At 44.9% G+C, this 563,723-nt stretch overlaps 12 protein-coding genes, 1 long non-coding RNA gene and 3 other non-coding genes across 42 annotated transcripts; 12 read left to right on the top strand and 4 right to left on the bottom strand.

Annotated features, from left to right (window-relative positions):
- Window positions 1-29,621: 29,621 nt before the first annotated feature.
- Window positions 29,622-41,279, top strand: AHSG (alpha 2-HS glycoprotein). Its single transcript, XM_053390676.1, has 7 exons — window positions 29,622-29,915; window positions 32,816-32,926; window positions 35,315-35,399; window positions 37,008-37,174; window positions 38,265-38,375; window positions 40,599-40,715; window positions 41,018-41,279. Exons 1-7 carry the CDS (start codon window positions 29,697-29,699, stop codon window positions 41,270-41,272), a joined length of 1,065 nt encoding a protein of 354 aa, XP_053246651.1. The 5' UTR covers window positions 29,622-29,696; the 3' UTR covers window positions 41,273-41,279.
- Window positions 41,280-46,676: 5,397 nt separating this feature from the next.
- On the top strand, window positions 46,677-57,400 carry FETUB (fetuin B). The gene is made up of 7 exons (XM_053390663.1): window positions 46,677-46,993; window positions 48,252-48,362; window positions 50,366-50,453; window positions 51,064-51,230; window positions 52,393-52,506; window positions 54,732-54,821; window positions 56,249-57,400. The coding sequence occupies exons 1-7, from the start codon at window positions 46,757-46,759 to the stop codon at window positions 56,825-56,827; spliced, it is 1,386 nt and encodes a 461-aa protein (XP_053246638.1). The 5' UTR covers window positions 46,677-46,756; the 3' UTR covers window positions 56,828-57,400.
- Window positions 57,401-64,608: 7,208 nt separating this feature from the next.
- HRG (histidine rich glycoprotein) lies at window positions 64,609-77,357 on the top strand. The gene is made up of 7 exons (XM_053390662.1): window positions 64,609-64,989; window positions 67,876-67,986; window positions 68,728-68,815; window positions 70,140-70,306; window positions 72,240-72,353; window positions 75,129-75,224; window positions 76,493-77,357. The coding sequence occupies exons 1-7, from the start codon at window positions 64,786-64,788 to the stop codon at window positions 77,267-77,269; spliced, it is 1,557 nt and encodes a 518-aa protein (XP_053246637.1). The 5' UTR covers window positions 64,609-64,785; the 3' UTR covers window positions 77,270-77,357.
- Window positions 77,358-79,286: 1,929 nt separating this feature from the next.
- Window positions 79,287-104,652, top strand: KNG1 (kininogen 1). The gene is made up of 11 exons (XM_053390661.1): window positions 79,287-79,669; window positions 83,974-84,084; window positions 89,124-89,208; window positions 92,550-92,722; window positions 94,712-94,819; window positions 98,115-98,196; window positions 99,141-99,307; window positions 100,999-101,106; window positions 101,563-101,652; window positions 103,058-103,102; window positions 103,583-104,652. Exons 1-11 carry the CDS (start codon window positions 79,481-79,483, stop codon window positions 104,117-104,119), a joined length of 1,695 nt encoding a protein of 564 aa, XP_053246636.1. The 5' UTR covers window positions 79,287-79,480; the 3' UTR covers window positions 104,120-104,652.
- Window positions 104,653-131,291: 26,639 nt separating this feature from the next.
- EIF4A2 (eukaryotic translation initiation factor 4A2) lies at window positions 131,292-139,730 on the top strand. Of its 3 annotated transcripts, none has more exons than XR_008330741.1 (12): window positions 131,293-131,406; window positions 133,357-133,399; window positions 133,480-133,612; window positions 133,859-133,998; window positions 135,449-135,617; window positions 135,844-135,953; window positions 136,210-136,353; window positions 136,668-136,805; window positions 137,201-137,290; window positions 137,524-137,603; window positions 138,192-138,292; window positions 138,926-139,035. XR_008330741.1 is itself a non-coding variant. In XM_053390665.1 (11 exons), exons 1-11 carry the CDS (start codon window positions 131,378-131,380, stop codon window positions 139,068-139,070), a joined length of 1,221 nt encoding a protein of 406 aa, XP_053246640.1. In that variant the 5' UTR covers window positions 131,292-131,377; the 3' UTR covers window positions 139,071-139,730. The 3 variants fall into 3 exon arrangements, 1 of the variants encoding a protein (XP_053246640.1); XR_008330740.1 differs by having other exon boundaries at window positions 138,192-138,296; window positions 138,926-139,034; XM_053390665.1 differs by lacking the exon at window positions 138,192-138,292 and having other exon boundaries at window positions 131,292-131,406; window positions 138,926-139,730.
- Window positions 133,715-133,785, top strand: LOC128415000 (small nucleolar RNA SNORD2). Its single transcript, XR_008330803.1, has one exon. It is a non-coding gene; the product is annotated as a small nucleolar RNA SNORD2 (small nucleolar RNA).
- On the top strand, window positions 136,006-136,135 carry LOC128414978 (small nucleolar RNA SNORA63). Its single transcript, XR_008330782.1, has one exon. It is a non-coding gene; the product is annotated as a small nucleolar RNA SNORA63 (small nucleolar RNA).
- On the top strand, window positions 136,383-136,561 carry LOC128414998 (small nucleolar RNA SNORA81). Its single transcript, XR_008330801.1, has one exon. It is a non-coding gene; the product is annotated as a small nucleolar RNA SNORA81 (small nucleolar RNA).
- Window positions 139,731-142,114: 2,384 nt separating the features above from the next.
- Window positions 142,115-158,167, bottom strand: RFC4 (replication factor C subunit 4). Of its 4 annotated transcripts, none has more exons than XM_053390670.1 (11): window positions 158,045-158,167; window positions 155,933-156,086; window positions 153,926-154,004; window positions 149,281-149,360; window positions 148,084-148,203; window positions 147,206-147,349; window positions 146,817-146,937; window positions 145,676-145,801; window positions 144,552-144,632; window positions 143,082-143,198; window positions 142,115-142,306 (listed from the first exon to the last, which is right to left on the bottom strand). In XM_053390670.1, the coding sequence occupies exons 2-11, from the start codon at window positions 156,064-156,066 to the stop codon at window positions 142,211-142,213; spliced, it is 1,098 nt and encodes a 365-aa protein (XP_053246645.1). In that variant the 5' UTR covers window positions 156,067-156,086; window positions 158,045-158,167; the 3' UTR covers window positions 142,115-142,210. The 4 variants fall into 4 exon arrangements, with proteins under 4 accessions (XP_053246645.1, XP_053246646.1, XP_053246648.1 ...); XM_053390673.1 differs by lacking the exon at window positions 143,082-143,198 and adding an exon at window positions 143,321-143,409 and having other exon boundaries at window positions 142,233-142,306; XM_053390672.1 differs by lacking the exon at window positions 142,115-142,306 and adding an exon at window positions 143,321-143,409 and having other exon boundaries at window positions 143,100-143,198.
- Window positions 158,168-169,820: 11,653 nt separating this feature from the next.
- On the top strand, window positions 169,821-398,119 carry MCF2L2 (MCF.2 cell line derived transforming sequence-like 2). Of its 12 annotated transcripts, none has more exons than XM_053390639.1 (34): window positions 169,823-170,522; window positions 209,194-209,277; window positions 219,221-219,335; window positions 224,596-224,686; window positions 229,503-229,616; window positions 231,005-231,121; window positions 240,610-240,759; window positions 242,912-243,036; window positions 244,112-244,226; window positions 245,712-245,831; window positions 246,855-247,046; window positions 248,901-249,092; window positions 249,892-250,069; window positions 255,500-255,603; window positions 257,421-257,509; window positions 314,902-314,968; window positions 315,277-315,392; window positions 316,137-316,206; window positions 331,738-331,830; window positions 350,588-350,680; window positions 353,992-354,117; window positions 355,997-356,218; window positions 359,807-359,899; window positions 360,862-360,940; window positions 363,823-363,895; window positions 372,369-372,478; window positions 376,770-376,865; window positions 383,988-384,077; window positions 385,235-385,306; window positions 387,505-387,591; window positions 390,271-390,389; window positions 392,094-392,206; window positions 394,974-395,077; window positions 396,215-398,119. In XM_053390639.1, exons 1-34 carry the CDS (start codon window positions 170,444-170,446, stop codon window positions 396,313-396,315), a joined length of 3,789 nt encoding a protein of 1,262 aa, XP_053246614.1. In that variant the 5' UTR covers window positions 169,823-170,443; the 3' UTR covers window positions 396,316-398,119. The 12 variants fall into 12 exon arrangements, 11 of the variants coding, with proteins under 11 accessions (XP_053246614.1, XP_053246613.1, XP_053246620.1 ...); XM_053390638.1 differs by having other exon boundaries at window positions 169,824-170,522; window positions 229,503-229,622; XM_053390640.1 differs by lacking the exon at window positions 169,823-170,522 and adding an exon at window positions 183,679-183,897 and having other exon boundaries at window positions 229,503-229,622.
- On the bottom strand, window positions 259,060-280,955 carry B3GNT5 (UDP-GlcNAc:betaGal beta-1,3-N-acetylglucosaminyltransferase 5). 2 transcript variants are annotated; one of them, XM_053390666.1, is made up of 2 exons: window positions 280,794-280,955; window positions 259,060-262,709 (listed from the first exon to the last, which is right to left on the bottom strand). In XM_053390666.1, the coding sequence occupies exon 2, from the start codon at window positions 262,389-262,391 to the stop codon at window positions 261,258-261,260; it is 1,134 nt and encodes a 377-aa protein (XP_053246641.1). In that variant the 5' UTR covers window positions 262,392-262,709; window positions 280,794-280,955; the 3' UTR covers window positions 259,060-261,257. The 2 variants fall into 2 exon arrangements, with proteins under 2 accessions (XP_053246641.1, XP_053246644.1); XM_053390669.1 differs by lacking the exon at window positions 280,794-280,955 and adding an exon at window positions 265,324-265,786.
- Window positions 389,722-424,257, bottom strand: LOC128414822 (uncharacterized). Its single transcript, XR_008330742.1, has 2 exons — window positions 423,557-424,257; window positions 389,722-390,381 (listed from the first exon to the last, which is right to left on the bottom strand). It is a non-coding gene; the product is annotated as an uncharacterized LOC128414822 (long non-coding RNA).
- Window positions 406,050-420,814, top strand: LAMP3 (lysosomal associated membrane protein 3). The gene is made up of 7 exons (XM_053390664.1): window positions 406,050-406,473; window positions 408,576-409,345; window positions 411,118-411,240; window positions 415,099-415,156; window positions 417,771-417,938; window positions 420,193-420,553; window positions 420,608-420,814. Exons 1-6 carry the CDS (start codon window positions 406,422-406,424, stop codon window positions 420,330-420,332), a joined length of 1,311 nt encoding a protein of 436 aa, XP_053246639.1. The 5' UTR covers window positions 406,050-406,421; the 3' UTR covers window positions 420,333-420,553; window positions 420,608-420,814.
- A 929-nt stretch (window positions 424,258-425,186) lies between the features above and the next one.
- Window positions 425,187-449,126, top strand: MCCC1 (methylcrotonyl-CoA carboxylase subunit 1). Its single transcript, XM_053390659.1, has 19 exons — window positions 425,187-425,432; window positions 428,477-428,523; window positions 429,017-429,156; window positions 430,059-430,154; window positions 431,741-431,862; window positions 432,605-432,752; window positions 434,508-434,629; window positions 436,044-436,155; window positions 437,211-437,292; window positions 438,740-438,867; window positions 439,733-439,916; window positions 440,135-440,244; window positions 440,819-441,035; window positions 441,284-441,370; window positions 443,161-443,210; window positions 443,419-443,556; window positions 444,403-444,510; window positions 446,073-446,144; window positions 448,890-449,126. Exons 1-19 carry the CDS (start codon window positions 425,368-425,370, stop codon window positions 449,007-449,009), a joined length of 2,148 nt encoding a protein of 715 aa, XP_053246634.1. The 5' UTR covers window positions 425,187-425,367; the 3' UTR covers window positions 449,010-449,126.
- Window positions 449,127-456,137: 7,011 nt separating this feature from the next.
- On the top strand, window positions 456,138-472,170 carry DCUN1D1 (defective in cullin neddylation 1 domain containing 1). The gene is made up of 7 exons (XM_053390674.1): window positions 456,138-456,336; window positions 462,824-463,040; window positions 463,906-464,074; window positions 465,092-465,222; window positions 466,318-466,400; window positions 467,072-467,168; window positions 468,678-472,170. Exons 1-7 carry the CDS (start codon window positions 456,334-456,336, stop codon window positions 468,755-468,757), a joined length of 780 nt encoding a protein of 259 aa, XP_053246649.1. The 5' UTR covers window positions 456,138-456,333; the 3' UTR covers window positions 468,758-472,170.
- A 2,422-nt stretch (window positions 472,171-474,592) lies between these two features.
- ATP11B (ATPase phospholipid transporting 11B (putative)) lies at window positions 474,593-563,454 on the bottom strand. Of its 10 annotated transcripts, XR_008330738.1 has the most exons (32): window positions 563,326-563,454; window positions 540,430-540,546; window positions 538,369-538,458; window positions 533,163-533,243; window positions 530,715-530,822; window positions 530,377-530,505; window positions 529,336-529,439; window positions 528,381-528,428; window positions 525,586-525,650; window positions 523,820-523,901; window positions 522,166-522,316; window positions 520,909-521,106; window positions 519,577-519,735; window positions 516,549-516,724; window positions 515,519-515,587; window positions 513,849-513,922; window positions 513,599-513,702; window positions 512,640-512,821; window positions 511,139-511,342; window positions 510,726-510,879; window positions 510,109-510,211; window positions 508,686-508,831; window positions 507,227-507,286; window positions 506,069-506,196; window positions 504,387-504,525; window positions 501,243-501,308; window positions 500,642-500,745; window positions 499,706-499,871; window positions 494,760-494,845; window positions 484,353-484,486; window positions 476,704-478,516; window positions 474,593-476,331 (listed from the first exon to the last, which is right to left on the bottom strand). XR_008330738.1 is itself a non-coding variant. In XM_053390653.1 (31 exons), the coding sequence occupies exons 1-30, from the start codon at window positions 563,350-563,352 to the stop codon at window positions 487,212-487,214; spliced, it is 3,405 nt and encodes a 1,134-aa protein (XP_053246628.1). In that variant the 5' UTR covers window positions 563,353-563,454; the 3' UTR covers window positions 484,356-484,486; window positions 487,173-487,211. The 10 variants fall into 10 exon arrangements, 8 of the variants coding, with proteins under 8 accessions (XP_053246627.1, XP_053246625.1, XP_053246628.1 ...); XR_008330739.1 differs by lacking the exon at window positions 494,760-494,845; XM_053390653.1 differs by lacking the exons at window positions 474,593-476,331; window positions 476,704-478,516 and adding an exon at window positions 487,173-487,296 and having other exon boundaries at window positions 484,356-484,486.
- Window positions 563,455-563,723: the final 269 nt, after the last annotated feature.

Here is a 563,723-nt window from a genome sequence, read left to right as displayed (position 1 = left end):
TGTGGGATGGAGCCCAGAAGTAGGGAGAGGGTTGAGACTTGCAACCATGGCAAGCAGATCCAGCGCCAGTTTGGAAGCCTGCCCCCTTTGCACCCCAAACAAAGCAGCTGGTGCTACAGACTTGAAGCTACAAGGGTACACCCAGGACATGGCAATCATTATTATTATTATTATTATTATTATTATTATTATTATTATTTTAATGCATTTATATCCCACCTTTCTGCCTTCTTGAAGGACCATCTTTTACCACAAGTCTGTCAGTTTGCATTTCTTAGTGCAGAAAGTATTGATCTGATATGTAGAGATCTTTCCTATTTTACTTAATTCAAGAGGGTTCTGGAAGCTTCTCTGTGTGAAAGAAATAAGCAGCAGGGTTCATGATGTTTGGGTTATTTCTTCTGGGAAGCTGAGTACAGCTGGTTTAAACAGGTTCTGTTACCTCTTCTGCCAAGGTCACGCTGACTATAATAATAGTGTAGTGTTTTGTACCTAGTATGCTTAGTGTTAAGGTTTAGACTTATTATAAGTTATTGTAAGTTTAAGTGAAGTCTGCTGCAACTGGATTTCTTATAGAAAGTGCCAATCCTGAACGTATTGGATTTGTGTCCATTATGCTCATTTGCCTTCAGTACCAGAAAAGCTCTGCTGGGTGGAATATTCATTTCATCTGGTCTATTTTGGGGGGAATCTTGCAACATGTTAAAGTTTTTAATCTGCTAACTATATGTTGAAATCTGCTCTGGATCAATATTGAGTAGAATTTCAATGACAGAGTCTGCCTGCCCTCAACTTGCAACATTGCCCAGGACGTCGACAGGGCCTTCTTCATAGTGGCACCAACCTTGTGGAAATATTACCTCCCTCCTTTTTAACCTTTAGGCCAGGGTTGGGGAACCTGTGCTCCCTCCCCAGATGTTGCTGGACTACCAACTCCCATCATCCCTGACCATTGGCCATGCTACTAGCTGGCGCTGAAGGCACTTGAGAGTCTGGCAGGCCACAGGTTCCCTACTCCTGCATTCTGGTTTTATTTAATCTTGTACTTGAGTTGCTTTTCATTTTCTCCTCAATGCAGTAGGTGGCTTTAGCGTTGCTCTGTTTTTGCACTCTTGGTTTCTCTGTATTTGTTTTGCTTCATTGTACATTTTGTATCTGTTGGGGACTCTTGGAATGGAGAGGTATGATATACATTTCCTAATAAATAAATCGATTTGTGCACTACTATTTTATATCAACCTCGTACCAAAACTCCCCCCCCCAAAAAAAATAATTCTGGGAATTGTAGTTTGGTGATGTGGGTACTGAAAATTCTTTGTCTGAAATCCTTTCCCCTCTGCCCAGAACTAGTTTTCCAAGATTCCTCTGGGGAGAAAAACTGATTATTAATGGGGGGGTGTCACATAACTCCCCACCCCGCTGGGGTCAAGATTAGCTTAATTCACTATTTGTATACATCATTCCACACAACCAGAGACATTCCAAAGTGATTTGCAGTTATAACAAAATACATAGGAAATTCTCATCTGTGGCTGTTATCAGTGCAATTGGAGGTGACTTCATTATTATGGTCAAGGCTGAATAGGCCACTAACAGGCAATCAGAGTCCTTCTGCTCATCACATCACAGTGCCTCATGGCAATTTCTTATCTTTCAGATCGTATTGTGATGGACACCCCCAATCTCCAAGCGGCGAGAGATTTCGGGGTGCTGGCACTAACCTCAAGAGTGGTTTCCTTGGAATCAAGGTCACTGGAGATGGTGGTGTCTTGATGATATATGGTTTAATGTGCTCATAGATATAGGCTGAACATAAGTGCTCACTGTATTAGGACTTCAGCAGATACTGCTCTCCTGTTAGGTTTCTAGGGAGGCTCTTGGTTTCAGCACAGATTCAGGCTTCTGTTTTCCCCCCTCCTGCAGACTATATGGACTATTGATTCCTTACACTCACCAGTGACATCACCTCCACCCAGGCAAGATGGGGAAGGCTTCTTTGAGCATCTCCATCTTGTAGTTTCTGTGGCAAACCAGTCAGCTCTATCTACTCTTTGCAAGAGATACTTAACATATAATGCTAGCTTAACAAAGAGAACATCTTAAAAAGCAGAGACATCACCTTGCCAACAAAGGCCCGTATAGTTAAAGCTATGGTTTTCCCAGTAGTGATGTATGGAAGTGAGAGCTGGACCATAAATAAGGCTGATCGCCGAAGAATTGATGCTTTTAAATTATGGTGCTGGAGGAGACTCTTGAGAGTCCCATGGACTGCAAGAAGATCAAACCTCTCCATTCTCAAGGAAATCAGCCCTGAGTGCTCACTGGAAGGACAGATCGTGAAGCTGAGGCTCCAATACTTTGGCCACCACATGAGAAGCGAAGACTCCCTGGAAAAGACCCTGACGTTAGGAAAGATTGAGGGCACAAGGAGAAGGGGACGACAGAGGACGAGATGGTTGGACAGTGTTCGCAAAGTTACTAGCATGAGTTTGGCTGAACTGCGGGAGGCAGTGGAAGACAGGAGTGCCTGGCATGCTCTGGTCCATGGGGTCACGAAGAGTCGGACACGACTAAACGACAACAACAAAGAGACTGGTCTGACCACTTTAGCAGCCTCTCTTTCTATGGTGCTCAAACTTATTTTCCTCTGGGCCACACTTTCATGCCCTCCAACATTTCCTCGACGAAAATAAGGACATCCCATTCCATAATGATAATTTTACTATTTATACCCCACACATCTGACTGGGTTGCCCCAGCACTCTGGGCAGCTTCCAACACATACAAAAACATAATAAAGACTTAAACACTACAAAAATAAATAAATCCCTATACAGGATTACCTCCAGTTGGCTCAGGGGTTTGGATAACTCCATTCCCTCCAACATTTCTCCTAAGGAAAAGTGGGACATTCTGGGATCAAATCAGAAACCGGGATGGCTTCTGTAAATCAGGGACATCCCTGGAAAATAGATACACTTGGAGGGTCTGCACTTTCAGAATAAAAATCTGTTTGCACCACATACGTTTGGGGTGCTGTGTGAGATTGCGCCCCCGAAAAAGCATTTTTTGGAGCGAGATCTTGGTGCGAAACTGCAAAATCACAGTGCCCAAAATGTCTGCCATGCTCTCGCAGGGGGAACTGGGATTTTTTTTCAGGGCACTTGCAGGTATGCCCGAAAGATGTCTTCCAGTCCAATCCTCATGATAGTTCTCCATACATTGCACACACATCACATCACCAGTGGGGAAAGCGAGACAATTTAGGTTTTTTATGATGATTGAAAGCCCCTGTCCTTGGCATTATATATCTGGTCAACTCTTTAATAACAGCACCATGAGCTGAAATAACAAGCACATAAAGGGAGATGGGCGCAGAAAAATGAATTCAAACAAAGATGGCTACAAAGTACACATTGTTAGGGGGCTCTTTACAGCCCCCTGAATGCATTATTTCAACATGTGGAAGATGAACACGTGCAGTGCAATTCTATACATGTACACTCAGAATTGCTTTGGCTCAGTTGTAGAGCATTTCTTTTTCATGCAAAAGGTCCCAGGTTCATTCCCCAGCAACTCCCAAGTAGAGCTGGGAATCTATAGGATTTTAGGCTCAGCCGAAGAAGTGAGCAAACACCAACAAAGACATTGGAAGCACATTCTGTGCTGATTTGCAGGTTAAGAAACTGAGAGCAAAACTGATGTTTGAGCAGCATGTTAAGAAAACCATGCATGATGCCTTGAAACATGCTTATTGTTAGGGCCTTTTATTATCTCCTCAAACAGGCGGATAGATCAGTTGGAGAAGATGCCCAATCTCTACAGGTCCTGCACTGTGCTGCTAAGCAATTAACATTCATAAAATGCTATCGCTGGAATCAGTTTCCCAGAGAAGTTGAGGAAGAAAGACACGACTCCAGTGCCATCTTCTGGGCTCTTGCGGCTGTTGCTCTGTTCTTGTACTTTATTTGGATCATAAAAGAAAAGGTACAAACACTTAGGGCAGTTCCATCTTTCAGGCACATAGACACACACAAAACAGATGTATCAAACAACAGCAAAAAGGAAAAAGAGAAGAAAGAAAGAAAAAATACCCAGCAGCGCAACCCCCCAAATGATAATAAAATGACTTTCAGATGAAATGTTATCCTAGCATCAATAGCAATATCAACATCACGAAACAGGAGATTTACTCCTCTGCCGTTAGATTAACGCCATTCATCTTTTGCCACTCTTGACTTTCTTGGGGAATTCTCACATATGCATTTGACCTTTTAAAGCATTATTATTATTCTACAAAGGAAACCCCAGCGGTATCCAGTTTGATTCTTGCCTCAGAGCACAACTGAGAAATTTCAAGGGCTGTCTATTATCGAGTGTTTGCAGGGAAAGATCAGATAAGAGTTGTTCCCTGTGATCTCAAGCTGCCTCTGTGATTCCTCAGGGCCCCGGTAAACATGCAGGAAGGATGCCGAACGCTGTCCTTTATTTTCTAATGAACACAGATATTTCATGCAGGTGTTTGGGGTGAGGAAAGGCTCTCTGACTCCAGCACTGCAGCTAGGTCGTTTTAGACCCTGGCCTCAGTTGCAAAGCGCACAATTAACATTTCTCTTCTACTTCAACATTCCTTGGTATGAAAGAAAGAAAGAAAGAAAGAAAGAAAGAAAGAAAGAAAGAAAATGCAAAATATAAAATAAATAAATACTCTGAGCATGTGCAGTTTTGCATTTGAAACTCCCTCAAATCATAGCACTGTCATGGCTGCTTCTGCTGCCCTGATGTTGAACATATTTACTTGGGGATAAGCACTGTTTTGTTGTAGAAAAAGATGGCACAGCATTTAAAACCAAAAGTAATAAAATGAGCATGGGGAAACAAACCCATGCCCAGCCCTGAAGAAGAAAGGAAGGATGCTGCAGTGACCAGCATCAGTTTCCTGCTGCCCCCATCAGTCCTTGCTCTCTGGGTAGTCATTTGGGATGGGACACTGCCTCTTTCTCCTGCTAGCTGGGACATCTGCACTGGGCATACCCAAGAACCAAGAAAGACTGGTGAAAAAAGGCATCACCGTGTACCTGGTCCCCCGTAGCAGGATCACCGGAATGCCAACAGACCCCATCTAGGATTCCTGCTGGTGCACCCGAATCACAGGACCGCTGCCCTGCCCCACACCATCTCAGTGATCCTGCTTCTGGGAGGCCAGGTCTGCTCCAGCCAAGCTCTCTGTCTCTAATTCTCTTTGGGAAATCAACATTCCTGATCCTAACCTCGTCTGTGCGGTTTTCAAGCTTTTTCTCCAAATATCATAAACTGCCTGGCATCTCCACCCTTCTCCTTTGAGCACAGAATTTGGGAGTTATTTTATGTGCGCAGGATGCATCGGCGGCCCAGTATATATCTGCAAACTGATCTCAAAGACAAGGTGAACTACGGCAGTGGCAGAAGGAGCAGCCTGGGGAATAAACCTCATCTAAATGGAAATGCGGAGCTGTTAAAAGGATATCTCGTGATGACGTTGGGGTTGGGCTAAGTGGGTTTGGGGGGTCCCCTCCAACCAGAGTATAGATAATAGAATCATAGAGTTGGAAGGGACCGCAAGGATCATCTATCCCAACCCCCTGAAATGCAGGAATCTTTCCCCCAACGTGGGGCTTGAACCCATGAACCTGAGGTTAAGAGTCTCATGCTCTACCGACTGAGCTATCCACTACCCTGTGATTCTGGCTGCAAAAAGAGACTGCTAAAGAGGTCAAACATGTCTGGCTCTGTTATGGCCACGTACAGGCAATCTGTTGCCAAAGGAGCTAGTTCATAGAGATTCCTTCCAGAACAGGTCATGTGTTTCCCCACTGCTTGCTCCTCGCAGGAGGTGATGTCATAGAGGTCCATGGGGTCACATCTACACTATGGACAACATTCCGCTAAATAGCTGTGCAAGTAAAACATTTGCACAATGGGACTCGGTCGGTCAACCAGCTACAAATCCACACTTCATCCAGCCCACATGTTACCAGCTTCTCCACAAGAAAATCATGGGGGATTTTGTCAAAAGCCTTACTGAAATCAAGATATACCATGTCCACAGCATTCCCCTGATCCACCCAGCTTATTACTCTGTTTTTAACTCTGTTACTCTTTTTGAGAAGACCATGCTGGATCCTAGTAATCACAGCATCCTTTTCTAAATGCTCACAGACCGATTCAGAGGTTTGGACTTGAGTCTCATTGCCAAGGGCACATTGTTGTCAGCACAGGCAAAAACAGATACACACATCCTGGGGTGGGGGGCACATGATTGCAAACACAGTCTTCTCTCTTGGGACAGGAACCACACAAATGATGTACCCTACCCCATTCCTTTAAAAGTCGAACAGGAGACACGGGTCATGTGTTGGGACACGGTCTTCACTTACTCCTGGTCATGTATCTTAGTCTCTGTTCCTGCACCTTTTGAACTGTGTAACCTGAACCTTGAGCTGAGGCCAAGATCACGTACTAAATTTTTAAATAAAACTTTGAGATTTTCTGAAATGAGGGTGAATCTTTTGTCCAGGGGTGGGAGCCAGCACAGAGAGGGGTTGGGAGTGTACACACATATCCCAAAATCCTATTCACGACGCTCCCATCTGCACATGTGCTGTCATCTATACTTGCAAAACGAATGCTTCAAATGTACACACCTCAACTTGATGGCAAAGTGAATGTGGCTTTCGTTTTTCAAATCGGATGGAAGCTGGTTTAAGGGGAAAGACATCAGGCAGTGGCGTTTCTCAAGAATAGATTGATTTGGATAGTGGGCGACATCTTAAGTATATGGCTTCATGCACCAGAGGTGGGCGTATCCTGGAGCCAGAGTAAGCAGTAATGTTACCCAGCTTAAGAGAATTCTGAAGGAGAGCAGGAGGAAACCAGGGCTGGCTCAAGGCCTTTTGCCACCTGAGGCAAAGATGGCGCTTTACTCTCCCCATGGCAGGCATGGAAGCTGACTGGACTGGCCATTGACTCTTACATCAGGGCAGTCAATGGAATAGTCTCCTCCTTCACTGCACCTGAGGGGAGCGGGCCAGTTCTAGAGGGGCAGACCAGGCTTTGTGACACATACACTCTGTCCTTCAACTGAATGCTTTGGCCAGGGAGTTATGGAAAAACAGCTGCCTCTGCTGCCCACACCGTAGCATTTGCCACCTGAGATGGCTGCCTCACTCTGCCTGATGAAAGGGCCGGCCTTGAGAAAATCATATCCCCAATAAACTAGCATCTGCTTTGCATGTAGAAAGGGCTGAAGAAGACTCTTGTTTGAAACCCCAGAGAGCTGCCACCAGTCAGCTAGATCAGGGGTCAGCAAACTTTTGCAGCAGGGAGCCAGTCCACTGTCCCTCAGACCTTGTGGGGGGGCCGGACTATATTGGGGGGGGGGCGAATGAACAAATTCCTATGCCCCACAAATAACCCAGAGATGCATTTTAAATAAAAGCACACATTCTGCTCATGTAAAAACACCAGGCAAGCTCCACAAATAACCCAGAGATGCATTTTAAATAAAAGGGCACATTCTACTCATGTAAAAACACACTGATTCCCGGACCGTCCACGGGCCGGATTGAGAAGGCGATTGGGCCGGATCCGGCCCCCGGGACTTAGTTTGCCTACCCATGAGCTAGATGGACTAATGGCTTGATAAGACAGCTTCCTATGCCCTTATTGTTCGAAGAGCTTGGAAGGTAGAATGCAATGGGGGGGGGTAAACAACCTTAAATTGGAAAGAGTGTTCTCATTTCGCTCCTTCTGTCCCCAAGCTTCTCCCCCAGATAAAATCTTCTCTCTTTCTCTCTCTGCCATGGATTAGGTAGATACAGCAGCCATCGCTTCACCATCCAGCAGTTCTGAGAATTGTTTCTTCCTTGCTGAAGTGTATTAATAGCCGGCTCTTGAGCCTGGGATTAAAAGTGTGCTCCTAAAAGTGGATTCTCTGGTGGTTAATAAAACTCACTTCTCTTCTCTCTCGCCGCCTCCCTCTTTCCTTCTCTCTCTCTTTGCCGACAGAGTGCTTCTGAGGAAGATGACTCATTCTCAAAGCGGGGACCCAAATGAACAGAGACGCTGTGATGTATGGTCGCGCCACTGAGAGAGAAATATGAACTCACCCTAAAGGACTGCATCTGCCATCTTTAGTGTAGCAAAACATTTTACGGGGATGGTTTGAAATGCACTGTGTGGATCGTGCATCTCCAAGGGACAGCTGACATTTTTGCGGATGCTGTAATGTTATGTTATGGCATAGCATAGCATTATTTTCTTTTTTCTTGCATGTGGGGGCTTGTTAAAGGATGGTGCATTTCGTAACAATCTGCAGAGGAAAGCCATGGTCTGGCTTGCACGTAGTGCTAAGCTGTGGATTGTTTTACAAACAAGTTAATCAGGAGCCATCCCACAGATGACAAAAGAAACCATGGTTTGTTTCTTCAAAGTTTGTTTCAATTTTCAGCAGCTCTCGCCTTGTACCTTTGTAGATTGGCCAACCTCTGGAATAGGATGGCCATGGTTAAGGAAGGGTTCACACGCAACGCCAAGCCATAAACAAACCAAGATGTGTTAGCCAACAACAAATCATAGCTACAGATCATGGTTTGTTAGTATTAGAGAGGCCAGAGTTTAGCTGCCGGTCGGGGTTTAATAAACCAGGGCTAAGTGTTATGTGTAAACCAGGCCAATAGTTTGGATTCACACCTGTAAACATGGGAACTGCAAGAGGGCTTCTAATCTTTCTTTGTACCTTGCCCTTGAAAAGGATGAATTAGGCTGTTGAGCTGGATCACTGGTGATGGGTTGGTGGATGGTGTAAACCAGGGTTTCCCAAACTTGGGTCTCCAGCTGTTTTTGGAACTACAGTTCCCATCATCCCTAACCACTGGTCCTGCTAGCTAGGGAGGATGGGAGTTGTAGTCCAAAAACAGCTGGAGACCCAAGTTTGGGAAACCCTACCCTAAACCAAGAAGACTGCTTTAATGCCCCAAAGAGAGGTATAGCTGGAGTAGGCTGGAAATAATTAGAGGGTGCTGTAAAGGTGATAAAATTGCTGCACAGAAAGCACTTCTGTGTAGGAAGAAAATGATGATTATGATTATAATAGCTAGCATGTATATAGCCTTCATTTATTCACTCATTCATTGCTCTTCATCATACGATCTCAGAGTGGTTCACAGAACCATTGGAGGGTATTTAAAGTCATTTGCATATATTATCTTGGTGTAATATTACAGGTAAAGGTAAAGGTTAGTTCCAGTCAAAGGCGACTATCGGGTGTGGCGCTCAACTTGCTTTCAGGCCGAGGGAGCCGGCGTTTGTCCACAGACAACTTTCCAGGTCATGTGACCAGCATGACTAAACCGCTTCTGGCGCAACAGAACACCGCGATGGAAGCCAGAGCACACGGAAACTCTGTTTACCTTCTTGTCACAGTGGTATCTATTTATCTACTTGCACTGGTGTGCTTTCAAACTGCTAAGTTGGCAGAAGCTGAGACAGAGCAATGGGAGCTCACCCCATCATAGGGATTCGAACTGCCAACCTTCCAATATACATTATATAAAGCAAGTCTGTGTGAATAGAAGCAGGTTCCTTGAATGAGCCCCTGCCCACGGATGCCCATCAGCAGGTAAGAAATCTAATACACCATGATTATTATTTTTTTAAAAAAAGTAAATCTGCAGCCAGCATTCAATTTACTGTCCAGTATTAAGCTCCAAGCATCCCCCCTGCATGACATAATACATATTAGGAAGACATGCAGGTCTGGGATAGCTCAGTTGGTAGAGCATGAGACTCTTAATCTCAGGGTCGCGGGTTCGAGCACCACACTGGGCAAAATACTCCTGCATTGCAGGGGGCTGGACTAGATGACTTTAGTAGTCCCTTCCAACTCTGCCCTTCTATGATGCTGCAAACTCGATGACTATTAATAACAAAGAAAAGCCCGAGTAAACCGCTCAAGCGTACAATTCATAGAAGGAGAGATTATTTGTGCGAGGGAAATGTGTGGAGATGGTTATGTGGGCCAGGGAGGCAATGCAAAAGGGACGAAACAAGATGAGAATGGAACACAGGAAGAATATTGGTGGCTAAGCAGCTACCTATCTGCAGGGGAAGGTTGCTATTTCCCCTGCCCTGCTTCTGTTTCCTGCATTCTCAAGCCCAAGGCAGGAGCTAAATTAATGTTAAGTAGTGGCAGTAAATGTCCCTCGATCCATCTCTGTGGCAAGAAGCCAAACGACCTTCCCTTTCATAGTCGAGCTGCCCTCATGTTTTTCAAAAAACGGAAGATTATTCCATTTCCTCCTAATAGCATCCCTGAATTGGAGACTCGTAGCACTTGGATATTACATTACCTTCTGCCCCAACACTTTTATTTTGTAGCCGATTATCATGGTAATAAGGCGATTCCGTCTCTAATTGTGCCCTCTGTGTTTTGCCGGCAGCGGGTGGCGGGGGGGGGGCGGGAGAGAGAGAGAGAGACACTAGCCGTTCATTAGATGCCTCCACCACTGTGTGAACCGACCAGGGAGCTTAGCAGGACTCAGTGCAGAATTCAGAAGCCACAGAGACACACATCCGTCTTCAGAATGAGCAGTTTAAAAGTGCAGGATGGGGGGGGGCACCAGCCAGCAGAGCTGGTCCTACCATTAGGCGCAATAAGGTGATGCAACGGGGTAGCGGAGGGATCCAACATGTAGTGAGTTGAGTGGGGGACACCCCTCTAAACCCTAGAAATTAATAAATGGTAGGATTTTGATTATTTGGAGTATTGAAGGGAAGATTAGAGGCCAGTGGAAAAATACAGGCTAAGCTTTCTTTTCAAGCCAGAACCTCACCTGGGATAGAGGCATTAACATGTCAAAAGGTGTTGATGGCCCATTTGAGAGGAATTATTGGGCCTGGGCAGACAGAAGGTTGCCAGGGTAACGGTGTGAGGCAGGGATGCCAACTTGAATAAAATATTTGGTGGGGCAGGTAAGCTCAACCCCACATAATCGATTACACGATGTGGCACACACACACCATTTGAATGGCAATGGCCATTAACTTGCGGGGGGTGGCCCCCTCAAATGTTTCATTGTGGGGGGGGGGGGATGAAGGGCCCTAGGGCCCTAGAAGTTGGCTTTGATAGTGTGAGGTGAAATGAAAAGAGAAACACACCACATGTAAGCAAGTAAACTTGAAGATGAACCGGAAACCGCTCAAAGTTCAACCGCAAAATGAATTTATTTCACATTATGGCACTTACGGGACCTACTTTCAATTGTAGTTCAGAGATTCTTGAACTAATTCCGTGAACTTTGTTAAACCAAACTAGTTTGTTCCAAATACCAGTCGTGGAGAGTAGTCAGCCTTATCTTCTGTGAATGCCTCTACAGTCATACCTCGGGTTACAGACGCTTCAGGTTGCGTGTTTTTTTGGGTTACGGACCCGCCAAAACCCGGAAGTACAAGAAACTTCCGGGTTTCGGCGATCGTGCATGCGCAGAGGCGCTAAATCGTGCTTTGTGCATGCACAGAAGCATCGAATCGCAACCCACGCGTGCGCAGACGCAGCACTGCAGGTTGCGAACGCTGTGGGTTGCGAACGTACCTCCCGCATGGATCACGTTCACAACCCGAGCGTCCACTGTAATCCAATTTTAAGACATCTGGTTTGTTGGCCATCATGGCCTCCTTTGGGAGCAAGTTCCATCATTTCACTATGCGCCGTGTGAAGACGTTGTTTGCTTTTGCCTGTCCTGAATTTTCCAGCTAGCTAGGAACGAACCACCTGAGACATAGCTGAAGGAGCAGTCGTGTTGTGAGAAGAGAAACATACCAAATAAGCCCAAAACATTAACGAATGTTCACCCACAGGAGGGGCAGAAGATGCTGGAAGCGCCGCAAATAAAATGGAGAGATGAAGTGGCCATTCTGAAGGGAAACGCTAGTCTCGATTGCTACACAGGCGCTTTGCCACGTTTCTGTTTCGTCTGCCTCCCTTCACCTCTTTAACCTCTCGTTCTGCATCATCCATCTGTGCCAGACGAAAAGTAGAAGTTGAAAAGCGTTAATGCAGACGCTGGGTTCTTTTCTCGGCAACAGCCGCACGGCATCTCCCGGATGAAGAGTTGCAGATCTTGGATTGTAAAATGATGGATGCCTATGAGCCTGAGAGTCTAATGAAAGTCTCGGGTCTCGTTTGTTTAAAAAATATCCAGTTGGGGAAAGCGACTCTTCGAAGGAGGGGAAAGCAGAGGAGCTCCTTTGCAAGATGGAAGGGATTGCCAAAGCAGATCAGGCTGCCTTTCCATCTCCTTCAAGGCCTTCTCCTGGGATATTTTCATCTTCCTCGCAGCCCCTTGATGATGCCACCCACCAGGAGGCCAACGTGATTTCTGTATGTACAGGAATGCAGAAATGAACCTACTTAATCTGCACTTTTCAAAACAACAGGGAAACCAAAACACTGCTTGTTCTGCTCCTGTCCAAGAACAATGACAGGTGCATTTTCTCGTAAGTAAAGAAACCAAGCTTTCGTCTAGCAGACTGACAGTGCAAATTCAGGAACAGGAGGCAAACAGAAATTAGTTCAGGTGCCCTTGGGCACTAGCGATGAGGCTACGATAAAAACCAGCTTAGGAAAGGAGCTCCAGGGTTCTCCAAATGCAGTTCAGGGTCAAGGCCAGGGGTCAGGATTCCATGATCAGGATCTGTGATCTGGGACTGCACAGGAGCATGAAGTTGCTCCAACAACTGGCCGCACCTACCCACCACGCTTTTAAACAGAGGCAGGGAAAGTCTAGCTCAGGGGTCAGCAACCTTTTTCAGCCATGGGCCGGTCCACCATCGCTTAGACCATGTGGTGGGCCGGTGTATTTTTTGGGGGGGGGAGGTGAACGAATTCCTATGCCCCACAAATAACCCAGAGATGCATTTTAAATAAAAGCACACATTCTACTCATGTAAAAACACGCTGATTCCCAGACCATCCATGGAGCTACACTGACTTCTCAGGTTTCCTCTCATGCTGGGAGAGCTCGGCAGATTGGCTTTCTGGTGATGAGTCATCAGGTACCCAAACACAACAAAGTGGAAAAACACCAGCCTTCCGCATTCACCTAGAGTGGAACCTCTCGCTTAGTGCAAACTTCTCTGCTTTGCACATGCAAACTTTTACATACATTTTACTTTACTTCAATGCATACAAACATTACATCTTATGCATTTTAAAATTACATCTTTAACACAACTCGCATTAACTACAGTAAGCATGTTCAGTAGCCAGGGATGATGGGAGTTGTAGTCCAACAGCACCTATAAGTCCAACAAACTTCCCACTCCTGATTTAACATAAAACTAGTGTAGCTGTTTTCCCCTGTTGAATATTTAGAGCTAAGCTAAGCTCTAAATATTCGTTGTTTTTCACCCATCAGAACTCAAGTGCCTTGGATGCAGAAGTTTGGCCATGCCCAAACTTGCGTATTTCTTTCCTCACACGACATACCTTTAGGAATTAAAAAAATGTAGGACAGTTGATTAAAAAGTAAACATGTGTTGCCTTTGGGAAAATATTCTGGCCTTGAATTATGCATTGAAAAATAAAGGAGACAATAAATAACCCTCTTTTTTCCTCCTTTGTGTTGACTCACCCACATTAGGCTGATGAATAGGTCTCGGTAAGAGAGCAAATGGAAGATGAAGAGTCTCTTTATACTTTTAAAATATGAATCCAACTACTAAATCTGCACCAGCAACAACACGTCCAGGGCAGGCGCGCTGTTTTCCTGAGGGAAAACTTTTTTATACAGAAAAAGATATTGATAAGAAATGCAACATTAACAGTTGGCATTCTTCTTTCATCGTTTTTGCGATAACTCCTGAGTTATCACGGCCGCCTTATCCTTTGGATTAATATGACATGTTGTATCTATTTTATTTTTAAAATTCAGTCTGCGTCTCTTAGTCAGTCTCGCCAGCCAAGTTCTAGTGTGTTGTTTTTTAGCAACTCAAACTGCTCTAAGAGTCATAAAGCTTATTTATTGGCTCCCAGGGAGGCTGTTTATCTTGACTGTTTGTTTCTTCCTATCTCAGCTGTTCTCCTCTCCCTCTGAGGTGCTGGAGAGGCCTGCTGGCATTTGGGTCGGCCGAGGCTCCAGCTATCCCTCCTCAATTGCCTTGTCCAGATGCCAGACCGTCTGTCGTGGGGCAGGCCTAAGACTGTTTGCTGCCTGAGGCGAAAGACAAGATGGCGCCCTTCCCCATTCCACACACAGAAGCCAACTGGGCTGGCAGCTGAATCTTCCTTCAGTGCTATCAACATTGATAGTGGGGAAGCTTCTCCTGAGGTGGCTTCGCGGAGACTGCGCCGCTTCAGAAGCTGCCGATGGGAGATCCAAGCTTTGCACGACTGCCACGTTTAAAAACAAAACTCTCTGTCTGTACAAACTTGGCACAGTAGGAAGTAGACTGGGGTTGAACCTTTCACCCTGGTATTAGAGGCTTTTGTACATGGGAGAATATTCAAAACCGGTATCTCCACTTCCCTGACGCACAGTCCTGTTGCCTGAAATGATGCAGTCCACTCTGCCATATTGATTCTTCTGCATGTGTTGTTGTTGTTTAGTTGTCTTAGTCGTGTTCGACGCTCCATGACCCCATGAACCAGAGCGTGCCTTGGAAACTCTCACTTTCTTCTCAAAGCTTCTCCTTTTTTATGTCTATGGAGTTTTCTTGGCAAAATACTGGAGTGGTTTGCCAGTTCCTTCTCCAGGTGGATCACATTTAGTCTAAACTCTCGGCTATGACCTGTCCGTCTTGGGTGGCCCTGCACGGCATAGCTCATCGCTTCTTGGGGTTATTCAAGCCCCTTCGCCATGACAAGGCAGTGATCCATGAAGGGGGTTGCATGTGTAGACTTGATCTATCCTTCCACCAGCCCAAGCACTCTCTGCACACTCCGGATCATGGCAGCCCTTTCTTGATCAGTGTCCAGAAGCTTCCCATGAGGTCCTCCTCACCGCAAACAACACTGCAATTCAGATTCTCCTCAAGCAACCCCATGCCATGCTAAATGGACCATGCAACTCACCCCTGGTATACTGTGCCATGAACCTAAACTGAAAGGGCCTTGTCGTTTGATAGATAACAAGCTTAAGAGAATCTATCCTAAGAAGGACCAACTGCATTAGCAGATGTAATGGACTCCAGGCCAGTAAACCCTTTGGCAAAGATGACAGTCTGGGGGAAGGAGGAATTACTCTGAGTTCTCTAGAGAACAGCCGTGCTGATATAATTCGCACAAAAGAAACCACAAGTATTTCTTTTCGGGTCCCCTGATCACAGTTTGATGATTCCATCAATCAGCCGGCAATAAGGCTCCCTCCAGCTTAATGGTGCTTGCTTTGCCATATTTATTACGTCAACCAAGCTCACAATAAATGCAAAGGACCACAGCCGACGTTATGAAAAAGCAGAACAATACTATGTGGAAAGGGCTGGTGATGGCTGGTTTTTAAATATATATATAATCTTAATCACTATTATTTTTAAAAAGCATGTCATATCCCTCAATTGTCCTGGCAAAACTGGTACATCCCATTCTCCCACCCCCACCCCGATGAGAGCACAGCGGCCATTTTGGATGCTGCGATCTTGTTCCGAAAAAGTGGGGGTTTTTTCAGGGCTGTGATCATGCACAGCTCCCCAAAATACATGATAAAATGGGGGAGGGGAAGAACCATATATACTTCCTTGATCTCCTTGGAGGGAAAGTGATATAGAAAATGCAACAATAAATAAATAAACACCAGCCTAGCTTTCAGCTTCCAACTCCAAGCTGAAGAGGCCAGTAGAATTCATCCATTCAGCAGTACCAGAGGACAATCCTGGTTCAAAAACCTGAGCCCAGCATTTCATGGGTTCTTGACCCCGAGACCACCCCAGCAGCTCATAACAGCCATTTCCTTTTAATTTGTTTTGGACAGCTTTTCATCTTGCACTAATCTCTTAACTGAATGCTCCATCTCAAAATGCAGGCCTAGGCAGCAGGTCAGTTGGGTTCTAGTAGTACATCTTTGAATGATTTTGAGTAGACCAGCGAGGATCCTGACTCGCAAACGTTTAGCGACGGCAACAACAAGAAGATGCTAAAACTTCTAAACTAAGCCGCTGGGATGACTGAAGCTCAGGAGGTAGGGAAAACCAGGAGCAGATTTTTGTGTGACTAGACTCTGTTGATGAAAACAAATTCTTGACCTGGGCTGAACATATGCTCAAAGGCGTCATGTTTCTTTCATGAGTCTGTTGCCCATCTTCCCACCACAACTATTTTGCACCTGGCTTCAGTTGGTGGATCTCAAGATCTGAGCAAAAATATGAAGTAAATTGTGCAAGCCTTAGGTCTACTCACCCCCCATCGCAATGGGCCTGGTTACACTGGTTATGTAGTAACTGCAATAATTTACTCAACGCGGACTGAGCAACATTTGCTACCTCAATAGGCAGCAGTATATAGGGTGGCAGAGAAGGGAAGTAATTAGACTCTAGTTCAGAGATAGACAGACTTCAGGATAATGAGATCTACTTTGCCTTGTACCTGAACCCTGAGTTACACAAATCAGGGCCAAGTACAAAATGCTGGTGGCTGAGGGAATGGACCCAATGCCCCCACGAGCCATATAGACACAGGGATGACCTGCATATCCAAGTTCAAATACACGCCAGAGCTACTTGAAACCAGAGAGCTTAAAGCTCTAAACCTGGTCGGCAGAGCTGCACAAAAACTGGATCAAAGGGAGCCGATCAATACTAATAATTTACAGTCGAGTCTGAGAGATTAAGAATTAGCACAAGGACAGCCACGGGAGAGAGTTATTTATTTCTTTTTACATGCAACTTGCTATTGTTCAATATTTTGGAGTCAGAAACCCCTACCTATACATCTCCTGGTAGATCCCAGTCTATCTTCTGCTCCAGTAAATATGAGCACATATTTAAAACTTTTTTAAAAAGAGCCATCTCTGAAAGGCATAGGGAGAAAAGAGAAGGAAACTTTTACTGGATAGGGGTAAATTCAATTTTTGTTTGTGTTTTAAAGGGAATTTCCTAAGTTGCATTTCTTCAGACAATGCACAAACCGAAATACTGGTAACCAAAAGACTTAGGTGGAAAACCAAGATAGGGTCTTCTCAGTAGTGGCTCCCGAGGTATGGAATGCTCAGAGAGATGTTCCTAGGTCTATCACTATCAACCATTAGGTGCCAGGTGAAGACGTTCGTGGTCACCCAGGCATTTCACCCTTAATTGGTGTTCTTCTTTTAGCTGTGTGGGGTAGGATGTGCCCTTTTTATGGTATTGCAAGATGAGCACTTTTAGTTAATAATGTTTTCTTAATCTTCTGACATATTTTGAGTTTGGTACTGTATGCTTTTTAAGGAAATTGTCAAAACAAAAAAAAATTTTTCCTTCCAGTAGCACCTTAAAGACCAATTGTGATTCATTACGAGACAAAAAAAATGTGGTGTCAAATAAATATAATAAAAAAATGAATAAATAACCATAAAAAATAGCATTTCTCCAAATTCTCCAACCAGATAGTCTGTTTAAAAATGCACGTGTTAGGGGAAAGTGAAAACAACATATATAAATGCATACTATTTAGGGGGGGGCTGCTGGTAGAAAATGGGAATATTAGTCAAAACTGCAAGCAAAAATGTGCCTGCGAGAAACTTGCACTAAAATGCTTACAAATTTTTATTATGATCAGAAAGAAGAAGAAAGAGTGCACATTGCTGTATTAATCTGGAGAACAGAATTTAAGACTGGATAAATTAGTATCTGAATTTGACAATATTTGTCTATCCCTACAGCCAGCACTTAGTTCTAGATCTGAGCATAGCTGGTCTGGAGGGAGCTTAACAAAGGAGCTTAGTAGCGAACTCTTATTCCAGCAAGAACCCCAGTGAAACACAGCAATTTATATATTTCCCCTTCCTGGTCATCTGCAGTATTGTGGCTCACATCTGCATGAGCTCTCCTCCCAGATATTCCCTTGCTCCCAAGGAGCATCCTGACCATAAAAGCCTCCGAAGCAGCCAAATGAGCACACCTACAATCTGCCGCTGTCTTTACTCTCAAGGTGCAGATGGAAAAGCATGGGAATCAAGACTGACACAAGGTTCAAGATGTCTGAAGGCACTAGTCAAGGTTTCCATAATGAGCTATTCTGGGTTGCCTTAGGACTAAGGTGAGTTCTTCCAGGTGTCCTGGTGCGCTGAGCTTCTCCTCAAGGTCCCATGCCTCTTCCTCTCAGAAGATCACACCAGGATCCTGGTGGTGGTCAGGCAAAATCCTGGGGTTTGCCAAGGAGCCATTTCAGAAAATGGAGAGAGAAAGACCATTGGGGTGTATGGTTCAGGCACTTGCCCATAGTTTTGTGTGGACCCTGAGATCATGTTCTGAGGCCCACCTTCATGTGCCTTCTCCTTGAGAGGTTCGGAGGGTGGCAACACGAGAACGGGACCTTCTCTGCAGTGGCTCCCCGTCTGTGGAATGCTCTCCCCAGGGAAGTTTGTTGTGGGGGAGGAAGGGAAAGGAGATTGTTAGCCGCTTTGAGACTCCTTTGGGTAGTGATAAAGCGGGATATCAAATCCAAACTCTTCTTCTACTTCTTCATCCTGATCTAAACAGCCCCTCCAAGATGGCTCCCCTGGGCTCATAACACACCTTCCTGTGCACAGTGCATGAAAGGGAGCACAGACATCTTGCAGTTTCTTTGAGAATGGCCCCAGGACAGGGGGGGAAAGGGCACATGGGTTTAGGTCACCAGACCACTCTGTTTGATTTGTTTCTGCTGACAGTTGGCTGCGTGCCTTCGAGAGCAGGCAAGCACGTTGCAACGCAAACCATTATTTGCAACTCGAGCTTGTATTTGCAGCGAGGAAGAGTAACCTCAGAAGGAAGCAAAGAAGCTGGGGGGGGCAATAGTGAGGAGTGTCAGGGAGCAAAGAGGAATTAAAAATGTATTCTGAAAAAGAAAAAGAAAACCATGGTTTCGTTCCAGAAATAGTCTTTTATATCTCAGCAAGGGGGATTTCAAGTTGAGATCTCCTTTGCCGCACAAGCCTGAGAGAATTTTTTATAACTCTGTGCAGGCAGATCTAAAATTCATTTTCTTTTTTTAAAAAATGCTGTTATCACTTACCCTCCTCAATCCTACTATAGCTGGTGAAAGAAGGAAGAAAAAATACAGCGATTCGCAGGGGACCGACCAGTCACAGGGTTGCGTAACTGGGCTTCCCAGCATCATATATTTTAATATTTTGCTGGAAGCTGCCCAGAGTGGCTGGGGAAACCCAGCCAGATGGGTGGGTATAAATTATTATTATTATTATTATTATTATTATTATTATTATTATTATTATTACTGGTCGACTGTTGCAGACACACTGTTGGGATCTGAAATCTGAGGGGGAAATGCATCTAGACTTCGCCCCCAAAGACCTCGCCAGAAACAAATTAAGCAGAACTGCGCTGCTACCATCTGCTGGTGAGAAATTGGCATTACAACTCAAATTAGCTGCATGTGTTCATCCTGGAGGTTTAAACTGCTCTTGGCAAAGGTCTGCAGGGCAACAGTTAGTACATTTGGGAAAGTATGGAGGGAGATTGTAAGTGCAGCAAAGTGATCGTCCTGCGACAGCTTATTGCAAATGGGTACCCTGATGAGGCAAGAGTTCTCGATCCAAGTGAGGACTCAAACCAATGTGCTTTAAGTTACAAGAAAGGAGATGGAAGCTTTAGCTGAGATTCCTGCATTGCAGGGGGTTGGACTAGATGACCCTCGGGGTACCTTCCAACTCTACAATTCTATGATTCTAAGTGCATTCACCTGAACGTGTTCAGAACCTCCATTCAGGCTTTCCCTGTCCGTGCACGCTTTCCAACATTCCTCAGATGAAAATGGGGATATTTCTCACTCCCAGCTGATCCTCCTCAACCCCCAATTTTTGTCGCCCCACTGCAGAGCATTTTCTATCAGAAGAAGGGCAAACGCCGCCGCCACTTATACGAACAAGACACAACACACATGCCCTCCACTGTCTGGAGAAAACCCCTTAATCCCGATTTTATTTTATTTTATTCTTTGGTAGATCTACAAAAAGAAAAACACCAATCGATCAGTTTTAGTAAGGGGCAAGATTAGACACAGAGCATTAAAAAATAAGATAAATAATAATAATAATAATAATAATAATAATAATAATAATAATACTTTATTTAGAATTCAACAGTAACAAAGGAAGGAAAAAACCCACAATAATTGCAACATCAATTCATTACAATTATCCATTTTTAACGATATCTAAATAGTAATAGAAAAATTACACAACATCACTTTTAACTTATTGAAGTTTTCATATTACACTTTTATCTCTTTATCTCTTTCTTAACAAATCAAAAAGAGAAAGACCAAGAAAGGAGGCACAAAAAAGGAAAAAAAGAAGAGGAAAAAGAAAGGGGGGGGAGAAAAAAGAAAAAAAGGGGGGAAAGGAAAAAAAGTGAAACAAAACAAAACAAAACTAACACATTTGACTTCCGGTTAGACTCGTTGTGTTATTATTTCTACTATTTTTTCACACACAGTTCCAAATTATTGTATTGCTTCCTTTATTTTCGTCAGATATAAAAAAAACATTATATTTGTTGTTTTACAAGGACCATTCTATTTCTGCCAGGATATATTGAAGAAGAAGAAGAAGATAATCAAGACTCCTTCTGCTCTGCTCCCCTTTCATAATTCTGGGACTATCTCTGGAAAATCAGGACACTTGAAGGATATGTCAGTGTGAGTAGGTCTGAAGTGGAGTCAGGATAGCACACCTTAAGTGAGCTTAGAAAGAGAGGCTTTTTCAGTTGTTCTGTAGCCTCCGGAATTACAGATGTCTTTTATGGAGATTATTGCTTCATAAAGATGGCATCTATTGTTTAGCCCACCGAGATGTTTTCTACTACAACTCCCATCAGCTCCAACAGCTGGAGCTGATGGGAGTTGTAGTCCAAAACATATGGAAGGCCCCAGGGTTGGTGAAGAGGATATTCTGGGTAAAATTCTCTGGTGAAACGCACAAACGGTTCCGATCCAGGAAGACGTTCACATCTTTAAAGAGTACAAATGCCAGCTCCTTCCTCAGTTTAAATCAGTACAGGAGAAGGACAATTCAACAGAAGACATAAAATCATTAACTGATGCCCCTGTTCCTGTGAACAACACTTGAAGAGACTCATCCTTTAGTTTCTTCCTAGGAAACTGCTGGAGAAGCAGAGGTATCTGCCCATTTCAGTTTCTCCCCTTTCTCATTTTCCCAACTTTAAGTTCAGTTACCGACATTTCCCCATCATTATGCAATTAAAACAAAAACAAAAAACTTCCCATGAAAATCCCCCGTGCAAATTTCACCTAACAATCACATTCCTGTACACATTTTTGCAAAGCAATTTCCACCCCATGCAATGCATTTTCTATGTCATTTTGACCCATGTGTGCATTTTAAAGCACTTTTTACCCTAGCAGATGGGGTTTCGTATGCATTACTTAGTTGGAGAACCGCATTGCAAAATTCAGTGCACATTTCGAAGGGTGCTGGGTTTCAGTTCATGCATTGTTCATGCATTGTTTCAAAAAATGTGAAATAGTTAGGTTCATTTTTAAATGCAAACGGAAATTGAATGTCTACCCCCATCCCTATTGGCAAGCCCTGATATACTCCCATCAACAGAAATCAAAACACAGTGGAAAAATCCATTCCACTTAAAATTTTGTGCAGGAGTCCACCACCAACACTCTGAGTTAAACTATCACCCGAGGCAATGAGATAAGATAAGAAAGCGGGGGTGGGGGAGAGGCTATTTTGTTTATTCACTGAAGTTCAGAGAGAAATGTCTGAACTAACAGCAAGATAAGAAGCCCGGCAATCTGAATTATTAACATAGCAGACTTGCTTTTGAGATTGTCCAATGGTTGCAAATGCAGAATAACTCAAAGAAGCTTTCGTGGAAGCCTCTGAACATTTAAGGGAGGTGATATGTACCAGGAGCAGACTTCTAAAGGATGTGTGCAGAGCAGACCCAACAGTCAGTGGTGCATGCAATTCGTCCCTGGAAGAAAATAAATCTGAATCCAATTCTGCACCCGTGCCAAGTGTTGCTGCCCATTTTGCAGCCACAGGCCTCCACAGTGCCAAAGCAGAAGTCCTTGTGGTTTGGCTGCTGCTTTTTAGCATGCTTTGGTGAGGACATCGGATCTCCCCACCTGACCCCTGCAAAAAACAACAGCAGAGGCAATGAGCAGCAAAAATTTGCTCATCATTCCAACCTTCCTTCAGATCCATTTGATGGTAGCCAGGAGCATTTAATCAGGGCATTGGTCCATTTATCTCAGTATTGTTGTCAGGGAGCCAGCCAGCAATAAATCACGCAGAGTAAGGGAACTTAACTCTTTATTAGAAGAAACAAGGCCCGCTCAGGGGTGCCCGGCCTAATGAACACAGCAACTCTTCTTGGTAGGTCTTGCCCCTATGAGGCAGCTGTGGAGGTTGAAGTTCCCTGTCTTCCCACATCTGCCTAAATCTCCTCCTCTCCCAAGTCCTTCCCAAGCAATCTGAGACTACACCAGTGCACCTGTCTCCGCTCCTAGCTCTTCATACCTTTCCTGGTTCTTGGAGACCAGGGGGAAGGGGAGTTTTTTTGCAGTAGCAGCAGGAGACACCCATGCCTCTTCCCCAGCCAAACTCATCTCTGCCTCTTGGCCTCCCTCCTCTTCTGCTTCTGCTTCTGTACCTCTCTGCCACAGACTCCTCCTGCTCACTAAGCCCTGTTCCTTCTTCCTCTTCCCATTCTTCTCCCCCCGACCACTCATTGTTGTCCCACTACCGCTCCCTGGGCTCTGAGCCTTCTTCCCTTGAGGGTTCCCCAGCTGGTTCCTCCTGTCATTCCTTTGCATCCAACCAGTCCATGACAATTGTTTACACCAACTGGCAGAGGCTGTCTCCAGAGTTTTACCCAGGGGGCATCCTCAGCCCGACCTGGAGATGCCAGGGATGGAATCAGGGATGGAACCATGCACAGCAGGTGCTCCACCACTGAACTGCAGCCCTTGCTCTAAATGAAGTCCCACGGTCATTCTCCAGGACATGCCCTTCCTTCTGTACATGCTGATCAGTGGGTAGAAAAATTCACCATGGGACTTCTGCACAACCCTGCTTTCCCCCACCACACTGCCCCACGCTGAGTACGTGGATCCTTTGCCAGGAATGCCACAGTGTGCCAGACCACTGGATCAGCCAGAGACCTCCCTCCATACTTCACCTTCACCTGGTCAGGGGACCATCCCTGCAGAGGCACATATGAAAGGCACCACTCCTGCTGCAAGCAATTGGTTTGCCAGCCAGGGCCTTAGGAACCTATGAAGTTGCCTTGCACCCAGTGGCGGACCTACATTTCTGGAGCCCCAAAGCTTGAACTGTTATAGGGGAGCCCTTTGCAACCAGCATCGAGTTCTGGGTAACCACGGTCCTGTTCTTCAATAGGGTTTACTTACAACCACCTTTGCAACACCTGAGCTACTGACTCTCAGACTTTGGGATTGTTGAAATATAGACAACATAAAATCAATTTGAGTTCTGTGACTCAAATTGGGTCTACTGAAGTTGGACTGAAGTTGCTTCTAGGGCCCTTCTGGGATTGGGGTCCCTGGAGCTTAAGCTTCATTTGCAGAGGGCCTTCTCGGTAGTGGCACCTGCCCTGTGGAACACCCTCCCACCAGATGTCAAAGAGAAAAACAACTACCAGACTTTTAGAAGACAGCTGAAGGCAGCCCTGTTTAGAGAAGCTTTTTAATGTTTAATAGATTGTTGTATTTTAATATTCTGTTGAAAGACACCCAGAGTGGCTGGGGGAAATCCCAGCCAGATGGGCAGGGTATTAATAATAATAATAATAATAATAATAATAATAATAATAATAATAATAAGTTGTTGTTGTTGTTGTTGTTGTTGTTGTTGTTGTTGTTGTAAATCTACCCCTGGCTGCGCAGAGTCAAGCCATTGCTCCATCTAGCTCAGTATTCCTTGACTAGCAGATGCTCTCCAAGGTTTCTGATAGGGGGCCATTTTTAGCCATATCTGGAGATGCTCCACCACCAAACTAACAGCCCTAATAACCTTAATGTACAATCAGCATCCTGGATCATTAGTGAGTGAAAGAGCAGCCAACTGGGGCAGAGATGGAGAGGGAAAGGGTTTGGTGCAAGGAACCACCGCTCTGACTGCTGCCTGCACACAGAGGGGGCATGAATGCAGCCATGATGTTCCCTGCAAACACAAATTACCTGTAGAAACAGCATGAAGAGGCCGGGGGGGGAGAGAGAAGGGGGGAGGGCGTGCAAAACTGTAGAATCTGCAAAATGAAGGGAAAACATATATTTCAATATTCTATTGCAACCACCCGACCATGAACCCCGCACATCAAGCACTGTTGGGTTTGGCTAATTTTCAAAGCGATAAGCATGCTCTGTTGATTTAAACCTTGCCCATTAACCCTTATTTGAAACCAAGCATTTGACCTTGAGGGTGATTGATCCCCTTGTCCATTAGGGGAATAGTTTCCCCTCCTTGTGTTATGTAACCTATTGGTGCATGCCCCCACAATCTCTGAGCGATGTAATAATAATTATAACAACAACAACAACACGGTTTTAGAAGTGAGTCCGTAAGTGACTGTGGAGGCCAATTCTGGATCCACACATCCTTCCACAGCAGGAACACAGGTTTCCTGGCAGGAGTTGATCACGGTGAGGGTTTGCCAAGCGTGCCTTCCTCTTAGCGCGTTTCTCCCTTTCGTCCTGAGTTCGAGCGTCTTCAAAGCCCATGACATCTTTGGTAAAGGCTGTTCTCCAACTGGAGCGCTCGCAGGCCGGTGTTTCCCAGTCGTTGGTGTTTATACTACATTTTTTTAGATTTGCCTTGAGACGGTCTTTCAACCTCTTTTTTGACCACCAGCATTACGCTTCCCATTTTTAAGTTTGGAATATAGTAGTTGCTTTGAAGACGATCATCAGGCATCTGAACAACATGACCAGTCCAACGAAGTTGATGTTGAGGAATCGTTGCTTCGACACTGGTGATCTTTGCTTCTTCTAGTACACTGGCATTAGTTTGCCTGTCTTCCCAAGTGATGTGTAAAAAAATAATTCGGTCCAAGATGGTGCTGGTTTGAGGAAGAACATCAGGAACCTAAAAGGAAAGCATGAGGAGTCTTTCAAAACCCCTTAATGTGAGTCTCCTCCTCCGTCTTTAAGCAATTAGGACAGTCTCTGTCTCTCTACCATGTTTATGCATCAAAGCTTCTTTTGAAGCAGCCTCTTTTTTTCTTTTCTTTTTTGCATTTTCTTCTTTTTAAAAAAAAGATATTTATTGAAATTTTCAAAAAAATAAAAACCAAACATAAAGGGAAAAAAAGACAATTAAACACACATACAACTTACATTTCTTACTGTCAATGACCAATTTCCGTGACTTCCCCACACCTCCCCTTCTTGTATTCCAGTTCCAATTTTTAGCTCAGCAAGTTCTTGTCCCCAAACTTTACCTTGTTTTCTCTAATTCATTTTAGTTAACCAATTTTAACTTATAAACCTCAATCTTTATGCTTCAATACTTATTCTTCAAAATCTTTTTCTAGGTTCACCCCCTCAATTTAATTAACCAATTTTAACTTATAAACCTCAATCTTTATACGTCAATACTTATTCTTAAAAGTCTTTTTCTAAGGTCGGCCCCAATTCCCTTCCCCGAAATCCCCATTTTTATGTTAGTGGCAAAACCAAATTAATTAAAACAGTTATACACCCTTTGGATTCCCAAAGCCCCACCACCCCCTTTCCCGGTTTCGAACCCCAACAAAAAGTCCATCAGTCCATCTGCAGTCAGCCTGACGACCTCACGTCCGAGGCTCTCAATTCTCTCTCAATTCCTCTCTGCCGGTTTTTTTGATAGTCCTTTATATTAAACTCCGAATCTCGAAGGAGCTCTGTCCCAATAAGGTCCATGTTTCTTCCAGCCAGGCCTCCATATTTAAAAATGGAGCCAAAATCTTGTTTCTTGCTTCTCTTAAGTCCAAATGTCCCAAAAGCTCCAGTTTCCACTTTAGCCAAGTTTGTATTCCATAGGTCTTCAGATCTCCACATAGGGAGATCTCTCCATTCTCCCTTCTTCAATTCAAACCAAATTTTCATCATCCTGGTCTTATTTTCCTTTATATCCATCTTAACCGGCCTCTGGCTCTCCTCAATCATCTGTGACATTATAGCTCCTCCTTCTTTTTCCTTCGAATCATCATGTTCCTCTTTCATCACATTCTCGGATTTCTCAAATTTCTTTTCATATTCAGCTGCAAAAAATTTTAAGTCCACTGCAAAACTTTCCTGTTCAACTGCAAAAACTTGAGTCAAGTCCCTCCCAGGCTCAGCAACTTTATTTACTGTTCCATTCAGTATTATCACATTTGTTGCCAAAACATCACTCTGTTCCTGCAACTTTCCCAAGAGAAAAAAAGTCTTCTCCAGTTCAGCCAGTATTTTTCCACTTATAGCCATTTTTGTAATGTCCCAAACCCCCTCTAGAGGGATTCTAGTTTCTTAATATCTTCCAGTTCCAACCCAAAAGTCAAATTAGCCTTTTCTTCTTTATTTTTAACAATTTGTTACCAAATTGTAACGAATATAACCAGCAAAGATAGCAGAAACAAAGTTCTCCTTTTTTCCCAACTTTGACAGCTAGTTTGACAGCTGTCAAAGTATTTATGTCTCTTCCGCAGGCTCTCTCACCGATCACTCCCGGGTCTTGGGGGAGGGGTGAATTCTGTTCTCAATGTTAGCTCTTATCCTCCAGCACAATCACTTAAATTGCCCCAACGTAGAGTTAATTGCTTTTCTCCACAAAGAAGAAAGGTATTCTCACAACCTTAGTAATAAAATCCTTGCTTTACAATGTTAACAAGGCGGGTAGGTGGACTTCCTCTTTACACCTTACCCGGTCGTGCCTAATTCCCAAAGAAAATTTCCCTTTTAAGTCCAATTTCCGTGTTACTCACGGGTTGTTGCTTTTAATCCAAATGTTCAGAGAAAGAAGTCAGCGCTCTCCGTCCATGGCATGTGGCTTCACTCAGCAGGGGAAGCAGTCGACTCACAGCACCGCACCGCTCTCCGTCCCCCGTTCCAGAGCCTTTAAAAAGGCTCCTTTGCGGGTCGGGGGGGCGCAAATGGTGCCCGCCGAGTCACCAGGTCCACAGGCTTCAGCGCCTGTGGTTTCTGAGGGTCCCCGCGTCGCCGCCGCGGCAGAACCCGACCCCTGCTGAGTCGATTCCCTCCGGAGCTCGGAGGGAATCCGCCATTAGGCGATGGCGCTAACCCGGAAGTCCTTGAAGCAGCCTCTTAAAGCAGGGAAAAGTTGTTTCAATTGGTGCTTTCTTCTGCTTAACATAAGAGCACAACATGAGCCTGCTGGATCAGGCCAATGGCCCATTGAGGCCAGCATCCTGCTCTCTTATATTTTCTGAGAATCCTCTGGAAAAATAATCTCTCAAAGGACCTGTCGATGGCATTTTACAATTGTACTGTTGAGAGTGTATTAACTTTTGGTCTGTGTGTGTGGTTTGGGTCAGGGGGAAAACAACGCTGTCCAGGGTTGTAAAGACTGTGGAGAGAATAATTGGGTGCAATCTTCCCACCTTGGATCAAATCTATGCTTCCAGGTGCCATAAGAAAGCTGCAGAGATAGTGCAGGATCGTGCGCACCCCAGAAATGATCTCTTTCAGCTTCTGCCTTCTGGAAGAAGGTACAGGGTTATAAAGACTAGGACTAGCCGCCTGAGAAACAGCTTCTATCCAAATGCGATTTTGGTTTTAAACGCAGTTTAAGGTAGTCTCTACGGGAGTATATTGTATTCAATTATGGGATATCAGAGTTTTTATGGGCTAACCAGGCTGGCATAGCTGGGATAGTAGGCTTGTGGGTTTTTGAATGTCTGATGTAGATTTTTTCAATTTCGTTGTTCTGTATGGAACAATGACAATAAAGATTATCGTATCGTATCGTATCGTATCGTATCACAGTGGCCAACCGGATGCCAGTGGGAAACCAGCAAGCAGGATTGTAGCACCAGGGCAACTCTTGCTTCCTGTAGTTTCTGGCAGCAGGTTTTCAGGAGCTTTGCTGCCTTCCTTTCAGGAGCATTGCCTTCCTGGCTAGTAGCCATTGATAGCCCTCCCCTCTATGAATTCACCTAATCCTCTTTTAAAGCCAAATGGGCTGGTGGCCTTCCCTGTTTCTCTTTTAACAGGCTTTTGGGGAACTGACTGCTTTTTCTGAAAGGGATGGTGCTGCAGTCTTCGTATTTGTATTGTTTTAATAAAGAAAAATCTATCAATGCTTATTGTTTTTATTATTGGTTCCCCCCCAATGTTTTTAACTATTATTATCTTTATCTGTAAGCTGCCTTGAGTCCCTGTCAGGGAAAATGTGAGGTATGAATAATGATATTATAATTGTTGGCTCAAATATTTTCAAATGGGTGTAAAATGAGATTTCCCTAGATGCCCAGGGTTTGGGCAAGTACTGTTTGGTGAGAGAATTCCAGCAGAAATCTAAAACCACTAAAAAGCAGCAAAGCAAAACATGGAAATATAGGCTGTTAGACCTTTAAAATACGCCCTTGTGAGTTCCAAATTTTCCCTCTTCCCCTAGCATCGAAAAGGACAACACATTTGGTAAGTTAAAAATGGTTTGCTTACAAACTCTCCAAAGGTCAGATTCATGTGCTTTTCCTTACAGCATTCAGGAAAAAATGCAGAGGCAGTAAAACTTGGCTTAGCTACAGTGGTAAAAGTTCCTAAATTATAGGAACTCAAGAACGGCTTCGGAGAGCCGTGTGGCTGAGCTGCAGCAACCAGCTTAGGCTCTTCACCTGCTGAGTTTCTCAGGTAGACTGAGGGGGGACAACGGCTTGAATACCAAGTCCCTCCCAAGGTGAACTAAGCCTAGCAGGACAGATTACTCAATGGTTTTAAGAGAGACATTTTGTGACAACAACAATAATAAATAGTTACACCTTGGCTGCGTGAACCCATTTCCTGCTGGCAACAGACCAGTGCAGCCAAGGCAGGATCAAACCCTTCTGCCCATCAGATGATGTCACCAGTGATGTCACCTGATGGGCAGGCGGGTGTGGTTTGGGGAAATGGCCTGGCAGGACACATTGGACACTGCCCCCCCGGCCAGTGAGCTACAGCCTAATTCCCCATAATGCCCTTTCAGTGTCTGGCAAATGGGACCAAAATGACACTTTGAGATTTTTTGCCCATGCCATCTTCTTTCTAGCAAACTTTGCAATTTCCCCCTTATCTAATAAACCTTTAACTCAATGTCCTGCACATATTTACTTTTCCCTTTCTGTTGTTTGCAGTCGCTTTTTTGGACCCAGAACAAATATTGCGGGCCTCCTTGTGGGCCGAGGATGGGAGGCGGGTGCTTCATCTTTGTATAAATGGGAGCTCTGCTGTGGCTCCTTCCACCCTTCCTTCCAGCACAACCCTCCTCCTTAGATCTTCTGCAGGCGAAGCCATGAGATCTCTGGTAGCTCCAGCGCTCCTGGGTCTGATCCTGGGGTGCATAGCAAGCGCAGCTGTACTCCCTGTTCTCCCTCAGGCAGAGTTTCCTGCTTGCGATGACGTTGAGACGGAGCACATGGCAGACTTCGCGGTAAAGTACATCAACGCAAAAAATAACCACGGGTACAAGTACGCCCTAAACAGGATCGAGAAGGTCAAGGTTCTCCCTCGGGTAAGTGCTTCCCGGCGGGTGGGGAGGAAGGTCATTCTCCAGATCATACGAGGGGTGAGTGAAGGCTATGCAAGCTCTCCAACTGTGCGGCACCAGTCCAATACCCTGCTTCAGAACAAAACCTTCATTATGAGGTTTCATCATCATAATAATATTATTTTTTTGCACCCCACTCACCTGACTGGGTTGCCCCAGCTTCCAATATATATAAAAACATAATAAAACATTAAACATTAAAAACTTCCCTATACAATGGTACCTCGGGCTACAGACGCTTCAGGTTACAGATTCCGCTAACCCAGAAATAGTACCTCAGTTTAAGACCTCAGGATAAGAACAGAAATCACGCGGCGGCAGCAGGAGGCCCCATTAGCTAAAGTGGTGCTTTAGGTTAAGAACAGTTTCAGGTTAAGAACGGACCTCCAGAACGAATTAAGTTCTTAACCCGAGGTACCACTGTACAGGGCTGCCTTCAGATGTCTACTAAAGGTTGTATTTTATCCCCTTTGCTCGGGGGTTGCATAACTCCATTCCCTCCAACTTTTCTCCGATGAAAAAGGGGATGTCCTAAGGAAAAGCGGGACATTTAGGGATCAAATCAGAAACCAGGATGGCTTCTGTAAATCCAGGACCATCCCTGGAAAATAGGGACACTGGGAGGGTCTGTGGGCAGCTTCCAAGATATATAAAAACATAATAGAACATTACACATTAAAAAGCTTCCCTATACCGGGCTGCCTTCAGATGTCTTTTAATATATAGTTTACTCATCTCCTTGACATCTGATGGGAGGGTGTTCCGCAGGGCGGGGGCCACCACCGAAAAGTCCCTCTGCCTGGTTCCCTGTAACCTCACTTCTTGCAGTGAGGGAACCTCCAGAAGGCCCTCGGCACTGGTCCTGTGTCCAGGCTGAATGATGGGGGTGGGGATGCTCCTTCAGGTATACTGGGCCGAGGCCGTTTAGGGTTTCAAAGGTCAGCACCAACACTTTGAATCGTTTATTCGATGTTGGTTTATTTCACTACCAACCTTCCACTGAGAAGCTATTGGGGTTCAGTGTGTACCCACACGGACAATGGAAGCTTTGGTGTGGATTGCACATAGGCACGTCTTACTCAGTTGTTTAAAGGCATCCAAATGTCTTATTGTCCAGTGAGTGTCCCTATTGCATTTGGAAGATGCACATCTACCCAATTCTGAAGTTGTGCATGTCCTGAATGGCTCACCGAAAGTGTTGTGGGAATGAAGGGGTGGCAGTTATGCAGAGAAGACCCACTGAAATTAATAGCCCTAATTTACTCATGCACACTCGTTTCAAGAGGTGATGGAACACACCATGAACGCCTTGTTTTCTTATAATGGCAATGGTGTCCACCTGAGAGGTGCTGGAACTGAGTTCCATCTGGAAAAAAAGCCCTCGGTATAATTAGTTGTACTTAGCTGAGCACCACTCAAAGTCTGCACCACTCTCCAGGAACATCCACTTGTTTGTTTGTTTGTTTGTTTGTTGCATTTATATACTGAGGGCTCCAATCCCCAATCAGCCATGAAGCTCACTGGGTGACATTGAGCCAGTCAGTGCCTCTCAGTCAAACCTACCTTGCACAGTTAACCACATATGCCACCTTGAGCACTTTGGAATAAAAGGTGGCATAAGACGCAATAAATAAATAAATTAAACATAAGCTTCAAGAACAGGAAAGAAGCAAGCCAGGCTTACAATAAAGCTTCATAATGCCAGGAGTTCAGAGCAAGTCTCTACAGAAGCTCTCAGGCCAGGAAACATTGATAGATTTCCCTTTCCCCTTCATCCTGTCCTCTTCTCTTTAAGGGAGCTGGAAGGAAGTACCAAAGGCAATGACACTGAAGCATTTTGAAGAAATTTCTGTTTTGGCACATCTGTTAAGAGGGGAACTGACACTGTGAAGCACTCAATGGATTAATAATAATAGTAATAGTAATAATAATAATAATAGTTGTTGTTGTTGTTCTTGTTGTTGTTGTTTAGTCGTTTAGTCGTGTCTGACTCTTCGTGACCCCATGGACTAGAGCACAACAGGCACTCCTGTCTAATACTGCTGCTTGCCTTCTATCACTGTGCCATTGAGAGCGTGCTCACTTATGGCTTATGTGTGTGGTACGGAAGCTGTACTACCCAGGACAGGATGGGGTTGTGCAGAGTTGTTAAGGCAGCAGAGAGCATTGTTGGCTGCCCACTCTCCACCTTAGAGCAGATTTATGCCACAAGGTGCCATAGGAAGGCACTGGACATAGTAAAAGATCCATCGCATCCTGGTCACTGTCTCTTCGAGCTCCTGCCGTCGGGGCGGAGATACAGGACGATGAAGACAAGAACGAGCCGTCTTAAGAACAGCTTCTTCTCCAGAGCGATCTCAGCCCTGAATGGGAAGCCTGGACTTTGAAAGTCATCTAATCTTCCTTGCTGTACTATACTGTATTGTTTTAATTAGTGTTTTTATGGAGCAGTCAAGTAATTTCGTTGTCCCTGAGAGGGGGCAATGACAATAAAGATATTATTATTATTATTATTATTATTATTATTATTATTATTATTATTATTTATTATTTATACCCTGCCCATCTGGCTGAGTTTCCCCAGCCACTCTGGGCGGCTCCCAATCAAGTGTTCAATACAGCATTAAATATTAAAAACTGCCCTGAACAGGGCTGCCTTCAGATGTCTTTTAAAGATAGGATAGCTGCTTATTTCCTTCACATCTGAAGGGAGGGTGTTCCACAGGGTGGGCGCCACTACCGAGAAGGCCCTCTGTCTGGTTCCCAGTGGGCCTTTTAGCTATATGCTGGTTAAATAAATGTAAGCAAGTTTTTTTTTTAGTTTTTTTTAATCTACTCATCTTCTCTCATTTCCTCCTCCACAGAGGCCATTTGGGAAGATAGCCTTCCTTGAGTTGGACTTATTGGAGACTGAGTGCCATGTGTCGAACCCACTGCCTGCTGAAAATTGTACCATAAGGCCACAGACACAGCATGTGAGTTCCTGGACCTTTTGCTAACCTTGTGGAGAATTTAAGCATGGATTCTTGGGTGCATGCATCATATCTTTATTCAAATTAATAGCAATAATAATAAAGGCATGTCAATACAGGCTGGCTGCTTGGAACTCAACTGCCCTGCTGACCAGGACGGTGCTGATTTTACTTTTCAAAGTTGCACCCAACAAAAGTTTAATTTACACAGCAAGCGTTCTTACTCAGGATCCCTTAACATTTTAAGGCATAACTTGCCTGAGCAATATAACCTCAAGCAAGTCTCTTGATTGAGAGCGTGGGAAGTGCCTTTATGGATCAAATCAAGTTCCACTTACTCAACTACACATTGCAAGGATTTCAGCAGGTACTAGGTTGTCCACAAGAACAACCCAGTTACAGTTTAATGGACGACCAGCCGCTAAAGATTAGTCTGATACATTCCAGTGGAATTCAGGTACCCTAACCTTTACCAAACCTCAGCGGGTGATGATGTCCAACATTCAAGGTCTGTGACTCAGTGATGGAGCCAGTGGTGGAGGGACCCTCTCTGGCACCTGGGGCAGGATGGCGATGGGCGGGGCGAACCGCCTGGTGGCGCACACACAGCGTCCATACGGCCTGCACATGTGTGTCATCCCGTACGGAGTGCGCAAGCGCAGCAGCTCGTGCAGCGTCCATACGAGCTGCCACTCGCACACACCATCCGTACAAACTGCCGCGCAAGTGGCATTCTGTACGGACTGTGCATGTGCAGCATCCCGTACGGAGTGCGCACGCACGGCAGCCCGTACAGACGCCCATATGGACAGCGTGCAAGAGCGGCAGCACCCATACTGACTGTGTGTGCCCTCGGCCGCTCTACAGCTGGAGGGAGGCAGGGGCCATCTTATCACACACAACCCCCCAGAGTGGCACCCAGGGCGGATCGCCCCCCTCTGCCCCCCACTTCGTACGCCCCTGGATGGAGCAGCTGTTTTGCATGCTGAGGGTTCTAGGTTCATAGAGTCATAGAATTGTATAGTTGGAAGGGTCATTTAATCCAACCCCCTGCAGTGCAGGAATGTTTTGCCCAATGTGGGGCTTGAACCTATGACCCAGAGATTAAGAGTCTCATGCTCTACCAGGTGAGCTATCCCAGACCTCCTAATTTTCCATCATCTCCTTGCCTGAAACCCTGGAGAGCCACTGCCTGCCCTTGTACAGAGTAGTGAGATAGATAGACTGACTCTGCATAACCTATTGTGCCAAAATTTGAATTGACAGTGAAAGTTGATTGTGTTCGGGATCACAAACACATCCTATAATAATAATAATAATAATAATAATAATAATAATAATAATAATAATAAATACAACCTCCCAAAACCTAAATATTTGCCACACATAAAAGCTTTAGTGCTTGAATCTGTGGTCTCAAATTTAAAATCTGGACTCCTTTGAATTATATGGTATGTCGTCCAAGTTCTATTTCAACTGGTCAAAGTATGAGACAGAAACTAAGTAATTCAAATCTATCTCATTATTTCTAGAACGGCATCTTTTCCCACTTTGACTATTCGTGGAAGTTGTTCTGTGGCTCCTTTGTTTATAATTGTCAACTGCATTGGCAATTCTGGTAGCTTATTACAATTTTCTTTAGCGTGAGCCTACCAGCCTGAAGGACTTGTCATGCAAGTTCAACAGATGGATTTTAAAAAAAAATAAAATAAAAAATGTGTTGACTAATATCATCAATGTGGCTAGAGAAGCAAACAGAAAAATGATCATGGTGCAGTCTTGTGATGAAGTCTACCCAAGTCCACCATGCTATTTTTAAAGACACCTGTTCGTAAGGCATGGCTAGAGGGTTCAGGTCAAGGTCCACTTAGTCCAACGGCCTTCACAAGGATCCAAAAAATCTGTTGGCAATTGTCATCCAATATAAATGGTTAATTGTGTACCGTATTTCTATGCACAATAAACTGGCTATATTAGTCACCGGAGCACCAGGATAGCCTGAAGGTATGGGGAGCAGTATTCCAGTTTGCAAAAACTTCCCAGTTTGCTTACCTTGAGGCATTTCTTACCCACCACAGGTGACCAGGGCAGTGACTGCTTGCTAGGCTGGGTTTTGGTCCCTTTTGGGTTCAGCGCCTGGGAGACGCATAGCATGGTGTACCAGCCTTGGCCCACGAGGCATTCCCCAGATATTTTGGACCAGAGCTTCCGACAGTCCTTGTCAACACAGCAAACGGACGTTGAGGTCCAAAACATTGCCAAACAGGTCAGCGTAGGCCGATGTACAAGGTGTACAGTGTACATACAAGGTGTACAATGATGTACAATGCTGTGGAACTGGGTTTTGCTCCCATCATAACCAACCATAATCCTCTTCCTTTGAACCGCTAGGCTGTTGAAGGGGACTGCGACGTCAAACTCCTCATTGTGGATGGAGCCTACAAAGTGCTGTCTAGCAAATGTCACTCTACTCCAGGTAATCTCTTTGGCTGCTTTGCAGTCCTCGGTCACCAGGGCTGAGAAATAGGGGGTCAATGCCCCACGCTCCAACTCACCCCATTTACCATGACTCTCCCCTGGGCACACCTCTCCCCAGCCCAGTTTGGCACATCCCTTGAGTCGTTCTGCCTGGCCTAGGGATATGCGCTGCCTCTCAGATGCCTTCCATGTGGCCTCATTGAAGGGTTCCCAGAAGGCACCGCTAGCTTGAAGAAGGTTCTCCACTTCAATCTAAGTTAGAGAGAAAGAGAGAGTGAGAGGGAGAGAGAGAGAGAGAGAGCAGCTGCAGGTGGGGCAATGAGAACTAGTAGCACAATGTGGGGGGCGGTGTTAACCCTTTCTCAGCCCTAGTGAGCACCATTCTTTCACAGGTGCTGTTTGTCCCTGAGACATCTGGGGCTTTTCCCCCCTACAGACTGTGTAGCACAAGATTAAACCCTTGCTCTGTGAGATGTGGACTTGATCCTGACTGGATGTCACCACACCTGGCGCTCTTAAAAACAACAACGTACATCCGTCAGGTGTGTCCTGTGGCCTTCGGTACACCTGTGTGCTGTATCTTTGTCTGGAAGGCACGTCCTGGCAAAATCATGCGCATGAACGAGGGATGGATAACTTGTGGCTCTCCAGATACTGTCGGACTCCAGATCCCATCACCCCCTGCCAGCCTGGACAATAGCCAAATATCAACATCTGGAGAGAAGCCACAGGCTCCCTGTCCTTGATATAAACATGAAGGGACCACACAGCTCTTATAATGGGTCGGTAGGTCGGTCCAACAAGATGGTTGGACAGTGTTCTCGAAGCTACCAGCATGAGTCTGACCAAACTGTGGGAGGCAGTGGAAGACAGGAGTGCCTGGCGTGCTCTGGTCCATGGGGTCACGAAGAGTCGGACACGACTAAACGACTAAACAACAACAACAGGTCTTTTTCTGTTTCCTCTCAGTGTCTCGTTCTCCCAGTCTTGAGTTCACTTCTCCACATTTCCAAATGAGTTTGCCAATTGGTTTTTCTTTTCTTTTATTAACCCTCAGGAAAATTGTCCAGCATTTTCTTCTGACACACACATTTTCTATGCAATTTTGGATAAAATACAAACAACAACAACAACAACATATTATTTGTACCCTGCCCATCTAACTGGGTTGCTCCTGCCACGTTGGGTGGCTTCCAACATAATATAAAAACACAGTGAAAACTTCCTGGTACAGATGTCTATGAAAAATTGTGTAGTCGTTTTCTCTTTGACTTCTGATAAGAAGGTGCTCCACTACTGAGAAGGCCCTCTGCCTGGTTCCCTGTAACTTCACTTCTCGCAGTGAGGGAACTGCCAGAAGGCCTTTGGAGGTGGACCTCGGTATTTGCAGGGCCATCGTGAGTTCTTGGAGGAAGAACAAAATAAAAATATAATAAATTCCTTAAATGTTCATTTCTTAAGTTTCTGCCAACACAAAATGGCTGCAACAGCCTATGTCAGCAACTGATCAGCTATCCTAAACCTTTTGGAGCAGCCAGCAACAAAACATTACTCACTTAAATAAATAAATAAAAACATCCTGTACTTTTCTCTTTTTCTTCCTTAGATTCAGTTGAAGATATTATCAATGTTTGCCCTGATTGTAACCCTTTGTCACAACTGGATGACCCTAAGTTGAAGGAGGCAGCTAATTCTGGGCTCGCCAAGTTCAACGCTGAAAATGTCAATGGAACCCACTACCAGCTCCTTGAGCTTTCAAGAGGGTTTACCTCAGTAAGTATTCAGACAGGGCCACTGGCAGTGCTGCCTTATTACAGAGAGAGTAGAGAGCAGGGATGTTTGAAGACATTGTTCAGTTCACATGTTTAAGCGAGGCAAGCTGATCTGCACTTCTAGTACTGATGCACAGATCTAAACGCAGTTATCCCTTCTACTTTTGCTCTTTCAGATTTTTGCAACACAATTCTCGGCTCCCAAATGGTCCATTCTGGTGTGCAGGTTTCATTCTGGCGGTCCACGCCGTCTGTAGTTGGAGGAGGGAGACAAAATATCTGTTGCATTCAATATTCAAATCCATTTTTAATTTCATTTTTATTACTCCTTCTTCTGAATTGCATTGCGTTTAGCCTAGTGCATGTCAATCACCACAATGGGCAGACAAATTATGAAGACCATCAGCAAGTTTCAGGCAAGGGCAGAGGGAATTTGGGCACAACAGATCAAAAACAAAACCAAGCAACACCAATTAATTAAAAAGTAGTAACGGCAAGCTTATCCTCTAAAACAAATAGTCCAAACAAGAGTGTTGGACTAAGAGCATTTTTGCTGGCCGCAAATAGTGAGCAGTGAAGGGTTAAGGCGTATCTTTCTTGGAAAGATGGTCCAAATGTGGGGGGGGGGCATGGCAGAGAAGGCCCTGCTTCCAGTGCCCACTCACTTTACCTCCAACCGTGAAGGGACCTGGAGAAGGGAACATCTGGAGAGAAGTGGTTCCTGAGACACCCTGGTCCCAAGGTGCTCAAGGATTAAAAGTCCAGTCCAGCGCTTTGAACTGAGTCCGGAACAAAGCGGCAGGCTGTGAAACGGGTCAAGGATGTGTGTGTGAAATGATTTGCTACCAGCTCCACTAAAAACGCTGGTTCCCCATAGCTGCCCTGAGCCTAACCTCCATTGGAAAGAAGGACTGGTCTGAGTTGCTAGAAGGCAGCTTCATAGGCTGGGTTGGTGGGAGGGAGTGGAAACTGAACAAAAGTGCCCCAGCATTGCAAATGTCCATTTATATCATTAATATTCTGTATGACTCTTTCTGCTCAGTTGCGGCATTTGAGAGAGACAGCTAAAATGTTCCTTATTACGTTCCCAGCATATGCCTCTAGGTACACATGTGGAGTTTGCAATTGCCGCCACTAACTGCACAAGGCAACAAGCCCAAGACCCTGCAGAACACTGCCACGTGGCGACAGATGAGCATGCGGTAAGTGGATGGGATCCCAATTAATTTAGTGCAGATTCCAGGACTGGTAACGCCTGTGGTCAAATGAGGCCTGCCAGCCCTTCTGCATTGCGGGGCCCCTGTGCCTTTAAGAAAGCATTTGAACAATGAAGTCCACACATTTCCGACCTCCATGGCTACAAGTCCCTCTCTCTATAGCAAAATACATATATAAACTCGAAGATTTCTAGACTTCAGGTCTAGAAATGCCTGTTTCTCACAAGTGAAAGTGATTTAAATCTGGTCCATGTTCACAAGCGAGTTGCTAGCTCTGCCAGACTTCAAATCGCCAGACACTGGAAGTTTGCATTGGGTTCCTCAGGATTTGGGTTCCTCAGGATTTCATACCCTCCAACATTTCTCCGATGAAAATAGGGACGTCCCATTCCACAGTGATAATTTTATTATTTATACCCCACCTATCTGACTGTGTTGCCCCAGCCACTCTGGGTGACTTCTAACATGTATAAACACATATTAAAACATTAAACATTAAGACACTTCCCCATACTGGGCTGCTTTGTGTACATTTCATTGGTTAGAACAGCATGCTGTTACTGGTTTCAGCTGTCTCCTAAAGGTTGTATAGTTACTTAGGGTTGCCATATTTCAAAAAGTAAAAACCAGGACACCCCAAAGTTGTTGAGCTTTTTGAAGGAAACCACCAGAAATCTTGAGCCAAAAAAACCACAGTTTTTGGGTTGACTTCTCTAAGATCCAGGACAAAGAGCCGCCTTTCGGAAATTCCCCCCAGACATCAATTCTGCCTTTGAAATCCCATTAATGTCCAGGAAAATCTGGACGTATAGCAGCCCTGTAGTTACTCATCTCCTTGGCTCAGGGGTTGCATAACTCCATACCTTCCAACATTTCTACGATGAAAATAGGGACGTCCTAAGGAAATGCAGGACATTCCAGGATCAAATCAGAAACTGGGGTGGCATCTATAAATCTGGTGACCTTTTTAACTGCACATTCAACCTGATACACTTGCGCAGAGCTTGCAAGGAGGATAAACTTCATTGAGCATTCATTCTGTGTGGTTTTTTAAGGTGAGGTCATGTCCATTCATCCTGATATTTATTTGCTTACAGGATATTTATATGGCTTGCCATGAATCATTTGTTCACCCCAAGGATTTCAATGCATTTCCCCATCTCTTTCCTAACTGCAAAACAATATGTTTTATTTCTTGGCAACAAAGAACTTACTTTTAAATTGCACAAATCTAAATAACAGTGGAATTGCCTTGAACCCCTCCTGCAGAATACTGGCACTTTTGAGTCATCCCTGATCACCTGATGTCAGTCTTGTGTGGTCTTTCAGAATGTTGGACCACAATCCCCACAGTTCACTTACATATTCCATCTGTAAATAATTTTTATTAATTTTCAATTATTAAAATCCAATAACAGCCACATTTTTTTCAATATCAAATTACAATTCCCATCCAAATATAGATCAATTATATGGCCAATTATACATTTTGAGTGACTTCCCATGTGCTGGGTTTCGGGGTGCAAAGTTATTATTTCTTCCTGCTTCCGAAATCTTAGTTAATCCAATTACATTCAGTCCTGATCTTAGTCCCTTATCAACAGCTACTGATTTCTTGACCTCCATTCATGCTGAGATATTAAAAAAAAAAAAATCACGAAAACAGTTTTGTATCCTGTAAATTCCCTGCGTGAGATGTTTATTTTCCCATTTGTTTCTTCATTGTTCTAATTAAATCACTTACATATTCTAATTTACAAAGTCGAGAGGGCATTCTTCACACCTGTTCATAATTATTAATTTGCAGTGCCTACTTGCTCCCCATCAGTGATACAGAATGCAAGACAAACTACGCTTGCATACCCCACTGAACTTTATTATGTCCCTGAGTATGGAGTAAAGGTCAACAGGTCTGGGACTTATCTACAGGTGGGTGGGTGACCTCATTGGGAATAACATGAAAACCGTCTTAACTTCAACGATGGAAAAATGCAGTATATAAACCTACATAAATAAAGCGGTTTTACTCACATCTTCAGATGCCACTCTAGTCGATCGTTTCCCACACTTTTTGGATGGTTTATGTGAGGAAGGTGGGAATGAGTGGAATTTTCTACACCATGCTGCCTGGCTGAGATGAAGTATTTTCTTTTCGGATGTCCCTGTGGGGATGTCTTAACTGCTCTCTCTTTCTTCTTCCTTATCAAGCGTAATGGGTTTTGCAAGGCATCCGTTATCCAGTTGCCTCCTGTTCCCGTTCTTGGTGGTGAGCCCATTCCACCTGCAGAGGAGATCACCCTAGATTGTGCTTTATATGATCACCAGGTAGGTGCAATTTTTAAACATGGTTTTCAGCAATTCACACACAGAATTCACAACCGGTTGCTTGCTCTGAGGTTCACTGGGGAGGGTCTGATGGTGTACACGAAAGCTAGCTTGGAAACCAAAGCCCTTTGGGACTTGAAGCACAACCACTTCTCCTCTTGCACCAAATCCTGTAGCACCCAGACTTTGAATGTTTCTAATTATTTGGCCTTCCCCAATTGGCTCCCGTTACCTTTCCACCCACCCACTTTTCCAGAGAAGCACCCTGGCCCAGCAACTCCCATAATGGCTTTCTTTTCTAGGCCGGCGCTTCCCATTTCATCGAGCATTCCTTGCATCATCTTGGGAAGAACATCCCTTCCCCTGGAACTGGCCGCAGGGTCCTTGACCTCATCCATTCGCACAACGACACGCACGCGTCCCATGAATCTCACTCTGCCGAAGCTCCAGCCGTCGTGGCAGCAAAGCCTGTCGTCAAGAGAGCAGTGGAAGCTGTGCCACTCCCAGCAATTCTGCCACCCTTATGCCCAGGGAGGATTCGCCACTTTAAGATATAGGAGAGCCTGCTTGCGAGAGCTGATAGAAACGACGGGACCTGCCCGGTCAATGAAACGCCTTTGTATATTCTCCCAAGCCTGAACTCACATTCTTGCAGCAAAATAGTGATAATTTCTCTCACACACACATCCCCCCCAAAAGCCAAGCCTGTCCTAAGAAAGTATTGTGTCAGCCTGCTTTCTACCAGTGCAGATTTTGGTGCTTCTGACAGATCCTGCGTTTTCTAGCTTCCCTGCTATCTTTAGTTTCTGCCTCCTTTAGACAGATGCAAGGTAGAAAACGAGGACTCCATGCTTGGTGGAAAACTCAGGGGCAGGAGGGGCAGTATTAGGGCGGGGCTTCTGTCCTGTGTGTCATTCCTTGTCCCTCCTCCCCTTGGTGGGTGGCAGAAGCAGGATCAGTTGTGCAAATTACATAACAATTTGCTAATCTGCATACTCTACTATTCAGCTGACAGATTCATGGCACTCTTGGGTGGAGAAGCAGGTGTGGTTTGGGGTTTCTTCTTTCGAAAGGGAAGAATATACACAGCACCGGACAGAAGGGACCACAGTGATATATCAGGTGTATTCTCTAGGAATTACTGTTCTTTCCTTCTCCGGTGTCCAAAATTGCAGTGCTACATTATGGAGACCGTGCTGGAAAAAGCATATTCTAACAATATGCAAACCAAAACAAAGGTGCTTCCAAAATAAAACACGAAACTCAAAACGCTCCTCGCCTTTTTTCCCGCCTCTAAACTCCCATCAGCCCTCAGGCAGTGTGGCATTTCCCAAGGATGATGGGAGATTCAGTTAGGCAACATCTGATGGGCCAGATGTTTCCCTCTCCCAATATAAAGGCTTGAACATACTGTGGCATGTACCCCAATATCCAAGCGAAAGGAAACTCCTGGGTTCAGTTTCCTTGGAATGAAGGTCAACAGAGACTGTAGTGTCTTTAGGGTATGTGGTTTTATTTACACATACAGTGGTACCTCTAGTTGCGAACACGATCCGTTCTGAAAAGTCTGCAACTAGAGCGGCGCTTCTGCGCAAGCACGGAGCGCAATAGAGCACTTCCGTGCATGTGTGAAGTGTGCAGAATGCTTCTGCACATGCGCAAAGCGTGCAGGATGTTTCTGCGCACGCGCAGTGAAACCCGGAAGTGTATACCCTGGCTTGCCGTGTTCGCAAGCCAAAAAGACGCAACATGAACCTAGCGCAACAAGAGGTATGACTGTAAATACAATCTGAGCGTAGGATGGAGAGGCTCACAGCATTAACACTCCAACAGGTCTTGCTTCCCTGTTGGATTTCTAGGAAGGACCCAAGACACAGCTCTGAGTCCAACAGTGAGCAAGACAAGCCTCTGTCTCCCAGCTTCCAGCATCCGCCCCAAACTCTCTTCACACACAGCCCCACTTCGCCCATTCTTACCACAGCTAATAATAATAATATAATAATAATAATTTATTATTTATACCCCGCCCATCTGGCTGGGCCTCCCCAGCCACTCTGGGCGGCTTCCATAAAAACCAAAAATACAGTAAAATATCACACGTTAAAAACTTCCCTGAACAGGGCTGCCTTAAGATGTCTTCTGAATGTCAGGTAGTTGTTTATCTCTTTGACATCTGCTGGAAGGGCGTTCCACAGGGCGGGCGCCACTACCGAAAAGGCCCTCTGCTAGACTGGTGACTGGAAATAGCCACCAGAACCATATAACACTTGTCCTAAAGGATCTTCACCGTTTCCAAGCACAATAATTCAAAGTGTTGGTGCTGACCTTTAAAGCCCTTAACGGTCTCGGCCCACTATACCTGAACGAGCATCTCCACCACCATCACTCAGCCTGGACACTGAGGTCCACTTCCGGGGGTCTTCTGGCGGTTCCCTCACTGTGAAAAGTGAAGTTACAGGAAACCAGGGAGAGGGCCTTCTCGGTAGTGGCACCCACCCTGTGGAATGCTTTCCCATCAGATCTCAAGGAGATAAAGAACTACAAAACTTTTAGAAGACACCTGAAGGCAGCCCTGAATTGGAAAGATTTTAATGTTTGATGGTTTATTATGTTTTCATATGTGCTGGAAGCCACCAACCAGATGGGCGGGGTGTAAATAATAAAATGATGATGATGATGATATGGCATCCAGCCAGGTGAGGTGGGTAAAGGCCTACCTATATGTCTCTATGGCAACAGGGCAGCCTCTTTGGACATGTAAATGGTGGTACTTAATAAGCGAGCTGAGGCCATTACCTTAACAAAGGAACTGGTTCAGATGGTTCATTTCCTCTTACACATTCTAACCTCAGCTATTCAGGATCACAGGTTTCGAAGGGACCCACGAGTATCATCCACACTGACCTCCAAACCTTTAACATTATTATGCAGATTGGGGGGAGGTCATTAGTCCATCATTTAAGACAGTCTTCTCCAATGAGCAATGCCTCCCCAAGATTTCACCTAACTCTGTTGCCAGAAGATGCTATGAACTGAATTTGTTTAGTTAAAAAAGAAACACTTTGCATCCTGCCCATCATTATTTTTGAAAGAAATTACATTTTGTATAAATGATATTGATAAAAAGTTGCACACTTAGGAAGAACCAGCTGCACAAATATAGTATGAGGGACACCTGGCTTTCCAGCAGTACATGTGAAAAGAATCTCAGGGTCTTGGTGGACCAGAAGCTTAACATGGGTAAACATTGTGATACAGCAGCAAAAAAAGGCTAATGCTATACTAGGCCGCAGCAACAGAAGTATAGTGTCCAGATCAAGGGAAGTCGTAGTACCACTCTATTTTGCCTAAACAGACACAACGGAAGGGAAGTGGACCAGAAAGGCAGAGGAAGAAGATCTGTGCTTCAGGGCCAGAACAAGGAAATGAACTTACATGGTACTGATATGACCAGGTTGATCTTCTTTTGCTGATGTTCTTGCTTGAATCGCAGTTGGTAGTCCTTGTTCCTTTGGTCAATAGATGGGGCAAGAGTGACCTTTCCCCCTTATTTCTGCAGCACAACAGCACTTGGAACAGATCGTACTTTTGGGGGGAAGGAGGGAAGAGAACTCCCTGCAGCAGCTGATGTCCACCCAATTTCCAAGGCATGTTCAGCAGCAGTAGGAAAAAAATCCCACTCCCTCAAGGGGAGGGAATAAGAGCCCCAGTTCTCTGGCTACAGCTCTAGACTGCCATGTTCCAAAGGCTGCAAGTTCATTTGTATAATTGGACAGATAACTGCTCAAGTAACATCAGGGGCAGGTAAACAACTTTTATGTACCTGAGAGTATGTAAAACAAACACACGTAGGATTTGGGTAAATAAACCTTTTTAGAATTGCAATGTAAAAATAAAAATAAAAATAAAGTTTGGATTTGATATCCCGCTTTATCACTACCCGTAGGAGTCTCAAAGCGGCTAACATTCTCCATTCCCTTCCTCCCCCGCAACAAACACTCTGTGAGGTGAGTGGGGCTGAGAGACTTCAGAGAAGTGTGACTGGCCCAAGGTCATCCAGCAGCTGCAGGTGGAGGAGCGGAGATGCAAACCCGGTTCACCAGATTACGAGACTACCGCTCTTAACCACTACACCACACCGGCTCTCCAGTGTGGTCTTTCTCTCTTTTTTTGGTCTTTCTCTCTTTTTTGGCCACATTTCCAACATTAAAATTGGGAAATGATTTGCTGGTTATTAACATGGCCACATGTTTTCAGCAGAATTCAGCTGGTTTAAAGCGAAGGTAACAGCCTTTGATGTAGCTGGGAGTAAGCAAAACAAAAATGCCTAAGATTTGAGTAGAGCATGAGCCTCTTAACCTCAGGGTCATGGGTTTGTGAGCCCCATGTTGGGCAAAAGATGCTTGCATTGCAGTGGATTGGACTGTTACCCTACAAAGGGGGGTCTGGAAGTACGCTGGTCCTCTTTAGCCAAATAAAGGCAGCAGCCTCGTGGAAAGAGTTCGTATTTATTGCGGGCCGCAGCGAGAATAAGCGGTCCAGAGGAATTCTCCAAATTCTGGAACCCAAATACAAAATTCAAAACACTTTTATAACAATTGCATGCGGGATCACCTCATGCATGATCCTTTTCAGCAATATGATTGGAGAACAGAGCGCATGGACAGCTTGTGGACACCTAAAACAAATTTCACTGGTCAGAACAGCCTGCTCCTAATTGCTATGGCAACGGGTATCTTTAAGCAACGGTCACACAAAATGTGCCTTTTTCTGCTATCTGCTACATGAAGACTTGCATTGGTCAGGAGAATTTGTGGTTCTCCTGGCATCGATGCCAGCCCCCAGTCTTCTGCAGAAGCCCAGCGAGCTCTTGGCATGTTTTACTGACCTGATAAGGTGAAGTGAGAGGCCCATGGTGTGTGCAGTCTCAGCAAAAGACAGAGAGCATTGGTGTGCTTGGTTCTGACATACTTCCTGGGCCACGACATCTACCTGGGTCCCAGATCATGACACCCACATATCAGAGATGACTCCTATGGTCCCTTCTAACTACACAGTTCTGTGGTTCTAGATAGTCTGGCAGTGATAAGTTAACATGACTTTTAGGGGTGGCAAACGGTGTTTTCCTCCCATTCTCGCCACAATCTCCCACTGAGATTCTTCTTCTTCTTCTTCTTCTTCTTCTTCTTCTTCTTCTTCTTCTTCTTCATACCCTGCCCATCTGACTGGATTTCTCAGCCACTGTGGGCGGCTCCCAAAAGAACATTAAAAACATGATAAAACAATCAAACATTAAAAATTAAAAAGGGCTGCCTTCAGATGTCTTCTAAAAGTCAGATAGTTGTTTATTTCCTTGACATCTGATAGGAGGGAGGGCGCCACTACCGAGAAGGCCCTCTGCCTGGTTCCCTGTTAGCTCACTTCTCACAGTGAGCGAACCTTCAGAAAGCTCTCAGAGCTGGACCTCAGTGTCCGGGCTGAACGATGGGGGTGGAGACGCTCCTTCAGGAATACCGGGCCAAGGCTGTTTAGGGCTTTAAAGGTCAGCACCAACACTTGTAAAGTGTGTGTTGCTTGGGTAATAAGTTCGCTTCCAGGCCGCGCTCCTATACACACTTGCCTCTGGTGTGTAACAGAACATCCTTATCAGAAACAGTGTGACTTGCTTCTCGGGAAACCTGCGAAGGATTGCACCATAGATCTTCTTGTATCCGGCCCCTGCCCAGAATTTATATAACAAGTGGTTAGTTTGGCACCATTATTGCTAGATGTTTTCTACGGACTTCAATCTGAAGCCAAGGACACGGGTCCAGAGCTGGTTAGAAAATCACATTTTCAGCCTGTGAACACAACCTTCTAATCATTGACTCACTGTTTGCAGTTTGCATGTCCAGGTTCAAAGGTGTTGGCCACGGTGAGGAAGAAGAGCAAATATTAGTGACTTACCTCAAAAGTATATAAAGAAACCTGAGTGTACTGCAAAGCCTGCTCTTCCAGAGGGGCTGCAGAATCTCCCTCCCTGGTACCCAGGCCTTTCCAAAATGGCCCTTTTAATTTCCTTCCTGGTCGGGATACAGGTATTGTGTTCCTTAGCCGGTCTTCCACCTCGTCCAGGACAGCTACCAAGACCACCACTGACAGGACTGCTTTCCCCAGGGTGCAATAATCCTGTAGTCAAAGCAGCTGCAGCTCAGTCCCTAGACTGGATCAATTCCCATGAAGAAAAGGGGTACGTGCTTGGTCTCCAGCGAATCTTTGATGCCCGGCAACTTCCGCAGGTAAGCAGCTACCCTGGTTCTGACTTTACTCTCTACATTGCAGTCGGGGACAACCACCTTCCAAAACATCAGATAAAAGAGGGGGAGATAAGGGGCAGCCATTGTCCTATCTATTGAGTGGTCACTCCAAACCAGGAGTAGCTAACATGTTGCCCTCCTGGTGTTGGAATTGTAGAATTGCAGAGCTGGAAGTGATCCCAATGGTCATCTAGTCCAACCCCCTAGAATACAGGAATCTCAGCTAGACAGATGGCCAACCAACCTCTGCTTCAAAACTTCTGCTCGAGCCCATCCCAGATCTGCCTGCATCTCCCAGCTCTGGCCTCCCCGTGGCTTCAGTTGTACAGAATGAAAGCTGCAGCCTGTATAATATTTACTGAATTCTAGCTGAGAATTGCTCCATTTTAAAAGAGGAGAAACTGAGGCAGAGGAATAAGCAAGTGTTGGGGCGGATGCAATAGTCCTGGGTGCTATTATCATATCTTCTTCTTTGGCGATCGCTTGTAGCCAAGTAAGATTGTCTTCCATAAACACAGTTTTAACAGTGGGTCTGTAAGTGACTGTGGAGGCCAGTTCTGGATCCACACATCCTTCCACAGTGGGGACATAGGTTTCCGGATGGGAGTTGATCATGGTGAAGGTTTGCCAAGTGTGCCTTTCTCTTAGCACCTTTCTCCCTTTCGTCCTGAGTTTGAGCGTCTTCAAAGCCTTTACACCTTTGGTAAAGGCTGTTCTCCAATTGCAGCACTCACAGGCCAGTGTTTCCCAGTTGTTGGTATTTATACTACATTTTTAAAAGTTTGCCTTGAGAGAGTCTTTAAACCTTCTTTGCTGACCACCAGCACTGGGATTAGCATATGCTCTCAGAAAGGAGGACCTGGCTGCATGCATTTTTAGAACACCAAAACATAACTCTAAGAGCCATAATTTATGGGGGGGTACTTTCTAGCTTAGTTGTAAGACCCTTTTCTTTATAGGTTTCGAATAAGTGGTTGCAAAAGAAGCAGCTGCTCAAATAAATGGTTGCAAAGGGAAGCATTTTGGATCCTTGTGATCCTTGAAATCCCAGGAGAACGAAAGTCTAAGGCTGTAGTCAAAACTTACATGGAATAACTTTGTTGACATCAATGTTAAATTTACTTAGTTCTACAGAATTTCTTTTGTGTGAAAGGCAGCCAGCCAGGCTTGCCTTTTCAAATTCTGCTCTGTCTTGTGCTGCAAAGGGTTTCGTCTTCTTATCGTCTTCCGTCTTCTATAGGAGCCTGGAGTCTCTAAGTATTTTCTCACCTTGGATGTGCTGGAAACAGTGTGCCACGTTCTCAGCCGAAAACAGGCAAAGGATTGCAGTTTCAGAAGCGCCCATGAGACAGTAAGTATTTGATCGGCCAAGTTCAGAAAAGGACTGAACACGCTAAGTTTTGTTTTTAAGCTAGGAATGCCTCCAGACGGCCACTATTTGGTGGGAGGAATTCAAGTGCATACTAGGAAACTTAAAAAGGTAAAGGTAAAGGGACCCCTGACCATTAGGTCCAGTTGCAGGTTACTCTGGAATTGTGTGCTCCTCTCGCTTTACTGGCCGAAGGAGCTGGCATACAGCTTCTGAGTCATGTGGCCAGCATAACTAAGCCGCTTCTGGTGAACCAGAACAGCACACGGAAACGCCGTTTACCTTCCCGCCAGAGTGGTACCTATTTATCTACTTGCACTTTGACGTGCTTTTGAACTGCTAGGTTGGCAGGAGCAGGGACCGAGCAACGGGAGCTCACTCTGTTGTGGGGATTCGAACCGCCGACCTTCTGATCGGCAAGCCCTAGGCTCTGTGGTTTAACCCACAGCACCACCCACTGTGCAATTAAAGTGGATGAAATTTCACTGTCACCCTAGAGCAGCAGTTTTCATCCAGTGTGCCGTGGCACCCTGGGGTGCCTGGATTGATGGTCATGGGTGCCACAGGCAACACTGGCCTCTGTCCTTCTTTCCTTCCCTCCCTCCTCTGATGACTTCATGTGTCTCTGCCTCCCAAAGGCTTGCACAGCTGTTTGTTGCAGCAGCCCTGGCTACAAGCTCCACAGGAGAATGGTGCCTCTGGGGCTGGCCAGGAGGTTCTGGTTGCCAGGAGTCAATGCGGCCTCAGAGTAAGGTTCTGGCCTCACAATCACCTTTGGCCAGTCTCTGTCAGGTTGCTAAGGCTGGGGGCCTCCTCTTTCCAGGCCTCTGTGGGGTGGCGTGAGGAGGCACCTCTCTTTGGGGCAGTGGCGGCTGCTGCTCAGAGGACTCCAAAGGAGAAAGGAGAAGAGAGGAGGCTGCAGGAACCCTCCACAAGGGAGCGTGTTCAAAAAAGGGGTGAGAGGCTGCTAGCTCTGCAGGCAAGGAGTGAAATAACTGGGGTCCTGAGCTGCACAGGGTGCCACAGAAAGAATGTAGTTGGTCAACGGAGCCATGGGCTCAAAAAAGGTTGAAAACCTATGTCCTAGCAACAAGTCTGGTTTCAAAAGAAAATGACTTTGTACAATCATCTGGAAGAGCTTTGCGAAGTCAGGATCTGGTGCGACCTGAAAAGATCTATAGTGTATTTCAGATTTGAATTGCTTCACAAGAAAGGTTAAGGGGTTCACATCACCCACCTTCTGCACATGTCTGCACGGTTCCCTTTCTCTCCCCCAAAACCTTCACCAAATACAAAGAAGATTCTAGTGAGGGAAGCAGATGCCAGTGGCAGTATAGAGTGTGGTGAGATGATTTGGGACTGTGGGAAAGGGGCAGGATCCTGCTGTTTTTAGAGTAGCCCCATTGGGGAGGGAGGTGTAATAGATCATTCTGCCCAGAGAGTACTGCCAGGCCAGGGCTTAATTTGAAAACAGGCCACTGAAATATCATATATTGGTCATTGGCCACAGAAGTGTTGTTGTTTTAATTTACTGGTGACTTCTGGGAAAGGGCGAATCCAGACTAAATTGGGGAGGGAATACAGACTGTCATTTTGAGGCCAGTGAAACTGAGTGGAAACTGCAAAACACAAACAAAAAAACAAAAACTTGCATGCATGGAGAGCTAGAGAGAAGTAATAACAAATAATATCAGTCCAAATAAACAAAAAAAAATTAAAAATGTCCAGTAGCACCTTTGAGACCAACAAAGTTTGTTCTAGGTATAAGCTTTCATGTGCATGCACACTTCTTCAGATACTCAGATTAAAAATAAGAATATTATAATATTATATTATAAAAATAATATCAGATTTTGCAAGGGGGGAGTGATTCTGCATTGCAAGTTGGGGGCTAAGCTGACTCCTTGGTCTGCAAAAGGTGAAGGTTTCTGGTTTGGCAAAACAAATCAGTTCTACAAACATCACTTACCTTTCTGTTGCTCCAGGTCTATGGGCAGTGCAAAGTAACAGTTTACGCTGATAACCACGGGAACGTTTCTCAGCTGTGTTACTACGACTGCGTTTTACGCCCACGTATGTATTTCTATACATTTGCTTGAATTAACGTTTGTAAGGAAAATCATAAGGTAAAGGTAAAGGGACCCCTGACCATTAGGTCCAGCCGTGACCGACTCTGGGGTTGCGGCGCTCATCTCGCTTTATTGGCCGAGGGAGCCGGCACACAGCTTCTGGGTCATGTGGCCAGCATGACTAAGCTGCTTCTGGCGAACCAGAGCAGCGCATGGAAACGCCGTTTACCTTCCCGCCAGAGTGGTACCTACTTATCTACTTGCACTTTGACGTGCTTTCGAACTGCTAGGTTGGCAGGAGCAGGGACTGAGCAACGGGAGCTCACCCCGTCGCGGGGATTCAAACCGCCGACCTTCTGATTGGCAAATCCTAGGTTCTGTGGTTTAACCCACAGCGCCACCCGCGTCCCCATTGTAAAACATAGGAAGTAACAAACCAGAAAGGATGCTCAATAAAACTGAAGGTCCACGAGCAAACCAAAGACGTGTCTTTATTTAACAAGATTAGGAAGCAAAGGCCTTTTACCACTTCCGCTTGCCCACTAATTTACTGGCCTGCGTAAAAGAACATTTAACTGTGCAAGTCCAACTATGCTTGTTTGTTTTCTAAATAGTTTCATCAAGGGCTATCGCAAAGGTTTGTCCTGACTGCCCAGTTCCCGGGGACCCAACTGAAACCAGGTTCCAGGAGGCGGCAGCAGAGAGCCTTGCCAAATTCAACTTAGAAAACAACCATGCTCATTATTTTGCCCTCCTCAACGTCACCAAGGCACGGTCACAGGTAAGTTTGCAACTGGACATCCTTGAAAGCAGGAGCCTTCTGGATCTCGCTGGACCACAACTCCCATAATCCCTGATCCTTGGCCATGCTGACTCTGGCTGATGGGAGTTGGAGTCTAACAAATACCTGGAAGACTGCAGCGTTGCCATTTAGAGGGGAAGTTTTCTCCATCACGCACGCCCCCATTCGTCACAGGATAGTTGATTTCGTTGCCTAGAGGCCTTCTTGCTATCTATAAGCCATGAATAACTGGAAATTCCATGTTTGGGGGCACAATACTTTCTAATACCAGCATGATGGCATGGCTAGGACTTAGGAGACCAGGGTTCAAAGCCCCACTCATCCACGAAGCTCACAGGGTCACCTTCTCTCAGTCTAACCTACCTCACAGGGTTGTCGTAAGGTTAAAATGAAGAGGAGGAGAAGCTTCAGCTCCTTGGAGAAAAAAATTGGATATAAAAGTAGCACTCTCCTGGTGTGCCCTGCGGAGGACCTTAAGGTCCATAAATAACAACACTTTGGAGGTCCCAAACCTCAAGGAGGTTAGATTGGTTTCAACTAGGGCCAGGGCCTTTTCAGCCCTGGCCCCGACTTGGTGGAATGCTCTGTCACAAGAGACTGGGGCCCTGCGGGATTTGACATCTTTCCGCAGGGCCTGCAAGACGAAGCTGTTCTGCCTGGCCTTTGGCTTAGACTCACTCTGACCCCTTATATGGGATTTGGTATATAAATTTCCCCTTGGCTTTTTTGCTGGCCCATGTAGGACCAGCATGGATAGCTGGCTCGGGTGAATATCTGATGTTTCCTCCCTTTATGGCCTTGATTTATGGGCTACTACTAAAATGAGGTTGCATTTTAAGCTGTATTTTAATTAACTGTTTGTTTGTTTGTTTGTTTGTTGTTCTTGTTTCTATTACATTTTATTGTAATTTTATTGTAATTCATATTTGGTGTTAGCTGCCCTGAGCCCGGCCCTGGCTGGGGAGGGCGGGGTATAAATAAATAAAAATTATTCTTATTATTATTATTAATTGCACCAGTTGCTGGGGAGCGAGGCGGAGGGCCAACAGGAATGTAAGAGGGCTGTTGTCTTCTATCTTGCTTGCACTTCATCCAGACGACACAGACTGCTCTAACCCGTTGCCTCTGCCCTTTTGCACAGTGGGTTATTGGGCCTTCGAACGCAGTAGAATATACAATCCAGGAGACATCTTGCACCAAAGGCAAGGGTGTCCCCGACATCTCCAATTGCGAACTCCTCCCACGTGAAACGGCCGTGAGTATTCCTTCACTTGGTGCCGAATTTTTTTGTTTGTTTTTTTTGGTACCCCGCCCATCTGGCTGGGCTTCCCCAGCCACTCTGGGCGGCTTCCAAAAAAAATATTAAAATATGGAACCCAATGGCGTCCGGCACACTTCTTCGCTGCGTGGCTCTGGTCTTCCCCCAGGGACCTCCGACTCAGCAGCACGTAAACACAGCGGAACAGAAGCAGGAACGTCGTTCGTGTGAGGGCAATAACTCAGGCTGGACGCAGCAGTCTCCTTATCTTTAAAGTCTTTATTCCTTAGCAAAACACAATAGCTATAAATTTCCCGGCGACAGAGCGCACATCTTGCTGCTCTCTCCACGGAGCAAACACACACACACACAGACTGAACACAGGAAACCACTCCCCTCAGTGTTCTAAACCCCACCTCAAAATGTGAGACGTCACTCAGAACTCTTAACCCTGTGAGTTCTGAGCCTCTCTCCACATAAAATACTCTAATACATCAAACATTAAAAGCTTCCCTGAACAGGGCTGCCTTCAGATGTCTTCTAAAAGTCTCGTAGTTGTTGTTCTCTTTGACATCTGGTGGGAGGGCGTTCCACAGGGAGGGCGCCACTACCGAGAAGGCCCTCTGCCTGGTTCCCTGTAACTTGGCTTCTCGCAGTGAGGGAACCGCCAGAAGGCCCTCGGAGCTGGACCTCAGTGTCCGGGTAGAACGATGGGGGTGGAGACGCTCCTTCAGGTATACAGGACCGAGGCCGTTTAGGGCTTTAAAGGTCAGCATCAATACTTTGAATTGTGCTCGGAAACGTACTGGGAGCCAATGTAGGTCTTTTAAGACCGGTGTCATGTGGTCTTGGCGGCCGCTCCCAGTCACCAGTCTAGCTGCCGCATTCTGGATTAGTTGTAGTTTCCGGGTCACCTTCAAAGGTAGCCCCACGTAGAGCGCATTGCAGTAGTCCAAGCGGGAGATAACCAGAGCATGTACCACTCTGGTGAGTCAGTCCGCAGGCAGATAGGGTCTCAGCCTGCATACCAGGTGGACCTGGTAAACAGCTGCCCTGGACACAGATTTGACCTGTGCCTCCATGGACAGCTGCGAGTCCAAAATGACTCCCAGGCTGCGCACCTGGTCCTTCAGGGGCACAGTTACCCCATTCAGGACCAGGGAATCCTCCACACCTGCCCGCCTCCTGTCCCCCAAGAACAGTACTTCTGTCTTGTCAGGATTCAACCTCAATCTGTTAGCCTCCATCCAACCTCCAACCGCCTCCAGGCACTCACACAGGACCATCACCGCCTTCACTGGTTCTGATTTGAAAGAGAGGTAGAGCTGGGTATCATCCGCATACTGATGAACACCCAGCCTAAACCCCCTGATGATCTCTCCCAGCAGCTGCATATAGATGTTGAAAGGGACATCCGTTAGCTAGGGATGATGGGAGTTGCAGTCCAAATACAGCTGGAGACTCAAGTTTGGCAAACCCAGAAGCAGAACATTTTTGCACACACACACACACACACACACACACACACACACACCCCGAGCATTTTTGCACACGAGCATTCGAACCGCTGACCTTCTGATTGGCAAGCCCTAGGCTCAGTGGTTTAGACCACAGCGCCACCCACGTCCCTTTTGGGTGTTTGCCTAAGCCTCCAGGCTTTCTACTGTGGATATAGGGCGGTATGCACATCATCATCATCATCATTATTATTATTATTATTATTATTATTATTATTATTATTACACAGTTGGACTTGTGCACGTGGTTGCCACTATTCCTCCCTGTCTCTCAATCTCTGGTGAATGCGCAACTGAGACACGCGTCGCCAACCTTTTTTGGGCATATGGACCCATTTGCAACCTGGAGAACCTGTTGCGGGCGCCATGCACATGCCACAGCTCCCCACACCCCAGCTGCAACCTCCTCCCTCACCCCCCAAGTTGCATCCCACACCCAAGTTAGGCTTTCATTGGCTAAAGAAGGCTTCTGCCAAGCCTAATTTCAGTAGAGGTGTGGGAATGGGAACCTGCGGGTGCCAGAGAAAAATATTGTCTTTGGAAGTACATTGTTGACCTGTGGCCATCCCAGCTCCATCACATTCGCTCCAAGGACGGAAAGGTTCCCCACGACCGCTTTAGTTATTAGAACCTAAAATCTAGGCAGGCTTGTTGTTTTTTTATCGCTCGTGCTTTCCTGATGGAGGGATCTGGTTTATTTCGTAGGAGACAGGCCTGTGCAGAGGTTCCGTGGTAAACAGCCGGGTAGATAATCAGAAGTATGTCAGCGCACAGTGTGAACTCTACCCCCCAAAGGTATGTGGCTCAGTCGGGCATATAATAATAATTATTATTTATTATTTATACCCCGCCCATCTGGCTGGGTTTCCCCAGCCGCTCTGGGCGGCTCCCAACAGAATATTAAAAACAGGATAAAACATCAAACATTGAAAAATTCCTTGAACAGGGCTGCCTTCAGATGTCTCCTAAAAGTCAGATAGTTGTTTATTTCCTTGACATCTGATAGGAGGGCGTTCCACAGGGCAGGTGCCACTACCGAGAAGGCCCTCTGACTGGTTCCCTGTAACTTGCTTCTCACAGAGAGGGAACTGCCAGAAGGCCCTCGGCGCTCTACCTCAGTGTCCGGGTTAAACGATGGGGGTGGAGACACTCCTTCAGGTGTACTGGGCCGAGGCCATTTAGGGCTTTAAAGTTCAGCAACAACACTATGAATTGTGCTCGGAAATGTACTGGGAGCCAATGTAGGTCCTTCAGAACTGGTGTTATGTGGTCTTGCCAGCCACTCCCAGTCACCAATCTAGCTGCCGCATTATTTTCTGGAAGCAATAACCCACAGTAAATGAGCATATGCAAGGCATTTATATCATGGGTTCGTAGAGCTGGAGGGGGTCTAAAGCGTCATCAACTCCCTGCAATGCAGGAATCACAGCGAAGGAATCCCTGACACACGGCCACCCAATGTCTGTTTACAATCCTTCAGCGAAGGAGAGTCCATCACCTTCTGAGGTAGCCCATTCCACTGTCAAACATCTCTTCCTGTCAGAAAGAGCCTCCTAATTTTTAGTCGCCTGCTAAATGAAACTGGGCAGAATCAGCCAAGAACAGAAACCCCAATAAGAATATCCTTTGAAAACACCAGATTGAATGTGTTAAAGCTCAGAGCTTAAAACCTCCAGGAGAACAAAATGGTATTTTTCACCTGGTGCTGAAAAGATATCAGCTCTGGTGCCAGGGAAGGCTCTCAGGTGAGGATGTTCCACGAATTTCCCACTGCCCAATCCCTGGGTGCCATCCACTCTGGGAAGCTGGAGGAAAGCCTTGGTTGCCAACCAGTAGAACCAAGACAGCTTTCCGCGTCATGTGGCCAGCATGACCAAACCGCTTCTGGTGCAACGGAACACCGTGACGGAAACCAGAGCAGTGCACAGAAACGCTGTTTACCTTCCTGCTGCAGCAGTACCTATTTATCTATTTGCACTGGTGTGCTTTCAAACTGCTAGGTTGGCAGGAGCTGGGACAGAGCAACAGGAGCTCACCCCGTTGTGCGGATTCGAACCGCCGACCTTCTGATCAGCAAGCCCAAGAGGCTCAGTGGTTTAGACCACAGCGCCACCCGCTTTGGGTGGAAGATAAGTCCCAATAAATGCATACGTATATAAAGATGGGGGGGAAATTGCAAAGTGATTCAGAATGAACAATTCTAATATTTTTTTCCCTATTAGCCACTTGACACGGATGATCAGAATCCACAACCTGGACCTAAACCTGGGCAGGAAGGACACCGCGAAGATCACAAAAGCAGCGAAGAACTCCATCACCAGAAAGGGCACGGACACGGCCATGGCCACGATCATGGTCACAGTCAGGGTCACGGTCACAGTCATGGTCATGGCCGCAGCCACGGCCACGGCAATCGCCGCCACCACCACAAACATCACGGGAACCACTCGCATGAGCACCAGAGTCCACCAGGCCAGCCAGAAACACTGGGCCGTGTGGTTGTTCTCCCTCCTTCAAACGAACATGTATCTCTACATTCCCTGCCAGAAATTCAACCTGAACAATTAGATGGGGAACCCGTTCCCCCCGGGGCAGAGAGCCCAACAGGAACCCCTCAAGTCAACCGCCCTGATATATATGGTGCTCCGGGCAAACCACTGGCTAAGCCAAACATCTTTGCATTCCCTGTTGGGTTTTCAAACTCAGCTACGTGTCCAGGAGACAGCACAATAACTATCCCTGGTGTTGAGCTGCCCCAAAGGCCTGTGATAAAATTGCCCCCAGAGCCCAAGAAGGCCTAAAGTTTGGATACTGTAGAATCCCCAAAAGCTATTCAACATGTGGTACCGCATCCTCACAGCATGAGAGGAGCGGTTTTGGAGGAGGAAGGGAAGGGAGGAGGAGAAAAAGATGGTCATTATAATCTCTCACCACAAAAGGTAATAATAAAAAAATTCCAACTAGTTGTGCAGTGAATTGACACAAAGGGCACCAGAGGAATCTTTGTGGTACTAATGTTAATGCTTTGCCAAATGAGCTCCCTCTTATAGTATTCCCATGCTGTTTGGACCAAAGTCCACAGAGGGAAGGAATGACTGACAGTGAATAGGGAGCCCATCTTGGGCCTTATAGCATCCCAAAAGCAACACTTGAAAAGCCCCAAACGTTCACAGCTCAGCTGTGCATTCTTTAGTCCCTGCGGTGGGTGGAATATTTTCATGAATCTAAACAACATGGTTGCCAGAGATTTCTGTTTTTCCTTTCTTTTCTCCGCCCATCCCTGACCTCCTTGTCCTTGTGAATGTGAGAAGAACGACATTTTCTCTGCTGCAAGGAAGCTTAACAATACTCAATAAACGAGCGGTGTGACGTTACTGCCTCTAGAGTGGCTGTTTTGGAAACCAGACCTTTCTCATTTTCGCTTTGAAAAACAAAGCAGGCCTCTAGACCTCAAGGCCTCCAGTTGGTAACCGTGAAGTGTGTGTTTGGGGCAGTTCAGCCTGAGGAAACCAGGAGGTACTGGAGGTGTCTTTCATGTAGAGTGAGAGAGATGAGACATATATTCTGAAATATACTCGGAGTCCTGTAGTGATTTCATACTCTTTATTGCAGCTTGTAAAACAGTGATTGAATTGCCCCCCCCAACCCTCAGGTTTTTATATACATTATTTACACAATGAGGTCCATCTGATTGGCTGATTCTGCTTTCCTCCTGGAGCCTGATTGGTCTTTTCCCGCAGGCCAATCAGTTGTTGCATTCTAGGATCCTACCAGCCTAATAGGCTGATTAACTTCCACCTGGAGCCTGATTGGTCTTTTCCTGCAAGCCAATCAGTTGTTGCATTCTAGGATCCTAAAGGTAAAGATAAAGGGACCCACTGACCATTAGGTCCAGTTGTGACCGACTCTGGGGTTGCGGCGCTCATCTCGCTTTATTGGCCGAGGGAGCCGGCGTACAGCTTCCGGGTCATGTGGCCAGCATGACTAAGCCGCTTCTGGCGAACCAGAGCAGCACACGGAAACGCCGTTTACCTTTCCGCCAGAGCGGTACCTATTTATCTACTTGCACTTTGACATGCTTTCGAACTGCTAGGTTGGCAGGAGCAGGGACCGAGCAACGGGAGCTCACCCCGTCACGAGCATTCGAACCGCCGACCTTCTGATCGGCAAGCCCTAGGCTCTGTGGTTTAACCCACAGTGCCACCCGCGTCCCCTTCTAGGATCCTATTTGCCTATTGTTCTAGGATCCAAGCTTAGTACATAACATATTCTCACTGGAGAAATTTCACCTTCAGCCTGGGGGAGGTGGCTGAGGATGAAAGGGGGAAATCCCTCCCCAAGATTTTCAAGGTGGAGGAGTGAACAGGGGAGCTCATCCTGTTTCACCGCTTGAGGCAAAATGGGAGGTGCTGCCCTGCCATGCCACTGCCACCTGAGGCAGCAGCCTGAGTCCACCTAATGTCCGGACCGGCTCTGGGAGTAAAACTCATATAGCAGGCATGGGAGAGAAAAACTCATTGGGTCAGCATCTGTGCTTCCATTCATGCTTGTCCCAATTGTCATGTCGGCCTTTTTTCATTTTCATCTTTGCCCAGAATGGTACCGTGTTATAATATAGCATAGCTTTAGCTTTCAGGGGTGAGGCCAAGAGTGCCTTCCATCACAGAGCAGAAACCTCTCTCTTTCTAAACCCAGAACCTCTTGTGACAGTGACACTTCTATATTTTATTTTATTTTTTAAAAAGGAGTGTCCTGTAGCTAATGGGAGCAGCTCTGATGGTTGCCACACACACACACACACACACACACACACTGAGTTTTGCCCTGTGCCCAAAAATCATCTCCCATTTTATTGCCTAGCAAAAAGGGGTGGGTGTGTGGAGCAATACTTTTTTTAATAATCATTTTTATTAATTTTCCAAATTATTTCAAACCAAATTACTTTAATTTAACCCAATTTCTTAAAATCAGGTTTCCCACTCCTGTTGCATCGTATGTCCAGGGGCGGGGGGCATAGCAAAACCTTATTAAATTCCTTGTAAAGCATAAATCAACCCCCTCCTTTTTTCAAATTGTCTAGCAGAGTAGCAACTACACACGTCTCTTCATTATGTAGAGGAGGAGAGGCGAAAAAAGACCATTAGAAAACCATCAGAGAGCACAAAAAAGCACCTTGTCCTCCCCCTTTCTTTTCACAGCTGCTGCGGTAGGGATTCTCAAATTTCAGGAAACCATTCAAATACCTTCAGTCCCTGTTCTTTTGGCAGCTGATTGATTGCAACCTATTTGCATATGAGCACCTCTTGATTAACGCCTATTGTCCAGATTGAGGAGGAACCTTCCACAAATCATGATGGTGATGGTGTCTCCTCCATAGTGGGGGCACACTCCCAAATTGCTGCCATTCTGCCTTCCAAATTGGCAGACACAGGATTGTGCAACACTGTGGGATACAGTGAACTTCCCAGACCCCCCTGGAAAGCATCTGGAGGATTAATAATAATAATAATAAAATTTTATTTATATCCCGCCCTTCCTGGTTCAGGAAATCAGGCTCAGGGCAGCTAACAACAAATTTAAAACGCTTAATTGATGCTACAAAAAACAGCATAAAATAAGGTATAAAACGTGAATAACAATAAAATCAAAAATCAATTTAGGGGGGAAATCCATCCAATAAACATTAGGTGATCACCAGGGCTAGCTGGCTAAATTAGTCCTATTTGGGCCAGCGAGGAGACCAAGGGAGAATTAGCTGTGGGATCCCAGAGTGGGTAATCTTCATAAAAGGGGAGGGGGAGGGAAGGAAGGGGAATAAAAGATCAGGCTAAGTTCAAATTGAAAGCCATGTGGAATAGCTCTGTCTTACAGGCCCTGTGAAAGGAGGTTAAATCCTGCAGGGCCCTGGTCTCATGGGACAGAGCATTCCACCAGGTCGGAGCCATCACTGAGAAGGCCCTGGCCCTGGTGTTTGTGCCTCATTCCCCCCCCCCTTTCCCCTGCCTGAACTTTTTCAGGAGGGGCTATGGAAAGCCTCCACCATGGAATTGTGGGCAAGGCCAGACACCGTGTGTGGAGCAATACTTTGCCCATTTTACGCAAGCACTATACCTGATTTCTGTCCCACAATACCATCCAATCAAATAAGTATTTGCAAAGTTTAGAAGCATGATCAACCCCTGTTTGACCAGAGACTATAGCACATTTGGGAGGGATGAATACCTTTATACGGAGCAGCAGAAGAGCCATGGGATTCTGTTAAAAACAGACACGCTGCGAGACAGAGAAATGGAACAGGAGTGCATTTCAGATTCTGCCCAGTGCATCCTCTTTGTCAGCAACAAGATACAAAAACAGTCTTTAGGCACACCAAGGAATCTATTACAGGTCAGTGCAAAGCAGCAAAAGGCTGATTACCAGTGGACTTGTATGCTTAAGGCACTTCTTTTTTTAAAAAAACGACAATTTGGGAAAACATTAAAACAAACTGCAGAAGAGCTTGTCAGTCATCCGACCACTAATGCACTCATCGGCCATTTCATGAATATACTCATATTTATGCCCAATATAATTTACCCTAATATATGTATTTTGACATTTCACTATACACACACCTAGGGACGCGGGTGGCGCTGTGGTGTGAAGCACTGAGCCTAGGGCTTGCCGATCAGAAGGTCAGCCGTTCGAATCCCCACGACAGGGTGAGCTCCCGTTTCTCAGTCCCAGCTCCTGCCAACCTAGCAGTTCAAAAGCACGTCAAAGTGCAAGTTGATAAAGAGGTACCACTCCGACGGGAAGGTAAATGGCGTTTCCGTGCGCTGCTCTGGTTCGCCAGAAGCAGCTTAGTCATGCTGGCCACATGACCCAGAAGCTGTATGCCGGCTCCCTCGGCCAACAAGATGAGCACCGCAACGCCAGAGTCGTCCACGACTGGACCTAATGGTCAGGGGAACCTTTACCTTTACCTTTATACATACACCTGCTATTTCAGCCATGCACCTTCATTCCTCCAGCGGGTCCATAACACCCACACAACTACCCTTTGTGATACTTGGACAACACCTGCTATTCCAACCAGCTTGAATCCAACGTTCCACTTTTGCTGTTCCGCTCTGGCTCCATTTCTGCATAAATCATTCATTTTCTGTTTACATTTCTCAACCAGGGATCAAGACAGCTGCCTTAGTTACACTGATGCTATATCTTTTTTCTTCTTTAATAAATGAAACAAGTCGGTGTCCTGCTGAGCATCAACCCATGTGCCTCTGTGGGGGCTTTCCTGGTGCAAAGTCTTCACAGAGCACAGAAGGGGTAAGGTGAGCTCCTAGCACTTCTGACAGCTTTGTTCTGTTCTGATGCCCAAAGCCAGGGATCCATGGTTTCTGCAGGCTGCAATGGTACAGAAAAGGAGGCAAGGGTGGCCCTTGACTTGAGCACAGTCCCAGTAGGCCCTTCCTTCTCCCATCCACAGGGAATAAGAACAGGCTGACCCTTGCCAGCCTCCCATGTAATCTCCCGCACGCTGATAAAACTCCTGAAGATCATGCAGGGCCTCTGCTACTGCCCTCCTTCTTGTGCATTGACTCAGAAGGCCCCTGAATGCTATTTTTAGTGCAGTGATAGGATCAGGTAGAATAAGCTCCCTTAAAGCACACTCTGCGTCCCCAGGCGTGTCGCTAAAGGGTCCCTAGAGGCTGGTCCTTTTGCGGGTAAGTTTGGGCTTCTTATTTTCAGGGGTCGTCTTTGTGGGAAATGAATGCGCTTCTCCCCAGTGCATAGATGGGGGAGGAATCATGCTCACGATGCACTTTTGGCAAGGATGTCAAAGAGTCTAGGCATTTATTCAAAGTATGCCCATAGCCCTGATCTCAGAGTAAGGGAACTCTGAGCACTCCACTGGACTGTGATGAGTGAGGGTTGAGGTTATTGTCCCCTCCCCTGTTTTGCTTCCCCCCAAGGACACGCTCTATGGGGAGTTGGCTTTGGGCACCAGTCCCACGGGCAGATGTGGCATTACAAAGATGTCTGCAAACATGGCACAAAGGCTGGCAACATCAATCCTGCCGTGACGGCCGCAGTGCCTGGAGACAGACAGTCAGGTCATGTATCCACAGCAGTGACCACAGGAAGAATGGTCACTGGGAGGAGCGCAGAGAGAAGAAACGCCATGTTGCATCTGCAGCAGCACACCTTCATCTGCCCCAGCTGCAACAAAACATGTCTCTCTGATATCGGTCTCCACAGCTACAGCAGATGCTGCAACCTTCCAACAGTTTGACAATGAAGCACTTCTCCATTGTCTCCTGAAACAGACAGATGCCAAGCAGGTTTTGCTTTCTCCAGGGTAACACCCTTCATGGTTTTGTTTGACTAGCATCTGATCAACGGATCAAGCCACTCTGCAATTTAAAGATGGCAGGCAGGGTTGGTACCACATGAACCCTGGTCCCCGAATGAAGCAACAGCAGGCACTTGCAAACAACTCTCTTCCTTGAATGAGCAATGGAGGCCACCCTGTAAAATAATGGGCATCCCTTTTGTAGGCTGTGTGTGTGCGCGCGCGCACGTGCGTGCACGCACGCACGCAAGCTGAGAGTGACAATGTCCAAATACAAAAGATCAAAGATTGTGACTTTGATTTGGCAACACAACCTGCTTCTGCTTTTCTCTCATGTGAATCTAATAGGCAAGTAAGTTTTTTAAAAATGACACGGGTGCCAAATTCAATATACAAAGGTTCAAAGAAAACAAGATAAGCGAGAGCCAGGCTGTGTGAGCACTGAACCTTTCACAAAGCTGGGGAGGAATTCGGTCGCTGGACATGTGAGCCTGTTGCAGCACCGCATTGCCCAATAGGCAACTGCCCCAAAAGGCCTCTGTTATGCGCACCCCAATTTCCAAGCAGTGGGAGACTCAGAAATGCCAGTCCACAGCTCAGGCATGGCTTCCTTAGAATGAAGGTCACTGAAGATGGTGGCGTCTTTGTGATATATTATTATTATTATATTTATTAAATCTGTATACTGCCTTTTATCTGAAGATCTCGGGATGGTTCACAACATAAGAATACAAGACAAAAACACAAAATGCATAATAAAAACAAAACAATAACCCTCCTCCCACAAATATATGAATATATGAGATTCATGAGATGGAAAGGATTATAGCAGTAACATTCCAATAGATCTTGTTCCCCTCTTAGGTTTCTAGGGGGCTTTCAAAAAGTCATAGTTTTGGATTCAGCACAAAGAGCAAATCAAACTCATCCCAGCTCCATGCAAGACTGCCTATTTCCGTTGTTTATTTGATTTGATTTATTACTTAGCAAAATGTATATCCCATTTGATGGGATTGGAACCTTTAATGAGTTTACAAGAAATATTACAATTATCAGTAAAAATATGTTTTTTAATAAAAAAAATAATGAAGTTTAGGAAAAAAGTAATCTTCGTTACTATTAAAAAAATTTTTAGAAAACAAATAATCATAACAAAGATTCAAATATGTCAACATCTATGTGTCTGGATAAGGTTGCCTTAACAAAAATGTTTCAGTGCCTGCCTGATGTTCCCTTATACTCAGTGATAACATAATCTCCAACCACGAAAGAGGGGAAAGCAGTGCTCCCTTTTGCTCCGCTTCTAGATCTGAAGCATCCCCAGGTAGCCATTTCTATGGCAATTCCAGTCACCTGTGCTCCTTAGTCTTACAAAGAGATCCTTAACCGACTTGATTGGAGCCATTCATTTCAGAAAGCGGCAGATACAACCACTTTAGCAGCCTCCCTTTCTGCAAAATCTTACAGACATAAAGCCCCAAAGTTGCTCTCTAGGCCAGGCATAGGCAAACTCAGCCCTCCAGATGTTTTGAGACTACAATTCCCATCATCCCTGACCACTGGTCCTGTTAGCTAGGGATGATGGGAGTTGTAGTCCCAAACCATCTGGAGGGCCGAGTTTGCCTATACCCCGCCTTCCCTCAGTTCTTCCATTTCTGCACACCTCTTGGGTATCCCTTGAATGTAGAGCAGTTTATAAATCCTGAAGTTATGATAGCCATCTTCAAACATCTCAAGGGCTGTCACATGGAGGATGGAGCATGCTTGTTTTCTCCTGCCCTGGAGAGTAGGACCCAACCAATGGCTTCCAGTTACAAGAAAGGAGATTCCAACTAAACGTCAGGAAGAACTTTCTGGCAGTAAGAGGTGATTGACAGTGGAACAAGAGTCCCTCAGGAGGTTGTGGACTCTCCTTCCTTGGAGGTTTTCAAGCAGAGGTTGGACCGCCATCTTGCGTGGATGGTTTAGTTGAGATTCCCGCATTGCAGGGGTTTCCACTAGATGACGCTTAGGGGTCTTTTCTAAGATTCTATGATTAAATACAATAGATAAATTGCACTCTCTTCATGAGACCATCACATCTGTGCAAAAACAGCTTCCTCCTCCCTATTTGCGGACTTTTTATTTCAGCCAAAGCTCACATACCTTTGTTCCTTCACACATGGCTACTTTGGCCAACTTGAATCTCGTTCTGTTTGGCTTCCTGTCACCCCATTAATGATTCATTTTCTATTTGCCTCCCTTGACTGTGGACCAAGGCAACTGCTTTAGCTTTGCAGATGTTGTGTCGGTATAAAACTGTGCGCCTTTTAGCATCCCCCTGTGTGTGCGCGCATCTCTGGAAGGACACTTCACATGTAAACTCCGAAGGGAGAGCAGAGAAGGGGTGAGCTGAGGAAGCCAGTTTCTACCACAGCCAAAATGAAGCTTCTGGCAGCTGCTGTGCTGATGGCGGTGCTGCTGGGCTCTAATGGCGAAAACCAAGCCGCCGTGGTTTCTGCAGACTGCAATGATGCAGGAATAGAAAGGGATGCTGGAGTGGCCCTCGACTTGATCAATAAGCACCGCAAGGATGGCTATATTTTCACCCTCTTGCGTGTTGCCGATGCTCACATACAACATGCGGTAAGTACTACAGCTCTGACTGACTCCTTTGCTGACTTTTCTCTTAGGAACACAGTGGTACCTCTGGATGCGAACGGGATCCATTCCAGAGCCCTGTTCACATCCAGAAGTGAACGCAACCCGTGTCCGCACGTCTGCGCGGGTCACGATTTCCCGCTTCCGCACATGCGCGTGACGTCATTTTGACTGCGCATGCGCGAGTGGCGAAACGCAGAAGTAACGCGCTCCATTACTTCTGGGTCGCCACAGCGCACAACCCAAAAGTACTTATCCTGAAGCTACTTCAACCCAAGGTATGACTGTACAGGGAGTTGCCTTATACCGAGTCCTCTGGCCCATTGTCTACACCAGGGTACCCCAAATTTGGGTCTTCAGCTGTTTTTTGGACTACAACTCCCATGAGAGGCACAAATACAAGATGGGTGACACCTGGCTTGAGAGCAGTACATGTGAAAAGGATCTAGGAGTCTTGGTTGACCACAAACTTGACATGAGCCAACAGTGTGACGCGGCAGCTAAAAAAGCCAATGCAATTCTGGGCTGCATCAATAGGAGTACAGCATCTAGATCAAGGGAAGTAATAGTGCCACTGTATTCTGCTCTGGTCAGACCTCACCTGGAGTACTGTGTCCAGTTCTGGGCACCACAGTTCAAGAAGGACACTGACAAACTGGAATGTGTCCAGAGGAGGGCAACCAAAATGGTCAAAGGCCTGGAAACGATGCCTTATGAGGAACGGCTAAGGGAGCTGGGCAAGTTTAGCCTGGAGAAGAGGAGGTTAAGGGGTGATATGATAGCCATGTTCAAATATATAAAAGGATGTCACATAGAGGAGGGAGAAAGGTTGTTTTCTGCTGCTCCAGAGAAGCAGACACGGAGCAATGGATCCAAACTACAAGAAAGAAGATTCCACCTAAACATTAGGAAGAACTTCCTGACAGTAAGAGCTGTTTGACAGTGGAATTTGCTGCCAAGGAGTGTGGTGGAGTCTCCTTCTTTGGAGGTCTTTAAGCAGAGGCTTGACAACCATATGTCAGGAGTGCTCTGATGGTGTTTCCTGCTTGGCAGGGGGTTGGACTCGATGGCCCTTGTGGTCTCTTCCAACTCTATGATTCTATGATTCTATGATCCTTCCTAGCCAGCAGGCTCCATGGAGGACAACCAAAGCTGTTTGAAATTGTCTCAAAGTGAGACGTTTCATGGAAGAACACATTGGTGTGAAATACCTCTATACGTGTGATGCGAACTGGAGAAATGTCAAACCAATGATAGCAGACATTCTGACCAAGTCACTACCAAGAAACCATTTTGGGAATGAGTCAAAATGGGGCTCTGGGTGGTTCCTTAATTGTGCGTGCAATTGTTATATTTGCCAGAGAGGGGGCTGTTGGGATAACCCACCTCATATAACCAACATGCTTAAATCTAATTGATGCATGGAGAGGTTAATGTCATAGAATAAGCTGTCCTGCCAGGTTTAGCTCTGTTTGGGATGAACTAGGTAATCAAGCCTTTGTCCCCCTCCAGTCTACCTGAGAAGCTCAGCTTGTAAAGAGGACATAGCTGGTTGCTACCAGCTCAAACCACATGACTCTCACGAGAAGTTTTGTAAGGAGAACTATATGAAATATTGCAGAAAAGATTTATGAGAATGGATTTTAAGTTATGGATTATTAAAAGTAATAGTTAGGATAACAAATGTAAGATTAAAAGATGAGGTTTGGAAATCATTAGATGTGGTTGATGGAAGCCTCAGGCTAAAATAGCCAAAATGTTGTATAAGATGAGATGAGATGAGATGTTCTGTTTGGAAAATATATGTAAAAACTAATAAAAATATATATTAAAAACAAACAAACAAACATGACTCTCACAAGCCATTATAGAGTTACTATACAAATAATTTGGGAAGTTTAACCACTTTGTAACAGCTAAGTTTTACTGCCTGTGCAATCTACAGTGAATGCTTGGGTTGCGAACATGATCCGTGTGGGATGCACGTTTGCAACCCGCAGCATTCGCAACCCGCAGTGGTGCATCTGCGCACTTGCGGGTTGCGATTTGATGCTTCTGTGCATGCGCAAAGCGCGATTTAGCGCTTCTGCACGTGCACGGCCGCCGAAACCCGGAAGTAACCCATTCCTGTACTTCTGGGTTTTGGCGGTCCGTAACCCAAAAAAACGCAACCTGAAGCGTCTGTAACCTGAGGTATGACTGTATTCGGAAGCACATGAATCTGATCATTGGATTGTTTGTAAGTTAACTCTAAAAAAAAAACTTTTTAAAAAAACTTACCCAACATGCAGTCTTTTTATATGCTAGGGGAAGAGGAAAACTTTGGAAGGAACTCACAAGGGCATATTTTAAAAATCTAACAACCTATACTTCCACGCTTTAATTTGCTGCATATTTTGTTGTTTTAAATCTCTGCTGCGGTTCTCTCACCAAAGATTACTTGCCCCAAAGTTGGATCTTGGCATCCAGGGAAGTCTCCTTTGATACCTATTTCTTTTCCTTGCCACCAACTCAAGGCATGCTGTAAAGGTGCCTGCCTGCTGAGAAATACATAATTCCCTAATTTATTACTGCATATATATCCCGCCTTCATTTAATTCCCACAGCAACTGGCAAGGCAGGTTAGGCTGAGAGAGAGGACGACTGGCCAAGGTGAGCTTCACGGCTGCAGCATTTGAACTCTGGCCTCCCAGGTCCAAGTCCAATACTAACAACTAGGCCACACCAATCGCAGGGGGAATTACTAAAAAAAACCTGTTGGATTGCACAGAATTGGGGGTGGGGTGGGGGGTAAATGGGGGGTAGCCGGATACTGCCAAAATATCTTCTGCAGAAATGCATTTGATTTTGTTGCATTTCCTCCCCTTTCAGGGAAATGATTCCATCTTGTACTTAACTCTGGATGTGCTGGAAACAGAATGCTCTGTATTATCTCGGAAAAACTGGTCATCTTGTGGAAACAGGCCGTTCTACGGCTATACAGTAAGTAACAGCATCTTTATTCCTTCCGGCAGACTCACGGATACTGCTGATACTCTGTGGCAGGCATAGGCAAACTCGGCCTACAATTCCCATGATCCCTAGCTAACAGGACCAGTGGTCAGGGATGATGGGAGTTGTAGTCCCAAAACATCTGGAGGGCCGAGTTTGCCTATGCCTGCTCTATGGATATCAATGTTTTTGTGACTAAGGATGTGTACTACAGCTCTGGCACACTCCCACCACTGGCGTTTGAAGCTGAGCATGCATGTCATTAGCCACAATCTCTATGTATTCTGTGGGCCCTTGAGAAATGCTACTGCTTGGTTAATTTTCCCTCAAACCGGCTTCCATCCAGCTTGAAAACGTATGCCATAGTTAAGCTGAGATGTGCACATTTGAGACAGCCGCCGCACATGCGCAAATGACTGTGCATGCACAGAGGGGACAGCTTCAGGCAACAGGAGTTTGCAGGGGTTGCAGGTGCAGGGACACAAATCAGGTAATGTGCATCAGGTGAAGACATTCCAAGCCCCTTGTTGATGTGTACAAAAAGGTAAAAATGTGACTTGAATTGCAGCAGCGGAAACAGCCTTCCAGTGTTTTAAGTCACTAATGTGTACACAGCTTAAGAAAACTACAGTAACTGTCAGAGCAGGGAGGCAAACATCCCTTGTGGCTTTTGGAAAAGACGGGTGCTTGTATCAGAGCTTCTGACAGATGTCTGTCTTTTGCCTTCTCCAGGACTTTGGGCGATGTAAAGCTGTTGTGCAAATAAACCGGCTCCTTGAGGAAGAGAAACTGCATAGATACAACTGCACTATGAGCCCAGGTATTCATAGCTTCCAAATGAAGTGTCTGTGAACTCAGGCAGGATACAGACAAAAAGATGGGTCATTGCAATCTGGTAGCTCACTCACAGCATTACAGGGGAAGCTGCCTTATAACGAGTCAGATCATTGGGTCCATCTTGCTCAGAATACCAGGGCTGGGGAACCTTTCTAAGGCCATTTCCCGTGGAAAGCCTCCTAAGGGGTGCTGGGGGCAGGAATGGAACGGTAGATGTGAGTCTTAGCCTTTGTGCACAAGGCTACATTCCAGACACACAAAAGCAGGTGGTTTAGTCTAAAAGGACTTGAAGTGGCCCTCTAGAGATGCTAGCTACCTTTGAAGGTGACCTGGAAACTACAGCTAATCCAGAATGCGGCAGCTAGACTGGTGTCTGGGAGTGGCCGCCAAGACCACATAACACTGGTCCTGAAAGACCAACATTGGCTTCCAGTATGTTTCCGAGCACAATTCAAACTGTTGGTGCTGACCCTTAAAGCCCTAAATGGCCTTGTCCCAGTATACTTGAAGGAGCATCTCCACCCCCATTGTTCAGCCCGGACACTGAGGTCCAGCTCCGAGGGCCTTCTGGTGGCTCCCTCACTGCGAGGTTACAGGGAACCAGGCAGAGGACCTTCTTGGTAGTGGCGCCCGCCTTGTGGAACGCCCTCCCATCAGATGTCAAGGAAATCTGACTTTTAGAAGGTAGCCCTGTTTAGGGAAGTTTTTAATGTTTGATGTTTTATCCTGTTTTTAATATTCTGTTGGGAGCCGCCCAGAGTGGCTGGGGAAACCCAGTCAGATGGGTGGGGTATAAATGATAAATTATTATTATTATTATTATTAGCAGGGATTGAACCTGGGCCTTTTCCATGCAATCCAGATGGTCTGCCACTGAACCACAGCCCTTAATTGTCATCATATGAATTATCTTTTCTCCCAAGCTGATCCCAGTAGAAACCTTCCCCTCCCCCCCCCCCCCACTTTTCAGCAGGTGCTGGCAGCAGACTTTGGTGATTGGGTAGGGATATGTGATGTCAGAAACCTACTTTTCAGGACCATTTTTCAGTTTTAATTTTAAAAATGCACCGTCTTAACTTTCAAAGGTATAAACGCAGTATCTTTAAAAACACAGCCAGGTAATTCACCTGAAGAGAGAGAATTCACTTGGGATTTGATACGGAGGAAGATACAGGGCGAGAGAAGTCAGGGATTAAAGGACGACACTGGGACATTGGACGTGCTATAAATCAATGACTTCACCCTGCATGTTAATTATAATCCCAGGCAACAATAATACAATGCTGATAACTGCTCACTTTTCTCAGTTCCACCTGAATTATACAAGTGCAAGGATTGTCCAGTGAGGGTAACAGTCATAGAAGCCACTGAAGAGCACATGAAGTACGCCAACGGGGTCTTGGAGCAATACAATCAGGACAGCAACCAGACGAACTATTACAAGGTGGAGGAAATAAAAAAAGTTTTCAGTGCGGTATGTATCAGTCTGCCCTGGAACTTAAATTGCTGGATGCAAGTGAAGCTTTCCCCATCTCCCATTCATAGATGGCAACTGTCCCTTATTTGGCGGGAAACTCCCTTATCCCAGCGCCATTTCCCGCTGCTGTCCTGGATTGATGATGTCCCGTAAATTTCCCGGGTTTCAAAGGAAGCATCTCTTCTCCCTCCCTCCCTGCCGGCCAGGGAGGAGGGAGGCTCCAACTGTATTGTTTGGCTGCATTGCTCACCCAATAAGGAGTCTAAGAACGACTGGGGGGTGGAGCTTGCATGCCTTGTGCTGATCAAATCGGCCACGTTGCCTGGGGACTCGCCTTTGCTCAGCGCTTCCCTGTGGTTTTCCTTGCTGCATCCCCTTTGCCGGGTTGCTGCGCTGTGGGAACCACCGCTTGAGGCTTTGTTTGGCTGCTGGTTGACTAAAATCCCTTATTTTGGCTGCTGATCCCTTATTTTCGAGGCGGCTGGCCCCTTATTTTCAAATCTGTAAGTTGACAGCTATGCCCATTTCTTTGCTAGGAAAGAGGCCATGTGCTCTTTTGTGTGCTATTAGGATGGTGTCAAAGGCCCACAATGCTTGGCAAGTACATTCCCAGAGTTCACTGGGGCAAACCATGTCTATTCAGTTAATTTGACAGTGCAGAACTGGCACCGTTACAAAGGTGCCACGTAATGCTTCTTCCGCATGGAAAAGAAATGGATTTCTTTAGCATGGTGGCACCTGCAGTCTGGAGCTCAGTGCCTATTGACATCTGGCAGGCTCTGGGAGTAAACCCAAGGAAAAATCCATACCTTGCAGGACATCTTCGGGAGGAGGAAAGGCCACAAGGAGTAAAGCCTGCACAAATCTGGAGTGGAGTCCCTAAGACGGTTGGATGGCGCCCTTTACGCCCCCTTCTGGCAACTCCTGTGGCCAAGCTGGTGCTTTCCTTTGGACCACATCAGTGAGTCCAAGAGAGGGGTCTTCTTGTCTGGGCAGCCCAAGACCTCCAGACACACTGCCCAGGCTTGTGGCCTGGAGAGATTGTTGCAGTGCTTCTAATGCAACAAAAACAACACAGGAGGCAGCCATTCCAAGTTATGGGTCTCTGAAGCCACAGCAGGCGCTGTGATTCTGCAGCAGTATGACTTCACCCCCGGAGGCACACTCCATTGTCAGATGCCAACAACAAAGGCACCATAAATGCACTCTGTTCAGCGCCTGCTTCAATCACTTTTGTTTAGGGAAGCCTATCCCGACACAAAGAAGTTAGAAGTGTTTTGTTTTATGTTTTAATCATATTTTGACTATTTTTAAATACCTGCTTCCAACTGTTTTTAATCTATGATTTTAATGTTTTAATTTATATATTTGTAAACCTTTTAGAGGGGCAGTGATTTGGGGTTGTTATTGTTTTTTTACAATCATGTGATATATAATTTTTGGTAATTAATGAAATTCAGCTGGTTTAAATTTGCCGTGTAGCTACCAGGGGCCCAACGCAAAGAGGAAAGGCGTGCCTTGGCATTTCAAATGGCTGTGCCACCTCCATCGTTCTGCCTGGACACTGAGGTCCAGCACCGAGGGCCTTCTGGCAGTTCCCTCGCTGCAAGAAGCCAAGTTACAGGGAACCAGTCAGAGGGCCTTCTCGGTGGTGGCACCCGCCCTGTAGAACGCCCTCCCACCAGATGTCAAAGAGAAAAATAACTACCAAACTTTTAAAAGACATCTGGAGGCAGCCCTGTTTAGGGAAGCTTTTAATGTTTAATAGGTTACTGTATTTTAGTGTTCTGTTGGAAGCTGCCCAGAGTGGCTGGGGAAACCTAGCCAGATGGGCAGGGTATAAATAATATATTATTATTATTATTATTATTATTATTATTATTATTATTATTATTATTATCTGGGCTCTTGCCTGGCCTTTCCCCTGCAGGTGGCCGATCGTACGGCGTACGTTGTTGAGTTTACCATCAAAGAAACCTCGTGCCCGAGAGCCAGTCTTGCAAGGAATATCTCGGCGTGTGAATTTCTCTCTGACAGAACTGCGGTAAGCAAAGAGTCTAGCATAAGCTCTGCAACGTGGCGCTTTCTGGGTGTTTTGAACTACAACTCCCACCAGCCCCAGTTCAACAGGCTGTGGGTTAGCTAACCCTAGAAGCTAAATCTTGAGGGGAAATGTGAGAGGTTTCTAGACACATACTCACAGTTCTTCGCCGCCTATCTAGGCAAGCAGGAGCCATTATCAGAGTTCAAGGATGCAATCCAGCATTGAGGAGGGTGCAGAGGCAGGGGGTGTGGCCTGGGGAGAGGGTGTGGCCTAGTGAGAGCCCCAAGGGCCTGGTGGAGAGGTCTTGAGGTCCACATTTTGCCCACAGGCCTGAAGTTCCCCCAGGCTGATTTAAATGTCATCACAATTACAGCGTAACTCTTGCTCACAAATTTATTGACAGCTGCACGAATTACGATGGCAAGGAAGTGGAAGGGGCAAGCAGCATATAAAATGGAAGAATGGTATAAAGAGGTGTGGGATATAGCTATTAATGATTAATTCACATGTGCCATTAAGGTAAGACGGGTAATATGCAGGAGAAATGATTCTGAGGAGATATGAAGGGTGTCTGTAGAATTTGTACTGTTAAAACGGAAAGGGGTCAAACCATCGCAAGAGGTGTTGAAATTTTGGGAGGTTGGATAGTTACAATGGAATGGTCTCAGCAGTGGGCTGCACATTTTTATTCTTATTTGTTTATGATTATTACTTTGTCAAAAAAATGTATAAAATGTAAATAAAAATATAAAATATAAATAAAAGAATGAATAAAAACAAAAAACAAAACAATTACAGCGTAAATCATGCAGAATAACAAACAAATAATCAGTAAAACAATTACAAATCTTCAGTAGAACAACCTTCTATGAAACACTATTAACAAAACAACTGAAAAATAAGCTAAACCACACAACGACAAGAAACCACAAAGCTTTACAACACTCATAATCCACAAAACCAGGGCTTTTTTTTCCAGTCAGAACTCACCAGAACTCAGTTCCGGCACCTCTCAGGTGGGCGCCATTGCCATTCTAAGAGAACAAGGGAGGGTGTTCGTGGTGAGTTTTGGCACGTCTTTTTCTAGAAAAAGAGCACTGCACAAAACAATATTACCAAAATAACAAACCAACAACCAAAAACAAACTAAGCACTGTTGAGTTCACACACACCCATAACTCACAGACTTCCACTCTGTTCATCAAAGGACACAAACTCTCAATGTCTGTGGCAACAACTCCATTCTGAAGGCTCTTAGAGCTGGAGGGATGGGCAAGGCAGGTGGGAAAAGCCATTGCCTGATGGCCAGCGCAACATCTCACTGTATTTAAATGGTTTCCTCTCAAACTACATCTCTATATGCATTTTCTTTCAAAATATATGCATTTTGACACTTTTTTTTAACCTCCCTCCCTTGCCAAGGGCTGTTGGGGCCCTGGCTTTCTTAGGGATAACAGGATTGCACCTTTAGAAGCAAAGCTTAGGTTTGGTATCAGTGGCTACCAGCCATGTGCTACCATAACTGTTGGAGGCAGTATGGGTCCTTATACCGGCGGCTTGGATCCCCAAGGGGGAGAGTTGCTGTAGTGCTCAGGTCCTGCCTGTGAGCATCTCAGGGGCATCCGGTCAGCCAGTATGAGAACAGGATGCTTGTCTACCTGGGCCTTTGGCCTGACCCAGCAGTCTCTTCTTACGCCCCTGGAAAAGAATCTGCAGCACCATCCTTTCCCCTATGTCACAGCCGGCCGTGTCAGCAGTGCCGTGGGACAGCCCCAGCCAACCAGCTGGCAGGGTGGGTGTGCCACGGGTAATGTAATCCTGGAGCAGCCAGCCGGCACCCTCTTTCTCGCCCCCTTCCCTGGATCTTGGGCTCAAGTGGCAGTGGGCATTGGGTAAGCCTTTGGTTGGAGGGGAGGTTGTTGGCTTCACCTGCCCCTCCTCAGTAAGGGTATCCTGTTAAAGGGATCTGGAGTGTGACATGCTGTCCAAAGCTCCTACAGGGACCCCTTGCGGTGGTGCCTCTTGTTAGAATTCCTGCTCCATGATTGCAGTCATGGGATTTTTGTCTATCACATGACTCTGTAGGTTTTGACTCCACAGAGTGGGAAGTGACGGAGACAGGATGTTTGTGTTACTGTGTTCCGTGAAGTGGGATTATTATCCTTTGTTCTTTTTCCCTTTGCTGTCTGATGCTAGAGAGAGAGGGAGCCATGATGCAGTGCTCCGTGCGTGTTTATATGTAAATAAAGTAGATTAGCCAAAATGCTGAGTTATTGAGGTCTGTTACACAAGCTGCAAAGACTCTGCGGATCCCTAAGTGTGCCGGTGTCTGTTGGCATCGGTTGCTGTGATGTTCGGGCTGAAGAAAGCTTTTGAAGCTCCCGAACGATCGACCAGGAGAGAGTGAACATGCCAGTGGGGCATGTTTCTCTGCCAGGGTCCTACTCGAGTGTAGGACAAGCTCCTGACACCTCTATCTAATGTAAGTCATAGGACACCCCCTATCAGTGGTTTACCTTTCCATGGACTCTCTACAGATGGGCAGGAGTCAAGATGTAGCCTGACTTCACTCCAATGCCTAAGCCAAACTGCTCACATCTGTAACCAATGAAGTTGTGGCCTATTTGAACCCATAAACCAAACTACTCCGTGTCAGTGTGTTTTATTGTTCTTCTGGGAACTTTGTGGCTCGGGTGCCTTGACACATAAAAGAATCTGCAGCACCATCCAGTGCAGGGGCACAGATTCACATTGACATTTCCTCCTTCTCCACAGCGCAAAGGATTCTGCAGAGGAAAAGCCGTTAAGGAGTCGGATGCAAAAGATCCCAGTGTGATTGAAATAGAGTCCTGTGAAATCTACGATATTCAAGTAAGTCTATTCCCCTGCCCCCTGCTCCGTGGCTAAAGGGAGTGGCCTTCCCACCTACCTTTAAGTCAGGCTTCCTCAACCTCAGCCCTCCAGATGTTTTTGGCCTACAACTCCCAGGTTCCCCAGCTCACAGGACCAGTGGTCAGGGATGCTGGGAATTGTAGTCTCAAAATATCTGGAGGGCCGAGGTTAAGGAAGCCTGCTTTAAGGCAAGGACAGAAACAGGCAGCATCGACAGAAACCAGCGCGCCGCCTTGCCTCCATAGTTGAGGGGGCCGGTGCCCGCAATATGCGCAAGTGACGTCAGCATGCCATAGGATGTGCTGTCATGTGCCATGTGACATGCTCGCACTGTGGACGCACAATGAACTGCGTGCTGATGGCAGTTGCTTGACAGTGTGCAATTAAGGTAAGCATGTTACACAGCATGCACACACAGCCGCTGCAGGTTTTTGGGGGGAGCAGGACATTGAAGGGGGGAACATTCAAGGACACCATCTGTGCAGCATAAACCAATCCACCAGGTGGCGGCAGAAAATTTAGGTGCACTGCAATTACAGTGGAACCTAATCCATTCCAGAAGTCCGTTGGACTTCCGAAATGTTCGAAAACCGAAAATCAAAGGGCTGTCAGCAAAGTGAATGGTGAAATTGGAAGAACGCTCCACGGAAGCTGTTCGACTTCCGAAGCATGTTCAAAAACGGAAGAATTCACTTCCGGGTTTTCGGTGTTTGGCTTCTGAATCATTCAGCAGCCAAGATGTTCGAAAACCAAGGTTCCACTGTACTTTCGTTAGGCCCCTGACTCGGCCCAGCTGGTGCTTGTTGCAGGGGAACCTGTGCAGACTGGGACTCTTCAGGATCAGACCCTAGACCTGGTTCAGATGATGCCTGAGGCAAAGGATCCGGTGCAGACTGAGACTCCTCTGGATCCAAGTCTGAGCCCGAGTCCCAGGCCATCACAGGTTTATAAAGAGCACAGCTATAGCTTACAGGCATGGAGAGGCGAATGGTAGGCTGCTGTTTCATGGTGAGCGTGATAGCAGCCCAAAGTCCAAGGACTGACAATCTACATCCAAGGCAAAAAAAAAAGGAGTTGGGTGCATTCGCTGGTGCAATGAAAATTGTGAAAGGTTCGCAAGCTAACTCCTTTTCTTTCTTTCTTTCTTTCTTTCTTTCTTTCTTTCTTTCTTTCTTTCTTTCTTTCTTTTCTCCTTTTGCTTCCCGTTCTCATGTGTGCTGCATGCACACCTGGTGGCTGCGCTCCAGGATACAGGAAAAGGTTGCCATGTGTGCGGGCACACATGCAGGCACCCGCCACATGGGCACCCTCACAACCATGACCACCACCGCCATGGTCCTTGTCACCATCATCACCATCACAGCTTCGGACCTCACCATGGGCATCGCAAACATCATGGGCATCACAGGCATGGGCACCATGGGCATGCGGGACCCAGAGGTGACCACAATTGCTCTGAAGAATATCCTGACTTCCCTCCTCCTCCAGGACCTTGCTACCCTCCTCCACCCCCTGGCGGACCACACCATTTCCCGCCTTTGAACGGTCCCCCACCTCCTCCAGGGCCACCACATGGGCCTCTTTGCCATCCTCCTCCCCCTCCCGATGTCCCTGACGATCGTCCCACGTCTCCCCCAAATCAGCGGGTTCGTAGGCATAGCGGCCACCACAAGCGCTGTCACGGCCCCAGGTGTCGTAAGGGGTCAGCTGGGAGAAGAGGAGGAGGGTCTTCTGAAGAGCACAGTTCCTTTGGGGACCACCGCCCCTCCCACGGCAGCAAAGCCGGGTCGGTCTACTACATCCCAGTTGCGAGTCCAGACAATGTCCTCCAAGTTCCTGGGGCAGACTTCTTTGGCAGCCCAGACAGTCAGCAGGGAGGCCACAGGGGGCCGCCTTTGTGCGGCAAAGGCTTTCGAGAGAAAACAACACTGCAACCATTCCCAGAAGCTGATTCAGAATCAAAATCATGCCCAGGGAAGCTCAAGTATGATCGGCCAGGCCTTTTGTCTTTGTATCCACAATGAAACACATTCCCATTAAGCCGAAGTGTTTCCGTAACTACATAGCTCCACGGCCTTCAATAGTGAAAAATAAAACATCTCTATACTCAAAGCAGTTTCTTTTATTCTGAGAGGGAATGAGCATTTATGGAAAGAGGTATGTCTCAAGCAGAAAACCTATGTTTGGTTTGTTGGTTTTATTAAATTTATATATCAGCCTTCATCATAAGATCTCGGGGCAGTTCACAGAATAAAATACAGGATGAAAACGTGAGAATAAATAAAATGAAACAGCACAACAATAACACGCACACCCTTCCCACAGACACATTTAAACGCCTGTAGAATATTAATCAGCCAAAGGTCTGGCTGAAGAGGAACGTTTTCGCCTGGCACCTAAAAATGTATAATGAAGGCTCCAGGCAAACCTCCCTAAGGAGAGCATTCCACAGATGGGGAACCACTACAGAGAAGGCCAGTTCTCGTGTTGCCACCCTCTGAACCTCACGTGAAGGAGGCACGTGAAGAAGGGCGTCAGATGATGAGTGCAGAATCCAGGACGGCTCGCTCCATCTTCCATATGACAACCCTTTAGATATTTGAAGGTGGCTATCATATCTCCTCTCAGTCTCCTCTTATCCAGGCCAAGTATACCCAGCAACTTCAACTGTTCCTCATAAGCCTTGGTTTCCAGACCTTTTATCATCTTGGTTGCCCTCCTTTGCGCCCATTCCAGCTTATCAATATCCTTCTTAAATTGTGGTGCCCACAACTGGACACAGTATTCTAGGTGGGGTCTGACCAAGGCAGAAAAGAGCATTACTGTGACTTCCCTTGATTGGGACACTATACTTCTGTTGATGCAGCCTAGAATAGCCTAAGGTTTTCTCTCTCTTTTTGCCGCTGCATCACACTGTTGACTCATATTAAGTTTGTGTTCTACTAAGATCCCCAGATCCTTTTCACATGTACTGCTGGCAAGCCAGGTGTCTCCCTTCTTGTATTTGTGCTGGTGGTTTTATCTTGCCTAAGTGCAGAACCTTACATTTGTCCCTACTGAAATTCATTCTGTTAGTTTGGGCCCAGTTCTCCAATCTGTTAAGCTTATCTTGAATTCCAATTCTGTCTTCTGCAACAAGTTGCTACTATTGCTTCTTCGTATATACAGCCCTTCACATTTGGGGATCAGTTTACTTGTGAGATTGCCTTACCCATATAGGCCCGTGCAACTGCTTTGATCTGAAGAACTGGCACTGTTACAGGTGCAAATATTCATTCTGCAGTTTTAAGTAATCTGTACTTTACTGCAGCAGCATCTACACTTTGGAACTCCCTGCCGATTGAAAACAGGCAGGTGCCTTCCCCTTTACTCTTTTTGGCACCTGCTTGAAACATTGTTGGCCTACGTGGAGAGGTGTTTTAATCTCTTTTGCTGTTAATTTCAATTATCTTTAAATGCTTTTAGTTTTGTTTGTTTTTTTAATTATTTTAAACAAACTGGTTTTATTGATCATTGTAATATTATAGACCACTCAGAAGTTTTGTTGCAATCAAGTGGCCTTCAAATTTTAGTGAAATAAACAAGCAAATGCCAAGGTAAACAGGTACCAGGTGCGTATCTAAGGGAAAGCATCCACAATGACTGCCTATGCAGCCAGGGACCTGCATCTCTCCCCTAAGTCGTTTTCTTGGTTCTCACCTCCTTGGCAAACTTGCATTCTCTGAAGGATGGTGTTACAGAGGGGGGAAAGGTCCCCTTTGGGGGCTGGAACAGGGCCTCTTGGTTTGTTTTCCTGAGGTTCCACCTCAGCTTTCTCTGTATGCGTCTAAGTTTTGAAATCGGCATATTCACCATAAGGCTGCAGAATGTTCTAGGGCGTACAAAACATGACCTAGAACTGGTAATCTTTGTTCTGACCCTGACATCCTGAGGTTCGCCCTGTAACCAGAGCAGCAGGTGAACAAACGTGGTGTCATCACAGTGCAGGGCTGCCCCTTTAAAAAGAAAACAGCAGATGTTTGGATAAACCCAAAAGGTTGTTTGCACTGTACACAGGAAGCGACAAGAGTCCATCAAGCCCTCCTGCCCTCTTTCTGCTTTTGCTTGATTACCTTAAATCAAAAGAAGGCTGTTCCAGTCTTCCACGGCAAGGCATTTCCCCGTCAGGCCTTTGGAGAGTCTTTTCTCTCCCTTTTCCTCTCCCCAGGTTTCAGGACCTTCTTCTTCGCCTGGACATGAGACTTTTCATTCTGTTAGCCTTTGCCTTCTGGTGCTGCCATGCCAGCCCTCTCCAAGGCCAGAAGGTAGACTGCGATGATCCTGGGGTCTTTAACGCGGTGGATCTAGCCCTGAAGGAATTGAATCGAGGCATAACTAATGGCAACAAATATGCACTCAGTGTAATCCTTGATGCCAGCAAAACAGTAAGTAGACTCTGGAACAGCAGAAAAATCATCTCTGATTATTAATCTTCCCATGCAAGGACTATTAATTTGTTCTACAAAAAGACATTTCCTACAAATCAATGCGATCGGATGCAGGAGGGGACATTGCTCATGAGTCAGGAGTGCTAATTTTCTCTCTCCTATCGTCGTTGCTCTCATATAGTTCTCTCTCTCTCTCTCCTTAATATTGAAGCACTCTAACTAGTATAAAATTAAATGAGCACCAATTATGACTCCGTTTAGTGAATATTTCAATTGTATTAATAATTATCACTGCATAGAGCTAATGCCGGATTTCAGAAAGTGTACACCCGCAGAGTTTTATGTGGGTAACTTGCAACTTATGCGAGGGTCCAGTTCCGTGGGTCCATGCAAGTACGCAAAAATGCGTAAAACCAGAAATCCCGGGAACACCGCTCCCCGGCAAAGTGGAGGGCTGCTTACCCAGTTTTGTCTTTTTCTAAACCTTTAGTCCTTTTTTTTTAAGCACCTCTCATAATTTGATTAATACCTCCACTTGGTAGCTGACGATTGTGGGGTGGGATGGCAGTGCTCAAAGGACCACCCATAAGTTGCATGGTTGCTGTTTACCGGGAGGTAGTACTTAGTTTTAGCAACCGGAGGTACCACTGTATTATTATTATTAATTGAAGTTATATTGGCAAACTGGCCAAAATGTATAAAAAAACCTCAAATGTTTGTTGGAAATTTAAAAAGGGGGATGGTACCTTCATGCACATGTGGTGGAGCTGTGTGAGGATACGAGAATTTTTTGGATATAATATACAATGAACTCAAAAAATCTTTAGATTCCCTTTTTTAAAAAAACCAAAGCCTTTTTATTAGGTGTCATGTCCACTGAAATCCAAAAAAAAATTAGAACTATCTTTATGTATGCAACTATGGCGGCTAGCATTTTAGTAGCAAAAAAACTGGAGATGTAGCTCAATTCCTACAAAGCTTGAATGGCAGGTGAAGATGATAGAATACAGTGGTACTTCAGGTTACATACGCTTCAGGTTACAGACTCCGCTAACCCAGAAATAGTGCTTCAGGTTAAGAACTTTGCTTCAGGATGAGAACAGAAATTATGCTCCAGCGGCGCAGCAGCAGCAGGAGGCCCCATTAGCTAAAGTGGTGCTTCAGGTTAAGAACAGTTTCAGGTTAAGAACGGACCTCCGGAACGAATTAAGTACTTAACCTGAGGTACGACTGTATCTATCATCTATCTATCCATCCATCCTTAATTTATTCTAGAATATAGGCATTCCTGCTCTGCTGGCATTTCTTAAATGGATCGTTCAAACCCATCTATTATTGATGGACTAATTAAGCATAAAAGCTTGCTTGTACAAGAGACCGGTGTCACTCTGGTTTCAAGCACAGTGGGTAGGGCTCGCCATCGTAGGAGAAAACAGCACGTAGCTTTATCAAAGGAGCCAAATATTGATGTTGAGGTGGGGCAAGTGCAAGTCTGAATGCAGCTGTAGATCACACAGTGCGTCGACCGCAGCAGAATTTGGAACAAGTCTTCTGCTTGGAAAGTTCACAACACACCGGCTGAAGAGCTGGCTTTGTTTACGGAGGTTAAATATTCCCATCAGTTACCTTTCACTTATGAAATGTTTGCTCTGCTTTGCAGCTTGCGGACAACGGTTCAACGAATGCTTAGCTGAAAGAGCTGTTTCACGGCATGTAGCAGAGAAACACAGCAGTGTGCTGAGTCCAGTTTCATTCTGTTGCTTCTGTGTTAACTCGGCACAAATTACTGCAGTTGAGTTAATGAGTCTGGGTGTTGTGTCTGATTCTGCCGTTTCACACGCGCAACACACTTCTGCTTGTGCAACTCCTCTCCCACACAGCTCCCCCTATGCACAATCAATATCTGTTCCAGAGGATTGAGGGACCTTCTGGAGAGGGCACAGAGAGAGGAGAGGAAGGGAAAGTCCTGTTGTGAAAGCAAAAATATTTATTTATTTGAAGCATTTATTTGAAGTGCTTAATATTTTTTTAAAATCTGTAAGCGGTATACAAAAATGACACATAATAAAAACAACATTAGATAGATGATAGATAGATAGATAGATAGATGATAGATATAGCTATAGATTAGATAGATAGATAGATAGATAGATAGATAGATAGATAGATAGATAGATGATAGATAGATGATAGATAGATAGATGATAGATAGATGATAGATAGATGATAGATAGATAGATAGATAGATAGATAGATAGATAGATGATAGATAGATAGATAGATGATAGATATAGCTATAGATGATAGATAGATAGATAGATAGATAGATAGATAGATAGATAGATAGATAGATGATAGATAGATAGATAGATAGATAGATGATAGATAGATGATAGATAGATAGATAGATAGATAGATAGATAGATAGATAGATAGATGATAGATAGATAGATGATAGATAGATAGATGAGAGAGAGAGAGAGAGAGAGAGAGAGAGAGAGAGAAACACAGGAATTCAGAAATTATGGGCTCTGATCTTAAGTGCCAGGGAATTACCAGGCAAAACAATAAAACCTTTAAGAGATATCTGAATACATCTGATATATGCTACGATTTGACATGTGCTGTCACCTTCTTTCTTATGTGTAGAGGAATTTTTATTTTTCTTTAAAGAGAAGTATATATTATTTATTTCATCTGCAAATTGCTTCCCATAAGGCATTCCAAAGTGATTTAGCATCAGGCTATGAGATGCCCCCACATGCAATGGGGCTACATAAGCATAGATTTATCACTTCATTTACCATTTTCAAAAAACTAGGGCTTACAGCAGGGGGCACCAACCTTTTTGGACCAGTGAGTACATTTTGAATTTGAATTTTGATGAAGTGCTGCATTCTACAATTCTATGAACAGAATGGGAGCTGCTATCGGTGCTCCCACCAACCCCCTGCTAAACCGCACACAACTTCAAGCTTACTAAGAGAAATCGTCTATATGTCCTGCTGGTTTTGACTGTGGCGCACAACTCAGGCACATTGTTTTCATTGGGTTTTCTTTGAGTAAAACCGAGCTGGACATGAGCATAAAACACAGATGAAATCGGCAGCACCTTCGAAACAAGCATAGGCGACTGAATCGTATGTTCAGATTAGGCTTGCGGAAAATAATGATAAAAGGGTTTTGGATACTTCTTCCACCTCCAAGTCCTCTTGTACACCCAAAATTTGCTCTGGAGGATCCCCCCAACCCTCCAGAGCAAATGGCGGGTGGGTGTTTGCAAAGAAACTATAGAGGGGAGGAGAAAAAGAAGGCGGTTTGTGGGACCCTTCACCATCAGGGTCCCAATGCAGGTTACAACAATTTAAACTTGGTTCTTGAACTTAATCCATTCTAGGATTCCGTTCAACTCCTGAAACTGCTCAACAACCAAGGCGCAGCTTCTGATTGGCTGCAGGAGCTTCCTGAACTCAAGTGGAAGCTAATAATAATAATAATTTATTATTTATACCCCACCCATCTGGCTGGGTTTCCCCAGCCACTCTGGGCGGCTTCCAACAAAACACTAAAATACAATAACCTAAGCTGCGTTAGATGTTCAGCTTCTGAAAAACCAGAAGACTTAATTCTGGGTTTGCGGTGTTCGGGAGCCAGGGTGTTCGAGTACCAAGGTACCACTGTACCAAAAACAGTTCAAAACTAAATACAGTGCTGAATTTGGGGTATTTACTTAATTTTCATGAATATTGATCCAAGGGAGTGGCATGTGTTTGATATATGGTAATTCTATTTTGATATTTAATTTGATTGGGAAAGTCTTTATCAACCTCCTCCAAACTGAAGCCATGTGGTTTTTTTAGACTCTAGGGCCATCTTCCCCAGTTAGCATGGCCAATGGTCAGGGAGGAGATCAGTGGTCGAAAACATCTGAAGGGCCCCATGTAGAAAGCTGATTTAAATATTCATTTTACTATGCAACTCCCTCTTTGGATATTTAGGTGTAGTAATTTCATTTTGTCTATCACTGGTTGAACAAAAGCACTGAAGTATTCTTAATAGAAGCATTTAAAATGCAAAAAAAGAAAGAAAGCTGAGCATACACTGTCTACCAAACAAAATTTCTTGCACACTTTTGGAAAAATGGGTTTCCAGCAGAAAAAAACCTGGTCATTTATGATCCTGGGGAATAGGCCTCATTTAAAATGCCGCACATATGAATAAGTCATTAAGAAATCCTTCTGAAAACGATCTTCCTGGCTCCCTGTGGAAATGATGAGCACTTACATAAATGTTTTCTTCAGCCAGGCCCTGGCCAAAATTACATTGTGACATATCAGCTAAAGAAAACCTCTTGCGTTGCTGGAGATGCGACTCCCTGGCAAAACTGCGAGTTCATGCTATTATCAGAAGGAGTAAGTATCTATATTTTCTCTCTAAAATGTATGTATAATTTAGCACAAACGTGGTGGGAAGGTGCTACAGGAGAGGGCAACAGACACAGGAGCATACCCCTAAACAGACCCAATTTCTGATTGGATCAAACCAAAAGACGCCCATTTTTATTTTTATTTTGGTCTCATGCTGTGGTGCAAGTCAGCTGATTTGCTCCAAAGTGCCGGGCCAAAGGGCTATCAAGAGCCTTTGTGGTGTAGTGGTTAAGAGCGGTAGACTCGTAATCTGGTGAACCGGGTTCACTTCCCCGCTCCTCCACATGCAGCTGCTGGGTGACCTTGGGCCAGTCACGCTTCTCTAGAGTTTCTCAGCCTCACTCACCTCACAGAGTGTTTGTTGTGGGGGAGGAAGGGAAAGGAGAATGTTAGCCGCTTTGAGATTCCTTCGGGTAGTGATAAAGCGGGATATCAAATCCAAACTCTTCTTCTTCTCTTCTTCTATCGTTTTTTGGGTGTCTCATGTTCTCGAGGAAATCCTCTGGTTTCCATGAAAACTGAAAAACAAGCGTCCCAATTTTGATCAGCGGGATGTTGGAGGTATGCAGGAGTGCCCATGTAGAAATGCTTTACACAGAACATGGGAGAACTGTGCTCTGGGTACAGGTCGCACCAACATCTTTAGCAGGGATTCCAATGATGAAATTGTGTTGGTTGCCCAAGCATGCAAGCTACAGTGTGTATGACCCTTTGCTTGTATATACAACTCACAAGCGTGTATTGCTCTCAGTGCTTTCCAAATCTCACTTGCTGTTTCAAGGTCTCGTACATGAGATAACTGAGACTTCTCTAAACTCAAAATTAAATTGGCATAGGCTTTGTCCTCCAGCCTTTGTTCTGCTTCATCTACTTCTTCATCCTCATCTTTTACAGGAGGGTTAACAATAACAGTCCAACATTGTTCTTTCTTTAAAAACGCCTGCATTTGTAAACTCCATGACATATAATTGGACTCTCCCAGTTTCTCTGCTGGAAAATAGGAAGCTCCCCCTTGAGCTCCAGCTCCAAGTTCAGCCATGGCGCCACCCAGCTTCCAGCTTTCCACTCAGTCCTTACTCACACGTGGCTTGAAGCAATGTTCGGCTCCTGGTCTCAAACAGACACTCCCTGCCAACGCTTTCACACAGCCAGCTGCTTGAGAAACGCTGAGTTGCTTCCAGTCTCTGGGTTCTTTTCACACTCTGTCTCTGCCCACTCAGGACTGGGCCCATAACCTATTGGAGGGGGGTTTTCAACTGGTGGCAGAGGACAGACTGTGACTCCAGGAGACAGGTGTAAAACCAAACTTAAACGAAGACTTTATCACAAAACAACAAACAGAAATGCTGGTGGGTGTTATTCCTGCAGGCAGGGGACAAACTGCAGCTTTTTCCCTTTTGTAGCCACGGCCAGCTGCAACCAATTAACCCAGAGTTTACAGAGACTTCTTAAAGGTACACATGTTTCTGTGCAGAATGTCTCCCAACATGAAGGATACATACCTAATGTCAATAGACATAACAGCAGTATCCAAGATGGAAACGGAAGAGAAGCGCTTGCTGGATCCGACCAGAGGCCCATCTAGTCTAGCTTTTTCTCCTTGCATTGGCCAATCAGATGCCTAAGGGAAGCTCAGTGTGGAATAAGGGCTTGTGTACATCAGAAAGCTGATCCACGTGAGCAAAAAAAAAAAAATCCTACCAACTGCTAGATTGTGGTGCTACTATTGATATATTTACTGCTGAAAAACCCAGAGATTCATTTCCATGCTAATTCCATCCTTACAGGGATCAATATATTCGCCATTAGCACTACATCAGACTACATCCACACAGGGTTTTTTTCAAATAACTAAGCAAGATTATCCCTGCTTCAAAGTACTTGGTCATTCATTCGTGAATTACGGTTAAGCAGTTCTCCAGCAAACATTAATCTTTTAAAATAAATAAATAAATAAATAAAGCCACCCACAATGGATTAAAAAACCCCACATTTGCAGCATCGCTCCATTATATGATCAATTTTCCTTTATCACGTGCTTTCAACTGACTTTCAATGTGAGATTAATCCTTTTCGGAAACAAATCACATGATATCACCTCAGGATATCGTTTTCGGTAAAGAAGGCCTGCTTGGATTAGTTCTGGATGAGAACATTAACAAATGATAGTTTCCAAAGAAGGAGTTGGCTAAATCAGCTTCAAATATCAACGCTAAATTATTCACCTAGTTTTCCATTTACACACAGTCTGCCTGAAGGCAACTGAGGCGATGTTTGAACACAGCCTGAAACAATAATAAAATAGAGGGCCATAGAATAATTTCGAAACATTAGTTAAAAGTCAACGGCAACTAGAGATGGGGAAAGATTTTTATTCAGTCCACTTTTTAAAACAAAAATGACCTAAATTGTATAATAATAATAATTTATTATTTATACCCTACCCATCTGGGTGGGTTTCCCCAGCCACTCTGGGTGGCTCCCAACAGAATATTAAAACACAATGAAACATCAAACATTAAAAACTTCCCTAAACAGGGCTGCCTTCAGATGTCTTGTAAAAGTCAGATAGCTGTTTTATTTCCTTGACATCCAATGGAAAGGCGTTCTACAGGGCGGGCGCCACTACCAAGAAGGCCCTCTGCTTGGTTCCCTATACCTTTGTTTCTCTCAGGGAGGGAACCACCAGAAGGCCCTCGGCACTGGACCTCAGTGTCCAGGCTGAACGATGGGGGTGGAGACGCTCCTTCAGGTATACTGGGACAAGGCCATTTAGGGCAGGCTTCCTCAACCTCGGCCCTCCAGATATTTGTGGCCTACAACTCCCATGATCCCCAGCTAGCAGGACCAGTGGTCAGGGATGATGGGAATTGTCGTCTCAAAACATCTGGAGGGCCGAGGTTGAGGAAGCCTGGTTTAGGGCTTTAAAGGTCAGCATCAACACTGGATTGTGCTCAGAAACGTACTGGGAGCCAATGGAGGTCTTTCAGGACCAGTGTTATATGGTCTCAGCGGCCACTCCCAGTCACCAGTCTAGCTGCCATAAGAATAGAAGAAGACTCTGCTGGATAAGCAAATGGCCTATCTAGTCCAACATTCTGTTTTTACAATGGCCAACCAGTTGCCTATTGAAAACATGCAAGGAGGAGCCAAGCAGAAGAACACTCTCCCTTCTTGCAGCTTCCAGCAACTGCTGTTGAGATGCATTACTGCCTCCAACTGTAGAGGCAGAGAATAGCCATCACATCTAGTAGCCCAAACTAATGCACAGATTGGAGCGTAAGTATTTGAGCTGTGCCCCTGATTCAGCTGAAGCCCTAATCCCATGCCAGATCAGGTTGATCTGGGCTCCAGCTGAATCCAGTTGAGATGGCTTTCAGTCAGTCACCTGGGGTTGTCAAAAGGCAGGGCAGTTGGGTGGGAGGGGAGAAGGAGAGATAAACAGCCTCTGCAGTGTTTGCCGCAGGGAGCTGGCAAAGCAACACCCAGCAGGATTGAACCCTCTACTCACCAGCTGGCATTTGGAAGGTATGATCCTGCTCTCTGCAGTGGAGGAAGGAAGGAGGAAGGAGATCTACAGTGTCTCCATCTTTGCCTCCCAGCTCCCAATCATAGGTTTGCCATACATCAGGAAAATTCCTGACATGTCCTGGTTTTTGGATGTAAAAATGGCCTCAAGGGGGAATTTTGCTGAATCGGCAAAATGTCAGGGAAAACCCAGGTGTATGGCAACGTGGTGGGAAAAGCAAAAACAGCTCCAAAAACTTAAAATTACCCAAAGAAGTTCAATATTTTTTGAAATATGGCAACCCTACCCAACCACATGTTTAAAAGGTAAAGGTAAAGGGACCCCTGGCAGTTAAGTCCTGTCACGGACGACTGTGGGGTTGCGGCGCTCATCTCGCTTTACTGGCCAAGGGAGCTGGCGTTTGTCCGCAGACAGCTTCCTGGTCATGTGGCCAGCATGACTAAGCCGTTTCTGGCGAACCAGAGCAGCGCATGGAAACTTCGTTTACCTTCCCGCTGGAATGGTGCTTTCAAACTGCTAGGTTGGCAGGAGCAGGGACCAAGCAACGGGAGCTCACTCCGTCACAGGGATTCAAACCACCGACCTTCTGATCGGCAAGTCCTAGGCTCTATGGTTTAGACCACAGCTTAAAACTGTAATTAAAGTTGTGAGTGGGGGAAGTGAAGCCACATCTTCTTCCCCTGCCCCACTCCTGACCACAAGTTTAATCAGAGTTTTAAACCCTAATTAGCTCTAAGGTTGGCCTGCAAATTGATTTGAGAGCTTGATCTGAGTCAGTTTGGCCCTGGGTCAGTGCCGAGCCAAAGTGCCAGACTGAGGGGACCTTGCAAAGCCTGCATTGTTCTTCTTCAGGTATTCCTTTATGTATCAAGTTTCTTTCTTTTTTAACATTTTTTTTAAATTAAATTTTGAACAAAAATAACAAATATAAAAAACAAACAATAACGAATACAACAAATAAAGAAAGAAAAATATACACGAAAACAATATCAATTCCATAAAATGGGATTCTCCGAATCCCGTGACACACACCCCCACACCCCCCCGGTTCCTTAAATTTTTCTTTTCAGCTGCATATCATTTCTACTCCAAATTATTTTCATCTCAAATTTCCTATACTATCTCTATAATTACAAGTGTTCTTAAAATGCTGCCAATACATTAACCTGTTTACAATACTTTTGCAAATATATAATAAACATTTCCCATTCTTTTTTAAATTTCTTGTCGTCTTGATTTCTGAGCTTTCCAGTTAATTTCGCCATTTTAGCATAGTCCATGGTTTGCCAATCTTCTTTGGTCGGGACTGCTTCCCTTTGTGTCAAGTTTCTATCCTGCCCTTCTTCCCAAAGTATCTCAGGCCTGCATTTCTCAGAATTCTGCATTTCTTCAAATTTTGCAGTACAGTTCTAGCAGTAACTAACAGCATAACTATCAGAGAAGAGGAATTTTATGTCTGGTAAACACTAATCATTGTCCTTCTCACTCCTTGTAGGACTCCGGCGAGTGTAAAGCTGAAGTTCACATCGATGACTCCGCCGAACATTCCAACGTTTTGCAGAAATGCACTAACATTACTGGTAGGCGGTACTTTTAAGTTAGCACGCAGTAGGCTGACCGAATAGGAAAATAGTGACTAGGAATGGGCAGAAGAATGGTCCATGTTGATAAATGCAAAGAAATACTCCCCAGGAAAGGATGAAAGCCCCAAGCTTGGTTTTATTTTGTTGTTGTTGAGTCGTTTAGTCGTGTCCGACTCTTCATGACCCCATGGACCAGAGCACGCCAGGCACTCCTGTCTTCCACTGCCTCCCGCAGTTTGGTCAGACTCATGTTTGTAGCTTTGAAGACACTATCCAACCATCTCGTCCTCTGTCATCCCCTTCTCCTTGTGCCCTCCATCTTTCCCAACATCAGGGTCTTTTCCAGGGAGTCTTCTCTTCTCATGAGGTGGCCAGAGTATTGGAGCCTCAGCTTCAGGATCTGTCCTTCCAGTGAGCACTCAGGGCTGATTTCCTTCAGAATGGATCGGTTTGATCTTCTTGCAGTCCATGGGACTCTCAAGAGTCTCCTCCAGCACCATAATTCAAAAGCATCAATTCTTTGGCGATCAGCCTTCTTTATGGTCCAGCTCTCACTTCCATACATCACTACTGGGAAAACCATAGCTTTAACTATAGGGACCTTTGTCGGCAAGGTGATGTCTCTGCTTTTTAAGATGCTATTTACTTAAATTAAAAGGAGCCCATTTTGTGATGGGTTACTTTAGTACGTGTGCAGCAAGATAGGAATTGAGAAATGGGCCACAAGGAGATATTCAACCAATAGGTCCGTGTATTTGAAGGGGTTTGTGTGTCTATGAGTATATTTGAGACATATATGCTACCAGTACTTACCATGAAGCAGAAGGAAGCCTGGCTAAGACCCCCATTAATATTTCCCAGCATGTACATATTTCATTTACATTTATGGTTTATTGAGGTAATTAAGAAACAAGGCTAGGAACTGAATGCCAGGCTGGCAGGACTGAACAACTGAGGCAGAAGCCTACCAAATTCTCAGATGGACACATGTGAGGGGGCAGTGCCCAGACCTGAAGGATCGATGCCCATCGGATGTGTATGAGGCCTGAGTATTTGCAATACGGTTTGTTAAAGCCATTTAGCACCGAACTTGGAGCTGCAACTTGGTGCTTCGTGTGGCAGTGCTGTGGCAAGTTACCGTATGTTGTAGCGCCTATGCAAATGCATCCCCAATTGCTGAGAACCTGAACTGTTTGCAGGCACCTTAGCTAAGCTTCTTTCTGCGAAAGGCTGGCTGGCTTTATTTTTACCTTACCAGCAAGTCTTCTAACTTCGTTCTCAAACACATTTATAAGGCAATGGTGACACCTAGTTGTCACTGTTAAATGGTAGCTGTATGTGTTCTGCAGGGACACTTTCTGGCCCCTTTGTGAAAGCTGAAATCTACATGACCTGTGCACCGCCGGAAAATACAGCTCTGATTCCAAAGTCTGGGAAAGTTCCCCGTTGTATCTGAAGAAACATGGAAACTAGAAGTACCCTCCAAATCTATTGAATAGGATTTGCTACGTTCAGGGTGCCTTGTCAATCACAGGAGCCAATTCCTAGGGACCATGGGGGCTTCAGCCCCCACAATAAAATATTTGAGGGGGCCGCCTCCCCAAGTTTCAGGACATTTCCATTCAAAGGGGGGTGCATTGTGTCATGGGCCCCCACTATATTTTATTCAAGTTGGCACCCCTGTTGTCAATAGCTGGATGAATTTGCATGGCCATGGGGACCAAGAGAAGGGGAGATTGCCAGTTTGATTAAAGCTGCAGCACAGCATTAATCAAATAAAAATTGCCATGTTCAAGCCCAGCGATGGACTATTTGTGTACAATGCTCAGACCTACTCTGCCTTCGACTCCATTCCTCTGGTCCTTCACCTCCTATGTTTTTTATTATCTGTAAGTTGCCTTGAGTCCCTGTCAGCTAAAAAGGTGGGGCATAAATAAATTTATTACTAGTAGTAGTACCACTTATAAACGCCATCTCCAACTCCTCGAAAGAGTCCATCAATGGTGTCTCCGAAAAACTTTACACATCACCTTGGAAGACAGGCGAACTAATATCTGTACTGAAAGAAGCAAAGATCACCAGTGTTGAAGCAATGATTCTTCAACATCAACTTCGTTAGACTGGTCATGTTGTGTGGATGCCTGATGATCATCTTCCAAAGCAACTACTCTATTCCAAACTTAAAAATGAAAAGTGTAATGCTGGTGGTCAACAAAAGAGGTTTAAAGACTCTCTTAAGGCAAATCTAAAAAAATGTAGTATAAACACTGACAACTGGGAAACACTGGCCTGCGAGCGCTCCAATTGGAGAACAGCCTTTACCAAAGGTGTCATAGGCTTTGAAGACACTCGAACTCAGGACAAAAGGGAGAAACGTGCTAAGAGGAAGGCACGCTTGGCAAATCCACACCGTGATCAACTCCTGCTGGGGAATCAATGTCCCCACTGTGGAAGGACGTGTGGATCCAGAATTGGCCTCCACAGTCACTTACGGACTCATTGTTAAAACCGTGTTTATGGAAGACAATCTTACTCGGCTACAAGTGATCGCCAGAGAAGAAGAGTAGTATTTCTTTTCCCTTGCCTCCTATAGGAGCCCAAGGCGGCAGAATAACAAAACAGCAAACAAAATGAAACAAAAGCAGTGTTTCCACATGCTCATTTTGTTCTGCAAGACTACTATAGCTGTACTGTACAAAGGGGTCCTTCTGACTGGTGTTCTATGGCAGCTGTATTATGCAACATGTTCCTGACTCAATAATAATACATTAATGGTCGGTTGATTCTGCATCGTTCTTCTGCTATGCTTCCTGAAAGCTACCACACTCCTGCTGTCGAGAGGCACTATAAGCGCAACAAACGCAGGGCAAAGCCAGAAAATTTGCAATATGATTTCAGCAGGACGTTGTAGGATGTGCACTGATTGCAAGTTAAACATTGACTGGATGTTAAGCAGTTTGCCCACCTTTAAGGCTTTGCAGGTGAAAAGTGGGGTGACGTATGACCACTGAGATGAGCGCAAATCATCATGAATGTGCAATAAAAGGGAGATTTTGAGGGGCCCTACATTTTGGAGAAGTGGTCTCTTGCTTCTATTTAAATTTCAATTAAAAGCAGCCACAGGGAACCCTAAATTAGACTGGGACTACAGCACTGAGGGTTGAACATTTTTCTTAATGATGTTCATCTACTGTGAATGTCTTACCTCAACCACTATTCCCCCCCAGGAAATTTCTTTCTTTCTGCATTGTACCAGTTTGTGCACTGGGCAGTGGAGCTGGAGCTTTGCAGCATACCAAAGCTGGCATAGTGCTGTTCTTGTTTTGTTTGTTCTTCAGTCCCAGACAAGGTGACCAGGGTGCATGCCGGATGCCTAGGCTGCTGGCAATCCATATCCACCAAGATTTTGGAGTTGCTGCCCATTTTGAGACACGCCATACAGCTACATAACAACCAGAGCGGAATGCCAAACCTTTTTGAAGCTGGAGAGATAGTGAAAGCCCAGCGTCAGGTTTGTATATGTCTGGGGTGGGGGGAACCTAATGTCATGTGCTCCTTGGCATCATCTGGGTCTCCATACGCTGGTGTCATGACCTCAGGGTCTGCCTCACCCTCTTCAGGGGATAATAATAATAATAATAATAATAATAATAATAATAATAATAAATTTTAAAATTTTTAATTTATATCCTGCCCATCTGGCTGGGTTTTGCCAGCCACTGTGGGCAGCTTACAACATATACACTCGTACCTTGGTTTTTGAACAGCTTAGTTCTCTAATGTTTTGGCTCCCGAATGCCGCAAAACCGGAAGTGACTGTTCTGGTTTTTGAACGTTCATTTGGAAGCCTGACAGGGCTTCTGCAGCTTCTGATTGGTTGCAGGAGCTTCTTGCAGCTAATCAGAAGCCACGCTTTGGTTTCCGAATGTCTTGGAAGTCGAACAGACTTCCAGAATGGATTCTGTTTGACTTCCAAGGTACGACACTCTCTCTCTCTCTCTCTCTCTCTCTCTCTCTCTCTCTCTCTCTGTGTGTGTGACATAACATGAAACATTAAAAACAAAATACCCTATACAAGCAACAGACCAATAAATCAATAGAAACCAATTACAATAATAACAACAATAGTGATAATAATAGTAGACTGTTTACAGTTATACCCAAATTAAAGTAACCGCCAACCTCAACTACCGTATTGTTCACTCCATAGAACGCACTTTTTCCTTCTTAAAAACTAAGGGGGAAAGTCTGTGTGTCCTATGGAGCGAATGCAGGGGGGAGGCAGGCAGGAAAAGCCCCCAAGAGCCGCACACAAGCTTTGCGCGGCTCTTGCGGGCTTTTCCCCAGGAGGGAGAAGGGACCGCCGCTCCCCAACCTGTTCTGGGGGCTGGGGTCGGGGGAAGCTCGGGCTTACCCCGCCCCCAGCCCTGCAAGCTCCAGGAGTGGAGGCAAGGCTGCAGGCGACCTTGCCGCCACTCCCGGACCTGTTCTGGTGGCTGGGGACAGGGGAAGCTTGGGGTTTCCCCACCCCCAAGCCCCACAAGCTCCGGGAGCGGAGGCAAGGCTGCCTGAAACCCCCTGAGTGCAGCGGCAGTTCAAGCTGTGCTTGGGGGCTTCAGGCAGCTATCCACAAGCCTTCGGAGCGCGGTGGGAGTTCCCCCCGCACTCTGAAGGCTTGCGGATAGCAGCCTAAAGCCTGAAGCCCGGGGAGCGCAGCGCCAACTCCCACTGTGCTTCCCGGGCTTCGGAGCGTGCCCCCCAGCCCCGCAAACTCCGGGAGCGGCGGCAAGGCTGCGCGCAACCTTGCCCCTGCTCCCGGACCTGTTCTGGGGGCTGGGGTCGGGGGAAGCTCGGGCTTCCCCCGCCCCAGCCTCGTGGCTAAAAATGAAGCCATGACAGCTAGTGGAATCCATTCCGATCGCTGTCTTGGCTTCTGCCAAAGCCGCGTGCAGCTTCTCCCGGCTGGAGAGGTTGCACGCGGCTAAAGAGGAAGCCAAGACGGCCAGCGGGATGGATCCTGCTAGCTGTCTTGGCTTTTTTGCTCTTCGGGGCTGGGGGGGGGGAATAATTTTTTTTCTTTAATTCACCCCCTAAAAACTAGGTGCGCCCTATGGTCCGGTGCGCCCTATGGAGCGAAAAATACGGTAAACATTTAACCAACACCAACCTGACAAAAATGAAACAGAGGAGCCAAAATTAGAACATTTTAAAACATTTTAGCTAGTTGCCCCAACCCAAGATTTAATCCAGCAAGACTGTGGACTTGGAGGAAAAACAATGGGAGGAGTGGGAATTGCCCACAGAGCCACCCCCAATGGTCCTCACTGCGTCAGAAGGTCCAGCATGGGAAGAGATGTTCACTTCCTCAGCCTGAAGAGGTTTCATTGCCCCTGTGACTTTGAGAACTCCAGCCCAGAAGCTCAGCAGAACCTCCATCTCCCTTGAGCTGTAGGGGAACTTTTGTGAGTCATTTGCAACCTCTCCTAAACGTTTCTTCCAGGTGGTGGCTGGATGGAAGTATAATTTTGAGTATTTGGCCAGAGAGACAAATTGTTCCAAGGCTGAATTTACAGATTTGACTGCAGAATGCAAAGCTCTTCCTCAAGGCGTAAGTGAACCTCTCTGTTTATTCTGGAATAAAGAAGGTGTCAGAGAGAATTTTGTGCAAAAAACACCTCAAAATGTTAGAATCACCAAACGTACATGAACCAATGGGTGAATGAACCATACAAATTGGACATATTAGCATTTTTGAAAATTGCATACAACGTGCATATTTGATTTACACAGAATTTGGAAAATAAGTTGAAGCAGGACAAAGACAGATGGAATTGTATGTAACCAGCAGAAAAAAATATAGAGTGCATAGAAATGTGATAGCATTTGATGTACCTGAGGTTGCCCTCCATCCCTAACCTCACTCTCCACCTTTGTAATGTATGATGGAGATTGTGAACAGAATTGCCAGGGAGCCAGAGCAGACAAACCAGTTCAGGGAAGGGTTTCCTTTTCTTTTCTTGAACCATACCTAGGGACGAAGGAAAAACTCAATTCAGCAGGTATTTATTTTATTAATTAATTTATTGTTTTATTAATTAATTTTTTTATACTGCTCTTTATCTGTAGATCTCTGTGAAGTTCACAACATTTAATGGCAAACTTACCAAATTAGCACTTTACGAAACAATATGCGCAGCAAAACACAGTCGTATACTGAAGTTAACACTTCTCTGAATTTTGCAAAGCAATTCTCCAGTCAAGAGATGTATACAAAAATGCAGTGCTTTTTTCTTAAAAAAGAATGTTTAGGGGTACTCTCATTTTGACTCAAGAAAATCACTATTTGATTGTTCAAATCAAGAAAAATCAATACAGGATATGGAGAGAAGTACAAAGATTCACAAAAATGTTTAGGGGTATGCGTACCCCTGCGTCCCCCCCCCAGAAAAAAGCACTGCAGAAATGCATATACTTGGATAAAAGAGTGCATATAAATGTATGTATGTATTTATGAATATGGCATACAAAAGGACATTACACATGGGGAAATCGCTTTGCAGAAATGTGTGTATTAGGAGACATCCTTTGCAAAAATGTGCACACTGGAAGAAATTAGCAGTAAGATGCTGTTGAATTTTCATAAGAATGTAAACTTTAAAAAAAAAAAAGATTTCAATACTGTTTGCACCTGAAAAAGTTTCAGGGTGGACATGCTGTTTTGTTTCTAATCTATACATGTCCCATAGCTTCCTGCTGAAGTCCTGTATCTTTTCAGACCACAAGTGTTCTGGTTTCCCCCTCCCCTGCTTTTGTTGTGCTATACTGAAAATATTGCCCCTCCAAACTGCAATATTGCAGTAACGTTAGGCTAGCATCGCTGAACAAGTAATAAAGCAGAATGATGTGTGGACGCTTCGGTATAAGTCCACCTTTAACGCATTATTATTGTGTCAATGACATGTTGCAGAACGCACCTGCAAAAACAACACCAGTCTGTTGGGTTCCCGGGGCTGCAACAACATCCTAGCAAAAGTGGGAACTAAAGTCCTGTCTAGCTCCTAGACGGTAGCTTCCTCCGGGGATATTTGGCTGGGCAGCCAAAAGCACTTCAGGAAACAGCAGTCTAATTCATTCTGTTTCTCCTCTTGGCCAAGAGAGCTGCGCTGGAAGAGTTGCCAAAAGAAATAAAAAGATTAAGACAGCAACCAGTTTAACTCCAGGCAAATATTTCCATAAAAAGGAAGTTGTTAAACGATCCTCTAAAGCATATATATCTGCAATGCAGTTCAGAGGAAGGATGTTTCGAGTGGAGAGATATATATATTCCAGCCAGGAACTTACTAGCTACTGCATTGTTAGAGAAGTCTCTGAGTTAGAAAGAACAGCTGATTTGCTTGTTCTTGCTCTGCGATTCTGCCTCCTAATTCCCCCATCAGTGGTCCAGGCCAGATTACAGGGGATCGGGGGAATGTGGATCAGGAACATTGTTTGGAGACCCTGCAAAGCAGGCGTGGGAACTGCAGCTCACCAGACTACAACTCCCATCATCCCTGTCCATCAGCCAGGATGGCTGCAGCTCATGGAAGCTGGAGTCTGACAACTGCTGAAGGTTCTCAGGTTCCCCACTGCTGGGGTAGATGAGAAAGGGAGAAATTGTAACCCTAACCCCTATCATAATGAAAGCATGGTACTGTTCTCGCCCCCTCACCCCAACAGCTATGGCTATTGCCTACCCAACTTTCTTAAGGAACCGCCCAGCTGAACTTAAGCCTCTACGGAAGCAATGGACATCAAAAAATCTCTGAAACAGAAACAAGGTCATGAGAGGGTAGGAGAGGGTATATTAATTGCAATTCATCCCTCCAAGCGCCCATGTGTGTGAGTTAAACATACACTGAGCAGATCCTAAAGTCCCACCCTTGGCAGAAAAATGGAATTAAGTGCCTCTGCTCAGCTTCTAAACTATGGGTTACTATTTGACTACAAGAACTCAAGGGACGTGGGTGGCGCTGTGGGTTAAACCACAGAGCCTAGGACTTGCCGATCAGAAGGTCAGCGGTTTGAATCCCCGTGACGGGGTGAGCTCCCGTTGCTCGATCCATGCTCCTGCCAACCTAGCAGTTCGAAAGCATGTCAGAGTGCAAGTAGATAAATAGGTACTGCTCCGGTGGGAAGGTAAATGGCATTTCCGTGCGCTGCTCTGGTTCGCCAGAAGCGGCTTAGTCATGCTGGCCACATGACCCGAAAGCTGTACACCGGCTCCCTCGGCCAATAAAGCGAGATGAGCGCCGCAACCCCAGAGTCGGCCACGACCGGACTTAACAGTCAGGGGTCCCTTTACCTTTACAAGAACTGAGCTTAATACTAATGAAATTTCATTTTTACCGTTTCTCCTCATGTACATAGTTTTGTATACAATATTACCTTATTTTTGCAAACCAATTTCCCCCTAATTTAATGCAATTTTGTGTGTTATTCTTTGTAATATATCTATTTTAAGCACACTTAGCCCTAGTATATGCAGCTTTGTGCATGTTGCTTGTCGGGAGAACTGCATTGCAAAATTCAAAGAAGTGTGAATTTTGAAGGCGGTGTTTTGGTTCATGTGCTGTTTCAGACACTGCAAATTTGGGAGGGTGAACCAAATCGAATTTCTCTTCCATCCCTGCTGCCCTATGAATATTAAAAAAGGAATGGGAATGGGGAGGGAGGTGTGGTATGTCCTTAACATCTGGAGATTCCTTTTCTCCTTTTCCAATTAAACCAAGAGGACCACATCAGGACATCAAAAAGAAGAGCAAAGCTCGAGATGTAGCGGCCAACACACAGCATTTGCTTTTATTTTCGGGGTTCAATGACCACTTCACCTTGTCTTCTTTTTGCTTTCTGTCCGTCCCCCCCAGCACATAGCTAGTTGTGTAGTTGATGCCGTTGTGGACTTGAAAGGGAAGCTTGTGCATGCTGAACAGAAGTGCATCCTTCGAGGTTTGTAACTGCAGTATTATAAAAAAAATTGGGGGGTGAAGTTAGTATTCATCATCTCTACGTGGGGGCAAAAAAGGTAGGGCACTGTTTGGCTCTGTTTGGGCCACAGTGCTGTGTCACACGGGACCTGGCATTAATTCCTATGGGCCAAAGAGACAAGTGAGAAACAGACCGGAGGACAGAACGCAGGCTCAGCTTACTTAGGACAATGCGGAGATGGGAGACCAAAGCGTAGCCTCTTCGCCGTAGCTATGGCAGCAGCGCCCATGCCCACTGTCAGGGGACTGCCATCGGGACTGGCGAGGGAGGCAGGGGGATACAGGGAGCCTCCGACGCTTCTGAGGAGCAGCCACTCGTCAAGCGGTGGGGGAAGCCAGTAGAACGGAGGGGGAAGGGGATAGCCAGGCGAGGGGAGGGCTCGAAGATGCTACTGAGAGCCCCAGCACCTCACCTAGCCCGGCTGGCCAGCAGACAGACATGCCGTTTCCGTCACCCAGCTTACGCAGAGGGGTGAAACGTAAGGAGGGGAGGTGGCGATTTGGGGTGTCTAAGTTCTTATGTTGGGGGAGAAACCGGAAGGGGCCACTCCCGGAATCTGCAAGCGACTAGGACAGACAAGAACTTTGTGTTTCTGCACTGTATATAGTTTGCACCAAATAAAACCTGTAAAAGACAGGTCTGAGTCCTGCCTGGTTACTCGTGAGCAACCACCACCAGTGCCTGACACCCACATAGGCCTTCTATAGCTTCCTCTGGGCTTCCTCACCTCTCCCCGCAGAAATTAGGCTTGAAAGAAGCATTCTGTTGTAACCAATAGAATGTGGTCGTGGCATGTGCTCAGTCGCAATGCATGCATGGTGCCTGCAGCGAGGTCTCCGTTTTGAAAATTATTTGATTTTGATGAAATCTAACGTGTTTTACTTAGTTTGTTCGTTTACTTACAGAAAAGGAAAAGTTTTCTGGCGCTGTTTGTCCTGGTTGCCCTCAACGTATTCCAACAGACAGCCCAGAACTGAAGGAGCCACTGGCGGTTGCCCTGGAGAAATACAACTCGCAATGTGGTGGCGATTTCTATTACAAAATTGAAAACATTACAGAAGCTTCAAGCCAGGTCTGAACTCTGTTGCTACCGTTATATTTCAATGTAATATTTTAAGAAAATTGACTCAAACTGGGATGAACTGTTCAGTCTGTCTCGAGAGACAATGGAATGTGCTTCAGGGGGTGAAGTCAAATCGTTGGGGAATCACAGCGCCTGCTGTGGCTGCAGAGACTGATGACTCGTAACCGCTGCCCCCTGTGTTGTTTTTTATGCATTATCAGCACCAGATTGGCCTCCCTGGGGCACAAGCCTGGGCAGTGTTTATGGAAGCCCTGAGCTGCCCAGACTAAAAGACCCACCTCTCAATTTCCAAGACCCCCTTCTCAGCCTCGCTGGTGTGGTCCAAAGGAAAGCAGAGCAATCCGTTTGGCACCAGCTTGGCTGCAGGAGTTGCAAGAAGGAGGCATACAAGACGCCATCCAAACACCTTAGGGACTCCACTCAATTTGTTTAGAGTTTACTTCTTAGCCTTTTCTTCTCCCAAATATATCCCGCAAGGCAGAGGAGCTTTAGAGTCAGAGTTTTCCTACTAGAAGGGTTACCTTCTCATGTTGATGAGCCCCACCTGTCCCTTATGGGAACATAGAAAGCTGCCTTTTACTGAATCAGGCCAACGATTCATCAGCTCAGTGGTGTCCACACTGGCTGGCAGTGGCTCCCCAGGGTTTAAGGCAAGAGATAATCTGAGCCCTACCTGGAGACGTCGGGGATGAAACCTGGGACCTTCTGCATGCAAAACAGGCAACCCATCACACTGAGCTTCAGCCCTTCCCCAAAATTTAGACTTTCCCATACTGGGAGTCAAACCTGGGCCACTTGGGTGAAAACTGTGGGAATGTTCAGGGATGTAATTTAGCAGAGCAACTTTCCCCTTTTTTAAACTTGCACAGCGGATGTGTTTGCTCAGGCTCACTAAAGCCTCTAAAATACGTTTTCCTTTTTGGTAATTCCCCATTTAGTCCCTCGTAAAAAGATAGACACAACACAGTCTTCTTTAAAAGTATAAAAAGAGTTTACTCACACATTCTGTTCACAATTGGATCACAGAAGGCAGACTTAAGTTAGAAAAGTAATATACACCTGGAAACTATCCCATAAGGAGACGGCTCCTTTGTCCATTCTTGGCTGCACGCCAAGAGAGCATCTTAGGCAAAGCAGATGTTGCTTCTTCGACAGATGTGGTCAGAGAGAGAGAGAGAGATGGCTGACCAGTCCTGCTCTTTTGTTACCTGGGCAGGTGAGCTCATGCCCACCTCTAGTCACATACAGAAGAAGTCTGTCCCAGCCAAGGAGAAACAGGAAGTTCCGACTGGCTGGTCCAGACACCCCTTTTTATGTCCACTCTAGGGATGTTGTACTTGACTGCTCTAGTGTTTCACATCCCACAAAAATCAGGATTCCTAACTGCTAGACCACATGAGAATATATACATTAAGCCAGATGGGATAGTAATTTTCATGCAAGACATGCCCCTACTGCTTAACCCTTTCTGTGCAAAAGTCCTGACTTGGGTTTTGAGGCTGCGCTTGAACTGCGTGAAGGCTTCACTCCCAACATGAGGTGTGTCCCATCTCAACGCCATCCTGACAACCTCCACGCTGTTTTTAAATATAACAATACTAAGTATTCACAGTGTGCTCTACAACATCCATTCCCCTTTACTCATGTTTTTCCTGATCATCTTTCTCCTTAAATTTCAGGTTGTCGCTGGAATCATGTACCGAGTTCACTTTCAAATTAAGGAGACAAATTGCTCTAAGAACATTGTCCCGAAATTGAATGATGATTGTCAGACTACAGAAGACAGTGTAAGTTACTGGGAGAGGTTCTAAGATGAATATTTTATTTCAATCCGCTAAATAAATCTTAAATTTGTATGCGGGTGGGAATATTGCAGATCCATGTGGTTATTTGTATTCTTACTTTTTGAGAAGTCCATTCCTGATTCACTTTGATTTAAACTTCTTTAGTTCCCTGGTTAGACCTGAATGCTAGGTAATATGTAATTCAGTTAAGATTTGTTGCCTTAATTTGTGTTTGGTTTTGGCCTTAACTTTAATAAATTTTATTCCTCTTCACATGAAAACCCAGCACAACTGTTTCTAAACGGAAAGGTTATTTTTTTTAATAAAAAAAAATACAGATAAGAAAATGCCACAAGCTTTCACAATAGCATTCCCAGCTATAATAATTTGCCAGGGTTTGTATTTCATGATAACCTTTGACTAGAGATGTGCCACTGCTCTGTCTTGTTTTGGCTACAGAAACTGTTATACTGCTATGCATCTATTTACGAGAGACCCTGGACGTCAGAAATCCAGCCCAAATTGAAATGTGGTGAGGAACCTCAGGAGGTATGAAAATCCAAATTGTTACAAAACCACCCCCACTCTGCCAAGCGGTAGCAAAAGTCCAGAGGGTTCCAGACACTCATCCAGGGTCTGTGTTCCTTTGAAGAATTGAGACACAGCAGGGACTGTCGTAGCTTTAAGAAATGTGGTTTATTTACTTATTTACAGCTTCTGTTTGCACGGAGGGAGTCCAGATCTTGCAGCATGGTCATTTCAAGAGGGGCTTGTTCCCCATAGCAGTGCAGCCTTGGAGTCCAAGGCATCTGTCCCAGCCAGCCTTCAGCCAGCCAGCCCAAGATGGATCCCAGTCTTTCTTCTCCTTCTTCTTCCCAGCACACTTTGCTAAAGACTCTCTTTTCCTGTCACCTCACATCTAGTTATCCTGGCAGCCTTCTGTCTGCCCCGGCCCAAGATTCCTCTTAGACGGGCCATCAACCCATTTTGTCATATGAATACCTCTATCCCAGGTGATAGAGTTTTAAGATGAGGCACTGCTGTTTTTAATATTGAATTTTAAATTGCTGTAACCTCTCCTTAGAAGAAGAACAGGTAAGAAATTGAAATAATAACGAGCCAGATAAACTTGGAACAGTCTTGTCCAGTGATATCTAGAAGGCATCTGGCTGGAGTACAACTCTCGTCATTGCAGACCGCTGATGTTGCTGATGCGAGTTGGGAGTCCAACAATATCCAAAGGACATCAAAGTGCAGAAAACTGGCTTAAAGGTTTGGTGTGGTTTGGTACAGACTGGAGAGAGACAAGGACCCACTTCCCATGCTAGTTCTTCTAGTCTTTAGAGCTCCAGTGAGAGCCAGTGTGGTGTAGTGGTTAAGAGTGGTGGACTCGTAATCTGGTGAACCGGGTTCGCGTCTCCGCTCCTCCACCTGCAGCTGCTGGGTGACCTTGGGCCAGTCACACTTCTCTGAAGTCTCTCAGCCCCACTCACCTCACAGAGTGTTTGTTGTGGGGGAGGAAGAGAAAGGAGAATGTTAGCCTCTTTGAGATTCCTTCAGGTAGTGATAAAGCGGGATATCAAATCCAAACTCTTCTTCTTCTTCTTTTTCTTCTTCTTCTTCTTCCAGTCAATATGTTGATTGCATTTGGCCTATAAGACTTAATGCTCTTAGCCCAATGTACAGTGGTACCTCGGGTTACAGGCACTTCAGGTTACAGACGCTTCAGGTTACAAGACTCCGCTAACCCAGAAATAGTACCTCGGGTTAAGAACTTTGCTTCAGGATGAGAATAGAAATCGCGTGGCGGCGACAGCAAGGGGCCCCATTAGCTAAAGTGGTGCTTCAGGTTAAGAACAGTTTCAGGTTAAGAATGAACCTCCGGAACGAATTAAGTACGTAACCAGAGGTACCGCTGTATCTGAGAGACTTGCTTTTCTGTGTGCCATTGTAGGAAACAGAAGAAAGCCAGCCCTTGAAGAAACCAGTCATGATGCAGGTACAGGCAACACAATAATGGGGGGACGATGACGTGTTATGCTTTAGCAGTTTTGGAGCCACCCCTAGAGTCTAATCACTCTGGGCACATCTGTTGCTGCAACCTCATAATTTTAATAGTCATTGTGACTTCTCCCATAGAATACTTGGATTTGCAGTTTAGTGAGGATTCTGTTAGAAATCCTGAACTTCCCCTCATAGAACTGAAGTTCAGTAGATCCCTGTCTGGGCTGAGGGAATGGCTTTTAAACCAGTTTTAAGCCTGAAGTGGAGCTATGCCCTCAAAGATCAGAACAACTTCCAGAAAGTTCATTATTGGGGGGGGGGGTCCTGGATTCAGCATGGTCCGAGTTTCCAATTTACATTTCACTATATTTTAATAGTTAAGTCTAATTCTTGTCTGTTATTGCGCAATCTTGACTTCCGGGATATGTTGGTCTGTTTTAAGCACCTAATTAAATACATTGTGATGGCTTTTCAGCTTATGAGGAGACCTCCAGGTTACACCCCATTCCGAAGTGCTGGTCTAGCCCTCATCACAGGAACAAGCGGAGGTGAACCAAGTGGGGCTTGTAACCTAGGCTTTGGCAGCAATCATGGCCACAGCCACAAACATGGCCACAGCCACAAATATGTCTTTAAAAAGCCCAAAAGCAAGCCGAAAAACAAGTCTTCTGAAGAATCTGATGAAGACAAAACTACACTTACACCAGCTGCTGAAATCTCAGAACGGCTACCTACTTTAGACGTGCTTCAACAAGAGGAAGTTGAGACACCACAAGACAGCAATGGACCTCCACCTTCTCTGTTTGAACCTTTACCGGATCTGCCAGAACCACCAGCTCCTAAGTGTCCAGGGAAACCGTGGAAACCCATTATAGCCCTTCAGGAACCTAGTCGTGACTTCACACTCGAAGATCTTTTACCTCCCTCTGTGGACACCGCTGAACCGATCGAAACAACATCAGCTCCCAACCCGTCAATCTCCCTCGATTTTGATCTCACAGATGCTCTGTAACCAGTTTATTATTTCTTCAGGAATTCATGAAATCCCACAGCAGTTGAAGTGGGAAAGTGACTGGGATTTTAAGGCTGCGTGCAAACATAACACTGAAACAGGAGTTGCGGCAAATTGTTTTCCCACACGGCAAACCTGGCCTCCCCCTTTTGCAATGCAATTGGCAGGTGTGCAACCCCGAAATTTAAACGTTGAGTCAGCAACCTTGCCTCTCACATGCTTTTTTTGTTTTGTTTTTCAGATTATTTATTTCAGCATTTGTCCTCTTCCTCCTTTTCTGACATTGGGACGAAAAAGCAAAATTTAAGAGTTACCAAAGTGTTCCAAGGACGTGGGGGTGGTAGGTTCAGTATATCACAGGCAACCTGCCAATCTGCAATGTATAGATGGCTCCTATAACAAACTCTCAGAACTAGTTGCCTCTGTACCAATCCCTGGAAAGAATCATTGGTTTGAACAGAATGTCTTAATTGCACTTTTCGAGCAACCTCGCTACACCAATAGTGTTATGTTTGTCTGCAGCCTTGTTAGCTTGGAATGAATTCCAAGTATGATCTAGCGTATTGCACCTGATTATTTCCCGCCCCGACTCAGTTGAAATCAGTAGAATGTTCCAGCATTGAAACAGTAAGGATGAAAGCAATGTAGCCTACTTACTCTAATGCAAAGTACATTTGGTGATTGAGCTGTGCTCTCTTCCCTGGCTATTGCAAATAATAAAGCAAGCATTGAAAAAGCACTCAAGTACTAAATATACTTTGTTGGCAACGAACCAGGAAGGTCTTTGAAGGCTTGGCCAGAGAAACTCAGTTTTCGCAAATGCCTCTGGGCCTCAAACTCAGAGCTAAAGCAAAATTTAAAAAGTGATAAACCTCGCTATATTTAGGCACCCCCTACTTCATGAACCACAGCAGCTGAAATCTTGAATTTTTCAAAAATAGGTTGGTTATGAAATCCAAAATGATGACTCTCATTCCAAGCAATGTATGCAGCATCATCTACTGATAATTATTATTATTATTACTATTTATTAAATTTGTATACCGCCCTATACTCGCAGATCTCAGGGTGGTTCACAAGATAAAATCACAATATAAAAACACAGAATGCATAATGAAAACAAAAACAACTCAATAGTCATGTGGCACCGTGAAGCCCATAATGCATCATAGGATACTGTCACCTGTTGTATCTGTCAGGAGTTCAGCCTACCCTCAAGTAGGACCCCGGCAGAGACACATGCCTGACTGGCATATTCCCTCCCTCCTGGTCGGTCGTTCGGGAGCTTCAAAAGCTTTTGTCTGCACGAACATCACAGTGACCGATGCCAACAGACACCGGCACACTTAGGAATCCGCAGAGTTTGCACATCATGCATAACAGACGTCAGCATTTTGGCTAATCTACTTTATTTACATATAAACACCCACAGAGCACTGCAACATGGCTCCCTCTCTCTCTAGCATCAGACAGCAAAGAGAAAGAGAACAAAGGACAATAGTCCCACTTCACGGAACACAGTAACACAAACATCCTGTCTCTGTCACTTCCCACTTTGTGGAGTCAAAACATATACCGTCATGTGAAAGACAACAATCCCATGACTGCAATCATGGAGCAGGAATTCTAACAGTATCTGTTTGAAACTTTGCTTTCTTTCCCTTTCCATGTGATGCTTTATACATCACGGCTAAGGAACTTTTTTTTTTTTAGCTTGAGGGCCACATTCCCTAGTGGATAACCTTTTGGGGGCCGCAGGCCAGGTGTGGGTGGGGGTGGAGGCAAGAGGGTGGGGCAACAGGTGTGACTCATACCTTTTGCAATATCAGAGGTTTATACACATACATCTCCCCTTTCAGGAAAGCAAGGTTCATCATCATGCCGCAGCCAGGCAAAAAAACTCAAGGAAAGCAGGACATAGGGTTGGACTAGGGAGAGGTAGGGGTCATGGATTGTCCCAGGGCCTGATAGAGAGGCATGGAGGACTTTATTTGTCCTTTAGGGCTGGAGTTCCCCATTGCTACAGAGCAGGAATTTGAAGCTTGACTTTGGCTGGATCTAGACACATCAAAGAAGCTTTTCAGTTAAACGCCCTGCAAACTTTGTATGAGAAATCGTGTTGGCAAAAACAGAACTCCACATCGCCATCTGGTGTCCCTGCATTAGAATGCATAAACAACACATATAAAGCGCCTTTTCTTTGCCAATGTAGCCGAGTCCCTGGTCAAAGGCAACAAACTAATACTTGTATTTTGTAGGTGAGGAACACTGCAGCCAAGATATAAGACACTGGCACAAAGCCAGCCACGGCTAGGCATGGACAAAAACTGTTGTTTCCAGTTTCTCTTTCGCAGTCTTAAATTCAGTTCTCCGCATTTCCGCAGCAATTTGCGATTTATTCGTTTTTAAATCCCAATGAAAGCTCATCAGCATCTCAGGACAAATTTCTCGAACACATTTCGAACTCACACATTTTACGCACGTGGTTTGGCTGGAGGACCACATCACAAAATTCGGAGAAGTGGAAATTTGGGAGGGCTAAGTATCAGTTCATTTGTTCATTCAAGATGTGTGGAGTAGGAAACAGCTTCTCCTCCCTAAAATTTAATTTCACCTCCATTCCTAGCCATCGCAGACTTTCCCCCCCTTTTGCTTTTGGGAGCCAGAAACCCTTTGCCAATCAACTGCAAATCACCCAGTCATGTACATTTATTTATTTTCATTATGTATATCACTGCAATTTTTTTTTTAAGCCTGGCCTTCTGCCCCTCAATTTTCCAAAAGGGAGGCCATCACATACACCCACCAACTCCTGAATCTACAAGTCCAAGAAAGGCCCTTGTCTGGCAGGATGTTTGAGAAATACCATGGGTAGGCAAACTAAGACCTGGGGGCAGGATCCGGCCCTATCGCCTTTTAAATTTGGCCCGGTCCGGGAATCAGTGTGTTTTTACATGAGTAGAATGAGTATTTTTTATTTAAAATGCATCTCTGGATTATTTGTGGGGCATAGGAATTCATTCATTCCCCCTCCCCCAAAAAATATAGTCCGGCCCCCCACAAGGTCTGAGGGACAGTGGGCCGGCCCCCTGCTGAAAAAGTTTGCTGACCCCTGATTTATACCAGTGATAACCATCTTCACCTGCCCACAAGTGGGGGTCTGTGTCAGCTATCTCCTCGAAAGGTGTCAAACACCTATGCTGTGTTACATGAGAGAGAGAAGAATAATCTTTATTTGAATCGGCCACTAGCCACAGCAATAAAATAAAATAAAATAAAATGCACTGTGTTACATTTGAGGTGGCCAGAAACCTGTTTGTCAGTAACTAGGTCGGCACAGGTAGATTTGAGCTTATAGAGCTCCTTTTATTTTCAGTAATTCTACTTTGTGCTCTCAATTTCACAGGAGGCACAAATAGTGTTAAATTTTCTTGTGTGTGCAATCCAGCCAATGTTCCCCAGTGTTTGTTGTAGGAACATCTCATTTCCCCCAACATTCAAACTGCTGGAATAAATTGCTGGGGGGAAATGTGCTGGATAGGCTTGGATACGATGGAAACATTGTACGTTTTGAATGCTGGGTGGATATTTATTTATTTACTACATTTAGACACCACTTTTTTTCCTTCCAAGGAGCTCAAGGCTCTCCTCTTCCCCATTTCATCCTCACCAGAACCCTGTGAGGTGAAGGTTAAGCTAATTGATGGTGACAGGCCCAAGGTCATGGCTGAGTGGGGATTCGAACTCTGGTCTCACAGGTCATAGTCCAATACTCTAACCATTATGCCACACTGGATAGTGGTGAGTGTTTTTGCAGTTGTTTTGGATTACAGTCATACCTCGGGTTGAAGTAGCTTCGGGATAAGTATTTTGGGGTTGTGTGCTGCAGCGACCCAGAAGTAACGGAGTGCATTACTTCCGGGTTTCGCCACTCGCGCATGCGCAGACGGTCAAAATGACATCACGCGCATGCATGGAAGCGGCGAATCGCAACCCACGCACATGCAGATGCGCCGGCGCAGGTTGCGTTCGCTACTGGAAGCGAACGGGACTCCAGAACAGATCCCGTTCGCATCCAGAGGTACCACTGCATATTGTATGGAGGGATTTTTTTAATCTAGATTTGATAGATGGCACTTGTGTCCTCACTGTGATCTGAAATACAAATCTCTCTCTCTCTCGCATAATAATAATTTATTATTTAGACCCCGCCCATCTGGCTGGATTTCCCCAGCCACTCTGGGCGGCTTCCAACTGAATATTAAAAACAATACAGCATCAGACATTAAAAACTTCCCTAAACAGGGCTGCCTTCAGTTGTCCTTTAAAATAGTTACCGTATTTTTCGCTCTATAAGACGCACCAGACCACAAGACGCACATAGTTTTTGGAGGAGGAAAACAAGAAAAAAAATATTCTGAATCTCAGAAGCCAGAACAGCAAGAGGGATCGCTGCACGGTGAAAGAAGCAATCCCTGTTGCTGTTCTGGCTTCTGGGATAACTGTGCAGCCTGCATTCACTCCATAAGACACACACACAGTTCCCCTTACTTTGTAGGAGGGAAAAAGTGAGTCTTATAGAGCAAAAAATACAGTATTTCTTGCCTTGACATCCAATGGGAGGGTGTTCCACAGGGCAGGCGCCACTACCAAGAAGGCCCTCTGCCTGGTTCCCTGTAGCTTCACTTCTCACAGGGAGGGAACCACCAGAAGGCCCTCAGCGCTGGACCTCAGTGTCCGGGCAGAATGATGGGGTGGAGATGCTCCTTCAGGTATACTGGACCAAGGCCGTTTAGGGCTTTAAAGGTCAGCACCAACACTTTGAATTGTGCTCAGAAACACATACCATTTTCTGATTTAGCCTTCTTCCTCTTAGCCCCACCTTCAGAGGCTATGCATTTTTCCAGCATAGTCATATTCTTCATTTATTTTATGCAGCAGCCTTCTCTGTTCTTTGGATGGGCCACTGGCTGAGAGATACATGCATCATCCCTGCCCTGCCAAAAATGAAAACAGGCAGGCAGCCATCTCAAATTGTTGTTACCCTCTAACCACAAGACTTTTTCATCTTTTGGCTGCTTCTAGCAAGTTGCTGTTCCTTCCCTTTGGCCATTAGAGGGCAGCTTGTTCTGAATTTGTTCCAGGAATCTCCTTGTCTGTTGACCCTGCCAGTTTGCAGAAAGGCGTTTGTGCAGATAATGACGTACCACGCCTCAGCTTACTCAAAAGGTGATGCTGGCTTGGCCTATCAGACAAGGTTGCTCCCATTATCAGTGACAAGATACAAGGCATTTTCACGTCTAAAACGGACGGCTAGTATCTCGCTTGCAGCACGCAGGGCTTATCCAGACACAGTGGCATAGGAAGGGGGGTGCAGGGGGTGTGGGTCGCCCTGGGTGTCACCACTGGGGGGGTGACAAAAAATAACTCCCGCACCCACCGCACACCCCTTCCTACACCACTGCAGGAGCACTCTCCCCTTAAGTGATTTCCAGAAACCAGAAGCCATTGCTGTCTCCAACTTTGCAGGCAAAGCACAGCCGTTATGGCTAGTAGCCTTCGACAGCCCTCTCCTCCAGGAATCTGCCGAAACTGCCTCCTCCTCTCTGTCTCCCTCGCCTGCTCACTTTGGCATAGTAAGTCTCCGTGGAGGAAAGCCGCTTCCCTCTGCAGGAATCGGGAGAGTCCCAGAGAGCAAGGCTTCCCCTGGAGGCCAGGAGGAGCGGCGGGGATCTTCCTGCCAGCTGTCAGTTGCCTGGAAGGTTTCCGTGGCTTGACTGGATTGAAATGGGCTGAGGCTGCTTGGGACAGTTTTCCGTGAGGGCTGCCTTTCTGGTAGTGTCGGGGGCGGGTGGGAGTGAGTTAATACTTTTTGTTTGGTCTGGGTTGCTCTGGGTTTTATGACTGCATGGTGGGAGCTGCCTTTGGAGGCTCATTCCCCCAAAAGCGGCTTTTGAATAATTATTATTATTATTATTATTATTATTATTATTATTATTATTATTTACTATTTATACCCCACCCATCTGGCTGGGCTTACCCAGCCACTCTGGGTGATTTCCAACAAAATATTAAAAAAAAGTAATGCATCAAACATTAAAAGCTTCCCTAAACAGGGCTGCCTTCAGATGTCTTCTAAAAGTCTGGTAGTTGTTGTTCTCTTTGACATCTGGTGGGAAGGCGTTCCACAGGGCAGGTGCCACTACCGAGAAGGCCCTCTGCCTGGTTCCCTGTAACTTGGTGTGACGTTAACATATGAGAGTGCTGGAGGTGAAATAGTTAAACAAGTTACCCAATCAGAACCCAAGGGGGTGGAGTCAGAGGGACTATAAAACCAGCTCTGGGAGAGGTGAAGGGAGAGTTCGTTGGGTGGTTGGTTGGAGTGGGAGTGAATTGGGATAGAGTCTGTGGGTAGGTTGAGTTAGTGTAGCGAAATAAGCTGAGTCAGGAACAGTTAGGGGCTAGGAAGACAAGTAAATATCTGAGAGGTGGTTTAGTGAGTGACAGCAGGTAGCGGAAGTTATAGGTCTGGATAGGATAATTGAATGTAATTGACCGATACTGTTTATGAAACCACACGCTTGTTAAACTGCAATAATTAAACAGAAGTTTATGTTCCAATTTAACCCTGACTGGACTCAGTATTGTACCAGGTAGGGCCTGGGTGGTGGCAGCGAGAAATAAAGTGGTGGCACAGGGATCAATAGACGGTGAAATGTCCGGGGACCCTGTGTGATCGCCACACTTGGCTTCTTGCAGTGAATCTCTGCAATAAGCCAGAAACCCAAAATCCGGCACCATTTCTTCCACTCTCCATAAGTGAGCTGCAGTCCTCTCACCACCAGCGTATGCCCAGCCACAGTTCGGCTGCTGGCTCCTATGGCAGGGTCAAGAGCAATGAGGTGAGGGCTTGGGGAATTGAGGGGGAAGAGTTTGGAGACCCACACTTAGGTGAGCATAAAGGCAGAGGCATAGCAAGGTGAGGCAGGGGGCACTGGGTGTCACACCGTGGGGCCTGCAGCGTGCCTGAGCCACGGGTCTCTCCTGAGGGGAAGGCGGGGGGCAGACTGCCTGCAAGCTCTGCACTGCTTTTTTGAGCAGCGTGGGGCTTGTGTCTGCCCACCGCCTCAGCCGTCCTACAGCTGAGGGGGAGGCTGCGGAGAGGCTCCAGGAAGCACACCCTGCCTTGGCTCACCCTGCCCCCATAGCGGCTCGCTCAGCCCCTGGCTGCAGGGCGCATCGCCTCCTGCGCACCTGAGCAACTAGCTATGTCGCTGTCCAGACGTCCCCATGTGCTGCTGCTTTCTCCTAGTGCTCAATTGGAGCAAACAGCAAGTAGAAAACTGCTTGAACTGTGCTTTCTAAGCAAAGGAAAAACAGAATTGTAGACGAGCCCTCGGTGGAGAATTCAGCTCCTTTGGGGCAGGAGGACGATTCAGAAATGCAATAAACAAACAAAACAAAACAAAACATACCTCCATACATTTAAAGCACATTCCTGCAATAATATGACTGGAAGCAGGCCTGATTTCAATAGAATCTCAAATATGGTTGCATAGGTTCCGCTTTTGGTTGAAAGTGATGCATGTGCCTGTGAGACTGGCTCCCCTCGCATTGACCGATTCTTTTTTCTCCAAGTGGGGTGGGGGAAACCATCTAAATACCAAATTATTAAAGTTGGGTTTCTCCAGCAGCGATATCCCACCCCAAGGATACGATAAAGCAAAAATGAACATTTCAGAGAGATCAAATTACAAAACCACTTAGCCCAAGCTGATTCATATCCCGTGCCCAGGACAAACAGATTGGCACCAGCAATTCCCAAATATTGGACAAATTTGACTATCCACAAATTTAGAAAGGCATTTTTACGCAAGCCGAATTTAATGTCATGCCATCTGCTCTACTGGAAGGGAGATACAGAAAAATCCCTCACAGTGAGCGGAGCTGTCCATGTCAGAGCAGTCAGATAGAAACAGTGGGCCGTGTTCTTTTTCATTGTAGATTTCATTCCGATTCCAGAGCCTCTCTCATAACTCCGCTGGTACGAAAACTGCCAGTGAGGATGGAGGAATACTATTTAAACTACCTCTTGTCTGACTGGAATTCATGTTACTAGAAATGTAGCAAGGTTTTGTGCAATAGCCATAAGTCAAAGAAAGCAAAAGATTAAACAGCTACATAAATTGTCACGAACTGCTACAGTTCTTAGCTAAATCTCTTGATCTTTTAAACCTGTATGGTGTTTTATTCTTCTACTTATGTATTTCCAAGCTAAAGGTAAAGGACCCCGACTGTTAAGTCCAGTTGTGAATGACTCTGGGGTTGTGGCACTCATCTTGCTTTACTGGCCAAGGGAGCCGACGTTTGTCCACAGACAGTTTTTCCAGGTCATGTGGCCAGCATGACTAAGCCACTTCTGGAGAACTAGAGCACTGCATGGAAACGCTGTTTACCTTCCTGCCAGAGCGGTACCTATTTATCTACTTGCACTTTGACGTGCTTTCGAACTGCTAGGTTGGCAGGAGCTGGGACCGAGCAACGGGAGCTCACCCCGTTGCAGGGGTTCGAACCGCCAACCTATGCTCAGTTGTTTTGACTACAGCGCCACCCGTGTCCCATGTATGTATTTTAAATACGCTTAATTAGTATACTGGTTGTTAAACCCCAGATTGATCGTATTTATTGCTTATGTAGAGAATTATGTAGAAATTTAAATATGCTGGCTGTTTGCTGTAAAAAACATTGATTGATTGATAAAGCACACAGTGACACAGGGAGAGAGAGGAATCCTTCGAACTGTAGTTTACCCCTTACAAATGTACAATGCCCAGCACCTTTAGCAAACTACAGCTCCCAGGGGAAAAAATTTGGGAGGGTGCTTTAAACTTATGATGTGTAAGCAGCCAGAGATGGCGAATTGGAAAAAGCAAAATGGTACACCGCCACCTCTGTGACTCTGTAGCTTCCCAGCAAGTGCTGGCCCTGCCAGTTATTGACAAAGCATCAAATTCCTGACCTGCAAGCCGTTTTATGAAATGGAAATCCGACAAAAGGTCCCACAGCAGCAAAATTGCCTTCTGTAAACAAGGGGAGATGGAGATGCCATCTGAAGCCTAAGCTCAGCTTCAGAACTTCAGAGCAAGTTAACAGCCTTTGGATCTTTAAAAGAGCTTGGAGGAAATAGGAGGAGGGACTGTTGCTCCGGTGGGGGGAGAAATATCCATTGGCAAAAAAAGAGAGAGGAAATATGCAGCATCAAAAAAGAGGGCACAGATCTGCATAACATTTGCATGCGCCAATTTATATGTCTGGATGCACATTTAGAGTTGCTGAAATTTAAACAGAAATACATCTCTCCATAATGGGGGAAGCCTGTAACCAGGCGACCTGAGTGCATCTGCTCAGTGTGCTACCCAGGTGCTTCCATTTGATTGACAACTTCAAGCCCCTCCCCCATGCCACCCTGCTCTCCCTTCTTCTGGTTCTCTAAACTGTACTTGAACCAGAAAGCCCGTCAAATAGGAGGCTGTCCTCTGGAATGTAGGGTGGGTGGCTATCTGACTTTATTTTGACATTGCTGGGTTGGCTCAGTCGGTAGAGCATAAGACACTCAATCTCAGGGTTGTGAGTTCAAGACCCACATCACGCAAAATATTCCTTCATGGCACAGGGGTTGGACTAGATGACTCTTGTGGTCCTTTCCATCTCTACAAGGCTCTCTGGACAGATTGCAATAAATAAGTAAAATAAGTTCCTTAAAAACCCACTGAAATACAAAGGAAAACATAAAACAATGAAAAAAATGGGGATCACATAAATATGATAAAATAGAACTCACTTGCCTCCCCCTCAATAAAAAAACAGATTTAAGAATTAAAAGCCTAAGGTGGGGACCCGCTAGAAATCCCAGGTGGAGGAAGCCTGGGAACATGGGGTTCGGCAGGGCACCAGGAGCGCCTCCCCTACTCGCGGGGAACCCCATTTTGGGGCTCCGGAGCGAAGTGGGGTGAGCGGCGCAGTGCTGCGAACTGATTGCTACTTTCATGGAGGGAAGCCGCATAGCCATTGCCGGAGAGCGCTGACTTTTTCCTGTGGACAATTGGACTCTAAACAAGTACCCGTGAGTAGAAACGGAAAATTGGATCAAGAAACACCCTAATTTGGCACTGAAGCGGGAAGGTTTAAAACAGGAAGTCCGCCTTCCGCTTTTTGTAAATAGACTGAAGCAAAAACCTTGTAAGCTAATAGCCTGGAAAGTCGTTTGTAAAGGTCGAAATTTCCTTCATTTATAACCACTAAAACCCCCTTGGAAGCAGGAGAAATGGGGGGGGGGATTTTGACTGTTCAAGCCTGCAGGAGAGGGAGTAAAAGAAAAATAAGTTTCCACCGTCTCAAACCAGGGAACGGGGTGTCAGAGACAGAAATTGTCGGAGACGTTCATTGACTGTGAATGGAACATTTTGACAGATAGCTAAAAAAGAGAAACAAACTGATTCCAATGTTGCCTTTTGCATCCTAAAGAAACAAAATATTTGAAAAATGAAAGTAACTTTCCTTTGTTGGATATGCTTTAAAAAGATGGACACAAATAGAAATTGTCTCCTCTAGAGGGAGCTTGTTAAATTGTTGCTGCAGTCTACTAGGGGACTTTACAGCTGCGAGATTAAGATCGTGGGACCAGTCTTCTGACCTTGAATAAAAATGTGTTGGGAGGAAGTCTTGGTGCTTGCTTTTTGTAAGACAAATGCTTTGCTGGAGCAGTTGCATGAGAAGATGGATCTGATGAATGAGAAGTTGGATTTGATGACTGTTGTAGTCAGTAAATGCGGACAAACAGGGAATACTGACACAGAAATCATACAGGGACCAACTCAGGAAACTGGTTCGACTGGACAAGTGCAAGGGCAGATGATAATGGAGGAGGTGGTGGTTGCACCTCAAGTAATACAAATGGAGAGATCTGAGGCCCTGCAGGAGCATAAGCCGCTGTTTTTGAAGATTGAATTTGGAGTGGGCCAGGGGGAGCCTGGAGCTGAGGAGGCTCTTAACTTTGGAGGGACTTTGAAATATGCTGTTAATTGTTTTTTGGATTACATTGATGACTGCGGGGAGTGGGACTGTGGGGAATGGGCTGGTCTGATGAGGGGAGATGGAGATAACTATCGGCTGGAATCCCCCAGAGACCTACTCCTCAATGAGAAAGGAAAGAAATTAAGAAAGAGACCAACAAAAGACAAGGAAAAGTGCAAGTATAAACAAGAAGAAGAAGATCTGCAGAAGGGGCATGGAAGAGATTTAAGAGCCTCGGACATAAGATTACCAGGTTGATGGACTAGATGGAATGGACAGTAAGGACTGACATAACCTGAGACCAGGAAGAAGGGACGTTGGATGAAAATTGGAAGAAAGTCTATAAAGAGAAAAATTTATTTTGGGAATTAGTGTAAAATTAATGAATATTAGGGGAAATGTTGGAATGAAACTATCTGGCTTTAGTAGAAATGATATAAGGAGTTATGTATAAATAAGTATTAAGCTTTAAGTTTTAAGGTATTTTACGGTAAGATAAGGTTAAACAAATTAAGGCAAATTGAATAACAGAATATGGTGAAAGATGGAAAGGATTTGCTGAGTTAATTAATAGGTTAGACTGTTAAGATAAATTATTCAATAAAAATTGAGAAAGATGGAAAGAATTTGCTGAAATAACTAATTAAGCTAGAACACAAAAAGGGAGGTGTGAGGAGGTCAAGGAAATAAGCAAATGAAAGATAAAGATATGTAATATGGGATTTGTATTTTTCTTTTTTTTCTTTTTTGTTGTGTTGTTGTATTGGTTTTTATGTATTTTTTCTTCTTTTTTCTTCTTCTCTTTTTTGTACTCTTGAAACTCTTAATAAATATCATTTAAAAAAAAGAATTAAAAGCCTAAACTACCTCAATTAAAAGGCCTGGAAAACAACAAAGTCTCTAAGCAGTTTAAAAGTCTCTAAGCAGTTTACATAAAATGGTACAAAATATTCATTTAAAAATCAGCAACAAAAGCAGACTTTGGGCTTGCTTCTCAACTGACTTATGCTTTGCTCCTGACTACTGCCTTGTGCCTCAGCTCCTGATTTGAACAGCCAAGTCCTCAAAGTGGGCATACAAGATTACTTAACACCAAATTAGTTACCCTTTTAATTTGCAGAGCCCATCAGCCTCACAGTCAGGGTGATGAAAGGCTGCATTTTCCCACCCTTTCAACTGAAGTACAAATGGGCTTGTTCATTGCCCCAAATTAATTAATCCTAGAAGAAGGTAAGATACACAGAGAGAGAAAGTGAGAGGGGTTGCTATTCTATGAGTTGCAAGGCCATCGTTTCAACTGCTATTAAGCAGGCTATTCTGATTGCTTAAGTGTCAGCTCCTGCTACAAAATGCATTTTGGTGCTTCTGAACAGCCTTATAAAAGCCCCCTGCAAAATACCAATTTAAAAACATTCCAAACAGATTCTTTCCTGCAAGAGGACACAGGTTAAAGACATGAACAGAACAACTCCCCCAAACATTCCCTGCCTCCCCCCAAATTGACTCCCTGGCCGACCCCAAGAAAACTTCGCTGTCAAAGACAATTCCAGCCTAGAAAAAGCAAAACCGCTTGGGCAATGCAGAAAATCGAGACAGTGAGCTGACAAGGCCATTCAAGGATGAGGAATAGAGGGCATCTTTTTGGCTCACACAGCCCAATGAGGACAATTTTTCACACACACACACACACTCCCCTTTTCAAGTTGCTATTCAAGAACTATTCAAGGGGCACAGACTAGGCTGCATTAAATGCTTTGCTGAATGTCGGAGACAGCGCTCAGCCTTTCAAGGATTATAGGGTCTTCCTTCGTAAAGGAATGGGAACATCTGCCACAGTAAACAGGCTGGGGTAGGGACTTGGTTTGAAAGAATAATTGCAAACTAGAAAACGGCAAAAGAAAAGAAATCTGGTTCAGCAAAGCTTCAGCTGCTGAGCATCTGATGTAATAATTAAAAGTGTGCCTCTGAGTACATTCAGGGTAGTTCCTCTCACTCTGTTGCAAAGGCCTCCAACACATCTGAGATTAAGGGAAAGGGCTGGCTTCCAAGAAAGCTTGAGAGCTAGTAACTTGGTTTTGATTAGTTAATGGCAATAAACAGACAAGAGCTTGCCAGGAGAGATTAGCATAGCTAACTTCACCTATCCTAACAGAATAGAGGAACGTAAGAAGCTGTCTTGCACCAAGTACAGTCGTACCTTGGTTTTCGAACAGCTTAGTTCCCGAACATTTTGGCTCCCAGACATTGCAAACTCAGAAGTGACTATTCCGGTTTGCAAACAGTTTTTCGAAGCCAAACATCCGACGGGGCTTCCATGGTTTGGTTGCAGGAGCTTCCATTTGTTCTCTGTCAAAATATCACCACCAAACTCAGCAAGAGGGTTCCTGAGGTCGGGGCGGCAATCTTTGTTGATTTTTGGATGCCGGGAGCCATTTTGAATCATGGTGGCAGCCCAAATACGACTTTGGCATGGCCTTGTCCATTTTTTGGCATAGGTTCAGCCACCTCTCCAGATATCAACTTGGTGCAAGGTTTCCAATGGGGGGGGCAGTGGTCTGCATCGATGTTTGGATGCCAGGTGCCATTTTGAATCATGATGGCAGACTGAAATGCCACATTGACATGACGTTGCCTGGATTTTTTTGGGCGTACGGAAGGCAGTTTGCTATGCTCCTGAGTTCTGCCCCCTTCCCATAAATGTGCTCCACTTCCAGTGGCGAGAGGTTGCAGTGGACTGTGTGGCCACCCACTCCCCACCGGAGGTGGGGGACTTTGTCCCCCATTGCCCGGGGGATCCCGGCCACGTCAGAGCCCAGCCAGCCAATCCACTGGTCGGGGGGGTGTGGCCGGGTCCGTTTAAACAGAGGAGCGAGCCCGGAGGGCTTCCTCTTTGGCTCGCTTCTTTAATCACCCGCCCTCCCTCCCTATTTTGAAAGGTTTAGGCACTGGCCTTGCTATGGACCTCGGTTGGTCGCCGTTGAGGGGTCTGGTAGGAATTTTTCCACTTGGCAAATTGGCACCGGCAACTTGGTTTTCGCCTACCTCGTAGCAATCGTCACAACTTTGTTAGGGTTGCGGTTAGGCATTGTTTGACCTTGTGTGGGGGAAGGGAAGTGTGGCCAGCACCTGCCCCTCCAAGCTTAAGGGTATTCATTTATTTATTTTTAATAAACTATTTATTAAAGTTTTACAAAATGAAAAAAGAAAAAAGAAAAATACAAATAAAAAACAGTTCCATCTTTCCATTACATTCTTTCATTTACTTAATTCCCGGACCTCCTCTAACCTCCCTTTTTGTATTCCAGTTTAATTTGTCAGTTCAGCAAATCCTTCCCCTCTTTGCTTATCCTAATCTTGAATCTTAAAATAATGTAACATTAGATTTTTGCTTATTAATAGTCCATTTTTTCATACTCCTTATAGCATTATAGCTAAAAACCACATAACTTTTAATCCAACATCATTCTAACATTCATTAATTTTACAATATTTCTGTAAATAGTCTTTAAATTTCTTCCAATCTTCTTCCACCGACTCTTCTCCCTGGTCTCGGATTCTGCCGGTCATTTCTGCCAATTCCATGTAGTCCATCACCTTCATCTGCCATTCTTCCAGGGTGGGTAGGTCTTGTGTCTTCCAATACTTTGCGATAAGTATTCTTGCTGCTGTTGTAGCATACATAAAAAAAATTCTGTCCTTCTTTGGCACCTATTGGCCGACTATGCCCAGAAGAAAGGCCTCTGGTTTCTTCAAGAAGGTATATTTAAATACCTTTTTCAATTCATTATATATCATCTCCCAGAAAACCTTAATCCTCGGGCACGTCCACCAAAGGTGAAAGAATGTACCTTCTGTTTCTTTACATTTCCAACATTTGTTATCGGGCAAATGATAAATTTTTGCCAGCTTGACTGGGGTCATGTACCACCTGTATATCATTTTCATAATATTCTCTCTTAAGGCATTGCATGCCGTAAACTTCTTACCTGTGGTCCATAACTGTTCCCAGTCAGCGAACATAATATTATGTCCAACATCTTGTGCCCACTTAATCATAGCAGATTTCACCGTTTCATCCTGAGTATTCCATTTCAACAGCAAGTTATACATCCTTGACAAAATCTTAGTTTTGGGCTCTAACAGTTCTGTTTCCAATTTTGATTTTTCCACCTGGAATCCAATTTTTTTGTCCTGATTATATGCCTCCATTATTTGGTAATAATGAAGCCAATCTCGCACTTTATTCTTTAGTTTTTCATAACTCTGCAATTTCAATTTGTCTCCTTGTTCCAAAATTTCCCAATATTTCGGCCATTTGGTCTCCATATTGAGTTTTTTCAAGGCCTTTGCTTCCATTGGTGATAACCACCTTGGGGTTTTATTTTCAAATAAATCTTTATATCTTATCCAGACATTAAATAGTGCTTTCCTGACAATATGATTTTTAAATGCTTTATGTGCTTTGACCTTATCATACCACAGATATGCATGCCAACCAAATACATTGTTAAAACCTTCCAAATCCAAAATGTCTGTATTCTCAAGGAGTAGCCATTCTTTCAACCAGCAGAAAGCTGCTGATTCATAATACAGTTTAAGGTCTGGCAGGGCAAATCCACCTCTTTCCTTTACATCTGTTAAAATCTTAAAATTTATTCTGGGCTTCTTGCCCTGCCAGACAAATCTAGAAATATCTCTCTGCCACTTCTTGAAACAGTCCATCTTGTCTACAATTTGCAATACTTGAAACAAAAATAACATTCTTGGCAATACATTCATCTTTATCGCAGCAATACGGCCTAGCAGTGAAAGCTTCAAGTTTGACCAAATTTCTAAGTCTTTTTTCACTTCTGCCCAACATTTTTCATAATTATCTTTAAATAAATTCACGTTTTTGGCTGTCATGTTAATCCCCAAGTATTTCACTTTTTTAACCACTGTTAAACCTGTCTCATTCTGAAACCTCTCTCTTTCATTCTCTGTTAAATTTTTCCCCAAAACCTTTGTTTTTAGTTTGTTCAATTTGAATCCAGCAACCTGACCAAAATCTTGAATCAGTTCCAAAACTCTTTTGGTACTAGATTCTGGCTCCTGTGATGTCAATACTAAATCATCTGCAAATGCTCTCAATTTATACTGTTTAGCTCCGACTTGTATACCTTTAACCAACTGGTCTCTTCTAATCATATTCAGCAAAACCTCCAGGACTGATATAAAAAGCAATGGGGAAATTGGGCAACCTTGTCGTGTCCCTTTCTCTATCTTAAATTCCTCCGTCACCTCATTATTAACAATTAACTTGGCCTTTTGTTCAGAGTAAATTGCACTTATACCGTTTCCAAATCCTTCTCCCACCCCCATCCCCTGTAGATTTTTCTTCATAAAACTCCAAGAAATATTGTCAAAGGCTTTCTCCGCGTTTACAAATATTAAAACTGCTTTGGTGTTAGTATTCACTTCTAACTTTTCCAGAATATTAATTATATTCCTCAAATTATCAGACAAATGTCTACTCGGAAGAAAGCCTGCTTGGTCTTTATGAATCTCTTCCATCAACACTTTTTTAAATCTCTTAGCCAAAATATCTGCAAAAATTTTGTAATCCACATTAAGTAGTGATATGGGGTGGCAGTTCTTAAGCTGAGTTTTTTCAGTTTCTGTTTTCGGTATAAGTGTAATATATGTTTCTTTCCACGACTCTGGTACCTTTTCCCCTTCCAGTATTTCATTACAGACTTCTTTTAAAGGTTGTACTAACCATTGTTTTAAAGTTCTGTAATATCTTGAAGTCAGTCCATCTGGTCCTGGAGATTTGCCCAATTGCATGTTCTGAATGGCATCTTCTATTTCCTGTTCAGATATTTTACAGTTCAACATTAATTTACTTTCTTGAGGAATTTATTGTAATCCATTTATCTTCAAAAATCTATCTATATGAACTTCTTTCTGTGGCCCTTATGTGTATAATTGTTTGAAGTACCTCTGGAAACATTTTTTAATCTCGGCTGGGTTCTGTATGTTCCTTCCTTCCACTTCTAGGTTTGTAATAGTATTTAATTTTTGTCTTTTTTTCATTTGCCACGCTAGCAACTTCCCACATTTATTAGCTGATTCAAATGTCTTTTGTCTCATTTGTTTAATTTTCCATTCTATTTCCTGATTCATCATTTTCATATATTGTACTTGGTATAGCTTTATTTCTTTCAGAATCTCTTGCGACTTTGGTTTTGCTCTCAATTTCTTCTCACTATCTTTTATTTTTTCCAATATTTTATCTTTCTTTTCATTTTGGCTTCTTTTCTTTATTGCATTCTGTTGTACCAAGAACCCTCTCATAACAGCTTTACTTGCATCCCAGATAACTCTTTTTTCAACATCAGTGTTCATATTTATCTCGAAATAGTCTCTCATAGTTTTTTGGGCCTTCTTAATCACATTTTCATCTCTAAATAAGGTGTCATTCATCCTCCATCTAAAAGAACCAGTGGAAATCAATTTCATCTCCATCTTCACAGGATTATGGTCAGAGCAAGTTCTTGGACAGATTTCCGCCTTCTTTATCTTTGGAGCCATTCCACTAGTTACCCATATTTGATCGATTCTGGTCCATGTCATTTTGGCTTCAGAAAAGAAAGTTCCCTCTCTAGCCAGGGGATTCTTTATTCTCCAAATATCAACTAAATCCAAATTGTCTGTCATCTCAAAAAAGGTTTTCGGTAGTCTACCATCCTTGGTGATCACTTGTCTTTGTGCCTTGTCCATGTTTGTTGATACTACTCCGTTCATGTCTCCCATCAAGATCAAATTATAGTCCATATAGTCCATTAAAGTCTCATGCAACTTTTTGAAGAATTCAGATTTCCCCTCGTTTGGTGCATAAATTCCTACTATCAGAAATTTTTCTCCTTGAATTTGAATTTCAATTGCCACATATCTTCCTTGGTCATCTTTAAAAATAAATTTCGGTGATAATCTCTCCTTTGCATAGATCACTACTCCTCTTTTTTTAACTTTGTCAGATGAAATAAACTCTTGTCCCAATCTTTTATTAATCAGTACTTTTCTATGTAACCTAATCACATGTGTTTCCTGTAGGCAAATCAAGTCCAATTGTTCTCTTTTCAATAAATGAAAAACATTTTTCCTTTTCTGGGGGGAATTTAGACCATTACAATTCCAGCTTAATAGTTGCAGAGCCATAGTGTAGTTACTTTGTTTTTCCTCCAACAGCACCAAGTATCTGTTCTTGATCTGTCGGTGGCGTCACTTTCTCTGAACCAGGTAATCCAAAAGATAAGTTTGCTATGTCTAGTATTCCACTTTCCCGTGCTCTTGGCTCTTTCCCTATTTCCGCTTCTTTCTGCAAATCTTCTCCACAGTCTCTCAAAAATCTATCTTTGTCGTCCAGTGATCTTATTTTTATCTTCCTTCCTTTGTATTTAAAGGACAAGCCTTGAGGGAACTCCCACCTAAAAAGGATTCTGTTACTTCTCAACAAAGCGACCAGCTCTCCGTAGTTAGACCTGAGGTCCAAAAGATGTTTCGGAATATCCTTGAAAATCTCAACACTTGACTGATAAATTTCCAAGGTCTTTTGGTAGTGCAAATTCAAGATTTTATCTCTCTCCTCTTTAGTTCAAAAAGTAATAAGACAGTCTCTCACTTTATTCTTCTTTCCTCCTTTTCCAAGCCTGAATGCACTTACTATCTTGAATTCTTCCTTTCCCGAATCTAGTTGCCAAAAGTCTATAAATTCCTTAGTAAGAAAATCAGCCAAATTGTCCTTCTCAAGTTCAGGTACAGCTCTGATCCTCAGATTAGTTTGTTTCTCCTTCAATTCCACCATGGAAAGCATCAAACCGTAGTCGTTCAGTCGTCTGTGTATCGGTGGTATCTTCTCTTCAATGGCAGTTGCTATCTCCTTTGCTTCCTCAGCAGTCTTTCGAATCTGAGTAGATTCTTGAAGCAATTTCTCAATAGCCTGTGTATTGGTGTTCACCTGCTGTCCCAAATTATTTATGCTCGTAGTATTCTGGTCAATTTTTGCCGATGCTTCAGCTACTTGTTTATTTGTTTCAGCTACTTGCCTGGTTGAATTTTCCAATGATTCATTAATTTTCCCTAATGCCAAAGCTAAAACCTCCTCAGACGACATCCCTTTTGACTTCGCTTGTGCTGGTACAGCCCCTGGTGGTCCAGATACCCCAGAGGCCCCAGATGCTGATGCTCTTCTTTGTGACCCAATGTCCGTGCGAATTCTGCCAGACCTCAATATTTTCTCTTGAGACGAATCTAACTTTTCTTTCCCGTCTGCCATACCACTCCAGATAAGTCCAAGGTCGCTCCCACAGCTGGGCTTTGTTATGGAGTGGAAAATTCCCTGGCTCAATTATTTTTGTAACAATGTCCAACTTCCTCTAGGGGGACACAGTTGCAGTCAGACTTGTAACTTTAAAAATTAACTTCTTTAAGTCCCCCAGTTTATCAAAAAAGACGACTGTATCAATTCCAACTATTTTAAAGTTACTCTAAAACCAGGAGAAGTCAGCCAGAAACACTGTATCTTTTTTGCAGAGTTAGCTGTCAAAAGCAATTTATTACGTGCCTTTCACAATGCGGCATTCATTTTCAAGGCAGTCCGTTCCCAGGATCTAAGCAGTGGATTTTATCTTCCTTTCCCCACTTTCTTTACAGGGAAGTAAAGTTCAAATCTTTTCCCCTCCTTTCCTGCAATCTGGAGGGGAAATCTTCTGTCTGACGTTCGGATTTTGACCCTTTTAAAAGTTACTTTCAAAGTTCTAGCTCACAGTCTCTTTGCTTTATTATATATACAAGAAACGGGAAGCAGACTTCCTGTTTATACTTCCCCGTTTTGGTGCCGAATTTACTAATTTCCTTTCCTTTATAATCCAATTTAATCCTACTCACGGGTAGTTGTTTCTTGCAGCCAAATTGTCCAGGAAAAAGCCAGCGCTCTCCGATAACGGCTGTGCGGCTTCGCTCCGTGGAAGAAGCAGTCACTCACAGCACCGCGCCGCTCTCCCCGCTTTACTCCAGAGCCCAAAAAAAGGGTTCCTTTGCAGTTTGGGGGGGCGCTGAAGGTGCCCGCTGAGTCCCACGCTCACAGGCTTCACCCGCCTGTGATTTTTGAATGGGTCCCCGCTTCGCCGCAGCGGTCAGACCCGATCCCACGGAGCTGGTCCCTCGGAGATCAGAGGGAATCCGCCATTATCGCTGGCGCTAACCCGGAAGTCGCTTAAGGGTATTCATTTAAAGGAAACCGGGTGTGTTGATCTTGTCCGAAGCCTGGGTCGGGGGCTAGGGCCATGAAATGACCCTGACGGGAACACTAGGGGGAGCTGGTCTGCATTGACAGAGCACCCCCTACTGGTGGTTTGCCCTTACCGGACTTCCTGTGCATCGGGCAGGAGTCAGATATAGTCGGGTCCAATCAATGCCTAAGCCAATACCGCTCACTTTCTGTAATTCAAAAAAGTTGTGGCCTTTTTGCCCAATAACATAAACCTAATATCCGTGTCCTTGTGTGAGTTATTTCCCAACGAGGGGGTGACTGTGGGGTCTTGACACGCAATCTTCCTCTACAGTGTACAGCCATGGGGAGAGGATCAGGCAACACTCTCTGCTAACTTGAGGAAGCCACAACGCTCAAGGCCAGGAAAACACCCTGTGTGAATGGGGCATGTCCCTCATCTAGGACTTGCCCCAGAAGTGTTTAGAATTCACAGGGATCCCATGGCAGAATTCACAGGGATCCCATGGCAGGCCTAGTGATGTGGAAAGAGATGCCTGGAATTTTAAAGTTTGAAGAAAAAGAACTGCTTTCTTATTTCTCTCGGCAGCACATCACTGCCAGGAAGCAGTAGATGCAGAGCTAAGCTAGTGTCAAAAACATTGCAAAAGTGACAAAAAGAGAGAATTGCAGTGTGCAGGGCGGGCAGGCGGGGGGGGGGGTCAGGGATAAGCGGCTCTGGAGATTTCAGCAACAGCCAAAAAAAAAGCACTGTAAGCTTCTGTCTGTGTTTGTGGAGATGACTCGCATTTTCCTGTACAGGATTTTCATCAAAATACGACAGGCACAAATACACAGAATGCCACCTGAAGAGATATAGGATTGCATCTGACATTTCCCCCCCTCCCCACAGCGTTCTGGCCTCATTCTGCTTGCAAGATTTCACTGCTTTCTCCAACTGCAGTGGAAAGTATTTGGGGAGGCAGCACATCAAAATGTTTCGTGGTGCGAACGATGGCTGTAAATATGCCTCAGTAGATGGGACTTTGATTCTGACCCGGCAGGGCTCTTCTTGTGGTTGCATGTTCTCCCTTGACCCATATCAGGTGGCGTAAAGGGTGACTCCGAGTATTGGCAGACATGAACAAATTCCCCCCAAGTCCTGCGCAAGTCCGAGCTTTTGCCCAATGAAGTCAACCCAGGTATATTTAGCAGTCCTTTCTCGTTCTCCTAGCTGCCGGCCAGACATGCTGTACTTGAATAGCTTTCAAGTTTCAGTTGCCCTCTGACCAGCGGAGCTTCTGCAACAGCGGTGCCAGCAAGACAGATCCCACAGCAGCAAAGAGCTTCTGGAAATTTTCACAAAAGTGGCTCGTTCCTTAATTGCGGTGTTTCGTCTGCAAAGCGGAGTGCTGCCCAACTTGCTTGCTTGCTCAAAATTCTTTGCAGCCCTGTGCAGCTGAACTAAAAAAGAATCTCTTGGTCATGAGTTCCTTTTCTCTAACATGCCGTTTCCCTTTTTTAGACAGCAGCGAGGTCGTAGATTTTGTTTCTCTCTCAACTCCTCGCTGCTGCTGCTGCCTCGAAGTTTTCATTGTGCCCTCATCTTATGTGGCTTCCCCAGGGGAAGAAATCCAGGCTGAGATAATTTTTTCCCCTTTCCGAAGCAGCACTATGGCAACAGCACTTCTGAGGCAGCATTTCCCTCCTCTGTTCATGTTTATGCGCTGCCATTAGCATGCAAAGGAATTGCTTGCTTGCACGCTGTAATATTAAAAAGACACGGTTCCAGTGCGCCTTTCTACGGCAAATAGTTTCCACAAAACTGCAAAATTTGCTTATTCTTTTGTTCTTCTCTCAGGATGCTTGCCGTATTCTTCCCTAGGAAAACTAACATTTGTTTTAGATGATGTAAAATAAACGCAGTTGTTAAAGCTGTAACACTTGTTGGCATCCATCTATCTCGAGTCAAATGGAGGGTGAAGTCTGGGGGTGAAGTCATCTCGGGGCAAAAGCCTGAGAAGCATGTATGGAGATTCTGGGCTACCCAGACTACAAGACCCCCTCTGGGCCTCACTGATGTGGTCTGAACGAAAGCAGAGCAATACATTTGGCACCAGCTTGGCTGCAAGAGTTGCCAGAAGGAGGTGTACAAGGCGCCATCCAACTGTCTTAGGGACTCCACTCCAGATTTGTATAGTAGAGAGTTTCCCTTCTCCTAGGTGGGCTGCGTTCCCAGGCTGAAGCTTCTGAGAACTGGATAGAGATGGGTCTGTATCAGGCACCTGCATCAGTTTTGGGGTTTTGGGTCCAGATCACAATGCTTTTCCTAAACAAGGGAGATAAAATATGGTCAACATTTGAGCATGTGTAGTAGGCCAGACCCTTGTGTATTAAGCTGTGTGCTAGACCATGCTAATCCTCTGGAATCAGCATGTGTTAAGTGATAATTAAGCCAGGCTGGCCTCCTATGTGAGGTGATAGCCTGGGGACTGGCCATTAGGACGACACAAAAACCAGAGGGAACCCTGTGTGAGACAGCAAAATAAGTGGGGTCTTTCACTCCACAGATAAAGCGGTATGAGCTAGAAGCTTGGGGCAGGAGTTATGCGATGGGGAAGCAGAAAGGCAGGAGGCATGGCATGATAGCTGATGTTTGCTTGGATCCTGAGCTGCACCTGTGGAGGAAGCAACACCTTGGGGTGTAATGCTGGGAACCCCTCCATTGTAGGGTAGGGTTGCATTTGGAACTCTTGTTGGAGGAAAGACATGGCAGTGAAGTGTGGATTTTGGAATGAGGAACTAGAAACTGGTAACCTGTATAATTTCTGAGCATGTAGGTTTTAGGTATTATTCAGAGAGCGCAATAACAGCCTTAGGCATGCAATGGAGCCTCTTCCTTTCCTCCCAACTGAATAGCCATTCTCTCAAGCCACATTGCAAGCTGTTATTAAAACTCTGAGAATTTTTCTAAGCAGCTAAGAACACAGGATAAATAATCTTCCTTGTGAGTGTGAAGAAACCATTCCCGTTACATTCTGGCTTTAACCAAGTGTTGTATGTGAAATGAAATACAGTGCACTGTAAATGAAATGTTAATGCAACACAATTTCAGAAGTTTATCAGCAGCTATCACCTGCTTCAGCTCCCTTAGTCTATCTCTGTGCAGCCTGAAGGGCAAACTCTGCACTCAAACATGTGCACATTTCCTCCCATTGACCACTGTGCATCACTTTCCCATTCAAGATGTAAGTTGGTAGAGTATGGGACTCTCAATCTCAGGGCTGTGGGTTCAAGCCCCAAATTGAGCAAAAGATTCCTGCATTGCAAGGGGTTGGAATAGATGACCCTTGTGGTCCCTTCCAATTCTACAGTTTCTATGATTCTATGATCTCTGTATGCTGGGCGTTGAAAAACTGTACCAAAATGTTGGAGAAAGCTCTTCTCCTCTAGAACGGAAGGCCATCTTCCCAACAGATTTTATGAGGGCAGAGCAATATATTTTTTTTTCATGTTTCTCTTTGTGAGATCCTATCTGAAATTTCTCCTGCTAGCTTGCCACAGAATTACTTGGGTGAGTGACATGCTTCTTTGAGATGGTTCCACACCTCAACTCAAGCACTAGGCTAGTTTTTTTAAAAAAAATAATAATAATCCTGCAGTCCAAACAGTAATAACAAACAGCCCTTGTCCAGTATAGTATTGGCATTAAGGTCCATAATCTCACCAAAGAGGTCGTCATCCTTTATGTACTTGACAATTTGTATACCTCTGACAAAAATAAATTAACATATTGAGCCCTGGATTTTGGTGGTACAGAGAGCCAGTGTGGTGTAGTGGTTAAGAGCGGTAGTCTCATAATCTGGGGAACCGGGTTCGTGTCTCCGCTCCTCCACATGCAGCTGCTGGGTGACCTTGGGCCAGTCACACTTCTCTGAAGTCTCTCAGCCCCACTCACCTCACAGAGTGTTTGTTGTGGGGGAGGAAGGGAAAGGAGAATGTTAGCCGCTTTGAGACTCCTTAAAGGGAGTGAAAGGCGGGATATCAAATCCAAACTCTTCTTCTTCTTCTTCAATGACCAATTGGCCCCTTGGCCCACATAAATCCCTGGACTTAACTCAGTGTTTTTCTTTCAAACCTATTTCCCCTTGTACTATTTTGCTTGGACAGCTTCAGCTATTTGGAGTTGTTTGCTCAGCTGACAGCCTGAGGAGATGCTTCTACTCTTTCTGATCATAGCACCACAGTGGGCAGACTGAAGCTGTTCTTTTACAGATAGCTACTGAAATTGCAGCATTAGCATGTGGCTATTGCAGCAACTGACCCGAAGCTAACATACTGCTTCAGGTTTACTCCAGGTTCATTTATTTTTGAGGCAGCAAGCTTTCCAGAACAACTATGTTGTTTCAAAAATGGGTAAAATCAGGCCTAAATGGTATGCTGTGTCTTTGTAGACGGTAATGGTGGCGAGCTTGCCAGATAAATCCAGCTGTAAAGACTAGGAAGGGCCCAAAGTGTGGTGGAATGCATGCAGAATGAGCCAGGTTTGGTGCCTAGTACCTCTAGCTGAGCATCACAGGGTGTGGAAACAGGGCTGGGAATAAGCTCTGCCTGAGGCTCTGGAGAATTGCTGGCAGTCAAAGTAGACAATCTGATCAATGATCTGGTATGGCCTAGTATAAAGTAGCTTCTGGCAAGCAACACAGACACCCATCAGCTTTAAAGCTGCAATCTTATGCTAATGAACAATCTAATTTTACATACTAAGTTGCCATTGTCTGCAATGGTGTTCCTTAAACTGCTTTACACAGCCGCACCATTTAGGCCAGTATTGTCTTGCTTTACGTTCGCAGGCAGTGGCTACAAATCTTTCCCAGCTCTATAATTTTGAATTATGAGAGCATGTGCTCGATGCTGCTTTAAACAAGTTTTCAAAGTGCTCCACTGAACCCTGCAAGATAGGCAACCTGAATAATGCCCTACTGCAGGCAGGAGAGTTGAGGCAGGCAGAGCAAGAACAGCGTTGCCAAAGGAGCTTGCGCTCCAAGCGAGATATGAATCAGGACCTTCCAGGTTCCAACTGTCATTTACTTATTTAATAATAATAATAATAATTTATTATTTATACCCTGCCCATCTGGCTGAGTTTCCCCAGTCACTCAAGAGTGGCTTCCAATCAAGTGTTAAAAACAATACAGCATTAAATATTAAAAACTTCCCTAAACAGGGCTGCCTTCAGAGGTCTTTTAAAGATAGCTACTTATTTCCTTCACATCTGATGGCAGGGCGTTCCACAGGACGGGTGCCACTACCGAGAAGGCCCTCCGTCTGGTTCTCTGTAACCTCACTTCTCACAGTGAGGGAACCGCCAGAAGGCCCTCAGCGCTGGATCTCAGTGTCCGGGCTGAATGATGGGGGTGGAGACACTCCCTCAGGGATACAGGACCGAGGCCGTTTAGGGCTTTAAAGGTCAGCACCAACACTGTGAATTGTGCTCGGAAATGTACTGGGAGACAATGCAGATCTCTCGGGACCGGTGTTATGTGCTCCTGGCGGCCACTCCCAGTCACCAGTCTAGCTCCCGCATTCTGGATTAATTGCAGTTTCCGGGTCACCTTCAGAGGTAGCCCCACGCAGAGCGCATTGCAGTAGTCCAAGCGGAAGATAACTAGAGCATGCACCGCTCTGGCAAGACAGTCTGCAGGCAGGGAGGGTCTCAGCAGTAGGAGCCAGCAGTGTAGCCTAGGTGCTGGACTACGACCTGGGAGACCAGGGTCTGGAACTCACTGGGTGACCTTGGACCAGACACCATCTCTTAGCCTAATCTACCTCGCAGGGGTGTTGTGGAACAAAAAAGGAAATCCGGTTATAGAGAGATATAAGTAAGTAAGAGATGGAGTGGCCGGGAGAGGGGCAGAATTGGAGTGAAGAAGGGGGAAGAGAGGAGAAATAAGGTACATGAAGCAGCCACTTTTGCTGAAGCAAGCCAGATCTTGAGTCCGGTCTCTGCCTGAATGGGAGACCTCCTTGTGGCACACCTTCAACTCCATGGAGGAAGATATATATATCTGAAGCAAGCCTGATCTTGATCTATATATATATATATAGATAGATAGATCAAGATCAGGCTTGTTTCAGGTGCCTTATTTCTCCTCTCTTCCCCCTTCTCGACTCCAATTCTGCCCCTCCCCGGGTCACTCCATTTCTTACTTCCCCTCATGGATGCCCTCAGCCCGTCCGTCTTGCACCCATTTTACAGTTTCTCCTCACACCGATTTCACCGGCGCCCTTTTCCTCTTATTCCTCATTTATCGCCCAACGCCCCCTGGTTTTCCCTCCCCCACCCCCTTCTTTACCCTACAACTAACCATCCCTCCCCCATTCTCTCCCCCGTCCTGAAGCAACAGCAGCAGCAGCCGCCACTAATTCTCCCCTCTCGCACTCCCTTCATTGCTCCTCCCCACTACGATTTCAACCCAGCCGCCTTCCCCGCCGGGGCAGGGGCGAACTCGGAAACCCCGTTTACAAGACTCGGGGTGGCGGGAGGAGGGGGAGGGGAAAAAAGCGGGACGCAGTCGGCGTCCTCAACTGCTGCAATATCGCTCCGCGACTCACAGCGTAAAGTAGTCCCACACAAGGTCTCGCCGTTTTCCGGCTTGAAAAAGCCAGAATCCTCGTTAGTCTTCATTAATGGGGGTTGGGAAAAACATACAAAGCAACTGGTCCTCCTCGGGACCAGCAGGTGGGACGAAATGGCTGGTGCTGTGGTGGGCTTGCTCCCCCCCTCCCACGCCGCACCGCAAGTTGCTGTCTATATCCCTCCGCAGCAAGAGGAAGGGGGAGTAAAAGTAGTCCCGGCCAACGGGAAGGCTATATAAAGCCGGCGCCGCGGAGGCGCTGCCTTTTCAGTTGAGGAGAGCGGTGGTTATCGGAACATGTCAGGCGGCTCCGCGGATTACGGCAGGTAAAGTGTGGCGCGCGGGGAAAGGGAGGCGCGGCCCTGCGTGCCAAGGGCGGCGTCGGGCTATTTAAGGCTCGAAGCGGAGGCGTCGAGAGTGACGGGAGAAGCGCTTTCGAGGGCCGTGACGTTGGACAAGCGGGGCGGCGAGAGGGACGCGCCATGGTCGCTCCCAAGGCCGCTGCGGCTGCCGTCCTCTTCGCCCTCCCCTCGCTCCGTAGATCGAGGCCCCGCTCTTAAAACGTCTCAATAGACATCTGCCTCCCTCTCACGGGGCGACGGGGCGGCCTTTCCCCGCTCTGTAAATGCCTCGAATGGTACAGCCCGAAACGGTTGGCTCCCCCCCTCGCTTTCAGGATTGATGCCCTTTTCCCCGAGTCTCAGCTGCGCCGCATCGGGGGACGGGCCTCCCCCCCCACGTTTTCAGAGAGGCCGCATGGTTTCGTCCAAGGCTGCCTCCCCGAGCGCACCTGCTTCGGAAGAATCCATTTTCACTCGATCGAAAAGGGGGGGGGGTGATTGGTGGAACAGGGTCGGGAGGGGTGCGGCTCGCAAGCTGTTCTCGTCCGTCGGCGGCCTCGCCAGTCCCCGGCGTGTCCTCGACTTGCGCAGTTCGAGGCTCAGGGGCGGGGTTCTCGCGAGATTTCGGTGAGAGGGCTGAGCACGGGAATGGGAATGCACGGGTTGAGAGCGGGTCTCGCTGCTGATAACGCGGCATGTGCCCTGCCTTCATTTTTCTTAGCGCCCCCCCCTTGCACACCGCCTTGCAGGCATTGTAAGGTGCGAAAGCTGCTTGTCAAACCCAGCTTTCCTTAGATTGCAACATGTGCTGACTGAAGATAAATGGAGTAGCTTCTCTTCCACGTGTAGGCCAGGGTCTCCCTTTAACGCGAAAACGTCTCCCCCCTCCCAAAAAAGATCCCTCCTTAATGCAATGCATATTGTTGATGTGAAATTTCCATAGAAAATGACTTTAACGTACTATGGCCGGGGCTGTAGATTCGGATTAGGTTGGGGGGGTTGATCTGGATCTGCTCAACCTAAAATGGCGGGGACAAACTGTTTGCAACAGTGAAGCAACCTCTGAGCATTTTTTGAGGTAGCAGGTAACATGTGAGAAGTAGACTGCGATCTGCTTCTAGCTTTCTTCGGAAAACAAAAACGCCTGCCAAATTTTCCTTAGTTTATAAATGACTTTGTATTCCTGGTGGTGGCCTGTATGCAGCACGTGCTGTGTGTGGCCATGTGATTGCCATGCCAGCATTATACTACACAAAGATTTCAGTTCTGAGTGCCACTGGTGTTTGATTGTGGTCTAAATAGAAATTGAGAGTTTATGCTTTATCACGAAGACTTCAATGTATTAAGTCTTTAGTGTATAATGGTGGAGCTCACCACCTTGTGGAAAAGTAGGTTGAGTGAAGACTTGCCAAGTTAGTCTTGGGTCTAAAAATTTCCATTTCACAATACACCAAGTACATTTCTGACAAAGCAATAAATGTGGGGTGCTCATCCTGAATTCTGAGAGTGCATTTAATCTGGGTCTTAACATTTTATGCTTACAAAATATACATACTGAAGGGTTTGGAAAATGAACAAAACCAAATCCCTGATTCTTTTGAAATGGCATTTCTTGATTTAAGGATGATTTTAAAAAATACTTAGAGTACAGTGAGCAGTTCCATAATGGTAATATTCAAATAAGTTGCTTAGAGTAAACCAATTTAAATTATTGGCCCTAATTTAGTCACCAATTTCAGTTTATCTGCTCTAAATAAAAGTTGGTTGCTTTCCAACTTATGTTGAAAGTTGGGAGATGGCAGCTGTAACATTGTTGGGAGATGTGCTCTGGAGTAATTCATCACAGCGTTTGTATCAGTTTTTAATTTTGTTGCATCCATAGAAGTTTGAAACTTGCTGGTTTGGCTGACAGCTTTGGCTTTTTTATTTAAACAGAGACCATGGCCCAGAGGGAATGGACCCCGATGGCGTCATTGAGGTTAGTATTTCATTGATAGTTCCTTTAAAATGTTGATAGGGGTGAAGAGTGAAGTAAAACATTTTTATTGTCTTTTGCAGAGCAACTGGAATGAAATTGTTGACAATTTTGATGATATGAACTTAAAAGAATCCCTCCTCAGGGGCATTTATGCATATGGTTTTGAGAAACCTTCAGCTATTCAGCAGCGTGCTATTATTCCATGCATCAAAGGTAAGCTAGTAGTAATGTGCTTATTATTGGTAGGTACTAAGTACTGTTCTTTGGCTTGAGTTCCCAGCCTTGGGGTGGAAGTAAAACACATCTTTCCTTGTAAAGTGAGATGATGGTATACCATCTTTCGGGACTGACCTGAAATGGAGATAATTTGTAACTGCTGATCACTTGAAAAGGAAATAACAGTTAAACTGAATCCTTGATGTGTTGTGTGGGAGCAGTAAATATCTATCCTTTTTTTAGGGTATGATGTGATTGCTCAAGCTCAGTCAGGTACTGGCAAGACAGCCACATTTGCTATTTCCATCCTGCAACAGTTGGAGATTGATCTCAAGGAGACCCAAGCACTAGTATTGGCCCCAACCAGAGAACTGGCTCAACAGGTATTGATAGTGTAGTTAAAAGCTGCTTACATGTTGCATAGGTTTCAGGTTTCACAACTGTAGGACAGTTAACATTCCTTGCAGGGTGACTTCTTATCTCTGGGTTATAAAAATGGAAATAGGCCTCTGTCCCACTAACTTTTCTCCTTTAAATACATGGAGAGAGGTCAGCTGGGACAATGGGCCTCTGAAGCTGTGATGAAGTTGGGTAACAGCTGTGTAGGAGTGATGAAGGGGCATATCCACAAGTCTCCATTATATTAAAACATTTTAATCTGAATTTTAAGCCTTCGTAAAAAAAATAAGGGCACTCTTAAAAAATGCATGCAGTTGTGCAACATGGAAACTGCAGTGCGCATGTGATCAGTTGATTTTTCTCTGTATGTATGTAATTTGTACTGTGTGTGCTTCAGTCTCTTAAATCTTCTGTTTTGAACAGCTTTTTGTGGCACTACACATTTCCATTAAATTCTAGTTCTTCTGAATAGAACATTCAATATTGCGATAAATGTTTAAGACCAACATAGAACTTCTGGAGAATTTTATAGTTTGACTGAGTGCATAACAACATTGAAAAATATTTGAAACAATCGTCCAAGTGACTTAAGGGGAGTGGGTGGGACCTATGCACTTGCTGTTAATCCAGTTCAACAAGAAGATCCTAGTGAACTTTTGAGTTGAATTTTACATCATTTCTTGTGGAAGACAGCAGGATGTTAGAAATGAAATTAAGCATTGACAGCAATCCATAACTTGCTTCAGGGGAGGAAAGGTGTCTAGGATGGGTTGACACAGCATCAGTTACTTTTCAGTTTAGATGATTTTGCCTAAGTTAAACTGCTTTAAATATAGCATTAAATAGAGCATTTAATATATAAATAAGGCTATCTATAACTGGTAATTTGCAGTTCTTAAGTGGATATACCAAGCTGTTTGATAAATGATAGGTGGACATGTAAAGAACCTGCCAAGTTTTCACCTCTAATCTCTGAGGGTCATTTATTTAAATGTTACCATAAAGTTGTACTGTAAGTTGTACACTGAAACAACGTGGCCAAGGTAGATCCTAGTTTTAAAAGGCACTACAATGCTTCTGCATGTGTGGTGACTGGTAGCTATTTTCTGTTCCGATGTGCAACCAAAACTAATCTGCAGTTCTACATTGGGAGTACTTCATATCCCTTTGCAAAACCAAGGCTCCCCTCAATGTAGAAGAACAAATACTTCTCTGTGGTAAACTACCTGACTGAGGACGGCTTCTGATGTACTCCCATTTCTTTTGGAGATAACGTTTGTGGATAGGAAAGGCATTGCAAGCTGCATGTAAAATAATCAAGTATAAGTTGCATGTGTCAGTCACTGCACACAGTATAGATTCATTGGGAAGCTGTGGCTGGTGAATAAGTGGAGCAATGCTTAATAACATTCTAATTGAGATATATTATTTCAGATCCAAAAAGTTATTCTGGCTCTTGGCGATTATATGGGTGCAACTTGTCATGCTTGCATTGGTGGCACAAATGTTCGCAATGAGATGCAGAAGCTGCAAGCAGAAGCTCCCCATATTGTGGTGGGAACTCCAGGACGTGTGTTCGACATGTTAAACAGGCGTTATCTGTGTAAGTAGTGAAGTACTAATTAAACTCTTAGTGGGAATGTGTTTGAACAAGCAGTGACTAAAATATCTTAATAGGTGTACTATTCAACTGAATAGGCAGAAGTTCCAGACGTAGGAATGTGCAAGATTGGTGGTTTAGCATTGATTTTTCATGCTGAAGAAGAAATCAAAAGTGTGGTTTAAAAGAACCCTTATAATGCTTCCAAAATGTTTCCTTTTCGTTCTAGCGCCTAAATGGATCAAAATGTTTGTATTGGATGAAGCAGATGAAATGTTGAGCCGGGGATTTAAGGATCAAATCTATGAAATTTTTCAGAAATTGAGCACAAACATTCAGGTAAAAGCAATCTCGCAGTAACAATGGCCATTAACTTGGCTGTATTGTACTAGTGCAGGTAAAGTTACAATGTAGCTGCGTAGTGCTGTATTGTCGTTCCCCCTGCACAAAGCAAAATTGTCTCTTTTCTATCCTTGTCTGTTTTGATTCCACGGCAGACAGGGACGCTTGGTTTCATACATTAGCTCCTCATTGACCAGCTTCTTGAGCAATTTTAGACCAAACCACTTAAAAGAAACACTCCTTTTCTGTTCAGGTTGTGCTGCTGTCTGCCACTATGCCAATGGATGTGCTGGAAGTGACCAAAAAGTTTATGAGAGATCCCATTCGTATTCTTGTGAAGAAAGAGGAATTGACCCTTGAGGGTATTAAACAATTCTACATTAATGTGGAGAGAGAGGTAAGGGGGAAGTTTAATAATCTTGAAGGCACTTCTTGTACAAGCACTGTGCTAAAACCACAGAAGTTGGGGTTACGCCTTGGCTTCTGTGGTAATGCTAGCACGGTACACACAAGAAGAAGAACAAATGCACTGGATCAGTAAAAGACTTGGGTGGACCTCTTTCTTAATGTCCAGTGTCCTAGTCTGGAGTTTTGGTGCAACACTACTTAATGTCTAGAAATACGAGTCACCTTTAAGATTCTACTTTGGAGTTTTATGTGTATCTCATGCAACTCTCTTGTGTGTACATGACAATTTCCTTAACTTTACAGGAATGGAAGCTTGATACTCTCTGTGATTTGTATGAAACCCTGACCATTACGCAGGCTGTTATCTTCCTTAACACAAGGAGGAAAGTAGATTGGCTTACAGAGAAAATGCATGCACGAGACTTCACTGTTTCTGCTCTGGTAAGTGTTGATACTGAAGATGCATTGCATGCTATGGTAACTGAGAAGCAAATACTAATGTTTGGTGTCATGGGAAGTGGCCTTCCTAGTCCAAATGGCATGGTATTGCATACTTGAGTGGTGAAATTTGAGCACTGGAAGAGACTTCTAGACCCCTTGGAAGCAAGGTTCCTCTTTTGCTTAACTCCATTCTTAGAGGTTTAAACCTGCTACATTCTTCATCCCCTCTGTATTTTCCAGTATACTTGACTATTGCAGATAAGAAATGTGCCTCAGTTACCAGAGGAATAGTTTAGCAAAGTTTTGAATATTTTATATTTAAAAGGCCATAGGTTAAAATGGAGAAGCCTTTGGATACTTAAGAAGTTTGTTAACAAGCTTTATTATCCATACAGCATGGTGACATGGACCAGAAGGAGCGAGATGTTATCATGAGAGAATTTAGGTCAGGTTCAAGCCGTGTCTTGATCACTACTGATTTATTGGTAAGTATCCATGGTCCCTGCCTTTTGTGCGTACTTACCCAAAGCTGTTCTGTTTGGTGCAGGTTCTTGTAACCTGAGCTACTCAAGCTGTTGGAAGAGTAAAGACCATGCTCCACTATGGACTTGCATTATTGTAGTTCATCACTATAACATGGTCAACAAAGCTATAAGCATACTGTGACCCTGGGGGAAGTTTTTTAGTGTTTATAGTAATTTATTACTTGGGTTTGTAGGCTCGTGGCATTGATGTGCAGCAAGTATCGTTGGTTATAAATTATGATCTGCCGACCAATCGTGAGAACTACATTCACAGGTCAGTTGAATTTCCACTCAGTTTCCATTCCGAAGCTTCTTCAGAATCTGCACACCCTGAATACTTGTCTTGCTTTCGTGCATCATATACTACAGTGTGTGTACGTGCACATAGTGTTGTGAGGATGGGAGGGGCAGAGCTTCTTTGTTAGCCAATGAAACAAAACAGTGGGAAAACTTGTTTGTATTGGAACCTCAGCAATTAATTATTGGTTTTTGGGATAGAGCTGCTGAATTAATGTTCTGTGGCATTTGTTGTTGAGTCTGCAAAAGTTCTTTAAAGAACTACTACTGTTGCATTGTGATTAGGAAAGCGGAGGTTTATGTTGTTTCCAAAGTTGCTATATTAGTTTTTCTTCCTAGAAGTAAATACTTTGCCTCTTTCAGCTTGTTCTGTTGCTTTATTGGAAGTTTCTTTGTGCCAATACCTTCACTGCTGCTCTTTGGTTCTTCTTACAGTGGGATTCTTTCTCTGGTGTATCTTCTAATAGCTTTCAGTTTATCTCCCTAAGCTTAGCTATCTATCATAGTGGCTTTGTCCCCTAAACAAAGTAAATTGTACCTTGTTACTTGATGTAAAAAAATACAGGAGTCGCTAGCCCAGTTGATGACGGGATGGTGCTCAGAAGCGACGTTGGCGTAATTTAGGACGTGGATTCGTAAGCGGCACACTGTTTCAATAAAGAGCGAGTTGGTATTTATATACTTTTCTTTTGTAATGATTGTTGTGAGCTATGTTTTGTCTTAAAAGCTCTTAATACCTTGGTCAGGTGAAAGGAGAAGTTGTGGGTTTTGTTTTTGTTAACCTGTATATCTCCAGTGTGCCCTGTAAATGATACTGCAAAAACTGGTGGTAAGTTTTCCCACTGAATAAATTTGTGTCTTTGAGGAAGTAAATGTAATGTTTGGCTTCAAGGGATTTGGATTTGGAAAATTTTGGTTAAGAAAAAAAGGTTTGTAATTTGTAGGCTGACATCAAGCTCTGTCCATGTTTAAAAGCCGATAGTGAGCTTATAATTTGCCTGAGTTATGCAGAAGGGGGGTGGGGGAGGTTAAGTTTTGCTGGGTATAACGTGGCTTGTCTGTGCTGCCAAAACCTTTCTTTAGCTGGTATCTGCCAGTACTCAAGAGAGTAAAATAAATCTTGCATATGCTTTCGGCACAAAAGAATAACGGTGCTATAGTACAGCGCAACAATTGTGTGAGACCATTAATCTGCCAGTGAGTACCACAGTGAGTAAAACAATTTTTGTCCCTGGAAACAGGCTATTTAAAATGAGTTTAAAAGTAGCTTCTTCATACTCTTTTCCCTGTTCTGTGCAGGATTGGCCGCGGTGGTCGTTTTGGCAGGAAAGGTGTGGCTATAAACTTTGTCACTGAGGAGGACAAGCGGATCCTTCGGGATATTGAGACTTTCTACAATACTACAGTGGAGGAAATGCCAATGAATGTGGCTGACCTCATTTAATCCCTGGGATTGAGATGTTTTTGGAATGCAGTGCTCGCTGTTGCTGACTAGGTGATCCACAACGGGCATTGTGCTTCTTTCTTGGGAGATACATTGAATCTTGTCTCAATGCTCATTACGGATCAGAAATACAGATTTTTGATAAGCGAAACGACATTTTGTCGTGAGCTTTTGTGGGGAGAGCCTTTGGCTTTCTCCTCTTTAGGGTTTTAGACTGTTGGGGTTGGGTGGAAAGTCATGGGGTCTGTAAATTTTTTCTTTATTAGAAATTTATTTCCTAGTTCTGTAGAAGTGGTTGTGCTAGATGTTCTTTTTCATTTAATTATTTACTTATGGACTAAAAGGTATAAGTGCTGCATAAAATCAGCCAATTATGTTAAACTGGCATACCTACCTTTATTGTATATTATAGTTCTATAATAGACTAAATTGGCCTTTCAAAATGACTAATCTTTTATAAGAGCATTAAAAATGCATTTTTGTTTGCTATGTATTTATTGAATAAAGTATTTAATTAGTGTTAAGTGTGATCTGGACCCTGTTGCTAAACCCCAGCAAGCAATCATTACTATTGTCTTAGTTAGGGTTAAACCCATTAAAATTGCCATTTGCACATGTCTTAATGAAGTTTGAATGTTCAATAAAATGCTTATATATTCACTTGACTGAGCTGCAGCTTTCTTTGGATTAAGTGCCTATAGTCTTGCATTAGGTGCACCAATATTTCATTCTACCCCTGGGAAACAACAGTGGCGTAGCGTGGGTTGTCAGCACCCGGGGCAAGGCAAGTAATTTGCGCCCCCTAACCCGTGGATTTGCGCCCCCTAACCCACAGATGTTGTGCCCGGTGCGGCCGGGCCCCCTGCACCCCCCACGCTACGCCACTGGGAAACAACCATATTTACTCGAGTCTAATGTGCCAGAGTGTCTAATGCACACCTTGTTTTCTGCAACGTGATTTGGCCATTTCCAGCTATATGACTTGGGTTTAGACTGACAGAAAAACTTTACTCTTGATATTACAAATCACTTAAAAATAATTATTCCAGCTTGCAGAAGAAGAAGAAAAATCTGGCAACCCGAAGGGAGTAAAAGCAAAACTGGCCTCCTTGCCAGCAGTATAATTTCACAGTATCATCTGGTACCTAGACTAGGAATAAGCCTTTCTAAATACCGAAGCAGGTAGATTTCCTGAGGAAGCTGACATGTTGGCCCGTAAATCACACACCTTACAAATTTTAAGGGTTTTACTTAAACCAATGCACCCAACTGTGAGCTCTTGACAACACAATCCTTACCTTCCCATGCGATAGACAGTCTCAACTTTGAGTTCTGTATGTGTGGCTTAGATGAGGGATTACTACTTTCCTCAGGAGAATAGCAGTACTATAGCTATTGCTACTGTGCCTGGCAAGATTCATTTCTAACATAGGTAATTTATAAACTGATTTAAATAGAGGTGTTGATGCTATTTAATTTGTAGCTCTATCCTGCACTTTTGCCTCACAGGGACAAAAACCAATAGGTTAAATGGATACCTTAAATAGTAAAAACATGCAGATCATTGCAGTGGGATCGCATGTTTAGAAAGAAGCCTGTTCCCAAGTTGTCTGTAAAAGCACTGAAAAGTGATCAGTGGGAAAAAATATATTCTGTCCTTCAGTTTGTTTCCTGGGTTTATAATCCAGACTTTTAGCATACTTGCTGCACGTTTTATCAGCTACTTGTCTTATGGGGCTGGCTTTTCACTTGTGTCATGGCCATTAGTTTATATAAAGCCTTCAACTTGTTGCTTTCTGCCACAATTTGTGAAGCGAAATAAATCGCAAGTAAACAAACAGCTTCCCCACTCTGGTTGCTGCCAGTGATGGTTAGATTATCTCAAAAGGGGGACATAGATGCAGCTGACAACCAAGGGCCCAGACCAAAGGGCTTTACTCTCGGGCAATTTGGAAGGTCATCTGAATGTACTTTATCCGATTACCTGATGCACTGGGGGGTTGCAGCCTTTTATTCCTTCAGCTCAACTACTGTATAGGCAAAAGCAGTGGCTGGTCTGGATCCAGGCTTTGCAATGGGGACTATGTCTTGGGACTTTGAAGGTGACATGATACAAGTTTATAAATTATGTGTTGGAAGACAAGGAGATCAATGAATTTTTTTTCACACTAGAAAACGTGTGGACATCCAAGGAAGATGGTTATGGAACTTGCCTCTGCAGGAGGCAGTGATGGCCACCAAAGGATTAAATTCATGGGGGATGAGGCTATCCATCACTATTAGCTATAACAGCTAAAGCTACAATATTAGCTATAATACTTCTGAACACACCAGATCCTGGAAACTGGAGGGGGAGATGGCTATTGTGCCCAGATCCTGCTTAGGGTTTTCCACAGGTATTGGCTGCTGGTCACTGCAAGAACAATGCTGGAAGAGATTGGTCTCCAATAGGCTGTACCTCTGTCCTGTGTGTCATTCCCATGCCCCAGCAATGTTAGGTCTTCAACACCAAATTAGCCACATTTCAGTGTGGGTCAACAGGAAAAGTAAAATCAATGCAAAAATGTGCATGGTGAAAGGTATTTAGGAGTCAGATTCAAAGTTATTGGTCAAGGACAAAGTACTTTGCTTTCTTACGAAATGTAGCTTACACTAAAATTTTCCTGGAGGTAGCCCTGTTTAAGACACAAGCAAAGTCTGTAAAGCTTATGCCATAATTTGTGTAAAGTTCAAATTCCACAGGATAATTTATTTCAATAAGACTGCTAGGTGTAGAGAAACTTATCCTGAGTTCTTGTGCATTCTACAGCAACCTAAACCAAAATCCCAATGAATGACAATAGAAGGAATGTTAAAATTAAAGTGAATTGCACTATGAAAGGTGAAAATGACAAATGTTTAGCTATGGCAGCACTGTATTAGTTTTAAAGTATAACGTTTAGGAAAAAAGTACAAAAATAAAAAGTTGCATTCCTTTTTTTAAGGCAGCAGAAATGCTGTAAAAGTAAAGCTCATTTTCATTGTACTGTTATACCACTAGAATGTCAGGCACAAAGGCTGTATTTTATTATCAAAAAGTACCACAAATAGCTGCATCAAATAGGATGAAGTAATCAAAAGGAAAATATTTTGCCGTGCTGTTAGTTGTTTTGAATTAGCTGCTGCATCACCACCGCACAGAGGCTAATCAACTGCAAGAACTCATCAGACCCATCTGCCAAGCACTTGTCTGTCTCCTGCCAAAAAAAGGAAAAGTTACAAGTTTTCAAGATCTCCCAAGATAACTATATAATGCATTCGGAGAAGAGCAGACTTTTACATCTCCCTGCCTCTCGGGAACATGGTTTTTCAAGCTGTTATAGGGAGCTTCAAAATCAAAAGTTTGACCACCCCCAAGTACACTTTACTCAAGCCAACATTTTCTAAAGCTGGTTGTATGTATGACCATTTGTTAGAGGAATCCCTACCTAAATTTAAATTTGCATTTCTCAGCTAGTCTTGCAAGCAGGCACTGCAGTTGCTTGTAACTAACAAGACTGGTCTACAGGTATTGTCTCCTTCCCTACCAGGACGGAAAAAGGCACACCCAAAAAGTTACTGCCTTTTGTTTCTTTCTAGCAGGAGTGAAAGTCACACCTGTGAAATCTGTGTAAGCTCATTGTGTCTTTCTCCCTGTTCTGAACAGGGAATAAAACATCCCTGTTAATCACCGCATAAATGTAGTGCAATGCTAAAAATCTTCCCTCTGCTTTTCCATTGTGTGTAGTGACTAGACAGCTCAAGCAAGTTGGCTGGGGTTACAATGGCCAATGTCCATTTCTCTTGAAGCCCTTCTTACCACTGCCTGTTACCATGAAAGGAGAATTGCCTCCTACAGGGAGAGTACCATTAGGATACCATTCTTTGGGAAGAATTCACTAATGCACAAATAATGGATTTCTCATGGCCCCCAAACCACAAGCAAACATGCATTCTAGATGTAAAAAGAACTGAAACAGAATGAAGACTCACAGCAAGCTTCTCTGCAATAACAGATTTCTGCTTGTCGCTGAGATCCTTCCTCTCGATAATGGTATCATGAAGCTGGTTTATAAACTGAGTAGCTACGTAACCTTCATTGATCAGATTCTGGACATAGGGAAAAACAAATATTGGAAGCAGCTAGCATTACCCGATTTAAACTAATAAGCTACAGGCTTAGACAACCAAAACATTACATCACTGCAGACGGAAAGTACTCCTTGACTTACTGTAAATCACAAAAAGCTAGGAGAGACAAAGCTTAGTTTATTGTTGTCTCCCTACAATACCACGTAAGGTATACTGCAATATGAGATTTCTGAAAATAGAGAGTAACGGTATTACCAAAAGAAGCGTGCTACGTGATACAAATTCAGAACAGGTAGTTTAAATTGGATTTGTCTAATACCCAGAGGATTATTTGATGGTTCAGACAACAGGAAGCTACCTTGTTTTATTGTACACAAGTACCACACCATTGTTTAATGAGTCATTTTAGACACAAATCAGATTAATTAGCTTAAGTGAAGTCTCTGTGTCAGCCTCATTGAGTATTCTGGAATACGTGTGTGTGTCACATGCCTAAGCACAGACCAGCTGCCGGGAAAGACTAAAGAGGTACGATAAACTAAAAATTCATCTTCACAATTCATCTATTCCATCACCCAATTGTAAGTAAGTATATACAACACTCTAAAGCAAGAAGTGAAGTTTGGGGAAGTAGTTAGCTAAAGTTTCTTAGCATCACCAGGGGCCAAGTTGTGATGAAATGTTAGCCACTCCTGCTTTTAAAGTGCTAACTTGCACTGTTAATCGCGAGCCAATGTCTCATCCACCTAGTCTCACACTACAGAAAGGCCATTTCATGTGCAGCTACCACTTATGCTTAGTAGGGCAGCTAGTGGAGCTGCCAAGAGGCTTGAAATGTCAGATCTGGCAGCAAAGGATCTGGGATTATCAGAAGTGCCGCCCCACAAGAAGTGTGTTGGAGTTTAATGCAAGCCTACAGTTTTGGGATACACCTTGCAATAAGGACTGTAGAGCTGTTTGCAGGTGTGTAAGGCACATTTTGTAGCTGGAGGGCCCAGCTCCCTCTGGGAAACCTTTGGGGAAAGGGGGCACATATCAGTGGACAGAGCCAGGGACAAAAGTGGGCAGTGTTTTTCTGGGTAAAATAAATTTTATCCACGCATAATGCATTTACTTCTGGGGATTTTTGTAACCAGGGAGTGCTACTCCTCCCTTTGAGAGTGCTTTCCCACCTAAGGTCACAGGGAATAAATGTCAGAGAGTTCATGTTACATTTACACCATGACTGGCTTAAAGACGAGCAGTTTTTTGTTTCAACATGCTTTCATAACCACTACTACCTCCTCTACAACTTGCCAATACAGAAAGAAAAGTAGCATTTTAAAAAATCTGATCTGATCCCTGGTACATTTAAGATCTAAAGCAAGCTACCTTTGTTGCAGCTTCCAGTTTTTCAAATGAGCCACTCTGACATGCGGTTAGTAGACCATCTAAAATTCCTTGAGGGACAATCTAAAACAAAAGTTGCATAAAGAAAAACATCTCATTGAAGCACCGAGAATAAAAAATAAAAACAATGACTGCAAGTCCTGATGTGTAAGCAAAAGTTCAGAAGCCATCACTAGAACATACCATTTTCCATAGGTCTTCTTCACTTCAACCAATGTTCTAGGGTTTACACACACCTTTTAGGTAGGAAAATCCTCATATGGCAACTGCTGCACCACTGGTTTTTCCTCCAGTTTCATTCATCGCGCAATGCCAAAAAGGGGATGGCAGAACCTCTTTGCCCCAGTTAGTGAGAGCCAGCAGTTAGATTAGCAGTAAAGCAGCAGCAGTAGATTAGTGAAAGTCGTGTGTAGTTGCAGTATCTGTTGGGGATACCGTAACTTCACTCCATGGCCTCATTTCCCTCCTGACAAATAGTTCAGAGTGGATTAGGTATCCTTCCTATGTTTTAACCACCCCTTCGTCATGGAACTAAGATGATAGAAACATCAGTTCTGCCACATTTGCAATGCAATTTATGAAAGATTATGAATCCACAGTGTTGATTTCTGCCATATTCTATGCCTCTCTGTCTTCTGCTGGATCAGCAAACATAAGTCTGTTTCAAACTTCCAGAACCACAGGTGTTCAGAGACAACATGCTCTGCCCCAAGATTCTGCTTTGGGAATGGATTTGGTCTCACATTTCCAAACTTATAAATGATCCTGTGACATAAGTTAGATGCAATAGCATCCACCTAGTAAATAAACATGTAATAAATCAGTCAGACCTTGCAGAAACAGAAAATTAAGCAAAATGAAAGAGGACTGTATTCAAAAGCTTTTCTTCATGTTTGAATAATTCACAAGTGTCTATGGAATATATTTCTGTATGCCCTGTTTTGCACCCCTGTGAACTTTAGTATTCAGGGCAAGTCATGAAAGAAAAAGCAAGCGTGGTACAACTGAACAGATAGCTGTGAAGAAAAAATACCATTTTATGTAAGCAGTCTTCCAATATTTGCAAGCATAGACTGGGCCAACTGAAATACGCAAACTAGACCTACCCCTGCAATTTCAGTGACAACTTTCTCAGTGACCTCTTTCCCGCCTGTTAATCGTGTAGCGCTTTGAAGAAGTGTGATTGCTTTTCTCAAGTCCCCTTCTGATGCATGGACAAGGTAAGAGACTGCCTGTGGAAGAAATAAATACTGCTTTATAAGAAAATCAAAGAAGAGATGAGGCAGTTGAGATCCTTTTCTGAAGTACTCTTCTTTTCCTACAGCAGATTCCATATCTTACCCAATTCAGAAGGAAGGCTAACACGTTCAGGGGGCGAACACAGCACTTTCCCCATTAGTCACATGTAGTTACACATTTTCCTTCTCAACTACAAATCAACAAATGCTCTCATGGTAATCACGTTATAAGTGGTGTGATCTGTCCCCATGGCTTTTGTCCAACACTGTCAGATCTCTGTATCACAACATGGATAACGTTCTAGGAACACAAGAGTAAGCTTTATGTTTAATCTCACAAGTTTGAGCTAGAACAGAATGCTTCCTTTAGCAAAGTTAATCAAATATACAAATAATTTACAAATAAGGTTTCTTCCTCCCTCTTCTGTAACTATGTGTGAGCTCTCTCACTGCTGCCAGAGAGGCCTACTGTGTTTATTTAAACAGAGATGCAGTACAGTGTGACTGCAGATGCCAGGACTGGTATGAATGGGTAGGCACTATTTGCTCCAGACAAAGCCCCGTGACACTGGCAGCATGAGGCTGCAGCACTCCTGAATAAAAGCAGGGTAGCATGTGTCGTGATATTGAAGAGGCAGGCCTAAACCCAGCCTCTCCAGCACTGCACTGCAGTCTGCACCCTAGCTTAATAAACTTAATAAAGAGGTAAGGCTATACCACTGTACTGCAAAACCACTTGTGTACTCTAGAATGCCACTAGTCTGTACTTTGAACTTGTGGCACACTTGCCAAAAATACTAGCCACCACTGACCTGGCACAGAAATTCCCTAACTATGCTTAATTATTTTGACTAAGTTGCTGGACCAACGCCCCTTCTGTAAAATATGGGTAATGATTATACTATGCATGTAGCTCAGCAGTGACCCAGAATAAAATACACTAAGCATTGCGTCCGTCTCTTTTCACAGAATTAAAAACAATGAATCTCTGAATGAACAGAAAAGCTACCTCACTGCTGACTGTCACATTCTCCTTTTCAGCAATGTCTAGAAGTCTCTGTTGCTGGATTTTGTCTGAAAGGGGCTTGAAACGAAATTTGGAGCATCGGGATGTTATGGGTTCAATTATCCTGTGAAAAAGAGAAAGTGAAACGCAATTACAAGAGGAATCCATCCTCTCTAGTTTCCGCAGAACACAACAATATATTTTCCACTACTTCCTGCCCCTTAGCAATAAAATAAAATTTAGCAAAGCATCAATTGTGCTACGTTCCTCATTTTCCAAGGGGAATTAAGCAACTCTTTACAATGCAAGTTTAGGATTTTTACAATGGGAACTAGGAAATAATAAATGTTTTCCATCAAATAATAAGAAAGCATGGTGAAACCCATACATACCTGCTGATGTAATTACAAATAAGGCAGAAGCGTGTTGTTTTGGATTCTCTCTCCATGGTGCGCCGTAAAGCTGCCTGGGCTGCTGAGGTCATAGAATCCGCTTCGTCCAAGATTATAATCTTAAATGGGGGACACGGCTTGCCACTAAACACACACCCATTGCAAAAACATGCATTAACAACTTAAGCTACAAGTGCAGGTTATATTTGTAAATCCAACATACGATGATATCAGTATTGCTTGGCCACTTTTATCCATTTTTGAGAGTTGAAAGATGTTTTAATATTTCGGAACTTTTATTTCAAGGATGACATGCGTCTCCGAATACTGTGGCATATCCTGTTCAAGTTCTGACAGTGTATTCAGGGCTGGACAAGACAATTTGCTCCCTGTTGTGAAGGACAAGCTAACGTCCCTCACACTATTCCAGCGTACTGCAATCTTGAGTTCCCTGGTGCTGTGGCCCACAGACTCCCATCTTCCCCAGCCAGCTTGGCCATAACTCAGCCAACTCTTCAAGTAACTGACAGACTGGATGTTGGAAATAAAATGTCACACACAACGACTGACAAGCTGCTGTCTGTATGCCAGCAACTGAATCATTCAGGGTGCAATAGAAGACAAGTGCATTCAGCATTTGGGAAGCTTGCACACAGTTTCACGGCTTCCATAAATGTCCTATCTGGTACAGTGGTGCAAGACATGTGAAGGATAAATTCCCTCAGAATGCAGTTATGCTCCCGTGACTCACTCGAGAGCCCAAAATCCACCGTGCGATGCTGACTCGTGGCTTAATTTAGCATTACAGAGCGAACCCTTATAAAACTAAAGCAGAGAGAAATACAATCCTACGAGGCAGCTTTGATCATTGCGCTTACTCTGAACGACTTCCCGACACCGTTAGCTGAGCAAAGCTCTTCACTTTCTCTCGAATGACTTGTATTCCACGTTCATCAGATGCATTCAGCTCGAGGACTCTCTGCCGGAACAGTTCGGGTCTGTTTATCAGAACAGAAATTCAGCCAAATTTTAACCTATTTGTTATACCGAGCTATTAATCTGGTTTTGCATTTTGAATTCTGGACGTTGGTTTTCTTTGGTTAAAACAAGGTTTTCTCGCTCCCCTTCCTCCCTTTTGTTTGGGGAACTGGACTACAGATTCATTATTCAGTTAACTTATGAATCACTAACATCCCGAAGTGATTTGACAACAAAAACATGAAACTATAAAAACAATTGTGCCCAAAACAGATACAGACTAGGATAAAGCATCTCAACTTGAAAGGCTCTAAGCTCTGGATTTCCCGCATGAAGTTGGTCGAGATCAACATTTTCCAACCAAGTGTCCTCCATATGTTCCCTACTGCAACTCCCATCAGCTGTACTTGATAGGTCTGGTGGGAATTGCAGTCCAAAGGGCATCAGCTTGGTGAAGGCTGTACTAGAAGGCATACAAGGCCTTCTCTAGCCCTATGATTAGGGATCAGAACGTCCTAAATTTGTTAAAACTTCTATACTGATTGTAAAAGGAACTCACTTGGATAATTAACAAAACACTCAAATCACTGAGTGACATTCCCCCCCATTTTTGTGCATCTCTTCTCTATTTATATATGCAAGTTATGAAAATGCAACTGAAGGAAAATCTCATTTTTAAAAACCCACCTAGTCTCAAGGAGGAGACTGCATGAATGGGGGTGACCAGTTCAAGTACCTGTCTTGCTCCATAATACATAGTGTTAGACTTTGTGGCCACAAATTCTGCAGCCATGCATTACTGTTTTGCTTCCAAACACTCAAAATCATCATGAGCTCAGTTTGGAAAATTACCTTTTGGTTACCTTTCTTAAAGTCTCAGCTTCAGTAACTATGCCTTAAAACTGTTCTGCCGATGTTAACTACAGGTTTATCTCTTCTGGAGGAAGAGAAATGCCTGCAAACTCAAGATTCACTCTGCCTAATTTCTGCCTCTTCATGTTGCACTAAACCAAGTGCCTACTGTTAAGTCACCAAAAGTACTAGAGGATTGTCGGACTCGAAACAGACACTTGAATGCCACTAGATCCCACACTTACCCAAAGAGTTCTCTGGCTGCTGCCAAAATAGTGGATGTTTTTCCAGTTCCAGGTGGGCCATAGAACAAGAGATTGGGAAGCTGCAACAGCAGGAGGTTAAACAACGCTGTCATACAATATTTTGTAAGTGGATATTTTAGAGGAACAAGAAACCTCAGGCGATGTTATCATTGAGTATTTGTTTTACAACACTTACATAGGTGTCTATGCCGCAACTCAAGCATGGGACACGATTTTGCAAATAAGAGTTGTGTATAATTGCAGGCATAGATTTTAATCTGATCAATATTTACCGGCCTGTTTCAAGTGCTATCTTTATGTTTTAGTTTTTTATTTTCAAAGTGTTGTAATTGGTAACCCCAAGACAGAAGGAAAGAAGTGAAACAGATGCTTTAGATAATATTTTAAATACTATACAGAGATGCATACTTGAGTTGGACACAGGACAGGTCAGTGAATGATTTGGTCAAACAGAAATCTAGTGTTCTAATTAATTTAATACTTTAAAGTAATAACAAAAGGCAATTTAATCATCAACAGGTCTGGTAATTATGCTAACTATGAAATGAACTAATTGTGAATAAATGATATTAAGTTGCTTTTTTAAGAAAATAATGAATTATAACAATTCTTGTAACAATGCAAAGGAACATTTTCTATTAAAATCAACAAGAGTTACTCGCTTTGGATTTTGTCACAGAACACACACAGAAGTGTCTTTTGTGTTTTACTTCAACCAATTTCCTTCAGCTTTTTTTTTTTTTTAAATAGTGACTGTTTATGCCCAATCCCTCAAAGGACCTTTACGGGGGGGGGGGGGCGGCGGAATAGCCAGATCACATTGAGGAAGTCCTTCAGCAAGCAAGACTTTTGTTGCAGAGCAAGTCTAGGGGACCAGGAGCCCTCACACACCTGCTGACAAAATGACACTATAATAAAATTGAAATACGTAAATGGCCACCTATCCAGCAGCATTTTTGGCTTCATGGAACATTGGGCTGCAGGCAAATAAGTAGGCTGTCAATTAGAATCACAGAACTGTATAGTTGGAAGGGACCTTGAGGGTCATCTAGTCCAACCCCTGCAATACAGGAATCTTTTGCCCAACATGGGGCTCAATTGGCAATAGTTGATCAGTACATACTAACTAATGAACATGTATGTTTTAAACATTCGGGCAAAAACAGAAAGAGAAAGAAATCAGTGGGATTTCTGGTCCTTTCTCTTGCAACCACAGAAATATCAGACTGTCTTTTGAAAGTCATCATCTCCACTCCCCTTTTTAAAAGAAGCTCATGCTTGCATTTTTAAAATCTGTGTGTCTTTGTCTCTGATTACTGCAAAAGATAAAAAGTAACGCCAATCTTTTTAAAGAGCCATTTGGCACTTAGTGCTCCATGGGTGTGCTGAGAGCTCACTGCTTGGTTCTGTGGATTCCAACCTCCATTCTTCAGAGCATGTTTAGGATTACAGAGGACCCCATCTGAATTTTCATTTTCATAATGGTATGGCAGGAATAATGCACTATTCTGCAGGTTTGTGGGGTTCATACACAAGCAGAGCTGCACACCAAACAGCCACTATCCTGCTACTTTACTCAACATTTGGTACTTTTGCAGAAAACCTACACTTACCAATCAATGAATGAATACCACAAACTTGAACAGCACATTTAGCCGGCACCTACAGTAAGGTCCGATGAAGGATCTCCTAATCCTTTATCTAACTTAATAGCTGTATTTTTAGCAGAGCTGTAACATGACCAAGCTACGCTATTTCTGACTATTGCCAATGATGAAGTTATGGCGCCTATAGGTGGCCTGTTATCAGGCTAAAGATATGTGGAAATTTACAACACACGGTGCAAAACACTTTCAAAAGCATGGACATTTCTACGTAGAAAACATGTTAGAATCGTAGGGTTTGAAGGGACCTTGAGGATCATCTAGTCCAACCCCCTGCCATGCAGGAAAATGCAGCTGTCCCATATGGGGATCGAACCTGCAACCTTGATGTTATCAGCACCACGCTCTAACCAACTGAGCTATTCTAACAAGCTGTAGACTAATTTCAAGACGCTGGTCAATTGATAACTTATTATTTAACAATGGTCAAATATCCCATGTAGTACTCTGAATCATCTTAAAATGTAACTATTCAATACAATGGCCAGGACGCAAATAGCTACTTCAGGTGCTAAAGAGACTGGACATGTTCAGGGGCAGATTAAGGTGCCCTGGAGCAGTGTTGACAAGAGGTATCCTGCTTTTTAACATGTGAAATGTTTGTTGTAGTTGAGTTCTTAGAAATGAGCCATGTACAACCCAACATTACTGCCCTTCCCATCCCCCACAAGTATTAATAACTAGCCTTAGCACTTGCTATCTCCCCCAAAGAATGCGTGAGATGGAGTGGCAGTTTAGCTGCAAGTTTTAAGATGTTCCAGTGGAAGCATATCTTCTTCAAACTCCAGCTAAACCTTCTTACCAAAAGACTAGGTTGCAAAGTATTTTATTTACTTAAAAGCATTTTTATCATGCTTTATCGCAGCAACTTACAGATGTAAGACCTCAGGCATCTTTTTTTTTTAATGACACGAAAAGGAATGGGGGGGAGGAAAACAAAAAAAAACCAGGTACTATTTTTTAGTTACAGAGTTCTTGTAATGAACAGCTGGAATGAAAAGATCACAAGAGTAGGAGGAGCCAAGTATTACTGGCCTTTCGTACAAAGCAGATACTGGGAAGAACGATACAAAGGATGAATATGATTAAACATGATGCACATTTCCCTAGGAAGGCAAGATCGAGCTCTATGTGAAACATCAGATACAGAAAAAGGGTGGCATTCAGCTAATTTTTTGCTCTAAGGCAAAGGTAGTGCCTCCCTCCACACATGCCCTATGCTGTCCCTAAATCTGCTCTAGAGGATTGAGGGAAACCCCTGAACAGATCATAGGGGCATGCAGAAGAAGAGGGGGAAGAACATTTCATTGTGCAAGAGGGAATCCTTGTACTGATGGAATGCTCATCTTAGCTCTATGTTGAATAAAACCAATACAGTGAAGAAGTTTGGGTCTATGTACAAGAGGAACAGACTTCCATTCATGCAACAGGACTTCCCCCTCTTCTCCTCTCCTTAAAGCCCCCTAATATCTACTCCAGAATATCCCCCAATCCTCTACAGCAAATTTGAGAACTGTTCAAGGAACTTCAGGGCAGGGGAAGGAGAGGAAAGGGGAAGTCCCATTGCAAGAGTAAGTCCACTTGTACAATGTTCTATTTCACATAGGCCGGATTTATAATGGTGCCATTACATTAACTGTACCAGATTATTTTTTGTAGTCCTTGAAAGCTTATGCCATAGCCCTTAATATACCACAGTACTTATTTTGTAGTACCTTCATGTGTTCCTTTCAGGGTAAGGGGGAGCCCTATTCGGAAAGGCCCTAATCTCCTCAATCAGGCCTTGCACCCAGATATCCAGTTTTCTACAATTTAAACTGGTAGGTCTGGAGCCTCAGCATTATCTGTCAATCATTTGTCAGAAGTCACTCATCACCACAGAGGTAGAAAAAGGCAGGAGTAAGGCACTGTGACCTAAGGGTTGGCTTGCTCTGCTTGTTTGATGTTTTGCTGAGACAAAAGTGCAATGGGCAACTGGCTGCAAGCAGGTCAATGGAGTGTGAAATGTCTGCATGCAGTGGAGTGCTGGATTTGGCCTGGGAGGAAACCTGAGATGGGGCAAGCGAATTACACTGACCTTTTCTGTGACCCAAAGTACGGGTGTATTTTTGGGCCAGAGAGCCAAACCAGCCACTAACATAAACGACAAGAGAAAGGCCGGGGCGGGGGAGGGGCGGAGTTGTCTCAGCTTCTACTGCCGCATTTTAAAGCATTGTTTAACAACCCTAAAAATACACATGAGGTTGTACCTAGCTAAGTTCTATGCGTAGAGGAAATGCATTAAAATTAATGACTGTAAGTTAGTCATGCCTGTTAACTTCAGTGGGTTTGTTCTGAGTAGGACTAGCACTGGATATGCAACCCTGGTTGTTTCAGAGTTTCGTGTTCATTTGCTTCTTTTAGGAAATGCAGAGGGAAGCCTTTGAAGTTTATTTCAGCAGTGGCACTGGGAAAGGGCTGATTAAACTGGGCAGGAGGTGTAGCTCAGCGGCAGAGCAGCACACTGTTCAGTCTCTGGCATCTCCAGAAAGGGCTGAGAAAGATGTCTGTCTGAAGTCCCAGAGAGCTGCAGCAAATCAGTATAGACAGTACCGTGCCAGATGGACCAACGGGACAATGCAGCTTCCTATACCATTCCAGAACTTTCCCTTCTGGTTGTTTTTTTGCCATCAAAATCTATTCCCCACAAAAGGAGTCCCAAGAGCATGATACTCCTGGAGACTCACTCAATAAGTTGTCCCATATTACACGTTAACTCTCAACTGTTAAGGATTTATTGTAATTTTTGTTGTTGTTCTGGGAGCTGTTCTGGGAGCATACAGCTGCAGAACGGCCAATAAATTTTATTCTGACTATATAGACACAAAGTATGATTCATAAGACTACACACAATAATTATCTTCTACTGGAAAAATTAACTTGCATATGCCATGAAGCGCTGGGAGAACTGCAATACTCACGTCAGCTCCTTGTAAGGTTTTCTTCAGTACTGCAACAACTTCCTCTTGAAATGCAACTTCATCCATGCATTTTGGGCGGCTACATAAAAAAAAGAATTAAAAGAAACTTAGCATGTATTATTAATATTTTCTGAACAGAAGTATTGATACATGTAGCTTCTCTGTTCCTTTAGATCAATGAGCAAAGCAATTCTCTTTTATGGAAGTTAGTGGTCCAAGGATGCAGAGCACAGCTGTCACAGTTGTGTCACCCATCCTATGGAAATCATTCCAAAGACCTGCTTTTGGCTTCCTTGCTATTTTCACTGCCTGCTGAAAATGATTTTAGGAAAGCTTTTAAATGAATACACTGCAGAGTCTAATAAATTTCTGCAGCTGCCAGCTTTTCTTTTTCATTTTACAGAGATAAACAAGCAAATAACCCGTCAAATCTGGAGCTTAACAAATATTTCAGTCAAAGCAGCAAGTCTTAATAGCTAATAAAGGTAAAGGTACCCCTGCCCGTACGGGCCAGTCGTGTCCGACTCTAGGGTTGTGCGCCCATCTCACTCAAGAGGCCGGGGGCCAGCGCTGTCCGCAGACACTTCCGGGTCACGTGGCCAGCGTGGCATCGCTGCTCTGGCGAGCCAGAGCCGCACACGGAAACGCCGTTTACCTTCCCGCTAGAAAGCGATCCCTATTTGTCTACTTGCACCCGGGGGTGCTTTCGAACTGCTAGGTTGGCAGGCGCTGGGAACGAACAATGGGAGCGCACCCCGCCGCAGGGATTCGAACCGCCGACCTTTCGATCGGCAAGCCCTAGGCGCTGAGGCTTTTACCCACAGCGCCACCCGCGTCCCTTAGCTAATACTCTGATGCAAAAAAATAGACATCTGGCGATGTAGTAGCCAGACACAGATGAGCAACCTGGCCTGCGTGTGCAAGCAGTGCAACATCAAAGAAGATGTCAACAGAAGTTCAGCTTTTACTTTTCCACAGAAAGAACCTCTGCAATCTTCCACAGGCCACTCCTCTGATACTGCACTGCTTATATAGGAGAATTAACTTTGGACTGGCATACATATAACACTGTCCTGTGAAACAGAGCACCAACACAAGGAGAGGCATAATATAAGTGGAGACATCTAGTGGTTACAGTCACAGTCATTATTTAAAACAGTGGTTTTCAACCAGTGTGCCCTAGCACCCTGGGGGTGCCTTGACTGATGGTCAAGGGTGCTGAGGGCAACACTGGCCTCTGTCCCTCTTTCCTTCCCTTTCTCCTCAGATGCCTTCTCGGGTCTCTGCCTCCCAAAGGCTTGTGTGGCTGCTTGTTACAGCATCCCTGACTACAAGCTCCCCAGGCGAATGGTGCCTCTGGGGTCACCAGGGGTGCTGGTTGTCAGGAGCTGAGGTGGCCTTGGAGTAAGAAAGCAAGGGAGGGAACCCATCCAGCCAGTCCACCAGCCCCAGGCACCTCTCTTTGGGGTGGGGGAAGCAGCTCAGAGACCATGGGCGGCGGCTGCCCAGAGGACTCCCAATGAGAGGGGAGAGGAGGCTGAGGGAACACTCCGCAGAGGAGGGGTGAGGGGCTGCCAGCTCTGCAGGCAAGGGGTGACATAACTGGATTCCTGAGCCCCACAGGGGTGCCGCAGAAAGAATGTAGTTGGTCAAGGGAGTCATGGACTCCAAAAAAGTTGAAAACCTATGATTTAAAACACCTCCAGTGTAGATGATCACATTTCCCTAGCAATGGGGCTGGGAAACTTTTTATGCCAAAGGCCACATTTCCACATGGACAACCTTCTGGGGGCTGCATGCCAGTGGTGGGTGGGTCAAGAGGAAATAGTGGGCAGATCAACAGATGCAATTCTTTATCTTTGCACAGCAGGGTACATGCCAGCCATACAAGAATCAATTTCTACACACCCCTCCACTCAGGCAAGCAAGAGGCATTCTTCATCCCTCACATTCATCTTGGGCAATTACACCGCTCATTTAGATTCCAAAGCAGAGTCCAATACTTACTATTTTTCCACCCAAGGAATAGCTCTGACCCTTTTGCCCTCCCCACTGCCTCCTGCAGTGGCAGCTGTTCCCCGATCTTTGGTAGAGGGGGGTTTAGTGCTGATTGAAGATGGTCCTTTCAGAAATGCCTGCATTGCTGCTGTTTCTCACCAGTCTGCAAAGGAGGAATGTGAAGGAAATGATGCACACGTGTCATTTGAAAAATTAGTTTTGTAATTTGATAGCTCCACTCATTTCTCAGTTGCCTCAATCCTGTCACCACTGATAAGAATAAACAGTGAAGCAATTATTTTTGTTGAACCATTTCATTTATAAACAGAAAAGCCTTCAAGGCTATATTTTTTTCTTCTGATATAAGAACAAAAAGGGTGAAGTCTGCAAGGATACATTGTCATATGATCAAGAACCAACAAAGCCTTTTTACTCAGAAATGTCATTTTCACACTTTAAAATCATGAAATTAATACAACAGGAACAAGTAGTTTAATTTTGCTGATTTCATGGACCAGCTGGCTTCCACCTCAATAGAGGAGAATGTATCAGATCCAGCTTTTTGTAAAGTGTGTGTTCCAGGAGCAGGCAACAAGGTGCCTTTCACAATTCAGAGAACTGTGGTGTACAATTCCCATCAACCCCAAACAGTATAGGCAATGATATGGGACTATGTGAGTTGTAGTCCACAGCACCTGCGTAGCATCACATTGGCTACCTTGTGGTGTATGTTTTATTTGGACCAGTCATGAGCTGCACCCAATCATGGCTTCTCTATGCACATCCATGAAACATACACTACAATCTGCAAGCAAGTTGTACAGAAACCTTGATGACAATTACACAACTCCTTCGATGTCCATGCATTCTTCTTTACAGTGAACAGTCCTCTATCTGAAGGGCTGTCAGAGAACACTTTTCTGTTTGAAGGAGTCCCTGGCTTACATCTCCTGTTCAAAGATAAGCAGACTGTATCAAGCTCCCCAAGTTCTGAGATCTGGAGGGGCGAAGGGATAGCTCAGTCAGTAGAGCATGAAACTCTTAATCTGAGGCTTGTGGGTTCAAATCCCATGTTGGGTAAAAGATTCCTGCATTGCAGGGGGTTGGACTAGATGATCCTTGTGGTCCCTTCCGACTCTACAATTCTGTGATTCGATTACCCTGCCAGCACTTCTGCCACTATCTAAAATCCTGTGAGACAGTCAAGCAAGAGACTGCCTTTTCTGCGGTAGCCACACACACACCTCGATCACTCTCCCTCCAGGAGCATTTGGCCCCATCCCTACATACATTTTAGGCGCACCTTTTTTGCACAAGCCCCTTTGGGGTGGGACACTCTACACGACTTAACTGTAACTAAGCTGCATATAGCCCACCCTGAGACCGCATGGGGGAAGGGCAGACTATAAATACAAATCAAGCAAGCAAGCAGCCCTAAGGAAGGGGAGCAGTTGGGGCCTGGAAGCTGCCTGTCAAAAGCAGGTGGGCAGCGACAGCAACCCCACCCCCACTCCTGCGGGAGGGTATTTCTATTTCAGTTTGTCCAATATTTCCAAATTTAAACATCAACATACATACATACAATATACAGTGTGCGTATATGTGTGTGTGTGTGTGTGTATACACACACACACACACACACACATATATATATATAGTTTTATGCATATATATCTATTACCTACATATCTATATCTATATCTTTTCGGTGATTTTTGTCTCTCTGGTTGGTTGGATGTAAGTCGCTTGGGGCTGCCCTGGGCAGGATAAAGCAACAACAAGTGTAAGCAACCACTCTCCGCCCACCCCCTCAATGCTCCAGCTACATAATAATAATAATTTATTATTTATACCCCGCCCATCTGGCTAGGCCTGGGCGGCTTCCAACAGAACACTAAAATGCAATAACCTATTAAACATTAAAAGCTTCCCTAAACAGGGCTATGTTATCTAAGTAAACACAGGGACTCTTCACGGCCCACAAAACACAGCAGTGCCCCGGATCCCTGAAGCGGGTGGGACGGAGGAGGTGTAATAAAATCTCTTCTTCCCCTCCCCCCCCCCGCTCGCTCCTTCAAGGGGTTCGCCACCGCGAGAGCGCGCCCCCCTCATTAAAGGCACCTGCGAAGCGGCCGCGCGCACAGATCTCCTCAGGCCTCTTTAGCGCGCAGCTGAAGCGGCCTCCCTTTCCCTTCCCTTCCCCCAGAACTCCCGCCAAAACCGATCATTTGGGTCAAGGAGCGGGACCACTTCCGTGTATATACGTATGTATGAGGGCGCGCTAGCAATACGAGCGGACCATAGAGATCCGACCCAAGATTCCGTTCCCCGAGGGAGGGAAATAAGGAGGGAGGGAAGGTGGGCGGGGGGAAAGGACACTGGAGCATCACGTGCCGCGCCATATATGGAGATGTCGGCCGGCCGGCCTTCCCTCGCCTAAGGCGGAGAGGCGAACGTCGTTTGCGAGAGGGAAGCGACGCTCGTGCGCTGAACTGTAAGCTCCTCCCCGTTCTCTGGATAGAGGAGGAGGGAATTGCCCGCGTGAGAAGAGATTTGAGCATGCGCGCACAAAGTATTGCCGACCATTCTTCCCTGCAGGCGCAGGTCGTGGGGCGCATGCGTGCGCGAGAGTGTGCCTCGAGTGTTGAACTTGTGTTTTAGCTGCAGGCAGCGTTTTGTTAGTCATACGGGGCCGTCCGTCGCTTATTGGAACCGATGTAGAAATCCAGGCATTTTGAAACGTTCAGGGTTCGCACCCACCACCCCAGCCCTTTTATGTTCATTCACAGCAGGGCCGACCCTAGACATTTAGACACCTGAGGAGAAACACAAAATGGTGCCTCACCTTCCCTGTCAGGGAAGAAGGCGTGAGGGAAGAGCTGCATGAGGAACAAGAGCGAGGAATAAAGATCTATATTGGGAACAACAGACAAATAAATACCTACATCATGATCTGCTGCCCCTCTGGATCCTGCCGCCTGAGGCAATCGCCTCATAGGTGGGCCGGCCCTGATTCAGACTGATACTGTGAACTGTGAAAATACCTTTTGGGTGTTTTTTTCCTGCCTTGTTCTCTTTTTTAATGCAATTTTTATTAAATTTTCAGTTTTAAAATTTAAAATACTCGTTTTAGATCCTTAAAATAAGAATCACTTCCCTTCTCTTTCCGTGGTTCATTTTAAGTATCATAAATCCCTGCATATTTTACAAAAACGATGCCATTCAGTATTCCATTATTGCGTCCATCAAAACTTGTTTACGCTGCTGGATTTATCTTAACGCTGCTAGCGTTTTCAGCTGTACACAGTCACACCAAGGAGGAGGAAAGCAACCAACCACCTCACATGGTTGGCATCCACCAGTCTCGAGAGACAAAGGAGTGCGCCTCCGGGGGTGGAGGGAGCCAGTGTTAGCAGCATGGAAGTGACCTCCCTGGGGCGCAAGCCTGGGCAATGTGTCTGGAGGTCCTGGGCTGCCAAGACGACAAGACCCCCCTCTCGGCCTCACTTATTTGGCCCAAAGGAAAGCAGAGCAAGACATTTAGCACCAGCTTTGCTGCAGGAGTTGCCAGAAAGGCATACAAGGAGCCATCCAACCTCCTTAGGGTCTACTGCTCAGCCTTTTCCCATCCTGAAGATGTCCCACAAGGCAGCAGGTACGGATTTTTCCTTGAGTATAGTTGCAAGGCAGTTGAGGTTTAGGATCAGAGTTTTCCTCCTACAGCATGTGCAGAAACCGCCTTCTTGACTATCAGACCTGCTTTTGGTCCTGTCCGCTCAATCTGCCAGATCCTGTCTTTGCATGCAGGGAAGTCCCTAACTCACCAAGGGTTTGAGGCCCACTGGCTACCCTCACCTGGTAGGCCTAGCTGGCCAGTCGAAGCTGTTTCCACAATGCCATGAGCTGACAGCTTATTGGAGCCACAGGTGAGAGCTGAGTGCAGGATGGGGGACCAAAGGTGGACAAACTAGCCCAGAAGGCATGTCCCCCACCAGGGGTACTACCCCTCCCTTGACACCCCAAACATCTCAACATAATTATCCATAATTACCCAGAAAGGGCACATTTCTCCATTGCCTTCCGAGACAGATGGTTTCTGTTATGTACTGAGTTGTATAGGATCCAAAAGGCAGCAGTCTGATTCGTCCTAGAACAATAGGATTCAGAATGCAGCAGTCTGATTGGTCCTAGAACAATAGGATCCAGAATACAGTAGTCTTAATTGGTCCACAGGAGCCACCCAATCCAGCTCCAGGTGGAAGGGAATCCGCAACCTGATTGGCCTACAAGAGAATCCCGGAATTAGCCAATCACGTGGGGCCCATTGTGTAAATAATGTATATAAGGCAGACATTCTGGGGGAACTTCCATTCCTCCTCACCACCATGAGCTGAATAAAGAGCATGAAATCCACTCTTGACTCTGAGTATATTTCAATTTCCAACACAGGCAGTGGGGAAGAAAGTTTGAGGTTAAGGCAACAGATAGGTTGCAAGAGATTGTAACAACCTTGCTGAGTGTGTGTGTGTTTTAATGCATCTTTGTGGATTGATTGATTGATTGATTGGTTATTTCTTTGGGTAGCCTCGGGCAAGATAAAGCTATTAACAAATGTAATTGTTATTAATGATAATCCTTATGTTGTGGATAAGGTAAGTGGAGGAGCCTCAAGAGAGGCTTGTGATAAACCTCCTTGCACTTTTATTCAGCATTATTTTCAAAGATGGTTACACACTTTCATTTGTTGTTGGTTTTTTAACTGAATAAACTGCTTTGAGGTGGTGGTGGTTGTTTTTACAATCAAGTGGTGTGTAAAATGTTTATTAAATAATCAGACGCCTACATAAATCACTTAACATTGCACATGGAGGTGAGTGACACTGAAAGGAAGTAACACAGAAAGCAGTGTTGCACCATCTACGTCCACACAGATACATTGTGCTCTTGAGATGGAGATCTCATACATATTGGTTGGCAGGCATAATATGTATTGTTTTCTGCACACAATTTTTCCAATATACCAGATTTGTACAAAAGTCAGTAGAGTGGTTGGACCTGCTGAAGTGTTGGGGGCCCTGACTCCTGTTCAAGGATGCTGAGGCAAGTCCTGTGGCTACCTTTTCCTTCCTTTCAGACAGGCACCAGGTGGTATGGCCAGCTCGCCACTGATAAGAGTCTGTGCAACAGGGACTAGAAAGGGCCCATTACTTTACTGTACAACAACTATCTATAGATGAAGTCCAACTCTCTCAGCAGATTTGTAGCTATCCTGTTGTCGTGGCCCTGATTGTCATTGTAGAGTCAACAGTGCTTACTTGTACAAGAAGTGCTCCGCTACACGCATTATTGAGCAAAAGCAAAGGCACAAACTGACAATTAAACTAGACGGCAAAAGGAGTAATCACTTGGGAGAGGAGCTATACAAGGGCGTACAGCTAACCTGGAGAGGGTCTCTATAGCAACAACAGTTTATTGAAAAGGAAGCTGCAAGGAAGGCAACATACTGAAAATTACATCATTCTACTGGGAAAGGAAAGCTATAATTTTGTTTTGGGCAATTTGAAATAAATAGCTTCCTGTTATTGGGCACAGTGGCGGCATCCTCTATTGAATCAGACCAAATCACAACTCAAGGGCAGCAAAGAGTCAGCAGTATTTGTGCAGTGTGGCACCTGTCTTTTTTTAAAACACACACACAAGAGTTGTTTTCTGTACAGTACAAGGAAGGGGATGTTACTTGCACAGAATGGATTAATTATAGCATTTATTTAAAGAAGAAGAAGAAGGAATGGGTTGTGGAAATTCTGGGTGTATAGAATTGTCTTCACAGAGTTGAAGGGAAGCACATTTGCTCTGGCACAATATTCATCTGGCTTTCCGTGAATTATTTCTACACAACAATTTATCACACCTACCCTGTGTTTAAAATGAATTTGCAGGGCAATCCTGCAGTCTCTGTGCACTTGCAGCTTAGGCCTATACAACAGAAAGATGATTCTACGTTCTCCCAGCAGTTGTCAGATTTGTTTTTGGTGTTTCTTTTTTTAAAAAAACAAACCACTAGAAGGGCTAACTATTTGGCTTCTGTGCCTTAAGTGACAAAATGTATCACCCCAGAATACATGTTAATTATTGCATGTGCAATTAATCATATTAATTTACAGCAAGAAGAAGAAGAGTTTGGATTTGATATCCCGCTTTATCACTACCCTAAGGAGTCTCAAAGCGGCTCACATTCTCCTTTCCCTTCCTCCCCCACAACAAACACTTTCTGAGGTGAGTGGGGCTGAGAGACTTCAAAGAAGTGTGACTGGCCCAAGGTCACCCAGCAGCTGCATGTGGACGAGCGGAGACGCGAACCCGGTTCCCCAGATTGCAAGACTACCGCTCTTAACCACTACACCACACTGGCTACAAAGACCTGAACAACTTTTGTCCAGGGTTCCTTAGGAACCACTTAAACCCTTACATCCCAGTTTGATCGCTGAGAGCATCTGCAGGAGTATCCCTGGCCTCAGGTCTGCAGGCTCAGAGAGCTGCAGAGCTGACAGATGCAGCCTCCATGTAGTGCGCCACTCACAGCCTCCTGCCCCTGTCTTCTGCAACCATCTCCTCCTTTACTGCACGCCTGCCATGCGTCCATCCCCAGAAACGTAGCAGAGGATGGCATTTTGTGTTTGGTCCCAGCAGCAAGACATCCAGGGCCAGCCTTGCTCCCTTGAAATGGAAATGCTCATTTGGTGTAATTCACTTATTTGAGTCTTTCTGTGCTTGTTTTATGATGGAGGAGACTTCAAAGTATGCTGGTAGGTGGAATTCTGATTACCGTAAATACTCTATCCAGCTAATGGTTCATCTCCCATCCCTTAACCACAAATTCATGCCATAAACTTTCAAGCAAATGCAAAAGCAAAGGTGTAGTTCAGGCCCCTTGTCTGTATTTCTGTACTGTCAGGAAATACCATAGCTCTGAGGTATCTCCAGCGTCAAAGTCAGGAACAATACAGAAGGTGGTAGTGGTTATTTTATTTAAAGGAATGCATCTCAGTAGAGTAGGGAAGAAGGAGAAATTCTATTCAGTTTGCACTTAAAGGAGAATCTACCCAATTTACATAGGAATTGAAACACAGCCATCCTTTTCAATTTGCACTACTCTGGAATTTTGCAATGCAGTTCACCAAGGTAGGAAACACCCAGCATTAAGTGTGCATGCATGCATAGTATTAGGGGGAAATGCTTTGCAAAAGATAATGTGTATATTAGGCCAAATTGCATGTTGTTGTTTAGTCGTGCCCCCATGGACCAGAGCACGCCAGGCACTCCTGTCTTCCACTGCCTCCCGCAGTTTGGTCAAATTCATGTTCGTAGCTTCAAGAACACTGTCCAACCATCTCGTCCTCTGTCGTCCCCTTCTCCTTGGGAGTCTTCTCTTCTCATGAGGTGGCCAAAGTATTGGAGCCTCAGCTTCACAATCTGTCCTTCTAGTGAGCACTCAGGGCTGATTTCCTTAAGAATGCATACAAATATATATATTTAGTGGCTGGGGAAACCCAGCCAGATGGGCAGGGTATTAAATATCACTACTACTACTACTAGGGACGTGGGTGACGCTGTGGGTAAAAGCCTCAGCACCTAGGGCTTGCCGATCGAAAGGTCGGCGGTTCGAATCCCCGCGGCGGGGTGCGCTCCCGCTGCTCGGTCCCAGCGCCTGCCAACCTAGCAGTTTGAAAGCACCCCCGGGTGCAAGTAGATAAATAGGGGCCACTTACCAGCGGGAAGGTAAACGGCGTTTCCGTGTGCGGCTCTGGCTCGCCAGAGCCGCGATGTCACACTGGCCACGTGACCCGGAAGTGTCTGCGGACAGCGCTGGCCCCCGGCCTCTTGAGTGAGATGGGCGCACAACCCCTGCCGTACGGGCAGGGGTACCTTTACCTTTACTACTACTACTACTACTACTACGACTACGACTACTACGACTACTACTACTGAAATTGGCACTAAAAGGCTGGTGAATTTTCATTAGATTTTTTTAAATATGTAAACTGCTGTTGAAATGTTAAGAACTGAACTTAAGATTGGCAAAATTGGATACGGAGAGAAACTAAATTGAACAAATTCATACATCCCCAACTGAGAGTGCTTACTTGTTTTTTATACAAGTTTTATATCACTTGGCTTTCTGCAGCCCCATGCATGCAGCAAAACCTAGATTTGTTGAACCTCTACACTAAACTGACAGTACAGTACATACTCTGATTTTTCTCATTTCTTCCAAAACTATTGCTTTGAAAAATACCAGGCAACAGGCAGTTGTAACCCAGATACAACTGGATCTTGTGCAGCTAACTTATATGCCAAAACATTTTTCTCCCTTTTCTGTAATCAATCCCATGTACCTTGACAGGTACAAGGTCAAAACAACTGTATCGAAGGCCAAAACAAATAAATATAGAATGTTTAGAACAAGACCAAACAGCCATATTACCCAGTTCATAGAAAACTAAACTTCTAATCTCAGACACTTTCTCTTTGATACCTCTTTTAAACCATCCACTGTGCTATAATAAATATAAATTTGAACAATTTAAAGACTGGGAGAAACAAGGACTTTATTCCTTTAAATACTTTTTCTCTGGATGTAATCCCATATCAAATGCTGAAATGAAGGGAAAGCTAGGTTCCACTAGACATGCATGGTTACAAATACATTTTATTTCTATAAAAAGAGGTGACTAGACACTAGAGCATTTACATGTATTGAGAATTTAATTTCTCAAAGATCATTTACAGATAAAGAATTGTTATCAGAACTTTATAGCATATTGTTATCAGAAATGAGAGGGTCCCTATCTTGAACAAACCTTGGAATGTGACTTAAACATAACTATTGATCCAGCAAAATGGGGTGGAGTGTGGGAGTGGGTGGCCTGTCATTCAATATTGGCCAGGTTGAGGGATAGTTTGTTCAAGCTGATCCATGGTTTGTATCTGACTCCCTACACTCTTAGCAAAATTACAGAAACCACCAGCTGTCTATCCTGTAGATGGTACGGGGAGACAGGTATCTTCTATTCTATGTGGTGGACCTGCCCAGTGGTCCAGGATTTCTGGGCAATGATATTTCACAAAGCTGGTATAATAACAAGCCAAATAATAACACCTAGATGGGATGCGGGTGGCGCTGTGGGTTAAACCACAGAGCCTAGGACTTGTCAATCAGAAGGTCGGTGGTTCGAATCCCCGCGAAGGAGTGAGCTCCCGTTGCTCTGTCCCTGCTCCTGCCAACCTAGCAGTTCAAAAGCACGTCAAAGTGGAAGTAGATAAATAGGTACCACTCCGGCGGGAAGGTAAATGGCGTTTCTATGCTCTGCTCTGGCCACATGACCCGGAAGCTGTATGCCGGCTCCCTTGGCCAATAAAGCGAGATGAGCGCTGCAACTCCAGAGTCGGCCACGACTGGACCTAATGGTCAGGGGTCCCTTTACCTTCACCTAATAACACCTAAGCCTTTGATAGCTCTCCTGTGTGTACATGAAGGGCACCTATTGACTATTTTGTGGTAGCAAGAATCATAATTGTGAAGCCTTGAGGAATGGCAAGCTTGAAAATGATTAATAACTGGTACAGCCAGGCCCTAATGGAAAAACTGACAAAACAGACTAGAAGGAGAACAAATAGAAGTAGTATAGACACATTCAGTGAACACTGGCGTAGGTTTTATTTCATATTTGTCCCAGCTATAACATGCCTAGAGTCAACCCTCAACATGCAGATTTCGGAAGGATCCCTTGAGGTGACTTGTATACGGTTGTATGACTATGTAATGGTATTACATCAATGGTTCCTCGTCATCCTGGGAAAAGTGACAAGTGGGGTGCCGCAGGGTTCTGTCCTGGGCCTGTTGTTGTACAATGTCTTGGATGAAGGAATACTTGAGAGAATACTCATCAAATTTGCAGAGAACACCAAACTGGGAGGGGTAGCTAATGCTGCGGAAGACAGAAGCTGAATTCAAAACGACCTTAATAGATTGGAGAACTGGGTGCAAGCTAACAAAATGAATTTCAATAGGGACAATGAAATATACTCAGAGTCCTGTAGTGATTTCATGCTCTTTATTGCAGCTTGTAAAACAGTGGTTGAATTGGCCCCAAACCTCAGGCTTTTATACACATTATTTACACAATGAGTCCCATCTGATTGGCTGATTCTGCTTCCCTCCTGGAGTCTGATTGGTCTTTCCTGCAGGCCAATCAGTTGTTGCATTCTACGATCCTACTAGCCTAATAGGCTGATTGACTTCCTCCTGGAGCCTGATTGGTCTTTTCCTGCAAGCCAATCAGTTGTTGCATTCTAAGATCGTACTTGCCTATTGTTCTAGGATCCAAGCTTAGTACATAACAGACAAATATAAGGTTCTGTACTTAGGAAGAACCAGATGCACAAATATAGGATGGGGGACACCTGGCTTATTAGCAGTACATGTGAAAAGGATCTAGGGATATGGGTGGACCACAAATTTAACATCAGTCAACAGTGTGGTACAGCAGCAAAAAAGCTAGTGCTATTCTAGGCTGCATCAGCAGAAGTAAAATGTCCAGCTCAAGGGAAGTAATAGTATCACTCTATTCTGTCTTAGTCAGACTTGGAATACTTTGGGCAGTTCTGGGCACCACAATTTAAGAAGGATGTTGACAAACTGGAACTTTTGCAGAGGAGGGTGACCAAGATGATCAGGGGTCTGGAAACCAAGCCTTACGAGGAGCTCTTGAAGGAGCTGGGTATGTTTAGCTTGGAAAAGAGGAGACTGAGAGGAGATATGAAAGCCATCTTCAAATATCTTACAGGCTGTCTCATGGAGGAGGGAGCATGCTTGTTTTCTCCTGCTCTGGAGGGTAGGACTCGAACCAATGGCTTCAAGTTGCAAGAAAAGAGATTCCAACTAAACATTTGGAAACACTTTCTGACAGTAAGATCTATTCAGCAGTGCAAGAGACTCCCACAAGAGGCGTTGGACTCTCCTTCCTTGGAGGTTTTCAAACAGAGGTTGGATGGCCATCTATCATGGATGCTTTAGCTGAGCTTCCTGCATTGCAGGAGGTTGGACTAGATGACCCTTGGGATCCCTTCAACTCTAAGATTCTATGATTTTAAAAATATGATTGTAATGCGATTGTCATTGTCCATTTCATCAACTGCTCTATCCATTTTTTATACATCTAGTCCAGCAGACCAGCTGGACTCCAAATTGGGATCAGAGCTCTCTGTCCATTATGGCTGTTACAAAGGACATCTGGAAATACCCAGGGGATCCATCAGCATCTATCCAAAGGCAGCTGCTCCTCTCATGTATTCAAGCTCAGGCCTGCTTCTGGACAGCCCTGATCTGCAATTCCTACTCTTATTTAATATATTCCACCCAATAGGTTTTGCTCCTATACCTTTACCAATTTAAACAGTCAGTTCGCGCTCTCTCTTCCTCCATTTCTGAAATTGCTCCCAGCCTGACCCAGCCCCCTGAGAGCATCCCTCAGTGTGCACAGGGAATCACATTAATGTTTTATTTTTAAATGATGAAAAAATGATTAATTTGGTGTCCCATGGGATTTCCTGCATATGGATGCTTTGTTTACATAAGGCTTCTCTTTGCTTGCCCTAACAGAGAGCAGAATTAGACATAAATTCGTCTCTGTGCTGGTGTAATCTGTGATAAACTGTATTACCGTGTTCCGGCTTATACACAGTCACCTGCACAGTGTACAAAATTATGCTTACTCCCCTTGTTTGCACTGCCAATGACTTTTATGGCTTGTCATTTGACATATTAGGATTTCTTCATGCATTACAGTTCGCAGGTTTTTAGGGCTGGTTCTGCTACCTTCGTTTGCGTACGTACAAAAATATACTGTAAAATGCTGTATAAAGCAAAAAGTAAAATCATAGTTGGGCTACAGTAGATATAATAAGAATAAGAATAAGAATAAGAAGAAGAAGAAGAAGAAGAAGAAGAAGAAAAGGAAAAAGAAGAAGAAGAAGAAGAAGAAGAAGAAGAAGAAGAAGAAGAAGAAGAAGAAGTATTTATACCCCGCCCATCTGGCTGGGCTTCCCCAGCCACTCTGGGCGGCTTCCAACAAAATATTAAAATATCGTTATGCATCAAACATTAAAAGCTTCCCTAAACAGGGCTGCCTTCAGATGTCTTCTAAAAGTCTGGTAGTTGTTGTTCTCTTTGACATCTGGTGGTAGGGCATTCCACAGGACGGTCGCCACTACCTCAGAGCACAGTGTGTTGTGGTCAAGCACAGTGAATTAACTAAAGTAAGTTTCCTTAAGCACAATACCACTTCCACTCTCATTCCCTTTCTTCTCTTGGCCTAGGAAAAAGCCTGCTGTAGATCTGTGCTAAGGGCTCTTCCAGAATCCTGCTTTCAGTACTGTCTGCACCTGCAAATGTTTTGGAGTACAATCACTGCATGTCCCATAAATTCCTCCTGAAATCCTGTAACTTTGAACATCACAAATGGTCTGATTTATTTATTGTCCTGATTTTGTTGTGCTATAGTGCAAGAGTCGGATAGCAACATTGGAGAAGCATTGCAGAGCTGCTACTAAAATGAAATGATATGTGGACAGTCTTAATACAAATATGCAAATTAATGCATTATAATTGCATTGATAATATGTTGCAGAATATACCCACAAAAACGACACTAACACAAAAAACAGGAGAGGCCAGGTTATTAAAACTAGATATGTTACTGATATCGTGTGAAGCCTGAATTCAATAATCAAGGTATATAATCAGACAATAAACACAGCAGAAGGAGAGGGGGGAATCACATGTAAAAATATGTGTGTGTGTGTTTTCTCCTGCGGGTGAGAGAGACCCACTGTATGCAGCTGTCACGCTGTTTCCTCATATAGCATAGTGGAGGCGTTGCCAATGTGAGGCTCTCCAGTTGTGGACTACAGCTTCCATCATCCCTACCCATTGACTATGCTGGCCAGGGCTGGTGGGAACTGGAGTCCATCAGCATCCTAAGGGCTGTTGTTGTCTGAACTGGGAATTTCCAGGTTCAAATGTTACTTTTGCTATGAACTCATTAGGCAAGTCACTCTGCCCCAGCCTTCCTACCTGCATTATTGTGTGTGTGTGTGTACATATGTGTGTTGAGTGTGTGTGTGTGTGTGTGTGTGTGTGTGTAGATATGTGTGTTGAGTGTGTGATCAACTTGATCTATGTTACATAGATTGTGTATTTTTTGTGTATTTTGTGTATTTTATGGAAGGATTACACCAAGATAATATTTGCAAAACACTTTAAATGCTCTACAATGTTCTGTGAACCACCCTGAGATCTTATGATGAAGAGCAGTGTATAAATGAATGAATGAATGAATGAATGAATGATATATACATGCTAGCTATCATCATCAACATTTTCTTTCTACACAGAAGTGTTTTCTGTGCAACAAGTTCACCACATTTGCAGTGGTCCATAGGCTGTATGCCTTTCCCCCCTGCAAGTTACCGGTAACTACTGCACGTATGAATTGTCCACCACACACAGGGTAAAAAAAATATCCAAGCCTTAGCCAATGTCATTTTGTTGAAAGGAAGTACATTTTCCTGCACGCCTTCCCACTTGCAAGAGGCTCTTTTGGTCTGTTCTATGCAGTAGTGTGATTTGTGCCTGTTTCATGAATCTTAAGAAATGACTGAATTAGAGCGATCCTGGTACATGTCTATCTTTGCCAGCAAACATGTGATGAAGATCCTGCTCTCCTCCCTAGGCATCTCTCTCTCTCTCCATCCACGTGCGTCCATGATCCCATTCGTGCTTTCCTCATTCTTCCCTGCCTCTTCCTAGCCATCAGCCTTGAGTGCCTAACCCACATCCATCCCTTTAATAGCAAAGGTGGAGCTGGGGAGGCGGAGGAAGAGAGACGGGGTGGGGGCGCGCGAGGGAGACGCTTGATGCCTCTGCCTAAGAAAAGGGAAGCGGGGGAAACGCATTCCGGGGTCCAAAAGATCTCCTTGTGCAAGCTTGCTGCTGCTGCCTGTTCTTCCCAGTCTTGCAGCCTTAGGGTCCCCTTGGAACAGCTCTCTTATTCTTATTATCATCACTCCTACTAGGGATTTTGTAATCCAGGAATGGTGGCGCCGGGCAGCCGGCTGAGTGGCACCAGGGTTCAGTGTGCCAAGAAGATTTGGGGCGCAGAAGGTTGAGGCCCCCGGCGCCTGTGCGCTTTGGGGAGGACCAGGCGAGGGGCGGGCCAGCGCGCTCAGGATGTGCCCAGCGCTGGCCAATGCCGAAGCCGGTGTAAGACCTACGAAGCCCGGCGGCGGCGGCGGCGGCAGCCGGGAAGGATCCTGCGCGCAGTGGGAGTGGCACAGGCGCCGTGTCTGTGGCTGAGCCGCCTGCCGCTCCTGCTACATCTTGGGGGCGGTGTGGGGTGTGGGTAGGCGCTTTCCTCCTCTCTCCCTCTCTTGGATGCTGTGTGGTCCTTTCGGTGGGAGATGCTTTTTTGGCTCAAAGAAGAAGAGATGTCGCATCAGGAGCTGAGCCAGCGGCTGGCTACGGTCATCACCCATGTGGGTAAGGAAAGCATCTCCTTCTCTCCTGCTACCTGCTTTTTTCTTCGATCTCCCCATTATTATTATTATTTCTGTAGATGTGTCGGGATCTCCTCCCTGCAGGGCTGCGATGGTGCCATGCTGCTCACTCACAAAGGCTAGGAAGCGTTGGTGTGTCAGTGTTACACCTGGGGAGGGTGCGAGTGTGGCATCCTGGTACATCTGTGCATTGCCCAGAGGGAAGGCGGGGTGGTGCCTCCTTGTGCATCTTCTGTGCCTTGAGCTATCAAATATGGTCGGTGCCTTTCACCAATTAGCCGGATACTTTTAATGTTGGGCTCTGCCTGTCTAATTGTTGCAACTGATGCACTTAAGTGAGCCTGGTGTGATCTGTGTGGTTTTGGTTTGTAACTAAAGGTTCTGGAGGTTACCTTTCGTGCTAAATGTGGCTTCGTCCTACTGAGCTAAATTTGCAGAATGTGTGCAAAGGTTGCACATGCATGAATAATTATTGCAGATGAATTCTAGAAGGCGAAGCCATTTGGGAGCAGGAGGGGGGTGGCTGTTAAATGCAGCACGTCCGCAAGCGTCGTCTTGTCAAGCTGAAAAACTGCAACCGGTTGAAACGTTCAGAAGCGAAGCGCAGGTGCTCCCTCTCTCCCAACCATCTGTGCCGCTTCAGCGGTTCTGGAATAAGGAAGCCGGAGGGTGGCCCCAGCCTTGAATTCTAGATGGATCATTTTCCTGCTCCCTCTTTTCCCCCCTGAATGAGGTTACCGCATGCACATCATCTTCTACAGCTCAGTAATGCCGTCGGCTCATTGGAAAGGGAGCCATGACGCCATGCTTGGCACATTTGACAAGAGAATGCGAAGGAAGAGGTTTTCCACCCACAAGAGCCCATTTCGGATTAGAAGATGCAATGTGTTGTATGGCATGCCCATGTCCTATAGAAGAAAACCCAGCTTTTGCATCTATCGCTGGTTACCCATCTGTGGGCAAGAGGCAGGTGTGGTGTGTCAGACTAGGACCTGAGAGACCAGGGTTCGAGTCCTCACTCAACTGTAGGGTGACCTTGGCCCACCTCTCAGTTTAACCTACCTCACAGGGATGCTCTGAGGATAGTGTGGAAAGGGCCATATACTCCGCCTTGAGCTTCTTGGAGAAAGGATGAGATATAAATGCAATATCGATTTAAATAAAAAAGTTGCTTTCCATGGGACCCTCCTCCTCTTCCTCTTCTTCCTCACCTTGGCTGCAGCTGTCAATTCAGTTGCTTCTCCTTTTGGACCACCTCCCAGAGGGAGAGGCAATGGATGTTGAAAGCTGCTGCTCTGCCTCCATGTTCCTTTCACTGCTCATTTACTTGGAGAGGGAATGTGAGCAGGCAGCAATGGTGCCAGGAGACTCCAGGGGTGAGCAATGGAGTTGAATCTTTGAATCTTGGTGGGTTCTCAGAAGTGCCAACCGATGCCAGCCTTGCTCTGAGCAGGTATCTTTCTACCCCTTTCATTGATTTGCCTCTTTGTTTGCAAAGTCCTTAATGTTGTTAGGGCTTGTGCAAATTACTAAAAAGAGAAGCAGGCCCTGCCCAGAGATCTACCGTCTAATTAGTCTTTTTACTAGTTCTGATGGTGATGATTTCTGCTAGAAAGCAAAGCCACTGATTGGTAGTAGTTCTGTTTGTACAGGGCACTCGAGAAATAAAGGGCAATCTTACTAAATAAAAAATTAAAGGGTCTATCCACACAAAGCTATTTGTGTAGTGCGTGGGTGTCCAAGCAGTACTTTTACATGAGGCTGTTTATCCAAAAATGATGATTATTACTTTTTTATTTATGTATTTCTACAAATTGGTATTCAAAGCAGTTTACAAAAGAAAGTACATCCAAAACATACATACATTATACCATACCTGTCCTCTTGCCTCTCAGCCTAACCTCTCATGGGTTTTTGTTGTGTGTGGATGAATTGTAGTGATAGAGGACCTTGAGTTCCTTGAGGGAAAAGGTAGGATAAAATTGCAATTAAAATGAATAAAAATGAATTTCATACAAGATCTAAAATAAACAAAATACTTTAAAAAATGGCAACATTTAATACACACACACACATATACAATCACTAAGCAGAACTACTGTATAAAATTACATGGGATCAGGAGCTCATCCTGGGCAGAAATAAAATTAACCTCTAGTTACCAATGCTCTTGGATGGCAATAATGTCAAAGGGCTGGTTGTTGCAGAAATGCAAGGTCCACCAATTTACATCTCCATCCTGTAGCATTCAAAGAGAGGGATACAAATAGGAGTCATCCCGTAGACCTAATCAGTCATTTATTGAACCAATTGGTTGGAAGCAGTTAAACAAAGGGACATCTCCACAGATTCTCTCCCTGTCCATTTTATCTTAACTCCAAAACCCACATCTAGCTTCCTTTATAGGGCAAGAACCTTATTTGGTTTTGAACTCTTTTGGGAAGGTCCTTTCATTTTCCTTTGAGGACATAGCAATTTTCTTTTAGAATTATTTTGTACCTGCAGTGGGGGTAGTAGTAGCCAGTCTTGCCGTAAGCACTCAATAAGTCCTAATGGGAATGCTATTTGGGAAAGTCAGTGGGGTATACCTCCTCTCTCCTCACTCCAGTACTTGTGTGTGTGTTTGAGACCCACCAGTTTCAGCAGAACTAGACTCCTTCCTAAACAAGATGGAATAGTTTATAGAGGACCTTGCAGTGTTTGAAGCACAGATAGTTATCTGCAAATGCATGACCCACCTGTCTTTCAGATACAGTGGTGTTCATCCTTGAGCCACATGGGATATACTGGCAGTGGGAATTCACATACATATAATGTAGTAATCACTAGATAACTACAGCCTTGAGTGATATTTTTTAGTGGAGGTAGTCACATGTGTGCCTTGAGAGATGGGGTTATTTGAGAAATGTGAATTTTGATTATATGCATACGTCATAACTGCATTTACATTACAGATGCAAAGGGAGGAATAGAAGTTTGAGAATGGGGGTGATGTCAAAGTTTGGGCAGCACTCCAAACTCGTTCAGCCAGGCTGTTGTGGCTTTTGTTAGCCTCCTCCATGAGCAGCAAGAGGCTATTTGTGTGGTGATTCCTTTCCATGCCTTTGCAAACCATGTCAGCGCCACTGTTAACCTGGGACCCGTGGCACATTCAGGCACCTCTATTTAATGCACTGCCTGCAGTTAAAGCTTGGCCTAATTATGTTAAATTAGGTTGCTCAGCTCTTTAAAAAAACAAAAAACTAAGCTAGAATCACCATGGAAGCAATTTAATAGCTCCCAGTTCCATTTATAGGGTTGTATGCTGTGGGTTAAAGCCTCAGCGCCTAGGACTTGCCGATCGAAAGGTCGGCGGTTCGAATCCCCGCGGCGGGGTGCGCTCCCGTCGTTTGGTCCCAGCGCCTGCCAACCTAGCAGTTCGAAAGCACCTTCGGGTGCAAGTAGATAAATAGGGACCGCTTACCAGCGGGAAGGTAAACGGCATTCCGTGTGCTGCGCTGGCTCGCCAGATGCAGCTTCGTCACGCTGGCCATGTGACCCGGAAGTGTCTGCGGACAGCGCTGGCTCCCGGCCTCTAGAGTGAGATGAGCGCACAACCCTAGAGTCTGTCAAGACTGGCCCGTACGGGCAGGGGTACCTTTACCTTTACCTATGTAGTAAATTTGTCTTTGAACTTTGCCCACTCTGTCCTAGACATGCATTACGTGTGATTTGTATATACTGTGGGTTTTATTCTCTTGTTTCCAGATGATTTGCTATGGACAGCTTACATTTCACCACATCTGGATGTCGTTTGGCATGTCTCTTTCATTGGCTTTTAAAAATCAAAAAGTGAGCACAGAAGATGAAAGCAATTCATGGACTGCTGGTTGCATTACAGAATTCCTTTAAACAGGAGCTATCAGCTGGCTAAAGAATGAAAGAAAATCATCTGCAAATGGCTAATTTATTGACTAACTTAATTGGCTTTTGAAAGTGGCTTAACTTTAGGCTAATAAAAGCGAGCTGGGAAGGGCTGGGCGATGGGCTCTGCAGGGTGGTGAATGCTTCCCTCTGTGAGGGAGCCTTCCCAGACCCGCTGAATGAGGCGGTCATTAAACCACTTCTTAAAAAAACATCTTTAGACCCAGCCAGTATGGCCAACTATCGCCCAGTCTCAAATCTTCCATTCTTGGGCAAGGTGATTGAACGGGTGGTTGCTGAACAACTCCAGGCACGCCTGGAGGATGCGGACCATTTGGATCCCTTCCAATCGGGATTCAGGCCTCATCATGGGACTGAAACTGCCTTGGCCACGCTGGTTGATGATCTCCAGCGGACTAAGGACAAAGGTGAGAGCTGTTTCCTAGTTCTGCTGGATCTCTCAGCGGTCTTTGATACAATCGACCATAACATCCTTCTGGACCATCTAGAGGGGCTGGGAGCTGGGGGCACTGTTATACAGTGGTTCCGCTCCTTCCTCCTGGGCCGTGTCCAGAAAGTGGTGGTGGGGGATGAGTGTTCAGACCCCTGGGCCCTTACTTGTGGGGTGCCTCAGGGTTCCATCCTCTCCCCCATGCTTTTTAACATCTACATGAAGCCGCTGGGAGAGATAATCAGGGAGTTTGGACTGGGTATCCATCAATATGCAGATGATACCCAGCTCTACCTCTCTTTCAAATCAGAACCAGTGAAGGCGGTGAAGGTCCAGTGTGTGAGTGCCTGGAGGAAGTTAGAGGATGGATGGTGGCTAATTGATTGAGGTTGAATCCTGACAAGACAGAAATACTGTTCTTGGGGGACAGGGGGCGGGCAGGTGTGGAGGACTCCCTGATCCTGAATGGGGTAACTGTGCCCCTGAAGGACAAGGTGCGCAGCCTGGGAGTCATTTTGGACTCACAGCTGTCCATGGAGGTGCAGGTCAATTCTGTATCCAGGGCAGCTGTCTACCAGCTCCACCTGGTACACAGGCCGAGACCCTACCTGCCCGTGGACTGTCTCACCAGAGTGGTGCATGCTCTAGTTATCTCCTGCTTGGACTACTGCAATGTGCTCTACGTGGGGCTACCTTTGAAGGTGACCCGGAAACTACAACTAATCCAGAATGCGGCAGCTAGACTGGTGACAGGGGGCAGCCGCCAAGACCACATAACACCGGTCTTGAAAGACCTACATTGGCTCCCAGGACGTTTCCGAGCACAATTCAACGTGCTGGTGTTGACCTTTAAAGCCCTAAACGGCCTCGGCCCAGTATACCTGAAGGAGCGTCTCCACCCCCATCGTTCTGCCCAGCGCCGAGGGCCTTCTGGCGGTTCCCACATTGTGAGAAGCAAAGCTACAGGGAAGCTTCTCGGTAGTGGCACCCGCCCTGTGGAACGCCCTCCCATCAGATGTCAAAGAGATAAACAACTGCCTGACTTTTAGAAGACATCTGAAGGCAGCCCTGTTCAGGGAAGTTTTTAATGTGTGACATTTTAATGTATTTTTAATCTTTGTTGGAAGCCGCCCAGAGTGGCTGGGGAAACCCAGCCAGATGGGCAGGGTACAAATTAAAAATTATTATTATTATTATTATTATTATTATTATTATTATTATTTAGGGAGCCATTTTCATATTGACTTGTGTGCTGTAGATCGCTGAGGATCCCTGAATCTGCCACAAAACCCATGTGCTTTGCAGAGGATCCTAAAACATGAACGAGGGCACACAGTTCTCCTTCAGAGACCTTGTTTATTGAGCACTTATCCTGATTTGCTTTCACAGAGTTTACATGGAGGTTAGACTGGGGGCATGCACTTAAAATGCAGAGAACTCATTCTCCCCCCCACTGCATTTCAAGTTACATTTTACATTGCTGTGCACACCATTACCTGATTTGTTTCTCCATGCCTGCAACCCCCCAAACTCCTGTGCAATGAAGCTGTTGTCTGCAGACACAAAACTGATGCCTAAAATGTGCAACCCTCAGCACCACTATTATGTTTCCAGATCAGATGAAAGGTAGCTTGAGGGAAAACACATCAGACAGCAGCATCTCTCAAGAAAAGACACAAAATATATGGATTATAGAATCATAGAGTTTGAAGGGGCCGCAAGGGTCATCTAGTCCAACCCCCTGCAATGCAGGAATCTCAACCAAAGCAGGCTGCAATATATTCAAAATACACAAGGAAGGGCAAAAGCTTGCATAGGTTTATGCCCAGTCATCAGGTGTTCCACTCTGCTTTTCAGTTTCTTGGCCACAGCAGATCTCTGAGGAATTAAGCCAGGCCTGGAAATAGTTGCCAGAGCAGACAGATGTTAGATTGTATACACACCATGACTTTAAAGCACATAGCTTCCTCCCCAAAAAAGAATCGTGGGAACTACAGATTGCCCCTCACAGATAAAGGCTATAACACCCTTAACAAACTACAGTTCCCAAGATTCTCTGGGGGAAGTAGCCAATCAGATGCCTATGGGAAGCCCACAAGCAATACAGTGGTACTTCAGGTTAAGTACTTAATTTGTTCCGGAGGTCCGTTCTTAACCTGAAACTGTTCTTAACCTGAAGCACCACTTTAGCTAATGGGGCCTCCTGCTGCTACCGTGCCACCGGAGCACGATTTCTGTTCTCATCCTGAAGCAAAGTTCTTAACCCAAGGTGCTATTTCTGTGTTAGCGGAGTCTGTAACCTGAAGCGTATGTAACCTGAAGCGTATGTAACCCGAGGTACCACTGTATGTGAGCACACAGTAGCCGATGTGAGATGTATTCTGCCCATAGCTGTCAACTTTCAGATTTGAAAATAAGGGATCAGCAGCCTCACCTGTCCCAGGGACAGTCTACAGGATATCTAACAATCCAGGATAGCAGCAGGAAGCAGCAGGAAACGGCACTGGAATAAGGGAATTTCCCGCAAAAAAAGGGAAAGTTGACAGCTATGAGTCTGCCTTTCCCACACAACCTATCCCACATTATTATCTATCAGCCACTAAAGTGTATCTCCGCATACACAGTGAAAAGGCTGGGCCCATTTGCACTGCTGAGGCACTGCTTTTCTAATACAAGCTACAAGCAAAACTGAAATAGTGGTTCCAAACAACAATTAATATAGCCTCAAATTATCCAGCAATCCTCACCATCGACTTTTATACAGTGTTTACTCAGAAGTATATAATAATAATAATAATAATAATAATAATAATAATAATAATAGAAAGAGAGGAGTGCTGTTTGCAAGTGGACTAAACGGAATACAGTGGTGCCTCGCAAGACGAATGCCTCGCAAGACGAAAAACGCGCAAGACGAGAGGGTTTTTCGGTTTTTGCGTTGCTTCGCAAGACGATTTTCCCTATGGGCTTGCTTTGCAAGACGAAAACATCTTGCGAGTTTGTTCGCTTTTTTCTTAAAGCCGCTTGAAGAGGCGCAGTTGCGACGGACCGTGCTTCGCAAGACGAAAAACATCGCAAGACGAAAAGACTCGCGGAACGAATTAATTCCGTCTTGCGAGGCACCACTGTAAAAGGGTCTAACAACCTATATTCCCAACTCTCTACTGTTGCTTGACTTTTGTGAGTTTAAGCTCTGTTACTGTGGTCTCTGTTGCTGGAGAATAAGTTTTGACCCACATTTTGAATCCAGGCAGCTTTTGTTACCCGCCCCCCCCCAACGTGGGTCATAGGAAATCATATTTTCCTCTCACAACCTGCAACTTTAATTATAAGCTTCTTCCTTAGGCTTGCAGATGCATGGGGTTTGCAACAGCCTGCACTTATCTATAAAATCAACAGTTTATTTTTGTGATTTTTAAAAACACACATCAGTTATTGCCCTAGCGTGAACACTTTGCGTGGGGCAGTAGGCATGGAATAGCCCATTCTCGCACCCATCACAACTTAAATCATTGAATAGTGCACACTGGTGATTTTCAATAGTCTTCCCCAACTTGATGCCTGACGAGTATTTTAAACTGCACCTTCCATCAGCCACAGGCAGTATGGCTATTGGAGAAGACTGGTTTACGGGTTGTGCAATGTGAAAAGGTACACATCTTATGCAAGATTGGAAGGGACCTATTTTGTAAAGTCTCCTTATTTATTTCTTCTTTGTCTGGACCAGTCGCCTGTGTTTTAAATAGTATATCCTAGCGATATACTCCAGCCCAAATGACACAGTCAGCCATGAATCATGTTATAGCTGAATCAGCACCAGCTTATTAGAGGTCAGGAAAAAGAGCACCTTTTAGGGTGGCTGATGTGATGTGCTTGAAAGGCAATTTCAGTGCAGCAGCAAGCACTATTTTACAAGAGCATATTTCATAAGGTCTGTTGTAGTCCCTGCTTCCCCCTCCCAGCAATTCCATAATTGCTTCAAACCAATTAATCCACAAAACTGTGATGGCCATCAGATCAGAGATGGAGCGGCTTCATTCCTGTCCTGTGTGGTATAAGTGAAAACATAAATAATCTGTGTTAAGTAATCCTGAGTGTGTACTCTTCCTTGAGAATGTTAGAACATTCATTTAAATAACCAGCATTGTCTAATCTCTCTGCAAACATGATGAATGTTCAGCAGTTCATCTAGAAGCATTCTTGACCTGCTCTGCTCCAAAAAAGCAGTTCTTCTGCTCTCAATTAATCTGTGGAACTCATCACCACAGGATGCTTTCTTTTTTGAGTAGGAGGATGGTGTGCTTTGGCTGCTCAGGCTTACGTCTCTGTGACTTTACAACCAATTCCACCTTTGCACTGTAAACTAGAGTTCGAAAAGCGACTGGACTCAGCTATGTTAGTAAAGAAACAGCGATTTGAATGTGCTATAAGCATGCAGCACCAGATGATGCAAGAGAGCAGGACATTTTAAAACACGATTTTCCATGGAGATTTCCCCCCTTTTGTTAAAACGATCTAATTTCTGATTTATTTACAGCGGGGTTTTTCCTGTGTTTAGATCTGCCCTCTGCCAAACGTGGGAAAGTTCTGAACATTGATATGCAATGTTCTCAAGTCTTTGTCACAGGATAATTCCTGTTTTGTAATGAGACAAAGGTAGTAGGAAAACAAACAATAACTACAATGGCATCATAAAACTCTTAACTCTGAGAATAGATCAAAAGTAAGGGTGAAGAAGAAGAAGAGTTTGGATTTGATATCCCGCCTTTCACTCCCTTTAAGGAGTCTCAAAGCGGCTAACAATCTCCTTTCCCTTCCTCCCCCACAACAAACACTCTGTGAGGTGAGTGGGGCTGAGAGACTTCAGAGAAGTGTGACTGGCCCAGGGTCACCCAGCAGCTGCATGTGGAGGAGCGGAGACGCGAACCCGGTTCCCCAGATTACGGGACTCCCGCTCTTAACCACTACACCACACTGGCTCTCAGTGGATCTACATATGGTGGTACCTTGATCTGCATAAGTTTTGGATTACAAACACTTCAAACCTGGAAGTGCGTGTCCAGGTTTGCAACCTTTTTTGGCATTACAACCCATTTTTTTTTTATTACGAACAAAAAATTTTTGGAGGCCCCATTGGCGAAAGCGCGCCTTGGGTTACAACCTGTTTTGGTTTACAAACAGACTTCCGGAACAGATTATGGTTGTAAACCAAGGTACCACTGTACACTTTTTCAGATCTACATCTTTTTACCTTTCAGGGCAGCAGGGGATATTTTTTAGCTCAGGGGCCACATTGCCTTCTTAGCAGGCTTCTGGGGGCCACATGCCAGTGCTGGGTGTTATGTACTGAAGTTCTCACCCTGGGCCAGCAGGGGGATACTGTAGATAGTTTTCACCCAGGTCCACTTATGCAAATAAGGAATTGAAAGTGACGTTCATTGATTGGATAGTTACAGGAAACTGTTACTGTTGCGTTGTAGTGGAGCTCTATATAAGCAGGCTGGCTGAAGCCTTCAGTTCAGTTCTGTTCTGGCCTGTGAATAAACAAGAGCTGTTTGAAGAATCACTGTATCGTCTGATATGTTCACCCACAACTTAACACTGGGCATGGCCAGAGTCAGAAGTGGCCAGAGCAAGGAATGGAAATTTTACCTTGGTACAGTAGGGTAGTGTCTACGCACTCTTCTCTTTCCTCCATCTAGGAAAACAAGAGTCGTTATCAGAATTCTAAGACACAGTAAGGTTTTATATATATATATACCCACTCAAGAATGGTGTGAACCAAAGCTAGTGAGATGTGGCCTCATAAAAAGGTGTGGCCTGACTGGGAAATATCAAGGCCCAAATTGAGAGACCTGGAGGACTGCCGTACCCCTGTGGTAGGAAGAAAATCAGATGAGTATTTTGAATAGACCAATGGCTGCAAAAGGAGAGCATTAGCCTTCCTCCCCTTCCACAACCCTCCACTCAAGCTATGCTTACCCCATACTTTCAAAGCACATTCAAAGCACATATCATAGAGCGATGGAGTTGGCAGGTACCCAAACCGCCTGCAATCACTGCTAATTATTTCCCTCAAAGAATTCTGGGCACCACAGTTTACACTGCACAGAGTTATAACTCCCAGCAATCCTTAACAACAAACGACAGTGGCCATAACTCTTCCTAGGTGGAGGATTTTGCAAGGCGTACAACTCCAAGCAACAGGCAAAATGACAAACCCGGCAGGCAAGCAAGGATCATACTCTAGGCATCTAGCATGGAGGAACATCTGTGAACAACTTTACTCCTTCTCAGTACGCATATAGCATTGTTAAAAATATCAAGGGTTTTTTCCCTCCTTGCCAGCATTCAGGAGAAATTGCTCACTTCATTTATTGGTGTTAATCACCCCCTTTTTATTTATATATCTCTTTGATGAATGGGTGGGAGTGAAGCTATTATTAAGGAAAAGCCAAGGCGGCTCTTTTTTGCATAAATGGGAAGAGCAAAATAACAGCATCGCTTGCAATTAATGCCTGGTGCTGTTTTCTACATTCATTTGCCCTTGGACAGTTGCACTTCAGCTTGTTTCCTTGGTTTCTTTTTTTTAATGCTGGTGTTTTCAAGACTTTGCAGTGAGAAGAGATGGGCTGGAACAAGAATCTCCATTTGTGGCCATTAACTGGGGATGGGCAAGTTTGTCAATAAACGTACCAAAGTTAGCCATCTCGATTAATTTCAGTGGGTTTGCTCTGAGCAGGGCTAGCTCTGGATATAGCATGTAGAATATATTTTGTATTTATACTTTGTGCATAAATCTTGCTAAAATATTCACAAACCCTTTTAAAATAGTTGGAAGACTGATTGCTGGGTGGGGAGGAGTCAGGTTAATGACTTTACAGACGCTAGCCAATAGGTGCCCATCACAGCTGGCTTTTTCAGTGCATGATGCTGAAAACCTTGGATTCTGCATGGATATATTTTCTGGGTTCATCTCAGGGCAGAAAAACGTGTGTGTGTTTGCAGCTTCTTGAGTGATAGCTTTGTTAGCTTGATGAAGCAAAAACAAAAATAAGGTCTACCAAATTTCTTACGTCATAAGCTTTGTTGTTCATGTGTTTGCACAGCAGTGACAGCACTATAAACAACTCTTCAATTCTCTTTCTATGTTACGCTTGTTGCTTGAAAGCTGCAGACTGTGCCTGAAAACTGGCTTTGTTTGCGATCCTTAATAGTCTTGTTTCATACAGCACTGTTGTTTCTTGCTGTGTCCCAGACAGCACAGCAAACAGAGTTCAAGCCAAGTTGCACCCTGTCACGCCTTTCCGCCTTTCCTCGATTAGCAGCTGTGCTTTACATTATCAATGTGAGCCTAAGCATTTTATTAATTGTGCTGCATTTGTGCACTGGCGGATGTGCTCAGGTCAGCTTGCATATTGTTCTATGCATCTGTGGTTTCCTCTTTTAGCCCTTAATCGGGGCCCTATACTGTCGGCTCCAAGAGCAGCACCGAATTAAAGCTGGTGTTGAAGAGTAAACAATGATCTCAGTTAAGCCAGTTAAGTCACCCAGGAGCAGTGACTCACCACAGCAATGGATGCTGAGTCATCACCCATCCGATCCATGCTTATTTCTCAGGAGACAAGGACACTTGTTGCAGAAGTGGGAGCTGGGTACCACTTTCCCCCTTTAACAGGCCCCCACACCTGTGCCTTCAACCGGCAGCCTGCTCTGTAGAAATCAACCTGGTGAACCTTTCCACAGCATACAAAGGAAATCACAGTAAAATCTTCGCTCACTTGATTTAGGCATTTGCTGTTTTAAAAGCACAGGGGCCGAGTCAGTAACAAAGACCAAAAAAAGAAAGAAAGAAAAAGGCAGGGGGAGAGAAAATAAGTGGTAATCCTACAAGAAGTAAGAGCAGCTTAAGTGCTTCGTTTGCTTTGTCCTCGTTATGATAATTAGTCGCAGTGCCTCTGTGCCTTCCTAGAGGCAGGAAGACCAGGCAGGAGTGCTGCTGTCGAGGTTTTAATAGGAAGGAGTCAAGGAGATTTCAAGGACGGGGAGGGAAAATTAACAGCAAGGTTCCACCAGTGTCTTGTTCTTTTGGACACCTTCATGATTAAATTGCTCTTAACTGGAGGTATGGGTGCTACTAATGATTGCGCTCAAAATACAATGAGCATTTGTTGTGTTTGCTCTAATAACTGGAGAGAGGTGTGCTACTGCAGAAGAGACATCTGTGGTCTGAACCATACAGTGGTAGAAACTGACCCCCTCTCTAAATTGTGCATGTATTTATTCAATACATGTGAACCTTGGGGGATTCCCCAGAGAGGCTGTTTCGGTGCTTTCTGTCTCTTCAGGGCTCAGATAATACAGCAGGGATGGGGAACATCTGGCCCTCTAGATGTTTTTGGACTCCAACTCCCATCAGCCAGTCGTCAGGGAATCTGGGAGTTGTAGTCCAGCAACATCTATAAGGCCATGGGAGACAATTTGCCCCCATCCCAAACACCTTCCTTCCCTGACCGCTTCATTCCAACCCCACCTAGGGTCCTAGAGCCATGCTTGCAAGAGAAACGGGGATTAATACGTACGAAGAGATTCCTCCGATTCTCAGGTGTGATTTGTCAAACCGAATAGCGCAGGATTTAATCTCCTACCTGACCAAGTCACTTGGATGTTCCTTGCGTTACTGTGGCATCAGAAGGCTCAAGCCCAGGGCTTTCCAAGTGCTGATCTGGGTTTTTGAAACCTTCTGACAAAGCCTTCCTTGGAACCGAGGGTGAGTTGTGCGGAGCAGGCAGTTGCCAAGGGAAACGCTACGCATCTGGGCTGCTTCTGCTGCTACTGCTGCCTACTACAACCGGGCTGCATGATTTTCCCATTTGCTGGGGGCGATGATGAGACCTTCGCAGCTACCCCTGCGTGCTGCAGCTATTTTTCTGGCAGAGAGAGAGGATGCACAAGACCTCTGGCGCTAATGTGGAAGAAGCCGCGGCAACAGCTTCCAGCTTGGGTAAGCTCTCCTTTGCCTTGCTGCATAGGGGGTACTGCAGGCAAAATGGAACGGGGGTCAGGACAGATCTAAGAAGAGGAGAAGCATGGGCGCTTGCTGGGTTGGCGTTGGAGGTCAGCACTGAGGACCATACCCATTGCTGACCCTTCCAGGGACCCCCTTTGCCATGCTCCTCTTCCTCCTCTTCCTTTCTGTTCTGGCTTGTTCACCTGCCTTCTGCAAGCAGAGGTGAGAGCAAGAAAAAAGGAGCAGCAGTGTTTACTCGCCTTGTCTTCTCTCCTTCTGGGCAGGGGGAGACAGCGGCAAGCAGGTAGCCCCAGTCAGGAAAGGGTCCCGCCGATGGCAACTTGCCCAAGGACCCCACAAAATCTGGAGCCAGCTCTGCCTGCATGTTTCCCACAACTGCCCTGTGAAAGTGCAAAAAATTGATAACAGGCACAGAGCAGAATATCCTGGGTGCCTTCAGCTTTGATGGCTTGCTTGTTTCTCGCAGTTTATAGCTCTTAAGGATTCAGAGTTAGGCATCTTCTGGAACACCTCTCCCAGTAATAACTTACCCGGACCCTTAGATCATCATCTGGGGGGCTTCTCCAAGAGAGTCTTGGAGGAGGAGGACAAAGAAGAAGGCCTTTTCAGTTTGTGGCTCCCTGTCTGTAGAACACACTGTCCAGTGAGGGTTGCCTGGTGTGTTTGCCAACATCTTTTCGGCACCAGGTAAAATCCTACCTCTCCCCTGGTTTGTTGATGGACTGTGGTGATGTTGTTCACTTTTAGCTGTGCATGTTGCTATTGGTTTTGGGGGCAGCATTGTGGATTTTTATGAATTTAATTTATCCTTTGCTTAGGCTCTTTAACATGTTGCAAGTCACTTGGGAGATCCTTTTTGTATAAGAAGCAGCTAACAAGTGATATTAAGAATTAGACTAGGCAGTGGCCATCTCTGCCGGTGTAATAGTATATTAATAGTATGAAAAAATAGGCCTCATAGTTAGAGAGGGGAGAAGTAGTTGCCCAGGTCTTCAGCTCAACATAGCTTTCTGCTCCTCTCTCCATTATTAGGATCAGTAGGCTCAATTTATGCAAATTAAGAAAAACATGCAAATATTGCCAGCTTGCATGAGCCGTACAAGCTTCATGTTTCAGCATTTCTTGGCACAGGATTTCAGAGCTCAGCTGAGGTTTTAAAGAGGGTGAGGTGAGAAGGATGGGGGGACATTATTGTTTTTTTAACCTAAGGGGGGAAGGAAGTTAAGCAGGGCTTAGCAAACAGAAGGCAGGCACAAAACCTTTCCTTGGTTTCAGTATCAATAACTAAGAAGCTTTTCCGGCTGAAAATCTGAGAGAGGGGAAGATGGAATCTGAATTAACATCCACCGGGACAGTAATAACTAGAGTGGGGTGGGGGTGTGTGGCTATTTCAAATATACCAAATCTTAATTGAGCAGAAGATAGTAAAGGAAATAATTTCCAAAGAAGGATGGGGAAGGGATGCTAGAAATAGAAATCTGGACATATTTTTTCTCTCTGATCGGCCAGTATTGCCTCCTAGTATTAACTTAAAATTATTTTAAGGTATTGCATTGTTGGTATCCGACAAATTCCAGAGATGTATGGTTTTTTTTAATTTAAAAAATATATATTTAATTGTTGTTGTTGAAAAAGTAGTACTCCCCCTGGAAAAACATGATTGGGAAATAACTAGATATCCATTTAATCAATCACATTGCTGACTTAGTGCTACACGTGTGGTTTGTTTCTCCCAAACAAGCCTTGAGCTTGTAAGCTAGGAACAAACTCTGGTTTCCACTCATCGTTTGTTTGGAGACAGGCAAACCATAGTCTCTGATTCACAGGTAACTCTAAGCTACAGTTTGGTAGGTTTCCTCTCTGCTCAGTAAATCATGGAATGATGTGTGTCTTTTAGGGTGAGGGATGGAGAGGGGAACAGAATGGAGGGCATGCCTGGCAGGGACCCTGAACACTCCACACTGCAACACTTTGCTGCCGTTCCAAATTACAATATCTATTTCTGCCCTTAGAATCCAGGTCTTTAAGCTTGTTGCTGACAGCTCACTACCTATTTCATAACATTAATGTTGCTTAAAATACACTTAACAACGTGTTGGCTCTGAAGTCAGCCTCTTAATGGGATTACTCTGGCTCCATTTACTGCTGCTCCTGGCTGATCAAAACCCTCCCTCCTATAACAACAGAGGAGGACTGTAAATATTTTCTCCCTGCTCTTTTGAAGTTGAGACCTGCTACACTTCTTAATGCCACTGAAGCTTTGCATGTCTGAAGGGAATCAATACTGGTGTTGCTACACAGGGGCTGTCAGCAAAGCACCGGAGTTATATATAAGAGCTGTCCTATTGATCTGTTATAAGGTGGAGAGACAAAAAAGCTAGGGAAAAAATGACTTCGTTCCCTGTCTGTCATTGCAAGCTCACAGCAGACAAACTAATGACAGATTGCTCTGCATTCCAACAACTTTGAGAAACTGATCAGGTTTTTACCAATCTTCCAGACACTTTCAGCCAAAGTGCTATAAATTGTAAAGGGGATAAATAAGATAAGCTTTTCAAGAAACAAGTTCTACAGAATTATTCCTTGTAGGATAAGCTTTGGTGCTCCTTCAAGCCAGAACTTCTTGCATGAGAGCAAGTACACCACCACTGGCAGCTACAAAGTGCAATGTAACTTTTGCAAAAGATAAACTCCTAAATTCAAACCCTAATTATTTGTACTTTGGGATGGCAAAATGTAGAGTGACTCCTGTGTCAGTCAGTTTAGTCAATATTGAGATAAGTGAGCTGTTGGTGTGACTTGGTATATTGTGTTCCCAGCTAATAATCTAAAGCTACCATGGCTTCTCATTTGGGGCCATAGAAAAGAAAAGCCTATTTTATGCCAGATGATGAATTTTTGCCAAGAGTCCAACCCCCCCTTTTTTTACAATGCAACAGTAATGTAAAATTGCAGTTTTGAGTGGGACTCTGTTTTACAAGGCTCATTATAGTTGCCTTCCTCTGCATCGTTTTGTATGGCGCTCTGCTTTGCATGAACCCAAATCGCAGTCCTGGGGGTTTGTCAGATGTTGTCAAATCCCATTACGGCTTGCCTACAGATTCTTCATTCTTTAACAGAAAATTCAGTTGCATCGTGAACAGGGCGGCAAAAGAGGCCAGGGCACCTTTTGTAGGAGGTAGAATTTAAGCAGGCATGGTATGCATGGCAAGTCTGGATGAATTTCGTTCATCAGACTTTATGTTGTTAGCTGCCCTGGGCAGGATATAAACAGGACAGATAGACAGATAAATAAGTAATTCAGTGGAGCTGAGTCCCAAGTATAATGTGCAATAGGGTTGCAACTTAACAACTTGTGCATATTTACATGGCAGTAAGAACATCTAGGGACGCAGGTGGTGCTGTGGGTTAAACCACAGAGCCTAGGACTTGCCAATCAGAAGGTCGGCGGTTCAAATCCCCGCAATGGGGTGAGCTCCCGTTGCTCGGTCCCTGTTCCTGCCAACCTAGCAGTTCGAAAGCATGTCAGAATGCAAGTAGATAAATAGGTACTGCTCTGGCAGGAAGGAAAACAGAATTTCCCTGCACTGCTCTGGTTCTCCAGAAGCAGCTTAGTCATGCTGGCCACATGACCCGGAAGCTGTACGCCGGCTCCCTCGGCCAATAAAGCGAGATGAGCACCGCAACCCCAGAGTCAGTCACGACTGGACCTCATGGTCAGGGGTCCCTTTACCCTTTAAGAACATCTAGTCCAGCGTCCTGTTCTCACAGTGACCAGCCAGATGCCTGTGGGAACCTGCAAGCAGGACTTGAGCATAAGAGCACTCTCTCCTCCTGCAGTTCCCATCAGATGGTATTCAGAAGCATACTGTAAGTGCCACTGAACTTAAAATGTCATCGGATGCAAAGTTCAGTAGTACTCCTAGTACAGTGGTACCTCGGGTTAAGAACTTAATTCATTCTGGAGGTCCGTTTTTAACCTGAAACTGTTCTTAACCTGAAGCACCACTTTAGGTAATGGGGCCTCCCGCTGCTGCTGCGCCGCCAGAGCACGATTTCTGTTCTCATCCTGAAGCAAAGTTCTTAACCCAAGGTGCTATTTCTGGGTTAGCGGAGTCTGTAACCTGAAGCGTCTGTAACCTGAAGCGTCTGTAACCCGAGGTACCACTGTAGTACATAGCTGTCAACGTTTTCCTTTTCTTAAGGGAAATTCCCTTATTCCGAATAGGATTCCTCGCAAGAAAAGGGAAAAGTTGACAGCTATGCTGTAGTGGCTCTTCAGTCTGATAATTAATGGCGATGACAAAAAAAGAAAAGAAAAGAAAAATGCCCATCTTGACAGTGACAAAATCTCATTAAGCAAATCAGGCTAATGCTATTTTGGACCCTGACATATGGTGTTAAATCAGAAGACAGTGCAGTAAAAGTCAATGCCAGCAGCTTTTGCTGGATGGATTCAACACAGGCACAACCACCCTCTTGTCAGCTGAGATGCCCAGGGACAGGGGTAGCAATGCTCAGTGAGCTGGGGGAGTCTGTGGCAGAGAGAAGTCCAGAATCAGAGGCAGAGGCTGAAGCAGAGGAGTGGGAAGAGGGAGGCCAAGAGGCAGAGATGAGTCACAGGGTCTCCCCCTTCTACTGCAACAAGCTCCCCTCCTGCCTGGTCTCCCAGAACCAGAAGAGGCTTGAAAAAGGTGGATGAGAGGTTGACTTGATGCAGGCACAGTCTCCAGTTGCTTCCGGAAAACCCTGGAGAGGAGGGGACTTAGATGGCTATGGGGAGGCGGGGACTTTTAGCCTCAGCAACTGACACATGGGGCAAGACCTACCAGGGATGAGCTGCTTTGCTCATCAGGCCTGACACTCTGCCAAGTCTGTGCAGATAGTTAATGAAGAGTTGACTTTTAACTCTTGCTAATAAAGAGTTAACTCCAACTTACATGGTGTGATTTACTGCCAGCTCACTCCTGACACTAAATAACCAGGAAAAGGTCTGTCAACATGCCAGGTGTGTGGTCTCAATGGGCATTCTCTGCACACCTGGGGGGATCCATGTCTGTAAAAGTGTCATCATCTGTCTAGGGTGGATGGGAAGCTTTTCCCCACAGGAATGAATGGCAGGGATGGGTCACTAAACTCTTTCCCTTGGCAACCCCAACAAGTCAAGCATCCTCCTATTTGCATAGCCCCACCTCTTCATCTGCATATCCCCTCCTGTTTTTTGGCTCCGGCACACTGGCCTGCTTTGTATAGATGCAGGTGTTCTTCCTCATATTATTGGAGGCTTATTGTCGTATGTGGCCAGAACAGAACGCAACGCCAAGACAAACGCTGTAATGTCCTTGGGCGAAGAGCACGAGCTTTATGATGCATCATCAAGCAAGAGCGGCGTGGAGAGAAGATGTTCCAGGTAGAAATGATGCAAGGTCAGAGTCAATGGTCTCCTTTTTTGAGATGCACAGCGGTATTTGTATAGGCTCATTCTGAACTTAGCTGCAAGCCATAGCGATCAATGGATGATAAGGAGAGCATGCCAGGAAGGAACTGTACTCCAGGTTGCCACTCCCACACAGCCATCCCCTTCCGTCAATATGAAAGTACATGGATTTGATATTTAAAACAAATGAGAGGAAGTAAGCGCAGTCAATAAGCCTATCAAGGCCTTGGCCAATGGCATCGGGGAGATTTCGGCATGTTGAAACGACCTTGAATGAACTTAAGCTGGATAAGTCATCTGCAGGGATTGAAAGCTGGCATGAGTAAAAGCTGACGACTGTCAGGGAAGCATGGTAAAGGGGCGGGTGTCTGATAGCCAGTTTCGCGCTGGCTTGTTCAATGGCTTCTTGGTGTAACAGATGTAGGAAGCATGTGTGTGAAAACCCTCCTTTCTCCACCGTCCGGATAACAGAAGGAGAAATGAAGTCCTACTACAATTTCCTCCAGGAGTGCGCAAAACTGGAGAAAATGGCTCGTGCAGGTATGTTGATGCCTCTTTACAATAGGAACTCAAACAGCTTTGTTGAGATGTAAACATCAGAGAGTTCTGTGACATTTATTCCATAGTAAAAGCGCTCAGTTATGCCGTCTTTAGAAGGGAGGAGTGCTGTTGTATGATCCAAGTCCCTATTGATTTTGTGGCTGCGTTTTATGGCATTTTAAATTATTTTCCTGTGGATTTTGAACTTCTGCTGCCCCTGAAGGCTAGTGGATAATATTTGGAAATGTCATGTGTGGTCTGGGGTAAATTTACTCAGAAGTAAGACTCACTGAGTTCATTGGGACTCCCTAGGAATTATGTTCAGGATTAAGGAGTGTTTGATATTAAGGGGTCTGGGCTTGAATGCCCACATCAAGGATAGACATTCGTGGTACAGCCTAGAGCAAGATATTCTCTCCAAGCCTCAGTCCTCCATTTGTAAAACTGAACTAAGAGTGGCCTACCTTTCTGAGCTGTGAAGCCTATCATCATATTTGTTGTAAAGCACAGTGCAGAGATGAAAACATCTCTCTCCCCCTCATCTTATTCACATTTTATTATTGCTCTTTGTTATTGTATATACCGCTTAATTGCCATTATGGCTTCTAAGCAGCTGACATGTATCAAGTCAACTGCAAAATAGAGACATGCAATAAAACAATTCCATCATAACATTTTTAAAAAAATGTCCGCAACTGAAATTGCACAGTAAAACAATTCCACTGAAACAGCGCAACAGTTAAGACAGCCATTTAAACAGGAGGTTCGGGTCTGGAGATAAGACGATCTCCTTCAAGACCTGGTGGAATGCCAGTTTTGACACACAAGCTCCTTTCCATCGTTCTGTCACATGTGATTGTAACCAAGAAACAGAATTCAGGGTGGGACCCAAAAATTAGAAGCTTGCTTGATTCCCTGTGACTTTGATCGCTGGAATCACCAGGGCTAGGGAGCACGTCTAGTTGGGTATATCTATATTCCAAAATTCACCTCTTTTTGATTAGCCAAGATTCGCTCCAAAGGACTGCTTGATAATATTCTGGCAAGGAGGGCAAAGCCTGCCTTCTCTTTGACACTAGATGGCCCAGTTTTCACTGAAAGGGATTTTACTACTGAGACTAGGTTCGGCATTGCTCTGGGAGATAGGTGGGAACAGGTAAAACACATTGAAGGCTTAGGCTTGCACACAACACCACCTCACTGTAACAGGTGGGGTCCAGAAAGCAAGGTCAAGCAGAAGAAATTGGGCCACAATCATAAACATAATCCGGGGTAGCAGCAGTAAAGAGGAACCCAGGGGTAAGCAGGCAAGTCAGAGGAATCATGTTGGTCTGGAAGCTGAATGGCATACAGTGTTCCACCCAAGGCGGATATCGCTTGGCCTCCCAGACAGCACCCAACACCATTTGCAGGTGCTTAAATCTACTCTCAGCCCTTCCTCTTAAGGAGCACATTCATTGTACTGTTTTCACCCCCTGCTAAAAATATTTTTGTTAATGTATGCTGACCTTGGACCTTCTCCCTGACCTTGGAGAAATAATTAGATTCCCCCTCCCCCTTAAGCAGTACAGAGATTTTTCTAAGTAGAAAAAGTATTGTCATAGATTGTGGGGTGTAGGATTTTGATGAATTGGGATATGGATGAAAGTACAAGCTGCTGAACTGTGCCAGGCAAGGAATCCCTGGGCTGGCTTATGCAAACCAACCTGGCCAGGCTAGTGAAGAACAAAGCCAAAATACATTGATGGCCCATCTTAGAGGAATCCTTTTGCCTGGGTAGACAGATATTGCCAAGGTGGTAGGGTGTGTGTTTGAAGTGGCAGGAAAAGGGTTTTTTTAGCAAGGTGTTCTGGGAAGAAGGTGGAGAAGAAAGAATGGGATCCATCTTGGGCAGGCTGGCTGAAGGCTGGATGGGAGAGAGCTGCCTTGGACTCCAGGGCTGCACTGCTGTGGGGAACAAGCCCCTCTTGAAATGACCATGCTGTAAGATCTGGACTCCCTCCATGCAGACTGTAGGTGTAAATAGGTGAATAAACCACATTTCTTAAAGCTACGACAGTCTCTGCTGTGACTCAATTATCCAAAGCAGTGGTTTCCAGTTAGGGGTCCAGGGACCCCTGGGAGTCCTCGGAACACACCCAGGGGGTCCGCGGCACCATCCCCTGCCAGGGAGTCACTTACCTTGTTAATTACAGAGAAAGCCGCAATGATGATACATGGCTCAGCCAGCCTCTGCTTGTGACCAGGACGTTCTTGCTGGCAGGGGAAAAACTTGTGAAAGAGTTGCTGGATGGCAAGTGGGCTGGGATCGAGCTAAAACCCCTGACACAGTTTCTTGAGGCTCTTGCAATTGGAGGGGCTAGAGAGAGAGAGCATGAGAGAGTTCAAATGGCTTGCTCCACGGGGTGGATTCACATGCTTATCATTTTTAAAATGTATGTTTTGTTGTCTGTATTTTAGTATACGTAAAATCCTTTGCTTATTAGGTAAAGGTAAAGGGACCCCTGACCATTTAGGTCTAGTCGTGACTGACTCTGGGGTTGCGGCGCTCACCTCGCTTTATTGGCCGAGGGAGCCGGCGTACAGCTTCCGGGTCATGTGGCCAGCATGACTAAGCCGCTTCTGGTGAACCAGAGCAGTGCACGGAAACGCTGTTTACCTTCCTGCCGGAGTGGTACCTATTTATCTACTTGCACTTTGACGTGCTTTTGAACTGCTAGGTGGGCAGGAGCAGGGACCCAGCAACGGGAGCTCACCCCGTCGCGGGGATTCGAACCGCCGACCTTCTGATCAGCAAGTCCTAGGCTCTGTGGTTTAACCCACAGCCCCACATTTTCTTCAGAAAATTGCTTTGCACTGGTAACTACCATAGAGTTATCAAAATTTTCAGAAGTAGGGGGTCTGTGGCTTGGCTTTTGAAAAATAAGGGATCCTCAGTAATTAACTAAATGGGAACCACTGCTCCAAAGGAACACACACCCTGGGTGAGTGCCTGGAACCCATTGAAATCTTGCTACCACTCAGTAGGGAGTGGGAGTGGCACCCAACTTTTGTAACATCATCATCATCATCATCATCTTTTATTATTTACCTTCTATGCAAGTGTCTCAAGGTGATGTACAAACAGCAAAATCCAGGAATAACATGGAGAAGGCCCGGCACATATACAGTGGTACTTCGAGTTGCGTTCCGCTCTAGTTACGGAATTTCAGCATACAAACGCGACCAACCCGGAAGTGTATACTTCCAGGTTCACCATGCACGCATGCGCAGAAGTGATCTGCACGCTTTGCGCATGTGCAAAAGCAATCTGCGCACTTCGCACATGCGCGAAAGAGGCGCTCTAGTTGCAGACTTTTTGAGGTGCAAATTGCACCCTGAAACGGATTAAGTCCGCAGCTAGAGGTACCACTGTATTTAAAATACAATACAAAATAGAGACCTACTCATCCTGATGGAGGTGTCTTCAATTGCAGCAATAAATAAATGTTAATTCAGGGAGCGTATGCGCCTATAGGAAGTCTTATGCTTTGCACCAGGATGCTTTAAAGTACATGGGATATCCCTTAAGCCCTCTTGAGAGGATGCCCCCTGTGTCAAACCGCTTGCTAAGCCCAAATCCAGGGATTGTCCCTTGGAAGGGAGCACCAGCACTCTGCAGCCAGTGCATCCCTGCTGGAAGAAGAGAGGAAAGAGCGAGAGGCCAGCCCTCCCCACGCGAACAGCCTGCTTCCTCCGCCTCACCACCAGCGACACTCCAGCCAGCCAGCCAGACAAAACAAGGCAGGACCTGCCAGAGGCTGTGTGAAAAAAAAGGCTGTCTAGAGGCACTTTTTTTAAACTGCTCTGTTTGTTTGGTTTTCTTAAATGGACCTTTTGCACTGAAGCGATGGTGGCGGCTTGGAAAAAACAGCAGGGAAGAGAGCTGGATCTCTTCAAGCTAACAGGTTGGCTTTTTGTGTGGCGGTGGGTGGGTGTGCACAAAATAAATAATGCCGTTTGCAGCACCGAACTTGTAAAAGGCACAGCTGCATTGTGTAGTCTCTGCATGTCGCTGAGGGCAGGTTTTTTTTAAAGATATATTTCAGAAGCTGCTTCAAAAAGTAGTCCAGCCCTGCTGTTCGTCCCTTCCTTTTCCATCTCTCTCTCCTCCCTGGTTCTGCTACAGCTAACAACTTCCTTTATTTCTAGAGAATGCTTTATGGGGAACGATTGAGGTCACCCAGCATGTTTGAGCCCTGAGAGGACATAATCCTACCTTTGCCATGCAGCCTGTTTCCGAGTGGGGGGTGGGCTTTTAGGGGATTGATGGGCATAGATTGTGCTGTTTGGTTTGAATAACTTCATTGCCAGTGTAATAGGATCAAAGCAATGGGCATTGCTGTTTGGGGTTGCTTCCTCGTTGCTCAGAATGGACCGAACCCACTTAGTCCCTGTAAGGTTTTCGTAGTGGCAGAGAGAATCGGTTGAATGCGTGGAAGACCTGTGGCATCTCACCCTGTACGGAGCAGTGATCCTGATCAGATTTAAGCAGCACTAAGTTCCATTTGAACTCCATGGGATTTAACTACAGAATCTGAACCTACACATAGGATCAGGGTTTAATAACATCCACAGTGTTAAGCGTAGCTGATAATAAGTCACAGATATGTCAGATCAGACCACTGGAGACTTCCATAGATTATTGTGAAATGAATTTTTCAATGGGAACATTGCCAAGGATTTTCTTTGTTCCTAGGTTTCAGGAAACTCCACATCCCTTCTATGCAAACACAGAACAACAATTTGCAATTTTCTTTTATAAATATTTTGCAGCTCAGGCTATGATTCTGTATAAATAAAAAAATCATTTTAACAGAATGGAGGAGGAAAACTGCTGCGAGAACAGTGTCATATCCTTGATTTCAACAAGGGAATTCTTGGAGGTTGTCCGGCAGCATTCTTGCACTGCAACAGTTGTCTGCAAGATGGTAAATTAATTTGTTCCCTTTCCCTCTCAGCAATGTGAAATAATTCAGAACAGAATTATTATGGTTTTTACTTAAAGTAGACAGGCAGATGCTGTGTTTTAATGCAGCCAATGGCAATATTGGAGTTATATTCTCTTGCACAATCTTGCCCGTGCAAAATATATATTTTCCCCCCAGTATGAAACATGGACTATCTCTCCATGTCTTTTGCGAGGCTGATGGCATTCATCTTTTCAAATGTGCTCTCATTTCAGTTCCAGCAGATAATGAATAGAGGCAGCGAGTTGGATACTACACACAGAGAAATATTCAGTATGCTCACAACGTGCGCTTTACATATGCATCACTTGTTGTGATGTATTTGGGGGGCTGCTTCGTTATAAGGAACAGACGTATAGCTAGGGCATGGAGGGGAGGAATACGAGACTTATCTATGTAAGTCTGAGAAAGCTGTCAGTTCAAAACTTATGATGAAGGCACTGTTCTCTCTAATTAGATTTGAGTGATTGCTTTGCAATATAGCAAACATTCAACCCTTCTCAAATAATGTGAAAACACAAAATTTCCACTCATGTAAAAGAAAGAAAGAAAGAAAGAAAGAAAGAAAGAAAGAAAGAAAGATTTGAACCCTTATCTCAAATGCACTTACTTTCCACAGGCAGGGAGTAATTGACATACATGTTACCATATGATTCTCCACTTGCATTCTGAAATTGTGCACTCACAAGTGGCCTGTACCATGTGCTTTTCTCTGTGCATATCAGCACTCCATCAGTGTTTTATGCAGTGATGATGGCTGACTTCCTAACAGGGCTGGCCTATCCATGACATGAGGTTGACTGAGGCAGCCACCTCTGGTGGCAGAATCAAAGGGGTGCAAACCCCTCCCTAGCGCTAGAGAACTGAGGAGAAGTGACTGTGCCAATTTCCAGGTTCTGGCGAGTTCTGCAAACTGCTGACCTGGAGGCACCCACAAACGTTGTGAGATAAAGGTGCTAATGCTGTTGTCCTTCAAGGTTTCATGTTCTCAATGGGGTCTCCTGGAGTTAAAGGAAACACAGGGAAATGGATGCAAGTTATCTCTAACACACATGCATGTAAGTGTTTGCAGATGGAAGCTGAGGGGCCATGCAGTGCACAGCCTGTCATGTTAAAGCATTGCAGCTGCCAATGTATTTTTTGTACTATGGTCTAAACCGCTGAGCCTTGGGCTTGCCGATCACAAGGTTGGCGGTTCGAATCCCCACGACAGGGTGAGCTCCAGTTGTTCGGTCCCAGCTCCTGCCAACCAAGCAGTTTGAAAGCACATCAAAGTGCAAGTAGATGAATAGGTACCACTCTGGTGGGAAGGTAAACGGCATTTCCATGTGCTGCTCTGGTTTCACCAGAAGCGGCTTAGTCATGCTGGCCACATGACCCGGAAAAACTGTCTGCGGACAAATGTCGGCTCCAGAAGCGGCTTAGTCATGCTGGCCACATGACCCGGAAAAACTGTCTGTGGACAAATGTCGGCTCCCTTGGCCAGTAAATCAAGATGAGCGCCACAACCCCAGAGTTGTTTGCGACTAGACTTAACTGTCAGGGGTCCTTTACCTTCATAATGTTATAGTAGGTCAGTTGTGTTTCTCTAGTTAGCATAAAAGGTAAAGGTAAAGGACTCCTGACAGTTAAGTCTAGTCGCAGACGACTCTGGAGTTGCAGTGTTCATCTCACTTTACAGGCCAAGGGAGCTCATGTTTGTCCGCAGACAGTTTTTCCGGGTCATGTGGCCAGCATGACTAAGCCGCTTCTGGCGCAACGGAACACTGAAACCAGAGCAGCGCACGGAAACGCCGCTTACCTTCCCGCCAGAGCGGTATCTATTTATCTACTTGCACTTTTGGGCGTGCTTTTGAACTGCTAGGTTGGCAGGAGCTGGGACTGAGCAACGGGAGCTCACTCCATCGCAGGGATTTGAACCGCTGACCTTCTGATCGGCAAGCCCAAGAGGCTCAGTGGTTAAGACCACAGCGCCACCCGCACCCTCTAGTTAGCATAACTTCAACCAAAACAACAAGAATCCTCTTGAGTTTTGAATGGGAGAAAGACAGGACTGTTGAAGGATAAATTCAGTATATAGGAGGCAGAGTAGCAATATGAAGCACCTGGATATTTAATGAGGTAATATTGTATTGTAATTGGGGTATTTCACACATGTGTAAAATACTGAAGCACATGAAATTGGAATTGAAAATTTTATGTAAAATTGCTAAACATACATACATGAAAAAATGAGGGGAAGCATCACCTGCAATCCTAAATAAAATTGCCAGGGAGTAAGCCCCATTGAACTTAATGGGATTTACTCCTGAGGAAATCTATGTAGGCTTGCATAGTGTTCCTGCTTTTTGTAGAAAATGAATTTTCTAATACACATGAACTCAGTCATTGGAAAACTCTCTCACCGGTTGGATTTGGAAAAAGTGACCAGAGCAGTTTTCTTCCCACAAAAGTATGAGCTAAGCTGAAACCGATTCAGCAGCTGGCAAGGATTAGTAAAGCAAACCCTGAGCAGAACAGAGGGACAGCAGCAAATGAAGCCATATATGTACGGCCAGCACCATAACCCAGCAAGGCTGGGCATTAGCCAGGACCCTGGGGTGGGCAAAGGGTCCACCCTGCTGATAACAATACATTCTTAGTTTGTGCCAGGAGCACACGAGAAGTTCAGAGGTCAATGTAAAACTCCTTCCCTACCCCAAATAACCCACATGTCCCAAAGGAATTGGAAGGGGGCGTGCTTAATCTCTAACTTTGTGCGGGATATTCTCTTCAGTGCTGTGGAGCACATCTGGATCTTAGTGAGATTCATGGGAGTCTGACATGAAGTGAGGGGACATTTCTGCTCCCTCTAGCACTCACACACACCCTGTATTGATTTATCAATCATATAATATGACTTCTGCTTTAATGGTGAGGTCTAATTTATTTTTTAGTTGTTGCTTTGTTGAAAGTGTTGTATAGATTGTAATTGTTTCACTGATGATTTGTTAATTATTCTATTTGATTTATGCTGCGTTTGCATAGCTGTCAATGTTTCCCTTTTTTAAAGGGAAATTTAAAGGGAAATAGGATTCCTTGCAAGAAAAAGGAAAAGTTGACAGCTATGTGTGTTTGTGGTGTTCTGTCATGTTATAATTACTTATTGTTTGGAAGCCGCTTTGGGATTCATTTGAATGAAAAGCGGTATAGAAATACATCCAAACAGCCAATCAATCACATGTTCTACCAAATTGACCTGCGAGGCTGTTTTCCCTAAAGCACGTGACGATCACAAATGAAGCAGACACATGGCCGGATCTTTCTGTTATGTACTGAAGTTCTCACCCTGGGCCAGCAGGGGGATACTGTAGATAGTTTTCACTCAGGTCCGCATATGCAAATAAGGAATTGAAAGTGAGGTTCATTGATTGGATAGTTACAGAAAGTTGTTACTGTTGCTTTGTAGTTGAGCTCTATATAAGCAGGTTGGCTGAACCCTTCAGCCCAGTTCTGTTCTGGCCTGTGAATAAACAAGAGGTGTCTGAAGAATCGTTGTGTCGTCTGATATGTTCACCCACAACTTAACACTTTCCTTGCAGCAAAGAGCTTTGACAGCCCTTTGCTGAGCATAGGACAGGCAAAGCCCCTTGAGCTTTGGTCCCCAAGCACCCAACATCCAGCTGGCTGCCAGATGCTGGGGAAATGCCGGGCAAGGGACTTTGGCAAGTGGATGAAGCCACTTGCTAATCAATCAATCTGCTGATGCCATAATGATGTCATGTGATTGACAGGTGGATTGTCCCACCCACCTGTCAAAGTTCTCCTGCTGGGTTGAGGACAGATAGTGATATATCCCATTGGTCCAAAAAGGTTCCCCTGCAGTAATCTCTTTGCAATACCACCATTACCCTTTGGAAGGCTGACATACAACAGGTACCTCTTTCATAATGTTGTATGCCACCCCAACCTCCAAACTGTGTGAGATTCCAAAGGTGATTTCCCAGGGCTTGTGTTTTCCTTAGAATGAGAGACAGCTGAGACTGTGGTGTCTTTAGGATATATGGTTTATTTACACACACACCGTGAGCCCACGATGGAGGGCGTCACAGTATTAACACTCTCAAAGGGTCTTGCTTCCCCCATAGCCATAGCCTTGCATTGAAACAGAAATCAAGCATCACTCTGTCTCTCTGGCATCCCAGCCTACTGCTTCCAGCTGCTAGCTGCTAGCTCACAAGACCCAACTCTCCTTTCCCCTCTCTGGCCTTTGTATTTCTAACTACCACCCATTTGCTGTCTGGCACAGATCCACTTCCTTCATTCCCTTAATGGCCCATTACCTAGGCTATCATTCCAGGAGGAAGCCAGCCTTGTTATTCCAGAAATTTGAATCCTTATATTTTAACACTTGCTGGATCCAGGGTCTCAGCATAACAGCCTATTTTCCCCCCCCTCCGCCGCCTTCTATGTGCTGGCATCCATCTGTTTCGGGAAACAATGGAGGAGTGCGCCTTTGGGGGTGAGGTGAAGCTGTTGGAAGGTTGCAGTCCGATACATAGCAATACTTTGAAATGAGTAATTCTCAGATTACTCATATTTCTGCAGTAGGCTCAGTAACAGCAATACCAATGAAAGCCTTTGCCTTGTTTGAATATTCAGCATTCACAAATAGAGAGAAAACAGTATGCTAAGCCCTGCTAAAAGCTGTGGTTGGAATAATTATCCTCCTTTTCTTACTCCCTCTTCCCTACACTGCAAGGCTGGCTCACCAGAGTGAGGCAGTCACTTTGGGCAGCTGGTTTTGGGTATCATGAAAGGGCAGCCTGCTCTTAGTTGTTTTAATTCATCATTATTTAATTCATCATTATTGTGCTTTTACTCCCAGTGAGAGACGCTTGTGGGATTTTCTGCCTCAGATGCCAAAATAGCTAGAGCAGTCTTGGATGTGTCTATATGTCTTGGTAGGGAGTCATCGCTCACTATTCTGCTTCAGGCAGCAAATGTCTTCTTGGCCAGCCGTATCACACAGACGGAATAGAAGCCGAAGCTCTGTGTTAGGAGGATGATCAGCTGAAACACTGATCCAGATTCAGCCTTACAGGCAGAGGATTTTCCTTGCGATTAAATGCAAAAAACCCACCCCCAACAGCCCTATCATTAGATACGGCTTCTGCCTGTGTATGCTAACTGGGTCACGTTTTTCTCCATCCGCCTGCCCCCCCCCCCGGAGCTTTGCAGAATAAGCTGTGCTCATAACCTCTCCTCCCCTTGCAAGAGCAGCATTCGGATTCCCTGCTACCAGCATGCAGATCTCGTGTCCCAGGCTGGGCAAGCTAAGCAGAAATAGCAAATACCATCAGCATCCCCAGGGCAGCTCCTGCTTCCTTTATTTTAACACCTCTGCAGTGCTTCTTTCACCAGGACTTGGCCTTCAGAGGAAGAGTCACTGAGCCATGGCAATCTGCCTGCTGCAATTTGTGACTTGTTTCCACTAGAGCAAAGGGGTTGGGGGTTGGGGGGGGGGTCTGCCACTGACTGTACTTGTAGGGCAGAGATGGGGACATAGAAAGCCCGGGGCCAAGATGTGGCCCTCCAGGTCTTTCCGTTTGGTCCTTGGGAATCTCCCCAAACTGTACCAACTCCCCGGGGCTAACATCCTTCTTTGGACCTTCTTTGCACCATAAGAAGGTTAGAAGAGGCTGCTGGATCAGGCCAATGGGGAAACCCAAGAAGATTTTCCCCTCCTGTGGTTTTCAGGAACTGGTACTTAGAAGCATCGCTGTCTCCCATTGGTGGAGTCAGAGCACATGGCTACTAGCCACCCTTGAGTGTTTTTGCCTGGGGAGAATGCTGTTGCACTTAGGTCACAGAATCATAGAGTTGGAAGGGACCCCAAGGGTCATCTAGTCCAACCTCCCGCAGCGGAGGTCCCATAGGCATCTGGCTGGCCCCTGTGAGCGGGGCTGGCCCAAGACATTTTGGCGCCTGAGGTGAACCACAAAATAGCACCCTCCCACCCCACCTCCAGGGATGATGAGGTGGTTGAAGATCTACATCAGGAACCAAGAGGGAATAAATATCTACATTGGGAACAAAGGCGGGGGAATCAAATCAACCTTACCGGGTGGCTGACACAGGAGAAATGGGGCCCACTCTGAATCTGGAGCAGCAGGAACAGTAGGCAGGGAAGAGATAAGTCTGGAGGTCCTGCAGGATTGCCCAGTGGCATCTCTCAGCAACCAGTGACCCAGACTTGAGGAAGAGCAGTGGACCATGGATTTCTATAGCAGACACTGGGTGCGTGTTTTGGGCACTACCTAATTCCAAGGACAATTCAAGGACCAGAGTTTTGGGTTCATATTCATGTGGCCAAATGCTTGCTGAATCAAGCTCACCATGCCCCCCTAATGCATCTCAGTCAAAATGTCTTGAGGCGGCCTATCCAAACCCAAGGAACTGTTCTCAAGCGGCTTCCAGTGTCCATGGAGAGCCTCAACACAGACAAACGCATGATTCCGCGCTGCAAACCGTTCCTCTCGCCTGCTCCTTGGGAATGAGTCACATAATCAGATTATTCCTGTTGATCTTATTAACAAGTTCATTGATCTGTTGTGTGTTTATTCTGAGTCAGTTAACTCTTCTTCTACTTGATTGTAATGACTAAGCTTAAGAGACCAGGCAAAAGATCCATAACGGTCGTAGCACCATTTGCCTGGGCAGCTGTGCACACATACGGCAGGTGGGGGCAGAGGGTGCCCATTCAGCCCAGGCTGGGACAGGGCGCAGAGGGTGCTCTTCACCCCCCGCTCCCCCGCCACCCACGGGCAGGTGCTTGCACACCAGGTGGGGCACAGAGGGCGCATGCCAGAGATCTCTGCGGGTGATGCCTGGTTCACACACACCCCAGATTGTGCACCCAGGGCATTGCCCGCCCTGCCCTACCATGCTATACCACTGATCCATGATTAGGAATATTTCGCCTCATTCACCTACCAGGGCAAGGCATCTCCCATCAGTTGCCAATGACATCATCGCTCCTGCTTTGTGCTTTTCTCCCCCTGCATAACTTCTCCACCACACAACACCTGGGCACTGTGGACAGCCAACGCATGCACTCATGTACACACAGTGCACACAGCTACCAGTAGGGAGAACGGGTAGCAATGAAGCACAGAAAGGGTGCATAGGAAGTGGGTGATGAACCATCAGCCCATAGCTAGGCTGAGTCTCGTGCAGAACAAAGATGTCTCAGTGTTCTGCTGTGGCTCAGCTGGTCTTTAATTAAGCAATAAGGCATTGCCCTGTCAATCGGCTGCACACAGTTCGGTCTTTCTCTCCAGCTGGTCATCTTTCTGGCAGTCATTTGGAGGCCATTAACATATAAATGAGTTTGGTTATGTTGAGGAGCAGGAGGGGGCAGCAGGACAAGATGATATTCACTGTCGTGCACTTGGCTGGAGTTTCAGTGGCCACATGTCCTGCTTCACAGAGGACAGTCGTCTGTTGAAGGGCTGTTCAGTCTGAGTCTCATTTAGAAAGCTAAGAAGGGAGAACAGGAGGGGCTTTGAAGATGCCCATCACCGGATAGTACCTCGATAGTAAGACTGAGCAGGCACACAGGTCATGTGGTCACAGCCTTCCCTACTATTTTCAGATCATTGTATTTTTATTTACATTTTACTTTGTATTTCTAAATTTGCATCTGTACACAACTAGTGTACAGTACATTTCCGAGCACAATTCAAAGTGTTGGTGTTGACCTTTAAAGCCCTAAACAGCCTTGGTCCTGTATCCCTGAAGGAGCGTCTCCACCCCCATCATTCAGCCCGGACACTGAGATGCAGCGCCAAGGACCTTCTGGCAGTTCCCTCGTTGCGAGAAGTGAGGTTACAGGGAACCAGGCAGAGGGCCTTCTCAGTAGTGGCGCCCGCCCTGTGGAACGCCCTCCCTTCAGATGTAAAGGAAATAAGCAGCGATCTTATCTTTAAAAGACATCTGAAGGCAGCCCTGTTCAGGGAAGTTTTTAATATTTAATGCTGTATTGTTTTTAACACTTGACTGGAAGCCGCCCAGAGTGGCTGGGGAAACTCAGCCAGATGGGTGGGGTATAAATAATAAATTATTATTATTATTATTATTATTATTATTATTATTATTATTATTAACTATACATCAGTACCTGGTTGACATCTGGAACAGAATGCAAGACTAGGTGGGCTTTTGGTCTTATCCAGCACGGTTCTTATTATTTTTTTGAGAAAATTAGCATGGGCGTATTCCATGGGAATCTCTTCTGCCCTCTTTTCCGCTGACACTTTCCCCTTTTTCGGCTATGTGTATGTGGCCACCATAGTTGCAGCTTCTGCTCCTTGTGCAGTGCTCGGGCTGCCCTACCGTTAGACAGAGTGAGACAGCCCCTCAGGTGGCAGATGCTGGGGAGCAGCAATGGCACACACACACATATGCACAGAGGCTGTTTTTCCTGAGCCTCCAGCCATTCCCCTCTGTTGGATGATAGAGCCTGCTGCATTCAGATGTGGTGGAGGAGACATAAAGCAGCAAGTACATAGAGCTGAAGGAGGAAGTTGGATGAGCGGCTCTCTTTCCCACTTCCTGTTTTGGTTCTTTGTGCTTTTCAAGGCTCAAATTAATTCTACCATATTTGACTTTTACCGGGATTCCTTGGGAAAGTGAAGGGTGTTCACACACGTGCTCTCTCTGTTTCTGAGGGAGATGGAGGAAGGGGGACCAGAGAGGGTGTCGCCCACAGCACCTGCTCAGAAATCCAGATACGCTCACAGGCCTAAAATGGTCGGTGACCCCTTAGTTTATCATAATGACCCTTGAGATCCCTTGAATAAATGCCTACCATTGTCACTGAATTAACCTTCTTCCTCTCCCACTTCCAGCGTCTTCTTCAGAATTGGGGGGAAAAAACCGATGGAAGGGGGAAATGAGTCTGTGCAAAATAAACGATAGCGTGCTTAACTTCATTTTAAGTAGGGAATTGGGAAGCTCAGCTGTATAACTCTTTGCTCCGGGGGATTAGATGGTTATCACTTATGCTTCTGAACTGGACAGAAGAGTACTATCAGCCAGATGGGACATGGTAATTGCTTCTCCCTTTTTCTTTAGTAGAAGCAGCGTTTTTTTCAGTGCCATAGCAAAGCAAGCATGCAAAAAGGTGCTTCACTTCATCTCTGCAAACCTGGTTTTGCAACTGAGCATGCGCTTTACAGGGAGCTACAGCTAATCTTTCACATGCAGTGGGTTTTATTCAAGGCTGGAATCAGTATCTGGTACCGTATGAGGAATAAATACATTCACAGATTTAAAAACAGGTCTCATTTGTGCAGCACGTTTCTTAGGTGCACATTTACAAGTTCTACAAGTACACACCTTTGAAAAATATAATATACAACTTATCTCTGTTAATTCCATTTATGTTGCATCTTGAGGAGGATGAGAGATGTTGATCAGGGAGGTGTGTCTGAAGAAGAAGGAACTTATATGCATTAGTGTCTAAGTGGTTTTATTATGTATTTTTTGTAACTTTTGTTATTTTAGTTTGTTGCACACTGCTTTGAGATATCTGTGTATATTTAGTTGTATAGAAAAACATCCTGAATAAATATAGTAAATACAGTATTGCAGCTAGCATTCCAGTTTCCTTTCCATTTTTCTACTTGATGGTTATTTATGATGTCTTTTGTTTGTTTTTTAAAATGTTGCTGTTTATCAGTTTTGCGCCTTTCACTGATGTGGCTGCTTCGAGCATCTTCTGGCAAGACTCTGTGACCCCCAAACACAATATCATAAATCACAGTTCCCGGCTCGCAACTCAGGCTAATTTTACTCTGCCGTTGCTTAAATGCACAGTCAGCAGCTTCCCTGAGCCCTTAATTCCACTGAGTAAATTTTCCATATTAATAAAACACGCTATTGTGTATGTGTGTGTGTGGCTGGCCTTGATATGTCACTCTTGATGGACTGCATTGAAACACTTAAGCCGTGACAACCCCCACATCGTCCCTCCCCTCCCTTGTATTAATTCTTGAACACATTATGATAATCCAGCATGCAGAAGGCGATTTGCTTGCTAAATGACCCAGATTTTCTCCGCGGTCGTATGGTGAGTGGGATAGTAGGACAAAGTAAGGACCTTCTGAACCCTTACATCCCAGCTTAATCGTTGAAATCATCTGGTGAAGCGCTGATAGTTGTCCCCCACGTTACAGAGGCCTGACCAACCTTGGCTAGAAGTCGGATGTTCGGTGTCACCAGCCCTGTGCTATGAAATACTCTTTCGGCCGAGATTAGACAGGCAGACTCTCTCTATTAACTTTTGGGTGTCTCTTAAGGACCTTTTTAATGCCCACAGGTCATCTAGTCCAACCCTCTGCAATGCAGGAGTGGCAGCGAAAGATTCCCTGAGGAATGGGCCAGGCGGACGGTGAGATCAGGGATGAATGAGTGTGCGAAGGACGGGGAGAGCAGGATGGGAAAGGCACCGTCAGGAGTCGTGACACATGTCAGCCCGACAAACTGGTCAGATTACGGAACAGGGCTCTTTACCTGGCAGGCTCCAGTCCCTTAACCCCCACCTGAGAGCCCACCAGCACTGCCCCACATACCTGTTTGGCCTCTTGTCCTGGAAAGAAAAGAGCAGCGATTGGGAGAAAAGGAGCAGCAACAGCTATGACTTCAGTTTGGGGCTACATTTAGCAAGGCAGAAAGCTGCTCTATAAATGAGTCATATTTTTGGTCTATCTAGCTCAGTATTGTCTACACAGATTGGCAGAGGCGCCGAAAGGTTTCAGACTGGGGATTTCTCCCAGCCCTACCTGGAAAGGCCGGGGATCGAACCTGAGGCCTTCTGCATGCAAATTAGATGCTCTGCCACTGAGCCATGGCACCTTCCTCTAAGCTGGATGTGTGAGAGAGAGAATGAGAGAGAGGGTTTTCAGTTTCTCCTCAGTCTGTCTGGGTCTTTCTCTTCTCTCTGCATGTGTGTGATGGAGAGAGAAGGGGACTGCATTGCCCACAGGCTCAGTTCCTTGAGAGAGTGCTTGTCTGCCATGCTCAGTTCTGTCACCACATTATTTGCTAGCTTGTTTTCTTATTTGAGAGATTTCTGTCCCATCCTTCAGGTAGAACCTTTCAGAGCGGCCAGCAAGGGGTCTTCTTTTACAGGGAGCAACCCTGTAATTTGAAGGGCTGCCCAATTTAAGTCTGCTTTGAAGAGAGAGCAAGCAGCAATGTGTTATATTTCTGTTTCAATCATTCCACTTAAGAATTATTTCCAAACTTGTATCTGTGTGTATAAATTAGCATAACCAAATTTTATGTAGATTTGTGTCCTTTTTGTGGTGCTGCATTTTATCTTTTTGGGCAATCTGCAAGTTCCACCCATAACAGGGTTAAGCATGGCAGCAACATATACCATTAAGGCTCCAAAAAAATGTTACTAAGCATTAGGAGACAACAAGGTAAAGGTAAAGGGACCCCTGACCATTAGGTCCAGTCATAGATGACTGGGTTTGCAGCGCTCATCTCGCTTTATTGCCCGAGGGAGCCGGCGTACAGCTTCCGGGTCTTGTGGCTAGCATGACTAAACTGCTTCTGGCAAACCAGAGCAGCGCACGGAAACGCCGTTTACCTTCCCGCCGGAGTGGTACCTGTTTATCTACTTGCACTTTGACGTGCTTTCGAACTGCTAGGTTGGCAGGAGCAGGGACCGAGCAACGGGAGATCACCCTGTCGTGGGGATTCGAACCGCAGACCTTCCGATGCAGTCAAATGAAAGGTCTTCAGTTGGTGCCTGAAAGATATCCATCGTAATGCCCGTCAAGCCTCCCTGGGGTGTTTGCGGTGCCACAACTGAAAAGGCTTTGGCACCCACTTTTCTTCCGAAGGGATCATCTTATTTTTTTAGTTTATTGCCTTGCTATCAGTGTTTTATAGATTGTGGTTGTTTCAGTGAAGACTACTCTGTATGATTTATGCTATATTTGTTCTATCACATTCTATCATGCTATTGTTATTTATTGTTATTGTTTGGGATTCATTCCAATGAAATGCAGCATAGGAATATAATAAATCATATGTTCAGAGCTCAGGCAGGCACATAATGCATGTGTATAACATGACGTATAATCTGTGGCTTGGTTCACTATCTTGAGTTACATACCTTGCCCGTTTGGGGGGCTCCATGCTCTCATGCGGGTTGTGGAAGACAAATGCCCCGGGTTTGGGCTGCAACATGTTGGAGGGTATGGATTTGTTTTCTGTTTTCTGGCTGTGAAACAGCCATCGGCTGGATTGTGTTGTGGTTTGTCAGGAGCGGATATCATGTCTGGTACTGATGTCGCTGATATTGCTTGGCGACAGAAATCGCTTGTAAGCGCATGCAATTCTCGTACACCTAAGATGAACATAACATTTTTTCCATTAGCTCTCCCCTTAGATGTGGAAAGGGCCTCACCCAGGGACCAGCATTTTTTTTGTTCCAAGGCTGGCAACTCTAACTACTTCATCTTTTATCCTTTTCCTACAAAATTCCTTTGGTTAGGAGGGGAAAACCTTCAATACCAGGGACTAGTCTATTTTTAGAAGCAACCTCATATAAAATATACATACAGGAGAGTGGGGAGGGGGAACCCAAGCAAAACCACTCCCATTCCTTCAGCAAGCCTGTTAAGTGTTCGTAATAAAATCTTTCTTTCTTTCTTTCCATCAGGCAGATTCTCAGGCAACAGGCATGCAACTGGAATGGCCTTTGAGGCCATTACTGTTATGTATTGAAGTTCTCACCCTGGCCACCAGGAGTATCATGTATATAGTTTTCACTCAGGTCCACGTCAGTTATTTTAGGCGGGAAACCCTGGGTTGTTGTTGCTACAATGTTGACAGCCGGCTGCCTATAAAAGCAGGCCGGCTGAGCTGTTTGCTGTTCAGTTCTGTTCCAGTTTACAAATAAAGAGCTGCTTTGAAGAATCGCTGTGTTGTCTCCTATGTCTACCCACTATTCAACAATTACCATTTAAAAAATATAGCTTAAAGTCATTTCTTGTACTTTATGCCATGTATGTGTGTGTGTGTATTCACAATGCCTCCCACTTCCTCCTAGGTTGTGTACTCACTATATCTTTAAAGCACACTCAAAACACATCCTTACCCTCAAAGAATTCTGGGCACTGTAGTTTTCCCTGCGCAGAGCTGCAATACCTAGCAACCCTGAACAAAAATACAGTCCCCAGAATTCTGTGAGGGAAATAATGTGTTTCAAGTTACTTTAAAGGTGTAGCACAGCGCCAATGCCAATTACTGAGAGCATAAGCTGATGATTTTATTTTATTTTGGGGTGGAGATGGGACATTGGCATAAACCCAAGATAAGCAAGCAGGGCAGGTGTACACTCCTTCTCCTGGATTAATCAGTGGGGAGCCTTGGGGAGAATTTGAGCTTTCCCCTCTGTTAGGTTGTGGGTGAACATATCAGATGACACAGCGATTCTTCAAACAGCTCTTGTTTATTCACAGGCCAGAACAGAACTGAACTGGAGGGTTCAGTCAGCCTGCTTATATAGAGCTCAAGTACAACATTACTGTAACAACTTTCTAAAACTATCCAATCACTGAACGTCACTTTCGATCCCTTATTTGCATAACTATCTACAGTATCCCCCTGCTGGCCCAGGGTGAGAACTTCAGTACATAACACCCTCCATCAACTGTTGGCATCTCTGTTGGGGAGGACTGTGCCACATTTTCAGAAGCCTGGCTTCAGGGGAAAAAGCAGAGAGGGGAGGAGAACTTGTTGGGAACATTGTGCGCTGTGTAAATTTTGAAGAATAAAGTGCTTGTTACTCAGATGGGGGGCAGGCTTGCTTTACCAGTATTTTGCTCAAAAATAGGCAGCGCTGTTTCAAAGGACTGAAAAGGGGCTTTATCTCATGCCTGGACTTAATATAGTCCATGTAGCTCATCACCCTCAGCTAAGCTGCGATCAGCACTGGCAAAGGCTCAGTTTATGAAGAACCCGTTTCTGCAAAACACAAGAGGACAAATGCTGAAAGCAATCAGCCTGGAGGTGGACTCTTCTGTCGACGGCACGCCACAAGTGTCTGTGCCGTCAAGAGTCATATGACCAAATGAAAGCCTATGGTCAAGTCGAAAAGGTATCTTTCTTTGCGTTGCTGTGGAGATCCGCAAAAGAGCTTCTTCCCAGGTAAGTGACTGGAGGTTTCCCTCATTTCCACCAATCCCACTCACTCTCTCTCTCTCTCTGTTTTTTGTGCAGATGAAATCATGCAACAGGAGATCAGGCCTCTCGTTGCCGTGGATATCATAGAACAGCTTCACCGGCAGTTTGCTATCCTGTCAGGTAAGGGTTGGGATTCATTTGTTTTATAGCTCTTGGTAGTACACACCCCTTTAATTGCCCGTTGACAGCTAACCAGCAGAAGCTCTGTTGCAGCTGCTAGGTAGGGGCAGGGGCAAAATTGGGTTTGGTTTGCATTTCAGTGCAAACCTACCTAATTCTGTACTTCCTGAAACAGCATTCAAATTCAGTTTGTCATAGGTGACCGGGATACATGAGCCGAAACACAGGTATCAGTTGATGTTCAAGTGCCTCTGAATTTCATAATGCAGTTCTCCAACCAAAAAAATGTACGCAGAACAGCATATGTTTGGGGGTAAGCCTGCGTAAAAACCCACGCTGGTGAAAATAAAATAGAACAATGCATTATATTGGGGAAATCTCTTGTAAAAATACGTATATTTGCCAGAATTGCATTAAGATGTGCATATTAGAAGAAAAGGACCCTAAAATGTTGATGAATTTTTGTGAGGCCCTTGTTTTAAAACATTATAAACTGATGCAATAATGTGGGTGGGGAGGGAGGTTAATGGTTTGTTTTGTCATTGTTTTTATTATGTATCTGAGACCTACAGACGAAGGGCAGTAAAATAATAATAATAATAATAATAATAATAATAATAATAATAATAATAATGCAGAAATGTGAAAAACTGTCCCTACAACCAAAGTCCTGGGTCTCTTGAGCCTCATACCCTAAAATTTAAGGAAAGGGCCTGGGAGCTCTGGAATGGGGAGAAGAACCCTAGTTTCAGCTGAGCAGGTGAGTTGCGTCTTCTTCTGTTGTTTAACAGAAGAATTAGAGGTGAGGATGAGTTGCAGTGAGTGTGGTGCAAATGTGCCTCAATCTTTCCTCATATGGCTCAGTTTCCAGACCCTTGAGCATCTTGGTCGCCCTCCTCTGCTTACATCCCAGCCGGTCTATATCCTTCAGAAACTGCGGTGCTCAGAATTAATGTATTATTATATTAATATTTAAATGTATGTGTGTGTGTTTCTAATGTACATAAGGCCTCTGTGAAAAAGATGTATAGCTGGAAGTTAGAGTGAAGCTGTTGCTAAAGCCTTGGTAGATTTTTCCTTCTTCCCATTTCAACATCTTGTAATAACAGCCTGGAATTATGTGCAAATGAGTCCAGTGTGCAGTCTGCACCTATATGACTGATCCCATTATGCACACCAGGAGCTTCTGAGACAAACTGTCACCAAAGATATTAGAGGGGATTTCGTTTCCTTGGCTAGCTTTCTTTCCTTTTGTCTTGGAAGTCGGCTTAGCCCCCTGTTTTCCCCTTTAACAGAAAAAGGGAAAGCCATATATATACAGCCGGGATGAATGGATCTAGAGCTTACTCTATCTGCTAAAACCCAGAACTGGAATGCCCAAGGAATGCCCGGAGCTCAAAAGCCTAAAAACCATGTTTACCTAAGGGATTTTTACATTTTAGCCCAAAACTGAAAGTGCAGCAGGAAGCAGTGATGGAATCAGAAAGGAAGGGACCGAGATGCATGTCCTTTCTTCTGTTCTGATGTGCTCTTCTTGATGGTATACTCTTCCCTCACTTGAGAAGCAGTCTGCTCCAGGGGCAGCTGTAGAGGCTCAGCTTCTGTGTGAGAAAAGAATCCCAGAGATTTGGGACCGTGTCAGCAATATCTGCTTGCAGACCGGGCAAGTGTGAAATATGCCGACACACACACACAAGCAGTGTTGATCCAAGGTGTAAGCACACTGGAATATCCCTGCCAGGTTGTACCAAAAGCCTGTCTGGTCCCGCATCCTCTTTCCCATAGTGGTTAACCGGATGCCCCTGGGAAGCCCACAAACAGGGCACCAGTGCAATAGCCATCCCCAGCATCTGGTGTCGAGAGGCATGCTGCCACTAATGCTGGACTTAGTGTTTAGCCATCATGACTCGCAGAGCAATAGCACTGTAGAGTTGGTCATCCAGTCCAGCTCCCTGCAATGCAGGAATCACAGTTAAAGAATCCCTGGTGAATGGCCATCCAATCTCTGTTTGAAAACCTCCAATGAAGGAGAATCTACGGCCTTCCGAGAGAGTCCGTATTTTTGTTTCCTCTTCTGTTCGGAATGTTTCACACTTTTCTATTACTGGAAAGAGTCTGTTCCCTTGGAGCAACAGAAAATAAGGGCCATATTATTATTATTATTATTACTACTACTACTATAATCTCTCAAAGGACCTGTTGATGGCATTTTACCATTGTACTGTTGAGAGTGTATTAACTTATGGTCTGTGTGTGTGGTTTGGGAGCGGCACAGTCGGGGGAAAACAATGCTGTCCAGGGTTGTAAAGACTGCGGAGAGAATAATTGGGTGCACTCTTCCCACCTTGGATCAAATCTACGCTTTCAGGTGCCATAAGAAAGCTGCAGAGATAGTACAGGATAGTGCACACCCCGGAAATGATCTCTTTCAGCTTCTGCCTTCTGGAAGAAGGTACAGGGTTATAAAGACTAGGACTAGCCGTCTGAGAAACAGTTTCTATTCAAATGCGATCTTGGTTTTAAACGCAGTGTAAGGTAGTGTCTGGGACGCGGGTGGCGCTGTGGGTAAAAGCCTTAGCGCCTAGGGCTTGCCGATCGAAAGGTCGGCGGTTCGAATCCCTGCGGTGGGGTGCGCTCCCGTTGCTCGATCCCAGCGCCTGCCAACCTAGCAGTTTGAAAGCACCCCCGGGTGCAAGTAGATAAATAGGGACCGCTTACTAGCGGGAAGGTAAACGGCGTTTCCGTGTGTGGCTCTGGCTCGCCAGAGCAGCGATGTCACACTGGCCACGTGACCCAGAAGTGTCTCCGGACAGCGCTGGCCCCCGGCCTCTTGAGTGAGATGGGCGCACAACCCTAGAGTCTGTCAAGACTGGCCCGTACGGGCAGGGGTACCTTTACCTTTTAAGGTAGTGTCTATGGGAGTATACTGTATTTAATTCTGGGGTATCAGAGTTTGTAGGGGGCTAACCAGGCTGGGACAGCTGGGATAGCAGGCTTGTAGGTTTCTGAATGTCTGATGTAGATTTTCAATTTCGTTGTATGGGACAACGACAATAAAGATTATTGTACCATATCAACATTTGTATACCACCCTATACCTGCAGGTCTCAGGGTAGTTACAATATGAAAACACAAAATACACAATAAAAATAAAAGCAAGAACAACCCAATAATCACCCCACTCCTCAACACATTTTAAAAGGGCCTTGGATGTCAATCAGCCAAACGCCTGGTTAAAGAGGAACATTTTTGCCTGGTTCCTAAAGGTGTACAGTGGTACCTCGGGATGCGAACGGAGCGCAAGACGCGACGGTGTGTCCGCGCGTGTGCGGGTCGCGTTTCGCCGCTTCCGCGCATGTGCATGATGTCATTTTGAGTGTCTGCGCATGCGCAAGCGGCGAAACCTGGAAGTAACACCATTCGTTACTTCTGGGTTGCCGCGGAGCGCAACTCGAACACGCTCAATCCGAAGCACATTCAACTCGAGGTATGACTGTATAGCATCGTTTGTATGCAAGAGTGATTTGTGGGCATTGATAGCCTTATTCTCTTCAGAATTCATCTAATCCTCTTGTAAAACCATCTAAGTTGCTGTCCCTCACTAATCTTGTGGGGGCAGTTTCAATAGTTTAGCTATGCACTGTGTGAAGAAGCCCCTACCTCCTTTAGCCTTCTGGCTCACCTGAGTTCCAGGGAGTGGGCAACTTTACTGTCCATGAATTTCTGAATGAGTCATGAGACACAATGCTTATGGCTATAATTCATTTTGCCAGAGATTCCAGACCATTCCTCTTTCGTAGTTTCAGAGGAAAGGTGTCCCTTTTTACATTTTAAGGCAGCGGTGGGGAACCTCAGGCCTGCAGACATAACTAGTGCCTGCCACACCTCCCTATTTCATCCGCATGGCTGTTATAGCCAAGCCACGACAGCTTCCCCTTCCCCTGACATAATATATTTGCCAAAATGGAGTTTGCAGGCACCAGCAACCAGCTGATTGGCAGCACCTTCAAAGTCCCTTGCACAGCATTTTGCAAGCATGGACAAACAGCTGGTTTTTGGTACTTGCGTAGCGCTGTGGATGGCGCTTTGCAAACCCCGGTGATAAGCAGATTGTCTGGGCTTGCAAAGCACCATCCGCAGAGCTATAGAAGTGCTGCATTGGGGCACATGGTTTCAAACTGTGGAGACAAAATCAGGTTACCTGTCAGACTTGGCCTGTGAGCTCTGATAAGGGAGATTAATTATCCTGATCCTCAGCCCTGGTGAAAGGGATCTGTACCTTTTATACATTCCCCCCCCATAGCCATAACCCCCCCCCCGGAATGTCCTTTTTTGTAAAATACATGGGAATCACTACTATAAGTAATCTACTGTTGATATTTGAGCAAAGGAAATCAAATCTGTTTTTGTTTCTTTAAAGTGCATTATGCCTTTAGGAATCTAGAAAACAAAAGATGTAGATGACTGCAGGTTTCTGACCGTTGAGAAATCTGCAGGAATTTGCATAATCTGAGCACAATAAGCACTGCAGCAAAGCTCATTTTAATTCATTTCCCCCTAAGACAGGCAGAGAGAGACAAATGAGAGAAGATTGAGGTTTGACAGCTGCATGATCTGCTTCCTCCATAAGCTGTCGTTGATGGACATCTTCTGTTAACTGGCTAGATCCAGAGAGTGATCTGAGAAGCTGCTTTGCTAAATGTGTCAATTTAGCTCCGGGCCTTGGTCCTGGGTGCGAATGCCAGTTCAGCCTAGGTGATGGCTAAACTGTTCTTGGCCAACATGCCAAAGATAAATTCTGAAGTCTGAGCTAAGGTAATGCCACTGTGGAGTGGGCAAAAGAGCCTTGTGGAATCGCAAAGACTCAGGCTTTGCCTGCATTGGTGACCCATGTAAAAAGGTAAAGGACCCCTGGACGGTTAAGTCCAGTCAAAGGCGACTATGGGTTGCAACACTCACCTCGCTTTCAGGAAGATGGAGCCAGCGTTTGTCCACAGACAGCTTTCTGGGTCATGTGGCCAGCATGACTAAACCGCTTCTGGCGCAATGGGGCACTGTGACGGAAGCCAGAGCGCACGGAAACGCCGTTTACCTTCCCACCACAGCGGTACCTATTCATCTACTTGCACTGGCATGCTTTTGAACTGCTAGGTTGGCAGGACAGAGCAATGGGAGCTCACCTGTCGCAGGGATTCGAACCGCTGACCTTCTGATTGGCAAGCCCAAGTGGCTCAGTGGTTTAGACCACAGCGTCACCCGCGTCCATATATATATGTCTGTGACCATATAAGGGCTTATCCACTCTTACCATTTGACCCACTCTTTCCAGGCACAGGTCTGTGGTTTAAAGCTCCATGTCCAAGCATGTTTGGGGGTTATTTTTTGCAGCAAAGCCTTCCCCGAGAAAACCTGCTGTGACCCATCTCTGCCTCTTGGCCATCTTCCCCTCCAGCCTTGGAGTCTGAATTGCTCTCTGCCACAGCCTCTCTCCTGCTCACTGAGCCCTGGTACATCTTCAGATTCTGACACCTTCTCCTCCCAGTCCTTCTCCCTCTTCACCCCATAACTTGCTGGGCTCCGAGCCTTCTTCCCTGGGGAGTTCCCCACCAGGTACCTCCCACCACTCCTTGGCCCCCAGCCATGACAACAAGGGCCCTAGGTAACTCAGAAGCTCAGCTTCTACAGAATTCTTTCCTGTGTGCTAATCAAGAGATTAATATGTATGTGTTTGTAACAGTAAGAATGCTTTGTGAGAGAAAGTTAAGAAGAGCAGCAACAATAACTGTTGTTGTTGTTGACGTTGTTATTTTTCTCTCACCCTGAGGGGCCCATGGCAACAAACAACTAAACAGTGAAAGTAATACAATGTTTTAAAAAATATTTTGAAATGGAGGAATCCAGTACTGTATTTTTCGCTCTATAAGACGCACCAGACCACAAGACGCACCTAGTTTTTGGAGGAGGAAACCAAGAAAAAAATATTCTGAATCTCAGAAGCCAGAACAGCAAGAGGGATTGCTGCACAGTGAAAGCAGCGATCCCTCTTGCTGTTCTGGCTTCTGGGATAGCTGCGCAGCCTGCATTCGCTCCATAAGATGCACACACATTTCCCCTTACTTTTTAGGAGGGAAAAAGTGAGTCTTATAGAGCAAAAAATACGGTATATATTTGCATTGCTCTTTCTAAACTGAACAGTTACATGAGAGTAAGGGCAGCAAAACAAAGATGAAATTGATTTTTGGTAGAACACAAACCCTTTACTGGATTTTGGCAGAGCGTAGCTCTTGCTTCTGTCAACGTGCACATTTATTTAGGTTATTATAATGTTAAATTTATTGGGCTGTGTCCAGCATTAGCCATGTCAAGTCCATTGGAAATAGTGGTCACGGCCAACTTGGTGCCACTAATTTCAGGGGATCTGCTCTTGAGTACAATTTTGCATTTAGAACATTCCTTTTTAGTGTTATATAAAGGCACCTCTCTGCTTTGTAATTATCAAGGTGTGCGTGAATAACACAAGTATGATCCATTCCTGATCTTTTGCATTTCCCATTCCCCTCCCCCGGCCACAACATTACCTGTCTTCTCCACAAGGTGTCACTGATTCCCCTGCCTCTGAAGGTTTTTTGGCACCAAAGCCATTTCGCTGCCATACGTCTGCTCCACATATTACAATCTTCCCCATGTGAAAACACTCTCCTGCAAGAAATAGTGTCAAACCATTGTGCAGATGTGGGGTCTGCGCATTCATGTGTTTAACTGCAGGCATGCACAGCTATGCACAGGCTAAGAAACTATGGCCAGTCATGCTTCCTCAGGGCATATGCTAAGTGTAAATGTGTGAAATCTTCACATGGGGAGCATGTTCAAATCTACTGTATGATGCGATTTGAAGTCAGATCATCTTTGGCTGTTTTGTTGTTGTTTAGTCGTTTAGTCGTGTCCGACTCTTCGTGACCCCATGGACCAGAGCACGCCAGGCACTTCTGTCCTCCACTGCCTCCCGCAGTTTGATCAAACTCATGCTGGTAGCTTCGAGAACACCATCCAACCATCTCATCCTCTGTCGTCCCCTTCTCCTTGTGCCCTCCATCTTTCCCAACATCAGGGTCTTTTCCAGGGACTCTTCTCTTCTCATGAGGTGGCCAAAGTACTGGAGCCTCAGCTTCAGGATCTGTCCTTCCAGTGAGCACTCAGGGCTGATTTCCTTCAGAATGGAGAGGTTTGATCTTCTTGCAGTCCATGGGACTCTCAAGAGTCTCCTCCAGCACCATAATTCAAAAGCATCAGTTCTTCGGCGATCAGCCTTCTTTATGGTCCAGCTCTCACTTCCATACATCAGTACTGGGAAAACCATAGCTTTTACTACCACCTTTGTTGGCAAGGTGATGTCTCTACTTTTTAAGATGCTGTCTAGGTTTGTCATTGCTTTTCTCCCAAGAAGCAGGCGTCTTTTAATTTCGTGACTGCTGTCACCATCTGCAGTGATCATGGAGCCCAAGAAAGTAAAATCTCTTACTGCCTCCATTTCTTCCCCTTCTATTTGCCAGGAGGTGATGGGACCAGTGGCCATGATCTTCGTTTTTTTGATGTTGAGCTTCAGACCATATTTTGCGCTCTCCTCTTTCACCCTCAATAAAAGGTTCTTTAATTCCTCCTCACTTTCTGCCATCAAGGTTGTGTCCTCTGCATATCTGAGGTTGTTGATATTTCTTCCGGCAATCTTAATTCCGGCTTGGGATTCATCCAGCCCAGCCTTTTGCATGATGAATTCTGCATATAAGTTAAATAAGCAGGGAGACAATATGCAGCCTTGTCGTACTCCTTTCCCAATTTTGAACCAATCAGTTGTTCCATATCCAGTTCTAACTGTAGCTTCTTGTCCCACATAGAGATTTCTCAGGAGACAGATGAGGTGATCAGGCACTCCCATTTCTTTAAGAACTTGCCATAGTTTGCTGTGGTTGACACAGTCAAAGGCTTTTGCATAGTCAATGAAGCAGAAGTAGATGTCTTTCTGGAACTCTCTAGCTTTCTCCATAATCCAGCGCATGTTTGCAATTTGGTCTCTGGTTCCTCTGCCTCTTCTAAATCCAGCTTGCACTTCTGGGAGTTCTCGGTCCACATACTGCTTGAGCCTTCCTTGTAGAATTTTAAGCATAACCTTGCTAGCGTGTGAAATGAGTGCAATTGTGCGGTAGTTGGAGCATTCTTTGGCACTGCCCTTCTTTGGGATTGGGATGTAGACTGATCTTCTCCAATTCTCTGGCCACTGCTGAGTTTTCCAAACTTGCTGGCATATTGAGTGTAGCACCTTAACAGCATCATCTTTTAAAATTTTAAATAGTTCAGCTGGAATACCATCACTTCCACTGGCCTTGTTATTTGCAGTGCTTTCTAAGGCCCATTTGACTTCACTCTCCAGGATGTTTGGCTCAAGGTCAGCAACCACACAACCTGGGGTGTACGAGACATCCATATCTTTCTGGTATAATTCCTCTGTGTATTCTTGCCACCTCTTCTTGATATCTTCTGCTTCTGTTAGGTCCCTACCACTTTTGTCCTTTATTATGGTAATCTTTGAATGAAATGTTCCTTTCATATTTCCGATTTTCTTGAACAGATCTCTGGTTCTTCCCATTCTGTTGTTTTCCTCTATTTCTTTGCATTGCTTTGGCTGTTAAATGCGTTCAAATACAGGCAGAATTGGGGTGGGTGTTTCCTGTATTTGCATTTTTCATTTATGTCTATAGGTAGATGCATGGAATTTATATACCAGCTTAAGTGCCATGGCTTCCCTCCGCAAACCCTGGTAACTGTAGCTTGATAAGGAAACTGATCACTAGGGATGCAGGAGAAATTCAGTGTGTTTCGCATTCTGCGCCAACAAATGCCTCTACTGTCATACCTCGGGTTACAGACACTTCAGGTTGCGTTTTTCCGGGTTGTGGACCGCCGAAACCCAGAAGTACCAGAACGGGTTACTTCAGGTTTCGGCGGTCACACATGCGCAGACACGCTAAATCACGCTTTGTGCATGCACAGACGCGCCGAATGGCAACCCGCACTTGTGCAGACGCGACGCTGCGGGTTGCAAACGTGCATCCCGCACGGATCACGTTCGCAACCCAAGCGTCCACTGTATACAAACAGAAACCTGATAGTTGTTACCCCGCCCCTTATAAAAATTGCTTTAGAAATGAGACATTTTGGAGTGGAGAAGTAGCAGGCGGGGCTTAATACTCCCCCCTCCCCCCCAAAAAATCCTCTACTCCAAATTGTCCCCCTCCAAAAATGGCTTTTGCTGAAGAATAGGAATGGGCTGTCAAGGTTCAGTTAAATGAGTTTCCATGTAAGGTGGGGGGGGGTGATTTCATGGGGATTCATTTCGTACAGGTGGCTGGGAGCGGGGGCAGGGAAGGGGTACAGAAAGAGATAGAAAAGGGATTAGGAGAGAGGGTGGGGGAGAGAGAGGGGTGCTAAGAATTTTTTTGGCTCCAGCCTTGCCCACTGCCATTATCTGGCTCCTGGTAGATTATTTCTAAGGGAATGTGGCCCTTGACAGAAATAAAAGTTGTTCCAACGGTGAGGTGTGTATACGGTCATGATCCCTGTTCCCAGCTGAAACAGAACCTTAGGAGTGCACTTGACTGCATTTGCTTTCATCGGTCTCTTACCACGCTTGCCCTCATCTGCTTCCCTGTAAGCACTTACCGGTAGATTATACGTTCCTCAGGCAGGATAATTCACGCCAGGAGCAAATTTCCAGGGCACTGCAGTCAATTCACAAATAATAATCAGAAGAGTTCTTGGCTAGTGGGAAAAGTTGATGTATGTTGTTTTCGTTTTGTGAATGACACCAATTTGATGAAACGCTGTTGGCAGGGGAGAACTGACCGCTGTGATCTGTATTTAGCCCACTGAGGTCCACGCTCTCTTGCAGGAGGAAGAGGGAAAGATGGTGCACCCATCATCACCTTCCCGGAGTACGCAGGTTTCAGCGAGATCCCTGATGAAGATTTTCTGAACGTCGTGACGTATTTGACTAGCATCCCCAGGTAAGTCTGGCGCCAGTCTCCTTGATGGCTTGTGGGCCCAAATTAGCTCACCGCTTTCTCCAGGGCAAGCCCAAATGAACACCTTCACCGCACCTCCCATTTTGGCGTATTTCCCCTCTGACACCCAAAACCCACACAGCCTAGGGCAGGGGTCAGCAACCTTTTTCAGCCGTGGGCTGGTCCACTGTCCCTCAGACCATGTGGTAGGCCAGACTATATGTTGAAGAAAAAAAATGAACAAATTCCTATGCCCCACAAATAACCCCGAGGTGCATTTTAAATAAAGGGACACATTCTCCTCATGTAAAAGCATGCTGATTCCTGGACCATCCATGGGCCAGATTGAGAAGGTGATTGGGCCGCATCTGGCCCACAGGCCTTAGGTTGCCTACCCCTGGCCTAGGGTGCTGGCCTAGGAACTGGGAGACCAGGGTTCACATCCCCACGATGCTCACTGGGTGGCCTTGGGCCAGGCACTGCCTCTCAGCCTAGCCTACCTCACAGGGCTGTTGTGAGGATAAAAACGTATGCCCCCTGAACATGAGCTCCTTGGAGGAAAAGTGGGGTACAGTGGTACCCCGCTAGACGAATGCCCCGCTAAACGAAAAATGCGCAAGACGAAAGGGCTTTCCGATATTTTTTCCGCTTCGCAAGACGAATTTTTCTATGGGGCTGTCTCGCAAAACGAATTTTTTTCCGTGGTCTCCCTTTTTTTTTGCCTTTTCTGAAAGGCGCTAAGCTGCTTATCTGTAAATTGCCGCTTATCTGCTAATCCGCTAAAAGCCGCTAAGCCGCTTATCTGTCAAATACCGCTTATCAGCTGATCAGCTGATAAGCGGTGCTCCGCAAGACGAAAATACCTGCAAGACGAAGGCACCCGCAGAACGGATTATTTTCGTCTTGCGGGGCACCACTGTATAAATATAATTCTAAATAAATGAAATAAAAGTAATTTTCATATGTGATTCTCCTTTTGGGAGCTTGGTTTATAATGAGTAAAAAAACCAACAACTATTGGGGTGAAGTCTGCCTATATCTTTTGTGAGAGGAGAATTGTGTAATTGAACAAATGTCAGATTGAATATGGCATTTGTGTATAAATATATCCCCATATACATATTTGGCAGTGCAATTGAGGAAGATAACCACCCAGTGAGCTTCATTTCAAGAAGAAGTATTGTTGATGAGCTTTGCCTATAGCGTTTATAAAATCAAAATTCGGAAGAGGCTGAGTTTGTTGCTGGTGAATGTGGGAGCCGCCTTTGCAATTTCTGTGTTTACGTATTTGATAACACACTTTGGAGCTACGTTAACGGTTTATGCAACTTTACCTGCTGTGGAGCTTTGGTGTGTTGTGCAATTTAATTTGCCCTGTAAGTGTAGCTGCGTGTTAATGCATGCAAGACGCGAGGCTGTCACCAAAAAATGTGTCTCCATGTTGAGTTATCCCTGGCAAATGTGTAGAATCACCTCATAGAATCATAGAGTTGGAAGGGACCACGAGGGTCTTCTAGTCCAGCCCCCTGACATGCAAGAATCTTTCACCCCACATGGGGCTCAAACCCACAACCCTGAATGTAAGTCTCATGCTCTACCAACTGAGCTATCCCAGCTTTTGAGAGCTGGTATAGTGTAGCGGTTAGAGTGTGGGACTAGGACCTGGGAGACCAGGGTTCAAATCCTGACACAGCCATGAAGCTCACTGGGTGACCTTAGGAGAGTCCCTGCCTCTTAGCCTCACCTATGTCACAGGGTTGATGCAGTGATTAAATGAGATGGGGAAGAGCCACGTGCACCACCTCAAGCTCTTTGGAGGAAAAGGCGGGAAATAAATGAAACAAACAAACCATTACTTTGGTCTTTCCTTCCCTCCATCATCATCATTATTAGCTTTTCATATGCCACTTTTCCAAATTAAATAAGTTGTAGCTCTTGTTATTAAATACACCAAGAAAAAAGCACTGACTATTGATTTGTGAGTAGGGACCACTCCCAGTATTGAAACTTACACTGGCCTGAGTTCTTGGTGTACTTTTCCAAATTATGCTCAAAGCATCTCAGAAGAACAGTAAATAAATAGGTGCAACAGAAACAACCATTCATAATATCATATTTAAATCCACATTTGGAAGCTAAAAAAATGATTAAAAGTTTCCCCAAACATCATGGGCTGCTGCTGGCAATGGCAGGAAAACTCAGTTTGAGCCCAGGTGAGTAAGGGGGCTTTATGGCAGGGGCTTAATTTGGAAAAGAGTCGTTGAGATGTCACAGACAGGTCAGTGGCAGCAGGGCTTTTTCTTAATGAGTTGGATTTCTCCCAGAAAGCGTAAATTGGATTAAACCAGGAAATAATATGGGCTGGCATGTTGATATAAACAATGTCATGTGGATGCTAGAAGAAACTTCCATGCGTGAGAAGCACCCATACCATAATAAGCACCCATCTGAAAGCAGCTGAGATAGGACAGAAAATTCGACATAGGATACTCTTTTCAGTGACAGCTCTGTGTCATGAGTAAGGTGCAGTTCTGCCATAAGATTGTGATTTTATATATATGTATGTTGACAGCTGTATGGATACATCACTAACTCTTGGATTTGATTTTTTAAATACCGGTATCCTGATGTAACAGGAGTGTGTGGTTCAGTTTTGTGTGAAATTCTGCTAATAGTTTCTATATAGTGAACAATGCCTGAGAGGTTTTAATGTGTTGACCACATTTTTAGTAGCTTGCACTGCTTCCATTTCCATTGTGGTTGGCAGATTGCCCACAGGCCGGCCCTACCATTAGACAGAGGGAGGTGGCTGCCTCAGGCGGCAGCTGCTGGATTGGTTTTGGAGGACAAAGCTGTGTGTAGGGGCCTGCCCTGTGCCTCCTAAAAAAGTCTGATTCCTCTAGATACGGTAGAGGGTAATGTAAGATTCAACTGCTGGTCTGGTTGGCTTTTGTAGGGCGGCTGGGGATCTTGTCCTTTGCCTCAGACAGCAAAATGTATTGACACAGCACCGCTGGTTACAATTGTACATTTCCTCTGTGCCACATAGCTCCACTGGCGGAAGAAGAGGGGGACGGAGGGAGCGCACCGCCCCCAGCACCACGATCCCAGTGGGGTGCCATCGCGGCTCCACCACATGCGTGCTGGGCGCCATGCCCCCAGGACATGTGCCACACCCCTGCGGGTGGCATGACACACCCCTGGGACACGTGACACGCCCCCAGGACGCGCGCCAGCCATGCCCCCGCCTGCTCTCCGCCCCAGTGCCGGAGCATGAAGCTCCACCACTGCATAGCTCAGTACCAAAAAAAGGATGGTTGGATGTCATCATGACATCACCACAGAAGGGAATTCCTGGGCCACCATATTTAATAGGATCTACTATTTATTCTGGAAAGTAGTTTGTCTCTTCACTATTCATTTGGACACTTCTTTAAGATATTATAACCAAATTTTGCATGATGGTTCCTGAGATCATCAACGAACAGGATTTTATCCAATTTGAATCCAATTGGATGCCCGGTTTGGGCAGAGGGAGGCAAAGGGTAGTTCTCTCTGCAGGCGTTGGGGGGATTTGCCTGACAGGTGGCGCAGCATGGCCCTGCTTGTCTCCAGTAGGGTGGGGTATCACTTCGGTGGCAGCGGCGGCAAGGACTGGGCTGGCAAGGCAGGCTTTATTCACCCTCTGTGACCTGCCTAGCGTGCCCTGGGCACCAGCAAACAATGCTACGCCACTGCCTAAGAGTCAAGAAGAAGGCGAGTGAGGGGTGGGGGAATTATTTCCCTGCCCATAGCTTTTCTTGCTCCAAATAATCCCATCAAAAGATTTATTTTTTTTCTGCTGCAGGGTTAAATGCTCACACGTTTGATTTTGTTTTGAGCGCTATGGTGGGGAAAAGCTGCTGGGGTCTGAAGAAGAGAAACATGAGAGCAGGGAATTTTGTTAGGCATCCCTTTCCCTCCCCTTTGCTTCTCCACTCTAAATGACTTCCCGGAGAACAAGCCATTGGCAGTCCTGGGCTGCCCAGACAACAAGACCCCCATCTCGGCCTCACTGATGTGGTCCAAAGGAAAGCAGAGCAATAGGTTTGGCACCAGTTTGGCTGCAGGAAGGGGGTGTACAAGTCACCATCTTAGGGTAGTTTACAGTATAAATATCAAAAAGAACCCAATAGGCCCACAGGATATTGTGACATTCACTGCACTGTGGCTTTGAAGCATGCACAACAGTGACATTGATCAGATAGCTATATATACTTTAAAGAAGAGGCATAACCCCAAATGGGAGGGGGGTGTTCTAATGTGCATGGCTAGGGAAGGAGATGTAGGGCTAGGAACAAAGAGAGATGGGTAGAATTCTGCTTCCACCCCAGCTGGTGCCTTTATCATTCAGATGTACCAATCTTCTCCAGTGTTTCTGTTGGGGCTCGTCTTTAGTTCAGGGAAAATGCCTCCAGTTGCTAAATTAACTCCAAGTAGGTGGGTTTTTCCCCCAATTAAAGATTGCCCTCCCCTGGGGCCACCGAGCAATGCCATAGCTTTCTGCCCTGCTCACTGGGCAGCTCTTACGGATTTCAGCATGTGAGCACAATGTTTGATCGGGGCACAAAATCCGGTGTACGTAGGCCTGTGAGTAGTACAATCTGTTTTACAGAGAAAGAACCCCAGGAAACGACCTGCAGTTTGGTCCTACATGTGGCAGATTTCACATGTGTACATCTTTTTCAAATGTTATACCGCCCCTCCATAGGTAGCTGGCAGCTTCGCAGGCATGGCAGATGCACCTGGTAGGCAATGAGGAATTGGGGGGGGCATGGCTTCACATCTCTCCCCCCAGAGAGAGGAGAAGCTGGGGGTGAGGATTATCTGAAACATTTCCAGGGTTTTTCCTCCCCACCAGCCAGAAGCGTGTAGGTGATGGCGAATCGTTCACAGCGCTGCTGGTTGGGGAATCTGCAGCAAAGCAGCCCGAGCAATCGGTTGAAATATTCATGTATTGTGCAAGCGGCTAACCTGATGCTGGGGCGGAAGAGGGGAAAGGGGGGAAAGGAAAGAAGGAAGGAAGGAGGAGGGGAAGTCGCTTGCCTCTTCCTGCAGACACAGCTCCGGGTCTGGTTTGCTCACGCTGCTGCCGCTGCTGCCTACCTAACCTGCTTGTTAATCATGAGCTCAGAGCGTGCCACGGAGCTTTTGCTGCAATACCATTGCTTGGAACGGCGCTGGCCCTGTGTAACCCCATATACCTGCTCTGGATATTTTGCAGTCTGGAGGCTGCCAGCATCGGGTTCATCATCATCATAGACAGACGGCGGGACAAATGGAGCGCAGTAAAGGCGTCCCTCACACGAATAGCAGTAAGTGCCTGGAATCCTTTCTTTTCATTGCTGTTTTGCCTCCCGCAGATTGCAACTGCTACCCAGTTGTTTGCTGTTTACCTAGGCTGCGCTCCCTTGGTTGCTCGTGCGACTGCATCTCCTTCGCTGCCCTACAGATTTCTGCCAACCTTGCATGCTGAGAAGCAGCGGAGGGTGCCAAGTTAGGACAGGCGCATCATTCCTGCTGAATGAGAATGAGATCGTTCCAGCCCCGGGAAGAGAAAAGGGCATAGCTATTTCTATAGCGTTCTGCTGCATGCAAGCTGCTTTACAGTCCTAATCTCATTAAGAGGCCGAGTAAGTGTAGTGGTCCAGGGGGTCAGGCGAGGGAGCCTCCTGGGTCAAGCCCTAGCTTAGGTGATTTGAGATGGCGGTGGAGCAGGGGCTTATGCAAGCTACTCTCTCTCTCTCTCTCTCTCTCTCTCTCTCTCTCTCTCTCTCTCTCTCGGCTTCTGCTCTCTCTCCCCCCACCATCCCTCACACTTGCACCAGTACCTAGAGAATAAATGAGATGAAAACACTGGTTTATGAGCTTATTTGAAGGGTTTCGAACCTTGCTTTTCAGCTGAAAAAAGGCTCGCAGAGCAGACTGCAAAGAGCAACAATAATCAGGTTTTGCACAACACAGGAGGTCTAGCTCAGGCATCCCCAAACTCGGCCCTCCAGATGTTTTGGGAATACAACTCCCATCATCCCTAGCTAACAGGACTAGTGGTCAGGGATGATGGGAATTGTAGTCCCGAAACACCTGGAGGGCCGAGTTTGGGGATCCCTGAGCTAGCTGCATATATACATACACAATTCTATTTGTGTGCCGCCTTTCAACAGTTCAAACCATGCTCAAGGGGGTTCACAGCATGGAAGGAATATACAACTGCAACATAACAAAAGTAGTGATAAATGAGGAGTGACAGAGGAGACGTGGAGTTCTTGCCCCTCCTCACGTCATTTTCCTAATCGAGAATCGCAGATGGGAAAAGCAGATTGGGAAGGGCAATTTCAATAGGGAAAATGTCATAGAATGGGAATGGAAAGGGACCCTGAGGAATATGCAGCCGTCACTTAGGAGGATTGAAGCTGCAGCCTTGGCATTATCAGCACCAAGCAGTAACCAAGCTCTAACCAATTGAACTATCAAATTGAATTTTATTATTTCGGTCACAGACCAGTTCCAGCCCACATACAATATCAAGGAAGTCATAAAACATGATAGGGATACATTTGAATTTGCAATTAGGTATAACTGGGACAATGCAGATATAGCAACAGTTAAAAAATATATAAATTAAAACTTAGTCACTAACATATAACCTAAAATTCTCATTTAAGGCCTTAATCATTATGATAGCACAGCTATTGAACTATCCTGTATGTGTCCTGTGGGGATAGGGGCACACCCTGTCTTAGGTTCTGGCCCAATACAAATTTGGAGCTCGCTACAGCTTTTTTGTTGTTTAGTCATTTAGTCATGTCCGACTCTTCGTGACCCTGTGGACCAGAGCACGCCAGGCACTCCTGTCTTCCACTGCCTCCCGCAGTTTGGTCAAACTCATGCTGGTAGCTTCAAGAACACTGTCCAACCATCTTGTCCTCTGTCGTCCCCTTCTCCTTGTACAGCTTTATTAAAGTAAAAGCAAAGAGTGCCATGGGTAGGCATAATGTTGGCCTCCCATGTTACATTGTCCATGGGACTCTAGCTGCCTCATTTTCCATTGCATTCTGCTGCATGTGCAAACCAGACTTCAAGCATGAATGGTACAAGAGCAGAGGCAGAAATACAGTTGGCAACCATACCTGCGACTCGTAGGGAAACGGTTTGGACAGAATATGATGAAGCTACAGAAGTACTTTTTAGATGGTCTTATAAAGCAGCGTGAGCCAATATGGCGACCTCCGTATATTGGACTATTATTATTTATATTTGCCGCTATTCAAATTTCTTAATTGTTTTACTCATAAATGTCGCTCAAATTGACTTACATAACACAGTAGAAATACTAAAGCCTATTACAATAAATGCAATAAATAAAAATGTAAAAAACAAGCAAGCACATCTACACAAATAAAAGAGGGCTCTAGCAGATCCCGCGCCACCAAAAGAGGCCACAAATGCTTTAAAAAAAACCTTCAAACTAAGGACCAAAAGACAGATAAAAAGGAAGCTTTTTCCTGGTGTGTAAAACTAGAGGGTGCCAGGCGAGCCTCCCTGGGAAGAGCATTCCACAAATGAGGGGCCACCACTGAAAAGGTCCATTCTTCTGTTTCCATCCTCCCATGGAGCACAAAGAAGGGCCTCAGATGATGATCACAAGCTCTGGGTCAGTTCATATGAGGAGATGCAGTCTATGAGAGCTATAACCCAATCTGGAAAGTGGCTGGAACCTCCTACCAGCCAGAATAGCAGTCTGGTGACCATCTATACCTGGGGAAATGGTACGGCTATTCCATTCCATGGGGTTCCATCTGAGCTACAGAAAAGCAAACTAAGTGGAAGCTGAACAGAGGAAACATGAGAGGGAGATGTCCTATTAAAAACGAGGGAGTCCTATTAAAAACGCTCTAAAGGAAATGCCCAGTGAGTGTGGAAGCAGCCTCAATCACTGACAGAAGGATGGGATAAGGGGTAGGGAGCCATGGTGGTGCCTCAGCACCTTATATCTTTGGTCTCACCATTGACAAATTTGCTTTGATAGTTTTTCTGGATGGTTTTCTGGATTTTATATTCTGATGCAAGCTGTCCTCTTCTGGACATCTGATTTGGTACAAATGCAGTGGCTGGGCAGGCAAGAGCCCTCTTAAAATTCAGCTAAAAATGTGCATCCAGAACGCCATATGGAAAGATGGTTCTATGCATAATGCTTATGGTTCTGTGTACTAGTGATACAAACCACTCTGATTTTTTTTAATGAATAGCAACATATAAATATATTTATATACATAATTAAAGACAGAGCAAAAAAGTGAGATATGAATATTTAAATTAATTAGTACAGTCATACCTCGGGTTGAATGTGCTTCGGGATGAGTGCGTTCGAGTTGCGCTCCGTGGCAACCCGGAAGTAACGGAGCGCGTTACTTCTGTGTTTTGCCGCTTGCGCATGCGCAGACGCTCAAAATGACGTCACGCGCATGCGCAGAAGCGGCGAAAAGCGATACGCACGTGCGCTGACGTGCCATCGCTGGTTACGTTTGCTTCTAGATCCGAACGGGGCTCCGGAACGGATCCTGTTCGTATCCAGAGGTACCACTGTACATGAAACAATGCTGTAATTAATACATATATAAACCAATAATTAAATCGGGAGTGGGTAAGTTTTTCCAATGGGGGCCAGCGGTGGGTGGAGCCAGAAGAAAAAATAGGAAGTACCATTGGTACTTCTAGTTTAGTATTGTCTACACACTAACTGGCAGTGACTCTCCTAGGTATCAGGCAGAGAGTCTTTCCTACAGGGGCATAGCGTGCGGGGGAGGCTACCAGCACGGTGGCCCTTGGGGCATTTTCCTGGGGGGGGGGGACTGCTCATGCCACCCTGCCAGCCCTGTGCCGCTTCGCAAGGCTCGCATCAGCCTTGCAAAGCAGCTCAGGGATGGCATCCCTGTTGCAGCATCTGTGGCAAGAGCTGGGCTAACATGGCAGGCTCCATTCAACTTCCACGTTCTGCCTCTCAGGTGCCAGCAAATCATGCTACACCACTGCTTTCCTACTTGGAGAGTCACTGAGGATTGAACCTGGGACATTATTCATGCAAATAATAATAATAATAATAATAATAATAATAATAATAATAATAATATATTTATACTCTTCCCATCTGGCTGGGTTTCCCCAGCCACTCTAGGCGGCTTCCAACAAAATATTAAAATACAATAGTCTATTAAACATTAAAAGCTTCCCTAAACAGGGCTGCCTTCAGATGTCTTCTAAAAGTCTGGTAGTTGTTTTCCTCTTTGACATCTGGTGGGAGGGCGTTCCACAGGGCGGGTGCCACTACCGAGAAGGCCCTCTGCCTGGTTCCCTGTAACTTGGCTTCTTGCGAGGGAACCGCCAGAAGGCCCTCGGCACTGGACCTCAGAGTCCGGACAGAACGATGGGGGTGGAGATGCTCCTTCAGGTATATTGGACCGAGGCCATTTAAAGGTCAGCACCAACACTTTGAATTGTGCTTGGAAACGTACTGGGAGCCAATGTAGGTATTCCAAGACCGGTGTTATGTGGTCTCAGCGGCTGCTCCCAGTCACCAGTGTAGCTGCTGCATTCTGGATTAGTTGTAGTTTCCGGGTCACCTTCAAAGGTAGCCCCACGTAGAGCGCATTGCAGTAGTCCAAGCGAGAGATAACTAGAGCATGCACCACTCTGGCGAGACAGTCTGTGGGCAGGGAGGGTCTCAGCCTGCAGTTGCTCTGCCACTGAGCTTACAGCATTGCAAGATTGCATGGCTCTTTTCCTCCCTGTGCTACTCCATCTTTTTGCGTCTTGCACACACAGAGCAGTACAGGAAGCAATTCCTCGAGGGGTGGTCTGGAGAGTGAGAGTTGGCCTGGGGGTTGATCATGCTGAGAACTGCATAACACTAGGGCTCCTCCTCCCAGAATTCAACTAATAAAATAATTTCATACGGGGTTGTGATTTTGCCTGGGTTTCCAAAGGGATTCTATAAAGAGATTACCCAGAGAGCTCACAGACCTTCCAAAGCACAATGGCTTCAGATGGATCTTGTCCCCCATTCATGTCCTCCTCCTCCTCCTCGGCAGTTTCTATCCTCTTCACTGCCTCACACTTCCATGCCTCTTCCAGGGCGCATTTCCAGGGAACCTGCAGTTGGTCTTCGTCCTGCGGCCGTCCCGTTTCATCCAAAGGGCAATCGCTGACATTGGCATCAAACTGTATCGCGATGACTTTAAAATGAAGGTACCGGTAAGCACTTCTCTTCCTTGCTGTGTTCCGCATCTTCTCTTTCTTAACTGTCAGCAGGATCCCTTTCTCTCCTCCTCTTCCCCCTGGAAGTTGCAGCTTCGAGAGCGACATCATCCAGGGAGCAGAGACAGGCTCCTGCGACGCTTTTGCTTTGATCACGAAGCAAAGGGTTTGGTTGTTTGTTCCTCAGTTGCACTGTGGAGAGGGCTGCAAAGAACCCAGGTGCAGAATGAAGTGACAGAATGAGGCAGTATAATTCTGGATTGTAGGAGGTGCTGTTATCTCCTCTGTCATGTCTAGTTTTTCCTCCTATTTTTCAACCTAACCAACTCACAGGTTGTTGTGATAGCAAAGTGAAGTAGCTTCCATGGATGCCTCTCTGAGTAACTTAGAACAGGGGTGAGAAATGTGAGAAACACAGTTTTCCTTCACTCCAGGTAAATTATGCAAAGAACGCAATTCATTCATTTCCGATTGTGGCGATCACACAGGGTCCCCGGACGTTTCACCGTCTATTGATCCGTGTGCCACCACTTTATTTCTCGCTGCCACCACCCAGCCCCTACCTGGTACAATACTGAGTCCAGTCAGGGTTAAATTGGAACATAAACTTCTGTTTATTTATTGCAGTTTAACAAGTGTGTGGTTTCATAAACGGTATCAGTCAATTACATTCAATTATAGGTCTGCCTATCCAGACCTATAACTTCCACTACCTGCTGTCACCCACTAAACCACCTCTCAGATATTTACTTGTCTTCCTAGCCCCTAACTGTTCCTGACTCAGCCTATTTCGCTACACTAACTCAACCTACCCACAGACTCTATCCCAATTCACTCCCACTCCAACCAACCTCCCAACTCCCAACGAACTCCTCCCTTCACCTCTCCCAGAGCTGGTTTTATAGTCCCTCTGACTCCACCCCCCCAGGTTCTGATTGGGTAACTTGTTTAACTATTTCACCTCCAGCACTCTCATATGTTAACGTCACACCGATATGCTTGCTCAGGTTTGATTCTGGACCAAATATTTTAACGTTTGCCAGATTTGGCCATTGTTGCAAGGCATGGTTGGATAGCAAAAGAAGAAGTAGGAGTAAAGGTGGAGGAGGAAGAATGAAGAGGATGAGCAACATGACATGAGGGATGTCAGGCGTGTGGTCAATAGAAAATCACCCAGGCAGCTGCTTACCCTATGTATATTCAGATGCATACACACAGCTCCATCAGTTGAATTGAGGAGTTTCGCATGTGTATCAGAGCTTCAAAGATCTGCCCACAAAGTTTAATAACATAATGCTAAATTGACAGAAAATAAAGGGATGCCACAAAACTGGGGTTAATGCACGGTGCTGCTAATGGTCTTTGTTTTGTTGGTGCAGATCATCATGTTAAATTCGGTTTCCGACCTACATGGTTACATCGACAAAAGTCAGCTTACCCGGGAGCTAGGGGGAACCTTGGAATATGGACACAGTCAGTGGATACATCATCGGACTGTAAGTTACACCTGTTTGGTTCTTCTGTCTCTGATGTCTAAAAATGTAAATATGTAAACAGTTTTGTAAATGGTAAGGACTGGTTCTGGGTCCCCACACTCCTCATTTTTATTAAAGAAAGTGGTAGGTAAGTGAGTTGTAGCAGGTTATGAAACAAATAGTAACAAACTTGGGTCATCTTTACTGGGCTGAGAAAAGTCAGACAATTTGTCTAAAATAAAATCCAGTTTTTGCTTTCCTTCTCTAAGAAACATATGTCTCTTTAATTGGGGCCATAGCCAACATTTTCAAAAAGTCATCTGCAGATGATTATTATGTTATTGTTAAAAATACTATGCTTATACCAAAAATACAATTTCCATACTGTCAGAGGCTCAGGAGCAGAAGAGCAGGGGAGAGAGCAAATAGAGAGCGGAGGAGAGGAATCAGAGGGGAGCGTAGGGGAATATGACAGTGGACCGAGAGATTCCATGAGCTTCTCCAGCGAATCAGAAGATTCCCAGGAGGGGGCGCCTATGGTAAGGGCGAGGCGAATCCCAGGAGGGACGATCCATAAACAAGGAACCAGAGGGGAGTCCCAAAGGAGTAGCGGAGGAGTAGGGCCAGTTCCCCCGCCAGAGCACAGTGGGGGGGAAGAGTCACGTGAGTCAGGACCAGCTTCTCCTCCATCGGGGAGTGGGGAGACGGAGGGAAGGCCAGGTCCAGCTAGCCTCCCCGAAAGGGGGAGCAGTCACACAAGTGTAACGGTCAGAAGGAAAGTGGGAGGCTGCGCGCGCGCGCCAAGTTCAAATGTGGAGGAGCGCGGGACAGCAGAAAACCCGGATTGGGAGCCAGGTCCTAAAGCCCGAAAGAGAGGGGGGGAGGAGTCGGGAGAATCAGCGTCAGAAGAATCTCGGAGGGCTGAGACTCCGACTAGCAGAAGGACCCAGAGAAAGAAGGAACAGAGGAAGAGGTGGAGTAAGGCTAGAATCTTAAGCTGGTGTCAGGGGGGAGGAGATTCAGATGGGACTTCTACGGTCTGATGGATAGATGTAGCGTTGCGCGCTGCGCGTCTGGAAATGAGACTGGACTTCAATAAAGACTTTTTAACTTGAGCAAGAAGCAGCGTTGGTCTTGTGTGAGCTGGGACCTTGGGCAGCGCTGACAGTAAGTCCCATCTCAAAAAAATCTCTGCAAGCTCACGAAGATAGGCAAAGATGACTACAGAGGAAAGAGTCAAGCAATTGCAGGAAGCGGTGTCAACGCTCTACGCAGAATTGGCTGCGTCTAAGAAAAAAGAAGAAGACACAGCTGCGCTCTGCCAGGATCTGCAAGCCAGGTGGGACAAATGGGGAAAGGAGGGGCAGCTGGGAGCCAAGCCGGAGGGAGTTGGCCTCGGGAAAAGGGGAGCGAGCCTTGTGACCCATTTTGACGGGAACCTGCAGCAGTACCCTAACTTCAGAGCAGAAGTAGTTTTCGCGATCAATTTGCTTCGGAAAGATTTTAGAGATGAGGAGGAGAAAGTGGGTTTCATAATCACTCATCTGCATGGGGAAGCTAAGTCGTGGCTGCGAACCTTGTTACGCGAAAATGACCCCGCCCTCAAAGATTCAAGCGCTTTTATTGAAGCCATGGACGCTTGCTTTAAATCAATGGTGGATGTGGATGTCGCTAGAAGGGAAATGCATGGATTGAGGCAAGGAAAAGCAACGGTGCGCCAGTATCATTCCCGCTTTTTTGGGTTAGTAAATGTGCTGGGCTGGCAGAAAGACTCAGCTGCTGTCAGGGATCTATTCTGGGAGGGGCTGAATGGAGCCGTAAAAGATGAGCTGGCGAGGGGGGAGAGACCCCAAAATACAGCAGAAGTAGTGCAAAGGGCGCTCGCAATTGGGGTGCGCCTGGAAGAACGCCCGTGGAGCAAGGAGGAGGGGCGGAGAGCAAACACGCCAGTTAGAATGACTCCCTTCCTACCCAGAGAGGCAGAGCGCGCTCAGTCCACGCCTGCTTTGATGAGGGGGGAGGAGCCAATGGAAATCGGAGGTGCAAGGGCTCAGACAGCAAGCAGAGCCCAAACACCAGGAGCAGTCAAGGCGAAGGCTCCTAGAGGGAGCAGGAAGTGTTACATCTGCGACAGTGCACTGCACATGGCCAAAGAGTGTCCCCAGAGGCTCCAGAAGCACACTGCAGCCTCAGCAACTGTTAAAGGAGCAATTCAGCAGGGAGTAGAGCAGCAGGGAAACGGCGACGCCTGGTTGGAGATGGAGGCACTGGGGCTCAACCAGGCGAGTCAGTGAAGCAGTCCCCAGAGATTTTGCAGCCCACAGACCCCCTCCCACCCAAACCAGTGGTGCAACTCACTGCATCGCTCCAGCTGCCCGATGGGCTCACCCTGGAGGTCCCTATTACCATTGACTCTGGTAGCAACGCAGACTTTGTAGGGTTGGACTTCGTCAAGCAGCATCGCATAGCACTCCTGCCAGCCACGACGCCCCTAAATGTTGTCACGGTAGATGGCAGGAAGATACTGGGAGGAGAGGTGGTACAGCAGACACCGCCTCTGGTGATGCAAATTGGGAACCACCATGAAGTCATCAGTTTCAACGTCACCCACCTGTCGGACACGCCCATAGTGTTGGGCATGAGTTGGCTGGATAGGCACAGCCCGGCATTAGCGTGGTACCAGCGGCAATTGACCTTCTGCTCTTCCTACTGCGCAGCGCATTGCATCCAGACATGCCAGGAAGAGGAGGGGCAAGAGGATGCACCGCAGCTACACCTAGGCATGGTGCAAGCGGTGCCCAACAAGTACAAGGCCTTTTTGGAAGTCTTCTGCGAGAAGGAAGCAGACAAGCTGCCTCCCCACAGACCCTACGACTGCAAGATTGACCTCCTGCCAGGGGCGACGCTGCCGACTGGGAAACTGTACTCTATGTCTGAAGACGAAATGCAAGAACTCAGGGAGTTCATAGATCGCAATTTGAAGCGGGGATTCATCCGGGAATCCAAAGCAGTGGGGGGCAGTCCCGTGTTTTTCGTGAAGAAGAGAGACACGCCCGAACGGAGGCTCATAGTGGATTATAGAATCATCAATTCCAGGACAAAGCCCACAGCATTCCCCATGCCCAAAATTGACGACCTGCTCGCGACGGTGAGGAAGGGACGGATCTTCACCAAGTTGGATCTACGAGGGGCCTACAACCTTATACGCATGCGGGAGGGCGACGAGTGGAAGACAGCCATGTTTACGCCTTTAGGAACCTATGAATACAGAGTCATGCCGTTTGGTCTCCAAAATGGCTCCCATTGTTTCCAAGCTTTCATGCACCACGTGCTAGCGGGACTCCTCTACAAGAAGTGCGTCTGCTTCTTAGATGATATCCTGATCTTTTCGGACTCGCAGGAGGCGCACGAGGAGGACGTCAAGGAGGTCCTGCAGAGACTACGGGAGCACAGACTTTACGCCAAACTGGAGAAGTGCCAGTTCGACACGACAGAGGTGGATTTCCTGGGCTACAAGCTGTCCGACAAGGGACTTGCCATGGACAGCGCCAAGGTCCGCTCAGTGTTGGACTGGAAGAGCCCGCGCAACCGGAAGGAGGTCCAGAAATTCGTCGGTTTCGCCAACTTTTATCGCAAGTTCATCAAGGGGTTCGCGAAGGAGACGGCGGCCATCACGGACACCCTCAGCTCCAAGAAGAAGGAGTTCACCTGGACGGACCAGGCGGAGCAGTCCTTTCGGAGGCTCAAGCGTCTCTTCGCGTCCGAAGAACAACTGCTACACGTAAACCCCAGCAAACCGATGAGGGTTGAAACGGGCGCCTCGGACAGAGCGGTGGGGGCGGTCCTGTTGCAGCAAGATCCTCAAGGGGACTGGAGACCGTGCGCATTCTACTCCAGGAAGCTCAGCACGTCGGAGCAGAACTACACCATCTGGGACAGGGAGTTGCTGGCCATTCATGCAGCTTTCAAGGCGTGGCGGCACTTCCTCGTCGGAGCCAGACACACAGTGCAGGTTCGCACGGACCACAAGAACCTGGAGTACTGGCGCACGGCGAAGTTCCTGAACCAGAGACACATCCGCTGGGCGGAGTTCTTTGCAGATTTCGATTTCCGGATAGAATACATCCCGGGAGACAGCAACGTCATGGCGGATGCGCTATCCAGGAAGCCGCAGTATCTCGAGGAAGCGGCACCGGCAGCGGCCAAACACATTTTCGCACCAGAGGTGTGGGCGTGCGCTTCAGCCGCAGTGGACCTGGACGCAGTCCGTCGCGCGCTACAGGCAGATTCGTTTGCGCAAACCAAGATGGAGGAGGTGCGAAACGGCACAGCGAGGGACGACGAGTTCCAGATACGCGACGGACTACTCCTCCGCAAAGGGGCTCTCTACGTACCGGGAGACGACCTTCGCGCGAGAGTCTTGCAGCAGCTGCACGACGCGCCCAGCGCTGGGCACTTCGGCAAGGACAAGACGGCGGAATTAGTCACCAGGGACTTTTGGTGGCCCAAGGTGCGGGGAGAAGTTGCGGATTACGTTTCCAGGTGTGACACCTGCCAAAGGGCCAAGCCAGTACACAGGAAGCCGGCGGGTCTGCTGGAACCGCTGCAGACGCCGCTCGAACCATGGGAGAAAGTGGCCCTGGACTTTGTTACAGATCTGCCCAGTTCGCGCGGCAAAACAGCGGTACTCGTGGTCGTAGACCTCTTCACCAAGATGGCGCATTTCATTCCGTGCGCGAAGGTGGCCACAGCGGAACAGACCGCCAAGCTGTTCATAGACCACGTTTTCAAAGCTCACGGCCTGCCGCGGTCCATCCTGTCCGACCGGGGCCGCCAATTCATCTCGAACTTCTGGCAGAAGCTGCTGGGCATCCTGAATGTCAAGATCAACTTAGCGTCGGCACGACACCCGCAGACCAACGGACAAGCGGAGAGGGTCAACGCCATCATGCAGCAGTACCTGCGATGCTACGCCAATCAACAGCCCTCGAGCTGGGTGGACTACCTACCGCTAGCCGAGTTTGCCTACAACAACACGAAGCACGGGTCTACAGGGGTGACACCGTTCTTCGCCAACAATGGGCGCCACCCCAGAACCTTCCCGGGGTTGGAGACCGAGGCAGAGGGGGAGCCACGGGGGGCAGAGCACTTAGCCGCAGACTTACAGGAGGTCCATGAGCAACTCCGAAGGCACTTGGAACTCGCGAAACACGCCTACAAGATGCAGGCAGACAGGCACAGGAGGGTTGGGGAAGACATACAGGTAGGGGACTGGGTCTGGTTAGCAGCTCAGGCAGTGCCGGCCAGAACGCTAGCTAAGAGGAAGCTAGGACACAAGCAGCTGGGACCTTACCAGGTCGCGGCACAAATCATTCCAGTGGCCTACCGGTTGACACTCCCGGAGGGCTCCAGAATGCACCCAGTCTTTCACAGGTCAGTGCTCACGCCTTACAAGGCACCCCACAGGTTTCAGGCGCCAGGGACCGCACCAGCCCCACGTAGCCCATCGCCAACAGGGGAGGGACCGCAGAGGGCGACGCCACTCAACGAGGTCACGCAGATTTTGGACTCCAGATGGGGGGAAGAGGGAGTTGAATATCTCCTCGCCAGGGAGGGTACTCCGGCCAGCGCCAACGAGTGGGTGCCGTGCTACGCCGTGGAGGAGCACTACCTCAAAGACGAGTTCCATTCGATCTTCCCACACAGACCCATGCCGGCGGAGTATTTCGACGACTGGCTTTTCACACCCACACTGTCAGCCAGCACGTTCCAGGGTTTCTCCTCAGATGAGGAGCCGACGCAGGGGATGAGCTCCCCGGAGGGGTCGCTCTCGGGGTTTGCCACGGACCGCTCCTATTGGTGGGACACTCAACCAGAAGTGGGGTGGAGCAGGGAACTGCTGAGGGGGCCCTTGCACACAGCCTCACCCGAGGGACCGGGTGGAGAGGTGGACATGGACGTGTGGGGGGAGGATCTTGGTTTTGAGCACGACAGCAGAGAAATGGAAGCAGAGGAAGTCGACGTCGACGAACCCATCGTGGGGGGGCCTGATCCCGCTGGCCGGTTGCACACCAGGGGGAGAGAACGGAAGCCAGCACTCACACCCCCAGCGCTGGAGCACCTGGAACCCACACCCGAAGAGGGGGAGGGGGGAGGGGGGGCTTCGAGGGGGGGATGGATGTCAGAGGCTCAGGAGCAGAAGAGCAGGGGAGAGAGCAAATAGAGAGCGGAGGAGAGGAATCAGAGGGGAGCGTAGGGGAATATGACAGTGGACTGAGAGATTCCATGAGCTTCTCCAGCGAATCAGAAGATTCCCAGAAGGGGGCGCCTATGGTAAGGGCGAGGCGAATCCCAGGAGGGACGATCCATAAACAAGGAACCAGAGGGGAGTCCCAAAGGAGTAGCGGAGGAGTAGGGCCAGTTCCCCCGCCAGAGCACAGTGGGGGGGAAGAGTCACGTGAGTCAGGACCAGCTTCTCCTCCATCGGGGAGTGGGGAGACGGAGGGAAGGCCAGGTCCAGCTAGCCTCCCCGAAAGGGGGAGCAGTGACACAAGTGTAACGGTCAGAAGGAAAGTGGGAGGCTGCGCGCGCGCGCCAAGTTCAAATGTGGAGGAGCGCGGGACAGCAGAAAACCCGGATTGGGAGCCAGGTCCTAAAGCCCGAAAGAGAGGGGGGGAGGAGTCGGGAGAATCAGCGTCAGAAGAATCTCGGAGGGCTGAGACTCCGACTAGCAGAAGGACCCAGAGAAAGAAGGAACAGAGGAAGAGGTGGAGTAAGGCTAGAATCTTAAGCTGGTGTCAGGGGGGAGGAGATTCAGATGGGACTTCTACGGTCTGATGGATAGATGTAGCGTTGCGCGCTGCGCGTCTGGAAATGAGACTGGACTTCAATAAAGACTTTTTAACTTGAGCAAGAAGCAGCGTTGGTCTTGTGTGAGCTGGGACCTTGGGCAGCGCTGACACATACACACTTTAAATTTGGTTGGAAGATATTGAAAACTGCTCGATAACTCTTAAATGTCACATTTCATCAAAAATATCCTACAATTGGAAATGATTTTAGCTCTTTAAATGCAACTTTATTAAATTTATGCAAGATATACATACATATATCATCATTTTATTTGTATGCTACCTTACCATACTTAAAACTATGCTCAAGGTGGCTTACAACATGAAAAAATTACAGTGGTGCCTCGCAAGACGAAATTAATCCATTCCGCGAGTCTCTTCGTCTTGCGGTTTTTTCGTCTTGCGAAGCACGGCTATTAGCGGCTTAGCGGCTATTAACGGCTTAGCGGCTATTAGCGGCTTAGCGGCTATTAACGGCTTAGCGGCTATTAGCGGCTTAGCGGCTATTAGCGGCTTAGCGGCTTTAAGAAAAAGGAAACAAACTCGCAAGAACTCGCAAGACGTTTTGTCTTGCGAAGCAAGCCCATAGGGAAATTCGTCCTGCGGAACGACTCAAAAAATGGAAAACCCTTTCGTCTAGCGAGTTTTTCGTCTTGCGAGGCATTCGTCTTGCGGGGCACCACTGTACATAATTACAAACATAACAAAAAATGTCATAAACAATCAATAAAACACATCAGAAAGTGCACAATCAAGTCAACGATTTCCGCATTAAATCATAATAAGAACTAAAAATAAAGATACAAAAAACAGCAACAAGCCCTCTATACAATACCCCAGTTCAAGGGTCTGTTCAATTGAATTGAATTCAATTGAATTTAGCAAGGTGATTCCTTTCTTTGTCACCTGACACTAGTAGGGTGTCAAGGCCATATGCCTTAATCTAGGGCAACCTTCCCATTGCATCAAAAGAAAAGGAGATGTCAAGATGCATGTATCTTTGATAGAATATTTTGTTCTGTCCTTTGTCATAGCAGCTGAATTTGATCAAAGACTCGTGACCTCTAAAAATAACATCTGAGCACTTTATTTAAGTCATCATGTTTATTTTCATATTCTTCTGAAAGTACCTTTTTAATTCTGTCTTTACCCTGATCAATCTTGCAGTGTGCACAAAATAAATTTCAGGGCTAAATTAGGCGTGATAAGAGCAGTTCCCTTGGTTTGCTATCTGCTGCATTCACCTTTAAAGCAGGGGATAGTGGGGTCTAATTTTAACCCGAAAAGGGTGCATGGATGAGGGGAACTGAACCTCTCCCACCTTCCTTTCCTGCGCTCTGCCGCTTCAGGCAGTTTTCTCCAACACTGTCTCACTTCTGGCACAGGAGTCAGTTCATTTAAGGAATCTCTAAGATGGTCAGATAGGATCTTGTACGCCTCCTTCTGGCTATTCCTGCAGCCAAACTGGTGCCAGATATATTGCTTTCCTTTCTTTTGGGCCACATCAGAGAGGCAGGGTGGGGTATTGCTGTCTGGGCAACCAAAGACACACTGCTCAGGCTTGTGCCCCAGGGAAGTCACTTTGGTGCTGCTAATGCAGCAAAAACAATGTGGGACGCAGCAGTCACGAGTTACTGGTCTCTGCAGCCACAGCAGGCGCTGTGATTCTGCAGCAATTTGACTTCAACTCCAGAGGCATTCTTTGGAGAAAGATGGATACCAACTTTCAAGGAATCTGAAGTGACAGAGCGCAGGGAGGCAAGGGGAGATTTGGCTCCCCACACCTACACATCCCTTTTGATGTTAAAATTAGACCCTCCTGCCCCTCACTTTGTACGCAAACAGGACAAGCGTATTAGCAACAATCCCAGCCATCTATTATTGTGCCTGCTTTGGTCTTTAGCTGGAGGTATGAAGAGATAGGAAAGGAGTAAATAAGTAGCAATCTAAATCAAGGGTGATGAAAGTTTTCAGCCTGAGGGTTGCATCCTTTCTGGGGGCCACAGGCAAGTGGTCGATTTGGCCAGAGGCAAAAGAAGGTTAGAGTAGGGGATGTGATTATTCCCTTTATGCAGTATTCTGTATTCCAGGCTTGGGCTTGGTACTTAGGCCAGTGCATTTTCAAAAGTCTTTCCACCTGCAAAATTCTCGGCCTAGGACCCTCGTACCTACAGGACCGCCTCTCCCGGTCTGCCCCACGGAGAGCCTCAAGGTCCATAAATAGCAACACCCTAGTGGTCCCGGGCCCTAAGGAAGTTAGATTGGCTTCAACCAGGGCCAGGGCCTTTTCAACACTGGCTCCGGCTGGTGGAACGCTCTGCCTCATGAGACCAGGGCCCTGCAGGATCTGATTTCTTTCCGCACTGCCTGTAAGACAGAGTTGTTCCGCCTGGCCTTTGGCTTGGAGCCAATTTGATTCCCTCCCCCTCTTTCTTTTTCCTTTTTCCTTTCTCCTCCTGTGATGAGGCTGCATTTTAATATTTTAATGTTTCAATATTTTAATTGTTGCATTTTAATCTTGTTTTTAAGTTGTATTCATTCAACTTGTTTTTATTATTGCTTGTTAGCTGCCCTGAGCCCGGCCTTGGCTGGGGAGGACGGGGTATAAATAAAAATAATTATTAATTATTATTATTATTATTATTAAAATCCTTCCAGGCCATTGAGAATTTCGCCATGACTGTGAAAACAATAGCGCAGATGTTGCAGACTTTTGGAACGGACTTGGCGGAGACGGAACTTCCCAACGATGTGCAGTGTACGGAGGAGCTCCTGTCTTCACACACAGAGCAGCACAACAAGCTGAAGGTGAGCATGCGCAGAGTTCCAGTGCCAAGAGAAAGGGGGCATTCAGTGCATCAGGCCTGCCATTTCTGCACACCCCTCCAGTTCATCCTTAGATTTCTGGGATGCTGGTCAGGTCCAAAGGCTGGAAACAGACATGGGTGAATCAGCTGCATCACTTTTGTGTGTGCTCGTTCCTAAGTCCGTTCTGTCTCATCACCACATTAATCTGCAAATTTAAAAACACACACATGGAAGTTCATATTTAAATAAAGCATTTTCTCACAAAATAAAATTCCTCTCAAAACAGCACATTTCCAGTTACAGGTAGGTAGCCGTGTTGGTTTGCCGTAGTTGAAACAAAATAAAGAAATTTAAAAAATCCTTCCAGTAGCACCTTAGAGACCAGCTAAGTTTGTTATTGGTACGAGCTTTCGTGTGCATGCACACTTCTTCAGATACACTGAAACAGAAGTCACCAGACCCTTATATATAGTGAGAGGGTGAGGTGGGGTATTACTCAAAAGGGTGGTGGGAATGGGTGATTGGCTGATAGGTGTGGTAAACCAGTTGACAACTGTTAACGACTGCAATTGGTCTTACAGGAAAAAGCACATTTCCAAATATTCAAGTCTTTATTTATTGAATTTCTATCCCATGCTTCCTCCCCAAGAAACCAAGGGGGCCAAACTGATACACAATTTAAAAACAAAAACAAGCAAAAAAAATAATCATTCTATAAGAAGTAAAACATTCTAAAAGCAATTACAATTAAAACACTCCTCCCAGATTGAACCTGGGACCTTTTGTATGTGGTATGTAATTCAGCATTCAGTTCTCCAGTAATCTTTTGCTTTCTTGGATGGCCTCGCAGAAGCTTCTTAAAGTGTTTCCGGATAATTATTGCACCCACTCACTGTTGCTCTTTTTAGCATTGTTAAAAATAATGCAATTAGTCAGTGCCGACACTTCGATCTAAAAACAACTTTTTCCCTTGTACTGTCCTGTAAGGGAAGGGAGAATGGATGTATAGTCCTTGCATGATGCTACACCATTGTTTGCCAACCTGGTGCCCTACAAGTACAACTCCCATCACCACATAAAGTCCTGCTGGCAGGGCAGGGCAAGAGTTGGATTGTGACCTAAAATGCATATTATTCATTGACTTAAATGCTCTTGCATGTTTACTCAAAACACTCACACCAGTGTGAGATGGCAGATTTGCCTGCTTCAGGCATCTCACATGGACCCCTTGATCATATAGTCAGCTTATGGCTATTAATACAGTGTTACAGTCAGTGATGTTTTCTTTTAAGTAGGGAATAATTAGGCTGTCAGACTCAGAAGGAAGTATTAATGTCATTAGTAGCTGGACTATGGCACAGCCCAGGGGACCCAGCTGATGCCAGAGAGATGGTGACAGCGGTGGGAACAAGCTGTGATGCACCAGGAAGCGAACCCCCTTGGCTGCAGCCACCTACCGCCATTCTAATTCAAATCCCTTTCCCCAAAGCGAGGAATGTTGCAGTGAGCTGAGCCAGTCAAATGCTACCTTTGGGGAAATGGGGCCAATGAGGGCACTTTCCAGGTCAGGGAGAGCCAATAGCTGGTTTGGGTGGGTGGGTGGATCTTAATAAGGGACACCTAAGGAACATTTTTGAGGGACGCGGATGGCGCTGTGGGTTAAACCACAGAGCCTAGGACTTGCTGATCAGAAGGTCGGCGGTTCGAATCCCCGTGACGGGGTGAGCTCCTGTTGCTCAGTCCCAGCTCCTGCCAACCTAGCAGTTCGAAAGCACATTAAAATGCAAGTAGATAAATAGGTACCGCTCCGGTGGGAAGGTAAACGGTGTTTCCATGCGCTGCTCTGGTTTGCCAGAAGCCGCTTAGTCATGCTGGCCACATGACCCGGAAGCTGTACGCCGGCTCCCTCAGCCAATAAAGCGAGATGAGCGCCACAACCCCAGAGTCGGTCACGACTGGACCTAATGGTCAGGGGTGCCTTTACCTTTACCTTTAAGGAACATTTTGACCTGTGTTCTCAGTGACTTATTAGAAAGGGCAGCAGTGTACAGATCTGGTAGTCCTTAGGTCTAGCCCCAGCATCTCCTGGTGATATTATGGGATATTCTGATGAAATGAGGACATTTATTCTCTCCCCCGCCTCTCTCAACAGGATGAGCTGAAACTTGCGGTGAAACAAGGGGCCACGCTGCTGACTTGCATCAGAGAGCCTGTCACCCGAAGTGCCACCAGCAAACTGAGCCCAGACGAGCTGGAAAACGTGGCAACCGTGGAAAGGTCAGAGAAGAGCTCAGCTTCTAACCAGCTTTCTGATTAACCAATCGATCAATCATTTTATTTGCATGCTGCCTTTCCAAAGTTGAAACCGTGCTCAAGGCGGCTTGCAACCATACAGAAAATTACAAACGTAACAGAAGTAGTCATAAACAATAAAAGCATCAAAACGTACACAGCCAAACTGAACCCTTTCCACATAAATCATAAGATGATAAAATAAAGGTACAAACAATTAATATCAATAACAGCAACAACCCCCTCCTAAACAACCCCCCAGCTCAAGAGTCTGTTCAGCAGCCTCAGCTTTTGTAGCTGGAGTCAGTCCGGGCTCTGGCTTCCCAGGCCAGGTGAAAAAGGCCTGCAAAGCAGGGAGCAAGCCTTCAAGGACTCACAGCCAAGATGGTCTCTGGCCATAGCTGTCAACTTTTCCCTTTTCTTGCGAGGAATCCTATTCGGAATAAGGGAATTTCCCTTTAAAAAAGGGAAACGTTGACAGCTATGTCTCTGGTATCTTCATTAACCTCAGCTTTTGTAGCTGGAGTCAGTCAGGGCCAGTCAGTCAGGGCCTCAGCCTCCCAGGCCAGGTGGGGAAAGGCCTGCAAGGCAGGGAGCAGGTCTTCCAGAATTTCGCAGCCAAGATGGTCTCCTTGAGAAAGCGTGAATTTGTCTTCAGTTTCAATTTGCACTGTCGACAAGTCTGCATGTGTTGTTTCTTAGAGAACATAAGAAGAGCCTGCCAGTGTCCTACCTAGTTAGCATCCTGTCCTCACAGAGGCCAACCAGATGCCTGTGGGAAACCAGTAAGAGAAAGGCATGCAGTTTGTAGTTGGCCCTCTGGTTCTGTCATGTCCACACTGCCTGACACTGTCTCTCCACGGTTTCAGACAAGAGTCTCTCCCATCTAAACTTGGATATTGCTGAAAATTGAACCTGGAAACTTCCGCATGCAAAGCAAATGTCCAGCCTCTGAGCTACTGCTCCTCCCTCGTCTGGTTCTACTTGATCTCATTGCTCTGAATTCGAGGGAAGCATTTGCCTACCCAAATCAAATGCTGTTCTCTAATTGCCTCAACAGGTTGCTAGCTCAGCTGGACGAAACAGAGAGAGCCTTTGATCAGTTCTGGTCCAAACACCACCTAAAACTTGAACAGTGCTTGCAGCTCCGACACTTTGAGCAGGATTTCAGAGAGGTATTTTTGATTTATCCCGCACAATTTTTAGACTGGCTCCCCCTCCCCCCTTTCCCCCCCTCCTAGTGAAATATCTGTTGAGGGTGATAAGCATTAATTATTACCACAATAAGGTGTCAAAACGCAGCCTCCTTACAAGTGCTATTACATAATGTTCATAACCAAGTTTGGACAGCTCTTTGGAAAGGAAGGTGTATTCAGAGTCCCTTGGGCTGAAAGAATTTTTTCCTAAACATTTGGTGTTGGCCCAAGCAGTGGGTTCACCAGTCAGGTTTAGCATATTGTTGTGTGGCGAGTCTTGGTTCCAGTTAACATGTGCCTTGTATGAAATTCACAGACAAAGACACATGGAATCATGGGATTATAGAGTTGGAAGGGACCACAAGTGTCATCTAGTCCAACCCCCTGCAATGCAGGAACCTTTTGCCCAACTCGGGGCTCGAACCCATGACCCCACGGGACATAATGTCAAACAATTCACATTACATTGTGGAGGCATAATGCATAGGCAGTGACCCAGATGGTTTATCTCTGCCGCAGTCAGCTGTCTCAGCAGCAAGCCTGGATTTACTCTGCATTTGGAGAAATTTGTAAACTGCTTTGAGGTTTTCTACAATCAAGTGGTATATAAATTTTGTGAAATAAATAAAAATAAATGTAGAGCTCTGTTTTCTCAAATACCTGCCTAGCTGTTAATATTTTGATGTTATGTTTAATGGTGCTGTTTTAGCATACCCAGATGCTATTTTAATAATTTGGAACTCTGTTTTATCACAATTGTGTTCTGTAATTTATATTTGCTAATTGAGCCTATAACATGGGTCTTTGCGAGACTATATGGTTATTGTACAGGAAAGCCACCTTCCAAGGGTATATATTTTATTTTTAGTTATTAAATTTACGGTATATACCACCTTTCATCTGAGGATCACAGCGTGATTTACAGTATAGAAACACAAAAATACATAACATAATAACAAACAAAACAGTAATACCCCCCTCCAGTTTAAAAGGTCTTAGATTGTTTAATCAGCCAAAGGCTGTTTATAGAGGAATGTTTTTGCCCGGCACCTAATGATATGTAATGAAGGCACCAGGTGAGCCTCCCTGGGGAAAGCATTCCACAAATGGGGAGCCACCACAGAGAAGACCCCACAGTTGCCACCCCCCAGACCTCATAAAGAAGGGTCTCAGATGATGATTGCACATACCATATGATGATCCTATATACATCCATCCTAAAATGTGGGGTAGAAACGTTTTGTATTGCTTTAAAATGTTTATTTTATACATTACATAGATAGATTTGTGCGATTTGCGGTACGGAAATTGAAGGAACAGGCAAATACATAGTAAACAATTAGCAGAAGAAGTGTCCTACTCCTATGGCCATTTCTAAATGGCCTTGATTATGACCAGGTAACAGCCAGGAAGCTTGTTAATTTGTTCCATCTGTGTTGTTTTTTTGCAAATATTCTTCTATAGGTCAAACTGGCCCTGGACAACCTGATGGAAGTGCAGGCAGGTCTCACAGATATTGGAGACAGTGTCTCCCGCGTGGAGAACATTCTGAAGGAGCGGAAGCAATTAGAAGAGAGAGGACAGGTTTGCCTGCTTTAATTTTGTTTTATAGACCTTATAAAAGCAAAGCAAGCTACAGGCCTTATAAGAGCGTATCACGGATATCAGAAACTGTTTGTTTACTTTAGCGTTGTAAAAGTACGGGGCACATTGCAGAGTTTCTCAAGCGAAAAAGAAAAAAAAAGGATAGGCCCCTGGCACAAAGCACTTACAGTCAGAAACTACAGAGGGGAGGTGTGAGAGAAAGAGACAGGGCAGCAAAGGCTGGTGGCGAGGAAATGCAGCTATAATACTTAGTTGCAGGACCAGCATCGAGAGCTGGAAAAGTTGGGCACCTGCCAAGAGCCCTTACGCCAGCAGGGGGAGCACAGACAAAGAGGCCTTCTTCATCATTCATGGAGGAGAGGACTGTTGATGGCTGTGAGTCATGATGGCTTGGCTCTGCCTCCACAGCTGGAGGCAGCAATGCTTCTGAATACCAACTGCTGGAAGGCACAGGAAGCGAGGAGAGTGCTCTTGTGCATGGGTCCTGCTTGAGGGTTTCCCGCAGGCATCTAGTTGGTCACACTTGAGAACAAGATGCAAGACTAGATGTGTCCCTGGCCCTTCTTCTGTTGTTATCATTGAGAGTTGCTCACCTGGAGGCGGTTGGAGGATGGATAGCGGCTAACAGATTGAGGTTGAATCCTGACAAGGCAGAAGTCCTGTCTTTGGGGGACAGGAGGTGGGCAGGTGTGGAGGACACCCTGGTACTGAATAGGGTAGCTGTGCCCCTGAAGGACCAGGTGTGCAGCCTAGGAGTCATTTTGGACTCACAGCTGTCCATGGAGGTGCAGGTTAATTCTGTGTCCAGGGCGGCTGTCTACCAGCTCCATCTGGTACACAGGCTGAAACCCTCCCTGCCTGCAGACTGTCTCGCCAGAGTGGTGCATGCGCTGGTTATCTCCCACTTGGACTACTGCCTTTGTGTCCGCTTCACCTGAACCTTATTTCATAATATCTTAAACCTTTAAAAATGCTTTTCATGTTATGTTTTTTCCCCCACAGGAGCCATTGGAAAAAGCCCAGTCCTTAGCGCTCCATGGAGACCAGCTGATCCAAAACAACCATTATGCAGTTGACTCCATTAGACCAAAGTGTGTTGAACTCAGGCGCATCTGCGATGATTTTGCCAACGAGACCAAGAAAAAATACGATATTTTAGGGAAGTCGCTGGAATTGCACAAACAATTAGATAAGGTAAGAAGTGTGAAACTAGCAGACACAAGGGCAGGGAATGTTGATTTTTCATAGTATTTAACTGAAGATGAAAGATTAACCTGACAGCAGCATGAAACAGGCAAGTGATGCACACCAAAGAGGCAGCCACACAAACCTATTGAACCCAATGGCGTCCGGCACACTTCTCTGCGCGGCTCTGGTCTTCCCCCAGGGACCTTTGACTCAGCAGAGCGTAAACACAGCGGAACAGAAGCAGAAACGGCGTTCGTGTGAGGGCAATAATTCAGGCTGAAACGCAGCAGTCTCCTTATCTTTAAAGTCTTTATTCCTTAGCAAAACACAACAGCTATAAATTTCCCGGCGACAGTTCGCTCATCGCTGCTCTCTCCACGGAGCAAACACACACACTGAGAGACGCAGTAAAACCCTCCCTTCAGTGTTCTAAACCCGCCTCAAAATGTGAGACGTCATCACTCAGAACTCTTAACCCTGTAAGTTCTGAGCCTCTCTCCATACCCCCTCTCGAATCATATTTTGAGAGGACTTCTGAGTGTTCAACACCTTCCCCATTGCCTTCCGCCCCTTCCTGGCATCGTTGTTAGGCACTTGTTGAACCTCACAAACCTTAGGTTCGCACTGTGCGAAACCAACCCACGCATTTGTGACCTGAAACCTCTCAGGTGGAATTCCCTTTGTAGCCCGCGATGACCGCCTGGGCACGAAATAGATTTAGAGTTAGGGTGGAGAAGACAGTCTGGAGTTAGAAGAGACAGAGAAGATAAGTCTATGGGTTGGGCTAGTCTGGTGTGAGAGAGTGAGAGAAATTGTTAAGAGGAGTCAGTCATACAGTTGAGATAATCAGTCAGAAGGTATTAGGAAGGTATAGGCCGGTAAAGAAAAGGTACTGTCAGGAATATTATCGGAGAAACCATAAACTTGTTAATGTCTGTAAAATAAACTTGGGTTTTTTTGGTTCACTTTTAACAACTGCCTGGACTCAGTGTTTTACCAGAGAGTAACTAGTTGGGGGCAGCGGGGAAGCAAGCACAGTGATGGCACAGGGATCAATAGACCGTTACACGTCCGGGGACCCTGTGTGATCACCACAGCGCCCATTGCCTAGCACACCCATTGCACTTCTCAATGAAGCCTCAGGCCTACCAAGCATTTTGTTTCCGTGCCTACCCACCCCCCTCCGCCATTATTATGGGATACTTCTTCTCAGTTCTCTTTTTCTAGAAAAAGAGGTGGCAGAACTCACCGTGAACGCCTCCCTTGTTCTCTTATAATGGGAATGGCGCCCATCTGAGTGGTGCCAGAACTGAGTTCTGGTGAGTTCCAGCTGAAAAAAAAAGCCCTGCATGTACTCTTGATTTTAATTTTTTATACCAAGAATCACTGGTTGTGTACACACCGTACATTTAAAGCACTCCCTTCCCCAAAAAAAGAATCCAGGGAATTGTAATTTGTTGAGGGTGCTTAGAATTGTAGCTCTGTGATGAGTAAACTACAGTTCCCATGAGTCTTTGGGGAGCAGTGCTTTAAATGTATGGTGTGTATGCAGCCATTGTGTAGAACCAGTGAGTTGGCCCAACACATAGGTCCTTCTGAGGAATAATGTGTGGAATCTGCAACACAGCAATGGTGTTGGATTGCCCCCCTGCCCTTCCCAAAAAGTGCCACTGCTCATGTGGGGTAGCCAAAGAGGACAAAGTTCCTGCACATTTAATAGTTGCATTGAAGGTATGCACTTATTAAAGGTACAAGAGCCCCCTCCACTTTTTTCACTGGGCTGCTCTTTGCCCAGACTAGAAAGACTGAAGACTCCTTAACATTAGACGTTTTTAACAGCACACTTTTTCCTCCTTTCAGGCAAGCCAATGGTGTGAAGCTGGGATCTACCTCTTAGCTTCCCAAGCTGTAGACAAGTGTCAGTCACAAGAGGGAGCTGAAACGGCACTTTGTGACATCGAGAGATTCCTGGAAACCGCCAAGGACCACCAGCTGTTGACTGCAAAGGAGTTCTACAATCAGTTTGATACGATTCTGACGCCAGAGATCAAGGTAAGGGCACTGGAAGAGCCTGGCTGCTGGATCAGACCAAAGGGCCTTCCTGCTTAGGCCAGGATTCTGTTTCCCACAGTGGCCAGCTAGATGCCTCTGGGAAGCCCGCAAGCTGGACGTAAGGGCAACAGCACTTTCCCCCCTTGTGATTCTGGCATTCAAAGTCATAGGCTGCCTCCGGCCTGCCAGTATTTTGCAAGAGGGATTAAACTCATTCCGGAAATTTAGGATTCCCCCATTAAAGTGGGTTAAAGCTCTCTGGTGCAAGAAAGTCGGAACAGCGAGGGACTGCAGGGATTCCAGTGCTTATCCAGGTTTGGTTTCCTTGGAGTGAAGGTCAATGGAGACTGTTGAGTCTTTAGGATTATTTACAAACATGTGCAACCTGAGGATAGGATGGAGGGGTCCACAGTCTTAACACCTCAACAGATCCTTCTTCCCTGCTTGTTTTCCAGGGGCGCTGCAAGTCTAGCAAAGAGCAGACCAATAGCTATCCATCTCTCACACACAACTCCCACATGCCCAATTCCCCTTGGCACATTGTTCTTCCTCCTAGAAGAGGTGAGAAGAGGCTCATCCATTTGTGTCTATAGCAACAGAGCGGACCTCTGTGCATATGGTAAATAGTAGTACTTAACTGGCCAGCCAAAGCCATCAGTTTAACAAAGGAACTGGTTTGGTTGCTTTCGTCTTACAGTTTCAAAGCAGGCCTGGAAGGGGTTCAGGGTGTCATCCAGATTGACAAACATACCCTCCGCCAAACCCATAACGATATTCTGCACCTGCTTTCTTCCACCAGAGCAATGCCCAAAGAGTTCTACAAAAGCTGGAAGATGTGCAAGAAATGTTTGACAAGAGGCAAGTGAGCCTGAAGAAGTTGGCAGCCAAGCAGACCCGCCCAGTGCAGCCCGTTGCCCCACATCCCGAGTCGTCACCAAAGCGAGCGTCACCCAAAAGCATCCGGCCAGCCACGTTAGGTAAGGCACTGGAAAGATTTAGCCAGGTCTATCATGTTAGCATGGCACGACAAAGGGTAGGAAAGAGCCCTGTTGGAAAAAGTTACCTGTGAATTAAGAGTTGCAAGAGAACCACACAAAAGAAACCGATTCTTTGGAAGATGGTATGGTTTTGTTGAGTATGTAAAGGATGACTCGCACCATTTGAACCCGCACCCAGCGTTCAGAAGTTTGTGGTTGGTTTGATGAAATACGTATGATGATCCTCCCTCTCCCTATGTGCTGTCTCTCTATACCAATGTGTAAACTCAAAACATGACTTTCCATTTTCTGTTTATTGTTGTAATGTTTAAATATGTGCCGAACAGTCCCTTTCCCCCGCTCTGATCCTGACCACTTGTTTATTGCTTTTTTTGTACTGCACATTTTTTAAACAAAATGTCTGATTAAGATTTGTAAGCTACATTGTACGACTATCCTAAATCTTTGCATTTTCTTAAAACCAATAAAAATTGCTTTTAATAATGTTAATAATAACAATAGACATTAGGTATGGCACAGAATGGGGTGTTAAGTGGGCCTTCTGTCCCGTACTTTTGAATCCAAGGCTTGAAAGACATGCCTGCACTTCTGGGGGGCTGGCATTTATAAGTGATTGATTCCGCCTTTCTCCCGAGTGTAGGACCCAAGGCAGCTCGCAGCATAAATTAAAATGGACAGAGCCAAAGTACACATTACAAATTTATATTTGTTGTATGTACTTTGGGCTCTGTCCATTTTAATTTATGCTGCGAGCCGCCTTGGGTCCTACACTCAGGAGAAAGGCAGAATCAATCAAACCATTTAAAATCATAAGGGGAGAAAAAGTATAGCACCCACCCTCAGGAAACCCTGCCAGAATAGCCAGTTAGTGCCCAAAGACCTGTTGGAACAAAGAAGTATTTGCCTGCTGGGAAAAGGATTGTAAAGGAGGAGCTGGGATAACCCGCAGCAACCTTGTTGATGGAGTGTGAGTCTAGATAGAATGGATCCATGCACCGAAATGCTGATGCATGTGGAAGCAATATTATAACTCCTTTAGCACGCCACAAACACCACGCATGTGTGCTCAAGTCCATATCCACAGATTTGTGCAGTTCAGCTGCACCAATCGGCTCCCGGAAGCTGACATAGCAGCTTCGTTTTGAAGGGAAACACAGCTGGAGTCCGTCCAGTCCTTCTAAGCATAATAAAACCCGAAGCGAGTCATATCCCATGTCCAAATATCCGGCTGCCTGTTGGATCCATCATGGCATCCCACATTGTTGGTGGTGTGCAAAAAGGAAAGAAAATCGCTTAATGAAAAGCGTCTGGAGCAAAGATGAAAGTAGAAAGAGCCGGGGGAGATTAGCTGACTCAGGAAATGCTGCAGATGTGAATTCCATTGCTGTCTCTTGGGGAAGCCACTAGCTTCTTACAACCTTGAATGTTTATTTTAAAAATAGAAGTGAGGGAAAGACCTTCTCTTTCTTTTTTGGCTCCCTCTGTATAGGGAAGTTTTAACATATGTCAAAGTTAGGACGGGAGATTGAAACCCTGATCACCAAGGTTTCCTCTTACTCAGGGATGCTTTTATAGTATAAGTGGCCTCACTGGAGATTCCTTTCAAAATCAATAAAAAGAACAAAGCCCCTGTCATTCCTGCCTCCAGGAATAGCTGAATTAGCTATTACGGTATAGTTTATTTATATACAACTTTTTAGCCCAGAGGTTCCCAAAGGGTTGAACAGCATTAATATGTATTTGCCAAAATAAATATACAATAAAAGTACAATATATAAAATACGTCAATCAAAATAATGTAAGACAGTGGCTGCATTTTCTATGGGCAACATCATGAATGGTATTATTATGCTAAGTGCCTAACAGAATACAGTCTATACAGCTGCAGTGTTGTGAGTTTTGGTGGGGTTGTCAGGCACTGGCAAAATAATGTGAATGTTCCTTATTGGCTGTGAATGATCTCTAATACCCTGGAAAACGAACTCCCCTTTCCTGTCTAAGCAGTAAAAACAGAGATTCACTGAGCCCTCAGAACATGGTTAGTGTGCTGGGATTGGCCCGGTTCAAAGCACTACTGCTCAAACCTTATTTCCATAAGGTAAAGGCGAAGGTACCCCTGACCATTAGGTCCAGTCGTGACCGACTCTGGGGTTGCGGCGCTCATCTCGCTTTATTGGCCGAGGGAGCCGGCGTACAGCTTCTGGGCCATGTGGCCAGCATGACAAAGCCACTTCTGGTGAACCAGAGCAGCGCACGGAAACGCCGTTTACCTTCCCGCCGGAGCGGTACCTATTTATCTACTTGCACATTTTGGTGTGCTTTTGAACTGCTAGGTTGGCAGGAGCAGGGACCGAACAACGGGAGCTCACCCCGTCATGGGGATTTGAACTGCCGACCTTCTGACTGGCAAGTCCTAGGCTCTATGGTTTAACCCACAGCACCACCCGCGTCCCATATTTCCATAAACCTTACCTCAAATGTTTACAAGAGGTTGGTATGATCATTGCCTCATTGCAGGCTAATGCTGAGAGAAAGAGCAGCTTTCCTACGGCCATGCAATGAGCTCGGTGAGATATGAACCCATAGAGATTTGGGGGTCTGGTTCTTGGCCACACAACACCATCACTTTCCATTAAGCTGTGCAGATCTGCCAGTTTCATTAAGAGTCCTCATCCTATTGTTGCCTATTCCCGGCAGCAAGTTCTGGGGTTCTCATATGCATCTTAGTTGGCCCCCGTGAGAACTGAGAGCTGCACTTAGATGGGCCTTTGGCCTGACCCACCAGGCTCCTCTTATGATCTCAACTTCTGCAAACTTGGAGATTCGCTATGCTGGCCTTCTTCAACCTGGTGCCCTTCAGATGCTTTGGCTAACGAGTCCCATCATCCCCAGCCAGCATTGGAAGGTACCAGGTTGGTGGTGAAGGCTGCTTATGCAATCATGCTTATCCACCTGGTAATCAGCTAGCAAATGTTACAGCTACCCAATCTCCGACCTAAGAAGTGCAGCACCATGTCCACATGATGGCCAGTGGCTACCTTTCCAACGAGATTTAGCCTGCAGCCCTATTCAGGGTTTTTTGTTGTTGTGCTTAATGTATCCACCTGGGAAGGTAGTCCATCTAGGAGAAGGAAAACTCTGACTCTAACTTTCCACTGCCTTGTGGGCAGTGTTTGAAACTCCCATTGTTCTAGGCGCATTTTGCGAAAGGGAATTTCATAAGCGAAGCAGTTTCTGAACTCTGGGCGCAGTAGTGCACCTAAGATTTCAGATTAAAACTGCAGAGTGGAAGGAAAGGAGGACCTTTTTCTGCCTCCCCACTTCTGGCTACTCTCTGAAGACTGAAGAAAAGACCCTCTTAAGAATATTAGGGGGTGGGCAGGAAAAGGACTAGACCATGTGAAAAATGAACTTAATATTTTAGCTGCAGTTCGTTTGTTTTCAGCTTTGTATTCTTGTTATAAAAAAGCGTGCCTAGACATTCCATTGTTGCACCCATAACCTAGGTTTAAGGTGCCATTTAGCTCCTAGCTTTCATATCTCAGTTTCTAACACTGCTTGTGGGAGAACTTTTGGAGAAGAAAAGACTAAGGAATAAACCAGGCATAAGCAAACTCCGGCCCTCCAGATGTTTGGGACTACAATTCCCATCATCCCTAGCTAACAGGACCAGTGGTCAGGGATGATGGGAAATGTAGTCCCAAAGTCTGGAGGGCCAGAGTTTGCCTATGCCTGGAATAAACCCTACACAAATCCAGAGTGGAGTCCTTAAGATGGTTGGATGAAGCTTTGTACACCTCATTCTGGCAACCCCTGCAGCCAAGCTGGTGCCAAATGTATTGCTCTGCATTCCTTTGGACCTCAGCAGTAAGGCCAAGAGGGAAGACTTGTCTGGGCAGCCCAGGACCTCCATACACACTGCCCAGGCTTGCGGTTTGACGTCACATCGAGGCACACTCCATTGTCTCTCGAGACAGATGGGTGCCAACAACAACCTATGCATCACAATGGTCATAGTCCAGGAGGAACCAACATGGAACCCCCAGAGATGTTGTTGAACTACAGCTCCCATCATCATCTTTAACCCACTGATCATGCTGGTTGGGGATGATGGACATTGCAGTTGTACAACATATGAAGGATACCATGATGGCTCCTCCTGCAATAATCAGATGTTTCGGATAAAAGAATACATATTCCATGCTGTCATGTTGGCACAGGTACAGGGAGGGGGAAACTAGAATGGAAGGGTGGGTGATTCACATGTGTGCTCTCGGTAGCTGGGTGCAAGGACGCACCTGAGTAAGGGAAAGGCGCCATATAAAAACCAAAATGTTTATATTATTTTGATGGGCAACCTTGAGGAAGGCAAACTGGTTTCTTTCTCACCAGCATTACTGGCTGTGAAGGAGGTTTTAATTAAAGGCAACTAGGACCTGTTCTCTCTCTCTCTCTCCTTCATTCCTTCTATGAATGTCTTTTATGCTGCCATAAAAGGTTTGCACATTTGAGCTCAAAATGCAAGACCTAAACATTCTAAATTGCTCTTCCATTCATCAAACCCTTCACTTCTAAGGCAGGGCAGTTTCATTCAACTCCATCTGCAGACCCCTTCACTGTATTCCACCATAACCCATTCCCTAGGGCTTCCCTTTTTTCGAAGGACAAGTGAAAGGAAGAGTGAACATGCTCAGTTTTGTGCGCAAATGGGCTCAGATCCAAGTCAAACACTATATAGCTGTGTCCTCTCACCCCTTATCTGTTCAAGAATAACAATAGCTGGTTTATTTTTCTACTCTCATAGTAACTATGTTGTTTCATCCACATGCGGAACAGTTATTTCCCATGTTTCTCTGTGGGTAATTTCAACCCTCCCTGCATCTCATTAATGAGAATGAGCCTCTCATACTTGGTTGGATTGAATGATCATACATGGGTGAACCAATATTTATTTAATGTGTTCCAAAATTACAGCAGCTTCTATGAGGAGGTCAGAGAAATATGTTATTGAAAACTACGTATTATGAACTATATGTCTTTTTAATTTTTTTGTTTGTTTTTTGTTTGCATAAAAATTGAAAACTTTAATAAATATCTTTTAAAAAAAAAATTTACAGCAGCTTCTAAAAAGCTCCATTCTCACCAGCTGGGATGAATGACTGTTCAAATGGCAATATAAAATACAATGTAAGAAATAAAAGCAGCAATTAAATGCAATTAAAAATCAATAGTAATATTTAATCCTGCCCTGCCACGGACCACCCAAATGAAGTTCACAGACTGCAGATTACAAACCCCTGCTCTGAAGTGACCCAACACTATGGTCTTGATTTCATGGGGTGGGGGTGGGGACTTTTCTGGTAGTGCTGCATTTTCTGATACTATATGGGGCTTTTTGTCTTATTTCAGCTGCCAACAGGAAATCAGTAGAAATTTCTAGTCCTCCCAAATCCATCTCTGAAGCAGACTTGTCGAAAAAGAAAAGTGTAAAGAAGATGAAAGGTGGAATTAAGGTAGGAAGGTAGTTTCTTACTTTGGGTACAGTCTCCAAACGAGAAAAACCAAGTTACCCCCACTATTTTTTGCTTAGTGCCTAGCTTTTTGATAAAAAGATTGATGGCAGAGTCTTAAACTCTGAAAATGTCCTAAGCCGCTTCCATCTCTCCTTGCCCCCATTCAGAGCATTAAAAGATTTTAATTTCAGGGCGTGATTTTTCAATATCACTGTCTCACAGTAAACAAAGAGGCAATCACACTTAGACCCATAAATTATGAGAGTCTCCTGCTGTTTCATCAGCTTCATTGTTCTAATCCACGTTTCCTATCTGTGGCTTCTTCCACAGACTGTTGCTATTTTGCGAGTGGAATTCAGTTGACAAGGTCAATTCTAAAAGGTCGTTAAAAATGTCTCCCCAGTGCCCTAAAATGGCACATGGTGCTCCTGCCGCTCTGCTCCACACAACAGCTGATGAGCGGGAAGCGCTCACTGCTTCCCTTGTTTGCAAGCTGCTTGAGGCAAGGGAACAGCAGCAAAAAACACAGTCTCTCTGGCTCAAAATAGGACGTGGGAAGGGAGTGGGAACAGGTGAAGAAAGAAAACCTTAGAAAGCAGGAAGTCCGCAGAAATAAATTCTAGGTGGAAAATGAAGAAAAGCTCTAAAACAAGTAACTGTAGAAATTAAAATTCCAAATCCAAGAAGAGTTTCTAAGATCTGTTAAAAAAACAACACTGAATTTATTCAGCACTTAGAATTGGGTCATTTAGCAGCCTATGGGTGAGGAGATTTCACCCCTCCCATATCCAAGAATCTCCTGAGGAGTCTGCTGATTCTCCAGAGAGGAGGAGGCGTGTTCTGCTCTCTACTTATTCTGCTCCAGCACCACATCAAAGAGTCAGTCAGTGTGTCGGAGAGAGAGTGTGTTAGAGAGAGATTGTGTGTTTAGATAAGGTTGCTGCTAAGAGCAGCTGCAGACACTCAGTGCAGTTCAGTTTTTTAGTTTAGACCTCATTTAGCTCTGTATATAGTTGTATATTATAGTTGTAGATAGAATAAAGAAGATATTCTACAGAGCTGCTCTCCGAGTCGTTTATGCTCTGCTATGCTCTGCTACACTCTGCTGTGTGACGACTGTCTTCTTGTGGGAGTGAATCCGGTGCTCACAACACTAAGCTGCGAGTCCACAGCGCTTTGACCTGTTCCTGTGCAGAAGGTGGTCTCTGGAAGTGCTACCCAGCTCGCCTAGCCCAGTCGGGCTGAAGTGGATGAGTCCAGTTCGTAGCACTGGCTCAAGGGTGATGCTGACAATGAGAAGATGGTGACAGGTTTAACCACGTCTTTTTAGGCTATAATAAAAACTGCAACAGGGAAGGGGCCATAGCTCAGCCATAGAAAAAAACACTGACCAAGATCAATCTAGTACAGAAAGGATCAAGAAACAGGTGGTGACTCTGCTTGAGATCCCAAAGAGCCACTGAGAGTTGTCAGAACAGGAACCAACAGTCTGACTTCATATAAAACTTCCTATGAGCTTACAGATACTAGAAATCTTTTCCACTAGAATTCTTCAGCACGAAAATCGTTGTACACACAGCAACAAAAGTGTATTATCAGCATACATATGACTTCTTATTGATCTACATCACGAATAGGACATGCTACTAAGCAGGAATTTTGTAGCATGTGTGTCTCCAAGATACTGGCTGTTCTGGAGACAGACCACACTAACAAGCCACTACTGACAGCTATCTGGCTGTTATTCTATAGAGCAAAGTATTGCAGATGAAAAGAAGCCTTTAGTCAGACATCTCTGCTTTGTGTTCATTTTCCAGATTGAAGTAATGCATGAAGCAAGTCAGGGAGGTTCCAGCAGAGTCTTAGTGATGAGCGAAAGTGAAGAAAATCTTTCCACCAGGAGGAGGTAAGGATGAAACCAATTTCTACCAGAAGAAATAATTGGTTTAAAGAAAAAATACATTTTTTGCATCGCAACCCATGTTTTGCTGATATACTGCATTTATATGCCGCCTTTCTGCAAAGGCCCCCAAACAGGTGATTTACAGTACAACAGACTGTGAGTTATAACTTAGACCTGCTCTGCCAGCAGACATTTACGACCTTTTAATGAGTATTCACAAATTTTCTTAATGCCTTGAATAACAAGCTTCTGCGCTCAAAATAGGTTAACACTGTCCACCGGTCTCTAGAGTTAAGGCAGGGAGTTGAAAGCACCTGTAGAAGGAGCAAATGAAAAGGACTGTATGCATTAGCCACATTTGCTTCTAATGGTAAACCATGGCTCAGTGCTACGTAGATAAGCCTGAACAAATTCCTGCATAGTGGTTTTTTGCTCATGTCTTCCCTCATCCTCTCTTGGGAGAGTTAAGTTTCACTTTTACTTAGCATGTAAGAAAAGAGTAAAATAATAAAATCTGTCAGAAACAAATATGAAATGGTTTTTCAAATGACGTTTCTCTGGTATTTGTGACATTTAGTATTGGCACAAAGCACACTGCAAAAACCGATAATCCTCTTGCATGCAAGTAAGGGTGGGAGAGGTTTAATTTTGAAGTTTAACACATCTAGATTTGGTAAATTCTATACGTTATTAGTAAAAAACATCTCTTTGCCTTTGCACAGCAGACTGGTAGCTTACACAGTAAAGGTGGTTAATGGTTAATTCCATTTCAGAGATGGAAACCAGATCTTTCTCCCACCACCATTCTGGAGTGCAATTTCCTAAAGCAGGAAGTAAGATAATCTCTCACTAAAGGTCACATTTCTGCAACAGGACCAAGTGAAAGGGCCCAGACATTGTTTTGATATACACTTTCCAGTCTGCTGGAAAGTGTATATCCTGATACGTGAGGACTTTAGGGATGTGCACAATTCAGTGGAAGATTGGAACCTGCCGGGGAGAAAGCAAGCCTTTAAATAGATTGAGTTACTCTATGCTTTTAAACTAGCTTAACTTAAACTGTGTTCCCAACCTGTGTTCCCATCATTGCCATACCCCTTTTCAGGGCTTATGCTGGTTTAAAACAGGGGTCGGCAACCTAAGGCCCATGGGCCAGAAGCGACCCGGCGGAGGTTGTTTGACCGGCCCACAAGCCGCCCCCGAACCAAGTTGCCCACTCACGCACTGCGTTAAACCGGGGAATCGCTTCCGCGGCACCAGAAGTCGTAGACACAGATGCTGAAAATCATGGGCACGCACGCGATCCGGACCATGGAGGGATCTCCACAGGACCGATCCGGCCCAGGCAAGATAAACCTTGCCGACCCCTGGTTTAAAACGTTAGCTAATGTGGGACCTACCCCAGCCTATCTTCTGCTAAACTAGGTTGTGGGAGTTAAGCCGGCGACCTTCCAGGTGGGTCAGAGATCCGCTGGTTCCCAATTCTGCTCATCCCAGCAGATGCAGCCTTAGGACTGTATCCTCAATGACTTCAGATATCAAAGTAGAACACATTTACAAAATAACACAAAATTGTTTATTGAAAACAAGTATTTTACAAAACGTGATACAGAGCAAAAGTGTCATGAATAAATAGTCATTTCTGTAATAAAAAAAATCATATCAAATAGCTGCAAACCAAACAAGTAACTGCTTTAAAGTAATAAACACTTTTGTGCAACAGTGTCAAAACTAGTACCCGAAGTTACCATTCAGGCTGAAGCAATTTTACCTGTGAAGTGGAAAAATAAAAGTCTAACAACCTTGCATCTGGAGCACTGGCAAACTCAAGAATTTCCAGTTTCAAATATATAAAGACAATCAATGTTCAGAACCCAGAAGGCTAAGAAAATGTCGAGCTCTCTTTTCCTGGAAAGAGTGCCTTCATAACTTCTTTAAATTGTTAAACATTCTTCTGCAAGCTAAAGTAGTACGAAACCATCTCCATGTTCCTTTAAAGCTAGCTAATAAATACTTTTAAAAACAGAACATACCTGCTGTAAAACACATACAGCACTTCCTACAGTCAACGTAAGTTTTAGGTGCTAGCTATACATTAGGCCTTAAATCTTGTGGTCACTTGAGCATTGTGGTCACCGGACTAGCACTTCAGACAAAGCAAATGCCTGCTAGCAAGACCCAAACTCTTAAGCATATTCCGACTGTTATTGGATGGCATTAAGCTAGCTGTCAATGGGAGTTCTGTTTGAAACTGGTTATAGCAATATAGAAATCAAACACCAAAAAAAATCCATGTTCCATTAGCCCTATATTGTATGTAATTTGGATTTTAAAGCAAAGCCAGTAGCCTGGGGGAACAGGGCGATGAGGAGAGATGGCCAAGATTCTCCCCTCCTCAAACTATGCAAACCCTTTTGCCTAGAACCTTATGCGGCATGGTAGGTGCAAGCAAATAAATTCAGTTCCAACCTACCCTGTAAAACAGCACTGGGGAACCTGTGCCCCTCCAGATGTTGTTGAACTACAACTTTCATCAGCTGTAGTCCAACTGGCATGGCCAATGGTTAGGGATGATGGGAGTTGTAGTCCCCTATCTGGAGAGTCAGAGGTTCACAATCCCTGCTGTAAAACAGGACAGCATACAACTAAGAAACAGCTTCCACTCCCTCTTCTTTCCCCATGTCCCCCAAATTTGCTCCAGAAGTTTGAGGGAACTCTTACAATTTATTTAGGGGGCAGAGAGGAGAGGGAGGGGGAGTCCATTTCTGCGGGCAAAAGTTCTTGCACTAGCAGAACTTATGCATTTTCTATTTTGGATTCAGAGATTGCAAAGTCCCTTAAAACATGAATGGGTGGGGAATTTACTCATGTAAGTAGCTGACATGGATTGGTGTGTTTTACACCTTTCTGAACTTTAGAAGCCACTCTTGTGCTGTGTAATCCTACACTTTCAGATAAAACAGTGTCTCCTGCTGATTAAGTTTAACAAAAGTGAAGAGGATGAAAATATATTTGCAGTGAAGACCAACCAGGAGGCGACGAATAATTAAGTGTGATTTTTTTTGTTCAGAGATCAGTGCTTCGGTTGCAAGATTTTACATTTTTTTAAGTTGTTTTACAAAATTTTGAAATAGAGATGAAGTTTTCCAGGATTCATTTGAACCAGTACTTGAAGCCAGCATGAGGACCACTTGTATAGGATCAAGGTTTCTAAAGTTAGGACTGAATTATCACTGTGATGGACTGTGATGGTAGTGGTAACAGGCATAGTGCCATTGGATTGATAAGACATACAATCAACATGTGATTGTGCATTGGAGTGGGGGAGAAAACATTATTTAACTAGTACATCAATATTTTCATCATTGCATTTATCTGAGCTGCCTACTTTACCTGCTCTTTCCAAATCGTATTAAAAACAGAAGATGTACATGGTTTTCAAATAATCTGATTTCCAAATTCAATTCCATATGGTAATTACAGCTAGTTTAGAATTGGAAGTGTAAACATACAGTTTTCAGTAATATCTAGCCAGTTCTTTAAGTCTCTTGGACAAATACACTCTAACATATGGGAGCAAATGGTTCAATAGAGCCAAGAAAACTTTGTTGAAGCCATTAGATTAGTGTGGGATATAGGCAAACATTCACATTTAAAGTTTTCACATAATATTTTATGTTCATTTTTCATGTGTCAAGGGAGAAAAGAGCTGGAGATTTCAAATTTTTGGCTCAACAAGTCTATTCAAGTATTAGGAAAATGCAGCGACACAGGGATATGTGTCCTGATAGTCTAATCTGCAAAGAAGCATAACATTAACCATTCTACAATATATTTTACCCAAAACTCCAGAGGAAATGTTTTTCACTTTTGGATCCGTAGCCTGCTTCCAAAGGTAGCGAAGGTCTTCTACATGTCCATGAGAAGTCATCATTTTGTTGTAAATGCATGGGTGATATGGAGCCTTCCCTTCCCCAGAAAAAAAGGGATGGTGTTGTGGTTCAATTCCCATTTTGTTGGCACAGAGACCCATGAAAACATCATCGATGTAAAGGCTTGAATTAAGAGTCTGCGAGGCTGCATATACTTTAGCTGCTACGTCACTCGATATTACATACGCAGCTCCTGCTGTGTAATCCGGATACGCAGGCCAGGGATACATTTCATAGGGAACGTAGTATTTGCTTTTCTTGTCTCTTACGGGAGGTGCTCCACGATGGACACGCCCAATCCAAAAATTCTGAACACCAACTTGTGCTAGATTTTGGAGGTATGCAACAAGATTTGGCATGTGGATGAAAATGTCATCATCTGCTGACATAACAAACTTGGCGTGAGGACAGAACTTATTTACCCAGCTAAACTGCATGAGTAATTTGTGGGTAAGGTTGTAGAAAGTATCTAAGAAGTCTCCTTGAATCAGGTCGCCGTAAAACTTGTCTTCTGTTTGAAGCCTCATTTGCATATAGTCTCTGTCTGTAAGGTTTCTTGGCTGCCCCAACACAAACAGGGTCTTTATGTTGGCCTGAAGATAGTAACGGACGTACCTTTCATTACCCCACGTTTTCCGAATAGAGTCTCTCCGGTGACGGTTCTCAGGTGAAGACTTCACAAGCAGCAGCAGCAGAACATCTTGCTTCTGACATTTCTCCTTGTGGTTGATCAAGTATTGACAGCCTGCTACTCTATCCAAGTCCTTACTGATAGATAAGCTTTCATTCACAAAATCATAGCTATTTATGAGGTATCTATAAGAGTAAGACTTCATGTGGCTCACAATACTATTGTCAAGTGGTCCCCAAAAAACCATGAGAGACAGCACAAAACAAGTGGCAAATAGCTGTACAAATTGGCATTTTCTTACTCTTCTATGATTAATGTACATTCTGATGCACTCTTATGTCCAACTACAGTTAAGGATCTTTATTTTTAAACAGAGTTCTTGTTTTCGCAAAAGAGTTCACAGTCTCTCCTTCAGGGGAAGTGTTCATCGTAGATGAATATTTATTTTGGACAGCAGCCTTAATAAAATCCTCATACGCCAACTTTTATAAGTCATCTTGCTTCAAAAGTTGTTTTGCTGGAATGGAAGGTGTGAAGTAGAGTCTGGACAACAGCACCTGCTGAATATAGTCTTTGCTCTGCTGCATCTTTAGCTGATCAAAGAATTACCTTGCATTTGTTCTCTTACGGCTTACGACATCTGCAAAATATAGGAAAGAAAATACTTTAGCCAAATGTTATTACATTTTAAATCAATTATAATCCCATAGAAGACCCCTAAAAATACAAAAACACAACAGGTGAAGGATAATTACTCAAATTTTGGACTTATTTGTATCAAACAGACACTTCCACTTCCCCATGCATGGCTGGATTCCATGCCATTCCAGAAACCAGGGGTGGGGAACTTGTGGTCATCCAAATGTTGCTAGACTACAGCTTACATCATACTTGACCGCTGGCCATGCTGGCTGGGGTTGATGGAAATTGGGGAGTCAAACATCAGACTGCTGCAGTCATAAGTTCTTGACCATCTGATATGCAGCAATCAAGTACACAGAATTTCATCGCACTACAGAACATTTATATTGAAGTTCAATGGTTCACTTCAGACAAATTCTCATTAATTCTTAATAGTTCTCCATGGCAAGTCAATATTATCCCAATATTGCTGATAGGGGGAGCAGAAATAGCAGTTTGCCCAAGCTTACTGGCAAACCAGCCTGGATCTCAGAAGGAAATATCTTCAAACACCTATCATTGCTTTTGCTCTGCAAGCCCTCCTCCAAATGATATATACCGTATTTTTCGCACCATAGAGGACGCACCGGACAATAGGACGCACCTTGTTTTAGAGGGGGGAGAACAAGGGAAAAAAATTCTTCCGCTCTCTGCCCAGCGCCCCTTCAGCAAAGCGGCAGGAGGCGCTGCGCAGAGAGTGGGAGAATTTCCCCCCTCTTGTTTTCCCGCTCTAAAACAAGGTGTGTTCAGGCGGCTACCTTGGAAGCCTGGAGAGCTAGAGGGGTCAGTGCGCACCGACCCCTCTCCCTCTCCAGGCTTCAGGTTCCTTTCAACCTGTTCTTTGGGGCTGGCGGGGGGGAGCCCACCACCAGCCCCAAAGAGCAGGTCAGGGAGCAGCGGAAAGGCACAGCGGAGAGGCTGCTGCCATAGCCGCACGTCACCTCTCCAGGCGGGAGAGAGTAAGCCGGGCTTCTTTAGCCCCGCGCGCACTCTCCCGGCTGGAGAGGTGATGCGCGGCTATGGAGGCTCCTGCCATAGCCGCGCGTTACCTCTCCAGCCGGGAGAGGGTCGCGGGGGCTGCTTTAGCCCCGTGCGCGCTCTCCCGGCTGGAGAGGTGACGCGCGGCTATGGAGGCTCCTGCCATAGCCGCGCGTTACCTCTCCAGCCGGGAGAGGGTAGCGGGGCTATGGCGTCTTCACTCCATAGGACATACACACATTTCCCCTTCATTTTTGAAGGGGAAAAAGTGCGTACTATAGAGCGAAAAATACTGTAAGTACACATTTATTAAAGCGTTCTGCAGCCTTTCTGCAGATCACCTGAATGGAGCTCAGAGCAGTGTTTTGAGAACCTCTGGTCTAGAAAGAATAGGCGCTCATTCTTTGCTAATTTACAAGACCAGTTTACACCACTTTCACGAATAAGACATGTAGTATTTAAATGATATTCTGACATTGTCGAGACAATGAAAAACGAGGTATTCCTGGTATGTACATTTCTTTGCCAATATTCAGCCTTACATGGCATTTTGAGTGTAGGGCTTGGTGATACCAACTTTTCATCATCACCAGCCAAACATCACAATCTGGCAATATACCAAATTTCTCCCTCTGCGCAGTATGAGGGCAGAGTGGTATGGTGGTTTCACCAGCGATATACAGCTGAGTGAAGCCAACATCACTGTCTGCTTCTCATACCAGTCCTGGGTGATAAAATGTTGATGTATCGTCCAGGCCTATTTGAGTGTATGTGTAATTTTAAGGGAAACCTGACAGCATGATGGAAAAATGCAAGTAGTATTTCTCTACCCGTGGACATATTAACAGGCACTCCAGAAATTAAAATATCCATGTGTCAGGTACTCTGCTATCCTATTCAGCATGCACCTATAAAAGCTTCTTCGGTACAGGACTTAAATCTGAGGAGGGGGCGGGAAGATGGCCTCAAGCAGATGTTTACAAGGAAAAGAAAGGAATAACATCTTTCATAAGGCTGCATAAAAAAAATCTTCAATTGTCCCAATGTAATTCTACAGCGGTTGAGTCATTAAAACAAGATTTAGTAGATCCAGAACTTGCAGAAACCAGCAGAAGTACTTAGGTTTCTGGTCACGAAGCATTAAAAATGGCCTTGTACTGAGAAAGAACGTGGTTTTTGTTTGTGCCATAGTTTGCTGTTTAATTACAAACACCGTCTGTATGTTTGGATGCAATGGAGGTCATAAATGGAGCTAAACACTTGTGCTGTCTTCAGCCGGCCCTCTGCTCCCCAAAATCAGGCGCCCTGTGCTTCAACAGGGGACAACTGCCCCCCCAACTGTGACCTCCTAGGAAAATTCATCCCTTCCCAGGCCTATTAGGATTAAAATCTGTTGTGTGGAGTCCCAAATGGGTTGTCTAAAATGAATTTATCTGAAGGCAGCAGGGCTGTTAACCTATGTGGGCAGGGATGCTTTTATTAATTTTTCCTCTTGGTTTTAATCTACTTATGTGTGTTGGGGGACGGGGTTGGGGGTTCTGTCTGGTTGTTTTGGGTTGCCTTGGGCAAGATTAACTAACTAAATAACAGAATACCTAAAAGCAGGAAGCCCAGTGTGGTAAGCAAGGAACTCTTTCTTTGCCCAGGGTGCAGCTGTAAGATACCATTTGAAGCCAATGGCTAGCAAGAGATTTGGTTGTTTAAAAGGCACATATAAAAGCCAGCCTTCTGTGTGAGGACTGGGGACAGTGGCCTCAGGGGCGAAGAGGTGACAGCAATGCCCCCGTCTCTCCTAAATTTCCCTCAGGCTGCCCGAGGAGAGATGCGCTTCAGTGAGAAGGGCTGAGGCGGCCATAACGCTTTCTGAGGAGAAACAGTCGCCTGCCTGCTTCCATAAACAGTCCAAGTGGGGGAGGGGGAAGAAAAGTGAAATTTGAATCTCAGGCCCTTCTTCCATCTCCATTGCATGCACTAGCTCTTCAAAAAAAGCAGCATTTGTTCAGACACAGGAAGCATGTTCATAGCCACCACCGCCCACAAAAACAAGAGCCTTTTATTACCACACCTGAAGGTAATAAACAAGGCAGGCAGACAAGCGTTTTCTTCACTCATTCTCCACATTGCAAGATCTGATCTCTATCACTACCCACTTTTCCCCAAATGAAGCATAAAGCACTGTGCTGTGACAATTTGAAAAATAACATCTATAAAGCACCATGCTAACTTTATTGCTAATCACCCTATCAGACTGATTGCTACGTCACAAGACCAGAAATTTAATAAAGCAGTCGCCTCTGAAATAGCAGTTTCACTATAATCTGTTTGCTAGGGTCCAGTTAAAGTTACTTTTGGTCTCCATTTGGGTCCATGAGAGGCCCTAACTACCATTTCAGAGTGAGTGTGCCTGTGTGTGAGATAGGCAAGATAGACAGGGGACTATTCCTCTGCCCTCTCAGTGTTTTAAACCACTTTGACTTGGAATATATCTCATGATCAGGACTCCGATCCCCCTGCCTAAAAAACCACAAAAGCCCCTTAACAAATATGAAAGCAGAAGTCATGCAAAACAGCATTGTACGAGTGTAGCTACTGTCCCGTCAGTGAAGCTCAGGGCTACCAAGTGAAGCAACCTGCAAGTCACTGACCGCACTGTGGCTTGGTAATGTGGTGAAGCAGGAATCCACACCTGTATTACTCTTCCCCAGAACTGGAGGCAATGTGAAAGAGCCCTTTGTGACAGGAGAAACAAAACTAGAAAGAAATACAGGGGGAAAGCCTGTCTTCCTATAAGCCAAAGCTGCAGAACTCTCAGCCTCATGGTGGCTAGAAACACAATTTTGAATTTAAAAGCAATGCACAGCAACTACTGTATTTTGCATTAGAGTGCATATTCGATGTACAAGCAGGGCAGGCTTACAGCCAGGCATCTCTGGTTTCCAACTTTTTTTTTTTTTTTTTTGCCATGCCCCACCTAAGCATCTCTAACATCCCTGTGACACATAATACTTAATATTCAAAAAGTGAACTCCTGTTCACGTGGAGGAAGCCTAAAAGGCCATTAACTTGGTTTAACTCATTCACGAATTGCCCCCCTGTTGGGTGTGTGCCCCATGTTGGGAACCACAACTCTAGGCCAAATTAAAGAGTTCAGCTTGGTCTCCTCTCACAAGTAACTCACAAATTCCTGTAGTTGTTTGGAACGTTATCTGTGAAGTAGTTTAATTAAACCGTGGGTGGCCAACCCATAACAGACAAGCATTATATTCTAAATAATATTCATCACAGCTGTTATTTAACCATTCCTCGGTAGAGGTTTAGCAAGAAAGGGAATTGCTTGCAGAACTTGCAACAGCCTAAATCCCTTATAATTTCAGATTTATAGTAAGAGGAGTACAGGATCTTTGTCTCGGTTCAAAGAAATTCAGGCATCATGTGAGATGCAGCTGGCCTGAAGCAGTCTTGAGGTGCTCCAGCTGAACACAACCAGCACATGGTATTTACCCTCCTAGCGGAAAGGGAACCGTTTGGTTTTTTTTCCTGGTAGATGGCCTGTGCTATGATTAACAACTTGGACAGACGTAGCCAAGGTTTGCAGCTTGTGGTGTGCAACAGGAGGGAGAAAAGCTGCAGCAGCAGTTTTTTTTTAACACAGTTGAAATCAGCACTTTCCGCAGCACGAGTCAAGCTCTATTATTTTGGTTACATAAAATTACACAAACAAATGAAACACTCAGCAACTGCCTAGACAAGGTTCGTTTCAGCCTGCATGCTAAAAAAAATAAATGCTAGAAAGCAGCCCTAAGTTATTGGGGGGCTGGGGCGGAAAGAGAAGCAACGTTATTTTGCCCAATCTATCTGGATTGCCAGGGTAACTCTCTTCTTATCCCAGTTGCTAATTAATTAAACAAGTTCATCTTCCAGTGATGCTCACCCCCACCCAATTTTTTCTGCCAACAAACCCCTACAATTCTCAGAAGATTTAGGGGAATGTTGTGGGCTAGGGAGCATATTCAGTTCTTGTGGGGCACTGGCCAAGCCTTCAGGGCCTCAGATCTAGCACATCTCAGAACACTGTTTGAAAACCATTGTCAGATTCCCTTCTTAACACAGCGCAGGCAAGTACCAGTTATTTCAGCTGCATGCTACTGTTGTGGTATACTTCTACTCAAGCACTCGTGGTTTTTACATCCTTCCCCAAAATGGCGCATCTCCACACTACAAGTCATGCTGATGACTAGTGCCAGCAAAGTAGGACATTAATAAGCACAAAATCCATTGTGATTTTACTCCTAGGATTCTCCCATATTTATACTCGCAATGCAGCAGGGGAGATTGGGCTGGAAGATAAGCTTTCTGACCATGAAACTTGTTGAGGGTAACTAAACGTGCATGGAGGGTTTGGGGGAACCAGGAGGCAGAGAAGGAAATGGAGAGGCGTAATGACAAAAGGTTTGCTCATATTTTCTTCTGGCAACAAGTAAATAGTCTTTTTTTAAAATGTAAGAACTGCCCTACTAGATCAGACTAAAGATCTTACCTAATCCAGGATTCTCCCTCTAGGCACTCAAGGCAGCTTGCCCATTCATCCCCAGGAGAGGTATAAACGATTATCAGTTTGGACTACATGCATCAATTCAAAACAAAGTTAGAAATGCTGGTACTTTTTAATCTCCACCCTTCCTCCAAGGATGACACGAGTAGCAAACAGAGGGCTCTAATATTTAAAGTGTTCAGAATGCCATCCTAGTGGCATTTATTGGAGAACGCTCTTTTTCTTGCAGGAGTTGTATAAGCTGTTCTTTAAACAGAGAGAAAGAATAGTGAAAATGTCTTAAATCAGAAATATGAAAGTTCTACGGGAATGCACATTCACTATTTCTTGTTAAAATATTTTCAGTGCTTACACTTAAGCGCATACTTTATTGCCAAAAACAAAGATTTTTTTCCCCAGGTGTTTGGATTCCAGTTATAATTAAAGGGCTTTTTAATGAAGTATGTACACACGCCCAGTTTCTAGTCTATTACAAACATCCCTTTGGTACAAGTTGTACTTCAATCACAAAAAAATACACCCTCTGATCAAAAGTACATCATTTCATTAAATATTGGGCTGAGCTTTGTAGCCTTTGCAAATGCACTGTCATGCAACAGTTACGCAAGTGTCAGGGCATGGAAAGCTTCTGTATGTAACAATTTCTGAAGCCTGGCTCAGACAGCGTGCCTTGCATCCAGGTGGATTAATGGAATAGTAATGTGATGACACATGAAGGAAACCATGAGAAAACTGTCAAGGTAGAAGTGGTTTTTAAAGTCTTTTAAAGCGTAAGTGTAGAAAGCCCACAAGGCACACAATGTGCAATTCCAGGAAGCAACTCCGATTTGAAAAGGCTTCACTTCCTCCCTTGCACTCCCTATAACCTTTAAAACTATCAGTTTTCATCCTCACACCCTTGACTGGTGCATTTTTGTGCCCTCAATATGCAACCTTTTATATGGAATGGAATATTACCCACCCCCTATTTGACCTTTCTGGATGTTTCTCCCAATTTGCCCAAGCAGTCACCTACTGACTGTGTATCTGAGTACCTGAGTGGGGTTACCATGCAAGCTGGTTTGCATATTACTCTTGTATTAAAATGTGCAATGCAAGACTGGAAGCTAGACTTTGCCCCAGAGCATAATCTGAAGGCAAATGAGGCAACCACCTTGCTAATGGTAAGCAGGTCCGAGACTGCCTGGATTACCACATGTGGTGTCTTGGGTTCCACAACAGAAGAAAGCCTGGATATAAATTTAAGAAATTAACAAATTCATGCTGAATGGTTTAACACAGAAAACTAGATTCCATAGTGTTTTATTTGACACCTTCACTTCAAAAGTGTCTTCAGACGAAAAAGGTTGCAATATACCGTATTTTTCGCTCTATAAGACGCACCAGACCACAAGACGCACCTAGTTTTTGGAGGAGGAAAACAAAAAAAATATAATATTCTGAATCTCAGAAGCCAGAACAGCAAGAGGGATCGCTGTGCAGTGAAAGCAGCAATCCCTCTTGCTGTTCTGGTTTCTGGGATAGCTGTGCAGCCTGCATTCGCTCCATAAGACGAACACACATTTCCCCTTACTTTTTAGGAGGGAAAAAGTGAGTCTTATAGAGCAAAAAATACGGTAGTTTATAGTTTTCAGGTTTCTAATGTCAGCAACCCCATCCCAGGGTCGTCTCTGTGTGTCTCTCACACATTAGCCACACAAAAGACACCTCCCCATTCTGTTAGGGTAAGCAGCAGAAAGTATATATCCCCTCTATATACACTACACCGTTTGTACATGGATAGGATAGCATAGAAATGTGCTAACAGAAACAGGATGTGCACATGCATCTGGCTCCCCATAAAGCCACTCACCACACTGTGGTTTTCAGGCAGCTTCCAACCTGTCACTGGTTCTTAAAAAAAAGAATCATTTTATGAAATTTATTCCCTGGTTCGAAGGTGGGCTTCAAGTGAAACAGTTCCAAATGGAACAGGTCAGTACAGATTCAGCTAAAGAGGTGTGTCCCACAAAACAAAACACCTTAATTTTCAAAAGGCCAGGGTGAAGAGGTGCATCTTCAGCATATGGTGAAAGCTGTACAATGCAAAGATTCCTGCACTGAAGGGGGTTAGACTAGATGACCCTCGGGTTACCTTCCAACTCTACAATTCTATGAAAATGCTAGATGCCCTGCTAGATGCCCTCCACAATTGGGGGGTGCGGGGCACAAGGAAAGCCCCCTATGCAGACCTTAACCTCTGAGAAAATGAACAGGAAAAGTATTTCAGATATTTTGGACCTAAATCATTTATTCAATTACCCTAGGTTTTTATATATATACATACAGGATAAGAACAGAAAGAGCTGTCTTACACTGAATCAAGACCATCTGTCCAACTAGTGCAGTATTGTCTACAGGCCTTCAGGCCACAGCAGATAATTCAGTTAAGATGTTGACCCTGTGTGTGTCAGTGTGAAAAAGGGCAAAATCCATGCTAGGGATCTTTAGGATGTCTTACGCTGAGACCACACTCTGAATACTGTGTGCCGTTCCAACGGTTTCACTACAAAAACGATACTGCAGACCTGGAAAAGGTTTAGAAAAGGGCGATCAAAATGATTGCTGTGGTCTGTAGCAACTCTCTTATGAGGAAAGGTTACAATATTTGTGCCTTTTTCCATTTAGAGAAAAAGCAAGTGTTTAGCGGGGTATAAAATTACACATGGTGCGCAAAAAAGCGGACAGAGAAAATATAATAATAGTAATAATAATAATAATAATAATTTATACCCTACCCATCTGGCTGGGTTTCCCCAGCCACTCTGGGCGGCTTCCAACAAAAGATTAAAAATACATTAAAACATCAGTCATTAAAAACTTCTGTAAACAGGGCTGACTTCAGATGTCTTCTAAACGTCAGGTAGTTGTTTATTTCCTTGCCATCTGATGGGAGGACGTTCCACAGGCCAGGTGCCACCGAGAAGGCCCTCGGAGCTGGACCTCAGTGTCTGAGTTGAACGATGGGGGTGGAGACGCTCCTTCAGGTATACTGAGCCGAGGCTGTTTAGGGCTTTAAAGGTCAGCACCAACTCTTTGAATTGTACTCAGAAACATACTGGGAGCCAATGTAGGTCTTTCAAGATCGGTGTTATGTGGTCTTGGCGGCCACTCCCAGTCACCAGTCTAGCTGCTGCATTCTGGATTAGTTATAGTTTCCAGATCACCTTCAAAGATAGCCTCACGTAGAGAGCATTGCAGTAGTCCAAGCGGAGATAACCAGAGCATGCACCACTCTGGTGAGACAGTCCGTGGGCAGGTAGGGTCTCAGCCTGCATACCAGATGGAGCTGGTAGACAGCTGCCCTGGACACAGAAAAGTTTTCCCTCCCCCCTAACACTAGAATTCAGGGACATCTAGCAAAGCTGAATGTTGGAAGACTCAGGACTTCTTCACAAGTGGAGAGAGAGCTGTTGCACTCAGGTCCTGCTTGCAGCCTTCCCACGGGCACCTGGCTTGGCCGCTGTGAGAACAGGATGCTACTCTAGATAGAACACTGGCTCTGCCAATGTCCTTAACCTAGGGCATCAAATTTTGTGGTGCCTTTTACCCAAGTGAAATAGCTTTCTCAAATCAATACACCCCCCCAAAAAATAGTATGGATTATTCCATTTGCCAAGATCAGTTGTCACTGAGCCCTGGCTCGCTCTGTCCCCCTACCATGTTTAAGCACAAAGCTTTAAGAGTACGGGCATACAACCCACATGAAACAAAGGACCTTACTGGGTCAGAAATGGTTTCCTCAAGGCACAGAAAGCCTATTTAGCCATCTATAGAAGCATTACTCAACCAGCCCTAGCTTCACTCCTCAGTACTTATTTTTACATGAGCATGTGATGGTCACAGAAAAAAGTTAGTCAGTGTTAACACCCATTACATACCAAGCTGCTGGCATACACCCACTGCTGTGTGCGGAGCTCAGCTTTTACAGCACATTGAAACTTGCAAGCCCTCAACATCTTGGTTCCTTCAGATTATATTGATCCAGCTTTCACCTAGCTTGTGTCTTCTGGCCTACAGAGTACTTCACTGGTGCCTTAGCTCAGAACAAACTTTGCCTGTGGAAAACAGCAGATTCGCTCAACCTGGACATCAGATGAACCTCAACGATACCAGCCAGTTGCAGGCCTTGGGTCCCCCCCACCCGCTGGGCACTAAATGAAGGCTGCTGGCCAGACTTTTTCTTAGAACTACAGCTTTGGAACAAAAAGCACACGTAGCCAGTAATTGACAAACAAAGCATCCTATGCGCCTCCCATAGCTCAGTTTTAGAGCTTTGCAAGCAGGGATGAAACACAGCACCTCCAGTTAGAAGGATTAGTTAGGTGTCAAGAAAGAGCCAATATTGAACCACTAACGTCTCACATCAAACGAAACTGATCTGTAGAAAACAACCTGAAAAAAGAGACAATGCACGTACAGTGGTACCTCTGGTTGCAAACAGGATCCGTTCCAGAGGCCTGTTCACAACCTGAAAAGAACGCAACCCGTGTCTGCACGGGTCGCAATTTGCCGCTTCTGCGCATGTGCATGACATCATTTTGCGCGTCTGTGCATGCACGAGCGGCGAAACCCAGAAGCAACCCTTTCCGGGTCGCCGCGGGACGCAACCTGAAGCAAACGTAACATGAGCTATGACTGTACAAAAGTAAACTAAGAAATCTTTAATAATAAAAAAAATTAGAAAAATAAATAGAGCCAATATTGAATCGAGCCAATAACACATCTTGTCTGGCATCCTGTTCCATGAGTCTCCAAAAGCATTATTACTTCAAGCTGTGGAGGCAGAGCTTGGTAGACATGGTAGCCAACAGTCTTTGAGTGCCCTCTCCTCCATGAATTTGTCTAATCCTCTTTTAAAGCCATTCAGGTTGGTGACTGTCTCCTGGGCGAGGGAGTTCCATAGTTTAACCATGCTCTGAATGGAGAAGTGCTATCATGGATCTGTCCTGAATCATCCCAACATTCAGCTGCAAGACTTCTACCCCAGAGTTATTGCCAGTAGATACTACTGGACTGACTCGATACAAAGCCTGAAAAACAAAACTACATTACAATCAAACTTACACTACTTGGCAAATAGCTTTTAGGTGTTTTTAAAACTCAAATAGCTAGAGCACACTATAGTGTATAGGCGCACAACTTGATATCCGGAGCTACTCGTACAACAATAGGCTTACTTTCGCTTCTGTCATTTGCTGCACTTTCAGCATGCATTAGTTTTGTTTTGTAAAGGCCATTCACTTATCCAGTTTGTAACTGGAACAGTTATCTAGGCCAGGAGAGGAGAATGGAGAATCTCTTTGTCCCTCAAGTTTCTCCCTGTTCCATAGCTCAGACAGACACAAGACTGAGTTCTCTGTAAACTGAAAATTTGGAGGATAGATTTGTGTGCATTGCTGACCAAAGCAGAAGCAGACCTGCGAGTCTTTGTGGAGGCTGCAATAAGAGACTGGCAACATTTGCATATCACAGCAAGCCATGGTTAGTGGGCTGCCATGAATGCACAGATTGCTTCATTCCTCCCTGCTAGCAAGAATGATCACCCAGCAACAATCCCTGGTTTACCTGTTATGTCCAAGCCAGGAATTGTGACCGGTTTCATTCAAACACACTGTCATTCAGATGAACAATTGGTAAGCCAAGAACAAACCTTTAGGTCATGTTTTATTTGGAGCGAAGCATAACACCCCCCCCCCCAATTTGGACACAGGATCCAAGGATTGGGGTTTGTTGCACCTGCTTACAAGCAGGGAGGAGTCAGGTGTGAGCAATCTGTGCATTCTTAGTAAGCCATAAAACATGGCTTACCATGACATGCAAAAAGCAGCCAGCATGTAGGATGCAATGTCAGATAGCCATGCCAATATGAAGAATCCTCCAGAGAATGTTTCACACATGAGTTTCATCATATGCAGCAGTGTGTTCATGAGTAGGGAAGAGCAGGCTGGAATCATGTAGAAATTGTTGTGAGAACCGGCCTACAGGAAATATGCATACTGAAAATGATTGAACTGTAGATGCAGCATACCAAGCTGGCTTTAAGACAAGCCACCCAACAGTTACTTAAGAGGCCTTTTTAGTTTGCAAACCTGTCCCAAAAGGGAATTCAGCCCAATTCCATTTGATAACAGAAAGTTGCCCAGCAACCAAGGTCAATTTTCATTGACTCATTTTCTAAGATTGTGGGGTGGGGAGGCCTGATTATCAGTAGTTCAGGAAAGCAAGGAACAGTTAATTATACCAAAAGTTTTCAATCCACAAAACAAGTGGCAGCTACCAATTACATAACTAGATAGTTCCTGATGCACCCAGCTCCATGCTGTTCGTAACCCAATGTCAAGCATACAGTGCAGCTTGAGACTTGCTTTCTTTTCCTTTCCAAGACATCAGAGCACTGAACAGGCAGAAGAGAAAATATAATTACACACCACCCCAATCACCACGAAATTCCAGGGGTTGCAGGCATGCTTCCCAGGATTTGTGTTCCCTTTGGGGACAATGTGGCACTACAGAGACTATGGTTTCATATGGTTTTATTTACACATATATGCAACCTGCACCTGGGTGGAGGGATTGCGGAGCATTCACATCCTAAGAGGGTCCGGCTTCCCCCTTAATGGCAGCATTAAATCCAAAGGACAGCAAAAAGCCATCCGCTGTGTCTCTTAGTTCAAGCCTGTCATCCCACTAGTACCCAGCAAAGAAGGGCCCCGCGGCCCCAGTCACCCTTGCCTGGCAGTCTTGCCCTATGCTGATTTATTGTTGAACCCACACCCATCTGGCTGGGTTTCCCAAGCCACTCTGGGCAGCTCCCAACAGTATTAAAAGCATAGTAAAACATCAAACATTAAAAACTTCCCTAAACAGGGCTGCCTTCAGATGTCTTGTAAAAGTCAGATAATTGTTTATTTCCTTGACATCTGATGCGAGGGCGTTCCATAGGGCGGGCGCCACCACCAAGAAGGCCCTCTGCCTGGTTCCCTGTAGCTTCACTTCTCGCAAGGAGGGAACCATCTGAAGACCCTCAGAGCTGGACCTCAGTGTCTGGGCTGGTGGTTTCCTTGATGGACCACCACCGACTTTGTCCTCCACTAATGGCCCATTCACCTGACTCTGCCGAGGTGGCTTGGCTCCTCAGCATAACTAAATCCAGGGGCTTTCCCAAAGTTTAATCAAACCTTGATTAATTGGAACTTTTACTAAATCCAGGAATTACAGGGTGACCCAACCAATCCATAACAGCATCTTTCATCTCTATGATGGGGATTTCCTGCAAGGAAAGTCTGCAATCTCTTTTCCATGCCATGCTCCTTACAGAGATGCAAAATCCATCCCTTGCCACCCCATTAGGAGTGCACACTTTGTTCATCTTAACAGCTGCATGCAAGGAGGCCACTGCTATACTCATGAAATCTGTAATGATCTACAGCCTAGGAACAAATACTTAAAATCAATGCGGCACATCCGTGGCCATGCAAGGACTGGATTCCAGATCGACTAAGCCAGGGATGAGGAACATGTGGTCCTCCAGATACTATTGGATTCCAGTTCATATCAGCCCCGAGCAGCATGGCCAATGATCAAGGAAGGATAAGAGCTGCAGTCTAGCAGCAGCTAGAGAGCCACAGGTTCCCACTCTGTGTTAAATGCAGTTGTTTAGCCACTATCTTTTGTACTGGGAATGCAGAAGTATCCAAGCATCTCCCAGGTTCCCTTTATCTTACTCAATAAGCAAGAGAGCGTCTTATTACCACACCACACCAAATCTCTTAGCAAAGCTACAACGTAGGAGGATAGAGCAGAGAGATAATGGTATACGGGAAACGTTTTTTGAAGGAGTAACTACATGGGACTCTTATTAAGGCAAGATGTTCCCACTGCCATTATGCTTAAGCCAAAGCAAAGCTACACATAAACCTGAACTGATGCAACAGTTATTCTCTTCCCCAGAAAACTCCTGGGAACTGTAGTTATGCAAGGGGAGAGGACTAATCTCCGCCACCTCACCATACCATAATTCAAAGATTTTTTGTGGGAATACCATGATAATTAAGTTGATATGAACATAGATGTGTTTTTAGTCAAGATAGCACAGTACTAAGCAGAACACACACACAAAGACCCACCCAAATAATCAGAATAATCTTTAATGCTATCAGCACCAATGAAATTGTCTGCAAAAAACAACAAGGCAGGTGTTTGCAAAAAATAACAACAAGGCAGCCTCCATCTATGGGGTTATCTCTAACAAAAAATCTTCCAAGACTGCACCTTTACATTTGACAGGTACCCACCATTGCAGCTGACACACAAAATAATAGGAACAGTGTAGACCACGTACTTACAGCATTTTAGAGAAAAGACCAGCAACCTTCACATTTTTTCCACGTTCTGCTCTCCCCTCAACCTTTGAGCTCTTTAACCATTCACATCACTCAGTCGGCTAATTTAGTGAAAGATACATAAAGGAAGTTTAACAGCAGGAAACACTGGTGGAGGGGAGGTGTCTGTGTCTGCCATAAACAGATGGCTACTATAGGAAATGAACTAATTTTGCAAGCACAGTTATTACCACAATCCCTAAGCTCTATATTCAACACCGTACAACAGAAGTCTTTAGCCGTGTTCTTAATAAAAGCAGCTGCTTAAATGTACACATTAGCTTGTTTCTTCTTACCAAAAGCTGATGCTAATTTTGTTGGCATGAGAAATACACAATGCTGAGAAACATGGAACTTTACTATGTTTTTATATGTGCTGTAAGCCACCCAGAATGGCTGGGGAAACTCAGACAGATAAGCAAGGTATAAATAATTAACGTCACATGCAGAACATCTTTAGAACCATAATATCCCATCAAATGCAGGGCAGCACAACAATATTTATCTTAGTCATCCTTCGAGTGATTCCTACTATACAGCTGTAACAACTGGGAATGGAAGCAACAGGGACTTACCGGTAATAAGAGACCTAACAAGGATTGGATTTGAATTCACATTTTGCCTTCTAAATACAGTGTCTACCCATTCATGGTACAGGATGGAAACAGAGGCTGGATGTAGCCATCAACTGCTTTGTCACAACCTGTTCCGAGTATAATGCAAGTTATTTTGCACTTCTGCTATCATATCAGCATATATATCCCTGCTTATCACCACCTCAGGGAATTATCTGCACATATTCCATTTTGTATATACAATAAATACCCTTGCCTTTAGCAATATTAAGAATAGAGGTGGTTTTCTTAAACCACCACCCAGCCCAGTACAGTCTCTGATGGCTGGCCACAGCTCTCTAAGGAAGGGGTCTTTCCCAGCCCTACCAGGCAATCCCTGGCCTGCTTAGCTTTGCAAATGTTGAGACTGCAGCTCCCATCAGTCGCAACCACAATAGCCAATGGTCAGGAGTGATGAGAGTTGTAGTCCAACATATGGAGAGGACCAGTTTGAGGAAAGGGCCCTGCAAGGTTATAATTGCTGCCAGTGGTTCTCAAAGCCCAATGTCACCCTCTCCTTGGAGAGCCTCAGAGATATTCTTGGCCTTGCTCTACTGATGCCTTCACAGGCTTGGAATGCAGAGCAACCACTCGCTTCCACCATCACTCCAGGAAGGTCTTCATGTTGTTCCACAAGCTGACTGTCAATAAATCAGCAAAGTACCTTTTTTTTTAGCATAAACTTCCCTATAGGCCCTCAACCATATTAACACACACTATGGAAATTTTTGTTCTCAGGATGGGAACAAAATCATATTCTGAGAGTCATCGGCCTCCATTAGCAACAGGGGTGAGGGGAGGGAAGAGGCTTAATGTGTGTGTGTGTTTTTTACAACTTGAGAAATGCCTGTGAAAACAAAAAAAGGAAAGAAAAAGGCCTCCAGTAAATTCAGATTGACAAAGTTAGCAGAGGCTTACCAGCGCTCAAAATGTTTTCCCCACCCCTCTCTTCACAGGTCCCGTAATTCACTCGCAAACAACAAATTGTAGACTTTCATGTACACTCCAGCCAATTAACTTTTCAATTACAGGTGTGGAAAACAGCAAAAAATAACAATAATAATGAAAGTAACAAATACCCAGCTGTATACTCCAGCCAATTAACTTTTCAATTACAGGTATGGGAGATAGCAAAGAGAAGTGAAAGAAAAAAAAGCCCTTAATTGAAACATCTCTTGTGTAAACAGCCTAAAGCAGAGCTAGGCAGGGCCTGGTCCCTTCTCATCAGCTGCTACAACTAAAGGACAGGTGTTACCTACACTCCCCTAATTGCAAAGCTAAGAAGGATGGTTACCCATTTTCAGTCTGCAAGCCCTGAAGGAACGTCTCCACCCCCAATTGCGAGAAGTGAGGTTACAGGGAACCAGACAGAGGGCCTTCTCGGTAGTGGCGCCCGCCCTGTGGAACACCCTCCCTTCAGATGTGAAGGAAATAAGTAGCTATCCTATCTTTCAAAGACATCTGAAGGCAGCCCTGTTCAGGGACATTTTTAATATTTAACGCTGTATTGTTTTTAATACTTGTTTGGGAGCTGCCCAGAGTGGCTGGGGAAACTGGACATGGTATAAATAATAAATTATTATTATTATTAGCCAGAGAGTAGCACACAGACTGCAACCTGGCACCCTCCAGATGTATTGGGCTGCGGCTCCTATCAGCCCCAAGCCAGTGGGAGCAGTTGGTTAGCATCCACCTGTCTCAGGAACCAATGGAGAGTGCACCTTTGGGGATGAAGTCAAACTGTTGGGAGGAATTGCAGTGTTGTTGCTCTTTAAAAAAACCCACTCGGAGAGCCCCATGGTGGGAGTGGATGTGCTACAATAATCTCTTCATATGTTGCTGCAGCAGAGCTAAACACATACAGGCTACCTAGATCCTCTCTCAAGAGAGTCATAGAATTGTAGAGTTGGAAGGGGCCGTGAAGATCATCTAGTGCAACCCCCTGCAATGCAGGAATTTTTCGCCCAAGGCAGGGCTCGAACCTACGACTCAGATTAAAAGTCTCTGTGCAATTTAAAAGATTGCAAGAGGGGGGAGGGTCATACGATCCATTTGGGATTCCCACCTGCAGGGGACAGCAGAGGCTGCCAAAGGAACCAGCAAATTCCAGCCAACCAAGGGAGCAACCCCTCCTCCCAAACCAAACAAGACACTACTATGGAAACTCCACAGGTCGTCTTAAAAGACCAGCAATTTTTATCTTTTTTAATGGCGCTCTATGGGACTCTGGCTTACAATAGCAGATGCTACAATGGACTCTGTTGCTCTCCCCCCCAGTGCCCTAAGACTCTTGTCGATTTTGCTGCAAAGGATTAAAACTGTTACTGTGGGAACTCTCTTGTTTCTTTGCTCCCACTCCCATCCCACCCACCCCCCAAAAATAAAATGCTAAACGAAGAAGGGGCGAAATCCCCGCCCTGCCCTCTTAGTTGGGGGCGTGGGAGAAACTAGCCCGCTCCGGGTAGCTTGCAAAGTATAATAGCCCCAACGACGCAGAAATGTGAATGCGTCGGATTGCCTAAGCAAGGAAGCTTGAAAGCGCACTCGCCTTCCCATTAAGTGTTGGCGGGTGGGGGGGGGGAAAGCAAGATTTGCACAACAGGCAATTAAAATGAAAAGCAGAGGGCAGGGGAGGGCCTTCTGCGGAGACCCGGCTGTGCAAAAGTTTTTTATTGCCCCCCCATGCGGGGGGAATCGGTCTCGTTCCCTAAGGCTGGAGGAGGAAGGAGGAAGCGGCTCCTCTCGGTGCCTTTGGGGTCGACGTTGCAATTTTCGCCAGAAGCCACAGGCAGCTGGATCGGCTGGTTTTTGCCGGGAGGGAACACCCGCAACCACACAAAGCCGGGAGGGACTGGCGCGAGAATGTGCAAAACGAGGTGAAAGATTAGTCGTGGGTAGCGGTACAAGTCCCTGCAGTTGCATTTAAGAGTTATTTTGCGGGAGGTCTCCTCCTTTTCAAAAAGGGAAAGAGGAAGAGGAATGGCGATTGCAAAAGCAAACCCAGAAAGGCACTCGATTCAGCTGCAAATAACTCTTCCCGGAGGGAGCGAGTCAATTACCACACCTACTTTCGGGAGTTTAAAAGTTAATGGTCGCGCGCATCCAAAGGAGAAGGGAGCCCAAACGAGGCCATAAAAGGGACCCTCTTTTTTCAAAGGCGTGAAAGGGGAAAAATCCTAGACAATAGGCTGGCCTCGTGAACTATTTGCAGCGTTTCAGGCTCCGTTAATAGTCACCCTTTCCGAAAAACTCATGGAGTGGGGCGGAGCGCAGGAACTTGCTCGGAAGTTCCGAAATAAAACGTTATATGAAGTTCCTATCGTGTTTTCCTGCTGCAATGTGAAAAACCCAAAAAACTTCCGATCAAGTTGCTGCCTTTTACGAAGGATCTCGGCAAAAGCTCCCCAGAAACGAAAAGCATTCTGTCCAACACAGTATTTTAAAAAATCGGATATGTAATTAATTGAATGACTTACCTTCGCAAAGGCTCCAGAAACCACCCGGCTGCCAAGGGGACGCTCCTTCGGCCTCTCTTTGGGAGCCCCAAAGCAAAGGCGCGCCTGCGAAGGACCACGCGCGGAGAGAGAGGAAAACCCCGCATTCACGCTCCTTCTTCCTCCGGGCCGGGCGCGCCACTGAGCTCCATTCACTCCTGGGCAGGATTAGGCGAGCTCTGAGGAGGAAGCTGATTGGCCAGAATCACTTTGTAAAAGCGGAGGCAGTTCCCCCGCTTTATACAATTCGCATTCCGCCCCCTTCGAAACCGGCAGCGCTGGGCTGTGGGCGCCTGGCTCAGGAGTCAGCCTCCCCGGCTGCCGCTTGCCTCCCCGAAAATGCGCCCCAGGACTTCACCGTCTCCAGCTGGATTTGTTTGTACCAGACGCTGCTTGTTTCATCGTTTTCTCACGCTGAGAAAATCGCCTGCCTTTGGGGAATAGCTTAGCTCGTTTTCGTTTTAAAGATGCGCGTGGTTCTCGAGAAGTTAAATCTCAGAAGAGAATTAATTTGCAGTGTCTGTGTACGCCCAGGAACCGATACCAGGGCATGGTTTGCAATTTCTCCCTCCGCAGTTGCTGAGGCACATTCTGAGCTGTTGGTCAACCTGTGTTATGTTTTTCTCTAGTATCTTTAACCGAGCAAGCACAACGTCTCCAACTCTTTATTAAATGGCAGTAAACTGAATGCAGGCAGCTGATTGTTCCGGAGACGTTTATTTCTGGGGACATTTATTTCTGGCACGTAGCTCACCTCAGATGCTCCGCATGCAAAAAGTCCCCAAATTCAATCCCTGGCACCTCCAAGTAGGGCTGGTTGAGACTACTCTCTAAATCCCTCTTGAGACCAGCTGCCAGCCAGTGTAGGCAGTACTGAGCTAGATAGGCCTGTGCTCTTTTCGACCCCACGTATGCTAAAACTGGATAGCCCAGTGCTCTGACTTAGGTTATGTACATGATGCCACCTTAAAACAAAGCCTGATCGTTCTTTTAGCCAGTGTGGATCAAAGCTGGAACACGGTAATTCATAAGAAATGACAATATATGGATTGTCATCCCAGTGGTGCACTGGATGCAGCTTAAGCACAGGTGGTTTCCTGTGTTTGAGTAGACCTTTTTGAGTGGCTTCCAAATGTTGTTGGACTACAACTCCCATCCACCCACGGCTGGGGAAGATGGAGGATTTCAACAGCATCCAGAGGGCTACAGGCAGGTGTGTACTGTTGGGAAAAGGTCAGTGATCTTAGCTTTGAGGCTGAGGTGTAACAAGCGCATCCCTAAATTCCGGTTCAGGCAGTTAAAAAATGATGGCCGATTTGATGTGGAGTTTGGCTTCCCAACTGGCAATTATAAACCCACACACACCTTTAGTTTGGCACTTATGTTGGCATAAGTGTGCTATATATAAGTACTAAAACAATTTTGATAATGAGGAAATCGTTCAAAGCCCAATTAATAGTTTCATTTGTCATCCTCTTGCTAGTAGGTTTGTACCTTTGTCCCACTCCAGGTATGTAGCACACAAACAAGGTCCACATTTGCAAAGGTTCTTCCTTAATAGGCTGACAATCACTGACATCATTTTCTATTGATGGTTAACTTGCATTCTGCCATTGTTTCGCCTTTTCCAGTCCCTTAGTCTGTCTGTCTCTTCTGCTTCTTTCAGTCTTGTCCTGGCTTTTCCTTCCCTCACACTCAGGCACTCAGCAGGCCACTTTTCTGGTTAGTTTTTCTCTCTGTGTGTCCTTCCTTCCTCTCCAATTTAGCATGCCACAGGCTCTCTTTCTACTCAACTCCTGTTTTCCATCTCTGTGTACTACCTATGTAGGGCACCTGGTGCTGTTAGGCTATATAGAACAGCGGGAGGGGTTGTGGTGCCAAGGCCCATCTGAAAGTGGGTTGAGGTCCACATTGAGAAACGCTGGCCTGGGACATAATGGAATTGCATCTTTTCCCTACCACGCACAACCCAGCACAAATAATAATCTGTTTTCCACAGGTGAGTGTGGGAAATTTTGCAGGCAGTTGTATTTGGTATGCTACTGCAAACAAGGATCTATAATCCCAAAAATAGCCATAGAAGATGAATGAAACGGGATTGTTCTCACCAGCTCCTGAAGTCAAGCATAAGGGAATGTTCCCAAAAGTTCCAGAAGCGGGCAGAATATTTACCAGCAATGACAAACCTAGATAGCATCTTAAAAAGCAGAGACATCACCTTGCCAACAAAGGTCTGTATAGTTAGAGCCATGGTTTTTCAAGTAGAGAGGTATGGAAGTGAGAGCCGGGCCATAAAGAAGGCTGATCACCGAAGAATTTATGGTTTTGAATTATGGTGCTGGAGGAGACTCTTGAGAGTCCCATGGACTGCAGGAAGATCAAACCTATCCATTCTTAAGGAAATCAGCCCTGAGTGCTCACTGGAAGGACAGATCCTGAAGCTGAGGCTCCAATGCTTTGACCACCTCATGAGAAGAGAAGACTCCCTGGAAAAGACCCTGATGTTGGGAAAGATGGAGGGCACAAGGAGAAGGGGACGACAGTGGACGAGATGGTTGAACAGTGTTCTCAAAGCTACCAGCATGAGTTTGACCAAACTGCGGGAGGCAATGGAAGACAGGATTGCCTGGCATGTCTGGTCCATGGGGTCACGAAAAGTCGGACACGACTAAACAACTGAGCAACAACTGACAGAATGGTTTGCCAGCAGCCACAACAGAAAAGCTTTACAGTACTCCCCTTTCTAAATTAGGCTGCTGAGATGAAAAAAGGGAGGAGGAGATCTGGAGTGGAGTTTGGTGTGACATTATTGTAAGCTCAGTTCTGATACTGATTCCTTGGCTGAGAATATGCTGAGAGGGACCCTGTCCTTTAATTTGGTGTGCTCTTCCTTACACACACCCCCCAAGCCCATATTTTGCACCTGGCTCCAGTTAGTGAATCTTGAGGTTCTAGCCTGAGAGCTACAGGTCAGGGCATTTTGTTCTGGAATTAGCAAATGCCATATTTGTCGAGTACCCCTAATGTAAAAGATGCAATCTTTGCCATTTCTGGGCTACAGATATTCAAGATACACACAGTGGCCATTCAGAACAGCAGTAACTGATGATGACACAGTTAATTGGCCTTGCTGATCACATTAAAAAAATTAAAAATCCAGCTATCAACTAAGATAATTGTGCGTCTGATGCAGTGGACTGTACTCCAGCCTTAGGGGTTTTTTTTAATATACCACAATACTCTTTACTGTAGCGGACTTTGTTGATTCTGTATTTAGGACACTGCAGCTCTTTGTCCAGTCTCCCTTACCTCTTTCGTTATCTCTGCTCACAGTTTTACCTGCTCAGACTTCCTCTTCTGTGCAGCTATTAAAAGTCCAGGAACCCAGCGCTTTTTTGCACACGGCCTCATTGACTGTGGGCACATCACTCTAAGTGACACTGCCAACTGACTGCATGGGACGAAAGTGGATTACTTATCATACCCCTGCCAACTCTACGAGTCTATAAAGCAAACCTTCAGGTTTGGGGGTGGGCGGTGGATGGGGAAGAGATTTAGGGAAGGGCTGCATGCAAAAGGTCCCTGGTTCGATCCCCGGTGTTTCCAGGTAAAGCTGGAAATGATTCCTGCCTGGAACCTTGGTGGGTTGCTGCAAGTCAGTGTTGACAATACTGATCTAGTTGGACTAACTAGGTATAAAGGTAAAAGGTAAAGGGCCCCCTGACCGTTAGGTCCAGTCATGACCAACTCTGGGGTTGTGGCGCTCATCTCGCTTTATTGGCCAAGGGAGCTGGTGTACAGCTTCTGGGTCATGTGGCCAGCAGGACTAAGCAACTTCTGGCGAACCAGAGCAGCGCACGGAAACGCCGTTTACCTTCTTGCCGGAGTGGTACCTATTTATCTACTTGCACTTTGACGTGCTTTTGAACTGCTAGGTTGGCAGGAGCAGGGACCGAGCAACGGGAGCTCACCTCGTTGCGGGGATTCGAACCGCTGACCTTCTGATCAGCAAGTCCCAGGCTCTGTGGTTTAACCCACAGCGCCACCCACGTCCCTAACTAGGTATAAGGCTCCTCTCAAGCTAGGGACTGGGGGACTGGTGTCTGAATGGTGCAGAAAGGCTTTTGAAAGTGCTCCCATTTAGAGGAGGGAGGCATTTGGGCGCTGCTTCTTGCAAGAATTAAACTATAGTGGTACCTCCAGTTGCAAACTTAATCTGTTCTGGAGGTCCGTTCCTAAGCCGAAACCATTCTTAGCATGAGGCTCGCTTTTGCTAATGGGGCCTCCCACTGCTGCCGCGCGATTTCTGCTTGCGTCCCGGGGCAAAGTTCGCAACAAGGAGCATCTACTTCCGAGTTAGCGGAGCTTCTTACCTACAGCAATCGTAAGGAGGACAGTACATAACACGAGGTTCCATTGTAGTCCGCTTCTTTTAAAGAGCAGGTGAAGCTCTTCGTAGCAGGAGATGAGCATTAGGTAAAGGTAAAGGTACCCCTGCCCATATGGGCCAGTCTTGCCAGACTCTAGGGTTGTGCGCTCATCTCACTCTAGAGGCCGGGAGCCAGCGCTGTCCGCAGACACTTCCGGGTCACGTGGCCAGCGTGACAAGCTGCATCTGGCGAGCCAGTGCAGCACACGGAATGCCGTTTACCTTCCCGCAGGTGAAGCTCTTCGTAGCAGGAGATGAGCATTATCCCCCTCCAAAAGTCTGCAGATGAAGCAGCTTTTAATGCTGGCTGGGACTCTTTGGGCTCAGTTGGACTTACATCTGAGTAGACCTGCAGAGGCTTGAGTTGCCCATAGGACAAACCTCAGGATTAATTAACCAATTACATTTCTATCCCACCATTTTCTCCAAGGAGGTTCAGAACTGGTGTACGTCCTTCTCCCCTTCCCCATTTTATCCTCCTTGTCAGGTAGTAAGGTTAAGGTCACCCAGGATCATGCCGTGAGCTTCATGACTGAGTGAGGATTTGAACCCTGGTCATCCGAGTCCTGCTCCAACACTCTACACCATGCTGGCTTTCCCCTGGAGATCAGTACATGCTCATCGCTTGTTGTGATACGTGTAGAAGGACATCATTAAACTCTACTAACTTCATCATTTGCAAACGCTACCAACTAAATTTGACCAAGCCCTCTCAAATATTTGCAAAGTAATATATTTGCATTTGGGTGTTGCTCAGTTTTGAAACCCAAATCCGTTTGCAAACTGACCCAGACTGATTTCCCTGCTTAGGGGATTTAAGGGTCAATACGTAACTCAGTTTGGGCTTTAAGTACCGAGTTTCTCCTCCACAAAACTATTTTTGTTATTTTTGTGGTCAAAAGGAATGAATGAATACCCAGACACTCTGAATCTGAAAGATGCAAATATAAGGCTGGTAGCCTTGTTATTGAAACCTACCATCAGCGTCATTTTGATGTTCCTGAAAATCTGAATAAGAGCCAATGGCCTTTATGCAACCCTGAGATTGCAGGTGCTCAAGTTAGTTGCAAAAGGACAGCAAGGGGATGGTGAGTACCAACCCCACAATTCCCATAGCCTCATCTTAAGAGTTTACACTTTTTCTGTGATTCTGAATGCTTACCTGTATATCCTTATGCCTGATCCTTATAAAGAACCCTGCAATGTACGTCAGTTTTATTAGTCCCATTATTACAGATGAACTAAGGCCATTGAGTCAGCAGTGCAGCTCTACAGCTGAAGTGAGATTTCAACCAACAACTTTCAGATAGGTTAGCCGAATGGGAAAGGGAGAGGAATCCTGCACTTTTAAAAGAGGGGATTTTAGCAGATGCACAGACTACACCAGCTGGAATTATCTTTGCTACACAACTCTTAAAAGAGCAGCAGCCTTGTCTTCTCTTGTATCTGCCCAGCCTGCGATCACTTCCACACTGCCTGTTTTGTTAAGCATTCATCCTGATTTGTTTGCACAAATTTTCACTGGAGGTTTTAAAACAGAATTCGTTCTGATTTGCTTGCAGGGAGGTTAGACAGCACTTCATCAAGCATTATCCCACATTTTTGCATTTCTTCTTCATTTTTGTAATCTCTAAAAGTATGCTTGGGGGTGGGTGTTATTGCAAAGCAGCACCAATTCAGCTTTAGCTCTGCAACCTGGATTTTTGGGTGTATGATTGAATGATGCCCAAAAGTACTTACAGACTAGAAATGACTTGTGCTTCCTTGCCCCTGCGTTACAGCAGTCAGCCTCAGATTCTTAGTCAATTTCCACAGAAACTGTGCAGAAATTGCCTGTGTAATTGCCAACATTCAAACCATTTACACTAGAAAAGCCTCAGAGGTTTCACTGACTGTACTCTGTCACACTTGATTTTGGGAAAGGGAAATTATATAGGTACCCCTTGCCTGAAATAATAGATACAAAGAGAAACAGGATCTGGAGAATGCTGCTGTGCCGTGTTCTTTTTCTGAGTCATTGATGTTACTGTCAACCCAGACGTCAAGAGTGGAAATTGCTAAATTTAGTGTGGGACCACTTCCTGAAATCAAGATATCTTGTGACATCATCATTTACAGCTCAGAAGCTTATGGTTGGAACAGGCTGCAGTTGCTAACCACACTTTTCCAATCTGTCAGCTGTTAACTTGAAAAATCCCTCTGCGCTATATTTTCAATTCAATTTTGATTTGTATGCTGCCTTAGAATATTGCTATGCACACGGCAATTTACACGCTACTCAGAAAGAACAAAATATGCAACAGAGATCACGCATCCTGTTGCAATCCAATCAAATGTGAATGTCTTAATGAAAAATGAGACATTAAAATAAGCAACTTACATCAAATTAAGTAATTCAATAACCCGGTTAGAATATAATATTGTGCAATAATATTAACGGTCAGAATGCCAGCAAATAATAATTAAACAGAAATTCACTCTCAACAATGGCAACAAATCATTACTGCGCCATGATCCGTAAAAAATAACAGCAACGTCACAATTCATAAAATACTGCAATACATAAAAGACCATGCAGAAATTTACAGCTCTTCACTCTTCCTGTCTTTCTTGGGTGGGGGTGGAGGAAAACACCATTTTGTGGTTCACTTCAGGTGCCAAAATGTCTTGGGTACAAATGTACACACACTGTTCTTGTTTCACAATAGGCTGCCATCTGCAGAAGATGACTGGCCCCGCCCACTGGTTCTGCCCTGATCTCCATTCCTCAACACTCTCTTGTTGAACTTTCACCTGCCTTCCCCAGAAAAGACTTGCATGCCTTGCCAGATCCTGCTTCCTTCTATCCCACCTGCAGGCACCCAGTTCCCACAGGAGGGGCTTCACTGCCCATGAACCTTGACTTGTAACCGAAACATTATCTCCCTCGGATGGTGATGGACTCTCCTTCCTTGGAGGTTTTTAAGCAGAGGTTGGATGGTCATCTGTTCTGGATGCTTTAGGTGCAGTTCCTGCATGGCAGAGCTTTGGACTAGATGACCTTTGTGGATCCCTTCCAACTCTATGATTCGATGGTTTATTAATTGAGTATTCATTCTGATTTGCTTGCAGGGAGGTTAGACAGCACTCCATCAAGCATTATCCCACATTTTTGCATTTCCTCTTCATTTTCGTAATCACTGAAAGTATGCTTGCGGGTGGGTGTTACTGCAAAGCAGCACCAATTCAGCTTTAACTGTGTAACCTGGAATATCGGGTGTATGACTGAATCGTACCCAAAAGTACTTACAGACTAGAAATGCCTTGTGCATCCTTGCCCCTGCTTAGCCCCTATGTTACAGCAGTCAGAATCTTCTGCCTATGTAATTGCCAACATTCAAACCATTTATACTAGAAAACCCTCCTAACTCTCCAATTCAATAATAATAATAATAATAATAATAATAATAATAATAATAATATATTATTATTATTATTATTATTTCTACCCCGCCCATCTGGCTGGGTTTCCCCAGCCAGTCTAGGCGGCTTCCAACAAAAGATTAAAACTACATTAAAACATCAGTCATTAAAAACTTCCCTAAACAGGGCTGCCTTCAGATGTCTTCTAAAGGTCATGTTACGGCTAAAATCTGGGTGCAGGGCTACTCTGCCACCCAGCTCATCGGACTAAGTCCGCGGGTCCCTGCGGAAGAAAATGAGCTCAGCCGGACACAGGAGCAAACTGCAGAAGATCCAAGTTTATTGCGCAACAGGTTCAAGACGAGATTGAACAGCGAGAAAGGGGTGACATGAACTTTTGAAACTCCCTCCATGTCCCAGAATACAGTGCAAAATACATCCCAGTTACATCATGAATACATTAAGGAGAGGTTGGGTTACACCGGATTAACATATGGAGGAGGGAGGGGGGAATATGCAGAGCTGGAGATATGCGCAGATAAGCGCTTCCTGAGTGCCGGTGATGGGAAGACAATGGTCCATGTATGCATAGTCTGCCACCTGGCATTGCCCGGAGGAAAGGCTTGGCAGAGTGATTTGACAGGATTAGGGTCTTGACACCTTACTTAAGGGATTATGGAGGACAGGGGAGGTGTCATAGCGTCCTAGAGAAATTGAGCAAATTGGCACGTTGATTTTCTATGGATTTTATAGATTTTAGTCCCTTTTGACATTGACAATTGGGAATAAATGGATATATTGTAGCGAAGAAGAAGGTGAAGAAGACATGCCCCCCCCCTTCCGTAACAGTCCCCCATTCGGAGATAGATTTGCATTAAAGTTCTGTAAGAACTTGCAAATCTTTTCTCCGCACCCTAAATCTCGGTGAAGGTATGGGTGCCCTGAAGAAGAAGGTGAAGAAGACATGCCCCCCCCTTCCGTAACAGTCCCCCATTCGGAGATAGATTTGCATTAAAGTTCTGTAAGAACTTGCAAATCTTTTCTCCACACCCTAAATCTCGGTGAAGGTATGGGTGCCCTGAAGAAGAAGGTGAAGAAGACATGTCCCCCCCTTCCGTAACAGTCAGATAGTTGTTTATTTCTTTGACATCTGATGGGAGGGCGTTCCACAGGGTGGGCGCTGTTAGGATCGTCCTACTCGCGTGTAGGACCCTGGTAGAGACACATGCCCGACTGGTATGTTCTCTCCCTCCTGATCAGTCGTTCTAGAGCTTCAAAAGCTTTCTCCAGCCCGAACATCACAGCAACTGATAGCAAGAGCCATCAGCACACTTACGGATCCTGCAGAGTATTAGCGGTTTGCGTAACAGAACTCAGTAGCACAGTATTTTGGCTAATCTACTTTATTTACATATAATATATTCGGAGCGTTCTGACATAGCTCCTTCCTCCTTCTCATCAGACAGCAAAGAGAAAGAACAAAGGACGATAGTCCCACTTCACGGAACACAGTAACATAAATATCCTGTCTCCGTCACTTCCCACACTGTGGAATGAAAACATACACCGTCATGTGATAGACAACAATCCCATGACTGCAAAGAATCCTAACAGGCGCCACTCCCGATAAAAAGGTGAATCGGTTCCTGCACCACCCTGCTACACTTACAGGATAGTATGCCCTGGGATTGGCTTTCGGGTGGATGCATGTGCCCATATCAGATACTTATTTACAAACACATGCTGCTTTCATTTTTAGGTGTATACCTAAAACATTAAGGAACATGGGTGGAGCTGTGGGTTAAACCACAGAGCCTAGGACTTGCCGATCAGAAGGTCGGCGGTTCGAATCCCTACGATGGGGTGAGCTCCCGTTGCTCGGTCTCTGCTCCTGCCAACCTAGCAGTTCGAAAGCACATCAAAGTGCAAGTAGATAACTAGGTACCGCTCTGGCGGGAAGGTAAATGGCGTTTCCGTGTGCTGCTCTGGTTCACCAGAAGTTGCTTAGTCATGCTGGCCACATGACCCAGAAGCTGTACGCCGGCTCCCTTGGCCAATAAAGCGAGATGAGCGCCGCAACCCCAGAGTCCGTCACGACTGGACCTAACGGTCAGGGATCCCTTTACCTTTACCTTTACCTAAAACATTATCATGTGAAGTGTCCCACATACACAAAGCCTCAAATTGTTTCTTCTTTAACCAAGGGAGCTTTGCAATGGAAAAATCTGAGAATCTGATGTAGTCAGTAGTACTCACAATAAGTAGATTGATGTTTGTTTTCTCGGGCATTTTCTTGAACCCTGCTTTGATACAGCAGGGTGGATCCTTTGCTGTATCTGTGGAATGCAGCTTTGCAAAGATAGTTTTTTTGTGAGGCTATCGGACAAATCTGTTTGTTTGTGGGGGCTGCAGCAAGAGGCCTTTGCCCCTTTGCCAGATACCCTTGGAATGTTTGTCTGCAAAGAAAACAGAAGGACCCAGAGTCATTGATCCTCTGATTTAGCCAATTGTGCATGGTATCAATAGCATGCTTACTGAACTTGAGAGAAAATCCTTCTACACATGGGGCACACTTAGCTGAGAGTTAAGCTACACTGGATATAGTGGGGCTTTCTTAGGGGTAAAGATCCGTAGGACTGGGCTGGATGTCTGATTGTTTCAGATAATCTGGATCCCAGGCACATGATCACATAACTCAGGTGGAGTCGAACACTACCTATGTTATTATGTGAACATATAAACACTCCCAACGCCATTGATATATTGATCAACAGGTTTGTTTTTTCAAACAACAGGAATTAAGTATATTAACCTCTCAGTCTCGCCTTTCCTCAATCTTTAGACTGAGCATTTGTCCTGATTTGTGTGAAGGGAGGTTATATGAGGTCAGCTGTTGATTGACCATTCATTCTTATAAGGCCAAGTGAACCAGCTATTATCCTATAATAATTTATAATAATAATAATTTATCACACATCCACCCAATCTGGCTGTGCCTCCCCAGCCACTCTAGGCAGCTTCCAGCAAAATATTAAAATACAATAATTCATCAAATATTAAAAGCTTCCCTAAAGAGGGCTGCCTTCAGATCCTACATTTTCCAGTGCATTTTCTCAACACTTTCTGTACCGGGGGGAAAAGAAAGAGTGTGATTTTTAAAATGTGTTTGTTGCACTTTAATTGTGCAACCTGAATTTGCCAATGTGGAATTTAATCCCACCCAAAAAACAGTGAAAGTCGGGGGGGGGGTACTGAAATAAGTGAAGACTGTAAGACTTTCAAACGACAGGCACCAGGAGCAAAAACAAACTGCCCACTCACCGTAATCTTAACCTTTGCACAGTTGCTTTCGGATATTCGGATATACTGTTACACAAGCTCCAAAAATATAACATGAGCTATACCTCAAGGAAAGCTTTGGAGCTGTTTATTTTTAAAAAAAAGAAGAAGTGGAAGCTGGCTTTAGTGTTTGTGCCAGGGTTAAAGAGCCAACTTTTTAAAAGAGTTACAAAACTTTTAGGAGATGGAGCCAAGACAGGTCCACAGGGAGGAGACAGAGGCAGAGCTTAATGAAGATGCTCAGCCGAGGGCAGGTTGTTCAAATTTCCCCCGAGGGTTTGGAGCCAGCACAGAAACAGATGGTTTGAAGGTGGAGCCTACGGAACTTGATGAAACACAGACAGAGAATGTTAGTTGTGGGGTGTGTTGTTCGTAAGAGTAGCAGAGTAACCAAACAACGAAGGGAAAGTCCTGGCTCTTAATCCTCGTTGCTGTTGTTGCTGCTTTCAGTGAGGATTATGAACAATGGAATATATAGCACCATCTATGTCCGTCTTATCCAAAGACATGGGTGCAAATCCCTGCCCCAAAGCGTTTACAATCTAAAATCCAACACAGTACAAGGTAGCCGAGGGAGATGAAGGCAGAGGAAAGACGAGGGTTGTATTCAAAGCAGCACCAGCAGAGTTACGCGGAAACTTCTGTTTTCTTCTCCCCTATTTCCTCCCCAACTTATCCAGAGGAACCCCCCACTTCCAGAGCTGATTTTGAGGGTAGGTGGGGGCCTGCAGGGTTGAGGAGGGGGGAAAGTTCCATTCCACAAATCCACATACCTTGGACTGGCAGAACGGGAGTGCCAGAGACATTTTTTCAACTATGTGTACTTAGGTTTATTTATGGCAGGTGACTGAAACCAAAGGATTGTACGAAAGGCTTTGAATATATATATATGGGGGGGGGGGTTAGAAATAAAACTTGAAAGCAGATGTTCTGGAAGGGTGTTCTGGGAAAAGCAGCAGCAAGAGACCGATGGCAGATTTGTTTAAGGGCTTAGTGTTAAATACCACAGAGCTCTGTTTTCCAAATATTGCTTTCTCAAAGTCAAACACTTGTGTCTCTTAATTGAAACTTTGCTATGATTGTAACTCAAATACTGCATAAGTTTCCCCTGCTGGAAAACAAGGCTCTGTAACAAAAGATTCGTGTACGGTTCTGTTCGTTTAAGCCGTCTGCTGGCAGGTGCCCTATCCCACCCTTATTTTATTTATTTCTATTGATTATTACATTTATATCCCATTTCTTTCTCCAAGGAGCTTAGGGCGGCGTACAAATTTCTCCCCCTCTCCTTCTTATCCTCCCAAGAACCCTGTGAGGTGGGTTAAGCAGAGAGATAGTGATAGGTCTCCCAGGGGGCTTCATGGCCAGTGGGGATTTGACACCTAGCCCAGCACTAACCACTACTCCACACTGCCTCTCTTGGCAAACCTCCCCTACTGACCGCATCCACTGGTTCTCTCAATTACCCATGCCATCATTTACCCCACCGCGCAGCAACTTGCTAAAAGAAGCACCAGAGTTTGCCTACATTTCCATCAGGCTCAAAATAGAAAATCAACTTTCATGCAAAGCAGGCACGCATCGTTGAGTGTAGAAACACATTACGCAAAGCGCAATTTTTTTTTCTTTAGTCTGTCGCAAAGAGCTGTGACCCTGTTCATCCCACAGCGAGAGGCTGGAACTTTGATTGTCCTCCTTGCCAGTACTGCCCCTTGGACTTCAGGGTTGCTATTTACATTGCCTCCGCCTGTGAAAACAGCAACTAACTAAAGATGCTGTTGACTAACCCAGAGTTTTTCATGTGTTTGGGGCATTCATGTCTTGCTTCCCTGGGGACTCCATATCAACCAGGTCTCTCCCCCCCCCCATAGAGTCACAATAAAGTGTTAGCTCAACAGGCTCGTAGTTTGATTTACAGAGGACACACAACAGCATTTACAGTTCTTAAGTGATGAAACGAGAGCTGGCAGCAGACTCCAGCGTGCTTAGGAAGTAGCCAAGATGATCCCAGAATAAATCTGCAATACAATTTAATATTGCAGGGCACTTGTGTACGCACTGCATGATAATGCACAACCAGTCCTGGCGCCTTTTTTGAGGTGCTGCAGACACAACATCATCCCCCCTGTTGTCCCCGTTTATATAGAGAATTGGCTTATAAACATAGGCGTGTTGCGTGGAAATATTAACATTTGGACTCATATTTTTGACACACTAGAAGTTATTGTGATTTATTTCCTTTCTTGTTGTTGTTGTTTAGTCGTTTAGTCGTGTCCGACTGTTCGTGACCCCATGGACCAGAGCACGCCAGGCACTCCTGTCTTCCACTGCCTCCCGCAGTTTGGTCAGACTCATGTTTGTAGCTTCGAGAACACTATCCAACTATCTTGTCCTCTGTCATCCCCTTCTCCTTGTGCCCTCAATCTTTCCCAACAACAGGGTCTGTTCTAGGGAGCCTCAGCTTCAGGATCTGTCCTTCCAGTGAGCACTCAGGGCTGATTTCCTTCAGAATGGAGAGGTTTGATCTTCTTGCAGTCCATGGGACTCTCAAGAGTCTCCTCCAGGACCATAATTCAAAAGCATCAATTCTTCGGCAATCAGCCTTCTTTATGGTCCAGCTCTCACTTCCATACATCACTACCGGGAAAACCATGGTTTTAACTATATGGACCTTTGTTGGCAAGGTGATGTCTCTGCTTTTTAAGACGCTATCTAGGTTTGCCATCGCCTTTCTCCCAAGGGGCAGGCGTCTTTTAATTTCGTGACTGCTGTCACCATCTGCAGTGATCACGGAGCCCAAGAAAGTAAAATCTCTCACTGCCTCCATTTCTTCCCCTTCTATTTGCCAGGAGGTGATGGGCCCAGTGGCCATGATCTTCGTTTTTTTGATGTTGAGCTTCAGACCATATTCTTTCTTATTTTAAGCTTCAGACCATTTCCTTTCTTATTTTAGTAATATCTTATTATATTTTATTTATGTTATTAAATTTTATTAATAAATTCTAAATTCATAAATTATTCATAAATTAAATTTATTAAAGTTTCAAAAGTTTCACATATACACTCCTATACATAATAAGTTTTTCTTTTACTTTGTCGACTTCCCACCCCGTTTTCCAAGGTGGTTTTTTTTATTTCTCCCCCTTTGCTGCACCCTATTTTCTATCTCTTATACCATATCAACAATACAATAATCTCTAATTCCTTCTGTTGCTTATCATTCAATTCCTGCTCAACCAGTTCATCATCCTATAGTATTAGTTTAGGTAGTCAGCAAAAGGCTTCCATTCTTCCACAAAACAATCATCATTAGGTTCTCTTATTTTAGCTGTTAATTTTGCCAATTTTGCATAGTCCATAGCTTTACTTACGGTTTATTTCCTTTCTGAATGGCTTCCCACGAGACATCGCAAAGTGGTTTACAATAGGATAACATATAAAACCGTTACATATATAAAAGGAGGGTCTCCACCCCCATCGTTCAGTTCCTAGGTCCTTCTGGCCATTCACTCCCTGCGAGAAGAGAAGTTACAGGGAACCAGGCAGAGGGCCTTCTCGGTAGTGGCACCCGCCCTGTGGAACGCCCTCCCTTCAGATGTCAAGGAGATAAACAACTATCTGACTTTTAGAAGATATCTAAAGGCAGCTCTGTTTAGGGAAGGTTTCAATGTTTGGTGTCATATCATGTTTTTAATATTCTATTGTGCGCACACACACACAGAATCATAGAGAAACCCTGACATGCCATCTCCCATCCAGTTTGAAACCATACCGGGTCCTGCTTAGCTTTAGCAAATGTGCTGGCAGTTATATCACTCCACCAGTTCAAAAACAACAACATAATGACTCTAGCAGGCTTGTGGAAAGAGGCACAGCGTAAGAAAGCTCCTGAAAATGCAGTAGAGAAGGTGTCTGTCTGATATGTCAGAGACATTTTAATTCATCCAGCCTTAATCACTCCAGGATGTATTTACTTTTATAAGGAAGAAAGCACAACCAATAGGGCTGCCATAGAAAGGATAGGGGGGGCGTTGTTCTGTTTTCTGCAGTGGTACCTCGGGTCAAGAACTTAACTCGTTCCGGAGGTCCGTTCTTAACCTGAAACTGTTCTTAACCTGAGGTGACACTTTAGCTAATGGGGCCCCCCACTTCCGCCGCACGATTTCTGTTCTCATCCTGAAGCAAAGTTCTTAACCCGAGGTATTATTTCTGGGTTAGCAGAGTCTGTAACCTGAAGTGTCTGTAACCTGAAGCGTCTGTAACCCGAGGTACCACTGTACTTATTTATATTTTCAAGCAACAAGAAAATAAAACAAAGTCCATTATAACCCCCACGCACCCCGCCCAAGTTCAGGATCAAATCACAAAGATGCAATTAATCAGTTCAGAGCATGAGCGAGATAGGGCCGCCTGCCATTGAAGCCATGCTCCCCGGGGTCTGTGCTCAGCCTCCTCCCAACGATGTGACTTTGCTACACCCTCCAACAGTTATCTGATGAAAATAGGGCTGTGTCCCATTCCAGAATGCTAATTTTACTATTATACATATTACTGGGTTTCCCCAACCACTTTGGGCACAGGTATAGGAAGGGGTGTGTGTGGGGGGGTGCGGTCCGTCCTGGGTGACAAAATGGCGCACCGTGGGGCACGGCACTTACCGCGGGGCTTGCCCTGCAGTGCACCCAAGCCACATGTCTCTTCTGGGAGTGACACGGTGGCTTGCAGCGCGGGGCTTGCATCCGCCAGGCGGACTCCATGGGCAGCCCCCCTGGGCAGATCACTGCAGTGCCCCCCTGCACAGATCCCGCCCCGCCCCCGTATGTGACTCACCCTGCCCCCACCGCTCCAGGTGCCAGAGCAGCTAGCTACGCCCCTCTCTGGTCAGCTTCCAACATATATAAAAACATAATAAAAGATGAAACATTAAAAAACTTCCCTATACAGGATTGCCTTCAGACGGCTTGTGGGTCGGATAACTCCATACCCTCCAACATTTCTCCAATGAAAATAGGGACATCCTAAGGAAAAGTGGGACATTCCGGGATGAAATCAGAAAGCGGAATGGCTTCTCCAAATCAGGGACACCCCTGGAAAATAGGGACACCTGGAGGGTCTGCATTGCATGCGTGTTGCGTGCATGACGTCACTCGTGTGCAATGCGCCCAGGATGTCACGTGTGTGCACTGCACACCGGGCCCCCTCTTGGATGAGACCTTCCTCCCAGAAAACATCTCCATCACCCGGCCCCCTTTACCCAGCATGCAGTGGCATTGATCTAGCCAACAGGCTGTGGCACAGCTAGTGGGCAGGAAGCACTGGGCAGCCTGTGGCACTGAAGCTCACCTGAAAGTGTCCAAAGGTCCACCAGTGGATCTTGTCCCATTGTTCGAGAAGCACTGGTTTATACTGGCTCTCCAGGGTTTCTATCAGGGGTCTTTCCCAGCCCTAGCTAGAGATGCCAGAGTTTGACCCTGTGACCTTTTGCATGTAAAACATGGTCTGTACCACGGATAGGGCCTGGTGCACACTTGGGTTTGTTGCAGAGGGAGTCTTATTTCCACTCTTCCAGTCTTATCGTTGCTGTTCAGGGAAGATCTGCTACATTCTTTTCTCCCTCATTCTTGCCTCTGAAGCATCACCGAGCAAACTTGTGTTAAGGCTTGAGAAATGTTTGCATGGGGAATTAGTCCGATGCCCCCCATTGCTTAAACATGAGTCAGCAGTGCTTGCTGCTACTGTTCATATGGACAGGACTTGGAGTTTAGGGCTAGGCAAATTTGGCAGAAAGGGACATTTCCTCATATTTTCTCTGCGTCTCTCTCTCTCTCTCTCTCTCTCTCTGTGTGTGTGTGTGTGTTTACTCATCCATTTTCATATACTTCCTCCTCCCACACCACAACTTCTCCCTTTTCATTCCCTCATACAAACCCGCCCAGGTTTTGAGGTCTTCAGGAGAGGCCCTTCTCTCAGTCCTGCCACCCTCACATGGGTGGTGTTATTTCATTTCAGGATTTGGGCCTCTGCCATTGGCCCTTGAATTCTGAGTCATGATTCGCAACTTGGGAGTTTAGACAGCCAATCACGTTGGGAGTGGGAGTGGCCCAGGCTTTCAGGAATGTATATAAGCAGTTGCTTTGCCCCTGTTTCCCAGTTATGTAGTTCAATAAAGGTTCTTGCTGTTATCATTGTGTCTTGCTTCGTGGGAACCCACCTATCCTTCAGGTGGGGACACGGAACTCCCTCCCCGGAGAAGTTAGACTGACTTCTTCCTTGTAGTTCTTTCACCAGTGAAGACCTTCTTGTTCCAACAGGCTTTAGGGGATCAACTGCTTTTAATGAAAGAACAGGCGCCATGCTGTTCTTATTGTAATTATTTGTAAGTTTTAAACAGATTTTATATACAGTTGTACCTTGGCTCCCGAACGCCTTGCCTCCTGAATGATCAAAACCTGGAAGTGAGTGTTCCGGTTTTTGAACCATTTTCAGAAGCCGAACATCCAGCATGGCTTCCGATTGGCTGCAGGATGCTCCTGCAGCCAATCGGAAGCCACGCTTTGGTTTCCGAACGTTTTGGAAGTCAAACGGACTTCCGGAACAGATTCTGTTTGCCTCTCAAGGTACGACTGTATGTTGTAATACTATTAATGTTTAATTGTTTTTTTAACTATAGCCTTTTCTATGTTTTTAGTGATTCTTGTTTTTTGTTTGGTCTGTAAGTCACCTTGAGTTCCATCAGGGGCAAAGGCAGGGTATAAATAAATATATCATCATCATCATCATGCAGTTCACGTTGGGGCTCCATAAAGAAACAGGAACTCCACCTTACTTGCTAACTGTCCATACCTCCCTGAGACCCCCCCAGGTATAGAGCGGTATGAATAAATACATACATACATACATACATACATACATACATACATACATACTTTTATCAACACCACCATTCCACTGAGACTAAATGGAGATAAGTGGAAAATATTAACTGTTAATCTGTCACTGATGCTTTAGCTGAGATTTCTGCATTGGTCCCTTCCAACTCTTAAGATTCTATGATTCTATGAAATGTGATTTATAAGAAAAACCCTCCTCTCCTCCTTGCCTCCAGTTCATGAATGCAGCGGTGAGCTTGCTGAGCTTGACCAACCCCCCTCTTCCCTCTGAGCGGGGGCCTGTTCTGCTCATGCGGTGCAATTCCGGCATTCTGAGCCCATACCGTTCCCTAGCGTGGAACAGAACAGGGCAGCTGTTGTGCGCAAAGAGCTCCACGTTTGCGCAGGAGGTCCAGGGAGCTTTGGGCTATGAGTGGTGTTGCTCCTGCATAATGAATCAGATGCAATTCTGTGCTCATGTTACGCCTGCATGAATGAGCTGCAATTTCCACAGTCTGTGTCACTTGCAGAATTTATTTCTATGCCTGGGATGCCAAAGTGCACTTGTGTTTCTTGGACAGCAGAACTGCCCCCCTCCAAAAAAACCAACAACCAAAAGGCAAATTTGCTTTGGCAATTTGCTGAGATCATAGTTCCCTCAATACAGGCAGTGAGGTCATCTGCAGCAAGGAGCAGATCTCTCCCTCCCCCCCCCCCGAGTGGCCCCAGTGCAGTAAAATAACCTCCTTTGAAAGCATGATTGTGTACCTCTCAGACCCTCCAAATGTCCCGGGACAGTCCCGGATTTACGGAAGCCATCCCAGTTTGATCCCAGAATGTTCCGCTTTCCCTTAGGACGTCCCTATTTTCATCTAAGAAACGTTGGAGTTATGCGACTCCCGAGCCAATAAGATAAATACTATGCAACCTTTAGAAGACATCTGAAGGCAGCCCTGTATAGGGAAGTTTTTAAATGTTTAATGTTTTATCATGTTTTTATATGTGCTGGAAGCTGCCCAGAGTGGCTGGGGCAGGCCAGTCAGATGGGTTGGGTACAAATACCAAAATGAATAATATTATTATTATGGAATAAAGGTAAAGGGACCCCTGACCATTTAGGTCCAGTCGTGACCGACTCTGGGGTTGCGGCGCTCATCTTGCTTTATTGGCCGAGGGAGCGGTCATGTGGCCAGCATGACTAAGCCGCTTCTGGCGAACCAGAGCAGCGCACGGAAACGCCGTTTACCTTCCCGCCGCAGCGGTACCTATTTATGTACTTGCACTGGTATGCTTTCAAACTGCTAGGTTGGCAGGAGCAGGGACCAAGCAACGGAAGCTCACCCTGTCGCGGGGATTCGAACCGCCGACCTTCTGATTGGCAAGTCCTAGGCTCTGTGGTTTAACCCACAGCGCCACCCGTGTCCCAGTGTTATGGAATAGCACCTCCCTATTTTCACCGGAGACATGTTGGAGGGTTTGTTCTCTCCTGACCTTGATGCCATTGTATAGAGGCCACCTAAGATCATGCAGCTCATGATGGGCAGATGTGTAGACACCACAAACCCACATCTTCCCAATAATGTGTACGGGGTGTGTGTGTGTGTAAAGATGTCGCCCAACATCACCATATCAGCTCTTTCCTACCCTGCTTCACGCAATTGGCTGCTGCTTCCGATGAGTATATAAACTCAATAAATAAATAAATAAATAAATACATGAGTCTGTGGGTGGTCTTCCCATTGTTTGTTTGCTTCTTTCAATTACTGTATTTTTCGCTCCATAAGGCGCACTTTCCCCCTCTTAAAATCTAAGGGAAAATGTCTGTGCGTCTTATGGAGCGAATGTGTGGTCCATGGGGCTGGGGGGGGGCTTCCCCCGCCAGCCCCGAACTGCTCTTTGGTGCTGGGGGTGGGGGAAAGCTGGGCTTACCGCCAGGCCCACAAGCTCGGGGAACAGTGGGAAGGCTGTGCGCAGCCTTTCGGCTGCTCCCCCACCTGCTCTTTGGGGCTGGCGATGGGGGAAATCAGCGCTTCCCTCCGCCAGCCCCAAAGAGCAGGTTGAAAGGAACCCGAAGCCGCCGGAGCGCAGCGGGAACTCCCGCCGTGCTCCGGAGGCTTCAGGTTGCCTTCACTAAAGGCAACTGAAGGCACTGAACGCACCTTATTTTAGAGGGGGAGAACAAGAAAAAAAATTCTCCCCCTCTCTGCGTAGCGCCTCCTGCCGCTTCGCTGAAGGGGCGCTGCGCAGAGAGGGGGAGATTTTTTTTTTCTTGTACTCCCCCTCTAAAACAAGGTGCGTCCTATGGTCGGGTGCATCCTATAGAGCGCAAAATACGGTACATGTTATGATAATGGCACGTGGGGCAGGGTACGCCATGGGAGCCATCAGACCCATGTGTAATGCATGACTGTAGGCAACCTAATTCAAGGAAATAATTGGGGCATTTTTCTGGGGGTTTGGGGCAGGGGTTTGGCCTACTTTGGGTTACAATTGGTGGAGTAACCGGGAAAGAGAACAAGAGCTGCCTTGCAACAGGCTCAAGGAGACTGCTTTCATTGCTGATTTGTTTTTGTTTTTTATTATTATTATTTATTAATTTCCAATAAAAAAAGAATTTTTAGTCATACATTTTCAGTACAATCACAAATACATATTTTTGACTTCCATCAGTTCATCCGTGAATCCTCCGTATTCTCGTCTTTATACTGCAAGTTCAAAATTTGTCATTGTCTTTTATCTTAAAATCCACCTACTCCCCCTTTTCCCTTTTTTACAATGTTTCTATACATATTTCTTCACAAAGCTTCCTGTAAACCCACAAACGTTATTTGTTCATCACATATGCTTTTCATATAATCCACAAATTTACTCCAGTCCTCAGTGAACTTGTGATCTCGTTGGTTTCGGACTTTCCCTGTTAATTTATCTAGTTCTGCGTAGTCTGTTAATTTCATTCTCCACTCTTCTATAGATGGTAGTTCCTCCTGTTTCCATTTTTGGGCCAGTAGTATCCTTGCTGCCGTCACTGCATATAGAAATAATTTCTGATATTTTCTATTTATTTCATTTCCAACCATTCCTAACAAAAATGCTTCTGGTTTTTTAGCAAATGTATATTTCAACATCTTTTTCAACTCATTATATGTCTGTTCCCAGAATACTTTAACCTTATTACACTCCCACCACATATGATAAAACGTTCCTTCTTTTTCTTTACATTTCCAACATTTATTACTTACTTTATACATTTTTGCTAGTTTTACTGGAGTGATAGACCATCTATAAACCATCTTCATCACATTTTCTTTCAGTGCAGTACAGGCTGTAAATTTTATCCTTTCATTCCATAATTTATTCCACTCATCAAATTGTATTTTATACTCAAAATCCCTGGCCCATTGAATCCTTACTGATTTTACCTCTTCATCTTTAGTATGCCATTCTAGCAACAATTTATACATTTTTGACAGGTTTTTAATTTCATTACTCACTATTTCTTTTTGAAACTTTGACTCTTTTTCCAAAAAGCCTCTCTCTTTTAACTCTTTTTTAAACATTTCATTAATCTGATAGTAATGCAACCAATCATTAACATATTCCTTGACTTCCTCATATGGTTTTAACTTCCATTTCCCCTCTTCTTTAATAATCAAATCCCCGTAAGTTATCCACCCCCCTTTCATGTTAATTTTTTTCACACTCATAACTTCTAGAGGTGATAACCAATGGGGTATTTTTGCTTCTAATAGGTTTTTATACCTATCCCATACTTCTATCAGAGATCTTTGAAAAATGTGGCTTGCAAAACCTTTATGAACTTTTTTCTTAGCATACCATAAATAAGTGTGCCATCCAAATCTATTATCAAATCCTTCCAAGTCCAACAATTCCATATTTTCTAATTTCACCCACTCCTTTAACCAACAGAGGCAAGATGCTTCGTAATATAATTTCAAGTCCAGCAGGGCAAAGCCTCCTCTTTCTTTCGCATCTGTCAACAATTTAAATTTTATTCTAGGCTTCTTGCCCTGCTAGATATATCTTGAAATTATTTTTTGCCAATCCTTAAATATAGTTGCCCCCTTTATAACTGGAATTGGCTGGAATAAAAATAACATTTTCGGCAAAACACTCATCTTTATCGTTGACATTCTTCCCCAGAATGATAATTTCATCCTTCCCCATACCTCTAGATCTCTTTTAATTCCATTCCACATTGGTATATAATTATTTTGAAATAAATCAATATTTTTGGGGGTCACCCAAATTCCCAAGTATTTAACTTTTTTCACCACTTCAATCTCAGTCTGTTGTTGCATTATTTCTATCATATCTTGATCCATATTTTTAACAACCATTTTCGTTTTCTTTGTATTCAAAATAAAACCTGCCATTTTACCAAATTGTTCTATTTCCTCTAGTACTTCTTTGGTACTTTTTAACGGTTCCTCCACTGTTAAAACCAAATCATCAGCAAATGCTTTAACTTTGTATTCATTTCGACCAACTGTAACTCCCTTAATTTTTTCATTTTTCCTTACTGATCTTAGAAGAACCTCCAGTACCATGATGAAAAGTAACGGTGACAGAGGACAACCCTGTCTTGTGCCTTTAGCTATTTTAATCTTTTCTGTTAGTACATTATTTATTATCAACTTTGCTGTTTGTTCTGGATATATCGCTTTGATACCATTGAAAATCGCTTGACCTAAGTCCATCATCTCTAAATTCTTCAACATAAATTCCCAAGATATATTATCAAAGGCCTTTTCAGCGTCCACAAATATTAGCATAGCTTGTTTATCATTCCTGGCAGTCAGATATTCCACAATGTCCATTATATTTCTTATATTATCTTTCATCTGTCTGCCAGGTAGAAAACCCGCTTGATCTTTAAGAATATAGTCTTGCAATGTTTTTTCCAACCTTTGCTGATTTGTGAGCCACCTGGAGATTTTCGGAGAGGTGGGGGCAAGAGGGGGAAACGCTCCAAGTCATAAACAACTTTTGCAGTCACCTTTTGTCCCCGCAAGCAGTGTTGACAGTGGTAATCAGCGGGTGAACAGGATCTCCTTTACAAGGAGCGTTGGGTTACACTCATTTGCTCATCGCATTCAGGACAGAGGAAAAGTTCCACACACACCCCCAGCTGCGTGCCTAGCAAATGGGATAACGTGATGGCAGATGTGTTCTGCTTGGCTAGATGCATCTCAGGTGTCCCTCGGTCCTGGACATCCTTTCTGCATTAATACACAGGCTTCCTTATACCACGAGACCCCTTCTCCCCGATGGGCAGTTGGAGGGAAGCGCCCTTTGAAATACTTCCCTGTGATTCTGCATGCTTTCATGTTGCTGTGGGGAGTTCCTGTGAGTCAGAAGCGGAGCATGGAATGGGAGCTGTTTACAATACAGCATTTCTATAGCACCACACCGTTAAAAAAATTCTGCGAAAGGTTGCACTTTTGCTTTGGAAGATCAGGTTCAGCAAGATTGGTAACCAGATTGGCTGGTGATGACGTTTGTCTTCTACCTTGATTTGTGTCGCAGTACAAATAAAGTCAGGGTCTAACCTACCTGTTACGTTAATGGTGTGATTTAGCAATCCAATTTTTTTTTAATACCAACCATGCTGGCGGGATTGGGGAGAAATTGTTCTTGCCAATTCAGAGTAGAGATGTAAGGTTTAAGGTTTCCTTTTCCGGCATGACAATTAGCATTAAAAAAGAGGGGGGAATCCCATTGGCCCCAATAGCAACTTTCCCCCCAAATGTTATTTGTCACATGGCAGGGTGGTTTTCAAGAAGGTGGGAAGCTTAAAAGCTTCAAGTTGTGTTTCTAGGGCCAATGATAATACAGAAGTACCTCAGGTTACATACTCTTCAGGTTACATACGCTTCAGGTTAAAGACTCTGCTAACCCAGAAATAGTGCTCCAGGTTAAGAACTTTGCTTCAGGATGAGAACAGAAATTGTGCTCCGGCAGCGCGGCGGCAGCAGGAGGCCCCATTAGCTAAAGTGGTGCTTCAGGTTAAGAACAGTTTCAGGTTAAGTATGGACCTCCGGAACGAATTAAGTACTTAACTTGAGGTACCACTATACACTCTTCAGAGACTCTTTAACTGTGGTTCCTTCTCTGCTTGGCAGGGGTTGGAGAAAAGCAACTACCAGACTTTTAGAAGACATCTGAAGCCAGCCCTGTTTGGGGAAGCTTTTAATGTTCAATAGGTTATTGTATTTTAATATTCTGTTGGAAGCCACCCAGAGTGACTGGGGAAACCCAGCCAGATGGGCGGGGTATAAATAATAAATTATTATTATAGATGACACTTTGGGTCCCTCCAAACTCTACAGTTCTATTATTTTATTCCAGTGCTTTCCGTTAGCAGGAACAAAAGTGCACCCTAATAGCAAAATAAATAAATAAATGGATTTCTCACTACCTTAAGAATATATATATATTCTGAGATCTTCCTGGTTTTCAGAAAGAAAAGCAGCCCCAACCAACACACTAGCCCAAAACAGCTGGAGGACATCAGGCTGCGGAAGCCTGTGGTGTAGCAAAAGCTTTGGTTGTGTGCACGCCATTCATTTAAAACACATTTAAAGCAATCCTCCCCCCAAATAATCATGGGAATTATAGTTTATCCTTCTCAGAACTACAGTTCCCAGCACCCTTAAGAAACAACAGTTCCCCAGATTCTTTTGCAAGTGTTTTAAATGTGTAATGCGCGGACAGTTAACTTCCCATAAAACAAGCTTCCTTGCCTTTCTCTGTCAAACATTAAGTTTCACCATATGCGAAGCAAGATCCAGTTATACTGGCTTTGGCAGGCCTAATTAGGGACTTGTGCAACATTCTGAAGCTGAAAAACCATATCATTATTATTTGTGGTATACCTGCCGGCTCACGCATATCTCGTGTGCCTATAAACAGTCAGATTAGCTCTAATTAAGAAATGCCGCAGTTCCTTTGAGCTTCCCTGGCAAGCGCATGTTGCCAAAACAGCAGTGCTGGGGTGGTTGGACAGTCATGGTTGTTGGATGAATGAGCAGGTTTCATAAAGAGCTTGGAGAAGAAAGAGAGCCAAAACAGACTTCTGACGACTATGCGCTTTTTTGGTGTGTGTTGTTTGGGTCAAATGACCCCCCGCCCAATCGCTCAGAGAAAAACAACCACACACCATTGCTGTAAGTGAGGGATGGCAGAGCAAGATGATGTTTGCGGAAGTGCACTTGGTTGGAGTCGCAGTGGTCACATGGCTTCCTTTACAAGTCCTCTCTGAAGATGTAATAAGGGAGAGCAACAGGGCCTTTGAAATGGCCCATCAACAGCACCTGAATAAGCAGGCTGAGCATGAAGAAAAAGCTCACCTGGACACAACCTTCCTCCTCATAAGTCATTCATCCAAGAATCCAGGTCCCATAGGTAAAGGTAAAGGGACCCCTGACCATTAGGTCCAATCATGGCCGACTCTGGGGTTGCGACGCTCATCTCACTTTATTGGCCAAGGGAGCCGGCGTACAGCTTCCAGGTCATGTGGCCAGCATGACTAAGCCGCTTCCGGCGAACCAGAACAGAAACACCGTTTACCTTCCTGCTGGAGTGGTACCTATTTATCTACTTGCACTTTGACGTGCTTTTGAACTGCTAGGTTGGCAGGAGCAGGGACTGAGCAATGGGAGCTCACCCCATTGCAGGGATTTGAACCGCCAACCTTCTGATCGGCAAGTCCTAGGCTCTGTGGTTTAACCCACAGCGCCATCCGCGTCCCATGCTTTCCCCATAATAAGGACTGGTGGCGTGAGCTGTTCATTGAGGGTCGGAGAGCCCCTGCACTGTTGCCGCACAGGCAACGCCTCATCTCAAGAGCAGGCAGAAGCAACATTTGGGGAAAGGGAAATAGAGAACGCAGTTGCACACTCATTTCAAAACATGCCCACCCACGTGCACAAACAACATGGACCATAGCTTTCACTTTAGATCATTTTATTGCAAACCACTATGTACAGAAGCATGCTGTGAAACCACCCCACCCCCACCGGCTCCTGTGCATTTCAAGGGCAACGTGTTTGTACACACACAGGTAATGCCAGATAGCTATATTTGGGCAAATTTGGGTACAAAGTCAACATCCACAGCTCTATCCCTGCAGCAAGACAATTAAATGTTGCAATCGTTCTGTTGTGTTCTCTGACTTATCTCTTAAACAACAACAACCACCCAGCCTTTTGTTTTGCTGAGCAAGGGTTACTAAGAAACCAGGTGGCAAATGATGGGTTTTGTGCGCCCTGGTTGTTATCAGCATTAGGCCATAAGGATGAGACACCATGGCATGTTAATCACACACAGTTCCTCCCTGCTCAAACAACAGCTGCTCTGCATGTTCCTACAAGAGACTTCACCACCATTTCCCAATCTATTCCTGCTCTCCCACTTTGCAGCTACTTTTGAACCCACTGGGCTTTCTAGAAGCCCGGCACCCTGGTGCTTTCTGGCTGAGAGTCAGCCTGCTATTGCTGCTCACATTTACTGTGCCACTGAATGCCACTCCTAGAATCATATATAGAGTTGGAAGGGACCACGAGGGTTTTTGAATTCTGAATTTTTTGTTATTCACGTTTTATACTGTATTTTATGCTGTTTTTTGTTGCATCAATTAAGTGTTTTAAATTTGTTGTTAGCCTCCCTGAGCCCGGTTTTCTGAACTGGGAAGGGTGGGGTATAAAAATATTATTATTACTGTTATTATTGTTGTTATTATTATTATCATCTAATGCAGCCCCCTGCAATGAAGGAATCTTTGCCCAACGTGGGGCTCAAACCCACGACCCCAAGATCGGCCTCATGCTCTGCCAACTGAGCTATCCTTGATAGTTTACGAAATTTACCAGCTGCCCTTCACCCTGTTACGGAAGGGGGGGGCATGTCTTCTTCACCTTCTTCTTCGCTACAATATATCCATTTATTCCCAATTGTCAATGTCAAAAGGGACTAAAATCTATAAAATCCATAGAAAATCAACGTGCCAATTTGCTCAATTTCTCTAGGACTCTATGACACCTCCCCTGTCCTCCATAATCCCTCAAGTAAGGTGCTCTGCCAAGCCTTTCCTCCGGGCAATGCCAGGTGGCAGACTATGCATACATGGACCATTGTCTTCCCATCACCGGCACTCAGGAAGCGCTTATCTGCGCATATCTCCAGCTCTGCATATTCCCCCCTCCCTCCTCCATATGTTAATCCGGTGTAACCCAACCTCTCCTTAATGTATTCATGATGTAACTGGGATGTATTTTGCACTGTATTCTGGGACATGGAGGGAGTTTCAAAAGTTCATGTCACCCCTTTCTCGCTGTTCAATCTCGTCTTGAACCTGTTGCGCAATAAACTTGGATCTTCTGCAGTTTGCTCCTGTGCCCGGCTGAGCTCATTTTCTTCCGCAGGGACTCGCGGACTTAGTCCGACGAGCTGGGTGGCAGAGTAGCCCCGCACCCAGATTTTAGCCGTAACAACCCAAAACCAATTCTAGGGCAGGCATATACCAGATAAAAATATACAAGCAAACATCAAAGCATCAGCATTCATAATGAGTCCTCATCCCCTTGTCTCCCTGCCGTACCAGGCTGCAGGTGAGAATTTGCAGGGAGAAAAGCGAGCACCCATATTTTCCTCCTCACAAGATTAAAGGCGTCATGCAAATGAATCTGGCTGAATGCTTAATAAAGAGGTTTTCTGGAAGCAACGTCAGACTTGCACTCCAGCAGTTGCACCTGAAACCAACCTCGCTATAACCCTCACAGAAGCTATTTTCCTTTGGTTTGATCTGTAGACTCTCACATATCCCTGTTTATTTCTTTACAACTGGGAAACCCAGGAAGATGGGCAGATCTTTTGTTCTTCCTCTTGGTTGCGCCTCCCTGGGATCTTCCTTTTATATTCCTTTATTTCATAAAAATATGCAGCTTGACTGCAAAAATGAACAAGGCACTTTACAAAAAGAATAAAGCAATAAAATTATCAATAAAAGCAGTTACAAACAGCAATTTAAAACATTTTAATGAAGAATTAAAGTCAGTGATGAGCTCAAGACTGATTAAGACACATGGAGATGTTAATCCATATCTGCATAATCTTGTCTAAATGAAAAAGATTTAAGCAGGTGCTAAACAGAATAGACACAGCAAACTATGGCAAGTTCTTAGAAAAATGTGAGTGCCTGATCACCTCATCTGTCTCCTGAGAAATCTCTATGTGGGGCAAGAAGCTACAGTTAGAACTGGATACGGAACAAATGATTGGTTCAAAATTGGGAAAGGAGTACGACAAGGCTGTATATTGTCTCCCTACTTACTTAACTTATATGCAGAATTCATCATGCGAAAGGCTGGGCTGGATGAATCCGAAGCCGGAATTAAGATTGCCGGAAGAAATATCAACAACCTCAGATATGCAGATGACACAACCTTGATGGCAGAAAGTGAGGAGGAATTAAAGAACCTTTTAATGAGGGTGAAAGAGGAGAGCGCAAAATATGGTCTGAAGCTCAACATCAAAAAAACGAAGATCATGGCCACTGGTCCCATCACCTCCTGGCAAATAGAAGGGGAAGAAATGGAGGCAGTAAGAGATTTTACTTTCTTGAGCTCCATGATCACTGCAGATGGTGACAGCAGTCACGAAATTAAAAGACGCCTGCTTCTTGGGAGAAAAGCAATGACAAACCTAGACAGCATCTTAAAACGTAGAGACATCACCTTGCCAACAAAGGTCCGTATAGTTAAAGCTATGGTTTTCCCAGTAGTGATGTATGGAAGTGAGAGCTGGACCATAAAGAAGGCTGATCGCCGAAGAACTGATGCTTTTGAATTATGTTGCTGGAGGAGACTCTTGAGAGTCCCATGGACTGCAAGAAGATCAAACCTATCCATTCTGAAGGAAATCAGCCCTGAGTGCTCACTGGAAGGACAGATCCTGAAGCTGAGGTTCCAATACTTTGGCCACCTCATGAGAAGAGAAGACTCCCTGGAAAAGACCCTGATGCTGGGAAAGATGGAGGGCACAAGGAGAAGGGGACGACAGAAGACGAGATGGTTGGACAGTGTTCTTGTAGCAACCAGCATGAGTTTGACTAAATTGCAGGAGGCAGTGGAAGACAGGAGTGCCTGGCGTGCTCTGGTTCATGGGGTCACAAAGAGTCGGACACGACTAAACGACTAAACAACAAACAGAATAGAGCGATGAGCTTGCCTGATATCAAGAGGCAAGGAGTTTCAAAGTGTAGCTGCTGCGACACGCACACACAAAAAGATTTCTTACAAATGAGGAACAAGTATTAGGTGGCACCTGATAAGTGCCGGTTCTGCTAATCAAAGCAGTTGAGTGGGGTAAGGTGATCTCAAAGGTAAGCTGGTTGTTGTTGTTGTTAGGGGCTTTATATATAATAACACCTAATAATAACACCTTGAACTGGTAGCAAACTGGTAGCAAATTAGCAACCAGTGCAGGTCTCTGAGCACAGGTGTTGTATGTTGGCCGGATCTCACTGCTGTCAGTAATTGTGCTGCAGCATCCTGCGCTAATCCAACCCAATGCTCCTCCGTAAAAGGAAAGTGGGTCTCCAGGACCCCAAACTCTCCTGCCCTTTTAACTTTGTCAGTTCTGCCTCCCTGCCTGTTCCCAGAACATATTCTCCAACACTGCACAGACACTTGTGTGCTTGGGACACACATTCCAGAGGGGTAGCTGTTATTAGCCTTGTTACAACAAACAGAAGGATTGCGACGCCTTAAAGACAAACATATACATTCTCTCTTCTTATTCTTCTCTTGGTAGCAGCTTCCTTGGAATCAGAGCCTAATAGAAAAATAAAATTGTAGAGTTGAGAGGGATCTCAGGGGTCATGTAGCCCAACCCCCGCAATGCAGGAATCTCAACTAAAGCATCCATGACAGTTGGCCATCCATCTTCTGCTTACAAACCTCCAAGGAAGGAGAGCCGACCACCTCTCGTGGAAGTCTGTTCCACTGCCAAACAGCTCAGAAAGTTCTTCCTGGTGTTTTAGTTGGAATCTCCTTTCTTGCAACTTGAATCCGAGTTGGGTCTTACCCTCCAGAGCAGGAGAAAAAGAGATTGCTCCATGTGACAGCCCTTAAGATATCTGAAGATGGCTGTCGTATCTCCTCTCAGTCTCCTCTTTCCCAGGCTAAACATACCCAGCTCCTTCAACTATTCCTCATCAGGCTTGGTTTAAGGACCCTTTAACATCTTGGCTGCACACACATTCCAGCTTGTTGTCAATATCCTTCTTAAATTGTGGTGGCCGGAATAGGACACAGTACTCCAGGTGTGGTCTGACCAAAGTAGAATAGAGTGTACTATGACTTCCCTTGATTTGTACAATTTACTTCTGTTAATGCAGCCTAGAATAGCATTAGCTTTTTTTGCTGCTGCACCACATTGTTGACTCATGCTCTGAGTATAGAGACAGCTGAAACCACAGCTGCTTCCTTCTTGTAGTTTCCAGCCCTTTAGCAGGTTTCCGTAGCACCGCCTCCAGTTTCCTGTGCATCAATGAGGTGATCATCCCCAATACTAAGTAATATTGTCTCTCTCCCCACCAGGACTTAGTTTGAAGCTCTCCTGATCAGGTTCATGAGATTCTGAGGAAGCACATTTTTTCCAACTGTTGTGAGGTGCAACCCATCTATCCCCAAAGCCCTTCCTCAACAAAGTAGAGACTATGGTCCCAGAAGCCAAAACTTTCATGACAATGCCACCTGTACAGCCAGTGGTTTTACTTCCAGTATTTTCCTCTCTGTCCTGAGTCATGACCTTCAACAGGAAGGAGTGGTGAAAAAGGCCCTTCACTTTCCTACCCAGAGTCTCTTAGTCCCTAAGACTAGATCAGATGCAAGATAAAGTATTTGCTGAGGAAGTGAGCTCCTGGCAACAAAACCCCAAGACTATCATTGCCTTGCATCTTTGCAGCCTCTCCACCCCCTTATCAAAGATCGCTGCCTGCACCCAATTTCCTTCCCTTGCTGCAAGCGCCTCTCCATTCATTTGCTCTGCAAACATCTCCCTGCATAGGCTTTTGAGGCAGGGTGTGTGAATAAACAATTTACCCAAACAGTTTGCTTATATAAAAAAGCACACAAACTTCGGTGTTCAAATAGAATGTCTGATCCCACAAGCCCTGTTCCCACATTCCCTTCGTACACCACCATCTCCTGCCCCCATTGTCTGTGGGCATAACCAGTTCCACCCCTCTGAGCTTGGTGCATTCAGAGAAGGTCTGAAGCAGGAACTGGCTATACATGTATTGGACCCACCTCCATTTGAATCTGGAGCCCCAAGGCTCCACTATTAGGGCCAAATCCCACTTCTGGTCTTTGCTGGGAGGTCAAAGGGGCAAGAGCCAGCTGGCTCTGCAAACATCTGGGCACTAGGAAATGCAGCCCCTGCAACTCCCTCAACGCATTAGCTTTTTTTTTTTTTTTGCATGGAGGGAATGCCTGCAAATGGGTGAAGCAGGGCACTGACATAAGGACGAGAATCATGTCCGCACCCTGGAGATTTAACAGGGCAGTTTTACAGTTCAGCCTAAAAGTGTCAGACCAAGCAGCCTCCTTCTCTTCCACAGCTCTTCTCTATGAGAAGCCAAGTTACAGGGAACCAGGCAGAGGGCCTTCTCGGTAGTGGCACCTGCCCTGTGGAACGCCCTCACATCAGATGTCAAAGAGAACAACAACTACCAAACTTTTAGAAGACATCTGAAGGCAGCCCTGTTTAGGGAAGCCTTTAATGTTTAATAGGTTATTGTATTTTAGTGTTCTGTTGGAAGCCGCCCAGAGTGGCTGGGGAAACCCAGCCAGATGGGCAGGGTATAAATAATAAATCATTATTATTATTATTTAAACACACCTCTCCCTACCTCTAACCCACACTCTCCTTCTTTCATCCCCAAACCCCCTCTTGATCCTCCATAGCACCACAGATCCCACCTTTAACCCCAGCCACTTCCACCTGCCCCCTCCCCAATTCCTCCTCCTCTCTGGCTTCCCCCCCTCACTGGAGGCTTAAAACTGCCATGCTTAAAACCTCCCTCTCTCCCATATTGCCACTCGTTCCCCTTGACTCCCAGCCAGTTCCACCTTCCCCTCCCCAGTTCCTTCTCTTTCCCTCCCCGCCCACCAGAAGACTAAAACTGTTATATTTACCTGCCCTTGCTCACTTTCCCCCCACCTCCCAGCATCACACTGTTTTTACAAGAGCAACCTTACCCTGCCCCTGCCTTTATAACCTTGGGAAACAGCCAATGAAAACAGACTGATGACACATTGCAAATTTATTATACAGTAAGATAAATCATTTATGTGACAAAGTAGAGAGCCAGTCCAAGAAAGAGAAAGCAGAATTGTTTATATTAAATCATAGTGGTGTGTACCTGTCGCCAAATCATATCATATTGAAAATGATGACATGCACACATGCAGTTACCGTATTTTTTGCTCTATAACATGCACCCGACCATAACACACACGTAGTTTTTAGAGGAGGAAAATCCGTAGGCATGCCACCTGTAGGCATTCCCTCCATAACACGCACAGACATTTCCCCTTACCTTTTAGGAGGAAAAAAGTGAGTGTTATGGTGCAAAAAATACGGTAAGTTAAATGTTGCTTATTTGTGTCACTTGTTAATGTTTCTTTGTTGTGAAGAACGGTGTTGGGAGTCCTGGATTATATTAATTAGTGCTGACAATGAATGGGGGCCCAGCTACTCATATAAATGTTTTAAGAAGGCATACCCAAAATCCAGGCAAAACAGGGACAAAACTGAACAATGATTTGCCAGGGTCAGGTACAATCAGGACTGCAGAGGGAGATGACTGATGACATTTACCACCCCAAACCTTTTGCCCTTGATTCCCCATAATCCACAGGAGGTCTGGAGGGTTGCAACATGAGAACAGGCCGTTTCAGCGGTGGTTCCCTACTTGTGGAATGCTCTCCTCAGGGAGACTCGCCTGGCACCATCATTACATAAATTTAGATGTTTGTTTTCCACCAGGCCATTGGCTTTTAATTATCTGTGACCTCCTTCAGCGAGTGGGATTTTTTAATCCTGCTTTAAAGGGGGGGGGAACCTGTTTTAGATTTTTCTATGTTTTGCTTTATGCTGGTTTTAATGTATGCTCTTTAGTTATTGTTGTAAGATGCTTTGTGTTACATTGGTATTTTTTTTTTAAAGGACCAATAAGTTTAATATAGATCAATTCATTGGATGTGGCATGGCAGAACAGGATCTAGAATTTATATCCCAATGTGAAAAGGGATCCTCTCTTTTCTTTGGCTACTTCCAAATCTGGAGTACTTTGCATCAACAGTGTGGTGTAGTGGTTAGTGTGTTGGACTGAGGTTCTAGTCACGACTCAGCTACCCACGGAGTGACTTTGGGCCACTCACTGACTCACAACCTCACCACACAGGGTTGTTGTGAGGATAAAATGGAGAAGAGGCTTGGGTTCCTTGAAGCGGGAGGGGAAAGGCAGGATATCTGAGCCTTTGGGCTTGCCGATCAGAAAGTCGGCGGTTCGAATCCCCACAACGGGGTGAGCTCCTGTTGCTCTGTCCCAGCTCCTGCCAACCTAGCAGTTCGAAAGCACGCCAGTGCAAGTAGATAAATAGGTACTGCTGCGATGGGAAGGTAAACGGCGTTTCCGTGCCCTCTGGCTTCCATCACTGTGTTTTGTTACGCCAGAAGTGGTTTAGTCATGCTGGCCACATGACCCAGAAAGCTGTCTGTGGACAAATGCTAGCTCCCTTGGCCTGAAAGCGAGATGAGTGCTGCGACCCCATAGTTGCCTTTGACTGGACTTAACCATCCAGGGGTCCTTTACCTTTACGTATAATGTTTTTAAAATACTGTGCAATGCTCAGCCTTGAATTTAAATTTATTACTTCACCTTCTGCAAAGCAACATGTATTTTAAAAGCACGGTTTAGCCGAAGAAACTACTATAAATCTCTCTCTCATCTTTCTCTTTTCTTTAGCCATATAATAAATGAACTGATAGAAACAGAACGGGTTTATGCAGAGGAACTTCAAAGCATAATAGAGGTAAGTTGAGTATTTGCGGAAACTGAGGGTGAAGACAGATGGGAGGGAGCTTTCACATACCCTCCAACATTTCTCCGATGAAAACAGGGATGTACTATTCAATAATAGTAATAACAATATACTATTATTACAAATTAGATTATTATAGATTGTGGGTGTGATGCTTTGCTCAGATTCATGGTTGAGCTTTATATGCAAACCATTGCTTTTCTTAATTGGCAAAACAGCAGCAATAACAACATCCTAACCTATATTATTACCCTTTTGTTCTCACCATGTAACTCTTTCCCCCCTCTTATCTTAAACAGGGCTATGTATCTGAAATGGACAATCCCGATTTAATTCACTTGATCCCAACGGCAGTGTCAAACAAGAAAGAAGTTCTTTTTGGAAACCTCTCTGAGATTTATGAATTCCACAACAGGTTTGCACATTTCCTGACATGCTGTTCTGTTGGGACCACACATGGGTGCTTTAAAATGGAAGTTGTGGAGCAGCCCACATGCATCTGCAGCCTTTGATATGTGATAATTTTGCCTTGCAAACAATCATCTTCCAGCACCAGTCCCCAGGGCTAACTTCTGATCATCCTTGGCTGAAACTATAGACCATGGGTAGGCAAACTAAGGCCCTGGGGCCAGATCCTGCCCAATCGCCTTCTAAATCTGGCCCATGGACATTCCGGGAATCAGCATGTTTTTACATGAGTAGAATGTGTCCTTTTATTTAAAGTGCATTTCTGGGTTATTTGTGGGGCCTGCCTGGTGTTTTTACATGAGTAGAATGTGTGTTTTTATTTAAAATGCATCTCTGGGTTATTTGTGGGGCATAGGAAGTCGTTCATTTTTTGTTTCAAAATATAGTCCGGCCCCCTGCAAGGTCTGAGGGACAGTGGACCGGCCCCCAGCTGAAAAAGTTTGCTGACCCCTCCTATAGACCAACCTGGTGCTCTCTGGATGTTTTGAACTACAGTTCCCATCATTTGTAGCCAGCAGGAGGGGGAGTAGCAGGATGGCCCCCAAACATAATGTAGACTCCTTTACAATATACACAATTGGCTTCTGATAGGTATTTCCCACCAGGCCTGGATCCAAATGGGGGTTTGACACACAAATGCAGAATGACATAACTTCTCCTCATGCCTCTTTTGCTTTTATCTCCATTCCAGAATCTTCCTCAAAGAGCTGGAAAACTGCATTGAAAACCCAGAGCTTCTCGGTCGGTGTTTTTTAAAAAGAGTAAGTGAATGTCAGCTGCTCGGTTAATCTGGTTTGTGAGGCAGGTGTGTGAATTAGGCTTCTGCAGCATTTGGTCACTCAGCAGACAGTGGCCATTAGCCAGATTGTCAGGGCTGGCACAAGTAATTATTTAAGTTATTGTTATTTAGTGATAGTATTCCGCAGGGCCTGTAAGACAGAGTTGTTCCGCCTGGCCTTTGGCTTGGAGACAATTTGATTCTTTCCCCCTCTTTCTTTTTTCTTTTTCCTTTCTCCTCCTGTGATGAGGCTGCATTTTAATATTTTAATGTTTCAGTATTTTAATTGTTGTATTTTAATCTTGTTTTTAAGTTGTATTCATTCAACTTTTTATTATTGTTTGTTAGCCGCCCTGAGCCTGGCCTTGGCTGGGGAGGACGGGGTATAAATAAAAAATATTATTATTAGTAAGGGTGGGCCCAGATGTTCTGAGGGGCCACTGGACATCCAGAACTGGATGCATGGGTGGCCGGCACCGTTGTTGCACCAGGACTTCGCTGTCCACCTGTCACGAGCACAGAGTACATCCCAGCGTTTCAAAAGGCAGCGTGAAAGCCCTGCCAGAGGTGTAGGAAAGTCAGGTGGTACCCAGTGCAGAAAATTTCTTGTCCCCCCCCCCACACATTGATTTTTTTTTTTTGCCTGCAAAATTGGTTTTACGTTATTTCATATTTTCTTACAAAGGAATTATAAGTAGTAGTAATAATAATAATAATAAACTTTTGTTTATATCCAGCCCTCCCTGGCCGAAGTCGGGCTCAGGGCGGCTAACATCAGATACATAACATTGGTATAAAATCAAACAAGAATTAAATTACCTCCTAAAAACATGTCAAAATCAAACTGAAGTCTAATTAGATGGCTTTCCGTAGGGTTAGGGTTGGGAACAATAAATGCTCCACTGAATTGAAATTTCAGCCTTCATGACAGGAAAACGGCTAAGTAGCTATTTTCATGGAGGATGGTGAAGAAATTAACTGATATGCATGAAATTTCATATACAGCTATATAATCCCTAGCGTAGTAAGGTAAGACCTTTGGAGCAGGCATTTTCTAAAAAAAAGTTTTTTATGAACAGGGCAGTTATTGTTCCTTGATAATTTGTCACCCCCCTCCATGATGGAACCTGGGGCGGACGGCCCCCCCCTTCCTACGCCACTGAGCCCCACACTGCTTTTTTTGTTGCTCCTACTGCATATGTTGGAGGGATTGTCTCTAATGCAGAACACAGATTGGCAGGAACATAGAAGCATAGAATTGTCGAGTTGGAAGGGGCTCTGAGGGTCATCCAGTCCACCCCTGCAGGCATAACATGGCCAGGGCTTTGGTACACTGTATGCATTAACACAGATGACACCAGTGCATTCCTTTTTCTGTGTGGAAAGCATTATATGTTGACAACGTCTCTGTGGTCTGTGGTCAGCTGTGTGACCTGCGTTTCGATTTCTGTTCTCGACTCTTGTTGTGAGGGGTCCCACTGCTCACACAAAAGCAGCATCAGACAATGTATAAATTGGACTCGCAGACTGTCCGTCTGAACTTCATATGCAATGTGCTAAAAGACAACCCTCACTTTTGCAGGGAGAAACATGAGCATAGATGCATTTGTCATCCTGCATCTCCGTAAAGGCTGTTTTGCACCATAAATGATTTAACCTAGCTTGTGAAATGAATACACTGAGGGACAGTTATTTGATCTCCGCCACTCCAGCCTTCCACTCCCTGCACTGATCATGATCCTTTCATTTTATTGCAGCTTGATATAAACAGGTAGCTGGTGAAGCTTCTCCCACAATTCATCTTTCAGCCGGAAAAAGTTCCCCCACTTACATTCTTGTGTCAGGCAGCTGTTGAAATTACAGAGCCAGTTTTTAAAAATGCAAGTTGTCCAATATTAGGAATAAGTTTCATTTGTTGTCGTTTAGTTGTTTAGTCATGCCCGACTCTTCGTGACCCCATGGACCAGAGCACGCCAGGCACTCCTGTCTTCCACTGCCTCCCGCAGTTTGGTCAAACTCATTCTGGTAGCTTCGAGAACATTATCCAACCATCTCATCCTCTGTCGCCCCCTTCTCCTTGTGCCCTCAATCTTTCCCAGCATCAGGGTCTTTTCCAGGGAGTCTTCTCTTCTCATGAGGTGGCCAAAGTATTGGAGCCTCAGCTTCAGGATCTGTCCTTCCAGTGAGCACTCAGGGCTGATTTCCTTCAGAATGGAGAGGTTTGATCTTCTTGCAGTCCATGGGACTCTCAAGAGTCTCCTCCAGCACCATAATTCAAAAGCATCAATTCTTCGGCGATCAGCCTTCCTTATGGTCCAGCTCTCTCTTCCATACATCACTACTGGAAAATCATAGCTTTAACTATACGGACCTTTGTCGGCAAGGTGATGTCTTTACAGTGGTGCCCCCGCAAAATGAATGCCTCGCAAAACGAAAAACGCGCAAGACGAAAGGGTTTTTCGGTTTTTGCGTCGCTTCGCTAGACGATTTTCCCTATGGGCTTGCTTCGCAAGACGAAACATCTTGCGAGTTCTTGCGAGTTTGTTTCCTTTTTCTTAAAGCCGCTAAGCCGTTAATAGCCGCTAAGCCGCTAATAGCCGTGCTTCGCAAGACGAAGAAACCGCAAGACGAATGTCTTGCGAGGCACCACTGTACTTTTTAAGATGCTGTCTAGGTTTGTCATTGCTTTTCTCCCAAGAAGCAGGCTTCTTTTAATTTCGTGACTGCTGTCACCATCTGCAGTGATCATGGAACCCAAGAAAATAAACTCTCTCACTGCCTCCTTTATAAGTTTCATGGCGCAGGATTATTGCTGCTTTGTTAGGCATGGTTCCAGTAACTGCTACTGGTAGCAACTACAGGAAACAGGGGATGCCATACTGCAGGTGTGGGGAACCTCCTCGTCTTCCAAATGTTGCTGAACTACAACTCCCTCAATCCTTGGTCCTTGTCCTACTTGCTGGGGCTGATGGGAGTTGTAGTTCTGCAAATATCTGGCTGGCCAAAAGTTCCCCACCCCTGTCATATTGTTAGTTTTAGGAGCAGGACCAAGAGGGTTGAGGAGGGGAGGGAAAGGAGGGGAGAGGCCAAGAGCCCCCAGAAACCTGGAGCCTGCCAGGCATGTTTGGATAGCTCAGTTGGTCGAGCATGAGACTCTTTATCTCGGGGTCGTGGGTTCAAGCCCCACGTTGGGCAAAAGATTCCTGCATTGTAGGCTTGAACAAGATGGCACTTGTGGTCCCTTCTAACTGTGATTCTATGACCACAAGAAGGATGGGGGTGATGAGAATAACACTCTCTTTGTGCTAGTCCCAAGCATCAGGCAGTCTGCTGGCTTTCGCAGATCCAGAGGCTATTCCCTAGGCCTAGACCAACCTGCTCTTCGCACAGCCTTCTCAGTGGTGGCACCCCATCTGTGCCGTTCCATTGTCAGAGAGAGGCCTGCCTGGCACCAACACTGTTTTCCTTTCAGTGCCAGGCAAAGGCATTTTTATTCTCCCATACTTTCCAACATATTTTAACAGGGCAACCCTATCTATCTGTCTGTCTATCTATCTATCTATCTATCTATCTATCTATCATCTATCTATCTATCTATCTATCTATCTATCTATCTATCTATCTGGAAGTAAGACTCAATGAGTTCAATCAGACTTACTGTATCAGGTATGTGAGCATAAGATTGCATCCTCAATGTACTTTTATTGTTTTAATATGTCACTTTTTAAGTGCGGGGTTTGTTTTGATTTTGTAAACCTCCACAGAAGCGTGGACATTATTTATTTTAAATTTTAAATGCATAAACAAATTGTTACGTCCAATGAGCAGACCATACTGCTCTCCCCCAACTCTGATAAGTTGGCAACTGTATGGAATGATTTATCTCCTTATCATGTAGTCTGGATTCATTTATCTCCTTTCCCCTTTTTTTTCTTATTTCCTTCTGCTCATTTTGAGAAACTAATAGAAGCCTCTCTCTCTCTCTCTCTCTCTCTCTGTGTGTGTGTGTGTGTGTTTGAGAGAGAGAGAGAATTCTGAAGGACAAACCTTCCTTCCTTTTGTGCGCAAACGGCAAAAAATAAATGCAGAGAATTGCCTGCAACTGTTGTTTCATTGAAGTGAGACAGTTCCAGTGTATTCCTGCTCATTCAGCGGAATATTGACATCCATCCTGCTGTGGATTTCCCCGTTCATCGTAGCCAGAGACAAGTGCTTTGCTAGAGACAGAGAAAGGAACAGCATGGGAGGGCTGGACAAAGGCTTGCTCAGACTGGAAACTCCATCACTGCAAAATGATGTTGCCTAGGAAGAACAGCTTGCTTTTAAAAATAGGGCTCTGCTATCTTTAACTATATTGTGTCTATTTGTGCAGATGGAGACAAATCCTTTCATGATAATTAAGCCTGCCAGACCCCAAATTTCGGCTGAGGTAGACACTGCTGGGCCAAAGGGGGTTTGCAGGCACCTGCAAAACCTGTGTCCAGTGCTTCTTAAGTGCTGGTAGTTCACTGGCCATCAGGGCTTGCATAATATGTTGCCTGAAGCGTTAAGCATGCTCCCACAAAGCAAGACACAGTGATAACAGCAAGAACTTTTATTGAACTAGCAGAACTGGACAACAGGGGCAAAGCAACTGCTTATATACATTTCCCAAGGCCTGGGCCACTCCCACTCTGAATGTGATTGGCTGTCTAAACTCCCAAGCTGCGAATCATAACTTAAGAGTTTAAGGGCCAATGGTTGGAGCCCAAATCCTGAAACGTTCTGTGATTGGATATCATGTTTTGAATCAGAACACACGGGTTCAGATCCTTGGTCCAGACTGAAGCTTAGGCAAACACAGTCCACTGGATACAGAGCAGTGCCTTTGCCCCTGACATCATTTTGACATCGGGTGCTGCGTCAGGAAGATTTTGGGCATCACATGGCAGGACAGAGTTTCAAACAAAGCCCACAATCCCAGCATGTTCACACTCCTATCTCAGCGACGTCTACGCTGGCTTGGTCATGTGTACAGAAGATGGCAGGATCCCCAAGGATGTGCTCTATGGGGAGCAGGTTTTAGGCCTGTTGGCAGACCAAACCCGCATTACAAAGATGTCTGCATACACGACGTGAAGGCTGGCAACATCAGCCCTGCCATGTGGAAATCCCTTGCAGATGACTGCAGTGCCTGGAGACAGACAGACAGGTTGTGTGTCCACAGCAGTGATCAGAGGAGGAAGGACCATTGGGAGGATCACAGAGAGAATAAACGCCATGGTTTCTCTAAAACCATGGTTTCTGGTTTCTCTAACAGTGAAACCAGACGCCTTCATCTGCCCCAGCTGCAACAAAACATCTCTCTCCCTTATCATCCCTTGCAGCCACAGCAGGCGCTGTAATTCTTAATTGGTTTGACTTCACCTCCCAAGGGGCACTCCTCCATTGTCTCCTAAGACAGACAGATGTCAACAACAGATGGTGTCAAACTTGATGCACAGAGTAGAGCAGACAAGGATCTGACTCGCTGGCTGAATCTAGCTCCCCATCCCTGTGATAGGGGTGTTTTTAACATGCTTATGGTTTTAGCAGTTCTTGTTTTTATCTGTGAGTTGCCTTGAGTCCTGTCGGGCGAAAAGGTGTGGTATAAACAAACAAACAAATAAGCATTATTATTATTAGATTTTTACGATTGCATTTTTACTTTCGTTGTGAATCGCTTTGGGACTTTTTGCAGTGGGAATTAATATATAAATACAGTCATACCTCGGCTTACAGACGCTTCAGGTTGCGTTTTTTCAGGTTATGGACACTCCAAAACCTGGAAGTACCGGAACGGGTTACTTCCAGGTTTCGGAGGTCGAGCATGTGCAGAATCACTAAATCGCACTTTGCGCATGTGCAGAAGCGCCAAATCGCAACCCACGCATGCGCAGACGCACCACTGTGGGTTGCGAACGCTGTGGGTTGCGAACGTGCATCCCGCACGTTCGCAACCGAGCGTACACTGTACAGTGGTACGTCAGGTTAAGAACTTAATTCGTTCTGGAGGTCCGTTCTTAACCTGAGACTGTTCTTAACCTGAGGTACCACTTTAGCTAATGGGGCCTCCCACTGCTGCCACACAATTTCTGTTCTCATCCTGAAGCAAAGTTCTTAACCCGAGGTACTATTTCTGGGTTGTTTTTGTTGTTTAGTAGTTTAGTCGTGTCCGACTCTTCGTGACCCCATGGACCAGAGCACGCCAGGCACTCCTGTATTCCATTGCCTCCCACAGTTTGGTCAAACTCATGCTGGTAGCTTCGACAACACTATCCAACCATCTCGTCCTCTGTCGTCCCCTTCTCCTTGTGCCCTCAATCTTTCCCAACATCAGGGTCTTTTCCAGGGAGTCTTCTCTTCTCGTGAGGTGGCCAAAGTATTGGAGCCTCAGCTTCATGATCTGTCCTTCCAGTGAGCACTCAGGGCTAATTTCCTTAAGAATGGATAGGTTTGATCTTCTTGCAGTCCATGGGACTCTTAAGAGTCTCCTCCAGCACCATAATTCAAAAGCATCAATTCTTCGGCGATCAGTCTTCTTTATGGTCCAGCTCTCTCTTTCATACATCACTACTGGGAAAACCATAGCTTTAACTGTATGGACCTTTGTTGGCAAGGTGATGTCTCTGCGGAGTCTGTAACCTGAAGCGTCTGTAACCTGAAGCGTCTGTAATCCGAAGCGTCTGTAACCTGAAGTACCACTGTAGAGCTAAACCCAAACCTTATAATCACCTCCAAGCTAAATGCCTGCTCAATCCTCTTACCTAGGGAAGGTTTCCTAGCCCTGAGTAGAGCTTCTTCCTGGTCCCATACTTACGTGTATCTGTGTATGTAAGTACACGTGATGTTAACATGAGCCTCATCTCTCTGAATGGTGATAAGCTTCAGGGGTGCAGTGCTGGACCATGGCTGGCTTAGAAAGTCTGTTGCTCAGTGAGTAGAGCATTTGTTTGGCACGCAGACGATCCTTGGTCCAATCTGCAATATCTTCAAGTAGGGTGGGAGAGACTTGCTGGCTGAAATCCTGGAGAGCCACTACCAATCCTTGTAGGCTAGGGCTTTCCAAACTGGGGTCCAAAAGCTTCATTCAGTTGTTCCGTGGCATGTCCGTAAGAATACAATTAAAAACCATGCAGCATCTAGCATAGGGCATTGCAATGGCTGCAACAGTCAGAAAAATCATTTAGTGGCTCTCCAAGACTTCAGCCCTTTTCAAGTGGTCCGTGATGGGGGGAGAGGGATAGTTTGGCAACCACAGTGGTGAGGGCAAAACTGATCTAGATTGACTCAGTAGAAGACTGAAACTTCTTCCTGAAGACCTTGTTCCAACAGGCCTTGGGGAACTGTTTGCTTTTAAGGAAAGGGCTGCTTTAATTATAGCTTTAATAGATTTTATATATGGATACAGTTTTAATTCTGTCACTGTTTAATTTTTTAAATAAATGATTCCCTCCATGTGTTTAGCAGTTCTTTTTATCTGTAAGCCACCTTGAGTTGTGAACCACCCGGTGATCTTTGAATGAAGGGCAATATACAAATTAAACAAACAAACAGAGTTCTGTCAGGGAAAAAGAAAGGATATAAATACATAAATAAAATAAGACTGTTCCCTATGTTCCTTCAGAAGGAGGAAACTGGAGACTTACTGGCATTTTGTAATGCTTGTGTTTACTTAAAAACAGGTTGAGCAGATCATGTAACTTTTCTGATGCTGGATCTCTTATCAGATCAACCAGCACCCGAAGATGTTTACAGGACCCAAATCTCTGTGTCTTTTCTCAGTCTCTATCAAAGCTACAGCCTCTTGTTCCTCTTGCAGACACCTGGGTCTCCACATCCCCACAAGGAAGAGGTGTTAGGGTGGCCAGGTGAAAAAGAGGGCTGGCCCCCTGTGCTTTTAACCAGGCAGAGGGCCTTCTTGGTGGTGGCACCCACCCTGTGGAATGCCCTCCCATCAGATGTCAAGGAAATAAACAACTATCTGACTTCCAGAAGACATCTGAAGGCAGCCCTGTTTAGGGAAGTTTTTAATATTTGAAGTTTTATTCTGTTTTTAATGTTCTGTTGAAAGCTGCCCAGAGTGGCTGGGGAAACCCAGCCAGATGGGCGGGGTAGAAATAATAAATTATTGTTTTATTTTACTTTACTTTACTTTACTTTATTTTATTTTAATTGTGTAAAAAATTGAGTTTCATCTGGTGCAGCTGGGCACAACAAGTTCTACACTACCTGCCCTCCTTTCCATCTGGTCTCCACCATGTGGAGGGTGGATGAGAAAATCATGCCCATTTTTCAAAATGGATCCCATCTTCTAAAACAGTTTCAGCGTATTTTCTATGCATTGTGGACCATTTGCCTGTCATTCCCCCAGCAAATGAGATACTTGCTAGCTAGTAATCTTCAGTGGAGGAGACTCTTGAGAGTCTCATGGACTGCAAGAAGATCAAACCTATCCGTTCTGAAGGAAATCAGCCCTGAGTGCTCACTGCAAGGACAGATCCTGAAGCTGAAGCTCCAAGACTTTGGCCACCTCATGAGAAGAGAAGACTCCCTGGAAAAGACCCTGATGCTGGGAAAGATTGAGGGCACAAGGAGAAGGGGACGACAGAGGATGAGATGGTTGGACAGTGTTCTCAAAGCTATCAGCATGAGTTTGACCAGACTGCGGGAGGCAGTGGAAGACAGAAGTGCCTGGTGTGTTCTGGTTCATGGGGTCAAGAAGAGTCGGACACGACTAAACGACTAAACAACAACAATTTTCAGTAGTCCTATGGGCTCCATTAATCCTCTTTTTTGTGTATTAATATAACAAAGGTGTTTGTTTGTTTGTTTGTTTGTTTTTAATCAAATGAATGTCGGTTGGGGGGAAAAGCAGCATGTTTTTATGGTGCTGTTTTATTGGGGTTTTTACTTTCAGAGATTTTAAATATTAAGTGGTTTACAAATACATACAAATTAAATAAATACATACAACCATAGCTGTCAACCTTCCCTTTTTTTGCGGGAAATTCCCTTATTCCAGCGCCGTTTCCGCTGCTTCCCACTGTTATCCCGGATTGTTAGATATCCCGTAGACTGTCCCCCGGACAGGTGAGGCTGCTGATCCCTTATTTTCAAATCTGAAAGTTGACAGCTATGCATACAACTGATAATATGGCAAATAAAACAGGCTGTGCATACATTTTCAGCAAATACTAGACATATCCCTGTTCATTAAAGACTCAGGGAATTAAAAGGTCGTAACTAACCTAAAAATTGACAATGAAGGAACTAGATGTGGAGAGAACAGACACTGTTTCCTAAAAAGGCTCTTTCCTTGGTCAACTGCCTGAGATCTTCGGATGAAGGGTGGTATACAAATTTATTAAATAATAAAAATAAACAATAATAGCCATGACACAAGCATAGTGGTGGGGGTACATTTTACAGGGTCCCAGAGATTGCAAGGAGCCCAGCTCAGGATTGAACCATATTACTATGAGGAAAGAAACTGAGTCTACATTGTTGACCGTGCTTGACTATATTTACGGAAACTTATTTCCACGTAATCTGCTTTACAGATCTTGTTATATTTGCTGGAGTCAACCAGGAGTATTAGAGCAGAACAAGCAATGTTCCTTACATTGCTTGTCCCAGGCTGAAGACTCAGAGAATATGCCTGGGCGGTTTGAGATATACAGATTTGTGCTTTTCCTATGTGACATCATCTCTCAAAACCGCCAGCTCCAGCGTTCCGTGTGCAGAGCGAGGAAAATCGGTCAAAGTGAGGGACAGGGCATCAAAACAACCCAGGCAGACATTCCTGGGATGTAGGATCTGCAGAACCCAAATATAAATGAGTAGATGTCTGTTTCAGAAACAAGCTTTTTCAGAGAATTTTCCATGTGATATCTTGCATCTGGGAAAGAAAGAAAAAACCTACTTCTGGAAAAGGGCATGAGCTATCTTCACTGGTGTTATTTATACATAAATAAATCCTGCAAGTAACATACAAGGAGGTCTACATAGCTCTATGGGGCAAGGATATCTTTTCCCGTCAAGTGTGTACCTGCAAGAGAAATTAACATCAGGGAGATAATTCCTGATTTTGCTAGAAAGAGCACCAGAAAAGCAAAGCTTTAAAGTTAATTATTTATCAAATGTTTGTACCTGCATTGGTCCAATAGCATTTAAAATAAATAAATAAATAAAATGACAGGGCCATACCTTTATTAGGACCAACTAAAAAGGTTGCAAAATAAACAGCAAGCTCTGTAGGGTTTTCTCTAAGCTGCTCCATAAGCAATAAGTGCCTTTGTGTTTAAGTCTAAAAAACAGTTTGAAGGGAATTAGCACATTGATTTTATTCAATTGTATTTATCCGAGGGGACGCGGGTGGCGCTGTGGTGTAAACCACTGAGCCTTGGGCTTGCAATCGGAAGGTCGGCGGTTCGAATCCCCGCAATGGGGTGAGCTCCTGTTGCTCAGTCCCAGCAACTGCAAACTTAGCAGTTTGAAGGCACGTCAAGTGCAAATAGATAAATAGGTACCACTCCAGTGGGAAGGTAAACAGCGTTTCCGTGTGCTGCTCTGGTTTCACCAGAAGCGTCTTAGTCATGCTGGCTACATGACCTGGAAAAAGTGTCTGCAGACAAACACTGGCTCCCTCAGCCAGTAAAGCGAGATGAGCGCCGCAACCCCAGAGTTGTTCGCGACTGGACTTAACTGTCAGGGGTCCTTTACTTTTACCTTTACCATTTATCCGAAAAATGCATGCATTGCCTTCTGCTAATTTATTTATCTAGTTATTAAAAGTTGCACCCCACCCTTTCTCCAGGTAATCTCAAGGGTGCCAGTAGTAGATATGAAAAGGATCTTGGAGTCTTAGTGGGCCACTACTTAATATGAGTCCACAGTGTGATGAAGCAGTAAAAAGAAAGAAGGAAGGAAGGAAGGAAGGAAGGAAGGAAGGAAAGAAAGAAAGAAAGAAAGAAAGAAAGAAAGAAAGAAAGAAAAAGAAAGAAGCTCAAGCTATTCTAGGCTGCATCAACAGAAGTATAATGTCCAGTGAAGTAATGGTAACTCTATTCTTCTGCCTTGGTCAGACCACACCTGGAATACTGTGCCCAGTTCTGGGCACCACAATTTAAGAAGTATGTTGACAAGCTGGAACATGTGCAGAGGAGGGCAACCAAAATGATCAAGGGTCTGGAAACCAAGCCTGATGAGGGACGGTTGAAGGAGCTGGGTATGCTTAGCCTGGAAAAGAGGAGCCAGAGAAAAAAATTGATATGGAAGATGGAACAAGCTTGTTTTCTCCTGCTCCAGAGGGTAGGACTCGAACCAATGGCTTCTGTTTAGAAGAAAGGAGATTCCGGCAAAACGTGAGGAAGAACTTTCTGACCGTAAGAGCCGCGTGACAGTGGATTAGTCTCCCTCGGGTGGCTCTCCTTCCTTGGAGGTTTTTAAGCAGAGGTTGGATGGCTATCTGTCATGGATGCTTTCGTTGAGATTCCTGGATTGTAGGGGGTTGGACTAGATGACCCTCGGGGTCCCTTCTATGATTCTATCTGCAGAGGAACTGAACCCTCAGAAAAAACAAACCTAGCTGGAAACCTGCAAGCATCAGAATCACGGACATGATCTGGTTCGCGTTGCCTTTTGTGTTTGTGGAGCTCCTTGTTTTATTTTCCTCGTTGCTTTGGTTACTTTTGTGGTCTGTCAGGCATGGAAGAGAACACGATGAGTTATTTAGCTTCCTGAAACAAATTTACTGTTAATTTTGCATTAAACCAGACCATTAATTTTGAAGCACTGTGTATTTAAAAGTCCCGTGCGCTGTCTTCGCCCAGCGAGCAGAAACTGTGCAGCTATTTTTCTCCACAGAGGGGAAAGAAAAATTAGGGTGTTGTGTTTGGGTTTTTTTTTTAAAGCCGTTAACGTGGTCCCTCATAAATTGGGCAAGGCTATAAATCTTGCAGAGGCAACGAGAATTGCTCACTTGTGAAATCCTTGCAGCTCCTGTGAGGAATAGCCTTTTTTTGTTTCTGACCATCTTCTCTGAAGCATTAAAGCATTCCTGTTTTAATGGCGAGGCTGAGGCACGAAGGCACGATCTGCGACAACCTTCTGCCACAATTCAAGCTTTGTTTCCAGGGAGTGAAGAAGGGCCCGGTGCTCATCCCAAAATGTAATTCTCTTGGATTCTCGTGCTCTCCCTGACACAGCACAAAAATCCAAGCTGAGGGAGACATGTCCGCTCTTGAAAGATTCTTCTTTTCTTGAGGCAGCAGCTGGCAGAAAAGAGGAGGCTGGGTTCTGTTTATATGGTTCCTTTCCCAGAGCGTTTGGTGCTGCTTTTAACCAAGGTGGCCTTCTGTCTACTTTGGCACAGATTGTTCCCCATCTGTGGCTGTGAATGACAAGCTTGATTTCAGACAGAAAATGAGCATCTCTTTTTGTCCTGAAGCATTCCCAGGGCTTTCTAGGTGTTCTTAAAGTTGAGCCGTACCTTGGTGTGATTCTGGCCTTTGCTGTGATGCAAGGTTTAAATATCCGTCCTTTTGGTATTATTGGACGAGCGCTTTTTAGCCATTTTGTCCTTTTTTTTACTTACTTTTTCATGAGGTTTGGTTTTTAACTGCCTTGTATTTTATGGTACTGTAAGGACTCAACTACATTAGTCAAGAAACAGCTTTCTGATTGTGTTGTAACTATGCAATGCCGGGTGGCACCAGAGAGCAAAAAATAAATAAATTTCTAAGCTATTTTCCATAGCATTTTTTCCTTTTGTTATAACAATTTAATTTCTGAATTATTTATAGTTTTTTCCCCTCTGTGTGTAGATCCACCCTAAGTCACTTTGAGAGATTCTTTGTGCAAAGGTTTTTAAATCAAATTTTTAAAATTCGAACTAAACTAAAAGAGAATTTAAAAAATAGTATATCCAACAGAAAAAAACTATAGAAAAGAATACATTAATAAAAATCCTCATATGATTCTCATAAAACACAAAGTTATAAATATGTCTATGTAGCACTCAGGCACCATTTTATCTTAATCTTCACACAAATGATTTTGTTGTTGATGATGATGATGGTGATAGAATGATAGAATTATTATTTCATAGCGGCTGTTGGATTAGGACCCCTCTCCCATGTTCCGGCAGCCTGTGGAGGCCAGAATAAAAATGACTGCCTTCATCAGAGTGGCCATTTCCTTTGACTACATCCACACCACACAGTCTGTGAGCACCTAGAAAGGAATGCTGTGATCACCAATAGTCAGCATGAATTTCTGAAAAATAAGTCATGTCAGACTAACCTGATCTCGTTTTTTGACAGAATTACAAGCCTGGTAGATGAAGGGAATGCAGTGGATGTAGCCTACCTTGATTTCAGCAAGGCATTTGACAAGGTGCCCCATGATATTCTTGTAAAGAAGCTGGTAAAATGCGGTCTTGACTATGCTACCACTCAGTGGATTTGTAACTGGCTGACTGACCAAACCCAAAGGGTGCTCATCAATGGTTCCTCTTCATCCTGGAGAAGAGTGACTAGTGGGGTGCCACAGGGATCTGTCTTGGGCCCGGTCTTATTCAACATCTTTATCAACGACTTGGATGATGGACTCAAGGGCATCCTGATCAAATTTGCAGATGACACCAAACTGGGAGGGGTGGCTAACACCCCAGAGGACAGGATCACATTTCAAAACGACCTTGACAGATTAGAGAACTGGGCCAAAACAAACAAGATGAATTTTAACAGGGAGAAATGTAAAGTATTGCACTTGGGCAAAAAAAATGAGAGGCACAAATACAAGATGGGTGACACCTGGCTTGAGAGCAGTACATGTGAAAAGGATCTAGGAGTCTTGGTTGACCACAAACTTGACATGAGCCAACAGTGTGACGTGGCAGCTAAAAAAGCCAATGCAATTCTGGGCTGCATCAATAGGAGTATAGCATCTAGATCAAGGGAAGTAATAGTGCCACTGTATTCTGCTCTGGTCAGACCTCACCTGGAGTACTGTGTCCAGTTCTGGGCACCACAGTTCAAGAAGGACACTGACAAACTGGAATGTGTCCAGAGGAGGGCAACCAAAATGGTCAAAGACCTGGAAACGATGCCTTATGAGGAACGGCTAAGGGAGCTGGGCATGTTTAGCCTGGAGAAGAGGAGGTTAAGGGGTGATATGATAGCCATGTTCAAATATATAAAAGGATGTCACATAGAGGAGGGAGAAAGGTTGTTTTCTGCTGCTCCAGAGAAGCGGACATGGAGCAATGGATCCAAACTACAAGAAAGAAGATGCCACCTAAACATTAGGAAGAACTTCCTGACAGTAAGAGCTGTTCGACAGTGGAATTTGCTGCCAAGGAGTGTGGTGGAGTCTCCTTCTTTGGAGGTCTTTAAGCAGAGGCTTGACAACCATATGTCAGGAGTGCTCTGATGGTGTTTCCTGCTTGGCAGGGGGTTGGACTCGATGGCCCTTGTGGTCTCTTCCAACTCTATGATTCTATGATTCTATGATTCTAAAGTACTTCTATTCCTGCTTAATAGTCATGGCTTCCCCACAACGAATCCTGGGAACTGTAGCTTCTTAAGTGTGGTTCAAGTTGTTAGGAGACCCCTATTTCCTGCACATAGATGTGATTCTCAGAGTTCCCAAGGATCAAGGCTAGACTGTTAAACTCCTCTGGGTTTCGTTCTCTGTGAGGGGACTAGGGGTCTCCTAACAACTCTATACAGTGGTACTTTGGGTTACAGGCGCTTCAGGTTACAGACTCCGCTAACCCTGAAATAGTACCTCGGGTTAAGAACGTTGCTTCAGGATGAGAACAGAAATCGTGCTCCGGCGGCGCGGCAGCAGCAGGAGGCCCCATTAGCTAAAGTGGTGCTTCAGGTTAAGAACAGTTTCAGGTTAAGAACAGACCTCCAGAACGAATTAAGTTCTTAACCTGAGGTACCACTGTAGCGCCAATGGTAAACTCTAGTTCCCATTTTGGCCGAAGAAATGACTGCTATAGTGGTGCTTTAAATGTGTGCTGCAAATGCGGGCTGATTAAGAATTATTTTGGGTGAACATGCCGGGAACATCACCACAAACCTGTTTGGTGTAGTTTGGAAAGTGGCATCTAGGCTGCCACGATTTCCCCTCAAACAGCTCTGAAATTTTGATATGAATGTGGTTCAGATCTGAATTAAGGGGAACCCTGGTTAGCCTTAGCCGTGGTTGACACTGGACTTTATAAAGAGAGCTGAGGTCGGGGGAGAAGACATTAGTCTGCTGGAGGGGCCGTGCAGAGGAAGCGCATGTTCCTCAGCCTGGTTTCCTATTTGTTAACCATGGTTAGAAGGCAGGCAGAATTATGACACCCCCCCATTCCTTGCAGATTTCATTTGAAATATGAAGTGGTATACAAATCACCTAATTTAATAAAGAATTTGGGAAAGAAGATGTTCGGTTGCTTATTTTTTGTCGTTTAACATTTGCTTTCTTTTTGATTCAGAAAGAAGATCTCCAAATATATGAGAAATATTGTCAAAACAAGCCACGGTCGGAAGCTCTCTGGAGACAATGTGGAGACAGCCTCTTCTTTCAGGTAGGGATTATTATAATTATTATTATTTAAATTTACTAGATGCTGTTTCTTGTTGCAGGCAACTCAGAGAGGCTTACAAACTACTATCCATCCAACCATCCATCCACCCACCCACTAAAACCAAGAAAAAGAAAAATACATTAAAAGCACACACACACACACACACACACACAGAGGCAGTTAGGTCCAGGCAGTCAAGCTTGCACAGGCTTCTCCTATTTCTGTATTCATTAAGCTCATACTCTTGAACCAAGTGCTTATAAACCCTACAGAGGGAAAGAACTGCTGAGCGGGTTCATCTGTCCTTCCTAAGCTCACACCTTCCCTTTTCTCTTATGGAGGCTGCTGTCAAACGACATCTTTATTGATTTGTTTGCACAAAGTTTGCAAAGAGATTATATGACGTCTGCCATTTATTGAGCATTCATGTGATGGGATGGTGAGCTGCTTGTGCGTAAAATCCTAGTCCCTCAGAGTTTGGCTAAGTCCACAAACCTCTGTCTGTGACGGAGCTCCTTAAGCATGGCTCCATCAGTCGCTCGTAGAATCGGACAGTGGGCGTTTACGGAACTTCTTCCAGCATAAAAGTTCCTTAACGGAAACGCGTCTTCTGGACTCTCGGCGTGACAGTTTCCGGCGAGGAGTAGGTGTCCCTATGGGAGGTCCTGAAACCTCCCCACTATTTTCACTGGAAGTGTCTCTGAGCCCTCCCTCCGACTCACTTTCTCTTGGAACTCCTCCACCTCTCCCCCTGCTGGTTCCCTCCCCAGCTGAATGGTCTCTCTCAGCCTCTGTGAGCCCTTTCACCTCCTGCTTCTCCGATGGCAGTTCCCTGACATCCACCTCCCCTCCAGGGCCCCCTTCACCCCCTTCCCTCCCCTCCTCTGCGGGAGGCGAGGGAGCAAAACCCCTGAAAGAACCTCCCTCATCTTCCGAAGTTTCGAACACTTCCCTCCACCGGTTGCTGTTTCCGGTTTCCAAGTACTCCTCCTCATCGGAGTCTGTTCCTTCTTCCAACTCCGATTCCCTGAATCCTTCCAGTTCCTCCTCATCGTCGGTGGTGCCAAAGTACTCCCTCCGGAACCTCGCTACTGGCTGAGGTTTCCTGGGGAACCTTTGATGGAACGTTTCGATCAAGATCTCGTCACTGACCTCCTCTGCCGTCACCCAGGTGTTTTCCGACTCCGGTTCCCCTTCCCACGCGACCAAATACTCCACCTGATTACCCTTCCACCTGGAGTCGATGATCTCCGCCACATGGTTGCTGCTTTCCCTTTCTTCTAAGACTGGCCCCCGTGTGGATACCCCTTCACCTTCCCCCCTATATGGTGACAGTAATGACCTGTGGAATACTGGGTGCAGTTTCATGTGGTTCGGTAACCGGAGTCTGAAAGCCACTGGGTTGACCTGTTGGATGACCTCAAATGGTCCCAATCTATTGGGTCTCAATTTCTTGCAACCCCCCTTGAACGGCAACCCTTGGGTTGACAGCCAGACCTGACTCCCTACCCTGATGGTTTCACCTTCCCTTCTGCTCTTGTCTGCCTGCCTCTTATATTCTTCTTTGGCCCTTTCTAAGTTGAGTTGGAGTTGACGATGGATCGCTTCCATTTCTTCTACAAAATGTTCGGCGGCCGGGACACTCCATCTCTCCCCTCCTCCCCCTGGAAACGCCCTGGGGTGGCACCCATAATTAGCCAAAAAGGGGCTCATCCCGGTAGACACATTCTCCGCATTATTGTAGGCAAATTCCGCTAGCGCCAACTTTTCGACCCAATCGTTCTCTCTGTCATTGACATAACACCTCAGGTATTGTTGGAGGATACCGTTTGCTCTCTCCGCCTGCCCATTGGTCTCAGGGTGCCTGGCAGTCGAAAAGTTGACCTCTACGTGCAGCAAGCTCATAAGTTTCCTCCAGAACCTGGACGTGAACTGTTTCCCTCTGTCGGAGACCACCCTCAAGGGGGCGCCATGCAGCCTAAAAATATGTTCTACAAACAATTTCGCTGTCTCTTCCGCCGTGACTGCATGTGAGCAAGCTACAAAGTGACCCATCTTAGTTAACAGGTCTACTACGTAGTATGGCGGTTTTCCCCTGGGATTTAGGCAGATCAGTCATAAAATCTATCGATACCGCCTCCCACGGTCGTTCTGGTGTGGGTAACGGTTCTAATAACCCCGCTGGCGCCCGCCTTTCTCCTTTGGCTCTCTGGCATTGGTCACATCCTCTTACATACTCCCGTACATCCTCCCTCACCTTGGGCCACCAAAACTCCCTGGTCACCAACCACATGGTCTTGTGTTGCCCAAAATGCCCCGCTGTGGGGTTGTCGTGCAGCTGTTTGAGTACTCTCCCCCTCAATTCCCCTTCGGGTATATATAGTGCCCCTTTGTAATACAATGCCCCGTTTCTTTCTTCAAAACCTCCGGGGTCTTTTCCCTCTCTCCTTAAACCTCTGAGCTTATTCTGGGCGTATTCATCATTTACCGTTCCCTCTACCAGTTCCCTTTGCCCCACCCAGGCCGCCCCACACACCCAGCGGTCCTCTGGGATGATATGTCTCTCTTCAGGCGCTCCCTCCCCCTCCAAATATTCAGGTTTGCGTGAGAGAGCGTCCGCTCTGATGTTTTCTGGACCTGGCACATAGCAAATTTCAAAATGGAATTTGGAGAACTCCTGGGCCCACCTCACTTGTCGTTGGTTGAGCACTCGTGCCGTTCTCCAATACTCCAAATTCTTGTGGTCCGTACACACTTGCACCTTATGCTGTGCGCCAATTAGTAAATGTCTCCATCTCCGGAACGCTTCGTGAATGGCGAGTAGTTCTCGGTCATATACGGTGTAGTTCCTCTCGGATTTGTTCAGCTTACGCGAAAAGAAGGCACACGGTCTCCACTCCGACTTATTCCTCCCCGGCTGAAGCAGCACCGCCCCCACCGCCCGGTCTGAGGCATCAGTTTCCACTCTCATGGGTTTTTGTAAATCCACATGCAGGAGCTGTTCTTCCGAAGCGAATGCCCTTTTCAATTCCTCAAATGCTTGCTCCGCCTCCGCCGTCCAAACGAATTTCTTCTTGCTGCTGAGACAGTCCGTGATGGGAGCCGTTAAGTGGGCAAAGTTCTTGATGAATTTTCGGTAAAAGTTCCCAAACCCTAAGAACCTTTGCACATCCTTTTTCGTTTTCGGTGTCTTCCATTCCAGCACCGCCTGGACCTTGCCTGGATCCATGGCTAATCCCTTGTCTGATAAGCGGTACCCCAGGAATTCCACCTCCTTGGTGTGAAACTGACACTTCTCCACTTTCACCCACAGCTGGTTTGCTTGCAGTTGGCTCAGCACTTCCCTGACATCCTTTACATGCTGCTCCTCATTCTCTGAATATATCAACACGTCATCAAGGAAGGCCACGCAATTCTTGTAGAGCAGAGGTCCCAGGACATGGTTCATGAACGATTGAAAACATGCTGAGCCTGATTGCAATCCGAAGGGCATAACTAAATATTCAAAAGCCCCCAAAGGGGTGAACATGGTGGTTTTCCATTCATCCCCTTTCCTTATTCGTATCAGGTTGTATGCCCCTCTCAGGTCCAGTTTCGTGAATATCTTTCCCTTCCTCACCCTGGTCAAAATGTCATCAATTCTGGGCATGGGGAAAGTCACTGGTTCTGACACTGCATTTAGGGCCCGGTAGTCCACTACAAGCCTGGGTTTATCCGTGTTTTTTTTGTCCACAAAAAACACTGGGCTCCCCCCCACCGCTCTGGACTCTCTGATGAAGCCCCTCTTCAGGTTTTTATCAATAAACTCCCTTAACTCCTGCATTTCCCTGTCTGACATGGCGTACAGCTTGCCCACGGGGAGCTGGGCTCCAGGGACCAGGTTAATTTGGCAGTCAAAGGCTCTATGCGGTGGTAGTTTATCTGCTTCCCTTTCGCTGAAGACCTTGCTCAGGTCAGCGTATTGTTTGGGCACCTTCCCTTTGTCCGCCACTTCCGTCCCTGCTAGAAAGGCTTTTGCCTCTTCCGGCACCTTTCCCTCTTTGCAGTGTTCCAGGCAATGTGCTGACCCAAAGGAGACCACTCTCTGATGCCAGCCCACTAGCGGATCATGCAACGCTAGCCAGCTCATTCCCAAAATAACGGGAGCCCCTCCCAGGGTGGCCACATTGAACGCTATCCTTTCGGTGTGCCTGGCCACCCTCATAACCATTGGGACGGTCTGTAGGCTAACTTCTCCTCCCAACAGCTCCCTCCCATCGATCGTGGTCACCTGCAGGGGGTTACTTAAAGGGAGTATCTGTATCTGGTGTTCAGCTGCAAACTCCTTACTCATAAAATTACAGGAGCTGCCTGAGTCCAACAGCGCCTTTGTCTTTAGTGGGTATCCGTTTGCCAGCTCTAGCAACACCTCTATTACTAGGGCTGGTCTTGGAGGTTCCGGTGTGGGCACTTTTACTGCTCCTTGGCCTGGCTGCTGTGCCCTGACGGTGGCAGCCAGGCGTTGGCTTTTACTGGCTCCTGGACTCCCTCCTCCTTCCCCCCAACAGCTCCCGCCATCCCTTGCCATTCCTTTCTTTGCGGGCAGACTCTGGCAAAGTGACCTGGCTGCTGGCAGAGATAACATTTCTTGGTGCTCTTCCCCTCCTTCTTCCTCCCTTCACTGGGATTTGAAACTGCGCGCGCGCGCGCTGTTCCAATTTCCATCGGCTCTCCTGGCGGGAAATTTGGCTCCGGAATCTCTGGAATGCGGAAATCCCTCCAACGCTCTCCTTTCCCTTCCCGCTTCTCCAAGGCTCTCGCCTCCTGGCGCGCTCCATTGGTCAGCGCTGATTTGGTCAGCTGGTCCATAGACTCCGCCCTGGGCACCCGGGAAAGTTCGTCTTTCACCGCCGAAGAAAGCCCCTCTTCAAAAAGCATTTGAATGGGTTCCGCCGATAGGTCCCACCCCAATTTATGTATCAGCATTGTAAACTCAGTCCAGTACTCACGAACCAATCGGCTCCCCTGTTTACAAGCCATCAACTGTCTGCGCACCAGTCCCTGTTCAATCTCGCTGGAAAACATCAAATCCATGGCGCGAAAAAACTTCCTCGTGTCCTTCAGCATTTCACTATTCCCTGCCATCAGGTGTCTAACCCAGTCTCTCGCCCCCCCTTCGAGATGGCCAACCACAAACGCCACTCGCGATGCCTCGTCGGGAAAGTCGTCAAACTGCAGCTCGAGAGCATACTGCATCTCTGTCCTAAAGGCTTGATAGTTCCTGGGGTCCCCCCCAAACTTCTGCACCAATCCTGGCATCTTTCTTGCTAGTGTAGCGCCTTTTGCCTTTTCTGCATCCTGCGCCCTCCTTTCCTCTAGCCTCGCCGTTTGCAGCGCTAGCTGGACTTCCAACACCCTGTACCTTTCTTCCAGGCTTGGACCCTCTCCAGCTCCTCCTGCTCCCCCGGCTCCGGCTGGGTTGCTCATGATGCCTCTCTGCACAAGCTGCTTTCAGGGACTGTCCGATTGCTGTGATGGGATGGTGAGCTGCTTGTGCGTAAAATCCTAGTCCCTCAGAGTTTGGCTAAGTCCACAAACCTCTGTCTGTGACGGAGCTCCTTAAGCATGGCTCCATCAGTCGCTCGTAGAATCGGACAGTGGGCGTTTACGGAACTTCTTCCAGCATAAAAGTTCCTTAACGGAAACGCGTCTTCTGGACTCTCGGCGTGACAGTTTCCGGCGAGGAGTAGGTGTCCCTATGGGAGGTCCTGAAACCTCCCCACTATTTTCGCTGGAAGTGTCTCTGAGCCCTCCCTCCGACTCACTTTCCCTTGGAACTCCTCCACCTCTCCCCCTGCTGGTTCCCTCCCCAGCTGAATAGTCTCTCTCAGCCTCTGTGAGCCCTTTCACCTCCTGCTTCTCCGATGGCAGTTCCCTGACAATTCATTCTGATTTGTTTGCGAGCTTGCAGCAATAACTTGTTATCCCACACTTTTAAGTGCACTTTCCTGATCGCAAAAAGGTCTCCCCTTTTCTTTTTGGAAAGCAAGTTTCTTGCACAAGAGTGCTGAATCTAACTTAATAACACACCCTAAATGTGCTGGTTTGAGTTAAATCCCACTTGCAAAATAGCCACAGTCTGGAAGAGGCCTGCGTGAAAGATATCATCTCATCCTTGTTTGCTTCTTTGAACCTCTGTCCTTCCTACATAGGGACATACTTTGTTCCACAAGGCTTCTCAGCTTTCAGAAGGAATGTATAGACCCCAAAGCGCACACACCTCAAAACACAATATTTGTCAGGGATCGTGCAGAAGAGGGCTGCACCGAGGAAGAATGATGGGAGCCTCCCCCTCCCCCTGCTCCTGAATCTTCCCAGGAGCAGGAGGACAGTATAGATTTGGAGCAGTGGTTTACAGAGGGGCATAGTTCCGAAGGCAGAAGCTGGGAAATACTGGGTGGGGAACAGCTAGCAGAAGAAACACTAAAAAAGAGAGAGAGTTAACAGATTCACAGTCTCCGTACAGCATTCACCCCCCTTCTCCAAAGGCACAGAGAGCTCAGAAAGTGTTAGAACAGAAAGCGCAGAGGGTACAAGCTCAGATTACAAGACCCAGAAGTGACGTAGATTGACAGGGACGGAGGAGGGAGGGACCACCATTTCTAGGAGATGTGTTCTTTGTTCTCTCGCTGTGATTATTAAAGATTCTAAGTGGTAAAACATTCCTTTCATTTGATCTTCTTATCTACTGCCATGGTGTGTGTGTGTGGGGGGGAGAAGTCGATTCCCTGAAGCCTGACAGTATTCCTTTCTTCAGATAGATAGATAGATATCTTTATTGTCATTGTCCCATACAGAACAATGAAATTGAGAAACTACATAAAACATTCAAAAAACCCCTAAAAACTCTAAAATCCCATATAGTATTCTATACTATAAAAACCCAAAAAAACTCTGAAACCCCATTTTAAAATACACTATACTATACTATAAAATACACTATACTATAAAATACACTTAAAATGCTGCGTTTAGAACCAGAATTGCATTTGCATAGAAACTGTTTCTCAGGCGGCTAGTCCTGGCCTTTATCACCCTATACCTTCTTCCAGAAGGCAGAAGCTGAAATAGATCATTTCCGGGGTGCGTACTATCCTGTGCTATCTCTGTCGCTTTCTTATGGCACCTGGCAGCATAGATTTGATCTAAGGTGGGAAGAGTGCACCCAATTATTCTCTCTGCAGTCCTTACAACCCTGGATAACATTGTTTTTTCCCTGGCTGTGCAGCTCCCAAACCACACACAGAGACCATAAGTTAATACGCTCTCCACAGTGCTATAGAAAATGCCATCAACAGGTCCTTTGAGAGATTGTTTTTCCGGAGGATTCTCAGAAAATATAACCTCTGCTCCGGAGGGGCCAAGATGGCGACAAAGTAAGACGCGCTTGCCGGAGCTCCCCTTTCCAGTTCATGCTGTAAGTTACTCCGCTCCTATTTTTCTCTGGAAGTTGGCACGATAATGTTTTGATGATAACGCCAGGAACTCACCCTGTGGAAGCTTGCAAAGTCAGCGCCATAAATCTCCTTAATGAGCTTCACTAACAATCTGATTTCCTATCATTAGAATGGCTGCCAGAGACTCCAAAATTTAAGCGCTTGTTGCTCAAGCTTGTTGCTCAAGTTCGACTCTCCCAGGCTTCCTGCACTTTTGAGCAAACTTCAAAATCGCCTCAACTGGTATGGAATCTTCCCACAAAGATGCTTCTTTAACAACTGTAGGGGCATTATTGGGAAAATCCCAAACTCAGCAAATTTGGTTAGCCGGCCTACAAGGAGGATTGAGGATTATGACCGGAATTCGCAGCAACAGACCCTTCCTATGAACCCCTCCCTACGATTTACTAGCCGACCATCCCACCAGCTAGAAGGGACTGCCTTAAGGGGTAGAGCTTTGACGGGTCCAGCCTTGGCCATTATAGATGCTCCTAAAGATTGGCAGACACAAGCCCATGTGGACCCCGCTGCAGCGATAACGATCTCCAATCCTCAAAATGGCTGCATTCCTTGTGCTGATACCATGACGATGCAAGAGACACTGGGAGATCCAGTAGCCCTTTGGACAAACACTGAGGCAGTGGCAAGGCTAAACAAGCTACTGGAAGCTAACCGAAAAGGATGTCTTTCTTCTGTCTTAAATAGTGCTTACCCATCAACAAGCGTTGATCCTCAAGGCACAACTCCTATAACTACAGAGCATACGGCAAATGACGAGTCTATGGACTTGTCGGCTAGTAACACCCCCTCGTATCAAGATTCTCTCTTACAGCGATCTATAAATTCGCCCCAGCCACTGGCTGCTCCTGTGACATGTGACAACTTGAACCTGAAATGCAAACAATCAAAAATCACTGCCTTTTTTCACCCTACTGCCCCTTCACGCAGCGTGCACCCCCATTTGGATTCTCCAGGATTAACCACGCAAGAGAAATCATGACTTGAGGGAAACACAAAGCGGCCTCTTACACTACTATCATGGAATGTGGCTGGTATTAAATCCAAACTGACAGATCCATCATTTGTTGCCTATATAAATGGCAGCCACATCCTTCTATTCCAAGAGTCATGGGCTTGTGAGGACTTCTATCTAACAGGATACAAGGGCTTCTACCTGAATGCCACGCAGAACTCGTTATCACATGGTAGACCGCAAGGAGGCTTGGCTACTTTTGTTTCCTTAGCCATAAATCTTCAGGCCGAAAAAATCGACATCCAGTCGTCACTCATGCTGATTATAAAGTTGCAAACAGCAGAGGAAACGATAGTAGTGATCAATATCTACTTATGTCCAATTTATAAGAGAAATTTGGTTGATCTGAGATGGCAGGAAATCCAAGTGACATTGGAAATGCTTTTTGATAAATACCCCGAAGCCACTTTTCTGTTGGCGGGAGATTTTAATGGACGCCTGTCACATACTGACCAAATCTTATTCTCTAAATTTAACAAGTATCCTTCTTCACCTCTTATGACTACAGATCTTTTACCAAGGAAATTCAAAGATAACATAGCCACTTACGCAGGTTTCAAATGCAGGCAAACCTTGCTGGCCCTCAATTTCCTTCTGCTAAATGGGGCAGTCAGCTCGGACTACCCTGCCGAATTCACCTATTGGTCAGGCTCACGTGCATCCACTATTGATTTTGTATGGATATCTCCCGACCTTACCCCAAAAATATCCAGCTTTAAGGTGGCTATAAGATTGGAGAGTGATCACTTCCCTCTAGAAATTTCCTTGACTCTGGCTGACGAACTTGATAGGCACTCCTTTGTGCACCTATCAAATGATCATCTGGAGATAAGACCTACAGCCCTTAAATGGACCTCCAACTCGGCCCAGCAGTTGAACGAACTTCTCTGGTCTGATCAGCTCCAAATAAAAAGGGCTTCCCTTATGCAGGCGGATGAGCCTCTACCAATATATGACGATCTAGTAGAACTTCTAAAACCAACACTAGCTCGGTCCCCCACAAAGCATGGTAAACAGTTTTTCCACAAAAAATGGTTCGATGAGGAATGCAAAAACTTCAAGAATCATCTGTATAATGAATGGTTGGCATACAGAGCATCAAATGACCCCATGCCAAATAACCGCCTTATCACCCTCAGGAGAAGTTACAAAGCCCTACTAAAGGAAAAGAAGCTCGAGGCAGAAAGAAACAATTGGAACAACCTTTTGATAGCTGCAGAGAATAGAAATCCAGCCTCTTTTTGGCAGTTAATTTCCAGATACCTGGGTAGGCCGCTTGCAAGAATAGAACCCCACATCTCAGCGGATACTTGGGAAAGATACTTCGCCGATCTGTATGCAGCCCATGATGCCTGCGGAGATACGGTGGAGCCGGAAGCACTGCCCGATTGGGACCCAGTTACATGCCCTGAAGTTGAAACCCTCATAGATCGATTTAAAGCAGGCAAGGCCCCCGGTGATGACCTTATATCCATTGATGCCATCAAAGCAAATAAAGATTGGTGGATCCCACTTTTAGCAGCACTTTACACGCATATAAACAAAACAGCAAAATTTCCCTCAAGCTGGAGCTCTGCGTTGATTGTATTAATACATAAGAAAGGCCCACGTACAGAGCCGAGCAACTTTAGGCCAATCAGCTTGCTAAATGTCATTGGGAAGATTTACTCGGGGTACCTGCTAAACAAACTATCGAAATGGATGGAGGACGACAATATCATTGCCGATGAACAGGCGGGTTTTCGCCCTGGAAGATCTACCACAGACCAAATATTAACCTTGAATCACCTGGCAGAAAAGTATGCCAGCAAAGCCCCAAAGGTTCTTCATGTGTGTTGTGACGTGGGGTTTGTGATTTCAGCTCTCTTGACATAATATGCTGGAGACAGTTCTGTAGTAACACTTCTTTATTAAAGCAAACAAGACTGAGAACTGAGGAGGGGAGAGCTACATTTATAGGGACAGGGAACTAGCTAGAAGGCATACATTTTGGAGGGAACAATATCAGGCAATCACAGTCCTGCCTTTTGGAGGAAACCAATAAGACAGAGGATCCAAATACAGCAGCTTAAATGAACCAATAGTAGCTGTACCCTCTGGAACCAAAAGGCAGTTACTTTACCCTAATGCACATATAGACAATAATAATACAGATATAAAATCCTTTGACTCAATACACAACACCCCTCCCCCCCTAGTGAGCACCGCAGACGTAATCTCTCAGGTACTGTGGGGGCCTACAAACTCTACTTGATCTCCTGACAACAGGTGTTGCCGGTTCTGGATTGGATGTTACCTGTGGTAGGGGGGGTGCTATAGGGGTTTCGTCAGGAACAGATGGAGTCCCAGACATCGCAGGGTCCCCTTCTTGTACCTCGTCATCCTGAGGACTAGCAGACCTTGGTTCATTTGCTGAAGCCCCTGCTGACTGCACCTCTGGGCCATTTTCACTCTGGTCTTGCAGCTCTGCGTCATTAGCCAGGGATGAATTATCTGACCCCTCCCTGCTGAGCGCCTGGCGCCTCAGCTGATCTATATGTCTCTTCCAAACTTGCCCATTTTCCAAGGTCACATAATAGGACACAGGTCCACTAGTCCGGGTGACCACACCAGCCACCCACCGCGAACCTCGTGAATAGTTCCTCACCCAGACCAGATCTTCAGGGGCGAGATACCTTGTTGTGTCAGCCTCAGCCTGGGGGGTTGCTCTTGAATTACGGTTTGGCATTTTATCCGGGTGGACATAATCCAGCACCGTTACCAGTCTTCTACCCAAGAGCAGCTCAGCTGGCGACTTGCCCATCGCAGTACACGGCGTCGCATGCTGCAAAAATAACATTCGCGCGATGCGAGCTGACCAGTTACCCTCCATTAAGCGCGCAATGGATTCTTTGGCTGTTCTTACCATGCGCTCAGCCTGCCCATTGGAGGATGGGTGAAAGGGCGCGGATGTGACCCCTCTTATGAAGTTATCAGCCAAGAATGCCCTGAATTCTTGGGATACAAAAGCTGCCCCATTATCTGATACAATGGTCTCAGGTAACCCGTGGGTTGCAAACAGCTGCCTCAACACCTTGATTACGGCAGCTGATGCCATGCTAGGGACCATCGCCACTTCTAACCACTTGAAATATGCATCGACGATAACCAAAAAGACCTTCCCCTGGAATGGCCCAGCAAAATCTAAGTGCAGCCGGCTCCAGGGAGATCTGGACTGCTCCCACCAGTGAACTGGTGCTCTGGCCACTTCTGGCCGCACCTCTTGGCATGCCTTGCATGTTCGTACCCATTGTTCTATGTTCTGGTCCATTCCAGGCCACCACACATAACATCGGGCTAGCGACTTCATCCTGACCATTCCCGGGTGTCCCATGTGAAGCGTCTCAAGAACCCTGTTTCTCAGTGGTGCTGGGATGATCACCCTATCTCCCCACAGGAGACAACCCTTATGCATGGACAACTCGTGCTGCCTTGTCGCATAAGGCCTGAATTTGTCTTCATGCGGACCACCAGGCCACCCCCTCCCCACCCAAGTGAGCACACGGGAGAGAACAGCATCTTTCCTCGTTTTCTCAGCTATATCAGTAGCCGTTACAGGAGCCCCCGGAAGTGTTTCCAGCATCATTATGTGCTCCGCTGGAGCAGGATCCTCATTGCTCCCGCCAGGAAGGGGCAATCGACTCAGCGCATCAGCGTGGCACAACTGTTTCCCCGGCACATGGGTCAAGGTGTACTGGAACCCATTCAGGAATATAGACCAACGCAACATTCTGGGGGAGAGAATTTGTGGCGTTTGTTTGTTTGGGTTGAACAACCCTAACAGTGGTTTGTGGTCCGTTTCAATGGAGAAATGGCGACCATACACATAATCATGGAACTTTTTGATTCCTGCCACAATTGCAAGCGCCTCTTTGTCAATTTGAGCATAGTTGCGCTCCGTGGGCGACAACGTACGGGAATAGAAAGAGATGGGCTTTTCCGACCCATCCAGTTCCCTATGACTCAGCACCGCCCCCAGGCCGTATTGAGAGGCATCACATGCCAGGACCAGCGGCTTCGACTCATCATAATGAGCAAGGACGCTCCTGCTACTCAGCATTCCTCGCAAGGAGTCAAAAGCCTTCTGCTGCCCCTGCCCCCATCGCCACACATTCTTTTTCTGCAACAGTCTATGTAATGGTTCAGCTACTGAAGCTTTCTGGGGTAAGAACGAATGATAAAAGTTAATAAGTCCCAGGAATGACTGCAACTCCGTCTTGTTCTGTGGTCGTGGTGCCTCGATGATGGCCTTAATCTTAGCATCTGTGGGGTGGATGCCTGATGCATCAATTTTAAACCCCAAGAAATCCACAGTTGGCACCCCAAAACTGCATTTTCCCTTTTTCAGTTGCAACCCCACCTCCTTGAACTTGAGCAACACTGCACGGACACGCGCAACCAGTTCCTGTGGGTCTTTTCCAGCAATCAAAACATCATCAAAAAATGGCAAGACCCCCGGCAGACCTCTTAACAGGCGTTCCATGAGCCCTTGAAAAATCCCTGGGGCCACACAAACTCCAAATTGTAATCTGTTAACTCTGAACGCCCCTTTATGTGTGACAATAGTCTGTGCTTCCGCTGATTGTGGGGTTACTGGCAGCTGTTGGTAAGCTTGTGCCAGGTCAATTTTGGCGAACACCTTGCCCCCAGCCAGTTTAGCCAACAGATGTGATACGACTGGAATGGGGTATGAGTTTCCCCTGAGTGCCTTATTGATAGTACATTTGTAATCTGCACAGATCCTGACTTCCCCATTTGCTTTAAGGGGCGTGACGATTGGAGTCTCCCACTTAGCAGAGTCCACGGGTGAGAGAACTCCCTGCTTGACCAATTTATCCAGCTCTGCTTCGATCTTGGGTTGCAGTGCAAATGGCACTCGCCTTGGTTTGAGTCGGATTGGGGCCACCCCAGGGTCCAATTCAAAGTCAACTGGGGGCCCTTTATAACAACCCAGTTTCCCATTAAAGAGACCAGCAAATTCTTTGCATAATGCCTCGCTCATCTCAGGGCAGGTTTGGATTGAATTAAGCCCTGATATACTCAGTCCCAGGGCGGGGAACCAGACAGTGCCCAGGAGACTGGGGCGACTGCCCTTCGCAATCACCAGTTTGAGTACCGCCTGTTTGTCCCGGAACTGTACTTTCACGGCACACATTCCCATGACATGGATACAGCCCGCTGAGTATGACTGCAAAGTTGCCGGGAAGGGCTATAGAGGGGGCAACTTACCCCTGGGGAAGAATGTCCTCGCGGTCTGGTCCGACACGATAGTGAATCCAGATCCGGAGTCCACCTCCATGTCGCACAGCTGACCCTCAATCTTCACCTTGACGTGTGCCTTGCCTTGCGCTGGAAACTGCACGACCCTCCCGTTGATCTCCGTTACGTAGTGGCAGTCCTTTAGAACATGGTTTGCCATGGGCGGTCTGCGATGCTCCAGTCTAGGTGCTCCTGTCGCTCCCAACGCCGCCGATCTACAGACCCTGGCGATGTGACCTGTCTTCCCGCACGTCCGGCACATAGCATCCCGGAAACGACAACTCTTCCGCTCATGGTTTCCGCCACAACCAGGGCACCTGCCTCGGTGCTCTTTGTGCACTGTGCAGGCCTGACGCACTGACTCGACCCCACGGACTGGGCTTTGGCTCGAAGTAGCCTCTAGCTCCTCCATGGCATGCGCAACTTCTATCTGTGGCTTAGGGGCCTTGCGACTGGCATCAAGCTCCTCTCTTTCATAATTCTCCGTGGCGGTGGCCTCCTTCAAGGCTGAAGCAAGGGTAACCTCTTCTTTAGCCACGATGCGTCTTCTGGCTTTCTTGCTGCTCAGACCACCGATAAACCGATCCAGGAGAGTCTCTTCCAGATCTTTGAAGTCGCAGTGCTGAGCGAGCTTCCGCAGTTCAGCTAGGAATGCAGATACAGACTCCCCAGCACGCTGCTGCCTCTTATGAAACTCCAACCGCCGGGCCATCTTGGTCTCAGTAGGCGCCAAATGGCTTGTCAGGCAGGCAAGAATATCTTCGAGAGGTGTCTCACTCAGCTTCGCTGGAGCAAGCAATGCCTTGGCCAGCTTGAAGGTCTCAGGCCCACAGTAGCTCAGGAATGTGGCCCTTCTTTTGCTGGCATCGGTGATCCCTTGAGCCACTGCGAAGAACTCGAAGCGTTCGACGTAGTCTTCCCACGTGTGGGGCTCTGATGGCTGGAAGGGCTCCAATACCCTTGGACTCTCCATTGTCCTGTGGGCAGGGTCGTCTTTTCAGCTGGCCAGTGAGTCTTGTTCTTAGCTACAATCCGGACTCTGAGGCAGGGCTGCGTTTAACCGCTCCTCAGCATTCCGGATCCCACCTTCGTCGCCAGTTGTTGTGACGTGGGGTTTGTGATTTCAGCTCTCTTGACATAATATGCTGGAGACAGTTCTGTAGTAACACTTCTTTATTAAAGCAAACAAGACTGAGAACTGAGGAGGGGAGAGCTACATTTATAGGGACAGGGAACTAGCTAGAAGGCATACATTTTGGAGGGAACAATATCAGGCAATCACAGTCCTGCCTTTTGGAGGAAACCAATAAGACAGAGGATCCAAATACAGCAGCTTAAATGAACCAATAGTAGCTGTACCCTCTGGAACCAAAAGGCAGTTACTTTACCCTAATGCACATATAGACAATAATAATACAGATATAAAATCCTTTGACTCAATACACAACACCGAAATGGATGGAGGACGACAATATCATTGCCGATGAACAGGCGGGTTTTCGCCCTGGAAGATCTACCACAGACCAAATATTAACCTTGAATCACCTGGCAGAAAAGTATGCCAGCAAAGCCCCAAAGGTTCTTCATGTGGCTTTTATTGACCTTAAGCAGGCATTTGATCGAATCTCTAGAAAGCAGCTATGGACAAAACTGGCTGCTACAAAGATTGATCGTCGTCTCCTTCATCTGATTATCAGCCTCCATACAAACACCTTTCTGAGAATCAGGCTAGACAATAAAGGCCTAGTCTCCAACCCTGTTACCACCACTAGAGGGGTAAGACAGGGTTGTCTATTGGCCCCAGCATTGTTTAGCTTTTACATTAATTCACTGGTGACTCACATGGCCAATGATGCTTTCCACCCCCCCAAATTAGCAGGCTGATCTCTGAATGTTCTTCTGTATGCGGATGACGCCGCACTTCTTGCCAGATCCCCTCTTGGACTGAGGAGAATGTTGCAAGCTCTACATGAATACTGTGATCAGCATGAGCTCCAACCCAACTATGCTAAGACCAAGATCATGGTCTTCTCTGCCCAACCGAGACTCCATCGATGGTCGATGAACGGGATCCCCCTAGAGCAGGTTAACTGCTTTAAATATCTGGGACAAGTAATACGGTCAAATAGGTCTTTTCTGGCCCATAGAGACTATATAACAACTAATGCATCTAAAGCAGCCACCCAGATTAGATCTCTATATGCTAAGAATCAGGCTCAATCAGTGAAGATAGCTTTGAGACTCTTTCAAATGAAAGTCCTCCCCCTTCTTTTGGTGGGCATTTCTTTAGGCTCCCGTAGGGATTTTTTGAAACTGGATTCTATCCAAACGCGATTCCTTAGAGCCATCCTTAGGATTCCCCCCTCGGTAGCGGGTGCGGTTATGAGATTAGAGGTCGGCTGGCAAGCTCTACGGTATGTGGCCTTGAAGACGAAGCTCTGGCTATGGCTCAAGCTTTGTTTTAAACCAGTGGGTATTGCCCCCTTGATACTGAGGGACGATTTCCAATCATCGTGCGAAAGGGAGGTCATTAACGAGGTTCAATCCTGCGGATTGTCTCACCTTTACTTTGAGTCTATGACGTACAATCAAGCTAGAGCTGTGATCTCCCGGAGACTGAGTGACATTGCCAGACAAGAGGACATAGCCCAGGTAAAACCAGGGATGTTTCTAGGGGACCAGATTTATCGGACCATACCAGCTCCCTACCTTGCAGAAATCCACTATGTGGAATACCGCAGACTTCTTACAGCGGCTAGATTAAATGTCCTTGACTCTGCGATATTGTGGGGAAGGTATAGGGGAGTACCATATGCCCAGAGAACCTGTCATTGTGCCATGGGTGTGGTTGAGTCCACCGAACACATTCTCTTGACTTGCCCTTGTTATGCAGAGCTTAGACAAAATTTTATAGACCCACTCCTATGTCAATTTAGCTTCCTACCCGGAGAAAACCAGGTTTTACACTTGCTGAATAATGTCACTAGAGCTATACCTTCCTTGGTGGCCAAATTTCTTTTTTTAGCTTTTAAGCGTCGCAAGACTATAATTGACTGTATTGATATGGGGCTGTTTAGCCCATTTTAGTGTTGGCTAAGTTCTAAAATCTTCCTGGATGTTTTAACTGTGTATTGACAAATGTACTTTTTTCTGACTGACGGTCGAATAAAAAGGTTGATAATAACCTCTGCTCTGCTGTGCTTCCTCTCCTCCACCCTATATTTTCCACATAGGAATTATTTGTTTTCTACGATCATATGTCCCAGAAGTCCCAGAGTTATAAAGCCAGATATAAAAGCTATAAACAAAGCCATGTTTATCTTAAATGTCCAATGGAGGTGTAGGGAAAGCCCAACTTCTAGGCTCCGACCTCCCTCATCCCTTACAGGATACGCACCCTCTTTTGGAAAAGTGTTTAGTAGATGGTGACTGCCCTTTTAACCTTCGTAGATGGTGACCCAGAGGGTGGATCCTTAGATGGCGAATACATTGTTCAAAAAGGATCATGTTTTAAAGGCAGTCCTTTTGATATCTGGAGCTGTTATCACGTCCCTTAGATACAGAGAGGTGGTACTTTTAGCTTGGGCTATTTATTCACTCTTAGTCAACCTTACATTATCACTGGAATAAGCCTTCCAGATGATAGTGGTTGCCCAATTCCTATCAGCCTTAGCCAATACAGCCAAAGGTTGTGCACAAAGAGAGTTATCCAGTTTTTTGAAGAAGGAAACAGAAAATCCACTTCAATTTTAGTGCAAGGATGAGGAGCCTTGCAGATTTTGCTAGAATACAGCTCTGCTCATCGGTGATGACCATTAGCCATGTTGGCTGGGACTCATGAGAGTTGGAGGCCACGACGACTGGAAGGCCACAGGTTTTCCATCCCTGTTCTAGTGAATGATCTGAGGAGGACATCCATTTTAATTATGGCGCCACCTATCTCTATAGGGCCAAACTCTGTTGAAGCCTAAAATGAGAATACGAACCCTTAGAAATAAGGGACATGATGTTTTCTGAATTGATCACGTTCTTTTCACAGGGTACCCACTAGCTCCTGATCTTTAAAATAGGCCATGGGCCTGCTCTCCATGTTCCCACAACTCTGATAATGGGTTCTGTGATAATGGATTCGGCGTCCCTGTGGAACGCCCTCCTGTCAGATGTCAAAGAAATAAACAACTATATGACATTTAGAAGACATCTGAAGGCAGCCCTGTTTAGGGAAGTTTTTAATGACTTATGTTTTAATGGATTTTTAATCTTTTGTTGGAAGCCGCCCAGAGTGGTTGGGGAAACCCAGCCAGATGGGTTGGGTATAAATAATAAATTATTATTATTATATTTTCTCAATGGGTTCTGCTGGAATCATGAAAAATAGCGTAAATGAATCAGAGATCTTAACTAATCTGGGATAAATGATGAGGAACTTTGGAATAAGCCATTCTTGCTGTTAACCATGAGACACTCTAAGCATCAATCTTGGGACAGACAAACATAGTCCTTACAGCCTGCGAAACAGGCATTTGGACACTGTTGCTAAAAGGGAATGATTGTCCTAATGGGCCCTTTAAGATATATTTACAAGATTCTAGCGTCGGCTAATGTAAATCTAGTTCCTAATTATGCTTCAAAGACACGGAGACATAATTTGAATTGTATCATTGTAAGCTGCATGAAACCTCATTTTGAAAGCTACCAAAGGACATCTGTGTTTGTGAACCGGAAAGGATGTTTACCTCATAAAAACAATAAGCTTCTCACTTATAAAAACCATTAAACTGTAATTCAGTCCTGACCGTTGTGTTTAGGACTGCCATACGTTTAGGTTTTCCCAGACCCGTCCGGGTATCGGGCAGCCATTTTGAGTCCGGGCGGATTTTCGGCAAATTGGCAAAACAACAAGAACAACCTGGCATCCTTTCATCCCCACCTTTTGCTTTGTCTTTTCCAGGAGTGCCAGCGAAAACTGGACCAAAAACTCTCGCTTGACGCTTATCTCTTGAAGCCAGTCCAGAGAATTACCAAGTACCAGCTGCTGTTGAAGGTATGTCTTCAGCTTGTCTTCAGCTACTCTGCAGCCGGCCCACAGAATCCTATGACTGCTCAACCTTGAAGGGGAGGGGAAAGCTGGTGTCAGATAATGGTACCCGAGAACACTGTGCAGTTCCATGTGGGATTTTATGATGGACTTAGCACTGGTCGCGCTTGCAGGTTTTGTGCGTGATGTTGCCCTCGTCAAAATGCTCTTCTGTATTATTTCCCTGCTTAATTTGGATTTACTGCAGATTTGGAACACCTTAAGCATTGCGACCCCACAACTGAGGATTAGCATGTAGATTGGGCCTGGGATTTGGGGTGTGTGAAAAAGGACTCGTGGCTTTAGAGCAAGAACCCCCAACCTTCGGCCCTCCAGATGTTTTGGACTACAATTCCCATCATTCCTGACCACTGGTCCTGTTAGCTAGGGATCATGGGAGTTGTAGGCCAAAAGATCTGGAGGGCCGCAGGTTGGGGATGCCTGCTTTAGAGGCTGAGCCGAAAGCACTCGCTGAGTAGCTAAAACCACCACTTTTCTTTCTAGCAATGCTATGTCACAGGGTATCGCTGCTCCTTCTAACAGACTGGTCCTTGCTGACCTTGGGTGGGTGCAAATACTTCCAGGACAGCTGTGCCATGTTTGTTGTGAGATAGGGCTGCCCTACGCCTGGAATTTCCTGGATATAACCAGGATTCATCCGTCGGAAATATGTCTGGAATTGTCAAAAATCGTTGAGAATGTCTGGGCAAAGCTCAACAACTTTGCCAAAAAGTTGCCAATAAGCAGAGGCCTGGGTAGTGGATCAGGGGGTCTGCGGTACTTAGCTAATTGGGAACCACTGCTTTAAACCCTTGTTCATGGCCTCATCCTGCCTCTGTATTCTCTTCCTCCTTTTCTCTATGGCAGTAACCTTGCTTGCTCCTGCCTACAGAACTGCAGCAACGTGAAGCCTTGGGCTCTGATGGCCGAGCTACAGATTACCTGTGAATCGTCTTCAAATACTTTTATCTTTAAACAAACAAACAAACTTCTTTTTTGGGCTTTATAAACAGGGATCGTAGAATGAGAAATGATACAAATAAATAGACCAGATCTTCTCGTGCCATTTGTCTATCACAAAAATAACAAATTTGCAGTAATCTCTACAACATATGGTTCAATTGTGGTCATTGTACAAGTTCTTGGTTCGTGGAGTGGTTTAAAAACCCCCAATAACAATAATAAAGGGGACAGAGAACAGAGTTAAGATTCAACATTGCATAGCTAAAACACTTAATCAGGAGTCCTTAGGAGTCCAATCAGGTTGTGCTTAGATTAAGTATGAGTAAATACTTTTATCTTTTTTAAACAAAGGATTGCTGCTGTGGGAGACGTATCTGTTTGAGCACAGGAATGGCAGTGGGGTTGGGGTATCTTTAGCCATTTCTCCTGGTTCTTCAACATATACAGAGAGGGAGAAAAAATCAAATTTTCAACAAAAGCATTTGAAACTTTTCTGCCATCTGTTTGGGAACTAATGTTTGCTCACTAGAATATACAACTGAATGTGAATTTGATTAGTATGCTCAGTAGTGATAAGGAAACCTTCTACCAATTCATCCCCCACTACTAGCTTTTCCCTGTTTATCTATCACAGGGGTTAGCAAGGTTCATCTTGCCTGGGCCGGATCGGTCCCGTGGAGATCCCTGCATGGGCCAGATCGTGTGTGAGAGAGAGCCTGCATTTTTCGGTATCTGCGTCTCCGCAGACGTGGTTTCTGGCGCCGCGCTGTGCTAGTTTAGCGCAGTGCGCAAGCAGGCAGCTCAGTTCAGGGGTGGCTCGTGGGCCAGTCAAACGACCTCCGTGGGCTGCTTCCGGCCCATGGGCCTTAGGTTGCTAACCCCTGATCTATCACAACACGTTTTTATCTTTGTTTTAACTGAAATCTTTGGTTCAGTGGCTTTTGTATATCTGCAAAGCAAATTATTTTAAAATGGAAAAGAAGAACCAGACACATGCACCCAAACTGCTTTTCTACCCATAAGGAAAAAGAGGAGGAAGCTTTCCTCTTTTCTTTCTTACTTTGTTGGGGAGTGCATTTTTCATTAGTTTGTATACTTTAGTATTGTTAATTGTTTTAATTTTTTTAATGTATTTTGTGTTTTGTGAAACTTTGTGTTTTGAACTGCCCCAAGAGCTATGGGCGTAGGGCAGTATACAAATGAGTAAAATAAATCGTTTCAGCTCATACTACCTTCTAGTTCACCTCCTGAGTGTGAAAGATGTATTTAAGTTAGTCAGAATAATAGAATCGTAGAATTGGAAGGGACCCTGAGGGCAATCTAGTCCAACCCCCTGCTGCGCAGGAATAAAATAGTTTTAGTACTATTGTGCTACACTAACCAGGCAAGCAGAGTCCCTACTTATTTGCTAGCAGCGTGTTTGATATAAAAATATATATTGGTTGTTATGGTGTTCTTTGTTTCATTTCCCCGAAGGCCATTTGTGCCTCTGTAGCGAAGCATGCATTGCAAATACCTTTCCTACTTAGGGGTATTGTGGTGCTTATAATATCCCATAGAGCAGTGGGAAATGTGAGCAAACATAGACTTACTGAGCTGATGGAGGATGAGACGCAAATGTCTTTGTCTTCTCACCTGGCAACCAGCAAATGTGGACTTTTCGTAAACAGGTGAGCACCAGGGTCAGAAAAGGGAGTGGCCCGAACACCAACTTAAAGTGGCATAATAAATAATAGTTTGCTCTCTTGCCCTCGTTGGTGGAATGATGTCCTTTGCAGATCTGACCAGACAGATGCATTTACCGCAATTTACAGGGGGTTCAGCAATTTCATAAGGTTATAAGAAGGGTGATGCTGGATCAGACTAAGTCTCCCTTTCTGGGGCTTCAGATGCAGCATTAGCTGTGCCCATTCATCAGACGAGGGTTGGGTCTGTATCCTCAGTAATTTTTCATGGAATATAATGTCAAGATGGCAGAAGATGACCCTGACCCAAGTGATCATTTATTTTAGCGTGCATATACCCTCTTGATTGTACCGGCCTGCCAAAATGGCAAGGAGAATCTTAGCACTCATCTGCACCCCTGGATTTCTGATCCAGTGCAGAAACACGAGATTTTACTCGCCGTTCAAGCTGAAAAATAAAACTTGACAAGCGGCTATACTAAGGTAAATTCCACGGCAGCGAGCGGTTGCTTTGAATGCACTCAACCTACTGCCACAAATCTGTGCCTAAAGATGTTTCTGTGACGGGAAATGTTAAAGAGGTCTCCTCGGGCATAATCAGTCTGTCTTTTGTATCCATTTCAAAAACAGGAAATGTTGAAATGCAGCAAGAATTCAGAAGGCACAGCTGAACTGGAGGAAGCTCTAGCCACCGTGATTGATATCATCAAGTCGGCGAATGACTCCATGCATCAGATAGCAATTACAGGTTATGAGGTGTGTCTTTTAGCCAACATAGAGTATCATATAGATCAATGGCTTTCAAACCCTTCTGTTCTTTGCAGGCTTGTTGGTTTCCTCCATGACAAGCTAAATCTTTAGGGCCCCAAATCAGAGTTGCCTAACCTTTGACTCCAGACCCCAGATGTTGCTAGACTACAGCTGGTAGCATCCCTGACTATTGATCAGGCTGCCTGGGTCTGATTGGGAGTTGGAGGCAGTGGCGGAGGAAGAGGAGTGGGGGGGGGAGCGCACTGCCCCTGGCAGCGCAATCCCAATGGGGTGCCGTCGTGGCTGCCTCCATGCCCGCGCTGGGCGCCACGCCCCTGCAGACGGCATGCCACACCCCCAGGCGGCATGCCCCGCCCCGCCTGCTCTCCGCCCCCTGGTGCTGGAGCATGAAGCTTCACTAGTTGGAAGGCCACAACATCTGGAGGGCCAACTCTACCCTACCCTAAATAAGCTTGGAACAGGATATCTGAAATGCCACCTCGTCTCGTACAAACTTTCATACCCTCTTAGGGCTTCATTAAATGCTCAGAATTTCAGCGACTTTGGGGATCAGGTGGGTGGATACACAGAACATGCCTTTTCTGTTGTCTCACCCAGATCTTGGCATTATTGTTTCAGGATGCTTGCCTGCCTGCCTTCCGGAGGGTGCAAACATGAGAACGGGCCTTTTCTACAGGGGCTCTCCGCTTGTGGAATGCCCTCCTCTGGGAGGTTCGGCTGGCGCTTTCATTATACAGCTTTAGGCACCAGCCAAACTGTTCCTCTTTAACCAGATCTTTGGCTGCTCAACATCCTCCACCCCTTTTAAATGTGCTTGTGGGAGAGGGTTATAAGAGGGGGTTATTGATTTGTTTGTTGCTCTTATTTTTATCATGTATTTGGTGTTTTCATGTTGAATTTTAGTGTTGTGAACCGCCCTGAGATCTTCGAATGAGGGGCAGTATACAAATTTTATAAATAATAACATAATAATAAAATAAATTTTAAAATTGTCCTTAGAGACCAACTAAGTTTGTTCTGGGTACCAGCTTTTGTGTGCATGCACTTTTTAATAATAATAAAATATTAAGGTATTTCCATTTTAAATAGCACAATTTGATTAAGCCAATCGTTTAATTTTAAGTCATTTGTATGATAGCTCTTTTACCTCTTTGGAAAGCGGACTCCCATCATTATTAAAAAGCTGCCGCCCTTTTGCTTTTTAACCTTTCTACCCAGTACAAGGCCAACCCAACTCAGTATGTTCTTCAAGCTATGCAGTATAAATTCTGTGTCTGTAGGCAGTCGTCTAAGTGCCCCAGGTACTTTGATGTCAGCAGTGTGTCAAATCAGCTCAACATTCCACTTATGCTGGCTGACAAAACAGGAAGTGATTTCCGTCAAAGGGATCATGACCCGGGGGATAATTAGAAAGTGGAACCTTTTTTCTTGGTGGTGGGGGTGTGCAGGGACGGAGGAAGGGGGTGCGGTGGGGGCAGACCGCCCTGGGTGTCTTCGCTGAGGGGGGTGACACTTGGCAGTTGTGGGTGGGCAACGCGCCGAATGTCCACCATCAGCAGCTCGTTCCGCCCCCAGCTGCAAAGCGCATGCACCACTCTGTGTACCTGAGCAGCTATTCCACGCCTGGGAGGGCACCCTCTGTGCCCCACCCCTGCCCCCCTCGGGAGCACGCCTGCCCTGGGCAGCACGGGCATATGCTCTGCCGCTGGGTGTGTGGAGTCTCAATATAAAAAACAAGGACTCATGGGGCACCTTAGAGGCTAACAGATGTATTAAGGCATAAGTTTTCATGGACTATAGCTATTTAGTCAACTGACTTATGGGTTAGCATCTTCCTTCGTACAATTCTTCCCTCTTTCATTAGGGAGATGTGCACGAGCTTGGGAAACTGCTCCTGCAAGGCTCCTTCAACGTTTGGACGGACCACAAGAAGGGTCACAACAAAGTGAAAGATTTAGCCAGGTTCAAGCCAATGCAACGGCACCTCTTTCTCTATGCAAAGATCCTGCTGTTCTGCAAGAAGCGCGAAGAGAATACCGATGGCCACGAGAAGTCTCCTTCGTACAGCTTCAAAAATTCTCTAAAGGTAAGTGGTTTGTCGTGGTTGAAAACGATGTGGAAATCTGCAAGCCACCAACTGTTTTAAAGCGCACATCTGGAATACCACTGGGATATCGGAAGCTGCCTTCTACCTTGGTTATTCTAATGGCATCACTGGCACTGATCAGCAGCAGCTCTTAAGGGTTTCAGACAGGGGTTAATTCCGGGGACTGCGGGGAGACAGCAGAGTTGAACCTGCAAAGTTCTGCATGCGAAACAGATGCACTACCACTGAGCCTACCAATATGGCCTGGAATAAACTTGTGCCTGCCTGCTGCCTGTAGAGAGCTGTAGATGGGAGGAATACTGTTATGTACTGAGCTTGGGTCCTAGAACAATAGGCAGGTAGGATCCTAGAATGCAACAACCGATTGGACTGCAGGAGCAGCCCAATCAGGCTCCAGTAGGGAAGCAGAATCAGCCAATTACACAGGACCTATTGTGTAAATAATGTATATAAAGCCAGTGCTTTGGGGGGAAATTCATTCACTGTTCTGACGAGCTGCAATAAAGAGCATGAAATCACTACACGACTCTGAGTATATTTCAAATACCCTCACCTTTTTTGGTGGAGAGTACTGGAGACTTGTTCCCCCACTTACATTCTTGTGTCAGGCAGCTGTTGAAAGAGCAGAGCCAGTTTTGAAAAATGCAAGTTGTCCAATATTAGGAAGTAGTTTCATTTGTTGTTGTTTAGTCGTTTAGTCGTGTCCGACTCTTCATGACCCCATGGACCAGAGCACGCCAGGCACTCCTGTCTTCTACTGCCTCCCGCAGTTTGGTCAAACTCATGCTGGTAGCTTCGAGAACACTGTCCAACCATCTCGTCCTCTGTCGTCCCCTTCTCCTTGTGCCCTCCATCTTTCCCAACATCAGGGTCTTTTCCAGGGAGTCTTCTCTTCTCATGAGGTGGCCAAAGTATTGGAGCCTCAGCTTCAGGATCTGTCCTTCCAGTGAGCACTCAGGGCTGATTTCCTTCAGAATGGATAGGTCTGATCTTCTTGCAGTCCATGCAGTCAAGAGTCTCCTCCAGCACCATAATTCGAAAGCAACAATTCTTTGGCGATCAGCCTTCTTTATGGTCCAGCTCTCACTTCCATACATCACTACTGGGAAAACCATAGCTTTAACTATACAGACCTTTGTTGGCAAGGTGATGTCTCTGCTTTTTAAGATGCTGTCTGGATTTGTCATTGATGAGCCCCTTACCCTAAAAAGGGGCATTTGCAACCTAATACCTTTGGGTCCTGAAAGGGCTTCTTCAGGAGGGGATGTACTACGGTCTCCTTCAAAGCAGTTGGAACCATTCCCTCTCAGAATGCTGCATTCATCCCTCCAGCCAACCCCCCTCTTCGAGATTATGGAAGCCAAGATGTGCAGGGGTTCGCAAGGTCTGTGGTCTGCTGAACCCTGCAAGTATTCTGTCCACATCAGCAGGCTATACGAGAACTCAAACTGATCCCACAAGGTGTAACTAAATGGAACTCTAGCGATAGTGCCAGGATTTGCGTTAACCGCAGTGTCCTTCATGCCAACCAACTCCGTGAAACTTTATTTGCCCCGGGGCAAAAGAAAAGTGCTCAGACATGGCACTTTAAATCATGGGTGTGAGTCTAGAAATGCTGCACAAAAAAGTCTCTGGCAATAGGGCACACAGCTTGTGGGTGGATGTGCAGGGCAAGCTGCCTGGCATAGACAGCTCTGTCCTTCAACACCTTGCCATTCCTTTCCGCCTCCCAGTATCTGCCACCTGAGGCAGCTTTCTCACTCTGCCAAACAGTAGGACCGGCCCAGGAAGGGTCAGTAGAGCCTTTGAGCTCCAGGGCTACTGAAGCCATACCTCTTTATATGTGGGTGGCGCTGTGGACTAAACCACAGAGCCTAGGGCTTGCCAATCAGAAGGCAGGCGGTTCAAATCCCTGCAATGGGGTGAGCTCCCATTGCTCGGTCCCTGCTCCTGCCCACCTAGCAGTTTGAAAGCACGTCAAAGTGCAAATAGATAAATAGGTACCGCTCCAGCGGGAAGGTAAATGGCATTTCTGTGCGCTGCTCTGGTTTGCCAGAAGCAGCTTAGTCATGTTGGCCACATGACCCGGAAGCTGTACTCTGGCTCCCTCGGCCAATAAATTGAGATGAGCACCACAACCCCAGAGTCATCCGCGACTGGACCTAACGGTCAGGGGTCCCTTTACCTTTTTACATCTTTAGGAACCACCCTTTTTATGATTATAAAGTGTTTAAAACTGTTTTTAATTGCTGTAACCCACCCCAAGAGCTTAGATTGAAGGGCAGGTAATGCAGTCAGTTAAAACAATAGCAACGGTGACAACTAAATTTGTCTTGCAAACTCTACATAGTCAAGGAGGATAATTCTTCATCTTTCTTGTTTTAGAACTGATTTTAGCATTGTGTTTCCACGCTTGGCTTTGGGTTGCTGTTTTGTTTTTTTATCGGAGTGAGGGAAACTGTACAACTTCTGCCTTCACATGGAAGAAGAAGGGGGATTGTACACTGTAAACAAAAGAAGCAGCAATTTCAGCTTTGTTTTCACTGGTGCTTGTAGCATTTCAGCGTCACTTCTTGTGTAAGACTTTCGGTAATACAGCAGGCTCTGCCTGCTTTTGAAGTATTTTCTTGGCCCCAGGAGAAAAAATCCAGTTTCATAAACAGTCTGACCTGCTAAGCTAAGATTTGAGGCATGATCCACCATGCACTTGCCTGTGATCAGACCTTTTGTAGATCCCCATCGTTCAACCCGGACACTGAGGTCCAGCGCCGAGGGCCTTCTGGCAGTTCCCTCACAGCGAGGTTACAGGGAACCAGGTAGAGGGCCTTCTTGGTAATGGCTCCCGCCCTGTGGAACACCCTCCCATCAGATGTCAAAGAAATAAACAACTATCTGACATTTAGAAGACATCTGAAGGCAGCCCTGTTTAGGGAAGTTTTTAATGACGGATGTTTTAATATATTTTTAATCTTTTGTTGGAAGCCGCCCAGAGTGGCTGGGAAAACCCAGCCAGATGGGTGGGGTATAAATAATAAATTATTATATCATGTTGATGATTATTTAGATTTATATACCACCTTTATCTTCCAAGGAGATCAAGATGGTGCACATGGTTCTCTTCCTCCCCATTTCATCCTTACAACAGTTTATATATAAACTGAGGCAATGATACATGGTCTCTGTGCGAGTGGGCTTGGATATCGTGGAGTCGACAGGCCAGGCACATTCATAGAATTGTAGAGCTGGAAGGTATCATGAGGTCCTGTCTAGGTCAGCCCCCTACAATGCAGGAATCTCTTTGCCCAAACCATGACCCTGAGATTAAGAGCCTCCTGCTCTACCAACTGAGCTATCCTATTTGCGCTCTTACCTTGTCTTTTTATCTTGTGAACTGCCCCGAGATCTTGTGATGAAGGGCAGTATATAAATCTTAACAACAACAAATGCATGTTGTGCTGATTTCATGTGCTCAGTTATATGAACTAAAAAGGGTTAGGGAAGGCAATATCATTCTATATTGCGGAGGCAAAATATTGTGTTCTACATTCAAGGTTCTCTTTTCAACAGATGAGCACGGTTGGCATTACTGAAAATGTCAAAGGCGATAACAAGAAATTTGAGATCTGGTACAACGGCAGAGAAGAAGTCTATATTATTCAGGTACTGTAAGTCATGCTTTTTCTGATCTCCACCTGCCTTTCCTCTAATCTACTCCCAGATATTATTAATTCCACCGGTGTGATAGTTGGGCGGGTGTGGAGATGACAGAGGGAAAGAGAACCTGATGGGAGTCACACATGGCTCCCAAGACATAAGACATGTCTCAAAAGAGCATAAGCCGAGGTGTTCCTAGCTAAGATCTCCACAGCTGCAAATTCACTAGACAGTGTTAAGTAAGCCACTATTTGCTTAGGGTTAAATGGCACATTCCATCCCCACCATATGCCTTTTAATTCATTTACTTATTTATTATTGTATTTATATCCCACCTGTCCTCCGAGGAGCTAAAGGTGGTGAACAAAGCTCTCCTTATCATCACAACAACCTGCGAGGAAGCTAGGCCAGACTGAGAGACAGTTGCTGTCCCAGGCTACCTCAGGGAACTTCAAGGCTGTGGACTCTTGTCTCCTAGGGCTCAGTCCAGCTTTCCCCTCACAAATTCTCCCCACTCCACACACCAGTTGCCTTGCTCCTAGCTGTCTGTGATGGAACATGCTCATTTACCCCATGCTTCAGGTAGGCTTTAAAAAAAAACATTCCCCAGGTGCCCAATTATTCATCCAGGCAGATTTTCATTCAGCACATTTTCTTTTTTTAAAAAACAGCAACACACAATATTCTCCTTCCTCACTGAAACTCTGCTCCAAGCCAAAAGAGGGGTGGATTTAGCTTCTTCACTGAACCTTTTGCCTACAGAAATCATTTTTTGAGGACGGATGTCATCAACAGAAAGGGGAGGAATCGTATATCTGTGGGTGCAGATTTCCTGGTGGAGAAATACTCTCATGATCTGAAAGAGGGCATATGGCAGCGCAGATGAATTCACATGAACTATTCAAGGCTATTCAAGGTGACTGCCTGGATCACTTGTGATTTACATCTGTCCTTTTTTCCTCCCCTAGGCTGCTTCCGTGGAGCTGAAGAACACCTGGGTTTCTGAGATTAGAAAGGTCCTGACGGGACAACTGGAAGCTTGCAGAGGTAGGGCACTGCGGAGGGAATGGTCTGATATGTGTGCGTCACAGCTGTGTTCCCCATCCCTCCCTTTTCGGAAGGCTTAATATTTCCCAAACTGCGTGTCACAATTCTTCATGCAATGAACAATAAATTAATTATATTTTTATAGGTCCTTTTGAGCTCACAGATCCACCCACTGCTGTGCCTGTCCACTGTCTCTCTGTGTGAGTCACTGTTCTGGCCTTGCCGTCACCTAATCAGGCTCCTTGGGGAGGTTTGTTTTGCTGCAGCTCTGCCTTGATCAGCTCATTTAATCTCTCCTGAATTTCCATCAATCTCAACCCGTAGTTTTGCCTGGTGGGGCTGATGGGAGTTGTAGTCCGAAATGTCTGGAGGGCACCAAAGTTGGCGCAGGCTGGGTTAAAGCTGTGTGCTGCATGCTTCCTAGGAACGACACAGCTCTGACACTTGCTGTTGACATTATTGACAGCTTCTGCATTTATACCATCATGAGTGTGTACACACTATGCATTTGAATCCTATGGCCTCCCCCTAAGAATCCTGGGAACTGTAGTATAACCCCCAGGATTCTTTGGGAAAAGCAATAATGCTTCTCACATATGGTGTGTTTGGCATTACTGAAAATGTCAAAGGCGATAACAAGAAATTTGAGATCTGGTACAATGGCAGAGAAGTAGTCTATATTATTCAGATACTGTAAGCCATGCTTTTTCTGATCTCCACCTGCCTTTCCTCTAATTTACTCCCAGATATTATTAATTCCACTGGTTGGCCCTCAGCTATCAAAAGAGCAGGAAACATTGACATTGTGGAAGGGGCTGTAAGTCGGGCTTTCTTGCAGAGCATTCCAGCTGTGCTTTGCTCCTGAGAAACTATTTTACAGTGGGTGGGAGGGGAAGCATGTGAGGACAAAGTGATTCCTGTCCCTCTCTTCTTGCGACAAATCACTCAACTGACATTGAGCCAGGTGACGTTGGAGGATACCTCTGCCAGATGCAACTCATATGCCTGGGAGAGAGCATCCCTGTCCTTCAGGTACACCCGTCTCCTTTGTCACTGGATTTCCATCCAGGCTGTAACATTCGAATCCTGCCTATGCGCATAAAATCTAGGTCACACAGTCATGAATGGAATCCAGCAATTGGCCACATGATCTGGGCCTACGCGTATTGCGTTTTACATGCGTAGGTAATATGAACTGTAACCTGCATTCGGCATCTGAAGATGCCACAGGCAAGACAGGCATGTTCACAGATGAAAAAAGGAAGATCTTATTTGCACATCGCATATTAAAACTATGTGATTCATACCATTCTGGTAGCCGCCAGCAAAGAGTGGCTTTAAAAGTGGGTTAGACAGATTCACGGTCATCAGCGGCGACTCACTGTGATGGCTGTGCCTTTGCTGTAATTGTTGCATGCTGTATTCTCTAATGCAAACGAAGATATATCTCAGTGCAACCATGTTAAGCGGTTTGAAGATGAAAGTGAATAAAAACAATGTTCCAAAAAACTTCAAACCTGCAGGCAAACAGGAAGGGGGGATTAAAAATACATTAAAGCATTGGTCATTAAAAACTTCCCTAAGCAGGGCTGCCTTCAGATGTCTTCTAAAAGTCAGGTAGGTGTTTATTTCCTTGACATCTGATGGGAGGGCAGACACTACTACTGAGAAGGCCCTCTGCCTGGTTCCCTGTAACTTGGCTTCTCGCAGTGGGGGAACTGCCAGAAGGCCGTCGGCGCTGGACCTCAGTGTCCAGGCTGAACAATGGGGGTGGAGACGCTCCTTCAGGTATACTGGACCGAGGCTGTTTAAGGCTTTAAGGGTCAGCACCAACACTTTGAATTGTGCTTGGAAACGTACTGGGAGCCAGTGTAGGTCTTTCAAGACCGGTGTTATGTGGTCTCGGCGGCCGCTCCCAGTCACCAGTCTAGCTGCCGCATTCTGGATTAGTTGTAGTTTCCAGGTCACCTTCAAAGGTAGCCCCACGTCGAGCGCATTGCAGTAGTCCAAGCAAGAGATAACCAGAGCATGCACCACTCTAGCAAGATAGTCCAGCAAAATGCTTTTCATTTGGCAGACGGAGGGCACAGTCCCCTGCCCTTCTGCACCCACCACCTGAGGCACGTGGCCCAATGAGGTTCATGATTCATCCGGCCCTGTTAGCTCAAGAACCTGGGCATGGTGTTCATATCTGCCTGGTTCACACATACTACTAAAACTGTGGGTTATTGTTAAGTGTGAACCCTGCCCAATAGCTTAACTCTGGTTTCTTTACTCTCTGGTGATCTGAAGCCATGGGCTGTTTCTGGCTTAGAAACCTCGGTTTGTTTTAACCACGGCCTGATGTTGCATGTGAACACAGCACCCTTCATTAACCATGGTTTGCTTGGTCACCTGGCCATGAAGTCAGACCGGCTGGAAGACAAACTTTGGAAAGCTATGCTATGATTGGTTTGATTGCCTGTTGGGCAACTCATAGTTAACTCGTAGTATGTGTGATCTAGGTCACTCTCTTTGTGCTTGTGCACAACAAATCACATAGGGCGGCACTTAATAATATTTTTTATTATTTATACCCTGCCCATCTGGCTGGTTTCCCCCAGCCACTCTGGGCGGGTTCCAGCACATATAAAATCATAGGAAAGCACATTTAAAACTTCCCGATACAGGGCTGCCTTCAGATGTCTTCTAAAAGTTGTGTATTTCCTTATCTCCTTGACATCTGATGGGAGGGCGTTCCACAGGGAGGGTACCACTCAGAGTGAACTTATTAAAATTAATAGACTTAACTTAGTCATGGTCATTAATTTCAGTGGGTCTATGATGAGTAAAACTTCGTTGAAAGCTGCACAAATCCAACCTTTCCTTGTTTTCTTCAACAGAGGCAAGCCAACTACACCAAAGAATCACCGAGAGTGTGTATCATGCACCCATGAATTCATTCAGCTCCTCCAGGTAATTGCTGTCTAGTATGCTATTTTATAGTACAGTGGTGCCTCGGGTTACATACGCTTCAGGTTACATACGCTTCAGGTTACAGACTCCGCTAACCCAGAAATAGTACCTCGGGTTAAGAACTTTGCTTCAGGATGAGAACAGAAATCGCACAGCAGGAGGCCCCATTAGCTAAAGTGATGCTTCAGGTTAAGAACAGTTTCAGGTTAAGAACGGACCTCCAGAAAGAATTAAGTACTTAACCCGAAGTACCACTGTATGCTGTTTCATTTTTGAAAGCACATGGGTGCCATACAATCCACCTTCACTGCAGAGCGTACCAGATATACATACATACATATATAATTTTAGGGTGGCGCTGTGGTCTAAACCACCGAGCCTAGGACTTGCTGATCAGAAGGTTGGCGGTTCGAATCCCTGCGACGGGGTGAGCTCCCGTTGCTCGGTCCCTGCTCCTGCCCACCTAGCAGTTTGAAAGCACATCAAAGTGCAAGTAGATAAAAAGGTACAGCTGCCTCGGCCAGTAAAGTGAGATGAGCGCCACAACCCCAGAGTCGTTCACGACTGGAGTTAACGGTCAGGGGTCCTTTACCTTTACCTTTTTATGCCACCTTTCTACAGTTCAAACCATGCTCAAGGCTGCTTACAACATGGGGGAGGATGTTTATTGATTTGTTGTTGTTTATATTATGTATTTTGTGGTTTTATATTGTATTTTAATGTTGTGGACCACCCTGAGATCTACAGATGAAGGGCCGTATACAAATTTAATAACAAATACATAAATATTTAAATGCATAAATAAAAAAATACGGAACTGCAATGTGACAAAAAGTCATGCCGTAATAATAATAATAATAATAATAATAATAGAAGATATAAATACATAAATAAATAGTACACAAACTGAACAATTTTCACATAAATCACAAGATCTGAAATACAGATACAAAAAACCACCAGCAGCAGCCGCAGCAGCAACCGCAACTCTCCCCGCAACAACACCCAAACCTAAGCATCTTTAGCAGCAGCCTCAGGTTTTGTAGGTGGAGTCAGTCGGGGCTCCTTCCTCCGGAGCCAAGTGGAACAAGACCTGCAAGGCAAGGGGCAGTTCTTCCAGGACTCACAGCCAAGATATAACCAGGACAACGGGAGAATAGCACCTTGGGTGGGGCCGCTTTGCATCTCAAATTGCTTCACACCTAGAGGCTCATGGAATATACTGAAAACCAGGAAGTCTGATTAAATTGATTAGCAGCCTGGTGTGCTGTGGGAGCCTGTTGCCACCTCCTCGTCCTGCTTGCTCAATCCTATCTGCCCACTATTGCTAAACTGTTCCTCACACAGTGCAGGCACCTTTCCTCTGGTGCCTCTGGTGTTCCCTGCTTATTGCTCCATATATTCTGGAGTCGTTGCCTGATTCCTCCCTTCTTTGCTCATGTACAGTGGTACCTTGGTTTACGAACTTAATCCGTTCCGGAAGTCCGTTCTTAGACCAAAGCGTTCTTAAACCAAGCTCTGCTTTCCCATAGCAGCGAGGGATTCAATTTACAAATGGAACACACTCAACAGGAAACAGAACATGTTCTGCTTCCAAGGCAAAGTTCAAAGACCAAAACACCTACTTCCAGCTTTGCAGCGTTCTTAATCCAAGTTGTTCATAAACCAAGCTGTTCTTAAACCAAGGTACCACTGTATCTGCTAGGGGCTCTTTCAGAACGCCACCTATCTCAGTCTCCACTTGCTGCCCCTTTCCCCAGTAGTCACTTCTGTTAGATCCCAGTTAGATGCTGGTGGCGCGCTCGGTGGCTGTGCTGGAGCAGCTGGAGGGCAAGCTGCGTGCCCCTGCCCAGCCTTCTGCGTGCACGGGGTGCCTGCCGACCTGGCCTCGGACGATGGGCAGCAGCGCGTCGTGCACGCCACCTGGGAGCTACACGGGGACGAGCCGATGGAGCGGCTGCTGCTTGTCAACAATGCCAGTGAGCGGGTGGTGCCAAGACCCACTCCTGAGCGCGAGCAGAGTGCATTCCTCCTCCAGGTCTGGAGACAGCTGAGGGACCGGCTTGCAGGGCAGCTTCCTGCAGGGGCTGCTCTGCTTCCTTAGAAAGGCCAGATCTCCTCGGAAAGGGCTAAGGCAGGGCTTTAGGAGGATATACCACTAGGGATCAAACCTATCCATTCTGAAGGAAATCAGCCCTGAGTGCTCACTGGAAGGACAGATCCTGAAGCTAAGGCTCCAATACTTTGGCCACCTCATGAGAAGAGAAGACTCCCTGGAAAAGACCCTGATGTTGGGAAAGATGGAGGGCACAAGGAGAAGGGGACGACAGAGGACGAGATGGTTGGACAGTGTTCTCAAAGCTACTAGCATGAGTTTGACCAAACTGAGGGAGGCAGTGGAAGACAGGTGTTATGTACTGAAGTTCTCACCCTGGGCCAGCAGGGGGATACTGTAGATAGTTCAGGTCCACATATGCAAATAAGGGATCGAAAGTGACGTTCAGCTTGCGTCGCGTAGGCGAGTCGGTTTGTCTAATCGTGGTTCCAGACGGGCAGCGGCAGTTGGTGAGAGTGAAACAGGTTTCCTTGGCGGACTGGAGTGAAGACTTGGACTTGCGAGTCGGTGAAGGGGGGGTGTCAGATGGAGCCGATCGACAGACCTTAGCGATGTGGCCCCTTCTGGAACATTTCCAACAGATGGCGTCTCTGAATCGACACTTGGCACGGGAATGGTTGCCTCCGCAGCCCGCACATTCCAATTGGCCTTTGGACTTCTTTTGGAACTTCCTGCGCTCCCGCTTTGCCTTGTGCACGTCATCGTCTTCACTGGAGGATGCCTCATCACTGCTCGCCTCTTCATGATGCACTGGAACTGGCTTCCTAGCAAGACACGGGCTGCTGGCCTTGCGGATCTCCTTGGCGGAGCGTTCAGCAGCTTCTGAGGCCACGGCCTCCTCAATGGCTTTATGCAGTGTGAGGTTCTGGCTTGGCGAGGAGACACCGTTGCAGACAGATGTCCCGGACCCTGCAGACAATTCGATCCATCAGGGCATCGTCTAAGTCTCGGATATCACAGTGCATTGCAGCCTGTCAGAGGGCAGCAGTGTAGTTGTTAATTGACTCCCCCTCTGCCTGGTTCCGGTGGTAGAATGCATGGCGGGCAGCAATCTTGGACGGCTTTGGCGTGTAGTGGTTGCGGAGCTTCTCTTGAATCAGGAGTGCCTGGTGTGCACTGGTCCATGGGGTCACGAAGAGTCGGACACGACTAAACGACTAAACAACAACACTAGGGACATAAGCCACACATTAATAAATCTTTCTCCCAAGATCTGACAAAAGCTGCATCCTACAGATTTCTCTCCCTCTCCCCCTCCCCTTTCCCACCCACTTCTCCCTTTAATAGCTAAAACTTGGCATCTGCTATTTATAGTTTTTTTTGCCCCAGTGCATCAGCTTGAAGCTGCCAGGTACTTGGAGGTAAATTTCGCTGTGTGCGTTTGTAAATTTATTTGGAAAGATAAAGTGTAATCAGTGGATGGTGGGATTTTTGGGGGGAGGGGTGAAGGGATTTTCTTCCTTCCTTCCGGGAAAGAGATTTATTTGAACCAGGAGAAAGCCAGACGCCAGATCGTATTCTCCTCCCCTCCTCACACTTCAAAATTTTTAATTTTGATGGGTTTGTTCTCTTCCGATCCCCACCCCCTTTCCCTCCCCAGTTGCTCTGATATACTCATAAGACCACTGTGCATTTTAAGGAATCTATATTTTTTTAATCCTGATTATATTTTAGGTAAATCACATAGAGATTTATTTTGTATATAATTGTTTACAGATCTCTTTTTTACATCGAGACGTGTATTACTTATATAGATAAATATAAATGATATAGATAAATTCCACGCACATGGGCACCCAGGGAGCATATGACCAACTAGGTGCAGAAGTAATAAGCTCATATACAATCCTGACACACCATTTCAGAAATGTACGGGTCTGAAGAGGTGTTTAAATGTACGCCATTCCTCTGAAATCATGCTCTTTGGGACCATATGATGTCTGGCACCAGCCGTTTTATTGCTGCCATAAATTCTAACTGGGTAACATCTCTTCAGGGAAAGTGTCCTCGGGTTAGCAAGTTGGAAGAGCAATAAAGTAAAATGAGAAGTAATCCCAGTTTCCTTGGACTTTGAATATATATTTATTTTGGTGGTGGTGTTTGCAAAGAAACTGAGGCAGGGAAATAGCATAATAATAATAATAATAAATTTTATTTATATCCCGCCCTCCCCAGCCGAAGCCGGGCTCAGGGCAGCTAACAACAATAAAATAATACAACATTCTAAAATCATTTCATTATAAAATTAATTCAAATCAAATTGATGGCAACCATTGGGCTAGAGTTCTGTGAAGATTGCCAAAGGAGGGAGTCAGGCTGTGCCCTGGCCAAAGGCTTGGTGAAATAGCTCTGTCTTGCAGGCCCTGCAGAAAGATGTCACGTCCCGCAGAGCCCTAGTCTCTTGTGACAGAGCGTTCCACCAGATCGGAGCCACAGCCGAAAAAGCCCTGGCTCTAGTTGAGGCCAGCCTAACCTCTTTGTGGCCCGGGACCTTCAAGATGTTTTTGTTTGAAGACCGTAAATTCCTTTGTGGGACATACCAGAAGAGGTAGTCCCGTAGGTACGAGGGTCCTAGGCTGTATAGGGCTTTAAAGGTTAAAACCAGCACCTTAAACCTGATCCTGTACTCCACTGGGAGCCAGTGCAGCTGGTATAGCACCGGGTGAATGTGATCTCGCAGCGAGGACCCTGTAAGGAGTCTCGCCGTGGCATTCTGCACCCGCTGGAGTTTCTGGGTCAGTCTCAAGGGCAGCCCCACGTAGAGCGAGTTACAATAATCCAGTCTGGAGGTGACCGTCGCGTGGATCACAGTGGCTAGGTCAGGGCGAGAGAGGTAAGGAGCCAGTTGCTTAGCTTGGCGGAGATGAAAAAATGCCGCCTTTGTTATGGTTGCAATCTGCGCCTCCATGGAAAGGGAGGTGTCGAAGATTACACCCAAACTCTTAACGGATGTAAGGAAACATATGTAAGGAAACAGTTGGTCGGGGTGGCTCAGAGGCAAAGGGTGGAACCAAAGACCAAAGTGGCCAAGGCAACCCCCGCAGGGGGTTGGACTAGATGACCCCCGGGATCCCTTCCAACTCTACAATCCCATGATTCAAAGTTGGGGTTAACTTCTTATTAGCAAAAGCAGGATCTGCACAGGAGCATTGGGTCTGATGAACACAGCAACTCATCTCTGGCAGGCAGGGCCATTTTAAGCATATCCTGCGCCGTGGTGCAAAGATCACTCCGGCGCCCCTCCCCCTGTTTCCCAGAGTTGTTGACCTTTTCCCAAGCCTCTGCAGGGATCGCTCTTCTCCCGTGGAGGCTTTGGAGGTAAGCTGCACGCCCGCCTGCCATATGGTTGATGGGGCACAGCTGGCAGGCATGCAGGGAAAGGGGAGACCGCTGGCAAAACCACGCAGCTCCCCCACTCGCCCCTGAGAGGCTAGCTCCCAGGCGCAACGTGCCAGTAAGCTCAATAGGAAAGACGGCTCTGCTGGCAGGTCTTGTCCCCAGGAAGCAGTTGCGAAGGCTGAAGGCCCCTGCCTGCCCATGTCTGCCTAAGTCGCCTCCTCTTCAGGGTTCCCCACAAGGAATCTGAGACTGTGTCTGTGCGTCGCCAATATTGCTGCTTCATCAGCCTGATCATCTTCGATGCTGGCCGCCGCTGAGGAAGTGAAGCCTGCAGTGAGTTTTCTGGGCCTAATTGAAATCAAGAGCTTAGCTCAGTCGGTTAGAGTGTGGTGTTGACGATGCCAAGGGTGCAGGTTCGATCCCCGTAAGGGATTCGCCAAAATTTTGTGCTTGCACACAAAAAAGTCCCAGATCCAAACCTGCCATCTCATCCAGATGTTGTTGTTGTTAAGTTGTGTCCGACTCTTCGTGACCCCCTGGACCAGAGCACGCCAGGCACTCCTGTCTTCCACTGCCTCCCGCAGTTTGGTCAAACTCATGCTGGTTGCTTTGAGAACACTGTCCAACCATCTCATCTTATTTCGTCCCCTTCTCCTAGTGCCCTCCATCTTTCCCAACATCAGGGTCTTTTCCAGGGAGTCTTCTCTTCTCATGAGGTGGCCTAAGTTTTGGAGTCTCAGCTTCAGGATCTGTCCTTCCAGTGAGCACTCAGGGTTTATTTCCTTAAGAATGGATAGGTTTGATCTTCTTGCAGTCCATGGGACTCTCAAGAGTCTCCCCCAGCACCATAATTCTCATCCAGATAAGGCTGGGTATAAGCTTTTGTGTGCATGAACACGAAAGCTTATACCTAGAACAAACTTACTTGGTCTCTAAGGTGCTACTGGACAATATTTTTTAAATTTATTTCGACTGCATCAGACCAACACGGCTACCTACCTGAATCTAGATAAGGCTGGATAAGACTTCTGTCCGAAACCCTAGACAGCCACTGTTGGTCAGTGTGCATACACTAGATGGAACACATCCATTCAGATTTACATCCCACATTCCCATGCAGTTCGTGTGAGCCACATTGTACATGGATCAGGCAGACCTGTGAGCCACAGGTGTCGTTCTCCCTGCCACGTCTGCTTTGCCCCTTAGTTACCTCTGGTGACTAACTGCAGAAAAGAGCAGGAAATTTTGCAGCAAGACACTTTCCCTTCCTACCTACCATTCCAGAGAGCGGCTATTGTGCTGATGAGAGCAAGGTTTATGCAGCCTCTATGCAAACGAATTGGGCATGAGTGAGCCAAACTGCCTGTGTGAGCAGTTCAGTAGTAGGGGGGTTTTCCTTTAACTCCGAAGCAGTAACTGCTGTTGATTTGCGCATCCTGCACTCTGCTGAGAGCACCGCTGGCATTTGAGCCCTGCAGTTTGTAAAGCAGTATAATGGATGCATGTTCCAGAAGGCTGGCTGCGTTTCTGGTATCTCTGCACTATATGTTTAAACTATTTTAAACATTCATTCCCTTTCACGAAAAAATCATGCAGCCTGTAGTTCCCAGAGGGAGGCAATAGAGATGGGCAAATATGCCAATTTAAGTTTCTCTCGTTTCTCCAGATTTAAGTTCAGTTTGGCACATCAGTTAACAATAAAGGTAAAGGGACCCCTGACCATTAGGTCCAGTCATGACCGACTCTGGGGTTGCGGTGCTCATCTCGCTTTATTGGCCAAGGGAGCCGGCGTACAGCTTCCGGGTCATGTGGCCAGCATGACTAAGCAGCTTCTGGTGAACGCCGTTTACCTTCCCGCCTGAGCAGTACCTATTTATCTACTTGCACTTTGATGTGCTTTCGAACTGCTAGGTTGGCAGGAGCAGGGACCGAGCAATGGGAGTTCACCCCGTCACGGGGATTCGAACTGCTGACCTTCTGATCGGCACGTCCTAGGCTCTGTGGTTTAACCCACAGTGCCACCCGCGTCCCAGTTAACAATAGAGTTGCCATATTTCAAAAAGTAAAATTCCTGACACCCGCGAAGTTGTTGAGTTTTTTTAAGGAAACCCAACCCTAACATCTTTTTGAGCTGTTTCCGCTGCTTTTCCCATCCGGTTTTTCCCCTGCTGTATATTAGTGTTTCCCCTGACATTTTGCTGATTTGACATATGGCAAACCTACTTAAAAAAAACCAAACCTCATGAAAAATTGTCAGCATTTTCATGCATGTATCTCCTTGTCTTCACATTTTTGCAAGCAATCTCCCTTATTTAATACATTTGGGTATGCCATTTTCATTTATATGTGCATTTTTAAAGTCACACTTTCCTCTAATATATGCGTTTTTTGTACACCTTATTGGTTGGATAAGTTTTGCATTGCAAGATTTGGAGAGGTGCAAATTTCAAAGGATAGCTTCATTCCAGTTCGTGTACTGTATCAAAAAAATTGGACTTAGGGAAGTTTGCATTAAAATCTGAACTAAACCCAAATTTCTTCCCCATCCGCTAGTGCAATCTGCTAATTTTGTGAATGGTTTCTTATCTAGTTGTTTGGTCCACAGATGACTGAGCCTGGCTTGCTGCGCTTGTTTATATTACCATGCTCATTATATGCCCAGCAAATTATCTTCCATCTCTCATTGTACATTTTTACAGTCCAAAGCTCACTCTGACAGGAAGGTTTTTAACTGGGTTGACATTCATGGTGAGATGGCGAAACTGCAACAAGAGGACCATCTCTGATGGTGCCATGAGGGCTGGGCTTTAGGGCAGAGGACCTGGGCAGGAGGGCCCCCAGATGTAACAGGGCATGTTGAAGCAAGTGGAATAACAGAAACACGACACTCTGGAAAGGACCCTCCCTATAAGAGCACAAAGTCCAAAGTCTAGAAATCGCCTCAATGCACCATTGCACATTGATGCCCTTTTAGTGCCTATTTTAACAACGCTTGTTGCATTTCTTTTGTCTCTAAAGGTACGGCAGGAAGTCCATGAGTTTGTGCGAGAACAAATCTGAGCTCTCAAGCCTGGAAATGTCCAATAACCGGGACAGGAACATCAGCCCCAACGCCAGACAAAAAAGAGGTAGGCAGTGCAGAGACGGAAGAACTCTAAGGCAGAAACCTAGAGGAGATGGTGCGCATGCCATTTCCCTCTGCAAATTTCTCCTTTCCCACACCAGCAGTTTGACAAGAGGGCAGAAATTTGGGCTTCAAAGTGACCTGCATGAACTGCAGGGTGCCTTCTGGTCCTGATCCACACTTTGCAGGCACAACACACACAGGGATTTCTGGAAACACATTTGAATGACAACACAGGGCTTGCCCTCACTTCTGCTTGTCCCATGCCTAGAAAGCACGGGTTCAAGTGGTTTTCCACTTGACCTGCTCCTTTCCCAGGGGAAACCCACTCTTTGGTGCTAAATCAGAGCAAGCATCAATCCAAAGAAAACTTGAATTGTCGATTGCTCTTGGGGGAAGTTGCAGGACAAGAAGTGTGAATGAGCCTTTACTGAACTTGCCTTGGCTGTTATGCAAAGTGCTGGGCCACTTCACACAAGAATGGACAGGACATCCTTTCATCTCTTATCACTTGATTGCATGATGCTTGGGACTTCTATCACTTGGAACATCAAGTGATGAGTGCAAAATCCAGCGGTGGCTTGGGCACATAGTGCTGGACTTTCATGTCACATTGTATGCAGGCAGGCTTTCCCACTCAAGGCGCTTTTTAACTGGAGTTGCTGAGGATCAAACCTGTGGCCTTCTGTGCTCTGCTACTGAGCTAACGCTACTCCCTGAATGGTTACAATTTTGACACAGGGGCCATACATAGCTTTGACAGCAACTCAATCGACTGATGCTCTGTATTATCTCAACAGTATTGTCTCCCCTGACTAGCAGTGGTTCCTCAGGACCTCAGATAGAGGACTTCTGAAGCTAGCTGAACAGCCTTTTAGCTGGAGGTGCCAAGGGAGCAGAATCTGAATTCAACTGGCAGCTCATTTGCATGGTGGAAAGTTTATATCAGGCAAACATTTCTCTAGTTTACAGCAACTTGTTTTGCAAATGCTGTTATGCGGGGAGAGGGCACAAGGCAAACCACTCACCGTGTGGTCGTGTGAATTCTTCATTCATTCTCCAGTGAAAAACATGTACTGCAATTCCATTCATCTGAAGCATTCTGTAGATTTGGAGAGCAAGAGTGCTGTTACCTTAGGATTTTTCAAAATATCAGGCTACACATTATGCATTTAGTAAGCTAGCAGTTTCAGCCGTTTGAGGTTTGGTCAGTCTTGCCAAGTAGCAGATTCCAGACAATTTGAATAGCAGGAGAGCTGCTCCACAGTGTTAGCGGTATTTTTCAAACCACCCGTCCAATAGTTTGTGTGCACCCTCTGATGCACCCTCTGCTGGCTGAATTGGGATTTAATTTCATGTTCATGTCAGGGATCCTCAGTCATTTTGTGGCTGAAATTCTGCAAAAAGTCGTGAAAAGCTTGAACCTAGTTCACAGGTGTGTCATAAGGAAAAGCAATATGTTTCTTTAAAAAAAAGGGGGGGTAAATTAGTGTGCAAATGATGGCACTCTGGCATGAGCTAACCTAGATGACTCATCTCTTGCAGAAAAACAAGGATGGGCCATGGCGTTTTGGTTATAGTTGCTTTATGGCTCCCCAAGATAGTATTGCCAGGCAGTGCTGACTCCAGGATATGGGGGGGGGCTTGGGCAAGACACCTTCAATGGACCCCACTTTTCCCCCTGGAATGCAGAACCTGTGGCCCTTCCATCTCTCATCAGCCCCAGCCAGCATGAAAGCCAGAGTTCAACATCTGGGGGACGGAGGGAAGAGCACAGGTTCCTCATTCCTGTTCTACCCCTTCATTGCCGTTGTTGTCTGTTGATGCTGCTCCTGTGCCTCGTCGTTGACCCTGCTGCTGGCAACGCCATTTCAGATTTCAAGGTAGAAAGCATTTCTCGGGGAGGGGAGAGTTTATGGTTAAATTACATGGAGATCCCCACTACGACCCAGAAAACCCCGTGTCTCAAATGTATGAGCAAGTCAGGTTAGCCAGAGCAGATCCTTGATCTTCTTTTGCCAGCAGTCAAAGGCAACCAGCCTCCCAAAGGGGGCCAGCTAATGGAACACCCACCAGATGTCAAAGAGAAGAACAACTACCTGACTTTTAGAAGACATCTGAAGGCAGCCCTGTTTAGGGAAGCTTTTAATGTTTAACAGACCACTGTGTTTTAATATTTGTTGGAAGCCGCCCAGAGTGGCTAGGGAAACCCAGCCAGATGGGTGGGGTATAAATAATAAATTATCATTATTATTAAAACAAAATTTTTTTTTCCTTCCAGTAGCACCTTAAAGACCAACTAAGTTAGTTCTTGGTATGAGCTTTCGTGTGCATGCACACTTCTTCAGATACACTGAAACAGAAGTTGCCAGATCCCTCTATAGAGTGAGAAGGTGGGGAGGGGTATTACTCAGAAGGGTGGTGGGAATGGGTGATTGGCAGATAGCTGTGATGAGCCTGTTGACGACTCTTAACGACTGCAATAGGTCTTACAGGAAAAAGCAAGGGGTGAGAAGGTGAAAAATGGCTTTGTCATGTATAATGAGATAAGAAGTTATATGTATAATGAGATAAGAAGTTAATAATTATTATTATTAACACTCCTGCAGGCCCCACGGCCTCCTCCGGCACTGGAACAGCTATGCAGCATTCCTGGGAAGGAGTCCTGGGGTTCTGGGACTCACAGCTGCTGTCTTGTGAGCACCCGGTATAGCAGAGTAAAAGCAGCTCAGACGGAGATGAGGAGGTATCTGGGCATACCTACTTTATTTCTACTAATTACAGATTAAAGAACATAACAAACACATATGAGAGGAGCAGCCCTCATACAGACATCCCATCTTGTCGCAAGACAGAGCAGAAAGAAAAAGTACAATAGTACCAGAGACAGAAGTCACACAGACTAGCTTCCTTTCTCACGGAACAGAAAATAAACAAGAATCAGGTGATCCTTGCAATGGGAGGAGTGAAATGCTAACACCAGTGTGGTGTAGTGGTTAAGAGCAGTGGACTCGTAATCTGGTGAACCAGGTTCGCTTCCCCGCTCCTCCACATGCAGCTGCTGGGTGACCTTGGGCCAGTCACACTTCTCTGAAGTCTCTCAGTCTCACTCACCTCACAGAGTGTTTGTTGTGAGGGAGGAAGGGAAAAGGAGATTGTTAGCCGCTTTGAGACTCCTTAAGGGGAGTGAAAGGCGGGATATCAAATCCAAACTCTTCTTCTTCTTCAACCTTTTTGTATGCAGAAGCGTACAACATGGACACTGTGGTTATACAGATTTGTAGATATTTATCTTGATTTCAGTTGACAGATTCTTCTTCTTCTTCTTTTTTTGGTATTGAGTTTTCCCCGTGATTTTTTCTTTCAGCACAATATTATTTTTTGTAAGTAGCATTGTGAAAAGTCACTCAAACATCTGTAAAAATAAATAATACTTTGGGAGGATTTCCTGCGCCAGGGGCACCTGCAAGGAGACAGCTTTGCTTGGTCATGGCTGCTGGTGAGCGCATCATGAAGGAGGGCTTTCACCGTCATACTTGACATGCAGCTCATATTGTTACACTGGAAGCCCTATTTCAGAACAATCCCTGCATTGGGAATGGGGAACCTCAGGCCCTAAAGATTCTCCCCCAAGCTATAACCCTCACCAACCCTACTCCTCAAGTAACTGTGACTATGCCTGTTGCTTGCCTGGTTGGAGGATGGAGAGGTGTGATCGTTTGCAGAAACCTCTGGCTTTAGTGTGGTCTACTGCACAAGGGTAAGAGCCACACCCATTGCTCCACCCACTTTTGATTCTGGCTCCGCCCACCCTGGATGGTTGCCAGCAAGGGAATGTGGCCTTGATGCTTTAAAGGGTTCCACTCAATGGTCCATAATTCCGTGAGCAGCCTTGGGTGTTTTGTGGACACTAGGGTTTTTTTTGGTCTTTTTTAACTATTCACTTTTCACCTACTTTCCTGCTGACTTGTCTTCCTTTTGGAACTGTGTGTTCCCTCCCTCCCCACAAAGCACCTTCCCGCCTTCTCCATTTTGCTCCCAGGTGAAACCTAGCTAGTCAAATCTATCCCTTGCATAACAAGAAGGATGTTTGGCTCAGCTAGTTTGCTTCCTTGTTTCCACAGCCACCTTCCCAGCTAGTCCCTTGCCGCGCAAGCTCACGGCTGGCCAAGCGTTCCAACTTTTTAATCACCTCCCCCTTTCCACAAGCTCTTAACTTTGCTCTCTCCACAAGCTGCGAGGCTGACCCCTCTGCCCTGCCTCACCTCTCTCTCCCCTCTGCCTCTTTCTCCTAGCTGATTATTCCACCAGCCTTAATCTTGAGCGCTCAGCTCTTGCTAGAAAGCGGTTCACATTGCAAGGTCTTTCCAACCGCAGAGCTCCACCCAAAGGTAAAACCACCGCCACTCGCAGCGCTTGATCGCCAGCCACACGTCTCCCGAGCACGGTGTCCATCCCATAACGTCATCCATCGCACCCTGCAAGGGTGACCGCATCCCATCATAATGTCCTCGTCCGTCGTACCCATCCCCTAGCTTCACCCGGGCTGTGTTCACATGACCTGCTTAAAACACAGTGAGGCCATTTCCCCACGCTGCGTTTCAAACTGCATTTGCATGCTGTTGCACAAATCGGTACGGCAGGATACATTTCCCCCAAATTGCCCACTTTTCTGTCTGTACCACCAATGGGTGGAGAAGGGATGCGGATGTCTTCGTAGGGCTTACGTCTCCAAATCGGATTGAAGCTAGTTTGCAGGGAAATGCATCAAAACGCAATATTTCTCAAGGAACTACAGGATACATGTGGATTGCGGCTTCAAAGCAATGGGAGCACTCTGGATTCAGAGAGAACAGGGGGGTGTACACAGCCTCAGTGTTTTCTTCTTCTTTTTGATAGCTACTTGGTGGTGTTTTTCAAAGGTAGCAGCTCTGGATTTAGGATGGTGCAGGTGGTTCCCCACCCCCCGCAGGGCCCTGAGCCGAGAAGATGCAAAACTGAGAAGATCCAAAATTGAGACGATCCATTTGCGGGTGCCAATTTTTGGCCTCGCTCAGGGCGCCATAGTACGAAGGATTACCAAATCTGGGGGCACTCCCTGGTTTTACTCACCTGCCTCAGACATGCACAATAACTTCGCCTTCTCAATTTCTGTTGTCAGGCTGCTGTTAAAGGCCTGTTAAGAGGAGCGGCAACCCAAGCTTTTAAACAAATTCCCTCCTTTTTTAAAGAGCTGGAAAGAGCAACCAAAACGCTGGAGGGGCTGGAGCGTCTCCCCTATGAGGAAAGGTTACAACTTTTGGGGAAATTTTTAGTTAAGAGAAAAAACCAGTAAGAGGAGACACAGTAGAGGTCTAGGAAACCATACATGGGGGGGGAGGGGAGGAAATGAATAGAAAAAAGTTTTCCGTTGTCTCTCATAACACTATAGCCTAGAGCTGTCCAACGGAAGTGCTTCTTTACAAAGTGTAAAGTTAATCTATGGAATTTGCTCCCTCAAGAGGTAGTGATGGTCACCGACTTGGATGGTTTGAAAAGATGATTAGATGAATTTAGGAGGTGTAAGGCTTGTTGGGATGCTGCCGGGGAGACGGGGGCATCAGGCAAGCCCCCAGCGGCTCCAGCCCCCAGCCAGCAGCCGGGTGAACTCCGGTCTCCCTTGGAACAGCATCAATCCCTTGGAACAGCGACTCGTAGCTTCAGAAGCCTTCAGAAACTTGAGCACGCTTTATCAGCAGAGTGAATAAATCTTCACAATGGAAGTGGCGGACAGAGACATGTGTAAGCATTATTTACAGGCGTTTCTTCAGCATAGTTCAGGAACAAAGGGGAAAACATGTCTGCTTCCCTTCGTGTCCAAGCACACAGCAATAGAGCAAAAGCAATATACAAACGGAAGGTCCCAGCAAGCCTGTGCTGGAAGTAAACAGGCATGTGACACACAACAGTCACGCCTGTTCCTTTTAAGGTGGAATTGAACTATATCCTAACATCCACCCGTGACTGTGAGCCACGATAGTCATGTTCCACCTTCACTGTCAGAGGCAATAAGCCTTTGAATACCTATTGCTGGAAATTGCGAGCGGAGTGTTATTGTGTTCAAGTCAGGTTTTACTTGTGAGCTTCCCACAGGCACCTGGTGGACCACTGTGAGAACAGGATGCTGGGTCCAGCAGGGCTGTTCTTATGTCCTGGAGATGTTCTAGAAACGGTGCAGAAAAAGCTGGAGCAACTGCTATACGAGTCAAGACTAGAGCTTTTGTATTTGATCCACTTGCAAGCCGTACCGTATGTTATATTAGCTGTGTACCCTAAAACCCCAGTCCAGATTGGGACTCTGGCATGGGGGTAGTGGAGCTCTATGGAAAGGGCCTAGCTCAGTGGCAGAGCATCGGATGTACATGCAGAAGTTCCCTAGGTTCAATTCCTGGCATCTTCAGGGAAAACCCCCGTCTGAAAGCCTGGAACATCACTGCCAATCAGGATGGACAATCCTGAGCCCAGGTGGACCACAGAATCTTAGAATTGTGGAGTTGGAAGGGATCCTGAGGAGCACCTAGTCCAACCCCCTGAAGTGTAGGAATCTCTACCCAACTTCTAGGAATGGTCTTGGTCAGTATGAAGATAGCTTCCTGTGTTCCTAGTCTGTATTGAACTCCCTGTACCTCTAGTTTGTATATGGAGAGGAAGCTCACATTGATGCAAATGAGAGAGTCGTCATCGTCCCGTCCCCCCCGATGCAAATTACAAATATGCAGGGGGGGCTGATCCAGAATAAGACCCTCCCTCTATCTCCCAGCTACTTAGCTAATCTAACACATCATTTTGCCCTAAAAGTGATGGCCCAGCCTCCATGGTGGCATTGCAAGGTACAATTGTGTGGCATTGTATGAGGTACACAACTTAGGGTCCATCTCAAGGGAGATGCAGGATCAGATCTCCCAACATACTTTTTTTTAAAGCCTTAAGAACACCACTTAAGAGCACCATAAGAGGGCCTTCTTGGTAGTGGTGCCCGCCCTGTGGAACACCCTCCCATCAGATGTCAAGGAAACAAGCAACTATCTGATGTTTAGAAGACATCTGAAGGCAGCCCTGTTTAGGGAAGTTTTTAATGACGGATGTTTTAATGTATTTTTAATCTTTTGTTGGAAGCTGCCTGGAGTGGCTGGAAAACCCAGCCAGATGGGTGGGGTATAAATAAATTATTAGTATTAGTATTAGTATTAGTATTAGTATTAGTATTAGTATTCCAACAGGAGGGGACAGAGACAGGCAGGCACAACACGGACATTTGCCTTCCTCTTATATGTGGCTATTAACAGCTTTTTGGGTGGGAGAGGGGTTGATTTCAGTCACAAAAAAAGTCACGGGGGTAGGGAGAGAATTAACCTCCTCTCTCAGACCTCTGATCAAAATGGATTTATTTAGAGGTGTGCCGGCTGAGGCCAATGTGAGTTGTGGTCCAGCAACATCTGAAAAGCACCAGGCTGTTGAAGGCAGATTTAGGACACTTTTAGCTGGCTTTTCGTGAATATAAATTCCAGAGTGGGGAAATAAACGTGTGGCTAAAAAGGCATTGAGAGATCTAAGCAAGGGATCTCCTGTGCTAGGCAAAGTTTGCAGCTCGGATGCTTCAGCGCTTCACTGGTGGTAGTGCAGGATGCTACCCAAGCTAAGAACTGAACCCCTGGGCCTCATTCTGTGGAACTTTGTCCAGCGTAGTTACCTTGGGAGGCAAAACATGGTGGGTTGGTGCTGGGAGCTCACTGGACAGTAGATAAACACAGGGCTCAGTGAAGGAGGATGGAGGGGAGACAGAAATAACTTGGCCTACAAATTTTATTTTCAGAACTCTTGCCAAAGGCCTGTAATAAACCCCGAGCCAATTTCTATTTGGCCTTTCCAACATTCCAAACAGATACTAAATCCAGACGTGTAGGTATAAATATGCATGTGGAGTGTATTCAAGATCTTGCATAGATACTGGGCTGGCACAATAACTCTTTTTAAGTTGCCAGTAAATATGAATCCTCGCGGTGGTACTGCAAAGATGTTCGTTTGCCGTGCTGCACAAATCCTGCAGTTGATCAGCTTTTTCATGGAGCGCCTGTGGACAAGGCTGCGATCAGGCGACCTGTCATCTAGACAGTAATAAAATACATTTCACCCTGGACAAGGTTGTCACCAGGTGAACTGAGTGCCTGCTCCATCTGCTTTCCGGGTACTAACTATTGATGAGCAATTTCAAGGCATCATTCTTCCCCCTTCTTAGGGGTCATTACCTATAAACTGGACTGGACTGGCCAGCCCTTCTGGATTGGCCAGCCCTTCAAACCAAGAACTGTAAAGTAGGACAAAAGGCCATAGAGGCTGACATTTCAGTGACACAATAGGTCCTTCATCAGCAGAGTTCAGCCGGGCTGAGTGGAAGGATGCTTTTGTATGATCAAACCACGTCCAGGATTGCTCTGCCCAAGCTTCTGGGAAACCACAACAACTAAACTGGCATGAAACTGATACAGACCTGTAGTGTAGGTAGGCCTGCTTTTGCTGATCACATTGATTTTGAAAAAAATGCTGATCACCTTCTAAAGATCCTGCTCAGAACTGATTTTGCAGGCTTACTGCTTTCAGACGTTCATTTTCTCTCTCACACCTGCATGCACAAATAAATCATTAGAGTTTTCAGTACAGGCTTCTGCGCCAGCTAGATTTCCAAACTCACAGCTCAGTGTGTTACAGCATAAAACTTGATAGCATCTTAATGCTCATGAGAAAATGGCTTGTTTAGAAACTTTAGATGTTTGAAGACGCACTGGTGCTAACAGGATCGCCTGCAATCGCATTGCATCCGATTCTTTTGTTAGTTTGTGCTTCATCAGCTTTGAAAGGCCAGAAAGCAAACATTCCCGCTGGCAAATTTTGAAACCTGCATGCAGCTGTGTTACAACATGTATCATCTTGGCTGTCGTGCTCATCTTCATGTATTTAATAGGGCTTCACTCATGTTTAACAAAAAGTACTGCCTGCTGTGATCTCCTTTCAAACTGACCCTGCCTATGCAGATGGCACAAGTGCTGACTGTTTTCAGAAGTAATCTTTTACTGTGATTGCTACTCCTAGCACTTGTTTACATGGTCAGTTATTCTGAGAGATGAATCCAGCTCACTTCAATTGCAAAGCAAGGGCCATATCAGAGTTCGGAGATGGTTGTATGTGTAAAACAGAGCTCCGGATCATTGTGAGCACTCCTGATTCTGGTTGTGAAAAATGAGAGGAATTCAGGATTCAGTGACCTGTTAATGACTTGGCATTGGATGAAACCTGAAACCATTTTACCCAAATGGTCCAGATGTTGTTGGGTTACAACTCCCATCATCCACTGACCATGCGGATTGGAATGGGGAGTCCAACAAAACATCTGGAGAACCTCGGGTTCCCCTTCCTGCCCTACATGAACTGAAATGCAACTCTCCTACAAAACATGAGCACCTCCAACTTTTGTGAGGCAGTTCTCCAACCCCAAAAATAGGTATGGAAAGTCATATACGAGGGGGAAAGACGTACGTTAGTGAAAGTTAGAGATTGTGTTCAAAGTAGTGCTAAGGAGATTGTTCTGTTGGCCCAAGTGTCTCTGCTTGCCCAGTGGAATAATCTCCCCTCTCCTCATAAGAATAGCTGCATCAGGCCAGTGGCCCATCTAGTCCAGCATCCTGTTCTCACAGTAGCCAACCAGATGCCTGTTGGAAACCAGCAAAGCAGAACATAAGCACAACGGCCCTCTCCCTTCCTGTGACTTCCAGAAACTGGTATCTGGAAGCATTGCTGCGTCCAACTGGGGAAGCAGAGCAGAGCCATCATGGCTACTTGCTATGAAAGCCCTTTCCTCCTCCACGAATTTGTCTAATCCTTTTTAAAAACTAAAATATACTCAGAGTCGAGAGTGGATTTCATGCTCTTTATTCAGCTCATAGTGGTGAGGAGGAATGGAAGGTCCCCCAGAATATCTGCTTTACATACATTATTTACACAGTGGGCCCCACGTGATTGGCTAATTCTGGGATTCTCCTGTAGGCCAATCAGGTTGCGGATTCACTTCCACCTGGAGCTGAATTGGGTGGCTCCTGTGGACCAATCAGACTGCTGCATTCTGAATCCTATTGTTCTAGGACCAATCAGACTGCTGCATTCTGAATCCCATTGTTCTAGGACCAATCAGACTGCTGCATTCTGAATCCTATTGTTCTAGGACCAATCAGACAGCTGCATCCTATTGTTCTAGGACCAATCAGACAGCTGCATTTTGAATCCTATTCAACTCAGTACATAACAAAAACCATCCAAGTTGATGGTCATCACTGCCTCTTGTAAGAGCGAATTTCATAGCATGACTATGCGCTGGGCAAAGAAGTACTTTTAAAAATCTGCCCTGAATCTTTCAACGTGGATGTCTACGAGTTCTAGTGGTTCGAGAGGGAGCAAACCTTTTCCTCTATCTACTTTCTCCACGCCAGGCATAATTTCCTACAATCATGTCACCTCTCCCTCGCCTTTTCTCTAAACTGAAAAGTCGCGATCGCTGCAGCCTTTCTTCCTAGGGGAGTTCTCCCATCCCTCTGGTGCCCTCCTCCTGCCGCCACGCAGGGTTCTCCCAACCCTCTGGAACAGATTTGGGGAGGGTGTTTAGGGCACATGCAGGGCTAGGAGAGGGACAAGTCCCTTTGGGAAACAGGAGTCATTCCGCTTGATCCCACCTGCTGAAATATTCAGTTGAATATGACCCAATGTGTGTATAAAAGCCTTGTGTTCAGGAACGACGCTTGCAAAACTGCGAATATCAAGACAAAGTTGCAAACAAAAATGTATATGTTAGGAGAAATGCACACAAAACTGCACTCAAGAGTTTTGTTTGGACTTTTTCTTTTTTACTGGAAAATTATGCAGAAATGGGTCAAACTAAAGGATAGAAAAATTAGAAAAGGAAAGAAACCAAAACGGACAGATTCATTCATCTCCGTACACACAGTGTGTGCCAGTAATTGTGCGAGAAAACGGTCGTTTCTGTTATCCTGGCTAGTGGATAGGAATTTACACACCCAGCCACTTTAGCACCTCATTAGAAATCTCAGGAAAGGAAGAGTTGCAACATTTGGCAGGGCAGCTGATCAGTTTATCAAATGACCACAAGCAAACGGTGGCAAGTTACCACTTTGTCATTCTGTATCTGGTCATTAATAGGCCGTTGATGACCTCCTGCATCCCTCCATGGCAAACCAGGGGGTGGGGTTAGAACCCCCAGGGACTCGTTGGCCACGTAGGCAATGCATGTTTTAATACAACAAGCCCTGAACAGAACTGTGATACGGTTTGCTGCAGTTTTCCATGGAAACAAGCTACCTTTCTCCAGCCTTCTCCTAGTTGTTGTTGTTGTTCTCCTCCTTCCTCCTCGTTTGCTTGCTCGCTCGCTCACTTCTAACCCTTCCTTGACCTGACTCTATCTGTCCTCCCAGATCCAGAATCTAAAGAGAGAGATGTAACCCGCCGCTTTTCCCTAGCTTCCTCCATCAGCACCACAACTAACACATCTGCTCTAACCAAAGGTACAGTCCCATTAACACTTCGCCGCCTTCCTTCCTCTGCCGACGTTGGTGCAAATGTGGCAGCGCTTGGAAACCCTTGCAAGCCTGAACCTGTGGTGTGCTCTGCAAGGCAAAGAGCAGAAAGGGTCAGGTGCATGACCCCCTCCAAACATTGTGCGCTATGGAGTTGCACCACTAGGATGTGAAGCAAGCCAGAACGGTTCAGTCTCTGGGTGCAACCAGACAGGCATAATTTCAAAGCCTGCCTGCTGCAGAAATGCACTCAACTGTGCTTCTAAGAGAAGGGCTATTGTCTCACCTGGACTGAGCTCTTTGGGGGGAAGGAACCCCTTTTCTGGTTTGGAGCAGAAAGTGAATGTGAACACTGCTGATTGGTCAGCTTTTGTGTCAATCATGAAGTGACCCTCCTTTCAGAATAGGGCTTTGCTCAGCACTGATGGGCTGTTTCCTGAGTCCCTATGCCGACTTATAACTGTGTTTCAAAGGGGGTGGGTGGGAGATTAATGATAATGATAATAATAATAGAGAAGGGGGGGGCGAAGGTTATGTTCTTTTGCTTCTCACTATGGAATGCTTTTTGGTTATTGCAGCATATCAGATGTTATTTTGGGATGGATTTCCATAAAGTTATTTCAAGATAGAAAAGTTATTTCAGTGAAATCAACACTGAACAAACCTGAGTAGATAAAAATAATATTACGGTGGGGAAATGTAACATTTGTCAACTTGAGTTCTTTTCAAAACCATAGTAGACACCCTTGCTGGGTTGTTGCCTATGGTCAGAGAGAATGATTTGTAATCATACTCAGATAGGTGTGTATAGTTTTCACGTTGACACAAACTCATCTCTGTGGGCATCATATATGCATTAGGAGTGGTAATACAAGTCCATTATTGGGGGGAGGGGCTCTCTGCTTTCCTTCAGAATCACAGTTATTTAAAAAAAGCAAGGTTTTTGGTGCTTTTGTTGCAAATCACAAGTATGTTCCCACCCCCACCTCTCGACAAGCTGACTTTAAAAAACATTAGGATTGTGTTGTATGCTAAGATAAGCTAACCACTGCCCTCTGCTGCAAATCCTGTTCTTTTCCATGCCAAGAGAGCCAGGTGAAACTCTAACTATATTTCGATTCTTGTTATCTGCAAACTCCACACAGGTCCCCTTGTTCCTGCAGTTAAAGTCAAGAGGCATGAAATTAAAAGCGATCCAACTCCTCTGGGTTTCGAAGGTACTTGATGCATGGACCATTTTGGTGACAGTCCCTTGATTATCCTTCATGGAATGCCTATACTTTCATCATCACCGGCATATGACATATGAGAGAGTTTGTAAGGACTCTCGAGTCAACATATCAGCCCATTTTCTGGTTTCGGAATTAATCATCCTTTCCTGTATGCATATGTCTGACCTGCCTGACAAGTTCCAGTTAGGGCATATTGGAGGCTGAAACAAAGAGAATGAGAAAGTCAACTCGACACGCTCTCTTCCCTCTCAGACACGCAATGCTTCCGATGGCTATTGGGATATTTAATAATAATAAAAATAAAAAATTATTTATACCCTGCCCATCTGGCTGGGTTTCCCCAGCCACTCTGGGCGGCTTGAATATTAAAAGGATTCATCCAGTATTAAAAGCTCCCCTAAACAGGGCTGCCTTCAGATGTTTCCCACGAACCACAGGATTGCAGGGTTAAACCACTGTTTTCCATTTCCCTTCTTATGCAGATTGAATGCGGAAGCTCAAGAGACCCAGATGTACATTTGATTTTAAAACTGGCCCCTTTCTGTACTATATATTCACAACGGTCCCAATCCTGCTAAACGGTACTCATAGCATCATTGGTGAAAACAACAGCTGTGGGCTTGGCGCAGTCCGTTTACGGCCATTTCTTCATTGCTGCATCAGTTTCTTCTGTTCCATTATTTCTCTCTTGAAAGCATGTCCTCAATTGTCTCGTGAGTTTGCTGTTGGTCGTGTTTAGATGGTTCCTGTGTCCTTTGCTGCATGCCGGTGTAAGCTAGACCTCTTTTTCACCTCAACCTTCTTTCCTTTATTAAATGGCTCTAAAATGAGCATCGCTCTGGTATCAATGGTACTCTGCATGCACCCTCCATCATGTAACATCGATGAATGGTCTCCTTGTATACTTGGCCTACCCCTTTTATGCCAGGGGAGGCAAAAGCAGTGGGCACCCTTCTTTCAGCGCATGCCATGTAGGTAATTAATCCAGACCTGAGATGAGGAATCTGGACTACCATTCCCATCAGCCCCAGGCCAGGAGTTGTAGTTAACCTCTGGAGGACCAAAGGTTCCATACCCCTATCTAGGTCAAACAGGGTTAAAGTTTTCTGTTCCCTTGGGAAAGAGGGGTGGGGTTCTCCCATTGCATTGGGCTAACGTCATGGGCAGCCAGGCTCCCACTGTGATGTTTTAGGCAAATTTGGGGCGCCCTATTTTCTTTTTGGATCATGCCCTCTGTTAGCATGGTGAGCTGGCCATAAAAGAAGGCCTAGTTACTTTGGGATTCCCAAAGTTGCAGAAATCCATCCGATTGCACCATCATAGGCAGATACTTAGCGCAAAGGCAGGCACATAATATTATGAGTGGTGGAGGTAGCTTGTACGTCCTGTTACTGCCATCTAAACCCAGGCATATTTGTTTCTGTCCTGTGGCAAGCTTTGAAGAGACCTGTCTGAACCAGGGAAAAGCTGGGTGTGGTGAGCTCTGACTGGTTAGCGCCAATGATACCATCAACACCCACTGCAGCAGTCTTGCAAGCGATGTTTAAATGCTTGCAATTTTGTTTTAATTAGGCAATGAATGAATGTATCTATGAGCAGATACACATGCAAATTAAAAATGCAAATTAAAAGGTTTGCAGGCTTATCTGATGCACAGCTGGTTCTCCTTGCCGTGATTTGCCAATCCGGTTTGTTGGTGAGGTGTTCCTGCAGCACAAGTTGCAAAATCAGGTTCACACCGTAAGTGAAGAACCTGGTAGGAAGTTGCCTTACGGTGAGTCAGACCATTGGTCCACGTAGCTCAGTAATGTCTACACAGACTGGCAGTGGCTCTTCAAGTTTTCAGGCAGGGGTCTCTTTCTGAATCCTACCTGGAGATGCCAGGGACCGTCTGCCCCTCAGCTATGGCCCATCCTTGTGGTACTCATCCTTCAAACGCTGCATCCGCCTTCATCCTCAGCAGCAAAATCCTGCATATGTCTAGTCAGAGTAAATGTGTATGAGTGCAGTCCTTGACAGGAGAGCTGGTCCCAATTTCAGGTTAATCCAAAGGGACGATCTTGCGTACGTAGCGTCGATCGCATTACTAGCAAGGAAAATCTTCTGGGTGGGGTTGCATGTTCGGCCTGACATTTCTGAGATCCCAACTAGCACCCAAACAAACACCCTACTTCCTGTCACAGATGCCTTTGAATGCAACCTCTTGGCTCAAGCTAAATGCAGCGCTGTTCGCTCTACGAGGCCAGTCCCTAGATCTGCTTCACAGACAGGTAAATAGGAATCAAAATGTGTTTTGAGATGCAGTGCCTGTGCTGCTCAGAGCATATCTGAAGACAAAGGGCGCTACTAGTATGTACTGTGGGTTTTTCCTGTGCACAGCTCTGCCAAAATGAATGGGAGCCTGTTGCTAAATGAATGGGAGCTTACACAGTCTGGTGTGATGCCCAAGCATTTCACTGAAGCTTCCTGATGTCTTGTGCCTGAAATGTTTTTTTTTAATTAAAAAAATTACTTGCTTCCAGCTGAGAGTGGAATTCTTTGCTCCATCCTCATTAGTTTTATTTTGCTTCTGCTTATCCTTTGTTCACCCTTGTACCTCCCTCTTTCTGCTCCCCTTCCCCCCTTATTGTTGGCATTCGTCTGTCTTGAGAGAAAATGGGGGTGAAGTCTACACACATCTCAATGTAGGTTGTAAATCGCCTCACCCCCTCCATACCCAGCTGATCACTGCATCCCACAGGACAGAGCACTTTGCAGGTATCATCCTATCATGAAGTGTGCTTATTACATTGTCAGAATTGAGCCATTAGTGTGGTTTCACCTACCCACCACTGCATATCAGACAGGCACCATATCTGATGTCTTCCTAGCACCTGCAGAAGATGCTCATCTTTCATCAAGCCTCATAAAATCTCTGTCTCGTGTTTCTTTCTTGGATAGAGGTTGATTTTATGCATGCGCTGCTATCGTTAAACATTGTTTTTCTATATGCAGTTGTTTTAACTGATTTTTAATATATGTAACTGTTTTATATACAGCAGGGCCAAAACTTGTACGCTGTTTACTTACATGATATCAGCCTTGTGCACTTCATAGAAAAATAAAGAAATAAACAGAAAGAGGACGGGAGGCTGGGGGAAAACCCATCAGAGGGGGCTATGCCCGATAAGAGAGGTGGAGGATTTTAATACTCTTTCTGCAGCAGGAAAACCCAGTGTGGAAAGAGCTTTTTAAGTCCTCTGCCTTGCTTACTGGCCTCTAGGAAGGTTGTGTGAGGCTTAGTGTGCCTTCGCACAGATAAGGATGGTTGCACAAATGTGTGAATGATTTGGGGGTGGGGTGGGGTCTTCCTGACTTTGTGCAGTTTTGCCTTTGTGAGCGGACCCCCAGAACATAACCCCTGGGTGAGTTTCGGGCCTACTGTATGTTATTGCAAATTGCTTTCAGGTGCCTTATAGGAAGCAATTTATAAATGATGTTTAATGATGCTGATGCTGATGTCTTCTTCAGAGGAGGGAGCCATACAGTGAAGGCTGGTCCTCCTTCTTTTTTACAATTAGTCCAGAGTGTGACCCTGGCTTTCAGTTTCATCCTCTGTAGCGTCAGTGTTGCCAGTCTTTCACAATATGGCACCCTGTGCTAGGTCAACATTTGGTGCCCCCAAATGGATCTTCTCCCACTATGGATCTTCTAAATTTTGCACCTCACAGCTTGGCACCCACACTGCCTTAAATCTGATGCTGGTGTTGCTACTGAAGAACTCTGCAGGGAGGAGGGTGGAAGCAAAATTAGAATTACGAGGCTCTGCCTATCATGGGCTCTGGCTCCACCTACTGGTGGGCTCCCTGCTTTCCACCCCATCAGCCACCATAGGTTACTTACCGTATGTTCCTCTGTAAGACAGTATGCTCCTTATGATGCTAGCTAAATTATCATGAAAACGAACTTTCATGATTTGCTCTGCTGGAAAAAATGTAAATCCACAGGGCTGGGTCTTACCAAGCTTGGAAACCAGCATATAATTTGATCCTGAAACGTTGTGAGACAGATTTTAGAGATGTATGTTGAAATGCAGATTTTGAAGGCAAGTTCCCACTCGCTTTTTAGGTGGGATGTTGTTGTTTTGAACTGAATTGTTTTAAGCATCTGCACCACTCCAGTCAGTTCCACAACTTAGCTTTGCTTCTCCGAGGGCCAAATTTCACACGCTGCTCCTGTCAGGATGGGGAGCGGAGAGATAGAAATCCGATTCAATGCTCATTTAAGGGCAAAATTACCTAAGTCATACATTCCCCCAAAAATGCATGAACCGAAACGCAATACATGAGCCTCTGAATTTGCACTTCTCCAAACTTCACAGCACAGTTCTTCAGCTAAATAAAGTATATACTAGGGTAAAATGTGTGTAAAATGCATATAATAGTGAAAAGAACATACAAAAATATTAGTGAGTTTTTTAAAAAGTGTGTATATTAGGAGGGATTGGCACTAAAATGCTGAACGATATCCATGATGGCTTTAAATAAAATGTCACCAATTGATATGGAAATGTGCAGTCCTGGTCTGGCAGTTGGCGGTTCCCTATGCCATAGTCCTTATTTGTCAGGATCAGATGAGATTTTAACTGGGAGCTTCTTGAGGCCATTGAGTGGAAGCAATAATGCTGAATGCCCAGGCCTCACCACCGTGCTTCACTTCCAATAACCCTTTGCATCCACTTGGCTCCCTTGCAGGTTAGTTTTGAAGATGTGCTGATGCTCCAAGCGAGCGTCTTGGAGGAAGGGATGTGATGCAGATGCAATAAATTAACCTCTTTGAGTGGGTCTCCTCCGGTAGAGAGCTGCTCATTTGTTTTTTAAAAGGCTGGATTTTCACGCTGTGCAGTGCCATCAATATTCTGTCTAAAGTATGCCAGCTGCTGATGCCAAACGCTCTCCTTCTTTGCAAAGGTTGGCCCAGCAGGCAGATGCCGTCGCTTGATACGTTTGAGGATTTTGAAGCCATCCCATCCAGCGCTGAGGAACTCTCCAACTCTTCGGATATGGAGGAAGAAAGCCAGCCTAACAACGTAGGTAACACCTTCCAGAGCTTCACAATGCTCTCATTAAGCTTAGCTCAAGCTGGGCGTAAATGCAGCAGGAAATGCAGTTTTGCATTTCCCCAAACTATGGGAATGTTTCAGAACAAGACAAGGGACAGTCTCCAAGTAGCCATTTGTAGACATCCTATCAGTGCAAGGATTCCTGATTGCACAAGGAAACATTTACCCCCCTCTCCTCCCTTGGCGCCCCCTTAAATCTGTTCTAGAGATTCCCCCAACCAATTAGAGCAGGCATAGGCAACCTCGGCCCTCCAGCTGTTTTGGGACTACAACTCCCATGATCCCTAGCTAACAGGACCAGTTGTCAGGGATGATGGGAATTATAGTCCCAAAACATCTGGAGGGCCAAGGTTGCCTATGCCTGATCTAGAGATTTGGGGAGGGTATGGGGCACATGAGGGGTGGGGGAATTCCTGTCCTGCAAACAGAAATCCTTATACCAATGGGACATGTTAGTTGAATACCACCCATGGCATTGGGTTGGGTGGGTTCTTAGGGTACCAGCAATACTTGGCTATCAACTTGTGCAGTTTTCTTAAATCCTCCCTATAGTTGTTGTTGTTGTTTCTCAGGCTGGGCAATAGGTGAGGAGATAACGTGAGTTCTGTCTATCTAATTACTTTGATTTATAACTTGTCCCACATTGAGGGATCAGCGTGCGGACCAGCTTTGCATGTTCTGCAGCTGCACCACACAGGTGGAGAAATACTAAAGTTAGCATTCAGCACCCTCAGGTCCTCTGATTCTTGTTAGTTAAAAACCCACAATGTTTCTAATCTACAAGGCCTAGGTCAGCTTTTTCTGACCTGATGCCCTCCAGATGTTTTAGACTACAATTCCTATCAGCCCCAGCCAGCATGGCCCAGTTCTTATACAGCGTCTGCCACCCAGCAACAACCTTTTTGCCTACCAAAGCACTGGCCACACTCTGTTGGACAAAGCTTCCTTGCTTTTGTTTGTGCCACTGTATTTGGTTTTAATCTAGTTTTGGAAAGAAAAAGAAAGAAAGGAAGACAGAAAGAAAGAAAGAAAGATCATGATGGTTTGATATTTTGCTTTGACCACTTTGTGTTTCTGGAAAAGCAGTTCAGGATTTTAAAAAATAAATTGGTAAGATTTCAAAGATGAACTTTACAGTGCAGTCCTGTATTTAGAGGTAAACCCCACCCAATGCAGTGGGGCTTCTCTCCAAGCAATTATAAATGGGGTTGCATGTGGGCTTTTAATGTGAAAAAGACTACAGATGTGCTTTTTAAAAACAGTGAAAGCAAATGCTTTTGTGTTGCCCAGTCCTTTGCATGATTCCTTTTGCAGAGCTCTGCACACCCCATACCTTTAAAACACATTTAGAGCACACACATCCCCCCCACAAAGAACCAGAGGAAATGTAGTTTACCCCTCATGTAACTACAATTCACAGCACCCCCAACTGCAGTTCTCAGGAGTCTTCGGAGAGATGGGCTTTAAATGTATGGTGTGTGCACAGAACATTAGGAAAATTAGAGTGTTTGAAAACCACAGCAAGTGCTCCTTTTCTGGATACGTTTGTCACTCTGAGTGTCTGAAAGGCATCCCTTGGGCCTTTTAGTAGACTATATTTCTGTCTTATCCCTGCCCATAATCTTTCCTTCTGCAATAACATCACGTACCACCTTGTTTCATTTGTTTTAGGGATCCAACCTTTACCGGGTAGAAGGCAGTTTTGACACTTGTTTCCCAGATTCCCTCACTCTAGAGGATGGAGATTTAGTGCAGTTTATACAGGAAGGCGAGGATGGACAATGGTAAGTATAGCTGCCAGAGAGAAAGGCTACAGTGGTACCATTTTCCAGCTGTTAGTTGAATATCGAAACAAACCCTGATAAACAACAGCCAGAAGAGAATAGGGTGTGTCAAATTTTCTGCAGATTCCATTAGTCCACAAGCTAGGTTTGCTTTTATTATTATTATTTGCTGCAGAGATAAATTTATGTTGTGGGAGTTCAGAAACATACCCATAAAGCTTAGGGGAAGACTCTCCTCCCTTCCTCCCAACACGTGTTGAAAGCAATCTTTCTCAGTCCAGCATCCTCCAGCTGTTTTGGACCACAATTTCCATCAGTTGATAAATTTTCGTGAGGGCTTTTTAAAATAATTTTAAAAAGAATAAACTTCCGCAAACTGAAATGGAAAGGTGGAGATCTGAACTTATGATGGGGAGAGCAAAAAACTGAGAGAAGTTGAAATGGACAGATTCATCCATTCCTAGTGCCTGCATAGAGTTCCCCAGGACACCCCTTGCCTCTGCTCTCAACAAGCAAATCAGTCAAAATGAAACATCCTTCTCTTATGTGAAACAGCTTTTCCATGTGGGAAAAGCACAGGATTTGAATGAAAGAGATGGGAGCATTGTGGAAAAGGCTGTACAGTGGAACCTTGGTTCTAGAACAGCTTAGTTGATGAACAAATCAACTCCTGAACGCTGAAAACCCGGAAGTAAGTGTTCTGGTTTTTGAATGTTTTTCGGAAGCATAACGTCCAATGTGGCTGTCAGCTATTGTTTCCGGGGTGCCTGCACCACACCTTGGTTTATGAACATTTCTGGAGTCGAATGAACTTCTGGAACAGATTAAGTTCAAGAACCAAGGTTCCACTGTATATCCCTTCTCCCCAGATGATGATGATGATGATGATGATGATGATTTGTTATTTCTACCTCGCCCATCTGGCTGGGTTTCCTCAGAGGACTCAAGATACACAAATTCCTCCAGAAACAAAATGGTGAAGGAAGAACAATTAGGAAAATGGGGATGGGGGAGACCTTCCTTTTATGTTCTTAAAAGGTTTCTTTAAAAAAATAAATAAATGATGATTTAAAAATTTATTGTAAACCCTTTGGAGGTTTTACTACAATCAAGGGGTATATATATTTAGTTTAATAAATGGCAAGGATAATTTCTTTCCTCCCCCAACCCCACAAACTGGCTCTTTGCAAAAGTAGACAGGTGGGTTTCACAATGCAGATTTGAAACCAAAGGCACGCCTCCAAGCAGTACAATGCAAAGCCAGGCCAGTGTTGTGAGGATAAACATGTACCGCGCTGCTATGCAACATCACCCTGTTGCAGTACACCTGTTTGTGTACATTGCCACATCTCCTTCATAGGTCTGTAAGACCCTACAGTGCTACACCTGCCCTAGAAGCGAGCAGCAATTTTCCATGGGTGTTCAGCCATTGCATGAATTGCATCACCAGATAGCATCCAAGGGAAGAAAAACAGTTGAGTGTGCATGCACTCCCAGTCGCAACCCATTTCCTGCCTTTGCCCAGGACAGATGCATTTGAGCTTAGCTCCCGCATAGCTTGTGTTTTGTGTCCGTGGCCCTTGGGTTTTCAACCTAGTGGGAGAAGAAATGGAAAGAGGAGGACATTTCACACTTTTTAGTTTTAGGTGTACACAGGGCACACTTCTGAATGTTACGTGCGTGTATAATAAAAACCGTGTAGAGACATGTAGCAGATTTGAGTTGACTAATAAATGTGTTAGCCTGTTGTAGTTTTAAAATATATGGATAGCGTTTTTGGAGATCTAGACAGGCTATAGTTCAATGCTGAATATATACTTGGTAGCAAACTGTCTCACACATTTGCTGCCGCACTGTGTGTAAAATGGGCCATGGACTTTTGCAGTTCTTTCCAGCAACTGGTTATACTGGCAAGACAGTTTTACTAGGGGGTGAGGGGTGCTGAGCCAATAAACCTTCTCGCCTTGCTTTCCCCACCTCTCTCCTTCGTTGACAAACCGACCACTGGGGACATGCGGTGGAATCTAACATAGGACTAAGTCTCCCATTCAACTGTCACAAATAAATATCTCCTTGGCGCAAGATAACATTGTCCCCCTCCCCTCCATCAGCACACCCTTTAAAACTGTTCTAAGGGTTCCCCCTATCCTCTGCAGCACGTTTGGCGAGGGCACGAGGTCCACTTGGGGAAGAACGGAAAATCCATTTGCAAAAATGGAAATCCTTGTGCTAATGAGATGTGGAGGTTGAATACCACCCACTGGGGAACAGGTAACATATCTCAGAGTGCTGGATATGGCAAAAGGGTCTCTGGAAGTTGATCCCCTACCCCTAGGGTCCTCAACATGGTACCTCCCTTTGTGCTTATCAAGCCTCACTGCCCTTTCCAATTTTATTTAGAATTGAGGGGTTTGGGCTTTTTCTTTCTGGTTGAGTGTGGAGTTGCGGCGAGTGTTGCTTGCTCCCCCCTCCCCAATAAATAAATAAAAATTGTATATGCACAAGCCCTCCAATTATTTTCACGGAGAATTCTTGATAGGGGGTTGTGAAACCAAACTTGCAAAATGTCACAATTGGGGGCATGTTTCCGAAAGCATGAAAAACGACTGATCAGATTTGCCCTGTTTTTGTCCTCCAACGCCTCTCTGTAACAAGCTTCTTTGTCCAAATCCGGGGATATTGTAGGAATTTCCTTGGAGTAGTAGTAGTAGCGGCATTATTGAGGGAAAAAAGATGGTGATTCTATATATTTCCTTTGAACGTTCAGGTTAGTGAAGAAGTTGGTTTCTGAGAAAACAGACTGGGTCCCTTCCAGTCTGCTGCAGCCGGCAGATGGCGACACCAGCAACATCCGCAACATCAGCAACGCAGGTAACCAACATTTCGCAGTGTTTGGAAAGCTCTGTGCTGTTCCCTTAACATTCACTGCCATTAACTCTGAACATTCTTGTGCAGTAGGAAATTGCAGGAGACCTTTAAGAGCTGTGTTTCTTAGCTAGGAGAGAGAACTATAGTCTTACGGTTTTGTTTGTTCAGGCATGGCCAAACTTGGCCCTCCAGCTGTTTTCAGACTACAATTCCCATCATCCCTGACCACTAGTCCTGTTAGCTAGGGATGATGGGAGTTGTAGTCCCAAAACAGCTGGAGGGCCAAGTTTGGCCATGACTGTGTTTGATTATTGGATTTCTTACCCACTCTTTACCATAAAGTCCCAAGACGGGTTACAGCAATATAAAAGTAAATCAGCTAAATCAGAAAAATTGAGTGGATGCTAAAAATAAATCCCAGGTTGTTGTTTTATGCATAGAAAGCTAACTAAATAAATATTATAAAAGAAAAAGAAAAAAGCAACCAACAACAACAATCAGGTGTCAAAGGGCAGGATAAAAAGCTGTGTCTTCAGCCTACGCAGTGCAAGAGATGAAGGTGCTAGACACACCTCTTTGGAGAGGAAATTCCACAGCTTAGAGCAGGCGTCAGCAAACTTTTAAAGCAGGGGGCTGGTCCACTGTCCCTCAGACCTTGTGGGGGGGCAGACTATATTGGGGGGAGGAATGAACGAATTCCTATACCCCACAAATAACCCAGAGATGCATTTTAAATAAAAGCACACATTCTACTCATGTAAAAACACGCTGATTCCTGGACCGGGCCGAATTTAGAAGGCGATTGGGCTGGATCCAGCCCCTGGGCCTTAGTTTGCCTACCCATGGCTTAGACTTAGAGGCTGCCTCAGAGAATGCCTTTTCCCATGCCCCTACCACTTGAACTTCTCAGGGCAGTGGCAATACCAAGAGGGAAATGGAGAGATGTTAATCAGAAAATGCAGAATCTAGAACTTAAGATTCAGATGCATTTGAGGTCTGAGATGATTGCAGTGGCCTTATCTTTCATGAAACCTGGGGTCCATTTGGTGGGTGGAAAATCATTATGCGAATATGCACACACCATACCTAGCATCTCTGCAAGAGTTCCTCATTACCAATAGAGATGTGTTCCTCTTTCAGATGTCTACGGTGGTACCTGCAGCACAGCACCCACAAATTCAGAAATGAAGGAGAGTGAGCTGACAAGAAGCTTAACAGCTGAACAGAAAGCTGGGAGTTGAACACACCTTGACACATTTCCTCAGGACTCCATCTTCTTCTCTACTTACTGGTGGACGCTGGACCAAATCGCCTTTCCCACAAGCTCTGAACTTAAGAATTCTGTGAAATTTCATCAGCATGGAACATATTTTTTAAAAATTAAAAAAAAACCCAACAACTCGCTAATCTAGGAAATATGGAGGATAATGGAAACTTCAGAGGTATCTTAGAACTTGACAAATGAATCAACAGTTTGCTTTTTTATACTGCATTTTTGGAACCATTGAAAAGGGTGTTGCCTAAATTAGGCTGACAGCATTGAAGGCCTTCAGCTTTGTGGCTATGTTGGTTAAATACTGGACTATTTAAAGAAAGGTCTGCAGATTCCACAGGTGATATTCTGTTGCAGAGGCCATCTCAAATTCCTCCATCCATTCAGCTCAGCTGCTCAGCCTCTCCTCAACTGCAGGCTTGATTTCCTCAAGACAATCATGGTCGGCAAGAACAACGGAAATAGGTTGGGTGAAGAAAATACCGTTCCTGAACCTGAACCAACTAGGACGCCTTTGCACAACAGCAAAGGATGCGACCTGCTTTGGGATACGATCTTCTGTCCACAGAATGTTTTGAGTGGTGGCTGGGAAAAGATGGGCATCTTGGGACGAGTTAGGCAAAAGGAAGGATCGGTGACTGTGAAGGCAGTTATGGGGTTTGTCTGTTGTTTCAAGAGGGTGCCTTTGTTTCCCCCAGTTTGTGACTGAGGGAACATATCCTCTGCATTTGGTGCTGACAATTCTGTCTGATGCTGCCGTTCAGGGCTCCACACTTCATTTTGGAACATTGTCATATGCTGGGCTCTTGAACAGGATACATTCCCTCCCCCCCAAAAAAAAATCCTTCCCCCATGCGATGTCCTCTACTTGTTTAGGTGCTTGCAAATGGACCTACGGCTGACAATAATGTGTGGTCATCTTAAAGGTCTGTTGCCATGCCATCTTATTTCGAGGAAGACTGTGCCATCCCTCTGCTGCAATGGACAATGTCACAATTTCCCCCCTCCCTCCGCTTTCAAATCCCTGAAACAGAAGGCACTTCCAGAAATATATAAAGGTGTTTTTGCATGAAGGCATATTGATGGTGATTGGGAAGCGTAGGTCCCACAAAGCTGCTATAGTAGTGTGATGTTTGAAATGAATTTTGGTCTAGGAATAGGGCTACTTGATGGATGCTGTATGTAAGGCTGGTAAACAGAGAAAAATCCATATAAAGTCACCTCCACTTGGCATCTGGTCAATCCCCCTTGCAGCTGCTTGTGCAGTTGGGCTGGCTCTGGCTGTGCTGTGGGGGAGCAGCCCAGAATTTATGTGAGCGTTAAACCGGCAGGAGGGCTTTGCAGAAAGGCTTCTTTGCGTTGCAGTACTGTGACTGAAATTTTAGGCCATTTCCACAGAAAATTCCTCAGCAACATAATTCCAATTTAAAGTGTCTGTTCTGCTCCCACTTCTGAGCAATTTCAGTATGCAGATTGAATATCTGATATGCAGCCCTCAACCAGTGGAAGTGGTACACTCCAGCACACATTTTTTTAAAAATCAGAAACAAAGATGGAGGAGCAAATTAGCCTCCTGCTGGTGAAAGCTGGCATGGCTTTGGATAATGCAATTCGGCCACCTTTGGATTTCCTTGCATGTAAACACAACAGGGTACACAGGTGGTGCTGTGGGTTAAGCCACAGAGCCTAGGACTTGCCGATCAGAAGGTTGGCGGTTCGAATCCCTGCGACGGGAGCGCAAGTAGATAAATAGGTACCGCTCCGGCAGGAAGGTAAACGGCATTTCTGTGCGCTGCTCTGGTTCGCCAAAAGCGGCTTAGTCATGCTGGCCACATGACCCAGAAGCTGTACGCCAGCTCCCTCGGCCAATAAAGCGAGATGAGTGCCGCAACCCCAGAGTCGGTCACGACTGGACCTAATGGTCAGGGGTCCCTTTACCTTTTAAACACAAGCCTAAAGATGACACAGTTAAGTGCTGGTTTCCACATGTAGCAGCAGCAGCAGCAGCAGCGAATGCCCTAAAAAGCTTGCCCATGGTGCCCACATTCTCATGGCGAGAGCAGCCTGCAAACAACTGGAGTTACACAGATATCCAGCTGCGTGCCATTACTGTGATTGCAATAGCCTGTTTTTCGGAGGCTACAACAGCAGGACTTGCATGCAAACAGGTATATGTGTTGCTTCCGGTTTACACGGCACTTCACCCATGCAGATGTGAGCCCACAAATTATTTGTGCAGCAAAGTCAATCAAATGGCCATATTTAATAAAGTAGTGCTCCTGCAAAATTGCAGTCGCTGATTGGGAGATGTTTATGATCATCAACATACTGCAGCCCCAGACTTCTAGAAATTCCATTGAGGTGTCTTCTGATTTCTGACCCTTTAGTTGAAAACATTATTGGCCCCCACCATGTTTTCCCTCTCAACTGAAGGAGTCTCAAAATATGAAGCTTGATTGTTGAAGTGGAGACAGGTTTTCAAAAATGCAAGAAAGCTACCAACTTCTGCGTATTTTCTGCAATGCTCCATAAAGCCATATTACATGATTAATTGCACATCATAGCAGCGGTTCATACTCCTGATCCCCCTTGCTGTCAAGGGACATATGCATACAAATTTGGTGCCCCAATTGCTTTAAAAAGAAACTTCCCATAAATTGCTCCCTCTTCCCTACATAAAAGAAAGTGTGTGTGTTTGTACTGGGGGTGATATGGAGACATCTGGTGTCCAGATCTGATGTTAAGGATGGGTTTAGACTAAATCAGAGTTGCATTTCATTGGGATTCTTATACATGTATACAGACACAGGTGCCAATAGAATTTCAACAGGGTCTTCAAACAGTTCTGTGCTGTTGCTTCTTATCCTTGCCCCTCCTCTATGAAGTGCAGCCATTTCATTTGCAGCTGGGATTCTCCATGCACAGCCAAACGAACTATAGACAATCTTTCTTTCTGAACACCGTAAGCTACTATATATTACGCCAATTGTGTGTGTGTGAGTACTTTATTTTGCAAATAAATTATACGTCCTTTTCTGTTTTTATAATGTACGAGAATAATACTGGGATGTATTGAAAAGGGGGAAATATCTACCCACAGAGAGCGATCTGTGTGCAAGAGCAGGCTTTTGTACACACAGCCAATGCCACCCACATCATCCTCATTATCTGAGTCTCAGTGAATGGGTTAGGTAGAACTTTTCGTGTGTCATTGTTGCACACAGCTAGTTGCACATGACTCGAGCTGGATTGCAACCTGGAACTTTATGGTTTGGGCTTATTATTATTATTTTTAAAAGAAAACGATCAGAATTTTTTTATATTAAAAAAATCATGTTCTAGGTGGCCCATGCTAAGATTTGCCATATGTGCTGCTGATAAATGCTTGGGGAGGGACACAAGCAGCCCACAGTTCCTATACCACTTGCAAACATCAACCTTGGTGGTTTGCCAGCAATACAAGGAATTTGTATCACTACAAATGCTAAATGTCAGGTTAACATAATCAAAACACTTAATTAACACTTAGCACAAAATACCTTTTCCAGTTTTATTGAGGGTGTGTATGGAATAGGCACAGAAGCCTTTTCCAAAGCAAGAAAAATATGTGACATCACTCTTGCTAGGGCACTTCCAGTCTAAAGATATTATGTGCATTACCCCAGGGAGTCTACGTAAAAATGAAAAATAATATTAAATACGGTTGGGAGGAAATATGCACGTTTGATTTTTACTTTTGAAATAGCATGGAGAAAATGATGTAATATGTAGATTGATTAATACCAGCATACTTACATGCATTGGTTTTAATGAGTCTACTCTAAGTATGGTTTAGTTGGATATTGCCTAATCTACTTGCCCTCTTTTGGAAAAGACAGGTTTGTAGAATGTGGTTTAACAGACTCCTAAAGCAGAGGTTCTTGGACTTTCTAGTAGCTTCAGGAAGCCTTTAATTTACCAGCTAGAATGCCATGGGGAGGCATGTTTGAAAGCAGGGGTAGGGGACATGTGGCCCTCTGAATGTTGCTAGACTACAACTCCCATCATTCCCTGACCATTTCTGCCGGGGCGGATGGGAATTAGAGTTCAACATCGACTGGACGGCCACAGGTTTCCCACCTTTATTCTAAAAGATTCTCCTGGGAGATGCTCTAGGCCACACACTCGTGGAATCATAGAATTGTAGAGTTGGAAGGGACCACAAGAGTCATGTAATCCAATCCCCACCAATGCAGGAATCTTTTGCCCATTGTGGGGCTCGAACCCACAAACCTGAGATTAGGAGTCTCATGCTCTACCAAGTGAGCTATCCTGTTGCGTCTCACCATCATCCTGCACAAACTAGGACTGGAGCCTTGACCACACCACTTTCCAGTAAATGCACATTGCTATGAACAGGGTCTCCTGGCAAACATTTGCCATAATTGATGTTCTGACCAAGAAAGAAGAACCCCACAGTTCCTCGGAACACACTCCGATAACCACTGCTCCATGACACCATGTTATGGATCCTCAGAAACGGCATTCCCGTGTGTTTCTCTAGGAAAGGCAAGCAGATGTAGGAAGGAATGTCTCTACTGGGTTTCTCAAGAGTCAAAAAACCAACAAGACCCCAAATCTCTTAATCTCTTTACACCAGTTGTATGGTGCAGAACCACTCAACAAGAGGGTCAAAAACACTGGGAGATGTGGGGTTGAGGTGGCTGCCCCCATCATCACACCTCTCACTAAGCATAATATTTGTGTGTTTCATTTCGTACTGATTCAGGGCATTAAGCACACACACATACACACAGCATTTCCTTAGGTATACCTAAGAACTGTGAAAGACATCTGGAGGCTTGAACAATCTCATGAGTTGGTTTAAGATTGTGGTGTTTCAAATAATCCTGTGCTGTATTTCGTACAGCAGCCAGAGATATTGTACTGGAACCGCTGCTAAAAAAACAAAAAACTTTCTTCTGCAACTGCTACTTGGTCTGAGACGTGTAAGTTACCCCTTTTCCACATTGAGGGTAATGATGTTATTTGTAGTTTGTGGTTGCTGGAAGAGAGGCCGGTGGCGAATCACAGAAACTGCTCTTCTCTCTTTCCTACTTTCTTGTATCAGGACCGAATGTATGAATGTACTACAGAATATGTATGTTTGTGTGTGAAGCTGGACTTTCTGTAAATAGACCATTATGAACTGTGTAAAACCAACCCTTTGTTTGAACTTTATAAGAATTATAAATACTGTATTACAAAATTGCCTGCAAAACGGGTTTTTCAGCCTTATTCTGATTATTACTCGTTTTTAAATGCGTAACAATAAGGAGTGCAAGTTTGCACATGAGACTAGATGGGACATTAACAGTGTAGATGCAATTCTTGGTTATTTAAATTGCAGGTGGGAAGCCTTCGCAACCTTGGGAGTATGGGAGTCAGATGGGGACGGGAAGTTTTAACACTTTCATGGTCATGATTCTGACAAAATCTCCTCTCTGAAGCTGCTATTTGCCTTTTAATGTAAGCCCTGTTGGCATTAATGCATGTGCAGAAGCGGCTGAATTGCAAACCGCACGTGCGCAGACGCGGCGCTGCGGGTTGCGAATGTGCCTCCCGCATGGATCACGTGCGCAACCTGAGGTTCCACTGTATTAAAATTGCCAGAACACTAGAAGATCGCAGAGCAACATGGATATCTTAGGAACTGGGATAGCAGAGAGATGGTGCAAATATAAAGCACCCATACAATAAAAAAGAAACACCAGCACAGAACTTGATAATATGGAGACAACTTACAAGTTCTGGTCAGCTCATCTGAAAAGGGATATGGGACAGCTGCAAAAGGTTAAGAAAGGGGGAGCCAAAATGGCCAAAAGGTTTAGCAACTCCCGTGTAATAAAAGGACATTTGGGTCCTTTTAGTTTCAGGCTGGGGGGAAGGCAAGTAAGAGGGAACATGACAGAGGTATAAAATTATGCTTGGTGTCGAGAAAATGGACAGGGAGAGATCCCACCTTGCCAAAACTACTAGAAATCTGGGCCGTCCGCAGAAGCTGAAAGTTGGAAGATTCAGGACAGACAAAATTAATAAATAACTATTTGCACGCATTCATTTACACATGCAAGAGGTTATTTATTGTTGTTGTTGTTGATGATGATTTATTAAATTTGTATACCGCCGTTCATCCATAGATCTCAGGGCCTTTCACAACATAAAATACAATATAAAAACACAAAATACATGATAAAAACAAGAACAAAAAATGCAAACCAATAAACCTCTCTCCTCCCCACCCCTGAACCCATTTAAAAGGGGTCTGTGATGTTAATCAGCCAAGGCCTAGTTGAAGAGGAATGTTTTCCCCAGGTGCCTAAAGGTGTCTAATGAATGTGCTAGCCGAACGTCCTTGGGACAGCATTCCACAAAGCGGGAGCCACTGCAGAAAACAGTTAAAACTATGGGATTTGCTTCCCCAAGGTGTAGTGATGGCCGCTAACTTGGATGGCTTTAACAGAGGATTAGACAAATTCATAGGGAATAATATCTGCAATCCACTCTGGCTATACTCTGCCTCTACAGTTGGAGGCAATAGGTCTCTGAATACTAGTTTCTGGAAATCACAAACAGTAAGAGCTGTTGTTGCACCCAGACATGGGCATAGCCAGGATTTTTGTTAGGGAGGGGAGACCTTTGGGGGGGGGCAGAACCTCAGTTAGCTATGTATTTTTATTGATTTTTTTATTGATTTGGGGGAGGGCAGCTGCCTCTCTCTGCCCCGCCCCCTTGATGCTGCTACTTACTATATGTGCCAGATTTACTGTAAGGAACAGGCTACAAAAGCAGGAGAATTGAGGTTGCTTCCAGATGACCACTGTGCTGAGCATTTATCCCTTTTGGTTTGCATTGCACAAAATTTGCAGGGATGTTATACAACACCTGCTGTTTATTGAGCACATATTCCGATTTGTTGTGGGGCAGGGAGTGTTAAACGAAGTTGTGTTAAGTAGTTGTTATCCCACACTTTAAAATGCATTGTCCCATCACTTTCTTTTCTGTCATGTTTGGGGTAGAAGCAGGTTTGTTGTGCAAGAGCGCCAAATCCAGTAGGGTGAACCCCAGCTGCAAAATAGCAACAGCCTGGAAGTGTGGATTTCTATGAATAATAATAATAATAATAATAATAATAATAATAATAATAATAATAATTAATAATAATAATAAATTATTATTATTATTATTATTATTATTATTATTATTATTATTATTAATACCCCGCCCATCTGGCTGGGCTCCTCCAGCCACTCTGGGCGGCTTCGAAAAAAATATTAAAATACTGTAATACATCAAACATTAAAAGCTTCCCTAAACAGGCCGCCTTCAGATGTCTTCTAAAAGTCTGGTAGTTTTATGAATGTCGTTAATACAAAACTTTGTCCACTAGGGGGCTACAGAGTTCTTAGGAAATCTCTTTGTCAACAGGAGGGCTTAAATAAGAAATCTGTTTCTACCTCTCAAAATGCCCTTTGCCCCCTGTGCTAAATTCTGGCAAAGAGAGATTTCTGGACTACAAGCAAGGTAGCTGGTTGTGGGAGTTGTACTGCAACTTGTCTCTCTTTTTTAAACAACAACAACAACAACAACAACATTTCATTTCTTTTCCAATTTCTGAAAATCCCTGCCTTCCAAGACTTCTGGGTATAGAAGAAAAACAGGTCAGTGTGATTCCAGTTTGAAAACTCATAAACTCATAAACTCTTTAAAGGGGCATTAAAATGGAGAAAGAGATTGATAATAACTTGAAGCGCACTTATGAATTGCATCACATATTCTCCAATTGCCGCTATTTACCAACGATAAGGGAATGGGAAGAAATTTGATTCAATTTACATTCAAAGGTGAACTTATCCACATTTTCTGAAGCCATATGCAGACTGAAGCAGTCATCCTTCAAAATTCGCACTTTTTCTAATTTTGCAGTATAGTTCTTCAGCTAAGCAATGTTTCCAGAAATGCTTATCTGGGCAAAGTGAGCACATTAATGCATATATTGGTGAATACATCACACAAAAATGCATTGTATTTGGAGAAATTGCTTACAAAAATGTGTACATTTGTCAAAACGGTCTTTTATTCAGAGGAATTCACACAAAATTGAAGAATTTTCCTCTGATTTTTTTTTTAAATTGCAGATTGCTGCAGAAGTGTAGAGAAGCGAATTTAAAACTGCAAAAATAAGAAACTAAGAGAACTTTAAATTGACACAATTTGTCCCATTCTTTTTCTTTTGGGGAGATCTTGCTGAAATCTTGTCCGCGCGAATGTGTGCACACCAGAGTTGTTCAGTTTTTAAGTCCCCTTCTTTGGGTCTCTAGAAATTACATCTCCAGGGAAGGGGAAGATGAGCTGTGGCTCTAGTGCACATGCATGGGAAGCAGGGATTGGGATCCTCTGGCTCACGTGCCAGAAGTGGCCCATGGATGTCCCTCCTCCGCATACCAGCCTGTCTTGGAAACAGCCTGCATTTTTATAGCAGAAGTACACATATAAAGATGCCTGCATGATCAGGCCAAAGATGCATTAACTCTTGCATCCGGTTCCCCTCATTTGCTAGCCAGATGCCTCCAGGGAGCTCAAAAACAGAGCAAGGTGGCAAAGTGTGTTGAGCATGCTGGCATTCAGTGGCATCCTCTGAACCTTGAGGTTGCTGTTGTTAGCATCTGTCTGTCTCAGGAGACAATGGAGGAGTGTGCCTTCAGGGGCAAAGTCAAACTGCTGGAGAGTTACAGCGTCTGCTGTGGCTGTAGAGACCGATAAAGGAGAGACATGTTTTGTTGCAGCTGGGGCAGATGAAGGTGTCCAGTTGTGCTGCTGCAGATGCACCATGGCCTTTCTTCTCTCTGCACTCCTTCATCATTCCTCCTCTTGTCACTGCTTTGGGATGCATGACCTGTCTGTCTCCAGGCACTGCGGTCGTCTGCAGGGGATTACCATATAGTGGGATTAATGCTGCTCACCTTCATGTCACATTTGCAGGTATCTTTGTGTCGCAGAGTTTGTAACTTGGAGTGCCACGTAGTCATCATGACTTAGGGTGCTTCCAGATGACCTGTTTATTGAGAATTTTTCCTGCTTTGTTTAGTGGGAGATTAGACAATATTGGCTATTTAATTAGCATTCGTTCTCACTGTTTGCAAGGAGGTTAGATGATGTCACTTCAAAACAAGTGTTGCCCCCCATTTTCCCAGTGCATTTTCCCAACTCCTTATCACAAAAGGCCCAGTGTTTGGGGGGAAGTTTGTTGTGCGAAACCTCCCAGTCAATTATCATTGCACAACCTGAATTTGCCAGTATGTGATTGAGTCCCGCCCCAAAATAGCTACAGGTCTGATGCTTCCCTTCTTCCACTCCATCCCTGATGACCTCCTCCCGATTGAAAAAGTTGCTGAATATAAAGTGTGCAATACCACTTTAAACAATCATGCTTTTCCCCAAAGAATTCTGGGTGTTGTAGTTCATTAAGTGTGCTAAGAGCTGTGAGGAGACCCCGCTATTCCCCTCACAGAGCTACAACTGATTGCAGTCAATCCCTCTTCCCATGGGACTCTGGGAACTGTAGTTCTGTGAGTGGAAAAGGGGTCTTCTAACAAACAAATCTCAGCACTCCTAGTGAACTACAGCTCCCATGATTCTTGTAGGTAGGTCAGGACTGCTTAAAGTGCTATCACAGTGTTTTAAATGCGTGGTGTGAATGCAGCCCAAGGCACGTCAGGGAGAATTAAAATGCACTGGGCGGAGAACAATGCTAATCTTGCTTCCACTTTCAGCTCCACCAATGTTCTTCAAGCACTTTCTCAATGCTTCAAGGATGCTTCCCCACAATCCATTCTTGCTTTGCATGTAACATTCCAGTTCTTGTGCTGGACTTCCCCTTTGCTCGGAGCTCTTTGCAAGTGAACAGCAAACTTCTTGTCTCCCAGAGGAGGAGGCATGCTAGGCTGGTTGTAGGGAAGAAGAAGAAAGAAGCAACGCGTACAAAGGTTCCTTGGGGCATCTGATCCGTGAATACTACTCTTTAATTCCTTCACCATGAGCTGGGGGAAGAACCTGTTTGTGGAACTCCTCCTGGTTGCGGCTGGCGGTGAGTAGATCAGTATACCCAGTTATCACTGTATTGTGTGTTGCTTTGTAAGGATACAGGGATGCAACAGACTCTCTAGCTTTTATTTGCCTGTGTTAAAAGAGATAGTGTTTTCTACAGGTTTGTTGTTTCGTCGTTTAGTCGTGTCCGACTCTTCGTGACCCCATGGACCAGAGCATGCCAGGCACTTCTGTTTTCCACTGCTTCCTGCAGTTTGGTTAAACTCATGTTGGTAGCTTCGAGAACACTGTCCAACCATCTCGTCCTCTGTCGTCCCCTTCTCCTTGTGCCCTCCATCTTTCCCAACATCAGGGTCTTTTCCAGGGAGTCTTCTCTTCTCATGAGGTGGCCAAAGTATTGGAGCCTCAGCTTCACGATCTGTCCTTCCAGTGAGCACTCAGGGCTGATTTCCTTAAGAAATCAGCGGTACAGCTTGTTAAGAAATCCTTAAGAAATCTACAGGTACAGCTTGTTAAAAGCTGTGTTAAAAGAGATTGTGTTTTCTACAGGTACAGCTTGTTATGCAGGAGTAGGGAAAGCCTGTACAGGATCATCTGGTGACAAGATTCACTCCCCACAACCACCTTTGAGCTTTTTCCTGAAGAGCTTTGCTGCCATTAACTTTCCTTGCGGCCCTGAATCAGCTGTGGCAAAGCTTTGACTCTCCAGATGTTGTTGGACTGTAACTTCCATAATCTTTGGCTATGCTGGCTGTGGCTGATGGGAGCTGTAGTTCAGAAACATCAGGAGGGACCAAAGTTCCCCAACCCTGCCCTAAACAAGGCATGTGCAAAGAGGCTTTAGAGGGTACCTGCATGGGGCTGTTTACTGCCGTGTTTTTGATAGAAAATCTAAGTTTCTGGGTGGTTTGGTCTACTAAAGAAGCCTAAATATGAGGACACCTCAGTTGTGTTTTCTGTTTTGTACCAAATACACATGTTAAAGATAAATACGGAGAGAGTATCAGGCTACTGCAAGGTTACAAAATACTGTGGAAATATCCCAAGAAATCAAATGTAGAAGAATGGATGCATGGGATTTGCAAGGCAATCTTGCCCATTTTGTCAAACTCCCTGACAAAGGTTCCATGGGAAAAGAATACTGTAGTTCTTTTTAGATCTAACTGGCAATTTTATTCTACTTAAACATTGGAAATGCAGAGGTGTTTATGGTCCTGAGTTCAATCAGCAGAACGTTGTTGATAAAAATGCTTGATCCAACCTAAGCTAACCACTTTCCAGTCCTATTGATTTTAGTGGAAGAGTTAAGTACTGTACATGTGCATCTTTTGCCTCCTGGAGTCAGTTTGCTTCTACCTATCAGCAGATCCTTTGCAGGGCTGCAAGTTCCTTATGTGGGGAGTGATATTAGGTTTATTAGATAAATGTGTCCCAGGAGGTCTTATTCACTTGAGACAGACAGGACTCATACATACTTCTGCTTGCCCCATTGCTTTCTCCTGGGGAAACCTGCTGTTTACCGTTGCATTGGAACAAACATCAATGGCTTTATCTGCAGATTGGTGGGACAAATGAAAAGCCACTCAGACCCATGCCTAGAAAAAGGGAAACCTATTTCTAGGCATGGGGCAAGTGGGAAGTGTGGATGAGCCCTAAGAGCAACGCATTTGAGGAGGAAAGGTGTACAAGTCATCACTGCTAGGTCTGGGCGATATCTGGTTTTCAACATCACAATTTATCACCAGCTAAATATTGCAATGTACTGATATAGCACGACGTCTGAAGTAAAGATAGAGCTATTTTTCAATTTTGTGATGTATTACTGGCTATATATCACAGTGTCTGAAATAAACATGAAGCTATGCAAAGGCATTGGCTAGCTTCACGGTTTTTCCCACATGGTAATTGTTGCATAGCATGCGCGCACATACATACATCATAATTTGAAATATATTGCCAGGTCAAAAATTATGAAACCGATATCATGATATGAACTTGAGACTGGTTTTGGACGATATATTGCCCAGCCCTACTCACTTCCCATGTCTCCGTCTTTTCAGAGACATGACTCGAGCTGAGAGATGCTTAGAATGGAAGGGATTTTTGGAAATGAGATTAAACTTACTCTCTGCTTGTTTGCAGCTATTTTATCCTGCAGTGGAGAGGTGCAGGTTGAAGCAACTCCGCAGCCCATTTCAGTCTTGCAGAGAGCCAATCAAACGATCACGACTCTTCCATACAGTCATTCAGAATTTTCAGTCACACAGATAGGCAAGCAATCTGTACAAGAGGCTACCCAGAGAACCCAGTCAGTGTCAGCAATACCTGAAGATGCTAATATGGTAAAAGCAGATTCTATACCACCAGCCAAACAAGTTTCAGTCCACAAACAGGCAAACACAGCAGCCACTCCTCTAGAGGCAGCTGCAAACCCCACAAGTCCAACCAGTCAAGCTGCAAGTCGCAGAGTGACTAAAACTACAGTTGTTGCCAGGAGCAGAGCTGTGCTATCTGAAACGCAAACTGATGAAGCTGGAATCCACGGAGCCGTAAAAACGACAGCGGCTGCTCAGAGGATAGCTTCACAACCTGCAACCCCAAACAGCTGGAACACTGCAGCTCCTGCCTTGCCAGCGAAGGCAGGAAATGCAAAGAAGACTGTAGCTGGAACAAGCGACAAGTGCATCACACAACATGTGCCAGCCGGAACGCCAGGAGCAAACAGTACAGCCCACAGCAAGATGCCATCTGGGCATAAAGCCACTGTTCCTGAGCCAACAGCCCGAGTTGGGCCAACCCTCGCACCCAAACCATCGCCAGCTGCAACAGGGGCTTATAGTGTTTCTAATGGAACGGCTGAGTGTATTAAAGCATCAGTTGGCTTGACAATGATAGCTAAAAATGGAAAAACAGTAAGCTGCAGCTTCCCCCTTTTCCATTATTCCCCCCCCCCATGTTTTTTCGTTCAAAAGATCAAAACAATCAGTTAATTCCAGGAATTGTGATTCTGGGTTCCAAAAGCTATTTCAGAAAAGCCTTAGGTTTGCATCTATAGCATGGGTAGTATCTGATGCCGCCATGCAGTCAGCGCAAGGATTTCTGTTCACGCAGTGGAACTTCTCCCTTCTCCTTAACAACTACAGTGGTACCTCGGGTTAAGTACTTAATTCGTTCCGAAGGTCCGTTCTTAACCTGAAACTGTTCTTAACCTGAAGCACCACTTTAGCTAATGGGGCCTCCTGCTGTTGCCGCGTCGCCGGAGCACGATTTCTGTTCTCACCCTGAAGTAAAGTTCTTAACCTGAGGTACTATTTCTGGGTTAGCAGAGTCTGTAACCTGAAGCGTATGTAACCTGACGCGTATGTAACCCTAGGTACCACTGTACTACTACTAATTTCTTTTTTGTACCCTGCCCATCTGACTGGATTGCCCCAGCCACTTTGGGCAGGGTACAAGATATATAAAAACATAATAAAACATTAAACATTAAAAAGCTTACCTATACAGGGCTGCCTTCAGATGTCTTCTAAAGGTTATTTAATTACTCATCTCCTTGACATCCCATCTGATAGGAAGGCATGAACCCCCAGAGCAGATTCAGGGGGTGAGCCAGGGGAGAGATGGAGGAGATTCATTGCAGGAACCCTTGCACTAATGGAACAAGTGACTTAGTGCTACTTAGTGCTACATGCCTTCCTCGCCCCTCGCCCCCCAAATAACAGGAACTGTAGTTTACACCTCACAGCACCACAATTCCCAGCACCCAGGACTCTTTTGGAGGAAGCTATGTGCTTTAAATGTATTTGAATTGATTCAATTCATAGCCCAGGAGCCCGGGGCAGCAAACAAACAATTAAAAGATCTTAAAAGCAATTCCAGTGCAGATGCAGACTGGGAAAGATCCCAACTTAAAAAAGCTTGGTGAAAGAGGAAGGACAACAAAGACAGTGCCTAATATTCATGGGGAGGGGATTCCATAGGATAGATGCCACAACTTTGAAGGGATGGTTCCTATATTGTGTGCAGTGGACCTCCTGGCAAGAGGGTATCTTCAAGGTGCCCTCACCTGTCGAGTGCAGTGACCAGGTATATAACTAGGTACCTGAGGGGCGAGACAACCTTTCAGGTGTTCTGGTGCCAGGCTGTATTGGGTTTCATATACCAAAAGAAGTATCTTGAATTAAGCTCCATAGCTGATTGGCAGCCAGTGAATGCTGCGGATGTGACCAAACTCTGACGTAAGTCATTGGTCGGACATAGCACCAAATCAGGATAAGGGAGGTATGTGGAGGAGGTATTGGGAAAGGGGTGTTTGTGTGAACCTGTAGCTCACTTCTTCGTACCCATTAATGACCAGCAGCGCCAGCCCACTCAGGTGGGGAGTGTCAAGAAGGGACTGTGCAAGAACCATTCTGACCTGAGCTATGTGATGGGTATAGGAAAAGGCTCCCAGAGGTGCTGCTGGAAGCAAGTGTTGTTGAAATAGATGGCACTTCTAATAGTTAGCAAGGGACTATAACTCTCATCATCCCTGACCATTGGCTGTGCTGGGTGGGACTGATGGGGCTTGGGAGCCCCCCAACATTTGAGTGCGTGAGCAGGTGCACAGGTTAGCCACCCCTGTTTTAGAAAGAAAGCATGTGTCAGGCTGTGTTGGGATTCATGCGCCGTTTCCCTTTTACAGAACCACCTGGAATACTTCAATATCAACCCAAACACCACGCGTACAGTTGGAATGTGTGGGGTTTGGGTGTCAACTCTGAGAATCTCATTTGAAGGTGGCTTCATACGTTTTACTTTCACCAAGGTAAGCCTTTCACCAGATGTTGTTTTGGGGGGAGTGAGGAGGGGATCCCAGAACGTTGGGAATTTTCCTTGAAGAGAGTGATTTGACATTTGGCTTTGGCTCGGTTTCAGTGGTCGAGCATGAATTTTACCTTAGTTCAGTAGGCTAGTTTCTATACATGCTCCCCCCTATTTTTTCGGGAAGTTTTTAACGTTGGCCTACTAATAACGTCTGGTTTGTGCATTTAAAGTGGATTAAAAAGCTTTCTCTGCATGGGTGGAGGGAAGACACAGGGCAAGAAATAAGAAATGGATAAATGTTGGTACATAATGAAATGTGAAAATGTGAATTTACAAATATAATGTATATGTATCAATATGTAAAGATTGCATATATGTATTGCAACATTAAAATAAATAAATTAAGTGCACACACACACACACAGAGAGAGAGAGAGAGAGAGAGAATTTATTTTTGACACAGCCCTGCTACCAATGTTCAATGGCCTGCCAAGGACACTAATACCATACAGTGGTGGCTTTAGTCTGAGAGAATTAGGATTACGGTAATAAGGAGAGCTTTCATTTAAATTTGGCTTTGCGTTGTTACATTGGTCTTTTTATGAACCATTTTTAAAAGTCCCCAAGGGTTTCTTAGTTTACATGATGCATTTTCACTCCTCCTCAACCAAAAGGAAGCAGTCTGTAGCGTGCACAACAGCAACCCCAGTGTCTGACCACCATGCGTGACTTCCTTGTTATTATTATTATTGAGATTGTAATTTTGTATCTTAATAATTAAACATTCAATCTTATATATCTGCTTAGCTTAACTTAACTTTGTGAAATCAGAATATACACATTTCCATTCCTGTTTGAGATTTTGATTAGATTGCATTCTAATTGTTGCCATCATTTTTGCTAATTCAATCATTAAAAAAAATTTATATTGCCAAAAAAAAAAAAAAAGCTTTCTCTGCCACACTGGAGCAGCAAATCCACTTCAAAAACAAAACAAAGAAATGGAAATGCGGCTTAAGTAGGAAAATGCATTGAGAAATATGGGGTAAGCAAATGATTCACGAGAAGCTATGTAAACACCCTGCAGGCAAATTGGGATGAAAGAAGCAAGAGGGATGTTTATTGTTGTACAACTGCCCGTTAAACATGTCAGGGGATGTGTGTGCTCTGTTTTCTCAACAGGGGACATGTGAGAACTCCTCGTTTGGAAGGGCCCCTTGCCAAACCAAACCAACACCCTAGTTGTCAAACAAAGACCCAATTTTAAGTGTTTGCTCCGGCTGCTCTTAAGAGAGCGGTGTTGTTTAACTGAAGTAAGAGCCTTAGAAACTGTTGTGTCGTTGAGAGCCACATCACAGAGTGGCTTCAGTGAAGATGCCGAGGTAAAATTTTGAGTTGGCCACCCCAAGCAACACCCTCCAGAAGCAACGCAACTATTGGTGCAGCATTGCACAATCCAGTCTCCTCTTTAAGATAAGCATTCAGAGGCTGTTGAGTTTGAACCTGCTCTTTGAAATATATGCAAGCATGAATTCGGCTGCCAGATTCCCTGTGTGTGTGTGTGTGTGTGTGTGTGTGTGTGTGTGTGTGTTTGCCTTTCAGAAACTATTATAGAGGCCTTATTCTGATCATTTAGATGTGATTTTGTACAGAGTGTGCCTTCCATTAATATGACGCATGCATAACCTGAGATCAGGTGTTGTGTGGTACAAAAATTGGATTGTGAAGTGTGTGGGAGGGAGAAGCTGTGTACATGCTATACCTTTAAAGCATATTTGAAGCACATTTCCCCCCTCAGGTTTCTTAAGAGTTGTTGGGAACTGTAACTCTATGAGGGGAAAACTCATGCTGCCCAACTTTTTCAGATCAAAAACCAGGATGCACGTCTTCCAGGGCACATTCCAAGGGAGTTACATAAGCTGCGTGGCAATCTCACCCTGAAAAAAACACTTTTGGGGAGTGCCATCTTGCAAGGTGCCCAGAAGGCCTTTTGGGGGGGGACAAGAACGCATGAGGTCACTTTGGCTGGGGAAACCCAGATGGGTGGAGTATAAATAAAAATAAAAACTTTTTCCGGGACACTTGGTGGGTATGAAAACAGCAGTGCTTAGAATTCTTTGAGGTAAAGAACGTGCTTCAAATGTGTTTTAAAGTTACAGTGTAGACACAGCCAGAGAGAAAAAATGAAAGCGTCAAGCCTGCTTTGGGGCTACTCAGAAATGGCTTTCAGGAAGCTTCCAGAACAGGAATGGGGAACTTCAGGCCTGGGAACCAAATACAGCCAGCCTTCCAGTGCTCTGTTGGGCCCTTAGGACTTTCCCTTGGTCACAGCCCTCACCAGTCATGCCCTCTGACTGCTTTCGCCTTGGCAAGGATGGAGGATGGGGAGACAGTGTGTGGTAGAAAGGTCAGGCTTTTCTGTGGCTCAGAGTAGCCTACTGCATGTAGGTTAAGAGTCATATCCGTTGCCTCTGGCCTCCCCCGCCACTGAAATGTGGCCCTCAGAAGATTCCCCATGAGGAAGGTTGCAACAGTTGGCCTTGGTAATAAACATTACTAAATGAAAAATATTCTGATGTACCCTGGAGTCCTCAGAAGACTGCTTACCCCTCTTGCACCCTGACACCTCTTGGATGTCACAAGAAATACCAAATTCGCCGGGTGTCTGAAGCATTTCCCCTTGCTTTACCTAATGGTAGGGCCAGCACTGACTTGGAGGCTTTGTTATTATATTTTGGAGGCTTTGTTATTATATGGGCAAAGGTTCCAGTTCTAAATGTTTTGCTCTAAAGCGCCCGAGGAGCATGGCTACATCCCTGCTGCTTTTACAGACATGCACATCATACTTGTTGCGTTCGCAAAGTAAAGGAAGGATTGGACCCTGATTAAAAGCAAGACACGAGGCTTTGACCAGCACGGCTCTCGGAGAAAAGTGTGTAAACCACACCCCTCACCAGGCCATTTTATTAGCAAAAGAATCTTTTACACAGTGCTTGTAAGAACCAATCATATTTCCTCTGAGCATTTCATCAAACCCCACGTGGGGAAAAAGTTACACTACAACACTAATTAGCATGCATATATTTTGGGGTAAATAAGTTGAGAACTACAAAGGGGTAGTAAATAACTTGAGAACTACAAAGGGGTGCATCTGGCAACCCCAGAGGTGAGAAATAAACATGATAAGAAGGATGGCCAGAAAGACCAGATCACTATCCCCTTCATGTGAGATCTGTTTCCTGGCTCCAAGATTAACATCTTAAGATTATATATAAGAAAACTACATCAAAGTAACTTGCCTACTATCTTTATGGCCCAAGAAGCCTGCCTGGCGAAGCAACTGCTGTGTACGCTGTGTACGTGACGTGAGGAGAGAGAAATGGGCAGTAGGGTCAAAAGGGCCAGAGATGCAGAGGTGCAGATTGATCAAAAATCATATCAAAATCGTTTAAACCCAGTCAACGCAATGCTTTCATTGCTGACACAGATGGTTTACTCTATACCTGTTATAATTCCTCATAGCAATCCCACCTGATCACTACATCTCTGGATATTTGCACTCCTACAGTACTTCCCAACTACAGAGCATGAGTCGAACACTCCAGTCCTCTATGAAGGGCAAATACACTTCGCAAGCAGCTAGCACAAAAGAAAGCTCCCTTCTGTTGTATTAGAGGAGGATATGTGGCCTGAAAAAAATAGGAAAAGGTTTTAGTTGGTTTCCACTGAACTCCCTCTATCTGCCCTTGGTCATGAACCTTCTATGCATCTTCTTGTGTTTTCTAAATTGTAAGCAGTGATATTGGATAAAACTATGCTTGCTTCCTTCCTCCCCCACCTTTCTTTTTTTCTTCCCCAGAGTGGAGAAGTGTACTACCTCAGTGTGATTGAAGCTTCTTTAGCTGTACCATCTGAGGGTAAGTGACGTGGTGATTCTTCCCCTGCCTTTGAACAGTCAGCAATTACGAAATTTTGAAGCTTCTCTTATGAGTCAAGGCACTGGGTCACGCAGAGCCACCAAAACTCATAGCTGGCATTTGAGTAGCATGTAAAGAAGTTAGAAATGTCTTTTTCAGCACTTTACTGTGTGCATTGATTTAAGATGTGCTGGGGATGAATCAAGCTTTCCGTTTCATTTTCTCTCAGCTTCTAGTTTCTCTAGCTTTCATTTTGACATGTTTCCAAATCAATTTGCATTTTTAAAAAAAAAAATCATGAAAATTTGCATGCAATTTGCTTACATTTCTCTTAATATACACATTTTTGTGCACTAAACTGAACACATATTTCCAAGCAATTTTCCCTAATATTATGCTCCCCCCCCCCCAAAAAAAAATTATATTGGGTGGTATTCAGCTAAATTTTATCCAGTTGTTGACATGCATCTGTCTTGAGAGACAATGGAGTGTGCCTCTGGGGATGAAGTTAAACCACTAGAGGATCACAGCGCCTGCTGTGGCTCAGGAGCATAGCATGGGCAGGGGCTGCCAGGGTGATGGCCCTGAGCACATTTTTCTGGGGGGCACTGCTCATGCCACCCTACCAGCCCTGTGCCACTTTGCAAGGCTAGGATCAAAGAGTGCATGGCTGCTGTGTCATTTGTAAGCCACCCTCCCCAAGCCACTTTGCAAGGCTGAGATGATATGGTGGGAGCTGGGCTGGCAAGACAGGATCCCTTAGCCCTCCGTGCCCTGCCCACCCACCCCAGATAAACATGCTCCACCACTGCTGGGGCTGCAGAGACTGGAAACTTGTAACTACTGCCTCCTACATTATTTTTGCTGTGTGGATCATTCCATGTCAGTTTAACACAGTCATGCCACCCACCATCTCAGATTTTGATGAAACTTGGTGTAGAACCTTCCCCTATGGTTGAAAGAAACCCCCTTAATTTTTTTTCCTCTATCACACACGGTTTTGATTTTATAGCACTTCAAAGTTTCATGAAATCTGCATTTCTGTCCCTCTTGAGATCCTTGGCCTTGTGTGCATTTTATTTTATTTTTCCTCCATAACCAATGATCAGATCTCTTTGAAATTTTACAGAGCTCAATAACATGGTGATGATTTCAGGAAAAAATACACCAGCACTCAAAAGATTTGATAAATGCCTAAGAAAATGTATAAATGTAGTTTTTTTTGGTGGAGGCAAGAGGCACCCTCTTAGACGGTGGAGGGGGCTGAAGCTGCTTGCCTCGCATTATGTATGTAATGAGTTTGTGGGAGAAGTGAGATTGCATTTAAGGATTCCTGGGTCAAGACTTTCCTTCTTGCCACCGCACTGCACTTTTTCTGGATTGCACTTCTGAGGCTTATTTTATGAGGATAAAAAAATGCACTCATGGTCACCTTAGGTGTACTCAAAGTCAGTGGAACTTGAGCATACATTTCGAGTACTTCTTAAAGTACTGACTTCAAAGAAGCCGACCCTCTGCAGAATTTAGAATTGTAGCAGGCTGTTCTTTTCCTGAATAATCATCCACTAAGAGTCAGTTGAATAATAGCAACACATGAAACCCCTCTCCAATCCTGGGAACTGTAGTATACCCCTCACAAAGCTATAATCCCCAGTACCCTTAAGAAACCAGTTCTCAGAAGTCATGTGCTTTAAATGTAGTGTACGCAGAGCTAGTTTGACCCTAGTTCTGCATGAATTTGCACAAATGTCTAATGACCAGGTGGAACAGGCACTATAGGAGACAGCTCCAGAAGAGGAGCCAAGAGAAAGCTGGTCATAGCAGAGCCGGTGGAGGGTCTTGTCTGCTGTGGTCAGGTGGAACTAGTGCTATGGAAGGCAGTTCTGGGACTGGAGGAGATGGATGAACCTGTAGCCTGCCGTATGTGGAACATATTTGCCTTACACCGTCAGGCACCTAGTTCTAAGTAGAAAGGGGTGGCAGACTGGCCGGCCAGTTGGCAGGTAAACGGTCTTGTGATAATGAGGATTTGTATGGTGGCTTTGGGTCGCTCTTAGGGGTTATCTCACACCCTGAACAGATCTGGGGTCTTAGTGTTTGCATTTGAACTGCCTGCAATCATAGCTGTCAACTTTCAGATTTGAAAATAAGGGATCAGCAGCCTCACCTGTCCCGGGGACAGTCTACGGGATATCTAACAATCCAGGATAGCAGCAGGAAGCAGTGGGAAATGGCGCTGGAATAAGGGAATTTCCTGCAAAAAAAGGCAAGGTTGACAGCCATGCCTGCAATCCATCCTCTAAGCAGCAGACCTAACAGCAGACCGAACAGGGGAACGTGCTTGATCTATAGCGGGGTTTCCCAAACTTAAGTCAACAGCTGGTTTTGGACTACAACTCCCACCATTCCTAGCTAGTAGGAGCAGTGGTCGGGGATGATGTGAACTGTAGTCCAAAACCAGCTGGAGACCCAAGTTTGGGAAATCCTGAGTTATAAGATCGCAGCTCAAGCTATGCAGCGCCTACTGCACATCAGTTGGTGACCCTTCATTCAAGGAAAGATTTTGCCTCCAACAACACCATTTGTCGTTTCTTTTTATTTCTGTATTCTTCAGGTGTGCTGTACAGTGGAATTAAAAGCGACCAGCTCTTTTCAGTGCCTTTAGGGAATTGCTTCAAGTGTCTCAGCATGCAAACCATAGAGATGTCCGACAACCTTCAACTCCTGCTTTCCAGCTCTCAACTTCAAGCCTTTAATATCGTTGGCAACCAGTTTGGGAAAGGTTGGTAGCAGTGCTTGTCACTGGACCTGTGTTGAGGCACTCCTCGTTCAGTTGATTTAAACACACCACTGTGAGCAAGTCCAGGCCAGTAGCATGTTTTTAAACAGCTAGACACTCCTGTTGCAATCAAAACTGTGTATCTGAAGAAGTGTGCATGCACACGAAAGCTCATACCAAGAACTAACTTAGTTGGTCTTTAAGGTGCTACTGGAAGGAAAAAAATTTTTTTGTTTTGACTATGGCAGACCAACACGGCTACCTATCTGTAATCAAAACTGTGTGAAGCATGGTTCAGTTTCAAGTTATTATGAAGGACTTTCTCTCAAAAAACATATGAAATGCAGTCTCAGGTAGTATTCCCTGCTTTCATTTGTAGCTTAACTGGAATAGCTAGTTTGTTCATTTCACCAGCAAGCACATAGCAACCCATGTGACTGTGGCAGATGGCAGCTCCTTTCCCACGGCAATTGACAATTGCATGGGGATTGCAGGTAACCTGAATGCATGAAAGGGGATTCCACTTGCTATCCCCAGCCAACGTGCCTTCGGCCAATGGTCTGAACAAAACCAGGATGCATGCAACTGTGGGTGCAATCTGTGACCCTGCCATTTATTTGCAGGATTCCCAGCTGCACAGACAGATGTGCCATTCACACGTTGCAATTTATAGGCATAACCCACACCTTCAGTTGAACAAGTGAGGACCAAGAAGGTGGGATCCAGATCCTCATACCCACGCGATGGCTGATAGGAAATGTTCAGTTCACATTTCTGCATTGAGCTTGTAAATTTCCGTTTAGTCCTCCTGAAAATTCGTCAACATTCTAGTGTGCGTATCTCGGCACATTCACACTATTACGCAGCTTTGCCCAATATACATCTTTGCAATTCATGTAATGAATTGTGTTTGTTATTTTCACATACTTGTGCAATTTTCTCGGGGCTGTGATGTGGGGGTGGATAGTTCTTTGGGGATGTACAGGCTCAGAGGTGACTGACTCATGAGATTTCAATTCCATGATCATTGACAAGCTCTAGGTCAGGTCCGACCATGATCCTGGAGTCTTGGCCTGCACCAAACACCTCTGCCTCCAATACTGTTGGTCCAGCTACCTCAATGACCTTTCCTTGTTGCAGTCAGAGTCCGGGCTCTTGCTCAGGGTGGGGTTCATGGCACAATATTGTAGACATGTGAAGACTTGGCAGAGGAGTTTCAGTCCGAAGAGTCTTCCCCTCCACTCTTACTGACATCCTTACTGACACTTACTGACATCCTTTTAACTGGGGATGCCAGGGATTGAACCCAGAAACGTCAACCCCTGGGCCATAGCTTCTCCCAAATGGATTGGGGAGCAACTGTCAATTAAAGTATTTAGTATCAGATAAGAGGAACCAATATGTAAGGCATTCAGGCAAAGGATAGGTAGAGGGAAAGCATACATCTAGATGTGCAGAGAGAGACCCAAGCAGTCTCCCCACACTGACAAGATTCAGGGGCAGACTTCGGTAATCTTTCATAATATTCTTCAGTGTATCTGAAGAAGTGTGCATGCACACGAAAGCTCATACCAAGAACTAACTTAGTTGGTCTTTAAGGTGCTACTGGAAGGAAAATTTTTGTTTTGTTTTGACTATGGCAGACCAACACGGCTACCTATCTGTAACTTTCATAATATAGTGTCCTGTGTGAGGCCAAAATCTGGCGTCCCCCAATGGATCTTCTCAGTTATGGATCTTCTCAATTTTGCGCCCCCTCGGCTCAGCGCCCTGTGCAAAGGAACTGCCCATCCTCCCTAAATCCGGTGCTGCCAGACTGGCCTGCCAGACTGGCCTGCCAGCATCATCTGACTTCCCAGGCCAAGAGGATTCTGGGTCTCTTGTAAATTCCTAGCCAAAATGAACTGTAATTCCCAGTGCCTGATCCACAGAATCCCCACTTTGCAGCCCTGCCATGCCAAATATAATGGTTTGAAATGGACTATAGATGGATGGCTCAATCCCTGATTAAAGCTAGGAAAAGTTCCAACCTACCTCACAACAATTAACTTTTTTTAAAAAAAAGTTGCCTTCCATGAGCATTGGGGAGAGGATATGTTATGCATAAAGAAATTAAAACTGACCAAAATGGCACCTCTACAGACACTGCTCGTGGGTTTTTGTATAATTATCAGTAGCTGTATTTTACTGAGCAAGAAACTGATGAAAGCACATGATAATTGTGTAATACGCCATAACATCCTGATTTTTATTGCAGAGGAAGAATGTGCTCTTGACAGAAACAAGAGATTAATTCCAGTTACCGTGGGCCTCAGTCTCGCAGGATTATTTGTCATTGTCTTTGCCACCTGTGCGATTTACAGAAGAAAGCGCACCTCAAGCTATGAACGAATCTAAACCACTTCATTAAAGATCTGTGCAGCAGCAAGTGAAAAGGTTGTAGATAATGGAACGCTCTGCTTCTGCCTACTTATTTGATTGTGGCAACTACAATGGTAAACTGTTTGTGTTGTGTATTTACTTGTGTGCACTTGAAAATTGACACTATTATGTTGTTATTTCTATATTCATAACTTGCCTTTCTGCTTAGACAAGAGCAGTTATATATATATATGTGTGTGTGTGTGTGTGTGTATATATATATATATATATATATATATATATATATATAGGGCTACGACCTTTAAGGAGGACGCAGCACATTTTTACAATATTTTTTCAGGTTTCCATCTTCAAAAAAGCATTTCCCCTTCTCTCATACAACAGGGAATGCTTCCATTCTATCTTGTCTCATCTATAAACTAAGGGTGTATGCTTTTTGCTTCAAACTATGGTTGTTTTTACTCATATGCAAATATAATTAAATTAATAAATTAACCAACTAAAATTTCTTTAATTGTGTCCTATCCCTAATAAGAATAATCTCTTTTTCCTCTATCTTTCACACATACAGAAACATATACACATCTCACACACATCTCTGTCTTAGGCCAGAGCGGATCTGGGAAAGCCAGAACAGAAAATGGTCCAAGGAGCCCAGTTTTTACACCCCTCCGGACAAAGGCCTCAAAAGAAAATTCCAGCACAGCTTTGAATAAGGAGGTGCCACTCCCCATGTCCTAAACCTAGTATGGACTCACGTAGCCAGAGTGATGGGAATTTGTTTTTGTGGATGCAGGTGGTAGCATTATTATTCTGATAGTTTGATTAGATCTAGACTTGAGCAATGTAAAGACATGCAACTATTTTTGGAATGCAATGATTGCATTGTGAAATCCTGTGTATATGACTTGCAACATCACTTCCACTGCGGTGACTCATTTAACACTTTCCCATCGGGTCTCCTGAAGCCTCTTTACCAAGAGAACCAAACAAAATCCATTCTTATAATCATACATGCAAGACATAGTAGAGTGGAGTGTCTCCCAGGTTCATAAGTCCCCCAACATTACATGGAGCCACTGGCAGAGGAACAGGAGTGTGGAGGGAGTGGACCGCCCCCAGACCACTATTCCAGTAGGGTGCCATTGTGGCGGCCCCCCCAGACACGCACTGCCTACCCCCTTCACGCACCGGGTGCCGCGCCCCCACAAGCACCTCGTCACACCCACAGACTGCGCACCACGCCCATGCAGGCGGCATGCCACACCCCCACCTGCTCTTCACCCCTGGCAATGGAGCATGCAGCTTTGCCACTGCTTGGAGCTTCCCAGAATGGTACATGGAGACATCTCCTCAGCTTTCGCTGGCCCTGGGAGCAGATCCTGTCTCTAGACAACTGTAGGGGTTATTTGGGCCCAAGAAAAGGCACACCAGGTTAGCCTCACAATTTTAACACTGAAGCAACCTTGCCAAAGAGTTCCCTCCCACCCCTAAAAGTGTTTGATAGATATGATTTCCATAGAGGAAAAAACAATTACTGCTACTTGTGAAGAGTGGCATAGTATCTGCTTTACTATTACAGGAGTTGTGAAAGTGCTATAAAATGTTACCATTGTGGGGAGGGGCATAATGACAAGAATATATTTTTTAAAATAATTGAAGTCATTAGGGCTTAATTGATGCCTCAACGCCTTCCACATGTGCTGTGTCAGGAAGATTTTGGGTGTCACATGGCAAAACAGCCTGTGCTTTCCGAAGCTCACATTCCCAGCACGTTCGCACACCTGTCTCAGCGACGTCTACGTTGGCTTGGTCGTGTCCGCAGAATAAAGATGGCAGGATCCCCAAGGATGTGCTCTAGGGGGAGCTGGCTTCAGGCACCAGACCACTACAAATATGTAAATGTGGCATGAAGGCTGCCAACATCAACCTCGCTGTGTGGGAAACCCTTTCAGAGGACCACAGTGCCTGGAGTCAGAAAGTCAGGTTGTGCATCCACAGCAGCAACCACAGGAGGAATGGCCACTGGGAGGAGCGCAGAGAGAAGAAATGTCACGATGCATCTGTAGCAGCACAACTGGGCGCCTTCATCTGCCCCAGCTGCAACAAAACATGTCCCTCCCATATCGGTCTCTACAGCCACAGCAGGCGCTGCAACCTTCCAACAGTTTGACTTCACTCCCAAATGTGCACTCCTCCATTGTCTCCAGAGACAGGCGAATGTAAACAACTGACGTTATGTAACCCTATTTATATAAAAGGTCATTGGGGTTTTGTTTTTTAGGGTTGCAAGGATCTCATCAACTGGGACATTCCTAAATTCTTCACAGCTTTCCCCGCCCTCAGCTGTTTATAGTGTCTTCTTGTTTGGAATCTTGGCTTCCACATGATCATAGGTCTCACAAGGGATGCATTTTCTATGGTGATTGCTTCAAATGCAAACCATCAGTTTATGAAGAAGCCCTGCTGATAACTAAACAATTTCAGAAAAAGGAATGATAGGGGAATTAACCTTACTAGATATTGTAGACAAGCTGTATGTAAAATGTGAAAATGCTAACTCCTCCCTCCCTCATGTGCCTAATTAAGATGGCACCACCAGCATATTCATTACATAACCACCAGTGTATTCAATACATTTAATGTATTTTTAATCTTTGTTGGAAGCCGCCCAGAGTGGCTGGGGAAACCCAGCCAGATGGGTGGGGTACAAATAAATAACAACAACAACAACAACAACAACAACAACAACAACAACAACAACAACAATAATAATAATAATTACAGAGTAACGAGCAAAAAGAACAGGTCTCCGCCCTGAGAAGATTACAATCTAAAATTCAACAGAGTGGCTATTTACAATTACAGGTGCCACATAATACTCATTCGATACTTTAGTGTGGCAGCAGCTACTCTTTGGAACTCCCTGCCTCCTGACATTGCCATCAAATGCTCCTATGGAAGGGTAGGATGTAAATTCAATAAAAGCTGAGGCTTTTGCTCCTTAGCTGTGAAGATACATGGCAAAATTGCGTGTCACAGTACTTAATCAATTATCACTTAAGTGTATGGTAAAGAAGGCAGTGTCCTGTGACTCTTGTCTGACTGAAGCATAATAAATGCATTATACAGTTTATTTCTGATTTTGGGTTAAGTAGCATAGCCAATAATTTTGACAAAAACATGATTCAGAGGTCATCCTTGAAACACTGTTCTTTGTTTATAAGAGAAATGCTTACCAAAATTGGTGGAGTCCTTTTCCTTGAGCCCTCCTTTCTCTGAAGGTAGAATATTCTCAATTCCTGTAGCAATACGTCAAATTTATTTTGGCATTAGAGACATTTTAAAGGCATGCAAATATTCAGCCCCATGAACAGGACTACTAATTCCCATAGATAGGGTGAGAAAATAGTTTCCTAATCACACTAAAATATGTGTCCTTCTAATGTCAGTAAAAACTCCTATTTATTGGCTCATTAAAAACAACACTGTCTCTTGTTTGTTTTTTTAATTAAAGCTTAATGAGAACAAATTCTTGTGATGATTAACATTATTAAGCTGCATATTGTTATTTTCTAATCTAAACAGACAAGTAACTTCTACACACGTTAAATGCTATTTAGTAACCTCTTTTTCAACAAAACTCAGCGTTGCTTTCCAAGACTGCTAAATGATTACATAGGTTGCCACCTAGTGTACAGAAGCACATATTACCCAGGCACCAAAGAGCAATATTTAACTTGATCTGGCTCTTTGGAACAATCCATGAACACTCAGTCACACCTACAGAATGGGGATAATTGGCAAAGTTTTTCTTGGTTTGCATTTTGGGCAAACCTTGTCTAGTATGGTGTTTTCCTGTTTCTGCAATGCTCTCGCCAGGGAGGCTCATCTAGCACCTTCGTTGCATATATTTAGGCGCCAGGCAAAAACATTCCTATTCTCCAAATATCCCCTATATACCGTAAGTAGAAGCACAGAAATTTCTTTTCACCAAAAATAAAAAAAATGCACAGGTTGCCTCAAATAAATATTGATAAACTATATTTTAATTCTCTTTCTTTCAAGTGCTCTGTGTTTCTGCCCATTGTCCTGTTGCCTTTGTATTCCTTTGCTTCCGGGGAATCGAGTAGATTAATGGCCTGCCAGTTTTAAAATTTATTTTTTAAAATATTAAATGTATACACTGCCCTCCATCCAAAGATTGCGGGAATTGTACTCTTCGCAAATGATACAACAGGGTACGTACTTGGTTTTGACCGATAAACTTGTACAAGGCTGGGATGTGTGGGGAAACCAGGAAACATAGTTTGATGCTGACTAGCTTATAGTATTTTTCTTTTGTTAACAATCACTGGAAGGAACACCCACCCTGCCCTGTAACTCATCTTTTCAGCTTGGTTATTTAACATGCTATTATTTTCTGCTTTATACACATCAGGCCTATCTATCTATCTATCTATCTATCTATCTATGCTGCCTTATTTTCCGCCTTATACACATTATGTCTATATCTATATATATGCGCGATTTTAGCTGTTCTTATTTTCATCTGTGAGCTGTCTCGAGCCCCCAACAGGTATTTATATCTGTTATAAATACATATAGAATAATTATCATCATCTTCATTTTGCTTTGTACCTGGTGACCAAGACCCATTATTTGTTGTTTTGCGTTGTTTCATATTATTCTTACTATAACTTCTACATAGAAGGCTCGCTGGTAGATATATATATTTCACATTATTATTATTTAAAAAACACCACTTGCAGACAAATAACAAGTGTTCGTGTTTCTGAGGTGGCCACAAGCAGCTCTCTGCTTTCCCCCTCAGATAGACGACAGCCCTTCACCTTCGCCGCCTCAACCTGAGGCGGGAACGGAAGAATTCATTCCCTCGGCCGGGAGAAGGGCGCTCCCACTTCCCGCGTCGTCGTCCTCCTCCTGGGGCCGCCCATGCCCTGCCTCCTCCCGGGCCCTCCTGATAGGCCCCTCCGCCGCCGCGGCCCAGCCTCCCGTTCCCGCCCGGCGCACCGCTCTCTCAGCAGCCATGGCGGCCTCTGCTCTGGCGGCGGCGGAGTGGCGTCTCCAGGCCCTGCGGGGGCTGCAGTGCCCGTGAGTGCGGCTGGGCCCCGGCAGGGAGGACGGGGCGCGCACAGCGGGAGAGGAAGAAGGGAGGCCCTGCAGGAATGGGCGGGCAAGGCCGACGCCTCGGGGCCTCGTCGTGGGTGCGGGGCGGAGGGGAAGCTGAGCCGCAGCATCCCTCCCCCTCCCCGCTTTTCCTTCAGCTGGAGGGGGAAAGCGACGAGGCTTCACCCCGGGGCTCGGCGGCCCCAGAGAAGAGGGCGCCTCTGAGCATGTACAGAGTGCATTTTTATACCACCCTCCAATCCGCAATAACAAGCAGGACACTCCCGCAATGTCTTTCGTCCGAGGCAGAGTAGAGCAGGGATACTTCCACTGTTAATTTCCACAAAGTTGCTGGGTTGGTATTTGGGGGGGTTATGTTTGTGTGCGAGGGGAATGGGAACTCAATAATAATAATAATAATAATAATAATAATAATAATATTTTATTATTTATACCCTGCCCATCTGCCTGGGTTTCCCCAGCCACTCTGGGCAGCTTCCAGCAAAATATTAAAATACAATAATTCATCAAATAGTCTAAAAACAGTGCTCGCATTTAATAAGAAGCAGCTCTGGCTCCTTCGGATCTTCCAGATCTTGAAATAAATAAATAAATACAGGTGTGCCAGGGCCAGATTTCACCTGACCAGCTGGCAGCTTGAAAGAGCATTGGAGGAATGTGTGTATGTTGTCCGGGAGGAAGCAAGATCTGTTTTTCTCAGGCAAAGTGTTACTCAAGAGGTATTGGAAGGAAATGTTTGAAAACTGATGAATGACTGTTATAGATAGAGAGAAGAGGATTTACCCTACTTGACTATTTTGTGGATGGGTTATAACAGGCATAGGCAAACTCAGCCCTCCAGATGTTTTCGCATCATCCCTAGCTAACAGGACCAGTTGTCAGGGATGATGGGAACTGTAGTCTCAAAACATCTGGAGGGCTGAGTTTGCCTATGCCTGGGTTATAACAATGTATAAAAGCAGAAATTGGTAATTGAACAGGTGATGTGTAGGGGGGAGAAGGGGTGAATGTATTTTGAAATGATAGTTGGAAAAGTTATTTTACTGGGAGCAGCAAAGGAAGGGGGAAAATAAATTATGGAAGATCAATAAAAATAATTGGCAAAAAAATGAAAGGGCATTGCTTTGTGGCGACAGTGTTACTATAAACGGTTTGCGTGTGGAAAACCATAGGGTCCCGGTGATGCTACAAAACATTACTGCCAACAAGTGGGTTAGGTTTTTGTGTTTTTGTCTGCAGAGGTTGGCTTGCCTGGCAAACACGAGGATGGCATGGCTGCATGGAGCAGCTGGAAGAAGGGTGGTGGTGTTTGGGCGAAATGGAGCTTAAGGCTGTATTCTTATGTCGCTGGATTGGCATGGGTAAACAGTTTCCGTCATCTGTAAAGAGAGCCAAGCAAATTCCTTCATTACAGGGGCTGGACTAGAGGACTCTTGGGAGTCCCTTCCCACTCTACAATTCCATGATTCTATATACTCTTCAAGGACATAATGGAGGAGCTTTTGTGGGATCAGGCCAGAGGCCCATCCAGTCCCACCATTGTGTCCTTACAGTAGCCAGCCAGGTGCCTATGGGAAGCCCACAAGCAGGACATGAGCACAACAGCGCTCTTCACATCTGCCATTCCCAGCAATCGGTCAGAGGTTTACTGCCTCCAACAGTGGAGGTAGAAGGTAGCTATTGTGGCTAATAGCCAATTATAACCTAATCCTCTGTGAATTGGTCTGAACTTCTTTTAAAGCTACCTGTTTGCTAGAAGGAACCAGACACCCCAAATGGCTCGTCCTTGTGGAAATTGTTGAATGGGTGTGGGATTTTGCCCTGGGATGGCCAGTCCAGTAACATGTGAATTCAAAACAACTAGGCAGGGGTGTAGTAGGGGTGTAGTAGGACAAGGACCGAAGTAGCTGCACCCTGTAGGTGAGACAATATTGCAAACCATAACTGGTGTTCAGACATTTGATAAGGCAGCTCCCTGTGCTTCTAATTGAAATCATTATAGAGCTATAAAACATCAGGCATACTTTTTGAGATGGCATAAACAGTACAGTGGTACCTGTACTGTTTATGTTGCACACGATAGCTCATACCAAGAACTAACTTAGTTGGTCTTTAAGGTGCTACTGGAAGGAAAAAAATTTTTTGTTTTGACTATGGCAGACCAACACGGCTACCTTTCTGTAAGTGGTACCTCGGGTTACATACACTTCAGGTTACATATACTTCAGGTTACGGACTCCGCTAACCCAGAAATAGTACCTCGGGTTAAGAACTTTGCTTCAGAATGAGAACAGAAATCGTGCTCCGGTGGTGCAGTGGCAGCAGGAGGCCCCATTAGCTAAAGTGGTGCTTCAGGTTAAGTACAGTTTCAGGTTAAGAACGGACCTCCAGAACAAATTAAGCACTGAACCCGAGGTACCACTGTATTTCCAAATTTGGCCTCACCACAGAAAATGCAATGCAGCACTGACTGTCTTGTTCTCTGTCCTGGGGAAACCCAGCCAGATGGGCGGGGTATAAAGATTATTATTATTATTATTATTATTATTATTATTTGCTTCCTAGCCTGGAATTTCATACTTGATGCTGTATACTGAGCTGACATTTCTGTTGACTCCCAAGATTTCTCTTTCGGTTAGTTACCATCAGTTCAGACAACCCCATCAGCACATAGGTGAAGTTAGGGTTGTCCCTACATCCATTACTTTACACTTAACTTACATGGAACCACACCTGACACTTCCTCTATGTCTTGTTGTCAGCCATGTAGATATGGCCAAGTGTACATTTTAAGTGCTGCATTCACACAGCTATGTTCTTCAGATCTGTTGTTACCATGTAGTAGCTCAACTGCAAAAGGAATTGTTATAGATCAGTCAGGATTTTTTTTTCTTATTGGGTTCCTCTACCCTTAACAATTGTACCCAGCATTTTATTTCCACCCCAGGAATAGCTCAATCGGCTAAATTTCTACTTTTGTTTTATACTATGTTGTTTCCCTCTTACAGAAAATGGATCTGGACAACAAGAGTCAGAAAATACTCTTCTGCAAAAGGTGAACTGTTTGGATTATTGTATTTACAGAAAAAAAATGTGTATTTAATGTTAACATTTTCGTAGCATCAGCTCTGCTTTTTTAAAAAAATAAATGCTCACCCTGGGTGCTTGCATCTGAAAGTTTTATTTGCAAAGAGCTTGCTGAAGTTTGGCAAGGAGCTAGATGGCAACAGTGTTTCTTTGTGTATTGAGATTTCCTCTAGAAACGGTAAATCCAGATTAAATGGGAGAAATACACAAGCTGACATTTCGATGGTAACCATATTGTGTTGATGCTGCAAAAAACTTGCATGCACGAGGAGCACCCATCTCACACAAAAAACCCCCACCTCTGCAAGCACCCACTTCCTTAAGCGAAGAAGCTTTTATTCGTGATGTGGAAGACATGTTAAAAATAATAATAGGAATGAAGTTGTGCTACTTCTAGCAGTAACAATCATGGTTTAACACTTTTGAAACTTATTTTCTCCTTTTCTAAAACAAACAAACAGGACAAAGGAATATTGAGAAAGTCCTTGTGGCAAATAGAGGTGAAATAGCATGCCGAGTGATGCGGACTGCCAGGAAGATGGGAGTGAAATCTGTGGCCGTTTACAGTGATGCTGACAGGAATTCAATGCATGTAGCAATGGTAAAACACACATTCGTTAAAACATGTAAGGGGCCAACCCTGAAAACAATTGTGAAGAAGCGGAATTAAGTTGAACATGCAAAGCTGATTTAAACTGAGTCGGGTTGTTGTTCCATATGAAACTCGGTTGTCTGCTCTGCCTTCTCCCCTCCATGTGGCAAATTTGTTCCCCAGGGTTTGCAGGCATCAGCTTTCTGATTGTAAATTGAAGTGACATCTTTTCTTTTAAAAGAAAGGGACAACTGAACTTGGAAGAAACAGAAAATGCTTGTACAGTCATACCTTGGTTTTCAAACAACTTAGTTCTCAAACCTTTTGGCTCCTGAATGCCACAAACCTGGAAGTGAGTGTTCCAGTTTGCAAACTATTTTTGGAAGCCGAACATCCGATGGGGCTTCTGCAGCTTCCAATTGGCTGCAGGAGCTTCCTGCAGCCAATCAGAATCCGCGCTTTGGTTTCTGAACATTTTGGAAGTCAAATGGACTTCCAGAACAGATTTTGTTCAACTTCCAAGGTACGACTGTAGTAATTAATGCAAACATTTCCACATCTGGAAATTAATGACTCAGTCCTGCTTTATTTGTATCTAGCCTTATTCCAGTTCCCCAGAATATGTTGGAAAGCCAATATACAGATTTATTCTTACTTATATTGCAGACTCAAGTTAAGGGCTCTTTCTTTTAAATTTTCAGACCTACACAGTTTCTTATGTATAAGTCTCTGTATACTCAGTGGAACTCAAAGTAGTCTATAAATTCTGATTCAATTGCGGTTCTGCTGTTTAAGGTCCCCCCCCCCAAAAAAAGGCGTCTTGGAATGTAGCTCTAAAATTAGCTGTTCTGCAGTTGTCTGAAATGTAGCCAAATAATAATGTAAACACAGGTCCCTTTATTTCATTACAGGCAGATGAAGCGTATTTCATTGGTCCAGCACCATCTCAACAAAGTTACCTGTCCATGGAAAAGATAATGCAGGTGGCCAAAAAGTCAGCAGCGCACGTATGTATTATAATTCGCTTCTTCATTCAACCTGCTTATACATGTATTTTTAAATAGATGTCAACTCTGGATGCTATTCAGTATTGAGTTTTACGGGACAGTCAAGGCCTTAGGAGCAACTTAGGAGCACAGAGTTCTGTAGTTCCACAATTGAAGAGATTCTCAACATGGTAAATGTGGAGTCCTACATGCATCATTTCGACAGTTAGAAAGACATGAACTTCACTTTAAATCAGATAATTTTCCTTGGATCCCCCACAAGACATTAGGGGTTGCACTCCTGTTCGCGTTTGCCTTTCTCCACTAAAGCTACTTGTGTGGCTCATCTGAACTTTACAGGGAGTGTGTTCTCTCTCTCCCTCCTTAGTGTTTTCCACCAGAAACCAAGGATATCTTAGAATAATAGGATCCCAGAATCATAAAATTGTAGAGTTGGAAGGGACCCCAAGGGTCATCTAATCCAACCCCCTGCAATGCAGGAATATTTTGCCCAACGTGAGGCTGGAATCCACAATCCTGAGATTTTGATTCTCATCCTCTAATCTTAATCATGAGCTTTCCCATTCAGCTAAAACATTGCTATTTTCTTTTGACTCTGATATTCCAGTTAGTTTTGTTTGTTTATACATTTGCTGGTATTTTAGCTTTCATTTTAAGTTTGTAAGGTTGTATGTCTAGCTTTTTAAAAAAGAAAACAGAAAACATGGATTGTGTGTTTATTTCATAGGTTTGTTGTTTTATTTTGCTGCTTTGAATGCCCGTTTGGTGGAGAATGCTGTAAACAAATGGTTCAAATTAATTATTAGGGCTTTAGCTACATTGGGATCTGCTTTATACCAGATCAGATTTCTTCTCCATCCAACTCAGCATCGTCTGCTTTGACCAGCAGCAGCTCTCCAGGCAGAGGACTTTCCTACCACCTTCTAATGAGAGATGCCAGGAACTGAACCTAAGTTATTCCACATGCATTGAGCTGTGGTCATTTCCCATAAAGCTGAGCTAGGGAAGGCTGTGTTCTTGCAGCACTGCTGATGCTCCTGCGGTGTTCTGCGCTTGGGCAGAGCTTAATAGTTGCACCCAGGGTCCTGGTCACACTTCAATGACGCAACATGTGCTGACTGAAGCAAATGAAAATTTGTGCATTAGATATAAAAGTATAGGACTTCGTGTACCATAAGCCAAGCATAGGCAAACTCGGCCCTCCAGATGTTTTGGGACTACAACTCCCATCATCCCTAGCTAATAGGACCAGTGGTCAGGGATGATGGGAATTGTAGTCCCAAAACATCTGGATGGTTGAGTTTGCCTATGCCTGCCATAAGCAGTTAATAAAACGGTATTTCCAGTATCCAAGCCCAGAACTTGAATCTATGTTCCTCACTGACTTTCAAAGAAAGCTACAAGAAACCAAGGCAGACTGTGGAGCATTGGAATGTCCTTCTGATGAACAACATCCATCAGATATTAGGTCACTGGATTTGGGGCTCTGTGCAGCTTCTGAAATAGTTAATTGAGGGAAAGCTCATGCAGGGTGCTGTGAGACCTGCCAGTCTCATACAATATGCCCTTGATACTTCCTGTTTTAGGCTATCCATCCAGGCTATGGCTTCCTGTCAGAAAACACAGAGTTTGCAGAGCTCTGCAACAAAGAAGGAATCATTTTTATAGGTCCTCCTTCATCTGCCATCAGAGATATGGGCATTAAGAGGTACTCTGTTTTGCTTCACGGCTAAACCTTTTTGTACAGGGATGTTTACTATAATGGTTAAGATGGTTTTGTGTCTGGTTGTGATGGTGCTTTACCAACCAAGTGCTCTCCAGAAGTTTTGGACTACAATTCCCATCAGCCCCAGGTGCTGCAGCTGATGGGAGTTGTAGTCCAGAGTGTCTGGAGGTTACCCAGTTTGGGCAAGGCTGTTAATATAGCCTTGTGTTTGGGCTCCCCCATCCCCTCTTCTGTATGTGCAATGAATTAAGCCTACAGCGTTGTCACTGGTCTGTGGGAATGACCAGCATGGAAGGAAATCTGACTGTGTACAAGGCTGTAGAGCAAGACTAGAATCAGATTTCAGAGCGTGACATGGCAGTTTTCTTATGCAAGCATAAAATTTGCGCTTTTTGAATTTAGCCCTCATAGAGTTGTGGGAGGAACTCTATAAAGAAAAATAAAACAGACAGGAATTTCCCATGTGCTAAAACTGTTTTAAATCTCATGGGCTGATCAGATAAGCATTTTATATGCTGCATGTTCACATACCGGCAAGTTCTAGTTTGCCCCTTGTGGCTTCCCAGCATGCATACATGGCATGGAATACAGTTTCTTTCTGCATGAGAAAATTGTAATGTTTGAAGGAGTCCTAGATTGTGGGAATAAAATGCAGACGATGAGATGTGTAACAATAAGCCCTCACTGACATTGCCACTGAGTATCAAAAAATATTCTTTTGAAGCACTTCCAAAGCTATCATGTCTGCTGCCGGGGTTCCTGTTGTCGAAGGTTACCATGGTGAAGATCAGTCTGACAATTGCTTGGAAGAGCAAGCCAGAAGAATAGGGTATCCAGTCATGATCAAAGCAGTTCGTGGAGGTGGAGGAAAGGTAAGCGCAAAGGAATTTGATCCTCAGCTGATCTACTGTACAAACAGAACAGAGCAAAGATCTTCAGCTCCAGTAAATGAATGCTTAAGGTGTAATGTGCCAATCACTGTGCCAGCCTGACATCTTGGACCCTGGTCACGCTACAAAGTTATCCTATATGCCAAGGGTGGCTAATCTGTGGTCCTCCAGATGTTGCTAGACCACAACTCCCACCAGCTTCAGCTGGCATGGTCAGTGGTTAAGGATGATGGGAGCAGTTTTAGCCACATCTGGAGGACCACAGAATAGTCAGTCCTGCTGTGCATTAATAGTGAACTCAACCACTTTGTGAGAATCTATGTATTCAAACAGCACCATTCATATTCAGGTTTGCAGGAATACAAAAAAAAATAAAAATAAAACCCTCATTGGGGGGAACCTAAAGGGACACGGGTGGCGCTGTGGGTTAAACCACAGAGCCTAAGGCTTGCCAATCAGAAGGTCGGCGGTTCAAATCCCCTCGATGTGGTGAGCTCCCATTGCTCAGTCCCTGCTCCTGCTAACCTAGCAGTTCGAAAGCACATCAAAGTGCAAGTAGATAAATAGGTACCACTCTGGCGGGAAGGTAAACGGCATTTCCGTGCGCTGCTCTGGTTCGCCAGAAGCAGCTTAGTCATGCTGGCCACATGACCCAGAAGCTGTACGCCGGCTCCCTCGGCCAATAAAGCGAGATGAGCGCTGCAACCCCAGAGTTGGCCACGACTGGACCTAATGCTCAGGGGTCCCTTTACCTTTAAAGGGTTTGGGGGCAGGGGCAAGCATGCAACAGGACTTCAGAAGCTGCCTAATGAGGACTGTGGCTGCTCAGTGGGCACAGAATGCTGACGGGGGGACAGAAACAGAAAACCAGGGAGGCACAGGAATGGCGTGTCCTGGAAAAGACATGATGACTAGCTGACTGGTGGAAGCATGAGCCAGAGCACTCCATGTTGCAACATTTGCATGTGGGCCTCAGTTGTCTTTTATCCTTATTTAAATTGCTAGCTGTCACCTCTCCATTAGCACCAGGGCTTGTTGTTGTTGTTTAGTCGTTTAGTCTTGTCTGACTTCGTGACCCCATGGACCAGAGCACGCCAGGCACTCCTGTCTTCCACTGCCTCCTGCAGTTTGGTCAAACTCACGTTAGTAGCTTCAAGAACACTGTCCAACCATCTCATCCTCTGTCGTCCCCTTCTCCTTGTGCCCTCCATCTTTCCCAACACCAGGGTCTTTCCCAGGGAGTCTTCTCTTCTCATGAGGTGGTCAAAGTATTGGAGCCTCAGCTTCAGGATCTGTCCTTCCAGTGAGCACTCAGGGCTGATTTCCTTCAGAATGGATAGGTTTGATCTTCTTGCAGTCCATGCGACTCTCAAGAGTCTCCTCCAGCACCAGAATTCAAAAGCATCAGTTCTTCGGCAATCAACCTTCTCCAAGGCTGAATTACTTGGTTTCATACAACTTCGCCATATTGCATGTTTTGACCATGGTCGTAATGCACCTAACAGGAAAGCGGGAGACAGTGGTTGCCAGTTTGGTCCCTCCTCAAAGTTATTACAACTATATGTTATGTACTCAGTGGCACCTGAACAGTAGCTGATTCAAAGTTAGTACTTGCGTGAGTGATTCATCCATATCGTAAACCAACCTAGCAAAAAAGGATTTGGGAAATCCTATTGTTTTTCACTCACTAATTTTTGCTCAATATTATTCTAATATACTGGTTTTGTCACACCGTAGGGCATGAGAATTGCTCTTTCCGAAAAGGAGTTTAAGGAACAATTGGAATCAGCCAGGAGAGAAGCCAAGAAGTCTTTCAACGACGATGCCATGCTGATAGAGAAATTTGTAGATAATCCACGGTAACCAAACCATTCATCTGCTTGTAATCTCTTTAATGAGTTTGTAGAACGAAAGTAGGAGAATTGATGGGGGTGTCTCTGAGTGTGTGTCCTACGGCAGGTGAAGCATCAGCAGCGAATTTGTCCCCCCCCCCCCATCTCAGAAAAGCATGTTCGGGACATTTGGTAGGTGCACAGCACTCCTGCTGCCCTGGAAAATCCAGCCCTGGCTGGAGGGAGGTCAAAGTTGGGTGGCTGTTGGGGCGTTGAGCAAGGGAAACTGAAGATGCCTGATAGACGATTTCCCTAGAGCTCTTGGGACATGGCACTGACCTTCCCAAAGTTGCTGTTTTTGCTGGGTGAGGAATTTATGATCGTAAGAGATGCAGCTATCTCACCCCCCCCCCAAAAAAACCCCTCTTTCTCTTATCACTTTTTCCCACTTCAAGATACTTGCAGACCGCAATGTATAGTACTATATATTTTAATAGTAGCAATGAACTATTTAGAAGGCACATGCTGGGTTGTATGGTGCATGCTACAGTAGACTTGACTACAGAATAAAATATTTCAGGGTTATAGTGATCTCTCTGTGTTAACAATTGTGAAGCCCCCTTAAAGTAATTGCAAATCACAGGTCCTTCAAGATAACAGTTGTGAGAACAAAACTTACATACACTGAGAAAGCAGGCAATAATAGTTTATTTATGTGTGTATACTTTGTTATCTGGTAGCCTCGTGACACATAATGTGTGAAAATGCATTCTGAAGTGTAGAGTATTAATTCCAATATATTAGTGATAATTATTCTGGAATATACTTTGGCCCTATAGACATATATAGTTGTGACAGTGCAAAGTGTAGCTTGCTATCAAAATTTCTTAAACGGGGCACTTTACGTTCCAGGATAACAGTTTACTACAATTCAGATCACATGCTTGGTTGTCTTTCTGATTCTTCCGTTCATTTAGGGTTTTTAGCACAAGATAACGAGTCAAGACCTAGTATGTGATATTGCAGACATCAGACACATTGACCTTGTTCTGAATTCTCTCTCTCTCTGATAATTTACTACTATTTAAAAACAAAAGTGTGCTTTTGAAAATGTTTGCTTAAGTGCACAGACCTTCCTTTTCCTAGAATATGATGTTAGAGATTAGCATGTTTAAAGTTATTTTAAGTATGATGAAGGGTAGAAGAAAACACTGATCTTCCTGAAGTTTAACATTGTTTCCAATTCTGAAAAATAAGATTATCTTTAATGTATGATAGGTTGTGCTAGTTGTCTTGAAGTGGCACAGACTACCGTGATGGAATAATGCACTTTGCTCTTTAAAAAATGGCACTAATGGTCATTGGCACTGATGGACATGAACCTTTATTTATTAATATTTACAGCTGAACCTTTATTTGTTAATTTTTACACCCAAAACAGGCATGTAGAAGTTCAGGTGTTTGGAGACCAGCATGGCAATGCAGTTTATCTGTTTGAAAGAGATTGTAGTGTACAGAGAAGACATCAGAAAATTATTGAAGAAGCTCCAGGGGTGAGTGACTAGTTTCTGAAAAGGTGATTGAAATAGATGTAAATCCCTTTTTTGTTTACTTTATTAACATATTTTTTGTTTTTCACATGTGATACCAATGGCTTCTTGGTATATATTATTATTTTTTGCAGAATATAATACTAGTTTCAGAGACACCCAAACACTTCTAACATGGGATTTTGTGTGTGGTTTTTTATTGTTCTTTTTTAACCACATTGAGTTTGGAAATCATGATTGCTACCCCAGTATCCTGTTGCTAAACTGTATAGCACATGCACACACTTCTGAAGCTACTAGAGAAGCTACTTTTTTCTGGAATGTTCTGTTAGTTTATCTGGGCTTTTCTGAGCTACCTAAGCTATTCCTGAAATGTGTTTTATACGGGTGATGCCTCATTGGGTCTACCATGTCTCTATTACGTTCAGCTTACTGACGACTTTGTAACTTATAAAGTAGCACTCTATGCGTTGGCAGCTAAGAAGATCAGGAGGAAAGAACTAGATAAAATAGCGGTCAACTGCAAAGGGGATTCGGATATTTAATTTGGCACATTTTACTAGAGAATCTTCTGCTATTCTGTTTTATGCAACAAACAATCTTAATAGTTGTGACCGTGGTTTATATTGTATGTGTGGTGCCTAATGATTTTTGTGATTATTGCTGTTTTTCCTTTTGTTATTTTTCTGAATGATGCTATGGCCTATGACTAGCACAATAAAAGTTGATGATGATGATGATGATTATGTTCAGCATGCGGTTCCAGAAGACTTTATTTGTGCACACATGTTAAGCCTTCTGTCAACATGCTTATATTTAAAGGGGCTGGATATTTTTCTTTGCAGGGTTTTGAAACCATCAGCACTCAGTTAGGTGATCTGTTCTGGTACAGCTTCTCTGTGAGGTTCATTTTATGTAGATGAAATGTGGCTTGAATAACTGCATGTGAAAAGAAGAGGGTTTTTTTAAAAATCTGCTTTTCCCCAGATAGATGATACCTGCATACAAGCACAGAAATGTGGTATAAATGTAGTAACATCATTTCAACCTTTTCTTAGCCAGGAATTAAGCCTGAAATAAGAAGGAAACTTGGAGAGGCAGCTGTCAGGGCAGCTAAAGCTGTGAACTATGTTGGAGCAGGTATTGCAAACTTAACTTCCTTTTAGTCCTGTATTTAGTTTCACATTGGAAGTTACGTACCCATATGGGAGGCATGTTTAGAGGAAGGCTGCTTTAAGTGGAACGGTAGAGTTTATAAAGTGATTCTAGCTCTAACTTGGGTGGTTAAAATTCTAAACTGCAAAGGAAAGATTTAAAAAACACCACCCAGAATAATATTGTCTGTACATTTATTTATTTTTTCAATCTAGATGTGAAGTCTGCAGCCAAAGATTTAGCTAGCTATTTTAAGTGAATATGCAAAGGTCACTCATCTTTATCTTTGTGGCTCTTGGCTGTGTGTTCCCTTTCTCTCTGCCCTTTCATTTCTTGTTGCCTTTCCCCTCTCAGTCTCCTGCCTTTTGGCTTTCTTTTCATGCCCTTCATAATTCTCTGCACCTTGTACTTTTATTTTCCTGGGATGTTCAGCCCGGACACTGAGATCCAGCACCGAGGGCCTTCTGGTGGTTCCCTCACTGCGAGAAGTGAGGTTACAGGGAACCAGGCAGAGGGCCTTCTCAGTGGTGGCGCCTGCGCTGTGGAACGCCCTCCCATCAGATGTCAAGGAAATAAGCAACTATCCTACTTTTAAAAGACATCTGAAGGCAGCCCTGTTTAGGGAAGTTTTTAATGTTTAATGCTGCATTGTGTTTTTAATATTTGATTGGGAGCCGCCCAGAGTGGCTGGGGAAATTATTATTGTTGTTGTTGTTGTTGTTGTTGTTGTTGTTGTTGTTGTTGTTGTTGTTGTTGTTGTTATCTGCCTCACTGCTTCTGTCCAGAATAAGGGAAGCTCAGCCAGCCACTGGCCCAATTGCACACCATTCCAAGCCAACATGACTTAGCACAAATGTGCTGCCTTTCAAGGAGGATATCACAACTACTTTGCTTTCCCAGGGGTTTTTAAGTCAGTGCAGTGCAGCAGCTAAGCCCAGGTTTGACTTAGTGTGTCATTCAAAGCCAGGCTCGTGGTTGAGATGTCTACTCCTTAACCACGATCTGTAGCTAAAGCTTGTCCTATGGTTTGTCCTATGGTTGCAGGTTATGGTTTGAAAGGCATGCTGTGCCAAACTTTGGCTGTCCTGCACTGTCCCCAAAAGCCCAGGGAGGGGCAAAGTGACTGCAAGCTTCTCTTCTGAAGCCAGTGTGTTTGTGTGGTCACAGTAAGCCTAAATAGAATCTAAATAGGTTTAAGGCTGCATTTGATTGAGAAATATTTCCACTGGATTAGGATGTTATACTTCCTGGAGGGTTTCCAAGCTGTGGTTTTGGATCAGGTTTTTAAAAATATAGTTAAGATGCTTCATATTGACAACAGACAGCAAACTCTGTGGACAATGGTGTTATGCTGGGATCAGTGTTATCCTGGGACTTTGTTTAGAGAAAGCATTTCCATCACTATTAAATGTACCAATCTTAAATATTTCAGGAACAGTGGAATTTATTATGGATAGTGAACATAATTTCTATTTCATGGAGATGAACACCAGGCTGCAAGTGGAGCACCCAGTTACTGAAATGATCACTGGGACAGACTTGGTAGAGTGGCAACTTAAGGTAAGGGCTTATGAGGGCAGCATCCATAGGAACATAGGAAGCTGACTTATACTGAGCCAGACCCTTGGTCCTTCTAATTCAGAATTGTCAGTGCTTATTGGCGGAAGCTCTCTATAGAGTTTCAGACTGTGGGCATTCCCAACCCTACCTGAAGGTGCTGGGGATTGAACCAGGGACTTTGTGCATGCCAGTAAGATGCTCTGCCTGTGCCTCCATTTGAAGCCAAGCATTGCTTTTTACCAGGAGCGTGGGAAAGTTTCTCCTTGGGACAGTGAATTCTCACTGTTTCTGTCCGGGCTGATGCTAAATTGGGCATTGAATGAGAGTATGTAAATGCAGTAATATTAGAAGTTAAGGATGCATCAAGAACGGCACATGGGAAGTCACTTGAACAAAATTGTATTAATTGGGAAATATTTTGTATAATTGGGTTGAGATCTGGAAAACCAATAAAAATAATTGGCAAAAACGTGAACGAGGATCTGGGATAGACTTGCTTCAAGTTATTCCACTGTGTGAGTGCTTTCCCACACAACGTTTGCTACAGTCTGACATGAGAATTAAAAATGGGAAGGATTAGCTAGTTGCAGGTATTATAGAATTCAATCTGTTGCTCTGTAGATGGTTTGTGAATGAGAGTTTAAAGCAGGAATTGCCAACCTTCTTTTCTGTCTGCTGTACAGCTGTCAAAGGCACAAGAACCCTCTTTTTTTTTGTGCAGTGTAAACCCTAAACCTCAAATACCTCAAGGATTTCTACTACTCAAATTTTGCTGCACGGTTTTTCTGTGATTCCTTGATACCCTCACAGTCCAAAGACACTATTCTCAATCCTGTAGAAAAAGCAAAACTCTTTTTCTTTACAGGTTGCTTCAGGGGAGAAGATTCCTTTGGCTCAGGAAGAGATCTCTCTTAATGGACATGCTTTTGAAGCTAGGATCTATGCCGAAGATCCAAACAACAACTTCATGCCGGGGGCTGGACCCTTATTGCATTTGTCTACACCACCCTCTGACAGTTGCACCAGGATAGAAACCGGGGTAAGACAAGGTAAACTTAACCTCCTTGCTGCAAATTAGTGTCAGGAACATTCTTTTCGCTTTAAGGGTGCGATCGTACTTTCAAAAGCAAAGGGGATGGTTTACTAGTCTACCCCTTGCCTTGACCAGGTTTTCCATACCTGACTAAAGGAAATAACGGGGTACGAACTGACTCCTTTTTAAATTACTCATTCTGGCAAATTGCTTCCCCAACTCTTCCTGTTTCAGGGGATGAGGTTTCTATATACTATGACCCAATGATTGCCAAGTTAGTCGTTTGGGCAGAGGATCGTCAAGCAGCGTTAAGGAAATTAAGATACTGCCTTCGGCAATATAATGTAAGTACAGACGACATTATGATTTATAAAGTTTGGGTCCTATCCAGTGCTTTTCCTCTGGGGGGGGACGCAGGGGCACGTGTACCCCTAAACATTTTGTGTTGCCCTGACCAACAGACCAGCTGTCTCTGCAATAGCAGCACGGACTGGACATTTGTCATTCTCCCTGCTGGTGCCCAGGGAGGGGAGTCTGGGGCAGCCGTGGTGGAGGCGATGGCAGTCCTCCTCCTTCTCCTCTTGCTGGGCTAGAGCCAGCCAGTGAGTGCTTGTCCCTCCTTGTTCAAGCCAACCCCGCCATCGCCATCGTTCAAGCTCCGCCACCTTGAGTCCCTCGTCTGGGGGTTGGGGGGGGGAGGAAGAGGGGGAGCAGCCAAAATGAGAGTACCCCTAAACATTTTTAAAGAAAAAAAGCACTGGTCCTCTCTGATAAAGTAGGGGAGGGAGACCTGTGGCCTTCCAGATGTTCTTGGACCGCATCTCCCATCATCTGTGACTATGCCTGTTGGAGCATGTGACTGCGGCAAATGGCTTGCCTTCACCTAGTGTGCTTTCTTTGTTCCCTTTCCCTCGGCAGATTGTAGGGCTAAGCACCAATGTTGATTTCTTGCTGGACCTCTCAGGCCACCCGGAGTTTGAGGCTGGAAATGTTCACACCAATTTTATCCCACAACATTACGATGAGCTATTTCCACCCAAAGAGGCAATATCTGAAGTGGCCTTATGCCAGGCAGCGCTTGGACTCATACTGAGGGAGAAAATTGTGACCGACACTTTTAGAATGCAATCAGGAGGTAGGCTTGAGGCATCTTTGGCTTTTTAGAATCCTTTCTGTTACAGGGAAGAATGTGCCGTGTGTGCGTACACTCTCTCTCTCTCTCTCTCTCTCTTTCTCTTTTATTTATTTGTTTCACATTCATAAGCAACAATTTTCCAGATCCCATAATTGCTTACAAGCAGAATTCTCTGCTTGAAAGAGCTCCCCCATTCATTTCAGTAGAGCAATAACTGAATCTTTCTCCCTCCATTTTTTATATTCCAGATAAGTTCTCTCCATTTGCATCCAGCAGTGGAAGAAGAATAAATATACCTTACGTTAGAAACCTGACTCTTTTAGATGGTGAAAATAGTAAGTGACTTAGTTCTGAATGCCGAGAATTTGAGTGGCAATCTTTATTCTATAGCTGAGGAGGACAAAGAGACATACAATAGTACAATAATTCAAAATGCTTTTTATATACATTGGATTGATTTACCGTATTTTTTGCACCATAACACTCACTTTTTTCCTCCTAGAAAGTAAGGGGAAATGTCTGTGCGTGTTATGGAGGAAATGCCTACGGGTGGCATGCCTACGGATTTCCCTCCTCTAAAAACTACGTGCGTGTTATGGTCGGGTGCGTGTTATAGAGCGAAAAATACGGTATATAGATCACTTGGCATGTACTTAAACTGCAAGCATGGCTTTTTGTTTTCTTTGTTACTTTCATCAGAGCTGCCCCATATTTCTTGGTTGTTTTTGCAAAGACCTGTTTTGTTCATGCTGTTCAACATTCTCAACACTTCGGGAAGCAGGCCTTGCCACTACTGCATGCTTACATTGGATTAGATGTGCCCTAGGTATAATACTGAGGGATTTTAGTATTTTGTGGGAGACCTTTTTTGTGCTAAGGGCTGCTTCACCCTGCTGGAAAGCTGTTGGGAGGCTACATATATGTTTCAGTGTTGGATGGGGGCCAGACCCATGCACAGTCACACACCCTTAACACATGCAAAGACAGGCACATAGTCATATGTGCACAGAAAGCTATTTCCCATGAAAACTACTCAAGTTTCACATTCTATTTCTCTAAAGTTTCTGAAAAGAAAGGAAGTTCTCCAACACCCTTCCCTGCCCTGACATGCAAAAAGAACTCAGTTGTCTAAGCAGCACATCTGAACCACGACCCCTCTCTTAAAACGATACATTTCAGGATGCAGTTGCATCCTAAAAATTGATGGCATGCAGTTGCTTTTTTGCAAAATGGCATGCAGTTGCTTTTTTGCACACTTGCAAGGGGCCACAATTCAAGACTGAGCCCAAGAAGGCCTGCTTCTGCATTGACACCAAGTGGTCATCTGCAACTGGCAGTGACTTCTCAGAAGTTCTTAAAGATCAGCTTGGCCTGTATTGGGGAATGTGGCCTTCTAGGTAGCCTAGTCCTAAGTTGTTTAGGGCTTTAACTGCTAACAACAAAACATTGAACATGGCTCGGTAGCTGACAGGTAGCCAGTGCATATCTAATACAGTGGTACCTCTAGTTACGAACATAATTCATTCCGGAGATCCGTTCTTAACTAGAGGTGTGCTTTCCTAATGGGGCCTCTTGGGGCCGCTGTGCCGCCAGCACATGATTTCCGTTCTCATCCTGGGGCAAAGTTCTCAACTCGATTTAACTCTTCCAGGTTAGCAGAGTTTGTAACCTGAAGCGTTTGTAACTCGAGGTACCACTCTATGTATAAAGCTGTGTCTCCTACTGAGCAACCTAGCAGCTACATTTTGTACTTTTCAGCCACTTCTGAATCAGGTGCAAGGGCAGCCTCACGTTAGTTTAATTGTGAATCACTGTAGCGGTACAGTATGGCAGAAGGTGGAAGATGACGAAGGGAACAAGGAGCCCACACTTGTGAAGAATGGGGAGAGAGAGTGGAGGTGAAACTACTTAGAGCTTTCAACGGATAAGTGGCATACAAATTTTAAAAATAAAGATAAGTGGAGAGGAGTTGAGCGACCTCAAAGTGGTGCAGCTCAATTGGATCTGCATTATTTTTGGGTTTTAATTCCTCCTCTCCCCTAAAAAAAAAAACACACACACACACACACACACACACACACAAAAACCCCACTTGGAAGTAATTTAAATCTTTATTTTCTAACAGAAGTGAATATGACCGTAACCTACAATCGTGATGGATCATATGACATGCAGGTAAACATCCTCTATATAATTTGAGTTACTTTTTCTGTGTAGTTTTTTGCAAATCCTTTGCGGCCTATATGTATTTGACCCAATCCCATCTCTGTGGACTGAGACAAATAGGATAGAGTTTCTAAGGGGCATATGGGTGCCTTTTTTCATATTGGTGAGCCTTAAAGTTTCTCCTCTCATTGTCTGATGCTATGTAATTGTATTTCAGATACAGAATAAATCTTTCCATGTTTCTGGAGATCTTTCGAGTGATGGTGATTTGGATTGCATAAGATGTTCAGTAAACGGAGTTGTTCATAAATCCAAGGTGGTAATTTTGGGCGACGCCATTCACCTCTTCTCACCGGTAATATTTTCCACTTGATTTATCTGGAGAATAAATTAACAGCCAGGAAAATGAGTGTTTTTTTAAAAAAGGGAAACAATTATAGATCTGGATACATCTATTTACATTTGGGAGAACAGGGACTGAATGTATGACTCTAAACTTTTATGTAAGCAACCCATAATATTCTTGTGACACTTGAAAATTCATAGCTTTAATTAGTAGCTAAGGCTAATTAGTCGATACTGAACTGTTCAGTGAATAAATTGGCTTGTAAAGCTAAATGCCTCACATCTTTAAGTCATAAGGATGGGGAGTTGGGGCATGGATCTTAAAATTTAAAAGAATATCCTAAATGACTAGATGTCTGTGTAAGCTCCTGTGAATCACGGCTGCAATATTTGAAATGTATTCATGAGGAATTACACATTTTTAATCCAGCCCATTCATATTCATGCTTTATATCATTTCCAAAATATGTGTTGGCTTAGACTTGCATCCTTTTCATACATTATTGTTATTGCTACATCTTGGAAGTAAGTTAAGTCTAAGTAGGCTTGGGAAGTAAATTCAAAATAAGGTAACAAATTACCTTGGTGTTTTCTGAATTACATTGACAACCTCCTTTATAAGAAGGAATATTCTGTTGGTGGTCTCAGAAGGCTGCTTTTTCAGTAAAAAGTGATTAAAGGGAATTAAAATGGTTCTCTTAGTGAACATCATGTAAACTCCTTGTCAATAAATCAAGTGTTTAATGTCCATCCTAGTTACACCTGTCATTTCAGGATGTGGAAAATATAGGTTTGTACCAGCTGTAAAAAGTGTTGTTGCGCTCATCTGTTCGTGGTGTATTTTTATTTTCTCCAGGAAGGTAGTGAGCAGATTGGTCTTCCTGTGCCAAAGTATTTATCCGGAGTGGGTTCAGTTGGAGATCAGGGTGGGGCTGTGGCCCCCATGACGGGGACAATAGAAAAGGTAATTCTGGAGGGATCTGTGTGTGGGTGTGGCAGAGCCTTTTCTCTTTGTAAACTGCTTTACAGGTTTTTAAAAACAATTGGCACATGAATTTTATGAAATAAATAAATATATGAGGCGCATTGCCCTTTTGTACCAAAGGTGATGCATTGATGTGTCCTGCAGGGACTGTTTGCACATGCCATTCACTTCTGGTTACTTACCATCCTTCCTTACTGTAGAGTGTGGTTGCCTTCAGTAGATTGCTGCTTACTTTGCCGCTAGCCACTTCCTTTAAGCTCTGGTGAAGAATCTTGAGGCATTGCGGCAAATTCTGGAGCATGTTCTTACTTCATGCAAGGCAATTAGCAGATCTTATGAGTCTCCTCACCCCCCCCCATGTGAACTGAGAATATGGCCAGGAACACACCAGTCTCCCATTCTTGTATGGAAGACACGTAGGGGAATTGAAGACAAGATTACGTTCAAAGAAGCTTGTTCATTGCTATGGATCTTCTCACTGAAGCTCATTGAGTTCCTCAAGTAAATTTCCTGGGACTCCCTTGAAAAGGATTTCTCAGCTGTCTTCCTTCTTCATTGCCATCTGACTGTAATCTCTTTGTCCTCACAACTAGCTGTTGGTCCACATCATCTGCTGTCAAACATTATAAACCCTCTAGGCTGCATTGCTGTTCTGTGCTGCTGCTTTGTTCATCAGTTTGCTTTGTGGCTTTAGTTTATGATATTATTATTATTATTATTTGTACTTGTTTTAATAGTGGCATTTTTGTAACTTGCCCTGAGACTATTCCATGAAGGGCCAGGCATTAAGTACGACTCATAAACAAAGATGGCAGGTGATTTCATGTTCTCTAATTCTTACAGCCTGTTATTCATGGTGTGGATTTACTTGCAACTGGGGGCTCCTCTGGACTTTTTTTTTAATTGCACATACATGATGATATGCACTCATGATGCTGTCAGGGTGGTCATACATGATCCCAATTTTCAATATTTCGGGATGCTCATACAGCTTCATGTCCAGTCAGTGCATATACTGTAGTGTCCTGCTGAAATCCTGTAACCACAAATATTCCGGGGGTGTTTTTTTGTCCCACTTTCATTGCACTATTGCCCCTCCGGACAGCGATGATGTGGTCGCATTGGTGAAGCAAAGCAGAACAACTAAATAAATCCATCATTAATACACTCTTACTATGTCAAGAATATATTGCAGAACACACCTGCAATAAAACACCAGTCTGGAACATACATATATAGCAAGAGCCATGACCAGTCATCCCTCCCTAGTCCATATGCCTCTGTAATACATACGTGGTGATAAATGTTCACATGAACAAATTATATTTTTGGGTGCACATTTTCATAGGTGCACTTTTAAAATGTCACCGTGTTGGAGAAACCAGCTGCAAAGGTAAACTTAGAAAAAGATTGCCATTCTTCATCCTCACACAAGGAATCTTTTGTCCTCTTTATTGCTTTCTGTGAACTTGGAGAGAAGCACTATATTTGTATAGGAGGAACGTGACACCTGGCTTCTCACTCGCTTTTCAATTTGTTAGGTGTTTGTGAAAGCTGGTGATAAAGTCCAAGTCGGAGACCCGCTGATGGTTATGATAGCTATGAAAATGGAGGTGAGTATCATAACATTTTAAACATGGAGAAGGCAAGAGGGATTTGGTTTGGGTTTATTAGCACATCATACAAAGTGTACCTTAAATGTTGCAGGCATAGTATGTTAACCGACTAGTTGTTTAAGGATTGTGCTGGTTTTATTGGCACGAGTGATTTCTAGCTGTAACAAACTGTCCTAATGTTTCCCAGGAGCAAATCTTCCATTGCGTTTGCATGCTGGAATATTCTTTATATTTTAGAAAAATGATCCCTCGCCCCCCACCCCCTGCCATTTAAGCATTTCTCTTCTATCCAAGGCTTGGTGCTATACAAATTCCAACAAGCAAAGAATCTCTCTAAAAACCACTGCATTTTTTCTTCATAATGCTCCTAGTAATTAATCTAAACCGTTGCAGGGTATACATTTATAACTGTGTTTTGGCCTTGCTGGGTTCCTTAATAATAACCTCAAACAAACTGGCTCAGTTTGCCTTATTAATTGATGCTGGATTCCACCTTGCGCACTGAACTATTGTTAGGCACTGTTGTAGGGCATTGTGTAAACAAAAGTGGTGCCGTGTCAGAAATAGTAGAAATCGTAACTTGATGCTAAGTGACCCTTTTCCTCAAGCATTATATCATGTGCGAGCTTTTGACCCATCATTTTGATATAGCCTTGCATGACACACACTTAATTTCTAAAGCCAAAACCCAAAAATATCCTCTTAAGCACTCAGTCTAGCCTTAAAGGTTTGGAGCAGGGGAGAAAAAGACAAAATCTAGGGCAGGTAGATGCAGTTCATGGAGGGCCAGGTGATAGAACCTTCAGCATCCTACCAGAACTTTGGCCAATGTCCCAGCCACCTCTGCCAAAGTAATTAAAATGTGGTCTTCAATAGAATATAATTCGTAATATGCTTTTACAGGTATAAATCTGTGAAATTTGTAGGACAACGATCAGTGCTGTGATAAAAGTGCCCTGGGAGCAGTGCTATCATGGCACTGGTCTGTTTGGGAGGAATGAAAACCTCGGCTGAGTCTGGGTACCACTTCCTCCCCAGCAGACAGTGTGATCACCTGATTGGCTGATGGGAGGATGCGCCATAGCTCTGATGCACCACAGTGCAATAGATAACCATCGTTCGCACGGAAAGGGTTAACTTCCCACTCTGACCCATCCTACTCTGCAGATAATTGTTGCTGTGATTGTTGTTGTTTAGTGGTTTCGTCATGTCTGACTCTTCATGACCCCATGGACCAGAGCACGCCAGGACTCCTGTCTTCCACTGCTTCCCGCAGTTTGGTCAAACTCATGCTGGTAGCTTCGAGATCACTGTCCAACCATCTCATCCTCTGTCGTCCCCTTCTCCTTGTGCCCTCAATCTTTCCCAGCATCAGGGTCTTTTCCAGGGAGTCTTCTCTTCTCATGAGGTGGCCAAAGTATTGGAGTCTCAGCTTCAGGATCTGTCCTTGCAGTGAGCACTCAGGGCTGATTTCCTTAAGAATGGATAGGTTTGATCTTTCAAGAGTTTCCTCCAGCACCATAATTCAAAAGCATCAATTTTTCAGCGATCAGCCTTCTTTATGGTCCAGCTCTCACTTCCATACATTACTACTGGGAAAGCTTTAACTGTTGCTGTGATAAGGTTACCTAAAAGCAAAGTGATATGTTCTTATTTGTTGGGATGGAATAGAGGAATCCAATACTGACGCTAGGTAGCTCTCCCTGCCCCCCTACCTTAACATTTCTGCATCCATTGTTGTACTTGGATATTTATCTGTATCGATAAAAATTAAAATTTCTGTTCAGTAAATCAGCATTCTTTCGTTTGAGCCCTGAACCATGGGTTTTTGGTATAATGTCTGCACAGGAATCTTGTACAGTGGTACCTCAGGTTACATACGCTTCAGGTTACATACGCTTCAGGTTACAGACTCCGCTAACCCAGAAATAGTACCTTGGGTTAAGAACTTTGCTTCAGGATGAGAACAGAAATCGTGCTCCGGCGGCGTGGCAGCAGCAGGAGGCACCATTAGCTAAAGTGGTGCTTCAGGTTAAGAACAGTTTCAGGTTAAAACGGACCTCCGGAACGAATTAAGTACATAACCAGAGATACCACTGTATTGGCTTATAGATGATCTGCATATTTTAAATGAGGTGCCCTAATATATAGCTCTTATTTGTACAACTGATGGTGCCAACTTGAAGTTTTAAATAGAGAAACAGTGATTGTTTAGCTAAAGGTTTTAACCTTTAAAGCCCTATACGGCCTAGGACCCTCGTACCTACAGGACCGCCTCTCCTGGTATGTCCCACAGAGAAATTTACGGTCTGCAAATAAAAACATCCTAAAGATCCCAGCCCACAGAGAGGTTAGGCTGGCCTCAACTAGAGCCAGGGCCTTCTCGGCCGCGGCTCCAATCTGGTGGAACGCTCTGTCACAAGAGACTAGGGCCCTGCGGGACCTGACATCTTTCCGCAGGGCCTGCAAGACAGAGCTGTTCCACCAGGCCTTTGGTCAGGGCGCAGCCTGACCCCCTCCTCTGGCAATCTGCACAGAATTTTGCTTGATGGTTGCCATTAATTTGATTTTAATTAATTTTATAATGAATGTTTTTAGAATGTTGGACTATTTTGATTGTTGTTAGCCGCCCTGAGCCCAGCTTCGGCTGGGGAGGGCGGGATATAAATAAAACATTATTATTATTATTATTATTATTATTATTAATATTAATATTATTAATGTATACTTTTTTCTCTGCAGCATACCATACGGGCTCCAAAGGCGGGAATAATTAAGAAGGTTCATTACCAGGAAGGATCACAGGCCAACAGACATGCTCCACTAGTTGAGTTAGTGGAAGAAAACTCTGAATCTGAATAATCCCTGGTGAATGTCGGTGATGCCTTTTGATTTTTCCCTGATTCTTTTTTATTCCTCAAGAAAACATCTTTATATTTTATTAATTTAATTATTACTAATAAAATGCTATTATAAAAATTTGAATAGTTTCTCATCACAACTTTAGACTGCCTCCAAATTCTGTGCTTCACTTGATTACTCAACAACTGATGCAAAAATGGCAGAGTTTTGTGGCCCCTTAAAGACTTAACACATTTATCACTTTCATGGGCTACAGCCCATTTCACCAGGCACAGGAAGTGTTATGAGTTGTGGGCACTTTGCGCATGGTTAGGATGGAATTATAAGCAGTGAGGTCACTAAATTGGAGAGAAGTACAGACAGTGATAATTACCAGCCAGATAGGTGGGGTATAAATAATAATTATATAAATTATTATTGCATATTTAACCGTGGTCATTCAGACACACACACACAGTTGGAGTGATTACACACCTAAAAAACGGGGACGGGGGATGGGGGATGGGACTGCCTCCAAGTTGACAATGGGTGATGTGAAAGTTCTGGCTGTTGAAGGAATTTGTAATGGCTCATTCAGACGAGCAAGTCATCACGGGATGCTGTAGTCAATGAGTGGTAAGGATGCATCATTGGGAGATTGTGGACCCTCCTTCATTGGAGGTTTTAAGGCAGAGGGATGGCCATCTGCCCTGGATGCTTTAGTTGAGATTCCTGCATTGCAGGGGGTTGGACTGGATGATCCTCGGGGTCCCTGCCAACTCTGCAATTTTATGATTCTAAGGTACATGCCACGTAATGGCTAGCTGGTTGTGATGTACACTCCGAACACATAGGTCGAAAGAAAGACACTTGTTAGTAAAAGTGCAGTCTCTTCACTGTTTGCACAGCTGAGTGTGTTCCATGTAAATGCAGTTTAATTTAGCTAGGCTAGTTTGTACAGGAAAGTTTCATTTTGGACAGTTGGCCAAGTGTGCTCCATCAGTTCCAAAGTGCACTTAGTACAGAATGCTCCACTCCATCTGAAGGCAGCCCTGAATTGGGAAGTTTTTAATGTTTGATGCTTTATTATGTTTTATATACTCTGTAAGCCACCCAGAGTGCTTGGGGAAACCCAGCCAGATGGGTGGGGTATAAAATTAATATGATGATGATGATGATTGTAAAAGTTGCTCCAGCTTACAGTTGCACTATTCGGTTTCTTTTCTAAACTCAGTGTTTAGAAAATGCAAGTACAAAGACATAGGTTGAAGTTGGCCTGTATCAAAAGGGGTTTTGATGCTTCTCCAGTGCATTGAAAAAATGCATAGAAGGGGCTCTGTGAGTTGTCATGTCCTCCTCACAGTTGGATCAACAATGTATAGTATGCACCTAGAGCTCTTCCAAGGAGTCTTTCCTTGTTTGAATCTCTTAGCACATTATTATGATTCTGTATTTATTTATACTCAATCTTTTCCCATTGGGACTCAAGGCAGCTTGCATATAAAAATGAGAAGATGGTGATGATAAATAGAAAGATAGTTGATAGTGTCTGTTAAAACCATACAAATAATTACAATGGAAGCAGCATGACACCAGCCCTTTCATTAAAAGCAATTCCCAAAAGCCTGTTGCAACAAAAAAAAAAGTCTTCCCCCACTGGCGTTAAGAGGAGGAGCGAGCCAATCTAGCTTCTCTAGGGAGGGAGTTCCAAAGTCTGGGAGCAGCTGCTAAGAAGGCCCACATGGAGCCCCTTAATCCACCAATCACATGTGGAGCGTAGTTCGCACCCCACAACAAACCATAGTTAAGATTGATCACAATTTGTTGGGTTGACTGTCCAACAAGCTGTGCTTAAATCAAAAATGGAAGTGAATGCTTCCATAGGTCTCATGGCAATGTGGGAGTAAGAGAGGGGAGTGTGTGATGCTAACATAATTTATTCTCATCATGCCAAACTTGTTCAGCACAGGCGGGAATCTATGGCCCTCCAGATGTGGCCAGACTGGTTACTACCAGGGCCAAACCTTATAGCCAACGATCAGGGGTGATGGGAGTTGTTCAGCTACAGCTGGAGGACCAAAGGTTCCCCAGCCCTGTTTTAGTGTGAACGGGCCACTGCTTCTGCCTCTGTTTACACCTGAAGGATAATTAGGTAGCAATGCCTTGAAGCAATCGGGAAGAGGAATTGGGTCAGAGATTCAGGCAACACAGCTGGGACACCCTTGACCTGTAACCTAAAAACCCTGATATGTGTGCCGTAAACTAATTGCCACTTCAAAGTCGTCATACTATTAGGAGTAAACAGGAAGAGAAAAGTTGCATCAGACTTTTCCTACGTTGCTTTGTAGGTTTGTAAGCTTTGAACAATTTAATTATCCCTCAACTAAAGCTGCAATCGTAGATTTGCCGTATGATGAATCGGTGAACCAGTGAAACTCGGAAGCAGGGCTTGAAGGTTAGCAGTATTATCTGCTGCCCCTCTTTGGCAAGTGGTACCCATCTGCGTATTGCCTCTGAACTTGTCACTTCTGTATCGCCGTTGTGGCTAATAGCCACTGACAGAACTATCATGCGTGAATTTGTCTCATGCCTTTTCCAGGCCAGTGGGTGAATTCACCAAATTAATTGCACATTGTGGAAAGAAGTACTTTATTTGGCTTCTACCCAAATCTATTCCCAATCAATTTCATAGCACAGCCCTGAGTTCTAGTTACCTTTGTCTGCTTTCTCAACATATTGGAGACTGCATTGGAAGGATAAATCAGATCAAAAAACAAACAAAACAATTTTGCGTGCTGAGTAGTTTATCAGAAATGACAATTTACAGTAATGCCAGGCAGGGGACTGGCAAGATCAGCGAAAGTCTGATTAAGTACAGTAGTAGATTCTGCACTAATTGTTCTTGTTTATTGAGTCATAGAGGTACCAGGAACCAGACACATCCAAGCCAAGATCCTTCAGGCTCCCCAGTAGCTGACACAATCCACATTGTGTCACAAGCAGGACTTGCCAGGAAAAATAGGGCATTAATCCAGACTTACTGCCTGATCGTGTGTAGTGTTAGGTGTGCCTTAACCAGCCTTGTTTAAAAAGCTGCAGTAGCATCTCTCCATGCTGGCTGCATAGCTGGAGAAATCTCTCTCACAACCAATATGGAAGTACAAGGTACCCTTAAAGGTAAAGGTAAAGGTACCCCTGACCATCAGGTCCAGTCGTGACCGACTCTGGGGTTGCGTGCTCATCTCACTCAAGAGGCCGAGAGCCGGCGCTTGTCCGCATACAGCTTCCGGGTCACGTGGCCAGCGTGACTAAGCCGCTTCTGGCGGACCAGAGCAGCACACGGAAACGCCGTTTACCTTCCCGCTGGAGAGCGGTCCCTATTTATCTACTTGCACTTTGACATGCTTTCAAACTGCTAGGTTGACAGGAGCTGAGACCAACAACAGGAGCTCACCCCGTTGCGGGATTCGAACCGCCGACCTTCCGATCAGCAAGTCCTAGGCACCGTGGTTTAACCCACAGCGCCACCCGCGGTCCCAAAGTACCCTTAGCAGGTTTATAAATATATATATGGATAGGCCCATCGGTAACCTCTGAAATTCCTAGCTGCAAGATAGTGAGTTGTTAAATACAATCTAGCCTAAGCTCATTGAAAACTGCAAAGGATTGGGCTGCATGATGCCTCCAGAGTAGAAACTATTTCCCTTTCCTAGTTGCCTGGCCAGTCCTGCATCTTTCCCCCTCCCTGGCTTTTGTGAAATGTATTTTTGGGAAATATGAAAATATGCAAATAGCCATGTTGGTTCATAGGAAAGGAAAATACATTCCAAAATATAAGGTATCACCTTTGTTAGAATTAACATTTGTGATTGTTTTTGAAAGCTTGGCCACTATTTGAGGGGAAATAGAGGCTTTGAACTGCATTGCCTGAAAAACCTTGGAGGAGTTGGGAGACAAAGTTGGGAGTATGTATAAAGGTTTTCTCTTGCTTTGGAGCTCCCATATCGCACTCTTGAGCAAAAGGAGATGGAAACAGGAGGTGGGAAGAGCTGGACTTGCCAGGAAAAACAGGGCACTAATCCAGATAGTTGGATTCAGGAATTATCACCCCAACATAATATACATGTATTTTTGAAAGATCATCAAATAAAGAGAATTGGAAAGGGTCTCAGGGGACACCAAACAACAGTATACATCATTTTGCAAATGTTGGGAGGTTATAGCATTGCGAGCAACCTACAACTTCAAGGATGATGATGGTGATGATGATAATAATAATTATTATTTTTATTATTTATTATTTATATCCCGCCCATCTGGCTGGGTTTCCCCAGCCACTCTGGGTGGCTTCCAACCGAATATTAAAAACAATACAGCATCAAACATTTAAAACTTCCCTAAACTTCAGTTGTCTTTTAAAAGTAAAATAGCTGCTTATTGCCTTGACGTCTGCTGGGAGGGCGTTCCACAGGGCAGGCGCCACTACGGAGAAGGTCTCTTTACCAGTAGGTGGTCAGTCACAGTGAACTGTGTGATTCTGTTGTTTACCCAATCCCCTTCTCTCTGCCCACTGGAGTTTGTGCGTGAAAGGCAATTGCAATTTTAGTCAATCTGGAGGGAGAGGAAGGTGAGATTTCCCCCCAGTACTATCTACCCCATGGGACATTCCTCTCCCCCACTTTCTTCACACAATATAGGTGTTTTCACTCCCATCAAACCAGAATCTGCTGTGATCACTGCCATCACAGATCTATCCCAACCTTGGGAATTGTGGGGTGGGGGTACATTGGGGTTGCCCCGTTTCCTATCCACGATGACCCTGTGATGTGGGTTAGGTGGGGCATATGCAACTATAGCCCAATACCATCTAGTGAGTTTCATGGCTAAGCAGGGATTTGATCTATTTATTTATTTATTTACGGCTATTAGCCCATAAAATATGTACAAACATAAAAACACAAAGACATAAAAACTGATATATCCGACAACAGAAGGTGAACACCACGATGCAAGGGTGGGTCATTGAGCAGAGCCAAATGACAGCTTGGGGCCAGGAGAGCTCCAAGGGACGGATCACAGAAAAAGGAAAACGAGATCCGACATGCACTCTCATCATAACAGTCCGATTAGTTTTGATGTTGTTGTTGTTTTTTGGTGGTTTTTGAGTGTGAGATAACCGCATTCAGGAATCTCGCCACCTGCAGAGTTACAGAAGGATCTGTATCCTGCAAAAGCAGTGCGGCGTGTGACTCAACAGGCCTGCCAACCAAGCGCAGTAAAGCAGGACCCAGGAATTTAGTCCTGGCTATGCTATGTAGGGGACAGTTGAACATTATATGTGAAAGAGATTCAACAGTTTCCCCGTCACACACGCATAGCGGAGACACCAAACCCTTGGAAAATCTGTGGCTCAGCAGGTTCGATGGAAGGACATTGAACCTTGCACGAATAAATGCAAGTCGGTGTGGTACTGATGAAAGAGATGACATGTATGATGGAAGGCCAAGTGGTGGGGTTATTCCGTGATACCTGGGGGAGCAGACACCCCCACCCCTGGCGAGGTTGTGTTGATTTTCAATGTCCGCTAATCTTTGCTCAATAAGGCTTTTGGCTGAGCGTAAGTTCATCTTTAAGGAGTCCGCTGGGGAAATTCCGATGCTCAGAAGTTTGGCATGAGGGATTTGATCCTGGATCTCCTGAGCCAAAGTCCAAAGCTCTCCTGCGTCCAAGGTTCTCCTCCTATTTCACCATGCTGGCTCTCTGGCGTTTATAAAAATCCTGTTTCGGCCACACCAAACAGGCGCGCACATACAAGCATATACACAAGGATACCAGTTTTCTTCCTTTTCCTTATGAACCACCTCACTAAAGCCCGTGTCTCAGTGCTCCCTACAGCAGGGGTAGGCAACCTAAGGCCCGTGGGCCGGATGCGGCCCAATCACTTTCTCACTCCGGCCTGCAGATGGTCCGGGAATCAGCGTGTGTTTACATGAGTAGAATATGTCCTTTTATTTAAAATGCATTTCTGGGTTATTTGAGGGACGGTGGACCGGCCCACGACTGAAAAAGGTTGCTGACCCCTGCTCTACAGGATCATGATCCTCATTCACATGTCAGGGAAGGCATCATTAGCCAGAAGAGGGGTGTGAAGGAGTGACCCTGCTCACCTTTGCCCCTTAGGGGGTCTCCGTCTCAGGTGTGGCCCATCCAAAGAAGGAGGGGGAGGAAAAGGACCAAATCTCTCTCCCCCCCATAAAGAGCCCCTGTGATAAGAGGCAAGACTCAAATTGGCTTGGGGGTTTTGCAGGGGCGTAGCCAAGATTTTTGTTAAGGGGGGAGGCAGCCAAAGCTGCTGCTTTTTTGGGGGGGGGGGTTATTCTTTATAATCACACTTTCCTCCAGGGACATTGAATAACTTACAAAAAAAAAACCTAAGTGAAAATCTAGCTATAACATACATCAAAATCCTCCTCCTATTAGTTATGCACAACTGTATATTCTTTTATCTATCCTAATTTTCTTTTGTCCCTACTTAACTATCCTATTTCCCCCCCTTCCTCCCTCCCCTTTAATTCCTCCCCCCAAAATTGTTCTCTCTTGAAATCTTTAACCATGTGCACAGATTATTCATTCTAATTTGGATGCTTGGGTTGGCTTCCCCCTTTTTTTGGGGGGGGGAGATTGCCCCCTAAAGTTGTTGAACTTTTTTGAGGGGGAATCACAGGTAAAAATACCCCCCCAAAAAAGAGGCCATTATGGGGAGCAAGCTTTCGTGGGGGTTTACTTTCGATGTTTTTCTATCATTTTGAAAATGCTCTCCCCCCCCCCATTGGGATTCGCCAGCCCCCCGAAGAAAGAGGGGCGAGCAGCTCCATCAGGCCTCCGGAGCTCTGCCCTTTCCCCACATAGGTCACCCCACTGAGCTCTCGCTGTCCCCCCGGGAGACCCCAATCTCCGCCCACCTTATTTCAGGCACCTAAATGTATGGGGGTGTGGGGGGGTGTCATGATCTCTTGCCCCCCCCCAAAGAGCCTTCCTCAGAGGCTTCCGCGCGCGTGAGGAGAAGCCCCCCCCCACGGCCTATTCCCCCGCCCCCCCTCGCGCCTCGCCTCGCCGGATCCCCGGCCGGCCGGGCGCCGTTCTCGCTCTCCTCACACCGGTCGGTCTCGGCCCGGGGCGGCCCCGCCGCAGTGCGCATGAGCGGGTCGGCGGCGGAAGGCAGGGCCCGCGAGGAGGAGCCCCGGGAGCCGCCGCCGCCGCCGCCGCCACCGACCCTCCTCCCGCCTCCTCAGTGTCCGCCTCAGCCGGCCCGGGAGGGGAGAGAGGCCCGCGCGCAGCCCCCACCATGGTGAGGCCCTTCGGCCCCGGCAGGGAGGGAGAGCGGGCGGAGGGAGGAAGCGCCGCCATCGCCTGGCAACGCGGGGCCTAGTCGGGGGTGGGGGGGGAGAGAGAGAGAGAGTCGGGGGGTGCAGGGGTTGGAGGGGGGGCCGCCTCGGCGCCAGTGAGAAGCAGCCCGGCCCTCACCCACTTCCCACAAGCCGCCTATGCTGAGAGGGTGGGGGGCTTTGAGATATAGAGGCTGGGGTCGGCCCTTGTGTGGAAATCCACCTCCCACCCCCTCAGGGAGCTGAAGTGGGGGTGGGTGGGGGGATTTGGGGGTGCCCCGTTGGGGTGTATGGAGGGGCTCCAAAGGGTTTGCGTGTGGCTGGGCTTCAGGGGTTTCTGTATATGATGTGTCAGGGAGGTTTAGGGTTATTTTTCTCTTCTCCCCCCCCCAAAAAAAACCACCTTGGAGGACTGGTGGGGTAACTGGTAGGGGGAGAAAACCCCCCTGGGCATATGGGTGCTGCTTGATCTTGGGTGCCTGGGCCTCCTCTTCCTTGTTTCGTTTTTTTCTTTTTCCTTTTCCCTCTCTCTCTCTCTCTCTCTCCAACCTGGGGGAAGCATCTCTCTCCTCCTCTCTCTCTTTGCATGCTGCACCTATCTCTGTTTGCAGTTGCGTTTTGTGCAAACACCTCTTTTGTTGCGGTGTGTGTGCACGTGTGCATGCAAGCGGGCGGGTACTCCAGAGAGGGTTAGCTGGGGCTAGCCTGTTTTCAGCAGAAGCTCCCCCAACTGACTCGTGGCACCTCAAAAGACAGTTTCAAACCCTGCGAAAGTGTCCGTGGGCAGCAGCAGCAGCTGCATGGTGGTTGTCCTTAACTGGCAGTAGGGGTGGCATCCTGGCACTTTGTCCTCCAGCTCTGCCTTGTGGCAGGCATTGTTAAATCTGCAGCACGTCATGAGGCTGGTGCCCAGGAGTTGCCGCTCACTACAGGACAGGACCTGGAAGAGAAAGTGGATAAAATGTGCTTGTTGCCCTCTGCGGCCCCCAGCCAAAAACTGCTTCAGAGCGACATAAATGACCTATGGAAAGGCCCATTTTGCCAATGGACAGCTCCATAACCCAGTGGTTGCTCACTTGCAACAACTGGCCGCCTGATAGAGGCTCAGACAAAGGGGCTGAGCCCTGCTATGAACCCAGATGCCAACTCTGCTCCTGTATTGTGTCAGGTGGTGCTATTGCAGGACGTAATGTCAGTAATTCCCCTTAGGGGCTTGCTTGGTTGCTTGCTCATCCTGTGATGTGAATGTGCCATCACCTCTCATTAATGCCTTTTCGTTATTCACGTAAAAGAAACAGGTAGATGCCCAAAAAAAGACAGAGGGAAAAACGATACTGAAAAATGGAAGTGTTCAGAAGGTAGTGGGAGAAAATCTATTGCTCACCTCAGAATCGCCACATTTCAACAGAAGACTCCAAAGTGAGGCTCCGGTTTGAAATTGATGCACTACAGTTTATGAGCAAATTCGGTTCAGGTTGATTTAAGCTTGACTGGACTACAGCTTTTCTTCACGCTCCAGATGTTAAATTAGCATAGTGCACCTAGAAAGATATTGAATATTACCACCACTGACTGCTGTTGTGAACAGTTTGCAAACCTGTTGCTATGCTGCCACTTGGATATCATGACTTTTTGACCTGTGTGTGTGTGTGTGAATGATTGCATCCCATGCTGTCCTTCTCTTCTTTGCAGTTCCCCTGTGCCAGTGTTCATGCTATTTAGGGGAGTGGGGTGTGCAAAGGCAGCACAGGGAAGGGGGGATTCCCCCCCCCAAAAAATGCCTTCTTCCCTCTTTCATTCACAGAAAGCTTTACTGAATCAAAAAGCTTTCCATGAAAGGAAGGACAACATTTGATACATACTATATACTATATATATCTGAGGAATAATCTCAGGTAACTGCTGAGTAATCTTTTATACATCTGTTGGAATGAGATCCAGTTCACAAAAGCTTAAGACCATAGAAATCTGTTAGTCTTTAAAATGCCACAAGACTGCTTGTGAATGCATGTTTCATTTATGTTTCTCTGTGTCACAAATTTTTTCTTGCTTATGAGGCAAGGAAACCATATCAACCATATTTATTCAGATGTAATCCCTTCTTCTTTCGTGGGGAAAGCATTTTAAGACAACAATCATATGCACACTTACTTTAGGAGTCTGTCTCGTTTAGATTGGTAGCTCTTACTTCCAGGTTGTTGTTGTTGTTATTGCTGCTGCTATTATTTATTAAATTTATATAATGCTGTTCATCCGAGGATCACAGAGCAGCTTCAGATATGTTTGTTAGAATAGGGTTGTAAGGTGCAGTCATCCGTATTTACCTTTTAGGCTAGATTTTAAACATCATGCTGAAAGGCTTCAGTTTCCATACCATTTTTTTTTTTTTTTGCCATTAGAAATCCTTACTAAAAGGCAAGCAGAAGAGGAATAGATTTAAAAAAATGATTTTCTAGGTAAAATTATTTTACAGAATTTATTCAAGTTAATGGGATTGTTCCATTTGAAAATTGTAGCCATGGTAATTTAGTTTACATAAATATAGTTGATTAGTGGGCTTCTGAGGTTCTTTCAGGTACTTTAGCCTGTTAAGCGGTTTGAGAATTTCTAACTACTGGCTTCCTCTGCTACATTGCACAGGCTTCAGGAAAACATCATGCAAGATTCTTCAGGAAATACAGTGAGTGTACCGAGGCTCCTGAACTACTCAAGGTGTTTTGAGTGCATTTAACTTTGGCCTCACAGCACACACACCCAGGATGTTTTCTCCTTAAAACTAATTTATTGCCTTTGCACAAATCAACACCCAACTTCCTGTGAGGAGACTAACACAATGGAGCACTTACCCAGTCTAAATATAAGCTGTGGCAAGGCATATTTATACTGTAATAAGTGTCTCAAGAGGTGTGGGACACCTTCCTCTCTCTATAAATAGTTGGGCTAAAGAACTAGAAAATGATGGGATATGTCATCTGGACTTGACATGTTTGGATATATAATTAGGTTCCAAGTTTGTTCTTGCTATCATAAGTTGGTGTTCTTCAGTAAATGTGGGCCAGTAAATTGAAGCTGAATCTTGAAAAAATAGAGGTGCTGTTCTGCATTCCGAGTTCTTGAGTGTGGAAGATGGGAAGACGGCCTATTTTTTATGGGATTGCAGTCATCTGAAAGGTGCAGATCTGTAGCTTGGGGGTGTTCCTGGATCTAGCACTGTCACTGGAGGCTCAGATGTGCCTTTTTCCAACTCTGACTGTTTTGCCCCTCATGGATAGAGATGACTTGGCCACTGTATTGCACCTTCTGGTAACCTCTGGATTATACTGTTGCAATGCGTTTTACTTCAGGCAGCCCTTGAAAACAATTTAGAAACTTTAGCTGGTTCAAAATGTGGCAACCAGATTACTGGCCAGGGTTCCTCTTAGATGTCATATAAACCCTATTTTAAAACAGCTGCACTGGTTGCCAGTGTGTGAATTAGGCCCCAGATATATGAATGAAAATATATATATACACACACACAAATACATACACACATACTGCCTTCATCCAGAGGGGCTTTTCTTGGTAGTTTCACTGCCCTCAGGATTGAGAGGAATGGCAGCTCGGGGAAGGACTTTCTTTGTAGCAGCTTCCAAATTGGGGAACTCCTTTTGCACAGAGGTTATGTTCTGGGGTTGGTGCATAGACATAAAAGCACATGAACAGTCTTACCTTCTGGAGCCAGTGTGCCAAATGGTCTTTGCCCTCAAGCAAGGCAGAGAGCTTTAAAACTCCCACTCTCTGGTAGGCTTTGCTAGATCTTGTGGGGCCATTGGAGATCTTGCGAGAGCCTCCCAGAACATTGTAAGAAAACCAGAGAGCTTAAAAGTTCATTCTGGCATCAGCCCAGTACCATATAGGCACATCAGCAACAGCAGTTCGGTCACAGTATGGGGGCGATGATTACTGCTCTGTTGTCCTCAACACCTGCTCATGATACTGCGTTTTGGGATTGTTCACTGATATTTAAAGAAATGTAGCCCCATTGAAAGTGGTTCCCAGGTACTGAAGTGCTGAGCGACATGGAGTTGCTGTTCAAAACGGCACCGTCCTTTCTCCCTTGTAACCTGCCACATCATAATGTCGGCATGCAACACATTTCTCTGCCTGCGCTCCACCCCTTAAATGACAGGGATGGGGAAATACACAACACAGTGACATCACAACATGACTAAGTGCTGATGAACACTATTGTGGGGAGTGGAGTGGAGAGACTTTAACAGGGAGGTTTTCTTTTTTCTTTTTTCTTTTTTTAACAGCAACACACCTGTTATATGTAGTTCCACTCCAAGAAGTTTCCTTAAGTGTGTTGAGGTTGCAAGCCAAAATGTCACTTCCTTAAAGCTGTGCTAAGGTGCCTTATGCCTATTGTTGAGGGCTGAGTTCCCAGCCTCACTGAACAGCCAGCAAGTAGGTGGTGCTCATTTATCTTATCACGTGTTTGTCAAAGGGAAAAAGTAAACAGCCTGTCATTTTTTAAATTTGTGTAGACAGAATTATGGAATTGTATTTTTCAACTTCCTTTGTTTAAATTTGCTGTGGCTGGGATGCAAAACTAGTTTGTTTGTTTATTAAACTTGTATACTGCCCTTCATCCATAGTTATCAGGGCGGTTCACAAGATAAAAATGCAAAATAGGCTAAGGTGGGCTTTAGTTTCTCAAGCAACAGCTCCCCCCCCCCCCGTACCGGTATTTGCTTTCATGTGTTTGGGTACTTTTCGTGTGCGTAGTTGTACAAACTTTGAGATCTTTTCCGTAGGTTCTGTTCTGAGTACCCCGAGTGCCTGTTGAGGTTTGGTGGGTGGGGATCTGGGCTAAGGTATCCCCCCCCATGTGGTGGTGTCTGAGGTGTCAAGGTGGCAGCAAATTTGCTGTTTTCCAGGAGACAAGTCAAGAAGATGGTTTTTATTCTTCCATGTATTTGACAGATTCATAGCTGTCAACGTTTCCCTTTTTTTAAGGGAAATTCCCTTATTCCGAATGTGATTTCTCGCAAGAAAAGGGAAAAGTTGACAGCTATGCAGATGATCTCCTTTACTGCTTCTCACTGCTCTTTTCGGTTTAAATTGTAATGCTCTTTGTTGTATGCATGTTTGTCTTGTTAGCCACCTTGAATATTTATTGTTAAAAAAACAAGGGAGAATCTATTCAAATAAACAATACAAGATAGAAGCAATTTAAATGGAAATGCCTATAAATAAACTTGTAATATAGCATCTTTCCTTGTATAAGTTGAGAGACATGAATAGGAATTCAGTGAAGCTATATTCTGTTTGTACCATTTGTGGCTTTTACACTTGCCTTCTTAAGCCAGGGGGAAATAGGTAACCATAGATAGATGTGGATTCTTATCACAGTCGTAATGTCTGAAACCACTTGCTTTATCATGTGACTGTTTGGTGTAGTTTCTCCATCAGATGATGCTACCGTATGGCCTTGTTTACTGGCTATAAATCTCCATTAGTCAGGAAGCCAAATTAATTGTTGTGTGATAATGGGGCAAATACACCAACAATTTGCAATACTGAAGACTGTGCCAGGCTGTTAGCAATAAGGCTTCAGGGAAGGTATAGGCTGTGATCTAAAGGGACATAACGAATACGCTTCCTGCATGCTCCTGCATTTTTGCATTTTCATTGCAACCTCACATAGCTCTTATACAACACTTCTTCCCCAAGTTCAGCCAGTAGTTTGGGGGATTTGGTGTGAGAACAGTTTATATGAAACCTGCCAGTAGTGTCTGCATAGTGCTGAAACCTGTTGGGCAGGTTTCCCTTCTAACTGCTCTCCTGGAAACTGACATATTTGGATGCTTGTGTGTCTCTTTGTGTCACAGCTGTTGTCCCCTCCTAAGCCCTGTAATGTGCTTTCTGTGGAACATTTAGAGCCTTGGTTCTCAACCTGTGGGTCCCCTGATGTTGTCAGACTACAACTCTCATTCCTAGCCAGCATGACCAGTGGTCAGGGATGATGGGAGCTGTAGTCCAACAACATCAGGAGACCCACAGGTTGAAAACCACTGGTTTAGAGGATCTGCCATGAGTGTTTCTGTGGCTGCTACATCCTCCCTTTCACAAAAGAGCGGGACACATCCATGAGCCAAGTTGCTGGTTGTCTCAATTAGAAAGGAGAGCCATCACACAATGTTTTATCCTTGATTCTGTTGCATAGCTTGTTTGTTGAACTTGTGAGCTGCTTTGGGCACCATTGAGCTTGGAATTAAATTCTTAATTAGAAGGAGTTGAGCAACACCACAGGTAGGCTTTCTGTATGTCCACCTTAATTCTCTATCAGGTACCATTCACTTGAGGAAAGTGGCCCTTTTGAGCTACAGGTTGAAGTTGGATATTCCTCCTCAGGTAAGCACACGGGAGATCTCACTGTTCTTGTGTTTTCTGATACTTTCCTAGAACAAGCTGAAGTCATCACAGAAAGATAAAGTTCGGCAGTTTATGATCTTCACACAGTCCAGCGAAAAGACCGCAGTGAATTGCCTGTCTCAGAATGACTGGAAGCTAGATGTTGCAACAGATAACTTTTTCCAAAATCCTGAACTGTATATACGAGAAAATGTTAAAGGATCATTGGACAGAAAGAAGTTAGAACAGCTATATAATAGATATAAAGGTAAGTATAGGGCAGTTTTTTCTTTTTCTTTTCAAAAAGATGTGTTAAATGCATCATTTTGCTGGCAATAGATTCCATTTGGAATCCAGGCCAGAAACTTGAGTTTCAGCTGTGGCCAGAACAGACCAAGAACGCAGTGCCCTACAACATTACATTACAACAAAGTGCATTACAACAAAGGCTACCCTTTATTTATGACATTTTTATCCCACCCTTCCTCTAGGCAGCTCAGGGTGGGAAACATTCCCCCACCATCCCACATTGTATCCTTGCAACAACCATGTGAGGTGGGTTAGATTGAGAGATGGTTAAAGGGTCTTAAGGTGAGTGTCATGGCTGAAAGTAGATCTGGACCTGGGTCTTCCTTCTGATTGCTACACAGATGCTCGTTCTTGCCGTCATGCTGCTAGACTTACTGGCAGAGCATCTGGGTTGCCCGGTTTTTTCTCATCCTCCCAGGCAGTCATTTGTCAAGCCATCTCATCAACCCTGAGACACAGGAAAGCCTTCCTTTTCCTTCTCCCTAGAATCTTTTGTCCTGGACTGCATTTTAACTCCTCCTCACAGAGGTAAAATCCAGTCCTTCAGGGAGCACATTGGGTTGAGTCATGCTCTCTTTCTTTAAATGGGAATAAGTGACCCACCTTCCAATGCAATTGTGATTGCAGGTAAGATGAGGTTTGCAGAGGGAACACACTTAAAACAGTGCATAAAAGTGAATGCTGTGTAGCAGCCGACAGCATTTAATGGCCTTAGGAAGCAGGTTCTTGAACAAGTGCTCGGCTGCCATACCTTTTATTACAAATCATTTCAAAAAGACGGAGACTTCCATTCATTTTATTTTGTTTCCCTCTTATACTCCAAGATCCTCAAGATGAGAATAAAATTGGCATAGATGGCATACAGCAGTTTTGTGATGACCTTGCACTTGACCCTGCCAGTATTAGTGTATTGATCATTGCCTGGAAGTTCAGAGCTGCGACGCAATGTGAATTTTTAAAAACGGAATTCATGGATGGGATGACAGAACTAGGGTAAGTGCTCAACAACTCTATGAAAGTAGGCGGGCCATGCTATTCTGTGCAACGAAAGGTTTGTACTTCCATGCTTGAAGCAGAATCTTACGTAACTCAGGAAGAGCCATTCAAACTCTTATCTGGTGGAGGAATGTGTATTATGTATTTGTGTCTCTATGAATGAACACAATTTATTTCACACACACACACACTTGATTTCCCAGTGCCAGCCTCAGGTGCAGCTTTGCAGTGGCATCTCTGGGCTCCTTTCAATGCCATGCAAAGGGCTCCTGGCAGCTCCCTCAGTCCCCATGAAGCTCCTAGGAAATCATACATACTGCTACTTTCAACTCAGTAAAAATATAGGTCTGGGCCATATGCTGAAATTTAAAACAAAATGCTCCATGCAAATCTTCAGCTACAAGGCATTCAAACTATCTGATACATACATTTGCTCAGTGTTTTGTCTTCTAAATGCCAATAAGCATGTCGATGCAAGGTTCGATTGAGGTATGAGGGAGCACAGATGGTGTATTTGAGCATGGCATTCTTTGCGCTCCTGATAATGCATTTCTTTGAGACCTTGTCTGTTCACAAGAACAACTCACCATCTGCCAGATTGTTGAGATTAAACAGCCTGTTTTCAAATGTTGCCCCTTCCCAGCTGTGGTATTTTGCTTGATTCTTCTTTGATGGTGTTTGCCGCTGTAATCGTATTCATAGATTTGAACAGAAGAGGAGCTGGTGCCCAAAGGGGGTGTCTTGTATTTCTTGGAGAGGTGGCCTCAGTCTCTGCCTTCCAGGAAAGTTCAGCAAATGTGTTGGTGCTAATGTATTTTCAGCACCGCTTAATAGAAAAGAGAGCTTCAGGAATGATCAGACTATATATATATATGTGACATTACTTTTTTTTGTTAAAGCAACTATTTAGTAATGTCATTTTACAAAGTATTTAGAACATGATCCTAAACTAATGCACAGATAAACTTTTGTGTTTGTTTGTTTTTTAAACCAAACCAATAAACCCAACAACAGATGTGACAGCATAGAAAAACTAAAGGCCCAGCTTCCAAAAATGGAACAAGAATTGAAAGAGCCAGGAAGATTTAAGGATTTTTATCAGTTTACCTTCAACTTCGCAAAGAATCCGGGACAAAAAGGTTTAGGTATGTATGCCAATATTTCCTTGTACAAGTCGGGGTCCATTATTGGGCTACAGCTGAATGTGATGAGAGGAAACACCCCTTGCCTCCAAAGTGGTGTTTACACATTGAGATTACCCCAGTAAGCTTCCCTAAGCAAACGTATCTTCTTGGAAAAGTGTCCTGATACGTTGGCATGGTTGCGCACTGGAGGACTGCCAATAAGTTTGGTGCGTTCAGTAGTGTTTCTAAGTTCTCTTTTCCAAAAGCATTTTCAATTGACAGGGAATTGTAAGAATTATAACAAATAAGCTGTATTTGAAACTTGGTATAGTTTAGGAGGGACGCAGGTGGCACTGTGGGTTAAACCACAGAGCCTAGGACTTGCCGATCAGAAGGTCGGCGGTTCGAATCCCTGCGACGGGGTGAGCTCTCGTTGCTCTGTCCCTGCTCCTGCCAACCTAGCAGTTCGAAAGCACGTCAAAGTGCAAGTAGATAAATAGGTACCGCTCCGGCGGGAAGGTAAACGGCGTTTCTGTGCGCTCCTCTGGTTTGCCAGAAGCGGCTTAGTCATGCTGGCCACATGACCCGGAAGCTGTATGTTGGCTCCCTCAGCCAATAAAGCACCGCAACCCCAGAGTCGGTCATGACTGGACCTAATGGTCAGGGGTCCCTTTACCCTTTATAGTTTAGGAAGCAATCTTTGTCACAGCATGCAAAGCTGTCCAGGGGGAGGGAGGGAGAAGGTGATGCCGCATTGAACATGGGCGAACTCCTGCCTGCACCCTGCCTTTAATATCTTGAGGAAAGGGCGGATACCCAGGATCATGACTGGGAAGCCTTGGGCCTTCCGGATGTGGCTGGACTACGACTTCCATCATCCCTGACCATTGGCCAGGCTGGCTGGGACAAACAGGAATTGGAGCCCAACCACATCTAGAGAACCACTCATTCCCCAGCCCAAGATCCCAAAACACTCTTAAGTGTTACTGTACTAAGAGAGTGTTCTTTGCAACCCTCACTTTTACTGTGCAATTCCCGAACAGGTGTGTCTGGACAAGCGGGGAGGGGGAAAGCCTCAATTACTTATTTAATTACCCATTTTCTTTAATGTTGCAGACTTAGAAATGGCCATCGCCTACTGGAATTTAGTACTTCATGGACGATTTAAATTCCTAGACTTGTGGAACAAATTTTTATTGGTAAGCGCAAGTATGGATTGCCTCATTAGTAATGACTAAGTGCCCAGTTCTGGGAGGTTCTGCAGCCTGACTTTTCCCTACGGGACCCAGATCAACAACCTTTGCCGCATGTGGCATTGGTCAGCTTGCTAGCGGCCCACCACCCAAATCCACTTTGTAGATAACCGGCAGCTTTCCTTGCCCCAAAACCTTGTTTGATTTTAAAACTTGAAGAAAAAGGGTGTTGGGATGACAACCAAAAGCAGAAATCCCAAATGGCATTCTTTTAAAAAAGGATTATTTTGGATATCTCTTACAGAATTATTTTGGGGATTCCCCCTTGACCCATCATGGTTCTAAAGTGGGACTTGCAGCTGTGTAAGGCGCCTGACTGGCTTTGCTGCAAAAACGGGCCTGGTTGATGGGCTGTGTTTGACTTCACAGGTCGTATGTGAACATGCAGTGGTGGCTGCAGGTTTTGTATCTTGAGCCACTAGCCCAGTCTGTTCTTATTGGCAGTAGCTCCCAAGGAATAAGAACAGGATTCATAGCCAGTCCTAAGGGCCTCTCAGCTGGAGATTGAAGCTGGGACATTCTGCATGCTCTTCCATTAAGACAAAGCCTTTCCTCTGGCCCTTCCAGGGTTGTCATGTGTAGCTAATGCTTTTCACACTCTGGTTTCCCTCAAACAGGAACATCATAAAAGATCTATACCAAAGGACACTTGGAACCTTCTTCTAGACTTCAGCGCGATGATCGCAGATGATATGTCGAATTATGACGAGGAAGGTAAAGTTGCTATTTGTTCCTCTTGGGGCACTTTGGCCTGTGTGGAGTGCTCTGTCCCCAAGAAGCTTCTCTCCCTAAGTGATCCTGCTTTTGCCCTGGACCTTCTGTATTTTCCTGTTGGCTTCCCCTCCTACTATAATTTTCAATTTGTTGGAAATCCCTGATATCATAAGGGGCACAGTGGGTATTAAAACAGTTTCTGGAAAAATAAAGCCGCTCATTTCTTGCATATTCCGAGCTCAATCCAGGACTCCAACAATTCTAGTCATTGCCATCCTCATAGTGACCACGAATCTAATTCTGGCAAGCCAGCCTCTCCACAGCAAGGAACACCTGTTTTTGTTTCCACTATTGAGTTGCTTCTCCTCTTACGCTGCTCAGTTGGGTTGCCAGGTTGGCCCCCGCACCACTGAATCTGCCACACCTCAGTGTCTGATTGGCTGAAGTAGCAACCATGTGTGACTTCCCTTTCTGCCTGCCCTTGAATGTTTTGCTCAGCTCCCCAGACTTGCTCTCTTCACGTCCCTTGGGTGCGAACGAGGAGCTGCCTGTTTCTGCATGAGGGAAAAACCAAGATGGCGGGGCGAAAGACAGTTCTTAGCTGTGTACAGCAGGGGTGGGAGATCTTGTTCAGTTTGAGGGCTGCCTTTCCTTCTTAGCCACCTTCCTTCCAGGGGCCACTTGGCAGTAGTGGGGGGGACCAGATGCAAATGCGGATGGAGCAATGAAGGTGAACTGTACCTTCATATAGTGGGCAAGCTCCTGCACATGCTCTCCCCTCCAGCCAGGCAAACGAGGCTTTTTCAGAAGACAATCCAGCCAGGAGTAACACCCCATGAAAGGAGCGAAGTAGGGCAATGGGAGACTCTCAAGGATCAGATAGAGAGGCTTGGAGCATCTCTATAAAGAGGAGTGCAGAAAACGGGGGGCGGGGGGCAAGCCTTGTAAACTTCTCTTTTGTGCTGGGCAGGGGCAAGGCTGCACTTGCTTGGCAGGGAGCGAAAGGCACTCTGCCTACATTTTGAAGCTTTTTTAATATAACCCTGCTGGCCCATTTCTTGATCCAGAGAGATCTCCTTCTGCAGCAGGGTGCTGTGTGTGGCTCTGTGAATGCTAATCTTTCTCTTCTTCTTTAATTGTATAAAAAAATTCCAAAATTAGCATATCCAAGAAAAAAACTTAGCATTCCATCTTACAGAATCTTGTATAAAGTTTTCTAATTGCTCTCACTTTTTAAAAAGTGTGTATCCAAAGAGTGGCTGTCCCAGAATTAAAAAATTTTAAGATTTTTTAATTATTATTAAATGATGAAAATAAAAATACTGGCCAAAGTTGAAAGGCTGTTCTGAGGTAACAATGCATGTGAAGAGCTTGGAACACACAAAATGCTAAATATTTTCTCGTGACATTTTCTTGTAACAGCTAGGGGGGCAAATTATAGTCCCCAACTCTTCAGATAAGGCATTCTGCAAGCTTAATAATTCCACCCCTCTCTCTCTTTTCTCTCAGGGGCATGGCCTGTTCTTATTGACGACTTCGTGGAATTTGCACGCCCTCAAATTGCTGGAATAAAAAGTACGACAGTGTAGTGCTAAATGAACCTTCTAGAATGTACATAGTCTGTACAAAATAAACAACATGGGGGAAAATTTCACAGTCAATTTCTGCTGACTGACTGAACAGGACTGAAGACCAATCCTCAAGAAATAAAGGCTGGGGGTTGAGTCAAACCTTTAAGGATCTACTTTGGACCATATCAGACGATGGGTGGTTTGGGCTTCTCATCTAGCCTGGGCCAGCCTTGCCCATTTGAAAACTCCAGCATTGTGGATATCATTCTTTTTCTTTTTTAAAAAATGAAGCACCCTAATCCTTTCCATAAATCTTTAAATGCTTTTTGGATTTTTTTTTTAATTTCTTGTTCCTCCTAAAGGCACATGCTGTCTTCACCAAGCAAAATCTTTTGGCGTAATAATTTCACAGATCAGCATCGCAATCTGTTTCAGAAAAGCTTCAAGTAGCACACCCTTGGGCTAGCTGCAAAGACTTTGCCGAGAATATCCTAAAAGAGTGATTCGTTGGATCTGGTTCCGTACGGTCCGTTCACAGCTATTGTCTATGTGAGTGGCAAGGGGTTTCTTTGCTTTGTTCTAAAGCAAATGTCAAAAATACCCTGGCAAAAGGTCTGGGCTTTTCTGCCCACCAATATCGGGCTATCCAGCTATGTAGGTGATTGACTGAAGTTCTGTTGTGTCTAACAGTGAACGCTGCTGAAACGCAGGACAGATACGGCGCTCAACAGTATCCATATTTTAATAATCTAGTCGGAAACACTGGGTGCCTAATGTTGAAAGGTGAACCATCCTTTAGGGCCCTGATCCTCAGTAGCTGGGCCATGTGAATCTTGCTAAGTCTCTGCCTCTTGCTTCTTGCTGTCCCCCCTGCCAACACTCGGTGACTTCCCTTGTCTGCCAGCACTCCAGCCTTGACCACCGCGTTTCTTTGCAATGCCATGCATGCAGAGAGAAAGAGGCAGGGCCTGGAATACCTGTGCCCCCCTAAATTAGTGATACCCTCTCCACCACCACGCCCTCAGTAGACTGTCTTGCAGCTAACTTGGATGACACCATTCCAGGGCGGCAGGGGTGTCCACCTTCTTCAGGGAATTGGGGCACTTACCATTACCCCTCAATCCTTGGGGCGAAGTATCATGGGTCATGTTATTTCTAACTTCCAAGAGTGGGGCCGGGTTTTCTGATAGAAAGACCAGCAGGATTCATCCTAGAATGTGGGTGATAAGTTGCTCACAACTGCTCTTAGTTACCCAATAAATTTTTTTGTAGCATCTCTTTGTCCAGGAAATCTTTCCCGCCCCCATTAACTTCTACTGAAATGTTAAAACTTGAATACAGTACTGAATTTATAATGTTTGCTACACAATACATAGAATCCTTGATTAGGGCCAACAGAGGTTTTTGATCGTGGGTATAACAATGAGTGTGATATGCATTTTCTTCTATACTTGATGGTTTGAGCCATTAATACAAAATTCTTATGATGTTAGCGGTACTGACATTATGGTCCACGTCCTTCATCGGTGACAGGCAACTTACCATATTAACCGCAAATCGCTGTGGTTGTCAAAACAGAGGGATCCCTACTCCGAGCAAAAGTTCTGCCAGGCTCTAGCACATAGACACCTTGAGCAAGCAGGAACGCCTCAATTCATTTTTGCAATCGTGGCCACAGAAATCCCTGCGCGAGGTTATTGCTCGCACAAGAGCTCTCCTGCTTAAGTGAAGCCTTTGTGTGAGCTCCAGAGTTGCTGGGTTCACAAGTTTATCTTTCCCAAGCAAGTACATAGTATAACTAGCATAATCCGGCCAAATAGGTTAAGCACTATTAGTGGGAGAGTCTTAAGTGTATCGTTGACTCTTTAGTGGTGCTTAACTTTGGCTGGGTCAGGCGAAAGAAATGTTTTGCTTAACCATGGTGGAGAAACTGGGAGTGCGCTTTGGGCTCATGAACCCCTCTTCCCTTTTAGCCATGTGTAGCAATCCCATCTCCCCAATGCTTTTAAGATAAGAGTTTGAAACTTAAGTGAAGGAGCTAGTTTGCATACCTTGGTTAAAGTTGACTACAGTATTGATCTTGGTTCAAGTGCCACACTAAACATGGTTAATAAAAGGAATGGGGAGAGATCTGGAATGGGAGAGAGTTAGTGGGAACCCCTGGGATCTCCCAGTCTTCCCCAGTGCCTAAGCAATGGGGAAACTTTTGCATCTGAACTGGGCTCCACTGCACTTCATCTGCTTCTACACTTGTGTCCAGGTCACAGAGTCTGGCTTTTCCTTTTGAGCCACGGCTTCAGTCCTTGTGTTTTTACATGGCAAAAGCAGCACTTGAAACGCCTTCTGGCTATAATGTCATGTAACTTCACGAGCGATACTAAGCTGTTTTCTGGAAATCATTTCGCAGAGGAAACATGAGTTGTTTTCCCCATCCGATATTAGAAGTCCTTTTCTAATCTTTAAAAAAAGGAAAAGTTCAGGCTTGGCATATTGTGTCCTATCTCATTTATCCATAAAATTAGAAAGAAAGAAAGAAAACGCTTATGCACATGCTAAATAATTTTAGGGAAAATACTTGAGTATTAAATTGCTTTATCTTTTTTAAAACCTGTATGAAGTTGTGAGAAAGGGGCTTCCCTTTTTCCCAGCTGTGCCCTTTTGGTAAAGCTCAGTCTTGTGTTAATTTAAGAAAAGCATTAGATAAAAATTGGGAATCCCTTCTTCAGAAGCCAGAGTTGGCAAAGTCAAATATATTGCTTTACTGCTTGCATTGTTTCTTTTCTCTCTCTCGTGTAAATATCAGTGGAGACTTGAATTATGAAAACTACAAGGTGTGTGTGCTGTTTTCGGTCTTAAGAAAATTTGGGTACAGTTTTTTCAGAATGAGTCATTGATGTATGTATGCTGTGTATTTTTTGTGTTTTGGTGTTCTTTTTTTTTCAAATGAGATGTACTTAACTCTGTCCCTGTGGAGAAGGTTGGGGCATAAATGCTGTGCTGTTTTTTGTTTCTTTTTAAAGATAATTCCTTTTGCAATGTTGAGGCCTTTTCAACAAAATGGATTTTGCCATCAGTTTGGTACTACACAATTTATAATTACTGTGTAATTATAAAACTGCATTACATAAAGCATTGCTGTCTTAAGTAGCAGAGAAACTAAGGTTATTTGTGTGATCGCCTCTCTGAATTTTAAGAAGAGTGTTCAGTTCAACAGGCACAAACTGGTCAAATTTTCTTTTCAGTGGGAAGTGTGCTATCAAATCAGCGCTTGGTTGGATTGTGTCCAGTGGCAAGAGATGTTTGGCTTATTGTTGGCTTGCTTCTGAATGTAAATGCCCAGCTCTTCGAGAGACTGAAAAATGCCCAAACTTTATGCCCATTTGTATGTGTGTGTTGATTTTTTTTAAAAAAATTAAAAGTTGTGAACCTTTTTGGGTTGATAGTATTCATAAAATCAACCCACTCTTCAACTTGGCAGTAATCTTCCCCTTCACAAATCACTTTCTTTTGCCAAATATTAGAAAAAGTGAACGCTTAAACAAAATTCAAACCCTCGTATTTGATCTTTATATATATATATATATATATACCAATATGTAGAATTAGAAATACCTTGCTACATGAAAATATTTGGGAATCAAGGCTTTTATTTCAGTCACGTGATCAGAATCTGTAAGTTAAATTGTAACTACCTAGAAAAATCCCTCCGACAGACCAGAGGCAATAAAGTTCCGGCCCAGTTGTCATGGTGAAACTTTCTCATGAATTATTTTGTTTAAAAACAATCCCAAAATTTTTTTAAAGCAAAAGCAACTCATGGCCAGGAATGAGAAAGCAGAACCTTGCTAACGGCCTCCTGTTTGCCATGACATGCCACGACTTTTTGGTTGCACAGTGGAGGGGTTTTTATTCCCAGCCGTGGCACATTGCTTTGAGATTACTTGGGGCGGGTGGGGGAGAGAGACTGAGGAACCTCCATGTTTAATGTGGTTGGTCCAAAAGCTACAGCATTTGTCTCTTGAACAACCTGTTAAATAAAGTAACTTATTTCTTAAAACTGTTCTCTGATGAAAATCCATTTGAGTAAGTTAAAAGACGATTCATATAGCTTTAAAAGCTTTAAGGTAACTTTTCGCACGGGTCTTGTTTTCAAGATGTGACGGGAATTTCCATTTGGCTCTCTTGAGCAAGAGGAGCAGGTTAACTTAGGAACAGAGGCAGATCTCGATTTTGCCCTCAATTGTGCCACGAGTGTAAACTCTACATGGCTTCTTAATGAATGTACCTATGTGCTACATGTATTTATATTTATGGTATTTTGGGTGTACACCTAGAATTGACGTGGAGGTAAGGTTGCCACCCTATGCACCAAACTCCATACCTCTGAATAAACACTTGTAGGAGTTAAGATTCTTTACACATGTTGTCCTCGCTGGAATCTAGTGAAGAATTGAGGTCCAGATCTCATCTGGGGAAAAAACCTTTTAGCAGCAGTGTAATGTTACAAAATCAGCAGCTTCAAAGTATGGTACACAAAGTTTCAATTTCTTGACTTCCCCCAATTTGCGATTACTACAGTGGTACCTCGCAAGACGAATGCCTCGCAAGACGAAAAACTCGCAAGACGAAAGAGTTTTTCGTTTTTAGAGTTGCTTCGCAAGACGAATTTCCCTATGGGCTTGCTTCGCAAGACGAAAACGTCTTGCGAGTTTGTTTCCTTTTTCTTAAAACCGGGCGCATTGCTTGAAGAGGTGCAGTTCCGTGCTTCGCAAGACGAAAAATTTGCAAGATGAAGAAACTCGCAGAACGAATTAATTTCGTCTTGCGAGGCACCACTGTATATTGATGCTTAGGTGCTTGTGAGCCAACTCTCCATTCACTAGATATTTAGAACACACACCCCCCCAGCCTAATTTCATGTGGATGGCAAGGAAGGGGGAAATGGAGACTGCATTGCAGGGCCTTGCCTGCTGCCAGCTTTGTGTGCCAGCCCCCAGCACTTGGCCCAAGAGCTTCCCTTGGAGGAAACAAAGGTTTTTATCCCTGCGCTTGAGTATCCCAAGAGGTCACCTCAATCTGTTCCTAGCGCAGCGTGACGGCGGGTGCTCAGGAGTCCAAACTGAGTAATTCAAGAGCATCATTTGCAATGCTTGCTACACCTGCAGCTGCCTTTGTGGTTGTATAGCAATTTCCGATTTGGGCAGGCAGGTTGGTGTGTACTGGCCCTATTTTTCTTCTTCGATGAAAAGCACAATATAAACCATGGCTCTTTGCTGTGGTGGATTATTCGTGTAAATATAAAGCACTGTATAACAGGTTTAGGTTTTTTTTAGCTTGGTATTTTAACTGTAGACCCGACAGTGTAGGGTAACAAACAACAGATAATGGATTATTGTTCAATGGGTGAATGAGTGCGTTTTAACACTAGCTGCTATTATGGTGCATCCTAAAGAAAGCTTGCAAATATTGCAGCCCTTTTAATGGGACTAAACAAGAATCTAAACCAATGCGTTAAAATATGCAGAGTAACGATGGGGAGCTGTGGCCCTTCAGGTGTTAGAATAAAAAAGTTTGAAGGGCCCTTGGATTCAAGTGGAAGGCTACTAAAGCCTCATCCCTACTGTGGAAGCGCAATGAAACACACAAAACACTGGAAAAAGCTGCCATCTTCTATTTTAACTCCTTGCTTTTTTTAAAAAAATTGGCAGGTGGATAGCAGAGTTGCTGAGCTGCAAACCTTTTTCCTTTCTCTACCTGTGCACCAACGATTTGCAGAATGCACTAAAACATGCAATTCCTCACCTCGAATCCTTAAGCACCCATTCTTAATCAGTGAAGACAAGACAAGTGGCATAAAAGTCAAAAGATTTATTCAATAAATATAATTTCCATAAACTTTTGTAGAACAACCTATTGACATAGCAGTACGGTCAGCACGCTATATTAAACTCTGTTTCCACAGAGGATCTAAAAACGATGGTAGAGGTGGCCACAGTGCCCGGGGTCAAGATTACTTGGTACCTATTATTGCTCTGGTTCCCAACAGGCAATGCTGCTTTAATGTCCCTCTTGCACAGTTTCAAACAGCTAAGGTGGGGCTGCATTTGGTGCTCCTTCCAACGGCACCATGCAGGGGCCTTTTCAAACCCTGAGAGCAGTGCACCCCACCAGGCCTGTCCACAACTGAGAATCAAGAGGGCTCGCTGTTTCTTCATGAAGGAGGACCAATTTGCAGGAACTTGAATCAAGCATGTTTGATGAAGCGCAGTCTTTGGCATAGTAAGAATAATGTCTCATACCTGAAACCACCCTCGTTTTAAAAATAAAGTATTTCCCAGCTTCTTTAAAAAAAACACAAGTCAGTAAATATTTAATCCTGCAGCTAAGTAACAAAATAGGCTTTCTCTGAAATGGCAATTCTTGTTGAAAATGGTGAGTACACACACAACAAGCACTATCTGTCGCACTGGATCTCATTGAAACCTAAATTCTGCCCCAAGACGGAGATTATGAGCTGTGCTTTACCTGCCCCCCATTGATTTTAGTGAGGCCGAATTACAACACAATCCTATCCAAGTTCACTCTGCTACAAAAGTCCACCATGCACAGTGGAGTTAAGAGACAGCAGGTTTGAGCATGATCAACCATCCCTTTGCAGTGATTTTTCTCCAACTTGGTGCCCGCCGGCCACCGCATGTGGTATTTCAACAAGAGGACGCCAAGTGAAGGAAAGCACAGCCTACATACTTCCTAATATGTCTCAGGACCCTTCTCAGTCACTTATCATTCTACTGTCCATCAGCTGTTACAGAGGTTCAACGCGTTTACATGACACATGGCAAAAAGGATAAAGATGGCTATAGTTGTGTCCGCCACCAAATTATTGTTGGCATTGCTCCATAATAAGCACACAGGCTCTACTTGTAGTCAGTCCTTCAACATTTCCAGGGTCCAGCGTTAGTCACATTTCTCAATGTGGGGCCCGGGTTTAACACAAACGTCCCTCCTTCTCTCTCAAGCCAGTCTACACTCCAGATGTTTGGGTTTGCATTCCTTATCCCTGGGGAAGCCTGGAAGTTCTGTAAGTGTTGGCAAATGTGTAGTACCTGCACCCAATTGCAATCCCTGGGATTTTAGGGAGTGGAGCCACAGCAGGTTTCCGCAGCATCCTTATGACAATGGGTATGTGTTACAGGAAGCCACTATGCATCAACTTCCTAGCCCATCTAGCTCAGTAGTCTACACTGGTTGGCAGATCTTCGGGGTTCAGTCCAAAGTGTTTCAAAGCCAGTTGACGCCAGGGCCTAAACTTGGAACCTTCTGCGTTCAAAACAAGGTCTCTACACTTGAGCTACCTGAACTCCAGCTCCTGGCTGCTTTCCCCCCGTTTTTCCTATTGGGCATTTAAATCATTCCTGCATGATATATATAGAGATTTCAATATACAAATGTTCTACTGATTGCATGTTAGATACACTTGGAAAGTGAAGTTCACAAAGCAATCAAATTTGGAATATTAAATTTTAAAGAGAGATTCTATTCTGCCTTAAAAACTTTGGGGGGGGGCAGGTCAAAAGAATGTTTCAGACTACCTTCTTTCAGGGACGCAGGTGGCGCTGTGGGTAAAGCCTCAGCGCCTAGGACTTGCCGATCGCATGGTCGGCGGTTCGAATCCCCGCGGCGGGGTGCGCTCCCGTCGTTCGGTCCCAGCGCCTGCCAACCTAGCAGTTCGAAAGCACCCCTGGGTGCAAGTAGATAAATAGGGACCGCTTACCAGCGGGAAGGTAAACGGCGTTCTGTGTGCTGCGCTGGCTCGCCAGATGCAGCTTGTCACGCTGGCCACGTGACCTGGAAGTGTCTGCGGACAGCGCTGGCTCCCGGCCTATAGAGTGAGATGAGCGCACAACCCTAGAGTCTGGCAAGACTGGCCCGTACGGGCAGGGGTACCTTTACCTTTACCTTACCTTCTTTCGATGGCTGAACAATGTTTAGCACTACAAAATGCAGCTTCACACAGGGCGATACCGGTGAAACTTTACATGGGCAGAGGCTGTGCAGGCCCACTGAAGGCAACGGGACTTTGCAGGGAGTGTTTTTGGTACGATGCCCCCTCCCGCAAATCTCCAAACATCCTTAAATATGCATAGCATGTTTTAAGCAGACAAAACTCCATAGTATTTGGAAATAAGTAGTATCTGTGGGGCTCTGCAGATACCCCCAAAGTATTGCAAATAGAGCTGCATGTAGGAGATGCCTGACCACTGAGTCCCTGAGTCCCAAGCTTATTTCTTGTCTGTTGTCATTAGGAGTTTCTTTCTCCCAGCAGCTGAACTTCTGAGGATGGCCAAGTCCCCTTTTGTGGAAAAATCTGTAAAGTCTGAACTGGTTCTAAACAAGGGGGCCTAAATACCTGCTGATTTCCATGGGCATTTAAGTCTCCTCTCCACATTGAACTCTCCAAGCCATGGGTGAAGAACTCATGGTCTGCCCCATGTTAGTGAACTACAACCGCCATCATTCCAGACCACTGGCCATTTTGTATAGGGCTCGAGGGAGCTGGACGTTCCTTACGCCTGTTCTCATGATAAACAAGGCCCAATTGTCAAAGGTTGCTGTGAGAGGATTCTCTTCTGTCCCTGTTGAGCCAGATACATCCCAATATTTTCTGTTGAGGGTAACATTTGGGGCAGCAGCAGAAAGCTTGTCAGCAATGCCAAAATACAACAGATGCACATCGCAAAAAGACAGCCGCAAAACTCTTCCCAGAACCACTCCCACACCAACACGGAGAGCAGGGAACATGCTCCACAATCAACGTGTGGCATTTAGAAAAGACACACCCAACTATGAATGGGGATGCCACAAACCTGGCCATGTGCAGACTGGGGTTGGAAGAAAGAACGGACTTGGCCAACGAAGCAACGCACAGAGCTGCCCGTAAGGTGGACAATCCATGTTGGCTTGTTCTGGGCATGACTGTGCCAGACAGCATGAGGCTATATGCACAATGTCACACTCTGTAAGAGAGATGGCTTTCTGAGTCACTTGAGTACCTCCAGAAGCCCCATCTAGCAATCCTAAGGAGCAAAGTCAAGGGTTTGATGCAGATGCAGTTCTCCGTGGCCAACGTTTTTGCAGAGTTCCTACCGTGGTGAAGGCTTCCACAGTGATATGAATGAAGAAGGCCCTGTTCGTACATCATGCCTCTTCGCAGGGTTTCGGACTGGGAATCTTGTATGAACATTTGACTGCTGAACTGGGATTTTGCAGTTCAGATTCTTCCAGGGAATCGGCAATACGCAAGGCTAATTTGACACTAGGTTTCCTTGTGTGTATTCCGTGAACTAGAGAGACTTAACAGAACTTACCCCTTACCTAAAATCAGTAAAGCAGGGCCCACTCTACTTTTCCTGGCTGGTCTTAACAGGTACAAATATGTTATAATTCATGAATTTCACACTTGATTCATTTTGTTCGGCCTATGGCTGAACCTAGAACTAATCAGACCAAGAAACCAAAATGCACAAACATTATTATTTTTTTTAAAAAGATAAAATTATAAAAGCATCTGTGGTCCAATACAAAATATATTAGCTCTGCTTCCATTTGCCCCAGGTCCTGTTTATCATGCACAAAACAAATGGTACAATGAAATAAATCTTCTCTGACTTTGCTTTTTCCCCTCAGAAAGAAAATTATACCTGGGCTTGGACAGATGGACTCTTAAACTCTTCCTGATTTGTTTAAATACATGCTTCTTCTGCGCCCTTACATACACTGAGGAGGGGAGGAGAGAGAGAGGAAGGAGAAATGGGAAGTTTTGAATAAATGAAGTCAATCACTCTTCAAATTGCGCAACTGTGGAGAAAAATACTTAAAAATCTAACTCTTCAAACACTCTCTCTCTTTTTTAAAGTAACTTAAGTTATACAATAAATGCTTGGAGCTGGATTATTAGTCAAGCCTGATGCCTTTTCTAACCTTTTGCCTGAAAAGATGAAATGAGAAGATGAAATGAAAAACCAGGAGGGCAACAGAATGTATGAATTAGTGGTTTATGTCACTGACAAAATGGACTGAATAAGGAGAAAAAATGGAGACAAAATCACTTATGCAAACAGCAGCTATCTGATCATAAGGGGTGCCATCCACCTGGAACGCCTGCCTTCCTTTGTGCATCTAAACTGAAATGCACGGGTGCTGTGCCAGAGTGCTGCTGGCGTCTATTGAATACCCCTCCTTTCTAAGGAAAACATGAACTTGTGGCAAAAAACACTTGCAGACATTCCTAGAAATGACAGTACCTGCAAGCAGAGGACCCAACCCAGAGGTCAACGCAATGAGATCCAAAGACGGAACGGGGTTCTTTGAGGCTTGCTGCATTTTTGGAAGCAACCACCGACGCAGTTAGTTAAGGCTGCCTTCAAAAGCAGCGTGGTGGGAAAAGCAATGACACTTCTAAAGTGGACATTTATAGGGGCACGTGGCTGGTGAGAGCAGCAACCCCACTGGTGCCTGGCAAAAGATGAAGGGTGTCATGAGCTCATCGAACTCAATGCAGTTGAGCCCCGATACGGAAGCGAAACACAATGGCCTCATTTTACGCATTGTTTTTTTTTTTCCCACCACCAGGAAGATGATGCTCTTCTCAGTGTCACTCATGACCTGTTTGGCTCAAAAAGGAAACTGCAGTGGACATGCGAGCAATTTGCACAGGGGTTGCATTTTGAAATGTGAACTCCTGCACAGGGGTGATATGGGATTCATAAAAGGGCTGCCACTAAGTCTGCAGTCCCTGCAAAAACCGGGAGAATAATTAACTGCTTAAAAGTGCTCTCCTATTAAGAGGATAATATTACTAAATAAATATGTGGAGGGGGGGGGAAATGTGTACAAAAAGCAGCCCCCTGATCATGCATGCCTGGGGAACAAAATGATTATTCATTCAACAACACTTTGCTGTGATTTTCCATGTTCAAAACTTCCAGGTAGTCTAACAAGGGTATGACAAATATTGAGTTCTCAATTTGTGGAGATGTTGGAGCTACCACATTAATAGTGCTAGCAACGTCCTATCTTGATTATCTTCTTAAGATTACGGATCTCTGGACAGCAAATCAAACCACATCTTTCCTTTTAAAGTAATTCCAACATGTTGTTGATTGACTCGATCATGGAAAACCAAGAGTATCCATCTGAAGAATGCCAATAGGCTTCAGCTCCATTAAATGGCATTTTCAACATGGCTCGTTGCAAATGATAATCTGGAACCTTCAAAATCAATATTCTTATAGTAGGACAACCCATAACTGCTTTCCAGCGACATTCAAATGAAATGCAAACTATTCCACCCAGGCTGTTTGGAATGGAACCCAGAGGAAAATCTCCTTAAATCTTCTGCAACAATTTGGGGGGGGGGGAATAAGAGACATTCCAGGACAAAAGTACTTTAAAAAAAATTGGGGGTGGGTAGCAGATTTGCTAAACCAGTGGTAGCTACTGAATCTGTTTGTAAGCTAGCAAACTTATGGATTTCCAAAAGACACGTGAGAAAAGTCTCAACATATGATTGAGTCCATTGTGGACAACGTCAAGATGCTTCGGTCGTTGGTATAGAAGGGTTCCGCAGAGCTCCATGATCTAAAGTAACAATAAGAAAGAAGTTTTGCTGACTGGAAATGTGAATTTCTGTTTGGAAAAAAGTGGGGAGGGGGATTTTAAAAGGATTAAAAAAATAAAAGCAAACGGAAGCGAGCCAAGGGTCTATGTTTCCCCCTCTGGTGTGAATAGTTTAAAAACAGGGAGGCCTTCCAGAAGTTGCTGGACTCCAACTCCCATGAGCTCCAGCCAGCGCGGCCAATGAGCAGGGATGATCATGGGCCTCATCTGGAAGGGCCCTGGGTTTCAAAGCTGGGCTTTGTAACATTTTGGATGTGATCAACAGAGATGCAGAACATTCCCCAGAAAAATGGAGAAAAAGCTTCATGTTAGAAGCACCCCTATTACTAGCTCATAATTATGTAAACAATTATGCCCCTTTACACATATGGGACTTGTTTTCATGTAGTGGCCATGATTCGGGACTCAACTCCTGTGGAGGATTCTCAGGATTGTCTACAGGGGAACTGCTGCTTATCATGCACTAGAGGTGGCTAACCTATGGCCCCCCAGAACAATATCCACCATCCCTGACAATTGGCCACGCTTGATGGGGCCAAGGAGAATTGCAAGTCAACATATGGAAGGGGCCATAGGTTAGTCACTCGTGGCATGCAGTGAAGAGCAGGATCGTCTAGTCATTGTGGAATATTTTCCTCTCATTGGAACGAGCGCAAAACATTTGTTAAAGATGCATATTAGTGGCATGCAATTGTGCCACATGTATTTCGGGAGAAAGGTGTAAATGAGCACAGGTACTGATTGGGAAGTTAAAAAAAACACACACATTCGGAACAAAAACCAAAAATAAATAATAATGGAAACATCCATCTCCATCCCAGCTATCTGAAATATCTTGAGGAAGTAGCTGTGAACATGTATCATTAATAAAACCACACGACCCAGTATTAGCACTTGAGTGACTAATGCAATGACGAACAGTTTGATTGATGGAAGACAGACGAGCAACATATTTTGGCAACTTAGAAAAGTCATGCACAAATTCTTGTTTTGAAAAATCAATGAAAGCTCAGAATAGAAATCATATTTTAATTTTAAAGCATTAAAAGAGGATTTCATGTGCTGTACCCATTTCCCCTTCACTCCAAGCATTTAACACCATTAGATGAAACAAAAGCATTCCCATTCAGAATGTCACCAGGTACTGATTTCACATTCCAGTTCTCTTATTTGACAGAATATTCAGTGCTGGTAATCATGGGTGTCACACAATGTCTTCGAGCCAATAAACCAGGTAAATTGTTAGCATGGGTAAGTCAAGAGACTTGATGGATACTGTTGGCCAAGTGGAAAAATCGTAATACTGGAAGTGGATAACTGAAACGGCTGAAACAGACGTTCTACCTATACTACCAATCATATGGAAAACAGAGCCTGAAGACGTGTGTTTCATCTGACAACAGACGATCCTGGGACAGATAACTAGAAAGTTCTCAGCTCACACCCAAAGTGTTATCAGTCATAAGCACATGGCGAGTCTACTGTCACTAAGCTTACTTATTTCACCCTGGTCCAATGACTCAGGACAGACACTGAGGCCCCCTGCTAAGAACAGGTTCCCCATTCATTCCCAGGGCAGCAGCTGATCTGAATACATGCTCTGCAGCCTTTCATGAAAGTGAATGAGGACTTCAGGTGCCCAAGAGTTTATTCTGGGTGCACATCTCAGTGCTCCGATAGATTCGGGGAAGAAATACTGAAGACTGATACTGTCCTGTCTGTCTCAGATCACAGTGATTTGGGCAACATCTACTCCATGTCTAGAGCACAACTGCTCTAAATCCATTATTTTAGGGAATCAACTTTTACTCTACAATTGCTGCATTATAATCTTGGCGAAGAGACGAGCTACAATTCCAAACTGTCTGAGGAACGGTGCTGTGCAATTTACAAAGTAAAACTGGGCCAGGAAAATTATTAAGTCTCTTTCAAGTGATGATCTAAAGCAGCGGTTCCCAACTTGTGGGTCCCCGGATGTTGTTGGACTACAACTCCCATCATCCCTGAGCTCTGGCCTTGCTAGCTAGGGTTGATGGGAGTTGTAGTTCAACAACATCTGGGGACCCACAGGTTGAGAAAGGCTGATCTAAAGGGAAACCAAATTATTTCAGCAGAATTTAAAACCAAAACAGAAAATGCTGCGGGGTGCGCTGCGATGCTGCCAAGTCATGTTCTCGGATTGCTTTTTAAGATGCATGGTAAGTTCGAGAGGGTACTATTCTGTCAAATAGGAGACTTTAGTCACACCATGCTGGCCATACACTTATAGATGATGCAGAAACAAAAGCAAAAACCATCAGAATTGTTAGCCAAAGTTGAACATGAAGCAGATTATACCTACCTTTTGTGAACACCGTGCATAGCCTGAACCTTTGTGATATTGGCCTGGTTTGCATATAACACTAAACCCAACGATGGCTTAGCGAGAACAAGAAAGCTTCGCTCCACCCCCCAGTCTTGCTGCTGCTGCTACTCACGAGCTAAACCACAGCTGCACGCTCTTGCCTTGCATAGGAATCTGTGCTCATGGTTTGTCTCACTTCCAGAAAACCATGAGCTGCAACAGGCAATTTTCCCCCCCTTGAGTAGCCGCTCGTGGTATGTTGGCACGCGAGCCAGATTTGCACGTAACTCTAGGTCTATCCATGGTTTAGCTCTGAGTAGTACGGTGGCCGGAGAGGGAGTGAAGTGGCTATGATTTTCCAGGACGTGGTTATCAATCGGAGGTGTTAGGAGAAACTCAGCTGCAACAGGTGATTTTCTACCCCACAAATATCTCTCTGCGTTTGTGTCACGCTGTTTCCTCCCGGCTACCCTAGTTTCAGCAGAAGGACGAAGCTGCAGACAAATTCTGCAGATTCTAAAATTTGCTGTTTTAAAACGGTTCCAAACATAATAGTGCTCGTCAAGGATATTTATATGGGCTCTATTGGATATACTGCTTTTAAAAAAATAATAAAAAATAGGTATCTACAACTGAAAGAACATTTAGCACTGATTTCTGAATGGCATGTATTGCAGATAGAAGTAGAAAAGTCCCGAAAATTTAAAAACTGTTATATTGAGCTGCTTTGGTTCCGTCAAGTTTTGCTATTCAATTGTACGTATATAAAACTCCTGTTCCATATTGTTTTAAAAGTATTCTTTTAAAAAAAAACTGCCAATGAACAAATAAAAGCCCCAAAATAAAATAACACCCTCCCCAAAGTGTTCCTTTTACATTTGCAGAGGAAGTTATATTTCAGGGGAGAAAATGCAACCTTTGTATAACTAGAATCAGACACTGCAATATATGACTAGTGAGCAGACAGACACTGAACAAACAAGGGATTGCACAAACCGTTTTCTAATTTGCGAACAAAAGGAAGAGCTAAATCAGGGGAATAAATCAAGACAGTGATCAGATTTTGAGGAAAAGGAAATACAAGGCAAGAGAGGAGGGGGGAAATCACATTGATATATGCACACAAGAAAAGGAGAAGGAAAAAACGGAGCATTTTTTGGACTGCGGCACACGCACAAAGCTTGGCATGAGCAGAAGCTACTCTCTTCTGCTCCCTGGCAAATGCACTTGGATCACTTGTTGGTATTGCAGAGAGCAGGGGAGCCCTGGCTCATGTGCAGCTTCATGCGTATGTCAAAGCCGCTCTAGGCACACTGCAGCTGCTGGATCGGACGACGTTGCGGGGAAAATTCAGGAAGTTTTCGGAACAAAATACCAATACAAAGGCAGCTTCCTTCCTTGCGCTCCACTGAAAGGGCTTCCAGGAGAAGCAGAAACACTGATCTTTTGAGATCCAAAAATAAAAAAGGGGGGTGGGCCCTACGAGGAGCGCCTCCTGCCTTTCCTTAGACATCTACAGCTGCCGGCTCGTCGTGCTCCAGTTTATAAGAGAACCGTCGGCAGCAAAGGCAATTGAGAGAAATTCCACACCTGTTGATTCGCGTCGGGCTGCAGCTCCCCATCACTCGCTCCAGCATTCTTCTAAGAGGCGCACATGCTGTTTCTCCATCTGAGAAGCAGCACATGGAGTCCAAGCAGTTGATACCTGCACTTGTCTCAGTAAGCTGAGGGGGTGGGGAAGACAAAGGAGAGATCAGCGTATCAGATTCCTTCTCTTTTTTCCTTTCTTTGCTATTACAGGTCACAAACCTCTTTAGAGAAAAGGGTGGGGGGAAGCAACACAAATCTTAGGAGCATGAACGCAATACCTATGAGCTAGCCTACATGCATCCTTCTTGCAGATCCTGTAAACTTATGTTGGGCAATTCAGTATAATGGAGGTGCAGCAGTGATGGGGCACCATTTAAAACAGGGGCAGGCAACCTAAGGCCTGGGGGCCGGATGCGGCCCAATCGCCTTCTCAATCCAGCCTGTGAATCAGCATGTTTTTACATGAGTAGAATGTGGCCTTTTATTTAAAATGCATCTCTGGGTTATTTGTGGAGCCTGCCTGGTGTTTTTATGAGTAGAATGTGTGCTTTTATTTAAAATGCATCCTCTGGGTTATTTGTGGGGCATAGGAATTCATTTATTTATTTTTTTCAAAATATAGTCCAGCCCACCATATGGTCTGAGGGATGGTGGCTGAAAAAGGTTGCTGACCCCTGATTTAAAACCTGGACACCTTGCCATTAATGAGAGCACTTTCTTTGGCACTAGATCCAAAACGGGAAACCAAAACAACAACATTAGCTACGAGGTCTGGGACCCAGGATACTCACCCCTCGTCCCTGACCCATGGTGCCCCACTAGCTATTTCTGCTTTCTCTTTAGGTCTCACTGGCCTAACCCAGACCATACTTTTGCCCCCATTGTTGCCTTCCCCACTTTCCAGCAGTGCCCACAAGGTCAAAAGCAGATTTGACTCGGAAACCTACTGACAAAGTCTCATTGATCTGCTAGGTTTGAACTCAACAAGTGGGAATCACTTCTGTGGCTGCGTAAATGGAGAGAAATAAAAGGAAACGATGAGGAAACCATTTTGAATTGGCATATGCCTGACATCTTGCCAACAGCTGCTGCTGCTGCTACCGTGACAGCAGGGATGATTTTTATCGAAAAACAAATGAAGGGACATCTGTTTTCTTATGTGGCGTCAAGGTGCTAAACCTGAGAAGGCAGGTGATTGGAGCTCCTTGGAGGAAGTGTGTGGTACAAATACCAATGAATAAAATTATTTCCACTTGAATTAGGGAGTTTGGGGAGACAGAGCTGGGTAAAGGAGGGGGGGAAAACATGTTTAAAGTAGTAACATTAACAACCACCAATAGCACAAAGGGTAAACAAGCAGCGGGGCATTCAAGCTGAGATGAACAACAAAAAAGTAGGCTTGTCTTATTAGTTAGTATGAAACTGGCTAGCAGAAAGAAAGGCACTGAGGACCCCCCCCAAAAAAACCACAAATGGTTAGTGAGGGGGAAAGCAACAATTACATACACGCTTGAACATCTTAGCTGAAACCCATGTCAGAAGTGTCACTACTTTTTGTTCAACTTCAAAACCGCATTAGAAATCTCACAAACGATGAATTGTCAATTGAATTGAAGCTTATCGCTGGCACTTAAACAGCCATTTTCTACTGTAAGACTCAGAAGCCTAAAGTCTTCACACCCCTGCCCTAAACGGTCTCAGCCCAGTATACCTGATGGAGCATTTCCAACCCCATCGTTCAGCCCAGACACTGAGGTCCAGCTCCAAGGGCCTTCTGGTGGTTCCCTCCCTGTGAGAAATAAGGTCACAGGGAACCAGGCAGAGGGCCTTCTCAGTAGTGGCACCCACCCTGTGGAACACCCTCCCATCAAATGTCAAGGAAATTAACAACTATCTGAATATAGAAGACATCTGAAGGCAGCCCTGTTTAGGGAACTTTTAAATGTTTGACATTTTATCGTGTTTTTTATTTTCTGTTGAGAGCCACCTAGTGGCTGGGGAAGCCCAGCCAGATGGGCAGGGTATAAATAATAAAATTATTATTATTAGACAGCTTAATGCCCTTCTCTCCTCTTCCATTCACTCCCACGTCACCACTGTCCTGCCAAAATAAAATCAATCTTCTCCCAACTTCGACTTACCAAGACATATTTTACTACATTTGAGAACAGTGCCCCTGGACACTTCTCTCCACCTGTTCCTTGCACATACCCACCCACCCCACCTCTCTGGTGGGTCCCCAACCCTCCAGCGGTGCTCAGAGAGGTCCAAGAGACTACAGGAAAAAGAGAAAACGAATGGGCCCTTCTACAGACAGATCTCTTTGGGTCCTACCCAGGAAGTCTTACCTCAGAAGGGAAAAAATTTCTATGGATATCCTGCAGTAGACCAGGCTACAAAAATAAGAGGAACTAGCTGAAGTCTGCTACATTTCCGAGGAGGATAACCAACAAGTGGCCTTCCCATCGTTCCTGAATACTGACCATATTACTTGGGGCTGATGGGACTTGCGAGTTCAAAAACATCCAGGAGGCCACAAGACTAGTCATCCCTACTTTAAATATAATCAGTGGTCTTAAAACGCTTTTTAAAAAACCTTCAGACTGCAATGCAGCATGTCCCACCCCTCCCCATTAGTTCTTAATGGGATTAAGAAACCAAATTAAATCAATGTGACAATATTAGTGATAGAGTTTGTTAGGAAAAACACAAAACCAGAGGCATGCCAAGATGTCAAAAGTGCTTCATGGTGAAAAGAGCACCACAGATGAACTGATTCATGATGAGCTAGATTATTAGGATATAGAACTCGGGTACTACCTAGGGCACACGGTCACTCTCGCTGCCTAAGAGGATCTGCTAGCAGTTGCCTGCTGTCCTCCCCTCTGTGCCTGCCTTCAGTAAAATCACATGCTGGGGTGACTGAACCCCTTTCTTCTTCCATCTAAAAAAGGACACAAAAAGCAACAGACCTTATAAAGCACCCAGCCGTTCTACAGAAATAAAGACAGCCGTTACACTCAAGTAAACGAGGCGCTCAGGGCAACATTCTCAGTGCTAGTGCAATTTGCTTACCCACAAGCTGAAATGCCAGCGAACAGAAAACAAAAATTAAACAGAGAAGATGCAAATGTTTAATCAGCAATCTGCCATAAGTGTTTTCTGAAGAGATCTGGTTCTATCCTTGACCAATGCAGCAATTGTGGCACTTTAATCCACTGGGGGACGTAACCTGCAAAGCAGGGTGTCTTGAGTGCCGTCCCCCGTGTTCCGTGTAGCACATTGCACAATAATGGCGAGTACCATGAAAAGGCTACAGACGTTTGCTTTATTGGACCCAAGAGAAGCATCCTGGACCTTGAGCATGGCTGGTCTTACAGTTTCCACAGCTGGTGGCTGTAAAAATTGCGATGAATTGTGGGGGGAGATGCGTCAAAGGCTAATGGCTTAAGCAGCACACCCGGCTAGCTGAACTAGACCCAGGGACAGAGGCTAATTTAAGACAAAAAGATGTAGAAACTCAAGCCTGTGATTAGTGCCAAGGTATAGTGATTAGGGACGCGGGTGGCGCTGTGGGTAAAAGCCTCAGCGCCTAGGGCTTGCCGATCGAAAGGTCGGCGGTTCGAATCCCCGCGGCGGGGTGCACTCCCGTTGCTCGGTCCCAGTGCCTGCCAACCTAGTAGTTCGAAAGCCCCCCCGGGTGCAAGTAGATAAATAGGGACCGCTTACCAGCGGGAAGGTAAGCGGCGTTCCGTGTGCTGCGCTGGCTTGCCAGATGCAGCTTGTCACGCTGGCCACATGACCCGGAAGTGTCTTCGGACAGCGCTGGCCCCCGGCCTCTTGAGTGAGATGGGCGCACAACCCCAGAGTCTGTCAAGACTGGCCTGTATGGGCAGGGGTACCTTTACCTTTACCTTTTATAGTGATTAGTGTCGAGACAACAACTTGGGAGACCAGGTTTCAATCCTCAGTCATCCATGAAGCTCACTGGGTGACCTGGGGCCAGCCACTGCCTCTCTGCCCAATCTACCGCACAGGGTTGTAGGGAATAAGTGAGGAGGGGAAGAACATTGTTTCCCATCTTGAGCTCTCTGGAGGAAAATGCGGGATATAAATTCAATTTATAATAATTATAATACAATCAACCTTTCCCCCCTGCTCCTACAACTTGCTCTGAGAACAGAATGAAAAATTCCAGGAGTTCTCTTGGTTTGCCAAGGTATCTCTGATGACCACAGAGGGACTGGCTACTTTCTCTCTTTTTTCTCTCTCTCTCTACAGCAGCTTGCAATGACTTATGGTCAAGTTGCCAGAACGCTCCTGAATCCACCCCCTGCCTCAGTTGTGATTTCACAGAAGAGGAGGAGTTTGGATTTGATATCCCGCTTTATCACTACCCGAAGGAGTCTCAAAGCGGCTAACAATCTCCTTTCCCTTCCTCCCCCACAACAAACAGTCTGTGAGGTGAGTGGGGCTGAGAGACTTCAGAGAAGTGTGACTGGCCAAGGTCACCCAGCAGCTGCATGTGGAGGAGCGGAGACGCGAACCCGGTTCCCCAGATTACGAGACTACCGCTCTTAACCACTACACCACATTGGTTCCCAGAATATGCTCTTCCTTGCTGGGTAAATACGGACCTGAGCATTACTGAAGTGAGCTTCATTGAGAAAAGATTAAATGGGCGGGGATGAATTTTCATATCTTGTAAATATAATACAAGAAATCCAATTCATGATGTACATAAACAGATTAGGGCTTTAAAACAAAATAAAGGGACCACTGGTCTGCTGTTCTGCATGTGCTTCTGCTAGAAAGGAGTTAATTCCTAAAAGCTGCGTCAGCATCCCTTTTCAATGTACTTCATGTACAATATCTAAAGGCACTATTCTATCGACTGTTATAACTTTTACTAAAAGCATATTTAAACCACCTTACTATTGCTTTGGGTCAACATGCTCCTGGTTCCTGCCTGATTTACTCCACAACTTCAGAATGAGCAATGAGGGATTCATTCCTGGGGAAATAATGTCATTTACATGAGATATTGTCCAAGATTAGATCTGGATGCTCTGATGGCAAGAAGTTGCACAATAATTATTTTATATTGGTAAAAGCAAAAAGCATGAGATCTAAACCAGGGTTTCCCAAACTTGTGTCTCCAGCTGTTTTCGGACTACACTTCCCATCATCCCTGGCCCCTGGTCTTGCTAGTTAGGGATGATGGGAGTTAGTCCAAAAACAGCTGGAGACCCAAGTTCGGGAAACACTGATCTAAACAAATCTAAAAGCAATTACTATGCTCATTGTTTTTCAGTGCAGTACTGATCTGCAATGGGCTTTGATAATTGGTATTTATTTTGCATTTGACAAGGTTCACATAGTACTTGATCAGTAAAAACCTCCAAGGGCTTTTTAAAGTAGCATACTCCCAAGTCAGCTTTCCATGAAAACTAGCAATCCATTTTTAACTGTAGTATTTGCAAGCTTCAAAATTAGAACTTCAGATTTCAGACTGCCATTTTTGAAGGCACATGCACCACGTTCTGCAACACAACTTTCTCCTGGAAACAGGGAATTAGGCAGAATAGCTTTAAATTTGAGGGGGCTTGCAGCCTGAGCCTCAGAAGTAAATGCCACCAAGTTCAATGGTATTTACTCTCACATGTGCAGCCTTAGTCCTGTAAGCTTAGTGGAACTACAGGGTATTAGACATTTATCTATCAAAGTGATCCATATCCTGCTTTACAAATTTGTTCACAAGCTTTAAAGATAGAAAGCCATTAAGTTCAAGGCTTTATGCTCCTGTGGGCTCTGTAATATGGTGGCATGCTCATTCCTGCACCTCCAGGCAAGGAAGAACCGATATGACCTTAAACACTACACTGGTCCAATTGAGATTTTAGCATATCAACTCTTCCAGCAGTGGATAGTTAACAAAATAACCAAACCACATGTCCTAGGCTCAATACATTTACCGATGAAGCTACAGTGCCATGTGAAATCCTTTTTGGACTTCCTGGTAAATGGTAATTAACATTTTACCTGGGAGGGGTCATTTATCAGTAAACCTGAAGAACTGTTAAAGCAGGATTCCTCAAACTCGGCCCTCCAGATGTTTTTGGCCTACAACTCCCATGATCCTTAGCTAGCAGGACCAGTGGTCAGGGATGATGGGAAGTGTAGTCTCAAAACATCTGGAGGGCCGAGTCTGAGGAAGCCTGCGTTAAAAATGGGAGATCATCAGCTAAATACTTTATCTTTTGCAGATTTAGCAAGGTATGCTGGGAAACACCCACAATTATGAGGTGCTGAATTAATGTTTCTGTCAAGTCTTAACTCCGTTCAAAATCAACATTATCCTTAATATTTCTGTTACTTGAAAGCTGCTATTCTGATGAAAGGTGCAGAAATGCTTGAGAGTTTATTGACAACAGAAGAAAAGCAGCATATAAATGGAGCTAGAGGGACCCGTTTATTCATGTCTGCAAAACTAATGTCCGGAATGACTTACTCATGTCTGGAAAACAGCAGAATCCACCACTACTTCCAGACTAAGGTTTTCTTCATTTCTATTGCTAATACATCATTAGAATTTGTTATTGTTGTTGAAGATCAAGAGAGAGATACCGGGTCATTGATTGCAGCAACCATGGAATTGGGTTTTTGATTCTGACGTTTAGTAGCAGCCAGCAACTGACTAGGAAAGGGATTTTGGATCATAGTTGATAGCTCAATGTAAATGTTGCCCTTGCATGTGGTTGCTGAGAACGGGGTAAATTCCACGGAAAGAACCCAAAAATAAAATGGGCAGCATCATCATGTCTTTATACAAATTTATGGTCTGATGGCACTTGGAATATCATGTATGATTCTGGTTGCTGTACCCCATTATATTATTGCCAGGAAAGCTGAAGAAAAGGGAAACCAAAATCATAAAGTGGTTGGAACAAGTGCCTTATGAGCAAAGGCTAAAATGTTTTGGAGAAAAACGTGAGGAGGGGGGAACAAAAGAGAGGTATGTAAAATTATGCATGGCATAGATACAGTGCAGGGAGGTTTCTCCCTCTCTCATAATTGCCAGAACCTGAGACCATCTACTGCAAGATGGATGGGCTGAGGATTCAGGACAGACAAAAGGAAGCACTATAGCCAGACCAGTGTTTCCTGAATGTGGGTCTCCAGCTTTGTCGGACTACAACTCCCATCATCTCTAGCTGGCAGGACCAGTGGTCAGGGATGATGGGAATTGTAGTCCAAAAACAGCTGGGGACCCAAGTCTGGGAAACCCTGAGCTAGTTTATGGGATTTGCTGGCTAAAGCTGTACTACTACCAACTCCAAGAGGTTTAATAGGTTAACCATATTAATGGAGATTAAGGCTGTCAGTGGTTACTAACCACAGTAACTACTAACCACTGTTGGAGGCAGTGTGGTTCTAAATACCTGCTTCTGGGGACTGCAAGTGGGTAGAATGCTATGACCCGTAAATCCTGGCTTGTGGGCATCCCATAGGAAACAGGATGCTGGGCTAGAACACGCCTTTATCAGATGGAGAAGAGTTCTTCTTGTGAGATTTAATGCCTTGGGAAACATCAATATTTACTATTAAATGACAGAAATCAAGCTGAAACTCAAGTCGTTCTGCAAAAGCACTCAGGTGGTTTGTGTTTTCACTGTTCTGTGTCAATTTTCTGACCTTTCCCACTACACTTCCACACCACCACCATGGCAGAAAGGCTGCTTATGACTTTTGAAAAGAAAGACAAATGGAAGGAGCCACTTGTATGGTGTGGTAGGGCTAGAAGAAGCACAAGTACTTCAGTGGCCAAGTTTCATTTCTCCTAGTTTCCTGCCTTCGAGCAACAGGTGATGCTAAACCCACTTGGGGGCATCAACACACAAGGCAGAAAGCAGAGATATATATTTGAGGGCTGCCCATAAAAAAATGCGGAAGGAGTAGTCAATCACCATAAGATATGCTATCGGCTTAAACTATGCGAACTGGGGGAAATGTGCTTTGGATAGGCTGAAAACCACAAAAGCCTGTGTGATGCCCAAGAGTACCTAAGACATCATATGAGTACTTCCAAATATCAAAGTACCGTATTTTTCGCTCTATAGGACGCACTTTTTCCCCTTCAAAAATGAAGGGGAAATGTGTGTGCGTCCTATGGAGCGAAGACACCATAGCCCCGCGGCCCTCTCCCGGCTGGAGAGGTGACGCGCGGCTATGGCAGGAGCCTCCATAGCCGCGCGTCACCTCTCCAGCCGGGAGAGCGCGCGCGGAGCTAAAGCAGCCCCCCGCGACCCTCTCCCGGCTGGAGAGGTGACGCGTGGCTATGGCAGGAGCCTCCATAGCCGCGGGTCACCTCTCCAGCCGGGAGAGCGTGCGCGGAGCTAAAGCAGCCCCCCCACGACCCTCTCCCGGCTGGAGAGGTGACGCGCGGCTATGGCAGGAGCCTCCATAGCCGCGCGTCACCTCTCCAGCCCGGAGAGCGCGCGCAGAGCTAAAGCAGCCCCCCGCAACCCTCTCCCGGCTGGAGAGGTGACGCGCGGCTATGGCAGTAGCCTCCATAGTCGCGCGTCACCTCTCCAGCCAGGAGAGCGCGTGCGGGGCTAAAGAAGCCATAGCCCCGCGACCCTCTCCCAGCTGGAGAAGTGACGCGTGACTATGGCAGCAGCCTCTCCACTGCGCCTTTCCGCTGCTCCCTGACCTGCTCTTTGGGGCTGGTGGTGGGCTTCCCCCCACCAGCCCCAAAGAGCAGGTCGAAAGGAACCTGAAGCCTGGAGAGCGAGAGGGGTCGGTGCGCACTGACCCCTCTAGCTCTCCAGGCTTCCAAGGTAGCCGTCTGAACGCACCTTAAACGGCACCTTGTTTTGGAGCGGGAAAACAAGAGGGGGAAAATTCTCCCACTCTCTGCGCAGCGCTTCCTGCCGCTTCGCTGAAGGGGCGCTGGGCAGAGAGCGGAAGAATTTTTTCCCCTTGTTCTCCCCCCTCTAAAACAAGGTGCGTCCTATTGTCCGGTGCGTCCTATGGTGCGAAAAATACGGTAAATGCTGACACATTATTAGTACTTATTGTGATGACATTCTACCCACCAGGGACAAGAAGCCTCAACAGTTTAAATTTTTGACAGGTCATACTGCCAAGGAAACATCTGTATTGGCTCCGCTGCAAAATCAATTCAGTTTTTTCTCTTGTGCTGTCACACACCAGCCCAGTTTGGAGAAATGTATATTGACTTAATTCACTAAGGTATGCACGAGCCTTGTGTGCACATGCTCTGACCTTGAACTGCCCCTTTTTCGGCCCATCATGAAATAATACTTCCAGGCTTAATTGACCATAGCTCCCCATTATGTCTGAGCTGAAAAACTACAGTTACCGCAGCCAGAACTGGTCAGGACCTTAAAAGCAACTTCCAACTGTGTTTTAAGATTCCCCGATTCAGAAGCAACCTGGAACTATGGCAGATTGATCCAGGAAATGAATCACAGTGCATCCAAAAGGAAGGGCCAATACGAGGGCAGAGCACATGGGCAGAAGGCTTGTACACATCTTGGCATGTTAAGCTCGGAAAGGTAGGCATGTCTGAATTTGTAATTCACAGTTGTAATTCAGGATGTCCGTTTTAAACCTTGGATGAGAAACACCACCTTATAACATGGATGAAGAGCAGAGCTGGAGGCCTACAGGCCTTTAAACTGGACCTTTATTTTTGTGCAAATTTCTCCTTTATTTGCTCTCTTTAAGTCCCTGTAGAATATCACCTGCTGATCAAGTGAAGTATGTTTCGGCTGGTAATGCATTCACTCAGTCTAAGCAACACTGTCCCATCAACCCCTTGCTTACAATAAACACATCCATAGGGCATTCAGGTGCAAAACACAATATAAAGCTGCACAAAATTTACACATATATACACAAGCCACAAGGAAGTTGCCCATCACTTGTTTTTTTTTAAATCAAATTAGCAAAAGTCAAAGTAGTCAAGAATGAACAGTTATGTTTGCTGCAGCTGAAACTGTCCGACATGCAAAAAGCAGTTAACATCATGGATGGTTAAGTTAAGCAGAAGCGCTGGGACCATGCTTGAAAGATTTTAGTTATTTTATACAGCAGAGCGGAGAGTAGACTTGGGATTCTGAACATTGATCATCATGCTTGCAACCTCCCCCCCCCCCAGAAGAACTATTTGTTTTTAAAATGCATGCTGCGTTTGGGTCTGCAAACACAGAGCGAAGCTAAGGGCTGTGTGGGAGACAGGAAGGCACGAATGTGCGCTGCCACTACTGCGCTCTGTCCACACCACTGTCCATGCCTCTTGCCCCTTTCTCTCTCTCATTGCTGGTTAGCTGGCCTTCAGCATGCATAAAAGTGGGGAAGGAGCTGCTCCTCCTACTCTACCTAATTTTGCTCAGCTGACTCGGAGCCCTGGACAATGGCTGCAGTGCGATGCATTCCTCGCTTAAAGCAACTCTGCTGGAGTACATCTACAGGTGGACAAAGAAGGGATGGAACACACAGGTCAGTGAGAAGCAGTCACCTTTATATATATATATAAAAAAAGACAGACACAGGACAGGATCTTTAAAGGCAAAGATCTTTTTTCAAAACGCAGAGCACATAAGCGCAGGGACACTGGTTTCCGAATAGTTAACACACGTCACCTAGCCCACTATGGGCTGTACGTAATGGTTTGATAAAGGAAGAGAACAAGCTTATATTTGTAGTAAATTAAGAATGCACTGCGCTGAATTAACACACGGCTGTGTCAGTTACGGGCAACATATGCTCAACCTGCACAGCATGCCTTCCCTGGCTGCATTTGTCTTTTTAACTTGTTGCAAACCAGTGTTCCTCCACATAGGGGATTTAATACAAGCAGGTCAATTTCTAACACCATCCATGTCATTTGGCCTTTGCCATCCCATTTTCAGCTTCCCGTCATGTGGCTGGTGGGTGGGGTGTGGAAAATAGGGATAGGCGAACCAAAAACCTGACTTACATCCCATCGTTTGTACCAATATTTTTAATTAAGAGGTTTCCTCCGTGGGTCATTTCTTCCCACAAAGTTTTACATAAGCTCTGGTACAAAAGCCAAGAGAAGGAGGTTGCACAGCAACTATGGACTGGTTTGCACATCATGGTAAGCCAGAATACAGTTTACTGTGACCATACAAATGCGCTCTCTCTCTCTCCTGGAGAGGAGCTTGAATCCAGTTTGCTCCTCCTTGGGGTTTTTTCCGCAAGTGTGGGATGGCAGCTAAGCAAAGGTTTGACTCAGCGTGTCGTCCAAACAAAGGATCATGGTTAAGGCCCCCCTGTCTCCTTGACCATGATTTGTAATCAAAGGACAAACCTTGGCTACTGAACATGGTTAAGGAGGAGTGACTTTAAGCACAATCTTAGGTTCGGACAACATGTTAAGTCAAACTATGGCTTAGCTACGAGGTCAAGAAAGCCAGGAAAGGAGCCATTGGGCTCATGCTAAGCCACAGTTTGGCTTAATGACACCTGCAAACTTGGCCGCTGTGAACTGAAGCTGCGGCTTTGAGCCCAAAAGGAACATTTTACAGGCACACAAAACGGGAAACAGAAAAAAGCACACCCTTAGCAGACTCCCCACAAACTATTCTTCATTAATAGGAACTGGAGCACATAATTTTAATTTAAGGCTTTTTCAAATGCCATTGTTGGTGAGTGTTTCTATTAGTACGTTAACACTCCACACTGTAAGTGAGGGGACCTGTCTCTACAGAGGATGGATTTGAAGCCATTTATGATTAATGGAGCTACTATTTATTTCATATTTTCATCAGTTATTGGCATCGCTCACGCACAGCAAATCAACACTAAACACATTTAATGCTTTATTACTTAAGCATGAAAGCTGCAAGCTATAAAAATCGTTAGGGGGTGTGTGGTTCAAGCACTCTTGTTGTGGCACAAGACTAATTGTATAGTTAAATCACACAAGCGGCTGAACAGTAAACATTCACTTCAGCTGTTTTAATGTCACTTCGGAACAGCTAGATGTCCGCCTTCAACTCTGACTCCCTAGCCATAAACTGACATGAAATTCATTATTATTATTTTTGAAAAAGACACAATGTGGGTCTCATTGCATTCTCCTTTACAGCTAAATGCTCAGTGTTCGGTTCCAAATATATTTTTTCTCCTTTTCTGAGCTGAAAATAGCATCTTAAATGCCAGCTTTAGTCAGGTAAAATAAATCTAGCTTAACAACTGATGAACTTAAACAGGAATTTCAGATAATGCATTAAAGTGGTGTGAATATCAGCAGAGAATTCTTTAATCTTCTCTCAAATGCAGGACTAGTTGTCACTTATCAACTGTGTCTGGGCTATACCAATTCAGAAAACAGGGGGGCTGAGGTGATGTATATGCAAGATATTTATATGGAAGACGGCTCAGACTAGCACATCAAACGGGAGGATTCTAGCCTAGCTGTCTTCTCCCTGATGTGTCAGTTTTCTAGGTATAGGGGTAAACCCCAGTCTAATGTGGTGTAGTTCAGATACAGGATTGTTGCCTCTGCGAGAGTCCCACCATTGTCCACAATGTTTGGATACTTTTTGTAGAAAGGTCGTTAGAAAATTTAACAATAAAGTTCAATAAAAACAATAAAGATCAATTAAACTGAGATGTAACGAGTCACTTGCATGATGAGTTAAGTATGGCAGGCGTAAGACTGCTAGGAGAAACAGAAGTACTGCCCTAAAGTGACCATGTTTGATTATCACCTCCTGAGAAAGTATTTTGTATTAGAGGGTTGCCTGCAAAAAAGTAGTTAGAGATACAATCCAAATGCATGGAATGAATTTTGCATCCCTTGCACTTAACTAAACTCACATTTATAACTGTTTTAAACATGTCTTAAGGCATGACTCAGTATGGTTGGGAAGGATGAGACTGATTTCAATAGGCTGTATGCAAACAACAAGGAAATATGACTGGTGTTTTCAGATACAGCTCAAATGAGACATTCCATTATTGCACAAAATACAGATCACATTTTATTAACTGCACATCACAAATTGCTGGAGGACCATTCAAGGTCTTGAAAGACCACTGATAATTATATGCAGATACTAGCCGCTGTGTTGGCAGTCGTGTTTAAGAAATACCTAGAACTGGACTTTCCTAGCAACTGCCCCTTGTACAGCATCACAGGTGGTTAATGGACCGCCTACCAAGTTTAAGCTGAGGAAAATAAACATCTAAATGGAACTGAATTCCTAAAGCACAAAACAATGATTCACACACCCTGGGCTGGATCCAGGCTTCCTGTGAACTGAGTTCTGCTTGTAGGGAATACCTGCTGGAGAAAAGCAATTTTCGCCAATTCTTCTTTCCTCCTGTAGCCCTGTGTCCTATGAAAAGCGGCCCCAGAGGGTTGGGAACTCCCCCACAAACAACATGGAAGATGGTGCAGAGAGCTGCAGAGTGAACTGGAGTCTCCCTGCTTTTCCTACACTGGGAGCCCCTACAGCAGTATTTCCCGAATATGGGTCTCCAGCTGTTTGGGGACTACAATTCCCATCGTCCCTGACTACTGGTCTTGCTAGTTAGGGGTGATGGGATATGTAGTTGGAGACCCACGTTTGGGAAACACTGTTCTACGGGATCCAAGCCAATGATCCCCCCCCCCCGCTAGTTGCATATGGAGTCTACTTCCAAGACAAATAAGAAATGAATTACAGATACTGGAAGTGCTGGAGGAGGCTTCCTGCGGCTTACAGACCTACAATTCAAAGCAATACACAAGTCACTCTGATTGGACAGAGTGTTATTCTGTGCCACAACATGCTCCGGTCTTCAGGAAGGCATTGTTTATAATGGGCTGTATTGTGGAAGACAGAGTTGTTAAGTACAGGTTCTGAATAGCCACTGGCGCAGTTTGAGACTTTGTGGCACCCTGAATGCAAGAAGAGGATTGTTCTGTTTATCAAATAATCACACACAAAAAAACCAGGGATGGGGAAATACCAGCAGGAGACCAACCTTCACAAGCCTCACCCTAATACGAATCACCATGATGCTTCTCCATGCGTCATGTCTAGCAGGAGTAGTTTGTAAGAGGCCTAGGCAGGGCTCAAGGAGACTGCCTGCGCAAGGAGGAAGAAGCTACTGGGAAGGGGTTCTCTCATGTAACTCACTAAAAGACAGGACCTTCTACTGTTTGGCGGCACACAGAGGAAGCGCTGCCTCTACATCATCTTCTTATACTTGGCTCTGCTTGTCTGGGAAAGGAAGAATCTACTGTGAATTCAGCTGCCATCCGCTGAATGCGGAATAGTGCATCTGTATAGTTAACGGGCAATATTAGCACACATGTGTGTGTGTGTATATAGAAAGGGCACATTTGTTGCCTAAATGGCTCTGACCAAAAAGTTCCCTGAGCTTGAACCGAGACTCAGAATGCTTAAGATGCACATTTATAAGACATGCTACCATGTCAGCAATGGCTGATCTCCCACTATGACTTAAATGCCGGAATCCACGGAACATGACCCAGGAACTAGTGGCTACTGACAGCATTGAAACAGAGCCCCAAAACGACAGGAGCACTAGAGCAGGAGGCCGTTACAGAGTACTTTGGGCTGCCAAGGATCAAGAGGAAACGTGGTATAGTATCTGGTGATCTGACAAATGCAGAGGGTTGGGTTCACAAACCAAATTTTAGACATCTCCCCAGATCCATTGCAGATTATAGAGCCCAGGCTTCCCGGGGTCTGGCCTCATCCAAAACAGATCCATAATTGCCTCAGCTCTGTCATGGCGTTACTTGAGGAATTACAATCACATACACATGCCTTTTCTGGACAATGTCCTAGGGGCAAGGGGGAAATAATGGGGGCAGATCCAGGCACAGGAACTATGATCCAAGGTGCTGTGCATGCAAGAGGAGCTGAGAATTGTGGGGAAAGTAGTTCCCCTGATGCTGTAATCATGTGGATTATCAAATCATCCTCAGTGAGGAGTTGCAGTGATCCACTTGTGACTAAAAGTAAAGTGAGCTAGACTGTACCTGGAAGAATTCGTAAGACCTTAAGCAAGAATATTTATCCCTGAAAATTTCCATCCCTGGCAATCATCACACTTTCACTCCCATTCTAGTCAAGAGACTAACAAAAGAAAAAAAGCCATTTACAATCTTCCATGTAGAAGGAGATTTCTATTTTACGCACAGCAGCATCACAGTAATTCATCTGAGAACTGCAGGAAAGGTTTCATATGCAGAGAAAAGTTCATTAGACTTGCAGGGGGTCTCCCTGGTAAAGCCTCCTCTTTTAATGTTAGAAAAACCACATGTAGGTGCAAGTTACCTGGGCTTTTTCTGTACTTGTGGGCTGCAGGTGTCTGTACAGTACTTTTTTCACAATATCGAAAAACAAACAAGTGACAACTATGATGATTATGGCAAACCAAGCAGAGCCACTGGAGAGCAACTGGACAAATACGAAGTACATGTCTTGGGTGTGCAAAAATGGCCTGGAATAGTAAGAACAAGTTACAGGAAAACAGATGAATGAACAAAAACAAATCAATTTTTACCACTGGCTAAAACAGAAAAGCATGCACAATCCCACACCCCACCTGCCCAGCAAGGCACCAGTAGCGGAAGACTCACATTTTATACTATTTTCTAGGGGTAGCTTAAAATTTCTGGTACCAGTCATCACTCCTTTTTTTGTCTTTTGAGCAGATTTTGGGAATGGCTATCTAACACACCGTTGGGATGTGTGCGTGTTCACTGACTCAAGTCCTGCGATGCTCCTTGGTTCTAGAGCATCTAGATCAGCGGTTCTCAACCTGTGGGTCCCCAAATGTTATTGGACTACAACTCCCATCATCCCTGAGCTCTGGCCTAGCTAGCTAGGGGTGATGGGAGTTGTAGTTCAACAACATCTGGGGACCCACAGGTTGAGAAAGGCTGATCTAGATGATATACCACTGAAATACTACCCACCATTTTTTTGATCCATGGGGCTGTGACTTGCCTGCTCAGGGGAGTACTTGAAAGAGCCAATAACAGCAATCCAAGTTTCTTGGGCACATGCATATGTACGGTGATCCTGCATTCTGCTTTTAAAACCTGTCACTTAACTTATTCCCATCAATCCACTTCACTGCATTCACGGCAAATGTTCCCCTCCCACCCCCTGCACATAGCACAGACTACAAGATATTGACACTTCTGTTGGGATGCAAACACACACACACACACACACACACACACACACACACACACACACACTTACCAGATAATTCCCCCATAGAACAAGGAGAATACAAAGTAAAAGACAATGGAACCCCAGGTAACAAAATGGTTTATCCAGGTCCAGAAATGAGTCTCTAAAGCCATCTAAAAGCAAAAGAACACAACAAAGTTGGCAAAAAATCACCAAACAGAAAATACATTTAATTAGTATAAAAGTGGTCCCCACTCTTTAAGGGGGGTTCACCATAAGGCTGCGCAGTTGTTGGAAAAAAGCAGTGCTTCCTCTTAGGGTTCACTGGGAACTACACCATTTTTCCAACTGGTGTATTCTTTTAAAGTTTGCCTGAGAACTCCAAAGCCAAGGAGATCCCTTCGAAACAACCCAAATCCAAAAATGTATTTGACACGGGATGCCTACTTTCTTGGCCTCACTGAAAGGTGAAATTTTCAATGTGAAAATGAAAAATGGTGAAAAGTTAGATGACTAATTCAGTTCAGCCCTAGTTTACATCTAAATCTGGTTGTTCTTGAAGATTCAAGAAAAAGCCAGAAAAGGCGCGTGAAAGCCTCACTTTCTAAACCGTTAGGGAAATCTAAGACAATTAAACGTGCATAGCAAAGTCACAACTGTGTTACTATACCTTCATTGTCACTGTTATAACCATAACCGTGAAAACCAGAGTACCAAATGTCCAGTTTCCAAACATCTGTGAAAGGAGAAAGAACAAGATGCAGTGTGTTTAAAGCAGATGAAAGTTACTTTAACTCCCCCCGCCCGCCCGCCCCCGTGAATGCAGCTACAAGTGATGCAACTACACTGGTCAAACTAATTCTACTGAAAGCACAGAAATGCAAAACGCTAACTATTCAGTAAGGCAAGAGGGGAAAGTGCAAAGCAAAACAGGGAAGAGGAGTATGAGTTACAACATTCAGATCCCCACCAGACAGCCAATTATACGTAAACACCAGGCTACTGAAAAATTCTACAGCAGTGGGAAAGCAAGTAGCCTTTAATTACTGGGGCTGGGATATTTTCCTTTCAATGCAGCATCACATTTAGATTTTGCAAACCAGAGCCTGCAAAACTCAAAAATAATGGTCGGCACTTATTTCAAGGATCAACTGTACAACAATTTAGAGCAAGGCTATGCAGACTTTTCTGAAAGAAACAGTGTGAACTAAGAGAATTCAGGCACATGTCCATCAGTTGTGGTATTTGTATCCCTGCTACAATAAATGCAATCACTCCAAGTATGTAATCATTCACATCCTCCCATCTTAAATCTGAACCAGATAGCTTTGTTGTTGTTTTGGGATATACTCCCTGGACTCTGCTATCAAAATCTGACCACATATTTTTAACTGCTACCCTTAATGACCACGAAGTCTTAAAATATTGCTGTGTAGATTAGATGAAGGTGTGAGAAGATGCATTTCATCTCACGGGTCATTCCGAGGATTACCAGAATGGAGACAATGAAAGACTCTAGCCAGAAATGTACAAGGAAGGAAAGAATATTCTACTAAATTGTATTCAATGGAAACCTATAGAGAAGCAAGGGATCTTCACTTCACCCCTTTGCCACACACTGGAGGAAACCAAGTACATGGAAGTTGCTGGCTGGGCATCTTCAGCCCCAACACAATAGCTGCTTTAAAGAAAAGAACTCATGTCAACTATGAGGCTTATTTGTTGAGATGCTCAATATGAAGACACCATAGTCGCCTAAAGAGGAAATTTATCCCACACCCCATTTCTTGGTTTGCCCTTCCAATTTCTCCCTAAAAACTGTACAGCAAACCCTCTTGAGAGCTACCAAAAACTGAAAACCAGGAGCACTGCTGGGCTCACTTAAAAGTGTGGCTTGTGTCCTGCCCCCACCCAAAAAACACTTAATGGAGGACTTGTCCACAAAGACTCCCCCTAGCAAGCAAGCAAGCAGGAGGCACTTCTGACCAACAGCTTGTGGCTATGGTGATACTATTCCACAGAGGAGCGCTAGATGACAGTAAACACCCGAAATCAGCAACAATTTTTTTGGAGGGGGGGATGAAGAGAAGCAGCCCACACTTGGGCAGCAGTTATGCTCATCTGCTCTGTGCTCAGCATTGTAAAAAATACACTGCCAGTCTGTTTACACAGATAGTCTTTTAATACTGTGTTTAGTACAAAGGTTTCTTCATCTATTCCAGGATTATAATATAGAAGTACTTCTAGAGTAAAATTACACTTAACACATAAAGTGTCTATCCATCACACGGTGCTGCTGTCACCTGAAGTGAGACACAGACAGACAGACAAACTCTTGCCACCATTTATTTTTGAATGTATTCATGGAGGATACATGCTGCATTCTTCACCACATATACAAAGACACTGTATCTGCTTATTTTTGTATCGCTCTTCCTACAACACAGACTCTTACCATTTGCCTGTTAGATTTCAACATCTGATGACATGCACAGCGTGAAAAAGGGGGGGGGGAGAAAACTAAAAGATCAAATTGAAGTACAGTATGACAGAGTAAGGCTATGAAGTAGAGAGAGAGAGACAGAGGAGATAGATAGGAAAGAGAGAGAGAGAGAGAGGCAGAGACATTCACAGAAAAACATTCTCTTAGCTTCAACTGTGCCAAAATTCTTGGTTGAAACCACTGTGTCCCATTCTACCGCAGATTTCAGGTTGGTTAAAAGGATCTCATGGGGAGGGAAAAGAAACTCTGCCTGCAGTGCAACTATGACCCCTAACAAATAAGCATTTAGCCACAGCTGATGCATGGCCAAACTCCTCCTTATCGCTTGACAGGGTAAAGCCAAGCTGTACCCTGGAGTGATTTTTATTGCGGCAGATGGGGACCATCAAAACCCTCAGTCTCACATTCAATGTGGACAGGCTAGGAATGGCTTAGGAAGCAACCGAAAAAGGAGCTCCTGGAGGCTCGAATTGACTACTGAATTAGTTCAGCTATGGTACCAAGGTTGCCAAAAATAGGTGAATTTTGCTGCAGTGACATGGATAGCACAGAACCAAGTTTCTGAATTCTGTTGTGGGACGCCACCACTAATTGCCACTCCCCGATCCTATGCATGCACAGACAAGGAGGAAAGCAGACACAATCCTCCTTCACTGCTAAATGGAAGAAATGTTGTGACTAAGTTATAAACCCATAAGTTCTTATTCCAATGGCACTTCCCCCATAAACTTGCCTGGTAGCCTTAATGTAATTCCCAACCTCTCAACCCGCCTACATCCAATTTGAAATACAGGAAAGAGTAATGCAATCACCCCGTAAGGATTAGAGAGAACATTTGTCAGCCCAATTAACACAGTTAAGTGCTCTGTAAAAGTATTTTGAGTTATTCGCCACCATATCAAGGCACTGAGTGCACTGACATGGTGATCCTCAAGTTGGGCAAGCCAACAGCATTTTTAACATTTCCAAACAACTGGCCACATGATAACCACAATGATAAACACAAAGACCATTATGCTCTGCTATGATCTGGGCAGCCCAAAAACAAGAGCTCTGAGTTATGCACGTGGATGTACCCTCACATTATTCTTGTTTAGAAGACCACCATATGCTTTTGCACACTTACAATGGTTGATTTAGCCCCGGCTGCATGAGAGGTCAAAGCCTACAGAAAATCGTATTTAAATAGCTTAAGACACCCATGGTTTAAATATGCCTGACAAGTGATTTTGTCGTCAATGGAACATAAACTTCCCAGAAACGTTACAGGTGCTTGTGATTTCTCTATCGTAAGTGTGCATTCTACCTTACCTGGCCATTTCCCAGCAATGAAGTGTCTTCTCCCATCAGAATATATGAGCCAAAGAAGAAAACAAAAGCATGAACGAATCCCAGGAAGGTCCAGTAAAGGAAAGGCTTAAAGCCCAAGTGGGCATTTTTACTGATGTCTCTGTAAAGGGAAAAGGATACAAGGCCTTTACTGCTACTTTCCAATTAACAGAAAGCCCATTTTAATTCTGTATGCACTTGAGATACAATCACCACTGCATCAGAGAGCACCTCTTCTGGTAAAACCATAAAAACGTTCTCTAGCCACCTGAGATGCAATAGGATAAACATCTGATAGTGTCGCTGCAAAATTAAATGATGTACTGACCTTGCGGCCTCCAGGAACATTCCCTATGAGTCAGTTTCCCCCATTTGTCAAAATACAATTGGCTTGATTGATGAATTTATGGGAGCCAGGACTTAAACAGATAAACTGACCTTTTAACAGATCAAGCAGTACATTTCAAGCTTTGAAACCAGAGGGCTTCACAGGTTCTTAGCTTTTGCAGCTCTGTGGTGATGTGGTTCAGCCCAGTCTCTCAAAAGAAATAATCTCTTGGCATTCTTTAGCAAAATTCTTAAATTAACAAAACCTAGGATTCAAATGTTAAGGGTAGCGTCTCCTTAGTTTTCAGAGTGGAATGGAAACATCTGTGACTGACCTCCCTCAACAAATGAAGGCAGCCAGCTATCCATCCTGACATTTGATTTTGAAGTTTTACTCCGTACCCGATTTGAAGAATGAAAAGTACCATGGCAGGTTCAATAGTTTTCCAAGCAAAGAAAACTATTTTGCGTATTCTGAGTGTCATTCTGTCAAACAGATGAGAAGATGTTCTATCATACTATCAGAGAACGGAAAGGAAAGGACAGCTTTTTGGTGTTCCCTGCACCGACACAAACGTTCCTGAACATTATTAAAAACTGACCTCGTGAACATGTGGTTGCCTTATAGCAGGGGGTGGGGAACCTGTGGCTCTTCCGGAAGTTGCTGAAACTACAACTCCCATCATCTCTCGCGTTTGGGACCATGCTGAGGCGGATGGGAGTTGCAGTCCAGCAACATCTGGAGGGCCAGGGGCTCCCTAGTCTCAGAGTTACAGCCTGACCCTTGGACTCATTTAGCCCAGTGTTGCCTCCCTTTCTTTGCAACAGTCTCAGCCCAGTCCTGCCGTCATAAACAGGATATGGCTAGACTGAGCAAGGAATCTTCCATGTGCAAACTATATACAGTGGTACCTCTGGTTACAAACAATTTGTTCAGGAGGTCCGTTCTTAAGCTGAAACCATTCTTATCCTGAGGCGCACTTTTGCTAATGGGGCCTCTAGCACGTGATTTCCGTTCACATCCTGGGGCAAAGTTCACAACCAGGAGCAGCTACTTCCGGGTTAGCGGGTCTCATAACCTGAAGCGTTCGTAACCAGAGGTAACACTGTATTTGCCTTGATGACTGACTATGGCTCATCCACTTTTCACTTATTCAGTGTTCACAAGAAGAATATCTGCTAGTTACATGGAAACAAGCAGGCTGGGATCATCTAGTGCTGGTGCTTTTAACAGCTTCTGGTGCTGCTGTTTTTCTACCACTTGAGGTGGGGCGGGGGGGGGGAGTGCCCCATTACTCATTTATTAAGCACAGCCCCCTCCCCCCAGGAGAGCTTACCGATACAGCGTTGGCTTGCTGTGTAATACATGGGGATGCACGTGCTGTTCAAAAAGACTGTACATGAGGACTGGCAGGGAGGTGAAACAAATGTTGTACAAAGTCAGGTACACACTGTCGTACAGAGTCTGAAAAGCAGGAAAGGAGGGGAATTAGTGGTTCTGAAATGCAGAAACAGAAGACAGGACTTACGAGTCAAAAGTGCTCAGTTGCGAGCAATTCAAAAGCCAGGTTTTATTTCTATAAAACCAAAAGGCATCCAGTTCTATAACGTCAAAGATACACCACAAAACCAATATGCCCCCATTCCCTCACTGCAGCTTACTTACAGTGATGCTTCAAACCACAAGAACTAGTGAATGTTACGAGTTCATCATGCTCTAAATGTGTTTTCAGCTTCCTAGCACAAGGCAACCTCTTTTGAAGTTTCTTGTAGACCCTAACACCTCAGGGAAAGGAAAAAGATTGGCACCCAACCAACTGGTACAAAGATGGGTATCACTTCACTTTGTGCATCTCAAATTCTGTAGGGCAAAGTCTTTAATGACCCTTGAGGCTATTTTCACATTGAAAATAAAAATCTTCCCCAAAGACACAGAAGCGTTCTTGTATATTTCTATGACTTTACAAATGATAATTTTAAAGGTAGATAGACAAAAAAAAGGCAGGGGGGATAGAGAAGAGATGTGATACCAAGATGCTAAAGGTAAAGGACCCCGACAGTTAAGTCCACTCGTGAACGATTCTGGGGTTGCGGTGCTCATCTCGCTTTACTGGCTGAGGGAGCCAGTGTTTGTCTGCAGACAGTTTTTTCCGGGTCATGCGGCCAGCATGACTAAGCCGCTTCTGGCAAAACCAGAGCAGCGCACGGTAACGCCATTTACCTTCCCACCAGAGCGGTATCTATTTATCTACTTGCACTTTGACGTGCTTTCGAACTGCTAGGTTGGCAGGAGCTGGGACTGAGCAACAAGAGCTCACCCTGTCAGGAACCAAGATGATACTTAAGGGTTATTTGGCTGTAGGAACAGTCATTCTGTTTTAGCTATCGTATAATATAAAATATTCTATTTTTCTTTCTCTCACTTCTCTATATCCACCCATAAATGCATTGGGGTGGGGTGAGGAACTGGAAGAAATATTCAAATGAATACTTACTTGTTGTGAAAACAAGCAAAAGAATTGATATAAAAACTGTGGTGTAATAAAGCACACATTCTGGAAAACAAAAAGTGAAGCAGAACCAGTTAAGCGACATCAAGCAAGTACAGCATATCACGGATATTGAAACGGGTCTAAGTTTATATAGGCCACTAGCCATAATGTTTAATTAGGAATCCTAGGAGGAACAGAGCAAATCCCAACCTTACACAGATTTTTAATCCTGGACACTATCGAATTCAGGATCAGGGTAATAAGATACAGCTAGCTAGGACACACTGGTTGGACTAAAAAGGAAATTAATGTGGGTAATATTTATGATACACTAAAATGCTCTCCTTTATCTCAGATACCATCGTTTCCATTACCAAATAAAGAATCTCAGGTCCTAAGTCTACACTAGAGTGAAGACTTAACAGCTCTGACAATTATGGTTTACAAATGGAGAGCATGTGGACCCTGCGCCCCCCCCCCCGGAGGGATCCCTCCTTCCTTATCTATTGACCATGGTTTTTCATTATGTGTCCATCACATGGAGGCCACAGTTACCTTATAAAACTAGGTAAAGTATGATCACATCTTGTGCACGATGAACTTGCACAATTTCAACCTTGTGTGGTTGAAAGCTGGCCAGCTCAAATCCTAAAAATTAATTGCACATAAGGCAGAGAGCTAAAAAGCTACTTTTGCACTGGGTTTTCCCGGCGTGGAAAGAGATGTTAAGCTCTCATACTTACTTCCTGGGCTCCGGGATGCTCTTGTGAGATTTCACAGGAACTCGGATGGCCCTGCATCCCAGAGCCTGGAAAGCAAGCTGGCAAGCCGGAAAGCTCTTTGCCTTGCTTGGAAGGTAAGGTTCACCATATGGGGGTGGTTCAAGTATATACACATTTTTTGCGGTAGATGTGCCATCCCTGGAATGTAACCCCTGACCCATGACATGATACTACTGTACTGAAACTACCTGGTTTGCAAACCATGCCGTTTAAATGACAATCATTTTCAGCTTGAATTCCAAGTTAAGGGAAGGGAAGTTACTATACTCTTATCCCATCTGCAAACCCCAAAAGGCTTATCTGGAAGACCAGAGGGCGTTCTTGAACAATGCACGATGGAGCAAAAGAAGAAGAAGAAACAGGAAAATTTCCTTCTCTAACATAAAGTTCCAGACTGAGTCAGTTAAAGGTATCTCAGCTCTGCCAATAAATGTTAAGAATGCAAAGTACCATGCTGAAGACAATTCCATATTGTAGCTTTGAATGATGTGTGTGGCAATTCAGAGTCCTTAAAAGACCAGCAGTGGATAACTTCTGAAGTTATGTGTTTGGTTAACAGAGGTCCTGTTTAGGTGTTTCTGAATGTTCTTCCACCTGGTGCAGTTAACCTTAAGGAAGTACCATCAGAACAAAATGTTTCTAGCAACAGAAAGATGCAGTCATGATCTGCAGGAACTTACCTTGTAAAAAAAGTACTGTACAAGGGTTGCTATTCTAATATAATAAAGGTGGCCGTGGACCAAAAGTAATTTGGAAAGAAATTTAAATCTTGCAATTGCATAGTCACTGTTTCTTACAGCTTGTCTTCCTTCTTTACCCATAATACCTGTAATATATGGAGAAGAAAAGAAAAATTAAGGTGCCTTTATCACCTGCCCCCGAGGCATGCAAAAATCAAAGGCAGTGGCCTGAAACACAGTAAAACTAGCACAAGCAACTGGAAAAAATGACTAGAAGAGTGTCAGGTCTTGCATGTGTAAGGCTGTGTGGTTGCTGTTGCTGTTGTTGTTATCTAGTCTGGGGCTTTTAATAACAACAAGCCCATTAATGCTCAGTTCCTTACTGCAAGAATGAACTCAATTTATGTAGCACAAGTTTCTAAAAAACCACTTGCCTGTTGGTTTGGATTAGAAATAAAAAGGCCACATGTAATTAGCATCACTGTGTGAGAGCAAGTAGGTGAATAAAAATGAAGGCTTCTAATTTTTGCAAGAAAATACTGGTGTAGTATTTTCTCTGTGTAAATGGTCTTCTAGAACAGATTCTGCCCAACTCTATGCACTGTCTTATAGATGCTGTAGTGCTACAGAAAAGGGCTGGTGCTCAGCACCTCCTTCTGGCATTCTGAATTGTTGCAAGTGTGTATTGAATTGTATTAATTCATCAATGGGTTTTTTTTGTATGCTACTGCATTTTTGATACTATTATAGTGATTGTGATGTTTGCTAATTTTCAATGTCATTGCCATTATTGTGAGCTGCTTTGAGCACAATAATGGAGTGGAAAGCAAGCCAAGCGTCTACAAAGTAAGGACACACAAACTGAAGTCCCACGTATGCTCTCCCCCCCCCCTTCTTTACATAGGTATTTCCCCTATTTTCTTTTTGGCGCCAGGAACTTGAAGGTCAATGGAAGGGCTGCTTCTGCAGACTGGCATTTTCACCATCTGCTAGCCCCTTCCGTCACTTCCCCCTGGGAGAACCTGGACTGGGTCATATATTCCCAGGGGTCAGAAGACGCTGCCTCCCCCCCCCAGCATATCACCCAAAATCAGCCTTCCTCAACTGGGTGCCCTCTGGATGTTTTGCGCTACAACTCCCATCAGCACAAGCCAGGCACCAGGCTGAGGAAGGCTGGTCTAAGCTATATCATACCTTTGCTTTAAAAATTGTAAGCCTCTTTAGAAGAAAACCTTGGCTAAAAGGGAGCTATAAATACATTTTTATATGTCATCCGTGTGCAGACAGAGCCTCTTGTTTATCCCCCAGGTCTTTTGTGCACAAAGCAGATACGTATCATAACTCCACTTATTGAATGCAAGGAGACTCTGAAGACTCCAAAACAAAAAACCTAGATAGAACTGCACAATGAGAAGGCTCTTACCTATCCCAACATGAGCTTCCTGTATCATGCTCACATCGTTAGCTCCATCTCCTATAGCTAATGTGATAGGCTTCTCTGGAGAGGTTTTCAACAGCCGCACAACCTGTACAGAAAAACAGGGTTTTAAAAAATGGAACCCCAGGTACTGCCTTTTGGGGGTTTTTGTGGAGCTGCTCAAATAACAAAATGCCATTAGCAAAGTCAGTAGGCAGGACAGTAATTAAGAATCCACCAAACCTTGCATACATTAAAAAAAATATACACTTTAAGCTCCTTGGGGTAAGGACCTACCACCTCTGTTCTCCGGACACAGATTAAGGGAGTAATGTATTATTGGATGGTAGCTGGAAGTCTAATTTTTGATGCCTAGAGTAAGAATGTGGGCTGTAATGTTTTCACATGTTTCATGCTTGCTCTATAACCACTCAAGTGCGAGATACTACGTCAGTATAGAGTACTTGAATGGGAGATAGGAAGGGAGTGGCTATGCTGCTGTTTGGCTCTCAACCAGTCCATTAGCAAGGGATTAAATAAATAACAGAGGATGCTGCAAGTGTTGAGGGCGCCTCCACAGCAGATCGTGGCTGCCAGATGACCCTGCAACCTGAGCAAATTACCTTTGCTTTCTGCAGAGGCGCCATGCGACAGCACAGGACGGCAGAGCAATTTCTGCAGACTTCCATGAAGAGCTTCTCATGCTGCCTGAGTGCGAGGGAGAGGCTGGTCCCGTCCACCACCAGCCCATGCTGGATTACATGGTCCTCCTCTATTCTAACAAGGGAAGGAGGAAATGTTACTGCTTGCAATCCATTCCTCACCCCCACCCCTTTTGCTGAAGACCAAATCCTCAAAAGAACCCGAAGGACAAAGATTCCCTCTCCCTTCCCAAAGCAACAGGCTTGTTAGCATCAGGTGAAGAGTCATGCAGCAAAGACGGGAGAAGCAAAGCGACTGGCTTATTTATGTATCGAGGGAGTTCTGCATTAAGAGCTGTTAACATTATCCACCCAGACACAGCACAGCATTTTACCTTCTGGCTAGCTGCCTCAGCTGCTCTGCACATGTACTGTCTGATTTGTGTTGCACAAGTTCCAGGATGTTCATGGTTCTATGGAAGTGTCCGCAAGATAAACTGACACTGACAGCGGTTTCGTGCTTGTCGCCAGTGAGCACCCACACTTTAATACCTGCCAGTCGGAGGGCTTCTATGGTTTCCTGGACTTTGTCTTGGAGTCTGAAAGTAAAACAAGCCATTCTCGTCAACAATGCTACAACTGATTTGTTTATGATTATGTGTCTCACTGTGCTTGATTTAGTCTGGTTTCACTAAAGAAGCCCTGTTCTCAAATCACCGGAAGAGTTATTCTAGAAATGCTCTGGTTTCTGGGATTATCCTATCTGCAGTCCGCACACTCTCAAGCATACCTTTTCCAACCACAAATGTTTAAAAACCCTCCACAAATTCTCATTACGCTGAATTCCAGTTTTAATACCAAGTTCAGTGCTCTGTTTCAGGCTCCAGTAGAGTGCAGGTGGCACTGTGGTGTAAACCACAGAGCCTTGGGCTTGCCGATCGGAAGGGAGGCAGTTTGAATCCCCATGAAGGGGTGAGCTCCCGTTGCTCGGTCCCAGCTCCTGCCAACCTAGCAGTTCGAAAGCACGTCAAAGTGCAAGTAGATAAATAGGTACCGCTCCGGAGGGAAGGTAAACGGTGTTTCCGTGCACTGCTCTGGTTCACCAGAAGCAGCTTAGTCACGCTGGCCACATGACCCGCAAAACTGTCTGCGGACAAACACCGGCTCCCTCGGCCAGTAAAGCAAGATGAGTGCCGCAACCCCAGAGTCGTTTGCAACTGGATTTAACTGTCAGGGGTCCTTTAACTTTCACCGGTAGAGCTTATAATGCATATTATATATGTATATTATGTATATAATACCTGCACTAGCTTCAAGAGGCACCGATTGTCTTAGGTTTCTACACCAAGCCTTTACACACCTCACTTTTAAACATGTGTATTTAGTAACATACTTCACCAAATTCAATGAATGCTCATGCCTGCTACTGAAGTGGTCAGCGGACAATTCTAAGGAGAACTATTGCCAGGCATTTTTTCTAGTGTCAGGCTGGCTGGCACAAGGTATATAGCACAGCCACACAAGTACAATTTTCCAGCCACTGAACACCCAAGGTTTTGATGCCAAGAGCATTGATTTCAGCCCGATAGCTAGAAACTGCATGCTGCCTATTCACTTCCCATGATAGTATGGAGTTCAGAGCGAAGTTACTGCACTTGCAACTACAGGTGCAATGGCCCTGACTGTACTCTCTTGCATTCTGAGAGGGTGAGAAGCATCACAGACTCTGGCTACATGCACACAGCTTATCATGTGATTGAGGCGTGGGATATATGCTCAGATCACCCCCACAGGAAGGGAACCAATTCCCAATTTGCATGGAACAGATTAATTTGCAAGCTGCCCTGCAGTGGGCAGAAGTCCCACATCCAAATAATTAGTTCAGGTAGTACATACTTGTCTTCCACTCCTGTAGCTCCAAGCAGTTCCAGGTCATTTTCTATAAAGTTATACACCTCCGACAATCGCTCTTCCCGCTGTTGTAAAGCGGTTTTTGCCTCAAAAAGGCGTTTTTCAACTTCCTGATACTCCTTAGGGGTGAATTTTCTGTAAGCTACACACAGAGTTCTTAATCCTTTCTGTGAAAAGCAAAAAGGGTTACTTCAGCGTTAGACAGGCCCAGCTGACATCCATCAGATTTATAAGTGATTTACTGTTTTTACAAGCTGGGTAGTGACCCATTCTGTACTTTACTCTCTTTCATGTATTTTGCTTTGGTTTTGTTTGTCATGTGGTGTTAAATGAGATCTTGTACATGGCATATATTTTATGTGCGTTTGCGGTACAGAAATAAACAAATCATTGACACCCAGAGGCCTGTTGTTGCTGCCCCATATCTTGCAATAAACGAAATGAAGAGAAAGGGTAGGAAGAGCACCTGAAGGACAAAAGCAATGCAAAAACCAATTCCACAATACAACTGGTTGACCATAATCTGCAGGTGCTCTGGACAAGGCAACTTTCATTCTATTATTATTCAGATTCAAAAATGGGATAGCCCCCATCTCACTGCTCTGGCCTCTCGCAAGGGAGTGGCATTTTTTCAAGGTGTTCACATCACGGGAATGACAGTGGCCATAGGAGCCCATCAGCAGGGAGTAGCTGACACAAATTCAACTTTTACTCAACCCTGCCTGGGTGTCTGAGCTCACAAGCCCCTGAAGGAGACAGCAAGGAGCAGGGAATCCCCCATGTATGAATCAGCTCTTAGTCCCACATTGAACAGTCATCAATCTTCTGTATCCATAAGTCATCTGTGTCAACCACAGCACTAACTGGTTCTCAAGTTTTGCAGAAGTTTTACGTAGATATCTACTAACAAATTTTAAAGAAAAGCAAAAAACACTTGTACGTACCAAAGCAAATTCATCCACATGAATTCTGGTTTTTTCTACCTCTCCCCTTGTACTGCGAGGAAGAATAACGGATTCTGCACCTTTGGTGAATAAGAGCTTCTCACCTGCAAAGGATTTAAGTGTAAATCATGTTTACAGTTCATAGTAACCGGTTTAGCATCCAGAAGAGTCCCCAACAAGGAAACTGAGCAGGAATTTTTGGTTTTAAGAAGCAAGGTAAGGAGCAATAAATATGCATGATGTTTCTTACCTGATGAGCTTTCTACAATTACGCTCATTCTTCTGCGATTTGCATCAAACTCCAAAACATGTAGTAATTTGTACCTTCAAAGGAGAAAGATCATGTTTACAGTATGTATTAAAAAACTGAAGGCAAAAATATCAATACAGTATTACTTGTTAAACCTAACAAAGAGTCTTGTAGCACCTTAAAGACTTAACAAATCTATTATGGCACAAGTTTTTACAGACTGTACCATAATAAGTTTGTTAGTTACTTAAGGTACTCAAGACTCTTGCTGTTTGCTGCCCAAAACTAAGGCAGCTACCCCTCTAGAAATTGTTGAATCTAAAGAACCACAAGAGCTACAGAAAACTACATGTCTGCTGCTGCACTGATGAGGCTGGAGAAAAGAAGCAGTATTCTCCCAGCTCAGACACTGGGTGGATGCAGGAACAGGGAGCAGCTTTTAACCCTCAAACATGGATGAGGTGCCGAGACTCAAGGGCCATCTGAGACTCAAGACGCAGGTGTAGAGAAAGAATATGTGTACAGAAACAAGCATGTTTCTAGATATAATCCTTCTACCAAATCTCTACGTTTCTTGTGTTTACGTTCCTTGTGTTTTCAGAATTCCTTTCCTTCGGAGGGACTCAATTTAGGACCACACGCTTCTCTTCATTGTATATTAGAATATACACTTTGAAAAAAGCAGAATGCTCGCTACATATTTATCTGAACGTGTTTTAAAACACTGGAATGTTTTAAAGCTGTAACCTGTCAAGCAACAGTTAAAAGCAACAAGCTTCTCATTCGTGGCTTATGAAGAGCCACTGCCAATCAGACAAGAATGTATCTGTGACCGACATACAGCTATCATATTTCCAAGCAAACATATTATATAATTGGCATTTCCCCTCCCCACCTCATGCAGTTGCAATGTATCATAGATAATGACTAAATAAGCTAACTATGGTGTAGATATTGCAATCAAATCTGCCTTCAGGCCTGCCTCCATTTGTCATTTATGAATAATATGACATAACTGGACAAATTGATCAATAGGCATAATAAGTCCAACCAATGGCCCATCTAACTAAGTCTTGTTTAACCTCCACCCTAATATATAAGAATCTATAACTGGAAATGCCAGAGACTGAACTTAGGAGCCCAGTGAGTTTCCAGTTAAACTTGAAAATGGAAAGCGTATTGCTGGTGGTCAACAAAGACTTTCTCAAGGCAAATTTTTTAAAAATGTAGTATAAACATTGACAACTGGGAAACACTGGCCTGCAAGCTCTCCAACTGGAGAACAGCCTTTACCAAAGGTGTCATGGGCTTTGAAGATGCTCAAACTCAGGAAAGGGAGAAACGTGCTAAGAGGAAGGCATGCTTGGCAAATCCACACCGTGATCAACTCCCGCCTGGGAACAAATGTCCCCACTGTGGAAGGGCGTGTGGATTCAGAATTGGCCTCCACAGTCACTTACGGACTCACTGTTAAAACCGTGTTTATGGAAGTCAATCTTACTCAGCTTCAAGTGATTGCCAAAGAGATTTCTCCTCTGAGATTAAAGGCAAACCAAACTGCTTTTTGCTAAGAGGGCATAATGCAGATTGGTTTGATGTATCAACACTGATTGAGACACCTTACAGAATCTTAGCAGTCTGAGAAACATTATTACTACTTAATTACTAACCTTTCTGGCTTTCCACAGCTTTTAAGCTCCATACTTTCTGCGCTTGCTCCAGTAAACACAACACCAACCCTTAAAAATTTGGAAGAAAGAAGTCAGTTTAAAAAAGTGTTCCCATGAAAACAATTTGCTTGGATAATACCAAAAAGCATTATACTGCCCTGCTCCAGCAGGAAGAATTATCTTAGAAATAAAACAATATTTTAAAGAAGAATTAAAGTCATTGTACAAGCAATCGTGATTCCAGACATAGAACTAATCAGTAATACTTCTTAATTTCCCCTGGTGTGTCACTGGCCACGAATCAAGCTCAGAGATTATTGAGCTGTTTGGGGTTGGTATTCTTTTTCTAACATTTTTTCCGCAAATCTTTTGGTTCCTCTAAATATCATGGTACGTCTATTTCATCACCCAGGAGCTACATTTTGACTAAAAGCTGTAAGCTGCAAATTTTCTGTATTGGAAAATTATTGCTTTATTAAGGTTTATATTATTTCAATACAGTCCTTTATCCTATCAATGAAATAGTCCGTGTAATAATTTAAAACATCTAACAATACCCCCCTCTGTATATATTTGTGTATACATCATACAAAAACAGTACCGGTGGCTGACATTCCAGCTGACCTTGTCTCAAAAGCACCTTTTCATTAAAGGAAAGTTACCAATGAGGAAGGGATATAGCTTGAAGAGGAAAGGAAGGGGCTAAAAGTCACTGCTACCCTTCTGCCAGAGATCTGGCCTTGTGCAAAGTTCCTCTGGATGACGACCTTAAGTCACTACTTCATTATGCATAGCTGCTCCAGGGGCCCCATGAGATGTTAAAGAAAGTCATACTCTCTACCATGACCAACTGGCACTCCAATAGCTACGCTTGCTTTATGAGCTAAATCAAGGAAAGGCAAAAAGCTCGTTTCATCACTCTCCTTGCTCTTCCGGGCTCAACGGGACAAATGATGCAAGTTTCAACTTCTCCAGCGTTGCCATTTTTGCCTGCTAAATAATGCACAGAACCTTGGCTTCTAATCCTCACCTGCAGGCAGCTTCGACTAAAGCCTTTTCATCTGGGGAGGAGGCATAGTATTCCAGCTGAGAGGATATGCCATTGCTACGCCAAGGACTGTCACAAATGCCGTCAGTTTGGTCATTATTAATTTGTACCGTGTGACAGAGACAAACAGCTTTCAGGAAGATTTCTTCCTCTTCCGTCTGTTTTTAAAACATGAAGGCAAAACATGGTATTAATACAGGTTAACATAAAATTGACAAGCAATTCTTTTTATTCTTCTCTAAAGAAAGGAGTTACTAAAACCTGCGGAACTTTCAGACCAAAAGGGAAGAGAGGCAACTTCTCAGCAAACAACATAATCACTTTCTTCTCCTGAACCCTAAGACTGTGACACTTGTCTACTGCCAAACCTTGGAAATATCCAACCTGGCATCATAAAATATCCTAAATGCTGCAGGGTTATAGTGGATCCGCATCTTACAGCAAACATGGTGCTACCAATCCTTTGCAGCAGTGGTATTGTGAGCTCGGGCAATACACAAGGCAACATTTCACAAAATCCAGAAGTCTCTCTCACACAAAAATGAGACAAGCGGATGCACAACGTATATAGTCGCTCTTGCTAAAGGTTGCACTCCTATGCAGCACTCACTTGGGGTAAAGCCCCACTGCAAGAAATCAGATTTGCTTCCCAGCAAGAACATGGATAGGCTCAAGATGCATGACTGCAATCCTATGAACATTAACTTGGAAAATGCCCCATGGAACACTGTTCGAAGTACCGTATTTTTCGCACCATAGGACGCACTTTTTCCCTCCTAAAAAGCAAGGGAAAATGTGTGTGCGTCCTATGGAGCGAATGCAGGCTTTCGCTGAAGCCTGGAAAGTGAGAGGGGTCGGTGCGCACCGACCCCTCTCGCTCTCCAGGCTTCAGGAAGCTATCCGCTAGCCGTGGGAGACCCAGCTCTCCCACGGCTAGCGGAGCGCTGCATTAATCCCGAAGCTTGGGGCGTGCGGAGCTCAGCGCGCCCCAAGCTTCTGGGTGCCGGCAAGGTCTCCGCTAGCCGTCTAGACCTTGCAGGCACCCAGAAGCTTGGGGCGCGCTGAGCTCCGCAGTCCCAAGCTTCGGGATTAGCGCTCCGCTAGCCGTGTCTAGGCCTGCTTCCCGGAGCGTCGGGCGCCCTGAAAGCAGAGCACCCGGCGCTTGGGGAACACATCCGCAGCCTAGGCAACCCTGCGGGAGGTCCCGCAGGGATGTCTAGGCTGCGGATAGCAGCCTGCTTCCCGGAGCGTCGGGCGCCCTGAAAGCAGAGCGCCCGGCGCTTTGGGAACACATCCGCAGCCTAGGCAACCCTGCGGGAGATCCCGCAGGGATGTCTAGGCTGCGGATAGCAGCCTGCTTCCCGGAGCGTCGGGCGCCCTGAAAGCAGAGCGCCCGGCGCTTGGGGAACACATCCACAGCCTAGGCAACCCTGCGGGAGGTCCCGCAGGGATGTCTAGGCTGCGGATAGCAGCCTGCTTCCCGGAGCGTCGGGCGCCCTGAAAGCAGAGCGCCCGGCGCTTCGGGAACACATCCGCAGCCTAGGCAACCCTGCGGGAGATCCCGCAGGGATGTCTAGGCTGCGGATAGCAGCCTGCTTCCCGGAGCGTCGGGCGCCCTGAAAGCAGAGCGCCCGGCGCTTCGGGAACACATCCGCAGCCTAGGCAACCCTGCGGGAGATCCCGCAGGGATGTCTAGGCTGCGGATAGCAGCCTGCTTCCCGGAGCGTCGGGCGCCCTGAAAGCAGAGCGCCTGGCGCTTCGGGAACACATCCGCAGGGTGGGGAGCCCTGCAGGAGTTCCCCGCAAGGCTCCCCAAGCTGCGGATAGCAGCCTGCCGCCCGGCGGGTGGGGCGCCCTGAATCAGAGCGCCCCTCGCGCCGGGCAGACATCCGCAGGGTGGGGAGCCCTGCAGGAGTTCCCCGCAAGGCTCCCCAAGCTGCGGATAGCAGCCTGCCGCCCGGCGGGCGGGGCGCCCTGAATCAGAGCGCCCCTCGCGCCGGGCAGACATCCGCAGGGTGGGGAGCCCTGCAGGTGTTCCCCGCAAGGCTCCCCAAGCTGCGGATAGCAGCCTGCCGCCCGGCGGGCGGGGCGCCCTGAATCAGAGCGCCCCTCGCGCCGGGCAGACATCCGCAGGGTGGGGAGCCCTGCAGGAGTTCCCCGCAAGGCTCCCCAAGCTGCGGATAGCAGCCTGCCGCCCGGCGGGTGGGGCGCCCTGAATCAGAGCGCCCCTCGCGCCGGGCAGACATCCGCAGGGTGGGGAGCCCTGCAGGTGTTCCCCGCAAGGCTCCCCAAGCTGCGGATAGCAGCCTGCCGCCCGGCGGGTGGGGCGCCCTGAATCAGAGCGCCCCTCGCGCCGGGCAGACATCCGCAGGGTGGGGAGCCCTGCAGGAGTTCCCCGCAAGGCTCCCCAAGCTGCGGATAGCAGCCTGCCGCCCGGCGGGTGGGGCGCCCTGAATCAGAGCGCCCCTCGCGCCGGGCAGACATCCGCAGGGTGGGGAGCCCTGCAGGAGTTCCCCGCAAGGCTCCCCAAGCTGCGGATAGCAGCCTGCCGCCCGGCGGGCGGGGCGCCCTGAATCAGAGCGCCCCGCGCGCCAGGCAGACATCAGCCAGCCCCACAAGCTCGGGGGACAGCAGGGAGGCGCAGCGCCACTATCCCGCTGTTCCTCGACCTGGTTCGGTTTCCCTGACCTGCTTTTGGGGGGGAAATAAAGGGAATTTTTTTTCCCTTTATTTCCCCCCAAAAAAACTAGGTGCGCCCTATAGTCCGGTGCGTCCAATCGTGCGAAAAATACGGTAAGTGTGCACATCACCTAGCTGTTCTCTCCATATAAACAATTCATTGTCCCTCAGAAGAAAAAAAACCACCTAAACCTCTACTCAACGATCATTCAATTTTCCTATTGAACACTTCAATAAGTCCCTTTTGGAATCCAATCTTGAGGAGTGTTAAGCTACTTAACCAGAATACTACATGAGACATTAATCAATTGAAACTGGGAGAAAATCTTACCAGTCTAGGCTGTATTCCATCTGGAACATCCTCAATCAGCCCTTCTGGAACCAGTTTGCCATTGATCTCTTGGTACTTTATACCATTAATAGAACATTCCCGAAACTGCATCACATTTTCAGTTAATGTACCAGTTTTATCTGTAAACACATACTCCACCTATGGTAAGTTGAGAAGAGAGATAAGAAAAATAGGTTTAGGAGCAGTGAAACCAAGTTTGTCTGTTCCCCCACCTGCACACAAAATGTTGATGTGATCTGTAGGACACAAGGCTGAACTGGGAGTGGTACTCAAATCCCATTACAGTGGTGCCCCGCAAGACAAACGCCTCGCAAGACGGAAAACCCGCTAGACAAAAGGGTTTTCCGTTTTGGAGGCGCTTCGCAAAACGAATTTCCCTATGGGCTTGCTTCGCAAGACGAAAATGTCTTGCGAGTTCCTGCGGGGTTTTTCCCCTCCCCCCCTTTTTCTAAGCAGCTAAGCCGCTTATCAGCTGATCTGCTAAGCTGATAAGCCGCTAAAAGCCGCTAAACCGCTAATAGCGCTAATCCGCTAAGCTGTCAATGGGCTTGCTTCGCAAGACGAAAAAACCGCTATACGAAGAGCCTCACGGAACGGATTAATTTCGTCTTGCGAGGCACCAATGTACATAGCAAAACACTGGGGAAAAGCCTCTCTCTCACCTACAGTGCATAAAAGTACTTTCTTTTGTCTGTCATGAATTGCTCAACTCTGTTGACCTAACACACAAACACGCATCAAGAGAACACAATTCTCTGGTTTCTGCAACCTGCATTATGGAAAGTTAGCCTAAGTTTTGAATGTACAAAACTGTTTTAAGCAGAGTCAGGCCATTGGTCCACTGTCCATCTTCCAGTTGGAAGAACTCTCCAACTCTCCTTTCCTTTTCTCTTGAAGTACTGGAATTTTGAAACTGGGGTCTTCAGGAGGCAACTATGTGCTATGCAATTTGTTCTACCGTCTAAGTAATAAAAAGGATCGAGGCACTATTGCATCGCATTGAAGCCCCAATCCACAGCAACTAAAAAGCCCATTGAATTCTCTCTTGTCTCAGAGATTTCTACACATTTTCTAAGGGGTAGGAAACGGTTTTTTAAAACTAAAGTTCTCAAAATAATGAATGTCAGTTCAAAATTCTGTACCTTTCCCATGCTTGTGTGAATTGTGCATCACTCTGCTTATAGGTAATGCAAGGTAAGTACACAAAATCACTGATCAATAACAACTTTAGAATAAATTCAGCAGATACTGGAATTATAGACTGTTCTGAACCTGGGTGGGGGAAATCATATTGAAACATCCATTCTATACCTGTCCCAGCTCTTCATTGAGGTCTGAAGTATTCACTTGGGCCTTCTCGTTTGTTTCTTCATGATAGAGGTCAAGATCCCAACCAATAAAAAAAGATCCTAGAAATTTCTGCATCTCAACAGTCACGTACAGTGAAATGGGAATAATGAAGTTGTAAAGGACCAGGAAAGCAAGGAAATCTGAAATAAATCTCAGAATCTGAATGAGAAAGGAAGAGAAATAGTATTCACTAAACTGAAAGTGAAACGTATTTATTTAAGAAGAAATACTAATCATTGCAAAATGCCCTGCTGTCCTTTAGTCACTTGTTATTAAATGGACACCGCAACACCTCCTTCGAAAAGCTAACCTTTCTGTTTGGGTTTATATGAAAGCTTTGAACTGGGATGATTATTTTGTTTTTATTTTATTTAGGTTATAGTTGCATCCCACCTTCAGATAGCTTTGAACAGCATCCATGGTTGCTCCCCCCCCCCCCACTGCCATATTTTATCCATAAAGCAACCTTGTGAGGACAGTTAATCTGAGAGATAGCGACAGAACCAAGATGACCCAGTACGCTTTGTTGTGGTTCAGTCGGGAACAGAACTCAATTCTCTGCAATGTAAGCCTAACCACCGTGCCACATCTTAAAGTGTACCTTTGCTATGAAATACTGGACCCTTTGCAAACTGCCACCTAGGATGCAGTGCACCATTTTCCTACGAAATCCTTTTGCAGTACTAACTTTATAGGCTAATATACCCCTGTAGACTTGGCTAGTGCATGTACAAACCAATGCCAGTATCAGTTACTCAATGTGCAAAATGGCTTGTAACAATGGGATGTCTCTCAAACTTGGGAAACTTACATTCTGGGACTGCTCCCTAGAAGTGAAGAGAAGGAATCCCTGAGCAAGTAACTGTCTAAGCAGCATGACTACATCCCTCTAGTACTAGCAGGGCATTGGAGAGCCAGTGTGGTGTAGTGGTTAGAGTGGTGGACTCGTAATCTGGTGAACCGGGTTCGATTCCCTGCTCCTCCACATGCAGCTGCTGGGTGACCTTGGGCCAGTCACACTTCTCTGAAGCCTCTCAGCCCCACTCACCTCACAGAGTGTTTGTTGTGGGGGAGGAAGGGAAAGGAGAATGTTAGCCGCTTTGAGACTCCTTAGGGTAGTGCTAAAGTGGGATATCAAATCCAAACTCTTCTACTAGGCAAAGGCAGCATGGGGAGAGGGGGAATCACCTAGAATGTGCACATAATTTTACACTGTACCTTGCTGCTGTTTCTTTCATGATCAGTTTGCTGGTTATACCAAGGCTCATGCCACTTTTCTTCAGACTGCCAGGCATATTTCAATATTGTACTCAAGATTGCTTCAAAGAGGAGGATTATTAGATAGATAATTAAAAAGGAATTCATAGACCTAAGGAAACAAAATTGGTGGGTGCCGATTTAATGCACAAATATCCACAAGATGTCAATAACCCTGTAAAAAAAGCTTCATCAGCAAGCATGGAAGACTGGGCACAATTTAAACACAACCATAAAAGGTAAAGGTAAAGGTACCCCTGCCCGTACGGGCCAGTCTTGACAGACTCTGCGGTTGTGCGCCCATCTCACTTAAGAGGCCGGGGGCCAGCGCTGTCCGGAGACACTTCCGGGTCACGTGGCCAGCGTGACAAATCTGCATCTGGCGAGCCAGAGCCGCACACGGAAACGCCGTTTACCTTCCCGCTAGTAAGCGGTCCCTATTTATCTACTTGCACCCGGGGGTGCTTTCGAACTGCTAGGTTGGCAGGCGCTGGGACCGAGCGACGGGAGCGCACCCCGCCACGGGGATTCGAACCGCCGACCTTTCGATCGGCAAGCACTAGGCGCTGAGGCTTTTACCCACAGCGCCACCCGCGTCCCCAAACACAACCATGCATTGCTGCAAAAAAACATCCTCATGCATACTTGTGGATGGAGATAAAAGCAACTCCAGTTAAAAAATAAGAGGGTGATTCGGTCTTTGCGTGAATATGACCTTCTAGTTTGTAGCCAGAGGTCAAAATTGCCCACAGTAGTGGAAGATTATCTTGCTCAGGGCAGAAGAAAGGAAGAACTGTTCAGTCTTATGTTCCCCTCCTGTTTCTAACCATCTCTGGTTGCGGAAGAAGAACGATGCTCTCCCCTATGAGGAACAGGGGATGCAAAGTCAGGAGGAGAAATCCTCTGTTCCCAACCTAGGTAGGAAAGGGACTGGAAAGACAATATGGCAATGGGGGAGTTTGGAAGGACAGGGTCATTAAGCAGAAAGTGCAGCAAAGCAAATCCTTGGAGAGTGAAGGGCAAGTAGACACGGCTGATCGGTTTTAGATTACTCTGGACTACGTCAAATGTTGTTGTTGTTTAGTCGTGTCCGACTCTTCGTGACCTCATAGAGCAGAGCAGGCCAGGCACTCCTGTCTTCACATCAAATACAGTGGTACCTCGCAAGACGAAATTAATTCGTTCCGCGAGTCTTTCCGTCTTGCGAGTTTTTCGTCTTGCGAAGCACGGTCAAGTCGCAACTGCACCTCTTCAAGCGGTTTTAAGAAAAAGGAAACAAACTCGCAAGACGTTTTCGTCTTGCGAAGCAAGCCCATAGGGAAATTCGTTTTGCGAAGCAACTCAAAAAACGAAAAACTCTTTCGTCTTGCGAGTTTTTTGTCTTCCGAGGCATTCGTCTTGCGAGGTACCACTGTATAGAAGGCCCAATTCTCATGTCATTTTCCAGCACGACACCTCAGTTCTCTTCAGAAACTTAAGAGATTACAATAGGATTCTTTTTCCATTCCCCCGAAAAGTAGCACTTAAAACTTCCAGTTTTGCAGCTTGCAATACCCTATGAGAACTTTTAAAGCATTACAATTTTCCAGTCAGTGAAAATCTGCAGGACACATACTTTTCTACTGCTGATCGTTTCTGTGATTTACTCTTGTAATTTAATGCCATCTTCGTCTCCATTCCTGTATACACTGCAACACCTACAACAAACAAAATCGATGTTTAGACTTGGTATCCGCAGCATGAGCTGATTAAAAAAAAAAAAAAAAGAGCAGATGTCAGCTATTTTTATCGTTGTGACTGCAAAGCCATACAAGAAACATTAGATTTGTAGCAATACTCTGTTATGAGAAACTGTGGGCTTGTTCAGATACAAAGCTAAATCCCAGCTTAGCGTCCTGAGAACTGGCTGCAGTGCACACTCCCTGCTACCACCGCGGCCTCCCCAACACCGGAAACAGCTGTAAGGAGGCCTTTGAGAGTTTTTGCTTCTGTTTTAATTTAACTGCAGCTTGTTTTGCCATCCCACACTATGGACTAACTGTTGCTCACTATGGTTAGGGAAAAACCAACTGCTAACCATTGTTTATGAAGCTGTTTTATTTCAACTAATTGTTGTATTAACCATTGCTTATGCTGAACTGTGATACAAAAATGGAAGAAGCAGCCTCTGCTCTTCTCATGGTCATGCCAGAAGGGGGAAACAGGCCTGCCTCGTACAAAGCTATGTCCAAACACAGCCAATTTAAGTCCTATTGTGAGCTTGTTCTGAAGTCTGTGCTAATATCCATTATACAAGGGGTATGTGAAACCCGTTAACCATAATGTTTCAGTTGTGGAATTTCCTCCCCGAAGAGTTGTGTCTAGCATTTTCATTAAGCAGTTTGTGTTGCACACTGAAGATGCACTTCTTTACTCAGGCTTTTGAACAAAGAGAGAGATTTTTAGGACTCAGCCTACTCTTGTGACTGCCATTTGTTTTCAACTGTTTTTAATATTGTATTTTAAATTGCTGCAACCCACCCCAAGACCTTATGGTGAAGGGCAGGCAATACATCAAAGTATTAATTACCATTATTATTATATTTCATCTAATATACTGCGATTGCACTTGAAATTTGCTTTGAAAGTAATAGCCACCTAACTCAAATGCTCCACAAAACTGCATCAGCTTTTTCACTCTTTGAAACATGCTTGGGAAACAGCTGGTCAAGCATATAACCACCAGGGTATTAATTAAGGCATTCCAAATGGAGATATGCTGGTTTTGCAACATCTTCATTGACTTTCAGTTGGTTTCAGAGACCAATTCAAAGTGCTGCTTTTGCCCTTTAAAAGCCCTATATTGTTTGTGTCCAGAATACATCAAACTCTTATCTTTTCCTAAGGGGCTCTGCTCTGTGTTCACCCAGAGTCAAAGTATGGTTGGCAGAACGGTGGTACCTGGGACAAGGCCATCTCTGGAATGGCAGGAAGTCTGTGAAACTCCTTTCCCAAGGGACCAACTCCAACCTTTCTGTTAGTTTTTAGAAGCCAGACAGATATTTTATTCTAAAAGAAGGCTTCACGGGGCTGGTAACTGCATTTCTGGTTGATGGGTCTGCTGGGTTTCTGCAGCACATTTAGTCTGTGACTATTTTAGCAGACTGCAGAAACTGTTCATTAATAATTATGGGTGTGGGCCCTTACGCCACCCTGATTACTCAGGCTATGCTGGTGAATAGCAACGCCAGTGGCCTAGTCAAAGGGAGAGTGGGAAGATGATTCAAGGTACACCAAAGTGTTCCCCTCTGACTGACGCTCAAAAGATAACTACCGTACATTCTGGGGAACCTGCCTCAAGAATCTTTGAGCAATTTGTGAAATACTTATGTGGTTACAAACCAAAAATTTCTTTGGTGTTTTTCAACCTTGCTCCACGAAGTAAGAGACTTTCAGGTCCAAGAGGTCTGAAAAAGAAAGAGGTCAATTTTTATGTTGACAGAACACAATGTATCAACAGGCATTTGCTTAGATGTCCACTCCACCAATTCCAAAATGCAACTTGCACCAAATGAGAATAAACAACAGGGATAAAGCTATGGTTCATTCAAGGTGAAGAAAGCTATGCGTGACATTTCATCCTCGGTAACAGTCAAGAGCCAAACAGAACAGGTAACATTCCTATTTTGCCTAAAGTAACTGAAAACAGAAGATGAAATGGGGAGGGAGGGGAAGGAGGTATACATTGCAGTTAAGATAAGCTTGTTCATAAAAGGGGCTAGGACAAGTTAATGGAAGACTGCCCTTGATAGACGTCTTAACACTATATGGACTCTCTCTGGTGTGGAGGCTACTAAATACCAGCTGATGGGGGTGGCGGTCCCCTACTGCTGTTGATCCTCAAATCTAGTTTCTGAGCATCCTGCAGGCATCTGACTGGCCACTGGAGGAAAAAAATGCTAAACTAAAACAGACTTATAGCATGATCCCGAAGGACTTTTAATTCTACTGTGTACGTCTAAGAACTAAAGAACGTTTGGTTTCAATAAATTCACGCAGCAGCAGAAGAAGAAGAGTTTGGATTTGATATCCCGCCTTTCACTCCCTTTAAGGAGTCTCAAAGCGGCTAACATTCTCCTTTCCCTTCCTCCCCCACAACAAACACTCTGTGAGGTGAGTGGGGCTGGGAGACTTCAGAGAAGTGTGACTGGCCCAAGGTCACCCAGCAGCTGCATGTGGAGGAGCGGAGATGTGAACCCGGTTCCCCAGATTAGGTGACTACCGCTCTTAACCACTACACCATACTGGCTCTCGACATTAATACTGGCTCTCGCAACATTAATTATCTGCACATTTCAAAAATTCCTGCAGTAACTCCAGGATTATTTGTACCTGTAGCAAGTGTAGCATCTGCGTGTAATGCTCACACCACTGAACAGTGGCTGTATTAGCTTGTGTTTCTTTTAGAACGTCATTATTATCCTACCATTTAACAAGATGCAAACCTTGGGCAACTCACAATTTCATTTCCCTTTGCAAACAAGAGGTTGAACTTGTAAAATTACAGTTCTGTGTTATTTTTTACTGCAAGGACAAGAGTAACAACTCCAGCTCCTGCAGTTACTCTTAACAGATACCCCTGGGGTGCTTGAAACTCCTGCTGTTCCAGTAGCTACTGTACCAGCAGTTAAGGACTTTCCAGGAGAGTCAAGTCAGTAAATGGAGGCCCTCGGTCAAATAAGGCCGTTACCCAGACGAGTGCTGTCAGTCTCTTTCCCACAGCTATAACCCCAGAGAGGAAAGATATGGGGAAATGTTACGGGGAAACGTTGGTGTAAGGACTTGTTTGTAAGCTACTTTAGGGGAGAAGCATGGTGCACGCCCGAAACTTCTCTGATTGACTGTCTACAGAAACCAAGCTGTTTAGGCATAAATGGGGGAACACTCATCAACTGCATTAGATCACATTTCATCTGGTGGTGGGGCAGTCTACTTAGGGAAAAACAGTTTCTATAAGACATCTGTAACTTCAGGATTAGTATATATGTGAGAGATACATCTTCTTAAAGGATTGACATGATTAATGGATCTTATCAGCAAGAAATAAAAACTGGCTTTGCAAGTTAGTTCACTCCAAACTGGTCAAGCTGGGATACAGCAGTTCATGGCATTGCTAAGTGCAGGAAGAAGTCACAACCTGTAGCCACCTCTTCACAGTTTCTGCTACAAAGAAAGCCTAATTGCACTGGAACTGAAGTTGGCACACTCCCTACAAGCATTTATGCACTAGCAAAACAAGCTCTGGAATAAGGAAGCAAATTCTTTACTAACTACCTGAACGTTCTCTGCTACACAATTAAGATGGTCATTTTCTCATAAAAATGCTATCAAAATATTGAGGAAGTAGGATGCTAGACTAAAATAGACCTACAGCCTGATCCAGCAGAGTTTTTGTGGGCTTTAATTCTGTTATGAATACCTGTCAAAGAAGATTGGTGGTTTCAATAAATACACCAAATTTTTCAAGTAGCACTAAAGAAGGAAATTAGGGGGCAATCCTAAATGTGGGAAGCCAGTATAAGTTACAATGGGTTAAATAATGCTAACGTAAAGTATGCCAGAGCCAATCTCCATTCAGGAGTCTGGACTAAGTCTGGAAGAGGAAAAACGAGTCTTTAAAATAGAGTTGCAACACACTTTTTGCAAGCTTAACTTACACGAGATTGCCAGGTCATGTAATCAAACTGAATGGGCTTAGCATAAATTAGAGGGTTTGTTTTTTTAATTTAACTCAACTCAGTTAAGGAACTGCAGCTCATGCCTCCATGATCCAGCAGCCACACCTATGTCTGATCTGGGGAGTCCCAGGCAGGCAGCAAAAACACAAAATTGTCCCATACAGAGCCGGGTCCTTGGCTCATTTTGAGCAGTATTTTGTACTGGCAGCACTTCACCAAGGCCTCAGGAAGATGCCTTTACAAAGCATTGCTATGAACTGGAGATGCGAGGCACTGAATCTGGAAAGTCTTATGTGCAAATTATGTGCTCTATCACTGAGCTTCAAGCCATTTACTGAGTCCCTGGTGGCTGAAGGATTGCCCCCAGCTTGGTGGCTCACAAGCTGTGGAGCCCTGCTGTAAACACATGCTGTTTAAATTCAAGGCAAATCACATGACCTTTACCAACGCTTGGCTTACCGTACTATTTCCTCAATTTGTTGACTTATTGTTATTCGTCCAACGAATCTGCAAAAGAGATTAATGTGTCAGAAAGACATATTTCTTCTATTCCAGCTCTGCGAGTTAGCAACAACTATGCAATAGAAGGAAGAGGATGTTTATTTATTTATAAAATTTGTCTACCATCCTTCATCCGAAGATCATAGGGCAGCTGACCAAAAAAGGAAATGCGAAACGAAAACACAAAATACATAATAAAACCAAACCAAAACAAACCAATAACCGCCCCACCCACCCCCGTGATCTGACAAAGAAATCCTCCTGGTTTGTGAAGGATTCCAGAATGTTGCAGAGATCTGTTCCAAATGCTGAAGATGTTACCACTATAAGGCAGTGCAAAAGTAACTGATTTAAAAAAGAAACTACACAGATCTCCAGAGCTTTTGAAAATTATGGGACAGTTGTTCTCATTCTACAGCTGCGCAGAGTGATGCAAATGAATGTTCAAATCTACTGACCCATTAAGTCAGGCATTGTCAACCTGGCCCCTACTGCCCACTAGTGGGCGTTTCAGGATTCTAGGTGGGCAGCAGGGGGTTCTACGGCACAAGCTGAATCCTCCTTCCATCGAGCACTGGTGGGCGCTAAGAAAATTTTACCATCTAGAAAGATGCACTAGTGGGCAGTAGGTATAAAAAGGTTGACTACCCCACATTAAGTTATCTGGTCCTTGCCAGGCCTTGCAACCAGGTTTATCATTTAAGAAGTGGATGTTTCAGTCAGGAGTGCTATGTATGCACAGTCACTGCAAGGTTCTCTGCTAGTACTTACAGATTTAAGTAGCTCATGCATTCACATAAAGATGAGAATTTCTAGAAGAGTTTCCTGCAAAATCATCTAATCCTTATAACACTATAAACATTGCTTTCCAAATCCGCTTTGGGGGAAAAAATTATATTGTAAAAAATGGCACCTGTATAGATCTGCTTCTGGTTGCTGACATTCTATAACAGCTACAAGTTTGTCCAGATTGGCAACTGACTGCAATACTGCTGTTTCGGGGACTGCAACATGCGTCTGAAATAAAAAGAAATAATCACTCGGGTTTCATTAGGCAACAATAAGCAGCATATTGTGCAAATGCTATAAAGACATAGGCTTGCAACTTACACACACATATACACACACATTAAACAGAGCTGTCTGGTTAAGATACCAACTAAGCCTCCAAACCGCATCTTAAATTTTCCAGTACATCATCAGCTCCCAAAGCAACACTGAGTGCACATAAACGACGATTTGTCAAGTGCTAACTTGCCAAAATGTGCATATTACCTTTTGAAAAATCGGTCAGCTGTACTGTGCTGCATCTGTTCAGAAATCCAAAGTGTTTAGATTTCTCATCATTTAGCAGAGCAATGCAGATGACAGGCTTATCAGGTGATTTACATGCACACCACTTGATAAAACTGTTGCAGGCTTCTGACTGATGAGCAAACACGGAAGATCAATCTTGGGTGGGGCAGCCATCCCCTCAAGTTACTGACCCCGATGCGTACAGAATGCACACATCATCACATGCACATAAGCCCTGCATCTCTGGTACACCAGTAGTACACACACAGTTTTGTTCACAGCACAGCACATACTTTTCTTACAGATTCTTCTATCTATAGAGAGTTATAAAATTATTTTCAAGGGCAGACGGTAGTAACTATTTCAGAATCAGAATACCGTAAACACATACATCAACTGCAGTTCTGTCACTTGCTATTTTAAATGTGTACAGGTATAACTGAAATTAGGTTCATTTTTCTCCAGGTCATGTCACTACTGATGCAGACCTTGGTTTGAACAACATGCTTTGTGATTCTGATATTCTGAGGTGCACCCAGGGGAATTCAACATTTTCCTTTTCTGTAAGAGGGATTTGGAATATATCAATCTTGGTTATCAGGAAACAAAACCTAAATCTGTTTCTAACTTAAGGTATACAAAAGGTGATAAAACAGACCTTAAGATTAGTTTCTCCATCCAAGCTTGCAGTAGTAACGTAGCAAGAGCCATCTGCTCTGTCAGATGACAGAAGTACGAGATCAACAGGGAAAGTTTCATCTTTGGCTACTCTGACAATATCTCCCACCTGAGAAGACAGGCAAAAATATCTGTTCAAGTACACCTTCACAAAAATGTTTTTGTAACTTTCATTAACACACGCTGTGTAAAGCAACGGCCCTTTAAATTGCCTTTTTAATTTGCATGTATATACACACAAAAACACACACACATATATAAACATACACACACACTTTTGAAATGTTCAAAATCATTTTGCACCACTCACACACATACCCGAATGTTCTTTGATCTTGTTTTTACAAGGCCACCACTGCGAACAACATACACTGGAGCTCCATTCACTTCATTGTCTGCTTTATGGCGTAACCAATCTTCATAGCCCTGGAAAAGATGCAAAGAAGCATTTTTGGGGGGAGGGGAAAGCCAACAATACACATAACTGCCTAAGCAAAAGCAGCTATGCAACCAATTTGCTGATAACTACAGGCAACTCCCAATTTATGCACATTCTATTTGCTCACAACCGTGCACACGAGCAGTGCTGGGGAACTGGAAATGGGGAGCATCCTGGAGAGTCTGCCTGGCTCACAAACAGACCCTCCCCAGAGGATGTCCTCTCTGGGCTCCAGGCAGGTTATCCTCCCAAGCTGGAGAGGCAGCAGGGCTTTATTGAGCTGCTCAGCCTAAGAGCTGACATCTGGGGTAGCGCAGCAACAGCCGTGGCTTCCCTGTGTGTCAGCTGAAAAGTCCCACTGCCCATCCAAGCTCACGTGGAGGCTGTCACCAGAGCCCGAAGAGGAGCTCCTCTTCAGACTCTGGGGAGTGAGCCAGAGGCTTGTTGAGGTTGCTCAGCTGATGTGCGCAGGAAAGTTTATTTCCTGCGCATCAGCTAGGCTGGTTGACAAAGCTCTGCTGTCCCTCTGGCTCACGTGAGATGAACTGTGGCGCTTGTTTGTGAAATATGGAGGGGCAGCGGTGCTTGGTTGACCAGTCCAGCTAACACATGGCGAAGGTTCCTGCACATCAGCTGAGTGAGCCGGGGTGGGGAAGCAGGGCTTCCTCAGCTGACACGCAGGAAAGCTGCTGCTGCTGCTGCTGCTGTTGCACCACCCTGCACATCAGCTGTAAGGCAGGGAGGCTGAGCAGTTCAACAAAGCTCCACTGCGCCTCCTTGAAGACTCTTCCGGGGGTGCTCCCCATTTTACGCAATTTTATGCACATAGGAGTCCAGAGTATAAGCCCCACATAAATGGGGAGTCACCTGTATAACATTATCAAGTCAAGAACAAGGATCAGCAACTGGTAGCCCAGTTGGCTCTAGGTAGGGTGCTGCTTCCACTTTAAATTGTGTTCTATGACCAGAAATGTAACTTTTTAGCTGGCTTTGTGATAGTTGAGCTGAGAAAAAAGTGACTTAGGATAGAAGAAGAAGGGGAAAATAAGCAGTATTTTGTATTGTTGATATGCAACTCAAATTCACTCGGGAAGAGGTGACACAGATAACCTCAGAAACTTATTAGAATTTCCATCACAGCACCTGCCTGCAGACATGCTATGACATATGTCCTCTACAAATGGGACAGGTCACGTCCACTAATGGGATAATCTGCTAGGTGTTGCAGTTCAGCTCATGTGGAATCTCTCACTACATTGTCAAATACAGTTAATGCCGCCTTCAAGACACACTCAAGTGATTTTGCCATATTTATGGCCAGCACGTGTATTACAGAAATGCTCCAAAAGAAGACAGAGCTGGTGTGAGAACTCCTGTAGGCATGCCTGGAGAAGGGTCATGAGAGTCTAGAGGAAGCCACAGATGTCTGGTCTTCCCTTAGTTACCACTAACTTGACTGAATGCAAGGCAGTGACAGGCTGTGACAAGGCAATTACAATCGGCCTGGAGACTGGGAAGAACAAAAACAAAAACAAGATGTGTACAGCTTTCAAATACAGCATAGCCTCTCTCAGTACATAAGCTATTGTTATGCAAGAACTTACTCCTCTGGGTAAGTGTGAGGCTGCTGGAAATAAGAATTTATGATGCATACTGACATACAAAGTCCTCGCACAAAAACTGAGGGTGAGTCTGTCACTGCCCACTTAGGGGTGTTGCTATGAGTCACTGACTGCATGGCAGCGAGACAAAAATAACCCTAGGCTGACCTGCTTGATTGGCAACATAAAACATATTTGCTTGTTTTCAGCTAGAAGCTTGAGTCTAGTAGAATGCTGCTCAGATCTCATGAAGGTCCAAACAGATGCAACAGCAGCAGACGTGCCCAGAACTTGGCTGGCCAAGCTCCATTACATACAAACCATCTCCCATTCTATCTCAGATGAACTGACAAATCCATAGAACATGTACGACAAACTCATATCTGGACTCTGCTCCACAACTGTCCATTTCTGCCCAAGATTCTCCACTCACTGGTGTATAGAAATGATGAATTTGACATGTTTCAGGTCAGAATTGTAGGTCACATAAGCCATTCTTGTAGCAAGTGTATCCTCTGCAACATACAGGATTGCACAGGGAGGCATCATGACATCATGTTAAGCACTGCTTTGCAGTGTGATGATGCCACAACACAAGGGAAGCAGCCCTACACATTCTGGAAGACAGGGAAGTAATCTGAACACAGGGAAGTTCTGTTCTGTATTACACAAAGCATGTCCATCTGCCCTAAGCGAGTACCTTCTAAAGCACCTGTGTTTCCTTACCTGCTTTATGGCAGTCACAGTTATTACAAAAAACAATGGCAATCCACTGGTTATTGGACTTGTAGGTGTATCTATCATAAGCTGGAGAGGAAAACAAAGATGAAGACAGCGTCAGCACATGCCACAATAGTACACTGAACAGAGGGCTCTACAAGTCTTAGTTGGGCTTGGTAGCTAGCCAATGTTTGTGGCTGGCATTGACTTTGCCCCATCCCCAACTCTTCTCCTCTACCACATGAACTTTTGGGAATGGTATGCTGGTTCCAAGTGGCTGCAAAGCCTGGTCGAATGTTAGGCATGTACCAATCAAAGTGCAGGGCTCATCCCTGATGTCATGTTGGGCTTTAGAAGCATTTAGGACAACAGCAAGTGGGAATGAAGAAAACATGGTGTCCATCAGTCTAGGCTGAGCACAAGGAGTGGACACAGGTCTGAAAAGTGGCTCCCTAGATTTCCACTCTCAGCACAGAGCTGCTGGGAGAAGGGCACATGTGAAACAAGATTTCAGCATGACTGAGACTGAAGTTGCACAATGCCTAGCAATGTACCTTAATCCTAACTAACAGGTTCCCTTTGCTCTTATTGCAAAATAGGCAATCACAATTTACCCTATTACCACTGTTGCGCTAACTGCAGCAGAAAATATCAACAAACTCTGCTTTTACTGCTTTCATGCTGGAAAGAAAACGCCATCTTGCAGGATATGCTGCATGTGTTCAGGAAAATAAATGAACGGAACAGCAATTATTCAGAAACTAACATTAATCCAAGAGACTTCCTACCTCTAAGGAGGATTTAACACATCTCTAGGAAGCTAGAATAAGAGATTTTATGCAAACATTCATGAAGGAATTTCAAGGATTAGCATCCTATATAGCCAATCTTTATTGAAAAACAGTTTAGGGCAACGTAGTGACATGTCATCCACTTTGAACACTTAAGTTTCACTTAAAGGAGCCAATATGCGGGACCGCCTCTCCTGGTATGTCCCACAGAGGAACTTACGATCTTCGAACAAAAACATCTTGGAGGTCCCAGGCCACAGAGAGGTTAGGCTGGCCTCAACCAGAGCCAGAGCTTTTTCGGCTGTGGCCCCGATCTGGTGGAATGCTCTGCCACAGGAGATTAGGGCCCTGCAGGACTTGACATCTTTCCGCAGGGCCTGCAAGACAGAGCTGTTCCGCCAAGCTTTTAGCCAGGGCACAGCCTGACTCCCTCCTTTGGCAATCTTCACAGAACTCTACCCAATGGTTGCCATCAACCATTTGATTTGAAGTAATTTTTTAATGAAATGATTTTAAAATCTTGTCTTGTTGTTGTTAGCCGCCCTGAGCCCGGCTTCGGCTGGGGAGGGCGGGATATAAATAAAAAAATATTAGTAGTAGTAGTAGTAGTAGTAGTAGTGGTAGTAGTAGTAGTCCAAATTGCTTTGTTTGTAGAGAACCTAGTTTTAAGGCTTGCCTACTTATTAGGTATCAGTTTGCAGCTAAGTACCAGTTGGTATTTGTTTTGACAACAAGCTTAGCCACACTTTCATGCAGCGGCATGGGAGGTGCTGTCTTGTGGTCAATCTAAACCATCTGGAAGACTGTGTGGTGCATGCAGCAGATAACGTGAGCAAGTAACCACGCAGTGGCACCAGTTAAGTTCTTTCCCACCCACTCACTGAGGCAAATAGCATCAACCAATTCAAGCATACACCTAAGGAATATGGCATTGAACAAGAGGTGAGCAAAACCCTGTGTAGGAGAGAATACCGGGAACACAGAAACAGGGCTCACACAGCACAGATTTGACTAATGGCTTGTAGCTTCTTACAATCCCAGGTGCCGGCGCTAACCACAATAAGAACAGCACCACAAACATGTGGGAAAGGATATCTTTGAAACTGCTGGCTAGCAATGCATTTATCAGGACATGTTGTTTCCAACTCTACACCAAGAGTCCTAGATTCTGCGCTCCTGAGTTACAAATTCATTTACATCCATTTTGCATGCTCCAAAGGCACCTTTTCCAGCATCCTTTATGTTCTGTAAGGACTTGTATTTTTTAAATTTGTAAGTAGCATTTGACATCAAAAGACATCTAAGGCATCTCTAATGAAAACAAAGGCTATACCAACAGCCAGGTTGAAAGAGTCTGGGCTGCAGATTCCACTATGCATGGTAAGCCATGAAACCTGTATGCTATCTTTGTTGTTGTTGTTGTTTAGTCGTTTAGTCGTGTCCGACTCTTCGTGACCCCATGGACCAGAGAACGCCAGGCACCTCTGTCCTCCACTGCCTCCCGCAGTTTGGTCAAACTCATGCTGGTAACCTCGAAAACACTATCCAACCATCTCGTCCTCTGTCGCCCCCTTCTCCTTGTGCCCTCCATCTTTCCCAACATCAGGGTCTTCTCCAGGGAGTCTTCTCTTCTCATGAGGTGGCCAAAGTACTGGAGCCTCAGCTTCACAATCTGTCCTTCCAGTGAGCACTCAGGGCTGATTTCCTTCAGAATGGAGAGGTTTGATCTTATTGCAGTCCATGGGACTCTCAAGAGTCTCCTCCAGCACCATAATTCAAAAGCATCAATTCTTCAGCGATCAGCCTTCTTTATGGTCCATCTATCTAAAGCTCTACAAAGAGTGAAATGTTTCCAGTTCTCATAAACTGCAGCCGGTATGTCCAGTAATCAGGGATGGGAGCTGTAGTCCTGCAACATGTGGAAAGCCACACAGTCTGCCTTTTCCAAGTTTAGCATCATGCATGAATGTGGCCTATGGGACTTCACTTTTGCAACCATGAAGTCAGTCAGTAGTCTACTGGAATGAGGTACAATCGTTTGAAGAGCATTTAGGTCGGTCTTTTGTTTCCTGGGTTTTGTTTGTTAACTGTATGCTAGATGGCTTCTTGCTTTGTTTTGTGTTTTCATTGTAAATCCAGTCTGAGCTCCTTTGTGGAAGAGGTATATAAAAAATGAAATATGCTAGTTCAATCCAATTTCATTGGGGGGGGGGTGAGGAGTGTGTGTGTGTGTGTGTGTGTGTATGCATGCACTGAAATCCGTTAATATTATCCCAGTACTGATTCTAACCTTATTTGCAAACAGAACAAGTGTTGCAAATTAAATTGCATTTTTCAATTTGTCTCCCTGACAGAAATTGAAAGCATTCAAGTACCAACTAGGAAATACACCGGTACAGGAAAGTGAGACAAATGAGCCAAAGTAGTTCATATTGACAATGCAGTTCAATAGAACTTGCTGCTCAAACATTAACATTTGTGTGTTTTCTTATGAACCAGCTTTTCCTGGATGTCAGGATTCCTTTCTTTCTCAGATCTATTTTTAGAGGGGGAAAAGGCTTCAACAGAACTTGTGAAATAAGCTGTAAAAAGTGTAAAGGAAAGCCTGTTCCCAATGACTCACAACTAGATGACATCACTATATGCCAACCTGCACAGACTACTCAGAAGAGAGAAAAGAACCTTTATACAGGTTTATTGAGAACCTGATTTTCCAGGTGCTTTTAGAGGTTTCATGGTTTCCCGCCCTCTTTGCCCTCACTTTTTAAAAATTTATTAAATGGCTACAAATGGATTTTTAATGTACTATTTTTATGCAGAAATCCCAGCGAATATTCTGAAATCACCCAGTATAGAAGTGACCAATGATACAAAATGAAACAAACAAATGAAACCAAACCAAGCCCAGTTTGCAAAGGGAGTGTGCATGTGCACAATATGGAACCAAAGGTTGTGTCAACACTTGTGTCCTGTTGTCAGGGGCCAGTTACTGCTACCACACAGCTCACGCTGCACTGAATCCAACAGGCTGGTCCTAGTTGTTCCTGGTCATGACACATCAAGGGGACATGTTTAGTGCCAGGCTGAAGCTTAAGAGCCCATGCCAGGAGGCAGTACTTTTGTTAAGACCCTCCTACCACAGCTGGGGCAAGGAAGCATGTCTAATACCTTTAGAAAGGGTTGCCTTGTCATGGACTGCAAAGTTCTGTCATGACCCAATATTACAAGTAGAGGAAAGGTGCATTAGACCAAAGGTAGAAGGGGTGGGTTGAGGTTTAAACTGCACATTTATTATCTATCACTGAGAGACATCAAGGTTGTGAAGGAACACTTCAGTAATGCTCTCTTAGGAAATTATGCTCTCTCATATACATTTCTAGAAGGATGCTTTATGACTTTGCAGTCTAAAGTGCGTTTTGAAATTACTTAGCAGTTTTGGACAATATTCAAACTTTAGGTTGCCTGATAGGTATTGCACCTGTTATTACAAAGCAATTTAGAGGCATTTTAATACTCTGCTACAGCACTGCAGCAAAACAGACAATATAACGCCAAGCACAGCCAGCCCAAAGGCCAGCTCAACCGAGTAAGAGGGCTGATCAGATCGCCAGGGAGAAATCTACCCTGCCATCTGACTGGTTATTAAATAAATAGCAGAGGAGAAAGCGATTATTTAACTCTCAAGCTCTCCTTCATATGTTATAGGGGATGCTCCTTATTGACAGGGGTTTGAGAAACTCCCTATCAGATTACCAAAACAAGCAAAAAGGATGTCTTTTCTTATTTTGACAGTGATGGGAATACATGTCACCATGCATTTATGCTCCAAAGCTGATGCCTGAGAATTCTAACTTTCCTGAATTCATTTCTATTCATGGTAGGTGGGTAGTGAGAATATGCAAAGTGTATCACATCAAGCAAGTTACCTGGTCATTTTCTGCCTTAGCAAGAAATGAATAGAGATGACCTCTCCCACTCCCACTTCAGAGCAAATCCATTACTATTGACTATCTCGCTCTTACCAGCAACATTTGACTATAAATTTATTTCAGAGTTTTAACTCTTCCTTCTAAATTATTCAGGTAGGTAGCCGTGTTGGTCCTACGCAGTTGGTCTCTAAGGTACTACTGGACAATTTTTTTATTCTAAATTATTGTATTAAAAATCAAATTCACTGGAAACCAACCCCTCATATTTGCAAAATGTCAAGGCTTAATTCTATGCATTAAGAGTCACTAAACCAAACCCTCATACACTAGCATCCTTATATTCAACAATAAACAACCATAACAATCAATTCCCATATGCAAGAGTACACATCTGTTATATATCCTAAAGCAATGCTAGATTACCCAATCACTTAGAAGCCTATAAATCACTTAAAGCTTATTTTGGTATTAAGCGGAATATAAATGACTTACCTGAACCAAAAATATAATAAGAAAATAAAAGTTGGCTACCCTTCTGAACTGCTCAAATAAATTTTTGGGAACAAAATTCCATACAGTATACTGTAAGAGAGAAAAAATATCAACAGTTACAAGCAGCATCACAAGCCACACTGCAGAAGAGAAAACAATTTTCAGCTTTAAATATTAGGGAGTTTCCCCAAGAAATTTATTAAGTGGATCTAAAATAAGATAACCCTCTTCCCAAAATCTAATTTCAAAAAATTTGTTACCATTAGTTTAACACCACACCAAGGAAAAGACTTTAGAGAAAGCAATAAGCGACTGAAAAACTTGTTTTCCAAGTTCAGCTTTTGACCACCTAAAATCTGGCAGAGGGATGGCAACCTCCAGTCCAGAGACCTAATTTGGCCTGGTTTGGATTCTACTTTGGACCATAAAATCATTTCCCCCTAATCACAGTCACCTCCCCCACACTTGACATCACATGTGATGCGTCTTATACATGGAAAAATACGGTGGATTATATTATACCTAATAAAGGATTTACATTTTCCTGAACTTACACCAATGCATTATAAATGCACTTTTCCCCACAAAGTGGCCATAAAATTATTTGACCTCTCTGACTTATGTATTCAAAGTCAGAGAGGTCAAATAATTTTATGGCCATTTTGTGGGAAACTTTGTAGTCACTTTGATTGTTTATATGTTTAACGAAGTCAAACTGGACTGGATAAAATGTCTTTCCTTTCTTTTTTTTACAATCCTCTATAGGATCGAACTTTTGGGGTTAGCTTTTAAGACATGGCCAGCTACCAGACTTTGTCATACCAAGTTTACATCGTGGCTTTTCCCTAATATTTCCAAATGCATGTGATGGACAGTCTTGCTGTAATCTGTAAATAACCAGTTAATTCTCCCCCCCCCCTTACAAAACACATATACACAATATAATACACAGAGTGGGAACTGGAGATACTACATCTCCAGTACTTCGGAGAAAATGATGGTGGGGTGGAAGGCAATTTAATAGGCATAAGGTGCCAACAGAAAATGTTTTTAAGCATTGCTTGCTTTCCTTGCATTGACACAGAATGCATTGACTTCTTACTCCATAATTTTGTCCATGCAGCATTGCCTATTGTAACTATTGCCTATTTGCCTATTGCAAAGCATAAGGTCCCATTTCCCAACATTCTTTTAGCGTTTGCAGTGTTCTCATTTCTAAAAAGTTATCTAAAGGAATAAACTGACAGCGAGTTTTAGAAACCTGCCCTGTAGAATCTACGGTTGCCGCCAGCACCATTCATTCAAATTCACTCAGTTTCACCAAAATATTGTGCTAATAGTCATTCATACTCTGCTATTCTTTTTCAGCATCCACTGTCATGTCATCTGGCCAGCACTGGGGGGAGTTTAACTTCTTATTCTTTTATGGAATACAGACACGATCCCTAACAAATTCTCTTTTAAGCAGTGAGCAGAAAATCAGTGTACTGACCAAGAATAGGCAGTTTGGGGAATATACTGGACTTTGGTTTAATGGATTAATTGGAAAGGTCAATCATACATCAAGTATTAATTTTAAAGAAGCCCCGATCTCTATGTGAGTCACGGGATTGCTTTGTAAACATTTCCTACTTAACGAAATCATCCTCACACCCTAGATGTGCTGGTGCATGTCAAACCATGCCCCAAAACTCAGAATTAGGACCAACCCAATGATTTTCTTGTACATGTTGCAAATGGAGACGTCAATACATATCCAGCAGGTGGATCAACGGTTTTGCATTATTTGATAATGCTGTAACAGCAGTTGTTTTAGACTTTACAGGAAAACAAGGCATTCAGAAGTTAAGTGTGCTACAATCAATGTGAAAATACACTAATATGTAGGTACATACTATTGCTGGTATGAAATCTGAGCTTTTGGACATATGTTTTTTAGTTCGGCTGCTGGTTGGTTATTTTTTTGTATTCTGACATGACCTGAATAGACAAAATCAAAACCTACCTTTATCCAGCATGCTGGACAAAGCAAAAATTTAGGTAGGTAAAGGTTCCCCTTACCTTAGAGGAGATTATTCTGTTTTCTGCAAACTTCTGAGGAACATAATGACCATGCTGAGGAAAACGATTGGCTATATAAATAGTTCGGTTATCACTCTGATGTGGTGGGTCAAAACCCTGAAAGAAGAAAAGTGATTCCACTTATATCCACAAATAATTTCTACAGTGTTTACAATATGTGATATCAAGTAAGTCTTGATTTTATCCTCAGAAGATAGTGGGTGGTACTCAGCTAAGTTTTACTCAGAGTAGATCCATTGAAATTAATGATCCTAACTATGTTATGGCACTATCTTCAATAGAGCTACTCTAATACCACCAAATAACTCCTTGCCCAAGGGCAACCAGTAGACCTCAGTGATAAGCATGCACTGAAACTAGCATTCAACATCTAACCCAAAGATTATGTTTACTGCTATAGAAATCCCCAACAGTTTAAACAATTAATTTCCACAATTAAAAAACTCTGCTGAATTCAACATATGGTAGAAAGAAGGAACATCTGCTATTCATTCCTGAAATGCTCTTTAATATAATTTAAATACATTGATTAATGGTATTATTTTAACCTTTGTAGTGTTTCCCAAGAGTTTTGGACAAGAGCCATGAAAACAAGTATGAATTTAGGCAGTTGTCAAAAAGTATACAAGTTTCAGAAGAAATTAGCACCTGCAGGCAGTGCAAGTTAAGGAAAAATTACTGGTTTTCTGCCAGAGCACATAAAAAGCAGGAACTGGGGTGATGGTGCAGAATGAATACAACAAAGCGAAGTGGAAACAGATACCAAAAGGCAGAAGACATTTGTACAGAAAGTACAAATGGCAGACGAAGGTGATAGACTACATGGGACTGGCAGAAATGACTGGCAGAATCCGAGACCAGGGAGAAGAGTCAGTGGAAGAAGATTGGAAGAAATTTAAAGACTATCTATAATAATAATAATAATAATAATTTATTATTTGTACCCCGCCCATCTGGCTGGGTTTCCCCAGCCACTCTGGGCGGCTTCCATAGAAACCAAAAATACACTAAAATATCACAGATTAAAAACTTCCCTGAACAGGGCTGCCTTAAGATGCCTTCTGAATGTCAGGTAGTTATTTATCGCTTTGACATCTGATGGGAGGGCGTTCCACAGGGCAGGCGCCACTACCGAGAAGGCCCTCTGCCTGGTTCCCTGTAGCTTTGCTTCTCGCAATGAGGGAACCGCCAGAAGGCCCTCGGCGCTGGACCTCAGCGTCCGGGCAGAACGATGGGGGTGGAGACGCTCCTTCAGGTATACTGGGCCGAGGCCATTTAGGGCTTTAAAGGTCAACACCAGCACTTTGAATTGTGCTCGGAAACGTACTGGGAGCCAATGTAGGTCTTTCAAGACCGGTGTTATATGGTCTCGGCGGCCGCCCCCAGTCACCAGTCTAGCTGCCGCATTCTGGATTAGTTGTAGTTTCCGAGTCACCTTCAAAGGTAGCCCCACGTAGAGCGCATTGCAGTAGTCCAAGCGGGAGATAACCAGAGCATGCACCACTCTGGCGAGACAGTCCGCGGGCAGGTAGGGTCTCAGCCTGCGTACCAGGTGGAGTTGGTAGACAGCTGCCCTGGACACAGAATTGACCTGCGCCTCCATGGACAGCTGTGAGTCCAAAATGACTCCCAGGCTGCGCACCTGGTCCTTCAGGGGCACAGTTACCCCATTCAGGACCAGGGAGTCCTCCACACCAGCCCGCCCCCTGTCCCCCAAAAACAGTACTTCTGTCTTGTCAGGATTCAACCTCAATCCATTAGCCGCCATCCATCCTCCAACTGCCTCCAGGCACTCACACAGGACCTTCACCGCCTTCACTGGTTCTGATTTGAAAGAGAGGTAGAGCTGGGTATCATCTGCATATTGATGGACACCCAGTCCAAACCCCCTGATGATCTCTCCCAGTGGCTTCATATAGATGTTAAAAAGCATGGGGGAGAGGACGGAACCCTGAGGCACCCCGCAAGTGAGGGCCCAGGGGTCTGAACACTCATCCCCCACCACCACTTTCTGAACACGGCCCAGGAGGAAGGAGCGAAACCACTGCATAACAGTGCCCCCAGCTCCCAGCCCCTCTAGACGGTCCAGAAGGATGTTATGGTCGATTGTATCAAAGGCCGCTGAGAGATCCAGCAGAACCAGGAAACAACTCTCACCTTTGTCCCTAGCTCGCCGGAGATCATCAACCAGCGCGACCAAGGCAGTTTCAGTCCCATGATGAGGCCTGAATCCTGATTGGAAGGGATCCAAATGGTCCGCATCCTCCAGGCGTGCCTGGAGTTGTTCAGCAACCACGCGCTCAATCACCTTGCCCAAGAATGGAAGATTTGAGACTGGGCGATAGTTGGCCATACTGGCCGGGTCTAAAGATGGTTTTTTAAGAAGCGGTTTAATGACCGCTTCTTTCAGCGGATCTGGGAATGTTCCCTCACAGAGGGAAGCATTCACCACCCCGCAGAGCCCATCGCCCAGCCCTTCCCGGCTTGCTTTTATTAGCCAGGATGGGCAAGGATCAAGGAGACAGGTGGTTGGTTTCACGCGTCCAAGCAGCCTGTCCACATCCTCGGGGGTAACGGATTGAAATTGATTCCATGCAACTTGACCAGACAGAGCTCTAGCACTCTCCCGCCCCAGCCCTGCTCCCACGGTGGTGTCTAGCTCCTTCCGAATATGAGTGATTTTATCTGCAAAAAACTTTGCAAAATCGTTGCAGGAGATCTTGGGGTCTTTACAAGGCCCCGGTGGTAAAGGTGGTTCCGTTAAATTGCGAACCACCTGAAAGAGTCTCCTGCTACTATTTTCTGCAGATGCAATAGAGGCGGTGAAGAAAGTCTTCTTCGCCGTCGCTATCGCCACTTGGTAGGCTCGAAGTTGAGCTCTAACCTGTGTCCGGTCAGATTCGGAGTGAGTTTTTTGCCACCGACGCTCTAGCCGTCTCAGCGATTGTTTCATCGCCCTCAGCTCCGAAGAAAACCACGGGGCTGTCCGGGCTCCATGCAATCGGAGAGGGCGCTTCGGAGCCAGACAGTCGATAGCCCTGGTTAACTCCGCATTCCAGCGGGCCACCAGGGAATCAGCTGAAAGGCCATCAACATGGGATAAAGCATCCCCTACCACTCTCTGGAAACCATCTGGATCCATTAAGTGGCGGGGGCGGACCATCCGAATTGGTCCCACCTCCCTGCAGAGGGGAAGGGTCGCGGAGAAGTCCAGTTGCACCAGGAAGTGATCTGACCATGGCACTTCTTTTGTTTCACTTTTACTTAGTGTCAGATCACCCACGTCACTAGAGGTGAACACCAGGTCTAAGGCATGTCCATGACTATGAGTTGGGCCAAACTTATTCAGGGACAGCCCCATGGAGGCCATGCTTTCCACGAAGTCCCGAGCGGCCCCTTGTAAGGTCGTGTCGGCATGGATGTTAAAATCCCCTAGGACAACCAAACTAGGTGTCTCCAGGAGAAAATCCGCCACGACCTGAAGCAGCTCAGACAGGGAATCCTTGGTGCAGCGGGGAGGTCGGTACACCAAAAGGAATCCTGTACTGCCCCTATTGCCCAACTTCCAGAACATGCACTCAGAAAACTGGATCTTCCCAGTAGGACGCCTGGTGCAAGCTAGGGACTTCCTAAAAATCACTGCAACCCCCCCTCCCCGCCCACATGACCTGGGTTGCTGTGTGTAAGAGAAACCTGGTGGGCAAGCAGCGGCAAGGACAGGCCCATCTGCTTCCTCCAACCAGGTCTCCGTCACACATGCCAGGTCAAATCCTCCATCCACAATCAGGTCGTGGATGGCAGTGGTTTTATTCATCATTGACCTGGCATTACACAGCAACACCTTCAGGTCATGTAGGTTTCCCCTGTTGATTCCAGTATCCATCCGGTCAAGGCCAGACCCGGAGGCAGGGATAGTCTTCAGACAACGACTAAACCTGCCTCCTCGGTAATGACATGATCTGGTCTTAGCGTAACTCCGCCTCCTGCCCATGATCACCGAGATCGGATGTCCCAGTGCTTCCCCCCCTATGGAACTTGTCCCAGCCATCGTGTTGGCTGGGGCCCCACTCCCAGGCAGCCCTGATCCCGCCCCTTAAAAACAAAACGCAAACTATACAGAACCAATAAAACAACAACAACAAAAAAGAACAGAACAATTATACTAAAATTAATCCCCAACCAAATATCCATCCCACCCACCCCCAACAAAGGAAAAAAGGAAAAAAAAGAAATAAAAATTTAAATTGCCACCGACTGCTTGAGGACATTTTAAAGCACATTAACCACCTGGAACAGGGAAGCAATGGCAGAACACTTCCCACCCTTCCCAAAAAGTTTGTTCCAAAAAGGGCCTGGGCCACGCCCCCTGGGCCAGTTGGAAAAGGCCCTGGAAGGGAGCAGGCCCTGCAGTCCTCACCCAGCCGATGGTCCGAGGCTTCCCCGCAGCAGGAGTCCCTTTATAGCTGGGAGAGAGGGCCTGGGCCACGCCCCCTGGGCCAGTTGGAAAAGGCCCTGGAATGGAGCAGGCCCTGCAGTCCTCACCCAGCCGATGGTCCGAGGCCTCACTGCAGCAGGAGTCCCTTTATAGCTGGGAGAGAGGGCCTGGGCCACGCCCCCTGGGCCAGTTGGAAAAAGCCCTGGAAGGGAGCAGGCCCTGCAGTCCTCACCCAGCCGATGGTCCGAGGCCTCACTGCAGCAGGAGTCCCTTTATAGCTGGGAGAGAGGGCCTGGGCCACGCCCCCTGGGCCAGTTGGAAAAGGCCCTGGAAGGGAGCAGGCCCTGCAGTCCTCACCCAGCCGATGGTCCGAGGCCTCACTGCAGCAGGAGTCCCTTTATAGCTGGGAGAGAGGGCCTGGGCCACGCCCCCTGGGCCAGTTGGAAAAAGCCCTGGAAGGGAGCAGGCCCTGCAGTCCTCACCCAGCCGATGGTCCGAGGCCTCACTGCAGCAGGAGTCCCTTTATAGCTGGGAGAGAGGGCCTGGGCCACGCCCCCTGGGCCAGTTGGAAAAGGCCCTGGAAGGGAGCAGGCCCTGCAGTCCTCACCCAGCCGATGGTCCGAGGCTTCCCCGCAGCAGGAGTCCCTTTATAGCTGGGAGAGAGGGCCTGGGCCACGCCCCCTGGGCCAGTTGGAAAAGGCCCTGGAATGGAGCAGGCCCTGCAGTCCTCACCCAGCCGATGGTCCGAGGCCTCACCGCAGCAGGAGTCCCTTTATAGCTGGGAGAGAGGGCCTGGGCCACGCCCCCTGGGCCAGTTGGAAAAGGCCCTGGAATGGAGCAGGCCCTGCAGTCCTCACCCAGCCGATGGTCCGAGGCCTCACTGCAGCAGGAGTCCCTTTATAGCTGGGAGAGAGGGCCTGGGCCACGCCCCCTGGGCCAGTTGGAAAAGGCCCTGGAATGGAGCAGGCCCTGCAGTCCTCACCCAGCCGATGGTCCGAGGCTTCCCCGCAGCAGGAGTCCCTTTATAGCTGGGAGAGAGGGCCTGGGCCACGCCCCCTGGGCCAGTTGGAAAAGGCCCTGGAAGGGAGCAGGCCCTGCAGTCCTCACCCAGCCGATATTTTACAGAAATATTGTAAAATTAATGAATGTTAGAATGATGTTGGATAGAAATTAAGTGATTTCCAGCTGTAATGCTTTAAGAGAATGTGAAAAAAGGGATATAAATAGGTAAAAATTTAATGGTAAGGATTTGCTGAACCAACAATTTGAAGTGGAATACAAAAAAGGGAGGTATGAGGAGGTCCGGGAAACAAGCTAAAGGAAAATAAGCAATGGAAACTTTGTGTGTTTTTAACTATTTTTATTTTGTTTTTGTTTTTTCATTTTTATTGTAATACTTTAAAAAATCTTAATAAATATCTTATAAAAAGAAAAAAGAAAGTAGAAAGTGAGGTTGTAGATCCTAAAAGTAGCAAGTGAGGTGGCAAAAGGTTTGATACAGAGCAAAACCCACAAGAGTTAGTCACCAGATACGAGACCCACACATCCCGTTGCCCGGATTTCACACAGTGAGAAGTGGGGGAAGGAAGGAGGGAGGGAGGGAGGGAGAGATAGAAAAAGAAAGACGGCAGGAGAAGAAGAGCACCCCACCCTTTGCCTGTCCCAGCGATTGTTCACGAACGCAAAACTAAGCACGTATCTCCTCACCCTACAGAGAGAAAGGAAATACAGGCACTTGGCCAGCTAACTTCCACTGCCTCCTCAAAATGACCATGCGGCAGAACTAGCTACTGACCAGGGGTGTGAAGACTACCTCCTCCTCTTCCCCAACTCCTCTGACTTGTACAGAGAAACCTGTGGGACTGGCATCTCATTTAGCTGGAATACACTCTCAAGTGGCAAGAGTCAGAGAATTTAGGGCAGGCACAGGCAAACTCGGCCCTCCAGATGTTTTGGGACTACAATTCCCATCATCCCTGACCACTGGTCCTGTTAGCATCTGGCCATTAAACAAAATTTCCTCTAATGGTTCATTCCATTCCCTAGTAAGCATTATAAAGCCAGAACGCCAAAACAGAGCAAGAAAACTCATCAATACAGAGAATAGAAAAAAACTACTTGCAATCAAAATGACGTATAAAGAACAATAAGTAGAGCAACATGTGCAACTGAAGGTCAATAGAGAATTAAAACCATCTGACCCAAAAGATAAATATGTGTGGTGCCAAACTATGGTCAGGGTCCAAAAAGTGATTTTGTGGCATGACCAATGAATTGACTGTGACCAGTAGCTTTCTTTTTAACAAAATTCTGAGATTTTTATATATTAAAAGCAGTTTAAAGCCTTTATAAACAATAAACACTCTTTTAAAACTCCCCTGGGTTTCAAAGATGTTTGTTACGGGGCAAAATGAACTGAAGATCCCTTGGGCCTATGGTTTTATGAGCCAGATTTGGGAATTAGAAGATTTTATACCTTTCTGAGTATCCTATACAACTCGTCAGTGTTGCAACTACAATTTATTTAATAACTGCTAAGTTATTAGGCAGGGCGGACCTGAAAAAAAGTTGGAAACTATCTTTTCAGTCAAAATTACTTAAGATGCAAAATTCTTTGCCAATGTTCCACACAGCACTGGCAAAACACCATGTTATTTTCTTAACTGGAAGGGGCAAGTCCATTACTAGCTGTTTTATTATGTAAGAATGAGTCAGTGGCAATGAGTTTGAGATTTTTTTTTAAATTGCTGGTGCACGAGAATTTTGCAAAGTTACTTTTCCTGCTATATTTTCCTCTCCAAATGCACTAATTCAACAGCTGGTATTTGGTCCTGTGTAGATAAAATGTTTGTTGTCAAATTTTTCAACTGAAGGCCATGGCCAACTACTCCTAGTTAGAAAGACTTGGAACTGGACTTTCCTGGTGTGGGAAATTGCTACGAAGAGTCTTCAACTGTTCAGTTTCAATCAGCCTTCTCCAAAGCATTTGGAGAGCACAATTTCCATCTTTCTTACCTACACATTGGCCATGTGGCGGAGGCTGATGGTTGCTGCAGTCCAAAATAAATAATAATAATAATAATAATAATAATAATAATAATAATAATTTTTATTTATATCCCGCCCTCCCCAGCTGAAGCCGGGCTCAGGGCAGCTAACAACAATAAAATAATAATAGTAGTAGAGAACACCAAGTACATGAAGGCCAGTTTAGAGTTTCTTACACTCAGAAGCAATTATTGTCCCCTGAACTGTTCACTATTAAGGTAATTTCTTCCTTATCTTACATCAGCTCACACATGCTGTGACCTAGTAGACCAGGCATAAGCAAACTCGGCCCTCCAGATGTTTTGGGACTACAACTCCCATCATCCCTAGCTAACAGGACCAGTGGTCATGAATGATGGGAATTGTGTCCCAAAACATCTGGAGGGCCAAGTTTGCCTATGCTTGTAGTAGATGAAACTAGAACACATGATCAGCTAAGAGGAAGTAAGACAACCTCAAAGGTAAATCAAGTTATGAAGAAGCAATGTAAGTTGTCTCTGAAGAGGTTTGTTCAAGATCACGGAATGCCATTTTCTTCTCTCAGCTGCTGTATCTTCCAAAAACAAAAGCAAAACACCTCCCTCTCTCTTGTTAATAAACAGTAGCTATAAATAAATGGTATTATTAAAAGAAAACTGTGTACATCTCATTCACTAGTACAAAGACAAGGATGCTTGTCATCCATAGGTAATCAGGTTATAGCCAAGTACGCTCCCCACTGAAATCAATGTACTTAAATTATTCACACACTGATTTTAATAGGTCTACTCTAAGTAGCTCAATTGGCTACAACTAATCGTAACCAAACCCTTTCCCTGATGTATTTTGCATGTTAATTACATGACAGAGACTAATTGTTGGGAGTTTGTTCGCATTACGAACAGACTCCATGCCAAAATGTTTCATGTAAACAAGCCATCAAGTGACAAAAATGTCATCTGGCTCTTATCTAACAGAGGCATATTTTTGAACATTACTTATTAAATTCAGCTCTCTCATATCCTCTAAGGATCTCAAGGCAGTGTAGATGGTGCTCCCCTCCTCAATTTATCCTCACAGCTACCCTGAGAGGTAGGTGAGGCTCAGGCACAGTTACACTCTGCTATACCAACACTGGCTCCCAGAACGCAAGTTTTTCCATTCTTTTAAGCAGGGCAGTCAGTTCACTGCAGCCTGATGCCTACTCTACAGCAATGCTTCTGCATAAAAACTGCAGTGTTTAATATTTCAGTTTCCAAGCCATAAAGTAAACGAGAGCCGTTCCCAGTTTCCTAAGTTTCAGCATGAAAACGTTGCCACTGATGGCACATAAATCCTCCTCAGAGCCCCTGAATTCTGTAATATAGAAAGTTCTATAATATAGTTCTATAATAAAGTTCTATAACCTAGAAAGCTCTCGCTGAATTGCTGCATTTCAAAAATCTGACAAGGCTGTGGGTTTTAATTAGGTTTAGACTGGGATTCATGCTTCCATTCCTTTTTCAAGCATAAACGCATTTCATTTACTAAATTGTTTCTCTCCAAAATCTTTTCTCAGGGAAGGAGACATTTACATAAAATAGAGCTTAGCTGCAATCGTGCCACCTGCATTCTGCCAGGCAGAGATGACCTTGTGTTTCAGGAAGTGCTTTGTCAGATCAAATCCAGCTACTGATATTTGCTGGCTCTCAAAACTTTCATGCAAGCAATTAAAAGGCTCTTGTGCTTTTTTTTCCCTAAAAGGCATGGCTACAGAAGGAGGGTTAGAAGTAGTTGTGAGTGCTGGGCCATAAGCTACAGGGGACCATTGAAAATCAGGTCAATGAAGTAACTACTGAACGCTACAGACAAGATGCTATGCTTTTAAATGAACTTTTTTTTAAAAAAAAAAAGCAATTCTATTCCTCCTCCAGGCTTCTGGGGTCAGAATCCTTCTCCCAGCCAAAACAGAGATAAAAGGTTAGCAAACACAATTTCTAACTGCAAGCACAATCAAGGAGTGGAACAAAGGATGTTTTATTGTTAACTTACTAGAAACCTTCCAAAGCACTTTTCAGCAACATTCAGTTTCTTGCTAAGAGCTCTCACATCCTCTGGTTTCATTTTAATTATAGTCCTAACCCTTATTGATTGAAGAGATGTGTTCGTAAACAGGATAGTAAAGCTGCAGAACTGCTAATAAGAATAGAACCAGGTGTGCTTCCACTACTTGAGAGAACTAGATAAAATCAATATTGTAGCATGTGAAAAGTGTGTTGTTTATGAGTATTTATTGCATTTATATACCACTTTTCTGCCAAAGCTCCCAAGGTGGTTTACAATTTTAAATATTATTACAATCCCCTTAAAGAGAGACGTAGTTCACGTTCAATAAAGATTTGGTACATAGAATTGTAGAGATGGACGTGACCCCAAGTCCAATCCTCAGCAATGTAGCAATCACAGCTAAATAATCCCCGACGGATGTCTACATGGAAATCCATCAAGGAACAGTGTACGAGCTGCTCAGTGCGCAAGGACAGTGTATGTCCACTGAGAATAGTGTACAAGCAGAAGCACAGCAGTGTTAGAAACTGGGATAGAAAAGCTAGGAGTCAAATGGCTTCTGGGACCTGGTCTCAGGCGCCAAAACAGAACGTCTAGTTGCCATTAGACAACACTTTTTCTTTCTTATTTTGATAAGCATGAATTGATACACAATTCGCATAAGTGACACATTGTTAATATCACATTTTTAGCAGAAATTGTTAATACATGTTTAATTTGGTGTTTACAATAAAAATATTGCTACCATATTTGCTTTCAAAACTCTCTATTTGCTTTCTACTCTTTATTGTTAAACTCCTTAACATATTGTCTATCCTTAACATATACTTTGAAGCTTCAAAGTGCATGCATTTCAGTAATCCTTGAGTGTCAGCCAGGCAAGAAAAATGGCACCTGGATTTTGTGAGGTGCTCGCAAATGGAGAATCTTTAGATGCAAAATGCGCCTGGTGCCCTGCTAATTTTGAGCCCTGAGAAGCAGGTGCATATAGTTCCCCTAAACAATATTGTCAGCTTTTATTACAAATTTTTATCTTGTGAAGAGGGGAAAGTAAACCCCACCCACAGAGAACAAGTTTACTGAATTTAGTATGTCCTGGAAGAGGGCGGGGAGAGAGGAAGTTGGGATTTTGTTTTAGTATTCTTTTTTATCTTTTTTGTAATTGTTATATATTAGAAATCCATCTATCTATCTATCTATCTATCTATCTATCTATCTATCCTTTGCATGCCTATAGCAAAATGATCCACCAAGCGGATACGCAAAACTATTGGTCTGCCATCCACACCAAGGGAGCCCCATTAGTGCAAACATTCCTGGATCAGAGCCACCACCACTCCATAGTTAACAGTGATACAAAAGAAACCAATTCCATAACTAACAAAGATAAGCACTGATCTTTAAGCTTTGCTCCACCTTAAACAGAGTTATGATTCCATAATATTCACTCAAACCCTGAAGTGACCTTACAAACGTGTTGGGCATTCTTTAGAAAGACACATGGGAGGAAGGGAGTTTAAGCAGTAATTCTCTGCGGCCTACAAGACTCTTTGATTGCACACTGCTTGAGGTGAACACTTTGTCCTTCAATTTGATTGATAAAAAATGTAAACTGTGCACTTGGCAAGATGTGCTGGCATATCACCTCACACACAAGCATACAGATGGGGCAGGATGGGCAGCACAGGATCTTGGAAATTACTCTTATGCAGACGTTCCTGAGAAATATTCCTGCACTCCCAAGTGTCTAGCATTGGACAGCACTGGCTGACAGTATTCATATTGCAGGTGGAAGATCTATGCACGTGGAAGTTTCCAAAAGGTTCAGGAGACACTTTCACAAATTCTAGATGGAATAGTTAAGTCCCATGGAGAGAACTGGGCCTACTCAATAGTTCATTTGCAAAGTTGCATTCATATAGTGAAAGATTCAAAATACCATTGTAAATAATCTAGGCTACAGAAACTGGACAGGTATCAAATCAAATATCTTTATAGCGGTCCGTAGACCCACAAAACAGTTTCAAAACAAAATACAGTGGCACCTTGGGTTACATACGCTTCAAGTTACAGACTCCGCTAACCCAGAAATAGTACCTTGGGTTAAGAACTTTGCTTCAGGATGAGAACAGAAATCGCACGGCGGCGGCACAACAGCAGCGGGAGGCCCCATTAGCTAAAGTGGTACCTCAGGTTAAGAACAGTTTCAGGTTAAGAACAGACCTCCAGAACGAATTAAGTATGTAACCAGAGGTACCACTGTACAGTTAAAACAACCAAACAACAGGCGAAAGAGACCAAGGTAGTCATTTTGTTATGTCTAGAGCATGATGGTCTTTTATTGCAACCTCCAAAAGAAACTTTGCCACGGTCAGTGTATTATCATTTAACCTAAAGGTATTTAATATGGGAGACTTCAGATTTTCCTGGCAAATTTGCTAGTAAGGGTATCTCTGAAAGCCTTCCTATTTGCCCAGACATTTCAGAACGTAGATGATTCTCCTTGGAATTGTTTTATATTGTTCTTAGCTTTTGATTTTGTCTGGTTGCATTTTTTTTGTTAAGTTTTAAACTGTATATATATGTTGTGTTGAATCTTTTAATGAAAAACAACTAAGACTTTTTTAAAAATATACAAGATGAATAAATCATCACCAATGGGGGAATTTTGCAGGTACCATACATAGACGTTGTGAAAATCCCTTTCAAATGTAGCACTCTCTCTCAGTCAAACTAATTTTCATGAAGATGTGGGATAAACAAGTTGATATTTGTATTGATTTTTAAGTTATTTTCACATTTGTGTGTGTGTGTGCGCGCGCACATAGTGTTTTTCATACTGGTTATATATGAACTGCATTTAAACATGCAGGTGTTTTAGCTGCTTTCATATATTTAAGTGTGTTCTCTCTCTCTCTCTCTCTCTCTCTCTCTGTGTGTGTGTGTGTGTGTGTATAAAATAAAAGGTATCTGAAGAAGTGTGCATGCACACGAAAGCTCATACAAAGAACAAACTTAGTTGGTCTCTAAGGTGCTACTGGAAAATTTTTGTTATTATTTATATGTATATTTCTACTGCGTCAGACCAACACAGCTACCTACCTATATGTGTTTACTTCAAGATGCCTCATGGGGAACAATTTATTCATTAAATAATTAATAAAAGTAACTTTTTAAGGAACATTTCAAGTAATCTCTGCATATCCATATGCACTGCCAACTCACCCCTGCAAAGAGGATGCTGCCCAGTTGTTTGTGCCAGTATGGCGAAAGATACAAATAACAAGTTGGCTATATTGAAAATTGGCACACAAAAGAGGTTTGAGTGCAGAAAAGCAGCTGGCTGACAAATAATACTTGGAAAATTCTCAGCTGTATCTGTTCCCAGATGCAGCCTAAGTGATGCTTATTTTATAAATTTATTTTCCAAATGTATGCCTAGTCTTGTGGAACAAGCAGGAATATCTGACTTGCACATTGCTACTGTGTGGCGGGAAGGTAAACAGTGTTTCCGTGTGCTCTGGCTTCTATCACAGTGTTCCATTGCGCCAGAAGCGGCATAGTCATGCTGGCCACATGACCCGGAAAGCTTTCTGTGAACAAATGCCGGCTCCCTTGGCCTGAAGCGAGATGAGCACTGCAACCCCATAGTCACCTTTGACTGGACTTAACCATCCAGGGTTCCTTTACCTTTTACCTTACTGCTTTTTTAAAGGGGAGTTTTTACATTAAACAGGAAGCCAACGAAAGGCTGTTTCTAGAACAGAGTGTCCGCTTCAGGGAGAAAGACAACAGCAGTAGCTGGGACCAATAACAAAAGGACAAGTAAAATGAGAAGAGATTTATGAATGGAACATCTGTAAAATGACTACAGCAAAGGCAATGCTTGTGCACAATATCAGAGGGGAAAAACAGCTCCATCCTTCATGACACAAATGAAGACACTTGTTCTTATACACACAGAGTCAACTCAGTACAGGATGAGTGTGAAGCACGGCAATACGTTTCAGGTATTGTTATAAACCAGACTGATTCTCAAATGACTCTAGCTTTATGTGATGCCCCAATTACATGTTATTGTGAAGCTCAAGGGACCACAGACCACTGAGAATTCATGGAGCCAAGCCAGGGATATCCTTTATTCAGCCACTGTCGCCGCCAGAACCCTCACCATCTGTTCCACATAAATGATGTAACAATGCCAGAATCCCCAACAGAAAGGCTGACCTATTAGGATTACTGCACATTATCAGGAACTAGCTAGTTGTTTCAAAAGGAAGCTCAATAGCAGTTTAAAAATCCACCCTTCTTTCAGACTCAGAGATGCCTTCGGTTAGGTTAAGTTAAATCAAGCTTCAGGGGATGCTCAGACGTAAGTGCTTCTAAATGCTTTCCCTTGCAAGTGCTGCAAGTTCTGTCTCCTTCAGGCAACTTTTAACAGCTGCAACCTGTGATCTCTGTGTTTAATTCAGTTCAACACCTGGCTCAGGGCTCATCTGCACTTACCTTTTGCCTTGTGCTTTCTAAGCCCAGATCTGCACTCTCCTGGTCAGTGTCTGAGCACTTTCGGTTTTGATTTTTTTGCCCCACTGCTTACCACTTTCCACACAAAAACCCACTCTTTACCGCTGAATTGGAGCAAAAGTCAATTCAGGTTTTCTGCAGATTGCTGTTTGCTCCGATTCAGTGGTAAAGAATGGGTTTTCGTGGGGAAAGAGCCAGTAGAAACCACCACCACCAGACCTGGACCTGGAAAGCTAAGACGTGTGCCTAGAAATGCAGAGCAAAGGGAAGTGTGGGTGAGCCCTCAGCTTTCCCCATGCTCCAGGCTGCATGGAGACAGCTATTTTCCCAGCTTTGCCTTAAGCTTAAGGAAAGCTGGAGAATAAAAGCAGATGCCCAATCAACAGCCAGGGATGAGCCAGGCTCTCTCCACCCGGGGTCAAATAAAGTTCATTTTTAAAATAATAATAATAATAATAATAGTAATATAAGATTTCAATAAAGCTAAGCCTTACTTAAACCACATTAAGACTAAATCCTTAGAACACGAAAACCATCTCTTCCTCATACACTTATTTAAAATTAAAGGCTGCTTTTCTATGGAAACACCCATAAAGAAACAGACATGAAGTACTCTTGAATGACACAATGAATTGCAGGTTGTTTTTATACCGGGCTTCCTAATGAACTTGTTGAATAGCAAGTTAGCACAGGTGATTTCACCAGGATCATATAGAGCAGGTGTCATCAAGCTCTTCAGACCCAGGACAAACATTCCTTTGGGTACCAATACTTTAAACTTTTACCATATAATGGCATGGACCAGGCCACAACCCACTAGTGGGTCCTAAGCTCCTGGCCCACCAGCTGAAGACTAGCGTTCTAGAGAACTTCTAGAGATGAAATTTTGTACTCATTCCATGTCCTTCCAAACACCTCTGCAATCTATTCAGTTCTCAAATTTGTGGATATTTACAACGCTTCCAAACACGCTCTTGGATTATACAAATGCTCAATTTAGCTCCTAACCAATATACTTTTTGTTATAGCAACTAGTTAATATGCATGCCTGCTCAAGAAATATAAGAATTTCAAAATGGGTAAAACTTGGTTGCCTTGAGGAATCCACCCTTTCTCCTCCACTTTGCTTCCAACGGCCTGAACAACACTGCAGGAGCTTATCCAGGGCTCATGCTTCAAAACCAATGTCTATTAACACAGTATTTATTACTGAATCAGTGCAGCTGGCTTGCTAACTGCTTCTTTCCAATTTGGCTGGGCTTTTCTGCACAAATAACTGCACCTAGCATGTTATGCAACTTTCCACAAATTCACTCAGGCTAGAGAAGGTTACTGGCTCCTTCACTGCCGATAAGCAGCACTGAATTTCATTTACATAGCACTCCTTATCTCTTCGTACTCCTCACAATAGTCCAGTTAAGTCACTATTATTCCTACTGGGAAAAGGTGAACTATGGCCGAGACTTTCTTATCTGCATTCACCGCAAAGGAAGCATGTGAAACCAAGAACCTGAAGCCCATGCCTAGCATTCCATTTACTGCATCCATATCAGCTTTCGGAAAGGTTTCTCCCAGTGACAGTTTTTACAATATCCAAAATCTTTTTTACCACAAGGTCTGTTTGCAATACAAGAATAACCCAGCTGGCTCACTCCTAGCCATTCTACTAATACTTCAGTGCTAGAAATGGGACTTGAAATGACTCCAACAACTGCTGTAGGATCTTGAACTTCTGGAATTCTTATTTATTTATTTCCTTATTTTCCTTATATTCTTTATATTTCCTTATATTCCTTATATTCTTATTTATTTATTTCCTCCTTTCCTTATTCTAGTACCAGCTCTGTATCTCCATTACAGTATTAGATTTTTAAAATTCTATTACGTTGCTCTTATGTACTGCGTTATTTTTTTTGTAAACTGTTGCAGAATCAATTTCAATGAAAGTAATACAAAAATATTTTGAAAAAGTAATGCCTACAGATACTTCTGCTTTTTGATGATTAGAATTCTAGAGCAAAGATTAATCCTGGCGAAAAGTAGATTTAGACTCATATAGTGACAAATTTGTTTGTATCCTGATGTTTTCTCTCAAATTTCTACACATAGCATGAGGATGTGAAAAGTTTTCTCACTGTATAACTGAATAATGCCATTTTGGACCAGACAGATTTGGTGGTGGTGGGGACTTAATCCAAATGAGATGGAGGTACTGTTGACTGGGAAATTTGATGACCCCTGGAGTGGTGTTCAACTTGTCCTGATTGGGGTTATATTTCCTCTAAAGTAAGAGATTTGCCATTGCAGGGTAATCCTAGATACTCAGGTGTGGGGTAGAATTGTCTCTAATCAGGTTGATCTGGAAAGACAGCTGCATGCTTCTGAGCAGGAACCAAACTTAGTTTAGTCATTCATTCATTCATACTCTAGTCTCCTCCAAGCTGGACTACTGTAACATGCTCCCCATGGGGTTCCCAGGGTTTGGGAAGGGACTATGAGATCAGAGCATATTACTCCAATCCTTTACTAACTGCGCTGACAGCCAATTTGTTCGTGGACTGGATTTAAGGCACTGGCTTTGACCTTTAAATCAACTAACTGAGGCCAGGGCATCTCTGAATCGCCTCCTTGCATATGAACAAGCCTGAGAACTCTGCCCCTCTATGGAGACTGTCCTCTGTGTGCCCTTGCCATCTGAGATGTTATGGATGGGCAGAAAGGAGGGGCCTTCCCAGTTGTGGCAGCCATGTACACTTGGCCCCTGTCACTGCATGCCACAGTGATATATTATCATTTTGCTATACCAGTCCTTTTTTCTATGGTGAGATGCCTCATGTACACTTGGTGGAGAAAGGCAGGATATACAGTAAACATATGTAAGGAACACACAGAATCAAAAAAATCATAGACACAAGATTAAACGGTGTATATAGAAACTGTAGTGCTCATTGCCATATAGAAGTGCTATATGTAGGCGTTTAACAGCTGTACAATAAATTGTGATTATCATTCTCCTTTATTATATAAATTAGGAGGAGTAAAAGAACACTGTAAAGAAAAACTCCTACTTCCTAACCGAACTCTATAGCAAAGCATTTGCAGATCTTGGTGCCTGTTTGCAAAGCTGTGCAATTGTTATTCTGTTTGGACATTCTGATAGCACAGTCGTACATGTTTATGCATTATAATGAAAGCAAACAACTCTTTCAATTATTATTTCAGAGAACAGTGAGACACTAGAATTGGCTTCTTTGCAAGACAGAAAATGCTAATAGGCCAGTGGTAGATGATATAACACTCCGGCAAAAATCAGTGACCATTTTCCTTAGAAAATAAAATAATTTTGGGATTCTATATCCTTCCAAGTTGCTTGGGGAGGTGCTTTTGCCCCCTGATTTTCCTCACCCCAATCATAAGCGTTCTGTAGCTGGAATCTCATTAATAACAGTACAAGTGGGAACTGCAACAAATGTTAGGAGTTCTGTTGTTCAAGGTTCCAACCAACCATGTTCTCCGCTAGGAGACTCAATTCCACCCCACCTGCTTTTCAATTCCCCTCCCCCCACAACAAACATACAATATGCTTATTACACAGTATTTTGCAGGGCATGCTCAGTCCTCACTGGGCTCTTGAGGTGGGTATGGATTTTTTAAAATATATTTTTAATGTACTTTTTGTAACTATCAGGTTTCCCACAAGAATGCAGATTTTCCCCTTCTGGCTTCTCAGTGACCCCATTCTGGCTCCATTTTTACGGTATTCACCATCAGAGTTCAGAATTAAAAGGGAGCAATAGGAAAGAACCACCATTCCATTTCTCAAGGAATGCAAATGCAAATAGGTAAATGGTATTATCTGGATGCTACAAAAACAATCCGGTTAAATAAATGAAATAATTAAGTTATCAAACCTTCCTCTTTGCTATGGTTGCTCAAAACTTTATTCATGCTCTCATCACTGAATTTGACCTAACTTCTACACTCTTGGCAACTGCATTAAGCCTTGGATTTTAATCCAATTTCAGAACAATCAACTGTGCCGACTCTTCTACTTTGCACTGCAGATAGCCAATCTTTGGCAAGTGCACACACACAAGCTCCCTATATAGCCACTGCAAGTGCTATTGTGACAAGCTGGAGGAGTGGAACAGCTATTGGTTTCAACGGGGCACACTGATCTTACAATTCAAGATCCTATGCCATGAAGTATCCCATCCATCACATTAAATTGTTCACCATGTGGGGTCTAGTCTGGAACCCAGGGATGTCTGAAGTTCGATGAGGCTAAAGGATCTAATTGCCTTTAACTTTAAATTCCCTGCTTCATTGTACTGAAACACTAATTTTAATAAATTTTAATAAATTTTTGTGAACTGCTGCTTCCAACACACAAATTCAACTTTTGCTCAGCTTACATCTTTTTTCAAATCCAAAGCAACCAAGTAAACATTCTTCCCACTGTGTTTTCAACAAGTATGCTACCCACACCTTGTCTCTACTGACAGGTATCTCTTCCCTATTCAAGGAACATTCATCTCCACAGCTTGATGAGTTATTCTTCTTCCCTGCTATTCAGGAAGTGTTATGTACAGAGGAAGAGAACAACCTGGCTTTGAAGGAATAGCCATGTGGGATATCACAGGTAATAAGCGCTGCAATTTGAAAGCTAAGAAAATTGACTATCCTAACAAAACGAGCTCTCCCATGAGGGTAAAGGTAAAGGGACCCCTGACCATTAGGTCCAGTCGTGACCGACTCTGGGGTTGCGGCGCTCATCTCGCTTTATTGGCCGAGGGAGCCAGCGTACAGCTTCCGGGTCATGTGGCCAGCATGACTAAGCTGATTCTGGAGAACCAGAGCAGCACACGGAAACGCCGTTTACCTTCCCGCCGGAGCGGTACCTATTTATCTACTTGCACTTTGACGTGCTTTCGAACTGCTAGGTGGGCAGGAGCAGGGACCGAGCAACGGGAGCTCACCCCGTCGCTGGGATTCGAACCGCCAACCTTCTCATTGGCAAGTCCTAGGCTCTGTGGTTTAACCCACAGCGCCACCTGTGTCCCTATGAAGTCTATCAAACATGCATTTATTACATGCAAAAACCCCAGCTTTTGAGCTTGCAGATAAAGCATTCTCTCAGCACCAGATTTAGCTTATTATACAGTGGTACCTCGGGTTACAGACGCTTCAGGTTACAGACTCTGCTAACCCAGAAATATTACCTCGGGTTAAGAACTTTGCTTCAGGATGAGAACAGAAATCGTGCTCCGGCAGCTGGAGGCCCCATTAGCTGAAGTGGTGCTTCAGGTTAAGAACAGCTTCAGGTTAAGAACAGACCTCCAGAACGAATTAAGTACTTAACCCGAGGTACCACTGTAGTATCTGGTAATATTGTAATAATGAAGGAATAAAGTTATCGTTTTTTAAAAAAGGCAAAAGTTAAAAACCAAGTTCCCTCCACCAAACACACATAAAACTTTTGGTCATAAAATTGACATAGTACAGTTAAATATAATGGCCAGGGGGCCAAAATGTGAACTATTAGAATGCAACTAAAAATAATTATCTTTCTCTGCTCCCTATTTAGAGCAAGGTTCCCACTGCTGAGATGTACAACTTTATGCCTGCCTTTCCACAGAGAGTGTCCAGTGTAGCTAATATTATTTAAAACTCAGGGTTTGCTTTTCTGAATTAAAATGAGAGACACTCTGCACTCAGATGCAGAAAAGTTACTGAGTTACACTAGAGGAGTCTACCACATATTTTTTTCTAAGAGAGTCACTGTTCTGAGCATGACAGCTGACTTGGAAGAAGGAAAAGCCAGAGGAGTGAACTGTACAGTACAAAGAAGCATCTGGTTGGGTGCTTTCGGCTCACATGAGTCTTTAAGCTATTTCTCACAGCCCATTAGCAGATCTATCATGGCATGCTAGTGCCACCCTACACACATGCAATAGTTTCAAGATTGTTGTGTTAGGAAGCTATCAGTTAGTTGAACCCATCAATAAAAACAGCTATGTTTAAGTGAAATAAAAGACATATCAGTAATAAGAGACATATCAGATATCAGTCATACCTGAAATATTAATGCAGCCAAGATAAACCAAAGAATCTGAAAAACCTCTCCCAACAGCTGTAGTATAATAAAAAAGAATCCATCCTAGACAACAGATTAGCAAACTGCACAGGGACAAAAATAACCCTTTCATAAAGAATTGTTCCTAGTATCATCCCAATGCGATAAAGTATCATTGGACTGACAACCAATATAAACTGAAGCTCCAACTGAAAATACAGCACTATATGGGCAGTTTGCAAAAAGCTGCCTCTCTCAAATTCTTTTAGAACAATTATAAAGACTCCTAGGATCTTTATAAATAAACCACCACATAACCATGGTATAAAAGCTAACCCATGCAGTAAATGCAAATATAATCAATTGCAAAACAAACAGGATCTAAGAAAATGTAAGATACTGTACTTGAAACGTTTTTATTCATTTAGTATAGCGGTCTATAAATTTAAGTACATTGTTGTGGTTTACTTCCTAGATGACTTATATGAGCAGACAGCTGATATCAATAATTGTTTCTTCCCTTGTAAACAAGCTGCAGATTTACTGTCTGTTAAGGACAGATCGTGAAGCTGAGGCTCCAGTACTTTGGCCACCTCATGAGAAGAGAAGACTCCCTGGAGAAGACACTGATGCTGGGAAAGATGGAGGGCACAAGGAGAAGGGGGCGGCAGAGGACGAGATGGTTGGATAGTGTTTTCGAGGTTACCAGCATGAGTTTGACCAAACTGCGGGAGGTAGTGGAGGACAGAGGTGCCTGGCGTGCTCTGGTCCATGGGGTCACAAAGAGTTGGACACGACTAAACAACAACACCATATCACGTCACTGTTGCATAGGCGTGTAATGCATTAGGACGCAACTCCCCTTAAGTCATTACTATCAATCCAACACTTTGTTCCCAAAAGCAGGAAGTTGTTGCATTTTGAATTACATTTATTACTTTACTTATTTTGTTGTAACAGTTTTCAAGAGCCTGAGTATTGAGAAATGAAGCTGAAGTGGCTGTTAGAAGATAATCTTCTCTCTCTCTTGTTCTGAAGGCATCCCTGTCTAGGGAAGTTTTTAATGTTTGATGTTTTATTCTGTTTTTAATCTGTTGGGAGTCGCCCAGAGTGGTTGGGGGAAACCAGCCAGGTGGGCGGAGTATAAATAATAAAATTCTTCTTCTAATAGGGAAATAGGCAAGAGGCAACAGTCCTGACCCTCTGTACCAGAGTTTTCTAAAACTTTTTGAAGTTGGCTTGCAGCCTGTAGCAGCCAAAAGAATCTTATTCAAATACAGTATTTACAAACTTCCAATAGGCTTAAACTTTTGCCATTGCACAAAAGTGATCCTAATCCCTGGTCAAGCAATCAGAGAAGGCTCCAACAATGACTTCCCGGTCAAATATCAATGCCATCATAGTTGCATTCTTGGATCAGATACAAATTATTTTGAATCGTAACATCTTGGTTAAAAAGCCAGAACTTGCTGGCAATTGCAAGCCGTTATCATCAGCCCAAGAACTGCAGACCTCACCCCATGATTCATTCAAGAAACAACGGGATCCTAAAGTGTCTGCTCTCTAGAAGGAATAATGGAAAATAAAATATTACATTCAGTATTAAATAATGTCATAGGTCACATTGTAGAGTAAAAATCTTGCCCCCACAAACACCTTCAGGCTTATGAGTACCCCCAGGCTACTTCCTTCTCCACCTGGCCCCCAACCTAACTTTCCCTATATATGTTTCCCTCACCTACTGCTACTAAACTGACTCAACCAAAATGCTTAAATTTGAAAGTAGGAAATTGCACCTGTGGGGAGAGAACAGCTAGCAGAAAGAGAAAAAGAAGAAGATGCAGCCCTCACAAACCACAAGGAAGCGTTTTTTTTAACACACTAGGCCGGGCAGACTCAGATTTGTCACCGAGCAGGAAGCTAGCTACAAGATGTCCCACATCTCCCCAGAGAGCACACATGCATGTGCAAACTGGCGCACCCTTAAGAAAAGCCATTTCAGGCTTAGTCCTAAAAACTTAAAGGGAACAGGGTGCAAAAAGCTGGGTGAGGTGGGCAGAAAGAGGCCCTGCTTAGCAGGTGTTGAAGTTGAAAGCAGGCAGGTTTTATTGGGAGGGGGAGGTAGTTAGCCCCCCCCTTTCACCACTGGAAAAGTAACAAGTGGGGCGGGGAGAGAAAAGAAGCAAGAAACTAATGGAGGCAAGAAGAAAGTGGGGGGGGGGAGAATACAGTATATTATTTGAGGAGTGGGAGTGAGAAGAGGACACCCCCCACACACAAAAAGGACGGGAACGGGACCAGGTGTGACACCCGCCTCAGAAAAAGAGGGAGGGGGCGAAGTAAGAGAGAAGAGAAAGTTGGAGGGGACCCCTCCACACAAAAAAAGGATGGGAACGGGACCAGGTGTGACACCCGCCTCAGAAAAACGAGGGAGGGAGGGCGAAATAAGAGAGAAGAGAAAGTTGAAGAGGACCCCCCCACACACAAAAAAGGATGGGAACGGGACCAGGTGTGACCCCCCCCCTCAGAAAAAGAGGGAGGGGGCGAAGTAAGAGAGAAGATAAAGTTGAAAAGGACCCCCCCCCCACAAAAAAAGGATGGGAACGGGACCAGGTGTGACCCCCCCTCAGAAAAAGAGGGAGGGGGCGAAGTAAGAGAAGAGAAAGTTGAAGAGGAACCCCCCCACACACACTTTCCTCAGGGAGGGGCAAAAGCGAGCCCCCTTTTCCTGAGGAAAGACCCCTCCCCACCCCAACGCCCCACCTACCAGCTGCTGCCGGATCCACCGCCACATCCCCTCGACGGGCCTCTTCGGTGGCTCCCAGCCCCCGCTTCTCCGCGGGCGAGGCTTCCCCTCCCGAAAGCCCCCCCCCACCCGCTTAAAATACAAAAACGGAAGCCGCCGCCCCTCAGTCCGGCACTAGCGGTGCTGCTGCTACTGCTCGTGCTGCTGCTGCTGCTGCTGCGGTCGCCTCCTCCTCCGCCTCCTCCGCCGTCGTCGTCTTTTTCTTCGTCTTCTTTCGCAACCGCCACTCCCGCTCCCCATCAGCGCAGGGGCCGGGCGCTTCCCTTCAGCGGCATGGCGGAAGCCCGGCGGCCGCCGCCGGGAGCAGCGGGGGCCCGGAGGAGGTGCGCGAGGCGCAGGTGCCGCTGCCGACGCCGCGG

This window comes from Podarcis raffonei, chromosome 5 (genome assembly GCF_027172205.1).
Source record: "Podarcis raffonei isolate rPodRaf1 chromosome 5, rPodRaf1.pri, whole genome shotgun sequence".
NCBI lineage: Eukaryota > Metazoa > Chordata > Lepidosauria > Squamata > Lacertidae > Podarcis > Podarcis raffonei.
Note: the sequence above shows the minus strand (reverse complement) of the source record. Positions and strands in the feature narration are given on the sequence as shown.

Excerpts from the sequence above, each read along its gene's own strand:
- LAMP3 (XM_053390664.1), top strand. The coding sequence starts at position 406,422 with ATGAGCTGGGGGAAGAACCTGTTTGTGGAACTCCTCCTGGTTGCGGCT. Across the intron at positions 409,346-411,117 it reads TAGCTAAAAATGGAAAAACA|AACCACCTGGAATACTTCAA; the intron begins GTAAGCTGCAGC and ends TCCCTTTTACAG. Across the intron at positions 415,157-417,770 it reads TTTAGCTGTACCATCTGAGG|GTGTGCTGTACAGTGGAATT; the intron begins GTAAGTGACGTG and ends TGTATTCTTCAG.
- B3GNT5 (XM_053390666.1), bottom strand. The coding sequence starts at position 262,391 with ATGTACATTAATCATAGAAGAGTAAGAAAATGCCAATTTGTACAGCTA.
- KNG1 (XM_053390661.1), top strand. The coding sequence starts at position 79,481 with ATGAGACTTTTCATTCTGTTAGCCTTTGCCTTCTGGTGCTGCCATGCC. Across the intron at positions 89,209-92,549 it reads GAAATGCACTAACATTACTG|TCCCAGACAAGGTGACCAGG; the intron begins GTAGGCGGTACT and ends TTTGTTCTTCAG. Across the intron at positions 99,308-100,998 it reads TTACAGAAGCTTCAAGCCAG|GTTGTCGCTGGAATCATGTA; the intron begins GTCTGAACTCTG and ends CTTAAATTTCAG.
- EIF4A2 (XM_053390665.1), top strand. The coding sequence starts at position 131,378 with ATGTCAGGCGGCTCCGCGGATTACGGCAG. Across the intron at positions 133,613-133,858 it reads TATTATTCCATGCATCAAAG|GGTATGATGTGATTGCTCAA; the intron begins GTAAGCTAGTAG and ends TCCTTTTTTTAG. Across the intron at positions 136,354-136,667 it reads ACATTAATGTGGAGAGAGAG|GAATGGAAGCTTGATACTCT; the intron begins GTAAGGGGGAAG and ends TTAACTTTACAG.
- ATP11B (XM_053390650.1), bottom strand. The coding sequence starts at position 563,352 with ATGTGGCGGTGGATCCGGCAGCAGCTG. Across the intron at positions 528,429-529,335 it reads CCAGAAGCAGATCTATACAG|ATTCGTTGGACGAATAACAA; the intron begins GTGCCATTTTTT and ends TCTCTTTTGCAG. Across the intron at positions 521,107-522,165 it reads ATGAAAGAAACAGCAGCAAG|ATTCTGAGATTTATTTCAGA; the intron begins GTACAGTGTAAA and ends TTTCTCATTCAG.
- DCUN1D1 (XM_053390674.1), top strand. Across the intron at positions 464,075-465,091 it reads GATGGGATGACAGAACTAGG|ATGTGACAGCATAGAAAAAC; the intron begins GTAAGTGCTCAA and ends ACCCAACAACAG. Across the intron at positions 467,169-468,677 it reads GTCGAATTATGACGAGGAAG|GGGCATGGCCTGTTCTTATT; the intron begins GTAAAGTTGCTA and ends CTTTTCTCTCAG.
- FETUB (XM_053390663.1), top strand. The coding sequence starts at position 46,757 with ATGGCCCTTTTAATTTCCTTCCTGGTCGGGATACAGGTATTGTGTTCC. Across the intron at positions 48,363-50,365 it reads TCAGAAGCGCCCATGAGACA|GTCTATGGGCAGTGCAAAGT; the intron begins GTAAGTATTTGA and ends CTGTTGCTCCAG. Across the intron at positions 50,454-51,063 it reads CGACTGCGTTTTACGCCCAC|TTTCATCAAGGGCTATCGCA; the intron begins GTATGTATTTCT and ends TTTTCTAAATAG.
- HRG (XM_053390662.1), top strand. The coding sequence starts at position 64,786 with ATGAAGCTTCTGGCAGCTGCTGTGCTGATGGCGGTGCTGCTGGGCTCT. Across the intron at positions 67,987-68,727 it reads GGCCGTTCTACGGCTATACA|GACTTTGGGCGATGTAAAGC; the intron begins GTAAGTAACAGC and ends TGCCTTCTCCAG. Across the intron at positions 68,816-70,139 it reads CAACTGCACTATGAGCCCAG|TTCCACCTGAATTATACAAG; the intron begins GTATTCATAGCT and ends CACTTTTCTCAG.
- MCCC1 (XM_053390659.1), top strand. The coding sequence starts at position 425,368 with ATGGCGGCCTCTGCTCTGGCGGCGGCGGAGTGGCGTCTCCAGGCCCTG. Across the intron at positions 434,630-436,043 it reads AAATTTGTAGATAATCCACG|GCATGTAGAAGTTCAGGTGT; the intron begins GTAACCAAACCA and ends CACCCAAAACAG. Across the intron at positions 439,917-440,134 it reads AGAAACCGGGGTAAGACAAG|GGGATGAGGTTTCTATATAC; the intron begins GTAAACTTAACC and ends TTCCTGTTTCAG.
- MCF2L2 (XM_053390638.1), top strand. The coding sequence starts at position 170,444 with ATGCTTTTTTGGCTCAAAGAAGAAGAGATGTCGCATCAGGAGCTGAGC. Across the intron at positions 229,623-231,004 it reads ACTTTAAAATGAAGGTACCG|ATCATCATGTTAAATTCGGT; the intron begins GTAAGCACTTCT and ends TTGTTGGTGCAG. Across the intron at positions 387,592-390,270 it reads TAGATCTGCTTCACAGACAG|GTTGGCCCAGCAGGCAGATG; the intron begins GTAAATAGGAAT and ends TTCTTTGCAAAG.
- AHSG (XM_053390676.1), top strand. The coding sequence starts at position 29,697 with ATGAGATCTCTGGTAGCTCCAGCGCTCCTGGGTCTGATCCTGGGGTGC. Across the intron at positions 32,927-35,314 it reads TAAGGCCACAGACACAGCAT|GCTGTTGAAGGGGACTGCGA; the intron begins GTGAGTTCCTGG and ends TTGAACCGCTAG. Across the intron at positions 35,400-37,007 it reads CAAATGTCACTCTACTCCAG|ATTCAGTTGAAGATATTATC; the intron begins GTAATCTCTTTG and ends TTTCTTCCTTAG.
- RFC4 (XM_053390670.1), bottom strand. The coding sequence starts at position 156,066 with ATGCAGGCATTTCTGAAAGGACCATCTTCAATCAGCACTAAACCCCCC. Across the intron at positions 149,361-153,925 it reads AAACCTTACAAGGAGCTGAC|CTTCCCAATCTCTTGTTCTA; the intron begins GTGAGTATTGCA and ends CTGCTGTTGCAG. Across the intron at positions 142,307-143,081 it reads TTATTGCAGAGAAGCTTGCT|GAGACAGACAAGTGCTTGGC; the intron begins GTGAGTCTTCAT and ends TTTTTTTGGCAG.